This window comes from Typopeltis vanoorti, chromosome 6 (assembly GCF_054136105.1).
Source record: "Typopeltis vanoorti isolate ZY-2024b chromosome 6, IOZ_Tvanoo_1.0, whole genome shotgun sequence".
Classification (NCBI taxonomy): domain Eukaryota; kingdom Metazoa; phylum Arthropoda; class Arachnida; order Uropygi; family Thelyphonidae; genus Typopeltis; species Typopeltis vanoorti.
Window position 1 is genome coordinate 75273717 of NC_143554.1, and position 576716 is coordinate 75850432.

General features: G+C 35.3%; 1 protein-coding gene and 1 pseudogene across 1 annotated transcript; both read left to right on the forward strand.

Moving 5' to 3' along the window:
* Positions 1–31300: 31300 nt before the first annotated feature.
* On the forward strand, positions 31301–367109 carry Atg9 (autophagy-related protein 9). The gene is made up of 22 exons (XM_090394931.1): positions 31301–31703; positions 50902–51044; positions 69432–69474; positions 71538–71603; positions 86915–87064; positions 93536–93671; positions 120726–120828; positions 138624–138723; positions 154677–154726; positions 157797–157881; positions 170976–171179; positions 189744–189818; positions 205634–205784; positions 216298–216432; positions 248284–248463; positions 277483–277566; positions 296482–296548; positions 297598–297686; positions 306693–306856; positions 336973–337093; positions 345275–345441; positions 366006–367109. Exons 2-22 carry the CDS (start codon positions 50912–50914, stop codon positions 366013–366015), a joined length of 2313 nt encoding a protein of 770 aa, XP_090251057.1. The 5' UTR covers positions 31301–31703; positions 50902–50911; the 3' UTR covers positions 366016–367109.
* Positions 259658–264154, forward strand: LOC150105588 (ceramide transfer protein-like; annotated as a pseudogene).
* Positions 367110–576716: the final 209607 nt, after the last annotated feature.

Consider the following 576716-nt stretch of genomic DNA (forward strand, 5'->3'; position numbering starts at 1 on the left):
CTAACACCATGTTCCAACATAAAAATGTGCACAAATTCACATGGAGAGAAGAGGCTAGGAATAAGAAAAGTGTCATTGACTATGTTATTGTTGATAGTGATGTTTTCTCCCTGGTGCAGGACACCAGAGTGTACAGAGGATTTGAAATTGGAAGTGATCACTATTTAGTCTTGAGCAGGATAAAATTGAATTTCATATTGAAAAGAATAACATGTAAGAAAGTTTTAAAGCGAATAAAAGTTGAGCAGCTCTCAGATGTGAACTGTAGACTAAAATACAGAAATATTATTGAAAAGAAAATGAAAGAGTTTGAGAACAGGAATCAAACCTTGGAGATTCAGTGGCAAACTCTGAAGGAAACATTGATTGATTCTGCCAGAGAGGCATGTGGTGAGGTTGTGTGCAAAGATAAAAAAATCAGAACTCCCTGGTGGACACAGGAAGTTAAAGAGGCAGTGAAGGAAAAGAAGAAAGCATATCAAAAGTACCTGGCAAATAAGTCAGCTTTTACTCTTACAGAATACAGAGACAAATGTAAGAAAGCTAAACAGTGTGTAAAACTAGCTAAACAAAAGTCATGGGAGGACTTTGGCAAGAATATAGAAAATAAATATCAAGAAGGTGGCAAAATATTCTGGAGGTTGTTGAAGAAGCTTAGGAATGGAGGAAAGAGTGCTGTAAAAGGAATTAGAGATGATAAAGGTGAAATGAAAACAGGAGAAAAAGATATCCTTGAAGTATGGAGTAATTACTTTGAAAAACTGCTAAATGAAACAAGCAGTAATGACAGCACAGTGATAAAAAACACTGACCAGGCATGCAGTCAGGAATACATATCCATACTTGAAGTAGAAAAAGCCATCAAAGGCTTGAAATGTGGAAAGGCAGCAGGAGTAGATGATATTCTACCAGAAATGCTGAAGTATGGTGGTATAAGAGTCTTACAGTGGCTGCACTGCATAGTTCAGAAAGCCTGGACAGAGGGACGAATTCCCGATGATTGGAGTAGAGCTCTCATAGTACCCATATATAAAAAGGGAAATAAAACTGAATGTGAGAATTACAGAGGTATTTCCCTACTGAGTGTTCCTGGCAAGATCTATGCAAGTATACTTGAGAAACGGTTGAGAAGAATTGTGGAAGAAAAGCTTGGTGAAGAACAAGCTGGATTCAGGCCAAATAGAGGCTGTCAGGATCAGATCTTCACTTTACGACAAATAGTCGAGAAAGCATGGGAATATAACAAAGATCTGTATTTAAGTTTTGTCAATTTGGAGAAGGCATATGACAAGGTGCCAAGAGAGAAGCTATTCAATACGCTGCAGTTATATGGTGTCAATGGGGCATTATATCAAGCAATACTTAGTCTTTATTTGAGTTGTGAGTCAGCAGTTAGAATTGAAGGAAGTACAGGAAGATGGTTTAATGTTAAATCTGGTGTGAGACAAGGATGTACATTATCCCCTCTGTTATTCATTATCTATATGGATCACATTATGAAGGAATGTGGTATTAAACCTGATATCAAAATTGGAGATGTTAATGTCAGCTCTTTGCTTTATGCGGATGATGTTATACTTCTAAATAAATCTGCTACAAGTCTGCAAGATTCTCTGACTAAATTGAATAGCTGTTGTAATAGATATGGTATGAAGGTCAGCAATAAAAAGACAAAGACAATGAAAATAGGCAGAATCATTGAAAATGTCAACTGTGTTGTGAATGGAGAACCTGTGGAACAAGTAAAACATTTCAGCTACTTAGGCACAATTTTTACTGAAGATGGTAAACTAAATATAGAAATAGACAACAGAATCAGCAAAGCTGGTATGGTGGGAAGTCAATTGAATAAATTCATATGGAATAAGAAAGAAATTAGTCGGAACACTAAATTAGCTGTATACAAGACTGTGTTCAAACCAATTTTAACTTATGGATCTGAGAGCTGGGTCAGAAGTAAAACACTTGACCAAAGACTAGAGACCGCAGATATGAGAGTCCTGAGAAAGATTAGAGGCGTGAACAGATGGCATCAATGGCAATATCATTAAAAATGAGGATATTAGGAAAGAACTTGACATTGTCAGCATCCAAGAGTGCGTTAGCAGAGCTAATCTCAGGTGGTATGGTCACTTGAATAGAATGGGAGAGGAAAGATTAGCAAAACAAGTGTTCTCTGCCAGGTTGGCAGGAAAACGACCCAGAGGAAGACCAAGATATAGGTGGATTGATACGGTACGAAGTGCCTTATATTTGATAGAAATATAAGATCTGATAATGTTGGAGTCTTGACAAGTAACAGACTGATTTTGAGGAAAATTGTAGATAGGAAGTTAGTAATGATGTAATTTTTTCATGTAGTACTGTCATATCCTGTACACCCCTTGAGGGTACATGGCAGGAATTTGATGATGATGATTATTCAGGCAATGACAATCAAGGAAATGAAGGAGTAGCCATAGTATTCAACACAAAATACGAGGCTAATCTTCTTGAATGGCAGTCCGTCTCAAGTAGAGTAATGTGGGCAAATATGAAAATGGGGAACTGGACAATGAGACTTATTTGTGCCTATGGTCCCACGGAAGGATCTACTAAGGTAGAAGTGGAGGAATTTTTTGAGGCTTTAGAAAAAGCAACTGACAATGAAAAAGGAAAAGTTGGTCCTCGTTGGGGACCAACGAGGACCAACTATAAATTTCCTACTCTAAATAGCAGAGTAGGAAATGATTGTGAGACATACAAAAATATATTGGGAAAATTTGGAGAAAAGAGCAAAGCTAATAATAATGGCAAATATCTGTTGGATTTCTGCTCAGGACATGGACTGGTTATTACTAACACCATGTTCCAACATAAAAATGTGCACAAATTCACATGGAGAGAAGAGGCAAGGAATAAGAAAAGTCTAATTGACTATGTCATTGTTGATAGTGATGTTTTCTCCCTGGTGTAGGACACCAGAGTGTACAGAGGATTTGAAATTGGAAGTGATCACTATTTAGTCTTGAGCAGGATAAAATTGAATTTCATATTGAAAAGAATGACATGCAAGAAAGTTTTAAAGCGATTAAAAGTTGAGCAGCTCTCAGGTGTGAACTGTAGACTAAAATACACAGATTATTGAAGAAAAAATGGAAGAGTTTGAGAACAGGAATCAAACCTTGAAGATTCAGTGGGAAACTCTGAAGAAAACATTGATTGATTCAGCCAGAGAGGCATGTGGTGAGGTTGTCTGCAAGGATAAAAAATAAAAAAAATCAGAACTCCCTGGTGGACACAGAAAGTTAAAGAGGCAGTGAAGGAAAAGAACAAAGCATATCAAAAGTTTCTATCAAATAAGTCAGCTTGTGCTCTTGGAGAATATAGACAAACATGACTTTTGTTTAGCTAGTAAAACTAGCTAAACAAAAGGGAGGACTTTGGCAAGAATATAGATAATAAATATCAAGAAGGTGGCAAAATATTCTGGAGGTTGTTGAAGCTTAGGAATGGAGGAAAGAGTGCTGTAAAAGGAGTTAGAGATTATAAAGGTGACATGAAAATGGGAGAAAAAGATATCCTTGAAGTATTGAGTAATTACTTTGAAAAACTGCTAAGTGAAACAAGCAGTGATGACAGCACAGTGGTAAAAAACACTGACCAGGCATGCAGTCGGGAATACATATCCATACTTGAAGTAGAAAAAGCCATCAAAGGCTTGAAATGTGGAAAGGCAGCAGGAGTAGGTGATATTCGACCAGAAATGCTGAAGTATGGTGGTATAAGAGTCTTACAGTGGCTGCACTGCATAGTTCAGAAAGCCTGGACAGAAGGGCGAATTCCCGATGATTGGACTAGATCTCTCGTAGTACCCATATATAAAAAGGGAAATAAAACTGCATGTGAGAATTACAGAGGTATTTCCCTACTGAGTGTTCCTGACAAGATCTATACAAGTATACTTGAGAAACGGTTGAGAAGAAGAACAAGCTGTAATGATGCCAAATAGAGGCTGTCAGGATCAGATCTTCACTTTACGACAAATAGTTGAAAATGCATGGGAATATAATAAAGATCTGTATTTAAGTTTTGTTGATTTGGAAAAGGCATACGACAAGGTGCCAAGAGAGAAGCTATTCAATACGCTGCAGTTATATGGTGTCAATGGGGCATTATATCAAGTAATACTTAGTCTTTATTTGAGTTGTAAGTCAGCAGTTAGAATTGAAGGAAGTACAGGAAGATGGTTTAATGTTAAATCTGGTGTGAGACAAGGATGGAGATTATCCCCTCTGTTATTCATTATCTATATGGATCACATTATGAAGGAAAGTGGTATTAAACATGATATCAAAATTGGGGATGTTAATGTCAGCTCTTTGCTTTATGCAGATGATGTTATACTTCTAAATAAATCCGCTACAAGTCTGCAAGATTCTCTGACTAAATTGAATAGCTGTTGTAATAGATATGGTATGAAGATCAGCAATAAAAAGACAATGAAAATAGGCAGAATCATTGAAAATATCAACTGTGTTGTGAATGGAGAACCTGTGGAACAAGTAAAATATTTTGGCTACTTAGGCACGAATTTTAATGAAGATGGTAAATTAAATATAGAAATAGACAACAGAATCAGCAAAGTTGGTATGGTGGGAAGTTAATTAAATAAATTCATATGGAATTAGAGAGAAATTAGTCGGAACACTAAATTAGCTGTATACAAGACAGTGTTCAAACCAGTTGGAGTCTTGACAAGTAACAGACTGAATTGGAGAAAAATTGTAGATCGGAAGTTAGTAATGATGTAATTTTTGTCATGTAGTACTATTATATCCTGTACGTCCCTTGAGGGTACATGGCAGGAATTTGATGATGATGATATATTAAGAAGCCAGGCAAAAAACGTTACATAAAAATGCTTATCATTTTATATCTATAGGGTAGATATATTAATATGAATCCCAGAAGCCTGATATTGTAGAACCTGTATTATGTTAGTGCTAATGATGTGGATGATTAGAGATTAAGAATATCATTCAATCCTGATATGTGTACTCAAGGGCCTACAGGATACTATGCTGGTACTACGTATTTAAGTTTATATTCTTATTAACCTTTTTCAATAGTTTTCCTTTGAGTTAAGCGGTTATTATCAGGAACTGATATCATTATTGTCAAATCTTTTATTTCATTCTGAATGCTAACTGTACAAAGTTTTTTCCTAATATACCATTTGATAAGTCTCATCTTATAAGTAAAAGTTGGTTTGAAAACTCTTGCATACTGCTGATTTAGATTTGCTTATTTCTCTTATTCCATATAAATGTATGGAATAAGAGAAGGTGACTTCCAGCCTGTTCTCTAATTCCATACTGCTGTCTACTTTCATATCTAACTTGCATTTTCAGAATAAATTATACCTAAATGGCTGTAAAATTTTTATATTTAATTTTTATTAATTATTTATGGATTTAACTAATGGATGTCTACTGCAGAATTTTAATATTTTTTTAAAATTTTATATCGTAGTTGCTTGAGCTAGTTCAAGCTGTCTATAGACTTAAGTTTCTAATTCACGCATAAAACTCGCAATTAATCCTTTAGTCTTTAACTTAGTTTTACTCTCCCCCCCCCTCTCTCTCTCTCTCAAGGCCGTAGGTATGCTCTTACATGTGCTTGAATTGTAAACTTAGGAAAAGCCTCTGGCTGGAACCAAGTCCTTAATCTACTTTACTGTATTTCACTTGTATTGATCCCCAAAAATTTATTTTTTTATTGACTGTGCCATTAAGTAAGGTTTGCATAAAAGAATTGTTGTTCCTTCCCTTACATACAAGAGAAATATTCAGCCAAGCACAATAATAACTCTTATTTTAACTCTATCTCAAGCAACTCCTACTCATGGCTATTACTACTCTTAGGTCACACAGGTTCAGTATTTTTATGAGAAGTACATTGGCTAATCAAGATCAGGCAAACTATTAACAAAAACAACGTGTTTATTCTTACTAAGACAAATCATAATTACACATCAGCTTTTCAGACTTTGGATGAAACTTAAACATCTCTCACATTGTAAACAATAAAAGACAAAACTTAAACCACATTCACTCCTTAGCATTGCATATCATAAGTAAATCTTTAGATCTCTGTGTTCTACTATTCACACTCAAACTAATATTTTCCAATTCTTTCTGACATTTTCTATGCCACTAGATAACATAACCAACATTTTTTCGTTTGCACTTCACAATCTATGATATTACATGAAACATTCTACTTACAATCTTTTTAGTTCGTTACACAGTCATAGATCCACAAGGCTTATGGGCACGTTCCACTCCTTCCCAGCTAACTTTCGATTGGGCACTAGAACACGGCTGCGATAATTCAGCACACATGTAGATCATCAGGGAATCTCACAGTGGGATATCTTGAAAGGGCCATCTCTACTACTAGCGAACTGTCCAACTTCGTCAGAACTGCTGCTTGCAGGAAGTGACTCTCCCACAGGAACAAACCTTGAAGCGAGAGCCCCCCCCCCCTTAGCTGCACAATCTTTGTCTTTTATGTCATTCTCCTGACCTTGTTCCTTCTCTAAAGTCCCCCAGACTTACTGGAGGGTTTTCTCTGTTGCTCACGCTATCATTGGCGGATTATGGGTTTTTGGCGGGAAAACTCATAATCCAGTGTTCCTTCGCGACTGTTGCTAGCCTAATTCTGTCTGAGCTTAATTATTGTTACAAATCTTTTGGTTTTTATTCAAACATTTTAACATTTAGTTACATTTATCTCAGTACACTGAGCTATACAATAATAAATTTAGTATACAATAATAATCCTTTATCCAAGTGTGTAAGCAAACAAAGTTTGCACCTGAAGTATCTTCAGGATTGAGGCAACTCGTGGTAAAGGTGGAACAACCAAGCTCTCATCACTCCTTGTCTTAGTATCTCCCATAATGCAAAGCACATCTCTTTGTGGACATGTATAATGCTATGCATTAAGGGAAGGACCACTACCCAGACCGGTTTCAACCCTTATTGAGGTCCCCTGAGTATCACTTCCTCTGGAGCCAGATCCAGAGGTGGTGATACTAAGGCAGAAGGGATGGTGTAAAGTAAACCCTAGTTTACCCATGAGAAGTATCAATATAAATCATAAAAATTGAACAAACGTGCAACCCTTGTTTTTCATTGGCTCTCCTAATATGCAGAGAAACCTCTGGCTGACATTTTCATTCCACTCAACTTTAGGGAATCTGCTCTGAAATGTCGATGGAATGAACACTCAAATGGTTATCATACTGGCAGATAAGGATAATGTTACAGTACTCCTTGATATATCAATAGTTAACTTCTTTAACACCTGGGGAACTGCCATCTGATGTGTGACTGCCAGTATTGATTTTGCTAATCTAGATCAACAAGAGATCTACTGGTCTATATCATGCACCTCTGAACTCCTTCCATTGAAAGATTTGTAGAAATCTGTACCACTGTACTTGACATTGCCAAAGCTTTTAATAGTGTCTGGCATCAAAGAGCTCAAATTATCGTGTGGACTTCTTTCTTCCTTATGTAATTGGATTGCCAGTTTTCTCTCAGATTGATCCCTACATGTAATAGTGTCAGATTTTCCTGTTAATGCAGATGTCTCTCAGGTTGCATCATTTTATTCACCCTCTTCCTGATTTATTAATATAAATGGCATACTGTCATTGATTGTAAATCCTATTCATAGTTTTGTTGATGATGGCACTTATAATCACACAAGCCTTGCTGTGCTCAAGCTTTAAGATCATTGGTAATAAATGCCCTGAACACTGATATCCAGTGTCATTAATTGAGAGAAAAATGACTTAGTCAACTTTAATACCTCCAAACACTTTTGCTTGTTTTCTTGCAAAAAAACAAAACAAAAAAACCTGAGCTCTCTCCTTACTTTTGATAATGCTAAGTTCAACAGTCAAGACCAAATCTCTCTCTTATTTGATTGACTCTTACTTCCAACTTTCCTCTTTTGTGGCATAATCATATCATCAGCTTCTAAAAAAACTTGGCATCCTTTCATGATCAAGACAATACTTCTCTTTTGACTAATTACTTCTTATAAATCACAAATCTGACCAACATTGGAATACTGCTGTCACGTTTGGGGGTGGTGCAGCTAAGACCTCTAAAAATTCTGATGCTGTTCTGGAAAAGGGCAGTTCCACTGATTGACACATCTACACTGTCTTCAGCTTCTTTCTCATAGAAGATCAGTTTCCTCCATTGTCTCTTCTACAGATATTTCCATGACCATTGTTGACATAGCATCATTATGCCTCCCATTTCTGCCAGATCTACAGCAACTTGGACAACAGCTGCTGAACATCCCTTTACATTGAACTGCATATACTCGCCAAACCTCTTAATCCCATTGAACTTTCATTCCATCTCCTTCAATTCTGTATAACAGTTCCCCCTCCCCCCCCATGAGGCATTTACAAAGGACAACCTCCAGCAGTTTAAGAATACTGACAAATTACTCCTGACACCTGCCCATATACTGCATTTATATTTTTCTATCTCGTGTGGGAGTAATCTATTACAGCGATTTTCAACCGGTGTGCTGCGAGATTTATGAAAACAAATTAATTAAAAGAAATAATGTAATTTGCGCATTTATTTATTAGTGTCTGGTCTTCCATCTTGTGTGTGTAAATCAATCAAATTTATGCCTATTTTTTGCCAGATCATCAAAAAAAAATTAAAAGAATATATTTTTAGTGTGCCGCAGAATTTTAATAATTAGTCTAGGTGCGCCATGTTATGAAAAAGGTTGAAAATCACTGATCTGTTACTGCCGTGTGTGTGTGAGAGTGAGTGAGTTAGTGAAAGCATGATCATACAGCTGCATTACATGAATATGTACTCTATCTATACCTTCATTCTATCACATGGTTACAAAATCTCATTAACAACCTCCTTGTAAGTACTTTTGCATGTAATAAAGATACCATATTGGCAATCATTGTTTCTCAATCCAAGACTTTACCGGACTTAAACTTGCAAAGAAGGCAGCTCTATTGCAGTTGAGGACATAGTCAATGTCCTCACCTGCAATAGAGCCTATATTACAATCTTTACAAATATTAAAAAAACTGTTGAAAGAGCTGGCAGGAGTCAGCCTTCATATAAAAACATGTGACACTTTGTTTCTGTATTTAACATCTTGGAATACGATATCTGAGTGAGCTTTCATGTAGTAAATTTTTTACCAATATTTGGAACAGATAGTTGTTTTTAACCTCATTGCCAAATAAGTTCTCTAAAGAACTCAACTGTTCTGAAACATTGCTATGTTCCAGGGGAGAATTCTCCATGCTTGCTGTGCAAGCTCATTACTTGAGAAAGAAGTAATATTCATTTGTTAATAAATGCATGCAAGCACTCCATTTAGGCTTTTGTTTTTGTAGACGTCTTAAGCTTGTGGGGCAATAATTGAGCTTTGTGTTGTGTAACGAAGGCCGATGATTGCTTGTCTAGTCAAAGCTACCTTGGCTTGCTTGGTTGTGGGAGCTTTCAGGTCCTCGCAGCAACACTGTGATTTCATGCGCGTGTATAGCGATTTCACGTCGTCTCACTCTTGCTTAAACACAGGCCATATGCAGTCAACGTAGCTTCAACCAGCCTTTACAAGTGGGCGTGTTGCTTGGGAAAATTAAGTTGCAACCAACTTTTTATGACGATGTTATTGACCAGTTCATAAAGAAGAAACGTAGGGTAGAATTTGTATTCAAGTAGGTCAGCTAAATTTAAAAAGATAGAATACCATTTGTAAAATGTATTTGTATGATTAAATGTACATAAATTTCTAAATATATAGTTTTAAATGGTCAGTAATTCATTATTCCGCTAATTAGCCTTCACACCTCTCACTCCCTGAATGATAAGAGCAAGCGTGAATTTCAATACCAGCATTCGCCCATGCTATATTCATATACTTCCACTTGTTTTTATCAAACTTTAATGGAAACTTATTTAAGTTAAGGGATATTACATCCCATATTGTTTCTTAGACGAATAAGAAACTCAAAGAGTTTCATGCCGAATATAGAAACTATATAAAGTTGGGCGATTCCAAGCGTAAGCAAATACCTGGATAGTGCAGCACCTGACCCATTTGGTAGTGCAAATTGAGGCAACTCATAGTAAGGGTGGTGCAAGCTCTGATCACTATTCTTGGTATTTATCCATAATGTGAACTTAGCTCCTAGGAGCTGTATTACTGTTCTACATTATGAGAGAAGGTCACTACCCAGATGGGTTTCAACCTTATGTATAGGTGAAGCAGGCTCTAAAAATAAGACGATCCCGAAAGATCGCCAAACTCAGCATTGTTCCACTCGATGACAGGCTCACCCCATTACCGAGAAGAACTTCTCATCATTGGCTCTACCCAGTGGCAGGCTCACTCCACCATCAAGCAGAGCCATCTCAGTGGTGGCCCCACTCAGGAACAGGCAAAAACCTACCTCCAAGTGGAGCCTCTCAAAGCCAGATCCGTCCCGCACCGGTTTCCACCTCATTGGGGTCTCATTAGTGAGTAGGTAGACCTAGTTAAAACCAAGTTTGTAGCGAACAGAACTTACATCCCTTCTATGAGAATTGCCAAGAATGTGTCCTAATAAATTACTAATTATATGAAGAGCCAAAGGCTTCAATTCGGCGACACGAACTTATTTAAGTTAAGGGATATTACATCCCATATTGTTTCTTAGCCGAATAAGAAACTCAAAGAGCTTCATGCCGAAATAGAAACTATAAAGTTGGGCGATTCCAAGCGTAAGCAAATACCTGGATAGTGCAGCACCTGACCCATTTGGTAGTGCAAATTGAGGCAACTCATAGTAAGGGTGGTGCAAGCTCTGATCATTATTCTTGGTATTTACCCATAATGTAAACTTAGCTCCTAAGAGCTGTATCAGTGTTCTACATTATGAGAGAAGGTCACTACCCAGACCGGTTTCAATTTTACGGATTTAATTTCAAGTTTACGGGATGAAAAACCCCAGTTTCCAGAAGAAAAAAGCCGCTGGCCCGTGCTAGAGATCGACTAACTCGGGAACCGGTCGAAGAAAGGCTTAGAAAAAGTTCCTCCAGTCAGGAGGAACTAGACTTGAACTTAAGTCAAACTTCGAGCGACCAAGCCCAGAGGACGCAAGCGCCACTTCCACTGAGCTACACGGGCCTCCTCATACTTTACTAAAATATCAAAATTAAATAGTGATATATGATTTAGGTATCGATTCTTTTTCTTTATCCCTCACACATCACACTATTTTACTATTTAACTCTTGGTTCTTTTTTGTTCCTTACCTAAATAATTTGAACTTACTGCTATTTAAAATTCAGTTAAGATAAGTATTTTAAAACGTTAACATGTTAAAATATTAAATTAAATAACAGAGAATTTTCAAATTAATTAAAAAAGAAAATAAAAAAGCGCTATTAATTTACCTGTTTATTTACCTGAAAGACAATTTTATTTTGTTTAATGTCAATTAGGATCATTTTAGTTTATGAAATAATGGGCGCACTTGTAAACTTTGCCTAGGGAGCAAAATAACCTGCACTGACAGTGCCACCATCTTATATCAAGCTTTGTAGTCACTCGATCTAGTTCTTCGTCGGCATTTACGTTTCTCCTAATATCGGCTTACTGTTTTTTCTTTCATCTCTTAAAATGCTAACAATGGTAGTCTGATTTATGTAGTTTATGATACTTCACAATATCTTCTATTCCAGTGTCTAATTCTGTTTTTACTTCTATAATGTTTTTTTTTTATGTTGGGCATTTTTCTCAAGGCTGTATGTGCACTTGCAGCCGGACTTGTTTTTTTTTAGTCGCTGTCTGTCCTCATAAGTAAACACTGGAATATTGGACGTATTAAATAGCTTTCATTTCAAATTGTGCTTTGAATATCCCAATGAAAATAGGCTTTGCGTTCTTATCACCCAAGGGCCCAAAAGAAAGACTGCTATAGTTTCACTTTTAGTCGCCGACCAGAGGAACTTCCTTTGCCTTTAGGTGGTTCCCGTGTAAGTCAATCGCTGGTACTGTAAATGGGTTCTTTTCTACCGGAAACCCAGTTTTTAATCCCGAATTGCAGACAATAATACGAGTGTTAGGGTTTAGGAGAACAAATCATCTGCAAATCATAAAATGATTTAGATTTTTCCATTTATGTTAATTTCTAGTTTCCCATGTAATATTCCTACGTTGCAGTAAACGATATAGGTGAAATCGAATATCTGCTTTACTCCTCTTCCTTAGTGCCGAATCGAATTCTTTTCTCTGATAAGTGATGGAAGAACACTGGAGCAAGCGCCTGATGTTTCACCAATTATTGAAATTGTAACACCAAAAAAAAAAAAAGCTCGTAGCTACGAATTTTCCAAGGGCACCAAAAACCTAGCTAAGTTATTCTCCTTCATGTTCGAATTATATGGTTCCGATATGTAGTTTATAATAATCTGATAGATTTTGGTCATGATATTTTTAGTTATTTATTATTTCTGATTGATATAAAGAATCAAAGACTTTCCCAAAATTTAAAAGTACTCGATGTATAGGAAGTTGATATTCATTGACTTTTTCTATTACTTTGGTAACAGTATGGATATACAGAGAATCATTTTGAAGCTTGCTGATTGGTGTGAACTTTTCATTAGTCCTATACCTTATGATTTTATTTAAAATAATGGAAATATACATTTTGTAGTGTGTTAATCAGCTAATTTTACTATAATTATTAATATTTTCTCGGCTGCCTTTTCTATATAATATAAGAAAATAATTGATTTATGCCATTGCTATAGTTATATTGAAATGAATTTGTCGTTAAAATTCTGTATTTAATCATTGAACATATTCCGTATGACCTTGTGAAATTGTGATGTGTTGTGATCAGGACCGTCGCCAGATTAGATCGCGCCCTGAGGCAAACAATTAAATATCGCCCATGATGGATTATAAGACAAAATATAAAAAAATCTCCAATTGCTATTTTGTTTTCATTACAACAGAAACATTAATGAAAAACGATTACGTAATAATATTAAATATTTGCTCTACTGGGATAATCGCACGTTAAAACTGTTTATAAGTTCTTCTAAATTTAAATTATAAGCTATGTCGGCCTCTATCGATATATCTAAACCAACCAATCTTTCTTGGGTCATTGCTGCTTGCAAATAATTTTTAATCAGTTTAAGCTTGGAAAAACTTTCCGCTTGCTACGCTGTTTACAGGAATTGTTAGCGTAGAGACGGCGCATACCGCAATATGGATGAACGAGCGCCCTTGTTAAGCTTCCCCGTGAGGCAGGCTCCCTTTATGCTACACCCTGTCGACGGTACTGGTTGTGATGATATTGCATCTTCTCCATGAGTTTTAGTATTCACTGCTGATTTCAATATTTACCATAATTCTTCCATTGCGATATTTCTGGAATGTTCTAGAAACTGTTAAAACTGTCAGCACAACTAATGGACCGACATTTATTTAATCATAACTAAGTCACTGCGAATTTTGGAGAAGCTAAATTTGTAGAACTTTAGCTGAAGCCCAAAAGGAATAATTCATTCTGTCTCTTATTTATAAATCAGTTTGAATATATATATATATATATATATATATATATATATATATATATATATATATATATATATATATATATATATATATATATATATATATATATATATATATATATATATATATATATATATATCACTGTATAGTTTTATATCAGCATATCTGCCAGTGAAGATATAAATTATATCATCGATCACTTTCCTGGCTTGGCCATACAAGTATGACCTCCTTTGTAACATCCAGATGGTGATATAGTTGAAAGGGGGAAAAATGCGTAGAATAAAGTTGTTACTTTCATACAGCTTAATTAAATCTTTCCACTATTGCTGTGTAGCGCATCTAGAATAGACAGAATTTACCTTCCCAACCTACCGAGGAATAACTGTAAAGAATGTTAAACATTCTTTACAGTCGTATTCAGTGATCACTACATAGTAGAGGCTAAACTTCAGTATTCGCAAAAAGAAAAACTAAAAACATTTATGAATCGAAACTTTCCATTATGGAAATTCAATGAAAAGCTATCAGAGGAAAGTGAACTAATACGGAAGTAGAAAATATAATAGTAGAAGCTGAAAAATATGAAAACGCAATCAGTGGGTTGGAAATATTTAAATTAAACATCAAAAAGGAAGCTATCCGAATAGGAAGTAAAATAAAGAATCAGCAAAAGAGAGAAAAGGAAGAAGATCTTAAAAAGTTATCCAACTTATACTAATCATAAGAAAAAGCAGACATGTAAAAGCAGAAATAAAGCAATTAAAAAATAAAAGAAAAGAATTACAATACAAGGAAATAAAAGATGCATGGTTAAAAGCGCGTTTAAAAGCTGTAGAAAATGATGAAGGCAAAACATCCACTGCCTGGCTATTTGAAAGAGACAGCAACGAAAGAAGAAGGATAAAGGCTCTGCTTTATGAGGGGAAAACATTGCAAGACGATGCAGACTTACTGAGGGTTTCCTACAAACACTTTACAGCTCTATTCACAGGAAAAGAGAGTGAAACCATTGAAAAAATAAATTCATGTAATTTCTACCCAAGATAACTAAAATGGAAGCTGAAGAGATTGATGCCCCCATTACAATATCGGAATGCAAAAATACAATAAAGCATCTCCCGAGAAGAACATCTCCAGGAGCAGATGGTTTAACTGTCGAATTCTACAAAAGATACTTTCAAAAGTTTGAAAACTTGTTTATGAGGATGATTAAACAAATGTTTAAAACACGGGAAAAACCAGAAAACTTCAAAGGTGGATACATCACATTAATACTAAAAGTTTCCGATCCAGAAAAACTGAAGGATGTAAAAAAATGGAGAGGTATAACATTGTTAAACACTGACTATAAAATAATCTCAAAAATCCTCACAAATAGAATACAGAGATTGTCCACAGAAACTTGTATCTCCTGATCATGCATGTATGCAGTTAAAGGAAGACATATAACAGATACCATAACACATCCTAGATGTATAAACGAATATTATCAATTGACCAACAGACCATGCGTATTACTAGGTTTAGACATCGAAAAAGCTTTTGACACAATGAGCCATATCTTTGAAGTAGCAAAAGTATTAGGATTTGGAACAAACTTTAGGAACTGGTTAAAAATATTTTACGAAAATGCACAAAGTTGTGTAATCATAAATAAAAAAAATCTTTCCGCACCTGTCCAAATCAATTGTTCCGTACGACAAGGGGACCCTCTCTCTATGGCCTTCTTTGTATTAGCAATCGAACCACTAATCAGAGCAATAAACACAAATAAGCAAATTCAAGGAACAAATGTTCACAGAGGAAGCGAAGCGGGATTGCTGGCTTGTGCAGACGACATAGCGCTCACACTAGAAAATGAAAAATCCATGGAGGAAACAATAAAATTATTGGACTCCTTTGCAAAGGCTTCAGCCCTTAGAGTGAACGTGGCGAATTCTTGCTGTTTGGTGGTTGGCGACTGGAAAAAGGAACCAAAAATACCAGCTGGAATGTTGAGAAAAAACTACTTGCCGGTATTAGGAATAAAAATTGGAGGTATAGAAACATGTAGATCAGTGGAAATAGTTGTATGAAGCCATATTAAAAAATAATAATAATAATATGCGAAATAGGCACCTTTCCGTGAAAGGCAAAGCTAGGATTTGCAATATGTACTTAGCCTCCATACTGTGGTATAAAATACATAACATTCCATACCATGGACTGTAGGCAGATAAAATTCACAGGCTCTTTGCAACATACATATGGGGGGGGGGGGGCTCACAATATGAACCAATGCGCTGTACAACACTCTTTCACGAAATAGAAGCTGGAGGTCTCTGCAATAGTTAACATACACCTAAAGACCTTGATTATCAGAGCCATAACTGCAGTAAAAGCACATAATAAATCATACCATGCATATGCAATTGCTTTTCTACAAAAGTGCCTCCCTGACAAGGTCATCAGCTCTCTTTTCCTTCGATCAAAAAGAGACCACCCAGAATGTTCACCGAAATGGCTGAAGGATACCGGTTTATAGAAAAAAAATTACGGCATTGAGAAATTACCATATACGAAAACAAGAGTAATATATGCAAAGCTAACTAGAACCATTTTTCCAATACCACAGCATCGAGAACAAAAAAAGAGGGGAGATCAAACTAAGTTCAGTGTTAAACAATATATTTCGTCTTCCAGTAAGTCCGTTCTACAAAACCTTTTTCTTTAAAGTTCATCATGCATGTTTGCCAACCAAAATGTGGGGTGTAGCAAAAGGAATACCTCTAGATGGTCTTGCAACCTGTCAATTCTGTAAAGAGCCAGAAACACTTTATCACATGATGATTTATTGTAAAAAAATAGAAGAAATCTAGAATCTTGTGAAACAATGGATGCCACAGATTCAAATAATTTATGAAAATCTAATATTTTGGTTAAACGAGAAACACTTAAGCAGAGTACAAACAATCATAATTATCATAGCAATGTATACTATCTGGACATACAGGTGTGACCATATGTATGACAGAACAGGCGGTGAAAACATCCGAACAAAATTCAATAGATACTTGCAAGATGTCATGAGGAATTCTATCCAATTGAAAAGGATGAACGCAGAGGAATGGGGGTCCTTGGGAATTCACTTGCATTATGCTACCCTTCAGAGAGCTGAACACGAAGAACATTCATAATTGTATATATATGCATGTATATATGTATATATGTATGTGTATATATGTAGTCTTTCTACTTGTGGTGGGAGATGGAGGGCATCAATTATCAGGAATGCTAAGTGAACTAAATATGCAATCAAATAATGGTGTGGTAAAATAGCTAATAATTAAAATTGTTAATAACAGTAATACAAAGGTATTGAGATTTAAAAACTGAATGTAATTAATAATCTAATATCATGTAATTGTAAACGGTTAAAGGCTATGAGAATTAATTTCACAAAATGAATTACTTGTAACAAATGGTAATACCCTTAAGGAAGTTAAAGCATATGCAAACATACGATGTATATATCTATCAATGATATATCTTTTTTTACTGCTGCGTATTTATTTTTATTTGTATAATAACAGTAATATAATACAAAGGTATTAAGAGTTAAACTTGAATGTAACTAATTGAAATGTCATGTAATTGATACCTGCTAAAGACTATGAGAAGTAAATTCACAAAATGAATTGCTTGTAACAAATAGTAATACAGTACCCCTTAAGAAGGTTAAAACAAATGTAAATATATGATCTATATTATGATGTGTTTAATTTTACTACTATGTATTTATTTGTTATTGATCTGTAACAGTAGTACAAAGATATTAAGAGTTAAACCTGAATGTAATCTGTATGTATATGTCTATTTATGATGTAAATATTTTACTACTATGTATTTACTTGTTATCGTTTTAATGAAATATACTCAGTGGAAGTGGCGCTTGTGTCCTCTGCGCTTGGTTGCTCGAGGTTTGACTTAAGTTCAAGTCTAGTCGCCGACCGGAGGAACTTTTTCTAAGCCTTTCGTCTACCAGTACCAGAGTTAGTCGATCTCTGGCACGGGCAAGCGGGTTTTTCCTCCCGGAAACTCGGGTTTTTCATCCTGTAAACTAGGGTTTCCCAAATTGTGTTCCGCAGGACACCAGTGTTCTGCGAGAAGTTCTCCTGGAATTTGTCATTTTAGTTTTCTAAGCATTTTTTCATGAATAAATATTTTATAGTTGAAATATTCTGAGGAGAATAATATTTGTGAATATGTCGAAAAGCTCAGAACCAGAACGCCTAATAACATCTGTGTAGCAAATGGTAGTGACCAAGCCGTGTATTTTTAAATGTGGAAGTATTCATGAATAGTCGTTAATTTTCACACATCGAAACCTTTCAACATTTTTTTCCAATAAAATTGAAGATCAAGGTAGTGTGTATCCGGTTCTCAAATCTAGTAATACTGAATACTTTCTTCGCAAGTTTTCGTACTGTAGGGTGAAAGTTTCGAAACCATAGTGCCGTGATTTTTTAAAAGTAATAGGCCTGCAGATTTAAATTTTAATATGAATGAGAGACAAGGGACTTTGTTTAATTTTGGTATTAAGAAATCTCTTATTGAAGGTGTTTGTGACACAACAGATAGTGAATCATCCACCACCAGCCTACAAAGCGATCTCCAGGATGTAGAAAGGGAGGGGAAAACTACCTGCACACAGGAGAAAAAGTCTGCATTCACTCGTAAGTACTCATAATAATATTATAAATTTTTGGTGATCAGAATGGGATGTGCCAATGAAAATCAGCACAAATTAATTTAATGATGTTTATGTTTAATTAATTATTAATTAATAATAAAAATCAGCTAAATTAACAATTCATTATTAATTAATACATTACAGAATAACCTAGGTGTTCCGTGAAAATTTCAGGATTTGTGAATGGTTCCGTCGTAGGAAAAGTTTGGGAAATGCTGCCGTACACTCAAGAAAATTGACTGTAGTATCCACATTATTTCAGACAGTGACATATCTTGTTAGGATTAGGTACCAAGAGATGGCAGCACTTGTTTGCAGCGTCTTTATCAGTGGTTGCTATAATTCGTGATAGACATGGGCCAGCAAATCTCTGATTGGCTACTGCTAGAGATTGAACTGCCCACTCTGTCTCCAAAAGCTAGATAGGATATAAAGACCTCGGCTACTCCCTAGAAGGGAATACTGTATATTGTTAGCGAGATAGTGAAGTGAGGGGACAGTAGTTTTAGTGACGGATTATTCTGAAAGTATTGGAACCTTATTACAAAAAAGGACTACAGGAGCGTTTCTGAGTGCCAGAGCTCAGAAAAACCTACTATGGTAAGTAGCAGCCAATTCTCTATATAACTTAGCAATACCAAGACCATGGAAAAGCCCCTAACGTTCGAAGAAGTTTACAGAGAGTTCCTAATATTAGGAAAACTCTTAAACGATAACTGGCCAGGGAAGGTAAAACTGTACGACACATTCCCCCCCCCCCCCAAAGGCAGCAGTCACAGACGACATCATGGACGACTAAAACAGCGAAGATGACACACCCTCAACAAGACTTAGCAATCTTGCCACAACCAGAAGAACAAGCAACACATAGCAACGCCTACCAAACAGCAGAATCGCACACAGACTTCCAAGTACAAAAGATAAGAAAAATATCTAACACGACAGAAATACCTAAAACAAGAGAAACAGAAACAGACAAAGGAACAAATGAAAGAATACCCCCAGTCATCCTAAGGGCCAAGGAACACTGGACATCGATCTCCACCGCTCTGAAAACAACAGGAATCACCTTCACAAAAGCAAGAAACAGAAGAAGGAATACACATTCAACCTAAGACAGCGACAGACTACAGAAACATAATAAAATTCTTACATAACAACAAGCTACTGTATCACACATTCCAACTCAATAGCGACAAACATCTGAAAGTAGTACTAAGAGGAATCACAGAAACAATATCAACAGAAGAAGTCACCACAGACCTACATAACAAAGGATTTAACCCCATTAAAGTAAGCCGAATGCACAGAGCAGACAAGACTCCCTAACCCTTGATCCTAGTCGAAATCTCAAAAGACCAGAAAGATATATACGACCTCCAAACCATTTGCGACCTAATCATAAAAGTAGAATTTCTGAGACGCAAATCCACAACAACACAATGTCACAGATGTCAGAAGTTCGGTCATGCACAGCGATGCTGCGAAGCAGAATTCCGATCTGTGAAATGTGGAGGAAAACACGCCACACTAAAATGCAAGAAACCACCCACCCAGCCAGCGAAATGTGCTAACTGCGGGGGCCCACACCCCGCTAACTACAGAGGGTGTACAGCACATACGACCTCCAAACCATCTGCGACCTAATCATAAAAGTAGAATTTCTGAGACGCAAATCCACAACAACACAATGTCACAGATGTCAGAAGTTCGGTCATGCACAGCAATGCTGCAAAGCAGAATTCCGATCTGTCAAATGTGGAGGAAAACACGCCACACTAAAATGCAAGAAACCACGCACCCAGCCAGCGAAATTTGCTAACTGCGGGGGCCCACACCCCGCCAACTACAGAGGGTGTACAGCACATCCCCAAAACCAGAAGATACAACCCCAAAGTAGCAAGCTTATACAAGAAAGCAGACCCACCCATTAAATCACAGCCTTCACAACAAACGGAAGAACATATGCAGAAGTTGCAAGAGCAACCCAACAACAAGACTCCAAACCCAAAACAAACCACCCACAGCAAACCAGCAAGATCAGTCTCCTCAACATAACAAGCTGCATAAAAGAGATGCTTGCAGAACTCCCACAAACTGACCCAACACAAGAGGCCAAGGATATCATTCTAAAACACACACAGATTTTATTTTCTGCAATCCTTAATGGATAAAAGCAAAATAAAACCCAACTCTCTACAGATCATCAGCTGGAATGCTAACGGACTACCCAACAAAGCAATAGAACTACAGGAATTCGCGGCAGAAACCCAAGCAGAAATAATCTTAGTAAATGAAACACACCTGCATCCATCTGACAAGACAAGAATCAATAACTACACCATGTACCGCACAAACAGAACCTATGCAAGAGGAGGAGGAACTACCATCTTCATTAAAAGATGTATAAAACACAACGAATCGCCACACCTCAAACAGAACACATGGAAACAACAGGAATTGAAATACACATGGAGAACACAAGCAGTATCATGGTATTTGCAGCATACATACATCCCCCCAAAAAAAAAAAACTCCTAGAATCAGATCTGGACGAAATACTAAATGAAGGTTAAGCAGTAATAATAGCTGGAGATTTTAATGCCAAACATTCAGCCTGGAATAGCAGAAATTCAAATATCATCGAAGAATACTCAACTCTTATACTACTTCACGAAACATAGCAGGAATAGAACCCACGTCCTGATGTACTTAATATAGCTGTATTAAAAAACATAGCGCACAGCTATCAAATACATGCAGTCAACGAATTAAGTTCTGATCACAACCTCATCATATTGCAACTAGGCACCACACAAGATTTAACGGAAAATACTTCCACCTTTATAAACCGGAAACAACTTCCCTCAGCCTTCCAGAAAATACTTGGCCCAGTACCACATATAATATCCACGGAAGACATAGAAAACGCAGTAAAAACCTTTGAAAAGCAAGCATTAACAGGAGTATCACAGGTAACACATGCAACCAAATGCACACCACCAAATAAACTCCCAGAGGACATAAAATGTCTTATCCGAGAGAAAAGCAAGTTAAGAAGAAAATATCACAGAACACTGGATCCCACAGATAAGCAGGCAGTTAACAGAGCTACAAACCAGGTTCGGTATGCTCTAAAAGATCACCGTAACGAAATCTGGAATAACAAAATATACCAATTAAACACAGAGGATCAATCATTGTGGAGAATGGTGAGATCACTTCGTTCAAAAAGTAACACGCTTCCCTCAATCCAAGGAGAATATAGAATCGCTTACAGTGATGAGGAAAAGGTAGAAGCATTTGCAGACAGCTTAGAAAGACAATGCAGTCCCAATTATGCCAATGTAGATTTAAGTTTCATAAGAAAAATCCACACCCAATTGCATAAAATAACTCAAAACGCCTCACTCCAATCCAACAACAAATCCGTGTCACCAAACAGAAATATAGGACATCATAAGAAAACTAAATAACAAAAAGCTCTGGGTCCAGATGGTATAAGGAACAGGGTGGTTAAGCTACTCCCACCTAAAGGGGTTATACATCTGGTGCTATCACCAATGCCATCATTCAGCTTAATTATCCCAGAGCGATGGAAGCTTGCAGATGTCTTCCTAATTCCAAAACCTTGGAAAAATGCACAATTCCCACAGAACTATCAGCCTTCTATCATGTGTAGGCAAGATAGCCGAACGCGCTATACTAACACGGATTCAAGAAGCAACAGATAACATCCAAGTCATACAAGACGAGTAATTCGGATTCAGAAAACAGCATTCTACGACCCTCCAAATTTACAGAATCATTGAATACATCACCCAAGGGTATGAATGGCACCAACATTCTGGCACAGTCTCCATGGACATAACACAAGCATTTGATAGAATTTGGCATCATGGTCTAATTTTTAAGCTACATCAAGTAGGAATTCCAATACCACTTGTTCTACTTATCAAATCATATCTCAGTAACAGAAAATTTAAAATAAAACTGGAATCAGATCCACAGAAAGGAGAGTCGTGGCAGAAGTCCCACAAGGCTCTCTGCTATCTCCCCTTCTTTTCTCCATATACGTGGCGGATCTCTCCAAGTTGTCCCCATCCATCACCGCTCTCTATGCCGACGACACAATTATCATAGCCAGATCCCTCCGTCCACATCTGGCCACAAAACAAGCTACAGAGAGCAGTCAACGAATTAGAGGACTGGTACACCAAATGGCGCATTGCCATTAATCCAGGAAAAGCTCTACAGTGCTTTTCACCAGACGTAAAGCAGAACTGAACACAAGCATACGAATGTGTTGAAAAATCATCCCTTGGCAAAACTCTACAAAATATCAAGGAGTTCATCTTGATAAATGCCTAAATTTCAAGACACACATAAATAGTAAGACAATAGTACAGCTATATCCACTTTTGAATAGCAAGAGCTTCCTAAACATAAATAATAAAATCCTCCTCTATAAATCAGTAATAAGACCACAACTCACTTACGCATCACCAACCTGGGGACACACAGCTAAAAGCAACATCAACAGATTACAGACGATCCAGAACATTTAATGCACCTTGTTCCTTATACTTGGTTCATGAGAAACCTCCAGTTACACCAGCAAGCCAAACCTCCAGATATTAAGACCTACATGACAGGTATAGCAGAAAAATTCTTCACAGACAAAGATAATCACCCAAGTCAGCTAATACAACAGGTAGCAGACTACAAACCCTCTGATCATTTCAAACATAAAAAACCAAAATCCTCCATCGCAAGATAAAGCTAATACAGCTTACAGTGCTCACAATGAGTGGGTAATTTACCCACAATAATCCTCTCATACACAAGCTAAAATTAGATGAAGGGATAAAGAGTCAATGACTCGGTCCATCTCCCAAAGAAGTTCCAAAAATAAGAGAATAAAAGGCGTTAGCTGATTGATATTTATTTATTTTTATTTGATATGCACAAGTTTAAAAAAAACCTTGATTATTCAGATTTCTAAATTAATACCAACTGTGGGTAATTACCATTCCTTGAAACTCTGCTGTGCAGAAGCACAAACTCAGGCGAAATTTCGAAAACTCCATGGCTAGCTTTAGCTTCAAGAGGATCATGAATAGATGTGTTCATGCAAAACCTAAACCTACAGATAAGCTACTTGGATGGCATGTGTATGATCTTCCTCAATCAGCAATATCATTCCTGCTGTAATTATTACATTACAAGGAGTGAGTAATCAATTCCTACAAACTAGTTCCAACACTGAAATAGTGTCGATTCTTTTATCTAACAAGCGGTATGCATTTCTTGTGAAATGCGAGTGCATCAGGTCACCGCTGGGGTACGTTTTGGTCGACCAGTATTTTTTTTTTTTTTAATATTTGGATTTTGTTTACATTTCAAAATATTATTCGAAAATATGCAAAATTGTTATATATTATTGTTAGGTTATTATTGATTATGCTTCCTTAGCGCAACTGGAAGAACAACGAGACATTGCGAGTTTCCATTGGTAAAAACGTTCGATTCTCGTTTTGACGGAGAGGAATTTTTATGAGCTTTTAAGGTGAAGGTTAGTAGTCGATCTCATATAGAAGTAACATGTTTTTTTTCTCCCAGAAACTCGAGTTTTTCATCTCACATACAAGCAAATAAGTCGTGAATACACACAAATACTTTTCAATAATACAAGCAAAAAATACTTTTCATGGTGGTAGTGGGTGATAGATGCCGTGTTGATGGTGGTAGTATCGTGGTTGTAGTTGTAGGATTTAGTAGGGAGAGCGGTAAGTTGAGTGTGGCAAAGTAGACTGCCCTCTCATAATGACTCCTTAGAGGTGTCACGTAATTATAATAACGAAGCCATAATTTTTTTTTTTTAATCATTATTATCATTATAAATGATAATGATAAGAATCGCTGACATAGGATGGAGCGAAGGGGTAGCATGGCGTGAAGATGCATAAAATGTCTTAGTAGTTCGGAATTTATTTGTATATCATGGCACTGCTTAATCTAACTCTCATTATAAGTCATGACTTTGGCTATATTTATGGAAGCCATGAGTTATAATGAAGAGTAGATCAGATGAAAATTCATGCAAACGAAGTTATTACGGAATCTAACCCACAAAACGTGTGATAAATTTCTTTTACTAAGAGCTGTTAATTAAGTTCCAGACATTTGTAACCTTACTTGATGTGTCAGGTAATAATAGATTATTATTACCTGTCATAGATTATTTTAGCCTGTAATAAATTATTTTTCGAGGGTTGTCATCAGTCAGTCTTTGGGCTAGAAAGTGATCATTCAAGATACTAACTATCCAAGTTCTCTAAATAAATGGCTGTTCGTTCATTTTGAAAATAAATAAAACAGGTCTCAGTAGTTCTGTGGGTGCGGCGATTGGATTGCATCCTCTGCGCTAGGCCACCAGAAGAATGATCTAAATTCGATTATGGTCTAGCTAGAGTAATTTTTCTAAACCTTTCTTCGACCGGTTGTCGAGTTAGTCGGTCTCTGGCATGGGCAAGCTCATTTTTTTTTCAGCTGGAAACTTAAGTTTTTCTTGCCGTAAACTAAAAAAAATTAAAGTTCCATGGAACCAGGGATAGTTGTGTAATTCAAAAAAATTAATAAAATAAACAATAATAAATGAAAAATAAAAATTTTTAAAATTCATGAACAATTTATGACGATTCCTCAAACCTTGAAATAGGCATGCAATCTGTTCCATTAAGATTAGAGCGATGACTTAGTGTTTGCACGTTTTAAGGAGTAAACGATCGAATAATCTAAATCTCATATAATGTAACATCTTCGTCTAATCCCAGTGAAATGTATGTCTACTGGGGGATGGTATGAGAAGCTTGGTCCAATCCCTGTGATTCTAGAAATCGTATGTAATCTTGGTGACTTTTTCGATTCTAATCTAAGGCGAACTGCCAATCTGCGCAAAATAGTCAAGTCAACATCAACAGGGTACTTGATAAACATAATCTGTAGTAGATGGTAGGGAAATAAACTTCCATGCTAGTTTTAAAGCAGTATACAAATTATATTTGTGAATAATCCTCAACATCAATTGCAGTCTACTGATAATTATTAATCATTTTCGTCTTGGGGATTTGTTTATATGCAGCGGATGAAAACGAGATTATTATTTTACACGTATTTAATTCCTAGGCCAAAATGGAGTCCGAAGAACAAATTGTGTGTGTTCTCTGTGTACAAGATTTGTAATAAGATTTCTAGAATCAGATGATTCAGGCCTTACCTTTCATGCCATCCACATTAGACATAAGTTAATGGAGATCACGAAGATGCTATACAATAGTATATTTAAATTCAATTGTCGATTCTCAGAAATCTTTCTTAAAGATTATGTCATCGACCTAATTATAATAGACCAGGCCCATCTCCAAATTTTGGGAAGTAATCACAATATATGGTTCATAAATAACGTAGGGAGGTAACCGAATCAGGCGATATAGTGGAATTACTGAGCGAGCACTTTGCAAGAGTATATCATCCAGGTGGTGACATTGCAGGAATCGAAGAACCAACAGCTTATACTGGAATTGTGATGAATGAAGTAGAGGTAAATAGTTTAATACATCTGTGGGATTGGATGGCATACCAGCTCGTGTCGTACATAAAGCGGCTAAATAATTGTCAGTGGCCTTGACCATTTTGTTTAATTTGAGCCTCGGGTCTAGGTCAGTCTGAAGAGGGTGGAAAGAGGGGAAAATAGTTCTGCTGCATAAAGGTGGTTCCAAGGCTGCTGTTGAAAATTACCAGCCAATCAGCATGACAGGAATCGTTATCAAGGTCTTGGAGAAAATAGTCAAGAGGAAAAATACAAGATATGATAGATGAAAATGGGATACTGTATCGTGGACAGCATATGTTTTGTGAAGGGTAGGTCATGCCTCAGTAACTTGCTCATGTATTATAACACAGTGTCGGCTGAACTGGATAAGGGTAATGTGTTTATAGTGATTCTAGTAGACCTTGCCAAGGCCTTAGACAGGATACCACATGGAATTCTAATCAGTAAAATGCAGCATATGGGGATGGATATAGGGTTGCTGAGATGAATAGGAGGGTGGTTGATGGAGAGATATCAGAGAGTGGTTTATTCAGGAGTAGAGTCCAAAATACTGCCTATGACTAGTGGTGTGCCACAAGGACCAGCTATCTCTCATTGGCTACTTGTGGAGATCCAAAAGTTAGGTAAGGCTCAAATGGCTTTGCATATTCCCATAAGGAATAGGAATAAAAGGTGAGCATTAGCAGATTTATGTGTAAAATAAAGTATGATTTTATACAATCAATTATAATAGTGTAAAGTCATACTTGGTTCCTCGTGTTTGCTTTCTCCTGTTCAATCAGCTGCAACAGACACTTGGAAGTATACTCATGCTGTCTGACTCATTCTAGTTTTAATATTTTGAATATTTTAACCGATTATTTTCTAAGAATGATGCTCATGTTACAGTGAGCGAAAGATATAGTAAATTTTCCTAAATTGTAATTTCCTTTACATGTGTTAATCAGTTTTTTAAGCATTGTGTCTAGCACACGTTTCCAAAAAATGTAATGCTACAGTTCAAATATCCCAAAGCTTTATAATTGTTGGGAATCGACTTCAAGTAGTACTTGATAATAGCCTCAGAAACATATATTGAAATGTTATTGTTATTACTACCTGATTCATCTATAGAATCCTAGAACTCATCGAAGGATGGTGCATTACATTTCACAACTCCACCATTCACACTACTTAATCTTCCATCTATAACACTAGACAGTCCACCATCTATATCCCACACCCTTTGCCATACATTTATTGTATTTTTGGCTGTACATGCATGTGTTATCTTTACGAGTTAACTCTTTGCGGATTGTAAAACCCGAATTTTGTGAGACCAAAACATTCAACAGGCATTTGAGACAGGCTAAATTACTTTTAATTAAGAACGTCCAAATATAGCTGACGCAAGATTCCTTTCGTTATCAGAGAAACAAAGCAGGTATTTTCTCATTGAAAACTTCATTTTCTTGTCATTATTCCATATGTGCTACAGAGATAAAGCCCGTAGACTTATATGAGATTTTTTTTTTCATTTTCTTGATTGGTACAGATGGCCAGTATCGTCGTTTATTACTTTCCTACTTAGTGACGATTGATCGTTTTATTACTTTCCTACTTAGTGACGATTGATCAATGTATCATTACTTATTATCTGATTGAGAAATTATATGTCATGAAAATACCTAGGTTTGAATCCCATGTGGAATTAAAATAAACTTTATTAGTGTTTATCAAATGAAGTTTTTTTCTGCTAGAACTCTGGTTTTTCATCTTGCAAGACAGGTAACTATGCTTGAAGAATAAACGCAATTTACAGTCATGCCAGTAAGTTTGACTGCATTCTCATAAGCAAGTTTATAAGAAGCCAAGTTATTTGTCTGTGACAGGGCATTCATCTTCGGTATGAATGATTGTGAATAACAATCATTCATACCGAAAGATCAATACTAATTGCAGTCAATAGAGATTGCTAAAACTGTATGCAATTATTGTGATGTGAGGCTTCTTTATGGTTGGCAAGAGCAAACTTCACTCGAACAGAAGGAAATGGAAGTTGTTCAGTTATTAACGAATAACTACCTAGGCTGCATGGGATGAAAGGAATCCAGAGATTGAGAGTTATGAATGTTTTGTTTGCTTCAGAGGATTTGTTTGTAACCAATGAAACCTTTATCACCAATTGATGAGAATGATTATGCAGCCTTGACCTGGGAAATGGTTAAATATGTGGACCTTTGAGTAAGAAGAGGCATATATGTGTGATTACAAGGCTGAAATTATGACAGACACCAGATTCTGCATGCATCAGTGCAATTCGATGACATACCACAAGGAGGAACGTTACAAGTACATTGGAAACGGTTAGGATATTTTTGAAAAATGCAGAAAATAAAGTCATTTATAGAAGGAAGAGAATAAATCAAGTAGAAATTAAGTGAATGATAATTGGATACTAGTCATCCAAATGCTATATAAGATTAAAGGCCTAGCCTACTCCCTATATGGGAAGAAACGCCATTAGCTGATTTGATTTTTTTTTAACTTGCCAAGAAATTAGATTCTTGTTTAATCCTTAATTGCATATGAAATATTTTACAGCTAGGCTACTGTCCCAATAGGTAATTCCGAATCTGTTGGGTATGGTCTCACTGCTGTATTCACATTGATATATTTCAGTATGTTGAACACCTCTCCCCCCTTGTTCATCTACGTGAATTCTGACAACAGTCTTTGTTACATCACAAAGAGCAAAATCATCTGCAAAAGTTGCAAATTGATCACGCAGCTGTTTATTTTGTTTTGTTTCCTTCCTTCCTAATGTCGGCATTCATGAAAGTCATTCTTCCGAACTCAATCTTTGTCTTGCTACATACAAAACACTTTTGGATTTAATTTTGCATGTTAACATACTATTTTCTCATAATTTGATTTGGATTTTCTTATCATATTAGTCATTCTCCTTGCCTTACTTTATATTTCTTATGATTATGCAGATCATATTTTTTTACATTCATTTCACAATGTTTTTCTTTCTTGCAGCTCTTACTTTATATCTCTAATCATCTACTTAACGCATGCTCGGTTTTTCCTCCTGACTGGGTATTCAGTGTGAGATTGCTTCTCTCAACTAATCTCTGATCACTTTCCATGCATTACTGACATTCTTTCCTTCGTATCTCAAGCCATGGCACTGCTTCAAGTGCTGCCCAAGCCAGTCATAACCACCTGCTTCTTAGTCCAACATAAACATTTTCTTTACAGGGAATTCTATATGTTTAAAAATCTTTCAAAACAAGGCTGCATGTCACCTCTTCCGTATTATAGGCAGTGTCTACTCAGGTTCAGGATACATTTTCTGATGTCTTAGATATAGCACTCTCAAACCCAGGGTCCCTTCCAACATGTTACTTTAGGTAATAATCCTTAGCAACTGAATAAATTCCACTTCCATCTTGATATGTCCACTTTCTTCCTTTCAATCTTTGTCCCATAGTTGAAGTTCCCTATAACAATTTGCTCAGCCTGCACGCATTGTCCCATCTATTGATATATGGCCTCTACTTCTTTATATGAACTTCTCTTTTCTAATCAGTGACCTACAATATATTTTGCCATATTGGCCTTCATTTAGTACCGACAGCGTCTAATGAACCATCTGCTCCAGACCTAAAATCAATAATCTAATTTTGTTGGTTATAGTTCATCAGCAACATCCTACCTCCTATTCTATTCCTTTATCCTCTCTAACAAACTCTCAATCAGGTCTCACCGATGCCTATAATTTTTTGCCAAGCTGAACTGACCAATGCTTCTTTCATTTATTTCTTATACTTCTTCATTTGTGTGCATGCATTTCAACATTCCCTTCCACCTATAGTTACCATCGCATAATGTCATTACCAATCCACTCAAATAGGAATGTATAGCTCAGTGGAAGTGACGCTTGAATCCTCTGCTATAGGCCGCCCGAAGATAGAATTAAATTGAAATAGTCACAGATTGAAGGAACCTTTTCTAAGCCTTTCTTCGACCGGATCCTGAGTTACTCTATCTCTTACACAGGCAAGCGGGTTTTTTAACCAGAAATTCGGGTTTTTCGTTCCGTAAACTGAAGAAAATCGACCTAGCTCTAACCCACATTATTTCAAACTAACATATCCTGTTAGTTTGAAACTGATTTTTCTTCCTACCAAATCATTCAAATGCATCCCAAATCATTCAAATGCATCAGTTCGGTCCTGTCATACTGAGGCAGCAGAGACAGTTTTTACATGCTCAATCTTCTTGTTCTCTTTTGTCAGCAAATCTTTCATATGTACCAGCCAACTCAATGAATTCTTTCACTTCTTTCCTCTGCAAACTACCGGCTTCACTAACGTCTTTGATTTTCACACTTGGGAAATATGCTTTTTTGACTTTCTCATTAAGCATATCTCTTATCATTGAATCTCTATACAATAATCAGTTTTTCGCACATTAATACTTTCCCATTCATTTTTTCTTTCATTCTCCCTCCTAATGTACTACACGACAATCGTTTCTCCAGTTTTACTAGATCACGTTTTGTCTCGTGAAGGAAGCCACTTAAGCGCGCTATTTCGCTCCATATCATTCCATATCACCTCAACATCTACTTTACCTTCAGCCCCTGATTTCATGCTCTCATTCATATTTTGAGAACTATTTCATTCTTTCCACATTCTCTACGTTTTCACTATCTAGCCTTGCATCTCTAATATTAGTTACTTCGTTCATCTAGAGTAAGTACAGATTATAGCAAAAACTCACATGAATCTAAAACTAAAATTGACGTTTATCGTTTTTTACAAACGAATCCTCAGTTTTAAAAACAATGTTAGTAGTGTACATCACAACTATAGATATGGCACCTCCTTTATATGATCAAAATTCTGCTTATATTTTTTAAATGCGTTTGTCCCTCTATTCAAACAATCTTATTGTAAAAAGGTAAAAGATAGCAGCAAACAAATATATATATATATATATATATATATATATATATATATATATATATATATATATATATATATATATATATATATATATATATATATATATAATTAAAATGGATCGAGGGCTGTCAGTATCAGAAATTATATATATATATCAGAAATTATATATATATATATATATATATATATATATATATATATAAATCATAAATGACCATCAGTAGTTATTTTATATCTGTTTACAGATTAGAATAAAATTGGACGAGTTTGGGAATTGTGTTTTTAAAATGGATCGAGGGCTGTCAGTATTAGAAGTGGCGCTGTCTTCTCCAAAATTGTGGGGATAGCCTTCGTTTTACAAATAACTATTGATATTTTCCGTGGTGCAACTACTTATCCTTGAATAAAGCTAGTTTTTTTTTTTTTTTGCAGTGTTTATTGACCCTGTGCATCCAGAATGTGTATAATTCATGTTTTGTGTAATGTTTTTTATGCCGCTGCAGTGAGCTTTGTTTTTTTAAACTGTTTGTATAGATTGAGGTTTTGAATAAAAATGATATGGTGACCTCAAAGATTGTGCTACTTGTGTTTGAAGGTTCCTAGTAAAAATGAATGAAACATTGCAGCGTCATCGCAAATAGGCTTAGATCCTTTTACTGTTTACAAAACTAGAAAAGTTATCATGTGTTTTGAATTATTTTTATGATGTATACCATAATGGTATGACAGAATTCTTCATATTCCTCTTTTAATTCGGCGGAATCAGGTAAACTGATAATTGCAACAGTTTTGTAGTGCATATGTTCTTAATGTTCAAAGTAGAAATGACACGATTATTATTTTAACTTCAGAGAGTACAACTTGGTATTATCATATTTTTGCTGTTGCCAGAAATCATTGGTTTTGGAATTATTTTTTGTATATTACTATCTCCGTTGATGATTCTCCGTATAATAGTAGGCTCAAATTTCAAAGATTATCTTTGAAATTTGAGCTTAATTAAGAGTAAATGAATGAAATATAGATGAAAGTTTACATCTTTGTTTATAAGCATTTTGAGATAAATTATATATTTATATGTACACGGGCAGAGTCCTTTGGATAAACTCGGTGATCATAAAAACAACAAATTATATAAAAGTAAACAGATTGTTTGAATTACTGCCTAAACAGCTTAAGCTATGAGGCCAGTATCTGTTAATTACGGTTGTTTTTCAGGTTTGCGTGTTTTATGATGAAAAAAAGAGAGTGAAGTAAAACCTTGCTATCTTCATAGTGAATTTAACTGCAAAATGAAACAAAACATGCCCCCAGATTAAATTATTTACAATTAAATAAAGTTTTTGCAGTATAGATTTATAATTTGTACAGTAAGCAGCCTCATAAACAATTCACATTTAAATGAGAAAAAAAATGCACAAATAACATATCCATATTAATGCAACTGCTACAGGCTACCAAAATAATCTGGTAAATTTTCATTAAGATGCAGTAAGGTAGTATTTAATACTGTACCAAAGCAGTGCTTCATGGAGACATATTTTAAGCAGCATTTTGAAATAACACAGGCTATTATGGAAAATGTCAGTTACACTTGTAAATGTCAATTACAGTTAGTTCCCAATTCTTATTTTATTTTATTTTTTTGTACCATTATGTGATAGCTGGCATTGAATCTGAAAAGAAGTAGCAAAAATAAAGACATATAATGAAGCAAGAAGAGACAAGTGACAAAGGTTTTGAGTATTTAGTGAAATTGGATAACATAGAGAAAGATAAGAGATAATCTGAAGTTATGTCAGCTCCATAATGTGAACAGGACAGATGTGAAGAAGTGAGATATTCGGTTTGAACGCAGCTAGACCAAAGAATTTTGCAACAATTTCTAATTTTGAAGGCATATGCTGCTTAATGTGATGACCATATTGAGGTAAATTCAAGATGAACATTTACAGTAGAGATGTTAGTGGTATTTATTATTATACGGTATCTCTATAGAATCGGGAGACTCAAACTAACTATTATACACATACAAATCTTATCATACCTCTCCTTAAACTCATTCACTGTCAAAGCAGTCTCGACTAATTCTGGCAATCCATTCCACTCATTCACCATTTTCCATGGTCGGCATGCCCCTACTAACCACTCGCACTCTTATACACTTTCCACAGATGGCTCCCGTAGGTCTCAGACTACTTGTTGTATAGTGAAAAAAAAAATTTGTGCATCAATTTTATAAATCCTCTTTAATATCTCAAAAGTTTCTCTCATGTCCCCTATTTTCTGCCTATCAACTGAACTTTGTAATCCACAAACCTTCAACCTGTTCTCATGGAGAGCATTCCACAGATGTGTCACCAGCTTAGTCACTCATCTCTGAATTTTCTCTACTACATTCTTTTTCCCAAGAAACCCAGGTGACCAAATCTGTGCACAGTAATCAAGAGATGCAGTTAAATCATACCACTTATTGAGAGGGATATCATCTTCTCTATCTTTACTTGTTGGCATGTTTTCAACATCCAAGTAATCCTTGGATGTTGAAATAGAGCTATTTTACCAACTTTTGCAATATGCCATCAGAACTTCAACTCTCTGTCTGCCAATATCCTCAACTCTAGCCTCATCAATTTCCTGCAATCCTGTACCATCAATATGATATACAGTGTAGGCAACCTTTTCAACCCAAAATGCATAACCTTACATTTAGATTGACAATCATCATCCTTTGCCCACAATGCCAATTTATTTAAATCATCCTGCTGGATATCTACATCAACTTTATCAACTATTGCTCTTCCCAGTTTTGCATCATCAGCAAATTACCCGCTCCCTCTCCTTAAAATTTTACCTATATCATTGATATACAAATTAAAACGTAGTGACCCTGATACAGAACCCTGAGGTACTCTACTGTCACCCCATTCTCTTAGATTCCACTCCACCATATACTGTTCTCTGGTACCTGTCTGTCAGTCCCCCCCCCCCCCCCCCCCAAATCCATGCTTCTAGCTTGAGTTTATGGTTCGTTTTATTGTAATCTGGTTTATTTTTGTATTCACAATTCTTCACAAGACCTCACTTAAAAACAAAAATAAACTAGATTACAATAAAACTGTAACCATTCCATACATTAAAGGGATATCAGATAATATAAATAGAATACTACAGAAATACAACCTTAATGCCACCTTTAAACCTCCTGTAAAATTAAAGAACTTGCTCAACTCATCCAAGGATCCACTTCCTCCACTAGCCCATCTGGAGTATACTGTATACATTGGAAGGCATGTATTCTATCCACATAACCTTTCCATCTAAGAGTTAATTATAAATAGGAATGTATGTAATCCAGGATCTTAAGCCTTAATATAACAACTCTCATGTTAAATTAAGACACCACTTTTGCAGTAATAGAACTATCTATATGAAATTGTCCTTTGATGATGTTATCAGTAGAATATAGCTTTGATGTAGTTAATTTTTTTTTTTTTTTTTTTCCACTAGAGGTCAGACCAACAGAATAACCGTTGATCAAATCATTGTCTCTTTGGCATACTGTTTGAAATGTAATATAGCTTGTCTCTGTATATATATATATGTATGTATATATGAAGGTCAAAACCTCGGGAAATTAAAGTAATTATTTTTAACATGGTTGTAGTTGCCATAATTTGTCTGAAATGAATGCTGATCACTGTGTAACACTGAAGGAAAGGATACTACTTATTTGCTGCTCTCCAGTAAAAAATAATCTAGTCGTGACAGTATTTACAGTATTACAGTATATATAATATGAAGGTCAAAACGTCAGGAAATTAAAGTAATTATTTTTAACCCAGTTGTAGTCACCATAATTTGTCTGAGATGAATGCTGATCACTGTGTAACACTGAAGGCAAGAATACTGCTCATTCGCTGCTCTCTAGTAAAAAAAAAAAAATCTAGTCATTATAGTATTTACTAACTCAACCCGAACTCTGGAAGTCATCTAAGAAGAAATTCTTAGATGACTTCCAGATGGCTTTCAGAGTTAGGTGGGAGGGAGTGTCATGTATTGAAAAATTTCTTCTGCACTTTCTTAAAATCCTTTTAGTAATTTTGTTTCTACCATATCCTCTCTTTTCTGTTTATCAGTCAGATTTTTAACTCGTGTCTTAATTCTATCCTCGTATGGAACATTCTATAGACCTGTATCAGTTTTAATCATTTGTCTCTGGATCCTCTCTTACTTATTTCCTCATCCCTAAAGAAATATCCCAACTGCTTACTCATCTGGTTAGTACTCCTTGAGGGTACATATCAGGAATTTGATGACAATGAAGAATCTCCTGAAGAAAAGGGATTACTGTCAGCCATCCCTTTTCTGACTGAAGTAAAAATAGTACATATTATGTTTAATTATATGACTCGTTGCCAATGCAAGTTAATGTTACTATGAATGAAGAATACAGAAAGTATGGAATTAATCTTAGAGGTGAACTTTGCAGGCACATGGAATGTGCAGGGTCTACAGATGGGCACTCTTAATATTGTCTGTTAAGCAATGGAAAGATATAAAATTGACATCCTGGGAATTATAGACACTAGTTGGAATGAAGATCATTTCAAAAGAATGGATGGTAAGCTCATTGTTTATTCAGGAGGTGACTCAAAACATCATGGGGTACCGAGGAAAGTTAAGGAAAACAGCTCTTCATGGTTATAATCCTGATACTTTGTATTAGACTTATGGCTCATCCTACAATGTGTCAGTTGTCGTAGTTTATGTGCCACACACACATAGATAGGTCTGATGAAGAGAGTGAAGAATTCTACGAAAACTTAGATTGTATTGGACTGTTTACCAAGGAGTGATGTGCTTTTCAGTTTAGGGGACCTGAATGCAAAATGGGAAAGAGTATGAGAGTTAGTCTGAGTGTGATATGTTTGGTCTGGGTGAACATAATGCCCATGGTGAAAGATTGTTGGAATTTGCCCATTTAGTCGTTGCCAATACCTACTTCCAGAAACACCCATGACAGACCTCTACTTGGACATCAAACATTGATAGGTCAAGGCACTAGACTGATTATATCCTGGCTCTCCAATAGAAGAAGACAAGCCTCCTCGATGTGCATATTTGTCTTAGAGCAGACTGTGGTACTGACCATTAGCTAGTAAGGGTCAAAGTAAGACCCAAAACTCCAAAATCTTCCAGATCAGGCCTGTCCCACTTGACTGGATGTCAGAGTAATCCCTAGTAGGTTCACAGAAGAAACATTAATGCATTTGGATGATATTTGAAGATTTAGTGAGGAGAACTCACCTGAAATGTTCTGGGAGGGAAGGAGTCAAGATTATAATAGAGGATACATCTAAGAAGTATCTAGGCCCAATTAAAAGACCAAGAGACCCATGGATATCAGATTCAACATGGGATCTGATTGAAAGGAGGGAGTTGAAACAAAGAGACACAAGGACTGAAGAATATGAGATTACATAGAGAAATCACACATGACAAGAAAAATTTTTATGCTAATAAATGTGAAGAGATAGAGTATCAGATGAAGAGAGACAATTATAAAAGGATGTTTTGTTTAGTTCATGACCTTAAGCACAAGTTTAAGCCCAAATTAAATGTCAACAAAGACAGGAATGGAACAAGCTAACAAAGAACTGGAAATCAAAATCAGATGGAAGAGTACTGTGAAGAACTGTACAACAGATAGGATAAGAAAAATTGGGAGGAGTCCTCTCACCAGGAAAATTTCAGTTTGGAACCTCCTCTACTTAGACATGAGGTTGAAAGAGCAATTAAACAGCTTACCAACAATAAGCCCCCTAGTGCAGATAGAATCCCAGCAAAGTTATTTACAGCCGTAGGGGATGGAGGGAGAAGAGTGTCTTATAGATTGATTGTGTGTCTATGGGAAACAGGATCATGGCTTAGAGACTGGAATAAGTTGTTTTCATGTCACTAGATGAGAAGGGAGGTGTAAAAAGGATTGCAAGTAAGATTTTATTAAGATCATTTTAAATAGGATTGCAGCCAAAGTTCAGGCAGATGCCAGATGAACAAGCAAGTTTTAGGAAAGGCAAGAGTACCAGAAATCATGTATTTTGCTTTAGACAGATCATTAAAAAATATAAAGAATTTAGACTCCTTATGTTAATGTATTTCATGGGCTACTCCAAAGCTTTTGACTGTGTTCAACATATGAAATTGTGGGAGGTAAAGAAAATAGTAGGATTTCCTCAACACATTATCAGGTTGAGAGCTAACTTGTATTTACAGTGAGCAAGTAGCCACAGTAAGAATAGGTGTTGGTTGGATTTACTGATTTGTTTCAGGTTGGCAAGGGAGTTAGGCAAGGTTACCTCTTTCTACCCTCCACTCTCATTCTATGAAAAATTTCTTCCATGTTAACCTTATAACAACCCCTGACTAATTTATTCTTTCTACTGTTTAGTATCTATGCTGAGGACATCATGCATGTAGCATTGGGCTTAACACAGGAATTAGAATAGGTAGCAGATTGCTCAGTAATCTGAGGTATACTGATGATACAGTACTCCTTTGTAATGACATGAAGAACCAGAACGAATCCTTGACAAAGTTAATGAGATCAGTAAGAACAGAGGACTTCAACTCTTCAACAAATGTCTTGTACAAGAAGGATGCATATACAGTGGTATACTTAGATTTTCAAAAGCTTTTTATAGACTGCCACACAACATGCTGTTAACCTGGCATTAGTAAGGTGGGGGTGTCACAAACCCCAAAGATTTTAAATTGACTATTGACATTTTCCCACCTCACCAGCGCCGGGTTAAATAAACCGAAATGGTTGGATTGGATAACAGACTAGTGAGTTGGATCTATGAGTGGCTGTCAGTTAGGTATCCCAAAAGGGAAAAGTCACTAGTGGTGTGCTGCAGGGGTCAGTTTTGGGACCATTGTTGCTCAGTTTGTATATTAATGATATTCATACAAATGGGTTTAACTGGCAATGTGCAGCTGTTTGCAGATGATGCTAAATTGGAGAGAGCAATGCAGAGTCAAGCAGATGTTATGGCCTTACAGGAAGGCTTGAATAGATTACATGAATGGGCAGGTAAGTAGAATTCACAGTTCAATATTGCAAAGTATAGCATTTTGAAATTTGGTAAAAAAAACAATGGGATGCAAAGTATACACTTGGTGGGGAAACTTTAAAGGAGGTAGAGGAGATGAGAGATCTGGGAGTAGCTGTGGACAAGAATCTGAAATTTAGGACTTGCATTACACAAGTTCTGAAGAAATCACAATGGATAACGGCAATGATGCAGAGGACCCCGACATGCAGTATAAGGCTTTGATCAGGCCTTATATGGATTCTCGTGCACACATTTGGTCACGTCCTTGGAAGATTCACAAAGATGGTAAGTGGTCTTTGGAATGCAAAGTATAAAGACATTGAAAGAATGTAAATTGCAAAGCCTCATGAATAGGAAGTGGGGGGGGATATGGTTAAGACATATAAATTAGTTAGGGGGGGGTTATAAGGTTAACATGGAAGAAATTTTTCATAGAATGGGATTGGAGGGTAGCACAAGAGGCCATACCTGAAATCTGTATAAGGAGGATGTGAGGAGGAGGTTCTTTGCATGGAGAATGGTTGTTGAGCGGAATGCATTGCCCGAGTGTGTTGTGAATGTGCACACATTGAATCAGTTTAAGGCAAGGTTGGATGAGCTGTGTGTGATGATATGTACCTCCTGTGATGAGTCTCTGACTCCATGGTGATCAGATGTTAATAATAAACTCAATCCTAGCAAGACAGAAATTATGGTTCTCCAATGAAATATAGACAGGGAAACTCCCGAGAAACAAGTTTACCTTAACAGGGAAAGAATTGAAGTCGGCAAGTTTGAGTACCTGGGAAATCATTATTAATCTGAAGAAGTGCTGTTAAGAAGAAGATGATTATGAGACAGGTCTCATAATCATCTAAAACAACAGTTAGAGACCTAAAACAGTTAGGTCTCTAAAACAACAGTTAGAGACCTGTCTAAGTCAGGAAGGATGGATCTATCCCCCACAGTAACAAAGTTGAGGATTTTGGAGGCAGCTGCTTTTCCAACAGTGACTTCTGGACATGAAACTGAGAACCTAAAGAATGACAGGAAAAGGATAGCTGCTTTTAAGATGTGGTGTTACAGAATCTGTTGAGCAGTGCTTCCCAAACTTATGGATGTCAAGGCCCCCTTTGGAAAAATTAAAAGATTTCATTGCCCCCATCGGAAAAAAAAATCCTAATACAGACATATATTATTTATTGTTATATTCAATACAAAACATACACACTGAATGTATTTCTTTCCCATACATTGCCGCACCTGTGTACACCAGCAATGAAACATTCATTTAAAGTGCGAAAAACTTGGCCGCCCTTTTAAACAAGCACAAGATTTTGTGTTTGAAAGCTTTTTTGTGCTTCTTATCAATAGCTTTTGAAATGAAACTTATATGAATAAGCATATATTTACTGATATTCATTAAGCGCCGAAATACCCAGTAAGAAAAACTTGTGAACCAACACCGATGTGTGATTTTTTCCACTAAAATATAAAAAAATAACATAAAAGAAATAAAAGAATAAAAATTAAATACGTTTCTTTTAAGATAAAAAATATCTACTTAGTCTTAAAACATTTTAAATTTGTTTTCATTATTTCATGGCCACCCTGAACAAAATTGACAGCCCCCAAAGGGGCTGCAGCCCACAGTTCGGGAAGCGCTGCTGTTGAGGTTATCATATACTGGAAGGCAGTCAAAGGAATGGGTGCTAGAAACGATTGGCAGAACTTTAAGGCTCCTTAAAGATATTGACAGAAGAAAGTTGAAATACCTTGGACACATTGAAAGGAAGGAAGGATGTTTCTCAAAACAGTAATAGAAGGTAAAGTTCCAGGAAAAAGGAAAGGTAGACCCTCATTGAGATGAATGGATGGATGGTATGTCTGAAGTGAGTGATCTTCAGAAAGTTGAAGCCTCCAGAAGGAATACATGACCACTTGGCGAGGACTAATGTGCAGATCATTGAGGAACGGAGTGACCATATATCATCTGATGATATCCTATGAATGGATGTATGTATTAACCATAATAATTTTAGTCTTTGTATGAAGCATATTTAGAAGCTACCATCCCAAAGTCTATATACTTGGTGATCACCACAGGATAATAATGCAAATATAGTCAGAAACCAAATTGATTACTTGCTAAGTAATCAATGATTTCAAAGTTCCATAAAGAGTACAAAAACCTATCCTAGTGTGGATATTGCTTCTGATCATGAAAACTTAGACTGAAAGCAATACTTAAGAAACATCAACAAAGAAGATTTGATCTAGGAAAGTTAAAAAAAAAAACCAGCGATAAGAACAAAACTGAGTCAAGATCTGAATCGAGATAGCACCTATCAAGAATGATAATGTCATGAGGGTTGATGAATGTTGGACAAATTAAAATCTGTCTTCATGGAGAAATGTACCAATACTTGTGTCCTGATAGAGCAGTAAAAGAAAGATTGGATAACTGACAAAATTCTTTCTCTCATGGATCAACACAGATCATATAAAAATCATAGTTCAACATAAAGAAGTTCAGAAAATTATTAAAGACAAGATCAAAGAAGCAAAAGAAATCTGGATGAATGAAAAATGTAAATAAATAGAATTTTTACAGGAAAAGCATGATAGTTTTAATCTACACTGAAAGAGACCTCAGGTATATTTAAGAAAGACAACTATGCATCCTTCGAGCCAAAAATGAGAAATAATATCCAAAAAAGGATGATAAAATACAAGAATGGGTGAAATATGTATCTTTACTGATAACAGACAAAACCCAGAAAATACTTATGAATAGATGGAAAGTCCATGCATTCTGAGATCAGGGGTAGAATGTGTGCTAAACTCAGCTACAAATGGTAAAGCCTTAGGCCCTGATAGAATACCAGCAGGAATAGTAAAGTTATTAGAAGGCAACAATATTACTATATTAGTAAAGCTATTTAATAAGATCTACGATATAGGAATAATCTCTCAAGACTGGTTATGGTTGACCTTCATCATGCTACCTAAAAAAGCAAATGCAAAAACTTGTAAGTCTAATGAGTCATGTTCTCAAAATGTTTCTGAAAATAATTCAGAAAAGAATATACAGAAAATGTGAAGATACCATCAGTGATACCCAATTCGGCTTTAGAAACGGTTTGGGAATGAGAGAGGCTCTTTTTTTTGTTCACAAATCTTATTCCAGAAACATAGTGACCAAAACAAGGAAGTATTCATTTGCTTCATTGACTTCAAGAAAGCATTTGACAAAGTCCAACATACTAAAATGGTTGAAATATTAAAAAGAATTGATTAGATGTTAAAGACGTCAGGATCATTAAAAAAACTTATATTGGAACCAAATGTCATCTGTTCAAGTTGATGACATTATTACAGATTTCATTAACATCAAACAATGTGTAAGGCAAGGATGTGTGTTATAACCTCTTCTTTTTTAACATATACTCAGAAGCCATATTTCGAAAAATCTTAAAAGGAAGAGAGGAAGGGATTAATGTAAATGGTCAAATCATCAGTAACATCTGATATGCTGATGACAACTCTCCTGGCTGATAACAGGATCTTCAAAATCTTTGGGAACTAGTGAATGAAGAGAGTGAAAAAAATGGGATTAAGAATAAATATCACCAAAAAAGCAAGGAATGAATTCTTAATTCAGCATTTTCTTTAAATGGGAAACAAATAGAATGAGTGACAAAGTTTAAATATCTTGGATGTTGATTAAATGAAGAATGCAATCCAGAAATAGAAATAAAAGTTAGAATTGAAATGGCAAGAAAAAATTTTCTCCTGATGAAATCAACACTGTGTTGACCACAACTTAAATTTAGAGCTTAGAGTATACATGGTTAAATGCTATGTATGGTCTGTATAGTGCAGAAACTTGGACCTTGATGACAACATCAATAAAAAAAAACTTGAAGCCTTTGAGATGTGGTTATAACAATGAATGTTAAAAATCCCATGGACAGCAAAAACATCCAATCAAGAAGTACACGCACTGGAACGAATGGGGAAATTACATGAACTTTTAGATACTATAAAAAGAAGAAAAACTGCATATCTTGGTCACCTACTTCGTAATGAAAAATATAAGATACTTCACTTGATTATAAAAGGGAAGATAAATTGAAGAAGAGGACAAGGAAGACAAAGGAAATCTTGGCTGGCAGATATCAGACAGTGGACTGGCATGAGCTCTGAGGGACTGTTCATAGTTGCTGAGGATTGCTAAAAATTTGCTAAAGTAGTCGCTGACCTCTGATAGGAGATGGCACTGAAAGAAAAAGATGAAGCATATTTGGCCACAAATTTGATATTTAGCAGTATATGCGTATATAATGTTTCTGCAATAAGTCAGTTTTGATATCTCTGAAATGAAGAATGCTAAAAAATTAAACTAAGCAATTTCGGCAAATTATTATAGTATCATTTTGTGTTGTAGAGCTGTAAATTTTCAAGTGGTCTTTATTGTTGTCATCGTCGTCTTTGTATTATATAGTCACCTATCTATACAGTAGTTCCCATGTAAGAAAACATGTCACTGGTTATACTGGTGATGAGAGTCCTCTACCATAAACCCTGGAGGGAATTCAGGGTGCATGGTAGAGGAGCCAGATACACTTTGTTTAACATCACATCATAGGAAAAAAATTCTGACATCATCCACTGTATTCATGCATGTAGTGCATTTGCTTTCTATAAAATCTGTCATTGTTCTGCACGGAGTGAAGATTATGTAGACTTTGCAGAACAACCAGCCCGTGCACTGCAATTTTGTTTCATGTATATCTGTTCATTTTGGGGCACAAGTTTAAAATTGCAGCCTAATTGTGGGAGTGTAACATGAGCAAGACAATAGTTCTGAATGTCAGAAATATTTTTTGATGGTGATATGTAATTCACAGTTTCATGTAGAGTTATGTGTGCAAACTTCAAATGAGAAATGGACAATTAAAGTTACTTGTGCCTGTGGTTCCATAGACGTTCTTCTAAAGAAGAAGTGGATGAATTTTTTGAGTCTTAAAAACAGGAAGTTGACATAAAAAAAAATGGGAAAAGTGGTCCTTGTTGGAGATCTGAACAGCACAGTAAAAAATGAATCCCACGAGGTATAGGAACATTTTGGGAAATTTGAAGAAAAGGGTAAAGCTAATAATAATGGTAAGTATTTACTGGACTTCTGCTCAAGACATGGACTAGTCATTACTAACACCATGTTTGAACATAAAGATGTGCACAAGCTCACATGGAGAGAAGACACAAGAAATAGAAAAGCTTCATTGATTACATAATTGATGATACTGATATCATCATGCTGGTTCATAATACAAGAGTGTACCAAGGATTTGAAATTGGAGGTGACCATTACTTAGTACTAAGCATGGATATAATAAAAATGGATATCACATTGTAAAGGGGAGTATGTGAGAAAGTTTCAAAAAGAATTCAAATTGAGCAGCTTTTACAGGTAAAGGATAGACTTGCCTATACAAACATGATTGAAGAAAAAATGAAACAGGTTGAAAACAAGAACCAAATCTTGGAGTCTCAGTTGCCTGCAAGGATATAAAAATAAGAACCCCATGGTAGATGTAAGAAGTTAAAGAAGCAGTCCTGGAAAAGAAGAAAGCATACCAAAAGTTCCTAGCAAATAAGTTGGCTCATACCTTAGAAGAATACAGAGAAAAATATAAGAGAGATAAGCTGCGTATAAAAGTAGCTAAACAAAAGTCATGGGGAGACTGACAAGAATATAGAAAATAAATATCTGGAAGGGTGGCAAAATGTTCTGGAGACTATTCAAGTAGCTTAGAAATCAAGGAAAGAGTATACTACTGTAAAAGGAATCAAAGATGATAAAAGTGACGTGAAAAACTGAAGATAAGGATATCCTAGATGTCTGGAGTAATTACTTTGAAAGATTAAAGGAATTACTTTAAACAAACCAAGCAATGACAGAACCATACTAGAAAATGTTTGTAGAGCAATGCAAAGAGGAGTACATAATACTTGAGGCAGAAAAAAGCTATCAAAACTTGAAATGGGGTAAGGCAACTGGAGTATATGATATTTGACCAGAAATGCTTAAGCATGGAGGTATGAAAGTTATGCAGTGGCTACTCTGCATAATTCAGATGGCCTGGTCATAAAGTCTAATTCCTGATGATTGGAGTAGAGCTATTGTTGTGCCATCTATAAAAAAAGGGAATGAAGCGAAATGTGAAAATTAGAGGAATTTCTTTAAGTCAAGATCAGATTTTCAATTTAAGACAAATAATTGAGAAATCGTGGGATCATGACAAGGATTTCTACTTAAGTTTTGTAGATCTGGAAAAGGCATATGACAATGTGCCCTGAGAAAAGCTTTTCAAGGCACTATAATTATATGGGATGAATGGAACAATATACAGAGCAATACATAGTCTATATTTAAGATGTCTGTCAGCATTAGAATTGAAGGAAATACAGAATATGGTTTAATATAAAATCAGGGGTAAAACATGAATTCACATTGTCTCCACTCTTATTCATCAACTATATGGATCACATTATGAAATTAAGTGGCATTAGGCCTGATTAGAATTGGAGATGTCAAACTTAGCTCTGTGCTTTATGCAGATTTATGTTGTACTCCTAAACACAATCTAGTGCAACTCTCCAGGATTCTCTAAATTGAATGACAGCTGTAACAAATTTAGCCTGAAAATCAGCAATAAAAATACCAAAAACTGTGAAAATAGACAAAAGCATAGAAAACTTTAGCTGCATTCTGGATATAGATCCTCTGGAGGAAGTAAAATATTTCATTTATTTAGACATGTTTTTAAATGAAGATGACAAGTTAAACCTGGAAATCGACAACAAAATAAGCAAAGCCAATATGGTATGGTATGGCCATTTAAATAGATGTTTGATGTCAAGATGGCTGGAAATAGACCTCGAGGAAGACCAAGATCTAGGTGAATTGATTCAGTCAAAAGTGCTTTAGAAGCATGAAAAGTTAAATATGACAATATTGGAGTGCTGTAATAGACTAATTTGTAGGAAAATTATTGATAGGAGATTAATAATAATGTAAACTTTAATCATGTAGTGCTATCCTAGTAAACTGGATGCCCCTTGGCAGTACATATTAGGAAATTGATGATGATGTAAAACCCTTGAAGTAACTTATATAGTTTTATCATTTTATCCCCCGGCCCCCCTTTTTGCCTATAACCCAATTTCTGTAATCCATAATCTTCAATGTGTCCTCATGAGGATCATTCCATAGACCAACTATGGAACGATCTTAATGATCATTCACTGTCACTTGCCTCTGGATCCTCACAATCTATTTTGCTCATTAAGAAATCCAGGTGACCAAAACTGTGCAAAGTAGTCCAGATGGAGCCAGATTAAAGACTTATGAAGAAGTTTATCTCTATTTGTGTGTGTGCTTCAATAATCATCAGGAAAATCCTGAAGTATTCCACATTTGCAGTAATCCTCTGAACTTTAACTTTCAGTCCACCAGTACCCCTAAATCCCTCATCTTCTCTGGTTCCTAATGAGTCCTTAAGCTCTCAAAGCCATCCAACATATCCTTGTGTGCTTTGTCCTGTGCCTATAAGTATATTTTGTATGTAAATTATGTGTGTTCTCTTGGCTGGTTTGCTTGTATGTAGGATAAAAAAAAAAAAAGAGTTTCCAAGAGGGAGGAGCCTAGTAGCTCTGTATGAGACTAGCAAACTCATCTTCACTTGAAAAACCGTGAAGTTTTTTTGTGCTCTAGATGAGATCTGAACCTAGGCCTTTTCAGCTGAAGGGTATAATTGAAATTGACTGGGGGCTAATGCTAAATCCCTGGTCTCATTAATTTTCTGCATCCCATTCATACAGCTGGTAATATTTTTATCTCAAAATGCATTTTGCCACGTTAAACTGGTAGCCTTTCTCCTTTTCCATAGTGAAGCCTGTTTAAATCATCTTGCAGGGTCTGTGCATTATTTTAGATAACTATTGCTCTACCCATTCTTGTATTGTCAGCCTTGCATCGCCAGCCTGGTTGTCTGAGTGGTTAGCATATCTGCTCTCCAGCCAAAAGGCTGGGGATTCCAATCCTTCCGTATGGTGAGATTCAAACTACGAGTGGTGGTGGGCAGTAGATGGTGCAGGTGATGTAAATAGCAGTGGTTCAATTCTTGTGGCACACTGGTTATATGCCTTCTCCTCCAGAAAGTACTCTCCGATATCTATTCATAAGCTACCCTCTTATCTGCATCATAGTTTCATCTCTATACCCATTTACTCCAATGTATATAATGGAGTTTTGCTAAGTTTTGCAATTCTTATATCGTTATGTAAGAATTGTAAAAATAGAGAAAAACTCATGTAAAAAGACTTTATTAATGTAGAATTTTCACCTAAGTATCATACATTCATCAGTACAAGATCATCAATTGGCAATTAACAATAACGAACTTTTAAAAAGCACCATATAAGAAGTAGCCAATGTAAGATAACTGAAAAAGGTCAATAATTTCTTAACTTATTTAAAAAATAAAAATGGATAAGTAAAAAATTATATGCATAGACAAAATAAAATTAGGAAGGATTAGCATATTTATAAAGTACTATCTTCCACAAAGGGGAGATAGACCATCAGATCTGTTTAAGTTAGGACAATGGAGTAAAGTTTCAACCCATTTCTATATAAAGATGTACTATGAGGAAACAACTTTTATGAAGGACTCTTGTCTTGTTCCAATGAATTCTGTGTTTAGTGTTGATAGCATGTTCCACAAGTCCAGACTGTTCAAGCTCATGGTAATTAATATAAGACTTGTGTTCTTTGAGACAAAAGCATATCTTTCTGTTTGTCCAAAAGAAGATAACCCACAAGATCAAGGAATCTGGTAGATGCTTGGATAACTGAGAGGTGGAAGCTAATCCTTAGGAGAAGTGAGAAAGGTGGTGATTTTTCTGATGGGTTGAAAGTCAACAAAAATATTCAGTGGTTTTAAAACTCTTGCTATGCATTCACTAATGTCATGCACATAAGGGATAGGAATATGAGTCATTTCTTCTGTATTTAAAGAGGTAGAAATACCATAACTGTTAATAGCTTTTTTGATGAAAAAATCCTTAAAACCATTAGATAAAGATAGAGAAACGTGTGAAATTAGATAAAGTCCTGTCCCCCTTTTTTTGGGAGATAGTATAGTACTTTTTAAATATGCTAATCTTTCTGAACTTTATTTTGTTTATGTATATATTTATATAATATTATTTTTATTTTTTTAAAAATAAGTTTGGAAAATATTGAGGTTTTTTTAGTTATCTTACATTAGCTATTCAGGTGGCACTTTTTTTAATGTCTGTTATTGTTTAATTGCCATTCCGTGATCTTGTACTGATGATACCTATGATACTTAGGTGAGAATTCTATATTAATAAAGTTTTTTACATGAGTTTTCCTCCATTTTATAATTCTATTCATTATGCCAACTCATGGTATTTCGCTATTGAAACAAATCTCCAGCATTATGTAGCCATTCTCTATATTCAAGTCATCTTTTCCTTTAGCACAAAAAAGTGAGTAAATTACTGAGTCATTAAGTACCCTTCACAGAAACTGTGCTGCCCCATACACTATCCTAATCCTATGCAGCCATTCTTGAATTTTGTCCTTAATCAACCTCTCTAATACCTTGACTACCATTCCTTAGATGCTTATCATTCAATAATATGCTGATTTTGTCTTGAAGCCTCCTTTATTCAGTGGCACTATTTTCCCTGCTTTCCACTCTCTAAGTACCCTGCCAGAGCTGGGACTTAAACGATTTTGTATCTCATTCTAATCCCATAGCCATTATTCACATCAAGGTTCTACAGTATCCCATGCACCTCTACTTTATCTACTTCTGTTTCCATCTCTGCTCATCATATCTGTTATTGCAGTTTCTCCACCTGGATGATGCACCTTCACAAAATGATCACTTAGCAATACAACTACTATGTCTAGTTTAGTCATCTCTTTCAAATCAATATTTCTCAAAATTATGCAGACACAGCTGAAAATATTTAATTAAGATCAATTAATTGCAAATATTTCGATTCACATATCATGGATCATCGTTATTGTAAAACAGTGTGAAATAAAAAAAAATTAAACAACGAAGTATATGGAGAATGGAATCTCTCCTTATATGTAGTCATGAGACAGCCAAGTAAAAAAAAAAAAAAAAAAAACCAGTGCTATTTGGATTGAAGTGTGCATGTGTGATTTTTTTTTTTTATTTTTTTTTTTAAAGCTTATATAATTAAATAGTATGGTATAGTTCTTAGTAATGATTTCCCAGATTTTTTGACATAGACAGTCCATCATTAACATTAAGATTTGGGTGGTGCTGAAGTACTTTAGAACTTTCTTTAAAGAGATGCTCATATACATAAGTATCTCTTCTCATATATATATATATGGGAACATCTATGTAGTAATTTGGCATCTTTCCAAAGGATCCTGTGGCTAGTATTAGTAATCCTACGTTCTGTGAGACCTGATTTTTCTTCTGTTTTTTGGAGGAAATATAGGCTTGGTGTTCAGAAAGGTGTATAGAAGCAGATCAGCCTGTTTATCCAAAGTAGAATAACTTGCAGTTATATGGGACACCCAGTAGAGATGTAATTTTATGTTTTGAAGATGGTATCAGTGTCAGTGAGCTAACTGAATTTATAGGTTTAAAAGTTGTGGATATATTAAACTTCTTTAAGGTTCAAGAAATGCATTCTGAAATGTCTAATCTGTGGGGATGGCAATTCTGTGCGAGTTGTCTCTTCTAATAGAAGAAAAATGTTTGATAATATTCTCTACTGTTTTGGGGTTGTAGCCATTGAGAATAGCAGTTTCTTTAATTTTATTTCTGAAATAGATTAGACGAAGAAAACAGATAATATGAACTTTGGAAAGAAGGTTTGTGAAAATCATGTTTATAAGGAGCCATCCAGTTCTTTTTTTATGAGAACATCAAGGAAAAATATAGTTTCATTTGATTTAAGTTCCATAGTGAAATTGATTCTGTGATGAAGCTTATTATTTTTTTTGTAAGAAGACTTCTAGTTGTTAATTGCGAATTTTCTATTCCACCAGCAAAGACCTCACTCATGCAGTGGAGCCATATCAAAGGTTTTGGATTTATCATTAAAATTTTCTCTTCCAGGTGTTCTAATAGAAGTTAATTTTAACACCTGAAAGTTTCTCTTTCCTTTGTGGGTAAGTGAAGTTTCATTCGTGAACAAAACACAAGTTAGAAAATCTGGGTCCACAGCACTTTTCTGCAGAAACCACTGCGCGAATTCCACACGTCAAGGATAATCTTCTGCCATCAGTAACTGGACCCGTTGTAGATGACATGAATGTAAGGACTCAGAGTGCAAAACGTGCAATACACTGGATCGAGATACTCTTATAGCAGAGGCAATGGCACGTGTGCTTGTCTCTGGATTATTGTTCATCGCATGCAACACCTCCTTTTCCATGGCGGGTTTCATGTCGATCGTGGCCACCCACTATCATGCCTGCGATCCTTGAATGATCCATAGTCACACAAATTCTGATGCAAATGTGGTACACGTCTGTTTGGGTACCTTTTGCGATACATTTGTACAGCGGCTCATCCGTTACCATCAGCTAACCCATAAACGAAGTACGTCTGCCATCTCAGCGTTTGCAAAATGACGCATGTTCTTCATATGACATCAAAAGCTTGAATGAGGAAGCCCCTAATTGCTCACCTGGAGCGCTGCCGAACAGTGCCACCTATCACTTTCGGGTGGCGTTTCTGATCATGCTTTCCTATGTGAATATGGTTGATTTTGATGTTCTCTACCTCCCCTCAAAGTATGTATGTGGAATTTTGAACCACCCTGTAGAAAAGAAGCTGATGTTGCCATCAAAATTTCAAATTTTCTAACAGGAATGATCAATAATATTTTCGAACCTAACCAAGTTCAAATGCATACAAGAATAAGAGTTTATAAAATTTTGGCAAGACCTTCTCTACTGTATGGAAGTGAATTATAGACTGTAAAAACTGCAGAAGAAAAAAAAGAATAGAAACTGGAGAAATGAAATTCCTACGAAGGACAGCAGGCTATATTCTTTGGGACAAAAAAAAAAAAAGCAGCACAGAAATACATCAAGAACTAAAAATAGACTGAGTATTGGACATAGTATATGAATATCAAAAGAAGTGGTTTGAATGTAGTGGAAGAATGGAACAGTTGAAGACTACCCCCAAAAAATACTCCGATTACTGCCCAGTTGGAGGATGTAGAAGTCAGGGATGACCAAGGAAAAGATGGAAAGTGACTGGAACAGGCCACTGGGCCTAAATCCCTGAAAGGATGATGATGATATGAAGTCACGTATATTTTTAATATAAGAAATGGAATGTCCAGTTAATTAATAGAGAGAAAGGAGTTGAAAGAAACTTTAATGCCATCTCAGATTTTAAATTTTCAGATTTATTGGAGCTCCATCTCATTATTCTATTTATCATTAATATTCATCACATAAATTTCATTCACCACCATCTGCAATCTTCATGTTTCAAAGATCGTAACTTATCAAAATTACAGTAAAGGTAGGCAATACTAGCTATATATATATGATCATTTCATTTATTTTTTAATTTATAAAGAGCTGTAGTCAAAAAAACATGTTCTGATCCAAGGATGTTCCATAAAAATAAAGCATTCATTATCTCTTTATATTTGATCTGTTTACTAATAAACTTTTATGTGATAATTATTTTGACATCTTAGTTAATTATTGATAACAGCTACAAGTCTGCAAAGTTATTTCTGTTTCAGGAACAGACCAATGTTTCCACAGTCTAATATGTCAGGTTTGCAGGCTGGTTATCAGTCCTTGCTGCAGTGTCATGAAAATGAGGCAGAAACTCCTCAAGATAATGATGTTATGATGATTCACATAGTGCCGGAGAGTGGAAAATGTATGTATATGGAAAATTGTTTTGTTATTGATTTTATGCATCTAATTTATGTATGAAAAAGTTTTCTTGAGTCCTACACTCACTTAAACTTTTTCTTAAAAATATAAAACAAGTATTGATATAATGTGTGGCAGTCACAAAAAAGATGTCCAGCTTTGCTCCTGTTTGTGATATAGCAAAAATGCACCCTCTATGTTTGTTAACATTCCCAACCACCACAAAAGGATAGAAATATTAGTACTTTAAGTAGGTGATGGATTAGATCAGGGGCTCCCAACCCTATGCCTGTGGGCACCATGGTGCCCGTTGACCAATTTGTTTTTGCCCGCTGCTGTTCAACCTTGCCATATAGTTTGAAATAATCACACAACAATTCATGGCATGCTATATGACGCATGTGTTAATGATGCATGACGAGTATTAAATGCATACAATGTAAAGTAGACGCGCATTCGAAGTTGTTCATTCCAGTTTAAGAACTGGAATATCATATTCTCCTAATTATGAAGCACTGGCCAATGAAATGCAATGCCAAAGATCACACTAACTTACATATATATATATACATTTTTATATAATGTAAACTTTTAAGTAATAAAACATTTGATTATAATGTAAACTTTGTATGTATTCATTTAACAAACGAATTCAAAAAATTTGCTTGAAAAAATAGATGGTGCCCATTGCCCTATCGGTATTTTAGAATGTGCTGTAGTAAACAAAAAGGTTGGGATCCCCTGGATTAGATGGTCTGCCAGGTTAGCCGAGCAAATAGCATATTCATCTCCTGACCAAACATGCGAGATACTGTTGATTCCATTGCCTATAGATTAACCAGGCCACTAACCCATCTCACAGCCTATATACCCATTCTTAAATTTCAAAAAAAAAAAAAAAAAAAAACTTATTTCAAAAACCTTCATCCCAAAATGATAGCCTCTTGGTTTAACATTCACAATTTTTTTTTCACTAACATTTTTCCTTAGACACTGGTATTAACCCTCCCCCTTTTCATGACATACAAGATCTACAGTTGTACCATTTATGCTGGCTACCTTACTTTGAAGAATAAGGTATACAGACATAGAAGGTACTGCTGTGTACCCCCCCCCCCCCCTTCCATCCAGCAAGTGGAATATTTTGAAATTTTAATGACTCCCACCTACAAACATTTGTAAATCATGGGTGGTTGTAGTTTTTTTTTAAAGCATAATCTGAAACCATCATCATCAAATTCCTGCCATGTACCCTCAAGGGGTGTACAGGATATGACAGTACTACATGAAAAAATTACATCATTACTAACTTCCTATCTACAATTTTCCTCCAAATCAGTCTGTTACTTGTCAAGACTCCAACATTATCAGATCTTATATTTCTATCATCTAAGGCACTTTGTACCGTATCAATCCACCTATATCTTGGTCTTCCTCTGGGTCGTTTTCCTGCCAACCTGGCAGAGAACACTTGTTTTGCTAATCTTTCCTCTCCCATTCTATTTAAGTGACCATACCATCTGAGATTAGCTCTGCTAATGCATTCCTGGATGCTGACAATGTCAAGTTCTTTCCTAATATCCTCATTTTTAATATGATATTGCCATTGATGCCATCTGTTCACGCCTCTAATCTTTCTCAGGACTCTCATATCTGTGGTCTCTAGTCTTTGGTCAAGTGTTTTACTTCTGACCCAGCTCTCAGATCCATAAGTTAAAATAATAAATAATCTGAAACCCTGCTCTATAAACGAAATATTGACCTTTTTTTTTTTCAAATCATTTGAGGCCTTCAATAAGGAGATAGTTTCACACTGAATGAGGAAATTCATCTTTCACCTAATGACAGTCACAAACATCCATCCTATGCTGATTTAAACTTAGTCAGTTGGTGGGAGAGCAGTTACATTAATACATGGCCAACCAGACTGGTTTAGTTCTTTAAGCACAGCTGCCGTTATGTCCACCGATGTTAAGTCCAACAACAATGTTATGTCAGCCAGGTTGGCCAAGCAAATAGCATATCCATCTCCTGATCAAACATCCCAGATACTACTGATTCCATTTCCATTAAAAATATAAAAAATATTTTTAAAAGTGAGAACAACTCAGTACTTAACTGAGGTCAGTCATGTACTATAGAAAGGCAAATGTAGTAAAATGAAGTACATTAATGCATAATATGCTGACATACATTTCATGTCTGGTTAAATCTAATGGCACTTCAATGGAAGCTATGAGTATGTATTGTGAGACTTCACCGATCGAAGACAGCAGCCTATACAACCATTTCCAGGAGCTGTTACAACTTGCGAGAGAGAGGGAGAGAGAGAGACTGCATATATACAGTAATGTGGAAAAAAATAACTGCATTCTCAGTGGTGAACCAGTAAACTGTTTTAGCTATATAGGTACAATTATTAATGAAATTAGCAAATTAAATATGGAAATAGATAATAAAATAAGCAGTGCTTGTTTGATGGAAACCAAATGAATAAATTTGTGAAGTAAGTGAAAAATTAGCTAAGACATGAAACTGCAAGACATTGGCTGTTATCAAGATGTAGGTGGATTGATACAGTAAAAAAGTGCCTTTAAACTAATGGCTCTGAACTTTTGAGGACCTCAGCCTCAATTAAGGCTGCAATTTCAGTGTATTAAGTTTGTTAATTGCATGTGTTCTTTGGACTATTTGTCCATTTTGCAAAATTAAAAGTCCTTCCACTTCCATATGAGATACAAGGCAGCAGTCACAATTTTAACTTAGAACTTATGATCTACTATTCACTCGTTAAAGTCTTGTTTATTTACATTACAGAGATTGCAATATTCATGTACTAGAATACTTACATTTCACCACTAAAAAATTTGATTGCATTGCATGCAATGCAACCAAAACATACCCCTGAAATTGAAAAAAAGTTAACATTATTGATTTCCAAGAAAAAAAATCCCACTAGTTAAGCATTAACCAACAGTATGGACTCTGCTACTTAGGGTCCATAGCTGACCTCATAAGTTTACATTACCTACCACTGGACCCATGCCATGGAAGGCTTAGAGAAATATGTGCTGTCATTCTTGACATTTCCAGAGCTTTTGATAATGTCTGGCATTGAAGTCTTTTGCCATTCTTTGGTGTACCTGCCACCCTCAATAACACCCTGGGTAGACATCTTTCTCTCTAATTGTTCACTATATGTAATAATGAATAGCTCCCTCTCTTTGAACTTCACTCCCAAGGCAGGAGTGTCTCTGGGATCTGTTCTGTCACCTACTTTGTTTCTTCTCTACATAAATTACTTACTATCAGTCACCATTAATCTTATTCACAGCTTTGCTGACAGTAGTACTTTTCATTCCTCCTGCTCATTTGACAAACTTTGCAGTGCTTAGACATTCCAAGTTTCAGGTTCATCTTGGATGAACCTGAAGCTTGGGATGTTTTGGGGTGGTATGTTCAGTGGGGCAAGGACAATCTCCAAAATGCAGTCTGGCTTTTCTCTCATAAAAGGATCTGTTCACCTATCCTTACATTCAGTAATACACAAATCACTAGACAGGATCAGATCTTTTTTCATGGACAGACATTTACAGTGATACCCCGAAGTTATGCGGTAGGTGGGACCAACGAAAAGCACGTAAGTCGAATTCGCGTAACTCGGGGTATAATTTTGCAAGTAATTTATATATACAAACATACAATTAGGACCAAAGGTTTACAAAAACACCTATATTTTTTAAGAAATATACAGTAATCATAATTGTAGTTTTTCATACATAAAAAAAAAAAGAAAGTTATTTCGATGTCGATGGTTTCATAAAATGTAATAGATTCGTCTGATGCCATAATGTCTTTTTCTTGTCACACAAAATTTCTTCATAGCAAGCCAGTTTTTTTTATTCCTTGCCTTGTGGCTACAATTTATTCTTCGTTAGAATATATGTCCTCCAAAATCTGTAAACCTTTCTTAATTAAGCTGAGACCTTCTGTTAATTTTGCAATTGTCATGTGCTTTTCTGGTAAAACTGGATCTGAGGTTTCGGTCTCTTCAGTAGCGCTTTGCTTACACATCTCTATGAGCTCGTCGATTGTAAGCTCCTTGTTATGTGAGTTTAACAGCTTGCTGACATCTTCACTGTCGACTTCTAAATCTAATTGCCTGGCAAGGTTGACAACTTCTATTGCCTCAGCAACTTGATCAGTTTCTGGCAACATTTCCATTTTGCATTTAAAAAAGGATGGACAAAGTTTTTTCCAGACACCATTCAAGGTTTTTTGGGAAATTTCACCCCAAGAATCTCCGATAATCGTTACAGCATCTAAAACATTAAACTGTTTCCAAAACTCTTTAACAGACAGTTGCTCATAGCTTCATTCAGACTTGCAAACGAACACCATGTGTAGTATGCTTTGAATATTTTGATAACTTCTTGGTCCATCGGTTGAAGTAAGCTGGTTGTATTTGGAGGCAAGAAAACAACTTTTACACGTGGATCAAAATCAATTAAAGTTGCAGGAGGGTGACCAGGTGCATTATCAATAATGAGCATAATTTTAAATGGAATTTTTTTAAACTGGCAATAATGTTCAACTTCAAGTATGAAGTGGTGACCAAACCAGTCTTCAAAAATAGAAGCTGTCACCCAAGCTTTAGAATTTGACTTCCAAATCACTGGCAAGCCAGCTTTAGATTTTTTTTTCAGAGCTCTTGGATTTTTGGATCGATAAATTAAGAGAGGTTTCAACTTGCAATCACCAGCTGCATTTCCACCAAGCATTACTGTCAACCAGTCTTTGGAAGCCTTAAAGCCAGGAAACGTTTTTTCTTAATGTGCGATGAAAGTTCTCTTAGGCATCTTTTTCCAGAACAAGCCGGTGTCATCTACATTAAATATGGTTTGACTGCTATAGCTACCTTCCTTGATGATCGCCTTAAGTGCCTCAGGAAAAGCAGACAAAGCCTCTGTATCAGCGCTTGCTGCCTCTCCACGATGCCCAGTTACAGCGATTTTTAAATTGGTTGAACCAACCATTACTGGCCACGAAATTTTCTTCTTTGGCCACTTCTCCAGCTTCTACGTTTAGCCTCTCAAAAATCAGCTTGGCTTGGCTACATATTGTCATTTGATCAACTTGGCAATTTTTTACTCTCACTTGATTATCACACCATAATTTAAACATCGTTTTCATCTCGCCAATAATCCCTTGACGTTTACGAATTATGCTTGAATTCAATGATTGGGCATTTTTCACAGCAGTGAGAATTCTTTCATGATTGTTCTTATGGTGGATTCCTGTAGATCGAACTTCTTTGATAGCTCACAAATTTTCATTCCACCTTCAAAATGGAATAGTAGTGAGGCATGACGGGAATACCTACATATAAGAAACCGCGTAACTCCAGATTCACGTAAGTCGAGGTATTACTGTACTTACCTCCATCTTTTCCTGGCATAAACATGTCACATCTCTGATTTCCTCAGCATACAAAAAACCGGGCATTCTTCTCCACTCAAGATGCCACTTGATACCTACCCAACTATTAGCCTTACACAAATCTCAAATCTGCCTGTCCTTAAAATACTGTTCACATTATTTTAAGGAGTGGGCCACCTAAATTTCTCTAAAAATTATCGATGCTGTTCAGAGGAGAGCAATTCAGCTCATAGATGATCCTTCCCTCACATACTCACTTTAGTTTCTATCTCATAGATGCACTGTGTCTTCTACAGGCACTCCATGGGTACTTTTCCAGTGAACTGGCAACCATCATTCTACTACTTTCTATCAGGCCTCTTAACTGCCCAGCATCACTTTTCAGTGCAACTTCAAACACACCACACTTCTCTTCTATTTCCTGGAACAGCCTTTCTTATGAGGTATTCTCAAACAAGTACTGCAGCCTGCAACTCTTCAAGAAAAATGTCAATAAACTCCTTCTTTCTTGATCCTCAGGGACCACACACACACAGCACTGGTGTACTTATAGATTCTTCTACCTCTTGTGTATGGAGCAATATCTTCATCATCAAATTCCTGATATGTATCTTCAAGGGGTGTACAAAATATGATAGTACTATGTGAAAAACTTACACCATTACTAACTTCCGATTGACAATTTTTCTCCAAATTAATCTGTTACCTGTCAAGACTTCAACGTTATCAGATTTTATATTGTTTACTAATACACTTTTTTACAGTATCAGTCCACCTATACCTTGGTCTTCTTCTGGGTCTTTTTCCTGCCAACCTGGCAGAGAACACTTGTTTTGCTAATCTTTCCTCTCCCATTCTGTTTAAGTGACAACCTGAGCTTAGCTCTGCTCACACATTCCTGGATGCTAACAATATTAAATTCTTTCCTAATATCCTCGTTTTTAATATGATATTGCCAGTGATGCCATCTGTTCACACCTCTAAATCATATTTGTGGTCTGTAGTCTTTGTTCAAGTGTTTTATTTCTATCCCAGTTCTCAGATCCATATGTTAAAATTGGTATGAACACTGTCTTGTATACAGCTAATTTCGTGTTTTGACTAATTTCTTTCTTGTTCCATATAAATTTATTCAATTGATTTCCTACCATACCAGCTTTGTTGATTCTCTTGTCTATTTTCATGTTTAATTTACCATCCTCACTAAAAATCGTGCCTAAGTAGCTGAAATGTTTTGCTTGTTCTATAAGTTCTCCATTCACAATGCAGTTGATATTTTCCATGCTTCTGCCTATTTTCATTGTCTTTGTCTTGTTATTGCTGACCTTCATACCATATCTATTACAAGAGTTATTCAATTTAGTCAGGGAATTTTGCAGACTTGTAGCAGATTTATTTAGAAGTATAATATCATCTGCATAGAGTAAAGAGCTGAGATTAACATCTCCAATTTTGATATCAGGTTTAATACCACTTTCCTTCATAATGTGATCCATTTAGATAATGAATAACAGAGGGGGAGGGATGTACATCGTTGTCTGATTTAACATTAAACCATCTTCCTTCAATTCTAACTGCCGACTTACAACTCAAATAAAGACTAAGTATTGCTTGATATAATGCTCCATGAACAGCTTCTCTCTTGGCACCCTGTCATATGCCTTTTCTACAAAACTTAAATACAGATCTTTGTTATTCCCACGATTTCTCAACTATTTGTTGTAATGTGAAAATTTGATCCTGATAGCCTTTATTTGGCCTGAATCCATCTTGTTCTTCACCAAGCTTCCCTTCCACAATCCTTTTCAACTGTTTCTCAAGTATACGTGAATAAATCTTACCAAGAATATTCAGTAGGGAAATACCTCTGTAATTCTCATATTCAGTTTCATTTCCCTTTTTATATATTCAAGGGGTGTTAGGGTACTATCAGAGCTCTACTCCAATCATCTGGAATTCTTCTTTCTGTCCAGACCTTCTGAACTATGCAGCCACTGTAAGACTTTTATACCTCTATAATTGAGTATTTCTGGTCTAATGTCATCTACTCCTGCTGCCTTCCCACATTTCAGGCTTTTGATGGCTTTTTCCTACCTCAAGTACGGATATATATTCCCGATTTGCATGTGTGTTGAGTGTTTTTTACTACTGTGCTGTCATCACTGCTTGTTTCATTTAGCAATTTTTTGAAGTAATTACTTCATACATCAAGGATATCTTTTCCACCAGTTTTCATGCCATCTTTATCAATTCCTTTTACAGCACTCTTTTCTCTATTTCTGAGCTTCTTCAACAACCTCCAGAATATCTTGCCACCTTCTTGAGATTTATTTTTGTTTTTATCAGTCTTCCCATGACTTTTGTTTAGCTAGTTTTACACAGTGTTTAGCTTTGTTACATTTGTCTCTGTATTCTCTAAGAGCACAAGCTGACTTATTTGCCAGGAACTTTTGATATGCTTTCTTCTTTTCCTTCACTGCCTCTTTAACTTCCTCTGTCCACCATAGAGTTCTGATTTTTTTTTTCTATCTTTCCAGACAACCTCACCATATGCTTCTCTGGTTGAATCAATCAATGTTTTCTTCAGAATTTGCCACTGACTCTCCAAGGTTTGGTTCCTGTTCTCAAACTCTTTCATTTTTCTTGAATAATGTTTGTGCATTTGTGTTTAGTCTACAGCAGTGGTTCTTAACCTTTTTTTTTTTTTGCCTGGTGCACCTTGCTCATTTTTGCACTAGGTTAATGACTCAATAAGATAACTATAATATATTATTAGGCAAGCCTAAATTATTATACTATACCAACTAAACTATATTAAACTGTATCAACATATTTGAACTGATAGTTGGTTAAAAATTAATGACTTTGATACAAATTTTTTGAGTAATCAAAAAGATGTAAACTTACTGTATTGAATAAGCCAATCATTAATGGATACCCTGAGCCTGATGAGATCCTGCTAATTTTTGGATATCAGGTTCAGCGTTTAACAAATGAAGTCTCAAGTTTTTTTTATATTTTTTTTCAAGTTTATTATTATGTTAGTACTATTGTAACACTTACCGCCCCTCCCTTAGCATTCACAGAGCACCCCCCCCCCAGGGGGCTCTTCCACCCAGGTTAAGAACCACTGGTCTACAGTTTACATCTGAGAGTTGCTCAACTTTTATCTGCTTTAAAACTTTCTTGCATGTTCTTCTTTTCAGTATGAAATTCAATTTTATCCTGCTCAAGACAAAATGGTGATCACTTCCAATTTCAAATCCCCTGTACACCCTAGTGTCCTGCACCAGTGGGAAAACATCACTATCAACGATAACATAGTCAATGAGACTTTTCTTATTCCTTGCCTCTTCTCTCCATGTAAATTTGTGCACATTTTTATGTTGGAACATTGTGTTAGTAATCACCAGTTACTATCCAGCCCATGTCCTGAGCAGAAATCCAACAGGTATTTGCCATTATTATTAACTTTGCTCTTTTCTCCAAATTTTTCCAAAACATTTTTGTATGTCTGACAATCATTTCGTACTCTGCTATTTAGATCCCCCACAAGGACCAACACTTTTCTTTTTTCATTGTGACAGTTGCTTTTTCTAAAGCCTCAAAAAAATTCCTCCACTTCTACCTTAGTAGAATCTTCTGTGTGACCATAGGCACAAATAAGTCTCATTGTCCAATTCTCCATTCTGATATTTGTTCACATCACTCGACTGGAAACTGCCTGCCATTTAAGAAGATTAGCCCTGTATTTTGTGTTCAATACTATAGCTACACCTTCTTTTCCCTGACTGTCATTGTTTGAAAAACAATGACATATAGCACTTTTTTTGAGCATATGGATAATGCTAAGTTTTTTTAAAGAAACAAACCAATAATTGTATCAACATATCTGTTTATAGAAAACCTACAAATACTGGATGTTACCTCCATTTCAACTCATCTCATCATATAGCTCAGAAACTTAGCATTATCCATGCTCAAAAAAAGAGCTGTACAGTACACAACAGATAAGAATTACCTACAAATGGAATTAACTACAATATCCAGAGAACTATCTTTAAATGGTTATCCAAAAAGACTCTACAACAAGATTCTCTTGACTGATATACCACATAGACAACGTGATGACGTCCAATACATCAGTACTATTACTCTTCCATTTGTCAGCAGTATTTCCAAAAAATTAGCTAACCTTCTAAAACCACATAATATCAGAGTAGCATTCAAGTCAATCAACACTATTCAGAAATTTTTAAGATCACCGAAAGATCCTCATCCATTCTACAAGTACTCTGAAGTATATAATATTCCTTGCTCATGTGGTATTAGTTATGTAGGTCAGACCTCTAGAAGCTTTGAAACAAGAAAGAAAAAACACATAGGATATGTCAGAAACAACAGACAAGACATTTCAGGCCTTTCTTGCCACTTTGCCTCTACTAACCATCACATTGAGTGGGATAAGAGCCTTATGCTCTATATAGAAGATAACTACCATTCAAGAACCTTCAAGGAAGCAGCTACAGTCACCCGTAAAACTGAAAACCTAAACAAGAAAATCAAGGTCTAACCTTACCAGAAATTTGGAAAGCTTTAATCAGATCATTAAACATCAAAGAAACGAACTTTCATGACAAATTACATCATGAACCATAATGAATAAATCACGTTCCCGAGACACGTGCATTGCCTCGTTCAATACTAATTTTTTGTATGAATTAGAACCATCAGTTATAACCTAGTCTGTTACCTTCATATAGCTTACTAGTTTGTATTCCCTGAAGATGCCGATAGAAAAATATTGGCGAAACATGTAGGATAATAAAATAAAGCTACTTGACGAACATTATATAAAAAAGTGTAATAGTCTTATAGGTCACAATTAATTTGTTCTGATAATAATGCCTTTACTACTGAACTTGATCACGTTCATAACACTTTCTCAGCCATTGTCTACAATGTCCCACCAAATCAAGAAATTGTTCACCTCCTGTCCCCCAATCCAAAACATAGACTATATAGAATCTGCCTCTGCTTTATTATTATTATTATTATTTGATACCTCCAGGGAGTCCAAAGACTCATCGAGGGAGGGCACCTACTCTACAGCTCTGTCTCCACCACTCGATCCACCAACTGACCGCAACTATACCAACGCCATCTACCGCCAACCACTGCTATTTCCACAGACAATCACAAACATCCATGCCCACATTTGGATTCGAACCCGCAGCCTTTTGGCTGGAGAGCGGATACACTAACCACCTGGCCAGCCAGGCTGGCCGAGTGGTTAGTGTATCTTATAAAACTGTTCAAGCCTCAACAAATTTGGATGTATGAAACTAATATAATAAATCGCTTGCCTTCACATATATCTGAAACATATCTGGAAAGCTGGCAAAACATCCTAAAAAAATGCAATTTTGTAACTATCTACAGACCATGCAAAAATGTGACATTCCTTATCCACTCTCCCAAAGACCATCTACAGTCCTAAGACCCATCTAGTGTATGCCAAGTACCTTTAAGTTATAAGCCATTCTACTGTAGCCAGAGAAGTAGGAACTAACATCAGAATCTCCAAGCACAAGTACTATATCTAGTTCCTTTACTATGGTTACTTAGGATATGTAAAAAGAATGGGTGAGGAAAGAATGGCTAAACAATGATTTTGACACCCACCAAAGGATATTCTGGAAAAGAGCCACTTTCTCTGTGGCAAATACAAATATGTGAGAGACTATTCTTGGAATCTGCCTCAGTTTTTATGAAACTATCCAAGCCTCAACAAATTTGGATGCCTGAGACTGCCTGAAATCACGGGAACACTCATCCCCAGCCATCAGCCTAACTGCCAAGAACACCCAATCTAGCCTACTAGGTGTCACTCTTTAGGACTTCAAGCCCACCTTTGTTTGACTTGCCTCGTTTTATCTTACTTACCCAATGTAGTGCTTGCATGTACATATTTTTCTGTTCAATTGTTCCCTAATGATGACTGTTTGACTTTTCTAACATATTTTTCTTTCTTAGCTTGCTGATCCTCTAAAGTTCTTTGCAAATACCAACCTCTTCCATTCCTTTCTGTCTTGCTCTTTCAGTCTAGTCCAGGATTCCATTCTTAGCTAATTCTTTTTGGATGGTATCCTCCCAGCACTGCCATGGTCTTCCTCTAGATTGCTTTCCATCAGGCCACATCTTGTTTAGATATTCTCTCCTCACCTATTCTTTTTATATGTCCAAGCCATCTCAATTTGCAAGCTCTGATATCATCAGATAGAAGTGGAGATCTATAGAATTCATATAGTTCTTGATTATGTATTCTTCTCCATTCACCTGCTGTGTTATCTCATACAGTCCATACTTTTTTGATAATGTTATTTTCAAAGATCTGTAATACTTTTGCATATTGGTCTGTTATGCTCCGGGTTTCTGTTCCATTAGACCTATTGTTTTATATGACAGAATTTTGGAAGACAGTAAATGATGTAGTGAATGATAAGTTCTATTGGAAGTATGTATTCTAATTTTATTGTGCTAATTTTATTATCTTGATAATCAGTGCTTCAAGATATTTGAAGGAAGTGGTAATTTTAAATTTCAGGTTATCAGTGATAAACTGGTCATTTTTCCCTTGATCATGATTACAGCATACTTTTAAACACCAAGTTTTATCCTGGTTGATTTATAATCCTAATTTTTCAGCAGCAGTTTTTAATTTTCAAAATGTTATTCTAATGTCTTTATTATTTTCTCCAACTAGGCATATATCATCTGCATACCCTAATATTGCAGTTCTGTTTGTGTTATTGTTTCGAGTGTTTCTCAAATACATTTTTCTGAATCTAAGTTAAAAAGAATGGCTGAAAGGGCATCTCCCTGTTTTAATATCAAAAGGTTTCATATCTAATTCCATTAGCCAACAGCCATGCTTTGGCTGTCAATGGTGCAAATTTTGATTGAACATATCATCTTATGAAGTATTCCCAGTTCTTCTAATACTCCCCAAAGGCCTTCTCTATGAATGCTATCATATACTTTTTAAAATCTATGAATAACATACTTATGAACTTGTTGATTATATTTTCTAGTATCTGTCTTAGTCTAAAAAGCTGGTCAACTGTAGACCTATTGCTTCAGAATCCTGTTTGATTAACCTATATTTTCTTCAGCATAAGGTAAGATTCTTTTTAGTTTAACAGCCTGTGACAGAAGTGGTATCTAATTTGTACATTCATTTTTGTTTCACCTTAGTGCTTCTTTCCATTCTGAGGTTATCTCTTCTTTTTTTTTTTTCAAATTAAATTTACCAGTTAACGTGCATGTGTGTGTGTGTGTGTGTAGTTAATTTACTTCCATGATTTTTGATAAGTTCAGTTACTATTTTGTCAGTTGCTGGTGCTTTGGTGTTCTTGAGCTGCTTTATACTTTCTTTTACTTTGGTTGGTGAAATTTTTGGATGTGAGAGGTATGATAACACATCACAATTTAGGATTTTTTTAACTCCTAAACTGATGTAACAATATGCTGTCTTTTGCCTTATTGTGATAACTTCTTTTATTCTTATTTTATTAATTAGCAGTGCAGCTTTTTCTCTCGTAACCTTCCTTACTTATTCTACTGCATACTATGTTTATAGTATGCGATAAACATTATGCAATAGAATAATGAACACTGGAAAATTTATTTGTAAGACTGCACTATCCAGTATATCAATATTCGACATAAGACTCAATAAAACGTCCGTTAGATCTCTCTCTCTCTCTCTCTCTCTCTCTCTCTCTCTCTCTCTCTCTTACTAGCTTAAATTCCTTCAACAAAGTTTATATAAACAGTCATGGTTCTTAAGTAATTAAATTGCACTTTTAATGCCTTAGTTGTTTCCCATTCACAAGTCCAAATATTTTTAGAAACAGTGCATTGTAAGATAAAGGTTAAGGCAGTACTCTTTTAACAAATAATTAAAACACGTTTATTTACATTAATATGAAATATACATGAATCAAACAACAGGGAGATTGCTTTCCCTACCCATCTAAAAAAATCTTTAACATAAAATTAGAACCCTTTTACTTCAACGCTAAATAATCTCTTTAACTCAAAAACTTATTTACTCTCTGCTAAGTTATTTTTACAAATTTGATATCAACTTCTAACATGCCAATTAACTCTCTTATGGATGCTTCTTATAACTATTAAACTAATTCTTAACAATTCATATATACCGTATCTCCTAGATTATAAGAGAAAATGTACAAAAAGGGTGGAACTTACAGAGGCTGTGTCGCACATTCAGTCAAGAGTCTGCACTAAAGTCTTTCTGGCATGTCTTTCATCTGGAGTTTTAGGCTTCCTTCAGGAGTGTCTTGCTTCAGCGATATCACGTCGGGATATTGGCGGGCTTTTGGACTGCAATCTGCGGTACTCTAATAGCACATGTAAGAGGTTTCAGCATACGGACAAATTCTCCTCTGGATCCCACTTCAGGAACTTGTGTCTCTAACTGCCGATGACTCTAACTGCTGCCGACTGGCTCTGGCTTTCTTCGGTAACACCACTTCGCCTTGCTCTCTCAGCAACTGGATCTCGGTTCTCCTCTGTCTGCAGCTGGACCTGGACTGTCCTGCTTAGTAACTGGGGCCTTGTCTCTCCTCTTTTTCTGCCACCACTGCTGTGGTTCCGACTGCCTCTCCTCTGCTGACGACTGGAAGCCTCTTATGCTTGGCTCAATCGTCTTTTATTTTGCAATCTCGGGTCCTTACACTAAGGGTAGTAAACCCCGAAGAATTCGGCTTGACTCTTTCATCTTCTTTTAAGTTCAATCCGCTCTTTGTTCTCCTCCAAGCACTCCCTTTTTTTTTTTTTTTTATCTTGCCGGTCAGCAGAAACTTGTCTGAACCTAGCGGCACTCTTAGATACTAACTTTAAAAGTGTTATGCACAGAGCTCGCAAACAACTTTCTCATACACATAACTGTAAACATCTTTCTTATGCTCTTACACATAGAGCTATTTACAAAGTTCTGATGGCAATGCTTTGGCATCGGAACTTTGTTTTTGACATTACTACATTAATATTTAGCAAAACATACATAGAAACAAGCAAGGTTATTTACAGTTCTCATGAGACTTGACCTATGTAAAAATCGATGTAAAGCGCTTTGGTATTTCTAAGCTACATCGAGTTTTACACAATGATTTAGAAGTTTGTTTGTTTAGTAGTATGAAATTGTTAATTAAATAATTTTGATTTGTATATAGTCCAAATTGTGATAGTGTTATTAAAAATACTAGTGCACTATTATTTTTAATAAGGAAATATTGTATGTAATCAATGCATATAATAATCATTTTGTAAGCTTGATCACAAGATATGGAAGAAAATTGTTGATAACAAACTAGTAACATAAATTTAAGTGTGGTGCTTCATAGTATTCTGTATGAGGTGGTATAAAAAAATTTCGAGACTATCTCTGTTTACGAGAAATTACTTTATTTATCTACGTTTACACACTATCACCTGCAAAATATGGAAGTCCCCCTTGCATATCAACACAGCGCTCCCAGCGTTCTTGCCACTCCTGGAATGCGTCCTGAAAGTCTTCTTTTTGAAGCATGTCAAGCACCTTCTGTGATTCGTGCTGGATTTCTGCAATGGTGTCAAAACGGTGACCTTTGAGCTTCATCTTCGGGAAGAGGGCAAAGTCTGCAGGAGCCAAATCTGGCGAGTTGGGTGGGTGCGGAAGTGAGATCATGTTGTTTCTGGCGAGAAACTCACGTGTGAGGAGAGCTCGGTGACAGGGTGCATTGTCGTCGTGGAGCATCCAGTTTTTCGTGCACCACAGATCTGGTCACTTTCGACGAATGTCCTCCCTCAGACGCCTTAAAACCTGGCAGTAGAACACGCTATTGATGGTCTGGCCCCTGAGGAAGAATGCTCGATGCTCAATGCCGTGAATATCGAAAAAGATGATGAGCATGCACTTGGTTGAGCTGTGGACCTGCCTCGCCTTTTACGGTCGTGGAGATGATGGGCTCTTCCACTGTTGCTTCGTCTCAGGGTCGTACCCGTACACCCAAGTTTCATCACTGGCAGTGATCGACATGAAGGATGGGTCATCCACAGCATGCTGATGGAGTTCTTGGCAGACTTTGACGCGGTGTTCCTTCTGCTCCTGGGTCAGCAGCCTGGGGATGAACTTAGCAGCAACACAGTGCATGTTCAAATCGCATATGAGGATTGCCTGGACTGTTCCGTATGACACGCCGACAATGGCAGCAATGTTGTGGAGTGTTCTCTGACGATCCTCATGCATAAGTTGCCGAATGGTTTCGACATTTTTGGGGGTTGAGCTCATTGAAGGTCTTCCTGATCTCTTATCTTCTTCCACTGATGTTCTTCCACTCTTGAAGCACACGTGCCACTCAAAACACTTCGAACGACTCATTACAGCATTGCCGTAAACTTGCCGAATCATGTCAAACGTCTCTGTGGCAGATTTGCCCTGTTTCATGCAGAATTTCACATTTACTCTTTGTTCTAACTTGCTGTCCATGATGAAATTGCAGATGTGGTAATGCAGGTGGTTAGAATAGCATCAGTTGCACAGCTCCCGACGTACACAGGATGATGTCTTTTGGCACACTGGCTTATAAAGGTAGGTGCTCCCTGTGACTGTGCTTGCAGCCTTGTACTGCCATCTGTTGGCGTGTTACAAACCTAGTCTCGAAACTTTTTGATACCACCTCGTATCTACTCCTTGAAGATATATATATATATATATCAGGAAATGATATTAATGTATATCAATTAAATGTGCTTTTATTGGACAGTACAGGTTATTAGAATTGTGAAAAGATATTTATATGTATTAGTTTCTAAAATCATTTATTTGGTATTTATGAAGAACTAAATTATAATCAGTGACTACAAGATTATAATTTAGTTATTTTTTAGTACTCATCAGTGCTCCAGAAATGCACTCACCCACTCTCGAGTTATCACAGCCAAATGCAAGTAAATTTTCATCCTGGTTCTAAATGCATTCAAAATATATTATTTTCTTCTCATAATTTACACTTTTTTTTTAATCATTTTTAAACATTGCCACATTCACTTTCAAGTTATTTGATCATAATCATTTGACATTGAATTTATTAAAGAAGTTTTATTTCCGACTAGGAATAGCATCTTATGTAATTACAAAGAAATTAACTTATTAATTTAGGCAGTATCAAAACTACATGTCATTTATTACTGATGTTATTAAACAAGAATTAGTTAAGGAAATAGAAGATTCCAGTAAAGTGAGGTTTCTTCTAAATGCTTCTACAGATATTTCAAATGATGAGGAACTTGTCTTTTATTATATAATATATAGAAACTGAAAGAGGCATTTTCGAAATTTCTCTCTAAAAATCTTCTGCCTTACTGATGAACCTCAATAAAGGTTGAAACTGATCTTGGTAGTGACCCTTTCCATAATGCATAGCATTATACATGTCCGTACATAGCATTATACATTAGCTCTATATATAAGTAGCCCAGTCATGAAGTGACTTCACCTGCAAACTTTGTTTGCTTACACTTGAATAAAGGATGAAACCAAGAATATAATTTCTTGGCATGTTTAATTTATAGTATAACCAAATGAAAAGACTTTCACCATGCTTAGAAAAAATAATGGGCTAGTGGCAAAATTTAAAGAGAGACGTGCCAGATCTTATATCAACACATTTTATTGCACATTACTGGAATCTGTTTTAAATTTCAAACTTGAAACAATAGTAAAAAAATTATATATCTTTTACAAGAATTTGCCAAAAAAATTGAAAGAATTGGGAAAAGTAACAGGCATGCTACAAACAAAAATCCTCAAGTTTAAGTATCCACATTCATTAAGGTGGGTTTCTAATAGAGTAGGACTCTGGCTGCACTTGTTAACAACTACTCTGCATTGCCAGTGGCAATGTATTTGGAGGAGATAGGCAATGAACAAGGAATGATGCGGCAACATCAACAATATTCGGATAATGCATCAGAGCTATTCGAATGTTGAATGAAAAAAATCTGATAGGTGTAGGAATAATATATTTGATAAATTTCACTAAAAAGATTTAGTGAAAATGAATCAGAAATTACCAAAGCTTTCTCAAATTTACCTGGCTTCAAGATCTTGTAGATTTTGGGAAAGAAAAAAAATTAAAAGTTTCAATAAATATTTCATGAAATATTTTGATGATAAAGAAACAGCTTCAGTAAATTTGGTGAACTGATGGTAATGAGTTCAGAGTTGCAGAGAAGCATTTAGACATACGAATACAGGACCTTTTTAAAGAACAGATTTCCATTTCTCTCAAAACAGCATTATACCAAGCAAGTACGTTGTAATGTGAATAAGATTTTAGTCAAATGAATCTAATAAAAGGGAAGTTGAGATCATGAATTAATCTTCACCCTGAATGATTTATTAATGATGCATATAAATGGCTCCTCTCTGCAGGATTTTATTCAAGAAAAGACATGCTGGAGGACATTTTAAACCAATATTATTGAAAGGAAAGGATATTTCTGTGTAATTACATGCAATGTGCAGTAAAAATCAATGTATTACTTCAATGTGTCCACCATAACATTTAGGTTTATAAAACATCACTTATAATAGTATTTGTATAAAGTAGACAGGTACTTGAGCAAATGAAATTTTTTTTGTGGCTGATGGATTTAAGTTGTAAGCTGGAGCTCTCTTCATTATCACTGTAATCATGGTGTGCTCGTGTGTTATCGTAACTAATATATCCCATTTATTATAACCAGTTTTTAATTTGGGTGCATGTGTGTGTGTGTATATATAGAAATGTATAGGGAAAAATATTATAAATACCAGTGTGCCTAAGTTTACATTAAATTTTTTTAATGTTTACATAAATTTTTTTTTTAATGTTTGCAGCACGATGGAACCATATTGAAGATCTGGATACCTTCTTCACTAGAATATCCTTTTCTTTAAAATTTTGTGTTTAGATAATGAGGTGTTGTATTACTCACACCATGTATTGAAATTATTGATTAATGAGAAGAAATTGATTGATTTATCTGTAATGACCCAACATCTTGGATAAGTAATTATTATTTTCATACACACACACCTTTCATTTTACAACTATTTCATATGAAATATTCACTTGAACAGATTTGTAACTTAATTATTACACAAAAACTCAGGACTCATTCTGATCACATGACCCACCACTGTTTACACTATATAATCTGCCATCTACCTCACACAATATTGTATTTTTGTCTGTTACTTCTATGCGTGTTTTCTGGCTGGGTTGCTTGTTTTGGATAAGTAATTATTATTACTTATCCAAATTAGACAGAACTGTTCTACCTTTATATGAGCCTGACTAGTTCTCAGTTGGAAAAGTTTTTATAAAGATTGCTCTCATCATGACAGGATTAAATCCTGGCCTTTTCAATCCAAAAGATGCATTTTACAAAATATTTTAAACTTAGAAAATTTACCGAATGATTTTTGTGGCAAGTTATGCTAACAGTATGTGATGGTTGCTGTTCATGAGTTTGAGTGGACACGTGAGTTTAGAGTAAAAATCTCAATGATGAAAATGGGTGGGAGTAGGGGAAGAAAAAGAATTGAAAATATAACATTAACATGATATTTTAAAAAGGGTTCTTGAATAAGATCCAAATAAATTACTGTGCATATGAATATAAAATATTTATACAGTATCAATCTTAGTATTTTCGAATAGGATAATAAGAGGTTAAATACAAATTGATTCTGAAAGAATAATTCTAAAATAAGTCTAAAGCCTTTGCCTGTTGTACCTCTGATTAGAGAAAGAATGCATGCCAGGAAGATGGAATAGAGTTTGCGCTAAACAAAAGTCTCACTACTTTTGTTTAGTGAGATTCATAAGAGCTTTATGGTATGAAATATTACTGTTGTTCTTCAGTATATCTCATCAAAATGTTCCACTGCTATGAGTGGTCATCCATGCTATATATGGATATTAGTATAGGTTCATTTGATAGTAAAGCAAGTTATTAGCAATTTGGCTTTTCATTTTAATTACAAAGCAAGTTATTGTATGCTATTTCTTTTTTCCTGAAGAAAACTTCAAAATTGCTAAAGAAGAATTCCATTAAATATCAGGTTATATCCTGAAGATATCAGATATGTACTTCTACTCTTGAATAGATTAAAGCTTTATTTGCATGTTCAAGCTTTCCTGCTTCAACATGCAAATCTCAGATCTGAGATTTGAATGTTCAGATATGAGACATGCAAGTCTCAGATCTGATGAACCTTGAAATATTGTTCTCATATTTGGGTTGGTGCACTCAAAAACCTCCCATAGAAGTCTTGATGATATATAGAAGAGGATGATTCACTTAATAGGGGATCCCCCTCTGTTACAGGCCCCCTCCATTCACTTTCCCATAGGCAATCTGTTTTGGCATTATGCCTTTTCCATTGGTGCTCTCATTGACATTGCTCTGCTTAACTGGCCACTACTACTGTTCCTGCACTTCCTTTTAATGTAAGAACTAGAGCAGCCTGGTCAACATTCATATGCTGTCTAACTCCAAACATACCAAACAAACTTATTTTCTTCCTTCATTCCATTCACCCCTGTTCTTTAGAACAATCATCCTAATACTATTTTTCACAATGAGTATAATCCCTAACTTTTTAAGAAACATATTAAATAATTACTTCCTTCTCCTTAATCATTTGGCTGCATATGGCACTCTTATGTTATAGTCTGGTGATGTTAGGATCAACAATATCACATGCAATTTTCTTAAAATGAAAGAAAACATAAAAAATATCATACAAAAAATGGCTCATAATTAATATGTTGCTTAGTGTTAGGTGGAATGTGCACATGCACAAAATGAAGCTAAAAATGAAACCAAAATAATTATTAATATTTTTGGTTATGTTAATGCAGAACTTTGCTTCATCATGTTTATGCATAAAAACATCAGTTATTTCAAAATATTAAATAATGCCCTTAATGTCATAAGTTTATAGGTACCATCAGCGACATGGCTATGTGACTATGATGCTGCAGAAAGTCTTGGAGTTATTGTAAGTTGTTTGATATATTTGTAAAAAAAAAAATAAAATAAAATAATAATAATAAATCTGTTTTGAATTTTTTAAGATGATTAGCCTTTTGATTGACTGTTTAAATAATAGCTATTATGCATGACAGATTATGAAGAAATAATTACATCAGCAATCCTCCCTTCACCTTTTTTTTTTTAATTCACTTTTGGATAAAAATATTTATATTCTACGAATATTTTATACAGTCTGCACGGTTAACCGAGTGGCTATGCACTTCACAACCATATGCCTGGGAAAGGAGTGTCTTGGGTTCGATTCCTGTCATTGATGTGAGGAGCTTAGGATCTTTCTCAGACATATCCAAGTAAGCCGGTCATTGTACAGCTTGGTGTCTGTAAGGAAATGGTCATATTAATCTTAGAAAGAGATTTGCACAAGAGGAAGATTTGTTTGAGGCTTGTACTGCACAAACAGAGAGAGCACCAGGGAGCATGTTGTCAAAATTTCTTGATATGTTGCAAATAATTGGTGATGAAAGTTGGTGTTTTTAGTTTGATCTGCAAATGAAATGCCAGAGCATGGAATGGCATGGAATATTTTCTCCCCGACAGAAGAAAGTCAGGTTGCAAAAATCACGTCAAGACAATAGTCATTGCTTTTTTTCTATGCTGCCGGAATTATCCACTGCAAATTTGTACCTGAGGGCACCACAGTGAATGGTGAGTTATTCCAGTTATTCCAGTGGCAGAAAATTGTTGATAGGAAGTTAGTAAAGATGTAACTTTTTCATGTAGTATTATCATGATATCCTGTAACACCCCCTCTGAGGATACATATCAGCAATTTGATGATGAGTGATTTTCTTTTAGCAAATCATTTTGGTAATAATAATAGTGTTAATAATAATATCAGGAATTTGATGATGAGTGATTTTCTTTTAGCAAATCATTTTGGTAATAATAATAGTGTTAATAATAATATCAGGAATTTGATAATGATCGCATTAGTCATGAGAATATTTTGAAAATACATGCTATATACCAATAATATAATATATATATATATATATATACACACCAATATATACCAATAATTGTTCACCTGCTGGTATCAATTTACAATTGATACTAGCTGGCGAACTCTAATGTCGGGTATGTCCACTTTGATCACCTCCTACACCCCTTTGAGTGAGGCTTTCCACCAATGTGCAGCAGATATCAGGTGAAATTTGTCTCCATTCCTCCATCAAAGCAGCACTGAGTTTAGTGACAGGTCAAGGATGTGCTGCTATTGACTTCAGTCGATGCTCCAATTCATCCCACGGGTGTTTAATGGGGTTGAGGTCAAGACTCTGTGCAGGCCGGGGCAGTCATTTAACATCCATCTCTTCTCACCATCCCATAACAGCTGCAACTTTATGGCATGGGGCATTGTCATCTTGATAGTAACACAATTCCGTTCTATAAAAACTCCACAGTGTAGGCAGCACCTGATTATCCAGAATATTAAGGTACTGAGTTGCCTTCGTGAAACCATGAACAACGACCAGTGGTCCCACTCCAAACCAACTGAAGGCACTCCATACCATTACTCCTTCACCACCAAACTTTACTGTGGGCACAACACACTGTGGTAACAAGTGTTTACCACGCTGCTTCCACACCCACACCCTACCATCAGACTGCAAACAGGCAAACCGTGATTCATTGCTCTAGAGATAACACACTGTTTTCCACTGGTCAATTGTCCAGTTCACACACTCTTTGCACCAGGACAGACGAGCTCCCTTGTTCTTTGTTGTGATGTTTGGCTTGTGTGCCGCTGCTCTTCTGTGGAAACCCAGTAAATGGAGTTCTTTTCTTACAGTATTAGTGCTTCCCATGGTATTACTGGTGCTCTGGAACTCATCACAGATAGTCTGTGTCTATTGTAACCAGTTTTTGCATGCTACCCTTTTTAACACACTCCTCTCTCATTCATTTCCAGTGGCCATCCTGGATGCTTTCCTGCACTAGTGATGCCAGAATGTCTCCATTTGTTGATCACATCGGCAGCCATTAATTTTGGATGCTCCAATTGAGCGGCAGTGACACATATGGACATGCCACCAATGTGAGAGCCCACGATGACACCTCTCTCAAAGTCACTGAGTTCACGTCATGTTGCCACACCACCTGTATTCAACTGCTATGATGAAATACTGCTTCCTACTATCTGTGCACCAGTTTTTATGTTATCAACAAACCTGGAATGTTCCATAACTTCAGATAACAGGGATGTCCAGGCAATTATTGGTAGATAGTGCACTTTAACAATTATTAAATGAGGTAGCTAGTGATAGAATAATTGTATAAAATATCCTGAGAGAATGCACTAAGGATATATTTTTAATACTTGAAGTTCAAAAAGCAGTCAGAGTCTTGGAATCCACTGTGGGAAAGACATCTTGAATAAATAATATTCATCTGAAATGTTGAAATACTGGTGTTAAAAATGTTTGTATTGGCTCTACTACATAACTTAGCAGGGAGTGAGGTAAGACAGTGCGATAATCATTGAGTAATTTCCTCTGGCATTCTAGGAAAGATGAAATCAAGCTTTCATGAGAAAAGGCTAAGGAAAATTGATGAACAACACATGGAGTTTTACTCAAATAAGTATTGCCAAGGCTAGAATTTGATCACATGGCAGATAGTTGAGAAATCATTGGATGGTGGTGAAGAAAGATGTGAGGAGAAGATTTTTTACATGGAGAGTGGTGGTTGAGTGGAACTCATTGCCAGAGTGCATTGTCAATGCAGATGGTGTAAATAATTTCATGATTCAGTATGACTGACACATTAGTGGTTGAGTGGGCCAATGAGTACTGTCTCCATGGAGGTAACTGTAATAATATGAGAAGGATCTCTGTGTAAGCTTTGATCTGGAAAATAAATCTATAGCACTCAGGGAAAGACTGTTCAAAATATTAATTCTGTATGAAAGAAATGCTTATGTAGATAAATACGTAACTTAAGTTGCATATCAGCAGATAGCATCGAAGATTATGCAGAAGATGATTTATGTACATTCATTTGTAAGCTACATTGTATGCAAACCTCCATTATCAAAGAGGGTGGTATTAAATCTGACATTAAAATGGGAAATATTAAACTTAATTCTTTATGCTGTGTAGATGATAATATTATCTTAAATAAATATACAGCAAGTTTTCAAGAGTATTTCCAAAATAAATAATTGCTGTGACAAAATTTGATATTAAAATCAGTAATAAAAAGACTAGGAGGTGAAAATAGTCAACTCAAGAATGAAAATTTTGAAGTTATATCTGTGGAGTGTTGTGGCAAATTTCCAGATACTTGTTTGGCAGAAAAAAGATTTATAGGTTTGACCTGATCAATAACAAGAAGTTTTTGTAAGCCTTTTTTTTTCTCTCCATTAGAAACTTGGGGTGTTTAGCACTGCAAATCAGAAAAATAGGTAACAGATCATGCATGTTATTCATATAGCAATGTTTACATTTAAAAACAAGAGTTAGTGGAAGATGTGCTGTATTCTCATTACCTTTTCATGTAGCACATTAGTATAAATGAACTCAACTCTTGTCAATGGCAAAGATTGGATACTGGTTATCTATCGATTTTCAAAAGATAGGGCTAAAAGAGTTCTTATCCTTTCACTTGAGAAAATAAAAAGGCATTAGAGAATTTATTTTTTATTGTTTTTTATGAAGGAAAAAAAAATGATGCACTTTTCAAAAGAACTGACAGATGTAAAGACCTTCAACACTTGAATTTTTTTTAGTACTCATCTTTGCTTTTTAAGAGCACTGTGTAGCATAGCCAGAAGTTCAGCAGAAGTTGCCCTCCATTGCATATATTTCAGTGTGAATCCTATCTAAGATATGATGAATTAGTTCTAAATAAAAGTGACAAGAGTTCTTTCCTCTTAGAAACTTTGCAGCCTATTTAGTTGGAATTGTAGTTTGAGCCATGGTTGCTTCAGCTCTTTTAAATTTTTTTAAAGCAAAAGTTTAGTTTAATTAGTTGGAATTACGTGTGTGTGTGTGTGTGGTTAAGCTGACCCAGAATTCTGTGATTATTGGTAGAATTACATTCCTGATTCACCTCTTAGTACAGACAGCTAAGAGTATGAAATACGATGTGTTTCTGTCAATATTCCTAGAATCAGAAATTCTAACAAAACTGAAGGGATTAATATTATTTTATTCTCTTAATGCCTTTAAAAAGCTATGGAACACTCAACAGTAATATATTACCACGTGAATGTCTGAGCATTGGAAGTCATTTTAATACGATTATTATTATTTTTCGTGCCATTTCAAAACATACCTGAATGATAGTGAATCCTAATTTCAAAGTTGATGTATCTGATAGAATTATAATGAAATTATAATTATGCTATGATTCGGTATAGATATTTTGGATATCCTTGCTACTATAAAATAGACAAAGTGCTTTACAGAATACTTTTAAACATACACTCCAGTAAAATAACAGCATCCTTTCATATGCATAGCATGTTAGTTCTGTCATTTAATGAATGAAATTATACTGGTTTTGGTATGTGTGAGAATCTCCTGTAAAAGAGAAGGTAAAAACAGCTTATAAACAACATGAATATATAGTATTCTTTCAGTATTCGAATCATCTGTCTTCATGAATTTATGTCGAACGTAAGTTGTTTTTACCTTCTATTGTCTGTAAAAAAAATTCTCAGACATATCATGTAATGTAACCAGTATAATTTCCCTGAGAGCAACTGATTCCTTTGCTGACAGAACTAATATGCCAAATATCTGAAAGGATGCTGTTATTTTACTGTCATGCATTTTTAATGGTACTTTGCTTATTTAGATATTTCTACAATAATTTTTTATGTTGTATATTTTCACTAAAATGTATTAAAGCTGCTAATTGTTAAGAGAAATTTCTTTTAAAATTATTGATGTTAATTCCCCCACCACCATGTATACGTTTTTCAAAACGAAATGTTTAGAAAAGTTATCTGTGTTATTGCTATGTGATTCCACTTTGTGTGTGTGATGTTCGGCCTGTAGAATCTTCACTGCTAGTGCATGCCTCTACCTAATATGGTAGGGTTGGGCTTACTTCTACCATGGTGACCCACTTCATCTTGGGAAAGGGTATATTTGTATGAATTAGTGAGCAACAGTCACAGACATTCATGGCAAGATTCAAACCTAAAGTCTGTTGGCTGGAGATTGGATACACTCACCACTTGGCCAACCAGGATGGTGTGTGTGTAAATACATATATATGAATGCTTAGAAGTAAATGGTTGCAATCAGAAGAAACATAAGAGTATTATGAAAAACAAAGAAACTATAAAATTATGTACTTTGGTGTTAAATTGAATCACTCTTCTTCATTTGAAATTTGTGAAATATTAATTTTTCTGTGAAGATATTCTGCTTTATGCAGTAAATGCTCTCAACCATTTTTTTTTGTTAAAACTAAAATGTTTACATAACGAGCAACATAACTATCATACACATGATAGTAATGGAGAAGGAGAGAAAAATGTTCCAGATGGAGAACATGAGGAGGAAATGTAGTGATTTTGGTGATGAACGTTTAAGGATTTAATGATGTAATATTTGCAGAAATTAAGGAGAAAATCTTTTCTTTCAGGAGGTAGTCATTTGATATTGAACATTGTACAGTGAGTAGAGATAATATAGTGAGTAAAGAGATCTCCAATGAGTCAGGGACTCATTGAGAAAGGTTATGCATCACACACCAGTTGTCATACCTTTTCTCAAATTCATTCATGCTATTTCACTCACCACCTCAAAAGGTAAGCCATTCCAATTATAAGAAAGGGATAAGAGCTACATTTTTCTTTCAGAAAAATGTAGCTCTTATCCCTTTCTTGGCTATATTCATTCGCAACTTCTGAGGATGTCTTCATCCTCCCATCTTCAATAAAACAAAAAAATTCCATCGAGCTGTATGCTATATGACCCTTTCAGAAGTTTGTAGGTCTTTATCTTAACATCCTTCTTTCTGTCTTCACTCTTCTCTCTGTCAGCATCTGCAGTTCATCCATGCATTTTCGGTCTATATGCATAGTCTACATTCCACAATCCCTGTATCATTAACATCCTTCTTTGCACCTTCTCCTCTCTGTCTGCATTACCTCCAAAAACCAGTAAATCAGATTTGCATGTGGTAGTCCAGGTGAGGCTGTGCTGTATTTGTAAATGAAATTATGCACTTTATTCTAATGATACCTGCAGTGGCTTATCACATTGTTCAAATTATTCTAGAAGAAACTGATCAGGCTAGAGATCTTCCTATCTTTCACAACTCAAAGATCCTTAGGCCTGATCAGTTTCTTGTAGAATAACCCCACTAATGTGATATGCCATTGGAGATTTCATTACACTAAAGTTGGTAACTTTACATTTACTAATGTTGAATTGTCATCCATTATTACTCGCTCACAATTCTAGCCTATTCAAATTGTTCTGCATGTCAGTCACATTTCTAATTACCCTGCCTGTCTTTGCATCATCAGCAAACTATGTGTCTCCCATCAAATCCTTCCCAATGTCATTAATGTGCAGATTGGATAATAATATATTAAGAATTGAAACACAGGTCACCTTAATTCTTGCAGATTTGCACCCTATACAATACTTTTTGATACCTGTTAGTCAACCACCCTCTTGACCAAGCTAGTAGTTTATAATCTGATCCCATATTCTGATAAGTCGGTAGTATAGTATAGTATACCACCTCTTGTTCAATGGAGTAGGAAGTATCAGACATACTTTCTACTCCTGTAGAATCTGCCAGGTCAAGGGCATAGTGAGTTCTACGAAACACTCCATTAATATCGTCTGTAGGTGCTAAATCCCATCAGCGCCTGTAGCTGAATTATTATTTAATATACCACCTCTTGTTCAATGGAGTAGGAAGTATCAGACATACTTTCTACTCCTGTAGAATCTGCCAGGTCAAGGGCATAGTGAGTTCTACGAAACACTCCATTAATATCGTCTGTAGGTGCTAAATCCCATCAGCGCCTGTAGCTGAATTATTATTTAATTTATGCAACAGCACTAGTACTCCCTCCAAATATACCTGAGTCACATTGTTCAGTATAGATGTAGTATTGAGTTCCATATCTCTTACTCCAGGTTGATAGTTCCTAGCAAATGGACACTCATTAACTGTACAATCTTTTCTTTATCTACCACCTGCCTACTATCCACATTCATTAGGATTTCATGCTCATTCTTGCTTTTACTTGCACCATAATAATAGAATTTTTTCAGGTTGACCTTGGCATGCAGAGCCTTGCTGAGGACTACCAAAAATAATATCCAGACTTTGCTTTTCATATTCGGACTTCTTCAAATTATTTTCTTTCTGAATAATACTAGTAACTTTTCTTGCCTGAGCTTTGTACTTTTCTTAACTAACATCAACCTGGAGTCTCTGTAGCTCAGTTGGTATAGACCCTTTGGTTGGATAGACCTGGGTTCGATTCCCTTCCATGATGTGAGGAACCTTTATCAGATCTTTTTGACTTAGGTGAGTTAGCCAGTCTTATATGGAGGTGGAGGGTTTTTGCCCGGAGACTTGGGTTTTTCATCCCTCAAAACAGGCTAACTGGCTAACACATCTACAGTCATAAAATACTTATTGGGCAATGGGAAACCACTTTGTTCCATAATCACTTCCTTGGTTACATAAGCATACTGCTATCCTACAAAACCATAAGGTTGATAAGGAAGGACTACACACACACACAATTGTCATCACGATATACAGAGATGTGAGGAATTTTTATCAGATCTTTTTGACTTAGGTGAGTTAGCCAGTCTTATACAGAGGTGGAGGGTTTTTTTGCCCGGAGACTTCAGTTTTTTCATCCCTCAAAACAGGCTAACTGGCTCTGTGAGTACACACATCTACAGTCATAAAATATTTATTGGGCAACGAAGGCAATGGGAAACCACTTTGTTCCATAATCACTTCCCTGGTTAAGTAAACATACTGCTATCCTACAAACCATAAGATTGATAAGGAAGGACTACACATACAATGTCATCATGATATACAGAGAGTGCAAGGATGACACCTCACTGTATATTCCTTCCACATCATCTGTTTCTTTAAAATTGCTTAATAAGATTGATGAATCCATATTGCACTTACCTGATTTATTCTTTAAATTCTAAGGATGCAATTCAATATTATGTGCCATTTAATCATTTTTTGATGCTCTTGATATCATGAGAATGAACTTAGTATTCTCCTCAGTTGGTCATAATTTCCTGCCTAGCATTCTTCATGTAATCTTTTTTTTTTTTTTTTTTTTTTTTTTTTTTTTTTTTTTTTTGAGCAGATCATCTTTTTAGCCACTTACAGCATGATTATTGTTATCAACTGTTGTGGCGGAATAGTCACAACATCTCCCCCCCCCCCTCCCACAACACTGTAAATGAATGCTGCACTATTGTAATCATATGCTGTTAATTTCTCTTTATTTTAAGTGTCTATTTTTTCTCTATATCTTATATACCGTTATTCTTAAAATCTTTATCTTTATACTTTATTCTAATTAGCTGTGCACGTTTTCTTTCTCTAACCTTTCTCACTTACTCTACTGCGTATTATGTTTATCCACCTTCCGTATTTATCAGTCGTATGCCTATGAACACTGAAAAATTTGTCAGACTGTGCCATCAATATATCATTTAATTGGCATTAGACTAAATAAAACATTCGGTAGATTTCCCTCTCTCTTACTAGCGAACTTTCCTTTATCAATGTTTACTTAAACAGTCGTGGTTTGTAAGTAACGTAACTGCGCTTTTATTGCCTTCAATTATTTCCCACTCACAAGTCCGATTTATTTAAGAACAGTGCAGTTGTAAAATAAAAGACCAGGCAGCACTCCTTTAACAAATAATAAAAACATATTTATTTACAAATTATACATGAATTGAACAATAGGGATATTGCTTTCTCTATCCATTTATAAAATCTGTAGCATAAATTAGAACCTTTTTACTTTAACACTAAATACTTTCTTTGACTCAAAAACTTATTTACTCTCTGTTTACAATTTTTAATTATTAAACTCATAGTTTACTTGCAAGGAGGTTAGCTGACTCTCAGTTAAGTTATTTTTAAAATTTTTATATCAACTTCCAACATGGCAATTGATTCTCTTAATAACACTTCTTACTGCTATTAAACAAATTCTTAAAAGTCTTTCTATAACATACTATAAGAGGAATTGTACAAAAGTATGGAACTTACAAAGGCTCTGTATCGCACATTCAGTCAAAGGTCTTGCACAAAAAAGTTCTGTGGCAGTTCTCTCATTTCAGATCTTGAACTTCCTCAGGAATGTCTGGCTTCAGTAATATCTCATCAAAAAAATAGCTGGCAGTGGACTGCGCCCTGCGGTACTCATACAGCTCTGGCAAAAGGTTATTCTCCCAAGGCGAAAAGAAAAACTTCTGAGCGAAGCTGCTTCGGGTAATTACACCACCTTTTCTCCTCTGCTTTGGCTCGCCGAAAATGCTTTGTCGACTGCCGTCTCCAATAGCTCGATCTGCCGCCTCTAAGAAATTGAAACTGCCACCCACTCTCAACCAGGTTCCCGCTTTATAGCATCTGGAAGCCTTCTCCTCGGCAATGTCTGGAAGCTCTCTCTCTGGCGACATCTGGAAGCCCTGTCTCTGGTGACTGCTGGAACCGGGAAGCCCCCTATACTTGGCTCAGTCCCCTTTTATTCTGCGATCTCGTGACCTTGCACTAAGGGTAGTAAACCCTGAAGAATTGGGCATGACTCTTTCATCTTCCTTTTAAGTTCGGCCAGCTCTTTGTTCTCCTCTGATCTTTCTGTTGATTGTAAGTTGCTGGCCTGTGGAAAGTTGTTTGAACCTTTCTTGACTGACTTGGAGGTGTTTTATGTGCAGAACTTGTAAGTCTTTCTCATACACAAAAAAAAATCATAAACAACCTTTCTTATGCCATCATGTAGAGTTATTACATAAAGTTCCGGCAGCAAAACATTGCCTTGTTTTTTAACACTGAAATATTCTTATTAAAGGAGTATATGCAGCTAACTTCCAAAGGGTTATTTACAAAAAATATCTAGTACAAAATATACAGAGACAAATAAGTTATTTTTACAACATACTCATTGGACTTGACCTCTGTAAAAAAAATCGATGTAAAGCGCTTTGGTATTTTTAAGCTACATCGAGATTTTACAACACCATGGGAGAGTTTCCTCTCTCTCATGTTGTCTCGGAAGACTTCACCTTACAACACATAACTTAACACTCACTGCTACATGGAACATTGTTACTAACATTTCATTCATAGCTTTCCACCTTGACTGGATTCAAATCCTCAGGTCCTGTCTGTTCTTCCTAAAAATACTCGACCTTTTTACACAACTCTAGTTAGTATACCTGCCTCTGAAAACCAGGTTTCACTGATCCATCACTGCAACATATTCACCAAGAAACTCAATCCTTTTGTTCTTGATAATCCTAGCATTTGTGTATAGGCATAATAAGTTACTTCCAGTCTTCTTTGTTTACTCACTTCTGTAACCTGCTTGGTTCAGTTAGACAATTTGCAGATCTTCATTTGCATCTAATACCTCACTTATGCAGATACCTTTGAATGCAGGGCTCCAGAAATTCACTTGCCCACTCAGCACAGGCAAGTGGTCAGAAACAAGTGGCGAGTGAATTGTTAGCCTCATTCTGAATACATTCAATATATATATATATATATATATATATATATATATATATATATTTTTAATAATTTATACTTTTTTTCATTTTAAAACATCATCTCGTTCACTGTCAAGTTAACTAATCATGGGTGGGTCCCACCGAATTTATTAAAGAAGTTTATTTCCAGTAAGATGGAAATAAAACTTCTGGATCCGAAATCCTTAATTTGAACACTGTAGCATTCCTTTTTAAAAAATAATGAAAACATCCTCAATTGTAGTTGTCCTTTTTTTTCTAAATATCTTAACATAAACGAATTATCTTCACTTTCTTTTATTTCCTTTAACATTCAGAACTATATTTTTCTTTCTATCTGAAAGACTTCATAAATATCTGCTATTGCATTCCAAAGAAATCCCTTAATTTCTCTTACAGCAGTATTACAATTAAGGTGACCATATAATTTATCATCCAAACTGGGACATTTTTAAGAGTGGTGGGGGGGGGGTGAGTTAACAAGCACTTAAAATTGTATAATGTTTCAAAATGTTTATTTATTGACTATCTCTAAAACCATGTCACTAGTATTTTTTCTGAAGAATGTATTTTTTTCAATATAAGCTTATTATTTTTAAATGTTTTTATAAAATTGCCTTGAGTCTTCAAAGTGAATTTACGGTTAATGAATTTGAAATTGTTGACACTTTCAGTTTACTCATCTCCATAGACTATATTATTTGCAATTGAGAAAATACTTTCAGAGCAAATTCTGCTGAATGAAGAATAATCTCAACCTTTTTATTTTTTTTTTTTTTTTTTTTTTTTTTTTTTTTTTTTTTTAAATCGAACTATGTAAATATTTGTATGATGAAAATACTTTTTTGCCTCCATTCAGAGTACTTTTCTTCATCAAATATTTTTACAAGACAAGACTCATCAAATAAGTTGTCTTTATTTATGATTTTTTTTTAATGTTTCATCAGATTTAAATGCTGCATAATCCATAAGCCTTCTCAATTTTATTCCATTCCATTACATAATATAAATTTACCCAATTAAAAATAAAAGTTCCATCAAAAGATTATTCCTGCAAGCCAAGAGATCCTGTGTGTAATTGTAGAATTCCAAAATTAAATTTTGTGCACTGTTTGAGCTCTCATCATTTAATTTATTCAATTCTTCCCTTGGTTTTGTGAGAACGAATTTCATTGGCTTCCTTTTCACAATCTTTGTTTTTGTAATTGAATAATGGAAATTCACTAAAAGATACATAAACTGAAGTTCTTTGGTGCCTCATTCGTTGAATACTTCCAAGATTTCAAACTAATTTTATACAAAATGCAACCAAAATTTAGATATCATGTTAAAAAAAAAATTCTGTATTATTGTTGGATACTTTGGTTGATTTTCAAAGTAACTCTTCAAAGGCTCAAATAATTCTAAATTCCAATTGATGATGTTTAAGAAAGATAGAAAACTGAAGTATTTTTTTTTTTTAATTCAAAAATATACTTTTTATTTTATTTTATTGTTTAATGCTACCATACAACTAATCTCTGTCCCCTGCCCTTATACAGACCTAAGGTTATCTATCAGCCTGTTTAATATGTGCAGTTCCTTAACTTTCGCACAAATCAATTAGAAAATTTTGTTTTATTTACATCTAATTGAATTAATATAGTTTGAAAGTTAAGGTGAGGAAAACAGGAATCGTTAACTATGCAAGTCGTGACTGCTCAAAATTGAATTTGCACACAGGTTTGCTATTTTTTTGGAGATAGTGCACTGGCTAAAGAACAGGCCAGGTAGTTACAAAACAAAACATCTATTTTGAGCTAGAACAATAGGTATAATATATATAAAAAATTACTCAGAAGTTATCTCACTCATCCGTTTTAACATACAGGGAATGCAGTTTATACAACAAGTTCATTAACTTTCACATGAATCAATTAGAAAAATTTGTTTTATTTATGACTGCACCATCTAATCACAATGCATCCAACTCACAGTGCTAAGTTAATTCATTAGACATAAACATGTAATTGTCTCCTATGTCATAACCATGCACATTTCTCCACTGCATATACAATTTAACATATAATCTTCCCACAAAGACTGTGACTTAGTTACCGCCTGCTTATAAACAATTCTTGTAAGCACACTTACAATTCAGTTATGCTTTCTTAACAATAGCAAAACAGTGCATGCTTGCATTTTCCTCAGATATAGAGTCCAAATAAATTACAACAAACTTCATCAAAATCATAGCGTCTTCTTCCTGGTTGATTTTTGCTGCTTGGACTACACTGGTGGTCTCTTATAGAAATTTCCTCCGTTGAAAACTTGATATGGAACTTTCCGAAGTTACCGTGAGGCTTGCGGGTAACTGTGTTCTCATAGCGTGTTGATCCATCACTGGAACTTCATCGGAAAACTTACTGATCGGACTACGCTGGGTACCAACTACTTGGAGAGACAAATTTGAGAGCCATCGACGAGAGAAAGGCCCATAGATGAGGGAGAAAGCCTTGGCAATGAGAAGAAAAGCCAAAATGTAAAGCCCTAGTCAAGAACCTCAATCTTTTTTATACAGTATCTAGCTCTTTGTTCTCTATGATGTGCTTTTCGGGATTAGCTTTTAGTGTAATGGCGTCATTGTTGCCCCTTCCGTTAACATGCTTGACCTTGCAACCTATGGTTGATATTTCGTCATCGCTAATCTGGCTTAATCCCCACTTGTAGTTTTATATACAAGTTAACATATATGCACTTTTACAGCATAATTATAACATTCTTTTAAGTACATTATATTTTCAAGAGTTCAAAATATTTAGAAACCCCTGGAAAATCAAATGCAAAAAATTAACAGAGTTTAATTATTTGCGAGAGATTTTACAGTAGTTCACTTAGTCTCTGTATATATAAAATTATATGTAAAATTTGCCATTTATAGCTTCTGATATTCTAATAATTGATAGAATCACATTTTACAGGAGCAGTAATAAACACACCAATCTTTCACAATGTAGCTTCAAACCTAACCCAAGCTGTTTTCAGAAAGATATCAATATCCTGGAATTAGTTCTTTAATTCATTCATGAAACCCAAAATTTTGAATTATTTATGGCAAAAATGTCATCTTAGGTAATTTCTTGAATACAATAGGCCAGCCTGGTTGGCCGAGTGGTTAGCACAGTGGTTCTCAAACTTTTTGATGTCGGGCACATTTAAAATCCTACAAATAATTGTAGGTGCACTATATACAAATTTCTGAGAAATATGTTATAATAATTAACATAATAATGATGTGTTGACAAAAAGAGCGGTATATCCGTAATGAAAAGGTATAATAGAGTAATTATATTTATTTTTATATCTGGACACATATTTCTCTGGAATACCACAGGGCGCACCCTTTGAGAACCACTGGGTTAGCGTATCTGCTCTCCAGCCAAAAGGCTACGGGTTCGAATCCCACCGTGGGCATGGATGTTTGTGATTGTCTGTGAAAATACTAGTGATGGTAGTGGGCAGTAGATGGCATTGGTGTAAATGATAATAGTTGCAGTTCGGTATTGTTGGTGGAGTGGCGGAGACAGAGTTGGAGAGTAGGTGCCCTCCCTCGATGAGTCCTTAGACTCCCTGGAGGTATCATGTAATAATAAACATAATAATAATAATAAACAATGATAATTAATGAAATCAAGTCCCAGAACGTTTATTCTAAATCATTTTGATAGTTGTTGTCTATGTTCTAATAGGAAAATACTTTGTATTGAAAGCAAAGCTCATTTGTGCAAAGCAAGGGTGTTTTATATGTTCCTGTTATTCTTCATTTGAAGTAGTAAAAACTTTTCTCTGGTTTTTAACTCTATGGAAGTTATGTGCTTGAATAAGGATAATTTCTTCCTTCATCACATTGGCAAAAAAGAGTAAATGCTGTTATTGCAACAGCAATCTTGAAAGGAATTTGTTGCTGCCTAAAGGAAGCTTAAGCACTTGATTCCCTAAACTTCTTTTTAAGGAATCACAAGTTACATATATGATAGACATAGATGTACTGAGATGCTATTTTCCTCAAATTATTATACTTTTTTTTTTTTTTTTTTTGTTATAACTAAATTTGTTCTCTCATATATTTAAAGTGTGTGTGTGAGAGAGAAATTGAGTTTTATGAAAATTTTTGTAATTTATAATTATTTATGGTTTATTTGTAAATAAAAAAAAAATCTTTTTTTTTTTTTTTGGTTAATTAATGAATATTCCATCAGTTGTATTTAGTTGGATGTTTGTTCATTTCCAACCAGAGAATGCACCTGATTTTGATTATGGAGAATTGTTCTTTTTTTATAACAAGTGAATGTTTTAGAGAATTAACTGAAAGATAATGTCACTATATATAAATTTCATGTATGATAATGGCATCAGTATTTTATAATAGTAACTGTTAATTTACAAAATTCAGAAATAATCAGTTTCATCTTCGATATTTTATCAGATATTTACTTATACAAATGTAGCAGTTTTCTACATGATCATGTTTTTTTTTCTTTCCCCCCAGGCAGTTTGCATTTGTTGTTGTGTTTTCGGTAGTATTAGCAAAATGTATAGATTATTCAGTGCTTTTCAAAGATCATCTGCATAATGTAAACATTACCCAAGGACATAAAATCAGCCTGACAGATTCATTTATTCCTATAAGCTTTTCAGAGTAAGTAATATTCTGTCATAAATATTTAGTCTTTAATTACCAGAGTAAAAGTTAAACATTCATTTGATGGTACAGTATTTTAACAGTTACATATGTGTCTAATTTGTGGACTAGAGCCTACCCTGTATATAACTATGTATGTATTGTGCATTCTCTTTATCTAAAGTTGTTAACACTTCAGAAACTGACTGCATATTCATCTACATTTAGCATGCAAAAAATGAAGGCATATTAATTTGTGACTGAGATTACTACAGATGTTTAGCTTATCAAGACCCAGTCCTGTTTTACATTTTGTAATTGGTGATAAGATTAAGAAGACCAGAATAGATTAGATCCTTGTAATTAATAAGTATGATTTTTTTTTCACACTAGAGATCAGAGAAAGGAAGAAGTAGCTATATTATTCAACCCTAAACATGAAGATAAACTTTTGAATTGTAGACAACTTTTGAGTAGTGGAAGCAGATGTTGAAGTGAGAAATCCCACTGTAGACATGGATAGTTATGATTATTCTGATCAGTGTGTGGATAAGGATGAGAGTGACCATACAGCAAGATACAAGATGTCAAATGAAGAAAAAAAAAATTCAAATAGCAGTTATACTTAGTTACTTATTCCTCTTCACTCCATTGGGGGAATAGGGCCTTGACCACGGATTTCCATCTGACTCTGTTTTGTGCTTCTCTTTTTATCTGTATTTGAGGTCTTCTTCTACTCCTCTCCACTAGCTTATCTTTGGTCTACCTCTCTTCCTCTTTCCTTGTGGATTCCACATTCTACTCTAATGTTTGTTTGACTTTGTCTTTTTCTGATTTCCTTAGTACATGCCTTATCCATCTCCATTTTCTCTGACTGATGTCATACATTATTGATTTTTGTTTAGTTTTTTGCCATAACTTTTTATTGGATTTCTTTTCTGGCCATTTGTAGAATTCTTAAACATTTATTTACAAAACGTTGCAGTCTTTTTCTAATTGCTTTTGTTGTTGTCCATGTTTCTGATGCATAGAGTAGAACTGATTTTGATATTTGTATTAAATAACCTGATTTTGTTTTTTAAGCCTATTTAGCTTTGATCTTTATATTTTTCCTAACATGTTCAAAATTAATTAAATAATAATTAATATTTTAAAGTATATAAAAGAGACCATGAGATATTTTTGTACTGAGAACATTTTAATTTCGATATTATACAAGTTTTGTTATAGTGAAATTGGATGTTAATTTAAAAACTTATTGGATGTCTTCACAACACAATTTATTAGACAATATATTATCATTGACTGTACTAGATGTTTCCATGTATTTACATATTATGTAGTTACTATATGAGTGTGTTTCTGTGTTTTTTTTCTTTCTTCAGTAAACAAAAATATGATTTTTTTATTTAATCTATAAATTATTAATATATCATTACATAAACATTTAATATTTTGATGAGAGATTTCAGTGTAAAGGTAGGAAAAAATAAAAATCCAAATGATGCATCTGTGGGAAGTAATTAATGGTATTGGCACCAGATGTGATATGGGAGAACTGTTAGTGGAATTTTCAGAAGAAGGAAATCTAAAAATAATGAACACTTTTTTCAAAAAGAAACCTCAAAACAAATGGACTTAAAGACACCTAAATGGAACTAATTAGAGTCTCCGTAGCTCAGTTGGTATAGACTTTAAACCCGTCGGTCAGAAAGACCTGGGTTTAATTCCTGTCCATGATGTGAGGAATCTTTATCTGGTCTCTTTTGACTAAAGGTCAGTTAGCCAGTCTCATACAGTGGTAGAGGGTTTGTTCACCCGGAAACTCAGGTTTTTCGTCCCTCAGAACAGGTAAATCGGCACGTGAACACAGACACGGATCTACAATCATAAAATACATACATAATTCCTCACTAGGAGGGCTCAACCAGTTCTAAGGGACAGTGGAGGAAATGGGGAGGAACCCCATACAAAGAAATAAATGGAACTAACAAGAATAAAACTGCTTACATATTAACAGATAAACCATATATGGTACAAGTCATAAATATTATAAACAAAGTAAGGTTAAGCAAAGATCATAGATTAGTTTGAAACAAAATAGCAATCCTAAGAATGGAAAGACAAAAAAAAAATTGATAACAAAGTAAACCAGAAACATTTTAGAAATATTGCAAAAAAAAAAAAAGAAGAAGAATTTCAAGTAAATTTAGAAAAATACATTAATAAAAATTGACTCAATTTTGAATATTGAATCCAACAAATTTTATATGGGAATTTAAAAAGAGCAGAAATAGGCAAATTAAAAAAAAGGAAACTAAAGACCTAATAGGTAAAAAAAAAGAAAAAAAGAAAAAAAACATGAAACTAGATCACATTGTAAGAAACATAGAATATACTGAGCTTTGCAAAATAATAAGGAAAAAGTTAAGAGAGGATATAAAACATTTCAGGACAAAAATGATAAGAGCAGTGATAGAAAAATGACAGTATAAAAAGAACATGAAAACTTCTTGATAATGCAGGTAATAGATATGGCAGGTGTAAAAGATGAAATGGAATACTGATTACAAACAGAACAAACATGTTGGAGATTATAGCCAAATTTTATGAAAAATTTATATATAAATATGAAGAAAGTAATAGAAATGGAACCTCTTGCATATAAAACTAGCAGACTTATATACTTTTAGGGGTTTTTCCTGTTCTCAAACAGGAAAACTCCCTAAAAGTAGGAATACTGGAAAAATCATCTTTCTATATAAGAAAGGTGATAAAACTGACGTAGGAAATTATAGACCTATAACCTTTCTCCTAGTCCTTCATAAGCTTTTGACAAAAATCATAGCTAACACTAAAAACAATATATTAAATTTCCACCAACCAAAAGAACAGGCAGGTTTCAGAAGATCCTTTACAAGCCAGAAACATCTTAGAAATATACTGGAAATGAATAAAGAAGAATTTCACTTTGATTTATTTACAATCAAATAATGGAAAAAAACACAAGAATATAATATACCAATTTCTTTGACTTTCATAATTCATAAATTATGAAAAAGCCTATGGCTCAATAGACCTATAGGAATGTATTATATTTATATTAACATATTAACTCATATATATGAGAGAGGTTCTGCAGTAATACCTTTAAATGAAAGAGAAATAAAGAAGAGGAGTCAGTGATCCTCTATCTCACCAAAGTTATTTGCTACAGCCTTTGAATATGCCATGTTCTTTTCTTCCAATTCAGTTTTCTTATGAGAAAATTGTACTGAAAAAAAATAGGACTGAATATTGATGAAGAATACTTAAGCAATTTATGATTTGTTGCTGATATCATTCTAATAGCAACATCATCAAAAGAATTAGAACACATGATTATTGAATTAAATGAAGGTAAGTCTGGAGAAAGGCCTACAAATAAATATGGATGAATCAAAAATAACATCTAGCAAAAATATTCCAGGATGAAAACAAATTGAAATAAATCACAAATAAATTGAAATAGTGAGTTCATACAGATATTATGTAGTTACTGTATGGGTGTGTTGTTTCTGTGTTTTTTTTCTTTCTTCAACCAATAAAAGATACTGAAAACCATAATGAATACACAGTCATTACAAACAACTATAACTTCATAATGAAATTTCAGCTGGAATTGCAGCAGGATGGAAAGTTTTTATGTTGTACCATCATTTTTTTTTTTTATCTTTTTTTTCTAACTAAATTTTTTATCTTATTCTAACAGGAGAAAAAGATATCCTTGAAGTATGGAGTAATTACTTTGAAAAACTGCTAAATGAAACAAGCAGTGATGACAGCACAGTGATAAAAAAACACTGACCAGGCATGCAGTCAGGAATACATATCCATACTTGAAGTAGAAAAAGCCATCAAAGGCTTGAAATGTGGAAAGGCAGCAGGAGTAGATGATATTCGACCAGATATGCTGAAGTATGGTGGTATAAGGGTCTTACAGTGGCTGCACTGCATAGTTCAGAAAGCCTGGACAGAGGGACGAATTCCCGATGATTGGAGTAGAGCTCTCATAGTACCCATATATAAAAAGGGAAATAAAACTGAATGTGAGAATTACAGAGGTATTTCCCTACTGAGTGTTCCTGACAAGATCTATGCAAGTATACTTGAGAAACGGTTGAGAAGAATTTTGGAAGAAAAGCTTGGTGAAGAACAAGCTGGATTCAGGCCAAATACAGGCTGTCAGGATCAGATCTTCACTTTACGACAAATAGTCGAGAAAGCATGGGAATATAACAAGATCTGTATTTAAGTTTTGTCGATTTGGAAAAGGCATATGACAAGGTGCCAAGAGAGAAGCTATTCAATACGCTGCAGTTATACGGTGTCAATGGGGCATTATATCAAGCAATACTTAGTCTTTATTTGAGTTGTGAGTCAGCAGTTAGAATTGAAGGAAGTACAGGAAGATGGTTTAATGTTAAATCTGGTGTGAGACAAGGATGTACATTATCTCCTCTGTTATTCATTATCTATATGGATCACATTATGAAGGAATGTGGTATTAAACCTGATATCAAAATTGGAGATGTTTAATGTCAGGTCTTTGCTTTATGCGGATGATGTTATACTTCTAAATAAATCCGCTACAAGTCTGCAAGATTCTCTGACTAAATTGAATAGCTGTTGTAATAGATATGGTATGAAGGTCAGCAATAAAAAGACAAAGACAATGAAAATAGGCAGAATCATTGAAAATGTCAACTGTGTTGTGAATGGAGAACCTGTGGAACAAGTAAAACATTTCAGCTACTTAGGCACAATTTTTACTGAAGATGGTAAACTAAATATAGAAATAGACAACAGAATCAGCAGAGCTGGTATCGTGGGAAGTCAATTGAATAAATTCATATGGAATAAGAAAGAAATTAGTCGGAACACTAAATTAGCTGTATACAAGACTGTGTTCAAACCAATTTTAACTTATGGATCTGAGAGCTGGGTCAGAAGTAAAACACTTGACCAAAGACTAGAGACCTCAGATATGAGAGTCCTGAGAAAGATTAGAGGCATGAACAGATGGCATCAATGGCAATATCATATTAAAAATGAGGATATTAGGAAAGAACTTGACATTGTCAGCATCCAGGAATGTGTTAGCAGAGCTAATCTCAGATGGTATGGTCACTTAAATAGAATGGGAGAGGAAAGATTAGCAAAACAAGTGTTCTCTGCCAGGTTGGCAGGAAAACGACCCAGAGGAAGACCAAGATATAGGTGGATTGATACGGTACAAAGTGCCTTAGACGATAGAAATATAAGATCTGATAATGTTGGAGTCTTGACAAGTAACAGACTGATTTGGAGGAAAATTGTAGATAGGAAGTTAGTAATGATGTAATTTTTTCATGTAGTACTGTCATATCCTGTACACCCCTTGAGGGTACATGGCAGGAATTTGATGATGATGATGATGGAAAGTTTTTAATCATTATAGAGAGAGATTTAAAGGCACTTAATCAAACTACCTTAAAAAGAAAGATCTGCAGCCAGTGTGTGTACTCCTAACAATGACCTATGATAGTGAAACCCAGAGCTTGACTTGAAAAAACACATAGAGAAATGGAAAACAATACAAATAAATATGAAAAGAGCCATTTTGGGAATAACCTGGTAGATAAAAAGAATAATTCTTGGATAAGGAAGAAAAGGTAATGGACATTGCATTAGTAATAAAAGGCAGCAAATGGCACTGGATAGGATGGACAAAGAGAACAACATAGTGGATACCAAGAACCAGTTATCAGAAACAGGTAGACTAGTGATAAGATGAGATGATGAGATAACACGATGTTATGGACATTTATGGTGGGAAGATACATAATTTCAGTTAAAATGGAAGAAGCATGGAGAAGCATTTGCCCAGCAGTGGACTGAATAAAGCTTTTAATGATGACATAAACAAATTTCTTACAAATTTGTAAGAAATACAAATACAAATTAATACTTGTATCTTTGGTGCCATGGCATCTTTCAGCCTGAGATCCTGTGAGGTTTTGATAATTTCATATAACTGATTGCCAATTTTACTTGGAAAAAATTACTGTGCATTTAAGCATTATAGTCTGTATATATATCAATTCAGAAGCAGCCAAGTGTTAGGTTTGCTGCATCTTGCACCAAAAATCAACATATTTTGCCTAATAATATTCTGTGGCATTTTTGCATACTCGAAAGTCATGACAGTAATTGATTTGTGTTGTAGGAAGCGAAACTATGTAATAAATATTTTTCCATCTAAAATGAAATATTATTTAAAACATCTAATTCTTCATGCCCACATTTGCAGATGATCTCACTTTGCTCCTAGCCATTTGAATGAAAGAAAAGTGATTCTGACTATACATAAATTAGCTACTGTTGTTTTGGATTACTGTGTTTCCAGTACATTTTAATCATTTTGTGGAGTATAATATATACAATTAAATATTTGTTATTCTATTGCAGTTTAGGTGCTGTCATTATCATTCCTCTCTGTGTAGCTTTTTTCTTTTGGCTGTTTTGGGTGATAAAAGTAATTACTGCAGCTTTTCATTATTATGAGATAAAAGGATTCTATAATACAGCTCTTAAGATACCCAACGTAAGTCTTTGTGTTTAGTTTGATTTACAAGTATGTAATATTGTTTTCTAAGATTTAGACTAATTAATATTATTGATCTGAATCCTAGACCATACTTCATTCTGTCGATTGATTGATTTCCTTCATTCACAGATATGTTAAGTTATTGTAGTAAAAAAAAAAAAAAAAAAAAAAAAAAAAGGTTGTTTTAATAACTAGATCAAGTTAAGTTCCAGTAATATTTACTATGAATTTTTGCTTCAAGTTTCTTATGGCATTATCATTGTATGAATAAAAGACTAGGAATTCAGAAGCAGCTGATTATTATTATTAATGTTATTATCTGAGACCTCCAGGGAGTCAAGGACTCATCGAGGGAGGCTGTAAATTACCCAACCCAGTTATCATACCTTCCCTTAAATTCATTTACACTAGATGCACTCACTACCCCTAAGGGCAAATTATTAAAAAATCTAACTCTTATCCCTCTCTCGACTGTGAACAAAATTAGCTTCCATGGATGTCCCCGTGTTCTCTCTCCTCCTTCCATATAACGAAAAATTTCATCAGTTGAAATGCTATAACATCCATTCAAAAGTTTCTAGACCTCTATCATATCACCCCTCTTTCTCCTGTTAACCAGAGTCTGTGATCCACATACTCGCAATCTGTCCACATAATCTAAATCCCATAATCCAGATATAATCTTCGTAACTCTTCTTTGCACCCTTTTCACAGCTTCTTTATCCCCTTGGAACCCAGGAGACCAAATCTGCGCACGGAAATCCAATTGTGGTCTTATCAAAGCCTTATAAAGAGGCAAAATTACTTCCTTATCCTTACATGTCAAGGTTCACTTCAACATAGCAATTATCCTCTGAGTTGAATTTGCAACTTTTGCTATGTGACCTTTGAACTTTAAATTCTTATCCACCAATACACCAAGATCCCTTGCCTCTTCAGTTTCTTGTAGCATAACTCTGCTAATATAATATGCCACTGGAACTCTAATCATGCCAAAGTGCATAACTTTACACTTTCCAACATTAAACTGGCCATTTTCGCTTGCCCAGATTTCCAGTCTATTCAAATTATTTTGTAATTGCTGAATATCAGTAGCATCCCCGATTGTCCTGCCTATCTTCGCATCATCGGCAAAAAATTGCAAATCTGATGATATACCCTGCTTGATGTCATTAATGTATAGATTGAACAATAATGGCCCAAAGACTGGACTCTGAGGTACACTGCTGGTTACCTTAAATCTGGCAGATTCACACCCACTGTATACCACTTTTTGATATCTGTCTGTCAACCATCCCCTAATCCAAGTCAATAGATTATATTCCAATCCCATATTCTCCAGTTTATTCAACAGCCTATCATCATTGAAGTCACTTGTGTACAAGTGATTGTCTCCCACAAAGCTAATCTCTTGTTGAGTTTGGAGGCGGCTGATTAGGTTATTTCACCACTATGGAAAGTTATATGTTATTCATATAACATATAACTTTCCATATAACATTCATATAACTTTCCATAGTGGTGAAGTGTATCTAGGAGGCATTGATGATTGCGAATGTTTGTCCATGCATTCTAACACTTTTCTTATGCTTCTTTTCTCAGTCTCTTAGTATGCTGTACAATTTCAAAATACTGAGAATTTGTAGACCTTGCCCTTCTTCATTTTGACTGGTCTTGAGTCAAAGCTTCCTAGTTTATATCAGTGTTACATTTCTTCATATTCACCTCGAAGTTGATACTTGAACCACTCCTTTTGTTCTGATTTTATTCTTTGGCTCTCCTTCAATTTCAAGAAAAAGATCTGTAAGTATGTATTAAATTTGGCATATGGATGAGTTATCAACCATCAAAGTTGGTGTTAGATAATCATTCTTCATTGCTTATGCATTTAGCTTCAGCAAATGTTCATATGTGCCTAATTTTCCACTGAGTTTGGAGGATTCTTCAAAGACAGTGTTGGTGATAATTTTTTCAAATGGAAAAACGTGGTTCACGTTTTTGTTATAGCATAGATCAGTGGTGTCATGTGCTCATTTTGATTGGGTGTGCTGTAGTGGCTTATGCAACCTGTGCTGCAAAATTATGTTGGTTTGACTGTATGATTGTATTTTTATCAATGTATGAAAGTTAATCTTAATTGGTTAAATGCAATTGATTGTAGGAAACTTTGAATACTTTAATTTATCAATTAATTGTGACCAAATCTGCGCAGACCTGGGGACAATGTTTGTTTTAAGGTACTGTATATTAGAAAACAACGATGAAGGAGAATGCTGTATTTAGTTAGTATATTTGAATTACTCAAAGGTGTAAAATTTGGAAAAGGAGGACGAGGCTTACCTCCTTCGACTACAGTACTGTTTCTCCATTGTAAATATGAGCAAAAAAGTTATAAATTTATCGAAAATTATATATTAAAAACTTGAATACCACATCAGTTCACACTTCATGTATGCAAAACAGATGAAAATCAGAAAACAAAAACAGCAACTCATGACAAATGACAATGTTCAATTGGATTGGTTGACACAATAACCAGTCACAGCCTCTAGGTGCTATTGTCTCAGAGCTCACTCTGCCCTGCAGTTTAAAACTACTAGAACACTAAGAATTTGACCCCCCCCCCCCGTGCCATCTGTACATTTTTTCGAAGGTCTCAAAGGTGTATGTATTTTGAATGCACACTTGGGCTATTAATGCGTATGTGATGCAATGTTTATGCGTCAAAGTGTCCTCTTCATGAAACATTAGTATATCGTGTTTACTCTTAGCAATCATGCAAAGTCTGGAAACAATTAAGGGAATCTTTAATGGGAATAAATGCAAAAATATAGTATCAGTGATATTACTATTCGGTGGATGAGCATTGCACACCTAGCACACCCTGAATATTTGCCCGTGGCATAGATGTTCTGGTTATATTCAAATGCTGTGCTATCTTTTGGGCAATGAGGAAATTTACTTTTCACTTCAGGTTGGTGGGAATTTTTCAAACTACTCTTTCTTTCCTTAGTATGACTACTATTCCATTCTCTAGATTCAGTTACAGAAATATTCCTGTTGGAATGTTTCTTGAAACTTGAAACAAAGACTAGCTTCATTCACAGTCTACAGCCTGGAACACTTGCAAAATCAACATTAATAGGGCTACGTTTGAATTTGAAAGAGTTAAATGAAGAAAATATATCACCTATGCTGTGATAGCTGCACCTTCAGGTCTCTTGAAAAGCTGTTGGGTGCAACTTTTGTTCATCTCTGTTTCCACCACTTTCTTATCTAGATGGTAGTATTGCAACATCACCCAAAGATAAAGCTGACTTATTGACATCTTCCTTCTCATCCAATTCTTGCATGTACCAAGAATTGGATGAAAATGCTTCTGGTCTTGATGGAATCCCACCAGTTGTGTCCAAGAAATGTACTCCTGCAACAGCTATTCTTTATCATCTGTATTATATGCAGCTGGCATCCACCCTATAGCATAGAAGCAAGCTTATATATAGTCATTTCCAGCCCATATACATCCAAAGTGATAAACGTTTGCCACCTGACCTGTTGTTTTCACCTCAGTGTTTTCTAAAGTAATGGAGAATGTCATCAACTGTTGACTTCTTTGACATCTGGAGAACTGTCAACTAATCAGTGACTAATCAATATGGATTTTGCCAATTGAGATCAACAGCAGATCTGCTTGCCCATGTAAAAAATCATCTTTCATCAGGACAATGCACCTGCTCACAAAGGTGTTTTGGCAATGGGAAAATTAAGGGAACTGCACTATGAATTGTTGGAACATCCATCCTATTCTCCAGATTTGGCTCCCTCTGACTTCTATCTCTTACCCAAACTAAAAATCTTCCTCACTGGTCAATGTTTTTCTTTGAATCAACAGGTGATTGCAGCTGTAGAGGAGTATTTTGCAGATCTTACTCAGAACCACTACAGGGACAGGATAATGGCACTGGAGCATCGGTGGAATAAATGTTTTAAGGGAGATTATGTTGAAAAATAAAAGTAATTTTAAAATTATAAATTTGTTTTTTCATTGTTAGGCCAAGAACCTTTCAGACACCTTCGTACTTCCATAAGTTTTCAGCCTGACTAACTTTTAGAGGTGATAGAAAGAAAACTGCTGTGTCACTTTTTCAACATAATCTCCCTCTACTTTAACACACTTTTCACATCTTTGAATTAACATTTTTATGCCCTTCAAAAAATAGTCTATACTTTTGTCTGCTAAATGGCCAGAACTACATCTTTCATCCCATATTCATCTGCAAATTTTCTTCCTCAAAGGTCTTTCTTCAGTTTCAAGAAGAGATAGTAATAATCACTAAGTGCTAAATCTGGACTGTAGGATGGGTGTTTAATTTCCTGGAAGGCACAGTCCTTTACTGCAGCTTTCGCAACAATAGCTCCATGGACTGGAGAATTGTTGTGAAGCAAGCAAACACCATGACTCAGCATTCCTCATCTCTTCTCCTTTATAGTGTTGTACACTTTGTGCAGGAGTGAAGCATAATATTCTGCATTCAAGGTGGTATTCTTTTCCTTGAAATCAAGAGAATTCCCTGGAAATCCCAAAAGATTGTTGTCATGATCTTTTTGGTGGACTGTGAGTGACCTTGGTTTTTCTCAGCAGTGCTTTGTCTGCTTTGCACCACTCCGTGGATTACCTTTTTGAAAGAAGATCATAATTTAAAGGACCATGGTTTCATCCCCTGTGACATGGATTCTAGCACCCCTCTCTGATTCCTTTGGCAAAGCTCTAAAAAAAACTTGTGGGAAATAGGTCACTCTGAATTCAAGATTCAGAGTAACCTATTTCACTCAAGTCGGGGCATCCACCTTGCACTGACCTTCGTCGTGTGAAGCTTCTCGTGAATGATGCGAAAGACTGTTTTTATAGAAAGCCCCAACCTTGTTGAGATTTCTTTGAACTTCAGCCGTCTATCATTGAGCAGTGCCTCCTCAATGAGAGAGACATTTTCCTCAGTCATCACTTCCACAGGTCGACCATCATGAGGATCATCTTCGATACTCTCTCTTTCTAGGTGAAACTGTTTAGCTCTTTCATTTTTGGTGGAATATGAAGGAAAAGCTTTCCCATAAACACCATCCATGCGCTGTTTGATAGCACTTGGAGAAAGCTCTTCTTTGTTGAAAAACTTGATCACAGCATGGTACTCAATTTTTAACATTACAGCCACTTAGCATGCCACGTGCTAGTCAAATGAGTGCCTCCAACTGAATGATGAAGGTAGAGAGTTCAAACTGGTACACTAAGTTTTCCATAGATGGTGTTATCTGTCATGCATGGTATTTTAAAATCGGTGCGAATTTTGCATGTCAGGCCAGAAACGTTTGAAGCCTACCTTATATAGATACGTAAAAATTTCATTCCTCGCTTATGTATTTCTCATATGAATTTCATCATCATCATCAAATTCCTGTCATGTACCCTCAAGGGGTGTACAGGATATGATAGTACTACATGAAAAAAAATTTACATCATTACTAACTTCCTATCTACAATTTTCCTCCAAATCAGTCTGTTACTTGTCAAGACTCCAACATTATCAGATCTTATATTTCTATCGTCTAAGGCACTTTGTACTGTATCAATCCACCTATATCTTGGTCTTCCTCTGGGTCGTTTTCCTGCCAACTTGGCAGAGCACACTTGTTTTGCTAATCTTTTCTTCACCCATTCTGTTTAAGTGACCATACCACCTGAGATTAGCTCTGCTAACGCATTCCTGGATGCTGACAATGTCAAGTTCTTTCCTAATATCCTCGTTTTTAATATGATATTGTCATTGATGCCATCTGTTCACGCCTCGAATCTTTCTCAGGACTCTCATATCTGCGGTCTCTAGTCTTTGGTCAAGTGTTTTACTTTTGACCCAGCTCTCAAATCCATAAGTTAAAACTGGTTTGAACACTGTCTTGTATACAGCTAATTTAGTGTTCTGACTAATTTCTCTCTTATTCCATACGAATTTATTCAATTGACTTCCCACCATACCAGCTTGCTGATTCTGTTATCTATTTCTATATTTAATTTACCATCTTTACTAAAAATCGTGCCTAAGTAGCTGAAATGTTTTGCATGTTTCACAGGTTCTCCGTTCACAACACAGAATTCACAATGCAGAATCATTGAAAATGTCAACACAGTTGACATTTTCAATGATTCTGCCTATTTTCATTGTTTTTGTCTTTTTATTGCTGACTTTCATACCATATCTATTACAACAGTTATTCAATTTAGTCAGAGAATCCTGCACACTTGTAGCGGATTTATTTAGAAGTGTAACATCATCCACATAAAGCAAAGAGCTGACATTAACATCTCCAATTTTGATATCATATTTAATACCACTTTCCTTCATAATGTGATCCATAAAGATAATGAATAACAGAGGGGATAATGTACATCCTTGTCTCACACCAGATTTAACATTAAACCATCTTCCTCTACTTCCATCAATTCTAACTGCTGACTTACAACTCAAATAAAGACTAAGTATTGCTTGATATAATGCCCCAGTAACACCGTATAACTGTAGTGTATTGAATAGCTTCTCTCTTGGCACCTTGTCGTATGCCTTTTCGAAATCGACAAAACATAAATACAGATCTTTGTTATATTCCCATGCTTTCTCGACTATTTGTCGTAAAGTGAAGATCTGATCCTGACAGCCTGTATTTGGCCTGAATCCAGCTTGTTCTTCACCAAGCTTTTCTTCCACAATTCTTCTCAACCGTTTCTCAAGTATACTTGCATAGATCTTGTCAGGAACGCTCAGAGGGAAATACCTCTGTAATTCTCACATTCAGTTTTATTTCCCTTTTTATATAATGGTACTATGAGAGCTCTACTCCAATCATCGAGAATTTGTCCCTCTGTCCAGGCTTTCTGAACTATGCAGTGCAGCCACTGTAAGACTCTTATACCATCATACTTCATCATTTCTGGTCGAATATCATCTACTCCTGCTGCCTTTCCACACTTCAAGCCTTTGATGGTTTTTTTCTACTTCAAGTATGGATATGTATTCCTGACTGCATGCCTGGTCAGTGTTTTTTACCACTGTGCTGTCATCACTGCTTGTTTCATTTAGCAGGTTTTCAAAGTAATTACTCCATACTTCAAGGATATCTCTTTCTCCCGTTTTCACGTTACCTTTATCATCTCTAATTCCTTTTACAGCATTGTTTCCTCCATTCCTAAGCTTCTTCAACAACCTCCAGAATATTTTGCCACCTTCTTGATATTTATTTTCTATATTCTTGCCAAAGTCCACCCATGACTTTTGCTTAGCTAGTTTTACACAGTGTTTAGCATTCTTGCATTTGTCTCTGTATTCTCTAAGAGCACAAGCTGACTTATTTGCCAGGAATTTCATTCCTCTCTTAAGTGCTAGCACTCAATCACTGCATGACAAATAGTAAGTGCATATTGCATTTTTTACACATCAGAGGGTCATCAGCCCTCAGATGTGTTGGCTGAAATTAAGCATTGCTTAATTTCAGGCTTAATGTCATCTAATTTGTTTGTGATCGCTTCCTGCCATGAATGACTGCCATTGAGCAATTAGCTTTGATCTTATAAACTATCTGTAGTCTGTTATGATACTGTCAAACAGTATGTGGAAAAAGTATGAACTGATCTAGCAGCTGCATCTGCAGTCTCATTTCCCCTAATTTCAGTGTGGCTGGTAATCTGGCATAACTGAACATCAAAATTAAGGGTTTCATTTTGTACAACAGGTGTAACACCTCATACAGCACTGGATGTGGATTATACATAGGAAAGTAGATAACTTGTAAAGGGCTCACTTTTGATAGAGGTTTTCAGAGAGCGCAAGTGAATGGCTTGCAACTCTGTCATATACCGTATTTGCCGGCGTATAAGACGCACCGGTGTATAGGATGACCCCCTTTTTTGTACACATTTTTAGGAAATAAACTTTATCACTGAATATTATAATGAATTTTACAGTATTTCAAATATAAAGTAATAAGTAGGTCTACTTTCGACAATTACCTAATCTAACTAGGAAAGAGTACCCACCTTTTAATCGTCAAAACCCAGAAATTCATCTCCAGAGCTAAATGAAGAGACACTTGAAACCTCTTCTAAATCAGAATCTGAGTCCTCATACAACAAATTGTCCTCTGTACCATCCAGTGCATTACTAATGCCACACTTCATAAATGATTCAACCACTGTTTCAGTTTCACAGCATCCCATGAAGCTTTGACCAGCTCACAAACTTGCAAAATGCTAGGCCTCTTCCTGATGGCATAGCCTCAAAATTTGAAGACTGCATCCAGCTGTTCCACTTCTCCGTCATAAATCCCTTAAATGGTTTATTAATACGGACATCTAAAGGTTGAAACTGACTAGTTAGACCTCCTGGAATTACAGCTAACTGAGTTTTCAATTCCTTGAGTTTATTTGTAACATCGTCTGTTATTTGAGAATGAAACTGATCCCATACTAGCATGGCAGGCTTCTTCAACAGTCCACCAGGGCCCCCTAGACCAAATTTTATCTGTCCATAACTTCATTCCTCCTCCATCCATCCAGCCTTTTGCATGAATATGTACAAACACTCCTTTAAGCAGTTTTTCTTTGGGTAGCATCTTCCTTTTAAAAATCAATAGTGGCAGCAATTTTGTCTCATCAGCACAGCAGGATAAAACAACCGTGTAGTGAGTTTTTTCATGCCCCGAAGTTTTAATAGTAACACTTTTAGTGTCCTTGGAATCTACAGTTTTGTTTGAGGGCACATCAAAAGTCAGGGGAACCTTGTCTATGTTTCCTATTTGCGACAGTTCAAAATTTTCTTGATTCCATGCATTAATGATGAATCGATGAAATTCAGTCATTTTTTTCTTCATATTCAGCTGGCATCTTTTGTGATATTTTTGTTTTATTCCGCATACATAGCTGGTTTCTCTTCATGAATCTTGAACACCATGATGTTGATCCAGTAAAGTTGGCGATCCCTCTGTTAGTGACTATCACTTTCGCTTGATGAATAATCATTTTTGTAGACACTGAAACTTTTCTGTGGTCTAAAATCCAAGTATTCAGTTCTACCTCAAATTCTGGCCATTTTGCAGTTCCACTTCATAGGTTATGTTTACTGTGAGTTGCTTTTTTTAAAATCCTCTTCCTATTTCTGCCAAGTTCTTATCATTTTCTCAGTTGGGGGTGGTCCGAAATGAATGCCTCTCTGAAGAACTGTTTCCATGTCCTTTAGCATATGCAATAACACGTAGCTTGTATGCAATATTGTAACAATGCCAACGTTTTTCAGCCATAATTTGCCAAGAAATTTAGAGAAAATTTAATGGCAAAAATTTATCACTGTTCACAACTGCGACAACAATTGGAAAGTTTAAACGAACAGGTCACAACTGTGACAGCACATCATGCGCATCCACTGAACTCTACATCAATGTTTCTGAAAGTGTGATATGCATACCTCTGGGGATACGTGAAAGGTCTTCAGGGGGGTCCATGGTAATTTTTGGCTATGCATCATTAATGCATATAAAATTCAATGTATCCCTGAAGTTCGAGATCGTAAAACGTTCCTATTGTATCACTGAATAAGGTACAGAGACATCTGCAGGCTGTGCAATATGTTTCTCAACAAACAGTGCAATTAGAGACCACTGGGATAAAAACGGCACTAACTAATGAATCGCATGTCCCCCCCCCTCCTACAGAAAATGCTGTATGATTCAAGCAAAACCTTATGTTGCCAGTGCAACATATGGGTTTGTTTGAGTGAATGTGTTAAAACGAAGAAATATATAGTGAATGTGTTTTAGATATTATATAAGGAATTCGGTTGAAGAGAATTAGCATTTCAACACAACTGTCAGCTTGTCTTTGTCATTTAGCAGCACGATCTTTTGTTAATACTGCACCAGTCATATGAACGCGGATGTCTGAAGTTTGAGAAACACTGCTCTATGTAACTGGAATGCTCTCACACACTGCAAGGAAGCAATAAAGAAATTGCTTAACTCGGAACAGAGAAAATTTCCAGAAATGAAAATAATAAAAAACTGAGTATCAGCGTATAAGACACACCCTGTTTTTCAGACCTATTTTTAAAGGAAAAAAGTGCATCTTATATGTGCCGGCAAATACGGTAATTACTGCACTCAGGTGAAATCTAGTTAGAGATAGTAACATCAGGAAACACAGCCAACACATTAGTTCATTCTTGAGCCATCAGTATAAATGGGCAAATAATTGGTGGACTACTCTGTGTGTGCATTAAACAATTGCAGGTAGACAGATGGAGTATGAAACTTCTGTAGTTGATAAAGTGAGAGGTTGCTGGATGGATTGCATACGTGCATGGAAGGATGCTGTTATGTTTGGTGTAGGCAGTGTTGTCAAAATTCATGTCAAAAGCTTGCATGACTAGTCTGTTCTGCCTTGCAGAACCGACTTGAGACATATAATCCAGCTTTGAACATGTAAGTGCATGGTAAAGATGAATTAATGAAGATTGATCAGTACCCCATTCAGTAGGGAATAGTGTGTGAAGGAGATTCAATCCTCTCTTGCACTTTTCTCTTAGTTGATGAATGTGTGCAAGGAATGTAAGTTTTTCTGTCAAAGATCAGTCCCAAGAACATCGCTTCTATTACTACTGGTATAACAGCTTGTCCCATTCTTAATTCAAGATCTGGGTGAAATGTGCACTTTCGATGAAATGTACACAGACATCTTTTCTGTTAAATTTCAACCCATCACTAAGAGCCTATAGATAAACATGATCAATTGCTTCCTGAAGTTGTTTTTCATTTACAACCTCATGTTATGAGAGTGACAGTAAATTGTGAAGTCATCAACATATAGAGCATTGTCTACAGTGAGAGGAAGCTATTCAATAATTATGTTTGATAGCAAAAAATTGTCACACTTAAGACAGAGGCTTGGGGAACACCCTCTTTTTGATGACATGGCTGAGATAGCATACTTCCCACTCTGACTTGGAAAGTTCACCTGGACCAAAAGTGTTTAATAAATATAGGAAGGTATCCCTGAAACCTAGGTTATAGATGTCTTTTAAAATGCTATATCTCCATGCTTTGTCAAACTTTTTCCATGTAAAAGAAAACTGAAACCAGATGTTCTTGCTTCAGAAATGCATCTCTTATACAAGTTTCTAAGTGGACCAAATGGTCTAAAGTTGAACAAAGTCTATGAATTCCACATTGTGTATTGGAGAGAAGATCATTGCTTTCTAAATATCAGAGAAGTCTGGCATTAGCCATTTTCTCAAATATCTTACAAAGACAGCTGGTCAGACTAATAGGTCGATAATTTTTTGCTTGTGTTGGATTCTTTCCTGGTTTTAGGATAGCAATGACAACTGACTTATGTCAAAAATCCAGAAAGTCTTCCTCTGCAAGTATTCTTTGTATATTAAGAGAAGGAGATCCATAGTAAATGATGGCAGATGTTTTATCATTTCATAATGGATGTCTTCATGCCTAACTGCACTAGGGTGAGATGGTAAAAGATCTCGTTTTAGTCCCTCCTTAACAAATGGCTGTGGCTTGAGTGACAGCCATTCGTTAAGGAAAAGTTTTTTAAAAAATTTAAATTTTTTTAAAAATTAAAAAATTTTTGGTAAAAAAATTTAGCCTTTGTCTTGCTGCTCTTTCAATATTGAACATGAGGATATGAAACTGTTGTTGAGATGCTGGAAAAGTTTTCTCTCAAAGTGTCTGCAATAGCTTTGAGATCAGCAATAACAGTTCATTATGGTCTAAGGTACACAAAGAGTGTTTTCTATGTCTACCTTTCATTTTCCAGATTTTATCCCATGCAATTTTTTATACTGGTCATTTGATTAATTGATGAAGTAAATTGAATGCAAGATTGTTTTTGACTCTGACGTTTAACATGACATGCTCTGGCCTGAGGACACTTAAAAGCTATTAAGTTTGATGTGGTGGGATATCCATGAAATATACCCCATGCTCTGTGTTGATCTTTTTTTGGTTGCCTGACAACCTGGGTTCCATCAAGGCTTTGGGTACATTGGAAATCGAGATGATATTCTTGGAATGGATGCTGTTGCTTCCTGGACAAAGCAGTCTGTTCATTGATAGTTGTTTGACTGATTGCATCAACATTAAATTTTGCAAGATTGCAAAAAGTATTCCAGTATTCTGGTCCATTTTCCATATGGGTGTTAAACTTTGATTGAAGAGGATTCCTAGGAACCCTAGTTCATCATCGTTTAACAAGAAAAAAAGGGAGATTCTCATTTGAAAAGTGCTTACTTCTAGGTGTGAACTACAGGCACCAGAAAAAACTTTGTAAAAAGAAATATTCTGTGTAAAGCCAGTAATACCATATAAATTATTGTTAACCTGGATTATTGTAAATATAGATGACAAAAGAAATATATTGTGTAAGGCTAATAGTATTGTATAAATAGAATTTTATTTCGGTTAGAATTGGAATTATATGCTCGCACAATGGCTTGCAAATTTCACTGTAAACAAAAGCTCAAAGGTCACGGGAGTGCTGACTGAAGGAAGAAGAAAATCCCCAGGCCGTTGTGTGCTCAAAGCCACATGGAGTAGCGTGACGTGAAAGAGAAATACGATGCTGAGCGAGACCCAAAAGGGAGGAGTGCTGTGCGTTGGGCGAGCTACGTAGGTGGCAGTGGTTGTCGATAAGGGTGAAGGTATAAAAGGGTCAGCAACCCCCTCCCTCTCGCTCTCTTATCTCTTCGGCAGTCATCTTGTTCTTAACCCGTGGTCCACGGGTACCTGCTCGCAGATGGAGCAGCTCTGTCCCGTAGAGCTCGGAACGAAGAATGATCGGAGATGACCTCTATTCAATGGCCGACGAATGCAGATAATATTTGCCGGTCAAGTGCTGATGAGGATACGTGCCTTTAATCTCATACAGAAGAAGCACACCAAACGGACATCCCTATCCATTTGGTGTGCAGCCTATGCCATGAGATAGGAGCAAGAATATAACCTCAGCCATACTCAGAGAGGATCAACAGTGCCGGAGTCGTGCAAAGTTTACCAGGAGCAGAAAGATATATCCAAGTGAACACATCGATCGATCTGACCCAAAGAATGAGCGGAATTGAAGGAGGCTATCAGAAGCTGGAGGAACAAGTGTAACAAAGCCCTGGTGTATGGTAATGTAGAACTTTTCTTTTCATGTCATGTATAAGGGATCCTTAAGAATTGTGAATGAAGTAAAGAGACATTAAGGGACAGAGACTTTGATTGAACTTAGGAGGGAACTGTAGTGCCTTAACTATTGACGACCATGTTGTGTTAACCCTTGTATTGGTTAAAGTATTGCAGAAATGGTTAAGAGAGGATAGATCAGGGTCTAGTTTGAACAATGAGTTCCATTATGTATTTAGTTGTTGAAGTTAACGTAAATCAGTGTATTTCTAAGAAAGTTTAGCTTGTATGCACTACATGGAATTTGTTGTTTTAGTGTTCTCATTAATTTAAGGGTCAAACTTAGAAATTTACTAGAACGATTTATGTGGCTTGAATTTAGTATGTGCTATTTTGTATTGTATATTGCATTAGTGTGTTCAATAAACCTTAGTTATATTTAACTCCCTGCCTTTTTCTGAGTAAAAGAATCCGATGCACCACCTGCAACAAGGATATACAATTCTAAGCGGGAAACAAAAGAAGTCCAATTCAGGTCATGACTGCATAATACTAGTCACCGTTGTATATCTTTGGAATCACTTCTCGGTTTAAGTACCTTATTTAACCCTATTACTTTAGGTGGTGCAGCAAAAAAATAAATTATCCTAGATCCTTTTCTTTTAGGCTTGCACGGTGATCCGAATGCATTTTTGGAAATTATGGAGACAACTACCGTGTTTGAATAAAAACTTTAGTTTACTATTACTAAAATTTTTACAATTCGACGTTTCGACCTTTATGTTAAGGTCATCTTCTGGAGCGTACAAATATACACAGGAAACAAGCTATACCACAATCATACTGGTTCGTTAAAGACACTGACTAACCGCTACCACAATTGTTGGCCTGACCTCTGGTGGGAAAAAAAAAAAAAAAATTATACATCAGCGCTAAAGTCCTATTATTTGTGTTGTCTACTATATACATATATTAACATTATATTAACATCATTCCAGCCAGTTGGAGTGGAATGGTTTCTAATAATAGCAGATTGGCTAGAGTCCTGACTTGTGTTGAATCTTTCAAATTAGGTTGGCTGAATGTGTGCCATCCAGATCCTTGGAATTTTCATACCATCTTTGTTGTTGATGTTTGGGTGGTTTATCAGGATTTCGCAGGATTCTTTAAATTTTCTTTCGTACCATGTTTTTGTACGGTGTAAGGAGCAGGTGCTTTTCCAGTTGATTTGGTGTAAGGTGTTGAGTGCGTGGTCTGAGAGGCCTGCTTCACCATAATGGTTATATTTAATGTGTCTAATGTGCTCTTTTTTGCGTATAGGGATTGTCCGTCCTGTTTCACCAATGTATGGTAAGTTACAGGTGCAGCGGATGCAATAGACTCCAGGATGTGCTAATGGGAGGAGAGGGTCCTTAGAGGAGCTGAATATAGTTTTAAGTTTAGTGGGTGGTTTAAAGGTGGCATTAAGGTTATAATGTTGTAGGATTCTGTTGATTTTTTCTGATAACCCTTTAATGTATGGGATGGCTATGGTTTTACTGTAGTCTAGATTCGTTTTTGTTGTGGTTTTATAGAGTATTTTATTGACAGTATTTTGGTTCACCTGCTTCACCATAACCATTATGGTGAAGCAGGCCTCTCAGACCACGCACTCAACACCTTACACCAAATCAACTGGAAAAGCACCTGCTCCTTACACCGTACAAAAACATGGTACGAAAGAAAATTTAAAGAATCCTGCGAAATCCTGATAAACCACCCAAACATCAACAACAAAGATGGTATGAAAATTCCAAGGATCTGGATGGCACACATTCAGCCAACCTAATTTGAAAGATTCAACACAAGTCAGGACTCTAGCCAATCTGCTATTATTAGAAACCATTCCACTCCAACTGGCTGGAATGATGTTAATATAATGTTAATATATGTATATAGTAGACAACACAAATAATAGGACTTCAGCGCTGATGTATAATTTTTTTTTTTTTTTTTCCCCACCAGAGTCAGGCCAACAATTGTGGTAGCGGTTAGTCAGTGTCTTTAACGAACCAATATGATTGTGGTATAGCTTGTTTCCTGTGTATATTTGTACGCTCCAGAAGATGACCTTAACATAAAGGTCGAAACGTCAAATTGTAAAATTTTAGTAATAGTAAACTAAAGTTTTTATTCAAACACGGTAGTTGTCTCCATAATTTCCAAAAATGCATTCCGATCACCGTGCAAGCCTAAAAGAAAGGATTCAGATCATCCATGGAAATGATACCCACAAGCGCTGCAATCGCTATGGTAAGCTAAAGATTCGTATTTCTCTTCTGATCAATCGGCTAGCCTTTTTAAAGAGATGCAGAGACAATAACCTCATTCCGATCTGCATCAGGCTAAAAAAGAAATTTACGTCCGCTAAGGCACTTCGTTTCTATGACTGCACAGAAAAAGCAGTGCTTAGGGAACAGATCCAAACAGCCCGCCGAAACCTAGCTACAACACAAAATCTAGTTTCAGAATTACAATTAGAACTATCCAACTATGTCAACCAAGACATTCTACAAACACTTGAAAGAATTACTGACAATTCGGCCAAGCATACCCTGGAAAAGAACAAAGAAAAACTCGAGAAAAAATTCCACTGGTTGAAACAACGGCAAAATATGGCGGCCAATCAGAGGACTTCCTCCCCGAGAAACAACAATGAACAACAAACAAGGGAGACAAGGAGCGACCAACCACCGACAAGCAAGAACCATGTGATCAACTTATCAAGCCACACCCTGAACAACAGCGAACTCACGCTGCTGAATAAAGGACTGAACTACGCAATAGCGCCAAAAAAGGTAAACAAATTAGATTTTATCTACCACATTGAAAGAGGCATCAGATCCCTACCTAACAACATAGCAGACAAAATACGACTAGAAACCAGTAATGTCCTAAATACCAAGAAAACCATACAGAATAACCTGACTAAAACAGAATTAGCAGCAATCAAATCATTAAAAGCCAAACAAAACATAATAATAACGAAAGCTGATAAAGGCAGTGCCACTGTTGTCCTTGACAGGTCAACATACATACTTCAAATGAACCAACTAGTAGCCGATAACAACACATATAAAATGGTGAATTATAACCCAACAAAGAGGATAAAGGACAAAACAGAAAAACTATTAAAGTCCGTCACTTCTTGGCCACCAGACACAGTTAAAAAACTCAAACCCCACTACGCCCGCCCCCCCCAGAATATATGGGGTTCCGAAAATACACAAACACAATGTGCCCCTTCGACCAATAGTGGAAGGAATAGACAGTCCCAATTACCACCTAGCCAAGAAATTAGCTGCAACACTCAAGGAGTTGGTAGGTCATTCCCCCTCCTACATAAAAAACACACAACACTATAAACATAATCAAAAACATAACACTCGACAAAGACGACTTATTAGTCAGTTTTGACGTTTCTGCCCTTTTCACTAATGTCCCCATCAATGACACAATTCTCCTACTACAAAACAAATTTCCGCCCGACATTACGGCCCTCTTTGCCCACGTACTAAAGTCCGGTTACTTCGTGTGGCAAAACAAATTCTACCTACAAAAGGAAGGTACGGCCATGGGCTCACCATTATCCCCCCCAATCGCGAACTTCTACATGGAAACCTTTGAGCAAAGGGCTCTTGATTCCGCCACGCTTCGACCGACAATCTGGCTCAGATACGTTGACGACGTGTTCGCGATCTGGCCGCACGGTCGACAAACGCTAAACACATTTCTCAGCCACCTAAACAAACAACACGAACGCATACAATTTACCATCGAAATCGAAAACCAAAATTCGCTCCCGTTCCTAGACACACTAGTTACACGTCTTCCTTCAGGCAATCTATCCTTCACGGTCTACCGAAAACCTACACACACGGGCCAATACATACATGCGAATTCATATCACCACCCAGCACAAAAATATGGAGTCATAAACACCCTTAAAAACAGAGCCACAACTATTTGCTCTAACCAGCAGGCCCTGAAACAAGAACTAAAAATCATTAGTGACACATTCATAAACAATGGCTATAACAAAAATACTGTCAATAAAATACTCTATAAAACCACAACAAAAACGAATCTAGACTACAGTAAAACCATAGCCATCCCATACATTAAAGGGTTATCAGAAAAAATCAACAGAATCATACAACATTATAACCTTAATGCCACCTTTAAACCACCCACTAAACTTAAAACTATATTCAGCTCCTCTAAGGACCCTCTCCTCCCATTAGCACATCCTGGAGTCTATTGCATCCGCTGCACCTGTAACTTACCATACATTGGTGAAACAGGACGGACAATCCCTATACGCAAAAAAGAACACATTAGACACATTAAATATAACCATTATGGTGAAGCAGGCCTCTCAGACCACGCACTCAACACCTTACACCAAATCAACTGGAAAAGCACCTGCTCCTTACACCGTACAAAAACATGGTACGAAAGAAAATTTAAAGAATCCTGCGAAATCCTGATAAACCACCCAAACATCAACAACAAAGATGGTATGAAAATTCCAAGGATCTGGATGGCACACATTCAGCCAACCTAATTTAAAAGATTCAACACAAGTCAGGACTCTAGCCAATCTGCTATTATTAGAAACCATTCCACTCCAACTGGCTGGAATGATGTTAATATAATGTTAATATATGTATATAGTAGACAACACAAATAATAGGACTTTAGCGCTGATGTATAATTTTTTTTTTTTTTTTTTTTTTCCACCAGAGGTCAGGCCAACAATTGTGGTAGCGGTTAGTCAGTGTCTTTAACGAACCAGTATGATTGTGGTATAGCTTGTTTCCTGTGTATATTTGTACGCTCCAGAAGATGACCTTAACATAAAGGTCGAAACGTCGAATTGTAAAATTTTAGTAATAGTAAACTAAAGTTTTTATTCAAACACGGTAGTTGTCTCCATAATTTCCAAAAATGCATAAATTATCCTAGAGTTTGCGGGAAGCATGATTCCAAAGACCTTGCTTCACTGGTCTTGGCTCAACCCAGAGACAATTCCTTCGTGTTTGGAGATACCATGTGACTTCCTGAATGAGACTTGACATGTGATACATAGGTACAATAAGAAATTATAGAGAAAGGGACACAACATGGGCTCCATGTATGGGGAAAATGGTTCCTGTGAAGACATTTTGCAAAGAACAAGAAAGTGATCTCTTCCATATATGTTCGCTTCTATGTCCCTTGTGAGCAGTGAAAGAATGGAAGGGGAGCAGATTGTAAGATAGATTGCAAAATATGAGTGGGTAGGCATATGGGAAAAAAGTATTGAATCCAATTACTCAAAAGGAAGAGGTCATTATTGTCAAGGATTTGTTCAATGATGAAACCTCATCTATTTGTGTTGGCACTACCCCACAGAGTATTGTGACCATTAAAGTCATCCATAAGAAGTATGGGTTCAGGCAGTTGCAAGACAAAATTATCAAGATCAATTTCATTTAACAGCACTTAGTGGTAAATAAATTGAACATATTGTAATAAGAAATCCTAAGGATAGGCAAATCACTACTGCTTCCAGAGCAGTATTAAGCTGGATACATGGCGGAAAGGAGTATGACTGCCCACTAGGATAGCTACTCCTCCATGAGCAGGAACACCTCCAGTTTTGTCCTTGTGTACAACTGTGAAATTCTTTAAGACCCTCATTGGTCTTAAGTATGTTTCTTGTAGACAGAAACAGAAAGGTTTGTGTTTCTGCAACAAAATCTTGATATCATTGATATTCTGGTGAAACCGACGACACTTCCATTGTAAAAATTTTCTTATTGTTTTGGCTTTATAGATTTGTCTAGTTTTTGGGGGGTTGAGGGATTACCATTATCAGGTTTATATTTATCATTTATTTTTGGGAAGTATGGATGGCCAGTGTTCATCTCTTCTTCTGGTAAAATAATACATCTGACGTGTGAGGATCAGTTGGCAAGTTTAATTTACTTTCAGGGAAAATTTTTAATTTACCCAAAGAAAAAATGGATACTGAAGTATCCATTTTTTCTTTGGGGGTGTCTGGTGGTTTATCTTTAAGTGATATCTGTGCCATAAGTTTCCATGACAAGTGGGTTCTCATCGAATGGGACCCATTCAATGAGAACCCACTTGATGCCCTTAACAGAGAATACATTTAATGCTCTTAACAGAGAAGCACTTGCAGATATAAAGTTCAAGTATGGTGAAATTATCAGATGGTGGAATAGACGTGTTTGAGATGCTGTTGACATATTTTAGCTGCTACCTTCTCGGCATAAGAGGATCTCAAAACAGGTGTAGCAGTGGATACCATTAAACCTTTTTCCTTCACTCTCAGTTTATGTCATTCAATTCTTTTAAAAAATATGTTTAACAACCGAGTAAATCAACTTCAGTGCATATATATATATATATATATATTAATGTTCATTATTTACTCTGTAGAACTGTATATAAAAAAGGAAATTAAATGACTCTATACCGAGAATGACAAGTTTAATGTTAAGATACAACTAGTTTCGTTGAATACATCAACTTCTTCAGGTATCACTGGCAAAGAATTAAATAAAAAATAACAGAGACATGATAAAATACATTAACAGATCCAGAAATAAAACACACAAGTACATTTAAAAGAGAGGAATGCGTGCTTGAGTTCCAACTGACGTTGACTACGTGCGAGAGCTGGCATGAGTGCGCCAATATTGGATAGTGGCCACATGTGCATCAGAGATATTATAGCTAAGGCTATTGTTAATATGAGATGAATCAAGCGATATTTCTCTAGATTCAGTTATTTTTCTTTCAAGTTCATCATAGCACACATGGATATTAGAAGTTAGTGGCCAGTCTATGAGGTGTTGGTGGCCCTCTTCCGAGTTGATAGAGAAGAGAACGTGGGAAGAGAGATCGCTGGCTCTGGTTCTGTTGTAGGAAATGTCTCTTTTGTGTTCTTCCATGCGTAAAAGGATGGATTTAGCTGTCTGGCCATAGTATGGTCTGCCACAATCACACAGAATCTTGTAGACTCCTGGATACTGAGTAGGGAGATGTTTCATTTTAGGTCTACTAAATGTGGAACGAAGTTTAGAAAATGTAGTGAAGCAAGTTCTAATGTTCAATTTCTGGAGCATTTTAGCAAGTTTTGGGGAGAGAGAGCTGATGTATTGTAACGAAATAAAAGCTCTTGGTGGAGAAGAATCTTCAGCAGCAGTTGAGTGGTGGACAGAGAGAAATTTATTAATCTTCTTAAGAGAGAATCCATTGTTAACAAAAGACCTTTTGAGAAAATTCAGTTCGTAATCAATTTCTGTTTCATCTGTAAGTAACGATCTGGCTCGATGTGCCGGGGTTGAAATGATACCAAACTTTTGTAGAGGGTAGTGATGGGAAGAAGAATGAAGGTATCTGTCTGTGTGAGTGGGTTTCCTAAAAATGGAGATTTTGATATTTTCAGTGCATCTCGTAAGTTTTAAGTCCAGATAGGGGAGACAGTCGTTGGATTCAAGTTCACAGGTGAAATTGATTTTCTGATGAAAATTGTTGAGGTTGTCTAGAAAAAGGTTGAGGTTGTCGACGCCATGTTCCCAGATGAGGAATACATCGTTAATAGCTTTAATAGAATTAATAGCTTTTTCTTCAAACTCCTGAAGAAATATATCAGCAAGAATCGGAGAGAGTGGACTGCCTATAGCTAAACCTGAGTTTTGTTTATAAATTTTGTTATCATATTTGAAGTATCCTGAGTTCACACAGTGAGAGAGTAAGGAGAAAAATTTTTTGGATAGTTTCATCTGGAGAAGGTTAAGAACTTCTTGAGTAGGTATTCGTAAAGAGGGAAACAATATCGAAACTTGCCATTAAATCTAATGTTTGATGTCTTTTATTTTAGAGACAAAATCAGCTGAGTTTTTTATATGAGAAAAGGAAGTACCACAAAGGTTTTTTAAAAAGGAGGCGAGGTATTTTGAAAGGTTGTAAGTAGGGGAGTTTATGCCTTCGATGATTGGTCGTAGTGGAGAGTTTAATTTATGGATCTTAGGGAGTCCATATAACCTAGGGATTAGAGGACGAATCGACCTAAGGGAAAGACAGATGTTTCTTGGTAACTCTGAGGTGGTTTTCAGTAAATTGTTGGTTCTATTATGTAGTTCTTTTGTAGGATCACTATTTAGTTCGGAGTAAGTGTCAGTGTTAAGTAGTTCCAAAATTTTGTTACGATAATCCGATCTATTTAAGATGATAGTAGCATTCCCTTTGTCTGCAGGGAGAACAATGATGTCATTATTGTATCTCAAATTTTTGATAGCCGATCTCTCAGAATGAGAAATGTTGTCAGAAGGTGGTCTTGCATGATTTATGGTGAAAATAGCTTCCATACGAAGAAGGTTTGCCTCGTGTATAGGTAATGAGGATGCTGCTTTTTCTATCTTAGTTAAGAATAGTTCTTTAGGTATTGAAGTAGGGGCGATAACAAAATTGAGACCTTTAGCAAGTACACTTTCTTCTGCCGTAGAGAGAGTGGATGGGAAGAATTATTTATAACAACTTTTTTTATGAATGCAGAATTGAGATTGGAAGTGCGACGATCTTGCATACATTTTAGAGAATTAAATTTTCTGATTAGATTAATTTTATTAGTGTTCTGGACTTTAGAAGCTCATAGAGTGCTAATATCTTTTAAATTGTTCCAAGAGAAGTAGATAAACGGCCTTCAAGAGCGGTCTTCCTAGCAAAATAAGCTGCCAGACTCCGTTTGGTATCAAAAATCTGTTCGGACAAGAGTTCCAATTTAGCTTTGTGGAAAATTCTTTGAGCTCTAGTTGTTGTAATGGACTCTTTAAAATTAAGAATAGCCAGACAGCTAAATTCATCCTTTTACGCATGGAAGAACACAAAAGAGACATTTCCTACAACAGAACCAGAGCCAGCGATCTCTCTTGCCACATTCTCTTCTCTATCAACTTGGAAGAGGGCCGTCAACACCTTATAGACTGGCCACTAACTTCTAATATCCATGTGTGCTATGATGAACTTGAAAGAAAAATAATTGAATCTAGAAAAATATCGCTTGATTCATCTCATATTAACAATAGCCTTAGCTATAATATCTCTGATGCACACGTTACCACTACCAATACTGGCGCACTCACGCCAGCTCTCGCACGTAGTCAACGTCAGTTGGAACTCAAGCAAGCATTCCTCTCTTTTAAATGTAAATGTACTTGTGTGTTTTATTTCTAGATCTGTTAATGTATTTTATCATGTCTCTGTTATTTTTTATTTAATTCTTTGCCAGTGATACCTGAAGAAGTTGATGTATTCAACGAAACTAGTTGTATCTTAATATTAAACTTGTCATTTTCGGTATAGAGGCATTTAATTTCCTTTTATATATATATATATATATATATATATATATATATTGTATACTGTTATTATTATTATTATTATTATTATTACATCACACCTCCAGGGAGTCCAAAGACTCATCGAGGGATGGCATCTACTCTACAACTCTTCGTCTCACTACTCCACCAACTTTCATCAACTAACACCAACGCCATCTACCACCGACTACCACCACTAGTACTTTCACAAACATCCATGCCCATGGCGGGATTCGCAGTCTTTTGGCTGGAGAGTGGATACGCTAACCACTCGGCCAACCAGGCCGGCATTAAAGTACATTATGTACATTAAAATTTAATAACACTTAACATGTGTTCTACTGAGAGAGTTTTTTAAGAATCTGATATATATCATATCCATACCTTGTGTGTAATGTATGTCTACATTCAGATAACTCTTTTCTAGGTGTAATGATTAAAGATTTTTATTTTGTTAAATTTTATTTGAGCGACTGTTTTTTGTAATGTGAATCTTGCCCAAAACTGAAGATAAAGATATTCTAGATGTCTTAGTGATTACCACAGCAAGGTGGTAGAAAACACTCAACAGGAATGTGGTCAGGAATACATATCCATACTTGAAGTAGAAAAAGCCAACAAAACCTGAAATGTGGAAAGACAGCTGGAGTAGATGATATTCGACCAGCAATGCTCATTATTACATTGGCTGTACTACATAATTCAGAAGGCTTGGTCAGAGGAATGAATTCCAGATGATTGAAGGAGAGCTCTTATAGTACCACTTATAAAAAGGGAAATAAAACTGAATACGAGAATTGTAGAGGTATTTCTCTATTGGATGTTCTGATAAGATTTATGCAGAACTCAGGCTAAACATGTTCATCAGGATCAGATTTTCAAATTTAAGACAAATAGTTTAAAAATTTTGGGAATATGACAAGGATGTGTATTTAAGTTTCATAGAACTGGAAAAGGTATATGACAAGGTGCCAAGAGAAAAGCTGTTCAAAACTCTGCAGTTGTATGGTGTAAATGGGACATTATATTGGGCAGTATAAAGTTTATATTTGAATTGTAAGTTGGCAGCTAGAATTGAAGGCAGTACAGGAAGATGTTAAATCATGCGAAGGATCAGAGGCAAATTATCTCCACTATTATTAACATATTCACTTTTGATATCAGGTTTAATACCACTTTCCTTCATAATGAACCATATAAATGATGAATCCCACAGACATGCTAGTCAGGTCTGCAGAGATTCCCTGACTAAATTGAATAACTGTTGTAATAAATTTGATTTGAAAAACACACTAAAAAGACATTGACAATGAAAATAGACAGCAGCATTGGAAACATCAACTGTATCCTGAATGGAGAACTTATAGAACAAGTAAAACATTTAGATGTTGAAGCTTGTCTTTGGCGAAGCAAGAAAGGTGGAAATTTTTCTGATGGGATGAAAGGCAACAAAAATATTCAATGGTTTTAAAACCTATAGGACAACTAAAACATTTTCTGATGGGGGAAAAGGCAACAAAAATATTCAGTGGTCTCTGATGAAAACCAACCAGTTTGAAGCAGCTGTCACCCAGTGAAACCTTATCAAAATGGACCAATAGGAGGTGAATATATGGACACTGGCATAGCAGGCATGTCTCCTATAAGGTCCAGCTGGGGCAACTCGTAAACACTGGCGAGTGTATTCCCATAAGCTCTCTGGTCCAATTTCATACGTATTCTGTATTTGGCTTTGAAATAATGCTGGATTTAATATCCACTTGATTTTTATAATATTCAGTGGTTTTAAAAACCATAGAACAAGTAAAACATTTTGAGGTGAAGCTCTCTTGTCCTCAGGAGAAGCAAGAAAGGTGTAGATTTTTCAGATATTGTTCAACTATTTGATTTTGTAATACATTTTAGTTATTTCACCTTTAAAAATAAATTATATCAACAGATCGAAGGAACAGCCATGGACAATCCTATTTTTCTTATCTGTCTATCGCCAATGTCTTCATGGAACACCTTGAGCAACTTATTTTTGCTATCATTTCACCTAGACCTACTTACAGGTTCAGATATGTGGATGATATTTTTGCAATTTTAAATGGCTCTTCCTCTGAGTTACAGCAGTTTTTTTCTGAATTAAGTGTGCTTCATCCCATGTCCAGTCCACCTTAGAATAAGAAGTAAATAAGCAATAAGCCTTTTAAGATCTTTTAATATTTGCATCATTCAGATGTTAGCCTACATTTTTCAGTTTTTTAGAACAACACTTATACAGGGCTGTTATATCCTGAATCTCATCACCATCCTAGTCAAAAGGCTGGAACTATTAAAACATTAGTACATCTTGCTCATTTTTTATGTTCTTCAGATGAACTGTTACAGAAAAAATTACATATTAATTCCAATTCCATCTTTTTATCTAGTGATTTTAAAGTTTCTTTCATCAAAAGAGGTTTTAACAGTTTTGTATCTCTATCTCTTCAAATACTGAAGAAATAACTTGCATTCCTATCCCTTGTGTGCAAGGCATTAGTGAATGCATAGCAAAAGTTTTAAAACCACTGAATATTTTTTTTGCCTTTCACCCAATCAGAAATATCTCTACCTTTCTTGCTTCTCCTAAGGACAAACTTCCACCTCTCAGTTATTGAGGCATCTACCAGATTCCTTGCTCTTGTGGGTTATCTTATTTGGACAAACAGAAAGATCTGCTTTTATTTATTCCCCTAGAAGAACACAAGTCTTACATTAAATACCATGAGCCTGAACAGTCTGGACTTACTGAGCATGCTATCAACACTAAACATAGTGTTGATAGCATGCTCAGTAAGTTTTCATTCATAGAGTTCATTGGAACAAAACATGAGTTCTACATATGAGTAATTTTCTCATAGAACAGTTTTATACAGAAACATGTGAAACTTTACTTCACTGTCTAACTTAAAATCTGATGGTCTACATTTATCCCTTTTGTCAGAGATAGTACTTTTTAAATCAGCTAATCTTTCCTAACTTGATAGGCTATATATATATAATATATATATATATATATATTTTTTTTTAAAAATAAGTTAGAACATTACTCACCTTTTATAGTTATCTTACATTATCTACTTAGGTGTGCTTTTTAGAATTGTCTGTTATTGTTTAATTGCCATTCTGTGATCTTGTACTGATGATGCCTATGATACTTAGGTGAAAATTTTATGCTAATAAAGTTATTTTACATGTTTTCCTCTGGTGTTATAATTCTTTTCAATATGCCAACTCATGGTATTTCATTATTGAAACAAGTAAAACATTTCAGCTATTTAGTTGCAGGTTTTATCAAAGATGGCAAATTAAATATGGAAATAGACAACAGAATTAGCAAAGCTGGGTATGACAGGAAGTCAGCTGAATAAATTTATATGCAATAAGAGAGAAATTAGTCAAAACACATAAACTATCTGTGTGTAAGACAGTGTTCAAACCAAATGTAATGTATGGATCTAAGAGCTGGGTTAGAAATTAAACTCTTGGTCAAAGACTGGAGACTAGAGAGTTCTGAGATATAAGATATGAAAGATTAGGGGAGTGAACAGATGGCATCGGTTGTAGTATCATATTAAAAAGAAGGATATCAGGAAAGAACTTGGCATTGTTCAAGCAACTTAAATATAATGGGAGATGAAAGGTTACCCAAACAAGTATTTTATTTGCCAGATTGGCCAGGGAAAAAACCATTGGTCTAGGTAGATTGGTACTGTGAGATGTGCCCTAAAAGACAGAAATATAAGATTTGATGAAATTGGAGTCCTGACAGATAACATATTAATTTGTACAAGAATTGTTGATAGGAACTTAATAATTATCTATGTTGCACTAACATAATATCCTGCACCCCCCCCCCCCCCCCCCATGGAGAGGCAGAGTGTGCAGGATATTGGTACATATCAGGAAATGGTAATGACGATTGATCTCACCCATAACAGGTTATAAATTGTGTACTTCATAGTTGGTATACAGTTTACATATTTAGTGCACCCACAGTACTATTTATACAGTTTACTTATTGTATATTTAGTACTGTGGGTGGGCTATGGGTTTGCTAATCCATAAGCTCTATTCTTCAGACTGAACATGGAACCCTTTCAAACCACCTCAGACCACCAATAAACAGAGCGGTAGCGTCACACTGGGTGACAAAAATTCTCTGCCACCTAAAGACTTTTAACAAACGTTCACACCATAGGATTCAGATTCCCATATCCTGTTTATTGGATATGGTTGGTCATGAATGGTATAATAAAATCAAAATGTTTTTGATATGATCAAATTTGCTTTTATGATTAACAAGGTCTCATGAGAAAACAAAAATAATAACTAAATCATGCATATTTGTATGCATTTTTTTTTTTTCAACATTTTGTAGGAGGAACTAGATAACATGACTTGGCATGAAGTCCAAAGAAGACTTTTGGAAGTGCAACGAGAGCAGCAGATGTGTATACATAAAACTGAATTGTCAGAGATTGGTATGTTTGTTTTTATTTATTTATTTATTTTTGTTTTGAGAGCTACACCAAAAGCATCTCATCAAATGGACTATTTTTTTGGTATTTGTGAAATGATTTCAGTTGTGTGTACCTTTTTATTTTCTTTAATGAGTTGATATCTTATTCAGACTTGTTATGGATGCAAGCATCTGCCTCACGTTGATGTGATGTATTATTTGTGCTATGTTTATTAACAGTGTTTAAGGAGAAAAAAGAATATCCATGATATAACTAATAAACATGGATATTCTTTTCTTCTCCCTTTCCATGTTCAAAAAAACAAAGTTCTAATTTTTAAAATTAGTTTTTATGATTAACAAGGTCATAAGCTTATATGAAAATTGCTCTTATTGTTTATGCTACATTACATTTACAAACTTTTTTCCTCTTTTCTAATTTTCAAGAAGAACAAAAAAAATTCTCTTATTAATAGGTTGCATAGAACTTCTAAGTCATAGTTTATTATATCATATTATACAAGAATGTTAATAAAAATAGAACAAAGGTTCTACATGGCAAGAGCATTTTCATAGAGCAATAAATTAATAGCAGTAATAGTGGTAGTAGTAACAGCAGTTACATTCTGTAAAATATTCGTCCTGTTCTCTGGTCTACAAATGCTTCTTTTTCATTTTAGTGTTGCCACTGTTTTAACTCTAAAATTGCACAAATTATTTTTTTTGACAATTATTCTGTATATCTGTTCTTGTTTATGAGGTTAAGAAGTGCAAGACAAATACGTAGGTATCAGCTATATGAGAAATCACACTTAATTATTATTTTACTTTAACTAATATTTTTTTGATGAGTTATAAAACAAAATTATACAGTCATCCCTCGACTTAAGTCCGTTCAAGTTAAATCCTCTCGAAGATATGTCTGTGATCCCATAAGGGAGTAAATAACATTTTCGGCTCTACTTTCAAACAAGATGCAAGCGAGCGTAAGGTAAAGCATGCTCAGTGGCAACAGCGCTTTCAGCGGCAATCTCTCTTGCCGGTTGGCACGTGTCTTCAACAGTTCCTCTGTTGATTTTTGCATTTGAGAAATGGGTTATTTGTATATTTATCGTTAAATATTTCACGATGTTTTATGCAACATGGCCCACACACACACACACAATCAAAAAACCCAGTGAAGAATCACAGAAAAAGAGGCTAGCAATTGATCTTGAAACAAAGTTGCAAGTTATAAAGCAGCATGAAGCTGGTAAGCCCGTCAATGTGATCGCATATGACTTCAGATGATCTCATTCTACAGTGACGACCATTTTGAAAAATAAGGATAAAATTGTAGAGGCTGTGAAAGGATCTGTTACTATTAAATCGACGATAGTGACAAAGCAACGACAATGTTCTGTCAGTGATATGGAAAAGCTACTTGCATCATGGATAGAGGACCTGAACCAAAAACATATACCCCTTATAACTGTGACCATAACCACTAAGGCACTAAGTCTCTTTAACATGTTGAAGGAGAAAGCAGAACCCGATTATGACTACGAATTCAATGCTTCTTCCAGTTGGTTCATGAGATTCAAGCAGCGTTTTGTGCTATATAATGTGAAAATGTATGGGAATCTGCAAGTGCTGAGAAGGCTACCAAGGAGTTTGTGGAAAAATTGAATAAAATTATTATGGAGGAAAATTATTTGCCACGGCAAATATTTAATATGGATGAGACATCCTTGTTTTTGAAAAAAATGCCCAATTGGACATTCATCCACAAAAAGCTAAAATCTATACCTAGTTTCAAAGTTCTTAATGCCCTTATTACGATTCTGTTACAGGTAATGTGGCTGGATATAAACTGAAACCTCATGTTGGAGACTTAATGGATTTTTTATAACACTCAAAAAGAATTAAAATAGAATTTAATTCCTATATTTCGTCCTAGTCACTAGGACTTCTACGGGGATTACAAAAACAATTAATGTAACATGCACACACAATTCTTACAATACTAAGCCCAACCACGTGGGTGACACTAAAGTCCTATCTAGGTGGAGCGCCCTCTAAGGGCGGTAGTAGGTGGCCTGGAATGTAAGGTGGGACCTCTGATGATGAGTGTTTCCCAAATCTTCGGAAGCTTAATGCAACCGTATTTATTAAGATTTGGTTGGTTTCTGAGAGCTGCTGCTGCTTCTAAGAAAAGTCTCTCTTTCTTGAATTTGCTGTGGTGGAGCATGGTGGTTTTCTTCCATGATACTCTGTGGGTGGTGTCCAAAACATGGTCAGCCAAGCCTGAATGGCCATAGTTGTGTTTACAGATGTAAGACTTGTGTTCCTCCAGGCAGATGGATGCTGATCTGCCTGTCTGTCCAAAGTATGCCAGCTTACAGGAACAGGGCACTTTGTAAACTCCAGGCAGTGAGAGAGGAGGGAGCTGATCTTTCATAGAACGGATAAGGGTAGCAAGTTTGCGGTAGGGCTTATATGCTGTGTGTAGGTTGTACTTTTAGTATCCTGGCTATTTTTCCGATGTGCCACGTATGTAGGGTATGGTGATGGCATTTTAAAATCTTGTTGACGAGAAGGACAGGGAATGGGGGGAGGAACTGATTATTTTTTTGATACTGTGTTTGCTGTAGCCATTGGAGAGGAAAGTGTTGTGTATGTGGTTAAGCTCAGTAGTAAGGGCAGTTTCACTGGAACAAAGATTGTGGGCTCTCTTGGTAAGAGTTTTGATGATGCCATACTTGTGAGGGGTGGTGGTGGGAGAGTTTGTGAATGTATCTGCCTGTGCGTGTGAGTTTTCTGTATACAGTGAAGGCAAGTGTATCATTAGGCAGGCGTGTGACTAAGGTGTCTAGGAAGGGTAAACAATTGTTCTTTTCTTTTTCCACAGTAAACTGGATTCTTGGATGTAGGCTATTGATATGACTGAGGAAGGAGTCTAACGTGTCTGGGCCATGAGGCCAAATAGAGAACACATCATCTACATATCTTGGCCAGATAGAAGGTTTGAGTGGGGCTGAGTCTATGGCTCGTTTTTCGAAATCTTCTATATAGAAATTGGCAAGGGGGGGGGGGTTGAGAGGGGAGGAACCCATGGCGGTTCCCTCTATCTGCTTGTAGATTTTGTACTTCCAAGAGAAAAAGGGAAATGGGTTTACAGTGATACTGCTGGACCTGGCAAAGGCGTTTGACAGGATACCACATGGAATTCTAATCCGTAAACTACAACATATGGGAATGGATATAGGGTTGGTGAGATGGATAGCTGGGTGGTTGATGGAGAGATATCAAAGAGTAGTTTATTCAGGAGTAGAGTCCAAAAAACGGCCTGTGACTAGTGGTGTGCCACAGGGTTCTGTTCTTGGACCACTGCTGTTTAATCTGTTCATTAACGATATAGGGAAGGGTCTAAGTGGGACAGTTCATTTGTTCGCTGATGATGCAAAGTTGGGTAGGGCGATAGTGAATGCAGAAGATGTCATAGTCTTGCAAGATGACTTAGATAGATTGGAGTTCTGGACTAAGGAGAATGGATGTCAATTTAATGTGACAAAATGTAAGGTTATGCATTTCGGAGTGAAAAGATTAGCAGCAGTATACCACATTGGTGGAACTGTACTCCAAGAGATTGATGAGGCCAGAGACTTGGGAGTGTTGGTGGATAGGGAGATGAAATTTAGGGGGCACATTGCGAAAGTAGCTAAATCAGCTCATCAACTCACTTGGTTGTTGAAAAATACCTTGACGAGCAGAGAAAAACAAGTTATTGTACCTCTGTACTGAGCCCTGATAAGACCTCATCTCGACTACTGTGCCCAGATTTGGTCACCTCGGTTCCTTCTTGATGGGGAGGAGGTTGAGAGGATCCAGAGGCGAGTGACTAAGATGATAGCAGGTCTATGGAATGAACCATATGAGAACAGGTTGAAGATTTGTGGGTTGCAGAAACTAGTTGATAGGCGGAAAAGGGGAGATATGATTGAGACATTCAAATTGCTAAAAGGATTCTATAGGATTAATTCAGATGATATTTTTGAGATCAAGACTGGTGGTGGGAGAACTAGGGGACACCCATGGAAGCTGGGCAAGAGCGTGGTTAGCAGGGGTGTTAGAGCCTGGTTCTTTACTTTTAGAGTGGTAAATGAGTGGAATAAGCTGCCAGAGTCTGTTGTGGGTGCTAAGACAGTGAGCGAGTTCAAGGCAAGGTATGATAGATACTGTGAGAATGTTGAACAGCTGTGTGAACATGATGTTTAGGGCCTCCCTCGATGAGTCTAAGGACTCCTGGAGTAGCCCGTGGTAATAATAATAATAATAATACCCAGAGTTAATGGCAAAGGAAAAGAGATCTAAGATGTCAGAGGGAAAAACATTTTCTAAGAGAGATAAGGTGTCAGTTAAGGGAATATTGGTAAACAAAGAGGAGATATCAAAGCTTACCAATATGTCTGCATTATTCAAGTTTAAATTTTCTGTGAGGGCTTTAAAGTGGGTCGAGTTTTTTATATAGGAAATGGACCTTCCGGTGAGGGGGGGGGTCAGAGAGTTGGCCAGCTGTTTAGACAGTCTGTAGCAAGGTGCATTGGTGGCATCTACTATAGGCCTGAGTGGGGAATTGGGTTTGTGGATTTTTGGTAAACCGTATATTCGGGGAGGACGGGAGCGGAAAGGTTTAAGTTTTTTCGTGACGTCAGGGGGCCCGGAGGTTACTTTTTTAAGTAAGATTTTTAATTTTTTAACTTGTGTTTTTGTGGGGTCGTGTTCTAGCGGGATGTAGGTAGCACGATCGCGGAGGATAATGTTCATTTTACGATTGTATTCGCTGGTATTAAGAACGACTGTGGCAATCTTACATCTGTAAACACAACTATATTCAGGCTTGGCTGACCATGTTTTGGACACCACCCACAGAGTGTCATGGAAGAAAACCACCATGCTCCACCACAGCAAATTCAAGAAAGAGAGACTTTTCTTAGAAGCAGCAGCAGCTCTCAGAAACCAACCAAATCTTAATAAATACGGTTGCATTAAGCTTCCGAAGATTTGGGAAACACTCATCACCAGAGGTCCCACCTTACATTCCAGGCCACCTACTACCGCCCTTAGAGGGCGCTCCACCTAGATAGGACTTTAGTGTCACCCACGTGGTTGGCTTAGTATTGTAAGAATTGCGTGTGCATGTTACATTAATTGTTTTTGTAATCCCCGTAGATGTCCTAGTGACTAGGATGAAATATAGGAAGTATTAAATTCTATTTTAATTCTTTTTGAGTGTTGTAAAAAATCTATTAAGCCTCCAACATGATGTCCTCACAGCACTTAAGCCTCTACACACAAATAAACTGAAACCATTTGTGATATGGCACAGTGAGAATCCACGAATCTTCAAAAACATTAGGAAGCATGGTCCCAGTTCATTATTGGAGCAATAAGAAGTTGTGGATGGCTCAAAAATTGATTAAGAATGCCTTAATCAACTGTTATGCGAGTGAAATAAAAAGCTATTGTGTGAAAGAAAATGTAGAATTTAAAATTTTATTAATTCTAGGTAATGCTCCAATGTTCTTTGCAGTTCTTGGCTGAAGACATGGACCCCAATGTTGAACACTACTTAAAAAACGAAAGTACATGATGCGTTTGCTTGCTGTGAAAAAATTTGTGATGAAAAGAAGAAGAGGAATAAGCAAAGCACATTGGACATTTTCATCAAAAAAAAAAAACAAAGGTTACACCAGAAGAGCCACAGCCTGATTATTCACACAGGGAAGGTAGAAGATGTGATTGTGGAGGAAGATTTGGGTGATTATTCTCCTGTTTTATAGTGGCAGCAACACACAATACAGTTTTATAATAAGGTTTTAAAATGAAAATGACGGTATACTTATTACGGTTAAGTCCCTAACCCCTATAACTCTGTTGATTTAATGTATTGACTTATGTCCTGCCGGATGTAACAGAACCCAGACGTAAGTCGAGGGATGATATATTTATAATCACTTAAAAAAAAAAACTCTAAAAATTGTTTTATATCTTCCAAAAAATTCTTCCCATGCGCACACACACTAGGAGCCTAAATAACTGGAAAGTTTTTTTTTTTTTTTCCTCCCCTTCAAAATTAGACATTCTTAAATAACCACTAAAAGTGCTTCATGCTTCTTTCTACAATTCAGATTTCCAATGAATTTTTCGTTCACTCTTTGTGGTAAACCATTAGTGGTTTTTAACAACTCAGCTACCTAGGCAGGCCCGGGTTATTATCATTAACATCGAATTCCTGACATGCATCCTCAGGGAATGTATAGGACATTATGATAGTACTACTTGAAAAAGTTACATAATTACTAACTTTCTATCCAGTATTATTTAAGTTGTTTTTCAGTAATCTTGGAATATTTTGCCAACTTCCTCTTTGATAGTTGCTTTCTACATCCTTTCTGAGTAACTGAAATTCTCAGACTCTCTGTGATTTTTATTTAGTTACTGTCACATATAACTAAATGATCTTACATTTTGCTCTAATGCCACATGCTGGTTTACTTGCTAGGAATTTTTTGTATGATTTCTTCTTTTTTGAACTTCTTGTGTCCATCATGGAGTTGCTTTTTTCAGTCAATATGCACTTAGTTACATCTACTGATTTTTTTTAAAAATCAAATTTTGCCTCTAGATCCTTCAGATTTTGTGTAAAGTATTTAAACAGTAATAAATTAAAAAAAAAAACATTAAAAATAAATAAAAGAGCATTTCATTTATAATGATTTTTGTGTCAGGTGTGATTAAAGTGGAGAGGTTAGTGAGATCAAATTAGGTTGACAACAGTGGCATGCTCTTTGATGGACAGCATGGATTTACTAAAGGAAAGTCAAGATTTTGTAACCTGCTTACTCCTTACAATAAGGGGGACAAGGTGTATTGGACATGGGAGACAGACACTCATTGGTACACTTAGATTTTGCAAAGGCTTTTGATAGATGGCCACATGATAAGTTAATAGTTAACTAGAATGGATTGGATATTAGATTGGTGGTTGGCTAAATGGTAGTTATCAGCAAGTTGTGTATGGTGGAGCAGTATCCTGGAAGAGGAAAGTCATTAGTGGTGTGCTTCAAGGGTCTTTTAAGGCTACTGCTGTTAATCCTGTATGTTAATGATATTGGAGGAGAATTGAATGGGGATATTCAGTTGTTTGCAGGTGATAATTTAGGAAGAATTATGAGGTGTAGAGCAGATGTTGTGGCTTTACAAGAGGACTTGAATAGACTGAATGATTGGGCATGGAGGTTGAGTTGCCAGTTCATTGTTGCAAAGTATAAGATTAAAAGTTTGAAAGCAAAGATGAGATATAGATTATACATTTGTAGTGATATGTTGGAGGAAATAACAAATCTGGGGATGATGATGGATGGGAATCTAAAATTTAGAGAACACATTGCTAAAATTGTGAGGACAACACAATGAATTCTGTCAATGATAATGATGTGGAAGGCATCAACTTGTAGAAGTAAGGAGTTCCATTGTATGAGGCCTTGATTAGGCCACACATTGACTACTATGTATTGTGTGCACAAATTTGCTCACTTAGTTTTCAAAATGATGAAGAGATATTGGGAGTTGCCCAGATGCAATTGACTAAGATGCTTTCCTGTCTCTAGAACAATGAGCATGAAGAAAGATTGAGAAGATGCAATTATCAGAGTCTATTAGATAGGGGAGGAGGGGTTGGATATGATAGAGATGTATAAGTTGGTAAGGGGGTTCTTATCAGATTAACATTGAAGAGATTTTATTTTATTTTTCGTAGAATGGCAGGCAATGGAGAGAACAAGGTTATCTTGTTCCTGGAAGAGAGTGAGTAAAGAGAATAAGGAGACTGTGAGTAAAGGTATGAGAAACAGGTTTTTTTTTTGCATCGAGAATACTGAATGATTAGGACACATTGCCTGAGAGTGTAGTATCTGCAGAGAATGTATAAGTCACTTCATGATGGACTGTGTATGTGACAAAGGGACCTCCCACAATTCTTTGACTTCATGGAATCTGAAGATAATACTGAAAAAGAATTTATTCTAAATATTCATATAAATTAGCATCATCATCACATCACATTCCTGATAAGCCAGCCCTCATGGTGATGTACAGATCCTGTGATAGTATTACATTAACAATTTGTGTTATTATTAACTTGCCGACAGTTTTCCTCCAGATTAGTCTGTTATTCTGATAAAACTTCAGTATTGTCAGATCTTACATTTTAGTCTTCAAGGGATTTCTAACTGCATCAGGGCACCTGGATGTGGGTCATTTTCTTGCCATCCTAGCACAAAACTCCTGTTTTCCTAACATCTCATCTCCCATTCTGTTTAAGAGAATGGGAGATGAGATGTTAGGAAACACGTTGCCTCAGATTAGCTCTGCTTACACATTCCTGAATGCTAACGCTCTCAGGTATTTTCCTAATAGCTTCACTTTTAATATGATTCTGCATTTCATGACATCTGATAACTTACCTTCTCTTATCTATAAAGCTAATTTAGTGTTTTGACTAATTTTTTATTTCATATAAATTTATTCAGTTAGTTCCCTACCATACCAACTTTATTTATTCCATTGTCTATTGCCATATTTAATTTGCCATCTTCACTGAAAATTTTGCCTAAATAGCTGAAATGTTTAACTTATTCTATAAGTTTCCCATTTAAGTCACAGCTCATGTTTTCAGTATATCTGCTTATTTTTTATTGCATATTTAGGCAAAATTTTCAGTGAAGATGGTGAATTAAATATGGCAATAGACAATGGAATAAGTAAAGTTGGTACGGTAGGGAACTAACTGAATACATTTATATGAAATAAAAAATTAGTCAAAACACCAAATTTATTACAGCAGTTATTCATTTCAGACAAATTATGGAGACTACAACCATGTTAGAAATAATTATTTTAATTTCCTGACGTTTCAATCTTCATGTTAAGGTCATCATCTGGAGTATACATATATATATATATATATATGCCATCCTAGTGATCCTAGATGTGTGTGTGTGCGTGTGTGTGTGTGTATACACACACACACACACACACACACACACACACACACACACACACACACACACACACACACACAGAGAGAGACAAGCTATATTACATTTCACATAGTATGCTAAAGAGACAATGATTCGATCAATGGTTATTTTACTGGCTTGACCTCTAGCGGAAAAAAAAAAAAACTCCAGATGATGACCTTAATATGAAGGTCGAAACATCAGGAAATTAAAATAGTTATTTTTAACACAGTTGTCGTCTCCATAATTTGTCTGAAATGATGTTGATCTCCGTGTAACCCTAAAGGAAAGGACAGCAGTTATTCAATTCAGTTAAGGAATCCTGCAGACTTGTACTGGATTTATTTATGAGTATATCATCATCTGCATAAAGAAAAGAGCAGATATGAGCATCTACAATATTGAATACAACATTGAATATCAAGTTTAGTGCTGCTTTCTTCTTTGACTTGGATTCCGCTTCATCTTCTTGAGTTCCCCAGGATGTTTGGAGAAAAGAATCAGAACTCCATGGCGAACTCAAGAAGTTAAAGAAGCAGTCAAAAAAGAAAAAAAAATCATATTGAAAGTTCCTGGCAGGTAAGTCAACTTGTGTGCTCTGGGAGAATACAGAGAAAAATATAAGAAAGGGAAGCATTGCGTGAAACTAGCCAAATCAAAGTAATGGGATGAGTTTGGTAAGAACTGAAAGTAAATATCAGGAAAGTGGCAAAATATTCTTGAGGCCATTGAAAAGCTTAGAAATGGAGGAAAGAGTAGTGTAAAATTAATTGGATGATAAAGAGTACATGAAAACTGAAGATAAAAATATTCTAGATGTCTGGAGTAATTACTTTGAAAGATTGCTAAATGAAACATTGACAGCACAGTCATAGAAAACATGCAAGAGGAATGCATTCAGGAGAGTGCATATCAATATTTGATGCAGAATAAACCATCAAAAACCTCAAATTAAAAGAGGCAGCTGAAGCAGATATTTGACCAGAAATGCTCAAATGAGGTATAAAAGTTTTACAGTGGCTATACTGCATAATTCAGAAGGCCTGGTCTGAGGATCAGATTCCATCTATATGATTGGAGTAGAGCCCATCTTTAATACTCATAGCATCCATAATGCCAATCTTTTAAAAGGGAAGTGAAACTGAATGTGAGAATTATAGATATGGTAAAAGGGATGCAATGTGATCACTGTATGTCAGTAGTATGAACTATCAGAAGAGTCATATTGGGTATGAAAGTCACATCAACTTGCCCAGCTAAATAAGGGAGCATCAGCAAGTAAAGCAAGCAACCTATTTGTATGTTGTAAATGGATTTGATTAGGAAAGAGAATCAATTGAAAAGGCATCTGAAATGGAACATATTAAGGATTCGAAGTTGGAACACTTGTTCCACAGAAGGTTCTTCTAAGGAAAAAGTGGAGAAATTTTTTGAGTCATTGGAACAGGTAGCTGACATAAAGAAAATGGAAAAAGTACTCCTTGTTGGATATCTGAACAGCAGAGTAGGAAATGAATCCACCAGGCATATACAAACATTTTGGGAAAATTTGGAGAAAAGAGCAAAGATAATAATGATGGTAAGTATTTATTGGACTTCTGCTTAGGGTATGGATTAGTCATTACTAACACCATGTTTCAACATAAAGATGTGCGCAACTTCACATGGAGAAAAGACACAAGAAATAAGAAAAGCCTCTTTGACTACATCATCATTGTTGATATCATCATGCTCATTCAGGATGTAAGAGTGTACAGAGAATTTCAAATTAGAAGTGACCATTACTTAGTGCTAAGCAGGATAAAAAAGGATATTAAATTGAAAAGAACAGTATGTAAGAAAGTTTTAAAAAGAATTAAAGTTGAGCAGCTTTTACAATTAAATTGTAGACTTCACTATACAAACATAATTGAATTAAAAATGAAAGAGGTTGAAAACAAGAACCAAACCTTGGAGTCTCAGTGGCAAACTCTGAAGAAGACATTGAGCTAAGGAGGTATGTGGTGAAGTTGTCTGCAAGGATAGAAAATCAGAACACCATGGTGGACACAAGAAGTTAAAGAAGCAGTCCTGAAAAAAAAAGAAAGAATACCAAAAGTTCTTAGTAAATAAGTTGGCACATGCCCTAAAAGAATACAGAGAAAAATGTAAGAGATCTAAAAACTGTGTGTAAAAGTAGACAAAAATAAACAAAAATCATCGGAATACTTTGGTAAGAATATGGAAAATAACTATCAGATTTATGCATGCATACTTGGAAAGAGGTTGAGAAAGATTGTGGAAGAGAAACTTAGAAAAGAACAAGCCAAATAGAGGTTGTCAAGAGGTGATTTTCACTCTAAGAACTAATAGTTGAGAAATCGTGGGAATGTTACAAGGATCTGTACTTAAGTTTTGTAGATCTGGAAAAGGTATATGACAAGGTGAAAAGTTTTTCAAAGCTCTACAGTTATATGGGGTGAATGGAACATTATACAGAGCAATACATAATCTATATTTAAGTTGTAAGTCAACAGTTAGAACTGAAGGAAATACAGGATGATGGTGTCATGTAAATTAGGAGTAAGACTGAGATGCACATAATCTCTACTCCTATTCATCATCTATATAGATCTCATTATGAAAGAAACTGACACCAGGCCTGATATTAGAATTAGTGATGTTGAACTTAGTTCTTTGCTTTATGCAGATGTACTCCTAAACACATCTAGTGCAACTCCAGAGTCCACTAATTAAATTGAATAACAGCTGTAACAAATTTGGAATGAAAATTAGCAATAAAAAGACCAAAATTATGAAAATAGGCAGAAACATAGAAAACTTCGACTGCATTCTGAATGGAGAAACTAAAGAACAGGTGAAACATTTCGGTTACTTAGGCACGATGTTTAGTGAAGATGGTAAATTAAATATGGAAATAGACAACAGAATCAATAAAGCTGGTATGGTAAGAACTCAGATGAATAAATTTATATGCAATACGTGAGAAATTAGTCAAAAAACTAAATTAGTTGTCTACAAGCCAGCGTTCAAACCAATTTTAACTTAGAATTGGGGTTAGAAATAAAGCACTTGATCAAAAACTAGAGACCATATACATGAGGGTTCTGAGAAAAATTGGAGGAGGAAATTGATGGCATCAATGTCAGAATCATATTAAAACTGAAGATATTAGAAAGGAAATTGATATTGTTAGCATTCAAGAATGTGATAGGCTAATCTAAGGTGGTATGGCCACTTAAATAGAATAGGTGAAGAAAGGTTAGCAAAACCAATGTTTGATGCCAAGATAGCAGGAAAGAGACCCAAAAGGAAGACCATGGTCTAGATTGGTTGTCATAAGTGCCTTAGAAGCACAGAATGTTAGATATGAAAATATTGGAGTGCTCACAAGTAATAGATTGATTTGGAGGAAAATTGTTGTTAGGAGATTAATAATAATGTAAACTTAATCATGTAGTGCTGTCATTGTAACCTGAACACCCCTTGAGGGTACATATCAGGAAATTGATAACGAGATCTCAAAAGTATAGTTTTATTTAGAAGGCCTTTGATCCAAAGAGTTTTTTATAGTTATTAATTTAATTATATTTACCATGTATTAAGTTTTATTTAGTTTTATTTTATTAAAAATATATATTTTTTTTGAAATCTAGTTTTAAGTCATCCATTTTCTTTATTCTAAGAAAGAAAGAAAGAATATGTTGAGAGGCATCACATCAATAGGATATGAACTCATAAATTTACATAACGCTCAGTGTGAACATAGTGTGGTGCATCTGATAGAATTGCACGAAGTGTGTGCAAACATTTCAAACAAAACAAACAATAAATAAGTGCCTGTGATGCCAAAGAAGGAAAACCAAAAATAGAATTTGAAGCATTTTATGAAACACTACAGAGAACTGTAAAATAAATAAATAAATAAAATAAAATAAAAATAAATCATCAGCTGAATTAATAATACTGGCTAGAGACTTAAATGCAAGGATTGGAAGCAGTGTAAGACCAGGTATGTGTCAAAGATTCATTGAAACAATGGAAAACTGAAATTGAATAAGATTGCTGCACAAAATTGTTGTCATTTTAAAGTTTTTTCCTGATCTCCAGTAAGAACCGATAGTTCGAAACAGCTTTCAGGCCAGTGAAACCTTAATCCAAAGAACTAATAAAAGGAGAATATGCAGATACCTCAGCAGTGCCTGTGTCTTTTATGTAGTGCAAGCTAAGGCAACTCTGATCCCAAAGATTGTATTATCATAAGCTCTCTGGTCAGTTTTCGAAATTTTCTAAGTTTCTCCTGCTCTCTTTCTCTCTCTATATATGTTTATTTATTTTCATGTGGTCACGGGATTAGGCGAGGTATTATTACATGTTTTTTAATCGTTCTTCATTCTGCAATTTGGCCAAAGTATTGAATATTCAGCCAAAGCATAATTAACTAATTTTTAAACATTAGAAATTAAATTTTATAAACAAATGTTTTGAACAAAAAATATACATCCATTAAAAATTTTATCCATTTCAGGATGATGGTATTTTTATTTATTTATTTTTTTCAAATTATTTGTTTATAAAATTTAATTCAATATGCTTCAGCCAAATATTCGGTGCTTTGGCACATCCCTAATTTTAACTTATGGATCTAGAAATAAGACTTGATCAAAGACTCGATCAATAGATTTAATAGCTCTGAGAAAGATTAGGAGAGTGAACATATGGCATTAATTGCAGAATCACATTAAAAATGATGATATTAAGAAGGAACTTGACATTTGCTCTATCCATTCTATTTAAGTGGCTATACCACCTTAGATTAACTCTGCTAACACATTCTTCAATGCTAATAATGTCAAGTTCATTTCTAATATCTTCATTTTTAATATGATTCTGACATTGATGCCATCAGTTATCTCTCTCCTAATTTTTCTCAGAACTCTCATATCTGTGGTCTCTAGTCTATGATCAAGTGCTTTATTTCTAACCCAACCCTCAGATCCATAACTTAAAATTGGTTTGAACATTGTCTTGTATACTGCTAGGTTAGTGTTTAGGCTAATTTCTCTCTTATTCCATATACATTTATCTAGCTGGCTACTCCTCAGCTTTTCTTATTCTGTTGTCTGTTTCCAGATTGCCATCTGGAAACTGCCATCTTCACTAAAAACTGTACCTAAATAGCTGAAATATTTTACTTGTTCTGTAGGGTCTCCATTCAGAATGCAGTTGAAGCTTTCTATGTTCTTGCCTATTTTCATAGTTTTGGTCTTTTTATTGGTGATTTTCATGCCAAATTTGTTACAGCTGTTATTCAATTTAGTGAATCGTGAAGACTTGCACTAGATGTGTTTAGGGGAACAGTATCATCTGCAGAAAGGAAAGAGCTAAGTTTGATATTCCCAATTCTAATATCAGTGCCTGATGTCACTTTCTTTTATAATATGATCCAGATAGATGATGAATAGAAGTGGAGATTATGTGCATCCTTGTTTTACTCCTGATTTTACATGAAACCATCATCCTGTACTTCTTTTAATTCTAACTGCTAACTTATAACTTAATATAGACTATGTATTGCTCTGTATAATGTTCCATTCACCCCCATATAATTGTAGTGTTTTGAAAAGCTTTTCTTTGGACACCTTATTGTATGCCTTTTTCCTGATCTAAATCTTTTCCTGATCTTTTTCCTGATCCTTTTTCAAGGATCTTTACTTGAAAACTCAAGTAAAGATCCTTGTTACATTCCCACGAATTATCAACTGTTTGTCTTAAAGTGAAACTCTGATCTTGACAGCTTGTATTTGGCCTGAACCCAGCTTGTTCTTTTCCAAGTTTCTCTTCCAATATCTTTCTGAACCTTTTTTCAAGTATGCTTGCATAAATCTTACCTGGAATACTTAGTAGAGAAATTCCTCTGTAATTCTCACATTCAATTTTATTCATTTTTTAAAGTTGGGTACTATGAGAGCTCTATAATCACTGGGAATTCGACCTTCTGAAAAGGCTCTCTGAATTATGGAGTGTATCACTGCAAAACTTTTATACCTCCATACTTAAGCATTTCTGGCCAAATATCATCTACTCCAGTTGCCTTTCCACATTTCAAGTTTTTGATGGTTTTTTCCTACCTCATGTATTGATATATACTCCTGTTTGCATTCCTCTTGAAAATTTTCTAGTATAGTTCTGTTACTGCTTGGTTTCCAGACATCAAGGATATCCTTATCTTCAGTTTTCATATCATCTTTGATTTCTTTTACAGTACTCTTTCCTCCATTTCTAAGCTTCTTCAATAGCCTCCACAGCATTTTGTCACCTTTCAGATGTTTATTTTCTATATTCTTGCCAAAGTCTTCCCATGACTTTTGTTCAGCGACTTATATACACAGCTTAGCTTGCTTACATTTTTCTCTGTATTCTTTTTGGGCATGTGCTGACTTATTTGCTAGGAACCTTTGATATTCTTTCTTTTTTCCAGGACTGCTTTAACTTTTTGTGTCCACCATGGTGTTCTTATTTTTCTATCCTTGCAGACAACTTTACCACATATTTCCCTAGCTGAAGTCTTCTTCAGTGTTTGCCACTGAGACTCCAAGGTTTGGTTCTTGTTTTCGATTTGTTTCATTTTTTCTTCAGTAATATTTGTGTAGTTGAGTCTACAATTTCTTCAAGTGAAAATTTCATTCTGACAATCACTGTTTAGCCTGAAAGTAGCTTGTTCTTCTCCAGTTCTCTTTTCCATAATTTTTCTTGCTATTTTCTCAAGTATTCTTGCATCAGTCTTACCTGGAGCACTCAGCAGTCAAATTCCTGTGTAATTCTCACATTGAATTTTATTTTATTTTTTATAGGGTATATATTCTATGACAGCTGCTCCAGTCATTTAGAATCTGACTTTCTCACTATTTGCTTCACAATTATGCAGTGTAATCACTATAAAACTTTTATACCTCTCTTTGAGCATTTCTTGTAGAATATCATGTACTCCAGCTTCCTCACATTTCAAGTTTTTTTTATGGCTTTGTCTACCTCAAGTTTGATACACACTCCTGATTGCATTCCTCTTGAATATTGTTTACTTCTTCTGTCACTGGTTCAGACACCTAGAATATCTTTATCCTTCAGGTTTTCATGTCACCTTTATCTTTTCTGATTGTTTTTACAGTACTCTTTGCTCTAAACTTCAAATAGTTTTCAGAACATTTTGCCACTCTCCTGATATTTATCTACTATATTCTTGGCCAAGTTTTTCCATAACTTTTGTTTAGCTAATTTTACAGATTGCTTTGCTTGCTTACACTTTTCTCTTTATTCTCTTAGGGCATCTGCCCACTTACTTGCTGTGAACTTTTAATTTGCTTTCTTCTTTTCTACAACTGCTTCTTCTGTTTTTTTTTCTGAATCTGTAGGCAACTTCACAATATGCCTCACTGGCTGAATCAATCGATGTTTTCTTCAGAGGCTACTACCGAGTCTTTGTGATTTATCTCTTGTTTTCAAATTCTTTCATTTTTTCTTGAATTATATTTGTATATATGATTCTACAATTCATCCCCTTTAAAAAGAACCAAAGTTAAGCAGCTAAAAGCTACCTAACTTTGAGATCACTAAATTTTGATATTGATCACTTCCTATTTCAAATCCCCTGTATGTCCTTGTTCTGAACAAGCATGTAGTTATCACTGTCAAGAGTAACAGTCAGTCACAATTTTCTTATTCTTGTGGTCTCTACATTTGAATTTTTGTTCTTCTTTGTGTTGGAACATGGTTAGTAATTGACTCTTCTATGTGTGCTGAACAGAAATATAGCAGGTGCTTACTTTTATTGTTAGGTTTGCTGTTTCATTCCAATTTTCAAAAGTATTTCATTTTATATGTGTGGGTTAATTTTCTACTTTACTCCAAAGTAGAAAGGATTTTTTTTCCCATTTTCTTTGTCATTTGGTTTCTCTAATTTTTCAAAAAAATTCTTCTGCTTCTTTTTTAGTTGTACCTTCAGTTGAACTGTTGAATGAATAAGTCTCATTGTCTACTTTCTTATTTGATAATTGTTCACATTACTGTAATTGCATACCATTCAAGAAGATTATCTTCAGGTTTTACTGTTGAATGTTGAATACTATAGCTGCCTCATCTTTTCCCTGATTATTATTATTGGCTGCATGTAACATCTTATGATGTTTATTTAAAAGAATGTCACCTGGTTTTGTTGTCTTTGTTTTGGTAACACTAATTATGTTGACATAGTACTTCTGTAATTCTTCTGTCAGTTTCACTTCTTAATATTACCAGACAAGGTTACATGTCTGCCAGCATGAAATTTCATCATGTTGTGCCATCATTTTGTTTTAATTGAAGACGGTGTACAATACAGTTTAGTTAGTAAATCTCAAATTGCTAGCCCATTTTCATTCATTCAGTATCTAGACAGATAACTACTAATGGGATGCTCCATGAAAATGTAATGATTTGGCATTGATTCTCCTCATTTCTTTCAAGGCTATGTGGCATTCTCCTTCCAGTTATTTAGGTTTGCAAACTAGTATAATTAAATAAATTAAGCATTGCCTTGTAATTCCCCCCCCCCCCCCAGCCCTCCCATTTGAAACATGGGAGGTTCAGAAAATATTTAACTGATAATTCTTCCCTTCACCCTTTCCAGGCATTTTAACTTAAGTTTTCATGTTTGATTTTTTTCAAGCTTTTAAATAGTTTGTATTGTGCTTTAATGCCAGTCTCTTTTATCTTACAGATATTTATCATAGAATACTCAGGTTTAAGAATTATATGGTTGCCATGGTCAATAAGGATTTATTGCCTATCAAATTTAATCTACCAGGTGTTGGAGAAGTGTGAGTATTTTGCAAATTATGTTATTTTAATTAATCATGTTCTTCAGAAAATTTATTTTTAGCTAGTATCTTATTTGCATTTTTCAGGCATTACTGAAAAATGCAAATAAGATCTTATTTAGTAAGTAGCTCTTCGGTGCCTTTTTTGCATTAATGACTCCTGCTCATAGCTTGATCTTCTTCAGCCAAATAAGTTTTATGATATTGTATTCTTCTCATTTATCACTGCATTAATTCAGTTTAAGTATCATGTTTCAGCTGATGCTTATTCTAAAAAGATTTTTATAATTAATTAAATCTTATAATTTAAATATAAAAGTATTTTAATATCTGCTCCTGTGTAATATAGTGGTCTTTTCTATCTTATTCTGTGAGCTTTAATATCTACTCCTGTGTAATATAGTGGTCTTTTCTATCTTATTCTGTGAGCTACATAGAGTAATTTGCTAATCTAGACTTCTACAGTAAATTTTGATTGAGAAATTTCTTATGGTATTCATCCAGACAAATATTCACAATCTTCCAGTTTGACCAGTTGATAAATGGCACGTATAAACTTCTTATTTATTACCATACAGCTTAAATGAATGCAAATCAGCATTTACATTTTAAGTCTTGTTGTTAAGTTAAGGGGATAATAAATCCCTCATTATTTTAAAGCCGGATATGAAACTCGGAGATCAAATTCTAAGAGTTTCATGCCGAAGAACTATCGGCGAGTCCAAGCATAAGTCAACACCTGGATAGTACAAAACTAGGGCAACTCGGAGCAAAGGTGGAGCAAGCTCCATCACTATCCTTAATATTTTCTCATAATGTAAAACGCATCTCCTAGGAGATGTATTACTGTTTTACATTATGAGGAGAGGTCACCACCCAGACCGGTTTCGACCTTTATTAAGGTCTCATCGGTGAGTAAGTAGACCTGGAATACCAAGGTTTAAGTGAACTGAACTTACATATACCCCTATTAATGAATTGCCAGACAGGTGTCATATATTATTATTACTACAATAAAGAGCCAAGAGGCTATTTTTCCGGTGGTGTAAATTAAGTTAAAATTCAAATTTTCACATTTGACGTCCATAGATGCCGTATGGTCACTGCCGTACCTCGCATGGTTTTGACAATGATGTCTTTTGCTAGTATAAGTGGTAGGGTCATAGATTCCCCTTCCACACAAAGTCTTTAGGACAATCACAAACATCCATGCCTATGGCGGGATTCGAACCTGCAGCCTCTTGGCTGGAGACACGCTAACCACTCGGCCAATCAAGCCGGCTAAAAGTACATAACCAGATACTCTGAAAAGCCTAAAATATACATGTCTGTAATTTTTATATATAGCCATTATGTCTAGAGCACTGAAACCCACTGCTATCAATAAACATGAACAGATAATTCTGATAATTCATAAACAAAAAAAAAATAATAATTCTTTCCTGACAAGGAGAATGAGCATACTTTAGAACCTGAAAGCCTACTTTTTTGTTACATATAGTTCTATTATTTCTGAAAGGACATTCATTTTTTGATTCATATGCAAGAAGTACGAAATTTAAGTTAAGGGGATAATAAATCCCTCATTATTTTAAAGCCGGATGCGAAACTCAGAGATCGAAATCTAAGAGTTTCATGCCGAAGAACTATCGGTGAGTCCAGGCGTAAGTCAACACCTGGGTAGTACAACACTAGGGCAACTCGGAGCAAAGGTGGAGCAAGATCCATCACTTTCCTTAATATTTTCTCATAATGTAAAACGCAGCTCCTAGGAGATGTATTACTGTTTTACATTATGAGGAGAGGTCACTACCCAGACCGGTTTCAACCTTTATTGAGGTCTCATCAGTGAGTAGGTAGACCTGGAATATTATCTGACCTTACCTGACCTGGAATATTATCCCCTTAACTTAATTTACGCTGCCGGAAAAATAGCCTCTTGGCTCTTTATCGAAGTCTTGTTGTTATTATTGCTAAGTGACATAACGAGTAACACTAGTGTAAACACTATAAAGTTTGACAGAAGAGTAAAATGTAGGATTAACACACATAAACACATACACCCTCCCCATGAGGCACCTGTTCATTGTGGAGGGACCTCCTAGTAATGATACTGGCCCTTTTCATTCTTTTTCTTTTCTTGCCATACGTCTCTCTACTTCTCCTGAGTTTTTTGCTATCCTTTCTTCCAGACCATGATCATGGATCCAATGCCCTGTCAATGTTTGCTATGCAGTTCTACCCTGTGGATATCTGGAAAGGAGGATTCTGGTAGTCTTGCACCACTTTGGCTTCTGCTTCAGCGAGACAATGGTTCTTGATGGCCCAGCCAGGATCAATCAGCTAGTAGTGGAGTTGCCTTCAAAGGGTCAATGGTGTTGCAGAAAGTCTCTCATGCTGCAGTCCAGGGTCAAGACCGAAAGCTTGCTGTGGTGTTGGTATAGTGTCTGGAATATATCCTTGGCAATTCACTCCTGAGCACAGTTATTACCTGTAAGTTAGTGAGCATCTATGCTTAGCTCCATTGGGAATGGGGAGTCCTGTTAACAAGCAAAAAAAAAAAAAAAACACTCGAGGCACAAATCTTTCATCCTCAAATGTTTCAAGGGTCCCTAACAAGGTCTCAATCAAGTACTGATACTGAATATACATAATTTCATAAGAAGTAAGAAACAAAAGATGTGATACTAGTATAAATGTACCAGTTTTTCATTATTACTGCTCTTCTACTTAACTCATAGTTATCAAAACAAAGCTCACACTCAGTATCTTTCCTTTGACACTTTTCTGCTTCACAATATCTAACTTCTTAAATCCTTTGCTTTTCCAATTAATACCTCTCAGGTAATTTGTGCCCACCATCACGATCATCTCTTCTACATTAAATTCTCTCTTTATCAGTAAAGCCACCATCTCTTTTTGTTCCACCAAACAGACATTCTACCCTCCATATCTTGAATCATTGAATCTCCATATATTATGTGGAAGACTGCAAATGTTTATTTCTTGCTTTAAAAAAATAATAAAAAATAACAGAAAAGATCTTGTTTTGCTAAGAAAGGAAAAATATATATCATTGCTATCTCATTTGATTTGTTAATATTCTTAGATCCTTCGCAGCTTAATTAGTTTCAACTATGCCTTTTTTGATGAAAGGTCCTAAGGTCAAATCCATTCTAGGATTTGAAGAACTTTTATCAGGGATTTTATTTTCAGTTAAACGTGAGTTAGCTAGTCTCATACAGTGATGGAAGGAGTTTTCCACTCCTGGATTTTTTCATTCTGAAAAACAGACAGTCAAATTGACCAGAACAGCACGTATGCAGTTGACAGCCATATACATGCAGTATGCAGACAGGATTGACCACCTGTCAGAGCATAATTAGGTGTCCAAGTAGCTAAGTTACTTGGCTGTGACAGATCATTGAGCTGACATACAATGGGAAAATGAGAATGGGATATCATTTTCTACACTTTTTTCTAGTGACAGTGTAATTTATATATTTCCCTTTTTTGCTATTAAACGTGTATAGGATTTTTTCCCTTCCTTAGTAAACTAGCCAAAAATTTTGTGAGTTCTGTTTTAGCTTTCTGCTTTAACAAACTCAACAAACTTTGCTATAACTTTCATACAGGAACCAACAGCAGTTACACAAACTGGAATAAATTTCCACATGTTCTGTAATTGTTTTAATTCAGTGTTTCCCTCTTACCGAGTTTATTAATTTGGTTATCATGCATACTTTGGTTTGTTTCTCAGGTGATAATGTTTGACTGTTATGAAGTTGTTATCAGCTAAAAGTGTCATTTCCTTGAACGTGGCTCACTTATCACCAAAATTTAATCACTGCGATGTCTTTATTCAGTTTTTTAAATCTACACATGTAAGGTTGCAGAATCTGTATAGCATATGAGCATGTTGTGCAAGTAAGTGGTTAAAGAGAAAAAAGGAACCTGTTAATGTTTTTCCTTGAACACAATGTGAGGAAAGCTACTCCTGAGAATGGAAGTGGACAGAATGAATGAGGATGGTGAGAAGTTAGTTCAATGGGTTTGAAGCTGGACTTGGAATTGATGCAATTGCTCATATTTTTTACAGACTTGAGGAAAGTGGAGGATTGATGCAAGCTAGTTCAGAAGAATTGCATTTGTGACAGTACTAGAAAAAAGTAAGTCAGAAGCTGAGAAAGTGATTGGAATAAGCCTGATGTGTTTGTGTGATAGAGAAGCTCCTTCTTCTTCTGAAGAGCACATAAATTTTAGGAAGGTTTTTGATGAACCATCCACAAGGTTGAGCAGATTTCAAAATTGTATATGATAATAGTTCTTCAAGTAAAAAAAAAGAGTAGTGTCTTTACTGATCATCATTCTCAGCCATTGTCGATCCACTGCTGGATGAAGGCCTTTCCAAGACTGTCTGTTCATGGCTCTCCTTTCCCATGTCACTCCTGCAAATCTGATGATATCATCAATCCACCATGATTTAGGTCGGCATCATGGTCGTCTTTCCTCTTGTGGAATCCAACCCAGTACTTCTTTTGTCTATCGTTGATCTTGTCTTCAAGCAGTATGCCCAACCCAAGTCTTGGAGTAATCTTGGAAAGGCCTTCATCCAGCAGTGGATCGACAATGGCTGAGAATGACGATCAGTAAAGATACTATTTTTTTTTTTACTTGAACAACTATTACCATATACAATTCTGAAATCTACTCACCCTTGTGGATGGTTCACTTCAGATGTTTCACTCTTCCTATGATGTCAGAGACTTTGGTTTCTTATCCACACATTCCTTTTGTGATCCAGTCTTGTGATACCAAGCATACTTCTTTCCATACTAAATTGTGTTGTTCTTAATTTCTGAATTTCCTTTGCATTTAGTGTCCATGTTTCACAGTTATGTTAATATAGGAAGAATACACTGATTAAAAACTTTTCTCTTCAGGCATAATGGTAGTTGGCTTTTGAATATTGAATGTAATTTTCCAAATACTTTCCACCCAAGCATCATGCGCCTTTTAATTTTGTCCATGATATTTTGCTCCATTGATATCTGTTGTCCTAAGTATATATAATGATCTACTTGTTTAATTTCCTCGTTATTGATTTTTATTATTTCTGGTTGGACATAGCTATTGAACATAACTTGGGTCTTCTTTAGCTGAGCTGTTTTTCTAGCAATTTGGACTTCATGGATATGAGTCTGTAATTCATGCGCAGTTGAAGTAAAGATAACTATGTCATCTGCAAAGTGTAAATGGCTTAAATATCTTCCATTTATCTTCAGATCTTTCCCTTCACAATCAAGAAGTTTGGGAAGCCCTGTCTTATATCTCTACTGTGGAAATACAGAGACTTATTCAATTGAAATGAATTGCTGCTGTGGCATTGGTGTATGCTGATTTGATGGTCCTGATGTATGGCTCCTCCACTTGTTGGTTTTGTAATGCTTTAAGCATTGTACAGATTTTTACTGAATCAAAGGCTTTCTCATAATCAATAAAACCAAGACATTATGGTAACTGATATTCATTACACCGTTCAGTAATCTGCTGCAACTTGAATATGGTCCATTGTACTAAAGCCACTTCGAAAGCCTGCCTTTTGGTTGTGCTAGGTCTAGAGTCATACAAAGCCCATGAGCTAAGACTTTTGTAAACACTTTGTAAATCAATGATAGTAGACTGATAGGTCGATAGTTCGTCGTCTTCTACTTCACCTGTTTTTATGTATCACAATTAGGGTAGCCTTCTTCTATTTTCTTGGTACATTGTTTTTCTTCAGACTAAAGTAAATAGTTTTGCTAAGCGTTTGTAGATTATTTCTCCACCTTACCTGCAGCTATCCCATTTTGCAAGCTTTGGATGCTCCACATAACTTCTGGTAGAATCTGTGGTACTTCAGCTGTTTTGCAGTTGTCTTCTTCTTCATTTAATTCATCATACTGATATAATATTGAGTAAAATTCTTCAACTCTTTTTGCTATAGCATATCTATCTCTGGTGATGGTCCCATCTTGTAGTTTGACTGCAACCATGTCTGTGCGGTTAGCCTAGTGGCTATGTGCTTCGCAACCATATGCCTGGGGAAGGAGTGTCCTAGGTTCAATTCCCATTGATGACTTGAGGATCTTAAGGATCTTTCTCAGCCATATCCAAGTTAGCCAGTCTTGGGCATGGACAGCAGGATTTTTTCCCCGCCAGTTTATCTGGGGTTTTTCATCCCACAGGCAGGCAAACCGGGCAGTCAAGGAATGGGGAGAACCCTACACGAATAAATAAATAAAAAACTGCAACCATCTGTTTATTGCTGTTCATCAATTGCTGTTTGGCTTTTTTGAGACTATGGTTGTTTTCAATTGTTTGGTGTATGGATTTTCAATTGAATTTTCTTATTTCTTCTGTGATACATTTTCTGATCGTTTTGCACAATTCAGTATATTCAGTTTTATTCTGTAAGTTAATTGTTTCATTTCTCTTCATTTCTTCGTAAACTGTTTTGTTTCTTCAGAAATTTTGTCTTGTTTCTGTTCTATGGTACCAACTATTTCAAGTGAGCAATGTAAAAGGTTTTGGATAATGGTGTCATTACTTTCTGAAAGATCAGCATTGTCATCTATAATGAGATGTTTAAATCTATTGTTTAGTTCTTGTTGGAATATATCTTTTTTAATGTTAAGTTTGTGTACATCTATGTTTTGCTTTGATCTTCAAAACATTTTTCTTCTTTCTTTTTGGCAGTTTATTTGGATTTTACTGTGTACCATACAATGGTTACTTCTAATGTTGAAGGTATTTATAACAGAGCAGTCTTGAAAGAGATAAAGTCAATTTCACTAGTTTTTCCATTTGGACCTTTCCATGTCCATTTCATATGTGCTCTTTTCTTGAAAAAGGAATTCATGATATACAGGTTTTCTTTTTCTGCAAATTCTACCAACCTTGCTCCTCTATTGTCTCTCTTGCCATATCCAAAATTTCCCATTGAGCTTTCATCTGAATGTTGTATACCAATTCCAGCATTAAAGTCTCCCATTAAAATTCTAAAATTATGTTTTCCTTTATTGTAGAGTTGGGATACAGTATGATAGAAGGCTTCAATTTCTTCATCAGTATGACTTATTATTGGTGCATAGACTTGGATGATCTTAAGAGTATATCTTTTTAGATATACTCTATTTAAGAGTATATCTTTACTGATATGGGAGGAGAAACAGCAGATTTTTGCCAGCTGTGTCATGTAAGGCTAGAGATGTAGTGTTTCTTAACCCAAAAATGAACATCTGATGTGTTTTTGAAGCCTGAGTATTATCAAATGTATGGAAATGTGAAGTGAGATCTTCCTTGCAAGAAAGAAAATAGGGCTGTCTTCAGGCAACTGATCTGCTTCTTAGAAACTTGGGTTTTTTTATGTTGCCAAGCATCTACACATAATACACTGGCCTCATAGTTTACTTTCTTCTCTGATAATTCCAAACAATCCATCTCGTCATTGCACTAAAGGAAATCACAAAAGAACATTGTTCAGGACATTTGATATTATGAAGATTTAAAAGTTTGGAATGTTTGAGACCACAGGATTTTTCACATCAACAGGAGAAATAGAGTGTATTGTCACCAACAAAACTATATAGATATCATTTGAAGTCAGTGAGAGAAGAACATTTATTTATAGGAGGAAGGGCATGAATGAAAGTATGAAGCCCTGATAAGTATGGGTGGGGAGGAATCTGAATGACACATAATGAATGACTAGAATGAAACTGCCACTTACTTCGCAAAAGATGAAATGTAGATCATAAGATGGATTTGCTAATAGTTCTCTATGGTTGACTCAGTCTGATCCTATGAAAATATCAAAAAGCAACTTGTTTTTTCAGTGCTTATGTCCATAATCAGTAATGTTGTGTGATAGAACCAATATGTATTCACTGGGTGAAGGCCTTCATTCTAGCAAGAATAATTTTATTCATTCATTCATTTGGAGTAAGTGTTTTTTCAGATTGGGAAAGCAGAAACAGTTAGTTATAATCTGGCTGTGAAGAGACTGTGTAAAAATCATAGAGGTTATTCCATTTGGCACCACTATAGTGCCAAGTGACATGACATTTTAAGGACATGCCATTCAAAAGGAAATCCAGACTGGCTTATGATTATAATTATTGAGAAGAAAGCAGACACCTCAGCATACTGAGGTGTCTGCTTTCTTTCTTAAAAGTTCAGGGTGTTAGGAGGATGGCTGAGGATTCTTTCTTATTCTGGGGTAGGTGGACAGTTTTCATTAGATCATTGCTAATAGGAAAAAACCTCAGCATTTCTACCAGTTTGATTTTGGAATTAGGAAAGAGGCTAGTATGAGTTGTGAATCCCAAGGAAGAAGATGACCTATTTGGACTGCAGAAGATCATGTTTTAGAAATCAAATATTCATACAAGTTTGAGAAGTTATCAGAATTTATAGTGTGATAACCACAGCAAATGAATGTAATGGAATGGTGGCAATGAGATTTTGAGCCATTGAAGATCAGAAAGAGGGAATTCTGGCAGTTGAGGTGGACTTTATTGTTTTGGCTGCTGTTTGAGGTTTTTGTTAGATACAGCAGGCCATCTCTGGTTGTCTATAAATAGTAGTACATTTTGTGTGTTTAGACCTTGAATATTGTTAGTGGATGTAGAAAATTTTAAAATATTTTTGGTGCTGTTTTTTGCATGGAAATTTTTTGATTTATATTAATGTGGATTTTTTCTTAAGTGTTTCTTTAAATCTTTTTAATTTCCTTCGAAGAAATCTTTGTAGTTTTGTACTGTTAAATCCCACCTTGTCTGTATCCAACCTTTTATGTTATTAGTCAGTCATGGAAAGTTATGTTAACTATATATACATTTATTTTATTTTGTTTATTGGTTGGTCAGAAGGTTTCAGTTTCTTACCCATGATGATGTGACTTCAAAATTGGCAGTTGTGTTTATCCAAAGAATGAAGCTTGGGTATGAAGGAAAAAAAAAATTAAAATATTTACTGTAAACCTATAAATACTGTATATACAATACAAGTCAGTGTGTTCAGTTATTCTCTTTATCTATCAGTCATTCTCTGTAGAATTACACTTACTGTAGCAAATAATTTCTAACTATCCTATATATCTAACATATATTAATATGTTAGATATATAGGATAGTTAGAACATACAAAAAAAAATAATTAAATGACCATTCTAACAATTGCAAAATAGACGCTCAATAAAATTCTCTTACTCTCTAACTCTTGCAGTTAAAGTCAAATTGATGGACAACATCATATACTATACAAAACAATAAGCATTGCATTCAGATGAAAATTTTGCAGTTTGTCTTGATTATACAGAAACTTCCTGTCCTCTTTATGTTCTATTTTCTTTCTTTCTTTTTTTCTTTAAATTAATTTCTACTCACACAGTCATTGAGCATGTCTTACCTCTGAAATTCCTGATATCACAATAAAAGAAGGTGAATAGCTAACTTGGCTATTATGCTTGCATGTTTCTTCTAGTAAGCAAGTTTCCTTAAACATAGCTTTCCTTCATTTTGTTGAAAGAGGCACACGAAGAATAATTACTCAGACAATAGGACCACATTTACTTGAGAAGTTCCAAAGACACTTAAAAAAAAATAACTTTATTCTAGATTCTATCTTGCTTCATGGAACATTATATCACTTACTTCCTAACTAAGCACAACATTGTCACTAATATATAAAAGCTTGATACATTATACTGTCCTTCGGTGTGAGCTTCATAATTCCTCGTTTGGGAGTAGATAATGATGATGCATATAAAAACTTTTCTGAGATCACAGAATTTAACTTGTTAGTTTTTTTCCTTCTTTCCAGCTCCTTTTCTCTTTAACTTGCTTGTATTAATTTTACTTGGTGACAGCATTCTGAAACCTCACAACTAGTGTGCCTATTACTGAGATTAAAAGTGAAACTCAAGTGACAGGGAATTACATCACACAGCAAGCAAAATGAGTATTTAAATATATAGTTGTTTTTGGTTTACCACCACATAGTAGTTCATTTAACACTAAATGCACAACTGCATTAATCAATATGAACAATATATTATTTTATCCTTTAATTTTAACAAAAATTGCACTTCTTATGAGTAATGATTTCTAGGCTTCAAATTATATTGCATTTGTAGACAGTTGGGGCTACTTAGGGGTCTAAACTTAACTGAGAGGAGACCTCCACATAGCCTTTAAATGAATGCAGAGAACCGACCAAGGCTTCTGACTTAATGCCCAATCCTCACCTTCTTGTGGTGCACCCTGTTAGGTATCTACCTGGATACTGAACAAAGCAAGATGGGCTGACAATTTGGGATTTAGCTGAACAAATTGTATTCTTATTGGTTAAACCAAAATTAAAATGATGGTACAGCATGACAAAATTTCATGCTGGCTGGGGCGTCACCCGGTTAAACAAGACCCCCGTTGTTTTCACCAGGGAACCAGGACAAACAGCAAAAAGTCAACTACTGGAACAAATCCTAAAACCCACTCCCAACTCGACATCACCAGAGTTCAAGATCGGTACTATCAACATAAGAAGCCTGAATAGCAAAGAAATGGAGCTAGCTGAGAAATTGGATAAGTACTAGATTGATATAATAGGGGTGACTGAAACAAAAAAGACAAAATCTAATGAGATCTTTCTGAGCAGTAAATACAAAATGTTATATTCAGTCTATGACAATCAAGGAAAAGAAGGAGTAGCCATAGTATTCAACACTAAATATGAGACTAATCTTCTTGAATGGCAAGCAGACTCAAGTATAGTAATGTGTGCAAATATGAGAATGGGGAACTGGACAATGAGACTTATTTGTGACTATGGTCCCACAGAAGGTTCTACTAAGGTAGAAGTGGAGGAATTTTTTTAGGCTTTAGAGAAAGCAACTGACACAATGAAAAGGAAAAGTTGGGGATCTAAATAGTAGAGTAGGAAATGATTTTCAGACATACAAAAATATTTTGCGAAAATTTGGAGAAAAGTGCAAAGCTAATAATAATGGCAAATACCTGTTGGATTTCTGCTCAGGACATGGGCAGGTTATTACTAACACCATGTTCCAACATAAAAATGTGCACAAATTCACACAGAGAGAAGAGGCAAGGAATAAGAAAAGTCTCATTGACTATGTTATTGTCGATAACAATGTTTTCTCCCTGATGCAGAACGCCAGTGTGTATAGAGGATTCGAAATTGGAAGTGATCACTATTTAGTCTTGAATAGGATAAAATTGAACTTCATTTTGAAAAGAAGAACATGTATGAAAGTTTTAAGCAAATAAAAGTTGAGCAGCTCTCAGATGTGAACTGTAGACTAAAATACACAAACATTATTGAAGAAAAAATGAAAGTGTTTGAGAACAGGAACCAAACCTTGGAGATTCAGTGGCAAGCCTTGAAGAAAACCCTGATTGATTCAGCCAGAGAGGCATGTGGTGAGGTTGTAGGCAAGGATAGAAAAATCAGGACTCCATGGTGGAACACAGGAAGTTAAAGAGGCAGTGAAGGAAAAGAAGAAAGCATATCAAAAGTTGTGCTCTTAATGTTAGAAAGCTAAACACTGTGTAAAACTAGTTAAACAAAAGTCACGGGAGGACTTTGGTAAGAACATAGAAAATAAATATCAAGAAAGTGACAAGATATTCTGGAGGTTGTTGGAGAAGCTCAGAAATGGAGGAAAGAGTGCAGTAAAAGGAATTATAGATAGTAAAGGTGGCATGAAAACAGAAGAAAAAAGATATTGTTGATGTATGGAGATCTGGAAAAGGCATAATTATTTTGAAAAATTGCTAAATGAAACAAGCAGTGATGACAACACAGTGGTAAAAAACACTGACCAGGTATGCAGTCAGGAATATATATCCATACTTGAAGTAGAAAAAGTCATCAAAAGCCTCAAGTGTGGAAAGGCAGTAGGAGTAGATGATATTCGACCAGAAATACTCAAGTATGGTGGTATAAAAGTTTACTACACACTGCATAGTTCAGAAGGCCTGGACAGATGACAAATTTCAAATGATTGGAGTAGAGCTCTTATAGTACCCATATATAAAAAGGGAAATAAAACTGAATGCGAGAATTACACAGGTATTTCATTACATTATCCTCTTTCTTACCACCATTCTTGGTAAGAAATGTGTAAGTATACTTGAGAAATGGTTGAGAAGAATTGTGGAAGAGAAGCTTGGTGAAGAACAAGCTGGATTCCGGCCATATAGAGGCTGTCAGGATCAGATTTTCACTTTATGACAAATAGTTGAGAAATCATGGGAATATAACAGAGATCTTTGTTTAAGTTTTGTAGATCTGGAAAAGGCATATGACAAGGTGCCAAGAGAGAAGCTATTCAATATGCTACAGTTATATGGTGTTAATGGGGCATTATATCAAGCAATACTTAGTCTTTATTTGAGTTGTAAGGCAGCAGCTAGAATTGAAGGAAGTACAGGAAGGTGGTTTAATGTTAAATCTGGCATCAGACAAGGATGTACATTATCCTCTTTGTTATTCATTATCTATATGGATCACATTATGAAGTAGTATTAAACCTGATATCAAAATTATGTTAATCTCAGCTTAACATAATTTTTAACCATAGCAGTTTCCTCTATCTGTTTTTAAATTTTGTTCTTCTAAGAAAAGTAACCAGAATTGATGGCAAGGAAGAGAGATCTAAGATATCAGAAGGAAAAATGTTTTTTAAGAGTTGAAAGCCAAACGGCTATTTTTTTGGCATCCTTAATAATAATTAAGGGGACACAAATCCCTTGTTGTTCAACTGCCAGTAAGCAAAACTCTAAGATCGAGAACTATGAATCTATGAGTTTCATATATACCGAAAAACTATCGGCGAATCCAAGTGTAAATGACCACTTGGTAGTACAACACCAAGGCAACTCGAAGCAAAGGTGGAGCAAGCTCCCTCACTATCCTTGATATTTTCTCATAATGTAAAAACACAGCCCCTAGGGGATGTAATACTGTAATTACATTATGAGGAGAGGTCACTACCCAGACCAGTTTCAGCCTTTTTCCAAGTATAAATGACCAAGTGGTCATTTACACTTGGATTCGCCAATAGTTTTTCGGTATATATGAAACTCATAGATTCGTAGTTCTCGATATTAGAGTTTTGCTTACTGGCAGTCGAACAACAAGGGATTTGTATCCCCTTAATTATTGTTTTTTAAGAGTGTTAAGGTGTCATTTAAGGGAATATTGGTGAACAGTAAGGTGATGTCAAAGCTTACCAATATATCTGTATTATTTAAAGTTAGATATTCAATCAAGGTTTTAAAATGGGTAGAGTTTTTTTTTTTTTTTTTTTCATATAGGATGTGGTAAGTCCAGTGAGGGGATAAGAGAGTTAGCCCTGTTTTGACAATATGTAGCATGGATCATCAGTGACATCTACTGTAGGTCTTGGAATTAGGTTTGTGGATTTTAAATAAATGGGGAATGAGATCCAAAGGTTTTGAGTTTTTTTATGATGTCAGCAGCCAGGAGGATACTTTTTTAAGTAATTTTTAAAAATTTTTTAACTTGTGTTTTTGTTGGATCGTGATCTAGTGGGATGTAGGTAGTGCTATCTTAGAGAATAACATCCATTTTTCAATTATATTCCATGGCATTCAGGACAACTGTGGCATTACTCTTATCTGCTCTTGTGATGACAGTACTTTTATCTTTCTGTAACTTTCTGAGACCAGTAAGTTGACAAAGATAAATTACTTTTTGGAGGCGAAGAATGGGAGAGGATATTGGCAACATCAAATCTGATGTTGTTGGCTATTTTCAGAGCTAAGCAACAGATTCCTCATTCTATGTTGTGCATTGTGTCTAGTAACGGCACTTCTTTTGGTGTGATGGCCAAATTGTGGCCAAGGCTAAGGATGCTGATGGCATCTTCGTTGAGACTGTTTGAAGATAGACTCACTACTGTACAGGGAGATTGAATTTGCAGTTGTGATTTACATTTACCATATCATATATTTTTATTTGCTTATTTTTTATTTTTAGGAATTCTTTTTGTGTGGAAGCTTCTGAGATGTCCAAGAGAATGGACTAAAGTTCAGGATTGAGGATAGTGGAGAGCTCAGATTGTAAAGACCCAATGATGGTGTTTGTCACGAAGAGGCTGGCTCTTTGTGGCGAGGTTCTCGTAGTAGTGCAAGGCTGACATGTTTGTATATAGAGAGAGCTGTTTTTGACTGGAATTTGATTTTTAGTTTAACACGGTTAGGTATCACTCATGTCCTGACATCTTTTTAGAAAGGCACCAGCCGATTTAATTGCCTAGATGAACGTATTTTCAACCTACCATGTTGTCTTCTTCACCTTTAGAATTGATGTGTTAAGGCTTAAGTGCTGGAAGGATATCATGTTAGAGGTTTAATGGAATATTTACAGCATTAGGAAAGAATTAAAAACTAATTTTAATACCTCTAATATTTCTTCTCAGTCACTGAGACATTTTCAGGGATTATAACTCTTGTAATACACACACAGATAACACAATACTAAATGAAACATGTGGGTGACTCTAAAGTCCTATTTAGGTGGTACATCCTCTATGGGCAGTTGTACATGGCCTATGATGTAAAGTGGGCCCTCTGACAATTATTGTTTCCCAAATTTTGAGAATTTAAATTTAATTCAAAATTTAAAAAGGAAAGACTGTATTTAGAATCTGCAGCCACACTCAGAAATCAACCGAATTTGAATAAATATGGATGCATAAAACTTCCCAAAATTTGGTAAACTAATTGTCAGAGATCACTTGACATCCTAGTCCACCTACAAATGCCCATAGAGGGCATACCACCTAGATAGGACTTTAGTCACTCATGTGTTTCATTTAGTATTGTGTTGTCTTTGTGTGTGTGTGTGTATTACAAGAGTTATTTGTAATCCCTGGAGATGTCTCAGTGACTGAGACAAAATAATAAAAGCATTAAAATTAGTTTTTAATCCTTTCCTAGCTGTAAATATTCCATTAAACCTACAACATGATGTCCTCCCAGCACTTAAGCCTTACCACACAAAATGTAATGTTCATTTGGCCACGTGTACAGTACGGCATGATAATTTTCATTATTAAACTAGTCCTAGTTTCAAGGCTAGTTGAAGAAAGATGTTTTTGCTTTTCTCATTATGTATATATTTTATATATATATATATATATATTACCAAAGTGATTTTAAAATTAAATAGTAATCTTTCCGTGGCTTAGTGCATTTAATGAAATTTAGTATTCAGGATCACTCTTAAAATTTCTCAATTCAGTTAAACCATCTCATTGACATAATTAAACAAAATAAAATTGCAAACAACAAACTTCTGTGGCTTCTTGTTGTTCGTAATAAATATGGTATAACCACATATAATAATAAAAAAAGAAGTCCTTTATTCTACTGGTCTTATGTGTTATGACATACTTCATTGGGAATATAGTTTTTTTTATCAAATTGAAAACATACAGGAGCAGAATGATTCTTAAGACAAAAAAAAATGTTAATGGAACTGTTGAAATTATAGTTAACATCTTATTTAGATGTCACACATTTGCTTTATTATTCACTGGTTTTGCATGACATATATTATAGCCTAGTTCTGTGAATCTGGTATTTTATATCAGTTAACCAAAATTGGCTTAGAATAGTGGCCTATTTTTTTAAATTTTTTTTTTTATTACACTGTATTATTATGTAAACAAAATGTATTCTGTGGCATATATGATTCAGTTGTGTTGGTGATAATGAATCATTCATCATCATCATCATCACCATAACTCAAATTCTATACATGTTTTGTATCATATTACATTGCATATAATGTATGCTAGACTAATTCACTAGTTCAAATCAGTTATCATTTTAAATATATAGAGATTAATTTTTTTTCAGAGTTTATTTATCAAATGGATTGCAGTTTAATTTAGAGATGTTGCTGTTTTGTAAGTACCCATTATCATTATTTGCTTAATTTTTTATGATGTTAAGTTATTGATAATTTTGATATATTTTTATGTGTATACAAAGTATTCATACCATTATCATTTATATGATTTCTAGCTTTGAGGTAAGAAACAATAAAAATCAAGCATGAGAAATAATTCTTAATAATTCTTAATTCATGCTTGAAAAATAATTCTTAATTAAGAATTATTTTTCAAGCATGAAAAATAATTCTTAATTATTCATATATACCTGCACAAATATAATTATGGACATTTCTTATGCAAATTTCATATTCTCTACTTAACAATGTCATACATATAATATACAGTTAACTCTCACTACACTGAATTCATAAGGACCAAAGGCATAGTTTGTTATAGTGAATTGATTCTACCATCTTTGGCTTGGAGTTTCTGGCAGCAGTGAGCGAATTCCCTGTAGTATAGTGAGAGTTTATAAATGTGTATATATACACATTTATAAAATTAACCGCCAGCTTGTCTGACCATTTAGACTGCATTATTAGCTGGGAACAGCCTAGTCATAGCAGTAATCAGGTATGGGGTTTGTTTCAAACAAGGTATTGCCCCACATGACAATATGGTGCAATGGTTGTGGACTCTTACAGCTTGACAGTGCCCCATGTCACAAGATTCGCATTGTGTATTCATGGTTCATAGAGCATATGCAACATTCCTCTTTCTCCCCTAGCTACCTAATTCTCCTGATTTGAATCCCATTCATCATTTGTGCAATCATGATATACCTCATTCCTTAGTGGAATGAGGTATATCCTCCAGTTGATGCCTGTTTCTTGCCACTCTTGGTTACTTGCCTCTGGGATGTTATTCTGTCTAATTGATCCAGAATACCTTATAACACCTTTCATGGCCTGGTGGAGCCAATGCTAAAATAGGTGCAAGCAGTTATCTTGGCCAGAGTATGGCAACACACTACTAAGCAGGTGACATAATATTTTGTCTCATGAGTGCACATGACAAGCCTGCAATATCAATGATCGTGTGGGCCATTTCAAATATTTCTTCATCAAGTTATAGAAGTATGAGAAACTAGTTATGTAGTTGCTGTGAAACTATGAGATGATTAGAATTAAATGGAATATTATTAGCTTAAGAGCAGTTAATCTTATTTGACTGCATGGTCTGTATGTATTTGTCATGTACCAGTTGGGTCATATGACTAGGCATTCTAAGCAAAATAATTTGCTTTCATTATCTTGAAAATCTGTGACTCCTCAGCTTTTCATAATCACCTGTTTTTCCCTTCTTAATAGAAAATTCTGCATGTCTGACAGTCACTTTTTCCAAGCAGAGGTAGCATAGCTAGATTGATTAGTGCTAAGTTCTCTGATGCAATGATTAGCTCCAGTACTCTTGAACTTAGTGTCCCCTCCATTACATGTTGCCTCTGGTAATTATCTCTCAGCATCTGTATAAATTTCATTTCCTTCGCTCCCTGTGATCATTCCTCCTTCCATTCTATGTCCCCATAGTTAAAATCCTCTATAATAATTACTCGACTTGTACTCTTCATGCTTATTTGCAAGTGCATGTCATCTACATTCTCCCTTATATCCCTTGGATTATAGCAGCAACTAATTACATATTTAATCCTGTTTCCCTCTATCTCACACCAGATAACTTCAAATGAACTGTCCTCTGAATCCCTGTTCCCATAATGTACTTCTATTCCTCTTGGTTTTACTTCCTCTGCTATTAGTTTCCCTGACTTTGTACTTCTCAATGTTCACCAAACAATACTTTCTCAAGACCACTGACACCAAATCCATTTAAATGCATGCAATTCACCTTATATAAATCCTTCCTTTCATCAAACTGACTTCATAAGTCCACAAACTCCACACCATTCCAAGCACCTGCTGCAGAAACACAAACCTTTTTGTTTCTGTTTGCAGGAAACTTGTTTAAAACCCAGTGAGAATCCTACATCAGGAATATCACTCTTGTATGCAAGGACAGAACTGGAGATGGCCCTGCACATGGTGGAGTAACTATTCTTGTAAGCAGCCACACTCCATTGGGAAGAAAAGTGATTAGAACATCTAGGAAAAGAAGGCTATAATTTTTTTTATGGTGAATTCAGTTGAAGTGGAAGAAAGAGTCTGAGCAATGTGGCCAAATAGAGAATACATCATCAACGTAGCTTAGCCAGATAAATGGTTTGAGAATGGCAGTATTAAGGGCATGTTTTTCAAAATGTTCAATAAAGAAATTGACTAAAGGTGGAGAGAGGGGACAGCCCATGGCTGAACATAGTCAAGAACATTCTGCTTTCACAATTTTGAGATTATATCTCTGACATGTCTCTGAGAGAGACGTAATATGGGATCAAAGAAACTTGTGTTTTATTGTTTCTCTGTGCTGTATTCATTCTATTAAACCTAATAATGAGTCTGTTTTGTGAAAATTTGACTTCATAACATCTGTCCATCCAACAGACTGTAGTTTCAAATCCCACTGTGAATGTAGATGTTTGTGAATATCTTTAGGTGGTAGATTAATGTCATTCCCTTGACACGAGACCACCACTCTTCTCATTTGAAGGCCTGAAATGGTTTGAAAAAGTCCCATGTTTGGTCTTTAGAGCTTGGTTTCTAGTTACTCTATTCTAGTTTCTAGTTACTCTTGGTTACTCTATTCCTGGTACTAATATCCTATGAGTTTGCAACTTTTCCTGGAAGGATTTACATAAAAAAATTTGTTAATAGAAATAGTGTTCTAAAACTCTCCTGAGACTAAATGTTATGGATTATTGTATTCATTTATGGATTAAGGTAATACCAACTCTCTGATGCATTTCAGAACTCACAAAGGTGCTGCTGGGTGTGTCACACTCTTACTTTTCATTATATTTATTTATTTATTTTTCTTTTGGACATGTTTTTTACAATTGATATGTGAATATTCATTCTGTGCAATATCGAAACTTTGTAAGAAAATATGATTATGCCTGTTAACTTCATTTTTTAAATTGTTATTTTTATCTATTTACCAATAATATTTGGATGAAATGTATATTTTTTAGGGGGCTTTATGTCACCATTTAAAAATAATTGGCATTTGAAAGATGATTATAAAAAGGGAAATAAAAGAAAAGAATTAGCCCAAAGGTAATTGATCTTTAGTTTCTGTACACTGAAAATAAAATTTGCTTAAAATTAGTTATTTTTGTTAATTGCTAATACTTTGTTATTTAACCAACTACTTTCTAGAAAGAAAATGAAATTGAAAGCAGGGATGAGGAGCATTGATAGTTCTGTATTTTGTTTTTGTTTTTTGTTCAAAGCTCCCACATGATTGATTGTCATCATCCAAGTTAAAGTTTTATGATCATTCCCTCCACTTGTAGGCAAAACAATTCTCTCATTTATATACAAATTCTCAGATGCTATTACCTGATATAGTATTTTTATAATACTAAATAATTACAGAAATTTGTTTATTTGTAGAATTTTTGGCTATGTTTCATTACTATTTTCAATACACTATAGGAAGATAACCACAAAAAGAGATTACAATTAAATTGAAAGCATTTGATACTGCATATACTAATGGCTGCAGGAGAATAACTCTATTTTTCTGTCTGCATTAATAGATATCAAGAAATAAATTTAAATAAATAGTAAAATATTTTAAATTTAAATAAATATTAATTATTTAAATTTTAAACTTTTTAAATAATTAATATTTATTTAAAGGTACCCATAGATATCTATTAATGCAGATAGTTATTCTCCTGCAGCTATTAGTATATGCATTATCACATGTTTTCAATTTAACTGTCGCTTTCTCTCTCTTTTTGTGTTTATATTCATGTACTGTATTGAAAATAGTAATGAAACATAACCGAAAATTTTACAAATAAACAAATGTGACTTCTGTAATTATTTAGTATTATAATATCTTCCACGTAACATCTCGATTTTCAAATCAACAGTATTCGTTTGCACTATGGGTACCTTCCATCATATGTTAATTAAGTTTGTTATCCCTCAGTAATTATAAATTCTCTATAAATATCAACTGGAGAAAAGAGGAAAGCACACATCTCTTGCATACTTTCCTGCTCTCTCTAGTTGAAATCACTGATAATGTTTGTTCTTTTGATATCCATAAGGTTTATCTGCATATGCAATTCACAGTCTTCTTCATATAATCCTGTCATTGAACTATGTATTTGGTCCTTAACCTGCACCTTACACCAGACTGTCTCAAGCTCTCCACCAGTATTCAGGATCTGTACTCCAGTTGGATTTAATCCCTTTGCAAGCATTAGTGATGCTTTTTCACCCTTTCTATCTTTCCTTTCTTTCCTAAATACTCTTTACCCATCACATTTGATTGCTGTAATGACATCCTTTTTTATTAGCCAAGTCTCTCTAATGCCAAAAAGTTTTTGTTCCATATCATTTACCTCTGTTAAAAATTCATTTCTTTTATTTCTGTTGCTTATGCCATTAGTGAACATTCATGATAATCAGCCACCAACTTGATATGTATTGAATAATTCTTAAAACCTGACTGATTCAAATAAGCCTGACTTTATTAATCAAATTCCATACCCCTATTGTTAACAAGGCATTGCTTTTTGACAAAACTGTTCTTACCTTTTCCTGAGTCATGACTTTTGTACTGACATTTTCTCACTGACTGTCATAACAACTTCAGTCTCTTATTTTAATACATATTGTCCATATCCTCATGCCACCAACCTGTCATACTTGGTCTCCCTAACTAATATTTATTCTTTCACTGAACAACAACTCCAAGCCCCTAACACCACATCCATTTAATCCATTCTACTGGTACATCTGGCCTGGTCACTCTCTGTGGATGTCATGTCCAGGGGTGATCTCCTCTCACTGCATGCCCCCATCCTCTCCTTCTAACCATGAACAAACAAATGATGAACCTTACAAACAATGACAGTGACACTGTGACAAAAATCAAAACTCCCTCATAAACTAATTCCAATCAAAAAAATTCAGCACAAAAAATCCCTTTGTACAATCATGCCATCCCCATGGGGCTTGCGACTTGCAGGCATGGGCATGGCTTAACCCGGGGCCCCAGAGCTAAGTATGATCTATTTCAAAGCTTTTGGTCATACTTTTCTCTAACTCTTCCACTTCCTGCTTCTACCCTCATACTAACATTCTTCCTAATGAGGATTCTTTACTTAAAACTTTCTGTCTGTTTCTTTTCTTGCTTACTAACCTCAGGAGGATATCCTCCATTCTCCCTGAAGCTATTAGAGTACTCGAGGGCTAGGGGTGTTTCCTCCTCTTTCAACTAACCGCTAATAGTTATAGTAGTAGACAGCAGTGCTACTTGTATTAACCTCCTGTAGCATACATGTTACAATACTGCGATGTGGAAGGCAAGAGAAAACCACCACATTACATTCCCAAGTAAAAGCAGCAATGGAAGTTAAAAATGAAATCAAGATTGGTGATGGAGCCTTCAATGAAAGAGTCATGCCCATCAGGAAAAGTAACCGGGCTTCTCTGGTCGACAGCCAACAAAATCCTGGTACTTATTCAAAAATGAAGACAAGAAATAAGCTGAATATTGGAACATGGAATGCAAGAACACTGCTAGAACCAGGTAAAATAGAAAATGTGAAAAAAGAAATGGAAAGACTTGAAATCGACATTCTGAGCATTAGTGAGACGAGATGGGAGGGACAGGTTGATTTCTGGAGTGAAGAATTTCGGATAGTATATTCAGGACAAAAGAAGGGTGAGTCAGGTGTTGCAATAATGCTTCATAAAAAAGTTGGAAAGTTAATCACTACAATAATTAACTATAGTGACAGAATCATGGCGATAAGCATTCAAAATGAACCAGCAAACCTCAATATTATAATGGTGTATATGCCAACATCACAACATAGCGATGAAGAAATAGAAGAAATTTATGAACAAATAGAAGAAATCTGGAGCAGCTTTAAAGACAGAGACAATACAATAATAATGGTAGATTGGAATGCTATAGTGCGAGAAGAGAGCAATGATAATGTTTCAGGAAGATTTGGTCTTGGACGTAGGAATGAAAGAGGAAAGTAATTAATAGAATTTTGTACACAAAAACAGTTAGTTATAGCAAATATACTATTTCAAGTGCCAAAAAGAAGATGATACACCTGGAAAGCACCTGGGGATTCAAATAGATATCAAATAGATTATATATTAGTCAAGAAAAGATACAGAAACCAAATAAAAAATTGCAAAAGCTATCTAGGTGCCAACATTAGTAGTGATCATAACCTTGTCTTAATGAAAAGAACTGAAACATAGGAAACAAATCCAAAGATACAAACCAATAAGATGGAACCTTGAAAAATTAAAGAGTAAAGAAGTAAAGAGAGGATACCAAGAGGCAACTGATCATAACATTCCAGAAAACATAAATAGTCAGAATAATATTGAAAACCAATGGAATATGATTAAAGAGTTAATTACAAATTCATCAAATCAATTATTGAAAAATGCAGAAAGAGAAAAAAGAAAACATTGGATAACAGATGAAATACTTGGCCTTATGGATGAAAGAAGAAAATATAAAAATGCTATTAAAGAAGAAGATGTGGCCAAATACAAATATCTTAAAAATCAAATTACAAGAAAATGTAGACAAGCCAAAAAATAATACTGGAAGAACAGTGTAATAACATAGATGAATTATTTAAAAAAGAAAACATAGAGAAAGCCTATAAAGAAATTAACAAACTGACTTGCAAATTTAATAAGAACAGCAAAAACAATGCCATCAAAGATGAAAATGGAAAATTACTAATATAATCTAAGGATATGTTAATGGAATGGAAGAATTATCTTGAAAATCTCTATAATGGCGACGAACTTGATGTTGATATCAGCATAGAAATTCAAAATGAAGATAATCTAGGACCCCCAATAATGCGAGAAGAATTTTGATAAAGCACTGTCCGAAATGAGTAATGGAAAAAGTCCAGGTGTAGACAATATTCCTATAGAACTGCTACAAAATCCAGGTGATGATCTTACTTTATCAATTAATAGCCCAAATCTGTGATAGAGGAGAAATACCAAAGGAGTTTATGAAATCAACCATAATACCAATACCAAAAAAAGAATAATGCAAACAAATGCAGCCAATTTAGAACAATAGCTTTAATCCCACATGTTAGCAAAATTCTGCTAAAAATTATTCAAAATAGAATTTATTCAAAAATAGATTGTCTATTGGATGAAGACCAATTTGGATTCAGAAAGAATAAAGGAACAAGAGAGGCAATACTCTGTTTAAGAACAATAATAGAGAGAAGATTAGACCTTAGTCAAAATACTTACATTTGCTTCCTTGATTTAGAGAAAGCGTTTGATAAAGTAAACCAGCAAATACTCCTAAATTGTCTAACTGATATCGGCATAGATTTGAGGAATAGGGAAATAATTTATCAAATTTACAAAAATCAAAATGGATGGATTAAAATCAATGATAAGGAGAAAATAATAAATATCAGGAGTGGAGTAAGACAAGGATGTATACTTTCACCACTTTTATTTAATTTATATATTGAAAAAGCCATTCAGGAAACTAAAGATAAAATAAATAGTGGCATAAAGATAAATGGTGAGCAAGTCATGTGTTTAAGATTTGCTGATGACATAGCCCTTGTAGCAGAAAACAGAAGAATGTTAAAAACAATGCTAGAATTACTAAATAATAACCTTGAAAAATATAAAATGAAAATCAACACAGATAAGACTAAAATCATTGTTACAGGCAAAATCCCTATCAATACAGAGCACATAGACATCAGTGGGGAACAAATAAAACAAGTGAAAAGCTTTAAATATTTAGGAAGCCTAATAACAGAAGATGGCAGAACAAGAGAAGACATAAGATCAAGAATAAACAATGCAAAAGCCCAATTCTCTAAGATGAAAAGCATTTTAACAGGAAACCTCAACCTACAATTGAAAAAAAAAATTAGTAAAGACATTGATATGGAGCATTGTTGCACTGTATGGATGTGAAACCTTGATTCTAGGCAGAGAAGATGTAAGAAGATTGGAGGCTTTTGAAATGTGGTGCTGGCGTCGCATCTGTCCAAAATAAAATGGACAGAAAAAAAAAATCAAACCAACAAGTCCTGAGAGAGATAAATGAAACAAGAACTCTAATAAAATCGATCAAAATTAGAAGGGATAGGTGGTTTGGACATATACTTCGACATGATGGACTTGTGAAAAGAATAACTGAAGGCAAAATAGAGGAGAAAAGAAAGTTACCAGGAGGTTAAGAAGAAAGTCAATGACAGAGCGGAATGGAGGAAATTGCTGCTGAGCTACCAGTCCCAAGACTGATGCAACTGATGACAATCATGCCAGAATCTCTATATCAAAAACTTGCGTTCACATCCACTTCACAAACATCCATGGAATTAATACCAACATAAATGACATTCATCATCACTTACAGTCATCTAGACCAGAACTCCTATTCCCGACAGAAATTCAAATAGCATCTACACCCACAACTCGAATGTCCAAATGATTGCACTTGACAATTTCTTTCATCACAAGGGTGACCTCATCTTTGTGAAATCAGACATTCCATGCCAAGAAGTGGCTAATTTAGAATCCCTTATTTTTGACATCCTCTGGCTAAGGTTTCCTTGCCTCATCTAGTAATATTTACCATCAGTTGCATTTACCATTGTCCAAACTCTGAAACTACTCAGACCTCTTCACATTCCTTTCAGTGAAACTTTACCATCTACAATCAAGCCATCAAAATAGCAAGGCCATCTTCCTAGGTGACCTCATTATCCAACTGGCTCACCTTTTCCAGCACCACCAACCAAACTGGATGAGAGGTGGAAATTTTTGTCATAAGCAATGATCTAACACAAATTGTTCATCTACCTACACAAATTCATGAAACTGTCTTCACTCACTCGATACTCTGGATCCCTTTTTAACCAGTTTTCTCTCCACATACACCATGGAGGTCACCTCCCCCCCTCTCATCAACTCAGACCACAATTTTGTATGTCTCCTGTCTCACAGAACGCCCTTCCTCAAGCTAGTCACAACCTCACATCCTCTGACACGTCAAAGGCACCAAATGGGATGACTTATGGAATTTCTGCACCTCCTTAAGTCATCCCATTTGGTGCCTTTGACGTGTCAAAGGCACTTGGTCTTGGAGAAAATAGTCAAGAGGAAAATACCAATCCTGTATTTTCCTCTTGACTATTTTCCTCTTGACTCTTGGAGAAAATAGTCAAAGGCACCAAATGGGATGACTTATGGAATTTCTGCACCTCCTTTCCATGGTTAGATTATTACTTCAGCTCATTCAGTGCTAAGACCTGTTCTGGACGAGTCACAGAAATTATCCTCACTGGAATGAAGGACTTCACCCCATTCTACTCAGAATTCTTGTCTGCTTTTTAAGCCCTAGTTCAACAGAAAGCATATCAGAGCAGATGAAGAAAAAAAATTCAGCATACTGCAGGTGGCTTGCATCAAGAACTCCAGCTTCATACCTTGCCTATACCAAAGCAGGAAATATGTAAAGCAGTTATCATCAGATCCAAATCCGATTTCTTAAAGACCTACAGCACAAAACCTGTCTCTTGTCCAAATGGGATCTGTACCTTCTTCTTCCTTGCTAAAGCTGTTGGACACATCTTTTACTCACCTGCTCTTCCACCTCTCTCTCTCTCTCTCTATCATCCTGATGAGAGAGAGAGAGAGAGAGAGAGAGGTAGAAGTACAGGATAGGTGAGTAAAAGAATCTGGAATCTGAGCACCATATTCCTCACAGTTTTTTGACAAAACAGGCAGAAAATTACTTGGTAATTAAAAAATCTCCTGCTTCTGATGGCATCTCTGCTTTTGTTCTCAAACATTGTGTTCCAGAGTTAACTTCCATTCTGTATTGTCTCTACAATTTATTATAAAAGCTGATATTTATCCAAACATGTGGACGCAATCACATATCCAGCCTATTCCAACAAAGGGAGGTAGATGTCTACTGTCAAACTACCAACCAGTTGCTATCATCTCAGTCCTCTCCAAAATAATGGAGAAAGTCATCATTAGCCAACTTCTCCTCTGTCTAGAGGCTCACCAGTTAATCAATGACCACTAGTATGGATTCTGCTATCCAAGATCCACAACTCTCATGACTTCTAATCCTACCCATAGCTATGTCAATGACAGTACACTCCATTCCTCCTTTTCATTTGACAAACCTTGTAGAGTTCAAGTATTAGAATCCTCAAGACCCACCATAACAAGTGGCCTGAACATCATTCTCCTAGCTATATCTCAATTGGGCAAGGACAATCTTGTAGACTTCAATGCCACCAAAACTCAGTCCTGTCTGAACTCTTCCAAGAAAGAGCTTGCCTCCCTCACCCTTTCCTTCAGTAATACTGAGATACCCAAACACAATGAGATTTCCTTTCTTGGACTGACATACACCATCTTTCCTGACTCAAACACATTTCAAGTATAGCTTCTGTAGCTGCCAAAGAACTTAGTATACTTTTTTTGCACAAGGCACTTTTCACACCTTCATAAATGCTAACTCTATACAAATCCCAAATCTGCCCAACATGGAATATTGCTCCCATATTTGAGGTGGTGAAATCTGCCAAAATCCTCTCTAAGATTGCACAGTTCTATCCAGAAAAGGGCACTTCAACTAATGATCCCTCTCTCTCAAATACCCCACTTCAATCCTTCTATCACAGATGTTAAGTTTCTGCCTTGTGCCTTTCCTACAGATAATTTCATGGGACTCTGCTGAATTGGGCCACTATTATTCCTCTACTCTCCACAAAAATCATTAGAACAAGATCCACTGATAATCAACATCCTTTTACAGTCCATCTTGAAACTCACCAAACCAGTTTCACTGCCTCCTTTTTCATTCCATCTACTTCTGTTCTTTGTAACAACTTCTCCCACTCTGCCTTAATACAACTTTCAGTTGTTCAAACAAAATTTGAACAGATTCTCCCTTTCTCCTTTTCCTCCTGCCCACACATGGCACTAATATGCTATAGGTTTTGTGACCTTTTGGTGATCCTTTCATCATCATCATTATCAAATTCACATATATCCTTATGGGTTGTACAGAATCTTATGATAGTACTATATACAAAGTTACATCATTTACAAACTTCCTATCAACAATTTTCCTCCAGTTTTTCATGTTAACAATTTTTTCTGTTATCAATCAACATTCCAGTTGATGGATAACAGTGTTATCAGTTTTCTGAGGCACTTTTTACTGTATCAATCCACCTATATCTTGGTCTTCCTTTGGGTCTTTTTCCTGCCATCCTTACAAATAACACTTGTTTAGCTAATCTTTTCTCTCCCATTCTGTTTAAGTGGCCTGAGATACCACCTGAGATTAGCTCCTAACACATTCCTGAATGCTAGCAATGTCAATTTCTTTTCTAATATCTTCATTTTAAATATGATACTGCCATTGATGCCATCTGTTCAGTCTCCTAATCTTTCTCAGGACTCTCATATCTGTGATCTCCAGTCTTTGATCAAAAGTTTTATTTATAACCCAGCTCTTAGATATATAAGTTTAAAATTGGTTTGTACAGTGTTTTGACTAATGTCTCTATATAAATTTATTCAGTTGACCTCCTACCATACCAGCTTTGCTAATTCTGCTGTCTATTTCTAAATTTAATTATCTTCACTAAAACGTGTGCCTAAATAGCTGGAATGTATTACATGTTCTACACGGCCATTCAGGATGCAGTTGATGTTTTCAATGTTCCTGCTTATTTTCATTGTCTTTGTCTTTTTAATGTTAATTTTCATACCTGATTTATTACTCGGTCATTCAATTTGATCAGGGAATCCTGCAAACATCTCATGGATTTATTTAAAAGTGCAACATCATCTACATAAAGTAAAGAGCTGAGATTAACATCTCCAATTTAAATATCAGGTTTAATACTGCTTTCCTTCATAATGTGATCCATATAATGATGTGATAACGAATATCACTTAAGGTAATGTACACCCTTGTTGCATGCCTGACTTAACATCAGACTATCTCCCTGTACCTCCTTCAATCTTAACTGCTGATTTACAACTCATATAGAAACTATGTATTGCTTGATATAATGTCTCATTTACATCATATAACTAGAGTGTTTTGAGCAGCTTTCCTCTTGGCACCTTGTCATATTCTTTTTCCAGATCTACAAAATTTAAATACAGATCCTTGTTATATTCCCATGATTTCTCAAGTAAACTCCATAAATCTTGCCAGGAATACTCAACGCTCAGTAGAGAAAAATTCCTCTGTAATTCTCACATTCAGCTTTATTCCCTGTTTTTTATAGATGGCACTATAAGTGCTCTACTCGAATCTCTGACCAGGCTTTCTGAATATGCAATGTAGCCACTATAAAACTTTTATACCTCCACATTTTAGCATTTCTGGTTGAATATTATCTACTCCAGCTGCCATTCTGCATTTCAGGTTTGTTAAAAGATTTTTCTACTTCGTTCATTTCTGCTATAACTGCTACTACTTTTACTTTTGTGTTTTAGCACCTGGAAAACTTAGTAGTAACATGGAGTCACATTTTAATCTCCATACCGTATAATATCCTTATTTTTTATAATTGACTTTGGCTACTGATTATCGCTACTGATTACCTGATTCATTGCTTCGTAGTTTTTCTTTTTGCTCCGTATTGTCCTCTTTTCCATGCCTCTAATTACTTTCAACTTTTCTCACTTCTCATATCATAGGTCTAACCATATGTATATGTTTTTGACTAGATATTTTCAAAGTTAATTAATTTTCAGTACTGTTAGTTTTTGAAATGCATGATTTTTTTTCACTGTTTTTATGTTTTTAGAACCATTTCACGCTACTACTTTAATATTACAATACTTCAAAGAATATCAGGAAATATACCAAATACAATAAACACATAAAAATCAAGAATAATATACTATAAAAAGCTAGTTATTCTAAGAGAAAAAAAACAAACAATGAAGCAGATAATTTCATGGAAGTACAAAATAAACCCACCTTTCACTATATAGCCTCGAACCCCAAATCAATAAAATTATTAATGTCATTATACTCTATCATTATTATATTATGCTTTTGTATGTTATATTAATTATGAGTTATTTATGAATTATATTAATAATAATATAATATTATTATATTAATTATGCTATCCTGGTTAGCCGAGTGGTTAGCGTATCTTCTCTCCAGCCAAAAGGTTGCTCGTTCGAATCCCACCGTGGGCATGGATGTTTGTGATTGTCTGCGAAAATACTAGTAAGGCAGTAAATGGCGTTGGTGTAGATGATGAAGGTAGTTGCTGTTCAAGGTTGATGGATTGAGTGGTGGAGATGGAGAGCTGTGGAGTAGGTGCCCTCCCTCGTTGAGTTTTTTTGACTCCTAGAGGTGTCACGTAATAATCATAATAATAATGAGAGAATTAAAAAAACATGGAAGGTAAAAAAATGTAGACATTAGACAGATTATAACATTATATCTTGTTGCAGTTTGGATTACCTCAGAGAACAATTGGATGAGGACAGCTAGTGAGTGAGAGAGAAGTGGAGAAAATTGGGAGATGTTTTGCCTAGCACTAGGATGTAACCGGCTGATAATAATATTGGTGTATGTTATTGCAGTTATTTTGTTCTTCAGGATACTTTATTATAATTTCACCATTGCTCATATATAATTTAAGTATTTTTAGACTTATGATATTGATGTCATTATCATTTGTTTCATGACTTTCGCTTCATATCACATTCAAATATTCAAAAAAATATTTTATTAATTAATTTTTAGTGTTCTTCATTGTCCCTTCCCTACATAGGAATTTCTTTGGGAATGCAAAATTCAAAAATTATCAGGGAATCGAGGACTCATTGGGAGAGGCCATACATCACCCACACCAATTTCATATCTTCTCTTAAATTCATTCAAATTGATGCATTCACTGCTTCTACACTCATTCTCTGTGAGATAAAAAATCTAGTTTTTACCCTTTTCTTAATCAGATGCAAACTTACTTCCATGGATAATCCCTTGTTCTCTACCCATCTTCCATATAAGGAAAAATTTCAACCAATATCCTATAACATCCTTTCAGAAATTTATAGGCCTCTATCATATTATCCCCCCTTTTCCTGTTTACAGTCCACGTACTCTCAGTCTGTACCTCATGTTCCGTAATCCTGATATCATCTTTTTAACTCTTCTTTGCACTCTTTTTGCAGCTTCTCCATCCCCTGAGAACCCAAGAGATCAATTTGCATACAGTAGTCTAGGTGCGATTGTCATAACCTTGTAAATTATACTTTCTAGGAAATTATATTCTTATCTCTTAATTCAAATGTAAGCAAACAAAGTTTATTGTGTTTAAAGTATATTAGTTCACGAGTAGACTACTTGTATATAGAGGTTGATAACCTCACATCAATTACCTTAGTATTCCATAATGCAAAGCACACTTCCTTTTGGACATGAATAATGCTATACATTGATATGTACCATCAAAGGGTGTACAGGATATTACGATACTAATATCCTGTAATGATGATGAAGAACTTACATCATCATTACTAACTTCCTATCAACAATTTTCCTCCAAATCAATCTGTTATCTGTCAAGATTCCAACATTATCAGATCTTATATTTCTGTCTTCTAAGGCACTTTTTACTCTTTTTATTCTCTAACACACTTTTTTGTGTTACTTTTTTGCAGAATCATTCCCAACAGCTGTGTTTTGTGACATGATTTGTTAGGACATTCAGCTTGCTATTTTGAAGGTTTTAGGTTTCTGTTGTCTGCAATTGCAAGCTTAAAATTATCATCATCAGTTTCCTGATATATACTCTCAAGGAGTGTTTAGGTTACTATGACAGTACTACATGATTAAGTTTACATTATTATTAATCTCTTATCGACAATTTTCCTTCAAATTAGTCTATTACTTGCCAGCACTCCATTTTGTCATATCTAACTTTTTGTGCTTCTAAAGCACTTCTGATTGAATCAGTCCACCTAGACCTTGGTCTTCATCTGGGGCTCTTTCCTGCCATCTTGACATCAAACACCTGTTTCAGTAACCTTTCCTCACTTCTGTTTCGATTTAAGTCGCCGTACCAGCTTAGATTAACTTTGCTGACACATTCTTGAATGCTAACAACATCAAGTTTTTCTAATATCTTTATTTTTAATATGATTTTGTTATTGTTGGCATCAGTTCACTCCTCCAATTTTTCTCAGAACCCTCATATATGTGGTCTCTAGTATGAGCAAGTGCTTTATTTCTGACCCAACTTTCAGATCCATAACTTAAAACTGGTTTGAACTCTGTCTTATATACTGCTAGTTTTTTGCTTTGGCTAATTTTTGTTTTATTCCATATAAATTTATTCAGCTGGCTATCCACTATATGAGCTCTATTTGTTTTGTTGGCTATTTCCAGATTTAACTTGACATCTTCATTAAAAACTCTGCCTAAATAGTTGAAATATTCTACTTGTTCTATAGAATCTCCATTCAAATAAAGATATTATGAAGTTTTCATAATATCATTTTCATTTTTCAGTTTTCATTTTTTTTTTGCTGATTTTCATGCCAAATTTGTTACAACTGTTATTCAGTCTAATTAGAGAATCCTGGAGACCTGCACTAGATGTGTTTAGGAGTACATCATTTGCATAAAGCAAAGAACTAAGTTTGACATGTCCAATTCTAATATTGGGCCTAATGCTGCTTTCTTTCATAATGTGACCCATGAAGATGATAAATAAGATTGGAGATAATTTGCATCCTTGTCTTACTGCTGAGACCAGCTAAACACACCTCTAGTCAAAATAGACCAGATAAAGGTTCCTCATGTCATTGATGGGAATCAAACCCAGGTCTTATCAACCAAAGAGTTTCGTCTATACTGACTGAGCTACAGAGGCTCATTAAGACAATCTTGAGAGCTAATTTCCTGATACTGATATTTTACAGACATATTTTGCTGCATAAAAAATTTAATATGTTCTTATCTTAAAGATAATTAGCTTATTGATTTCAAATTCAATTAATATAGTAATTCGTTTAATAAAATGTGTTATTTTTAATTAATCAAAAATTGGTTTTATGTTATTATTGCTATTTTTCAGATTCTCCAGGGATATAATGATCATTGGCTTTGCCAACTTTCTTTTATGTCCATTAATTCTTCTGTGGCAAATGCTCTATTTCTTCTATAGCTATGCTGAAGCAATCAAAAGAGAACCTAGTCTTCTTGGAGCTAGGCGCTGGTCAAATTATTCAAGGTCTTATGTGCGGCACTTCAATGAATTAGATCATGAACTAGATGCCAGGTTAGCATAATGATTAAGTTTGTAAAACAGTATTTTGAATTAAAGTCACTGTTAGTCTTTGTTTTTTAAATTTTTAAGCTGAGATTTTAATATTTTTAATAGAACACTGACATTATTATTTAAAAAAGAAATATTAAAATCACAGCTGATGTTGATATTCAAATGATGCATAAAATTTTTCTGCTTCAGCATGACTAGGAATCAACAACAGTATGCTGTTCTTTGTGTCAATAAAGGTATTATGTAATATTATTATTGGTAGTATTACTTCCAACCTCCCTGTCATCTGAAGACTCATCACAGGAGATCAAACGCTCACTTACCACACTTTTTTTTTTTCAAACTATCATACTTTGTCTTGAAGACATTCACCATTAGAGCACTCATCATCCACTCTGGCAACACATTTTCCATTCATTCATCACTCCCAATGTTCCAAAAATCTTCTTTTCACTTCCTTACTCATTTGATCTTTGTACAGCTCCCAGGAATGACCTCCCATTGCCATTACCCTATGCAATAATTCTCCTTTATGTATCTGATAGGTTTCTCTCACCAATTTATATTCTCGTTCATATCACTTCTGCTCCTGCCAAGATCTCTCTCTCTCTCTCACACACACACACACACACACACACACACACACACACACACACACACACACACACACACACACACACACACACACACACACACACACAGGAAAACTTCGTTTAATGCAAATTTGATATGTAAGATAATCAGTGTGATTGAGTAAAATTATATCATTTTCTGCTTTAACCGAGTGATTAATCAGTTAACATGATTTTTTTATGTTATGCGAAATGCTACGTTACGCAAAATTTTTTGTTGCCAGTCTGCAGCACTTGTCAATGTAGCTGGCAGCGGCAGTGCTTTGGGTGGTGGCTGTGCAAACTCCGTTCTCTTGCTCATTCACTTTTCCTTCATTTTGTTTTGTTTAGATACGTATAAGGCTTTATTATATACAACCCCTGATATGGAAAAGAGAAAGACTGATAAAGAAAATAGGCAGTAATAAAAAGAGAAGAAAAGTAATTACGTTAGAGGAAAAGCTGGAAGTCATTAAGAGACATGAAAGTGGCACCAGTAATACGATTGTGTGTGACCTGGATACAGTGAGTCTACAGTTTGGGCTATATTAAATAAGAGCAAAGAATACAAAGGACAAGGAAAAGTTACTACTGCTTCTTTAAGCATGCAGATTACCGAAGATGCCATTTAATGATCGAGATGGAATGTCTTCTTGAGGATTGTAGTCAAAAAAGAATTCCTCTTAGTACAAGGACTATTCAGGCAAAAACTCTCAATATTTTTATATAATTTAAAGAGACCAAATTTTTTTTAAGAGGAACATGAAAGCTTTACTACGAATTTAGGATGGTTTGACTTTTAAAAATCTGGACTGAAGAAGAAGTTGAGCACTATTTAAACATCTTTACTTAATTTTTTGTAAAAAAAAAAGAAGCTCAATCAAATGTTTAGACATTAAATAAAAATTTAAGCAATTACTTAAATTTTTATTAACTTTGATAATTTTATTCTTTAATAAAGCTTATAAATTTTTTTTTAAATTCATGCTAACTGATGGATGAATTATAATTATTCCTGTTGTTTATTGTATTCCTTAATATTATTTTGCTTAGTGTGCATTAATTGATGGATTAATTAATCATGTTAAGCAAGATTTTCCTCTGTGTGTGTGTGTAAAATAGATAACCATAAGGAAGTGGAAGTCTATAGTAAATCCAGGAATAAACATCTATCACCATTCAACAGTAAAATAGTGCTTTTTTTTTATAACAAGTCATTTTGATCATAGGTAAACAAGTCATACAAAAATCAGAGATCTGTTTACTATTTAGAGCAAGTAAGTAGTGAATACAATTAAACAAGCAGTGAATTTTATTAAATTCACTGCCAGGTTCCTCTCACCAGTTTATATTCTCATTCATATCACTTGAAAAAGTGAACAAAATCTAGAACAAGTAACATATTTTCAATACTTAGGATGGCATATAGCATTTGATACAGATAATGATGTAGATAATAAACCTATGGTACCATAAGATGAACCACAAAAGGCAAAACAAGAAAGGAGCATACTTAAAATTTTATGAAGTCATGGAAGTTCAGAAAGCTATACGAGGGTGGTCTGATAAGTTTTCGACCTCTACCATAGAAGGCAACACTATTGGCAAGGTTTTTCTTTTTCAGTTGGTACGTCTGTCATCTTAAGCATCCATGTGAAATTGCAAGTCATTCTATCAAGTAGTTTGTTTTATGCAGCTGTCTGAAGCAAAAGTGTCTGTATCCTTTGAAATGGATAAAATTGAATAAATGGCAGTTATAAAATTCTTTGTAAAAGAAAGTTTAATGACAAAAGAAATTCATTCGAAGTTCATAAAAGTTTATGGGCACTCTTTTCCTTCGTTTTCAACAATTAAGAAATGGGCTGCCAAGTTTAAACGTGGCCGTACCAGCCTTGAAGATGATTCATGTGAAGGATGTCCAAAAAGTGTAACAACACCAGAAATCATTGATCAAGTGCATGATATGGTATTGGGTGACCGGCAAGTTAAAGTGCGTGAAATTGCTGAGACTATAGGCATTTTCAAAAGAACATGTAGGATAAATTTTGCATGAAGAATTGCAAATGAAAAAGCTCAGTACAAAATGGGTGCCATGCTTGCCACAGCAGATCAAAACTGCACTCGCATGAAAATCTCTGAACAGTGCTTGGAGCATTTTAACAAGAATAAAACTGATTTTGTGCATTGATTTATTACTATGGATGAGACTTGGATTCACCATTACACACCAGAATCCAAACAGCAGTCAAAACAGTGGACAGAAGCCGGTTATTCAGCACCAAAGAAGACTAAGTCAGTTCCATCAACAGGAAAGGTCATGGCATCGGTGTTTTGGGATGCTAAAGGCATTTTGTTTATTAATTATCTTGGAAAAGGGTAAAACAATAACCGGGGAATATCATTCCGATCTTTTAACCAGACTAGATGAAAAAATTTGTGAGCAACGACCTGATTTGCAGAAGTAAAAAAATCATCTTTCATCAGGAAAATGCACCTGCCCACAAATGTTTTGGCAATGGGAAAATTAAGGGATCTGCACTGTGAGTTGTTGGAACATCCACCCTATTCCCCAGATTTGGCTCCCTCTGACTTCTATCTCTTCCAAAAACTAAAACTCTTCCTCGCTGGTCAGCATTTTTCTTCGAATCAAGAGGTGATTACAGCCGTAGAGGGGTATTTTGCAGATCTTACTGAGAACCACTACAGGGACGGGATAATGGTGCTGGAGCATTGCTGGAATAAATGTATTAGTCTTAAGGGAGATTATGTTGAAAAAAAGAAATAATTTTGAAATTATAAATTCGTTTTTTCATTGTTAGGCTGATAACTTTTTTCTCCATCCTCTATATATAAGAGACCACTCTCTTATATATAGAGGATGGAGAAAAAAGGTGATAATGAAATATAAGGAGTTGAAATAAAATTTCTTAGAGCAGTTAAAGGATGTACAGGAATGGATGGAATACAAAATGATGAAATAAGGAATGAATGACAAATATGTGCAGTAAATGATAAAATAAAAAGAACATAAAGACAATTTAGAGAGAACTTGTATAATTAATGGAAGAGAGAAGACTACCAGAGGAAGTAAATAAATATAAATCTGAAGGGAAAGGATCTATCAGAAGACCTATAAATCTATAATGCTTTTAGGTGCTGAAACAGACTTTTAGTCTATATCTTGAAAGAAGAAGAAAATTTGTCAGATCTCCAAAATGTCAAATTTTACATTTCAGTTTTTGTAGGCACTATGAACTGCATCAATTCACCTAGATTTTGATCTTTTTTTTTTTAATTTTTAAACTGCCGTCCCAACAGCAGGCTGCCTTGCTAAGCTCTCTTTTTTCATCTGTTTAAGTAATCATATCACCTTAGATGCTGCTACAGATTCTAAAAAAAAAAAAAAAAAAAAAAAAAAAAAAAAAAAAAAAAAAAACTTTTCAGAATCTGCAGTGGCATTCAGAAATCAACCGAATTTAAATAAATATAGTTGCATAAAACTTCCCAAAAGATCCCACTTTACATCGTAGGCCACCTACACATGCCCATAGAGGGCACCTAGATAGGACTTTAGAGTCACCCACGTGTTTCACTCAGTATTGTGTTGTTGTATTTGATTTTGTGTGTTACAAAAAAGTCATTTGTAATCCTTGAAGATGTCTCAGTGACTGAAACGAAATATTTCAAGCATTAAAAATTAGTTTTAATCCTTTCTTAGTGGTGTAAATATTTCATTAAACCTCCAACATGATGTCCTCACAGCACTTAAGCCTCAACACATGGATTTATATTACATGCTTAGTGTAAAGTAAAATAATGGTAGTAGCTTTGTACAGTAACTTTATAATGACAAATGTTTTCCTTGACATGTAATAATATAATATTTTACTTGTAAAAAGACACAAACTCAGAGTAGCTTATATTTGCCTTTTATTAATAGATTTTTTTAAGGTCCCACTAAGAGATAAAACTGTTTCAAGCTTGTTGGTATTTTTAATTGGCAGGTAGGAACCACAGATATTAGTGGCATGGTCTAGTTTTAAAGGATGGTAGCTATATTAAAACAGATCAATGACAAAAATGCATTATATTTTTAGGATGTAATTCTGATGCTGGGCTCACATAATATATCCTACAATTTTTTTTTTTTTAATACAGTGATCTTCCCCTTAATCACTTTCTGCAGTTAATCCCAGTCTGAAAATATTAAATTCCAGAAGTAAGCAATTCATAAGTTTTAAATTGCATGCCATTCTGAGTAGCACGATTAAATCTCGAACCATCCTGCCTGAGATGTGAATCATCCCTTTGCCCAGTATTTCCACGCTGTACTGAACACACAACCTGCCTATTAGTCATTTAGTAGCCGTCTCGGTTATTAGATCGATTGTCATGGTATTGCAGTGCTTGTGTTTGAGTAACACTTATTTTACTTAATAATGGCATCAAATTGCAAGAGTGGTAATGCTGGTAATATGGATATGTCAAAAAGAAGCCAAAACCATAAAGTGCTTTCTTTAAGTGAAAAGGTGAAAGTTCTCGACTTCATAAGGAAAAGAAAAAAATTGTATGCTGAGGTTGCTAAGGTTCCATTTACGTTCACATAACTTTTATTACAGTATGTTATAATTGTTATATTTTATTATTAGTTATTGTTGGTAATTTCTTACTGTACCTAATTTATAAAATAAACCTTATCATAGGTATGTATGTATAGGATATATATATATATTAAGGATACCAAGTAATTTTATAAACTTGGTTTTTTTTACTCCTTCTCCCAAGTAAGCAAAACAGTTAAGTTTGCGCCTGAATGTAGTTCAAGTCTAAAGGTAGTGCAACATCAGGGCAACTCGTTGTAAAGGTGGGTAAAGCTCTGATCACTATTCTTAGTATTTCCCATAATGTAAAACACATCTCAAGAAGATTAGCCTCGTATTTAGTGTTGAATACTATGGCTACCCCTTCTTTTCCTTGATTGTCATTGCCTGAATATAACATTTTGTATTTATTGCTCAGAAAGATCTCACCAGTTTTTGTCTTTTTTGTTTCGGTCACTCCTATTATGTTGATTATAATATATATATATATATATATATATATATAGGGTTTGGTACTATCTACTGGAGTTTTTGAAACATATTCCCTGCTGCAGATTGAAGGGTGGTGGGGGGACATTGTATATCTAATTTTTAGTTTAACTAAAAGATATTTTTGTTGACTGATCACAAACATTTTGCAACCTTCAGGCAAAGATTATAAATGCTCTTAAACTACTGAACTGCTGCAGAAGCACTCTGTTTAATCATATACTTATTTATATTTTATTGTTTCAGTATATCGGATAATTAAATTGTTCATATTTGGTCTAATGTATTAAAACTAAGAACTTTTATTGTTTAAAAGACCATAAGATTTAATGATTACAAATACAAAGAGCCAACAAGTTTCACTAGCCACTGTCTAGCATTTTCAAGGCTGTACTGGTGTGAAAACAAATGCGTCAAGTTACATGAAAACATACACTTTAGTAACTGCTAGGCCGTTACATTTGATAATTCGTGTTTGATGGCGTGCATGCGTTCAAATGCTTCAGTCAAAATCCGGTACATGACCACGTGTTGTGTAGTTTTTCTCATATTGTAGTTCTGTTGAGCTGAGAGAATTGATGAGATATTTCCATATGTCTTTAAGAATAGCATCTTGATTTCTATTTAAATTATTGCCTGTGTGTAGCACCACTTCTGCTTCTTTGAAAGTTCTGTGTCTGTAGTCATTCTCGATGTAAGGCATAGAACTGTTTTTCCAATCTATAACGTAATTTGATGTTGAGAAATGATGAGCTAAACCAGATGTGATGATTCTATTGTGCTTGACATCCCCATGTTCCTTCTGTCTTATTTCAAAACTTCTAGAGGTCTGTCCAATGTAAGAAAGGCCACACATGCATGGAATTTTGTATACTCCAGGAAATTTGAAGAAAGGTACCTCATCTTTGGGTGATCTTAAGACTTTTATTCCTAAAATGGATTTGATATGTGGGATAGAAAAAAGTCTTTATCATCTTCCAGAGGCTACAGCAAATACTATCAGATTATAGTACAATTATTCTTGCCTCAGCAAAACCACCAACACCTAATACTACTCCATATGATAAGAAAACAATCTGTAATTTACGTAACAACAATCATCATCATCATCAAATTCCTGCCATGTACCCTCAAGGGGTGTACAGGATATGACAGTACTACATGAAAAAATTACATCATTACTAACTTCCTATCTACAATTTTCCTCCAAATCAGTCTGTTACTTGTCAAGACTCCAACATTATCAGATCTTATATTTCTATCGTCTAAGGCACTTTGTACCGTATCAATCCACCTATATCTTGGTCTTCCTCTGGGTCGTTTTCCTGCCAACCTGGCAGAGAACACTTGTTTTGCTAATCTTTCCTCTCCCATTCTATTTAAGTGACCATACCATCTGAGATTAGCTCTGCTAACGCATTCCTGGATGCTGACAATGTCAAGTTCTTTCCTAATATCCTCATTTTTAATATGATATTGCCATTGATGCCATCTGTTCACGCCTCTAATCTTTCTCAGGACTCTCATATCTGTGGTCTCTAGTCTTTGGTCAAGTGTTTTACTTCTGACCCAGCTCTCAGATCCATAAGTTAAAATTGGTTTGAACACAGTCTTGTATACAGCTAATTTAGTGTTCCGACTAATTTCTTTCTTATTCCATATGAATTTATTCAATTGACTTCCCACGAAACCAGCTTTGCTGATTCTGTTATCTATTTCTATATTTAGTTTACCATCTTCAGTAAAAATTGTGCCTAAGTAGCTGAAATGTTTTACTTGTTCCACAGGTTCTCCATTCACAACACAGTTGACATTTTCAATGATTCTGCCTATTTTCATTGTCTTTGTCTTTTTATTGCCGACATTCATACCATATCTATTACAACAGTTATTCAATTTAGTCAGAGAATCTTGCAGACTTGTAGCGGATTTATTTAGAAGTATAACATCATCCGCATAAAGCAAAGAGCTGACATTAACATCTCCAATTTTGATATCAGGTTTAATACCACATTCCTTCATAATGTGATCCATATAGATAATGAATAACAGAGGGGATAATGTACATCCCTGTCTCACACCAGATTTAACATTAAACTATCTTCCTGTACTTCCTTCAATTCTAACTGCTGACTCACAACTCAAATAAAGACTAAGTATTGCTTGATATAATGCCCCAATGACACCATATAACTGCAGCGTATTGAATAGCTTCTCTCTTGGCACCTTGTCATATGCCTTTTCCAAATCGACAAAACTTAAATACAGATCTTTGTTATATTCCCATGCTTTCTCGGCTATTTGTCGTAAAGTGAAGAACTGATCCTGACAGCCTCTATTTCGCCTGAATCCAGCTTGTTCTTCACCAAGCAGCGGACAAAGGAAATTCAAGTCATTCTCAACTCGAAAGATTACTTTAATAAGATTAACTTGTTACTAGCAGACAGTTCCACTTACCAAGTCTTAAATAAAAATCCCATCATGAGTAATCATCTGGAGACTAACATTCTTATCCGCAATATGACTGGTTGGTCAGATGAACTAAAAAAAACAACTTAAATCCTTACATCCTATTACTCCACACCTTTATGAGGTGCCGAAGATTCATAAAGAAAACATTCACTTCATCCAATGGTTGATGGAAGATCCTCACCTACTTACTTACTAGCAAAGCATCTGTCAAATTTGATGAAAGGAAAAATTAGACAAATAGAGACCTACATTAAAAACTCTCAACAATTTGTGGAAAAAATCAAGAGTATCAAAATATCACAAATGGACATTATGGCTAGTCTAGATGTCTAGATTCACTAATGTACTGGTCGTAGAGGTGGTCAACATTATAAAAGATCTCTTCCCTCAGGACATCACTCAGTTGTTTCATCATTGCATGAAATCAAATTTCTTCAAAGTAAATAACATAGTATACAAACAATCGGAAGGTCTAGTCATGGGTAGCCCCCTGTCACCACCATGTGCAGACCTATTTATGGAAAAACTTGGAAAGGATATTTTCCCACCATTTCACCTAAACCGTCGATTTGGAGGAGATATGTCGATGACGTGTTCATCATCTGGAAGGATACCATGGAAAACCTTCTCATGTTTCTTAATAAAATCAACTCACTACATAATAAGATCAAATTCACTATGGAACTGGAGAAGAACAAAGAACTACCCTTTCTTGACATACTGGTGAGGAGAGAAGATAACAATGTCCAACTGTCCATTTACAAGAAACCCACAGATACAGGTAGATATCTACATTATTCGTCTAACCATCATAGTTCACAAAAACATAGCATCATTCATATGCTCCGTAATAGAGCCTTAAGGTCTATTTCGAAAGAAGTAGATGTACAGAGAGAACTGTCACAAATAGCTAACATCTCTGAATGGATACCCTTCTAACATTTTAAACAAATTGCTTTTTAAAGACAACCTCCAACAACATAGAACGGAGTCCCAATATGTGTCCACAGCTGTCATTCCATATATTAATTCAGTATCCACAAAATTGGCGAGAATGTTAAAACCTCATAACATCAGAGTAGTTTTTAAACCAACTACCACGATCAGACAAGTCTTAAGATCACCCAAAGATGAGGTACCTTTCTTCAAATTTCCTGGAGTATACGAAATTCCATGATGTGTGGCCTTTCTTACATTGGACAGACCTCTAGAAGTTTTGAAATAAGACAGAAGGAACATGGGGATGTCATCACAATAGAATCATCACATCTGGTTTAGCTCATCATTTCTCAACATCAAATCACGTTATAGATTGAAAAACAGTTCTATGCCTTACATCGAGAATGACTACAGACACAGAACTTTCAAAGAAGCAGCAGTGGTGCTACGCACAGGCAATAATTTAAATAGAAATCAAGATGCTATTCTTAAAGACATATGGAAATATCTCATCAATTCTCTCAGCTCAACAGAACTACAATATGTGAAAAACTACACAACACGTGGTCATGTACCGGATTCTGACTGAAGCATTCGAACGCATGCATGCCATCAAACACGAATTATCAAATGTAACGGCCTAGCAGTTACTAAAGTGTATGTTTTCATGTAACTTGATGCATTTGTTTTCACACCAGTACAGCCTTGAAAATGCTAGACAGTGGCTAGTGAAACTTGTTGGCTCTTTGTATTTGTAATCATTAAATCTTATGGTCTTTTAACAATAAAAGTTCTTAATGTTGGATAATTTGTAGAGACTCTCTTCTAAAATATGAAATTTAATAAAAGTTTTCAGTTTTTAATATACAATTTAAGTGACATTCAAACTTTATGAAGATTATCAAGCTTACTGCTTTTCATATTTTTTCTGTTTTCTTTTACACAAGATTAGGAAATCTTACTAATTTTGTTTCTCTTTAAGTTTCTGTAAATTTTATTATGTCATGTTATTTAATTTCTTGTAGTTATGGATGGTTGTATTTTGTTTTTGTTATAACCAGACAGAGAAGAATAGAATTTATCTGAAACATTGTTAAGCTTATTGCTTTTCATATTTTTTGTGTTCTTTTACACCATCATCATCATCATCATCATCAAATTCCTGCCATGTACCTTCAAGGGGTGTACAGGATATGACAGTACTACATGAAAAAATTACATCATTACTAACTTCCTATCTACAATTTTCCTCCAAATCAGTCTGTTACTTGTCAAGACTCCAACATTATCAGATCTTATATTTCTATCGTCTAAGGCACTTTGTACCGTATCAATCCACCTATATCTTGGTCTTCCTCTGGGTCGTTTTCCTGCCAACCTGGCAAAGAACACTTGTTTTGCTAATCTTTCCTCTCCCATTCTATTTAAGTGACCATACCATCTGAGATTAGCTCTGCTAACGCATTCCTGGATGCTGACAATGTCAAGTTCTTTCCTAATATCCTCATTTTTAATATGATATTGCCATTGATGCCATCTGTTCACGCCTCTAATCTTTCTCAGGACTCTCATATCTGCGGTCTCTAGTCTTTGGTCAAGTGTTTTACTTCTGACCCAGCTCTCAGATCCATAAGTTAAAATTGGTTTGAACACAGTCTTGTATACAGCTAATTTAGTGTTCCGACTAATTTCTTTCTTATTCCATATGAATTTATTCAATTGACTTCCCACGATACCAGCTTTGCTGATTCTGTTGTCTATTTCTATATTTAGTTTACCATCTTCAGTAAAAATTGTGCCTAAGTAGCTGAAATGTTTTACTTGTTCCACAGGTTCTCCATTCACAACACAGTTGACATTTTCAATGATTTTGCCTATTTTCATTGTCTTTGTCTTTTTATTGCTGACCTTCATACCATATCTATTACAACAGCTATTCAATTTAGTCAGAGAATCTTGCAGACTTGTAGCGGATTTATTTAGAAGTATAACATCATCCGCATAAAGCAAAGAGCTGACATTAACATCTCCAATTTTGATATCAGGTTTAATACCACATTCCTTCATAATGTGATCCATATAGATAATGAATAACAGAGGGGTAATGTACATCCTTGTCTTCATTAAATCAGATTTAACATTAAACCATCTTCCTGAACTTCCTTCAATTCTAACTGCTGACTCACAACTCAAATAAAGACTAAGTATTGCTTGATATAATGCCCCATTGACACCATATAACTGCAGCGTATTGAATAGCTTCTCTCTTGGCACCTTGTCATATGCCTTTTCCAAATCGACAAAACTTAAATACAGATCTTTGTTATATTCCCATGCTTTCTCGACTATTTGTCGTAAAGTGAAGATCTGATCCTGACAGCCTCTATTTGGCTTGAATCCAGCTTGTTCTTCACCAAGCTTTTCTTCCACAATTCTTCTCAACCGTTTCTCAAGTATACTTGCATAGATCTTGCCAGGAACACTCAGTAGGGAAATACCTCTGTAATTCTCACATTCAGTTTTATTTCCCTTTTTATATATGGGTACTATGAGAGCTCTACTCCAATCATCGGGAATTCGTCCCTCTGTCCAGGCTTTCTGAACTATGCAGTGCAGCCACTGTAAGACTCTTATACCACCATACTTCAGCATTTCTGGTCGAATATCATCTACTCCTGCTGCCTTTCCACATTTCAAGCCTTTGATGGCTTTTTCTACTTCAAGTATGGATATGTATTCCTGACTGCATGCCTGGTCAGTGTTTTTTATCACTGTGCTGTCATCACTGCTTGTTTCATTTAGCAGTTTTTCAAAGTAATTACTCCATACTTCAAGGATATCTTTTTCTTCTGTTTTCATTTCACCTTTATCATCTCTAATTCCTTTGACAGCACTCTTTCCTCCATTCCTAAGCTTCTTCAACAACCTCCAGAATATTTTGCCACCTTCTTGATATTTATTTTCTATATTCTTGCCAAAGTCCTCCCATGACTTTTGTTTAGCTAGTTTTACACACTGTTTAGCTTTCTTACATTTGTCTCTGTATTCTGTAAGAGTAAAAGCTGACTTATTTGCCAGGAACTTTTGATATGCTTTCTTCTTTTCCTTCACTGCCTCTTTAACTTCCTGTGTCCACCAGGGAGTTCTGATTTTTTTTATCCTTGCACACAACCTCACCACATGCCTCTCTGGCAGAATCAATCAATGTTTCCTTCAGAGTTTGCCACTGAATCTCCAAGGTTTGATTCCTGTTCTCAAACTCTTTCATTTTCTTTTCAATAATATTTCTGTATTTTAGTCTACAGTTCACATCTGAGAGCTGCTCAACTTTTATTCGCTTTAAAACTTTCTTACATGTTATTCTTTTCAATATGAAATTCAATTTTATCCTGCTCAAGACTAAATAGTGATCACTTCCAATTTCAAATCCTCTGTACACTCTGGTGTCCTGCACCAGGGAGAAAACATCACTATCAACAATAACATAGTCAATGAGACTTTTCTTATTCCTAGCCTCTTCTCTCCATGTGAATTTGTGCACATTTTTATGTTGGAACATGGTGTTAGTAATAACCAGTCCATGTCCTGAGCAGAAATCCAACAGATATTTGCCATTATTATTAGCTTTGCTCTTTTCTCCAAATTTTCCCAAAATATTTTTGTGTGTCTCACAATCATTTCCTACTCTACTATTTAGATCCCCAACAAGGACCAACTTTTCCTTTTTCATTGTGTCAGTTGCTTTTTCTAAAGCCTCAAAAAATTCCTCCACTTCTACCTTAGTAGAACCTTCTGTGGGACCATAGGCACAAATAAGTCTCATTGTCCAGTTCCCCATTCTCATATTTGCCCACATTACTCTACTTGAGACTGACTGCCATTCAAGAAGATTAGCCTCGTATTTTGTGTTGGAGGCTAATCTTCTTGAATGGCAGTCAGTCTCAAGTACACAAGATTAGAATTCTTACTGATCTTGTTTCTCTTTAAGTTTCTGTGAGTTTTATTATGTCACGTTAGTTTATTTCTTGTAGTTATGGGTGGTTGTATTTTGTTGTTGTTATAACTAGAGAGAGAAGAATAGAATTTATCTGATGCTTGCAACATCTTGCAAAAAGAAGTTCAAAGATGGATGCTTACCCCCCCCCCTCCAGTTTACCCCCTTCAGTGGAAAGAAAAAAAAATTTTTTTTCTTTCCACTGAACTAATTTCTTTACATTGACACTATAAGAAAATACTGTGAAGCAGTACTGAGATGTAGATGAAGTGAAAGGCTTAGGTGTTTGGTATTATTGATAGCAGTGTTTCACAGTGTAATGAACACTAGAAGAACAAACCAAATAAATAATTTATTAAGTTGCTAATATTTCACTGGATTTCCAACCATCATCTTTAGAGAATGAAATAAAATTCGTCATAAAATACAAAACAGTCATCTAGGTAGAACAAAACAATTCAAATTGTAACTGAAAAAAGGGCTAGTGTACTGTTGTGTCATCTAAGAGCTGTAGAAAAGTAAGTTAATTCAGAGCAGTTGGCTAGATTCAGTATTCCGTTTTAGAACGACTGTCTTCATCCATTTAATTATATTTGAAAGGGTATTCACAACATGATCTGCCAGATTTGACCTGTCATACTGATGACAGTGATGTAGATGTTTTTGGAAGGCACATGTTACCATCTGTTGGTATGTCCAAAGTCAGCTAATTGCATGAACATGAATCTTTATATGCTCCATCATCCTGGATATACCCTTCATAATATAAGGATGCATCCAGTGTACCCTTATATTATGTATTATTTATACGTGTACTGTGGATATAAGGGATGGGAATAGTTTTGTTGTGATCTTGTTTGTGAGGTGAGAGAGAGAGAGGGGTGAGGAGGGCAGGGAGAACATGTATTTTGTCTATTTATTAGACTTAATACATGTCTTTGAGGATACTATACTATTGGGATGATAGTGGTGTGACTATTTATATAAGTGCCATCTAGTGTATATAGGCTTTCTATAAACAGAAAAGGATAATAAACCATATGGAATGCATATTGCTCACGTGTCTAGGAAAGGGTAATTAGTGTTTGTTTACTCTTTTTTTCCCCTATTGTGAAGTGTATTTTTGGATATCGGCTATTTGAATGTACTAAAATTTGTATCTAATGTGTTTTGGCCACAGGACCAAATAACTATCCATCATCACCATAGATAGCATAGCAAGTCTGTTGATTTGCTTAGTATTTTTTTGTGCTTGGTTCTCTAGATGTTCTATAAAGGCATTCAAAAAGAAATTGGTTATAGGAATAAAGAGGAGGAGAATTCAACATTGTAGTCTTATTTAGTTGGATAATTTTCCTTTCCTTGATAGCCCAAATCTATGGCTGAATTTGAACAATTCAAATATGCCAGGTGTGTGTGTGTGTACGTGCATGCATGTGGATGGGTGGGTGCAGTCAAACTTGCCAAGAGTCTCTGTCAATGGAGCATTGTGAAAGAAGCAATGTTATAACTGATCATAATGTCTGAATTTTTGAGGATAAGATTTCTTATTTGTCTTGAAAGCACACCCCAACTCAACACCAGAGTTAAAGATCGGTAATATCAACATAAGAAGCCTGAATGGCAAAGAAATGGAGCGAGCTGAGGAATTAGATAAGTACCAGATCGACATAATAGGAGTGACTGAAACAAAAAAGACAAAAACTGGTGAGATCTTTCTGAGCAATAAATACATAATGCAATATTCAGGCAATGACAATCAAGGGAAAGAAGGGGTAGCCATAGTATCCAACACTAAATGCGAGGCTAATCTTCTTGAATAGTAGGCAGTCTCAAGTAGAGTGATGTGGGCAAATATCAGAATGGGGAACTGGACAATGAGACTTATTGCCTATGGTCCCACAGAAGGCTGTAGTAAGGTAGAAGTGGAGGAATTTTTTGAGGCTCTAGAGAAAGCTACAGACACAATGAAAAATGAAAAGTTGGTCCTGGTTGGGGATCTAAATAGCAGAGTAGGAAGTGATTGTTAGACATACAAAAATATTTTGGGAAAATTTCGAGAAAAGATTGCATTTCTGAGCAGAAAACTGTTGGGTTTCTGCTCAGGACATGGACTGATTATTACTGACACCATGTTCCAACATAAAAATGTGCACAAATTCACATGGAGAGAAGAGACTAGGAATAAGAAAAGTCTCATTGACTATGTTATAGTTGATAGTGATGTTTTCTCCCTGGTGCAGGAGACCAGAGTGTACAGAGGATTTGAAATTGGAAGCGATCACTATTTCGTCTTGAGTTGGATATAATTGAATTTCATATTGAAAAGAATAACATATAAGAAAGTTTTAAAGCGAATAAAAGTTGAGCAGCTCTCAGATGTGAACTGTAGACTAAAATACACAAACATTATTGAAGAAAAAATGAGAGTTTGAGAACAGGAAACAAACCTTGGAGATTCAGTGGCAAACCTTGAAGAAAACTCTGATTGATTCAGCCAGGGAAGCATGTGATGAGGTTGTCTGCAATGATAGAAAAATCAGAACTTCATGGTAGACACAGGAAGTTAAAGAGGCAGTGAAGGAAAAACTAGCTAAACAAAAGCTAAACTGTGTCAAACTAGCTAATCAAAAGTCAATGGGAGGATTTGGCAAGAACATAGAAAATCAATATCAAGGAGGTGGTAAGATATTCTGGCGGTTGTTGAAGAAGCTTAGAAATGGAGGAAAGAATGCTGTAAAAGGAATTAGAGATGATAAAGGTAACATGAAAATGAGGAAAAAAGATATCCTTCTAGTATGGAATGCTTACTTCGAAAAATTGCTAAATATAACAAGCAGTGATAGCACAGTGGTTAAAAACACTCAACAGGCATACAGTCAGGAATACATACCATACTTGAAGTAGAAAAAGCCATCAAAGGCTTAAAATGTGGAAAGGCAGTAGGAGTGGATGATATTCAACCAGAAATGCTGAAGTGTGGTGGTATAAAAGTCTTACAGTGGCTGCACTGCATAGTTCAGAAAGCCTGGACAGAGGGATGAATTCCTGATGATGGGAGTAGAGCTCTCATAGTACCCATATATAAAAAGGGAAATAAAACTGAATGCGAGAATTACAGTGGTATTTCCGTACTGAGTGTTTCTGGCAAGTATACTTGAGAAACGGTTGAGAAGAATTGTGGAAGAAAAGCTTGGTGAAGAACAAGAGCTGGATTCAAGGCCAAATAGAGGCTGTCAGGATCAGAACTTCACTTTACAACAAATAGTTGAAAAAGCATGGGAATATAACAAAGATCTGTATTTAAGTTTTGTAGATCTGGAAAAGGCATATGACAAGGTGCCAAGAGAGAAGCTATTCAATACACTACAGTTATACGGTGTCAATGGGGCATTATATCAAGCAATACTTAGTCTTTATTTGAGTTGTAAGTCAGCAGTTAGAATTGAAGGAAGTACAGGAAGATGGTTTAATGTTAAATCTGGTGTGAGACAAGGATGTACATTATCCCCTCTGTTATTCATTATCTATATGGATCACATTATGAAGGAAAGTGGTATTAAACATGATATCAGAAGTGGAGATGTTAATGTCAAGTCTTTGCTTATGCGGACGATGTTATACTTCTAAATAAATCTGCTACAAGTTTGCAAGATTTCCTGACTAAATTGAATAACTGTTGTAATAGATATGGTATGAAGGTCAGCAATAAAAAGACAAAGACAATGAAAATAGGTAGAATCGTTGAAAATGTCAACTGTGTTGTGAATTGAGAACCTGTGGAGGAAGTAAAACATTTCAGCTACTTAGGCACGATTTTTACTGAAGATGGTAAATTAAATATAGAAATAGACAACAGAATCAACAAGGCTGGTGTAGTAGAAAGTCAATTGAATAAATTCATATGGAATAAGAGAGAAATTAGTCGGAACACTAAATTAGCTGTGTACGCGACAGTGTTCAAACCAGTTTTAACTTATGGATCTGAGGGTCTATGGATCTATGGATTTAACTTATGGAGCTGGGTCAGAAGTAAAACACCAGACCAAAGACTAGAGACCGCGGATATGACAATCCTGAGAAAGATTAGATACGTGGATGATCAAAATTCTAGTAGCAAGGTTATATGTTGGTCATACATAACTGGTAATTAGTTTACGGAATTAACAACGCATATAAAGTATATTAATTAAAGGTAACTTTAATAAATAACTTATTAAAGTTACTTTTAATTAATATACTTTATATACATTGTTAATTCCGTAAACTAATTACCAGTTAGATACGTGAACAGATGGCATCAATGGCAATATCATATTAAAAACGAGGATATTAGTTAAGAACTTGACATTGTCAGCATCCAGGAATGCATTAACAGAGCTAATCTCAGGTGGTATGGTCACTTAAACAGAATGGGCGAGAAAATATTAGCAAAACAAGTGTTCTCTGCTAGTTTGGCAGTTAAACGACCCAGAGGAAGACCAAGATACAGGTGGATTGATATGGTACAAAGTGTCTTAGACGATAGAAATATCAGATCTGATATAGTCTTGACAAGTAACAGACTGATTTGGATTTAAAGTATAGATAGGAAGTTAGTAATGATGTAAATTTTTTATGTAGTACTATCATATGCTGTACACTCCTTGAGGTACATGTCAGGAATTTGATGATGATGATTTTTTATTTGGGTTTTGAAGCGAATTCAATTTTTAATGATGAAAAGAGTTCGCTGTGTGTGTGTGGGGGAGGGGGGGTTGATTTTGCTAATGTCGGTAGATTTGTAAGTGGGCTATCTATAGTGTCAGCTATACAGTGAACTAGGGTACTGAATTTGAATTTTGGAATCCCGTCTAAAGTGCTTTAACATGTTTTCTTTAAGTTCCTTTTATCTATCCCTTAGAGGAAGCTGTGATAAGAAATCAGTTATTTTTTGACATTTTTAATTGTTTCCTCAGCTACCTAGTGCTGCTGTGTCTATAACAAGTTGTGTTTGATGATCTAAGGTGCTAGTTGGAAATCCAACCAAATATTATCAATTTACTGACTTTTTTTTTTATTTATTTTTGTTTCTCTGGTATTGTTTGTACTGTGAATAAGGCTTACACATTTTCAGTAAGTTTTGTGGAATGGAAAAAAATACTATATACCTGAAATCAGCATTAGAAACATAAATGCAAGTTTTTGATGGTATTCTTTCTAATAGTGAAGGTACAGTATTAGTTTATAATGCAAATCTCATCAAATGAATGGAATAGTGGATACATTAGAATTGTAATATATTTTAAAAACATTTTTGGTCATTAGTGCTTTCATTAAATAAGAATTTAATGAAAGACAATTTTACTTGAGCAGTTTATTGGCATTTTTTTATGAAATAAAAAAGACAAGTTATATGTTATTATAGTATCTGTATATCCCTTGAGAGTACATATGAGGAATTTGATTTTATTTATAGATTAAGTAGATGCTACAGGCCTGCAGCAGAATATATGACTATGTTTACTTCTCATAATTTGGCTGCTATTTCAAAGTGAGTGATTTCATCTTGTTGATTATTTAATTAATAATAATTGCCTTTTTTAAAAGTTATTATTCATTAAATTGGGATAATGTGACAGAACAATTTATTCCTCTCTGTATTGCACTGTTGTATAACTTTTTTTTTTTTCTTTCTCACTGTCATGCATTTTGTTGTTCTCTTATTTTAAAGTGGCAGATTCAGTTTTTAAGAATTCCAGAAAGTATCATGCTTAATTACATACACTGAATGAGCAGAAATCTATTATTGCTCATTCAGACTGTAATAATGATATCACATAACTATTTTCTTAAGTGATATAATTATTACAGATTACAACTCTGTTCCACTGAATAAGTGATCACACAAATGCAAATGGTATAAATGGAACATTTATACCATTTGTATGATGCACCTCTGAAACAGGTGAACTGGCCAGAGAGTATGTGCTATTAAGACATAATATACTGACCTCATAATCTTAGTTACTTCAGCTAGAATTACAACTAAACCAATGCTTTCTTGTCAATACGTTCCACTTTGACTAAAGTTGGTATTCATGTTCTCTTAATTCATCCTCATAGTTAACATTTACAATTATTATATTAACTTTGGCAATATAAAGCAAAGTAATAACATTTTCTCACCTCCTGAAATTAGGCATTTCACACCTGTGCCTGTATTAAGGCCTTATAACCAAAAAGAGTAATTTCCTCATGCCTAAAGTCAGAAGGATGATATGTGGATTTGTTATTATTTCTGTGCATTTGGTTGGAAAGCCGGTTGGGCAAATCACATCTAGAATGTGAGAAACATTTTATAAGTGCTTTTCAACTTAATTTGAGTCAGTAGATCACATATATATGGAGTTGGTAGGGATTTTCCTCAAACTACATACTAGCTAGAGCACTTGCATTTGGTATGCCAGACAGGATATACTTGCTTTGTAGCTTTGAATGCTCTAATATGATCTGTAACCCCTACTTCTTGAGAATCTTCTGCACAGCTGTAGTAATACTCGGCATTGTCTGTACTGCAGTTGCAGTGAGATCCACACAATTCAGGACCCATGTCCACCATCGCTCCTGAATATTTGCTTCTGCAGTTTCATGTAGTAAGTTCACCCTGAAGTTCACCCTGAAGAAAAGTTCACCCTGACTTTTACATTTGAAATGAAGAGATTGCTTTGCAATCTCTTCATTTCAAATGTAAAAGCTTAAATTCAACAACTTTGGATTTGCATTCATTCATTCTCTTCTATCTGTAATACCACTATTCAAAACCTCCTCTTTTTAAGTAGAATAATTTCTTGCCATCCTTGCTACTTTATATTGAAGATAGTTGTATATTCATTCTGTCCATCATATTGTAACAAACAAATTAAACAGTTGCATTCTAGGAAAAAGTTTTCTGACATCCAGTTGGTCACATTTATTCAGGCCAAAAGCCAGTTATCCAACCATCTAGGTGTATCGTGATGTAATAATTAGATTTATCCAACTGAGTGCTAACTTTATTATAAAAAGTTAATTTCACAGATAATACTTCCCTTCCTTAACTAAATTCTATTATTATTAACACCAGACCTCCAAGTCAAAAGACTCATCACAAAAGATACACACTTTTACACACAAACCCATCAAACCATTCTTTAAACTCATTCAGTATATCTGCATTTGCCACAATGTCAAACAATGCATTCCACTTACTGACCACTCTCCATGCAAAAAACCTACTCCTTATGGCCTTGCTCACATCTTCCTTATACAGCTTCTAGGGATGCCCCTTGTTCTACTCCTTCTCCCATGTGAAAATTTTCTTCCACATTAACCCAGTTACAACACTTTACCAAACTGAAATGTCTCAGTCACATCCCTCTCTTCCACCTATTCACAGGGCTCTGCAAACTTCATTAGCACAATGTGTTTTCATATCCTACTCCCAAAGATCAGTTAACCACCTATAGTCAGTCTTCTCGGGACCTTTTGCAATATATCCTCATCACCATGAAAATCAGGAGACCAAATCTATTCACAGTGATCCATAAGGCCTGAACAAGACCTTATACAATGGAACCAGAACCTCTGTTTCTGAACGTGAAGGTCCTCCACATCATTACTGTAATCTAATGTGATGACTTCACAGCTTGTGCAATGTGACTTCTCAACTTCTGACAAAATTTCCCCACTAGGTGTATACTTTATATCCCATTGTTTCATATAAAATTTCAGAATCTTACACTTTGGAACATTGAACTGGCAGTTCCATACTGTTGCCCACTCATACAATCAATTCAAGTCTTCCTTTAAGGCCACAATGTCTGCTTGATTAATCATCACTCTCACCAATTTTGTATCATCTGAAAACAGCTGTGTGTGTGATCAGTTAAACCCATCGCAATATCATTAACATATAAATTAAATAACAATGCTCCTACAACCATTGTTATTTAATTATGTTATATAAAGGAAAACAATGGGGTGTATAAGGGTCAAAGCTGTATAACTGAGAGGAGAATTCCACATAGCCTTTAAAGGAATGCGGAGAACCGAGCAGGGCTTCTGACCTAATGTCCAATCCTCACCTTCTCATGGTGCACCCTGTTGGGTATCTACCTGGATACTGAACAAATGAGGATGGGCTGGCAATTTGGGATTTAGCCAGCCAAATTGTATTCTTATTGGCTTAAACCAATATAGAAAATGATGGTACAACATGACAAAATTTCATGCCGGCTGGGGCGTTGTCCAGTTAAACAAGGGCCCCCGTTGTTTTCGCCAGGGAACCAGAGCGAACAGCGAAAAGTCAGCTACTGGAATAAATCTGAAAGCACACTCCAACTCAACATCACCAGAGTTAAAGATCGGTACTATCAACATAAGAAGCCTGAATGGCAAAGAAATGGAGCTAGCTGAAGAATTAGATAAGTACCAGATCAATATAATAAGAGTGACTGAAACAAAAAAGGCAAAAACTGGTGAGATCTTTCTGAGCAATAAATACAAAATGTTATATTCAGGCATTGACAATCAAGGAAAAGGAGTAGCCATAGTATTCAACACAAAATATCAAGCAATACTTAGTCTTTATTTGAGTTGTAAGTCAGCAGTTAGAATTGAAGGAAGTACAGGAAGATGATTTAATGTTAAATCTGGTGTGAGACAAGGATGTACATTATCCCCTCTTTTATTCATTATCTATATGGATCACATTATGAAGGAAAGTGGTATTAAACATGATATCAGAAGTGGAGATGTTAATGTCAAGTCTTTGCTTTATGCGGACGATGTTATACTTCTAAATAAATCTGCTACAAGTTTGCAAGATTTCCTTACTAAATTGAATAACTGTTGTAATAGATATGGTATGAAGGTCAGCAATAAAAAGACAAAGACAATGAAAATAGGTAGAATCGTTGGAAATGTCAACTGTGTTTTGAATGGAGAACCTGTGGAACAAGTAAAACATTTCAGCTACTTAGACACGATTTTTAGTGCAGACGGTAAATTAAATATGGAAATAGACAACAGAATCAACAAGGCTGGTGTGGTAGGAAGTCAGTTGAATAAATTCATATGGAATAAGAGAGAAATTAGTCGGAACACTAAATTAGCTGTATACAAGACAGTGTTCAAACCAGTTTTAACTTATGGATCTGAGAGCTGGGTCAGAAGTAAAACACTTGACCGAAGACTAGAGACCGCAGATACGAGAGTCTTGAGAAAGATTAGAGGCGTGAACAAATGGCATCAATGGCAATATCATATTAAAAACGAGGATATTAGGAAAGAACTTGACGTTGTCAGCATCCTGGAATGCGTTAGCAGAGCTTATCTCAGGTGGTATGGTCACTTAAACAGAATGGGTGAGTCAAGGTTAGCAAAACAAGTGTTCGCTGCCAGGTTTGCAGGAAAATCCACCTATATCTTGGTCTTCCTCTGGGTCGTTAATGTTGGAATCTAGACAAGTAACAGACTGTTTTGTAGGAAAATTGTAGATAGGAAGTTAGTAATGATGTAAATTTTTCATATAGTACTATCATATCTTGTACACCCTTTGAGGGTACATGTCAGGAATTTGATGATGATCCTACAACAGAATCCTGTGGCACACTGCTAGTGACTCCTCTTCTGGGATACTGCATCCCCATGTACAATTTTCTGATACTTATTATTATTATTATTACGGGCAACTCCAAGGAGTCTGCAGACTCATTGAGGGAGGCCCTAACATCATGTCAAGAACAACCATTCAACATTCACACAGTATCTATCATACTTCGCCTTGAACTCATTCACAGTCATGGCACCCACAATAGACTCTGGCAGCTTATTGCACTCATTACCACTCTCCATGTAAAAAATCTAGCTCTTACACTCTTGCCCAGTTTCCATGGATGACCCTAGTCCTCCCACTACCAGTCCTGTTCTCAAGAATATCTTCTGAATTAGTCTTATAGAAACCTTTCAGTAATTTGAATATCTCAATCATATCATCCGTCTTCTGCCTATCAACCAATTTCTGCAGTCCACAAATTTTCAATCTGTTCTCATAAGATTCATTCCATAGACCTGCTATCATCTTGGTCACTCGTCTCTGGATCCTCTCCACCTCCTCCCCATCAAGAAGAAACTCTGGCACCCAAATCTGGGCACAATAGTCTAGATGGGGTCTTATCAAGGCTCGATAAAGAGGAACAATAACTTGCTTGTCTCTGCTCGTCAAAGTATTCTTCACTAACCAAGTGATTTGATGAGCTGATTTAGCCACTTTTGCAATGTGTCTCCTAAACTTCAACTCCCTATCCACCAACACTCCCAAATCCCTGGCCTCGTCAATCTCCTGTAGTATAGTTCCACCAATGTGGTACAGCTGCTAATCTTTTCACCCCCAAAATGCATAGCCTTACATTTTGTCACATTAAATTGACATCCATTCCCCTTAGCCCAGTCCTCCAAACCATCCTGCAAAATTTTGACATCCTGTGCATTCACTATTGCACTACCCAACTTTGCATCATCGGCAAACAAATGAACAGTTCCTCTCAGATCCTTTCCTATATCATTAATGAACAAATTAAACAGTAGTGGTCCAAGAACAGAACCCTGCGGCACACCACTAGTCACAGGCTATCTTTTGGACTCTACTCCTGAATAAACTACTTTCTGATATCTCTCCATCAACCACCCTTCTATCAGTCTCACCAACCCTATATCCATCCCCATATGTTGCATTTTACTGATTAGAATTCCATGTGGCATCCTGTGTCAAAGGCCTTAGCAAGGTCTAGCAGAATCACTGTAAACCCATTACCCTTATCCAGTTCAGCCGTCACTGTCTCCAAGACCTTGACAACGACTCCTGATATGCTGATCAGTTGATAATTTAAAACAGCAGTCTTGGAACCTCCTTTATGCAGTGGAACTATTTTCCTCTCTTTCCACCTCCTCAGGACTAGCCCAGACCCGAGACTCAAATTAAACAAAATGGTGAAGCGCACTGACAATTCTTTAACCGCTTTAGCTGCTTTATCTGGCAACTAGTCACTGATCTTACTCACTAGTCTGTTATCCCATCCATTTCAATTTATTTAATAGCTTGTCATGTAGCAGTCTATCAAAAGCTTTTGTAAAATCTGAGTACACCACTGTATATACATCTCCCTTGTCTAATATATTTGTCACATTGTTATAGTACATAAGTAAGATGTTAAAACATGATCTCCCTTTAACAAACCCATTCTGACAAGCACAAAGAATACACTGTTATCAACTCACTTTTGTATCCTAGCTTTCACAACCTCTCCTACACCTTAACTACAACTCCAGATATATAGATCAGCTTATAATTTGTAGATTTCTAACCCTAAACAACTTATACAAAGCCTTCACAAATACAATCTGGCCTGTAATTATGTGACTGTTTGCAAGACTTGTGCATTGGAACTCTGTTTTCATTCTATTTGGATCTTGCTGATGTTTACTCAAATGAAAGTTACAAAGATGCTGCCACTTCCTTTGTATGTTCCTTCATCTCACACAGAGATATCTTATATTCATCAATTTTATTTATCATTATCATCATCAAATTCCTGCCATGTACCCTCAAGGGATGTACAGGATATGATAGTACTACCCGAAAAATTTACATCATTACTAACTTCCTATCTACAGTTTTCCTCCAAATAAGTCTGTTACTTGTCAAGACTCCAACATTATCAGATCTTATATTTCTATCGTCTAAGGCGCTTTGTACCGTATCAATCCACCTATATCTTGGTCTTCCTCTAGGTCGTTTTCCTGCCCACCTGGCAGAGAACACTTGTTTTGCTAATCTTTCCTCACCCATTCTGTTTTAGTGACCATACCACCTGAGATTAGCTTTGCTAACGCATTCCTGGATGCTGGCAATGTCAAGTTCTTTCCTAATATCCTCATTTTTAATATAATATTGCCATTGATGACATCTGTTCATGCCTCTAATTTTTCTTAGGACTTCCATATCTGTGGACTCTGGTCTTTGGTCAAGTGTTTTACTTCTGACCCAGCTCTCAGATCCATAAGTTAAAACTGGTTTGAACACTGTCTTGTATACAGTTAATTTAGTGTTCCGACTAATTTCTCTCTTATTCCATATGAATTTATTCAGTTGACTTCCTACCATACCAGCTTTGTTGATTCTGTTGTCTATTTCTCTATTTAATTTACCATCTTCACTAAAAATTGTGCCTAAGTAGCTGAAATGTTTTACTTGTTCCACTGGTTCTCCATTCACAACACAGTTGACATTTTCAGTGATTCTGCCTATTTTCATTGTCTTTGTATTTTTATTGCTGACCTTCATACCATATCTATTACAACAGTTATTCAATTTAGTCAGTGAATCTTGTAGCGGATTTATTTAAAAGTATAACATCTTCCATATAAAGCAAAGAGCTGACATTAACATCTCCAATTTTGATATCATGTTTAATACCACTTTCCTTCATAACGTGATTCATATAGATAATGAATAACAGAGGAGATAATGTACATCCTTGTCTCACACCAAATTTAACATTAAACCATCTTCCTGTACTTCCTTCAATTCTAACTGCTGACTTACAACTCAAATAAAGACTAAGTATTGCTTGATACAATGCCCCATTGACACCATATAACTGTAGCGTATTGAATAGCTTCTCTCTTGGCACCTTGTGGTATGCCTTTTCCAGATCTACAAAACTTAAATACAGATCTTTGTTATATTTCCATGCTTTCTCAACTATTTGTTGTAAAGTGAAGTTCTGATCCTGACAGCCTCTATTTGGCCCTGAATCCAGCTTGTTCTTCACCAAGCTTTTCTTCCAGAATTCTTCTCAACCGTTTCTCAAGTATACTTGCATAGATCTTGCCAGGAACACTCAGTAGGAAAATACCTCTGTAATCCTCACATTCAGTTTTATTTCCCTTTTTATATATTAGAACTCTACTCCAATCATTGGGAATTTGTCCCTCTGTCCAGGCTTTCTGAACTATGTAGTTCAGCCACTGTAAGACTTTAATACCACCATACTTCAGCATTTCTGGTCAAATATCATCTACTCCTGCCTTTCCACATTTCAAGGCTTTGATGGCTTTTTCTACTTCAAGCATGGATATATATTCCTGACTGTATGCCTGTTGAGTGTTTTTCATCACTGTGCTGTCATTACTGCTTGTTTCATTTAGCAGTTTTTCAAAGTAATTACTCCATACTTCAAGGATATCTTTCTCTCCAGTTTTCATGTCACCTTTATCATCTCTAACTCCTTTTACAGCACTCTTTCCTCCATTCCTAAGCTTCTTCAACAACCTGTATAATATTTTGCCACCTTCTTGATATTTATTTTCTATGTTCCTGCCAAAGTCCTCCCATGACTTTTGTTTAGCTAGTTTTACACATTGTGTAGCTTTCTTACATTTGTCTCTGTATTCTCTAAGAGCACAAGCTGACTTATTTGCCTGCAACTTTTGATATGCTTTCTTCTTTTCCTTCACTGCCTCTTTAACTTCCAGTGTCCACCAGGGAGTTCTGATTTTTCTATCCTTGCAGACAACTTCAACACATCCTCTCCACCTGAATCAATCAGGGTTGTCTTCAAGGCTTGCCGCTGAATCTCCAATGTTTGTTTTCTGTTCTCAAACTCTTTCATTTTTTCTTCAATAATGTTTGTGTATTTTAGTCTACAGTTCACATCTGAGAGCTGCTCAACTTTTATTCGCTTTAAAACTTTAAAACAAGACTGAATAGTGATCACTTCCAATTTCAAATCCTCTGTACACTCTGGTGGCCTGCACCAGGGGGAAAACATCACTATCAACAATAACAGTGAATGAGACTTTTCTTATTCCTTGTCTCTTCTCTCCATGTGAATTTGTGCACATTTTTATGTTGGAACATGGTGTTAGTAATAACCACCTTTTTGGATTTCTGCTCAGGACATCCCATGTTCTGAGCAGAAATCCAACAGATATTTCTGCTCAGGACATTTCCATTTGCCATTATTATTAGCTTTGCTCTTTTCTCCAAATTTTCCCAAATTATTTTTGTTTGTCTGACAATCACTTCCTACTCTGCTGTTTAGATCCCTAACAAGGATCAACTTTTTGATGGTTTAGAAAAAGCAACTGACACAATGAAAAAGGAAAACTTGGTTCTTGTTGGGGATCTAAATAGCAGAGTAGGAAGTGATTTTCTGACTTTTCGCTGTTCGCCCTAGTTCCCTTGTGAAAACAACGGGGCATTGTTTAATTGGGCGATGCTCTAGCCAGCATGAAATTTTGTCATGCTGTACCATCATTTTTATTTTGGTTTAACCAATAAGAATACAATTTGGTCGGCTAAATGCCAAATTACCAGCTCATCCTCGTTCGTTCAATATCCAGGTAGATACCCAACAGGATGCACCATGAGAAGGTGAGGATTGGACATTAGGTCAGAAGCCCTGGTCGGTTCTTCGCATTCCTTTAAAGGCTATGTGGAATTCTCCTCTTAGTTATACAGCTTTGACCCTTAAGCGCCCCAGTAGTCATAAAAATTGAGTAGATGAAAGTGGCTCCGTTGAGATATTTGCTGATAGTAAAAGTTTTGAAAATAAACAAGCCATGCACCCAATGGGTAAAAGAAAAGAAAAAAAAAAGCATAAGTTAGTAAATGTTCTTGAGTTCCTCTAATAAATATGAGGTTTCTCTGTTGTTAATTATGCTAGAAGCTTTGAAGGAATGTGAATGGTAACCATTACAGATTTCTCCTTTATTTAGAAAAGACTGGATAATTGCAGTAGGATAATCATAAAATTTTAAAGATATATCTTATAAAAAAGATAGGATGAATGTTGATTATAAGATAATTTCCAAGCTACAGAATAAATTTAGTGGAGCAGATAAAAAAGATATAAAAATTAGTTATACGTCACAAGTTTGGAGTGATAGCACCAGAATTTTTTTACTTTTTACTTTTTTTTTTTTTCATATTGATTCCATATGCAAGAGAACAAAATACCTATGGTATCTCACAAAAAAAAAAAAAAAAAAAATCAGTACTGAACTTCGACACCCCCTTTCAATACATGTACTATGAGATATGTCATTGAACTGCATGCACGTTAATAGAAGAGAACATGTAGAGTCTATGCCATTACATTTAGTTGTAGCAAGGTGTTGATGTTGGAAGAAAAGATGTTTATTGTTGACATTATTTTTGTTCATATGGAGCTAGTAAAGCATTGGTCCAAGCCAATGACAAGTTTGTGAGCAGTTTGTTCATCGTTTCCATAAGCATGCTCCAAACAATAGTGTCATCATTACTTGGGGCATGCTTATAGAAGGCAGCCAACACATCAATAGTATGTAGGTTCCATTCATTCAGTATTCGCATAGGATATGTCTTGCAAAAAAACATTCTATTTCATGCACAGGTATTCCAATAGGACAGAGCATCCTGTCACATTCTCCTGATCTCGCATCACTTGATGCCTTCATTTGAGGTATGTTGAAGGAATGGGTATTCCACCACAACCTGTCTTCAGACCTTGATGAACTAAATGATAAAATAATATGATATGTCCCTCAGATGTCCCAACCCTTGTTCTCTACGATGAAAGGGAAACCTTTACATGTACTACGAAACCTGTCTTGAAATACAAGGTGCCCATTTTGAGCACGAAATCTACCTTTGTTAATACTTTATTCGACCAAGATTCCACCGATAGTTGTGGGTGTACATATCATCATGCATAAACATATATTTCTTTTAATGAACTTCTTTAATCCATAACATATATTGTTTTAGTTATTCAGTACTTTTTTTTTTGCGCCATTCTGTATGAATCAGCACCATCTGGGGTTTTAGTAGGTGAGGAGTCAGAATTTTATTGACATTTTTTTTTGAAGTGTTGCAGGTTGTAGTTGTTTGGAAACACTTTTTGTGGTAGGATATTCCAGAGGACAGAGGTAGATGGAATGAAAGAGGAAGAAGAAAAGCAGGTTTGGTGTGTACAGTAAAGGGATGCTAGGCAGCTGCTGCTAATTCAGTGACCATTGAAGTACCTATATAACAGACACAGAGCTGAAACACTACATCTGTGAGACAGAGATTGAAGTGAAATGAATGTGTAAGAGGGATGATCTATGAGCTGAATTGCTCTCCTTTTGACGTGTCAAGAATTTTTACAAGTTTTAGGTGCTTCACCCTAAACATGTCAGCAGTATTCCAAACACGAGCAGATTCAGAGTTGTATATTGTTAAAAATTGGTTGGGTGTAAAATAGCATCTTGAATGAAAAAAAAATGCTTATTTTTTTTTTAGATGCTGAGGAAGCTATTGTTGAATGTTAAAGCAGAGATATCTGATCTTGTCTGGTCATTTGTGTATTACTGAGGGTAAAGGAATGCGAGTTGAGATATCTTTTGCAAGAGACAGGAGTTTTAGTGGCATTGAGAGTGACCAGATTGTTCTCGTCGCATTGTAGGATAATATGTAGATCAGTGTTTAAGGCACTAATAGGTGATTTCATACTTTTGACTTTTGTGTACTCTCTCAGTTCATCTAACAAATGAGTTGGATGAATGGAGAGTACTATCATCTGCAAAGCAGTGGATAGGATTAGTGGTGTGAATGAGAATAGATCATTTATGTATATGAGAAAGAAGATGGGGTTATAGGATAGAGCCCTAAGGTATTCATTCATTGGTGATGAAGCTCGAGGAGAGGAAACCATTAACCATGACACACACACACAGTGAACGACCAGAGAGGAAGCTAGTAACCCAATTACAGAGGATGGCATGTAGACAAGGAATAGCAGTTTGTAAGCAGGCCTGCATGATCAAAAGCTATGGAATATGAAGAGTGACAGTACAAGTTTCGCCAAACCAAACCTTTCCATTGCACACGTACAGTGATGGGTGGTGGAGTCCATACTGGTGGTCACTGATTAGGTAGTAGAGAAGTTTGTTATTGATGACTTTCTCCATTATTTTGGAGATGATTGAGGTGATAACAATTGATCAGTAGTTTGATGGTAGACTTCTATCTCCCTTTTTTTTTCAGAACAGGCTGGATGTGAGATTGCTTCCACATGTTGGGATAAGTACCTGCTATGTATAATAGATGGTAGAGACAATACAGGATAGATGTTAGCTCTCGAGCACAATGTTTGAAAACAAAAGGAGAGACACCATCAGGAACAAGAGATTTTTTTAGTTACAATATTATTTAATAATTTTCTGATGCCCTTTTTTTTTGTCGATAAACTACAGGAGACGTGGTGCTTGGATTCTGGTATGGTAAGTGGCATCCCTTGGTCATCAGTGCAGGAGTTTGAGGATGTCAGCTATATCTTTGGATGAAATATCAGTGGTGCCATCAGGATGAGAGAGAGAGAGAGAGAGAGAGAGAGGCGGAAGTGCAGGTGAGCAGAAGATGTGTCCAACAGCCTTAGCAAGGGACCAGAAAGTACAGCCGTTGTTTGGACAGGAGACAAGTTTTCTGCTCTTGGCCTTTATGAAATTGGATTTGGATCTGCTGATAACCGTTTTGCATATTTCTTGCTTTTGTATAAGCAAGGTATGAAGCTGGAATTCTTGATGCAAGTCACCTGCGGTGAGCTGAATTTCTTTCTTCAACTGCTTTGATACACTTCCCGTTGGAATACTGCCTTTCTGATGAAGTATTTCATGTTGATGAGGATAATTTTTCTGACTCATTTCGAACAGGTGTTGTTAGAGTTGGATGAGCTGAAGCATTAGTCTGACCATGGAAAGGAGGAGTAGAAATTCCATAGGTCATCCCGTTTGGTGCTTTTGAAGTGTCAGAAGATGTGAGGTTGGGACTAGCTTGAGGAACTGCACTCTATGAGAGAAGAGACTTGTACAAAATTGTGGTCTGAGTTGATGAGAGGGTGAGGTGACCTCTATGGTGTAGTTGGAGAGAAAACTGGTTAAAAAGAAATCCAGAGTATCAAGTGAGTGAAGAGGGTTATCATGAATTCGTGTAAGTAGATGAACAATTTGTGTTAGATCATTGCTTATGACAAATTTCGACCTCTCGTCCAGTTTGGTTGGTGGTGTAGGAAAAGGAGAGCCAGTTGGAATTATGGATATTGAGGCACTGAGAAAGAAGATCTAACTATTTTGATGGCTTGATTGTAGATGGACATGTTTCATTAAAAGGAATATGAAGAGGCCTGAGTAGTTTTGTAGTTTTGCCAGTGGTAAATGCAGCTGATGAATATTACTAGATGGGGTAAGGAAACCTTGAGCTAGAGGATGTCTAAAATAAGGGATTCTAAATTAGGCACTCCTTGGTATTGAATGTCTAACAGGTGCCACCTTTGTGGCAAAAGGAATTGTCAAGTGCATCATTTGGACATTTGACGAGGTTGATAATGTGGATGTAGATGCTATTTGGATTTCTGTCAGGAATAGTAGTTTTCTGGTCTGGACGACCATAAGTGATGGTGAATGTCATTTATGTTGGTGTTAATGCCAACATGATGTAAGTGAAGTGAATGTGAAAGTGAGTTTTTAACGTGGAGATTCTAGCATAATTTGTATGAAGTAATTGGTTGGGTTGTGTATTTTTAATTGGAATTAGCTTATAAAGGGTTTCATTTTTATCACAGTGTCATTGTTTGTTATGTTCATCATTGGCTTGTTCATGGTTCGATGGAAGGGTAAAGTTGGGATGTGCAGTGAGAGTAGATGGGCTTATGATCATAACATCTATATAGAGAGAGTGACCAGTCTTGTTGCCATAACATGCCTTTGACAGTGCCTCCTACATACCACTACTCGGACTTCCTCTCCAGGTCCAACCTGGCAGAGTATGTGGCAACAGGATTATTCGCCAGTTGATTGGGAAGCCTACTGACTCATTATTGACAGGTTCAGGCCCATGCACTTACTTGCAACAAGTCTGTTGCACAGCCATTTTAACTTATTTATCCTTGAAATGGTGGATGTTATGTCTAAGTATGTATAGCATGTCTTTGAAGGATGTCACTCTCATTGTATGAAGAAGGGAGGGAGGGAGAACAAAAAAAAAAAAAAAAAGGAAGAGGGAAGAACAGAAATAGAACATTCATCCAAAGGGAAGTTCTAAAAATTGTGCCTCTCTGACAGATGCTAGATAAAATGCTGCCAGAAAGGGAACATGTTACAAAGATTTCATTTTATCTTCATAATGTAGTAATTTTTTCTCAAATAGCTGCAACATTAGAAATATTAAATTAGCTCATTGACTGATTAATATCACCAAAGAATAAAAGCAGGCCACATGGGACGTTGTGGGACCATCACGTGTTTAGAACATTTTTATATGAATCTCATCCACAAAATATTTTTCAGTCTTGTTTGCTATAATGAAAATCAACTGTAACACAAGTCAGTTTTCTTCCCCCCCCCCCCATTTCTGTGTCCCAAGTCTTCCTAGTTCATACAGCATTGACGATGCACTTTAGTTGGAAAATGCTGGGTCCCATAGCGTTATAAATGCTTTTCAACTGAAAGTGGGTTATTTGATTTTTTTTTGTGGATGTAGCAGGATTTCCCTCTTGGAAATGCAGGTTTTTCATCCTACAATACAGGAAAATTGGTCACAAGGATGCATGCAGAATTAACAGATACATCTTGGGGTGGGGTGGGGGGAGAAAGTTCTGAATAAACACCTAAAACAAAAATGATATTAAAGCAACTTGTCTTATATATCTTAAAAGAAAAAGAGCAAATTATTACAATTTGATGAAACATGGGGATTAAAGAGTTTTAAGATATGTTCTTTCTTGTGGTTATATCAGTTGCTTTACCCCCCCCCCTCAACCTGCCATGACCTCTTTAGATCTTCGTATCTAGATTTAGTTGGACATCTATAGATGTCCAGATAAATCTGGATACGATTCTGTAACATCCATTGAATAACATGGATAAGAAGTGCAATTTGGTCTCACTATTTCATCCACCTTGTCGGTAGGGAGGCTAATATCATTTTTGTTCTAGGCATTTATCAGAAACTTTTCAGCTTTCCTCATATGAAACTGCTTAATACACTGGACTCATAGCCTTAATTTCTTTGGCCAATAAATAAGAATAACATCTGTCACCCTCACTCCCCTTTTATTTTTTGAACACGTACCTTCTTCCCCCCATCACTGAGGGAGTCGATGTTAAAGAACCAATGGAGGTCATTCTCCTTGCCACGAAATTTCCTCCAGTTTGTCTATCACTCTGATCTAAATTAATATAATCCTTATCATGTCTTACCAGTTTTGTCACTCAGCACTATACACTACCCAATTCAAAGTCAGACATGCTTTTATCCATGCTAATAGTTTACAATCCAATCTCATATCTGACAAACTCATGCAGTGGCTCACCATGATATATCCTGTCAAAAGCCTCATCAAAGTCCAAATATATCACGGCCATATATTCCCCTTGTCTATCCCAACCATAATATTAGTATAAAATGTGAGCAAGTTACTCAGACATGACTATCCCTTAGTAAACCTATGCTGTTAATTGTAAAGTCTGTCAATCCATTTCATTATGTGAGCTCTCACCAACTTTTCCAAAATCTTCACCACCACCACTTTAGTTAAATTTACATATCATTCTTTGCATCCTTCTTCAGTGGTAATGTCTTACATTCTTTCCATTCCTGTGGAACCTTCCCTGTGCTAAGTCTCAAATTTACAGCCAGGTCAAAGACACAGCCAGTTCAGCTAAATTTGTTTTATCATCTGTGTTGATATTTCATCAATCCCCTTTTGTTGAATACTTATTCAGTTCATGCAACAGTTCTCGTTTCTCTTCTTAAAATGCCTGAGACTCGCATCAGGTGTAGTGGTATTGAGCTTTGTGTTGCGCATGCACACACACCAGGTTGATAGCATTTAGCAGAATGGGTACCTCATTAGTTGATCAATTTCTTTGCATCTGCCAGCATACCATCTTTATTCAGTACTTAGTTATTCTTTCACATTCATTCTTTCTTTTGTTTCATTAAGTGGTTTATTCTGGTGCCAAGACTTTACTCTGAGGTAATAACTATTCTTACCTGTAAATACTGTATGGGCTGTGAAAAGTAAGGGTAATTGCCAAGCGTCGGATACCTGTTGTGATGTACAACTGATGCTTGCATATGTTAGGACCTGAAATGAAAACAGATTAACATGTGAAAATAATTAACACCGCTTTTAATGAATTGTCAGTGTTATTGTTGTTGCTTTGTATTTTATGTGATAGAAGCAGAATATTATAAAGTTAGCGTGTTGGTTACATTGTCTTATAAAACAATTTTTCTTTTAGGAGTGTGACTTTTGTTGCAGGCTCCGTTCTTGCAGTATTTTTATTTTTGACTGTGTATGATGAAGATGTGTTAACAGTAGAGCATGTTTTATCGACAATGACAGTACTTACTCTCATAATAGCTTGCTGTAGAGCATTTCTTCCTAAAGAGGTAAAGTTTATTTTACTTATATATTTTGATATTTTCATATATGCTGTTTTATGAATTTTCATGAGGACTCCATTCTCTCATGCAGCCACAAGCATCATGTGAGGATGGGTGAAGAGAAGAAAATAAAGCTGTTTTATTGTATTTAAATTTAAATATTTGCTTCTTTAGAGAACATGGCTTGAGTAATGTGATTTTAATTCTAAATATAATTGCCAGTAAATATGAGAATCGATAATTATAGTATTTAAAAGAATTCGTATTTATTTCAATTAAAATAATTCCATAACGTTCCTCCAAAGCAGGGAATGACATTCACCAACCAAATTGACTTGGAATCTTTACAGAGCTTAGTCTCTGTAGAGCACAATTTCTGGATTTTCTAATCCTTAGCTCACCCATAGTACTAATACAAATAATCATACTAATGTAATATAGGCTAACAGCCTATTAGTAATATATTGGCTAAGTAAGTACTGTACCTTTCCTCCATTCAGAGGGCTGTGAGTTCAAATCACACCTTGGGCCATGGATGTTTGTTAGGTTTTTTTTTTTTTTTTTTTTTTTTTTTTAAGGTGGCAGATGAATTTTATCATTATATGAGATTGTATGAATCCCTGTTTATTGCAGCTTTGAAGTGGCTTAAAAAAGTGTCATGTTTGGTCTCTAGAGCAGCAGGTCTCTAGATTATCTAATCATCCCTCATTGCACTCAGATATATATATATATAAAGTATTAATAGATATATAGATAACTTTGGTATTATCAGTTATTCATCTGTAATTTTATGGTTTAATTCACATCAGTGGATGAATGAATATATATATTTATTTAGATGCCAATGTTTTTTTTTGCAATTTTATATCCATAAAAATTGTAATGGACAAAAATGAGTAATATAGATTATTTGAGTAATGTAGAGCACCAGAGCAGGAAATGGATCTTAATTTCATAGAATTGTTTCAAAAAAATTTAGAGAATGTACAGGACTAATAATAATAAGTGTTGCTTACCTGCTAGATATTTGTATGTGACACACACACAGTGGGCATTACTAACAATAATAACTAACATAAAATTCACCTGCATCAATTTACACATCACTTTCGGTGAGGGATGAATTTTTGTTGCCCAGTGTGTGAATCCTCCCTTTATTCAAGACCTGAAACCGCCTGAAAAAAATTTCATGTTTTGACTCTAGAGCTGGATTTCAGAACATTATTATTATTGTTGTTGTTATTGTCAGAGAAATTTGGTAAGTCAGGGATTCATTGAGGGAGGCCACATATTATCGACACTACCAGTCATATCCTTTCTCGAATTTATCGACACTATCTGCAGACCATTTCAATCTTGCTTTGCTCTGCAAAAGAAAAATCTATCCCTCACTCTTTCTTGACTGCATTTATTTTTAGCTTTTCATGGATGACCTACCATCCTCTCTCCACCCTTCATAAAAGGAAAAATTCCATCTACTGGTATTTTTTATATTTCTTTCAGAAGTTTGACCATGTCTATCATATCACAGCTCATCAGCAGTTTACAAATTCTTAGTTTTACCTCATAACAACGATCTACACAGTCCCGATATCATCTTTAACACTCTCTCCTTTGCATCCACTCCACTGTATCTGCATCACCTCAAAAACCAGAAGACCAGATCTGGGCACAGCAGTCCAGGTCAATTTGCACCAAGGCCTTGTAAAAGAGATAAAATGACTTTCTTATCCTTACATGTCAGTGTTTGATTTCAGCAGATGTAATTACCTCTGATTGTATTTGTAATATTTGCTGCATTACCTTCAAACTTCACAACTTTCTGTCTACTAAAATTCTAAGATTCCTAGCCTGATCAGTTTCTTCTAGCATAACTCCATCAATGTAATATGCCACTGGATATCTCGCCACACCCAAGTGCATAACTTTACCAATAATTTTCACAAGCCCACAAATCATCTTATTCAAATTATTTTGCAAGTGTTGTATGTCACACATCCTGATTACTCTGCTTGTCTTTGCATCAAACAGCAAACATTACGTCTCCCATCAAATCCTTTCCATTGCCATTAACGTAAAGATTGAATAACAGCTGACCAAGTACTAATCCTTGGGGTACATCACTGGTAAATTGTGCAGACTCATGCTCCCCCTAATATCTGTTAGCCTTCTGCTTATCCAAATGAATACATCAGAATCCAATCCCATATTTTCCAACTTATGTAACCATTCATGCCACATCTTGTCAAATGCCATATCACAGTATCCGCAGTTAGGACCTCCCCCCCCCCCGTCTGACTGTGCCATATAATTATTATAAAATGTGAGCAAGTTATTTTAAACATTTCTAAACCCATGCTGTTTATTGCAAAGTATAGATTCTCTGTCAACCTATTTCCATATGTGAGCTCTTAACAACTTTTTCAAATTCATCACCATCATTCCAGAAACATTGATAAGTTGGGTCAATAGTTATGCATGTCAGTCTTTGCACCACTTGTGAATGGGATTATCATACCTTTTTTTTTACTGCTCCTTCAGAATCTTCCCTGTGCTTGAGACTCAAATTATATGGCTAGGTCAAAGGCACAAACAGTTTATCTGAACATGGTTTTAACATTTGTACTAATATTCTATTAGTCCCTATTGCCAAATTCTTATTCAGTTTATGCAACAGCTCTAGTACTTTCTCATATGCATATACCTGAGTTTCTTTATCCAGTGAGGAAGCATTGAGATCCATGTTGCATATAGCCGGTTGATAGCTTTTATCAGAATGGACACTCATTGTTTGAACAATCTCTTCTGAATCTGCCACCTTCATACCATCTACATTTGGTAATATTATTCTTCAACATTCATTCTTTCTTTTATTGCAACATAATGATGGAATTTTTGTGGACTGTCTTTAGCTTGCAGACCTAGTATTTTTTTTTTTTTTTTTTTTTGTTGTACAAAATTAAGTCTGAACAACACGTATATCATTCAGACTTAATTTTTTGAATGTAAAGTATAACTCTTATGGCCTGCACTGTTAATTTTCACAATGTGACATCATTGCTATGCACACGTTATTCCATCCTCATCTCTCTTTATTTTTTGAACTCTACGGAGATATTCTAATATTGCACCACTTTGCATCCTTTAAGTATTTTTTAATGCTTTCCATCTAGCAACTGATACTATGCTACCAAATATTCTCATTAGTTTGTCATAATTTTCTGTGTAAAATCTCATATAGAAAAAAAATAAAAATATTTTTTCTATGTCGATTTTACATGGGCAATTTAATTACATATTATATTTATAAGTAAAAGAATGTATAACTCACTGTACTGAGATAAACATTGTAACTAAATGTTAAAATATTTGAATAAGAACCACTAGATTTGTAACTAAAATTGAGCTCAGACAGGATTAGGCTAGGAGACTGAACGCTAGCAACAGTTGCGAAGGTCACCGTATTACGAGTTTTCCTGCCACCTAGCGATAGCGTAGGTAACAGAGAAAACCCTCCAGTAAATCCATGGGACTTTAGAGAAGAAAGGCCAAGGTCGGGAGAATGATATAAAAGACAGAAATTTAGTGGTTAGGGAGCTCTCATTTCGAAGTTTGTTCCTGTGCCAGGCCTATCCGAGGACAGGGAGAGTTGCATTCCTGCGAGCAACAGTTCTGACAAAGATTGGAAGTTTGCTAATAGCAGAGATGACCTTTTCAAGATATCCCACCGTGAGATTCCCCGATGATCTACTTGTGTGTGCTGAATTATTGCAACCGGGTCCTAGTGCCCGATCGAAAATTAGCTGGGAAGAAGTGGAACATGCCCATAAGCCTGAGGATCTATGACTGTGTAATGAACTAGAAAGATTGTAAGTAGAATGGTTCATGTAATATCCTAGATTGTGAAGTTCAAATGACAAATGTTGGTTTTGTTATCTAGTGGCATAGAAGGCGTTAGAACGAATCAAAAAGTCATATTTTAGTTTGAGTGTGAATAGTAGAATACAGAGATCTAAAGATTTGCTTATGTTATGTAATGCTAAGAGTGAATGTGGTTTGAGTTTTTTTATTGTTTACAACGTGAGAGAAAGTTAAGTGTATTAAGCATCATCCAAGTGTCTGAAAAGTATATGTAATTATGATTTCTTTGTCTTAACCACCCAACCAGCCAAGACGTATATATACAGGGTGTTCGGGATAAATTTGACATATTTATAATTAATTATATTTTTCCGTAAGTTACATGTATTAACACACACTTCTCTTCATTTAAAAGTTTGGACCCTTCTTCATTCATATACAAGATGTCAGAAAGGATGGATAGCTGGAACCCACCTGAATCATGGAAGAGAATAACTTGTATCATGATGATTCGTGCCCGCCATCAAAATAAGGATATTACGACTGCTGCCCAATGCCCCCTGAATACAGTAAAAACAATCAGGCGTGAACTAGAGACTTGCAATGGTGACTACGAGGATGTAGCAAGAAGAAAGATCCCTAGCAGACGATCTGATTGCGTTCGTACAGCAGAATTCCTCGCAAATCTGCAGGAACAGGTGTTGAAGAACCCTGGCATTGGAATTCGGGCTTTGTTCGTGGAGTTGCTAACTGTAGTCAAGCCCTGGATAACAAGGGTAGCCAATGGTAGGCCGTATGTATGGCAGCAGGATTCGGCCCCTTGCCACACCTCTGGGAAAAGTCAAAAATGGTTGTCTGAAAATTTCTACAACTTCACCAGTCCAAATGTTTGGCCTCCAAACTCCCCAGACCTTAACCCCATGGATTATTTTGTATGGGGCGCAGTTGAAAAAGACACCAATCGCACTTCCAGTAATACAAAAGCCCAGTTAATGGATAAAATTAAAACAGTTTTTGCGGCCCTTCCCAGGGAGACTGTAGCATCAGCTTGTTCGAGGTTCCGAAGCAGAATTGAAGCTGTGATCGATGCTAATGGTGGTTATTTTGAGTAAATCTTGTTGATAGTATTGTAATTAACTCTGCCTGTAATGTTTTTTTGTCAATTCATTAAATTTAATAGATACAAAGAAGATTTTCTTTTTCCTTACGAAACTGTCAAATTTATCCCGAACACCCTGTATGTCCAGGTTACCATGGATGCAAAGTGCATATTAAAATTTTAATACCATTGATATTATATTGAAATATTTGATGGATACGAAGTGTAGAGGAGTGATGTATTTTATCCATATTGACGGTGATGTGGTTAAAGCTTAAGTGAAACGCTTAATTGATTTTGTGGAGAGTTAGACACATGACAAGTATTGTCTTCAGTTGTCTTAGAACCAGACATGTGATGTGTTGTTTGAATGTTGTATATAATTTGTCTTAGTAAAAATAAACATGTTGTTTTTGTTAATAGCTTGCCTGATCCTGTTTAGCCATTGCACTTCTCATAAAAATACCTAACCTGTGTGACCTAAGAGTAGTAATAGCCACGACTGACTGATTAATTAATAGGAGTTGCTTGAGATAGAGTTAAATTAAGAGTTATTTTTGTGCTTTGCTGAATATTTCTCTTTTATGTAAGGGAGGGAACAACAGTTCTTTTACGCGACCCTTAATGGTGCAGTCGATTAAAAAAAATTATTTTTAAGGATCAGTACAAATGAAATACAGCAAAGTAGATTAAGGACTTGGCTCCAGCCAGAGGCTTTTCCTAAGTTTACAATTCAAGCACGTGTAAGAGCATACCTAGGGCCTTGAAAGAGGGGGAGGGGTAAAATTAAGTTAAGGACTGAAGGATTAAGATTAATTGCGAGTTTTATGCTTGAATTAGAAATTGAAGTCTATAGACAGTTTGAACTAGCTCAAGCAACTACGATATAAAATAAATAAGAAAAATATTACAATGACGCAGTAGACTAGATACGTTAAAAACTTAAATAATTAATAAAAATTAAATATAAAAATTTTACATCTGCTTGTAATTCAGCATGTAACCTTTTCTGAACAGAACATCCATATTCTCAGTTACTTTTCAGGTCAGTACAACATCTTCACTGTCACCAACTATAGATACAACAGCCACCTCCTTATCTTTACCTCTCCCAACTGATGCTAAGCTGGCTTGGTTGGCTGAGTGGTTAGTCTACCACTCTCCAACCAACAGGTCACAGGTTCGAATCCTGCTGTGGACATGGGTGTTTGTCTTACCTTGTGTCTGCCATTACCTTTTATATGGTGTAGTATGATCTTAATTGTCCTTGCACTATTAAGACCAATCATCATCAACACTGATACTGTGGTACCAAACACCAAGTTACTCTCATTAGTTTGTCTTAATTTCCTGCTTATAATATTATAATAACAACTATAAAAATTGAAGAAAACTCATGTTAAAACTTATTTATATGTAGAATTTTCACCTATGTTCCATAGTCATCTTCAGTACAGAATGGCAATCAAACAATAACAGAAAATTATAAAAAGCACCATCTTAGTTTGATTACTATTCTGTAATTCTATAATTAAGATGCCTGGAACATAGGTGAAAATTCTACAAAGAAATAAATGAGTTTTCCTCCGTTTTTTTATAATTTTTTATACCAACTTACAGTATTTCAATATTGAAACAGATACCAAATTATCTTATTTTTCATTTTTAGTGACATCTGATTTAGAATAAATAAATAGGCAAAGATAAGTTTTGTTTTATTATATACGTAAACATATCAATAAATGTATATTACTAATTTTTATTTCTTTTAATTAGTAATTTCTTTAATAATTTTTTATATGAAAGAAATATTTGTTGTTCGTGGCCTGTTTCAAACTGCTTAATTACAATATTTATTAGTATCAAACTTGTAGAAAGGTCTCACCTCAGATTTAATTTTATTTCTCTAACTTGAAAAATTTGAGAGGACAAGAAAATATAGAATAAAACTGTTCTCTTCAAGAGCTCGAAATTGCTCCCACAGTCTTTCAGAGTAATTACTTCAGACATCTAGAATATTTTCAGTTTCCATGTCACCTTGTTCATCTTTGATTTCTTTTACAGTCATCTTTCATCCATTTCTAAGCTTTTTTTTTTTTTAAATAGCTTCTAGAATATTTTACCAGCTTCCTGATATTTATCTTCTACATTGTTACAAATGTTCTCCCATGACTTTGTTTAGCTACTTTTATGCATTACTTACATATTTCTCTGTATTCTTTTAAGGCATCTGCTGACTTATTTCTTGGTAGGAAATTTTAACTTCTTTTGTCTGCTATAGTGTTCTTGTTTTTCTATCCTTGCAGACAACTTTACTACATTCTTCCCTAATTGAATCAGTGTTTTTTCAGCTTGTGCCACCGAGACTCCAAGGTTTGGTTTTTGTTTCCAAACTTTTTCATTTTTTCTTGACTAATGTTTGTATAGTTGAGTCTGCAGTTCACCAGTGTGATTACAGACCTAGTTGTAAATAAATTAATATTTTATTCTGGATATGTTAATTTATTTCATAGGATACTATGTTAATATCACCATAATTGACTGTACTGAGACAAAGAAGATGAAACCTATTGATACTTTTAATAACTATTATTGGTCAGTGTAATAGCTTAATTTGTTTAGGAGCATCCCTTTGTTAAATGCATTGGCGAGGACCCTGTTGCTTATTGATTAAAACATAAAAATAATCAATGTGCTGCAGTTAATTCCAGAAATTATTTTATTTTTGTATATTTTAGTAAAAAAAAGATACCTCAGGAATATGCTGAAAATAAAAATGTTCTTCTTTCTTCTGCTGTCATTCACGATTTTTAATACTAACAGAGAAATTAAATGAGTTGAAACTGTAGGCTAATTAGGGATTAAGCATGCACCACATTATTATGTAATGAAAGAGTTTAATAAAAATAAATAAACAATTAAAACCCGACAAGTTTCGTAAGTCACAAGACTTACATCATCAGGAGTACTGGTACATAAAAGTTTTACATAACAAAAGCTTGTTTACAATTAATTGCACATATTAGATGTTTTTAATAACTTCACAGTGTCACATATAATTGATAAGCCAGAATATAAATGGTAAATTCATTAGTGTATTGCAGTTCATGGACAGTTCATCACGGGGAAAATTCATTGCGGGAACTATTCATTGTGGAAAAATATTCGCTGAAAATGTTATTTGCTAAAAAATTGAAATGATATGCAATGATACCAATATATAAAAAGTAAATGCAGTTCAAGATAAAGTTCACAAAATATTGTTTTTTTTTATGTATGTTTGTAATTATGTATTATTTGTTTAGATTTTAATTAGATTTTCATAATATTTTTATTCTTGTACAATGAAGTAATATATTTATTGATTGGTGAGTTTCCTAATTTCAATGTCGTAATTTTTATTCATTTTAACCTGATTTGGAAATCCTGCTCAAATTCCATGACCAAACATGGAAACCACTCAAGCCACTTCAGGCCTCCAGTAAACAGTGCTGTGGGCTCACATCAGATGATGAAATTCATCTCTTATCTAAAAACAATTACAAACATCCAAGTCTGTTGCGAGTTCTGAATCCATAGCTCATTGGTGGGAGAGGGTACACTATCTAGTCGGTTGTTAATGACGTGATATTTCTGATTACAGTTTATTTTTGAACATTTCCCAACAGAAGTAATTAATTACTTATTTCACTTTGGTAGCATGCATATATATATATATATATAGAATGCATATTTTGAACACATGCATATGCCCAACAATGAAGTCAGAGAATGTTTTAAATACACAAACATCAACACATTAACGTTGAAAAATGTGTACGCTAACTTTTTGCGCTGTTTAGAGTTAATTCCTTTCCAGTTTTTGTTGGTTATTTCTAATATTTTTTTTGCACCTGAAGAAGCTGTTAAAGATGAAACTAGTTGTGCCATTAAAATCTGCTTTTTATTTCTCATCTTAGTTTCCCAGTCATTAATCCTAAAAAACATATATATATATATATATATATATAATTTTTTTTTTTTTTCAGTAAAGAACACTAAATGTAAAATTTAAAATTTCCTAGTGTTATAAAATACTGTTATTGGAGGAAAAGGTAAAAACTAGTATTGCAATTGCAGATGGCAATTTAGCTTATGCTAATTTACATAATGATGATAAATTTTATGTAATTTTATCATAATTTTCTTTAATATAATTACTGAAAAGTTAACCTATGATCATAAACTAACTCTGTAAATGATAGAAGTGTACAACATGTGTTTCGAATGTAGGAAAAGTGAAGTCATTTTCAAAATGTGCTTGTATTCAATAACTGAAACACATCACCTTCTGAATTAGTTCAGATAAAAGAAATATATCACACCTGGATGGATATCTAAAGGCGCAGAACAGAAAAATAGTGAACGGTTAGAAGAATATAAATATTCTTAAATATTGTGCCTTTTCTTAACTATTCTTAAATATTTTATTCTCCCTAATAACTATTCTGACAATTAATACTTAGAATAGTTAATAGGAATATGTAAATAGTTAACTATAAATGTTAGTTGGATACAGCTATTATCCCTAAATATTCTTAAATATGGTGCTCTTTCTCCCTAACTATCCTATTCCAGTTCTGTAACAATTAATATTCCATCTACAGAGCCTGTAGTAAGAAAGGTTAATAACTTTGTATGGAATAAAAAGTTTCAGAAAGTTAAATATAGTCGAAATATTAAATAATATATAAAATATTTAATTTTTTTAAAAATATTTCTTATATGGAAATATTTCTTTTTTTTCGCGTATATCCACTAGGAATTTTCTTCGTGATAAATTGTCAGCAATCAATTTTCCCGCGATGAATTGTCCCGACACGGTGTATTGCTATTTGTTGCTATCACATTCTGTGGTATCACGCGTATTATACTTAGGTCTGTGGCAGTTAAATTTTTGATGTAGACCATACTTGATACTACAAGCAGACCATATTTGATGCAAAATTAAGTCTTGATTTTTTATTGCATTGTGTAGGTATCCCAAGAATTTGCACCTTGCAAATTTAAAGAAGCGTCTTTAAATTTTCTTGTAAAACAGTTATGATCAATATATGACATTTTTGTTGCCAAAGTACTTGATGACCAGTAGTGGTTGTGCGGAATACTAGGCCTGATTTATGTTCTCTTCTTTTTTTTGATGTCTTTTATGTGTTCCGACATGCGGATCTCTCCCGACCCTCCTGTCTGACCTACATAGCAAATGCCACAAGAGCAATGAATCTCATAGATGCCTGGGTTTTTGAATCCAAGATCATCAGAAAAATTCTTAATATATCTTCTGTAACTCTCTTACTTATACAAGATTTCAAGAATGCAGTTACGTTGCTTTATATCAAGAATGTCACTGACAAAAGCTGTGTTCTCTATAATATAAGGATGACAATAGTCTATTTCTAGAAAGAGAACAGATTTTATATTTAGTTATTTTAATGTTGCTAACTATTAATTTACTTTTTTTCTTAATAGCATAAACAATGTAGTATATTTGCCTTAGTTTCTACCCTTCTTATCTTCTAGCACCTAGTATATTGTCCAGAGAAACTTATGAATAAAGTCTTGGCACACGTTCATTATATTCCTGATCAGTGGAAAGGAAATGCCCACAACTATAAGACAAGAAATGAATTTTCTCACCTTTTCCAGTACAAAGCTGTAAGTATTCAAAATGTTATAACTGGAGGGGGGGGGGGGATGGATAAAAAAAAGAAACAAGGTATTTTATTTTTATACAATTCCTCCCTCAGTTATTAATATGACGTGTTTGTATGTTACTGTCAGGTCTTAGTAGAAATAGTCATTGGGAAAAATGGCATACAGTTCTGCAATTGTTATATTCTAAATGTAGATTGTTTAAAGTATACATAGGACAAGATGTTTCTTTTGGTAGCTTGCAACATTCTGACATTTTTTCACGAAAAAACTGTTGCTACTGCAGTCCATTAATTTTTAAAGGAGAGGGCAAGGAATTTTAGCAATTTTCATTAAAATTAAAATTAATCAGAGTTACATTTAAGATTTGATTAACACTTCTTTTCCCAAGCATAAATAATAATAATAATATTTTTTTTTAAAATTCAAATATGTGAAGAGTTTAATTATCACTGTATTGCATTATGAAAATTACATGGCTGAGTTTGTTCACCCTATATCATTGATATAACTAAAATAGACCTCTAAGTTTTATTCCACTATAACTCTTCCGCAATCATATTACATGATCTTAAAATAAAGGTATTTCGGTTTTTGGAAAAAATGAAAAATGACCTCCCAGTCCTACAAGGTAATTGTTTTATTTATTTTAGTTTTTGCTCCTTTTCATCACTATAAGGCAGCAACATATCCTTTACTCACTCTTTTTTTTTCTCATCACATTGGTATCATATCTTTATTTAAAAAAAAAAATTAATGGGCTTCGGTCAGTACCCTAGTTTAAAAACATGGAGCTAAAGCATTGAAGGATGTTATTGCCTTATTATCCAATACTCTGTCTAAGCAGTGTGGATTTTTTTTAGTTTAGAATTTATCATTAAAAAAAAGTTTTTTAATAATTTATTCATTTCTGTTTACTTTTGCTTCTGCTGTTATTATTATTGCCCAGGAATCTCCATAGCATCCAAAAATTCATCATTGGGGAGGCTATCCACACAGTGCCTGTTATACCTTTCCTTGAATACATTCACTGGCAAAGTACTCAAAACAGACTCTGGCAACCTATTCCACTCATACATACATAACAAGCAAAAAATGTAGTTTTTATGCCCTTACTTAATCCCCCTTACTCATTTCGAATGACTTTTACCCCCCCCCCCCACCTCAAAGCCAAGTGCTGAAAAATTTCTTCTTCATCAATCATATGAACTCTTTTAGTAACTTAAATGTTTCTGTCATATTCTTTCTTTTTCTTATCAACCAACTTCTACAACCCACAAATCCTCAATCTATCTTGGTTGGGAGCATTTCACAGACCACACTCCATCTTGGTCACTTCCCTCTGGATTCTCTTCATCACTTCTCCAAGAAACACAAGTGACCAGACCTGTTCACATAATCCAAGATGTGACTATCTGGTATCTCACCAAAATTGTCGTGCACAAATTCTGTCCATCTGTGCTAACTCCTCTCTTTTACCCTAACAGTAGCATCGTAACATCTCCTAAAGGCAAGGCTGATGTCTTGGCTTCATTCTTCTCTTCCAACTTCTCCACAGATGACCATGAAAATTACCTCCTTCCTTCAGGAATATTGCATCTCACCTCTGTGATCTCCTGCTATAAAGACATCAGAAGAATCTTGAATAACTTGGTTTTTGATAGGGTCTGGTAACTTGTAAATGGATTGCCAATTTTCTTTCAAGATTGATCCTTATGTGTAATGGTGGAATATGAATTCCACCCATTGTGCTCAAGAGATATGCTCTTGAACTAACATCTGTCGCTGTCATCTATTCACTAAACTGTAGTCATCTGGCATTCATATTTCAGCATGAAAGAAAGCTCATATACAGTCAGTTCCCCCCCAAAAAAAGGGAATAAATGTTTACCATCCAGCTATTGTTCTATTGCTTTCACATCAGTTTTTGTCTAAAGTAATGGAGAAGCTTATCAAAAAGTCCACTTCCACACCTTGAGAACTGCTATCTAATTAGTGACCACCAATATGGATTTTTTCCCATTTAGATCCATAGTAGATCTCTTGGCCTACATCATGCATCTTTGGACCATTCCTGGAAAGGTTTTGAGAAATGGTTTTTGATAGAGTCTGGTAACGTGTAAATGGATTGCCAGTTTTCTTTCAGATTGATCCTTATGCGTAATGGTGGATGATGAAATATCTTGACTTTCCTGTCAATGCCACTGATCCTCAGAGTTCTGTCATTTCACCCACGCTCTTCCTGATTTAAATAAACGACCAGCTCTCATTGACTGCAAACCCTATCATAGTTTTGCTGATGATAGCACATGCCACTCATTCAACTCATATGACAAAGCCTTGCAGTGCACAAACATCTCAGATTTCAAGATCATCTGTAATTAGTCCCCTGAACACTGATCTCCACAATATTCTTAATTGAAATGTAAGTAACCTTGTCAACTAAAATGCTTCCAAGATGCAGTTTTGCTTGTTATCTCATAGAAAGAAAAGACTTCAGATCTTCTCCACTTTTAATAATGCTCAGCTCACAGTCAAGCCCAAATCTCTCTTCTTGGACTGAACTCTTACTCCTAACCTTTCCTAGCACATACATATCACTTCTGTACCATTATCATCTTCCAAAATACTTGGCATCCTTTTCCACTGAACACAGTATTTTTCTCCTGAACAGTAATTTACTCTGTATAAATCTCAAATCTGACCAACATTGGAATACTGCTCTCATGTTTAGGAAGGTCTTCTAAGACCTTCCTGAACATGAGAGCACTTCTCTTACTCTTCAGCTACTTTCCCATAGAAGATAGATTCTGCATTATGTCTCTTCTATAAATATTTCCATGGGCATTGTTCAGCAGAACTAGCATCCATTATGCCTACCATTTCTGCCAGATCTACAGGAACTTGAGCTACTGCTTAACATTCCTTAATAGACAAACTGCATACTCATCAAACCTGTTATTCCCAGTTATCTCTCATTCCTTCCACCTCATTTCTGTGGAACAGCCTCTTCTGTGAAGCATTTCTTTCCTAAGGACTACAATCTCCAACATTTCTGAAGAATATCAACAGATTACTCTACTCCTGACTCTGCCCCCCCCACACACACACTCAGCATTTGTTTGCTATGGGCTCTTCTGCCTTTCATGTGTGGGAGAAATACATATAATAAAAAATCACTGCCTTATAAAAAAGAATAATAATTTCTTATCTTTGCTTGATAGTGTGTTCTACAATAACCAAATAATCTTATTAGCTACCTTGGATGCTTTTGCAATATGCCCTCTGAACTTCATCTTCCTATCCACCAGCACTCCCAAATCCCTAGCTGCACCCATTTTTAGGAGTACATTTCCATCAGTGTAGTTCACAGCTCTTTTCATCTAAATATTTCATCCCAAAATAAAATGCATAACTACACTTTTCCACATTAGACTAGCGCTTTTTCTCTTTATTCCATATTATCAGCCTGTTTAAATCATTCTGCAAGCATTTCATTATCATCATCATGAAATTCCTGACACGTACCTTCAGGGAGTGTACAGGATGTTATGTTGGCACTACATGAAAAAGTTACATCATTACTAACTTCCGATAAACAATTATCCTCCAAATTCATCTGATATCTGTCAAGACTCCAACATTATCAGATCTTATATTTCAGTCTTCCTTGGACCATTCCTTGGGCACTTTTTTATATCAATCCACCTACATCTTGGTCTTCCTCTGGGTCTTTTTGCTGGCAAAGAATGCTTGTTTTACTAATCTTTTCTCTCCCATTCTGTTTAAGTGACCATAGTTCTGTTACCACATTCCCGAATGCTAACAATGGCAAGTTCTTTCCTAATATTCTCATTTATAATATGATACTGCCATTCATTGATGCCATCTGTTCACTTCCCTAATCTTTCTCGCAACTCTCATATCTGTGGTCTCCAGTCTTTGATGAATTGTTTTATTTCTAACCCAGTTCTCAGATCCATAAAATTGGTTTAAACACTGTCTTGTATATAGCTGATTCAGTGTTTTGATTATTTTCTTTCTTATTCCATATAAATTTATTCATTGACTTCCTACCATGCTGGCTTTGCTTACTTTGTTGCCTGTTTCCATATTTAATTTGTCATCTTTGCTAAAGACTGTAACTAAATAGCTCAGATGTTTTACTTGTTTTTTAGGTTTTTCCATTCAGGATGCAGTTGATGTTTCCAATGTTTCTGCCTATTTTCATTATCATTGTCTGTTTACTGCCTGTGTAGCTCAGTGGATGTGGCGTTTGCCAACCACGGCGCTTGGCCGCACGAAGGAAGACTTGGTTTCGAGTCTAGTCGGCGACTAGAGGAAATTTTTCTAAGCCTTTTTTCGACTGGTTCCCGAGTTAGTCGATCTCTGGCATGGGCAAGCAGGTTTTCCCTCCCGGAAACTCGGGTTTTTCGTCCTGTAAACTCAAGAAAATCGACCGTAGAACCCACATTATTTCAGACATTAAATATATTGTGTTAGGGTTAGGGACCACGAGATGGCGGCACATTTGAGCCGTCTCTCTTCACTGAGTACCGCTTAATTAGTGATAGCCTTGGGCCATCTATCTTTGATTGGTACCGGTGGAGATTGAACTGCCCACTCAGTCTCCAAAAGTTAGAAAGGGCTAAATGGCCTCGCCTACTCCCTGTATACGGGAATAAAAAGGCGTTAGCTGATTTTTTTTTTTTTTTTTTTTTTTTTTTTTTTTTTTTTTTTTTTTTTTTTTACTGCTAATTTTTTTTAATCAAATTTAATTCAACAGTTATTCAGTTTATTCAGGGAATCATCCTGCAGACTTGTACAAATTAGTCATGTCTACAAGATTCATCATCTATATGGTTCATTATGAAAGAAAGTGCTATTAAACCTGATATCATAATTGGAGTTGTCAATATTAGTGGAAATAATGTGCACTCTGGTCTCACACTTGATTTAACTCTTTCTGTACTTCCTTCATTTCTAACTGCCGAATTACTGTTCAGATATATTTGAATATATTTGCCATATATAATATTTGCTAGTGTAGCTCAATGGAAGTGGCATTCATACTCCAAGGCATTTGACTGCACAAAGTAAGATTTGGGTTTCAGATCTAGTTGCCAACTATTTTCTAAGGTGACCAGTTGGTTAAGCCCTTGAGTTTCCACCAAAGACTAGGGGTTCGGATCATACCATTGTAGTAATGTTTGTAAAAAAATAAAGAAAAATTGGTAAAAAAAAGAGAATTCAAGAATGGGTAGATAAAAATATGATACTGTATGAGTGTTAACATGGCTTTGTGAAGGGTTGGCCATGCTTTAGTAATTTACTAACTTTTTATAATAGAGTAACAGCTCAGTTGGATAAAGGAAATGGCTACATGATGATTTTGCTGGATTTTGCAAAGCCATTTGACAGAATACCACATGGACTACTGTTATGCAAATTTGAACAAATGGGTATGGATATGACATTGGTTAAGTGGATAAGAGAGTGGCTGCTGGACAGGTACCAAAAAGTGGTATATGGAGGGGCAGAATCAAGGTGAAAACAAGTGACTAGTGGTGTGCCACAAGGTTCAGTGCTAGACCATTACTATTTAATTTGTACATAAATGATATAGGAAATTACCCGAAAGGAAATATTCAGTTGTTTGCTGATGATGCGAAATTAGGCAGAGTGATAGTTAATCAAGGTGATGTGGAGAGTTTGCAAGACGATTTAAATAGAATGTCAATATGGGCAAAAGTTAATGGGTGTCAGTTTAATATCAAGAAATGTAAAGTTATGCATTTTGGAATAAATAGACTACAAGCTGTGTATCACATTCATGGCACTGTATTCCAGGAAATAAATGAAGCTAGAGATTTAGGGGTGGAAGTAGAGAGTTAAAGTTTAGATGACATGTTGCTAAGGTAGCCCATAAGATTACTTGTGCTATTGAAGAACACATTAACAAGTAGAGATAAGGAAGTTGTTATTTCTCTTTATAAGGCCTTGATATGCCCACATCTGAATTACTATGCTCAAGTCTGGTCCCCTGGGTTTCTTGGAGATGAGGAAGCAGTGGAAAGGATTCAGAGGTGAGTGGCCTGTGGAATGTTCCCTATGAGGATAGATTGAAGGCATGTGGTTTGCAGAAGTTGATTGATAGGAGAAAATGAGGGGGGATATGATAGAAACACTTAAGTTGCTTAAAGGATTTTATAGGATCGATGCAGGGAAAATGTTTTAGCACTTGGCTAGAGGCGACCAAAACAACAGGTCATCCCTGGATGTTGAAGAAAGGTGTGGTTAGTAGGGGTGTGAGGACTGCATTTTTTGCTTGGAGAGTGGTGAATGAGTGGAAAGGGTTGCCAGATCAGTTGTGAGTGCTTTGTCTGTCTGTTCAAGGAGAGGTATGATAAATTGTGTGGATAGATAGATTGGGTCTCCTATGATGAGTCTTCAGATCCCCATGGAGGTGTCCATATTATAATAATAATAAAATAAAGACTGTTTACTGCCCAATATAATGTCCCTACACCATACAACTGTAGCATTTTGAACAGCTTTTCTCTTGGCACCTTGTCATATGCCTTTTCCAGATCTACAAATCTTAAATACAAATCCTTGTTATATTTCAAGATTTCTCAACTATTTGCCTTAAAGGAAAATCTGATCCTGATAACCTGTGTTTGGCCTGAATCCAGCTTATTCTTCATCAAACTTCCCTTCTACAATTTTTCTTGCCATTTCTCAAATCTTAACACTCATAGGAGAAATACCACTGTAATTCTCACATTTAGTTTTATTTCCCTTTTCTAGATGGATACTATGAGAACTGTACAATCATCTGGAATTTGACCCTCTGACCAGGCTTTCTGAATTATACAGTGCGACCACTGTCTCTGTACTTTGGACATTTCTGGTTGAATATCATCTACTCCAACTGCCTTTCCAGATCAGGCTTTTGATTGCTTTTTCTAATTCAAGTATGTCTATGTATTGCTGACTGCATTCCTGCTGAGTGTTTTCTACCATCTTGCTGTCGCTGCTTGTTTCAGTTAACAGCCTCCCACGGTAATCACTCCAGACATCAAGAATATCATTGTCTTCTGTTTTCATGTCACTTTCATCATATCTGATTTCTTTTACAGCATCTTTTCCTCTATTTCTAAGCTTTTTCCATAGCCTCTAAAATATTTTCCCACCTTCCATATATTTATTTTTTGTGTTCTTACCAAAGTCTTCCCATGACTTTCATTTAGCTAGTTTTTACAGTCATTTGCTTTCTTACGTTTTTGTCTGTATTGTATAAGCACCTAAATCTGACTTACTCCAGGAACTTTTGATATGCTTGCTTCTTTCATGGACTGCCTTTTTTACTTTCTGAGTCCACCATGAAGTTCTGATTTTTGTATCCTTGCAGACAACCTCACCACATGCTCTCTAGCTGAATCAATCAATGTTTTCTTCTGGATTTGCCACTAAATCTCCAGGACTTAGTTCCTGTTTTCAACCTGTTTCATTTTTATTTTAATAATGTTGGTGTATTTTAGTTTACTGTTTACATTTGATTCATTTTAAACGTTCTTATACACTCTTCTTTTTCATATGAAATTCAATTTTATTCTGCACAAAACTAAATATTGATCACTTCCTATTTCAAATCCTCTGTATGTTCTTGTGTACTGAAACAGCAGGGAAAACATCACTATCACAATAGCATAATAAATGACACTTATTTCTTGTATGTTCTCTCCATGTGAATTTTTGTCCATTTTTTGTTGGAACATGGTATTAGTAATAACTAACACCATGGCCTAAACAGAAATTCAACAAGTATTAACATTATATGTTGCTTTGCTGTTTTCTACAAACTTGCCCCAAACATTTCTATATTTTTTTAGTTATGATTTCCTACTGTGCTGTTTAGATCTCCAACAAGGACTAACTTTTTCTTTTTCATTGTGTCAGACATCTTCTCAAAAAATTTCTTCATTTCTTCCTTAGTAGAATTTTATTTTCTGTGGGACCACAGCTACAAATAAGTTTCATTGTCCAGTTCCCCATTCTTATATTTGCCCTTATCACTTCACTTGATATTTCCTACCATTCAAGAAGATTGTCTTCATAATTAGTGTCAAATACTATAGCTACTCCTTCTTTTCCTTGATTGTTATTGCCTGTATATAAAATTTTGTATTTGTTGCTTAGAAGAGCTCATCTGTTTTTGTAGGTTTTTTGTTTCAGTTGTTCCAGATTGACATAATATGTTGATCTGGTTCTTATCCAGTTCTTCTGCTAACTCCATTTCTTTTCTGTTGATGATTCTTACATTGATAGTACTGATCTTGAATTCTGCTGATGTTCTTTTGGAATGTGTTGTAGGATTTGTTCCAGTAGCTGACTGTTTGCTTTTCAACATTGTTCCCAGATGAAAACAAAAGGTGCCTTTTTAGTCAGGTGATGCTCCAACCAGCATGAAATTCTGTCATATTGTATCATCATTTTGCATCATGGTTTAAGCCAATAGGAATACAATTTGGTTGACTAAATCCCAATTTTCCAGCCCATCCTCGTTAGTTCAGTATCCAGGTGGATACCTAACAGATTGCATCCCAAGAAGTGGGATCGGACATTATTGCAGAAGCCCTGGTTGATTCTCTCTATTCCTTAAAAGATTACTTGGAGGTCTTTGATACTTAAGCATCCTTCCTACAAGCATTTTGCCTTGATTGACTATCACACTATCCAATTTTGCATCTTCAGCAAACCACTTAATATTTGTCTTCAAATTATTTCCTGTATCATTAATGTACAAATTAAACATCAATGGTCCAAGCATAGAGCCCTTCAGCACACTGCTAGCCTTCTTCTGGACTCTGCTCTTCAATATACTACTCTTTTGGTGTCTGTCTCTCAGCCACTATTGTATCTGCGTTGGCTGTTCAATAAGTTATAAGACTATATTTATACAGAAAACAGATTACCTTTAATCGTCATCATCTACATGGTCTTTTTCGAAGTAACTACTGTGAGACGCGATGCATTTGTCCCAACGTTGCGTCCACTTCTTAAACACATGTGAAAGTTCGTTTTTTGAGAGTTCTTTCAAAACCACCTCTGCAGCTTTTACACATGCTTTGTGGCTTTCGAAATGGCGGCCTCTTAGTGGTTTCTTGAGCTGAGGAAACAGCCAGAAATCACACGGTGCGAGATCAGGACTGTATGGAGGGTGTGGTAAGATATCTATGTTGTTCTTCTGCAACACGTCCACTACACAACCAGCAATATGTGGCCTTGCATTATCGTGATGCAATAAGAAGCCATTCTTCAGCAATGGACGCTTCCTTTTAACGTGCTGTACCATTGTCCGTAAAACATCTGCATAGTATGAGCCGTTTACAGTATTCCCGGGTTCTACAGCGTGTTGGTAAACAATGCCTTCATAGTCAAAAAACATTATGGTCATAACTTTACCAGCTGATTTTACAGTTTTTGCTTTCTTGGGGGTAGGCGAAGACGGATGCTTCCATTTACTGCTTTGTTGTTTCATTGTAGGGTCATAGTGATACAAACAAGCTTCATCTGCTGTAATGATGCGTTTTAAGATGTTGTCGCCTTCTTGTTCCAGTCTTTCTTTCCATTCTGTGCACACATCCACTCGATGCTGCATTTGCTCTGGTGTCAAGAGTTTGGGAATCCATCGGGCACAAACACGTTTCAGTCCCAAATGTTCAGCCATGATTGAGTGAACACTTCCCACAGAAATATTCAGCACAACATGCAGCTGACGTACAGTATTCTGCGATCCTCCTTGATGATAATTGCTGCTGTGTTGATCATTGTCTCTGTGATGGACATTGAAGGTCTTCCCTCACGTTCAAGATCTTCCACATTTTGCCTTCCTTCCTTAAAAGTTTTATGCCAGTGAAAAACACTTGTCCTCGACATTGCTTCATCGTGGAAAGCTTTGCGTATCATGTTAAAAGTGTCTGATGCCAATTTTTGCAAACGCACACAAAATTTAATCGCATAACGCTGTTCCAAGGATGCTTCCATTTCGACGACTGGTCGCAGCTCGTAGGCGCGCCGAAACAAGCTTGTGTTTAGTCACGTGACACTGGCACATCAGCCCGTATACGCCATCTATCAACCTCTTTTGGTTGATAGATAGCGTATATAGACATGCTGCTGTCTGTGTGGAATAAAGACAGACAGCAGCATGTCTTTATTCCAGAGAAATTAATATTGTGATGAGTGGTTTCGCGACAGTAAAATTAGTCTTATTACTTATTGAACAGCCCTCGTATATTACCAGTTTCATATCCATCCACTCCATTTTCTTCAATTTGTTTAAGAGAGTTTCATAGGCATCCTATCAAATACCATTGCAAAATCCTATAGTATTGCCATGTAGCCACTCCTCTTATTCAACTCTACTGGCACTCTATTATGAAAAAAGTGAGTAAATTAGTAAAGTCTGACCTACTCTTCACAAAGTCTTGCTTGCTGTCTTCATAGAGTATTGTATTTTTATCCACCCATTCCTGAATTTTGTTTCTGACTATCTCGTCCAATTCCTTTACCACCGATCCTAAGATACTAATTGTTCAAATATGATACATTATATTGGATTTTTTATTGGACCATGATTTTGATAAACATATATACATAATTATCAACAAGTTTCACCAGCTAGGATCTGTCTGGCTTCTTCAAGATGAGAAAGGTTATGCTAACATTAAGCTAGAAACAAAAGAATGCAGTAACGACCTAAAAATCAGTTAAACAAATTGAAGAGCACGCGTGACATTAAGAGCATAAAGCATGGAGACTTAGTAATTGTTATTAAAATGTGATTTATAATTTTTTGCGTAATTGAGTTCTGCTAAACATAATGAATTTATTAAGTTTTTCCAAATGCCTTTTAATATTATGCCTTGGTTTCTATTGAGGTTGTCTCCTGTCTGGCGTACCACTGCAGCTTCTTTAAAGATTCTACATCTGAAATCTTCTTTAGTGTATAGCATGAAGCTGTTGTCCCAATCTATGGAATGGTTTGAAATTGAGAAATGATATGCTAATCCTGAGATATCTGTTCTGTTGTTATTTACATCTCCGACATGTTCTTTCTTTCGGATTTCTAGGGTTCGTGAAGTTTGGCCTCTGTAAGTCAGTCCACATGAACATGGTATGCTGTAAACTCCTGCGCATTTGTAGAAAGCAATGCTGTCCTTAGGAGATCTTAACATGTACCGTGTAGTTAGGTTTAAAAGCAACCCTGATGTTAAAAGGCTTCATGATCCTTACTATTTTGATGAAGACTGAGCCTGCATAAGGTATGACGATGGACAATGCATACTGTTTCACTAGAGGTTGTTGCTGAGGATTGTTTCTATAGAGGATCTTTTGAAATATATTTTTGGATAGAGTTTTTGATATAAGTGACAGCTCATCAAGTACACCTTTTTCTTCTGTGATGATATTTTTTGCTCTGTTTTTTAGCATATGTATGATGCTAAGTTTCTGTGCATAATGATGATTAGATGTAAAATGAAGATAACGTCCGGTGTCTGTAGGTTTGCGATAGATTGTGAGCTTGATTTGTCCATTATCTTGTTTTTTAACTAGTACATCCAAAAAAGGTAATTGATGGTTGTTTTCTAATTATAACGTGAACTTAATTTTATGATGGAAAGAATTTATTTTTTGGAGGAACTCATGTAAGGTATCTTCCGTGTCTTTCCAAACGATGAACACATCGTCAATATATCTCCACCAGACTGATGGTTTTGGAGTTATTTTTGCTAGGATGTCATTTTCTAGTTTTTCAATGAACAGATTTGCACACGGTGGTGACAGGGGGGCTGCCCATGGCTAAGCCTTCCAGTTGGCGTTGTTTACTTTAAAATAGTTAGACTTGAGGCAATGGTGGAAAAGCTGCGCAATGTCATTTGGAAAAAAGATCTTCTATGATCTTAATTACTTCTTCGACTGGTACGTTCCTGAACAGAGAGACCATGTCTAGACTTGCAAATATGTCTGTGTTTGATATATTGATGTTTTTAAGTTTTTCAGTTGAGAGTTCTTTATGTATGAGGCTGATTTCTTTATCTTCTCCTTCAACAGACTAGCTAGGTGTTTGGCTAGTAGGTATGTAGGAGAATTTCTTTTTTATTTAGTAAAAAAGGAGACCAAATATTAACTATCAAAAAAAAAGATACAGGTACTGAATTACCTGTACCTTGGAAACTCCAAGATACAGGTAATTCAGTACCTGTATCTTGGAGCTTCCTTTATGCATTCAAACTATTTTGTCCTACTTTAAAAGAACTGAAATTCAAGTTAAACAGCCTAATCAGAGATGGTCCCAACTGCTTTGCATATTCTTGTAATGCTTGTACTGATGCTCCATCTAATGTCATTGGTGTATTGACATTGATATTCTGCAATATCATAAGCACTGTGAATCTTCAACCTCTATTCCCAGATCAGTTCTGTCATATTTGTTACTGCAGTATCTTCACTACATGATAGATTCTGGCAAACTAATCACTTGAGACTCTGTAACTCAACTATTCATCTTCTTCTATCACCTGCCTACTGTCAGCACCCATTTGGAAGTTATATTTCCATGGTAAATTTTCCTTTTACTTCTAATAGTTCCTTTGCTATGTAGCAAAGAAACTATTGCTACATAGCAAAGGAACATAGCAATTCTTTTATCTTTTCAACATTCAATGGATTTAAAGGATTTAAAGACTAAGAAAAATTAGGGAAGAGAGAAACTTGAAGAAGAACAAGATGGGTTCAAACCAATATCCTAAGCACTGTGAATCTTCAACCTCTATTCCCAAATCAGTTCGGTCATATCTGTTACTGCAGTATCTTCACTACATGATAGATTTTGGCAAACTAATCACTCTGTAACTTAACTATTCATCTTCTTCTATCACCTTCCTACTATCAGCACCCATTTGGAAGTTATATTTCCATGGTAAATTTTTCTTTTACTTGCTACATAGCAAAGGAACTATTAGAAATTTCCTTTTATCTTTTTAACATTCAGTGGATTTAAAGGATTTAAAGACTAAGAAAAATTAGGGAAGAGAGAAACTTGGAGAAGAACAAGATGGATTCAAACCAAATAGAAGTTGTCAGGATAAGATTTTCGGTTAAACAAATAGTTGAAAAATCTTGAGACTATAACAAGGATCTGTATTTAAATTTCATAGATCTGGAAAATGTATATGACAAGATGTCAAGAGAAAAGCTATTCAAAACATTACAGGTACACATTGTAAATTGGTTGTTATATCAAATAATATGTAGCCTATATTTATGTTGTAAGACAGCAGAGTTAGAATTGAAAAAGATACAGGAAAATGGTTTGATCTAAAATCAGATGCAAGACAATTGATGCACACTCTTTCCACTGTTATTCATCATCTATATGGATCACATTATGAAGGAAAGTGGCATTAAATCTACTATCAAAATTTGGGATTAATTGCAGAGTTAGAATTGAAAAAGACACAGGAAAATGGTTTGATCTAAAATCAGATGCAAGACAATTGATGCACACTCTTTCCACTGTTATTCATCATCTATATGGATCACATTATGAAAGAAAGTGGCATTAAATCTACTATCAAAATTTGGGATTAATTGCAGTTCTTATTTTATGGAGATGATATTACGCTTTTAAATAAATCCACTACAAGTCTGTAAGATTCCTTAACAAAATTGAATAATTACTGTAACAAATTTGGCATGAAGAATTTTAATTGAAGATCAGGATCATCAATTAAAAATAAAAACAACAACAACAACATTGACTTTGAAAATAGGCAGAAATGTTGAAAAACATCAGATGCATCCTGAATGGAGAACAAATAAAACATTTCAGCTACTTAGGCACAATTTAGTGAAGATGGCAAATTCAACATGGGAATAGACAACGGAACAAGCAAGCAATAATGTGGGAAGTCAAGTGAATAAATTTATATGGAATAAGAGAAATTAGTCAAGACACTAAGCTAGTTGTATACATTAGAGTCTTCTTTTTCTTTGTCTTCATCATTATTCCATTTCACTTGGGCTGGTTGTCCTAGTCCATAACTGGCAGGATATTCTCTCTTTGTCGATATCTCCAACTGGGCAGTTTGGAGGGTTTTTTTTTTATAAGAGACATCCATGTTAAAAAGGGTCTGCCATATCTTCTCAGTTCTATAAACACTTCCATTACCTTCCACATCATGTTGATCTACAGGGCATCTCATGATATGTCCATACCATCTAAGCTGGTGCTCAGTTATTTTATCACCATTAGATTTAACTTTGAAGCTCCCATGGATGTCTTCATTATGCACTTTATTCAGCATGGTAACTCCTCAGTATCTTCATCTTGGTGATGTAGCTTCTGTTCTTGTTTTTTAAGAGACCAGTATTCTGTGCTGTATATAATGGTAAATCATACTGCTGTTTTATATATATATTTTCTCTTTATTTACACTTGCATCCTTCTCTCACATAATACTTTGGACACCACTCTCCATTTCTTCTGGCCAGTGTTCATGCAGTGTGTTGTGTGCGTGTGTGCAGTGTTCCCATGTGTATTAATGGTGTCATCCTTTTTGAGGATTGAGCTCAAGCTGTCAGCCTTCTCGAGTGGGGATACCTTGAAGGTATATGGATGTTATTGTTAGGACTATTTGAAAAATCACAGCGCACTTACTCAATCTTTTGTCTGCTAATTTGCAATCCACTAGCTTCTAGGGCTGTCCTTCACTTATCTAGCATCAACTGTAGGTTTTCTGGGTCATTGCTTATCAGGATAGTGTTGTTAGTATATGAAATATCCCATGGTGCAAGTCACTGAATGTCTGCTGTTCAATAGTCCATGAACAAGTTAAACAGAAGTGGGTTTAGCACCAATCCTTGATGTACTTGATGTACACCTTACTTTCCATTCATTTGCTGGTTCCTGCTGGGCCTCTCACTTTGGTTGTGACATTCTGGTACATTACTCAATCTTTTGTCTGCTAATGTGCAAGCCACCAGCTTCTAGGGCCGTCCTTCACTTATCTAGCATCAACTGTAGGTTTTCTGGGTCCTTTTCCACAATTTAGCTGGAATATCTTCTGGTCCTGTGACTGTTGTGTGCCATTTTGTCACTTGCTGTTTTTACTTCTGATTCTCTGATCTCCTGCACCACAGGATCTTCTGTTGTTGGTAGTTCAGGCAGAACATTGCTAGGGTAGGATTCATTTAGCAGGTGATAGTAATACTCCTTTCACTTTGTTAATATAATATTCTGGGACCTTGTGTGATCTCAGTGCTTGTCATATTTTCTTGGAACCTGATCAAAGGTCTTTTCTAAGTCAATAAATACTAAGTCCAGGATGTTTTTGTTATCTTTGTGCCTTCTAGTAAATTTCTGATCAAGTATATGGCATCAATTGAGGATTTTCCTGAGATGAACCTACACTGATTTTTCAGTGATATTTGTTAGCTCCTGAGACCTCTGATTAAGCACTCACTCCCATATTTTTAATGTGGGCGGAGATGAGTTTTATGGCTCTGTAATTCTTGTAGAGTTGCATATCTCCCTTATTTTTATAGAACGGTATCAGATTGCTTTTCCTCCATTCATCTGGCATTCTCTCTGAGAGGATCCTATTTAAAAGATTGGTCAGGAAAGTTACACCTACCATGCCCAACCTTTTTCGCAATTTAGCTGGAATATCTTCTGGTCCTGAGGCTGTTGTGTGCCATTTTGTCACTTGCTGTCTTTACTTCTGATTCTCTGATCTCCAGCACCACAGGATCTTCTGTTGTTGGTAGGTCAGGCAGAACATTGCTAGGGTAGGATTCATTTAGTAGGTGATAGTAATAACCTTCTATCTCTGTCTGAATGTCCTCATTCTGTGTCATTAACACCCTCTCTTCATTCTTTATGTATTTGATTGCCTTGATGTCTTTGTTTTGCGATCTTGAATAGTGTGGTTAGATGATAATAAAGGAGTGAATATGTGTAGAAAATGTAGGGAGAATGAGAAATTGAAGAGTATTTCGGATTGTGAGTGTGATATTTTTGTCAAACTTCAGAATGAAGAAAATAGGGATATGACAAGAAACGGCGAGGTTGTACCAGAGAATTGTGAGAGTGTGAATGATAGTATTAATGGTTTTACCGAGAATAAAAAAAGATGAGATAGACGCAATGAGTGAGATCACGTTGTTGAATGGTGCGATACAAAGGGCAAAACAGTAGCTAGAGTGTATGAGCAAAATTCGACTGAATGAACCAGCCAATAATAAAAAGTATGACAGGAAAAATAGACATATGAGTGTGAACATGAACAAAATGAAGGATAGAGTGCTGTATGGAGACTCGTTAGTATGAGGTGTGATAGTAGAGGATTTGACAAAATTGTATCAACCTGGTGCGACCATAAAGGATATAACTGAGTCTATTAGAGAGCAAAAGGAAAGGGTGAAAGAAATGATTGTTGTGGCAGGTACGAATGATTTGAAAGGAGACAAAATGGAAATGATAGAAGACCTGAATGAATTGTTTGAGGTAGCAAAAGAAAAGAGTGAGAGAGTTAGAATGATTAGTCTTTTGCCACGGTATGACAGTGAAATGTTTAAAAGGAGGGCCATGATTGCAAATGACTTTATGCTTGGGTTATGTATGACGAGTGGTGTGGAATTTGTGGACGTGTGGAGTGAGTTCGATGGGCGAAAGGATCTATATAAGATGGATGGCTTGCATTTGAATGGTTACGGTGTAAGAAGACTTGAGAAAGTGTTGCTGAATGTGGTGGATGTGCAAATTCAGGGAAACTAGATTTATTAAGGGGGGGGGAGTAGATATACAGTTCTTAGGGAGGCAGTTGAATATAAGAATGAATATAATATGCCCGAGCAAATAAGGACAACAAATTAGAGTGGGATAGTTAATATAAGGCATCAAGGTAGGGTTGGGGCTAATGGGGGTCTTAAATTCATGTACACTAATGCTAGGAGTATTAGGAACAAGAAGGAAGAGTTTTTGGCCATGGTTGGCACTTCCAGACCACAGGTTATTGGTATTAGTGAAACATGGCTGACTGTAGATGATATAGCTAGTGGGATTGAATGTGATGGGTATAATGTGTTCAGGAATGACAGGGAGAATAAAATGGGGGGAGGAGTATTGTTGATGATAGCTGATGAGCTGCAGCCAAGGAGTTGAATTGCAGGATAGAGAAAAGAGCACATTTGAAGCCATTTGGTATGAGATTGTGGCTAGCAGAACTAAATATACAATTGGGTGCTGCTATAGACCAGGTGATGAAAAAGATGGTGGTGACAGTATGCACAAGCAAATAGAAGAAATGAGTGGAAGGCGGGCAATTATTATAGGAGATTTCAACTATGGTTGCATTGATTGGAGTGAGGAGAGGACACACGGGAGGAAGGAATTGGATTTTATTCGGTTATTAAGGGATAACTATCTGTGACAGCATGTAATGGAAAATACTAGGAGTCAGAGGGTGCTTGACCTAGTAATTACATCTGAGGATTTGGCTGTAACAAACATGACCACATTGCCACCAATCGGTGAGAGTGATCATACGGTCTTGACTTGGGAGGTGGCTAAAGGTGTAGAATTTTCAATTAAGACAGGGTACATGTGGAATTATCAGGCTGGAAAGTATGACAAGCTTAGGAGTTTGATTGGTTCAGTGCCATGGCATGTACAACTGCAAGGACTAGAAGTCGATAGTGCATGGGAGGTAGTTAAGAAGTGTTTGCATGAAGCAATGGCTGACTGTATACCTAGATTCCGAATAATAAATCAAGTAGGGGTTAAATGGATGAATAACACCATTAAGCTTGAGCTGCAAAAAAAGAAACAACTATGGAGGGAATTTAAGGAGAAAGGTGACCGGCAGGCACACGAATGGTATAAAGCGCAGGCCAGAAGGGTAACGAGTGTGGTAAGAAAAGCAAAAAAGAATTACAAAAGAGCATTGGCCATGCAGGCTAAAAAGAATCCTAAATAGTTTTTTAGATATGTAGCAAGTAAAAGGAAAAATGTACATGGCAGAATGATTTTAAAGAATGCTGATGGTAGGGAGGTAACTGAATCAGTTGATATAGTTGAGTTACTGAGTGAGCACTTTGCAAGAATATATCATCCAGGTGGTGACATTGCAGAAACGAATGTACCAGTAGATTATACGGGAATTGTGGTGAATGAAGTGGAGGTGAGTAGTCTATTGCATAACCTCAATGTCAATACATCTGTGGGATTGGATGGTATACCAGCTCGTGTTGTATGAGAAGCAGCTAAAGAATTGTCAGTACCCTTGACCATTTTGTTTAATTTGAGTCTCAGGTCTGGGTTAGTCCTGAGGGGGTGGAAAGAGGGGAAAATAGTTCCACTGCATAAAGGTGGTTCCAAGACTGCTGTTGTAAATTACCGACCGATTAGCATATCAGGAATCATTGTCAAAGCCTTAGAGAAATTAGTCAAGAAAAGAATACAGGATTGGATAGATGAAAATGGGATATTGTATGGGGGGGGACAACATGGTTTTGTGAAGGGTAGATCATGCCTCAGTAACTTGCTCACGTTTTATAACACAGTGACGGCTGAACTGGATAGGGGTAATGGGTTTACAGTAATACTACTGGACCCTGCCAAGGCTTTTGATAGGATACCACATAGAACCCTAATCAGTAAACTGGAGCAGATGAGGATAGATATAGGGTTGGTGAGATGGATAGGAGGGTGGTTGAAGGAGAGATACCACAGAGTGGTTTATTCAGGAGTGGAGTCTAAAAGATGGCTTGTGACTAGTGGAGTGCCACAGGGCTCTGTTCTTGGACCACTGCTTTTCAATTTGTTCATTAATGATATAGGAAAGGATTTGAGAGGAAGTGTTCACTTGTTTGCTGATGATGCAAAGTTGGTAGAGCAATTATGAGTGCACAGGATGTCAAAATTTTACAGGATGATTTGGATAGTTTGGAGGACCGGGCTAGGAAAAATGGATGTCAATTTAATGTGCCAAAGTGTAAGGTTATGCACTTTGGGGTGAAAAGAATAGCAGCAGTATATCGCATTGGTGGAACCGTACTCCAGGAGATTGATGAGGCCAGGGATTTGGGAGTGTTGGTGGAGAGGGAATTGAAGTTTAGGGGGCACATTGCAAAAGTGACTAAAACAGCTCACCAAATCACTTGGCTTCTGAAAAATACTTTAACATGCAGAGACAAACAAGTTGTTGTTTCTCTGTATCGAGCCTTGATATGACCCCATCTGGACTACTGTGCCCAGTTATGGGTGCCAGGGTTTCTTCGTGATGGGGAGGAAGTGGAGAGGATCCAGAGACGAGTGACCAAGATGATAGTAGGTCTGTGGAATGAAACTTATGAGAATAGGTTGAAGAATTGTGGGTTGCAGAAATTGGTCAATAGGCGAAGGAGGGGGTGATATGATTGAGACATTCAAATTACTGAAGGGTTTCTATAAGATTGATCCAGAAGATATTTTTGAAAATATGACTGGTGGTGGGAGGACTAGGGCCATGAACGGAAGCTGGGCAAGAGCGTGGTTGACAAGGGTGTTAGAGCTAGGTTTTTTACTTGGAGAGTAGTGAATAAGTGGAATAAGCTTCCAGAGTCTGTTGTGGGTGCTACGACCATGAATGAGTTCAAGGCAAGGTATGATAGATACTGTGTAAATGTCAAATAGTTGTTCTTGACATGATGTTAGGGCCTCCCTCGATGAGTCTGTCGACTCCTTGGAGTTGCCCGGAACAATAATAATAATAATAATATTTTGTTATTGTTTTTGGCCATTTCAAGTTATATACAAAAATCATTTGCATGACTAGTTTTTGCTTGTGCTGTAGTTCTTCTCGCTGTCTGATATACAATGCAGGCTTCTTCAGTTTTAGTTCACTGCCATTGTTTGAAAAGCATTTACTCATTACAGTCTTCGGTGCTTATATTTCTTCCTTCCACCATCTGATTTCCTTGTTGCCATTTATAGGCCCGTTTAATATGCCTAAATGGTGTGCCACCTGTTTATTGCAGTATCGTTGAAAGTCATCCCATATTTTATTCGCTGATCCTCTAAGTCGTCCCTCATGAGCAGGTAATCCATAAATTTTGTTTGCTCACACTTGGATAAAGGATTAAATTAAATTTATTATCTTCACACAGATTTCATCTTTCCTGCTGGTCAAGCTTATCCCATTTGGATTTTAAAGATGCCAACCCAGTGTCACTGGGTTGGCATCAGAAGTCTGCTACCAGTCAAGTGCATTGCATGATGAGAAGTTGTTGCAGTCTTTGAATATCTTGAGTGACAGGCAGTCTGCCACAATGTAATTGATTTCAGGTGTTCTGTAATTAGTTCTGTAAGTTTCATGAAGAAGGTATTAATTGCTAAATCATACATTGATGCAAGTGTATTTTCACCCTGTGGGTTTATAGACCCATAAACTTGGTTACCCTCGACTCTTTAGTAGGTTTTACTTGTCCTTCCTACATGGCTGTTGAAATCACTGCCTCTATATTTTATCTCATTTGCCATTGTATACATGACATTGTTCAAACCCATTTTAACTTATAGATCTCAGAACTTAAATACAAACTGTATTTAAGTTTTGCAGATCTGGAAAAGGCATTGACAAGGTTCCAAGAGGATAGCTGTTCAAATCACTCCAGTTATATGGTGTAAATGGGACATTATCAAGCAATACATAGTCTGTATTCGAGTTGTAAATCAGCAATTAGAAAGGTAGGAGGTACAGGAAGATGGTTTGATCTTATGTCAGATGTGTGACAAGAGCGTACATTATCTCCACTGTTATTCATCATCTATATGGATCACCTTATGAAGGAAAGCAGTATTAAAGCTGATATCAAAATTGGAGTTGTTAACCTCAGCTCTTTACTTTATTCAGATGATGTTATACTCCTAAATAAATCTAAGACAAGTCTGCAGGATTTCCTGACCAAATTGAATAACTGCTGTAATAAATTTGGTATAAAAATCATCATTAAAAATACAGAGACAATGAAAATGGGCAGAAACATTGAAAACATCAACTGCATCCTGAATGGAGAACCTATTGAACAAGTAAAACATTTCAGCTATTTAGGCACAATTTTTAGTGACATTGGAAAATTAAATTTAGAAATAGACAGCAGAATTAGCAAAGCTGGTATGGTAGGTAGCCAACTGAATAAATTAATATGGAATAAGAGAAAGATTAGTCAAACACTAAACTAGCTGTATACAAGACAGTGTTCAAACTAATTTTAACTTATGGATCTGAGAGCTGGATTAGAAATAACTCTTGATCAAAGACTGGAAACCACAGATATGAGAATTCTGAAAAAGATTAGGAGAGTGAACATATGGCATCAATGGCAGTATCATATTAAAAATGAAGATATTAGGAAATCAATTGACATAGCATTCAGGAATATTTTAGTAGTGCTAATCTTAGGCAGTCTGGCCACGTATACAGAATTGGAGAGGAAAGATTAGCTAAACAAGTCTCCTTTGCCAGGATGGCAGGAAAAAGACTCAGAGGAAGACCAACATGTAGGTGGATTGATACAGTAAAAAGTGGCTTAGAAGACAGAAATATAAGATCTGATAATATTAGAATGTTGACAAATAACAGGCTAATCTGGAGGAAAATTGTTAATAGGAAATTTGTAATGATGTAACTTTTCATGTAGTACTATTATAAGATCCTGCATTCCCCTGAAGGTATATGTCAGGAATTTGATGATTATGAGATCTCAGAACTAAGTCAGAAATAAAGACCTTGATGAAAAAAGGACCACAGATGTGTAAGCTTTGAGAAAAATTAACAGAGTGAACAGTTGGTATTGATCATAGCAATGGTTTTCCTTACTAATATTTTAATATTAAAATGATATTAGGAAGGAACTTGACAGTGTTACCATTCAGGAATATGTGAGCACATCTAATCCCATGTGGTATGATCTCTTAAACAGCAAAGCAGGTGTTTATTGCCTGGATGGCAGGAAATAGTCCTATTGAAAATCAAGATCTAGGTGGATATATATATGATCAGGAGTGCCGTAGAAAACTAGATATAAGATATAACAGTATTGGATTTGTCACAGGTAAGAGATTAATTGTTCATAGGAAGATAGTAATAAGGTAAAATTTTCAGGTAGTATAACATACTACATGATATTCATCCTGTACATACTTGGTGGGTATGTATTAGGAATTGATGATCAACTTGAGGTGTTTAGGATGTTTAGAAATCTAAATATGAATACTGACATGTGGTTCAATGAGATATTTGCCTGTGTATTTACAGGAAGGAAATGTAAGAGAAATTACTGTTTTTATAACAAGACTGTAAGTCTCAGCACAGATAGGCCACATAAGTGGAAAAAGAGCAAAATAGTTTCATTATACAAAAGAATCTAAGTTGAAGTTTCAAAATATAGACCAATTAATATAAATATGATACTGAAAAAATTAAGGGCAGAATTCAGGAATTAGTGGATATGAATTGATACTCTGTGAGGGACAGCATGGTTTGCAAAAGAGAAGTCCTGTCTTAGCAATTTACTCCCTTTTCATAATAAAATGAGTTGATTTGGATGACGGGAATAGCTTCACCATGATATTGCTAGATTTTGCTAAGATTCATGATACGATACTGCGGTATTATGTAAGTTTAAACAAATGGAACGAACATGGCAGAGTAGTATAATGGTGGTTGAATCAGATTGAAGTCAGGTGATCAGTGGGTGATGTGTATATCAATGCTATTGGAAATGATTTCGTGGGGGGGGGGGGGATAGAGATCCTGTAGGATGATTCAAATAGATTGCTAGTTTAAGAGCCATTGGCTGTCATTTCATTGTAAAAATATGCACGTCGAGATGGAACAAAATCTGTTCCATCTGTGCTACAGATTTTGTTGCATAGATGGAAATGCACTGCAAAAAAAAAAAAAAAAAATCAATGAGGATAGTGATTTAGGGGATAATAGTAGACAGAGAATTGAAATTCAGAGGATGTAACATTGCACAAAGTTGACAGAGTATGTTATAGAATCACCTGAATGTTAAGGAACACACTGACAAGCAGATACAAGGAAGTTATCCCTCTATATAAATCTTTGATATTACTGTATTTATACTAAAGTACTTTCTATAAGAATAGAAAGAAGGTTTCTAGGTTTGAAGTGTAACTAGCAGGTAGAAAGAAGGAGATATGATAGAAATACATGAGTTACTAAAAGGATTTTATAGAGTAGATACTAAAGAAATTTTGTAGTACTGTATGGTGCATTAAAAAAAAAAAACAGTACTGAACTTTGACAACCCCTTCAGTACACACACTGTGAGATATACCATTTGATTGCATGCACATTAATAGAAGAATACTTGTTGAGTTTATGGCATAGTTTCTATGCCATTACATTTAGCTGTAGCAATGGTGTTAACATTGGAAGAAAAGACGTTTGTTGTTGAGTTAGAGCAAATGGTTCAAACCTACGGCATGTTTGTGAGCAGTTTGTTCGTCATTTCTGTAAGTGTGCCCCAAACAATAGTGTCATCATTGCCTTAATCGAGAGTTTCCGACATAATGGGAGTGTTCTACTGCAATACAAAGGCAATTCAGGGAGACCACGTGTTAAAACAAATAAGAATCATGCGCATGTACTGGAGCAAGTGTTACAGTCTCCAAAACACAGTTAACACCTAACAGCAGTAAAACTTGGGATACCAAGGTGGTCACTACAGAGAATCCTTATGGGACTGGGTGCCTTTTTATACATTATTCAGGTGGGTCAGTGTTTAACAGCAACAGATTACGCTGCACGGCAGGAATACTGTACACGTGCTGGCCAATGTCTACGAAGGCGGTTCCTTTCTCCATATTGTCTGGTTCTTGGACGAAGTGCATTTCCATTTAAGTGGTCAGACAAACCTACAGAGTTCTTGCTTTCTTGAGACATAAATTTGATGAAGAGAAAAGCTCTTCACAGTGAGAAGGTCACTGTATGGTGTGCAATTTCTGGCTATGACATAATTGGGCCTTACTTCATTGAAGAGAGTAGTGTAACCTTGAATAGCAAATACTATATCGAGAATGCGTTGGTTTCATTCATCCAGGAGTTGCATAGGAGTGTCATGCAAAAAACATTCCATTTCATGCACAGGTATTCCAACAGGATGGAGCAACCTGTCGCACATTATGTGGTTCTGGAGCCTATTTATTAGAACACATCTCCAGGAGTCTCATTTTGAGGTTTTACAGAATTCCTGATCTCACATTATTTGATGCCTTCATTTGGGGTATGTTTAAGAAATGGGTATTCCACCATGACCTGCCTTCATAGATAATGCTTTGGTGAACTAAGGGATAAAATTACATGATATATCCAGCAGATGTCCCAACCCTTGTTCTCCAAGATGACAGAGAACCTTTGCACGCACTGTGAAACCTGTCTTGAAAGACAAGACACCCATTTTGATCATAATCTACCATTGTTAATGCTTTATTTGTCCAAGATTCCACTGATAATTGTGGATGTACATATCATCATGTCTAAACATATATTTGTTTGTTAATAAACCCGTTTACTTCATAACATATATATCATTGTAGTTATTCAGCACTTTTTTGTGTCATATTATACTTGATTGCATATGAGAACAAGAGGAAATGGAAATCTCTGGTAGTTGGGTTAGAGTGTGGTTAGCAGGACTAGTTTTTGCTTGGAGAGCAATAAAGGAGTGGAATAAGTTGGCAAATGTGGTTATGAATACCTTGCTGAACAATTTTAAACAGAGATACGTAAGCATTACATGAATAATAGCTAGTGTGTACTTGAGTTTATGAAGATATGAGGTAGGTTCCAAAAAGTTTCCCACCTGACATACAAAATTCACACCAATTTTAAAACACCATGCATGACAGATAGCATTATCTATGGAGGAGGTTAGTGTACCAGTTTCAATTCTCTATCTTCATCATTCAGTTGGAGGCACTTGTTTGACTAACACGTGGCACACTAAGTGACTGTAATGTTAAAAATTGAGTACCATGCTACGATAAAGTTTTTCACCTAAGAAGAGCTTTCTCCAAGTGCTGTCAAAGAGTGATTAGATAATGTTATAGGGAAGCTTCTCCTTCATATTCCACTGTGAAGGAATGGGCTAAACAGTTTTGCTTGGGAGGAGAGAACATCGAAGATGATCCTCGTGATGGTTGGCCTGTGGAAGTGATAACTGAGGAAAATGTCTCTCTTGTTGAGGAGGAACTGCTCATTGAAAGTCAGCTGAAGCTCAAAGAAATCTCAGCAATGTTTGGGCTTTCCATAACAACCGTCTTTCAAATTATTCATGAGAAGCTTCACATGAGACAAAGGTCAGTGCAAGGAGGATGCCTCGACTTCTCTCTTCAATTTAGAAGGAGCATCGTGAGACCTGTTCCCGCAAATTTTTAGAGCATTGCCAAGGGAATCAGACGGAAGTGCTGGAATCCATTGTCATCGGGTATGAAACCATGGTCCTTTATTATGATCCTCTTTCCAAAAGAGAGTCCATGGAGTGGTGCAAACTGGGTGAAGCACCACTGAGAAAAGCCAAGGTCCCTCAATTCACTAAGAAGATCATGTCAACAATCTTTTGGAGTTGCCGGGGAACTTTCCTGATTGACTTGAAGGAAAGGAATACCACCTTGAATGCAGAATATTATGCTTCGCTCCTGCACAAACTGCACGATGCCTTAAAGGAGAAGAGGTGATCAATGCTGAGTCATGGTGTTTGCCTGCTTCACGTCAATGCTCCAGTCCATACGGCTATTGTTGCAAAGGCTGCAGTGAAGGACTGTGGTTTCTAGGAGATGAACACCCACCCTTGTGTTCAATCTCCCAGATCTAGCACCCAGTGACTACTACCACTAACTCTTCTTGAAACTTAAGAAAGACCTTCAAGAAAGAAAATTTGCAGATGACAGCGAGGTGAAAGATGCAGTTTTAGGCCACTTTGCAAACAAAAGTACAAACTATTTTATCCCGGGGGGGGGGGGGGGGGGCATAGAAATGTTAATTCAAAGTTGTGAAAAGTGTGTTGAAGTAAAGGGAGATTATGTTGAAAAGTGACACAGTTGTTTTCTTTCTATCGCCTCTAAAAGTTAGTCAGGCTAGAAACTTATAGAACCACCCTCATACATCTATAATTTCATTAGATGTCAACTGATGTGCCATAAAATCACTCCATATCTCAGTGATGCTACACAAATTTTTGCAGAGAGTTGACAAATGTCAACTCTCTGCATCGTTTACAGAGAGTTGATGGCCTGTCACTCCTGACCATCCATCCATCCATTGCAGTGAGTCTTTTTTCTTCCCTTTTCCTCTGGTATTCTTATCCTCTATTGCTGTGTTAGTCCTACCTGCACTCTCTAGGATCCATTTCTTTATCATCTTTTAAGTATGAGGCTCAACAGTTTACTGTGACACCACATCCCAAAAGCAACTGTACTTTTCTTGTCAGACTTCTTTAGGTTCTGAGTTTCACATCCGTAAGTTACAACTGAATAAAGAGAGATTACAAGACATCCAAGTTTGCAACTTTATACCTTCATGAGAAGTGCTTCCTTCAAGCACAATTTGCTTAGTGCAGCCTTTTGCTTTTTATCCTGTTGAATGTTACCACGACTCCCCCCGCCCTCCCTGCATGCGATTCAAAAGTTTGAATCATTACAAAATTTCTACTCAAAATCATCAGTTAAATTGCCACAAGCTGATTCATCTGAATTTGCATTTGTAATCTTTAGAAATACTGTTCATCCTTAGGTTTTTGGACACCAGTGTAGAAAGAAGGTTTGAGAAGAATGAAAATACTCTAGTAGTTTTTCTTGAGCTGGTGAAAGTCTTCAATAGTCTCAACTGGAACCAAATATTTCAAATCTTGAAAACAAAGGTAGATTGGAGACATCAAAAGATCATATTTAATGTCTATAAACTCTAAGAAGCCCATATAGGAACAATAAACAACAAAACAGAAACAGCAAGGATATGCAAAGGTGTAAGACGAGTGTTCTCTTTCTTCAATACTGTTTAATCTCTATATCGAAGAAGCAATAAACAAATTAACAGAACTAATAGAAATAAGAATTAAGATAAATGAAATTGAAATTAACTTACTATAATTTGTTGATGATATAGTAGTTATTGCTGATAATGAAGACAAACTGAAATCCATCCTGATAAAGATGGAAGAAATTTTCACACGATACAACCTAAAATTTAATTGAAAGAAACTAAACTACTAATCACAAGTAAAGGGAATCCTATGAAAATAAACCCTTAAAATAAATAGCAACCGAATGCTATGAGTAAATTTAAATACCATGGGAGTCTTATCACAGAAAATAGATGAAGACATTCAGATATGAGCAAAAATAAATTTGGCCAAAAAGGCATTCTACAATAGAATAAACATTTTTACTAATAAAGGACTCAGCATTCAACTAAAAAAGAGAGTTGTGAGGCTTTAACAAAACAAGATATCAAAAAGTTAGAGGCATTTGAACTTTGGTGCTGGAGAAGGATGATGAGAATTAATTGGATAGAAAGGAAGACTAATGAAGGAGTTCTAAATATGGTTCACGAAGAGCAGGTACTACTAAACCACATCATTAAGAGAAGAAAAAGCCTAATTGGACACCACCTGTGGAGGACTGCTTACAGAAATAATGGGGAGGGATGGTAGAAGGGAAGAAGCCAAGAGGAAAACCAAGAATCTTTTATATGAACAACTTAGCAATAATAACTGAAGCTAAAAGCTATGAAGAAATAAAAAGGACAGTACAGGATGGGATACTGTTGTGTACTGTTGCCACAACCAATCTTCAGATTGATGCACTGAAGAAGTAGACAGGAAGTTAGTGTGATGTTAAATCATGTTTATTACAAGGTGGGATACACATTATCTCTGCTGTATTCATCATCTGTTTGGATCATATTATGAAGGAAAGTGGCATGAAACCTAGTATTGAAATTGGAGATGCTTAGCTCTTTACTTTATGCAGATATTATATTCCTAACTAAATCCAGTACCACAGTGCACATTCCCTAACTAAATTGAATAACTGCTTAGCAAATTTGGCAATAAAAAGACAAAGATGATGAAAATATGCAGGAACATTATGTATACAAAACAGTATTTAAACCAGTTCATGAGTAACTCATGGATTTGAGATCTGGGTTAGAAATAGAATATATTATTATTATTATTATCAAATGGATCATGAATGGAGAACCTATAGAATGACTCAATCATTTCAGCTGTTTAGGCACAATTTTTAGTGAAGGTGCCGAATTTAATATGGGAATAGACAGTAGGAATAACTAAGCTGGTATTTCAGGTAGTCAACTGAACAAATCATATGGAATAAGACAGGAATTAGTCAAAACACCAAACTGGCTGTATACAAAACAGTATTCAAACCAGTTCATGAGTAACTCATAGATTTGAGATCTGGCTTAGAAATAGAATATATTATTATTATTATTTGACAGCTCCAGGGAGTCCAAAGACTCATCGAGGGAGGGCACCTGCTCTACAGCTCTGTCATCACCACTCAATCCACCCACTGACCACAACTATACCAACGCCATCTACTGCTGACCACCACCACTAATATTTCCACCGACAATCACAAACATTCATGCCCGCAGAAGGATTTGAACCTGCAGCCTTTTGGCTGGAGAGCGGATATGCTAACCACTCGGCCAGCCAGACTGGCAAAATGTTTAGAAAAATTTCCTCTAGTCAGCAACTAGATTTGAACCACCAAGTCTTTTTTTCGTGCAGTCAAGTGTGGTAGAGTGCAAACACTACTTCTACTACGCTACTCAGGCTACATATAATAGAAACTTGATCAAAGGCCAGAGACCATAGATTTGAGAATTCTGAGAAGGATTAGGGAGTTAACAGATAGCATTAATGACAGTATCATATTAAAAACAAGGATATTACATCAGAACTTGATATTGTTAGCATTCAGGAATATGTTTGCAGAGCTAATGTCTGGTGGCATGGTCACTTAAACAGAATGGGAGAGGATAGGTTATCAAAACAAGTTTTTTTTGCCAGAGTGGCAAGAAAAAGTCTTAAGATTCAGGTGGATTGATACATAAGAAGTGCCTTAGAAGGCTGAAATATAATATCTGATAGTATTGCAGTCTTGCAGATAGCATATTAATTTGGAGGAAAATTGTCAATATGAAGTAAGTAATGGTATACGATTTTCATGTAATACTATCATATCTTGTACATCCCTTGAGGGTACATATCAGGAATTTGATGATGATAGTTTAAAATTTAGATGTCACTTTTTGATTCTGCTTTATCAGAATCATCTAGTGGTGTGCACACTTTATTACATATGTATATTTTTAAAAATAATTTGTGAAAAATGTTTCTCCCTTTTAAGTAACTGCAGTTAAAATTGTGAGAGCACCATAATTTCTGTATATAATTTTTGACCAGAGTGGTTGGTTTGGAATTTTTATATTGCTATGAAACTAATAGGCTTTGGATTCAAATCCCACCTTGGATGATTGTTTGTAGGTGGGAGATGAATTTCATCATGTAGTGTGTGACCACTGCTCTAATTGTTGTAGGCCTGAAGTAGCATAAAAAAAGTTTCATGTTTGGTCTCTACAGCACATTTTTTGGGATATCTCAACTTAATAAAAATATTTAAAAAAATGTATTTCATATACTAAAGGATCTATTTTTTCATGCACTAATGTACTGATTGAACTGATTTTATTCACAAACATTATTTTACAGAAAGAATTAAGACTGTATCATAAATCCAACTTCCGACCAATATCATAGGTTGTTTTCTCAGTATGAATAATTAACAAGACTTTTAATTTATGAGCATCCAATTTTATGTTTTCTAGCTGTTATCATGCTATTTTAATTAATTGTAATGTGATATTATAATAAAATGTAACAATAAAATTACTGCATTATTCCAAGTATCCTTGGAGTATTGCTGATATTCATCATCATCATACGTATCAAGGATTTATGCCTAGTATGGCCTGTTCCGGCCTTAGAAGTCATCGTTGAATAGTTTAAGAGGACGTCCTGGTTTTCTTTTTCCTAATGGCTTGTACTTTAAGGCTTGTTTTGGTAATCTTTCTGTTTTCATTCTTTGAACGTGTTCCATCCATCTATGTTTATATTTTTTAATTTTTTCAATTACTGGTTCTTGGTTTAATTCTTTCATAATATCTTCGTTTCTTTTGTGATCAAATAGGGTATACTTTGCAGTTTTTCCTCATAAACTTCATTTCTGCTGTTGTTAATCTTTGTTTGTCTTTTGTTTTATTGTCCAGATTTCGCTTCCATACATTAAGACGGGTAGGGCTAATGTATTGTATACTTTTAGCCTGGTTTGTTTTTGAACTAGGTTTAGTTTAAATATAGAGTTAATTACTCCTGTTATTTTTAAATATTTTGCAATTTTTATGTTTATATCTTTTTCATTTTCATAAGTGATCATACATCCTAGGTAGTTAAAAAAAATCACCTGTTCTAAGATCTTGTTATCTAATACTATTTTAGTTCTTGCTGGATCTTGTCCTTTAAAGGCCATAGTTTTTGATTTTTCCGTTGATATTATCATACGATAATCTTTGGATATCTCATTTAGATTTAAAATAGCTTTCTGTAAGTTATCTTCAGAATTTGTAATTATTATTTGGTTGTCTGCAAAGAGGAGAGTGTTTAAGTTAACTGTAGGTGAAAGTTTAATTCCTTAATGTAAATTTTTACTCCATTTTATTATTATTTCATTTAAGTAGATATTAAAACGAGTTGCTGAGAGGGGACATCCCTGTCTGACCCTTTGGTTTATCTCTCTTGTATATGATAGCTCATGATTTAATCTTATTTGTATTTGATTATTTTCATATATACTTGTGACAGCTTTTAGGATATCATTTGGTATTTGTCTTTCTTTTAATATGTTAAATAATGTTTCTTTTAGCTTTGTCAAAACTTATCATTGCTGATATTCTTATCAGTTTTTTTTTTATGAATGATTTTCATGATGTTAATTGATGACATGCTAAATAAATACTTGAATTGAAGTCAAAGGTAATATCAAACCCAAAATTTGAAGCTCTAACATTCAGCAACATTTTAAGGAGGCAGGTAACTTAGAAAAAAGAGGAGCAAAAGGAAGAACCATGTATATGTATTTTCATGTAACTGAAATTTTTTTTAGTGGTAATCCATTGGTGGGAATGGAAACACAGTTTATGAATGCTCTTTCGTTCTCACTCACAGTGAACTGCAGAAGTTTGGTAAGTGGTAGCAAGCAGTGGAGGGGTGTTACCATCCTATTATTTGTATCATTTCATTCTGAAATGAAATTTACCAAAAAAAAATTTTAGCAACCACAGCACACCACTTATAAGCAATTCTGGTAAATACAGTCAGTTTTCACTATAGTAGATATTATTTATAGAGCCCTCACTAGAATAAACTACTGAAAATTTCTAGCCAAATCCCCAAAATTATTTTTATACTTTGTATACTAAATTCACTGTTCTTTTGGTCTCCATCAAGTTCTTCTGTGTAGTTAGAGTTAAGACATTTCTTTATAGAATATAAATATGAAATAGATCTAAATATTCTGCATAAGAAGAACTCAGTCATCTTAATCTGTTTATATTTTTCTGGGCAGTTATTTAATTTTATTTAATTTTGTTAAAAAAGGCAATCTAATTTTATTTAATTGCTTTTTTGTAGGTTCATTTGATGGAAGAGTTATTTAGTCCCATTATAACTCCCATCATACTCTGTTTTTTTCTTCGACATCGAGCTTTAGATCTGGTAGACTTTTTTCGAAGTTTTACGATAGATGTTGTTGGTGTAGGAGATGTGTGTTCCTTTGCACAAATGGATATTCGCAAGCATGGTAATCCTCAAGTAAGTTTCTGGGATGATGATGATAGATGCACATGGTATGAACCTCATAATTATTAGCCATGATTGTATGTTTAAAATCATATTTCTTAATATGTAATCTGCCTTATTTGTCTCAGAAACCAGTGAAAGTTTGTATTTCAGTTGAAAACATGGTATGCTGGGGGAGGGGACAAAAACTTATCTAAGTGTCAATTTCTTTTTCCGATAATGTTCACACATAACTTGAAAGTACTGATTGAGTTTCAAAGAAAGAACGTTACTTGGATTAAAAGAGTGACTTCATGATTGAAACTATACTTTAAAGACATACTGTATTTGATTCAAAGACAGAAAAAACAAGAACAGTGTAACTTGAAATGCCATACTTAGTTTTTATGCTATTTAGATTTTTATTTATTACAATTAAGTTAAAGTTGCCATTGGTGCTAGGGAAAAAAATGGCTGCATAAAAAAGAATTTTATTGTTATGCTGTAAGTAAAAGAATGATTGAATGCAGAAGAATAACTTTCCTGAATACAAACTTATCCTTCTGTCATAAGTAGATGCAATAGTTCAAATAATGAGTGCTCACTTCGCCAAGATCTATTAGCCTGGTGTTTGTAACATAGCGCTACTAGTTCATTGGATGAAGTGATAGATTGTGCATGAGAAGGAGGTTCTAGAGCTGTTGCATAACCTGGATAAAAATTTGACAATAGGTATACACATGGATTATCAAAACTTATGCTAAAGGAACGTTCGTTCGGCTGAACTGGCTAGACCCTTGGCATATTTGTATAAGTTGAGTCTTGCTCAAGAAAGATCCTACAGAAATGGAAAGAGTGTATGATAATCCCATTGCAACAAGGGTGGTGTAAAGGCTGATGTGTCTATCAACATATCAGTATCTTTGGAGTGATTGCAAAGTTTTTTTTGAGAAGTTAGTAAGAACTCATCTACAGAAATGGGTTGACAAACAAGCTATACTGTGCAAGGAACAGCATGGGTTTACCAAAGATAGATCATGCCTGAGCAATTTGCTCATGTTTTATAATGTTATGATGGATAAAGGGAATGGATACACTATGATACTGTTGGACTTTTGCTAAGGCATTTGATAAGGTACCACATGAAAGATTGTTGCATAAACTAGAGAATATAGTATTAGAATATAAACTGTTAGCTATAAATTGGTGGCAGATGGACAGGCATCATAGCACATGGTATATGGGGTTAGGGGTGAATCTGCCAGATTTAAGGTGACCAGTGGTGTATCCCAGGGATCAGTCCTTGGACTGTTGGTGTTTTATCTATATATTAATGAGAACTGGAGTGACAGGAGATCTTCAGCTGTTCACTGATGATGCAAAGATAGGCTTGGCAATCAGACATGCTACTGATATACAGCATTTATACAACACTGCCATCCTATTCCAATTACAGAGTAATTGGAATAGGATGGCAGTGTGGACAAACAAAATGATTATCAATTCAATGTTAGTAAGTGTGAAGATATGCACTTTGGTAGATAAGATATCCAGCATCATATTATATCAATAGGAATATGTATGCTTGGAATAACTGACAGGACTAGAGACCTTTTTATGTTGGGTAGGAGGTTGAAGTTAAAGAGTTACATAACAAAAATTGCAAATACAACTCAGAGAATAATTGCAATATTGAAATGAACATTAACATATAAGGATATAGAAGTCATTTTTGCCTCTTTACAAGGGACAAATATGACCACACCTGAATTACTGTGTGCACATTTGGTTTTATCAGTTTCAAGGAGATAAAGAAGCTGTTGAATGGTTGCAAAAAAGATATCGGTATTATGTAATGTAGATTTTGTGGATAGATTGAAAATATATGGACTGCAGACGCTGGCAGATAGGAGAAAGAGGGGTGATATGATAGAGTCTATAAACATTTTGAGAGAGTGTTATAGGATATCAGTTGATAAAATTTTTCATTATGTGGAAGGTGGAGATAGGACAAGGGAACATCCATTGAAGTTATGTTTGTGTGCAGTTAAGAAGAGGTGAGAGCTAGAGTTATCTCTCTCTCAAAACTCTGAGTGAGTGGAACAGCTTGTCTTTTGAAGAAGTGAGCGCATCTAGTGTGAATGAGTTGAAGAGAAGGTATGACAAATGGTGTGGGGGATGTATGGTTTCCTTGGAGATCTAATAATAATAATGAGTTATGGAAAAGACTTGGCATACATTGCGTAGAACTAATTTTGTGCTTCTAAGGCACTTGTGATTGAATTAATCTACCTATTGGTTTGCTGACCTATTCTATTTAAGTGGCCATACCACCGTAGATTAGCTCTCTTCACACATTCTTTGAATGCCAACAATGTCATGTTCCATTCTAACATCTGCATTTCTAATTTCATAACTTCCATATCTCTGGTGTCTGGTCTTTGATCAAGTGCAGATTCATAACTTAAAACTGGTTTGAATACTGTCTTGTATAGTTACTTTGGTATTTTGGCTAATGTCTCTCTCATTCTGTATAAATTTATTCATTTGGTTCCCCACCATACCATCTTTGCTTATTCTATTGTCTATTTTCATAACCCCTGTCTAAATAGCTGAAATATTTTACTTGTTCTGTAGGTTCTCCATTGAGAACACAGCAGAAGTTTTCTATATTCCTGCTCATTTTCATAGCTTTAGTTTTTTTATTGCTGATTTTCATGCAAATTTGTTACAGCTGTTAGGCAGTTTAGTTAGAGAACCCTGGAAATTAACACTGGATGTATTTAGGAGTGCAACAACATCATCTGTGTAAAGCAAAGAGCTGTTTGATATCTCTGATTCTAATGTCAGATTTAATGCCTCTTTTTTTCATAATGCGATCCATATAGATGATGAATAAGAGTTGAGATACTGTACATCCTTGTCTTACACCTGATTTTGCATCAAACTATTTTCCTGTATTTAATTCATTTCTAGCTGCTGACTCATGACTTAAATACAGACTATGCATTGCTCTGAATATTGTTCTATTTACCCCAATTATTGTAATTTTTGAAGAATTGTTCTCTGCACACCTTGTTATATGCCTTTTCCAGATCTACAAAACTTATATACAGATCCTTGTCATATTGTTATTATAACGGTGTCTCCATGGAGCATCGTAGGAAATTTCAGAAATTGGACAACCTGGGAATATGCTGTGATTAATTTGAAAATCCTTTAAAATTGTGAACATTCTATGGATTCCAAATAAAAATGACTGCCATAATTAACAAGATGCCAGAAAAAAAAAAAAAAAGAATTTGATTCTCATTGCGAGAAAAGGAATTTACGAGGGACGTCCAGAAAGTAAGTTCCGATGGGCTGTCAGAGAAACAAAAATATACTTACAAAAAAAACTTTATTGGAAATTAAAGTACACATCTTTCACTACTTTTCTACATAATTTCTGCCATTGTTCAGGCACTTATCATAATGGGGCACCAAGAATTGTATACCTTCATCGTAGAAGGTTGCCACCTGTGACGCAAACCGCATATTCGCTGCTTCTTTGACCTCCTCGTCATCTTGAAACCGCCAGCCACCAAGGAAAGGTTTCAGAAGTGTGAACAGGTGAAAGTCGCTTGGCTCGAGGTCAGGACTATATGGGGGGATGATGGAATTGTTCCCAGCTGAAGGTGGTGAGAAGTTGTTGTTACGCCGGCTGTGTGTGTGTGTGTGGGGGGGGGGGGAGCGTTATCATGAATCAAAACAAAGCCCCTGGTAAGCATGCCACATCATTTATTCTGGATCGCACAATGCAGTTTCTTAAGGGTTTGGCAATACATACTCACGTTGATTGTGGAGCCTTGACTCAAGAAGTCTACCAGCAAAATTCCTTGTCTCTCTCAAAACATGGGGGCACATGATTTTCTGAGTGGAAACTGTTGTCTTCAATTTCGTCTTGACTGGTGATGAGGCATGCCTCCACTTCATGGACTGTTGTTTGGATTCAGGGGTTGTGTTTGACACCACGTCTCATCCCTGGTGACAAGTCTGCTCAGGAAAGCATCACCATCCTCATAGTAGCGTGTCAAGAATTCTAATGCACTGCTCAGCCGATTCACTTTGTGTTGTTCTGTAAGCAACTTTGGCACCCAGCATGCATACAATAAGAAGCGTACGCACTGCGAGAATGTCTGAAAATGGCCAGCGCCTTGCTAACGAATCAACAAACTCAGCATGCATGCGCACCATTGCGATTGCAGCGCTGCACTTAAAATGTTTAAAAACGGAAAACTTACTTTCTGGACGTCCCTCGTATATGGACATTTTTAGTTGAAGGTAAGTTAGTTTATCTCACACAGAGGTTGCAAGGCTTTTTCTTCCCAGAAACTTTGGTATTTCATCCCAAATATAAACCAGCCACAGAAATTACACAATTCACAGAGACAGAAAATACTATTGTGTGTGTGTGTGTGTGTGTGTGTGTGTGTGTGTCTGGATGGAGGATAAAGTAGTGAGGATAGTGGATTGTGTAGAGGGGAGTGCCCTCCCACCATGAGTCATTGGACTCCTTGGAGGTAATAATAACTTTGAAAGGCAAATAATATTTATTTTATTACTTGATATAATATTACATCTGAGATTTCTATACCATTAAGTTCACAGATATACCAGTTCAGGTACTAATTTTACCAATAAAATTCTAAATAACAAACTGGTATGCTATATATACAGGTAGTCCTTGACTTAAGATGCCTTGTTACTTACGATGACAAAAAATTATTATATTCTCTCATTTAACTTTGCTGCCAGCATATACATACATATATCACATTACTTTTGTACATGTATTGCAGCGTTGCCATTAGTCGACATGCAAAGCTGGAGTTGGAGGCAACTAAAGCTGCAGTTAATATGAAATGCACAATTTTAACGATAAAAAGAGAAGGGCCAATTCATGAAATGGAGAAGCTTTTAATGATATGGATAGATGAACAAATCAACAAAAATATTCCTCTGGGTTTGTTTACGATTCAGACCAAAGCATGCAGCCCATTTGACAATTTAAGGAAAGAACAAGAAGATAGATACGGCCAGCATATATTTAACGCTAGTAAAGGTTGGGTTTTATCGATTCAAAAGCCGCTTTAACTTACATAACATATGAATAATGGGAGAAGCTGCTATTTCCGATTTTGAAACTGCCGAAATTTTTAAGAAAAATCTGAAATAAACACATATCAATAATGGTGATTTTTGATATGTGTTTATGTATTTTTTTCTTTAATTTTTCTTTCTTAATTTGTATTTATAATTATTATGTATATATAATTATTATAATAATTATGTATATATAATTTGTATTTGTATTAAGAGCCTGTGTAGCTCAGTGGATGTGGCGTTTCACACCATGGCGCTTGGCCGCACGAAGGAAGACTTGGTTTCGAGTCTAGTCAACGACTAGAGGAAATTTTTCTAAGCCTTTTTTCGACCGGTTCCCGAGTTAATCGATCTCTGGCATGGGCAAGCGGGTTTTTCCTCCCGGAAACTCAGGTTTTTCATCCTGTAAACTCAAGAAAATCGACCGTAGAACCCACATTATTTCAGACATTAATTATATTGTGTTAGGGACCACGAGATGGCGGCACATTTGAGCCGTCTCTCTTCACTGTGTACCACTTAATTATTGATAGCCTTGGGCCATCTATCTCTGATTGGTACCAGTGGAGATTTAACTGCCCACTCAGTCTCCAAAAGTTAGATAGGGCTAAATGGCCTCGCCTACTCCCCGTATACGGGAATAAAAAGGCGTTAGCTGATTTTTTTTTTTTTATTTGTATTTATGTATTTATATGTATATGTGCTAATAAATAACTTATAAATGTTTATGTAAGTTTATACATTTTTAACCATTTTAAGTTAAATAGAAACCTAATTTATGAAAATATTATAACAGAAATCAAACAAATCAAGAATTAACAAAAGTCCTCGACTTACGTCAGAATCGACTTAAGTCGAGGACTACCTGTGTGTGTGTGTGTGTGTGTGTGTGTGTGTGTGTGTGTGTGTGTGTGTGTGTGTGTGTGTGTGTGTGTGTTTTCCTTTTTTTTTTTTTTTCAAAATTTCTTAAAATGGGTCCATCTAATATGAAAGGGACATGATGCACAATCAAGCAAGTTCCTCCATGACATGAAGCACGAAAACCATGATACTCAGTATGAATGGGTTCATAATACATATATTATCAACAATATATTTACTGTAATGTTGGACAATTTCTTCTCTTTGAAGTTCTCCACGAGTACAGAAGTACTCTAGAACTCTGTTCCATTGCCTGTCTTCTTTCTTCATTGCACAACCATCTCGTGCTTGAACACGGAACTTTCTTTCAAACCTTTAATAAGCAGGGTAGTAGTTTTCACACTACTACCCTGCATGAATGATAAATTTTGCACTGAAATACATCTTTCTCCCTTAAGGACATTCACAAACATTCATGTTCACAGTGGGATTCAAACCCATAATCTGTTGGCCAGAAAGTGTGTATAATATCCACTTGGCCAGTCAAACTGACATTCCAGACATCCAAAATATATTTATCTTCAGTTTGTATGTCAGTTTATCATCTCTGATTCCTTTCACAATACTCTTTCCTCTAACTCTTAGTAAGGGAATACCGTGAATAGACATATAAATACAAAAATTAATTACGGAAAATCTTGCGTAAAAAGATTTTTTAATAGTATAATTTTCGCCTGTGTGTCACAGGCATCTTCAGTACATGTTAAACTAAAATTAATCAATAACTGACAATTCCAAAAAGCACCACCTAAGTAAGTAGTGTAAGATAACTAAAAAGGTCAATAAAATTTCCTAACAAAAAAAAAAAAAAAAAAAAAAACTATATATACAATAAAAAGTTAGGAAAGATTAGTTGATTAGAAGGCAACAAAAATATTCAGTACTTTTAAAACTTTTGCTATACGTTCACTAATGCCGTGTACATAAGGGATAGGAATGCGTGTTATTTCTTCTGTATTTGAAGAGGAAGACATATTTAAACTACTCAAAGCTCTTTTGATGAAGGAATTCTTGTATCCATCTGATAGAAAGGAAGAAGTAATATATTGCAGTTCTTTCTGTAAGAGATCGTCTGAAGAACAAAAGGAGTTGGCCCGATGAACCAGTGTTTTAATAGTTCCTGCCTTTTGACTAGGATGATGATGAGATTCAGCATGGATATAATGGCCAGTATGAGTCTTCTTTCTTTAGACTGAGAAATGTAGGTTACCATCTGATTGACAAAGAATTAGAAGATCTAAAAAGGTTAACTGCTTATTTGATTCTATGTCTAGGGTAAACTGGATTCTTGGATGAAGTGCATTTAACTTAGTGAGAAACTGTTGAAGTTCATCAGAAGAGCCATTCCAAATAGCAAAATTGTCATCGACATATCTGAACTAATGAGTAAGTCTGGGAGAAATGTTGTCAAAGATACGTTTTTCAAAATGTTCTATAAAGAAGTTGGAAATAGCAGGAAAAAGAGGATTGCCCATTACTTTATGGGACATTTTAAAAAACGTATCTTTGACAACATTTCTCCCAGACTTACTCATTGGTTCAGATATGTCGATGACAGTTTTGCTATTTGGAATTGCTCTTCTGATGAACTTCAACAGTTTCTCACTAAGTTAAATGCACTTCATCCAAGAATCCAGTTTACCCTAGAAATAGAATCAAATAAGCAGTTAGTCTTTTCAGATGTTCTAATTCTTCGCCAACCAGATGGTAACCTATATTTCTCAGTTGATAATGTTATGTTATTGCTTTCGCCTATATTTTACCTTTATTACTCCTTTTATCACTATTTTTCTATTCTACAATTGGCCCTAAGAATTATCTATTTTGGGGCTTGTCTCCTTTTCGGATATTGACAAATTTATATTTTTAAGCTGGACTAGCCAATATCCTATAATAGAAGGGACTCTTATTCAGAGAGACATTCCCAGAATTTCATGCATATGCTCATTAACAAAACTCTTTACTACGACCAAGTGGATTTCAACTAGCAGTCGTGACCTCTAATCTAACTCTATAAACTTTCAATTCCCTCCCGCTTAGGTTCTAATTTTATGAGTGGTAGTTTGATTCTCATATTCAGGCAAAACTCAGGTATAAAAACAAAACATGTTCATTTGGATCTTAAGACACATACAACTATAATATATCACACATTCAATGGACTCAAGGTCATGCAATATCAATTCATACTGAGTTAATTCTAAAGTCATACTAAACAATACTAGACAAAGGAAATAAGCACAGTGCTATACAAGCAATAATTCTCTTCCATAAGTTTCTCATTAATATCTTCGGATTTTACGTTAAAAAAATTCCAATCAGAGTCTATCTGCTGCACTTGTCTCATATATTGAATTCTATCACACTCATATATATTCATTCCAAGACAATTTGTCTGATGGACACCAGCTATTACAAATCAGAATAATCACTTAGAGTTCTCTAGTAAAGTGTCCAAATTCAACCAATACACAATTACTTTCTTTCCTCTAATGCAACTGAATAACATATAACAAAATACTGAACTTTACCATCACTATGCCAGAAATCAGGTCTGCCAGATCTGTCTACTTTTTGTTAAGCACAATTCGGTACTTCCATCTCGTCCACGAGTACAGTCTGGTTACCGTCTGATTAGGCTATACTTCGTGCCTGGTGTTGATTCTGCATTGTCCTTGATTAGCTGCCAGACATACTTGTATCTGCTGCCGCTTCTAAGGAAACTTTCACCGTTCCTTTCCGATGGGATATTTAGTGAATACTCGTAACTGCCGATGCCGACATCTGTCTGAAATCTATCAAACATCTATAAGAATAGGCTCACTGTCCGACATCGCTGCCCTGTCTCGAACCGAATAGACCAAAATCCCAGGAGTAAAAAGCCCTGAAAACCGGCTCGCATCACCTTTTATTCCTACTTCCTGCGCCCTCTTTTCCCTTCTGTTTTTTCACATGGCACCACTCGTTATTGTCCCTGGTTGATCCCGTACTCACCTTCTGCTCTAGGAGTACTCCTTTCCCGGAAAGCGAACTAAAGTTACCTTCCGCGTATGCCACTGCCTTGAACGGTACGCTCAACCTGCATGGCTCACACATGACCGTTGGACTACTGTTTACAACTTACTGTATACAAAATTGTCTTAATGAAAGTAATATTTACACACAAATTCTCTACTTGACAATTTTGAACAGACAACATTAAATCATAATAATTTACTAAGTGTGTATATTCTTACACACACTTAGTAATTTCTTTTATTTTCTGCTGGAGTGCAAGTTTCTCCTACAGCTTTTATACTACACATGTTAAATCCTGAAAGAAGACTCATATTGGCCATTATATCAATGCTGAATTTCATCGCCATCCCAGTCAAAAGGCAGGAACTATTAAAACACTGGTTCATCGGGCCAACTCCTTTTGTTCTTCAGACGATCTCTTACAGAAAGAATTGCATTATTTTACTTCTTCCTTTCTATCAGATGGATACAAGAAATCCTTCATCAAAAGAGCTTTGAGTAGTTTTAATATGTCTTCCTCTTCAAATACAGAAGAAATAACACTCATTCCTATCCCTTATGTACACAGCATTAGTGAACGTATAGCAAAAGTTTTAAAAGTACTGAATATTTTTGTTGCCTTTCGACCGGTCAGAAAAATCTCCACCTTTCTCACTTCTCCTAAGGACAAGCTTCCACATCTTAATTATCCAGGTGTCTACCAGATTCCTTGCTCTTGTGGATTATCTTATTTCGGACAAACAGGAAGATCTGCCTCTATTCAACTAGAAGAACAACAGTCTTATATTCAGTACCTTAAACCTAAACAGTTAATGGTTTTCCCTTTCACAAAGTCAACAGAGTACTCCCACCCCATCCAAAAAAATCAGTTGTGATTCCCTACATCCAGGGCACCTCAATAAAAATCTCATTAGTTTTAAAAAGGTATAACATATTAGTCCACCTTGACTTGCAGAACATGCCATCTTAACCAGATTAATAGAGTTCATTGGAAAAAGACAAGAGTCCTTCACAAAAGTCGGTTCCTCATAGAACAGCTTTATAAAGAAACACGTGAAACTTTACTCCACTCTCCTAACTTAAATAGATCCAATGGTTTACATCTATCCCCTTTATGGGAGATAGTACTTTACAAATCAGCTAATCTTTCCAAACTTTTTATTGTATATATAGTTTTTTTTTTTTTTTTTTTTTTTTTTTTTTTTGTTAGGAAATTTTTGACCTTTTTAGTTATCTTACACCAGCTACTTAGGTGGTGCTTTTTGGAATTGTCAGTTAATGTTTAATTTGAGCTTAACATGTACTGAAGATGCCTGTGACACACAGGCGAAAATTATACTATTAAAAAAAAATATTTTTACGTGAGATTTTCTGTCATTAATTTTGTATTTACTCTTTCCTCTAGATCTAAGCATTGCAACATCCACAAGATTATCTTGACATCTTCATAGTATTTATCTTCTATGTTCTTAACAAAGTCTTCCCTTGACCTTATGCACCTAATTTAGGGTTTTTACTGTTTTCTTGGTATTTTCTCTTGTATCTTTCTGACTTATATGCATGAACCTTTGATATTATTGCTTCTTTTCCAAAACCACCTCTAATTTCTCGAGTCCAGCAGGTAGTTATGGCTTTATTTATTTATTTTTTTAAATTTTTTGCTATCATTGCTGACAACTGCACCATATGTATTCCTGCCTGAATCACTTAAATGTGTTTCTTTAGATTTTGCTACTGAGTCTCTAAGGTTTGGTTCTTGGTTTCAAATTCTTGCATTTCTTTTCAGTAATATCTCAATTTTTAAAATTCATATCTGAAAGAATTCTTGCAATTTACTAGTCTGTAACAAATGACTGTTTCCTTTGTCTCTTTGAATTCATTTTTTTTTCTTTTATGTGAATCCAACCACCCAAAAAGTTATAAACCATGCATTATTATTATTATTATTATTATTATTATTATTATTATTATTATTATTATTGTACATTTATGTAGGGTTATGTACATTTTTGATTGAAGGCATTTTATGCATGTAGTGAATCATGTTTCATATTTTAGGGAATCAGTTCTTGGGTGAGCTCTTTATGTGAATGCTTGTGTGTTATGCTTGTTTGTACATATGTGAACGTATGTCAATCCTGCAATGTCTGACGAACACAGTATAAATTTCAGTGACGAAGATGAAAAGTTTGAGAATAGTTTGAGTCAACCCGAATTGCAGGGCTTGCTTAGTAAATGGACCAACTATATCTATGGCTGGCAAGATAGGTTCATAGTTCTGAAGGAAGGAATGCTGGCATACTATAAATCAGAAAATGATACTGCTTGTGGTTGCTGAGGAGCAATTAGTATATATAAAGCCACAATTAAGCCTCATGAATTTGATGAGTGTCAATTTGATGTCAGTGTGAATGACTGTTTGGTATTTGCTTGCTGAAAGTCCAGAAGAGTAACCTTAGAGGCATGTAAGCTAGATTCAGCCTATGGAAGTGAAAATAGCCTACGTTGACATGGGTCAGCAGTTTCTGTAAGTTCAACTAGCTTGTTAGGAACTAGTGTTTCATCTTATAAGAAATCTCGGGCCTTAGAGAAAAATTAGTTGAAATGGAAACGCTTCGTGATATTTTTTGGCGACAAATTGACACACTCCAAAGCTATTTTGATGTCTGTGCTGAACTATCAGTAGCAAATGAGGGAAAAAATAGTGATACCCACATGGATGAAATAGACTATGGCATTGAAGAGAATGATACTCTGAGAAATACTTCCATTCCAAATGAAAACAAACCTCAGGACTCTCCAGTACATCTCAGTTTTAAAGGATATCTGTCTATCATTACTAAAGAACTATTAGTACGACATGGAGCTCATGCTTTGGACTTCAACAGAGAAGCATTTGCATTTAAAGCAACAACATCAGGAATTTTAGCAACATTATCACACTGTATAGATCTCTTAACACAAAGAGAAGAAAGCTGGAAACAGAGGCTGGAGAAGGAGATAGAAAAGAAGAAGAAGTTGGAAGAGTTATATAAACAAACAGTTTCAGATTTTTATTCTTGTTGAGAGACTTATACGCTGGTTAAACATGATAACTAATATTTAAGGAATTGACAGTGTATACTAGAAATATAGATTAAATAAACTTTAATATATACTTTCCGATATTTCGGCGAACTTCACGTTGCCATCTTCTTGGGAACTTACTAAAAAGACACGTGCACACAAGTACTAATAACAGCAAATGAGACTGAAGCTAGGAAGCTAGCGTTTTCCTAAAGTCCTGATGGTGCCCCCTGGCGGGCTATATTGGTAGTTCTTGGCCTTTGGGCTGAAGTTCTTCTGATAAAAGTTTCCCAAATTTGGGGCAGTTTCATGCATCCAAATTTGTTGAGGTTTGGCATGTTCCTAAGGGCCGAGGCTGATTCCATGAATAGTCTTTCATACTTGAACTTGCTGCGGTGTATTACTGTGGCTTTCTTCCATCTTATTCTGTGGCGAGTATCCAGAGCGTGGTCTGCAAGCCCAGAGTGGCTGTACTGGTGAAATCGGATGTAATCCTTGTGTTCTGAGATTCTGATATTTGCTGTCCTGCCTGTTTGGCCAAAGTAGGACAGTTTACAGCTGCAAGGGACCTGGTATACACCAGGTAGGTCTAGGGGAAGTGGTTGGTCTTTGGTGGAGCGGATAAGGGATGCCAGTTTTCTATGTGGTCTGTAACAAGTGGTCAAGTCATGTTTTTTTAAGATTTTATTGATTTTTTCCGAGGTGCCTCTGATGTAGGGAATAGTGATGGATTTAGAGTAATCTTTTTTGTGAAGGGGAGGGGGGTGGCGGGTTGTGGATAACTGGGTTAAGTATTTTTTGGATTTTTTGGAGGGGTAGCCGTTGGCTGAGAAAGTGTCACGGATGTGATTTAGTTCAGTGGTTAGGGCTTGATCATTAGAACAGATTATTTTTGCCCTGTTGAATAATGTTTTAATAACTCCATATTGTTGTGAGGGGGGGGGGGGGATTGTTGGTGAATGTATCTGCCTGTATGGGTGGGTTTTCTATAAACTGAGAAAACCAAGGTTCCATCAGGTTGGCGGGTGACTAGTGTGTCTAGGAAGGGGAGGTTATTGTTTTCCTCTTTTTCCAGGGTGAATTTGATTCTAGGGTGTTGGTTGTTCAAGTGTGTTAGGAAGGAGAGGAGTGAATCCGGGCCATGTGGCCAAATAGCGAAAACATCATCAACGTAGCGAAGCCATATGGTAGGTTTTTGTGGGGCTGAGTTTAAGGCTTTCTCTTCAAACATCTCCATGAAGAAGTTGGCCAAGGGTGGGGAAAGTGGTGAACCCATGGCTGTCCCCTCTATCTGTTTGTAGAATTTTTCCTGCCAAACGAAATAGCCTGAGTTCATTGTAAACTGAAATAGGGCTGAGATATCGGGAGGAAATTTAGCTTGGATTAGCTCTAAGGTTTCTTTGAGGGGGGACATTCGTGAATAGGGAGGAGACATCAAAACTGACCATTATGTCATTATGTTGGAGTGTAAGGTTTTCTATACTGGCTTTGAAGTGGGCTGAGTTTTTTATGTGTGATGGTGTATTGCCAGTATAGTGTGAGAGCGCTTTGGCTAAATGCTTGGCTAGTTTGTAAGTGGGGGAATCAATGCCATCCACTATGGGACGTAATGGCACATTTTCTTTGTGTATTTTTGGGAGCCCATATATGCGGTGGGGTCTAGAGTTATAGGGTTTTAGTCTGTTGGTAATCTCCACAGGCCAAGAAGTGACCTTCTTAAGGAGCCTATGGAGTTTTCTAATTTGTGAGTTGGTGGGATTGTAATCAATGGGGAGGTAAGTGGAACGATCTAATAATAAAGCCTTGAGCTTACCTGTGTAGTCTTTAAGATTGAGTACCACAGTGGCGTTCCCCTTATCCGCTTTGGTGATCACTATTTTTTTGTTTCTCTTCAATTCTTGTAGTGCCTTGTATTCACTAATGGATATGTTGGATTTTGGAGGTTTTGCTTTATTGAGAACACAGGCTACATCCAATCTAATGTCGTTGGCGATGTGGTTTGGAAGTTGGCTAATCCCACGTTCAATTTGAATCATTAATTCCTCGGCCGGTAATTTCCTAGGAGCAATGGCGAAGTTGTGACCACGTGACAGAGCGTGGAGTGCTTCTGGCTTTAAGGTAGCTGACGATAGGTTAACAACAGTGTTGGTTTGTAGTTTAGGTTTGGACGCCGAGTTCTTTGTTAATTTATCAAACTTGTTGATATGTCGGCTTCGTACTCGTTCAAATTCTTTTTTAGCTGCCGTACACGAGACGTCATGTAGGACCGACCAAAGCTCGTGATTCAGCGTATGTGAAAGCTCATTTTCTAGCGTTGATATAGCTCTGTTTATGTCGGCTAGGGAACCGCGTGTAGCGGTAATTTGCTCCCGAAGTAATGCCTGGCTAGCGCGGTTGTAAATACGGAGAGCTTTTTGTGAGATGAAGCGGTGTTTAAATTTAACACAGTTCGGGATGACATGATTATCCCAGCAGCGTTTTAGGAATGCCTAGCTTCCTAGCTTCAGTCTCATTTGCTGTTATTAGTACTTGTGTGCACGTGTCTTTTTAGTAAGTTCCCAAGAAGATGGCAACGTGACGTTCGCCGAAATATCGGAAAGTATATATTAAAGTTTATTTAATCTATATTTCTAGTATACGCTGTCAATTCCTTAAATATTAGTTAAACAGTTTCAGAAACTAATAGAAATAAAACAATTATATTTGGTGGTCCAGATTATGAAGAAGGGCCTCATTGTGCTATTAATGAGGAGGAATTCTTTGATGCTGTTGATATAGTGCTTGACAAAAGTAAACGGCAAGAGGAGGAAAAGAGATTAATAAGAACAAGAATTAAAGAAGTGACACAGCCTTCACCTTCTGTTTCTGCTTATCAGCATACATTGTGGCCAAAGATTGAAGAGGTAACAATGGAACAGCTGAAATATGCAAAAATAGGAGTTGGTGAAGGTGGTTGGCAAATGTTTGTCAAAAATGGTGATATGAAAATGTACAAACGAGAAGTAGAATAGGCAGGAGTTATATGTGATCCACTTAAAGCTGTTCACATCGTCCAAGGTGTAACTGGACATGAAATGTGTCATTACTTCTTCAGTCCTGAAGTAAGATCTAACTGGGAAACTACTGTAGAAACAATGAAGGTAGTAGAAGAAATCGATGCAAATACTTTAATATTTCACCAAGTACATAAGTGGGTATGGCCAGCTAGCCAAAGAGATTCCCTTTTCTGGTCTCATATCTGTCGTGTTCCAAATGAAGATCAAGATGCCCATGACATTTGGATTGTTAGCAACAATTCTACAGATCATCTTCTATTTCTGGTGGAAAGTGCATTCGAGTGATTTTGACAGTCGGTCTTGTTTGTCAGACTTTCTTTGACTCACCTGCTGAAGATCAGAAAATAACTAGAGATAACTTGACATGTCGAATTACTTATTGCTCTACAGTTAATCCAGGTGGATGGGTTCCAGCATCGGTACTATGAGCTATGTACAAGAGAGAATACCCAAAGTTCCTAAAGAGATTTGCTCAGTATGTAAAAGATACGACTGAGAACAAGTCCATTATGTTTTAATCTGAAGATGAAATTCATTTTTCTTTTTCATTGCCATGGGGGGGGGGGGAATCATCATCTGCTTTATCTCCTCCTGGTTCTTTCTTTTTTGATTTTCTTATTTCATTTCTATATGAGAAATTTGGGTTACATTAATGCATATTATTGTATGTTGCTCTGATGAATTTGTTCCTCCATATCTCTTGGAATCAGTGCAAATAATCCATTTTTCACATTTCATATCATCATGTGCCATCAAACTTGGTTGACTTTTTTTTAAAAAAAAAAGTTCAAGTTATTTAATAGTGTGTTATGTTCCTTAATTAGTACATTCTTTGCACATTTTAAAATTCCCCTTTAAAATATTTAATATTTAAAAAAAAATAATAATAATAAATATTTGTTATCAGTAGAGACTTCCAGGTAGTTAGGGACTCACAGTGGGATTGCCATTAGATTGTTGTGTGTGCTATTCAAGAACAAGTATGATAGATACTTGTTCTTGAATTCATTCATACTGCTTGCACACACACAATATCCAAAGGCAATCCATTCCAATCACACACCACTCTATATGAGAGAAAAATCTAAATGGCAGCATTCATTCTCAGCTTCAAAGGATGCCCTCTTGTCGTTTCCTCACCCTCCATAAAATAAAAAATCCCATCAACTGAAATCTTGTATAACCCTTTCAGAAGTTTGTAAGTCTCAATCATATCACACCTCTTTCTCCTGTTTGCTAGTGTCTGCAGTCAATCTGACTTCATAAGCAGTATTCCACAATTCTGATATCATTTTTAACACTCTTCTCTGCATTCTCTCCCCCCCCCCCCCCAACTGTATCAGAACTACAACAGAAACCAGGAGACCAGACCTGTGCACAATAGTCCAAGTGAGATCTCATCAAGTCCTTGTAAAGAGATAAAATGACATCCTTATCTTTATATGTCAAAATTCATTTCAGCATTGCAATTATCTTTTGAGTTTTATTTGCAATCTTTTTTACATGACTCCTGAACTTCAACTTTCTATCTATTAACACTTCAACATCCCTAGCTTCATCAGTTTCTTCTAGCATAATCCCACCAATATAATACGGCATTGGATATCTAATCAAGATAAAGCACATAACTTTACATTTACTGACATCCATTTTTCCATGCCCACAATTCTATCCTATTCAAATTATTCTGTATATTGTAATATATCTTCTCTATTAATGATTCTCTATTGTATTATTACTCTCCACTCTTTATCTTTATTATATTAACACTCAAAGAAAACTATCAGCCCTTCTCATTTCTAGGATTATCATTCTCTATAATTTATAACAAGAATTTCCAACTATATTTGTGAACAATTCCTAGATTAACTTTACAGTCCTGAACTATATTAAGCACAAAAAATGTCCTGTGGACTCTGTCAATTTCACATATCTTAAGCAATTACAACAAACTGTACTCACATATCTTCTTTAACGTTACTATATACCTGTTCTTAGTTCCTTCATAGGTTCCTTTGGCTTCCCATCCATTTCAGGTTTTGACGTCCACGCAAAAGATTCTGCCGACACCACTGTCTCCCGTGGATGACTCCTGGGACTTGAAGCACATTTTTACTGATGTTACTGAATCGGACTTAGCAGGCTGTCCTACTGGCAATGCATGCTGGTCCTGCTTCTCTTCTCCTTTGGTGGCTTCACGGCTCCTGTGGTTATCCCTCGCGGCTTCAACGGGCCGATGGTGAATGGACTGGATCTGAAGTTCTCTCTTCTCCCCTCCTTTTCCTCTTTTTTTTTTTTCTTAGATGATCTCCTTTATACGATTTTTTGGGTCCCTGAACTGAGGATTGAGGCCTCCAAACATTCCCACGCAAATGATCTTGACCTTCACGTTAATGTTCACTTTTAGTTCTCACCAGATATACACGCATAATCCTATTTTCAAAAAGCGGAACTGCTTCAGAACTAAACAGCTTTTAATTACTGTCCTTGAATCTGGTATCTGGCTGACTCCTAGCACATTTAAAATCACTTACATTGTATACAATTCCTACATCAATACTGAGCCAATTTCTAAGGCTTTGCCTTTGAATCTTACAATTTAAACATTTACTGTTTTTGCACCAACTCATATGATAATTTCTTGGAGTTAAATACATGGGCTTTTATAATATTTACAACGTTAATACAAAAATTATTTAGCTTGTTTACAAGTTGCGACCTCTGTAAAAGTCGATGCAAAAAGAGAGGAAAAAATTGTACTGCATCAAATTTTACAACTGCATGTCAGCAGCAGCATTCCTGATTACCCTACCTCTTTTTGCACCATCAACAAATAGCTGTATGTCACCTGTCATATCCTTCCCAATGTCATTAATGTACAGATTGAATAACAGTGGACAAAGTATTGATCCTTGTGGTACGCTGCTGGTTACCTTAAATCCTGCAGACTCACATTCCCCCCTGTATACCACTTTTTGATATCTGTCAGTCAGCCATCCTCTTATTCATGCTAATATTTTATAATCCAAACTCATATTCTCCAATTTATGCAAAAGTCTTCCATGTTGTATTTTGTCAAAAGCCTTAGTAAAATTCAAAAGTAGCATGGTGTATCCATTTCCTTTGTCTAGGTCATTGGTAACATTATTATAGAATGTGAGCAAGTTGCTAAAATATGACCTTCCCTTAGTAAACCCATGCTGTTCATTGCAAAGTAGAGATTCACTGGGAACCCATTTCTGAATGCTAGCCCTAACCAACTTTTCCAGAATCTTCAACATCACTCCTGAGATACTTATTGGTCACTAGTATTTTACCTTGGTCTTTGCACCACCATGGAATTACCAAAAAAATTTTCACTTCTGTGGAATCTTTCCTGTTCTGTCTCAAATTATATTGCCTGGTTAAAAGAATAGCCATTTCAGCTGAACACTCTTTTAGCATTCTTGCTGATATCACATCAATCCCTATTGCAGAATTGTTATTCAGTTTGTGCAACAGCTTTAATACCTCTTCCTCCTCATACACCTGAGTTTCTTCATCCAGTGAAGAGGTATCAGTGAGTTCAGTGTCACATGCACAGGGTTGATTGCTTTTAGCAAAATGGGCACTCATTAGTTGAACAACCTATCTGTCACCTTCATACCATCTGCATTCAATAGAGTTATTAGTTCATATTTATTTTTTCTTTTACTTGCAGTATATCAATAGAATTCTTTGGGATTGTTTTTAGCTTGCAGAGCCAGTTTCTTTTCATATAATCAGTTGTGACTCTTCTGGCCTGCTGCTTATAATTTTCGACATCATTCTTATGCACATGGTATTCCTTCCACATCATCCTTTTCTTAGGAATCTCTTGCCTGATATTGCATCATTTAAGTATTTTTAAATGTTTCCCATGCACTGTTACAATATTCTTCCCATCCAGCAACCAATACCATTGCACTGAACCCAGTATACTTCTCAGTTAGTTATAATTTCCTGCTTTGTAATTCAGCATGTAACTTTTTCTAAATGGAACATTTATAAAACTTGGCCACTTCCCAAGTAAGTACCGCATGATCACTGTCACTAATCAGAGGCAGAATTGTTGCGTCTTTAACTGAAACTCCCCCCCCCCCCCCCGACACTATAATCAAATCTAACACTCTTTGACTTAGAGTTCTTTCTGCCACATGTTGCTTGAGGACTTTGTCTTGCGACAACTCAATAAATTCAGTTTCATTCTTCACATGAGATTTTATTGCTACGTAATCGATGCTCTGATAATTAAAGTCCACCATTATGATTACTCTTTTCACACTCATCATCTATTATTTGGTGACGCATTTCTTCATCACTAGCAACCGACCCTCCAGGCATGTAACAACATCCCACTATGTATTTGATCTTGCTAGATTCCACCTCACACTAGACAGCTTCAAACTCACTGCCACATGAAAAACTGTTACTAGTATTACAATCATGGATTGTTTTTTTCAAGTCACTCAGGCTTCGAATAGCAGAGAAGCAGGGTGGTGTGCAGTAAAATTCATCAGCCATCTAAAGATATTCACAAATATCCAAAGCAGTGCAATGGAATATGACTTCTTGGTTAGAAAGTGCAACACATATCTGCTTTGGCAACTAGACTTACAGCATGATTAAAATTCCTGTGTTGATTTATAGAAAATGTTATTTGCCAAGAACTTTTGATATCATTGCTTCTTTTTTAAGACCACCTCTAATTTCTTGTGTCTAAACATGAAACTTGTGTTTTTCAAGCCACTCAAGCCTCCATTAAGCAGAGTGGTGGACCACATTACGCAATGAAATTCAACCATTTAAAAATATTCACAAATCTTCAGTTCCATATCTGCAGAATTAGACTTCTTGATTGGAGAGTGGATTACATATATACTTTGACAACTAGACTAGCAGTGTGGTAGAAAATGTCAGAAATTGAGCAAACAGTGATTTTTACATTAGAAAAACAGTATACTGTTTGAACCAAGGTCAGTACATGGAGGAGAGAGGATGAACTTTCCCATTATCCAGCAGCATACAGTATCATTGTCTCTCAACTCCTCCCTCAGAATTTTCTTGACTACTGCCTTGGCTATTTGAGCAGTTTGCATGTGAGCTATAACAGTAATCCTCACAGACAGTAATAATAAGGTTTACTCCCTAAGGTATGAATTATTTTGATGTTTTTGAGCAGCTGTTATATCAAAACATGCGCATCTTTCAAAATTTCTTCAGCAAAACAATAGTATAATTGGGGAGAGATCTTTAGTGTAGGGATTCCAAATTATCTAAGGAAAACAATAACAAAAATAAAAATAAAAAATCTATAGTCTACCCACGGGGTGCTTAAATGTCAAAGCTGTATAACTGAGAGGAGACCTCCACATAACCTTTAAAGGAATGCGGAGAATCGACCAGGGCTTCTGACCTAATGTCCAATCCTCACCTTCTCGTAGTGCACCCTGCTAGGTATCTACCTGGATACTGAATGAACGAGGATGGGCTGGCAATTTGCGATTTAGCCGACCAAATTGTATTCTTATTGGTTAAACCAGAATAAAAAATGATGGTACAACATGACAAAATTTCATGCCGGCTGGGGCGTCGCCCGGTTAAACAAGGCCCCCGTTGTTAACCAAGACGAACAGCGAAAAGTCAGCTACGGGAACAAATCTGAAAACAAACCCCAACTCAACATCACCAGAGTTAAAGATCGGTACTATCAACCTAAGAAGCCTGAATGGCAAAGAAATGGAGCTAGCCGAGGAATTAGATAAGTACCAGATCGACATAATAGGTGTGACTGAAACAAAAAAGACAAAAACTGGTGAGATCTTTCTGAGAAATAAATACAAAATGTTATATTCAGCCAATGACAATCAAGGAAAAGAAGGAATAGCCATAGTATTCAACACAAAATACGAGGCTAATTTTCTTGAATGGCAGTCAGTCTCAAGTAGAGTAATGTGGGCAAATATTGGGGAACTGGACAATGAGACTTATTTGTGCCTATGGTCCCACAGAAGGTTCTACTAAGGTAGAAATGGAGAAATTTTTTGAGGCTTTAGAAAAAGCAACTGACACAATGAAAAAGGAAAAGTTGGTCCTTTTTGGGGATCTAAATAGCAGAGTAGGAAATGATTGTGAGACATACAAAAATATTTTGGGAAAATTTGGAGAAAAGAGCCAAGCTAATAATAATGGCAAATATCTGTTGGATTTCTGCTCAGAACATGGACTGGTTATTACTAATACCATGTTCAACTTAAAAATGTGCACAAATTCACATGGAGAGAAGAGGCAAGGAATAAGAAAGGTCTCATTGACTATGTTATTGTTGATAGTGATGTTTTCTCCCTGGTGCAGGACACTAGAAGTGATCACTATTTAGTCTTGAGCAGGATAAAATTGAATTTCATATTGAAAAGAATAACATGCAAGAAAGTTTTAAAGTGAATAAGTTGAGCAGCTCTCAGATGTGAATTGTAGACTAAAATACACAAAGATTATTGAAGAAAAAATGAAAGAGTTTGAGAACAGGAATCAAACCTTGGAGATTCAGTGGCAAACTCTGAAGGAAACATTGATTGATTCTGCCAGAGAGGCATTTGGTGAGGTTGTCTGCAAGGATAAAAAAATCAGAACTCCCTGGTGGACACAGGAAGTTAAAGAGGCAGTGAAGGAAAAGAAGGAAGCATATCAAAAGTTCTTGTCAAATAAGTCAGCTTTTACTCTTACAGAATACAGAGACAGATGTAAGAAAGCTATACAGTGTGTAAAACTAGCTAAACAAAAGTCATGGGAGGACTTTGGCAAGAATATAGAAAATAAATATCAAGAAGGTGGCAAAATATTTTGGAGGTTGAAGAAGCTTAGGAATGAAGGAAAGAGTGCTGTAAAAGGAGTTAGAGATGATAAAGGTGACATGAAAACAGGAGAAAAAGATATCCTTGAAATATTGGAGTAATTACTTTGAAAAACTACTATATGAAACAAGCAGTGATCACAGCACAGTGATAAAAAAACACTGACCAGGCATACAATCAGGAATACATATCCATACTTGAAGTAGAAAAAGCCATCAAAGGCTTGAAATGTGGAAAGGCAGCAGGAGTAGATGATATTCGACCAGAAATGCTGAAGTATGGTGGTATAAGAGTCTTACAGTGGCTGCACTACATAGTTCAGAAAGCCTGGACAGAGGGACGAATTACCGATGATTGGAGTAGAGCTCTCATAGTACCCATATATAAAAAGGGAAATAAAACTGAATGTGAGAATTATAGAGGTATTTCCCTACTGAGTGTTCCTGGAAAGATCTATGCAAGTATACTTGAGAAACGGTTGAGAAGAATTGTGGAAGAAAAGCTTGGTGAAGAACAAGCTGGATTCAGGCCAAATAGAGGCTGTCAGGATCAGATCTTCACTTTACGACAAATAGTCGAGAAAGCATGGGAATGTAACAAAGATCTATATTTAAGTTTTGTCGATTTGGAAAAGGCATATGACAAGGTGCCAAGAGAGAAACTGTTCAATACGCTGCAGTTATATGGTGTCAATGGGGCATTATATCAAGCAATACTTAGTCTTTATTTGAGTTGTAAATCAGCAGTTAGAATTGAAGGAAGTATAGGAAGATGGTTTAATGTTAAATCTGGTGTGAGACAAGGATGTAGATTATCCCCTCTGTTATTCATTATCTATATGGATCACATTATGAAGGAAAGTGGTATTAAACCTGATATCAAAATTGGAGATGTTGATGTCAGCTCTTTGCTTTATGCGGATGATGTTATACTTCTAAATAAATCTGCTGCAAGTCTGCAAGATTCTCTGACTAAATTGAATAGCTGTTGTAATAGATATGGTATGAAGGTCAGCAATAAAAGGACAAAGACAATGAAAATAGGCAGAATCATTGAAAATGTCAACTGTGTTGTGAATGGAGAACCTGTGGAACAAGTAAAACATTTCAGCTACTTAGGCACGATTTTTACTGAAGTTGGTGAATTAAATATAGAAATAGACAACAGAATCAGCAAAGCTGGTATGGTGGGAAGTCAATTGAATAAATTCATATGGAATAAGAGAGAAATTAGTCAGAACACTAAATTAGCTGTATACAAGACAGTGTTCAAATCAGTTTTAACTTATGGGTCAGAAGTAAAACACTTGACCAAAGACTAGAGACTGCAGATTTGAGAGTCCTGAGAAAAATTTGAGGCGTGAACAGATGGCATCAATGGCAATATCATATTAAAAACGAGGATATTAGGAAAGAACTTGACATTGTCAGCATCCAGGAATGCATTAGCAGAGCTAATCTCAGGTGGTATGGTCACTTAAATAGAATGGGAGAGGAAAGATTATCAAAAGTGTTCTCTGCCAGGTTGGCAGGAAAACGACCCAGAGGAAGACCAAGATATAGGTGGATTGATACGGTACAAAGTGCCTTAGAAGATAGAAATATAAGATCTGATAATGTTGGAGTCTTGACAAGTAACAGACTGATTTGGAGGAAAATTGTAGATAGGAAGTTAGTAATGATGTAATTTTTTCATGTAGTACTGTCATATCCTGTACACCCCTTGAGGGTACATAACAGGAATTTGATGATGATGAGTATACATACTTGAGTTATAAATCAGTTTTTAGAATTTAAAGAGGTACAGGATGTAAAATCAGATATGATACAAGGGTGCATGCAATCCCCACTGCTATTTGTTATCTTCATGAAATATATTATAGTTTAATAGGTATTAATATGGGGGGTTATTTCAGAAGTTCTGTACAGTACATGTATGGTCAGTGAGATGCTATAATAGCTTCTCCTTCACATTAGTTGTAAGCAAAACTCCAAGTAAAAAATCATGTGCTCAGCTTGTATTTCTGGTGTTCTTGTTCCACAAAATATTACTCTGGTAGGATAGTTCATAATGATCAGCATTTATGTATATAGTAAATATAATTTATTGACTCACTCCTAGTCTCAACAATCAAGACAAGTGAATTTTAAAACAGAAACAATAATTATTTAATTATTATGCTGGAGACACATACATACTTGGCTAGCCATGTTTGCTAAGTGGTTAATGTAATGACTTTTCCTTTAGTAGGTTCTAGATTCAAATTCCTACTGTGGACATAGATGCTTGCAATTGTTTTTAGATATAAGATGAATTTATTTTACACCCCACTTACTGCAGGCTTGAAGTGGCTTGAAAAAGTTTTATGTTTGGTCTATTAGAGCAGGATTTTTAGACTATGTAAAAATAAATTTTAAAATACAAAAAAAAAAAATAATAATAATTTTTTAAAAATGATAAAGAAAATTCTTTATCCAATCCATAGCACTGAATGCACTGTAGGTTTACACAACCTTTCATAGGTAGTGTTAAATATTTACTCTGCGCCATTGTTAAATATTTACTCTGCGCCATTGTTAAATATTTTCTCTTGTGCCATTTGTTATGTATTTACTTTTCCTATAATAATTTACTTCCCTTATGAATTTACCCCTCTATAATAACTACAAGACTTACAAAATTTCCCTGACTCTAATATCTGTATCATTTCTTACGTGTTTATTCTATAAGGAAAGCAAATTCTATATCTCTAGCCAATTCCTAATTTTACTCACGTGCTTATCCTGACTGTTAAAGGTTATTCCTTGCTAAAAGAACAAATCCTCTAATTTCTTTCTGGGGCCATCTCCTCTTCAGATATTGACAGATTTATTTTTTAAAGCTGCATCAGCCAATATGTTAGAATAGAGAGGACTCTTATTCAGGGAGACTTTTCCAGACTTTTGGTGCACATAGGTGAATAAATTTAGTGCTTAAACTCATAAATTAAATGCTTTACTGTAGCTAAGTAAATTCTGGTTTGTAGTTGTAACCTCTATAACAACATGTATACATTTCTTTCAATTCCCCCCCACTATGGTTCAGATTAATGAGTGATAGTTTTGGTTCATATCACAGACAAAACTCAGGTATGGAAGAAAACAAACATATTTATTGGAATCTAAAGACATAATATACACTTAGACCAATCTCACTTTCACTTTCTTCTTTTTTCAATTTCAATTTCATGCTAAATCAAACTGATTAATACTCTGATGCATGAACAATAAATCCTTTAAGTTAGAGATTAAACACACATAATATATACATTAAAAACTTCTAATCAATATTCTACTTACTATGTTAGTCTTGCACATTAAACTAGTCACAATCATCTATAATCATTCCAAACAATTTGTCTTATGGACATTAGCCACTGCTAAATAATCACTTTAAGTTCTTAAATACTGTCTATACTCAATTATTATACTACAATGATATTTCCTTTTTACTGACTCGGTAATTATACAACAAAATCTGTACTTCACCATTTCTTGGGGAAGCTTCAGGTTCGTCTGAACTGTCCTTCTTTGTTTGAATTACCTCTCGATAATTCCATAAGCCTGCATCCATGTGGTGGGTCACTATGGTCATCAGATTAAGCTATGCTCTCACCTGGCATTTTTCCCTCATCTATTCTCGATCTGCTTCGGGCCATCCTCGTTTCTACCAGTTCAGAAGATACATCCACAATATTATTCCATCGGAACTTTCAGCAAAGGAGTGAAGACAGCACATGCCGACATCTGACGCTTTAGTACCAGCAGAAATTCAGACATTGAAGGGAAAGGTGCACCGCCCAATATCGTACTATCGCCAAGAAACACCATTAGGAACTACCGGTCCACGGGAGAAGTCGAATCATCGTCCAATAGACAAAAAAGCCCCTGAGGAAGAGGTGCAAACCCTTTTATTCTCCCTTCACCCCCCCTTTTTTTTAGCATCCTGTTACTAGTTGCGATAGCGCCCTCTTACTTTCTGCGATCTTTTCCCGCCCGCTACTTTCTTCGTCCATGGGAACTTCGGCACATCGCGAGATCTCTAGCAGAGTCTTCCAGGAAATGAATGTGCTTCGGTTTCCAAGATTGCCAATGCCTCAAGCCCGCCCATGACCTTTGGACTATTGTTTACATCTTTACCCATTCATTGTATACATAATACTAATTATGTATACATATGAATAATACATTCATATAATACTAATTTATACACAAAGTTCTTTACATGGTATTACAATTCTACTAAAAGGAGGTAATTCTGTTTCTATTTACAGTTGGTACTTTATTTATTCTGCTTGAGTACAAGTTTTTTCTCTCAGCTGATTTTTCTGACATGTTAAATCCTGAATGAATTGTTTCTTTTTTAAAGTTCTTCATTCAGGATGTAACAGTAGGAAACACAACATAAACTAGCAAAAAAACGTTTATTTGTATTGAATTTAATTAAAATAATTAGAGAGATCCACTTTTACACTCGCTCATTCACTTACAGCCACACATCATCTTACTTATTGAGATCTGAAGTCAGGTCCCCAATAAGTATGATGATACTGATGGGGTGTTCTATCGTCTTTTTCCTCCTCCAACCTAATCTTCTAACATGCAGTGTGAGTGAAATCCATCAAGGGCATGACCATGCTGTGGGGATCCAAGCCTTAACAGAAATCAGCTATAGCATGTGCACTAAACAAATACTAAAATTTGATTGGTCAGTTTCTCAACTTTGCATCAGCAGTGCCCGCATGAAAATGATCCAGTATTTTATGATTAGTATGTGGATACTCTTGTCGCCGTTGTCATTGCCACATCTTATGTTCAAGTCATGGTGAATGTTACATGCATTTTTCTGTGTATTATTCCAAGTCTATGTAAATTTGTGATAATATTTGGTTTGTCAGTTTGTGAAGTAGTTATTAAAGCAGTTACTTATAAATATTGCAGATATTTTGTAATTACTTTATTACTTGTAAATATTAATTTGAAAAATTGACGATTCAAAAAATTTAACGTATCACATTAAAATTCTATTTTTATAAGCATATCTCTTGAATATTGAACTTTATATACATTTTATTTTTCACTAAAAATTCAAGTTTTAAAAAATGCAGCCTATAAGTGTAACAATTATTTGATTTGGCCTGTGGCAACATTTAAGTTGTGCACCCCTGTGCTAGACAATGAAATTGATCACCTAACTGTACTTGCCTGCTTGTTTCAATGAATATAAGGCTTGGTATTTTGTTTTCAAAGCTTTTCACTTTGTTTTCTCCAATAATATTTTTTCTACAGTAATATAGTTCATGTCTCATAATTGTTCATATACAATTCTGTTCAGAATTTGAGTACTCATTATTCTTTTGAATGTGATATTTGTTTTTATCCAACCTAACATGAAGTAGTGATTATCTCCTAGTTCAAACAGGAAGGTCAGGGGAGCAATGCATGTCTGAACACATAAGAGACATCAAAAAAAGACAGCATAAATCAGGTTTGGCATCCCATACAACTATCACAGCCCATCAAGTAGTTTGGCAACAAACAAAAATGCTTTATTTTGATCATAATTATTTTACAAGAAAGTTCAAGGAGAGCCTCTAAAATGCTGCGGATCCCCACACTATGTAACAAAAATCAAGGCTCAATCCCACACCAGGTTTAGTCTCCTTTTATTAAAAATCTAACTGCCATGAATCTAGGATATGATATGTGCAATATTACAGAATGTGACAGCAGTAACTGGAATTGTTCTAACATGTATACAGTATTTAATTTAAAATTTTTTATTCTGGTTATTTATTTATATATTTATATGTATGAATTGTAACGTTCTGATAACATCTAATGTGTGTAATTAATTGTTTCTAGTCTCTTTTTTGTACAACATTAACCCTGATGATGTATAAGTCTGATGGCTTACAAAACTTGTAGGGTTATATTTTATTAAACTCATTAATTATCCTAAAATATGGCCTCAACGCTGGACACTATCTACAGAACTACTAAACCACAGAAACCTACAAATTTAAAATAAAATTACATTTATTAGTTCATTGTTACCTAATTTTATAAAAGGGAACAGTCAAACAACATTCAGAGATGGTGTTATGAAGCATGTGATTACTATTTGAATCATGGTCTAACTGTATGAGAAAAAGAGACCACACTGTTAGAGATTCAGAGAGAGAGAGCAAGTAATTATATTAATCTAATACGAGGACCTGCATTCATCAGTAAAAAATGATAATCTTTCTCCTGCATACGCATAAACTATTGCTTCCTATTTCAAATTATGCATGTTGCAATTTTGTGTTGCTATTTTTTTTTTTTTTTTTGCAATTAGTAACTTTCAATTTTGCAATGCCAAAAAATTAGAAATTGCTCACATCATTTTCTCTTCAGGATTCATTTTGTACTTAGTTTTTTTGTTCAACAAGAACCAGCTATTATTTTTTCTCTGTCACTGTCCTTTCTAACAACTTGAAGTTTCACTTCTTTCTTCCCCAAACCTTTGGTGAGACTAAATGCACATTATATTTACTTTTAAACTACATTTAATTCTTTGATAATAGAAAACCAGGGTTTAACTTGTACATGTTTTTTTTTTTTTATTTATATAGATGTATTATATGGGCCTAAAATTTCTTTTCTGATTGCCTTTCTTAAAGCATTCATTCTGCATGGTCAATACATCTGGCACAAATAAAAAACATATATTATGAGTTAAAATCTGGTTATCTATTATTGAAGCAAATTTACTCATAGTGATCACATACATATGTTTAATTCTTTCATAAATGTGTTATGAAAATTTTTTTTTTCTTTTTTTAACATTGTGCTTGCATGGTTTACATTTCAAGATATATTAATGTGCAATATTGTGAATCGAATACTATTTTAATTTAGTTCTAACAATTTTATATAATACATATTTTACAGTGGTTAAGTGAAGGACAAACAGAAGCTACACAGTATCAGCAAGCTGAAAATGGAAAAACTGAGCTTTCACTGATGCACTTTACTGTAAGTTATTTCTTAAATTATGTTGAATAAGTTTTATGTAAAGTTAAATATACCTTGGTTATAACTAATCTTCAGATCTAAGCATATTTCTTACACGGAAGGAATCCCCAGTTCCTTCTTTCTCCTTAATTATATTGCCTATACACTTCATAGGCATTATAGGTTTTGCAGCATCTCATACCTGAGGTTAATGTAAAAAATAAATAAATAAATAAAATGAAATTTTAAGAAATTTCACATATCTGTAATTTGAATATAATTTCAAGAGATGAATAACTAGACCATGCAGAATGAATGCCTTAAGAACGGCAATCAGAAAAGATTTGTAGGCCCATATGATCCATCACCTTTATTCATAGCATAACAAATTTTCTACATTCTTTGGTATATTCGTATTTTTTTTTGTAGTAAGGATTTCAAACATACCCTTGCTTGCTTTCTCAATCAAGGAGAGTTTATTTTTCAGCTGGTTTGTAGAAATTTATAGTGTTTATATAATGGGATCCAGCTATTTTTGCAAAAGTAGGTTTTTCATTATCATCATCAAATTCCTGATATGTATCCTTGGGGGGGAGGTACAGGATATTATGATTGCACTTCATAAAAAAGTTACATCATCACTAACTTCCTGTTGACAATATTCTTCCAAATTAATCTGTTATCTGTCAGGACTCCAATATTATTTGATCTTATATTTTTGTCTTCTAAGGCACTTTCATACGAATCCACCTAGATATTATTCTTTCTGTGGATCTTTATTCCTGCCATTCCTTGCAAAGAACACCTTGTTAAGTTCTGAATGAAACTTAAATTAAAATTATTCAAGTTTCACACCAACTTAACATGGGTTTGCATTTTTTAATTTTATTATTGATATATCAGATGTACTAAACACTTGTAAATTAACAAAATATTACTAAACTGAGTATCTTTTATTTATTTATGTTAAATTGTAAAGATTGTGAATTGCTATGTTGCTTAAACCTTATTGCTATCGTAAGTACCTAACAATTGCTGGAAGAAAGAGGTAATCCTATTAAGCTAAAATGGTCGAAATCTAAAACACGTGCTACAGAGTACAGGTGCACCCTTTGGTAAGCACGCTGCAGCCCCTCCCCCCACTCTTACACTCCGTATGTTACGTGAGGATTCCGTGTGTGGCACTGAGTGCTTGGTGATGAGGGATGATGCTAAAGGAATTGGGAGGAGATATCAATGATGTAGTTGAACGTGTGGCGCACAATTTAAAAAGTCGTGCAGCGCCAAAGAAACTCTCTCTCTTATTCTCGTGCTCTCGCATGTTCCGGATCTCTTGCTTCGGCCAGTCTTGCTGATGTGTGTGGAGCCTCCACCTTGTAGCCCCCTTGTTCGACGCGATTTCAAGACAATGACCAGGAAATCTACCGGTTTGCGGTCAGCCAAACAGAGGATAGTCACCGATGCTTATGGAGATATCATGAACAAGGTACAGAGAGATTCCTTGGAGATTAATTGTCTAGATGAAATTTGCGATGTGGCCAAGTAGTAACCCAGCAATTGGTAACATACAGTTTATGTTTTCTTATAAGTGAAATCGTATAAGAGGAATGTGTAAATTTTAGAAAGGACTCTAGAAATTATTTCATTATTTGATAAAGTAATATTTAGAAATTTGTGAAAGAAATAGTGCGACAGCACATGGTGTATAGAACCTGTTTCTTAATTGATAGAATTAATATGAGAGTTTTGTAAGAGAAATCTTGTGAGAGCATGTGGAGCTAATTGTATAAATCAGTTAACAAATGCCTATAGTAGTGAAAGTAAAGTGTGATCTATCAAGTGCATACTTGTTAATTATAAGTGAAGCTCTTTGTATGCATACCATGAGAGAGATTGAGAATCTGATTAATAAGTGCTAATTCTTTAGCAAATGGAGAATACCTAATTAGTTTGGAATTATAATGTTTATGATGTAAACATGATGTTTACTTTGATGTTTATGATGTTTACTGAATTAGATATTTTGTTTTTAAGTTTAACTGATAACTTGTCTGATTTATGTTCTATTGTACTTGCTCATAAAACACGAACCACAGTGGGAAAATATATAATAGAAGGGCTACGACTGCAGAAGAGAAATATAGCAAAGTAAGATTGAATGCTAAACTGTATTCTGGGTCCTTGATTCTACAATCTTTGTTAATCTAGAATTCAGGGTGGCGCAGCGAAAAATAAATTTTCCCTGAATCCAAAAAGGGAATCAGAACCAATGTTGAGACACAGGAGTTGGAAATTACCTTTAGTATTTCCTTTGTCCCACAATCCTTTAGCTTCACTCTTATAAGTAAATCGGCCAAGAGATTATATTGAATATATGAGAGATAAAGTTTTAAGTTAGAATGATTTTGCAAAGGCACAGATACAAGTGTGTTTAAGAACTAAAGATGAGATTTAAGAGTAGAACAGAAATTAGGGTTAAAGGAAATAAATAATAGATGAGAGTAAAATTTTACATTAATGCAGCCGATAGGAAATAACATTACATAGAATAAGAGGTTTTACAAGCTGTTTTATTAACCTTTTCTTACCCATTCTGTTTGTGACCATACCACCTGATATTAGCTCTTATATTTCTATCTGCTAATATATTCCTAAATGCTGATGCTGTAAAGTTCTTTCCTATTATCCTCATTTTTAATATGATACTTCCATTGATGCCATCTGTTAACTCCTAATCTTCCTCAGAACTCTCATATCTATGGTTGAAGACTTTGGGTTAAAATGTGTTAGCAGAGCTAATATCAGGATTTGGTATTTTCGTACCAAGTCAATTACAACAGTTATTCAGTTTAGTTAAGGAATAGTGCACACCTGTACTGGATTTATTTAGAAGTATAACATCATCTGCATAAAGTAAAGAGCTGAGATTAACATCACCAATTTTGATATCAGATTTAATACCACTTTTCCTTCATAATGTGATCCATGTAAATAATAAATAACAGTGGAGATAATGTGCCTTTGTCACATACCTCACTTAATATCAAACTAACTTTGTGTACCTCCTTCAAGTCTAACTGCAGACTTACAGCTTAAATAGACTATATTGCTTGATATGATGTCCCATTAACACCATATAATTAGCATTTTGAACAGCTTTCCTCTTGTCTCCTTGTCATGTGGCCAGGGCTGGCACTACCGCATGGGCAAACTGGGCATTTGCCCAGGGCAGCAAATGGCAATGGTGGCAAATTTTCATAAATTTATACAAATTTTTCAGGCGTATTATTTTTTTAATATTTTTTATTTATATTACACAGCACGAGTTGAATATTGATTGACTGAGCAACTTCTTCATGTGTGCTCACATTCACAATCGCACAGATTTGCTTACTTTGCACATCTTAGAACTTTTGATGGCACGCAGTGCCGTAGCGTGACTAACTTCATAGGGAAGCATTTGACAAATCTCGTTAATTATGTTGGGATGTTGAGAGTTTATTTTTCACTTGGTTAGAGTATAATAAATTTAGTTTAATCCTTTATCCAAGTGTGAGCAAACAAAGTTTGCGCCTGAAAGTATCTTCAGGACTGGGGAAGGTGGTACAACACCAGGGCACTCCTTGCAAAGGTGGAGCAAGCTACCAGTTTATTATACTCTAACCAAGTGAAAAATAAACTTCCAACATCTTTCTCTAAATCCAGAGTAATTTATTAAAAAAGGGTGGCACACCATTTGGCAACTCCTATAGGTAGAGATGACCTGCTAATGCTTCTGCCTGGTATCTCCACTTAGGCCTGGCTCCCACTGAAGAGACCTCAATAAAAGTCGAAACTAGTCTGGGTTGTGGCCCTTCCTTTAATGTATAACATTAGACATATCCGCAAGGAGATGTGTTTTTCGTTGTGGGAGATACTAAGATAGAAGTGTTGGTAGCTTGCTCCACCTTTGCAAGGAGTGATCTGGTGTTGTACCACCTTACCCCAGTCCTGAAGATACTTTCAGGCGCAAACTTTGTTTGCTCACACTTGGATAAAGGATTAAACTAAATTTATTATGTTGGGATACGGAAGAAAACAGTTATCGGGGGCTCAATATGGTAAAAGAAAAGCGGAAAAAGAAGTAAATATTAAAAAATTAGTGGTTCTTTGAGTAAATTCTTAAAATCAGATAATTCTAATGATAGTGTTGGTGAAATAGTTGCTTCAGCTTCACAAAGTCTAGAAACTAATGAGAAAAACATAACGTTAGAAATTACAGAAGAACCCATCGCCGAATTGCCAGTTTCTGAAGTGTTGGAAGAAAAGCAAAATACAGAATCACAAGAATTTACAAGCACTAGCACCTCGCAAAACTCAAAGAAGTGAAATTTTGTACAGTCCTGCAGAATGGCCTCACATAATTAATGATTAATTTAGATTGTGCATGATAGAGAAGGGACTGGTACTAATTGGTAACTCTGATGAAGAAAATAAATTTAATTTTCCTCAAGACAGTTGTGGTCGCCGTTTCAAACCATCATTGAAAAAGACAATTACATAATGGTGAAGTAGTGTGAAGGCCGTGGTTAATGTATTTCCATAAAAACAATACAGTGTTTTGCTTTTGTTGTACGCTTTTTTTGACTATTCAAATTGCATTGACAACAGTTAGGGGCGAATGCTGGTCTTGAAATTCTTGCTTGCTCTTGTTATCATTCAGGGAGTGAGAAGTGTGATTGAAGTTTTAATAGCAGAATAATGAATTACTGACCATTTAAAACTTTATGTACATTTAATCATACAAATACAACATTTATTTTACAAATGATATTCTATCTTTTTCAATTTAGCTACTTGAATACAAATTCTACCCTACGGTTCTTCTTTATGAACTGGTCAATAACATTCTCATAAAAAGTTGGTTGTAACTTAATTTTCCCAAGCAGCATGCACACTTGTAAAGATGGGCTGAAGCTCACTGGTTAGAGCTATGTTGACTGTGTATGACCTGTGTTTAAGCAACAGAGTGACACAACGTGAAATGGCTATGCACGTGCATGAAATCACAGTGCTGCCGTCAAACCTGGAAGCTCCAACAACCGAGCAAGCCAAGATAGCTTTGACCAGACGAGCAAGCATCAGTCTTCAATACACAACGCAAAGCTCAATTATTGCCACGCAAGCTTAAGATGTCTTCTCTCTGCAAAAATAAAAGCCTAAATGGAATGCTTATAAATACATGCATTTATTAACAAATAAATATTACTTCTTTCTCATGAGTTTATGCAGCAAGCATGGAGAATTTGCCCCTGGTAACAGTGACTGGAAACATTTATCAGAAATTTTAACTGACCATGAAAACAGCAAGAGTCATTTAATAGCTCATAACAAATGGATAAAATGAGAAGTTAAAGTAAAGTCCGAAACAACTATTGATGCGACCCAATAGAGAATCCTGAACGAAGAAGTGTGCCACTGGCAAATTGTATTATAACGGCTTTTGGCAGTTGTGTAATTTTTAAGGCAGCAGTGTTTATCCTTTTGTGGATCATCAGATAAACTCTACGAACACAATAATGGTAATTTTTTAAAACTGGTGGAATTAATAGCAAAATTTGATTCAGTACTTTCCGAACATATATTGAGAATTCAAGGCAAACAAATAATTCAACATTATTTGGGTAAAGATATACAAAATGAACTCATTCATTTGCTAGGAAAGAACATAAAACAGAATATATTACGTAGAGTAAAAAACTCAAAATATTATAGTATTATTGTTGTTGTAGACTGTACAAGTGATATTAGTCATCTGGAACAAATGTCTATCATTTCGCGATACATCTCTATAAATAAGGAAAATGAGCAAAAAAAAGTAGAAATTTGTGAGAGTTTTTTTGGGATTTGTACCAGGTAGTACTACCACTGGAGCTGCATTATTTCAAGTAATAATCGAACAACTGAAAGTAAATGGCTTGTCAATTGATAATTTAAGAGGACAGGGTTATGACAATGACTAAAACATGAAAGGAAAAAATTCTGGCGTTCAAAAATGAATTGTTGATATTAATTCTCGAGCCTTTATTCCATGCAGTTGCCATTCTCTTAACCTGATAGTAAATGATGCAGTAATGTCATCAAAAGAAGCAATTTCATGATTTCATACAAAAATTATATGTATTTTTTTCTGGTTCTACACACAGATGGGATGTATTAAAGAAGCATGCTAAATTAACATTAAAACCACTATCTGCTGCGTGGTGGGGAAGCCACATAGAAGCCATTCGTTCCATTCAACATCAACCGGGAGATATTTATGACTCTTTATTGGAAATAGCTGCTGATGAGTGTATGGATAAAAATGGCTAGACATGAACCTGAATGTCTAGCATTGAAATTGCAGAATTTTCAATTTCTCTGTTCTATTGTTACTTGGCATAACATTTTAAACTGTATTAATACTGCCAGTAAAATGCTACAATAATAATAAAAATACAATAATAAAAATATAGATATTTCGGCAACGGTATGCGAGTTAGAACAAGTTATACTTTATTTAGAAAGACACCAATCAGACAAAGGCTTTGAAAATACCTTGAAAGAAGCAAAAGTGTTGGCAGATCAGTTGGATATTATAGCAGAATTTGCAGTAACTCTGTCTGTGATACCAAGGAAAGCGAGAAGACAATTTAACTATGAATCAAAAGATATGCCAATACAAGATCCCATAACAAAATTTAAAGTAGATTTTTTTCAACATGCTCGACGTGGCGTTAAATTCAGTAAAAGAGAGATTTCAACAAATTTCAAACGCATAGTACATATTTTTCATTTTTATATGACATTCACAAATTACAAGAAATTGAGAAAAGTGATCCTGTTTTAAAATGTAAAAATTTAGAAAGTGACTTATCTGATCACACAAAAAATGTAAAAGACATAGATGCAGTAGAACTGGCAGATGAATTGGTTGTTTTATCTAGCTCTGTTAAGAAAAGAAGCACACCCTTAGAAGTATTGAGTAATGTAAGTCAACGTGGTTTATTCCAGAATGTGACAGTGGCTTTGAGAATTTTATTAACATTACCAGCAAGTGTTGCGAGCTCTGAAAGAAGCTTCTCCAAATTAAAATTAATTAAAAATTATCTTCGATCATCAATGTCTGAACAACGACTTGGTGATTTGGCATCTATTTCTATCGAACATGAGCTTGGCACAAATTTAGTAGATTTCAAGGAACTGTTAAAGAATTAAATATATATATATATATATATATATATATATATATATATATTTATTTTTTCCATTTTATGTAAGGGGGGATAAGGGGCGTCAAATTCATATCTTGCCCTGGGCGGCATAAACTCTAGCACCGGCCCTGCATATAGCTTTTCCAGATCATTGTTATATTCCCATTATTTCTCAACTGTCTGTCTTAAAATGAAAATCTGATTCGGACAACCTCTGTTTGCTGTGAACTCCTGCTTTCATTCTGCTTTCGTTGTTTCTAATAATGTTTGTGTATTTTGGTCTACAGTTTTCTCTGCAAACTGCTCAACTCTGATTCATTTTAAAACTTTCTTACACACTGTTCTTTTCAATTTAAAATTTAATTTTATCCTGTTCAAAACTATAAGTTCATCACTTCCAATTTCAAATCTTTTGTATACACTTATGTCCTGAATCAATGTGAAAACATCGCTATCAGCAATTATGTAATCAATGTGTCTGTTTTTATTTTTTGCATCTTCTCTTCTCCCAATGTGAATTTATATTGGAACATGTTGTTGCTGGTAATCATTTCCTGTTCTGCTATTTTGATCTCCAACAAGGAGTTACTCTCTGATGCCTCAAAAAATTCCTCCACTTCTTCCTTAGTAGAACCTTCTGTAGGCCATAGGCACAAATAAGTCTCATTGTCCAGTTCCCCATTCTGATAAAATTGCCCACATCACTCTGCTTGATATTGCCTGCCATTCAAAAAATTATCTTTATATTTAATATTAAATATAATAGCTACTCCTTGTTTTCTTTGATCGCTGTAGCCTGAATATAAAATCTTGTATTTGTTGCATAGAAACATCTCGCCTGTCTTTGCCTTTTTTGTTTTGGTAAAGCCTGTTTTGTTGATCTTATCCAGTTCTTCTGCTAGTTACATTTCTTTTCTGAAAAAAAGGAACTTTTTCAGTTTTGACAATATGTTATGGACTGGTATGTATTATAACTGATGCTGCTAAAGAGTGATAAGATAATCTTATATGGTAGTACAGAATATCCACCTTGCCTTTTTTTTTTTTTTTTGTTTCTGAATCTTTGCATTCTGCTGAGCAATATGAATTTTAATCACAATATTTATTTTTTAAAGAACTTCTTAAGATTGGCTATTGTCTTCTTATTTGCCTTTCATGAAAATGTTTTAAGCTACATTAAGTGTTTGATGTTATCCAGAAGAGGCAAATTGCTAAATGAATAATTCCACTTAAAAAGTGTTATCCACTTAAAACTCCATTTTTAAGTGGATAACACTTAAAAATGCCTGTTTCTTGATGTAAATATTAAGTAATAGGCAGGTTTTTTTTTTTTTTTTGTAAAAATTCTCTCTCTCTCACATATCAGTACCATATGCACAGAATTGGTATACAGTGGCTTTTCCCATGAATTAAATTGAAATTAAAAGCACACTACAAGCAAATTTAGTAGCAGTTCTGTTATTTGAATATGGTTGTAGTTTCAGACCTTTAAAAATTTCTTGCAGCAAGTTTGTTCACATAGGAAATGCTCTATAATTCATAAGCTTTTTTTTCCAGAATAGCCATTGGAAAGAAGTTGATTCAAAAATGAGATGCATGCACATTACAGAATATCCCTTTTCTGAATACATTTAGCTAAAATTGATTTTTCATGCAATTCTGTCAACTGCACCATTTATGTTATTCCCTCACCCCTCTCTCTATCTTACCAGTTCATAGGCAATCATGGAGAGTGTTGTGTTTGCCCTTAACCAAGTGGTTGGTAGAGTGGCAAAGCTACATTACTAGGGAATTATTATAGAACAAGGTGGTTTCTCCATTGCCTTCCTTGTCCAGTAGAATACTCATATTGATGGTATTCTGATTAAAGTAAGTGCTCTGACATGGTATAGTTTCTCCATAATTCTACAGGAAAGCTAATTACCGTGTAATCATGGAAGAAAGAATAGACATGATCCAAAGTAATATTTCCTATTTTTTACTTTGGAATGCATCATTCGTATGAATTGGAGTGACCCTTGCAAATTTCTAGTCAGACGGTAGGTATATTACCTACTTCTAAGTTTCCTCCTATTCATTGATGATTAACAAAAATGGATTGATCAGCCTTGGCATATATCTTCTTACTGGCAATGGCAATATATCACTCTATCTCCAGTCCTGTTAATTGCCAAATCATTAAAGACATCACCAGTTTTCTCTTCTTGTATTACATCATTAGATAAATGTTGCGGGGTGCTTAAGGGTCAAAGCTATATACTGAGAGGAGACCTCCACATAGCCTTTAAAGGAATGCGAAGAGCCGACCAGGGCTTCTGACCTAATGTCCAATCCTCACCTTCTCATGGTGCACCCTGTTTGGGTATCTACCTGGATACTGAAAGAACAAGGATGGGATGGTAATTTGGGAGTTAGCCGACCAAATTGTATTCTTATTGGCTTAAACCAATATACAAAATGAGAGTACAACATGACAAAATTTCATGCCGGCTGGGACGTCGTCCAGTTAAACAAGTCCCCCATTGTTTTTGCCAGGGCGAACTGCGTAAAGTCAGCTACTGGAACAAATCCTAAAATCCCCAACTCAATAACGCCAGAATTGAAGATCAGTACTATCAACATAAGAAGCCTGAATGGCAAAGAAATGGAGCTAGCTGAGGAATTAGATAAGTACCAGTAAGTATTAGAAAAACTGGTGAGATCTTTCTGAGCAATAAATACAAAATGTTATATCCAGGAAATGACAATCAAGGAAAAGAAGGATTAGCCATAGTATTCAACACAAAATACGAGGCTAATCTTCTTGAATGGCAGGCAGTCTCAAGTAGAGTGATGTGGGCTAATATCAGAATGGGGGATTGGACAACAAGACTTATTTGTGCCTATAGTTCCACAGAAGGTGGAAGTGGAGGCATTTTTTGATGCTTTAGAAAAAGCAACTGACACAATGAAAAAGGAAAAGTTGGTCCTTATTGGGGATCTAAATAGCAGATTAGGAAATGATTGTCAGACACAAAATATTTTGGGAAAATTTGGAGAAAAGAGCAAAGTTAATAATAATGGCAAATACCTGTTGGATTTCTGCTCAGGACATGGACTGGTTATTACTAACACCATGTTCTGACATAAAAATGTGCACAAATTCACATGGAGAGAAGAAGCAAGGAATAAGAAAAGTCTCATTGACTAAGTTATTGTTGTTGATAGTGATGCTTTCTCCCTGCAGGACACCACAGTTTACAGAGGATTTGAAATTGGAAGTGATTACTACTTAGTCTTGAGCAGGATAAAATTGAATTTCATATTGAAAAGAATAACATGTAAGAAAGTTTTAAAGCAAATAAAAGTTCAGCAGCTCTCAGATGTGAACTGTAGACTAAAATACACAAACATTATTGAAGAAAAAATGAAAGAGTTTGAGAATAGGAAACAAACTGTGGAGATTCAGTTGGCAAGCCTTAAAGAAAACCCTGATTGATTCAGCCAGAGAGGCATGTGGTGAGGTAGTCTGCAAGGATAGAAAAACCAGAACTCCGTGGTGGACACAGGAAGTTAAAGAGGCAGTGAAGGAAAAGAAGAAAGCATATCAAAAGTTCCTGGCAAGTAAGTTGTGTGCTTAGAGAATACAGAGACAAATGTAAGAAAGCGAAACACTGTGAAAACTAGCTAAACAAAAGTCATGGCAGGACTTTGGCGAGAATATAGAAAATAAATATCAAGAAGGTGCCAAAATATTCTGGAGGTTGTTGAAGAAGCTTAGAAATGGAGGAAAGAATGCTGTAAAAGGAGTTAGAGATGATAATGGTGACATGACAACGGGAGAAAAAGATATCCTTGAAGTATGGAGTAATTACTTTGAAAAACTGCTAAATGAAACAAGAAGTGATAGCACAGTTTTAAAAAACACTCAACAAGTATACAGTCAGGAATACATATCCATACTTGAAGTAGAAAAAGCCATTAAAGGCTTGAAATGTGGAAAAGCAGCAGGAGTAGATGATATTCTACCAGAAATGCTGAAGTATGGTTGTAGAAAGTCTTACACTGGCTGCACTGCATAGTTCAGAAAGCCTGGACAGAGGGACGAATTACCGATGATTGGAGTAGAGCTCTCATAGTACCCATATATAAAAAGGGAAATAAAACTGAATGTGAGAATTATAGAGGTATTTCCCTACTGAATGTTCCTGGAAAGATCTATGCAAGTATACTTGAGAAACAGTTGAGAAGAATTGTGGAAGAAAAGCTTGGTTAAGAACAAGCTGGATTCAGGCCAAATAGAGGCTGTCAGGATCAGAACTTCACTTTATGACAAATAGTTGAGAAAGCATGGGAATATAACAAAGATCTGTATTTAAGTTTTGTAGATCTGGAAAAGGCATACGACAAGGTGCCAAGAGAGAAGCTATTCAATACACTACAATTATATGGTGTCAATGCGGCATTATATCAAGCAATACTTAGTCTTTATTTGAGTTGTAAGTCAGCAGTTACAATTGAAGGAAGTACAGGAAGATGGTTTAATGTTAAATCTGGTGTGAGACAAGGATGTAGATTATCCCCTCTGTTATTCATTATCTATACAGATTACATTATGAAAGGAAAGTGGTATTAAACATGATATCAGAATTGGAGATGTTAATGTCAGCTCTTTGCTTTATACGGACGATGTTATACTTCTAAATAAATCTGCTACAAGTTTGCAAGACTCCCTGACTAAATTGAATACCTGTTGTAATAGATATGGTATGAAGGTCAGCATTAAAAAGACAAAGACAATGAAAATAGGTAGAATTGTTGAAAATGTCAACTGTGTTGTGAACGGGGCAGTGTTCAAACCAGTTTTAACTTATGGATCTGAGAGCTGGGTCAGAAGTAAAACACTTGACCAAAGACTAGAGACCGCAGATATGAGGGTTCTGAGAAAGATTAGAGGTGTGAATAGACAGCATCAATGTCAATATCATGTTAAAAACGAGGATATTAGGAAAGAACTTGACATTGTCGTCATCCAGGAATTCTTTAACAGAGCTAATCTCAGGTGTTATGGTCACTTAAACAGAATGGGCGAGGAAAGATTAGCAAAACAAGTATTCTTTGCTAGGTTGGCAGGAAAACGACCCAGAGGAAGACCAAGATATAGATGGATTGATACAGTACAAAGTGCCTTAGACGATAGAAATATAAGATCTGATAATGTTGGAGTCTTGACAAGTGACAGACTGATTTGGAGGAAAATTGTAGATAGGAAGTTAGTAATGACGTAAATTTTTCATGTAGTACTATCATATCCTGTACACCCCTTGAGGGTACATATCAGGAATTTGATGAAGATGATGATAAATGTTGCTTTTCTAAATGACCAATGTTCATGTATACACTTACAAAATAATTAGTAAATTCTTATTCAGCACCAGATCATTAATTTCTTTTTCATAAAGCTAGCAATGCTTAATTTGTTTCTATTATTCTTACCCCTTTTTTATATATTTGTAAAAACTTTTCAAATTAATCATAGTAAAGATAAACCAACTCTAATTCAGATTTTGCTTTACACTGTTTAATTAATAATTCAGTTAAAACATGCTGGTTGTCAGTTATATCTGTCATATATTATATCTGATTTATCAGATTTTATACTCTTCCCAACACTTAAAATACGTTTCTTTCACAACTTGATTATTCATTCAGTCGGACCTGACGTATTAAAATTTCCTTCTTTGGATAAACTTAGATATTATGTAAGATGTCTTACTATATTATTCATTTTTCAGTGTCTCTTGGTTAATATGTTGAATTTGTTATCTTACCCTACCAATATCATGAAGTTGCTTCATCACTTTTCTGTTGCATTATCAGCTCTCCCATTCTCCCAGTCGGTATTTCCCATAATTCTCCAATGCTCTGCTTTTCTTCATCTCTTTGAGTAATAGGCCCATAATAGCATCACTTCTTCTTCCTCCACAGTATAGTTCGCCCACCATTTCTAGATCCCTTGTTGGCTTTGTGCCAAGAATAGTCGATTCATGCTGAAGGGGAGAAAGAAATGAAGGATGTACGAATTGGTCGCCAGCATGCGAAATCACGTGCTTTCTTGTCTGTCGCTGTACTAGTACTAGCTTGATTTTTGTTGTTCTCTTTTTGCATTATTTTTTTATTATTAATTTGTATGATGGATCCAGTTCAGTCAATAAGTTCTGTTGTTAAACGTTTCAGTAGCTCTTGCAAAGGAATATTGAATAATGTGCTGACATTCTGCGAAAAAGAATCGTCAGAAGGCCGTCTTCTTGTTCCCCTTTCTCAAGTCATAAAACGTGCAAGTGCAATTGCGGGCGTATCGGGGTCAACTGTTAAAAGAATTCGTAGGGAATCAAAAGGTGAAGGTAAGCCAAAATTTAAATCTCCTAAAAAAAAAAAAAAAAAAAAGCGCCAGAGAAAGAAAACCATCGAAACCGTAGCTTTGAATGATTTTGATGTAGACGTTATAAGAAGAACTATTCACGAATTTTACGTATTCGAGAAAAGAGTGCCAACTGTTCCGAAATTGATTCCTGTGCTTAAAGAAAAAATTAATTTTCCTTGGAAAAGAGAAACTTTAAGGAAAATACTTCATGAAATCGGATTTTGTTTTAAAAAGTCCCAGAATAAAAGGAAACTTATCATGGAGCAAAGTGACATTGTTTTATGTAGAACGCAGTATTTGCACGTATTAACACTCTACGTACATTTTTCCAACTGTTATACAAGCAAAATAGTTACACTTTAAAAACAGCAATGTTCGTAAAAGAAAAGCTAAATTTTCTGACCTGTAATAATAAACAGACTCAGTTTGTTTATTATTACATCCCAGAAGACAGACTGATTACCCTATTATCGGAATGGATTCTCCTTTTTCTGACATGCGCAGTAGTTTCGAGGGACCTCAAATCGGTGGGCGAACTATAACACATTCCCATTCTCAGCTATAGTGAATGTACATGTTATAAGTGTTAGATTGCTCCAAACTCACAGCAAGTAGGAATCCATCATGTTGCTGATCTCTTAGATACTATTTCCTTCTTTAAGCTGCAAACTCAGAAATCTCCACAATATTGATTTCTTAAGTTCTCCAATTTGATAATACTTTAAAACTACATAAGTATGAGGTTATTCTTTAAGCTTGGTGAATAGTATATAATAATGTGATACCTTTCTGAATACACTTTAATTTCATTTTTCCCTTTCACCCTTACTTCCACTCAGTTGTTGTAATTTTCTTTTGCTTTCATTTCCAATTTTTTTTAAAAACATCATAGAAAAAATCTTGAAGTCTGGGCAATTTAGATGGATACCATCACAACCAAACTATTTCCAGTTATTAACAGTCTGATCCCATAATCTAATCAGGTCACAGTCATGTTACAGTGCATTGCCTACTTAGAATACAAATTTACTGTTCATTGCTTTAACCATGGATCATCTGTACAAAAATCCACATATTAAGTATCAGATCTTGAACTCATGCACTGAAGAGGTATTCTGCATATCATTGACCTGTTTGTCTAAATCTTCTCATCCTATAACACTTCCCCTTCATTTTTTCCAATTCTTTCTCTTCTTACATTATAATTACTATTGTTTTATTTTATTTTATTATTATTTTTTTAAATATCCTGCCTAGCATCTCAAGTTTTAAAATAATAAAAAATATTTTATTTTATTGTGTTATTATTATTTTTTTAAATATCCTGCCTAGCATCTCAACTTTATATTATGCAAACTTTCAGTATCCTCTTAGGGAGTACACTGCACAGGTTAGTCACTGTTTTGATCATTTCGGATCCTCTGCAACACATCCATATCACCAATCAAGCGACCAGATCTGTGTTTTACTCTTTCAAAGCCTTATAAAAAGGAATAATAACCTCTGTATCTCTGCTTGTCATTGTAATTTTCAACATCCAGGTGATCATTTGAGCCATTTTATACACTTCTGCAGTATATACTCTGAACTTCAACTTCCTCTACATTCACCATAACCTCCTAAATCCCTAGTCCTATCAGTTTCGTACAGTCTAGTTTCATTAGCATAATGTACAGCGTGTAATCTTTGATCTCAAAGCATATAACCTTATACTTTACCTGTAACCATTATCATTTGTGTATTCTGCCAGTCTGTTTAAATGTCCTATAGGATCACATTTATTAACTGTCTTCTTTCTCAGTTTTACATCATCTTGCAAATAACTGGATATTCCTTTCAAATTATTTCCTGTATCATTAATGTACCAAAATTATAGCAGCTCAGGTACAGATCACTGTGGCACATCACCAGTCATCCTTTCTTCTCTTGGATTATATGCTGTTGTCATCTGCCTTTTACTTATGTTTCCATCTTCATATGCATCTCCCATTTATTCCAGTTTATCGAACAGAGTTCCATGTAGTACCCTGTTAAATATCTTGCAAAGGTCAGCACTCGCACAGTGTACCTATTTCCCTTATTCAACTTAGCTGTCACGCTGTTATAGGAAATGAATAAATTACTTCATCCTTCACACAGCCATGTTATCTCCCTGTGGAGTATCATATTCTTATTTACCCATTCCTGAATTCTGCTCTTCATCACTTTCTCTCAATTACCTCACATTAGGTTAGTGTATAAACTGCAGAGGATGGGATTTTATAGTATTTTGGTTAGATAGACCAGAGATTGGCTCTCTGTACAGTACCAACTTGATACACTTCCACCATATACAAGTCGTATATGGTGGAACAGTGTATCAAAAGAAAAGAATAAAGAGGAGGATAACCAGTGGTTGACTTCTGCTGTTTAACTTATTTGTTAATATTTCATGTGGGTTGACTGGGGATCTTCAATTGTTTGCTGATGATGCAGAGTTAGAGAGAATTATAAGGAGCACCGCTGATGTTAATTCCTTTCAGGTAGATTTGGAGAGACTTTTATCTTGGGCAAATAAGTGGAGGTTTAGTTTTAATATTAATAATTGCCAAGTGTTGCATTTTGGAGTGCAGAGATATATAGCTATGAACTATATTGATGGAATTGTGCTTCAGGAAGTGGATGAGATTTGAGATCTGAGGGTGATGGCTGACAGTAGACAGCGTTTAGAGAACACATTGTAAGTTGTAATGACTGCATGTTGCATTGCTACTATGATAAGGAGTACACTGACATATTGCCCCTCCCACTCCAGGCGTGCACTGGTTATTCCTTTTACTCACCTCATAGCAGAAGCATTCTTTGATTTTCTTCCCCTTCTAATATTCTCTCATAATCTGATCTTGTCTTTCTTCAATCACCCTTCTTGCTACAATATTCTTGGCCTCCTGCTCAGCACACCAATGTACTTCCTATGTGGAGCTTTCAGTCCCAGAACACTTTTTATTTTAGCATAATTCCACCCACGAAAGGCTATAAACCAATCGTAAATTAGTGCCGTGGGTGGGCTAAGAGTTAGGTAATACAGAAACTCTACTCTAAAGACTAAACATAGTCCTTTTGTAATACAGCTGCTTCAGGTCTCAAAGAAGTAATGTGATGCTATCTCACATAGCAGCAGCAAAAATGCCTGCCACCTGAAAACTAATAAACGATGAACTGCTTTTGGATTCAAAGCTACATCATGTAGGTTGAGGAACAGGTATGCTATCCAAACAAATATTGGGGGGTGGAAAGTCCTTATTAACATCTAGAACAAAAATAATATTAAAGCAATGATAGAACATAAGAAAGAAGATAGAACTGATAGAACACAAGAAAGAGCATATGAGGATATAAGAACATCCGAGTGTGGTCTGAAAAGCTCTCGGCCTAACAATGAAAAAACAAATTTATAATTTCAAAATTATTTTTATTTTTCAACATAATCTCCCTTAAGACTAATACATTCATTCCAGTGATGCTCCAGTACCATTATCCTGTCATGTAGTAGTTCTCAGTAAGACCTGCAAAATACCCCTCTACAGCTGCAATCACCTCTTGATTTGAAGAAAAATGCTGACCAGCGAGGAAGAGTTTTAGTTTTGGGAAGAGATAGAAGTCAGAAGAAGCCAAATCTGGGGAATAGAGTGGATGTTCCAACAATTCATAGTGCAAATCTCTTAATTTTCCCATTGGCAAAACACCTTTGTGGGCAAGTGCATTGTTCTGATGAAAGATGAATTTTTTTTCTTCTGCAAACCACGTCTTTTCTCATGAATTTTTTCGTCTAGTGTGGTTAAAAGATTGGAATAATATTCCCCAGTTATTGTTTTACACTTTTCAAGATAATTAATAAACAAAATGCCTTTAGCATCCCAAAACACCGATGCCATGACCTTTCCTGCTGATGGAACTGACTTAGTCTTCTTTGGTGCTGAATAACCGGCTTCTGTCCACTGTTTTGACATCTGTTTGGATTTTGGTGTGTAATGGTGAATCCAAGTCTCATCCATAGTAATAAATCAATGCACAAAATCAGTTTTATTCTTGTTAAAACGCTCCAAGCACTGTTCAGAGATTTGTGCACCCATCTTGCGCAAAGAATTTTCATTTGCAATTCTTCATACAAAACATATCCTACACGTTCTTTTGAAATGCCTTTAGTCTCAGCAATTTCACACACTTGATCAATAATTTCTGGTGGTGTTACATTTTTTGGACATTCTCTACGTGTAATGTTAATTCCTTTCAGAATTAACATTACACGTGGTTTGAATTTACTTTTTGGAATTTGAATTTACCATAGTTTGAATTAACTTTTCAAACTATGGTAAATTCCCATTTACTGTAGTTTGCTCTGTAGATGGCTGCAATTTCTCAAATAAGAAAGTAAGCGTTATGTCTTTCCCCTATAATGTAAATTTCCCCTATATCATTTAATGGATTTTTCTGTTCACTTTTTTTTTCAGGTCAAGGCTGGTGTGACCATGTTTAAACTCAGCAACCCATTTCTTAATTGTCAAAAACAAAGGAGAAGAGTGCCCAAAAACATTTATGAACTTCGAATGGATTTCTTTTGGAATCAAAACTTCTTTTACAAAGAATTTTATAACTGCACAATACTCAATTTTATCCATTTCCAAGGATACAAACAACACTTTTGCTTCAGACAGTTGTATAAAATAAACTACTTGATATTGCAATTTCACATGAATGTTTATGACAGATGTACCAACTTGGAAAAAAAAAATCTTGCTGATAGTGTTGCCATCTATGGTTGAGGCCGAGAATTTTTCAGACCACCCTCATAAGTTACCTTCATAACTCTGCCACTAGTATGTTCTTTCTTGTGGTTATATCAGTTGCTTTAATATCATTTTTGTTCCAGGTGTTATTAGAACTTTCCAGACCCCCACCGTAGTTTGCTCTGTAGAATAGCTGCAATTTCTCAAATACGAAAGTAAGAGTTATGTCTTTCCCCTATATCATTTAATGGATTTTTCTGTTCACTGTTTTTTTTTTTTTTTTTTTTTTTTTTTTTTTTTCCAGTACCACTTCCTTTGTGACTTACTTATAGCATGGCAAATGTGCAATTTATTAAAAAAAAAATTTGCCATTGTACAAAAATCTACACAATATTGTTTATATTTTAAAAATTATGTCTTTGTCTAGTTATTCATCCTCAGTCTGCAGGGCTTTGAAATGGACCATGTATATGTGTCATTTTAGCTTTTCTTGGTTTTACTTTGTTAATTGCTTTTTTTTTCTCTCTTTTTTTAGCTTACAAATCCAAATTGGATTCCTCCTGAACAATCATCAGTATATCTAAACAACATCAAAGAACAAGGTGAGTGTGATAATGGTTTATTATTATCATCATCATTATATTTATGTACATGTAATCCTAGTTTTGCATTCACTGCAGTATCAAAATCAGAAAAACAGATGGGATATTTCAAATAGGTTATGTGGTGATAGGCTATTATTTAAAACAAAACAAAAAAAACAACAAAAAAAAAAAAGAAGTTCAAGATTCTTCAGTGTGAGAGGTTTTTCTACCCCCATGTGAGTTTCTTGAACTTAATAGTTACTAGGATAAAGAGTTTAATCTCTCTCTCTCCATAGCCTGCTTGTCTTGAAGTCATATATATTTTCTGGTTAATTTAACTATTTTTCAGGAGGAAAGTATTGAAGTTTCTGGTAGTAAAAATCAGGCATCTCACAGTGAGACCAAGAAACTTCTATTCAATTGAAAAACATATAAATATTTACCTAATAGATGGGATTTTAATTCAAGTCTTACCTGCTAAAAGAGATATATCTTTCTTCTGAGTTTGTTATTGTTTTCTAAAATTTTTTTAGTTTTTTTAAAATGCAAGTTATTTTATTTTTATCAATTTATTGATTTACATCAAAATGGGGAGTTGGGAAATAAAACTTATTTTTACCTCTGGTCTCACAGAAAGTTCCACTAAGGAGGAATTACATTGATGTGAAGTGCCAATTGAAACTGAAATAACATTTGGATACTATAGAATTAACATATGTGGCTTAAATTAACTGATATATTTCTTCCATGTTTGTTTGTGTGGTTAATGGTCTATTTTTACCATAGTAAACAACTATGTATATACCTGAGTTTTATTACAAAATGAATTACTTTTAATAAATTTTCATACAACATATTTTGACCTGGAATCTGAGGTTTTCCCTTATAATACGTCTAACAGACAGAAATACATATTGATAGGTCAGATAGTTGGAGGCCATGGAGTGGTCTTCCTCATTAATTCTTGCAAGTCCATCAGTGTGCCTAATAATAATAATGTTACCATGTATAATATGAAGAACACTAATTCTGGTTTATTTTCTTTCTTTTTTGTTACTTTTTTATAGCTCAGTGGGATGCATCAAGATTACACACTGTGCCTGAAGAAAACCCTCTGTATTATTCACTTTCATCACTGCATTCTTTAGGACCAGGAGTGAGTGTTCATTTTTGTAGATTTGCTATAGGAAGAATTATCATAATGCGATTAAAAATATTAGATATCATTCTGTCAGGGATTCTTATCGAGACACGCACACACAAACCTAATGAAAATTTAAGCATGAAATTCAAGTGTATTTCAAGAAATTTCATCAGTATGTATATTTTTAAGACTTTACAGCAATAATTGTCAGTTAACTAAAGAGTCTTTGGTGGGGGGGGGGGGGTTGTTTGAGAAAATTCAAACACAGTATTGGAAATTTTTTGAAGTCTTTCAAAACATTTCAATACCATGTTCATTCTTAAATTCATATCAATCTTTTTTTTTTTTATTTTTTAACACAATCAGTTAATAACACTTATAGTTCCATAATATTGGAACTTTTTTGGGTTTTCCAGGTATCATTCATTTCAAAAAATTATTTTAATTAGCTACCTTTGTATTTATTTCTAATGGCTTCTCCTTCACCCATCTATACTTTCAAGTGAAACATCTTCCAACTATTTGATTCAGCACCATTGAGCAATAGTTGAAAGCACAAAACAGAACATTGGCCTATAAGAAAATAAAATCCTTCTTGGTATCACCTCCTCCTCACCTTAGGTTGGTATTTTTTAAATGATCAAAAAATAGCAAGGCTTATTGGGTGATGAGGCTACCGTGCTTTCCAACCAAAGGCTAAATTAGATCTGACTTAAAATTTTGGTTTATGTTAAAAGAGTAATTAAAAAGAAATATACCTGATTGTGTATTTTTTTTAGACGGTAGGATATTCAGAGTCAAACTTCAGTGAGAGTCCAAAACAAAAACCATGATTATCCTCTTTTTTGATAGCCATAGCATGTCCACTGAGAATTTATAGCTAGCTCCTGGAGTGAATCCTGTAATCAAATTTACTACAAGGAATTCAATTACTTGATAGTCATGAAAATGTATCTTACATGTGCATTCAGAGATTGTGAAGGATTTGATCTTGCATCTCAACAGAGCACCTTTTCATTCTGTGCTGTCAGTTCACAGGTATCTAGCCAATAATGCATTCCAGTATTGGAACCTGCCACCGTACTTCTCTTTGTGTGATTTTTTTTTCTTTTCCTCAAGTTCAAGAACAAGACGAAAAATACCTATTTTGAGTTTGTAGAAAACAGACTCAAAGAGCTGCCACAGTAGCCATAAACACGCTAACAGAAGAGGACTTTCAATCCTGTTATTCTGCTTGGAAGGAATATTAGAGCCAGTGTGCTTTGTGTGGGAGAAGTTACTTTGAAGATGACCATGATGCATCATATGATTAATTTAATACATGATTTTGTACAAATTTTGTCCCATTACTTTTCTGCTAGATCTCATATATATACTAGGGGGGGCTATGCCCCCCCACCTATGGCGCCCAACCCCCCTTGTTGCAGACTGATAGGCCGGTTCTCCTTGAATTCTGATGACTCGAAAGGGGGGGGTCTGGCACCTGCCCCCTTTGTTGGTCCTTGTTGGGGATCTAAATAGCAGAGTAGGAAATAATTGTCAGACATACAAAAATATTTTGGGAAAATTTGTAGAAAAGAGCAAAGCTAATAATAATGGCAAATAACTTGGAATTCTACTCAGGACATGGACTGGTTATTACTAACACCATGTTCCAACATAAAAATGTGCACAAATTCACATGGAGAGGACAGAAGGAATAAGAAAAGTCTAATTGACTATGTTATTGTTGTTGATAGTGATGTTTTCTCCCTGTTACATGACACCAGAGTGTACAGAGGATTTGAAATTGGAAGTGATCACTATTTAGCAGTGATTGGAAGTGATCACTTGAGCAGGATAAAATTGAATTTCATATTGAAAAGAATGACATGTAAGAAAGTTTTAAGGCAAATAAAAGTTGAGCAGCTCTCAGATGTGAACTGTAGACTAAAATACACAAACATTATTGAAGAAAAAATGAAAGAGTTTGAGAAAAGGAATCAAACCTTGGAGATTCAGTAGTGAGCCTTTAAGCCCTGATTGATTCAGCTAGAGAGGCATGTGGTGAGGTTGTCTGCAAGGATAAAAAAATCAGACCTCCCTGGTGGACACAGGAAGTTAAAGAGGCAGTGAAGGAAAAGAAGAAAGCATATCAAAAGTTCTGTCAAATAAGCCAGCTTGTGTGCTTAGAGAATATAGAGACAAATGAAAAATGCTAAACACTGTGTAAAACTAGCTAAACAAAGGTCATGGGAAGACTTTGGCAAGAATATAGAAAATAAATATCAAGAAGGTGCCAAAATATTCTGGAGGTTGTTGAAGAAGCTTAGAAATGGAGGAAAGAGTGCTGTAAAACGAGTTAGAGACGATAAAGGCGACATGAAAACGGGAGAAAAAGATATCCTTTAGGTATGGAGTAATTACTTTGAAAAACTGCTAAATGAAACAAGCAGTGATGACAGCACTGCTTGTTATGATATTCGACCAGAAATGCTGAAGTATGGTGGTATAAGAGTCTTACAGTGGCTGCACTGCATAGTTCAGAAAGCCTGGACAGAGGGACGAATTCCCGATGATTGGAGTAGAGCTCTCATAGTACCCATATATAAAAAGGGAAATAAAACTGAATGTGAGAATTACAGAGGTATTTCCCTACTGAGTGTTCCTGGCAAGATCTATGCAAGTATACTTGAGAAATGGTTGAGAAGAATTGTGGAAGAAAAGCTTGGTGAAGAACAAGCTGGATTCAGGCCAAATAGAAGCTGTCAGGATCAGATCTTCACTTTATGACAGATAGTCGAGAAAGCATGGGAATATAACAAAGATCTGTATTTAAGTTTTGTCGATTTGGGAAAGGCATATGACAAGGTTCCAAGAGAGAAGCTATTCAATACACTGCAGTTATATGGTATCAATGGGGCATTATATCAAGCAATATGTAGTCTTTATTTGAGTTGTAAGTCAGCACTTAGAATTGAAGGAAGTACAGGAAAATGGTTTAATGTTTAATCTGGTGTGAGACAAGGATGTACATTATCCCTTCTGTTATTCATTATCTATAATATGGGTCACATTATGAAGGAAAGTGGTATTAAACATGATATCAAAATTGGAGATGTTAATGCTCTTTGCTTTATGTGGATGATGTTATACTTCTAAATAAATCCGCTACAAGTCTGCAAGATTCTCTGACTAAATTGAATAGCTGTTGTAATAGATATGGTATGAAGGTCAGCAATAAAAAGACAAAGACAATGAAAATAGGCAGAATCATTGAAAATGTCAACTGTGTTGTGAATGGAGAACCTGTAGAGGAAGTAAAACATTTTGGCTACTTAGGCACAATTTTTATTGAAGATGGTAAATTAAATATAGAAATAGACAACAGAATCAGCAAAGCTGGTATGGTGGGAAGTCAATTGAATAAATTCATATGGAATAAGAGAGAAATTAGTTGGGACACTAAATTAGCTGTATACAAGACAGTGTTCAGACCAGTTTTAACTTATGGATCTGAGGGCTGGGTCAGAAGTAAAATCTGACCAAAGACTAGAGTCCACAGATATGAGACTCCTGAGAAAGATTAGAGGCATGAACAGATGGCATCAATGGCAATATCATATTAAAAACGAGGATATTAGGAAAGAACTTGACATTGTCAGCATCCAGGAATGCGTTAGCAGAGCTAATCTCAGGTGGTATGGTCACTTAAACAGAATGGGCGAGGAAAGATTAGCAAAACAAGTGTCTCTGCCAGGTTGGCAGCAAAACGACCCAGAGGAAGACCAAGATATAGGTAGATTGATACAGTACAAAGTGCCTTAGATGATAGAAATATAAGATCTGATAATGTTGGAGTCTTGACAAGTGACAGACTGATTTGGAGGAAATTGTAGATAGGAAGTTAGTAATGATGTAATTTTTTTCATGTAGTACTATCATATCCTGTACCCCCCCCCCCCCTTGAGGGTACATGGTAGGAATTTGATGATGATGATGAATTAGCAAAGATGGTATGATAGGGAGTCATCTGAATAAATTTATATGAAATAAGAGAGAAATTAGTTAAAACACGAAACTTGCTATATACAAGACAATGCTCAAACCAGTTTTAATTTAACTTAAGAATCTGAGAGCTAAATTAGAAATAAAACACTTAATCAAAGACTTGAAACCTAAGATGATAGTTTTGCAAAAGATTAGGAGAGTGAACAGATGGCATCAGATCAGTGGCAGTATCATATTAAAAATGAGGATATTAGGAGAGAACTTGAGAGCATTAGCAAAGTCAATCTCAGTGGTATGGTCACTTAAACAGAATTGGAGAGGGCAGGTTAACCAAAATGAGTGTTCTTTGTCAGGATGGCAGGAAATTGATCCAGAGGGATGAATGATAAGATGGATTGATAAAGTAAAAAAATTGCTTTCGAAGACAGCAGTATAAGATCTGATAATATTGGAGTCTTGACAGATAATTGATTAATTTGGATGAAAATTGTTAATAGGAAGTTAACAATAAGGGAACTTTTTCATGCAGTATAATCATTATATCCTGTACACCTCTGAGGGTACATGACAGGAATTTGATATAAAATATTTCAGTTCTTTGGACACAGTACTGCTTGTAAAAATGGTAAAATAATATGGAAATAAATAAACAGAATTAGCAACGCTGGGTATGGTGGGAAGTCAACTGAAATAATTTATGTGGAATAAGAGAGAAATTAGTCAATACACTGAAATAGCTATATACAAGGCAGTGTTGGAACCAGTTTTACATTATGGATCTGAGAGGTGGGCTAGGAATAAAACATTTGATCAAAGGCAAAAACTAGAGATATCAGCGTTGTGAGAAAAATTGGAAGTGAATAGATGGCATCAGTGGCAGAAACTTTCAAAGTGAAGGAAGGATTTGGCATTGGTAACAGTTAGGAACAAGTGAGTGAGCTAATTTAAGGTGGTATGGTCAGTAAACAGAATGGGACAAGTAAGGATAGCAAAATAGTTCTTTAATGCCAAGATGGCAGAATATATACCTGGAACAACACCAAGATCTAGATAGAACTGATACAGTCAGAAGTGGTTCAGGAAAAAGAAACATGCAACAGTATTGGAGTTTTGACAGATAAGACTAATTTGGAGACAAATGCCAATAGGAAGTTAGTAATATTGTAGCCATTTCATGTAATATTATCGTTGTATCTGTACATCCTTTGATTCTAAGTATCAGAAATTTTATAATAATGTTAGGCTTATGTATATAGAGATATCTGAACTGTAGTATGGTAGTACTTAGTGGGTCATGTTAGATAGAAAGGAGAAAATTATTAGTGCCTTGTGAATTTTTGTAGGTTATAATTCATGTAAAATACTGCTAGAAGAAACTTATATTAATAAAAGTAAGAGGGATGATTAATAATAAGTGTGGTATATCCCATTAAGTAATGAGATCGATTTTTTACAGGACAGCCCTTTGAATAAAAGTAACAAATGTGTTTATAGTTTTAACTGCTAAAGTGTATTGTAATCACAGGTGCAACTTTCGAGTCAGGTGATGCAGCAGTTTTTGTGTGGCAACCATTGAAGTAAGAGTGTGTGAGTGGGGTGTTTCAAAAGTTGCATCATGGAGCAAAGAGCTGTGATAAAATTTTACTGTAAATTAGTAAAAACTGCTACAGAAGTGTACCAAGACCTAAAAAAAAGTTTATGCCAATGACTGACTGAGCTATGCTCAGGTATTCTGCTGGTTTTTAACATTTAAAGAGGGGAGGGAGTCCCTGGAGGATGAACCACACTGTGGGCAGAGAGCCCATTTCTACACAGACAAATAAAAATGTGCTGAAAGCTAGGGAAATGTTGCTCGTGACAGGTGAATAACCACTAGGTTATTTTCTGTACAGCTTGGTATCGGTAAGGAAATGGCTAGATTAATCTTAGAAAGAGATTTGCACAAGAGGAAGATTTGTTTGAGGTTTGTGCCGCACACATTTACACACGAACAGAGAAAGCACTGGATTGCATGTTGTCAAAATTTCGTCCATGCAGTTGATCAAGATCATGATGTGTTACAAAGAATTGTCACTGGTTTTCAGTTTTCATTGTTTTTTTTTTTTTTGATGCTGCTGGAATTATCCATTGCAAATTTGTTCCTGAGGACACCACAATAAACAGTCAGTATTATTTAAGAGAGTAACTTAATGCAACTTTCTGTATACCTGCATGCAACATGTCAAGAACTGTTCCATAACAACATAAATTTATTTCTGTTGCATGACAACATGCCTGCACACTGCCTGTGAAGCAGTTTATGGCTTCAAAGTCGATCTGCATGATGTCCCCCCCCACCATTCATCAGATTTGGCTCCCACAGACTTTTTCCATTTCCCAAACATGGATGGAAAGTGCCTTGAAAGGGGAGCACTTTGGCAACATTGAGACATCCAGTGCGGTGTGACCCAGATACTGAAGGAGGTTCCCATTCAGGACTTCCGCTGTGCCTTCAAACACCCATATGAGAGATGTAAGCATTGTGTGGAGTTGGAGGGAGATAATCTTGAATCTGTGTAATTGACAATTCCAAACATAATTCTTTGTTTTGATATAATAATTGTTGTCTCATTACTTAATGGGTATACTGTGTACCCGTGTAAGTGATGTTAATTTGATATGGGAGTCTTATTAGACTTAAAAAGAATGGTGGATACATTTTAAAAATATTAGTATCATTTTAGTGAATGTAATATATAAAATTTTATACCTACTTAAAAATATCTTTCAAACCAAGTTGAAATACTGCTTACAACTATTTTCCATTCTTGTATAAAATACTGCTAGAAGAAGCTTATTCTAATAAGAGGGATGAATAAGTGGTATATTTTAAGTTGAAACTGTAAGTGATATTTGTTTGATATGCGAGTCATATTAGACCTAAGGAGAATGGTGGATACATTTTAAAAACAAGTGCTGTATAAGGGGTATTCTGAAAGTAATGCCTGCATGTGCACAGCTCTCAGCATGCGAGTGGTCTTGAAATGTCTATTCTTGTTTTAATGATAACAGTAAATTTAAGGGGGTAGGGAAACACAGTGATGACAGATTTGATGTTAATGACAGTCATGATCATAAAAAGTGTGACTAAAAACTGCATGGTTAATCAGGAAAAAAATGGCATATAAATCCTAGAGAAATCATTAACACTTAATTGAACGTTGGATTACCATGAGTTGACCAGATTGTACTAAATGAAATGACAGATGAAGGCAATGCTTTTCTTCCAAAAATCATAACTAGAAATGAAAATTGGATCCATCATCATGAGTGAAATGAAAATTCAGTATATCTATCCTACCTCATAGCAGTGCTTACAGTAAAACAACACCAGAGGAAAATAAATTAATAATTTATTGAATTTGCTAATATTTTGCTGAATTTCTAACTAGCTGCATGAGCACATATTATAACTGTGATAAACACATAGCATTCAATTAGATTTATGTAAATCCAAATTGTAATTGAAAAGGAATTCACGTTCTGACAAGGTAACCTCTAGGGGCTAGATAAAAATGAAATTAATTTAGAGAAATCAAACTAAATGTGTTGTTAGAAGAATGACTGTCTCCCATATCTTTGGCAAATTAATGCAGCCATATTTGTTGAGTTAGGAGAATGTTTCATAGCTTATGTTGATTCTAAAAATAGTCATTCATGATTACATGAATTACACCTTTGTTAGCTACATCAATGTAGCTAAGAGCACATGGCATGTTTTTAATTTAATCCACTCTTATAAAGACCATAGAGTGGTATTAAAATATTGCCATGGGATCATTTTTGGAACAGCTCTTGTGAATGCATGGATTATTTACAAAACATTAATTTTCAAAGGAAATATCATGCAATTTATACCATGCAATTCAAAGAGCTGATCACCTTCTTGGATTTCTGGTCTGCAGTTTGCATTCACCAATCTCAGAAAATTTTTGAATAACATTCTGTGCTTATGGATTTTGTTTGATAGAACTAACATTTTTTCTTATTGATACCCAAAAATTCATCATCCTTAATTATTAGATTTTAATATATCACGAAAAAAATATTCATTTTTCCTCCATTTACATAGTTTTGGTTGTGATGGAAGAATACATCACTATTTGTGGCATGCTCACATGATACTTACACAGGAAGCACAGGAAATTCTAGCATCCCACTCCAAGGTCAAGAAACATGAGAATTTGTCCCTGCCCAACATGAATATGCTAAAAAAATAAATAAATAAAATAATAATAAATCGAAAATATATTTCTTCAGAACTCTATAGCCACTTGAACTAGACAGTATCTTAAAATTTGTCTGATGATGATAATAATTGTTGCTATGGTATGGTATGTTATGCTAAGGGGCATATATATTCCTTTCAGGTCAGAAGAATATTTGATTGATAAGCAATCATTCATTAGGGGGTTGATTTGGGATTGTGAATGCTTTGGGATATGCTGAGCTTATTGCATCCAAAATATGTATTCACCTACCACATTTGTTCAGAAATATATGGTGATTTTTAGGTGGTTAACTTGTATATGCTTATATAAGAGAGAACATTCTCTCTTTTATTTTATTAATTTTTTTTTAAGTATGATTTGTGATTTAAGTAGATTTTTCTCTTGTTTCCTAATCATGGTGGGATTAACATGTTAAGCACATGTTAATCTTGTATATTGGTCTGGCTGACATTGGGAAGTATTGTATATCATGTATGTAGGTATGGATGTGCATTACATTCTTGAGGCCTGTTTGCAGAAGGGAAAACCTACTCCCTTTGAGACTGGCTAACTTGCTACCAATTATAAAACTTCCATCAATGGCTAACTTGCCTTTACTTGAAAACCCAAAGGTTCCTCTCATACTGCAGTGAGAATTAAACCGTGATCTTTCCATCTAAAGTACTGCTGACTTCAAATATCATTATAACTATATAATTAAAAATAACTTATTTTGAAAATAGATAAAATAATTTCTGAATGAAAATTTTTTTGTCAGTATGCAGATCTTGCAAACAGTATCTTACAAACCGGTTCTGAGCATGCACTAGGTAGAAGTGCTGTATTTTCAAGTAACATACAGACTCCTGTTGATGTCATGAGAGGAGGACTGAGCAAATATGAAGGTCCACTAGGTGCTGGTTCAGCTGGACTACTTACAAGGTAAATGACTTATACTGTAATTGATAAGTTTTTATGGTTAGCAAGTTATAATTCAAAGTTTTCATGCAAATGTGAATTATAGTTTAAGTTTACTAGCATAGCAGTTTATTGAAAGCAGTTTTACAGAGAATATCTTGTTGCTGAAGTGACTTCAGACACAAACTTTGTTTCTTTACACTTGGATTAAAAATTAAACCAATAATATAATTTCTTGGCATTTTTATAACCAAGTGGAAAAACGTATAACCAAGTGGAAAAACATTCAACATCTATCTCTAAACCAGAGTATTTTAGTAATAAGGTGTGATACCTTTTGGGCTACTTGTATTTGGAAATATGACTTTTGCATTACTTTAACCTTGGTATCACTTCAGGGTCTGACTCCCATTGATGAGACCTCAATAAAGGTTGAAACTGGTCTGGATAGTGTCCCTTTCCATAACGCTTAGCACCAAAGCATTATACAAGCACATGTCTGAAAGGATATGTGCTTTGCATTATGGGATACCAAGGCAAGTGATGTGAAGTCATTAGCCTCTATATCCAAGTTGCTCAGTCCTGAAGTTACTTCAGGTGCAACTTGGATAAAGGATTAAAACCAAGAATATAATTTCTTGTCATCTTTAATTTATAGCAGTTTATGTTCTTATATCTGCATAGAATATACACACATATCATGAACTGAACAACCCACGAGAACATTAAAGTTACATTTCCAGAGATTACAGAATTGTATATTTATAAAATTGAATGTTTGTACATTAAAAAATGAGTTGATACTTCAATTCCAAAACAGAGCAGAATCAGTGTTAACAACAAAAAACACACTGGTAAAGATACTGAGTTGAGATCAATGAAAGATAAATAGTGAAGAAGTGCAAAATTGCCAATGTTAACATTAGAGAACCTGTTATTACAAGGATGTGTTTCTAGATATTAGGCTAATACATTTAATTTGGGAGAATCTCTGAGAAACTACTCATTACAAGTGAAAATATTATTGCTTTAAAAAGATTTTTGGATGCTGTTCTTCTTGATTTAACTGTAAAGACCATTCATTCATTTGTAGATCATCTTTCTTTTATCAATATCTGAAACTTAAGATAAACCTATGAGTTATGCCAGTCATATGCTTTTGGTCAGGTGGTTTAGCAAAATGCATTATATAAAAATATTGTTCACAAAAGCTAAACTTGAAAACTAAAAAGAAAATTGTTGTATGTGTATGTACATGCTGTTTTGTAATTCTGCTGTATTTGAAAATATCAGCCATTATTGAACATAATGTTAGGCTTAGTTGTAATTTAGTTCATAATTGTGCTTCATAGGATAAACAACATGAAAGGAACAAAATAATTAATTTATTAAGTTACTAATATTTTGCTGTATTTCAAACCAGCATCTTCAGACCAGTGAATTTTTATTAATCCCATATACAGTGGTTGTGAGACATATTGCACATCAGTGCTTTCTGTGGTCAGGAAGAAAGAAGGAAAACCTGTTGATTTGTTTCTTTAATAATTGAAAGTTGTAGTCCTTGGGAGGAAAACAGTGTTGGGAAGATTGTTCCAGAGTACAGAAATAGAATGTATGAAAGAAGAGGGCAAGAAGTTCGATATTTTTGGAGATGCACAGAGAATGAATGAATTGAATGAATATTGACCAGCAGCTCCCTCATGTGTGTTTATGGGTTCGAGGAAAAATAGAGAATGGTATTTGATGGAAGAGTGTCCATAATAATACCTGTAGAAGAGGCACAGAGCAGAAGCAGTACATCTCTGAGGTAGGGACTGGATGACTGTAAGAGAAGTATTACTGGTTAAATGAATTATCCTCTCCTGGACAGCATCAAACGTTTTTAGAGAAGTTTGGTACACCACTCCATATGTGAGAACAGTATTTTAAGGTAGGGCAGATTTTGGATTTGTAATGTGAGAAGCAGCAGAGTTCAAAAATATCTTGAGCAGAAAGCATACTTAGTTGGGTGCACTGGAGATTGTGAGTGTGATTTGCTTATGTCAGGAGAGGCTAGAGGTAAGTAACTCCAAGAAGAGATAAGCTAACCTTGTGTGGAGATCTGAATATTGTCAAAGGAGATGCCTAAAGTGTTTAGGAAGCTGATATGGAAGAATTCTAGCTTAAGATTTATGGTTGTTGCAAGGTTTGTTAAATGAAAAGATGATTAGAGTGTACTGTCATCAGCAAAAACTGTAGATAGGATTTGAAGTTAGTGATAGAAGGTCATCCATGAATCAGAGAAAAAGCAGAGCCATGGAGTACTCCACCATTGGTGGAGAAATCTGAAGAAAGAAAGCCATCCACCATGACATACAGCAAACAACTAGAGAGGAATTTGACAACCTGGTTGCCAAAGATGTATTAGTAAACTCACTAACTTGTTTATTTATTTTGTTCCTGTGATGTTTTTATACTGTGAATCATTGTTTATAAACAGCCATTATGGAATTGCTTAGCTATCATATAACATCTAACCATATAATTTCATAATCACTAGGATTGTGCATCTGTCAGTACTCTTAACTTTCACAGTTATGTTAAATTCATTAATTTCAAAAGCCTTTTATAAACATCCTGAAGTATTTGGCAGTACTCCTTACCCCATTTTTTAAAAATATATCAGAGTGATTTCCAATTGCTAATTTGATTACAGACGTAATGGAAGTGTCTGCAGATATTTTATTTTATTTTTTTTTTTGTGTGGGAAGGAATATAGAATTTTATTGTCAAATTCTGATTTATTTCATCCATTCTAATAACATGAACGTTGCCAGGAAGAAAAGCTGGTAACTACATTCAAAACATGAGTCATATAGAATGTGTTTACTAGCTCTGTCTCAGTTGCAGCAGAGCTGATCAGATCACTATGTGGACATAACTAGTGTTACTAAGATGAAGAAGAGAAAAACAGGCAAAATTCTGCTAAATAATAAATACAGCAAAGAACAAAGCTAATAATAATATTAATTTGGACAGTAGTGATGAAGGAAGGAAGGAGTATAACTGGTAATTAATTTACGGAATTAACAACGCATATAAAGTATATTAATTAAAGATAACTTTAATGAATCACTTCTATATTTCAGCAATGTCACATTGCCATCTTCAGGAACATAAAGATATGGTATGTGCACTAAGGAACTAACAAAGCAAATGAGGAAGAAAGTAAGAAACTAATTTTGTTCCTAAAGTCCTAAAGGTGCCCTCTTGCGGGCTAATTTGGTAGTCTTGGCAGTTGGGCTGAAGTTCTCATAATGAAAGTCTCCCAAATTTGGGGCAGTTTCATACACCCAAATTTGTTGAGGTTAGGAACGTTTTTTAGAGCTGCTGAAGATTCTTTGAATAATCTTTCGTATTTAAACTTGCTGCGATGGATTATTTTTGTTTTCTTCCAACGAATTTTATGGTGGGTATCTAAAGCATGGTCTGCCAGCCCAGAGCAGCTGTACTGGTGAAACCGGATGTAGTCTTGGTGTTCTGAAATCCTGATATTTGTTGTTCTGCCTGTTTGGCCAAAGTAGGACAATTTGCAGCTACAAGGGACCTGGTATACACCAGGTAGGTCTAGGGGAAGTGGTTGGTCTTTGGTAGAGCAGATAAGGGATGCCAACTTTTTATATGGTCTGTAACAGGAAGTGAGGTCATATTTTTTGAGGATATTAGTTATTTTTTCAGAGGTGCCCTGGATGTAGGGGATAGTGATAGACTTGGTGTAGTCTTTATTGTGGAGGGGGGGTTGTGGTTTACAGGTTTTAGTATTTTTTGGATTTTTTTGGGGTTATAGCCATTGGCTAAGAAAGTGTTGAGGATGTGGTTTAGTTCCATAGTCAGGGCCTTGTCATCTGAGCAGATTAATTTTGCCCTGTTATATAGTGTTTTTATCACCCCATATTGTTGTGAGGGGGGGGGATTGCTGGTGAATGTATCTGCCAGTATGGGTGGGTTTTCTGTAAACAGAGAAAACCAAAGATCCATCAAGCTGGTGGGTGATTAAAGTGTCTAGGAAGGGGAGGGTGTTGTTTTCCCTCTTTTTCTAAGGTGAACTGGACTCTGGGATGTTGGTTGTTTAAGTGTGTTAGGAAGGAGTGGAGTGTGTCTGAGCCATGTGGCCAAATAGCAAACACATCATCCACATAACGAAGCCAAATAGTGGGTTTTTGTGGGGCGGAGTTTAATGCTTTCTCTTCAAATGTCTCCATAAAGAAATTGGTCAAGGGTGGGGAAAGTGGTGAACCCATGGCTGTCCCCTCTATCTGTTTGTAGAACTTTCCTTGCCAAACGAAATAGCCTGAGTTCATTGTGAACTGAAATAGGGCTGAGACATCGGGAGGAAACTTGGCTTGGATGAGCTCAAGGGTTTCTTTGAGTGGGACATTAGTGAATAGGGAGGAGACGTCAAAACTGACCATTATGTCAGTGTGTTGGAGTGTGAGGTTTTCTATACTGGCTTTAAAGTGGGCCGAGTTTTTTATGTGTGATGGTGTGTTGCCAGTGTAGTGTGTGAGCGTTTTGGCTAAATGTTTGGCTAATTTATATGTGGGGGAATCAATGCCATCCACTATGGGACGCAGTGGCACATTTTGTTTATGTATTTTTGGGAGTCCATATAATCGGGGGGGGTCTAGAGTTATAAGGTTTAAGTTTGTTGGTGACTTCCACAGGCCATGAAGTGACTTTCTTAAGGAGTCTGTGGATAGTTCTAATCTGAGAGCTGGTCGGATTATATTCAATGGGGAGGTAAGTAGAACGGTCTCGTATTAAAGAATTTAGCTTACCTTTGTAGTCTTTTTGATTGAGTACCACAGTGGCGCTTCCCTTATCAGCTTTGGTGATCACTATTTTTTTGTTGTTTTTTAATTCTTGTAGGGCTGTATATTCGTTTTTGGATAAGTTGGATTTTGGAGGTTTGGCTTTAGTGAGAACACCGACTACATCCAGTCTCACGTTGTTGGCGATATGGTTAGGCAGGTTGCGAATTCCACGCTCTATTTGGATCATGATTTCTTCAGCAGGTATCCTTTTAGGAGCTAGTTCACCAGTACAGCCGCTCTGGGCTGGCAGACCATGCTTTAGATACCCACCATAAAATTCGTTGGAAGAAAACAAAAATAATCCATCGTAGCAAGTTTAAATACGAAAGATTATTCAAAGAATCTTCAGCAGCTCTAAAAAACGTTCCTAACCTCAACAAATTTGGGTGCATGAAGCTGCCCCAAATTTGGGAGACTTTCATTATGAGAACTTCAGCCCAACCTCCAAGACTACCAAATTAGCCCGCAAGAGGGCACCATTAGGACTTTAGGAACAAAATTAGTTTCTTACCTTCTTCCTCATTTGCTTTGTTAGTTCCTTAGTGCACATACCATATCTTTATGTTCCTGAAGATGGCAATGTGACATTGCCGAAATATAGAAGTGATTCATTAAAGTTATCTTTAATTAATATACTTTATATGCGTTGTTAATTCCGTAAATTAATTACCAGTTATGTCTAACCAACGTATAAGTCTTACTACTAGAAGGAAGGAGTAGCAATAACTATCAACACCAGACAAGAAGATATGCTTATTTATTGGCAAGCAGTTTCAGGTAGTTATATGGGCAAACTTCAAAATGAGGAATTCCAATGACACATCTTTGTGCCTCTAGTACATGCAGAAGGGTCTCCTTCTGTTGGACCATAAGCACAAATAAGAGAAGACATAAAGAAAATGGGAAAGCTTGTCCTTTTTTAGGTCTAAATGAAGAATAGGAAATGAATCCTAGGCATAAGAAAATGTTTGTGGAAAATTTGAAGAAGAAAACACAACTAACAGTAATAGTTAGTGCCTCAGATTTCTGTTTAGATGGATTATCACTAATTATATGAAGAGTCAAAGGCTTCAATTCAGTGACATAACTTATTTAAGTTAAGGGATACTACATCCCATATTGTTTCTTAGCCGAATAAAAAACTCAAAGAGTTTCATGCCGAATATAGAAACTATATAAAGTTCGGTGATTCCAAGCGTAAGCAAATACCTGGATACTGCAGCAACTGACCCTTTAGGTAGTGCAAGCTGAGGCAACCCAGACCACTTTCAACCTTTATTGAGGTCTCATCAGTGAGTAAGTAGACCTAGTTGCTGCAGTATCCAGGTATTTGCTTACACTTGGAATCGCCGAACTTTATATAGTTTCTATATTCAGCATGAAACTCTTTGAGTTTTTTATTCGGCTAAGAAACTATATGGGATGTAATATCCCTTAACTTAAAAAAAATGGATTATTACAAATACTATGTTTCAACATAAAGATGTGCACAAAAATTCACATGGAGAGAAGACACGAGAAAAGTCTCATTGACCATATTATTTTTGACAGTAATATCGTCACAATGGTTTGGAATAGGGGTGCTTAAGGGTCAAAGCTGTATAACTGAGAGGAGACCTCCACATAACCTTTAAAGGAATGCGGAGAACCGACCAGGACTTCTGACCTAATGTCCAATCCTCACCTTCTCGTGGTGCACCCTGTTGGGTATCTGCTTTGATACTGAACGAACGAGGATGGGCTGGCAATTTGGGATTTAGCCGACCAAATTGTATTCTTATTGGTTAAACCAAAATAAAAAAATGATAGTACAACATGACAAAATTTCATGCCGGCTGGGGCGTCGCCCGGTTAAACAAGGCCCCCGTTGTTTTCGCCAGGGAACCAGGGTGAACAGCGAAAAGTCAGCTACTGGAACAAATCTGAAAACAAACCCCCAACTCAACATCACCAGAGTTAAAGATCAGTACTATCAACGTAAGAAGCCTGAATGGCAAAGAAATGGAGCTAGCTGAGGAATTAGATAAGTACCAGATCGACATAATAGGGGTGACTGAAACAAAAAAGACCAAAACTGGTGAGATCTTTCTGAGCAATAAATACAAAATGTTATATTCAGGCAATGACAATCAAGGAAAAGAAGGAGTAGCCATAGTATTCAACACAAAATACGAGGCTAATCTTCTTGAATGGCAGTCAGTCTCAAGTAGAGTAATGTGGGCAAATATGAGAATGGGGAACTGGACAATGAGACTTATTTGTGCCTATGGTCCCACAGAAGGTTCTACTAAGGTAGAAGTGGAGGAATTTTTTGAGGCTTTAGAAAAAGCAGCTGACACAATGAAAAAGGAAAAGTTGGTCCTTGTTGGGGATCTAAATAGTAGAGTAGGAAATGATTGTGAGACATACAAAAATATTTTGGGAAAATTTGGAGAAAAGAGCAAAGCTAATAATAATGGCAAATATCTGTTGGATTTCTGCTCAGGACATGGACTGGTTATTAGTAACACCATGTTCCAACATAAAAATGTGCACAAATTCACATGGAAAGAAGAGGCTAGGAATAAGAAAAGTCTCATTGACTATGTTATTGTTGATAGTGATGTTTTCCCCCTGGTGCAGGACACCAGAGTGTACAGAGGATTTGAAATTGGAAGTGATCACTATTTAGTCTTGAGCAGGATAAAATTGAATTTCATATTGAAAAGAATAACATGTAAGAAAGTTTTAAAGCGAATAAAAGTTGAGCAGCTCTCAGATGTGAACTGTAGACTAAAATACAGAAATATTATTGAAAAGAAAATGAAAGAGTTTGAGAACAGGAATCAAACCTTGGAGATTCAGTGGCAAATTATGAAGGAAACATTGATTGATTCTGCCAGAGAGGCATGTGGTGAGGTTGTGTGCAAGGATAAAAAAATCAGAACTCTCTGGTGGACACAGGAAGTTAAAGAGGCAGTGAAGGAAAAGAAGAAAGCATATCAAAAGTTCCTGGCAAATAAGTTGGCTTTTACTCTTACAGAATACAGAGACAAATGTAAGAAAGCTAAACAGTGTGTAAAACTAGCTAAACAAAAGTCATGGGAGGACTTTGGCAAGAATATAGAAAATAAATATCAAGAAGGTGGCAAAATATTCTGGAGGTTGTTGAAGAAGCTTAGGAATGGAGGAAAGAGTGCTGTAAAAGGAATTACAGATGATAAAGGTGAAATGAAAACAGGAGAAAAAGATATCCTTGAAGTATGGAGTAATTACTTTGAAAAACTGCTAAATGAAACAAGCAGTGATGACAGCACAGTGATAAAAAACACTGACCAGGCATGCAGTCAGGAATACATATCCATACTTGAAGTCGAAAAAGCCATCAAAGGCTTGAAATGTGGAAAGGCAGCAGGAATAGATGATATTCGACCAGAAATGCGGAAGTATGGTGGTATAAGAGTCTTACAGTGGCTGCACTGCATAGTTCAGAAAGCCTGGACAGAGGGACGAATTCCCGATGATTGGAGTAGAGCTCTCATAGTACCCATATATAAAAAGGGAAATAAAACTGAATGTGAGAATTACAGAGGTATTTCCCTACTGAGTGTTCCTGGCAAGATCTATGCAAGTATAGTTGAGAAACGGTTGAGAAGAATTGTGGAAGAAAAGCTTGGTGAAGAACAAGCTGGATTCAGGCCAAATAGAGGCTGTCAGGATCAGATCTTCACTTTACGACAAATAGTCGAGAAAGCATGGGAATATAACAAAGATCTGTATTTAAGTTTTGTCGATTTGGAAAAGGCATATGATAAGGTGCCAAGAGAGAAGCTATTCAATACGCTGCAGTTATATGGTGTCAATGGGGCATTATATCAAGCAATACTTAGTCTTTATTTGAGTTGTGAGTCATCAGTTAGAATTGAAGGAAGTACAGGAAGATGGTTTAATGTTAAATCTGGTGTGAGACAAGGATGTACATTATCCCCTCTGTTATTCATTATCTATATGGATCACATTATGAAGGAATGTGGTATTAAACCTGATATCAAAATTGGAGATGTTAATGTCAGCTCTTTGCTTTATGCGGATGATGTTATACTTCTAAATAAATCCCCTACAAATCTTCAAGATTCTCTGACTAAATTGAATAGCTGTTGTAATAGATATGGTATGAAGGTCAGCAATAAAAAGACAAAGACAATAAAAATAGGCAGAATCATTGAAAATGTCAACTGTGTTGTGAATGGAGAACCTGTGGAACAAGTAAAACATTTCAGCTACTTAGGCACAATTTTTACTGAAGATGGTAAACTAAATATACAAATAGACAACAGAATCAGCAAAGCTGGTATGGTGGGAAGTCAATTGAATAAATTCATATGGAATAAGAAAGAAATTAGTCGGAACACTAAATTAGCTGTATACAAGACTGTGTTCAAACCAGTTTTAACTTATGGATCTGAGAGCTGGGTCAGAAGTAAAACACTTGACCAAAGACTAGAGACCGCAGATATGAGAGTCCTGAGAAAGATTAGAGGCGTGAACAGATGGCATCAATGGCAATATCATATTAAAAATGAGGATATTAGGAAAGAACTTGACATTGTCAGCATCCAGGAATGCGTTAGCAGAGCTAATCTCAGATGGTATGGTCACTTAAATAGAATGGGAGAGGAAAGATTAGCAAAACAAGTGTTCTCTGCCAGGTTGGCAGGAAAACGACCCAGAGGAAGACCAAGATATAGGTGGATTGATACGGTACAAAGTGCCTTAGACGATAGAAATATAAGATCTGATAATGTTGGTGTCTTGACAAGTAACAGACTGATTTGGAGGAAAATTGTAGATAGGAAGTTAGTAATGATGTAATTTTTTCATGTAGTACTGTCATATCCTGTACACCCCTTGAGGGTACATGGCAGGAATTTGATGATGATGATGATGGTTTGGAATATTAGAGATTTTAGATTATTTGAAATTTGAACTGATTGTCACTTAGTTTTAAGTAGGGTAAAAATGACTATCATATTGAAAATAAAAATATGTAAGAAACTTTTCAAAATAATTAAAAATGAGCAATTTTAAAAGGTGAACTATAAACTCAGCTATACAAATATTATTCAAGAAAAAAATGAAAGAATTCAGAAACATGAACCAAACTTTAATCCTCACTTGCAAACTCTGAAGAAAACACTGATTGATTCACCTAGAAAAGCATGAGGTGAAGTTGTCGGCCAGTTTTATCATTAGGTGAACCTAGGCAATTGCCTATGATCGCCAAGACTTCAGGGCACCAGATTTTGCTACATATAAAACTATATAAAACTAATAGGAACTCCTGTATTCCATGAAAATTCATGTATGTAAGCTTACCATTTCTTTGCTGGACGTCCAGCAAACTTGGATAATATTCTGTCCACCTGCTGAAAGAACATGGATAAGAAGTATAGTTTGACAGTCATGTCCATTAGAAGAGGCAATAATCCTTCATGCTGAAAAGAGCACTTAATCTGGAGTTGAATAACTCTTAATAATTGTGCGATGAAGTTAGAACTGAATTAATCCTATATATATATATATATATATATATATATATATATATAATAAGTAAGCTGGTCTCGCACTAGGCGACAAAATTTACCTTTTACCTAAAGTTGGGTAGTTGGAAAGCAGAAACGTTAACCATTCTGTCAACCAGGGAGGCATACTCTGTATATCACTGCAAACTGAAACATTTTATATTTATATTTAGATCCATGTTGTAATTCCATAAATATAATGATTTTTGCTACAATTTTTTATTACCGTAAATTCAAAATTTTTATTTTTAGTGAGAATATCTGAACTTTACAGTTGATGAAGTTCCTATTTTTACCTTGATTAGCAAGCTTAATTTGATTGCATTTAAATTCCTTTCGTTTCTCTTCTTTTTTTTTTTTTTTTAATTTTTATCCTTATACAATTATTTAAGAAGCAACTTATACCAAAATAAAACAAGTGACCTGCAGTTATTATTATTATACATTGAATCAGATATAATGGACTTGATTAATTATGATGACATTATAGATATATTTGCTAAAACCAAAGCCAGAAAAAAAAAAAAACTTTTAGTTATTGATTTTTTTTTAATTTAAATTTGAACTGATTTATTTTTATACTTTTTTTAAAATGCAAATATATATATATATATATACCAATGTTGTATTGTCTTATTAAAATTAGTTATCATGGAAATGTTGACTTTTATTTTCAATAAACTAAATAAAGTGCTCATTTTTGAGGCCTCATAATGATGTTGCGCCTTGTGTCTCCAAAAGTATAAATGCGGCCTTGGACACTGCCTGTTTGTAATGCTAGCGGTGAATGCTCATTTTCTGTACTTAAACGTGTTAAAAATATTTACACAATTCATGAAGTCAGATGCATTTGAGAAATTTGTCAATTACGTTCATAGAAAACGATATTGTTGAATTATTAGATTAAAACGTATGATAGATAAGTTATATAGTTATAATTTATAAGGTATATATGATTGATAAATACTTCATTAAGTAAATTGAAAATGGATAAAAAGAAATCAGATTTTCAATATCGCAAACATAAAGCGGAAAAGGAAGAAAGTTTGAAAAACAAGAAGATGAATTTTTAAAATATCTTTGCCGAGAAGATCGTAATCGCATACAAGAAGAAAACTTCATGATTATTTGTTGAATAATTCTTCTACAGTTTTGGTTAATGAATTGGAGGAGAGTTCTACAAAAATTGGATTAAAACACCGAAGAAGAAATCTACAGAGCATATGAGTATTGTTGATTCTGAAGCTGGTTGTTCTACAGATCCAATCATAAAAGGATTTGATTTTACAAATTTAAATTATAATGATCCAGCAATTTGGTGTCCTGTAAAATTTTCCAGTATCAATCAGTTACGTCAACTATTAGTTGAACATGGACCTGAACAGATTCATAATTTTGATTTTCTGAAAAATAGTAATAGAAGATTTTCATTTTCAATGACTCATTATACTCGAAGACTATTTAACGGCAATTATTGTATCATTGTATAATATTGTATGTTATTGTATTCAAAATCCACGGATTCTGCATTTTGCTTCTGCTGTTTATTATTTGATCAATGGCTGATTAACCTTGCTGATTCTGAATTGAGGGACTGGAAAAATGCTACTTCTATTTTAGCTAAGCATGAAAAAAGTCAAAGACACGTTGAAAATTACCATAAGTGGAAAGAAAAAAGAAAAGAAAACCATTGATGAAGAGAACTTGCTAGTTATTAGAAAAGAGGAGAAACATTAGGTGAAAGTATTAGAACGACTCTTTGCTTTAGTTCAGACGTTAGCTATTCAAAATTTATCATTTTGAGGAACAAATGAGACATTATTTTTGTATGGAAACGGAAATTTTTTGAAATTTGTCAAATTTCTAGCCAAGCTTGATCCAATAATGAATGAACATCTTCGAAGAATAAAAGATAAAGATACATATGTGCGTTATCTTGGAAAAGATATTCAAAATGAAATAATAAACATCTTCGCCAATGCTAAAAAAAAGAAAATTTTTAGAATCTGTTGTTGCCACAAAATATTTTGCCATAATTATTGACTGTACGTCCGACATTAGTCACACGAAACAAATGAGTATAGTACTTCGATTTGTAGACACTAGTAATAGCACGGTTTCTATAAAAGAACACTTTTTGGGATTTATAGAAATAAAAAATACCACTGGAGAAATTTTATCAAATGAAATACCAGGAACTCTAAACAAATTTTCATTACCATTACAAGATTTACGATGTAAAGGATACGATAACGCCCGTAATATGAAAGGTGATGTAAAAGGTGTGCAGCAACGAATTTCAAATATTAACCTGAGAGTAATGTATGTACCCTGTAGTTCACATTCATTAAATTTAGTAGTGAATTGCACTGCTAATACTAAAAATGCCACAGCATTTTTTAACGCGGTACATCGTCTGTATGTATTTTTTTCCAGTTCGACTCGTCGATGGGAATACCTCAAAAGACACATAAGTAATTTTACACTCAACCCAGTCTGTGATACACGATGGGAGAGTCAAATTGACTCATTAAAGCCCCTAAGATATAATTTGTCCGATATTTGGAAGCACTGTAAGAAATATCTCAAGATGATAGTTTATGTGGATTAATTGGAAATACCATGAAATTAGATGCAAGTAGTCTTCTTAAAACATTAAGGAAGTTTCAAATTTATCGCATCCTTAGTAATGTGGTAATGAACTTTATAAGTGAAATAAACTTTATAAGTAAACAACTTTAGAATACAAGCTTTGATATAAAAGGTTCCATAAATTGTATTAATGATACAAAGAATTTCTTAATGAAAATCCGAAATGAGGATAAATTTGAAAAGATGTTAACAGATGAGGAAAAAATCGCTGAAGTCTTAGGTATAACGCCTAATTTTGAACAAAAAACTGTTAGACTTAAAAAAAAAAAAAAATAAAATAAAAAGCAACAATTTGTGCATGAAGCAGAGGATGAATTCATAATAGATTTTAAACAAAAATTTAAGGTAGATTTTTATTTTTCAATTATTGATACCGCAATTGCATCTGTTGATGAAAAATTCAAACATACATCTACAATTAACAAAAAGTTTGGTTTTCTTTTAAATATATATGAATTTCAAAAAATTACTTCAGCAGAACGGCTTAAAAAAATGCTTGATATTGGAAAATTATTTAACACATGATAATTCTAGAGAAATTGACGGAATACATTTATGTAGTGAATTACAAATAATAGCAAGGTGAATTCCAGAAAATACTTCCTCATTAAATGTCCTGTCATACATATGCAAAAATAAGAATGTAAACATTTATATATATATAAAAATGTTTATAATATTATTTTTATAAATATCCACATGTGTAGGTGTACGTGTGCTTGTGTGAGTATGACAAAATATATATATACAGCAATCCCTCGATTAGTGTGCCTAATGCATTCTTTATAACAGGCGCATTAATCGAAATTTTTTTTATAAAAGAATTAAGGTATGTCTCAGGGCCTAGTTAAAGTAAAATCATGAAGCTGAAAGAGTATAAAACATATTCAGAATATAAATTCTATTATTCTGTTTCTTAGCAAAGAATTGAGCTAATGTAGTTTGGTGGGCATTTTTTTTTTTTTTTATTTTCATACAACCGACGGTATGGTCCTATTGCCTCTTCTACTCTTCTGCAAATTTTACTGCTTCTCTATTCATCAGGATCAGCCTCTGCTTTGCTGCTTAAAAACTTCGCTTGTACGAAAAATATTATACTCCGCTGATTGTTATAATCCGCTTGCAGGCAATTTTTATGACCGATCATAAACAGCGGTATTCTCTTTCCCAAATGTTGAAATGTTTCGATGTGTGAAAATAAACGATACACAAATGTTATTAGGTGTTCTAGTCCGAGCTTTTCCACATATTCTCGAATATTCTTCTCCTCAGAATATTTCTACTATAAAATATTTATTCATAAAAAATGCTAAGAAAACTAAAATGACAAATTCCAGGAACTTCTCGCGGAACACAGTTTGGGAAACCCTGGTATATATAGTGTACATGGAAAGTAGTGTAGTATGCCATTAAAAATAACTTTGTAAAATTTTTTAAATCAGTAACTAAATTATTTCATTCTGGTAAGTGATTTTTTAAAATAGTTAGCCATAAAAATGTATAGACAGAAAATTTTTAAAATCTGTAACATTTATTTTTAAGATGTATATAGGCGCACTAATCGAATTTGGGTATTGAAAAAAATGACGCACTAATTACTGCATAGAGACATTGTATAGGGGCGCCTAAATTTTCTTTGCCTAGGGGTATCAGATACTCTCGCACTGGCCCTGGAAAAACCAGAACTCCATGGTGGATGCAAGAAGTTAAAGCAGTAGTCATGGAAAAGAAGAAAGTATATTGAATGTTCATGGCAAATAAGTCAACAGATGTCACAAGAGAATACAGAGAAAAGTCATGGGAAGATTTGTAAGAATAAAGAAGATAAATATCAGAATGTGGCAGAATGTTCTGGAGGCTATTGAAAAAGCATAACACATTCATGACTGGCATGACACAAATTGTGTCATTCAGTACTTGCTCATGGCACAGGATGCAATAAATTGTTTTGTTCTTCAGGTTTGCTATCTCTATTGGGCGTGCAATGAATCATTATATATGCTTTCTAGAGAAATCAAAGTTATGTTGGAACTTTGGGAAAAGACATTTTTGCTTTCCAGTCATATAATTCACTGATAATTAAGAGCAATTCTATAATTGTTTGTATTTTTAAATTTCTAAAGATGTTTGTAATTATATTTCAATCTATATTAATCAGATATGTTTCTTTTGAATGACCAGTATGTCTGAGGGAAAGAATATATATTGAATGTAAATCATTTGTTACAGTCAAATATCCAATAATTTACAATTGTAGTATTATGAGTGGTACAATAAATTACTCTGGTAGGAAACCAATTACATGTCATCCTATAAAATCCTATAAACCATAGTTATGCATCTGTGAATCTATTAATGGCTTTCTTTCAAAAAAAAAAATGTGAGGAGCGGTTTGTTTTGTGCAAAATAACTAACCAATAATAAAGAGTTTTTGTATATATCATTAGCTTATTAATGATGACTATATGGAGAGAGAAATTTTCATTGAATTGTAAAGCATGATCACATAATTTGTCTAAGTATGGCATCAGTTACTTGTGTGTTGATTGAGCTCCTAGCGAGTAAACAATATGCGAGATTCTGTTGGAGACTACCAGATGCAGTGTTTTTTTGCTTGTTTTTTTAAGCATGCATAGAAGTATTTATGTCTCATGCTTTCTTGGTCATATTCCATTATGACAAAATCAGTGATAACGACCATCATTCTCCAGTAGGGTGTGATGTGATAAGTATGGTAAACATGCAAAAAAACTTTTATTTATGACATGAAACTGATGGTTAAGCTGGAGCACCTCTTCTGCTTAATTTGTCAACTAAAAACTTACTTGTCACGGATGAGCATTTTTCAAGTCCTATTTATGGGTGACTTAAATTATCCAAATATTAGTTGAGTAGCTAAGAAAACTTAGCTACTCAATACTTGAGGAAGAATTTATTGTACCATTGCAAGACAGCTTTCTTAAGCACTATGTGAAAGAAGAACTCACAGTTGGAAAGCATTAGATTTAATCCTTTCTTTAAGGCTTGCACGGTGATCTGAATACATTTTTGAAAATTATGGAGACAACTACTGTGTTTGAGTAAAACTTTAGTTTAATATAACTAAACTCTACATTCAATGTTTCGACCGTTATATCAAGGTCATTTTCTGGAGCATATACACTATATACAGAGAACAAGTTACTGACCAACGTTACAACAATTGTTGGCCTGACCTCTAGTGAAAAAAAATAATACACATCAACGCTAGAGTTCTATTATTAATATTATCTGTTGGTTGTAGAATTACATTGAGCACAACAACAAGTCTGTGTGTGTGTGTGTGCGTGTGTGTGTGTGCGCGCGCGTTTACAATATGATTATACATGTACATTCCAACCAGTTGGTATGGAATGGTTTCTAATACTAGCTAGAAGTTGGCTAAAGTCCTGACTTATGCTGGATCTTATGTATTAGGTAGGTTGAATGTGTGCCATCCAGATTCTTGGAATGTTCATGCTGCCATTGTTGTTGATATTTGGGTGATTTATCAGAATTTCGTAGGCTTCCTTAATTTCCTTTCGTACTAGGTTTTTGTGGTGTAAAGAGCGGGTGCTTTTCCAATCGATTTGGTGTAAGGTGTTGAGTGCGTGATCTGAGAGGCCTGCTTCACCAAAATGGTTATATTTAATGTGTCTTATGTGTTCTTTCTTATGCATAGGGATTGTACGTCCTGTTTCACCAATGTATGGTAAGTTACAGGTGCAGTGGATGCAATAGACTCCAGGATGTGCCAAGGGGAGGAGAGGATCCTTAGAGGAGTTGAATATGGTTTTAAGTTTAGTAGGTGGCTTAAAGGTGGCATTGAGGTTATAATGGTGTAGGATTCTGTTGATTTTTTCTGATAACCCTTTAATGTATGGGCTATGGTTTTACTGTAATCTAGATTCTTTTTTGTTGATGTTTTATGGAGTATTTTATTGATAGTATTTTTGTTATAGCCATTATTTATGAATGTGTTGCTGATGATTTTTAGTTCTTGCTTCAGGGTTTGCTGGTTAGAGCAAATTGTTATGGCCCTGTTTTTAAGGGTATTAATGACTCCATATTTTTGTGATGGGTGGTGGTATGAATTAGCATGTATGTATTGTCCCGTGTGCGTTGGTTTTCGGTAGACCGTGAAGGGGAGACGTGTGACTAGTGTGTCTAGGAATGGGAGCGAGTTCTGATTTTCAATTTCGATGGTAAATTGTATGCGTTCATGTTGTTTATTCAGGTGGCTAAGGAATGTGTTTAGCATTTGTTGCCCATGCAGCCAGATAGCGAACACATCGTCAACGTATCTAAGCCACATTGTAGGTTTTAGAGTGGTGGCATCAACATTAGATTTAATCATAGTATCAGAGATGCTCTCAGTTAAGGATGCAACTGTATCGCCACCAGTTTGTGACAGTGATTATTCTCTTCTGGCCTGAGAAGAGATTCTAAAGTGTATGGGTCTTTCAGTTGGGAATGGATGCATACTGAATTAAAAAGCTGGAAATTATGATAACCTATACTATATTCAATCCTATGGTATCAGTTATTGAATGGGAAGGATATCAGCAGTGCATGAAAGATGCTTAAATGATGCAGTATCTGAATGTGCCCTAGAGTTTGAAGAATAAAGTGAGAGTGAAATGAATGTTGCAATCTTATTAAGCAAGAGATCCATAAGAAAAAAATAATGTGAAAGGAATATTGTGAGAATAAGAATAAGAGGACTGAAAATATATAAAGAACCATGTTAGAAAGGTTATGATTTTGTATAGGAAGCTAAATCAAGAATATGAAAAGAAATTGGGCATGCATATTAAAGGCAACCAAAGAGAATTTTATTATTATTATTATTACGTGATACCTCATCGAGGGAGGGCACCTACTCTACCACTCTGTCTCCGCCATTCGATCCACCAACTACAATGAACCACAACTACCATCATCTACACCAATGGCATCTACTGCCCACCACTGCTATTTTTACAGACAATCACAAACATCCATGCTCACAGCAGGATTCGAACCCCAGCCTTTTGGCTGGAGAGCGGATACGCTAATCACTCGACCAACCAGCATTATGGTGCAAGTAAAAGAAATGAAGCTGGAAGAATTATTTGACTTGAATGTAGATGGTGCTCTTATGTCTGAAATAGATACAACTGTCATATAATGAGCATTCACTTTGCAAAGAGCTATCAGTCAACTTAGTGTATACAACATGAGCACAGTGTTGCCATTATGTTGAAGATATAGAGGTGCATGAGGAGGCTTTAAAGCTGTTACATAACTTGGATAGGAATTTGGCAATGGGAACAGATGGGACATTATCTGCACTAAAATGATATTTAGCTGAACTGGTTAGACCCTTGATTTTTTTGTATAATTTGAGTCTCAGCTTGGGAAAGATTCCACAAAAATAGAAAGAATGTATGATTTCATCTGTCTTACTAGGGCAGTCCAAAAACTGATATGTCTAATTGCCAATCAATATCTCTGAATGGAGGTGAAGATTATAGAAAAGTTCATAGAAATTTGCATACAGAAATAGGTTGACAGACAAGCTACACTTTGCAAGGAATGTAGTAGATTTACTAAAGAAGGTCATATCTGAGTAATTTACTCATATATTATAACAGTGTTACTCCAGAATTTGATAAAGAGAATGACTATGTTATGATGCTGTTGCACTTTGCTAAGTCATTTGACAGGATACACATGAAAGCTGTTGTATTGTTGCCAGAGTATCAGATTGGAATATAAATTGTTGATTTGGATAAGAGAGTGGCTGACAGACAGATGAGTTTTAATGGCATTTTTGACGTAGTAACAACTATTAGTAACACATTCTAATAATTACTATGTCATACAGATATCAGAAAGGGATATGTGTGGGTGATGTGAATCTGCTTGATTTAAGGTGACCAGTTGTGTTCTTAAAGGATCAGTTCTTTGACCATTGTTGTTAAATCTGTATATTAATGATCTTGGGAAAGACTTGACTGGAATAGCCAGTTGTTTGCTGAATACCATGATAGGCAAGACAGTTAGGGATGTTGATGATATGCAGCACTTACAGGATGACTTAAATAGCCTGGAACTGATTATATGGTTCAGTGTTAGTAGGTGTAAAGTTATACACTTTAGTGTAATGAGATTCCCAGTGGCATATTATATTGGTGGGATTATGCTTGGAGAAACATATGAGGCTAGCTATCTCAAAGTTAAGGTGGATGAGAAGTTCAAAGGCCACATAGCAAAGATACAAATACAGCTTGGAAAATAATTGCATTGCTGAAATGAACATTGATATTCAAGGATTAGGAGGTAATATTTTCTCTTTACAAGACCTTGATAGGACTGCACATAACTTGTACAGATTTTGTCTCCTAGTTTCAGAGGGGGGATGAAGAAGCTATAGAGGACACAAAGATATTGTGATTATGGAACGTAGATTAGGAGGACAGATTGAAAGTATGTGGACTGCAAATACTGGCAAACAAGAGGAGGGGGGAGATGTGATAGTAAACTGTACACTTCTGAAAGAGCGTAATGGGATATGTTGACGAAATTTTTCATTACATGGATGGTGGAGAAAGAACAATCAGACATCTGTGAAAGTTGAGTTTGTGTGTGGTTAAGAAAGGGGTTAGTGCTAGATTTTCCTCTCCCAGAGCAATGAGCGAGTGAAACAGTTAGCCTGTTGAAGTGGTGAGTGCATCTAATGTGAATGAGTTTATGAGAAGGTATGATAGCTGGTGTGGGTGATCTGTTACCTCCCCTTGAGCAATCTTGAAGTAAACCTTGTTTATACCTCTACCTGACAATATTTGTTTTTTGAAATTGATAGTCAGTTTAAAAAACTTCATACCCCCCCAATTTGGTCCTTCATAAAACTGCTTTAGGAAAGAAACCTTATGAGCATATCTGTTACAGCTAAGTTCTGACAATAGCCAAGTAAGTTGCATGATTACGGTGTCTAAAATACTGATGGAACTGATATCCTGAAGACTGCTATGTTTTCGTAGACCAAACCTTGCAACATCTGGTCAGGCTGCAGTTCTGCCTACCTCTTCATGTTTGTGAACGTGTTAATAGTCCTGAATATATATAACCCAGCCAATAGGCACTAGACCGAAGGAAACCATCTAGAAGTTGAAGAAGTTGAAGAAGAAGAAGATCTCTATTCCTCATTTTCTTGGTTCGATTATTATTTTTCAGTTTTCCGATCCAAACATTCTCTGAACATCACTGAAGCACTTTTGATTGGTATGGCCATGTTTATTCCCCATTTAACTTTAAATTCTTGTCCTTTATCAAAGCCATGGTTCTCCAAGAAGCATGCTATAGAGAATTCTTGCATAGATTATTATCTTGATAAATGTTCTCCTATCATTCCTGATGTTCAGTGTCCCTTTCATTTTTTGTTAGAAAGAGATTAAAGAGTCTGGTCCTAACAAGCCTCTTGGTCCTGATGTTTTCCTTCTTATTTATTCCTTCTTACAACCTGGAAGTTAGCTGATATTCAATCAACTTATTCCAAGAAGGGAAAGAAGCCTTCATGAACTATTTACCATCCAATTTCATTCACTTAGTTTCTTTCTAAAGTAATGGAGAAAACCATTGATGTTCAATTTTTACCATGAATCCTTTCAATAAATGATCACATATGGATTAGTCTCCAGTTGTCAACAAGGGATCCTCTGGCTTATGTATCTACCTTTGGACAAATCCCATGGAAAAGTTTGGGGATTCTCAAATTACTCTGGACACTTCTAAAGCATTTGATTGGGTTTGGCACAAAGGCCTATTTAGTATGCTTTTATCATATGGTTTTCAACTAAAATTGCATTTCAAAAGAACAATTCCCTTTGTTCTATACATCAGTTGCAGTCAAGTTGACTGCAAATTCAGTACACAGTTTTGAACATTTGACAAAGCTTGCATTACACAATTCTGATCTCCAACCATTTTTTCAGTGGAGTTTGGTAACTTGTTAATTTCAAACAAATCCCATTTAATTTCTCGATAAAAAGAACCCTTTTCTTACAGTCTTATTTATGACGACACCCACAATCTCTAGACAATGTGAGATATCTCTTCTTGGGATTATTCTAAAGTCAGTCTCTCTTGGCATAAACATATTACAAATATTGCCTCCTTAGTATTCAAAAAATTAAGTTTTATCCTTTGCTTGAGGTGATAATCTCGAATAACCCTGTAAGAATCACAAATCCATCCAACCATTGAGTGCTTCTCATGTTTGGATAATGGCTCTCTCTCTCTCTCTAGAATAGAGCAATTCGGTTGATTAATGATCCATCTTTCACAGCATAGATGCACAGTTTCTGTTGTTTCCATGGACCCTTCTTATTAGAATTTGCATCGATAATTCCCCACTCTGTTTTAAATTGTTAAAATATATGCATCAGTTCAGCCTTAAGTTTAAAGAATAAAATTTTTTTCCTCCTCATACACATCTACTGTTTGCCTTTTGGAACATTCTCCCTTTTTGTGTTAACAAGTTTTTTCTTTCTCCATACTTTTCTTTGCATCAACACTTCTAACATGCTAAAAGTTCATCAATCTCTTTTGAGTGAGAATTACCATAAAAACAAAAAAAATTTATATTCCCTAAATAATAATAAATTACATGATAACCACAGTAATTAACTTTAATGAAATAAAGGTACAAATATTTTGTACAGAAATTAACAGTACATCATCAGTGCAGACAACAAGCAGTTCAAAGGAGTGGAATACAAAGTATACATAACAGTCAGTGGATTATCAATTAAAAACTGTTGCTGCATGCTAAAAATTAATATTCATAAAATATTATTAAATAATTCTTAAAAACTATTTCTTTGATGGTTACATAAAATAAGCATTTCCCAAACTTTTGGGAGAGGGAGAGAGAGAGAGAGCGAGACAGTCATTTCGATTCAGAGTTGGCCGATGTAAAAGGGCTTCACAACTTTCTTTGAAAAGGCGTTCGTATTTAAATTTGCATCTATGGAGAAGATGAGCTTTATCCCACTGGATATTGTGTTTATTGTCAATACTATGTTGTGCCAGGCCAGACATTTAAGGTTTCATGTATTTGTTATAATATTGATGTTTATTCATTCTTTTTTCTGCAGAACGGCCTGTTTGTCCAAAGTATGTTAAATTACATTCACACAGTATCTGGTAAATGCCAGCTAATGATAAAGGTGCAAGTTTGTCTTTTGTAGATAGCAACAGGTGAGAAATTTTGTTGATAGGAAAATATGTGGGAATGAGATGATACTTCTTCAAAATTCTGCCATTTTGATGAAAGTATTTTGATAAGTTCATCAAAAGTTTGCTCATCACACCTCTCAAAAAAAGTTAGTGTTATCAAGTTTTTAATTAATAGAGCACATAAAGTGTGCTCCTCTCCCTCAAACTTACAACACGAACTTTTCACTATCAAAACGTTAATGGAATTTAATGGTGATAACCCTAAACAAATCTAGCAGATTCTTCAACACACCGCAGGATTCCAATCCTTTATATTTCTGTCATCTCAGAACCAATTGGCAGAATTTTGAAGAAGTATCATCTCATTCTCACATGTTTTTCTATCAACAAAATTTCTCACCTGTTGCCATCTACAAAAGACAAACTTGCACCTTTATCATTAGCTAGCGTTTACCAGATACCGTGTGAATGTAATTTAACATACTTTGGACAAACAGGCCTTCTGTGGAAAAAAGAATGAATGAACATCAATATTATATCGAATACATGAAACCTCAAAAGTCTGGTCTGGCACAACATAGTATTGATACTAAACACAATAGCCAGTGGGATAAAGCTGGTTTTCTCCATAGATGCAAGTTTAAATATAGACGCCTTTTCAAAAAAAGTTGCGAATCCCTTTTACATCACCAAATCTGAATCGAAATGATTGTCTCTCTCTCTCCCAAAAGTTAGTGAGATTCTTATCTTTTGTAACCATCAAAGAAATAGTTTTTAAGAATTGTTTAATATTTTATTAATATTAATTTCTAGCATGCAGCAATAGTTTTCAATTGGTAATCCACCGACTGTTATGTACTTTGTATTCCTGCCTTTGAATTGCTTGTTGTCTACACTGATGATGTACTATTAATTTCATTACAAAATATTTGTACCTTAATTTAATTAAAGTTAATTACTATGGTTATCTTGTAATTTATTGTTTATAGTTATGCCACATGTAACTTTAAAGATTAGATTTATATTTCCTCTTTTAGTGACTGGCAGTGGACCTACTATATCAGTACCTAGCTTTGAAAAAGCTTACTTAAAATGGAGGTTGCTTAACAGTCAAAGCTGTATAACTCAGAGGAGACCTCCACATTACCTTTAAAGGAATGCGGAGAACCGACCAGGGCTTCTGACCTAATGTCCAATCCTCACCTTCTCGTGGTGCACCCTGTTGGGTATCTACCTGGATAATACTGAACAAACAAGGATGAGCTGACAATTTGGGATTTAATCGACCAAATTGTATTCTTATTGGCTTAAAAAAATATAGCAAATGATTGTACGACATGACAAAATTTCATGCCGACTGGGGCGTCGCCCAGTTAAACAAGGCCCCATTGTTTTTGCCAGAGCGAACAGCAAAAAGTCAGCTACTGGAATGAATCTGAAAGCACACACCAACTCAACACCACCAGAGTTAAAGATCAGTACTATCAACATAAGAAAGCCTGAATGGCAAAGAAATGGAGCTAGCTGAAGAATTAGATAAGTACCAGATTGATATAATAGGGGTGACTGAAACAAAAAAGACAAAAACTGGTAAGAATCTATCTAAGCAATAAATACAAAATGTTATATTCAGAAAATGACAATCAAGGAAAAAAAGGAGTAGCCATAGTATTCAGCACAAAATACAAGGCTAATCTTCTTGAATGGTAGGCAGTCTCAAGTAGAGTGATGTGGGCAAATATCAGAATAGGGAATTGGATAATGAGACTTATTTGTGCCTATGGTCCCACAGAAGGTTCTACTAAGGTAGAAGTGGAGGAATTTTGTGATGCTTTAGAAAAAGCAACTGTCACAATGAAAAAAAGAAAAGTGTTGGTCCTTGTTGAGGATCTAAATAGCAGAGTAGGAAATGATTGTGAGACATACAAAAATATTTTGGGAAAATTTGGAGAAAAGAGCAAAGCTAATAATAATGGCAAATACCTGTTGGATTTCTACTCAGGACATGGACTGGTTATTATTAACACCATGTTCCAACATAAAAATGTGCACAAATTCACATGGAGAGAAGAGACTAGGAATAAGAAAAGTCTCATTGACTATGTTATAGTTGATAGTGATGTTTTCTCCCTGGTGCAGGAGACCAGAGTGTACAGAGGATTTGAAATTGGAAGCAATCACTATTTAGTCTTGAGCAGGATAAAATTGAATTTCATATAGAAAAGAATAACATGTAAGAAAGTTTTAAAGCGAATAAAAGTTGAGCAGCTCTCAGATGTGAACTCTAGACTAAAATATACAAAGATTTTTGAAGAAAAAATGAAAGAGTTTGAGAACAGGAACCAAACCTTGGAGATCCAGTGGCAAGCCTTGAAGAAAACCCTGATTGATTCAGCCAGAGAAGCATGTGGTGAGGCTGTTTGCAAGGATAGAAAAATCAGAACTCCGTGATGGACACAGGAAGTTAAAGAGGCAGTGAAGGAAAAGAAGAAAGCATATCAAAAGTTCCTGGGAAATAAGTCAGCTTTTGCTCTTAGAGAATACAGAGACAAATGTAAGAAAGCTGAACACTTTGTAAAACTAGCTAAACAAAAGTCATGGAAGGACTTTGGCAAGAACATAGGAAATAAATATCAAGAAGGTGGTAAAATATTCTGGAAGTTGTTGAAGAAGCTTAGAAATGGAGGAAAGAGTACTGTGAAAGGAGTTAGAGAATATAAATGTGACACAAAAACCGGAGAAAAAGATATCCTTGAAGTATGGAGTAATTACTTTGAAAAATTGCTAAATGAAACAAGCAGTGATAGCACTGGTAAAAAACACTGACCAGGCATGCAGTCAGGAATATATATCCATACTTGAAGTAGAAAAAGCCATCAAAGCCTTGAAATGTGGAAAGGAAGCAGGAGTAGACTATATTCGACCAGAAATGCTGAAGTATGGTGGTATTAAAGTCTTACAGTGGCTGAACTGCATAGTTCAGAAAGTCTGGACAACGGGACGAATTCCTAATGATTGGAGTAGAGTTCTAATATATAAAAAGGGAAATAAAACTGAATGTGAGGATTACAGAGGTGTTTCCCTACTGAGTGTTCCTGGCAAGATCTATGCAAGTATACTTGAGAAACGGTTGAGAAGTATTGTGGAAGAAAAGCTTGGGAGGAACAAGCTGGATTCAGGCCAAATAGAGGCTGTCAGGATCAGATCTTCACTTTACGACAAATTGAGAAAGCATGGGAATATAACAGAGATCTGTATTTAAGTTTTGTCGATCTGGAAAAGGCATATGACAATGTGCCAAGAGAGAAGCTATTCAATACATAGTTATATGATGTCAATGGGGCATTATATCAAGCAATACTTAGTCTTTATTTGAGTTGTAAGTCGGCAGTTAGAATTGAAGGAAGTACAGGAAGATGGTTTAATGTTAAATCTGGTGTGAGACAAGGATGTAGATTATCCCCTCTGTTATTCATTATCTATACGGATGACATGATGAAAGGAAAGTGGTATTAAACATGATATCAGAATTGGAGATGTTAATGTCAGCTCTTTGCTTTATGCGGACGATGTTATACTTCTAAATAAATCTGCTACAAGTTTGCAAGATTTCCTGACTAAATTGAATAACTGTTGTAATAGATATGGTATGAAGGTCAGCAATAAAAAGACAAAGACAATGAAAATAGGTAGAATCGTTGAAAATGTCAACTGTGTTGTGAATGGAGAACCTATGGAGGAAGTAAAACATTTCAGCTACTTAGGCACGATTTTTAGTGAAGATGGTAAATTAAATATGGAAATAGACAACAGAATCAACAAGGCTGGTGTGGTAGGTAGTCAATTGAATAAATTCATATGGAATAAGAGGAAATTAGTCGGAACACTAAATTAGCTGTGTACAAGACAGTGTTCAAACCAGTTTTAACTTATGTATCTGAGAGCTGGGTCAGAAGTAAAACACTTGACCAAAGACTAGAGACCGCAGACACGAGACTCCTGAGAAAGATTAGAGGCGTGAACAGATGGCATAAATGGCAATATCATATTAAAAACGAGGATATGAGGAAAGAACTTGACATCATCAGCATCCTGGAATGCGTTAGCAGAGCTTATCTCAGGTAGTATGGTCACTTAAACAGAATGGGCAAGGAAAGATTAGCCAAACAAGTGTTCTCTGCCAGGTTGGCAGGAAAATGTCCCAGAGGAAGACAGATATAGGTGAATTGATACGGTACAAAGTGCCTTAGACGAGAGAAATATAAGATCTGATAATGTCTTGGCAAGTAACAGACTGATTTGGAGGAAAATTGTAAGAAGTTAGTAATGAGGTAAATTTTTCATGTAGTACTATCACACCCTTGAGGGTACATGTCAGGAATTTGATGATGATGATAATTAAGATGGAAAGCCAAATGGCTATATTTTCTGGCGAAGTTAATTAAATTAAGGAGATAAAAATCCCTTATTATTTTACAGCCACTATGCGAAACTCTAAGATCGAAAACTACGATCTACCTGTTTCATGCCGAAGAACTATCGGTGAATCCAAGCGTAAGTGACCACTTGGTAGTGCAACACCAAGGCAACTCGAAGCAAAGGTGAAGCAAGCTTCCTCACTATCCTTGATATTTTGAGAAAATTATGAGAAATATCAACGATAGTGAGGGAGCTTGCTCCACCTTTGCTTCGAGTTGCCTTGGTGTTGCTCTACCAAGTGGTCACTTATGCTTTGATTCACCGATAGTTCTTCAGCATGAAACTTGTAGATTGTAGTGTTTAATATCTTAGAGTTTTGCATACTGGCTGTAAAATAATAAGGGATTTTTATGCACTTAATTTGATGATGATGATACTTAAATTTGAAGTGGTTGTAATCAACATTTACTGGGATTTTCAGTAAATGTAGATTACAACCTAATTTAATGTGCCATTGACAATTCAGAACTATGTTCTGAATTGTCAATGACACATTTAATCTACACTTACCAAAAATGCCAGTAAATGTAGATTACAATTATTTACTCTGAAACCCTTTGATCACGAGCTAAATCAGAATAGAAATGGCAGGTAATCCACAATTCTATCTATGGAACTAATATTTTTACTTTATCCCTCTATCTCTCTGCTTTGGTAATAATAAGTTTGGATGTGTTATCAACAGTAAAAATGTTTGGAAACCTATAGCAGGTATTTTAAGAAATTAATTTTTTAATGCCTTTTTTGAAAGTATTTTCATATGTGCTAATTGATCACCATCATTCCTTCACTTTCCTGTAGAAACAAGCAGATGTTGGTTAAATATCCTTACAGTACATCTCTGTATCCAACTTACTGAATCAGCTTCTCATTCTCATCCAGCCTTTCATGAAATATATAAACAGGCTCCTTTTTTTCTCCAGCACCACTTTGTATGAACATGCTTGTATAAACTACAATACACTTAATATGGCACTATTTTGTGCTGTACATTTTGCTGCCTCTTATGTGTGTAGACGATATATATATATATATATATAAAGGGTAAAATTCAAAACTGAATAAATAATGGTAGTTCACTACTATTTTTATGCAAATCATATTACTTATTTTCACTCGACAGGTAAAATTATATTGCCTGAGACATTAATTTCATCTGACCAATTTTTTTAAAATCAGTTTTTACAATAATTAAGATCAACCACTTTTCTCTCAGTATTGGCAGTAAAGTTTTTATTCCTTCCTCAAAGGCAGATGTTTTTAAATACAAAACAGACTTTCTTATGGCATATGTAATTGCCAGTCCAAATGAGAAGAAAACGATTTTTTAGTTTAAAAAGATACAGCTGTTACTGTCTAAACAACAGCAAGTCTGTATTCTAAAATGAAAATATATACTAAAAAAAAAAAAAGTCCTAATGTGTGCTTTTCTAATTGAAAATTTCCATTTCAGCATAATTCCCCCCTAATGGAAGGAATTATGCTGATATGCATGATCAAAATTATTTTGATGCCATACCAGCATAATTAAGATAAACACATTATTGCTATAAGATTGATTACAGTCAAACTTGGTTAATTGGTTATAATGAGATCGAACAAAATTTCCTTGTTTTAACCATTACTCCCTATATCAGTTATGAGTTAAATCTATCTCTGTTTATTTTAATTCTCAATAATTAAAAAAAAAAATAGATTTTAAAAAAAACTTAAAAGAAAATATCAGAGAGAAAAAAATAATATAATTACATACCTAGATATTATTTGTATGAACATGCTTGTATAAACTACAATAGACTTAATATTAAACACATTAAACAAATATATGAAATATATTTAATCATAATTTTAAAACCATATACTTAATACTGAACACAATTTATTTCTCTGTAATTAGAGCACACCACGATGCTTGACTGCATGAAGGAAGACGTTTCAAGTCTCTTTGGTTATTAGAGGAAATTTTTCTAAGCATTTTTTCCACTGGGTCCTGAGTTAGTCGATCTCTGGCACGGGCAAGCGGGTTTTTCTCTCCCGGAAACTCAAGAAAATCAACCATAGAACCCACACTATTTCAGACTTTAAATATATTGTGTTAGGATTAGGGACCATGAGATGGCAGCACTTGTTGAGCCATTTTCTTCAATGCGTGCTGCATAATTAGTGATACCTTGGGCCAGCTATCTCTGGTTGGGTACCAGTGGAGATTGAACTGCCCACTCAGTCTCCAAAAGATAGATAGGACTAAAACAGCCTCGCCTACTCCCTATATGGGAATAAAAGGGCGTTAGCTAATTTTTTAGCTAACGCCTTTTTATTAGCTAAAATTATTTATTAGCTTTTCTATTAGCTCTTTATATTTAAGTAAGGCATTAGCTAATTTTTTTTTTTTTTTGATATTATTTGTTTGAACATGCATTGTATAAACTACAATGCACTTAATATTAAACAAAGATATCGAATATATTTAATCATAATTTTAAAACCATATACTTAAAACTGAACACAGTTTATTTCTCTGTAATTAGAAACATTTCTAATTAATAATAAACATAACATAACATAATGATGTTATTTTGGTTTTTAAATTGATCCAGCCAACTGACACATGGAAAATCATCATATCCAAATTGCTTAGCAAATATTTCCTCTTGAACCTTTCATGATTCGATAATCTATCAAGAATCCAGCACTTCTATATAATGAACCATAAAAGCAGTTTGCACTTTCTAAATTTTTTTGTTTTGATTATGTTGTTTTCCAGTACCAGTATGTAAACATCTTTATTCTTCTGCACTACTGATACTATTGAAGAGGACAAAGAAAACTTTTTACACACTTCACTATTTTTCCCCACCACACACTCATGAAAAATTTCAACTTTTTTTTTTTTTTTTTTTCAAACTGAGAGACATTTTCATTTAGTAGTTATGTTTCTGATAGAAGGGTTCATTTTTAACGGTTTTTCAGTCATAGTAGTGTTTGAGTCAAGCAAGGGGGATGGTTGTAGGAGAAGTAGATAGTGAAGGGATACTCTCCAAAAAAGACAATTAGGTTATAAACAGTCCCATAATCTGATGCATAGTTACCAAAATTGTATGGTGTATATTCATATAGTGCACTTGTTTTAAAAGTGAGCATTTGTATGGGAATATGTATAAATTAAAATCATTATGCATTTTTTTTTTTGTTCATTATAGCTGTAATTTCATTATTTCATGCCTATTACAACAAAGTTCAGCTGCATTTGTATAATATAAAAAGATAATTATGTTGTTGCTTATTTAATGACAAAGATTGATAAACAGGATATAATATTTTATTTATTTATTTATTTCCCCCCCCTTGCTTTTAGTCTCCATCCAGCTCAGATGTCTGGTGAAACACTTCCTGCATCAATACTGGGTGTAGTACAGCCTCTTCCTCTAGAATACACAGCAGCTAATATGAGTTTGAGTACATTATACATGCATCAGGTATATTTTTAATTTAAGAGACCTTGTAGACACTTGTTAATTTTTGTTAATATATTTCTTGATATATCTTATTATAATTTTTTTTTTTATTTCCGTAAATTGAATACTGGTTTGGTTCAGTACTGGTTCAGAAGCACTGGGTTGAAGCCAGTACTTTCTTTGGTATATGGAAGTCACATGAAGATCTGGACCTCATGTGATTCTTGATCACATGAGGTCCAGATCGTCAGTTTCTAAGGGGGATCTCAAATTCTACTTTCACCAGCCATAAGCTGGAAAATCTTATTTGTATTAACTGAAGATGCACACACAGCATCTAACAGTAGTCCATTCCACATACCAACAAGAAGAAGCTGAACCTGATTGCAACCATAACCAAACAGTGTACATACAGTATATAACAATGCAACAGTAATCATAAATATTAATGAATGAATAATAGCAGAAACTAATCCAAGCTTTTGACAAGGATATTGCCTTTCTTCTGCCTTGTGTGTGTGTGTGGAGAGAGAGATAGATGATGAATTAGGACAGCTTCCTAAAGTCCTAACCAGCTAAGACTGGGCATCTGTAGCAAATGCAGAAATAAACATTGATCAGCATATAATATAGTGCTTTTTGCACATGACCTAAGTAATTATACAGAAATTTGAAGACCTTCAATGATCTGTTTACCATTTAAAACAACTAAGTTGTGAATACAAGTTAACAAATTTCTTTACAAAACACTAAACTATGGCATTCTGGGATAAATATTCCATATGGACTAAAATAGTAATTGAAGACCAAACTTTGAGTCCATACTTAATTTTATCTGCATTTGACCTATAGCAAAAATACAAGTACACCATTGATTTTTCACCCTTGGTTCCAGGGCCTTGTTGGATTAACTGTTTTGCTGGACCAACACAGGTCACAATAATAATTCATCATTACACCTATGATGCACTAATTATACTTCTCCCATGGCTCTAAAGCACCATAGAATTCTAGAACTTAAACATTGAGTGAAAATGAAATGAAAATTAAGTGATTAAATGAAATCATTACTATAAATAAATGATACATTATAAGGTTATTAGTATCAATGAAACAGAATTATTGATTAAACAGGTATTAAATGCAAATTAAGTGATTTAATGAAATCCATACATTAGTACAGGTAAATCAGTACAGTATAAATGAAAATGGGCTTATTAATCACTGTATTTACAATGAATTCTAAAATCTGCCACTTCAGCAGATTTTAGAATTTCACTGGAACTGTGTAGCTAATTACAAAAGTCTCTATGATTGTTATCTATTTCATAGCTAACTGATTGATTCATCATGGATTTATGATGTTGCAAGGGGAGCTGAACATCTTAAATGTTGTTTAATGTGTTTTGATCTTTCTCTACATAATTTTTTATACACCAAATGAAAATTCACTAGCTCTTGTTCTTTCTAGCCCTTTGTTTTATTCACTCATCAACAGAATTAACTTTTCAATAATAAGTTTTCATCTATATCTGTTTAATTTTCATTACTTTCACTGGATTTTCAGTGTAGTGATGAACAACAGGTGTTTCTTGTCAGCATTCTCGAGCATCTCAGGAATGACTTCTTTCTTCTTCATCATCATCAAATTCCTGCCATGTACCCTCAAGGAGTGTACAGGATATTATTATTATTATTATTATTATTGTTCCGGGAAACTCCAAGGAGTCGACAGACTCATCGAGGGAGGCCCTAACATCATGTCTGGAACAACTATTCAACATTTACACAGTATCTATCATATCTTGCCTTGAACTCATTCACGGTCGTAGTACCCACAACAAACTCTGGAAGCTTATTCCACTCATTCACCACTCTCCAAGTAAAAAACCTAGCTCTAACACCCTTGTCAACCACACTCTTGCCCAGCTTCCATGCATGGCCCCTAGTCCTCCCACCACCAGTCATATTTTCAAAAATATCTTCTGGATCAATCTTATAAAACCCCTTCAGTAATTTGAATGTCTCAATCATATCACCTCTCCTTCGCCTATCGTCCAATTTCTGCAACCCATAAATCCTCAACCTATTCTCATAAGGTTCATTCCACAGACCTGCTATCATCTTGGTCACTCGTCTCTGGATATGATATTACTACATAAAAAAAAATTTACATCATTACTAACTTCCTATCTACAATTTTCCTCCAAATCAGTCTATTACTTGTCAAGACTCCAACATTATCAGATCTTATATTTCTACCGTCTAAGGCACTTTGTACCATATCAATCCACCAATTTCTTCCAATTTCAAATCCTCTGTACACTCTGGTGTCCTGCACCAGGGAGAAAATATCACTATCAACAATAACATAGTCAATGAGATTTTTCATATTCCTAGCCTCTTCTCTCCATGTGAATTCGTGCACATTTTTATGTTGGAACATGGTGTTAGTAATAACCAGTCCATGTCCTGAGCAGAAATCCAACAGATATTTGCCATTATTATTAACTTTGCTCTTTTCTCCAAATTTTCCCAAAATATTTTTGTATGTCTCACAATCTTTTCCTACTCTGCTATTTAGATCCCTAACAAGGACCAACTTTTCCCTCTTCATTGTGTCAGTTGCTTTTTCTAAAGCCTCAAAAAATTCCTCCACTTCTACTTTAGTAGAACCTTCTGTGGGACCATAGGCAGAAATAAGTCTCATTGTCCAGTTCCCCATTCTCATATTTTCCCACATCACTCTACTTGAGACTGCCTGCCATTCAAGAAGATTAGCCTCATCTTTTGTGTTGAATACTATGGCTACACCTTCTTTTCCTTGATTGTCATTGCTTGAATATAACACTTTGTATTTATTGCTCAGAAAGATCTCACCAGTTTTTATCTTTTTTGTTTCAGTCACCAAATTATGTCGATTCTGGTACTTATCTAATTCCTCAGCTAGCTCCATTTCTTTGCTATTCAGGCTTCTTATGTTGATAGTACCGATCTTTAACTCTGTGATGTTGAGTTGGGGGTGTGTTTTCAGATTTGTTCCAGTAGCTGACTTTTTTCTGTTCGCCCTGGTTCCCAGGCGAAAACAACGGGGGCCTCGTTTAACTGGGCGACGCCCCATCTGGCATGAAATTTTGTCATGTTGTACCATTATTTTTTATTTTGGTTTAACCAATAAGAATACAGTTTGGTCAGCTAAATCCCAAATTGACAGCCCATCCTCGTTTGTTCAGTATCCAAGTAGATACCCAACAGGGTGCACCACGAGAAGGTGAGGATTGGACATTGGGTCAGAAGCCCTGGTCAGTTCTCCGCATTCCTTTAAAGGCTATGCGGAAGTCTCCTCTCAGTTATACAGCTTTGACCCTTAAGCACCCCTGTAAAGTCATTACCATCATTTTTATCAAGAGTGTTATTAAATGTCAAGACAGAACAGGACACAACTTATTCTGTTATTTCTTTAGTATTGATACGTGTGTGCTTTCTCCCAGACACTAGCACTGAACCAAAGATGCACTTTTCTTTTTATGACATAACAAATGTGTCACAAAAAACTGAGTGATGATTAATCTTCACAGAATGTAAAATTCTTTTGTCTTGAGGTCAGATAAGGGAGATATAGTTTAGTTCTAAATACACTGTATAAATGTTTTTCTTCCACAGGAGATCATTTATAGGGTAAGCTGAATATTTGTCCAGAATTAGAAGAATTTTGCAACCTTCAGATTTGCACTGTGCTTGAGCTTCACACACACAAAAAAAAAAAAAAAAAAAAAAAAAAATTCAAAAATTCCAACATAATCTTGGTGCAGTCCAGCCATTTTTATTTGCTTGGTATATCATGGAGTCTATTTTAATGTCTTTCAAGACCAAAAGACATTTAGTCTTTCCTATCACCAGCAGCTTCCATCTCTGCCTGCCTGTTGTATTTGAGCACTCTAGGACAGTAACTCTATCCTTAGATTGTGCGAGTCCCGTGAGCCCTTCTTTGTCCTCTACTTTTACCATCCTTTGTAGTGTGCATCACTGGTGTAATGCAATTTCATCAGCATTTTTCACTTACTCAGGAATGAGAAACTTGTTGGCTCTAGGTTTAGCAAATTCATCCATATGTTTGGTGGTCCCTTTGTGGGGACAGTTTTCAACACACATACACACTTTTTTTTTTGTAATAGAAATTCCTTAAGGAATTGAATAACGTAGATACGAATATAGATTAAATTATACTTTAATAAATATTTCCGATATTTCAGCAATGTCACGTTGCCATCTTGAAAAGGAACTTACAAAAAAAGGCACGTGCACATAGCCAATACAGTAAATGAGAATGAAGAGACGAAGCTATTGTTCTCCTAAAAGTCCGATGGTGCCCTCTAGCGGGCTAAGTAGGTGTTCTTGGCCGTTGAGCTGAAGATCTGCTAATGTAAACCTCTCAATTTGGGGGCAGTCCCATACAACCAAATTTGTTGAGGTTTGGAGAGTTTCTTAGGGCTGAGGCTGATTCATAAATAGTCTTTCGAATTTGTATTTGCTATGGTTTATTACTGTGGCTTTCTTCCACCGTATTCTGTGACATATATCCAGAGCATGGTCTGCAAGACCAGAATTGCTGTATTTGTGAAAATGGATGTAGTCCTTGTGTTCAGAAATTCTGATATTAGCTGTCCTGCCTGTTTGGCCAAAGTAAGACATTTACAGCTGCAAGGGACCTGGTATACACCAGGTAGGTCTAGGGGAAGTGGTTGGTCTTTAGTGGAGCAGATAAGGGATGCCGATTTGCTGTATGGCCTGTAACAGGAGGTTAGGTCATGTTTTTTTAAGATTTTGGTAATTTTTTCTAGGTGCCTCGGATATAGGGAATGGTGATGGATTTAGAAATTCTGATATTAGCCTTGTTGGGGGGGGGGGGGGGGGGGGGGGGGGGGCTGTGGTTTGTAGGTTTTAATATTTTTTGGATTTTTTTTGGGGGGGTAGCCATTGGCTGAGAAAGTGTTGAGGATGCGATTTAGTTCAGTGTTTTTATGGCCATGTCATTAGAACAGATTATTCATGACTTATTTTTCACGGTATTAACAACACCACAAACACTTTTATCAACAAGGATGTTTTATTAACGCTAATATTTCGCTGATTTTCAACTCGGCATCATCAGAGCACAACACACATGTAAACGTGACAGTGAGTGAGTGAAACAATATAATTGCAAAAGACAAAAGATCTAAAGTCCTATTTTTGGCGCCCTCTAACGAGGAAAAAAAAAAAAAAAAAGGCAGTTATCCAGGAGTTTTTCTAAGGATAACCGTCTCCCAAATTTTTGGCAAATTAATGCAACCATATTTGTTAAGGTTGGGAGAATTCTTCAAAGCCATTGCTGACTCAAAAAATAATCTTTCAGATCTATAACGACTCCTAAATAGCAAATTCGTTTTCCTCCATCTAATCCTGTGTGAAGGAGCGTCCAAAGCGTGGTCTGCCAGTCCCAACTTGCCATAGTAATAGTAGCGAATGTATCTTTCATGTTCTTCCAGGCGGATGTTCACTGATCTTCCTGTTTGCCCATAATAGGCCAAGTCACAGTCACATGGAACTTCATACACTCCTGGGTGTGCTAACACTTCATACACTCCTGGGTGTGCCCTTTAGCACACCCAGGAGTGTATGAAGTTCCATGTGACTGTGACTTGGCCTATTATGGGCAAACAGGATGATAAGTGAACATCTGCCTGGAAGAACATGAAAGATACATTCGCTACTATTACTATGGCAAGTCGGAACTGGCAGACCACCGCTTTGTACACTCCTTCACACAGGATTAGATGGAGGAAAACGAATTTGCTATTTAGGAGTCGTTATAGATCTGAAAGATTATTTTGTGAGTCAGCAATGGCTTTGACGAATTCTCCCAACCTTAACAAATATGGTTGCATTAATTCACCAAAAATTTGGGAGACAGTTATCCTAAGAAAAACTCCTGGATAACTGCTTTTTTTTTTTTTTTCCTCGTTAGAGGGCACCAAAAATAGGACTTTAGATCTTTTGTCTTTTGCAATTATATTGTTTCACTCACTCACTGTCGCGTTTACGTATGTGTTGTGCTCTGATGATGCTGAGTTGAAAATCAGCGAAATATTAGCGTTAATAAAACATCCTTATTGATAAAAGTGTTTGTGGTGTTGTTAATACCGTGAAAAATAAGTCATGAATAACCATCAACGCCTAAGCTTATCTGTTAGTTTAGCCCTGTTGTATAGTGGTTTCACCACTTCATATTGGTGTGTGTGTGGGGGGGGGGGGATGGTTGGTGAATGTAACACTATACAACAGGGCTAAACTAATCTGTTCTAACGACATGGCCCTAAAAACGCTGAACTAAATCACATCCTCAACACTTTCTCAGCCAATGGCTACCCCCCCAAAATCCAAAAAATATTAAAACCTACAAACCACAGCCCCCCCCCCACAACAAGGATTACTCTAAATCCATCACCATTCCCTACATCCGAGGCACCTAGAAAAAATTACCAAAATCTTAAAAAAACATGACCTAACCTCCTGTTACAGGCCATACAGAAAATCGGCATCCCTTATCCGCTCCACTAAAGCCCAGCCACTTCCCCTAGCCTACCTGGTGTATACCAGGTCCCTTGCAGCTGTAAATGTCTTACTTTGGCCAACCAGGTAGGACAGCTAATATCAGAATTTCTGAACACAAGGACTACATCTGTTTTCATAAGTACAGCCATTCTGGTCTTGCAGACCATGCTCTGGATACACGCCACAGAATACGGTGGAAGAAAGCTACAGTAATACACCATAGCAAATACAAATTCGAAAGACTATTTATGGAATCAGCATCAGCTCTAAGAAACTCTCCAAACTTCAACAAATTTGGTTGTATGCGACTGCCCCAAATTTGAGAGGCTTACATCAGCAGACCTTCAGCCCAATGACCAAGAACACCTACTTAGCCTGCTAGAGGGCACCATCAGGACTTTTAGGAGAACAATAGCTTCATCTCTTCATTCTCATTTACTGTGTTGTATTGGCTATGTGCATGTGCCTTTTTTTGTATGTTCCTTTTGAAGATGGCAACATGACGTTGCTGAAATATTGGAAATATTTATTAAAGTATAATTTAATTTATATTCATATCTACATTGTTCAATTCCTTAAGTTGTTTAATAATGCATAACCAACATATAAGCCTGTCTACGAGAATAGAAATTCCATGATATATCTTAAACATTTGAAGCCATTGGATAGCATATTAATTGAACAGGCTAAGTTCTTTATGGAATAACTTAGCCTGTTCAATTAATATGCTTTCCGATAAGTATATCCCTTCACTCCAACATCGTTGAAATGATGTCATCATCACTTGATAATTCTCAGTACTGTTACCATTTTTCATAGTTTTTCTAACACTCATTTTGTATCTTGAAATCACTGTCTACAAATAATTTAAGAATTTTGTGCTTTTGTTTCTTTATACCTTAAACAGTTGAAGCAATATCTTACATATAACAGAAGTGTCAAAACACCATGTCATTGTTTTGACACTTCTGTCTTACTTGTATTGATTTGAACTTGTGCTTACACTTGATATCACTACTGTGAACTGGATCTTGCTTAGAGGTTCTATCTAGAGATAAATGTAAGGAAAATAAACTAGGAATCACTTAAAAATCAAGGGATTACCACTTACCACCAACTTCAAATGAAAATAATTGAACGAGTGTGTACATGAACTAGTCCTATAGTCACTGAAATTTCAAATGCACTTGCAATTTTGTCTAGACTAAAGGAGGTGCTGGACCATTCTTTGCCAGAAAATCAGTGGTGTACATGTAGTAGTGGCTACACACCAAACTGTGGTGACAGTTATCAACAAATGTGAATGCTATACTTCAACCTCTACTTCTCTTCTGGTGACATAAATATCAGCCATATAAGCTGTCTCCAGTTTCTAAGTATTAAATTGGCACTACAGCTGATATACTCAGGTCATCCAAAGAGAAGTAGGTATTAATTTCTGGTATTTCCATATTCCTGACTTCTCTTATGGAATATCTCCAATACATCTTCCCCAAAACAGTGATATTTTGTGACCAAAAAACTAGACTTTATTTAACTGTTTGCTTTTATCTTCCTTCTTTTTTTCTTATATAACATTTAATTTTTTTTTTTTTGTGAATATTTTAGCTGCACAATCAGCAACTACATCGAACTACTAAATTTTCACCAGCTGCAATATGGCAACATCCCCAGCCAGGAATGCCAGAAATTCTTGAATCTTCCCCAGAAAGAGCAGAAACAATTGAAGAAAAAGCTGAGCAACAGCCATTATTGCATGACACTAGGATAGCAAGGTAAAAATATCAGTTTGTTGTGGTTTTAATACTGCTAAAATATAATAAACTAATTATGTACCAAACTCTAAATGATATGTTGACAGAGGGAGTATAATGATGAAAGTAGTGAAGAAAATATTAAGCCGACTTGCAAACATTGTACTGAATTTGCTGAACTAAAGCAAAAATTAAAGATCTTATAGCATGTCTAGTATTACTTGGTATGACAATTGTTTTTATTTATTTATTTATGTTTTTTAGGGAATGGTGTTACGTCTCTACTCGTCCCTTTGTTCTTATTATTTATTTTCTGCTGTTACTATTATCTATCACTTTAGGACATCAGCTATTCTGTTGCCGACAAATTTATAATTGTTTAAAATGACTGCGCCAGTTGGCAATTGAATTCTGATACACAATTAAACAATTCTAAAATAATAAAGGGATCACGTAATTTGCAGTCGTGGTTCCCCCCTATTTCTTATGGCAATGGATTCCCCCTTTACTTGTACAGGTCCGAAAGTTTAATAAGTGGTAATTCAAATCTCAGAAGACAACAGACTCATTAACTTTGGGTTAAAGAAATACATTTATTTTAAACACTTACATATATACACTTTAAATAGTAATTTCAATACTATATCGAAACCAAGTCTTCCTTCGTGCGGCACTTGGCTGCACGAAGGAAGACTTGGTTTCGAGTCTAGTCAGCGACTAGAGAAAATTTTTGTAAGCCTTTTTTCGACCGGTTCCCGAGTTAGTCGATCTATGGCACGGGCAAGCGGGTTTTTCCTCCCAGAAACTCAGGTTTTTTGTCCTGTAAACTCAAGAAAATCGACCGTAGAACCCACATTATTTTCAGACATTAAATATATTGTGTTAGGGACCACGAGATGGCGGCACATTTGAACCGTCTCTCTTCACTGCGAACCGCTTAATTAGTGATAGCCTTGGGCCATCTATCTCTGATTGGTACCAGTGGAGATTGAACTGCCCACTCAGTCTCCAAAAGTTAGATAGGGCTAAATGGCCTCGCCTACTCCCCGTATACGGGAATAAAAAGGCGTTAGATGATTTTTTTTTTCAATACTATAGAGTCTGAACCCCCCCCCCCCCCAAGGTTAAGTCATCCAAAATTTCTATTCTTATTCTTAAATCTAACAATCCCACACTCTTCTTTGTATTATTATATTCAGACTCTATTATTCCACACAGAGTTACTCAGTGCTCACATATAAAACAACACATGCACATAGTTATATACAATCCTTGTGTAGAGCATATCAGACGTATTCCGTCTTATATTTTGACATGGGACAATATTCTTATTTATGCTCAGGCTTTATCCTACCCCCAACTTGGGAAAGGAAGTTATAATTGACTGATCTCTAGTAGATGATGATTTATTAGAGGAAGATCACTTTTAGTGGCGGCGAATTAAAAACTTAACATGTTCATTGCCAAGCAGAAAATTGGAATTTCGTGTGGTGGCCAAATTTTTTATATTTTTTTATTTAGTTTTTATTGTGCTCAAAATAAGTTAAATATATTATTTATATGCTTTTATTATTATGTACATAGGATTTATATACTCTAAATATCTATTACGCGATATCGTGCTATGTGTAATTCGGTCAAATAAGTTATATATTTTACAAATAAAAAACATTTAAATATAATAATTATAACTTTAATTATCAGTCTTTTATAATCACATAGAATTTTTAAAAATAATGTACAAATAGAAAATAATAATTATCAAAAATCAACATTTATAGGGAACTTACTAAAAAAAAAACAAAAACAATACTCAAAATAAATAAAAACCAAACTTTAAGCACGCTAAATCAACGAATAACTAAACAAAATCATCGCGTCGTCACCTTGTCCGAACGCCGCCACTGTGCACACTGGCTAACATAAACAATAGACAATGGCTGGCAGCCATCCCCACTCCACAAAAGTCGATCCCTTCCCTAGTGGCCAATATAAATATTATGCGCCGTTTCGCTGTGGCCACTATACTATTCCGCTTAGAAACTTGATAGCGACGTCCACGCGACAATGCATGATCAGCCAAAAAAAGTGAGAACTCGCATCACGCTATATCGCGTGATTGCCAATGAACGTTTTGGTGGAGTTGCTAATATCCCACTGTGAGCATGCATGTTTGTTAAGGCCTTCTCTAGTATGAGCTTGTATAGGCTCCTTGAGGCTTGTTTTTAATACATTGTAATATACATTAGTTTATAAGTCAACTAATACATTGTAGTTGACTTATAAATTAAACTTATCAAGAAATTCTATTCTTATTTAATCCTTGATCTAAGTGTAGCAAACAAAGTGTAGCCTGATAGTTTGCAAGTATTTTCACAACTAGGCTACTTGTACAGTGAGGCCGATGACTTCACATCAGTTGTCTTAGTATCCCATAATGCAAAGCACTCATGCACCCCCACCCTTTCAGATGAGTATAATGCTATGCATTATGGGAAGGATCACTGCCCAGACTTCTTTTGACTTTTATTGAGGTGATAAAGTAAAAGGGTGTTTATCTATGATGAACCTAGAATAATTAATATATGAGTGCAACCGGTGGTGTATTTAGGTATAGGCCGGGCCTAGCGCAGCAAATTTTGAGGGGCGGTGGAAATTTCCAGGCTCTCATTTTTGTAATTATATTTATATTATGAATTTACGATATAAATAGGTTATGCATGTAAATCAACATGTTCATTAAAATGTGGGGGGCGGCACTTTCTGCAGGCCTAGGGGTGGGAAATACCTAAATACGCCATTGAGTGCAACTGAGCCTGATAGTATTAGTAGAAAGCAGATGGATAGTAGATGAGATAGAAAAAAGAAGGCCTCAGCTTTTTTATATCATCATGTAGCCAAAGGCCATACTTTTTTCCTGTTTTTTCCAGTCTCATGCAAACAAAAGAACAACTGAAACTAAAATCTAGGGATGGCTAGTACCTAGGTGGTTAGCCTTATCTAAGTTAACTACCTTGAGTTGGTCTTCTCTTTCTCTCTCTCTGGATTGCACCCGTCATTCCTACAATTGACCATAAGACCACAGTGAACTAAGAGGATGGAACTGTTTAAAAAAAGCCTCTCGTAATAAAAATAGATAGAATTTTATTTTCCCTTAGTGAATACTGCATAATGCAGGGGCAGTCTATGCCTCCTAGCCAAAAATTTGGTATCTTCTAGAATGCTTCTTTCTAAATACAAAATATTCATTGGATTGAACAATAACATTTTTTATAATACAATATTGTAAAACATTTGTATGTCATATTGCTGGTTTTCAAATTCATGTTTTCCCTAACTTTCTATAAATGATATTTTAACTTATTAATTATAAAAATCAAAATTCTCTTCCCATTGTTAACAGGTGGGGGGTATTGCAAAAAGAAGAACCTGTTTCGTTTTAAGTAATGGAATGTCCAACACATTACTAATCTGTTTAAATACAGGGCAAGAAGGCAGCATTAGAATGCATGTTGCAGTGTTTCTAGTCTATAACAGATGTCACAGATTGGATCGCCAATGTGAAAGTACCTCCATTTGATGGCATTTACTGGAAGGTGACCATATGCAATTCTCCAAGCAAGATCCCTCCTGTTAATGTATTCCTGGAATTTCAGTAAGTTATTAATTACTGAAACCCGCAAACTTTCACAATACCTAACTGTGGAAGTGGTTAAAGATTTCCTTATACCAAGTTTTACTGTTATTAATGGAAAGAATGTCAGTGCCCAAATGATGTAGCAGTCTTAGAGTTAAGCAGAGAATGCTGTAGTATTCAGGAACAATCTCAGCGCTTGGACTATTATAATCGTTTATTCCAAATAGTGAAAGATGATACCCAGGTACCTGGAGAGGGTCTGCACGTGAAGTATGTTAAAGTGTGGGGATACCTCTCCAAAATCTCTGAGTGATCTATGAGATTACTCTGAATCTCACTGAGTGACTCTAAAGGATCACTACTAAACTCATCACTTCAGGACAAGAAACTCAGTGGTGGCTCTGATCAGTGATAGGCAAAAGCCCACCACCAAGCAGAGCCTCTCTACTCTCTAGGAAGCATGTAAATCCAAAGACGAAAACATCAATAGGAACCAAACCCAGAAGAGATACCAATGTTGAATTAATGCAGAAGCCATATATTTTTTATACACAAGTAGTAAATAAGGTGTATTACTTTATTAAAATTCTCTGAATTAGAGGTAGATATAGAAAGTTTTTTCACTTGATTACAAACTAAATTTAAACTTACTAAGAAATTATATTCATGTTTAATCCTTTATCAAAGTTATATGAAGTATCTTCACTATAAGTATTGTCTTTGTTTGCTTACACTTGGATAAAGGATTAAACATTAATATAATTTCTTGGCAAGTTTAAATTTAATTTATAACCAAGTGAAAAAAAAATCCTACATTTTTTTCTCTACTTGACTTTTGGAAAATGAATCAGGTGAAGAACAGGATTGTATAAGTGGAACATATTTGAGTGATGAGGATTTTAACAGACTGGGTAATACTCCAGACAAATGCTACCATAAACATTAGTATTACAGTTTAAGTAGATTCCATGATATGGAAAGTTGGAAGTATCTTAAATAAGGTAGATCAGAATGTTTCTCAGTTATACAATATTTGCCTGGAGAGTAAAAGTACAAGATCTGAAAAACTGTTTACAAGAAAAAGGAAATGAATTATAAGGTATTCATGCCAGTAAGAACAAATATAACAGTAATGTAGAGACAACAGTAATGTAAAAATGTAAGAATAGTAAGATAAAACAATAAAGGAGGAAGGAAGATCAAAAGAAGACATAAAGATAAGAATAGGCATAGCAAAAAACCAATTCAATAAAATGGAAAAGGTATTAAAAGGAAACTTAAGTCTACAACTAAGGGAAAAACTTCTAAAAACTTATGTATGGAGTATAGCACTTTATGGCAGCAAAACATGGACAATGGGTACAGGAGATATTAGACAACTGGAGGCATTTGAAATGTGGTGTTAGAGAGATGAATGCAAAAGATAAAATGGACAGACAACAAATCTAATGAAGAAGTGCTTATGGAAGTAAATGAACCCAGAACACTGATAAAGACATTAATAACAAGAAGAGACAGGTGGATTGGACATATCTTATGACATGAAAGTCTGATGAGAAGAATAATGGAAGGCAAAATCAAAGGAAAAAGAAAAAGAGGAAGACCAAGGAAAAGATACTTGGATCAAATAAAACAAAGCACTGGACTAAAAACATACTAGAAAATAAAGAGGAAAGCAAACAGAAGAGAAGAATGGAAGGAAATGCTGCTGAGCTTCCAGTCATAATACTGATGCAACAGAAGAAGAGAAGAAGAACAAATAATTTAAATTTGGAATTCTTTAATTAAAGGACAAGAGGAGGATTTATTTGCTAGTTATTATAGCTGTAAAAGCAAGAGTAAATACAGGAAGTTTATAATATAATGCCTAGATTCCGATAGTGAAGAAACTATGGTTTGAGCAGCAGTGGAACAAATAGAATTTAGAGGACTTTACATTACTCAAGATTACAGATTCCACAACTTATGGAATTGATTCATCAAGAATAGAAGATAGTTTTATGATGATAATATGAATTATGGCATGATAATGATATCTCAGCATGATATGTGATGGGAAGAAGGATACACAATATTAATCACAACATTCTTTAAGTCACTCATTCCTTTTCGCTAACACACAAAGTTTATAAAAAAATATGTTTTGTAATTTAAATTATTAGCTGGGAGATATTTTCATTAAAAACTGGAGATATCAGGATTTTCTGAAACTTGGCTCAATGTTCAAGTTCCTGGTGGGGAAATGGGAAATTATGTTGTTGTCAGGAGAGGCCAACTGTAGGGGGGAGGGAAAGAGTTTTATTGAGCATAAGGAAGGTCATGGATTTGACATAAAAGGACTTTGGGAAGGGGATTACAAAATATAAGAATTTAGATGCTTTGATTGATAACCTTTAAGTTAGGCAATCATATTGGTAAGACAGTTAGTAAATAAAGCCAAGAATTTTGTTGGTTTAATTAATAAGAATGCTTCACTTTCAGAAGAAAGTTTCATACCTTATATGGTTAGTTTATGTAATTAGAAATTAATCTAGCATTAGTAATGATAATTATCTTGATACCAATGATATAATAATTTCTTTATATTCAAATTAGTAATACTGTAGTGAATATTGAGGGTTAATATAAGTTATTTCTATGTGTTGGTATTGTTCTTAATTTTTGCCATTAATTAGTGCAAGTTTTGAATGACATTATCTGTCATTCAAATGCAAGTTTGAATGACAGAGAAGTGATAAGGTGATTAATCAGGAAACTGGAACTCAACGTGTTCTTGATATCAATAATAACAATCAAGTTCATTATTATGAAATTGATTGTTATTATTTAATTAGTTAAAAGATTCTTAATATTGAATGTAGTACTCTTGAATATGTTATATATAAAAAGAAAATTAAAATCGGACTAAAATGAAGAAAAAAGAGTAATGAATGTAAGGTAGTCTGTTTGATGTGGGAGGGGAAGAGGAGAGAATCTTGTTTTACATGTATCTTTTGTTAAACTGCAGTGATGATTACTATCACCACAGGATATCAAGTGAGCTCTGTAATTAGTGCACATTATACCTGCTGCTGATTGTTTTTTAACCTCCAGCACTGAATCAGTCTCTGGCTTAAGCATGAGGCCAACTTAGTGCTGTAGGTTAAAAAAAAAAAAAGTGGAAAATGCATCAGTGCTGTTTATACTATTTTTTTACCATCATGAGGCATGCCTAGATGAAGGAACAGTGCAAATGTTTTCTGGATGAAGATTTGCGATGTGGCTGAGGAATATGCAAGCAGGAAGAACACATAGAATGTATTGTGTTGGTTGGAACAGATGACCTGAAAAAAGGTATGTATGGTATGAATTGATATAAAAGAACTCTTGAGTGAGGTGAAAACGAAAGAGAAAAAGAGTCAGAAAATGTGAGTATATTGTAAGGTATTGATAGCAGTGAACTGAGACAGAGAGCTGTGAATGCAAATGATCAAATGCAAAATTATATATAGGAAAAATAGTGTCCAGTTTGTTGATGTGCAGAATGATTCTTGGTGTTTGGAAGGATTTGTAGTTGCAAGATGATTGCACCTCATGGATTTTGTGTTAGGTATGGAAATTGTTATTCACTGAAAGAATGAATAGAAATAATGAAAGAGACTGAATGTGTTAGAGTAGTTGCATAAGAGCATGGACATGTGCATTAAGACGTGTGATTGTTCCTTATGATAGCATGGTAAGGATGACTCCCAGCAGTAGTGGGATTCATTTTGTCAATCAGAAAATGATTGCACCAGGGAAGGGAGTATGTTTGATGAATCTTGTCTTGATTGCTTTTGTTAACTGGTCAGGTTTTAAGAGTTACTTTGATATTTATCAGGTCAGTTACCATATATGTTCACTCACAAATAATGGTAATAGAGATGATGAGTTCTTATTATTGATAAATGCAAATTGATCAAAACTTATTAGCATTCATGAGACCTTGTTATTTAACAGAAGAGGATATCCTTACTGGAATAAAATATGTGATATCCATAGCTATATTCAGGGAAGAGGCAGAATAGGAAGGGAGGGATAGTATTGGTAATGACTGCAGAAAAATGAATCTGAGTAGAGTAGAGGTCCAGTATGGTGATGTTGCTGTCCTAGTTGACTGAGCAGTTAGCATATTCTTCAGCCTGTGATGAGATTTGATTGTTTTCAGATGAGAGAGAGAGAGTGTGATGAATTTCATTGTTCAGTGTAAAACCACTTCTCCTACTTATTAGAGGTCTTGAAGTGGCTTGGTCTTTTGGTCTATTCAGGGATTTCCATATTTTGTAAAAAAAAATAATAAAAATAAAAGTATTAATCCATCCACATCACTAATGCTGTAGACTTACAACCTTTTGTGGGTAGGAGTCAAAACAAACAAAAAAAAAATTACAGGCAGTGGGTTCAAGGCTGTTTTGTGGGGGAGATAGAGCAAAAATTCATAGTTGGGTAGTTACTGCTATAGATTGCAGTCATGTGAAGAGGTCTTTAAACTTCACAGATAGATTCATCTTAATGGAAGGGCAATTTATAGATGATTTTAACTATGGTGGGGAGAATATATACATTGGAAGGAAATGACAGCATGCAAAAGGAGAGAAAAACAATTTATAGATTAAACATGTAAGAGGAGGGAATAGAATTACTGAGGGAAAGCTATCTTAAGCAGCATGTAGTTAAACAGACTTGCATTGCATGAATGTTGGATTTGGTTATAGAATCTAAGAATTTGTCTCTAAACAAGTTATTATGCTTCTAGTTAGTGGGAATGATCGTGCAGTTTTTACTTGCAATGTGGAAAATCATGTGAGAGCTTTGTCTCAAAAGTATAATAAATCTTTTGCAAAATTTATATTTTGCAACGAGTTGCCCTGGTGTGTACCACCTTAACCCAGTCCTGAAGATACTTTCAGGCGCAAACTTTGTTTGCTCACACTTGGATAAAGGATTAAACTAAATTTATTATACTCTAACCAAGTGGAAAATAAACTTTCAACATTTGTCTCAAAAGGAATTGACAAGGCTTAGGATTGGAAGTTATTTATCTATATTTTAATGGTATCAAGATAAATAATAAGATATATCCAGCATCTTCAGAGCATGAAAACAGTTGGTCACAGTACATGAAACAACAACAATCTGGTATAACAGTGGGACTAGTTTAAACATTTGCAATGGACAACACAAAGACTAAAGTCCTGATTAAGTGCCATCTATGTTGGGGAAAAAAAAAAGAAAAACAAAAATAGAAAGCAGGTATTAATTAGGTCTTAAGATGACTGTCTCCTAAATTTTGGTAAATTTATACAACCATACTTGTTGAGGTTTGGAGTATGCTTCAAGGCTTCTGTTGCTTCCCAAAACAATCTCTCTGACTTATAATGACTTCTGTGTAGCACGAAAGTTTCTTGTTTTTTTACAATTGATCCTGTGTACAGGAGTATCTAAGACATATTTTGCTAGACCCGACTTGCCATAATGACAGTGCCAGATGTATTTTTTTATGTTCACTGAGGCAGACATCCACAGTTCTTCCTGTTTGTCTCTAGTAAGTTTGATCACGTGAACATGGCACACTATAGACTCCTGGTTGGTAGAAGAGATTCTCTCCTTGGTGAACAGATGAGAGTTGCGAATTTGACATAAGGTTTGAATATGGTGCATAGCCGATGTTTACTAAGCACTCTAGATATCTTTTCAGATGTGCCTTGAATGTATGGGATGGTGACAGTTTTGCTGTAATCTTCTGTGGTAGACAGTGGGGGAAGAATTTCTGGGGGAGCATTTAATATTTTTTCTATCCTATGGGGATTATAGCCATTTAGATACCGAATCTCAATCTATGACCTATGTGATCTATGACCTTCCTTGATGAACCTCTAACTGTATGGAGCTCTCCGATGATGATGATGATAATAATAATAATAATAGTGAACTGTTTGAAAGACATTAACTAGTGTGTCAAGAAAAGGCAGACAGCTTGATTCTTTTTGTAGCGTGAAGTGTATTTTAGAGTATTGACTGTTTAAATGACCTTACAAAAATAAAATAGCATACTACTCCACACCTTCACAGCTGCTAACTCTATACAAAGCCCAAATCTGCCCATGGAATACTGCTCCCTTATTTGGGATGGTGCACCAAAATCCTCTCTGAGATTGCTCAATTCTATCCAGAAGAGAGCATTCTGGCTAATTAATGAACGCTCTGTCACAGATGTTCAGTTTCTACCTTGTGCCTCTTCCACAGATACTTTCATGGCAGTGCTCTGCTGAATTGGCCACTTATTATTCCTCCACTTTCCTCCAAAATCATTAGAACAAGAGTTACTGCTAATCAACACACCCTTTTACAGTCTGTCTTGAAACTCACCTCACCTCACCAACTTCTTCACTGCCTCCTCTTTCATTCCATCTGCTTCTATCTTTTGGAACAGTCTCCCCCACTCTGCCTTCCCCAAAGATTACAATCCTCAGCTGTTCAAGCAAAATGTGAATAGATTCCTCCTTTCTTTTATTCCTCTTGCCCACACACGTCACTAATGTGCTATAAGTCTTATGACCTTTTGTGAGTGGATCAGATATTAAAAAAAAAAAACAAGTTCATGGCCCAAATGTAGATTGGAGAGTAGCTGTGTTGAGTACTTGCTTTGTTCTCTAAATGTTTCATATAGAAATTAGCTTGAAGATGGAAGGGAGGGAGGAACTGCATTTCCATATATTTAGATTTGTAGCTTTATATTGTCTCAGAACTTCTAGTTCAAGTTGTAATCTTTGATAAAATGAGTTAAGCCAAGCTTTTATGTTATAGAGCACCGTTAGGTCAGGATGTGTCTTTTGACTGCAACTCTGTTTTAATTAAAAATTAAAATAAACATTTTATGAAATGATCATATATATTGCCTACTTTCATTGTGCTTTTTGGCAATAACAATCTATGAAATTTGATGTGAAGATTGCAGGTGATGGTGAACGAATATTGTATTAATGATGAGTAAAATAGTAAGATGAAGCTCCATTAATTTGTAAAATTTTAAAGCTGATATATGAAAAGGAGTTAAAAGTGTAAAACTAAATAATAGGATATTATTAAAGATAAAAATAAATTTGTAATGAATGATTATTAGTAATCATACTATAAAACTTGTAAAATTTAAAATGAAATATTAATTCGAATGTAAAAAATGTAAAGGAGAAAAAAAAATAATGTTAAAGATCTTGAAAGTAAAACATCAATGTTTGTAGCTTTTTCATTTCCAGGCATACTAACACATACTCTAACTTTGAATAATTCAAATATGTCTTATGGGGAGGGGGGGGGGATGAGACTATTACATCAAGGATCTCTTGTCAGTATTACATTTTTCAAGCAGAGAAGTAATACCAGAACTAATCATGATGTTTAAATTTTTAGTACTGTGATTTTTATTATAAATTTAAAATGCACTGAATTCTTTATAAAGATAGTGGAGGTAGTTAGTTACCTGTGGGATGAGGGAGCAAGTAACTTTGCTAACTACCACCAAGGTGGTAGTTAAATTTTTAATCCATTACAAAAGTCTTTTATCCTGTTTATTGTTACTTGTATATCATGACAGCAGTTAACTCTGATAATGCTAGTTTAAATCTACTGAAATATTAACCAGATATTAAATATCTTATTTATGATTTATTGTCATGGTATTGTTTGATACAGTTAAAACCATACATGATTTAAAAGGAATATTGTGGAATTATAAGACAGGATATTATAATAAATTGAGAAGGTAGTTTGAAACATTGGTGTATGAGAAGTGATCTGACAGTATCTTAAGCTTTGGCTGCATCCTCAGAGTCAGAACAAATCTCATAGGGTTAGATTAAGGTGTTAAAAAAAAAAAAAGACATCAACCACTGAGAGGTGGGGTTGAGATTTCCTCAGGAAAAATTAAATAAATAAAAATTTTAATGCCTAAAATTCACTATTTAGACTAAAAATCATCAATAGAAATTGGAACAAAATTAGGTATTCGAAAAGGTATCCTTTTTCATCTATTGTGAGAGTTTAATATAAAATGATTGTTTGTAGTAGCAGCTAATTAAGTAGAAATTAATAATGAAGGATTTAATTGATGAATAGTAAATGAAAAAAATGACATTTTTTAAAGTAGCAATTAAAACATTTCCACTAAAAATACATAAAAACTACCTCAAAATTGACCTACTTGTTTCCTGAAGTCCCAATAGTTTGTTTCTTGGAATCTGCTAGTGACTGATGAATCTAGTAGGTTCTTCTTTCTTATATACTTTTCAAAGGAATGTGTCTTTTTAATGTTTTTTTTCCTTTATGCACAAACTTGTGAAAATCATTAATTTCTTTGACATACATTGTCATAATTATCATTGATTGTACTGAGTCAATATTCAATTGATTTTTATCCTTGCTCCATAATAAATTTACTAATGAGAAAACTTTCTACTGAAGCAATAGACCCAACCAGTGTCAAAATAAACTTACCAATGGTTTTCATATTTTCAAAAGAAATATTTTCATTATGAAAATGGAAAATTTCTTTTCATGTAACACTTATAGAAGTCTGACAGTAATTCCAAAATGTAACTTTTCCTTGAGTGTAACTTTTCAGGTAGTCGAATTCTTTAAATAAATTATCTTAGTCCATTATCTGTGCTAACATGGACATTGAATTTATAGTTGTCAAGCTATGAAGATGTTTTTCATCTTCATAGTTTTATTTAGCATCCAGGACATTGAAATAAATTGTTCAAAAGGATGAGCCCATTCTTGTATATATTCCATTACTATATTATAAAATTCATCTACATAAAGCTTAAATTGTGAATTTATCAGGAAGTCATTAATCAAATTATGCAATAAGTCTTCATTGGCAGAGGTAAATATTCTTTTTTCAATTTCATATCATTAATAAATATTTCAGTGATGAAAGAAAATATGATTTAAGTCTTAAAAAACAGTCAATTTCTCTCTTCATCTTGAATGGTTGGCTCGTAATACATTTAATGAAAGAAAGAAAACCAAGCATTTTGATAATAGAAATAAATTCATACATAACTTATAAGTTACCAGAAGATAATAGTACTCACTCCTGTAACAGTTGATTTATGGCTACTGCATGAAAACATTTCATATTTGAAATACAATTTTGAAAAACAGGACATTGGTGAGCCGAAAGCATGTCTTGGGATGCTGGCACAGTTTTTGTAAAAATAAGATGGATGGGTACTCTAGGTTAAGATGAATAAAACTTTAAAGAAGGAGCTGTATATATATATATATATATATATATATATATATATATATATATATATATATAAAGTGGATACAATAGAAAAGTGATGACCAACTTTAGGAGCATAATAAAGAAGGCCAAAAGAGTCAGATGGATGGTGATGAAGGTGAAATCAGTTGAAAGGGCAAAGGAAATCCAAAATATTTCTTTTATCGTGTGGTAAGTAAGGAAGAATGACCACTGAAGAATGACATTAATGAATCAATGTGGATGGTAGGAAAATGTTAGATAAATTAGAAATAGCTCAGTTATTAAGTAATCACTTAGTAAAGCAGGCTGATTAGTTCTCTGGATGCTGAGAAGGAACTAGATAAGAGGATAGAGAGCGAATAGCATGGAGGCATTAAAGATATTGTACAATGGAGTAGCTAGGACTCAGGCAGCCAATTCTCTGAGTATCAAAACATATCCATATTGGAGAAGCTTGTTTGGGCTGTATCTAAATGTTTAGTAGGTACTTTATTAAAGCAAGTGGTTCTCAACCTTTTTTTACCTGCTAACGTATAATTAAGATTTCTCCCTCATTGACCCCCACCCCCATCTAAAAATACATTTTAACTTTAATGGATGATTATAAGAAAAATGTGTTAATATTTATTTATTCATTTATCAAAATATTAACAATCAGTGTTAATTATGTATAACAGTTACTTTTCTTTGATAATAATTATTTGGTTTATAGGTTACTCAGTTTTATCCTTAGGTTCCCACATTCTGATATACACAGCCTGTTTTTAGTTTTTCCTCAGCAAATTATAATAATATAATTAGCCCATTGACTCCCATTTAATCCCTTCAGATATATAGACCCTGTTGAGAATTCCTGGATTAGAGGATAACATGATATCATTAAAGGTAAGTCTGCTTATGTTTTACAGTAGAGTCACAGAAGAACTGGATAAATGGAATGGATATGTTACGATACTACTGGATTAGCAGGATTCCATAGAGGAGGTTGTTATACAAACTCAAGATATGGGTAAGCAAAATAGGCTTGGCATGGATAAGAGCATGACAGACAGGTATTGGAAAGTGATATATGAAGGTGATAAGCATACCAAGAATGGCTCAAGACCAAAACTCCAGCTGCTCACGCTGCCTATACAGCTCTTGCATTGCAACAGTTAAAAGAATCATCAGCAAATCCAAATCAGACTTTAAAAGGACCAAATGCTGTAAATTTGCCTTCTCCAAATGGCAGTCCTCCTTCTGGTCCATTGTCAAGGCCATTGGGTGCAACTTTTGCCCACCCAGGTTTCCATCATTCTCACATCCAGGTGGTACTGTAGTTACCTCATCTAAAGACAAGGCTGACTTATTGGCATCATTCTTCTGTTCCAATTCCTGCATTGATGTTCCCTCCATTCCACAAAGAATAGCTCTATCCATAGTCTTCTGCCAGAAAGAAATTCAAATAATCCTTAATAACCCAAACACAAACAAGGCATCTGGTCCCGATGGTATCCCACCTATTCTGTTAAAAAATTGTGTCCCAGAACTCTATTCAACTGGCATCTACCCTACAACATGGGAACAGGCCCACATGCAGCCCATCCCAAAGAAAGGTGATAAAACTCAACCAGTGAACTATCATCCAATTCACTCACTTCTGCTTCCTCTAAAATTATCGGGAAAGTTATCAACAGCTAACTTAAACTACCTAGAGATGTATCAACTAATCAGTGACCAGCAGTACAGATTCTGTTATATGCAGTCTACAGCTGATCTTGCTCTTACTACCCACCTCCGGAATCAAGCCATGGAAAAATTTGGAGAAACTCATATGGTGTCCCTTGACATTTCAAAGGCATTTGATAGAGTTTGGAATATGTGCCTACTTATCAAAACACATCCTATGATCTGCCTTCCACACTTTGCAACTGGATTGCTTTCTAGCCAGTTGCTCACTATATGTCATGGTGGACAGTTTCTTCTCTTCAAATTTCCCCACCAACGCAACAGTATCCTCAAGTTCTGTTCCTTTGCTTATTCTCTTCCTCTTGTAATTTATAAATTATATATTATTAATATAATTTATATAATAGCTTATAATATCAATGACCTGCTTTCACAGTCTTTCAATCCTATCCATAGCTTTGCTGATGACAGTGACACTCCACTCTTCCTTTTCATTCGACAAAACCTTGTAGTGCTCAAGCATTAGAATCCTCAAGATTCACCATGACCAGTTGTCTGAACTCCAATCTCCTAGTTATATCCCAGTGGGACAAGGACAGCATTGTAGACTTCAATGCCACCAAAACTCAGTCCTGTCTCTGATCTCTTGCAAGAAAGAACCCCCCCCCCCTCCCACCTTCGATAATACTGAGATATAAGAAAATTGACATAAATTGGGTTTTATATTGGCCGAAGGATTTTAATTGATACTAAGTAAGAAATACCAACTAGTATCGCCAACTTAGCTGTTTGGTTTCTTCAGGGTAAATAAAAGAGATACAAAACAACTTAAACTGTTCATGAAGGAATGAACCGAATACAATTGTATTTTTTACAAATACAGAAGAATGCATACATCAAACGCATGGAGAGTGTATGATGTCAACTGTTGTTATGCAGGAACGTTCTGTAATTAGCAGTGAAATTTAACTCTAGCTTGCTTAATGATCTTACGAGGGTCTTCCAAATATCAGCTAGAATTAATCCTTGGTTTCTATTGTTGTGTTTAGAACAGATGATTGTTATGCTTCTTTTATGTATCGGGAGCGGAAATCTTCCTCTAAATAGGGAATGGAGCTTTTGTCCCACTCAATGGTATGGTTTGTCCTCGAGGAATGAAGGGCTAACCCAGAATTGTCTTCTCTGTTATTGTTTACATCTCCTATGTGTTCTTTTTTTCTAATTTTCAAATTTCTTGAGGTCTGACCAATGTAATTTTATCCACATGAACAGGGGATGTTATAGACACTGGCATATTTGAAGAAGGCATGACTGTCTTTCAGAGATCTTAAAAAACAGCGGATAGTCTTTAAAGGTTTAAAAGTCACTCGTATTTCATGTGGCTTGAGGAGTGTAGCAATCTTTTTAGAAACTGTCCCAGCATAAGGAATGGCGATGGTGGATTTGTAACGTATTTCCTCAGATTGTTGTTGTGCGTGTGTGTGTGTGGGGGGGGTCACAGAAAAGTATCTTATGGATCAATTTTTTTGGATAACCATTGTCTCTCAGGATTTTTGATATGTGGGATAGTTTATCATTGAGATCTTTATCATCTGTAGTGATGCGAGAGGCCCTATTTTTTAGCATGTGTATGATGCTTAGTTTTTGAGAAATATGAATTGCAAGTATCGACTTGTATTGGTTGGTTTGCTATAGACTGCAAGGCTGATATGTCCATCCATTTGTTTCTTAATTAAAGTATCCAGGAAGTAATTGTTTGTCCTTCTCAAGTTCCAAGGTGAGCTTTATTTTGTGATGGAAGGAGTTGATCTTGGTAAGAAAATCAAAAAGATCTTTTCTGTGTTTTTCCATACAATAAAAATGTCATTCACATACCTCCACACACTGTGGGTTTAGGGCAGCATTTCTCAACCTTTTTTTGTCTTTGTGGAACCCTTGAAATAATATCTATGTTGTTGGGAACCCCTACATAATTATTATATATCATTGTTAGTATCTTTCTTTATTATTTATGAATTTAAAGATCATGAGGAAAACAAATAATAAGTGCTATAATAACTTTATCGTTTATTTATAATTTTCAAAATCATCAGATAAATCAAAGTAAAATGTCATATAAACAAAGATATGTGCCAAAGAATTGTTTTTTTGAGAAAATATGAATGATAAAGTTTAATTTTCTAATGTGAAACCTGTGCTTGTCTTTTGGTACACAAATACTTAATTTGGGGTTGGATTTTAGATAAACAAATACAGATTTCATCTTCAACAGAAGGGAGACGATTTCTGTCTTTGCTCTTAATACTTGTCAAACAAGAAAAAGCTTGCTCACACATGTAAAACGTTGAAAACTGCAGCAATATATTTATTGCTTTCCTATGAATAGTAGGATACTCTTCTTTAACAGAAATCTAGAACTTGTTCACGGATAGGTCAGTAAATTTCATCTTGAATGTATGATCAGATTGCAGCCCACAAAGTTTCTTCCTCTTCTCTTAAGGTCAAGTTCTCAAGATGAGCAGAAGATTCCGAGTATGGATCTCTCACCCAATCATACATTTGTGTTGGAAGGAATGGAAAATAATGTTCGATTATTATCATCAGTTCTTCCAGGTGGGTTACAATAAGACTTGAAATTTAATGATATCCTTCTTTACTTTTAAGCCCCACCAGTAATTGATACATATCAAGATTCCCTTTTGCAACATGATTTTTCCAAAGATTCAGCCGTCTTTTAAATCCAAGAATCTTGTCACTTGAAGTTAATATATTTCTCCAGGGCCCTGCAGTGACTTGTTCAGCATATTAATGTAATGAAAAATGTCAGCTAAATAGGCTAGCATCTGCACCCACTTTTAATCTTCAAAACACTTGGCAAAATCTTGTTTATTGTTTTCTTGAAAATATCTTGCAATTCATCTTTTAGCTCAAACACACCCTATTTAGAACTTTTCTTCTACTTAGCCACCGGACTTCTGTATAGAGCAAAATATTTATATGCTCTTTGTTCAGGTTTTCACACAGAATTTTAAACATTCTGGAGTGAACTGGCCTTTGTTTAATGAAGTTAACCATTTTTGTGGCATCATCAAAAACTTTTTTCAGTTCATCTCCAAGAGATTTTGACATCAACACTTCTCTGTGATCACGGACAGCATTGCCTCGCATCCTAGTGGGAGTTAATACAATTAACGCGAACTCGAATTTATTCCTTTCAGAGAACGTTTATTATTTTCTTCCGCTGTTTAAGTTCATTTATTTGCCACTGCTGTTCATTTTTATTTCTTGCGGAACCCCGGTTGAGAAATGCTGGTTTAGGGTCTAATTGAGACAAAATGTCATTTTCCAGTTTCTCCATAAAGAGATCTGCACAAGGGAGGGCTTCCCATTGCGAGCCCTGTTAATTGTTCGTAAATCGTTTCATTCCATAAGAAAAAGTTAGATTTTAGGCAATGATGGAAAAGAGAAGTAATTTCTCGAGGACAAACCATACCATCGAATGGGACAAAAGCACTATGCTCTATTTAGAGGAAGATTTCTGCTCCCAATGCATAAAAGAAGCCATAACATATTTGGAAGACCCTCATAAGATCATTCAGCACGCCAGAGTTAAAACGTTCCTGCATAACAACAGTTGTCATCATACACACTCCATGCGTTCGATGTATGCTTTCTTCTGTATTTATAAAAAATATAATTGTATTCGGTTCATTCCTTCATGAACAGTTTAAGTGTTTAAGTTGTTTTGTATCTCTTTTATTCACCCTGAAGAAGCCAAACAGCTAAGTTGGCAAAACTTATTGGTTATTTCTTACTTAGTATCATAATTCTCGTGGAAAGGCTTAGACGTTGGTTATGCATTTTTTACTAAATAATTTAAGGAAATTACAATGTCAACTAGGATATACATTAACATTTATTTTAATGTATATCCTAGTTGACATTGTAATTTCCTTAAATTATTTAGTAAAAAATTACTTAGTATCAATTAAAATCCTTCGGCTAATATAAAACCCAGTTTATGTCAATTTTCTTATGTTTAGATGGTCGAAAATAACATAGAATCAATCAGTACTGAGATATCCAAACACAGTTAGATTTCTCTTCTTAGACTGACCTACACCTCCTATCATAAACACATTTCAACTAGAGCTTTTGCAGTTGCAAAATTAAAAAAAAAAAAAAAAAAAAAAAAAAAAAAAAAAAAAAAAAAATTGCACAAGACACACTTGAACCTCTTGGATTACTCTCTTATCTCTTAGCACTCTACACCAAATTGATTGGAAAGGTACCTGTTTCTTGCATCAGAAACCTGATAACTTAATGATGGCTATGAAAATTTGATCAACCATCCTAATCTAAACAATAATGGTGGCTTAAAACTCCCAAGAATATCGATGGCACACATTCAGCCCACATAACTTTTTTTCAGATTCTCTAGCAGACCTTCACTTTAGGATTCTAAGTAATCTTTTCGGCTCTTATTTCATGTATTGGACACCATCAGTGTTATTTTTGTTCTAATTTATCTGTTAGTAATTTCTAGCCAAACTATTAACAGGACTCTAGTTTTGATGTAGTAATGTTTTTTTTGTTTTTTTTTTTCACTAGGTCTGGCTAGTAGTGTTAGTGTGACTTTAGCATATCATTGTGTATTGTAATATAGCTGGTTTCTTTGTGTATAGGTATATACTCCAGATGATGACCATGAGATGGTGATTAAAACATTTTTCAATTATTTTAGTTTTTATGACTGAAGTTGTTACTATAACATTGTATTTGGTTAATAAAACTGTACCAATCAAAATGAAGAACAACCTACAAAATATTGTAAATTTGTAGTACATTAGTATAATTGTCAGCTAAGGAACAGTCTGCTTGAACTCCCCCCCCCCCCCAAAAAAAAGAAAAAAGAAAAAAAAGTAATGGCTCTGAGGACCAAACATATTTATTCAGGCACTTCATGCTTTAGATAAGTAGAGTGGTAGCATTATACCAGACAATGAAATCACTCTAACTTAATGACATTCTCAAACATCCATTGTTGGAAGTTCTTTCCCACTTGGTTAGACTATAATAAATTTAGTTTAATTCTTTAACCAAGTGTAAGCAAACAAAGTTTGCACCTGAAGTATCTTCAGGACTGAGGCAACCTCATGGTAAAAGTGGACCAAGCTCTCATCATTTGTCTTAGTATCTCCCATAATGCAAAGCACATCTCCTTGCAGACATCTCGTCAGTGGGAGCCAGACCCAGAGATGGTGATACTAAGATGGAAGCAATGGAGAAGTCATATTTACCTATACGAGTTGCCACTGACGAGATCTTGGTCCACCTTTACCATGAATTGCCTCAGTCCTGAAGATACTTCAGGCACAAACTTTGTTTGCTTACACTTGGTTAAAGGATTAAACTAAATTTATCAAACATCCATTGTTTTTGAATATCATTGGGTCACTTTAAAGATTTTACAATAGGATTTGAATCCACATAGATAGAAAGCAGTGATGCTACAGCGAACTAGATTGACAGATGGGCTGATTCCCCCCCCAGTCTCATGTTTAATTTATTTTTTATGTGAAATATTTTATTTTTATTTTTTACATAATCTTAGACACCTTATTCTAGAGACCAAACATGGAACTTTTTTTTTTTGTAAGCCTCCAATAGGCAGGATGGCAGTCTCATCAGGCACTGAAATCATTGCCCACCTAAAGCCATTAGCTTGAATCTCCATGTCCACGGTAGGATTTAAACCTGCAGCCTACTGGTTGGAGAGCACTCATCAAACCTTGCCATAAATTTCATTCATAAATAATAGCTGAAATAATAATAATAACTATATCTTAAAACATGCTGTCACTGTTATAGGTAGAAATGGTATGTTTTATACTGTCCCTTCCGTTGATAATAAGAAAAACAAATTAGCATGCCACCAGTTTTCTATCATGTTTTTTTTTTTTTTATTAAAAAAATCCTTTATTTCAGGTCTTCATGATGAACAAGACTCTTGAAGCTAACTTTATGTACAAATTTTTAGCAAGATACAGAACTGCTGTGTACAGAAGGATTCACAAGGCCCAACATTTGTAATAAATATTACAGAGTTTGGACACAAGTAATCTTTAGATATGGTGTGATTAGTACATATTTAATGTGAATTGAGGTGCTTTTAATTTTTTACCTTCTAATGGAAGTATTTGTGAAGTTTCTTTATGTATAGATGTTTTTGATGTACAGTTTTGTTAAACCAAGTGCAAATGGAGAAACTAGTTTATTTATGGAGTAAAAGTTTAAAATAAGTTTCTAGTCATTCTGTTTTTTTTTTTTTTTTTTGAAAGGAACTCACATGCTTTTTAAACTAAGCAGATGGCAATTCATCTGTGGTAATTTTTAGATATACTCTTTTTGATCTCCTCTCATATTTTTGATTACATTACGTTCTGACGATTGCAATAGTTGACAGTTGATAATATTTATATGCAATAATTTATTAAGCAAGTTTGCCATCATGGCTTTTGCACAATGTTGGTAGTCCATATAATGTTAATACTTATGTCATTTCTTTCATAAGTGCAAAAATATTTTTTTCAAAGGCTGCACATTTTACATATGGCTGAATGTTCTGTGCAGATGTATATTTTATCAGTCAATTTTTGTGTGAATCTGATTATTAAAACTAATAGATTCTTAAGAATGCAAGATATTTTATATGCATAAGAGTTTTGAATGGCTGGATACAATAATATATTTCAAGTGTGGTTGATGTGCAAATTAAAGGTGCTATTTTCAGATTGGCATATTTCAAAACTAGTTTTTCCATTTATATATTAATATGGCTATTTATGGTTCCTTTGTATAGCTCAGCTGAGTTAGAAATTGTGATGCAGCTTAATTACATTATGTACCTATCTCCACCATGATATTGCAATTTACATGTACAGACATAAACTTACAGGTCCATTTTACACTAACAGAATTCGTCCATAAACTTCATCAGCCTTATTCATCATAGCTGTAGAAGCTTTTTGTAAACAATTTTTAAAAATCAAAGGTAGCTGTTGAAAAAATAAATTTTTTTTTGAGATGAGGCTGAAATTTCTCTTTTACTTATATTTCTACTACACAATTTGCTTGGAGAGATTTTATTAATTAGCAAGGAGATGAGTTGCTAACATATTTTGTTACAGAGTAGATCTGTTCTTTATTAAGATTATTTACTTTATTATACAGGTTGTAGTGTAAAAATGGAATATTATTTTAAAAAAAACAGTTATGACGGGAATTGGTGGAATGGGGATGGCAGCATTGTTTTCATGCTGGCACTCATGAAAACAATAAATTACTGGTCCTTACAACATTGTGCTTTCTCAAAATGTCAGTGCAGTGTTTGTCTCCAGCTTGTTTAGAACACAACTTGTTGGTTCAGAAGATTCTTTAGCTACTGTAAGTGCTCTAATAAGTATTGAAAGCATACAGGTGTTCTTACATCTCTCTAGCCAGCAGCAAGAGGAACATGCTTTTTAAGATATTTGACTCAACCATATGTAAAATTTTACTTCAGGATGTAATTTCATCTTTGCAGAATTCTAATAACGTATTTCAATATAATTGCAAATCAGTTTTCAAGGGATTTCTTAAAATGCTGGATGAAGATAGAAAATTAATTGGCATCTTAATAGATGAAGTACACTTACTTTTTCACAGACTATGTTAATAAATAGAACTTTCATTAGTGTATGTAAGAAAATCACTGCCAACTTCACAAGTGACCTCTGCACATTAAAAAAAGTGACTGCGTGTGTGTGTGTTGTACAAGGTATTCATGTGCAGCGTAGCATCCTTTAGGATGAATATTTTTGATATTTGATGATAAAGTACTACAATAACTCTAACATCAGATCACCATATCAGAGTTCTTATGAGTTATTCCAAGTGAGCTCATCAGGGACTGAGACTGCATAATTTTTGATTTTTAATGAAAGCAAGTTATTTTGTCATCCTTTGAAAAAAAAAAAAAAAAAATTCTGCCAGTTTGTTAATTATGGTTCATCACAGCTTTTTTTTTACTGCCATTTTTATGCTTAAAGTGTACTTATTTGCATTTTCAGAGAAACGATTTTTTTTTCCAAGATGGCTCATCTGCTTTACGTATTCAATGTGCTCGTTTTCTCCATTTTGTACCCTACCTGCAGGCACAAGATTGAATTTACAAGTGAGGTTTTGTATGGGTGGGTGGATGGGTTTTATTTATATGCATAGTGGAATATGTATGCCCCAAATCAACTTTATTGATGTGTTTCTTCCATAAAGAAAAAATTAAAAATTATCTTTCAGCATATTTAGTATATAGAAAGATGCAATAAATAAAATAAAAAAAAATAGCAAGATGAATGTATGAAATGGAATTTTGAGGGGAAGTGACCATGAAGAAGATCATGGAAAAAGGTGGAGAGACCAGACAAGAGACGATCTGGAAAAGAAAAACCTCAACAGGCACAGTGTTTGTTAGGGAAGAATTTGGGATGATATAAAGAAATGGAGAGATTTGATTTGCCTGACCTGACAGTTTTTTCCAGAACAGTTGTTGTTAAAGAAGGAGTAATAATAAAAACAACTGGTACTTACCAATTACATATAATTAATTTTTATAAAGGACATGATCTTATTGTCAGTTTTAATAGCTACATCATAAACACAATAAACCTAATAATTCATTCATGGTGCAATAACCTAATAAGAATGTTTTATATAATTCCTGTTCATATCCTACTCTTTCCTTGATTAAATTATTACCATATCTGTTTTGTTCACTTTAGTTATCAAAATGTTATTCTCTTTTAAATTGTATTTTTAAAAAAAGTGCATATTAAATTAGAGATCCTCCAATTAGACATTCAGTGCTTTCTGTTGATATATTCTTTTTCTGTTGATATATTCATTCATTTAATTTTTACTCTCCCTTTTGCTGTTGATACATGTTATGTCACTCTTGATCCTAAAAAAAAATTGTCTTGATCTTTATAGGTGATACTAAATATACTAAATACATTGAAAGATGAAAAAAAGAAGTGTTTTCTTCATTTTTGAAATGTCATCTAGACTGATAAGATGAAAATTAACAGAACAGGACCAATCTTGCTCTATAGTCATCTATCAACCAACTGTATGTTATAAAAATGTCAAATTTTTGTATGGTCTTCCAATAACTGTTTTGGGCTTCAAAGTTAGCCATTTTTTTAATATTTTGTACACTTTGAGGCAATTTTTTTTTTTTTTTCTCCCATTAGAAGGAAAGTTGTTATTTATAATTTTTCAATCAAAGGGATTTTAGGCATTCCTATTCCACTACACGTACAAATGAAATGCCAAAAAAAATCAGACTTTTGGATTCAAACTAGAACTTGCAGGATAGAGTACAAAATGGGAGGAAAGAGAACTCGAGAACACCTAAAGCTGCTACCTTGAAAGAAAATTAGTTTGTCTGAAAATTTAAGTACGAAATCAAAAATTATAATACTTAAGGTTACACATGGACACAGTTGAAAAATTATTTAATTAAGACTGTTTAAACTAGATATGTTCATTACCTAGTTAATGAACATTATAAACTAGATATGAACATTATCTGTCCCAGATAATGTTCAATTCATGTTTGCGATCCATCATCAGTGTATTACAATTGGAAATTAGAAATTAAATAACAGTCAAGGTATATGGAGAATGGAATCTCTTTTTGTATGCAGTCACAAGACAGCCAAGTTAAACCCAATACCATTAGGATCAGATGAAGTGTATGATCAAAAATTATTATTTAAAGAGGCACCTATATTTATGAAACATCTGTGTAGCAATTATATTAAGGAATAACTCACAGTTGTCCCTTGATCAAATGAAAAATTACACACCTTAAGTATTAAATTGGCAGTGTAAAATTAAAAATTGAACAGTATGGAAATAAGATATAATTAATTTTAAAACCCTCTTCAACTGTAAAAATTCTGTGGGTCTGTCAAATAAAAATGGCTACCATAATAGGATGCCAGGAAAAATATCTAAAAATATTTTCTTCCATTTAAATGATAAGATAACCAAATAACCCACTTTCATCAAAATACAAAATTATGCAGCTTTAATTTTTAATTTGATGATTTCACGTGGAATGACCTTTATGCAACTTTCTAGTGCATAAAGAGTTGTGACCTTCAAACATTGTTGTTTCAACAAGACAGAACAGCAGTTCATACTGTGAAAAACTCCATAATGAATATTCTCTATCTTTGGAGATTACTTCAAAAGCAAGGTCTGTATCTGAACCAAAACAAAACATCTCAGAAGGAAATTGTGATGATGGTAAAGTATGCATTAAAGAATTTTTATAATGAAGGTTCAAGTCATCTTGCTGTTATAATTAAAAATTAAACAATGCACATAAAATGTTTTGCAATGTACTGAGTTGTTTTATGTTTTAAAACCGTCAAGGCTTCTCTGTTTTGTTCTGTACTTAGCTTTCAAATAGTCATTTGCTTCCACTCTGAGATATATGGTTAGTTAAAGATACAAAATGAATGGTAGTCACCTGTTGTTAACCCACAGAGTCCAAAGGAACAGTTTTTTATTATAGTGGGTTTACTATAGTGAATTTTCTTTAAAGTGTCATGCTATAAGTTTTGACTAGAAAACTTAATTTTCAATAGTTTTTATAGTGAATGAATGAATGCACACTGAAACTACAAGGGACAAACTAAATCATGAATTTGAGACCACAATGAAGTGTAAATAAAAAAAATGGGCAGGGATAATTTTGTTTTGCAATAACTAAAAATTTATCACACATTTAGGAATACTAATGCAAATGAATTCCATAAGACAAAGAGGATCAGTTTAAATAAAGTGTATACTTAGCTAGATGCACACCATTAGGAAAGTTGAAATTAAGTGTGATTCTTTACTGATCATACACTGTTGCACCATTTTTTTTTTTTTTTTTGTCAGAGACCTAACTGCAATGAACTAATGCATTATGTCAGGCATGCCCACTCCATATCATGCTATCAAAATCTGTTGATGTTTATAAACTGGCCCATCATTTTATATTGTGATCCCTCGTTTTCATAATAAATTTATAAATAAAAATCACTGTTACATATTGAGGGAAAAAAAAGTGAAACAAAGAGAATTACATCATTCTCTTTATTTGTTTTGTAATGTTTAACAAAAAATATTATTTGATTCAAATATTTGTTTTGCAAATCTCGCATCTAATACACCCTCTGTCCAAAAAGAAACTGAACTTTTCGAAAATAGAAGAAACCAGTGGTGCCACTTGTATCTTTTTTTTTTTTTGTTGTCGAAAATGGCAACCTTCATTAGTGTTGTGTCAACTGTTTATGACATTTGTTTCATGAGAAGCTGAGTTATAGTGCCAAGAGTGACTGTGTTTTGACAAACAGTCAGAAAATGAGTTTCAAACAGAGAGTTGCGATTGACTTTTGTGTTAAACTTGGTAAAAGTTTTACCAAAACGCATCAAATACTTCAAACAGCATATGATGAATGCTTATCCCATACTCAAGTTTATGAATGGTTTAAGCGATTTTAAGGTGGCCGTGAGACACTTGAGGACGACAAAACGGCGAGCTGTCCAAAAACTGGACTGAGCGAAGTTAACATCCAAAAAGTGCTCGATTTCATCAAAGAAAACCCAAAATCGTCCATGAGATTGATTGAAGATGAATTGGGGATTTCAAAATCAACTGTGTACAACATTTTGACCGAGAGTTTGGGCCTTCGTAAATTGAATTCGCGATTTGTTCCCCACAAGTTTTTACAAGATTTGTTTCCCCACGACCAAAAAATGTATCCAATTGAATAAAACCCCTCATAAGGACTCAAACTTCCTTGAAACGATCGTTACTGGTGACGAAACATGGAGTTTTGAGTATGAGGCTGAAACAGAGTGCTGAGTGGAGACCACCAGAAGAGGGGCATCCGAAAAAAAGTCGCTTGGAGAAGTCAAAAGTAAAGACAATGCTGATTTATTTCTACGATTCCAAGGGCATTATCCACAAAAAATTCGTTCCGCCTGTCCAAACGCTTAATGGTGAGTTTTATCTCGAAGTTTTGAAGCAATTGATAGCGAGTATTCGTCGAGTACGGCATGAATATCGTGATGCAGGCAGCTGGTCACTTTTGCACAGTAATGCACCTTCTCATCGTTCGAACATTGTGAGACAATTTTTGAGCAAAAACCAAGTTTGTGTGTTGGATCACTCACCATATTCACCTGATTTAGCACCCTTTCCTTTCATTTGTTGATGAAAGGAAAGCAATACAACACCATTGAAAACGTTCACACAGCAGTAACCACTACCCTCAACAGTATCCCAAAAACTGATATAAAAAAACTCATTTAACGAATTAATTGACCGTGCCAAATGCTGTATCGAAGCTGAAGGATTATATATTTATTGAAATAAATGTTTTGAATAATTATAATTGTCCTGTGTTTTTTTTTCTATCAAGTTTCGTTTTGGACAGAGGGTGTATATATATTCATTCTGCTTACAACTCCTTTAATATTACTAATATTATGTTTGCATGCAAAAATAACTTCAGCTGATTTTTATTTAAAGACAATTCTCTTTACTTAAATTTGAAAGCTTTAACTTTATATTCAAATTATAAATCGTGATGAAAAAATTCATTTTTAATAAGCTTCTGCCATTGATGCTATATATTTACTTCTCTAATTTTTATCAAAATTCTCAAAACCATGGTTTCCAGTATTTGATCTTTTAAACTGTTAGCTCAGTCTTTTGGCTGATTTCACTCCTGTTCCATATAAATCAATTCACCTTGCTGAAAAGGAATTTATATACAAGAATTAATTATTCTTTTAGCCATTTTCATATTTAATTTGCCATCCTCACTAAAAATTGCACCTAAATAGATGAAATGTTTTACTTCTAGAGATTTAGCAATGAGAATATACTACAGTTAACGTTTTCCCATGTTTCTCATCAATTTTCATACTTTTATTGCTGATTTCCATATATCAAATGTCATACCAATTAATGAATTTGGCTGAAGACACTTGAAGACATGCAGCAAGAGGAAAACTTCATCTGCTTCAAGTAAAGAACTAAGTTTAATACTTTCTATTTGAACATCACATTTGATGTGGTGTTCAAATAGAAAGACCACCACCTTAACGATGTGATCTATGAACAATGAATAAGCTATAATACATTTATCATTTCTATCTGCTAATCTTATAAGCTTCACTCTGTCAAAGATTTTTACATCACAGACTTAGTATTCTGAACTGTTTCTTTCTCAATTAGTATATTATTATTATAGCATGATATCGTCACACTCATTCTGATGAGTGGTTGTGTGGAGATGGCAACTCCACACCACACACCATCTAACCTACTTAATCTCATAGACTTCTTTTGAGATCAAATAAGTTTAAACAGAATTCTTTAACTATAATATGTGTCATTTATTTGAAAAATCTAGTCATGACAAGCCACCACTACCTGGACCAAATCTAGTTAGTTCTTTACCAATATTTTATTAGATAACTATCAGCATGCTTGCATAAATCTTTCTTGAGTTACAAGAAAAAGTTTGAAATTTTTCTTGCATCTTAAGAAAAGTTTCTTGTATGAAAACAGCTAATTCGACAATAAGAATTATTTTTTGTCCTAATCCAGCAAAAGGTTCTACTAAGGAAGCAGTGGAGAAATTTTTTTAGACATTAGAAAGGGGAAGCTGGCATAAAGAAAACAAAACTGCTGGTTCTTGTTTAAGATTTAATTAAACAGCAGAGTCAGACATGAATTACTGCACAAAGAGAAATGGTTTGGGCAAAATTTGGAGAAAAGAGCTAAGCTAGCAATGATGGCGAGTTCCTGCTAGATTTCTGTTGCGGGCATGAACTAGTCATTAATAACAAACTCAGAGGACTCATTAACATCAAAGCTATTCAAAGAATTGTGATATCTCTGTAGCAAAAAAAAGACAAGGCATGCTGTGAGCTCCATCTTATAAAAGGAGGTAAGTGGTCATTTGTGAAGGATTTGAAGGAGATGAATGATGCTAGGAGGAAAACTATCATCTAGTCTTTATTACTGTATCTTTTATTCATTATCTTTCATTTCACAAACTTGTAGCCCAATTATTAGAAGCCTCAAGATCTTCCACAACTAATGCCTTAAACTCTGATCTCCTTGCTATACTTCAATGTTACAAGGACAACTGTAAACTTCAGTGTTAGTCAAAACTCAGTCCTAATTTCTTATAAGAAAGATCTTATAAGATCTTTCTTATAAGAAATAATGTCACTTCCCTAACTTGTGATAATTTTTTGTTTGATTTCACTTCTATTCCACATAAATCAATTCATCTTGCTGGAAAGTAATTTATACACAAGAATTAATGCGATATTTAAATTGTCATTTTCACTAAAAATTGTACTTAAATAGATGAAATGTTTTAATTTTTCTACAGGTTTACTAATGAGCTGCAGTTAATGTTTTCCATGTTTCTGTAACACAGAAATATGATCTGATCTCTTTTCACGGGTTAAACTACATATTAGCCATATCTCCTGCAGCTGCTAAAAAAATTTGGTATACTATTCTGCTCAAGGCACTACATCACTCACCTGTACAATTGCTAATGCCATATAAATTCCAAATCTGCCAACCATGGAATATTGCTCATGCATTTGGGTTGGTGCTATTCAGCAGAAGGCAAATCTGGTTAATTGATAATCCTTTCATGCAGGTCCATTCCAATCTCCCTCCCTCCCTCTCTCTCTCTCAGTCACCAAGTAGTTGCTGGTCAACATTTATTTACAGTACAGCTCAAAATTTACCAAACCAACTTTTCTTTTCTTCATTTAATTCCCTTTACGTTTGCTGTTTGCAACAGCCTTCCTCCTTTCTTCAGTTGTCCAAAAAAACACATCAACAGATTCCTCCTTTCTTCTTAACCATACGTGACCTAGTGCCACATAAAAAGTTTATTTTTGGATCCTAGTTATATGTTACCATCTAGAGGTGAAAGGGCAAGAGCTTGCACCCTACTGGCCTTGGCAAAAAACTGAAGGTTTGGTGTTTAAGCAAGTTTTCTTCATTTAACCCAGGGGTCTTTTTCACTGAAAAATTTCAGTGAAACCCGCAGGCCACTAAGCTATCCTGCGGTATTTAGAATTGTAAGATGCTTTCCAGATTCACAAGGAACGCTGTGCATTTGATACTTTACATAAAATCCTATTCAAATAAAAAAAAAATCCGCTTTAAGAGCATAGGTAAGAGTTAGGTTCATGATAAGTAAATACAATCAATACTTTAAAAAATATAATTTAATGAAGAAAACATTCATTTTTTACGATGTCAATGGGCAACTTGGCAATGTTTTTCCTTGACCAGTTTGTCAATGTTGGAAGTCGCCATGTGCAGAGTATTCTCGAGATGTCCGTAATCTGAGGTCTTGTCTTAGACTTCACATGCTTCATTCTGGAGAAGAACTGCTCACATAAGTGTGCTTCCTAACAAAGCGCACATCTTCAAAGCATGCTGGCGAAGGTTAGGAAATGTAGTCTTGTAAAATGTAAGCAAAGGCACATTGAATAATTTTTCTCTCAAAGAAGAGTTGTTTTGGAGTTCAAGCAGCTCCATTTGCACTGAGCCTGGCATTATGGCTGCATTGACACTGAATGGCATTGAAAATCAATCTAAAGAAGCCTGTTGGTTACGAAAATCACTAAATCTCTCTTCGAACTCACTTCGCAACATGGCTAATTTTGTATCGTATTCATCAAGAGATGAAGTTGGACTCGGTGAGAAGCTGAAAATGAGTTGTCTTTATTTGCGAGTTGTGCCTCCTAAAGTTTGAGCTTGGTAACAAAAGCTTCGATGTGATCAAACAGTGTGTTCACCAGTTGATCTTTGGATTGTAGCCGCGTATTTAGTTCATTCATATGCAACAAGATGTCGGTCACAAAGGCAAAGTCTGTCATCCACTTGGGATCGTTAAATTCCGCAATCAGATTCCCCTTAATTTGCATGAACTGCTGTATTTCGCTCCTTAAGTCAAAGCTTACGTTTCTCACTGCTCAACCAACTCACATCACTATAAATAAACCACATCGGCATGATTCGCTTCCCACGAAATCTTTTCCTTCTAGTTCCGGTTCTTTCTGTAGCAGCACAACAAGCCCTTCGTTCTTCTTTCCTACCGTAGCAGGGACACTATCTGTTACCACACTGTCGAGATTGGTTAACACTTTCATTGCCAAGCTGAAAATTGGAATTTCGTGCGGTGACCAAATTTTTTTTATATTTAGTTAGCGACGTCCACGCGATAACACGTGATAGGTCGTTTGGTGAGAACTCACATCGCGCGATATCGCGTGTTTGGCAATGAACATGTTAAGCTGAGGTCGAAACGCTGGAGCGTTTTCTTGGCGGCTTCAAGAATATCGGCGACTTTCGTCATTCCCTTCATTGGTACGAGTGCTAGCAGTTCTATCATATTGAATTGTTGATCAATGCTATGGACAAAGATAGCCAGTTGTGCTCTATCCTTCACATCTGTGCTCTCATCTAAAGCAAGTGAATATGACGTAAATTCGGACGACGTTTTTTTGAAGTTCCTTTAATGTCATTAGCAAGTTCTTTAACACGTCGTGCTACAGTTACCCCGGACAAACTCGGTTTTTTAAACACTTCCTTATTATTTGGGTGCAGAATATCCCCAGCAGCGATGAGACACTCTTTCACAAACTCGCCGTCCAAGAAGGCTTTTGATTTTTTAGCAATTTTTTCAACTGTTACATATCTTTGAAGCACGCTTCGCTCTCGTCCCTCTGCCTTTTAAACGTACCCTGCTGGCATTTTAAAGTTTGGAAACAGTTCGCTTTGTCTACACGAAGCTGCCCTTGAAGGTGATCGAAATTAGACCCATGCTTTGTCTCATAGTGTCGTTTTATATGGTATTATTTTGATACTGACACTGATTTCCCAAGAGGCCATTATAGCCTACCTAACTTTTGAAGACTGAGGAAGTCAATCTCCACTATTAGCCAATCAAAAATCGCTGGCCCCAAACTATCGGTGATTTTAAATGGCATCCGCTGAAGCGAGTACGGCATACTGTCGCCATCTTGTGGCCCCAAACAATAATTCCGTTGAAGTTTACTTTAAAGTAAATATAAACTGTTTCGTTTACATTTAAGCAGAATGTCGTTTTTTTATGGTTATCCTGGTTCACAAGATATACTGACAGTCAAAAGTAGGTTGTCATAGTAGGAAGTTTGAGAACTGATCTAGAGCGACAGTGGTACGGATTCCACGAAATATCCAATTTCCTGTTTATATCTAGATGTCGATTGTCTTTAATTCATCGGTTACAGCTATTTGGGTGGTTGTAATATCCCCAAATTGATGTCCTTTCAGCTTCATTTTCAACTTAGGGAACAGAAAGTAGTCCTGATGAGATGATATGGTAACCAAGAGGAGTGATAAAGGATGGCAATACTTTGCTTTGTCAAAAAGTAACGCGAATTTTCAGCTTTGTGAACGGTAGCATTATCGGGCAACAACAAAAAAATTTCGCTGCAGGACGAACATGAATGCACTTTTGAGGAGACGATCCATAGCTTCTTTATAACATTTCGGAGTCATTGTTCTCTCCTCCGGTACGAATTCTTTGTGCATCACATCTTGAGAGTCAAAATAATAATATCAACATCGTTTTGATGCATAAATTTTACAATCTCAATTTCTTTGGTTTCGAAAGATGTCTCACCAACTCATTCAGAACTCTGTCTCTTCCGGGATTGTCGGCGAAACACCAACTCTCATCTCTCGTAATGATTTTGTCAAAGAAATTTTCGTCTACATCCTCTATCGCGATAATATCCTGACAAGACGTGACTCGATCTTTTCTCAGTTGTCAAGGCATAGCATGTGGGACAAAACGTGTGCACAGCTTTTCTCCAAATCTTCACCCAGAATGCGAAGAACGATGCTCTTAGGGAAGTTTGAGGCCTCCGTTATCATCCGTGATGGGATTCGACAATTTTACATCACAAACTTAGCGTCGGCGACAAATTTTTCTTAAGTCCGAGCGGATGTGGGATGGCCACTTACTTCTCTTGGCATCTGCTACCAGTTCCCATGACTCGCTTTAAAGCAAAATTTAATCTCAGTTGTCTGTTTACTTGTCATATCCATGCTGTACAAAGAAAAATACTTACACTACACGTAATAACTCGCATACCACTGAATGTAAATTAATCTCTCTCTCTCTAGGAGTGTAGGCATTAGTTGGCATTACTTAACGTGATTAGATCGCTACATTAAAGTACGCCCATCAAATCAAGTCCTAAAACTTATGGACCGCACTGTACATATGTATATATTTAAGGCCAGTTTTATATTTTTGAAGTGAAACTGAAGAAAAACCAGCTTCATAACCACAGTTTGAGACCCACTAATTCAATGTTGAAAAAAAAGATGGGGGGGGGGGTGGAGGAGCTGAGGGAATCACCATTGTGGTCAAACAATTGACTCACTTTGCACATGCACACTACTGATGCCCTGTTGGCTTTGCAGCCTTTCGTGTGTGGACACTGATATACACACACACACGCACATATATCAGTTAAATCTGCCAGTTTTATGTTTTTGTATAAATTATATTATACTGAGGAGAAATGAGAAGTGCCACACAAAAAGTATCTGCCACTTAGACAAGAACTAATTGAAAACTAATTTCAGAATATTTGTTTTTGTTTAAAACTGAACTTGGTATGTTGTGTGCAAATTTTGATTTTCTTTATACGAATGTGTATCTTTGTTAATAGATGACAGTAGATCTTCACCAGCGAGTGATCAAGATAATGAGTAGTCTATGGAATGTTTCCCCTGACGATAGATTGGGGATGGATTGCAGAAGTTAATTGAGTGGTAGTAGGATAGGCGGTAGAATGATAGAATACAGCGACAAGTTATGTGTCACTACTGTGTAAAAATCCTAAATTTAAGAGGGTGCAACCCACAGTCACAGACATAGTTCCAAGTATTCCATGAGGGCTCGTGTCGCCCTACATTATCTCCAGTTGCCTATCCTTTCCCATTAGTGTTGGATTATTCAACACTAATCTTTTCCTCAGAATATCAGGGTCTAGTGAGAATGCAAAAGCGTTGGTTCCTTGTTCCGTTTCATCCAAGGTATTTGCATTATGCAATATGAAATATTACACAGGATATAATCAACATAAAACTTTGTTGCATTGTCATTTGGTGAGGACCCTTATGTACCGCCTGTTGCTTGTTCACATGGCGATCGATCGTACTTCTACGATATAGGATAATATATATATATATATATATATATATATATATATATATATATATATATGGATTGCCTGCTGATTCTGGTTCTGGTGAACATCACTTCAATAAGCAGCAACCTCAGTCATAGGTGCCACTAAAGAGCATCTGGAACGAATTTGCTGTTGTAACAGAGAAAGCAGAATCATCGACACTTGATCGCAAAGCTGTTCTCGTGTCTCTTCCGCTATCCAGATTGAAGAGAGTAGTGCACCAGTTAATTGTTCATCTGGCACTGATAATGCTGATTCTTGAACTTTTATTGAAGATCCTGATTCCTCTAAAAACAACTTGCCATTCTCTTCTGGCCATATAATGTCTGAATTCAAATCCTGCAAACGAAATTGGAGGTGCGCTCAATAAGAGGTGGAGGGAATGAAGACTGAATTGAGTGATCAATAGAGAGAGAGAGAGCGAGGACAGTTGAGATGACTAGCAGATGTAACTAGAACAGGATTAGGTGAGAGGAAGAATTTGGTGAATGAGAGAGATGAAGAGAATGGAAGTGACAAGAAGTCGAGAGATTGAAATAACAAGAGGTCGAGAGGAATTGAAAAGTTGCTGTGAGAGTGAGAGAGAGTAAGAAAAATAGAGATGAGGGAAAGTCGCAAAACAGGGAGAGTGATGCAGAACAGTATAGAAAAGAAGGGAGTAAGAGACGCTTGTGGCGGTGTGAATGAAGTTATTAATATAATACGCTATATTGACAAAAAGTATTTGTACATAATTGTAGTCATAAATGCATTTTAATTACATTTTTAGTACCGAGTGGGATGGCCATGAATGACAACAACTATCCTTCCAAGAATGCTTTCAACCAATTTCTGATGTTTCGCAACAGGAATATTCTTCCATTCATCACGCAAAGTTACTCCAATTGCTGATGCTGATGCCAGCCGCTGTGATCTGGAGCAAATGCGGTATTCTAATTCGTCCGAAGAATGTTTGATGGTGTTGCGGTCTGGACTCTGAGCCGGCCAGTTCAACACATCAACGTTGTTTTATGGAGACCAATCTCTGACACGCATTTCAGTATGGCATGGAGCATTGTTGTGCTGAAACATGCAAAGGTAAGTGCCCAAGTACTTTCACACCGTCGGAAGCACGAAGTTGCCCAGGATGTCTTGGTAGCAATCAGACGTCATGGTTTTGGGCACATCCAACTGAAACACTCCCATACCGTTACTAAGCCTCCACCAAACTTGACAGTTGGAATAATGCAGTCCTGCTGGAATTGTTCCCCGGGTAATCTCCAGCTTGAAACATTTGGAAGCGTGATTCGCTGCTCCAAGAACCCTTTTCCAATCATCTATGGCCGGAATGGTTTGAAAAACACCAGTCTAAACGTCGTTTGGCGTTAGGATTGGGTGGGTGATGTGTGATTCGCAGCAGTCTGCCATGGTAACCTAAGGCATGCAACTCTTTGTAGACAGTTCTAGTGCTGACATGTTCTTGCAGCATTTTTTTAAGTTGACTGCGAGGTCCGCCGCTGATGACGTGCGGGGTGCTCCAACATTCTGAGACATAGCCCGAAACTTGGTCAGTGAGTTGCGGAACCTCCTAGGGTGTTTTTCTGTGGTAGCACCATAAACGTTTCATCTACGAATGACATAAGCAACGCTGGATTTCGGTATGAGATGGGTAGCAATGTCATGGACAGAAAGGCCGCTGATGTGATACCCAACTACCATCCCACATTGGAAGTTTGTTCAGCTGAACCTGGCATCTTGACATCGAGTACAGTGCGAAACATGCAGCGCATCCCACTTTTTATTAGACTTACATAGACGTTCCCTGAATATTTGTATGTGATAGGATTAGAAATTTGCATTGCACGTAAGGTGTCGAAATGCTACTGTTAACATAGTGTATATGGAGATTCAGTATTTCCGGGTATGGAGAGTAGAATGCCTACGGAGTGCCTGTCTGGTGGAGCAATAGAGGTTGAATGTAGCGATAAAGGAGGGGCTTAACGTAGAAGAGATGATCGTGGTGGTGGGCACAAATGACCTGAGAGGTAGTATTAATAGGGTGGCAAAGAATTTAAGAACAATGTTAGATATCGTGAAGCAGAAAAGTGTTGGCTGCGCATGAAGTCACAGCAGCACTGATTTCATGCGCGCGCGTAGCCATTTCACGTTGCCTCACTCTGTTGCTTAACACGTTCATTGCCAATCACGCGATATCGCGCGATGCGAGTTCTCACCAATCGGCCGATCACGCATTATCGCGTTGACGTCGCTAACTAAATAAAAAAAATAAAAAAAAATTTGGCCACCACACGAAATTCCAATTTTCAGCTTGGCAATGAAAGTGTTAAACACAGGCCATACGCAGTCAACGTAGCTTTAGCCAGCCTTTACAAGTGTGCGTGTTGCTTGGGAAAATTAAGTTACAACCAACTTTTTATGAGGATGTTATTGACCAGTTCATAAAGAAGAACCGTAGGGTAGAATTTCTATTCAAGGAGCTAAATTGAAAAATATAGAATATCATTTGTAAAATAAAGGTTGTATTTGTATGATTAAATATACATAAATTTCTAAGTATATAGTTTTAAAAGGTCAGCAATTCATTATTCCGCTAATCAGACTTTAATCACACCTCTCATTCCCTGAATGATAACAAGAGCAAGCGTGAATCTCAAGACCAGCATTCGCCCCTGGACGTCGTCTATTAATTGTACCAGTTCCTCTTCATTTAAATCTGTTTCCTAATCAATTCAGTATTGATGAGAATGGAGCACTTATGAAGAAGTTCGCGAAGGTTGTGATCGAAACCGAATGTATCTTCAGTCCTGTTCAATTGTTACCTTGGCAGTTTACAGTGGGTGGGTTTATCCCTATTAACAAACGCGTATATCGCAAAAGCTCTAAATGGCCATTACTATCAAAATAATTTTTTTATCTTTTATGTAGCAGTAAGTGATATGAAAATTTAGGTTAACACTTTCATTGCCAAGCTGAAAATTGGAATTTCGTGTGGTGGCCAAATTTTTTTTATTTAGTTAGCGACGTCCACGCGATAACGCGTGATGGCCGTTTGGTAAGAACTCGCAACGCGTGATCGCGCGATATCGTTCATTGCCAAGCTGAAAATTGGAATTTCGTGTGGTGGCCAAATTTTTTTTATTTTTTTATTTAGTTAGCGGCGATAACGCGTGATCGGCCGTTTGGTGAGAACTCGCATCGCGCGATATCGCCCGAAGTTTGGCAATGGACGTGTTAATGAATCAGAGGTACTTAGGATATTGCAGATTTAAATGCAAATACTGCTGTGGATTTGGATGGGATATCAGCTCGAGTATTACCTGAATGTGCAAGGGAATTATCAATGTCACTCTTACTTAGCTTTTACCACCTTCCACTCCCTAGGGACATTAAGCTTAGTTAATGTCCCTAGGGAGTGAAAGGTGGTAAAATAGTTCCTTTGCATAAAGGTGGCTCTAAGTCTGTAGTAGAAAATTACAGGCCAATCATCAATTCGAGAGTGGTGGTAAAACGCATTGGAAAAGTTGGTGAAAGATAGAATTCAGGAATGGGTGGATAAGAATATGATACTATATGAGGGCAACATAGTTTGTTAAAGATGGGTCTTGCCTTAGTAATTTATTAACTTTTCAGAATAGAGTGGCAGCTGAGTTCGACATGGGAAATTACTAGTTCTGAGAAATGCTCCCTATGTTGATAGATTGAGAGTTTGTGGGTTGCAAAAGTTGGTTGATAAGCGGAGAAGAGGGGATATGATAGAAACGTTTAAGTTACTAAAAGGGTTTTATAAGATGGATTCAGGGTAAATATTTCAGCAGTTGGCCAGTGGTTATCCTTGGAAATTGAGTTATAGTGTGGTTAGCAAGTGAGGATTAGATTTTTCGCCTGGAGAGTGGTGAATGAGTAGAATGGGTTGCCAGAGGAGATGCATGTTCAAGTAGATACTGGATGGATAATTTGGGTGTCCTGCTATGAGTTTATGTCCTTCATGGAGGTTCCTGTAGATTATTATTATCATCATCATCATCGTCTCATAAAGCAACTGTTTTCAATACGGATAATATGGACACAAAAGATTTCAAGATACTTTAGGAAAAGTTAAATAGTTAAATGGTGATGTGTCGCTGGACTGATCATATTGCTTGACGGATTAAATATTATTTATTAAATAATTAATTAAATAAAAATATAATACAACAAATAATAATAATTCAAAATACTGAAAAATATGGTTAGAAAGCTGATAGAACCAGGTTTACAATGGCTCAGGGAAAGAAGGGGACGCGAATGATTTTAAGTGCCTTGAAATGTAAATGTAATTCAGAATTAGATATATGTTGGACGAAGGAGATTAAAAAGTTATTGAATTTATAAATGACAGCTTATCTGATATCTGATTCTTCCACAATTTTATGGTTATATCTAAAAAAAAAAAAAACTCTATGTAAAACTTGTAGCCACGGAGTGAGTATTAAATAAGAAATTTGTTACTTCATTCTTATTCATTGCATTTTGTTATGTGTTTTTAATCATTTTTTAAATTTATCTTTATTTTATAATAAAAGTTCTGATATGTTAATCAAAAGCCTATTATATTTATTACCTTACACATTAGGAACTGCGGCGTTTTCTCTGTATACCGCTGTTATGTCATTCTGTGTATTCACATTGCATACCTTAACAGTTTGTGTTATTGTGGGTAGTTGACTTCCTAAGCGAGAGGCGGGGGGAAAGCTCTACTAGAAAAGTTTTATTTTTGGGAAACTTCTCATAAGAGGGGGTCCACAGCTCTTTGACAGTTTGATTATTAGCACTATTATCATTTTGTTCCGAATTTCCAAAATTTCGTTCCATTCTCTTAGCTAATAGTATTATTATCAATCGGTTTTAGCTATCTGTTTACGGAAGGCAGTTCGTATAAAGAGTAACTACAAAGGGCTTTCCCCTCTGAGTAGCAGTTTTCAAACACCTATAGGATGGTCAGGGAGAGAGAGAGAGAAATCCTTTGTTTTGTAAACATGTCCTCATCTTTGAGAAGACTTCTACTAACTGACTTTATTCTATTGGTATCCTATGCTAGCACTCACTGGCAGATAACCTAGGTGATCCGTTGTTCAGGTTAGTTACATTTCGTATGCAAATTTCATATTTTGTATGCTTTTCGATCCAAAAAAAGAGCTGGGCTGAACAAAGGAAAAGCATATGCAAACAAAGTTTACTCATGAAATAATTTTCGTAATCGTGGATGTTTTTTGCATGCAGAAAGCAGTTGTATAAGATAGTATTATGGGCATTTAACCGCACACCTCGCATACTTTTGATCTTCAGGACTAACCTTTAACTTATAAACTTCTTCTTCGGCACTACAGCCCTCTGTAGGGCCTTGGCTTCCCATTTTTGGGTTTCATAACTCACTACAAGGTGGGGTCGTTACCCCCACGCTCAACCATGTGTAATTGTCTGTGAAGCGTTGTTCTTAAGACCGGTTTGCCTGCTTTGCGAGAGGAAAAACCCCAGATAAACTGGGGAGAAAAACCCTGCTGTCCATGCCGACACCGGCTAACTTGGATATGTCTGAGAAAGATCCTTTGCTCCTCACGTCAGCGACGAGAATCGAACGCAGGAGGCATATGGTTGCGGAGCGCGTAACCACTTGGCTAACCGCGCGGACTATATACTTCCTCTTCTGGTCAAATATTTTCAATTTTCCATATCCAGTACTTAATATTACATTTATCTTAACAGAAACAGTGTTTACATTTTTATTTAAGAGAACTTTATTTAAGTGGAATTCTGAACTGTACAATACGGCATCAAAAAACATAATCTGAATTCTTTTAGACATTTAATGAGTTCTTTTGACACGGAATAATCTTCATTGACAAATGTGGTATATAGGGAAAAAAAAGCTAAAAAGTTGTTGAATTCTTCAACTATTCAAACGCTGTCGAGTGAATTTCATTTAACAAAAGAATTTGGATTTTTTTAGTGCGTTTCTTTTGTTAGAGACGTTGCTGAAAGTAAAATATTTTCAGATCACATGGGTAAACTGTTTTACTGATAAGGCAAGCTGGGCGTAATCCTCTAATTTCCCGTTTTTTTTTTTCTCGCCTTTCTTTTTACAAAAAAAAAAAAAAAATGAAGAGTTTGAGATAAAGGAAAAATTTAAATAGTAGGAAAGTTTCTGCTAGCTATTAAATCATAACGGATTCCCCCCCCCCCCCCGCAGTATTCAGAGCCGGATTTAGTTTTCTGTTAATTTAGATTTAACATATCGGAAGACATTACTTTTATACGCAAATTAGAATTTCAAATAAAATTGCTGTTAATTTTTTTTTTCTTTTCTCCTTCAGCTACTTCATGCATTGCTAAAATAAAGTTATGCGTCGACTTTAGGACTATCAGTTTTCCAAACCGCTTTCTTTTGTTATATCTATCTTAAACATTCTCGAAAAGAAACAACCGAGAAGCGCAACAACACTTGCCTTTCCTTTTCAAGATAAGATTTCCTCCGTGCAGAGGGAATTATACAGAGACTCGGATAAAAAAAAAAAAAAAAAAAAACTTAATTTTTATTTTATTTATTTATTTTTTCTCTCTGCCGGGGTTGAAATTACCATTTCTTTGTTTAGTGCCTGGTGCCGAGGTATGCCAGCGTCACTACGAACCTCATCCATCATTTCTACGTCAGTTGTCATCCAGTCTTCGTGCTACATGCATGTTAAAGAGAAATATGATAGCACCTTGTAAGCGAACGTATATCCTTTTGCTTATGTACGTTGCCAAGTGAAAACGCAGGGTATGTTACAAAAGGCATCGTACTTTTGAGAGGAAAGATGGGGGGAAAAAAGTGTTTTGTTTAAAGGGAAACTTTTTGATCTGAGTGTAACAGTTTATTTGGACAGATTTCACAAACAATAATATTACTTACAAAACTTTTCAGTGATAAAAACAAACGGGGAAGTGCTGATAAGATTTTTTTTTTTTTTGCATTGTGTCAAACGTCAGAAACTTTCGTTAATTAATGAAAATGGCTTCTTTTTTTACAGTTATTTCATCTTTAAGTTATTTACGCCTTTTAATTAATTTGTAAGTTTTTTAAATCGAATATTTTACAAAATAGACATTTAAAAATTTTAATGAAATTTTCACCAGGTGTCACCTACCCCCCCTCTCTTCCCCCGTAGAGTAGTTAGTAGCAAGGATGCCATTTCATTTGAAAAACTTGGGGGTTTCGAATCCTGTTTCTAATGAATTAACTGTCTGATAGAGAGGATTCCCCTCTTGTACACCGTCTGTCCAAAAAGAAACCGAGCCTTCGATAGAAAATAAAACACAGGACAAATAACTATTCAAATCATTTATTTCAATCAATATACTCTCCCTCAGCTTCGATACAGCGTTTGGCACAGTCAATTAATTCATTAAATGAGTTTTTTATATCGGTTTTTGGGATATGATACTGTTGAGGGTCTTGGTTACTGCCGCTTGAACGTTTTCCATGGTATCGTATCGCTTTCATTTCATTGGCAAATGAAGTTGGGGAAAGAGAAAGAAGTCACAGGGTGCTAAATCAGGTGAATACGGCGAGCGATCCAACACACAAACTTGGTTTTTACTCAAAAATTGTCTCACAATGTTCGAACGACGAGATGGTGCATTATTGTGCAAAAGTGACCAGCTGCCTGCATCACGATATTCATGCCGTAAGCGACGAATTCTCGCTATCAATCGCTTCAAAACTTCGAGATAAAACTCACCATTGACCGTTTGGCCAGGCGGAATGAATTCTTTGTGAATAATGCCCTTGGAATCGTAGAAACAAATCAGCATTTTCTTTACTTTTGACTTCTCCAAGCGACTTTATTTTCGGATGGCTTCTTCTGGTGATCTCCACTCAGCACTCTGGGTGGAGACAACCGGAAGAGGGGGACGTTTCAAGGACGTTTGAGTCCTTACGAGCGGTTTTAATGAGGTCCTTGCAGTGTTCAATTCGATACATTTTTTGGTCGTCGGTCAACTTGTAGGGAAATCGCGAATTCTATTTACGAAGGCCCAAACTCTTGCTCAAAATGTTGTGCATAGTTGATTTTGGAATCCCGAGTTCATCTTCAATCAATCTCACGAATGATTTCGGGTTTTCTTTGATGAAATCACGCACTCTTTGGATGTTAACTTCGCTCAGTCCAGTGTTTTGGACGGCCCGCCGTTTCGTCCTCGATCGTCTCATGACTACTTTGAAATTGCTTAAACCACTTATAAACTTGAGTATGGGGATAAGCATTCATCATATGCTTTCTGAAGCATTTGATGCGTTTCGGTAAAACTTTTACCAAGTTTAACACAAAAGTCAATCGCAGCTCTCTATTTGAAACTCATTTTCCGACCGTTCGTCAAAACACAGTCACTCTTGGCACTACAACTTCTAATGAAACAAATGTCATAAACAGTTGACACAATACTAATGAAGGTTGCCACTTTCGACAACAAAACGATACAACAGGTGGCGCCACTAGTTTCTTCTATTTTCGAAAAGTTCGGTTCTTTTTGAATAGAGGGTGTAAACATCAGACGAACGAGCAAGAGAAATAGCAGACGTGGGTTTATGCCTAGATACTTGACTATAATAGGCCTTTTCAGCTTAGGACGTTAAGGAAAAGCGGTCTATGTAACTTAGTGGAAGTAACGTTTGCACTCAACTGTGGTATGCCACCAGAAGAAAGACCTAGGTTCAATTCTAGTCGCCAACCAGATGAACTTTTTTCTAAGCCTTTCTTCGACCTTGATCTATCTCTAGCAAGGGAAGGCTGGTGTTTTCTTCTGGAAACTCTAATTTTTCGTCCCTTAAAATCAAGAAAATCGACAGCAGAACTCACTATTTCAGACAATGACCACGAGATGGCTGCGCTTGACAGCCGTATTTTCACTGGATGCTGTTTGTAATTAGTAATCATCTTGAACCAACTATCTCTGATTAGCTACCGGTGGTGATTGAACTACTCACTTAGTCTCCAAAGGTTTTAGAGGGCTAAAAGTGGCCTGGACTTTTTCTTCCTACTGGGGAAGAAAAAGGGTTAGTAAATTTTTTTTTAACCTTAAGGGAAAGATGAGATAATATGCTTAGCCTAGTTGAAATCAGCCTTAATCCATCGGTCATAATTCTAGAAAGGAAATTTTTAAAGCTTTTTGATGGAGGTTTGATGTTTGCTTTGTAGTCTCTCTCTCTCTCTCTCTCTCTCTCTCTCTCTCTCTCTCTCTCTCTCTCTCTGTGGTTTAAAACTTTTCCTCGCTTTCTTTGTGATCTTTCATCACACACAAAAAAAGCCGTCTCTGGCCCAAAAAAGTATCTAATGCCACAGTTTAAAAATAACAGAGGAGTTTATTAAAAAAAAAAAAGGGAGGTGTTATTAAACACCCAAAAAAAATAGAAATATTTCACAGTTAATTTGATGTTCAATTAGCCTTATGTGCAACAAAGAGATTTGACTTATTCAAGCATAACTTGTATTGCGTAGTTACGCGAGAGCGAAGAATTGAACTCCGATTGAAGAATATCAGAAACATTCTTATAAATTTGCTTTGTAGGGAGGGGTTGAGAGTTCATGCTTTGTTGCATTTCATGAAATATGTTTTTAACAAACGACATATATTAAATTAGCTCTAAACAAGCAACCGATGTTTTTTCTCTTGCAGATTAAAAAAAAATATTACTTCAATAAAGCGCTATAATACTGAAATTTCTTTTTATATTTGATGCAATGAAATTTTATTAAGGTAATTGCACAGCATATGGCGATTATCTTTTTACCTATTTATTTTAATGCTATTTGTATACCTTGGGGGGGGGATGAGAGTAATGCTTTGATTTCAGCTTTATCTTTCTTATCACGTGACCTGAAACAACTTCGCGAGTCATTTTAGACTCATGGAACAAGTTGAGAGAGAGAGATTACTTTCCTCATCTTCTTATCAATATAATGTTCGTGATACATGAGATCTACAAAGCCATTTGAATCGAATTTCTTTCCATAATCGCCTAGTTGGTCGAGTGGTTAGCGTATCCTCTCTCTCCCTCCCTCTCTCTCCAACCAACAGGCTGCTGGTTTGAATCTCTCCTTGGGTATGCAAATTTGTCATTGTCTTTAGGCAAGAGATTATTTTCATTGTCCGGTGTGAGACCACCATCCTTGCTTATTGGAGGCCTGAAGTGGCTTGAAAAAAAGTTCCATGTTTGGTCTCTAGAGCAGAGTTTCTGGACTATCTAAAATATATATATAAAATTAATAAGAAAAATATCCTTGGTCCTCCCACAGTAATAATGTAGTATAGGTTTACAACTTTTCGTGGATGAGTTACGTGTAATATAAGTATTCACACTGGAAGTCCTAATTTCTTTCCATGATTTTCTAGTCATGTGAACTCCCTGGATGTTTGTTTATTAGTTCTTGATATTTATTTCCTTAGTGATGAGGAAGTGCTTTCTTATCGACGGATAGCAGTATTAATGAGGTCACTTTATCCATCCATATGACTGCGCTTATGCCGCTTCGTGGAACTAACCTTGTAATCTTTCACCGAGCCACACTGGCCGTGAAATATTACAATAAGGGCATGCTACAGTACATTAAAATCTATCTATAAAATTCACTCGACAAACATTACCGTTTCATAACATTCAAATGTCGCGGAAGCCTGTTGTTATAAATGCGGCATAACAGGCAAGCAGTGAACCGTTGCATTTGCAATGGTTTCATTTTCTCAAAGTCAGATTATCGATCATCATATCTCTTAAAACGAGGAAGCTATCTTTCGATAACCATCTCTTCATTATTTCCACATCGTTTCTCTTTTGATTACCTTACTTAATAGCTCTATTCATCAGTTGTAATTACCAGCAACAACCTATAAAGTTCTTAATCGTAGTATCATGAACATTATCTCACTGAAGATGACTTACAGAAGACGTGATTTTCATTCTCGGCATCCCTTTTGATTTAAGGAATGTTTGTGCATAAATTAGGCAAGCGAATATAATGAATTTTATTTATTATTATTTTTTTATTCACTTCTTCTGTGAGAGCATGTCTGCTATTCTGGCCGTACAGATAAGCCTTAATTTAATAATGCTAAAGATGCGCGAAATTCATTATGATCTCGTGTGCAAGCTAGTTTACGATGTTAATCTCTACAGATTAATGTTGCGAGACAAAATGTAGCAAAATTTTGTTTGTTAACAGACACTAGCTTACTTAAGATGTAAATCTAATCGAGTCTGTTATCTTGAAAACATATTCATTGTCTTCACTGAAGCACTTAGCAAGATTGCTTTTTTTTTTTTTTTTTTTTTAAGAGTAATATTCACTCTAAATATGGAGTGCTTATGCTTACATTCTGAAATTGTGTTTAAAATAACGTTTGGAAGATAACAGTGTTTTTTTTCCCCTTTTTTTATTTGTTTTGTAAACGTTTAGACATTCGGCTATTTTGTTTGAATTACAAACAAAAGGGACAGTTACCAGTTTCGAAAGACAAAGTACTCCAAGTAAAAATCTTCCCAGTCGAAAGTAGCTAATGCACTAAACAACTCAAGCAGATTTCCCAGAAAACCTGCTTGATCACTTCTGCAGATAAGTGCTTTCCAAATCTGATTATGCAGGTGAAGAACATATTTTAGTTTTATCGATATAATAGAATCACCATATTACTAATAGCTTCAGCTTTCAACGTAAAAAAAAAAAGTCGCATTATTGATTTCTTCACAAGCTGATTCAAAAAAACAGCGTCTTATTGACTACCGAGTGAAAGTATCAAATTAGTTTTGTTTAGAATTAATGCTAAATCGCAGTGATCGGTTAGTACTGCATGTAGTTTTGTAGTAGAGTATATGTTGATACGACGGCCTCCAGAACATAATTACTTTCAGAATAAACTTACAAATACGAGTAAAAATGAAGCACCTCCTTCTCTGCTAAGGTAGTTGATTGGAAGTGTCTTGTGCAATGACTGGCTTTTTATTTCAATGTCATAGTCTACTGCTGAACACGTGAAGTTTTCGTTGCTGTAATGGCTGGTTTACTTGCCGCAGCTTTGAATTGGTTAACACCATCTTTCGGTGTTAAAATTCTTGCGAACTGGCTATATATGATTTTTACCAGAGTAGTCTAAGTATTATATAGTCCTTTTGGTAGCCTGGTTCATTATTATCACAGCTATTACACTCTGATCTCTTCGGTATAATACTGTGATATGTTTGTGCATAATTCACCTGCTAAACTTTAACTGATGTACGGATGATTAGTTTATGTATTTAGAATAATTCGAAATCAGTGAATCGTTATAATGACATGTTTATTTAGTATATTCATAATTAGTGTTAATGTAATGGCTAGGGATGGTTAATAGAATTATTATGTTATTGAATATTGTGATATTGTTAATTTAACGTGGATTGGTATGCATTTTGAACGGCGGTGAATATAATGTAAAGAGATTTAGATAAGTGATTATTAAGTAAATGAGTACAAACGCGTTGCTATGGTTATTATTATTGCTGAAATAATTAAAACTTTGGAGACCAAGTATAAGTATTAACTGAGTGTATTCTTTGGCCGTTTTGCGTGAAACAAACTAAGTAGTCATTGACTATCGTAGCGATGTTTGAATTGAGGTGTTCCATCTAAAGAACAAATATGGTGTTATTCTCAATGTACTACGGAGTCATTTGCTTCTGAATGTGTAAAGTTTTAGTCATGTGAAATTTATTATTGATGACTGACAATTTATTGCAATATAGAGATTGTTAAGAGTTCAATTAAATTGTTAATACGTAATTAACATTATCGAGTATATTAGTATTATTTTAGTGTGATCATGAGGCCCCCCTTTTACGGGGAAGTAGCACCATCTCAAAGCCCCTCCCCATTTTTATCCGGGCTCGGGATCGGCATATAGCTGACGAATCAGCCCCTGGACGTCGTCTATTAATTGTACCAGTTCCTCTTCATTTAAATCTGTTTCCTAATCAATTAATTCATTATTGATGAGAATGGAGCACTTATGAAGAAGTTCGCGAAGGTTGTGATCGAAACCGAATGTATCTTCAGTCCTGTTCAATTGTTACCTTGGCAGTTTACAGTGGGTGGGTTTATCCCTATTAACAAATGCGTATATCGCAAAAGCTCTAAATGGCCATTACTATCAAAATAATTTTTTTATCTTTTATGTAGCAGTAAGTGATATGAAAATTTAGGTTAACACTTTCATTGCCAAGCTGAAAATTGGAATTTCGTGTGGTGGCCAAATTTTTTTATTTATTTTTTATTTAGTTAGCGACGTCCACGCGATAACGCGTGATGGCCGTTTGGTAAGAACTCGCAACGCGTGATCGCGCGATATCGTTCATTGCCAAGCTGAAAATTGGAATTTCGTGTGGTGGCCAAATTTTTTTTATTTTTTTATTTAGTTAGCGGCGTCAACGCGATAACGCGTGATCGGCCGTTTGGTGAGAACTCGCATCGTGCGATATCGCGTGATTGGCAATGAACATGTTAATGAATCAGAGGTACTTAGGATATTGCAGATTTAGAACGCATTAGCACACTAATTCTTTTATAAAAAAATTAAGGTTCGTCTCAGGGCCTAGTTAAAGGAAAACCATGAAGCTGAAAGACAATGAAACATATTCAGAATATAAATTTTATTATTCTACTTCTTAACAAAGAATTGAGCTAACGTAGTTTGGCGAGCATTTTGTTTCTTTTTTTTCATATAACCGACGGTATGGCCCTATTGCCTCTTCTACTCTTCTGCAAATTTTACTGCTTCTCTCTTCATCAGGGTCAGCCTCTAAGCATCGCTGCTTAAAAACTTCGATTGTACGAAAAATATTTTCAAATTGTTTCTGTGAAATCTCTTTTGGCTGACTATCAGCGGTTAAATTTTATTAATATTCTCCGGGATCTTTCCGCTGTGCATCTAAATTTAGCAGGTCGTAATCACCCAATTCTTCAGAATGAGATTTAATTAACTCTTGGACGTTATCATTGAAGGGGAGAAAGAAATTAAGGACGTACGAATTGGTCGCCAACACGCGAAATCATGTGCTTTATAGATAAAATTTCCCAACTGTTATACAAGCAAAATAGTTACCACTTGAAAAACTGCAATGATCATAAAAGAGAAGTTACTTTTCCGACGTGTAATAATAAACAACTCATCCCAGAAGATGGATCGATTAACCTATTATCGGAATGGATTCTCCTTTTTGTGACATGCGCAGAAGTGTCGAAGGATCTGGAATCTGTGGGCGTACTATAGCAGACGACATAAATTTTGGTAAAAGTTTGGAACTAGGAAGTTTGGTACAAGGAAGTAGTGTAGTGTGTCATTAAAAATAACTTTGTAAAATGTTTTAAATCGGCAACTAAATTATTTCATTCTGGTAACTGATTTTTTAAGATAGTTAGCCATAAAAATGTATAGATAGAAAATTTTTAAAATCTCTAACATTTATTTTTAAAATGTATATAGGCGCACTAATTGAATTCGGGTATCGAAAAAAAATGACGCACTAATCAGGGATGCACCAATCGAGGGATTACTGTATTCCTGACTATAATCCGTGTGTGTGCTCATAAAACAAGGCCAGTTTGCCTGTTCTGGGGGACAAAAAAACCGAGTTTCTGGATGAAAAATACCCCTACCTCTGTACGAGAACGACTTAAGAGACCAGATAAAGGTTCCTCACATCACGGACAGGAATCGAAAGGAGGTTTTTCCGGCCAGAGGGCTTCGTCTATACCGAATCTATTAAAAGTAATATAATATAAGGAAAAAGGGTGAGAGTCAAAGGAAAAGAAGGAATGGTTACGAGTAAAAGCACATTATTTAATTTCATCAAAATCCGTCCAGCCACAGTCTTATTTATTCCTGTAAAAGACAAAATATTTCGTTAGCTTACGTGTTACTGATGAATGCTATAAAATAGGCATGCCAAATATGTTCCCCGATCACTCGAAATCTGCCGTCTGCGTGAAGATTTTAATGCTTCATATAATACAGGTCCTTAAGTTCCTTATTCTCGTTTCTGCTCTTTTTTAAAAAAAAGAATTTGCATATCTATTTTTAAACTATAGTTCTAGGAGGGAGGAAAGAATTTAGTGTTGCGTAGCAGACAATGTAAATATTTGTTCAGCTGCATGGAGGCTAAGAAGAGACGGTAGCGCAATGGGATGTAATACTCAAAGTCTGCAGTAGATGATGTAGACACCAGATAGCTTCATCTAGCAGCAAAAGACAAAGTAGTGTGCCTAATGTTTCAGCAAACTTTCAGTGTTTTAAATAAACTAACTTAAAATTTAGATTAATTAATCAGAAAAAAAGTCCACATTTTGGAGAGTCCTAATGATTAGTATGCAGTTTTGTGATCCAAAATGCGTTTAGTTTTTGTATCTACTGAAAAATTGAAACGTAAAATCTGAATGAATAACAAATTTAAGGTAAAATGATGGATGTAATTCTCATTCAATGAAGCGTAAGGAGCATTTAGCCGACTATTTTCACTTTGGCACTTTTACTCTTAAAAACCTCTTTAATTTTAATCAAAATATTGCCTTATCTTCATAACCGGAGAACCTACGCATTCTGTTGAAACTCTAAGTTCATTTTTTGACATTTTTATTAGTGATTGTTTGCATTAAATAGAAAAAAAATCCTTCATTTCTTTAGAATGGTGTTTTCAGTCTTCTTTTTAAACCCTTACCCAAGCTTTTTGATAAACACAAAAATTCCATTATCGCTATTTATAGGTTGCGGGATTGCAGGACAAGTTCATGTTCCTCCTATTCGGTTCATGTCCAACTAAATCGTAAGCTTAATATTTAATACGAAACATTCATCTAGTTGTATATTATCTCACTCTCGCTTTCCAAACCAGCTTTAATAAAGAATTTTATTACAAATTTCAAATTAAATGTAATATCCACACTAAAAAAAAAATCAAAGCAATGATCGATTTAGAAAAAAAAATTAATTTCGATCTTCGTTTTTTCTACGTCAGACATTATTCTACTTCAACTTTTAAGTCACTCGCAAGATTTTGGATTCTGAGGAATGTGGGCTTGATAGAAGGACAATGTACGACACTCTAAAGAAAGCAGCATCTTTGACTTCTTTCCCCGTTTTCCAGTAACAAAATTATAACAAAAAAGAATACTTTTTTGAAACTACGTACACTTTCGCTAAGATCGGATAATACATCCCCCCCTAGGGATATACCCCATGGATTGAGAATTTCTTGAGAATAACAAATGAACTTGAAGATGACCGCATTCATGTTAATTTAGCAACACTCTTTGAGTTAAAAAGAAAACGATATATATTCTATAAATAAGTAAATAAATTCTCTAATGCCTTTTTATTTCCCAAACGGAATAAGCTGAGCCCTTTTAACTATAACTAACTTTTGGAAAAAATCTTGGAGGAAGATATCCGGTTTTCACCCCACAGCCATCACCCAGAGCTACGCCCATGACTGTAGATGATTTTGGACCCATCGGGGAGAGAGTACTGCAGACAACTACCGCCATCTTGCGATCATAAGCTGGTACTGTTGTATGAAATAGTGCGAGTTCTACGGTTGACTTTTCTGAGATGTAGGGTTAAAAAAACTGAGTTTCTGAGAGCAAAAAATCCTACAAAAAATTCTTTTATTTAAAAAAAAATTGTGTGTTTTCTTTTCGAGTTTGGAGAAACTATGGCAATAATATCTTTAAATTATAGAGAAATATAACCATTTATGGAAGTGCTGCTGTCTGGCTTCTGAGAGCGATATTGAATAAACGGGGTTGACGTTCAAGTTATACCGAAAAGCCAGTAATCGCATTCTTATCTGAAACAGAAAATTTGAGGAGAAAAGATTTTTCCTGCCAATATTTTCGTCTTCGAGCTGAAATCCTTTTTGACAGCGAATGAGAAATGATTTATGAAAGCAACCTCTTGGCTACTGATAGACTCAGATTCTGAGTCGATTTCGGACTCACTGCGAACCGATTTATCATGCACTGACACCAGCGATGTTCAATTGTGGCTTTTTCTTTGGCCACTCTTTGTTTTCGAAAAACGATCATAATAGCCCAACGTCTAGCAGCTGGCAACGATCGGTTGCTAAGTGACATCTGAGGCGCGTAAAGTGCTGCCATCTATCGAGGACCGATAAGAAACAGACAAAAAACAATTTATCATAGGTAAACACTGTAGTCTTATTCTCTCTTCCCGTTTTTACCGCACAGCTTATATATAACTAGATAAACCTCTAAGCTATGGTGTTGGTTAAGCTTTATCATGTAATCACGGAGCTTTACAAATTCTATTTTATAATCAATTATTAATAGTTGATATCCTGAACATTTCTCAATAGTTAAGTTCGTATTCCCACCACGTGTACAAGTGCTAACTTTAGATATGGTAGTAAATGATTTATAGAGATTTTTTTTTTTATTCCGATGTATTATGATGTAGTTATTCTCTCTTTTTTCTTTATTCTCATACTTTCCTCTTATAAGCGATGAAGGGTTTTGTTATTTTTCCCTTTCTATTGGAGAGGGTTTTCTTAGCGGATAGATCCTCGAAAGATGTGTCAGCACCTCATTTGTAACACCGAAATGGTTTGTCTGGAAGGAATAATAGAAGAAGAAATATCAAAAGAGGATAATTTATCTTGATGGCGAGGAAGAGAAGTAATACATATGGGACGATGAAAAAAAAAATAAACGAAATTCACCATCAGATGTCGCTTGATGTCTATTCTTAACTACGTTTTGTTTTCATTGTTTTGTTCATTATTATTATTATTTATTTAGAATAAAGTGTGAAATCAAACACTCAAAAAGACTTACGTATTCCCCAGACGTCATTTTAATGTTGATGAGGGACTTGCAAACCACAGGATTCTTAAGTTAAGGGAAAAAACAACAACAATCGAATTGAAGAAGGATTGATGTGATTCAGGTCGCGTGTGAGGGGAGGGGTTAAGAAGATTAGGAAGGCAGGAGACGTAATGGAGAGGATCAAAGAACTATCGCTAATGTCAGAGTTAGGGATTACAGGAAGTAAGTCTATGGGAAAGAACGGATCGCGTTAAAAGCAAAATCTGCGTTGCTTTTCTTTTTTATCGTGTACTAGGAATTCTTAGGGAAATACTGTAATTACGTTGAGGTCTCTATAGCATTTTAGGTATTTGAGCTGATTTCGTTATCTGCTTGAAGATAACGAAATAGACAGATAGATGCTGATTTTTATTATACTATGGTATATTTGCAAACTTCAGGCGTTTATATAATGTTCTCAACGAACTAAAATATGTTTAATTAATAATAAATAAATTATATATATAATTTCATTGATATTTATATTTTTAAGAGCCTCAATCCCTTGGTTAAATAATACACTAATAGTGTAACGCAGGTCAATATATTAGAGGGCGCTACTAGTGTTGCATTGATTTTGGCTAAGTTTCATATGTAGTATCTGTTCTTACCTACGAATCATTAGGTTTCACATCCTGCACTCATTTGTCTGGTTTTTATCAATGTTATTGACTTTATAGGATCGGCAATTCTTTTGATAAGTTACTAAATAGTCAATCAGCCGGAGACCAGTGAGGTTTAGCTAGCCTTATTTCATATTAATAACTGATTATTAGTGTATGTTTTTTATTTCCATGATTTTATTTCTAGCTTAAGATGAGCCAATTATTAATATTGTACAAATTTTTAACCTAATCTGCACTTTTTATTTATATCGTTCCAAATGCATAATTATACTTGAAGAGAATTTTACCAATGCTTAAGTCTGAAGGATAAGTATAGTGATTTAAAAAAAAAAGTTGATAAAAATTCACCTATTTATAGAGGAATTACTTTAATAAATACATATTAAAATATATACTCAAATATTAAATGAAAGGCTCAAAACAAGGTTAGTAAATTAAAAAATAAGACCACAACAGAACAAAACTCTATATCTGTGATTAGTATGAAGGTTACTAGATTGAAGAATAAGACTGGAATAGATCAAAAGCTCTGCATCCCTGATTAGGATGATGATGATGATGATGATGATGATGATCACAGTATTTTATTGATAAAAAAGAGTAAAAGATCACAACCGCTTCTCGAAACGGTTGTGATATTTTGTATAGAGAACAAATTTAAATATTGTGTTAAGGAGATTAAGCATATTCTACCAAACCAAAAAAAAAACTGATCTTATATCTTAAATTACATATGAATTGGGACTAAAAAGTTCTTCCCATATGACGCATTTAATGCGTTTTTTTCCCCCCTAGAGAGTTCGTATTTGACACTTTTTTTTTTTTTTGCAGTTATCTGCGAACTATCTCTGCCCCTACAGAGTGGAAAGAAACCGTTAACTATAAATAAAGACAACAAATACGGGAAAACTAGGGCACGCTTTCTCTCCATCTATTCCACATATTTTATGTTTCACGGCATCGCATTCTCCCACTGCGTCCGCATCATAACGTACACGTGCGAAAGGTTTTTTAAAGTCCAGTTTGTCATCTTCGGGAAGTTCGTGTCGCAATGCAAAACACGTGTTCGACAATATACAAAATGCATTTCTTCGTATTCTTGAGATTATTTGTACTCGGTAGATGCTAACACAGTTAGTTAACCAGCAACTGCAATAATAATAATAATAATAATAATAATAATAATAATAATAATAATCTGAATACATCACTCATCTCCTTGGAAGAGGGACTGAGTCCAAGGCTTATGGTAAAACGAGTATTTTTGAAACTAGTTTCAATCAAATAAGGAAAAGGTGAAAAAACAAACATTCTTTCGTCTTCTATTTCATCTTTCCTGCTTTCTCTCCATTTATTTTTTCATCTTTCGTTTCTCAATCTTTTTTTTTTTTACCAGTCACCGTAAAGTTTTATATATTTCAGTTTTAGTTACTTTTTTGCTTACTGAAAAATAAAGATTAATATAAACAGTTTGAATTTTTCGAATAATTTGTCACCACTGTCGGAGTGAGACTTTATTCTGCATCTTGTTCATCATTGTATGTTGAATGGGAGGACTGTCGTCTTGTGAATGCTAGTATGAACTGGTTAGTTAAATCGTTTTTAATGTCTGCCACACACATAGGGAAAGAGAGAGAGAGAGAGAGAGAGTTTAAAACAATAAAAACCTCTGTTTCTCACAAAGTAGAAAGCGCTCTGTTTCTCACAAAGTGAAAATAAAATTAAACAACAAAATTGAAGTTTTTGAAAATAACGGAATTATTTTAGATGAAGGAACATTGGACAATGTTCGATATGAGTTATTATAATAATCCGGTGGGAAGATTCATATTTTTGTCTTATTTTTCCGAGATCATTTGAAGAACATTCTTCAGTTTACTTACTCTTTTAATAATTTTAATAATACTTCCGCTCATGAATTTGAAACCTCTAGCATTTAGCAGGTAACCTTGTCCTGGAGATCACACATTTTTATGAGCCTCCAGGCCTCCTGTTATAAGTTAAGTTTACTCTTACACCAGTCAATGAATATTATCTGTCCCCTACGCCACGGTGAACTTGGAATCTAGTCTATTAGTAACCAATCGGATACGCTATCCACCCATCACACTGGCTTTTTCTCAGTAGGAAAAATGATCCTTATTCTTCTAAATAGTTGAATTGACTAAGATATCACGTTTTATCTGTTCTTTTAAAACGATCTTGGGAGGATTCTGCTCATAGAACATATTGACGTTGATCATAACAAAGCCAAATTCAAGCTTTTGGTGGTCAAATGACGTCATCCCTAACTTTTCTTAAATTCTGGTTTCACCTACAAAAGGCTTAGAACCTTAGTGCTCTAAGTAGGCTACAAGTTAGATAACCTGTGATTCCTGCTTCAGAGAACAATATGGTTTTATAGGTCACTCCATGCTTCTAATAAGAAGGTTTTACTCCGAAGATAAAGAAGGCTTTATCTTCGTTGATGCGAATTTGCTTCAATGAATATAATACGAAATCCAAATATACGAGTAGTTGGTTATTGGTTTATATGGTGGAAAAATTTGTGCAGAAATGAATCCTTTTTAGTGTAATTTTTCAGTTTATATGAATCATCCCGCAAACAGGCTAACCGGCCCCGTGAACATACACCTCTACAGTCAAAAATATATCCCCCCCCCCAGCGGCAGACCAGGCGACGGGTCGGTTGGGAGTAGTACTAACAAGTAGTCGCATCTAAGTAACACGCGGACCCTGCATAGGAAGCGGGAATAACGCGAAGAAGAAGAAGAAGAAGATGAATGGACAATTTAGCTTATTCCATGCTTTTCGAGAGGATTAAAAATAGTAAGTTGCGTTCACGCATCTATGAAGAATAGCTTTTTACTCAGAAGAGAATAGGAGCTCTTTCACTTTCAGGAGTTAAGTGCTCCTGAATATTTTATGGGAAAGTAGTCTTAATATGTAAAATGAGAACGAATCCATATCTGGATTGGTTAGGCCTATTTCTTGAAACATGGGACAAAATCTTATATAATTCACCGAACGTTGGTTTTAAATAAAATTCTGTTCGTCATATGCTTAAAAACATTTACTTTTTTATAAATTAAATAAAACTACTTTTATTGCCTATCTTCGTAAATATTTTTTGTTTTATATAAATCATTACACTTTTTTTTCCTTTTTGCTAAAGCAATCATCTATCTGACTCTTTGAAGAAAAAACGTTAGGCTTAATTATATGCCAGGGATGCCCCCCCCTACAGTTCATGAATGTGTTTGGTGATCTGTTCGAACCAAACGACATGCAACTCACAGAATTAACAGACATAAAACACAATATATTATGTCTGTTAGTTATGTATGCGTGTGTGTTTGTGTTCGTTTGTTTTTCAAAACTTATACGAAAGCCAACCAACTCACCTTCAACTGTGTTATTATTCTGTTAATTACATTTGGTGTTATATTAGATGCTAGTTTAAAGTGAATTTAAACTTAAATTGGTTTTTCTCCTGCAAAACAAACTGGTATAATGTAATATAATGACACTACGAATAACGTAGGACCAACTGAAAAACAAGAACGTTTTTTTTCAACGGTATTTTCCTATAAATCCATTGATATTAGTCTTTGTTTAATGCCAAAGTAAATCAAGTAAATAGTAAATTGGAAAGTTAAGAAATAAAAAAAAAAAATCATTTCCCAGTGTTTACGCAGTGCTATGACACGCAAGGCACTTTTGGCCACCATTGCCGCGAGGCACTTGAAGGTGTTTCGGTATTGATTTAAACTCGAACTGGTGTAGAAGGAAATATCATTTTCTGCACCATGAGTTGAGTAGAGAACAGAACTACTAAAAATACGCACAAAATTTATTTCGAGTACTTCCTTTCCTTAATGATGCAACGCAACATCACTGTCTCCTTTTCCATCGGATTTCGAGTGTTTACTTTCTAGTTGTTTGCCACTACTGATGTTTTATTCGAACTTGATGCTGCAGCATTGTAATTTAGCCTTTTCTCTCTCTTGTGACAGCACAACGAGAAGAATCCTGACTGAGAAATGGGGGAACTAAAAGCTTCTACCAAGAAGTACTTTTTTTTTTCATCATCTGCCACTACAACTAATTTGTTAAGGAAGAAATCGAAATGAATAATTCACAAGGGAAGAAGAGTTGGGTGATTTGCAGCTAGACCGAAAAAAAAAAAAAGATAAATTCTTGGATAACACTCGGTTATTTATCATATTCCATGATCAGATATAAGTGAAGGTTTCTATCCAGTCGTGAATCGCGCGCGCACACACACAGGAGAGATCATTCTCCTGCTTTTCGCTAAGGCTAAATCAAATAATCTGTTGCTTGCTAAATTTAGCGAAACCGAATAGTTGCATATTAGGAACATGTTTTCTCCTGTAATCTATTCATAGTAAACATCCCCATCAGACTGGAGGCTTTTTATTACTTATGAAATTTCGTACTTCGCCATCGACGAATCTAATCATAATTTTCATTGCTCGTTCACATCGATTCTGAATAGCTAAAGAAGTAATCCATATTTTCATTTGGCCCGCATGCAGTAAGTGGAATTGGCAGTGCACTTCCTGTTGATTTGATGGCATTACAATAATGACTTTGAGATTTTTTTTTCATCGCTTGCTTGCCTCTTCATCAGTTCTTATGATTTCTTTACTCAGCCAACTGTAGGGAAGAGAGGAAAAAAAGTAGCAAGCAGGTAACTGGAATTTGGTTATGCAGATTTTCGTCATGTTGAAAATCATGTTAAATATAGCCGAGGAATTTGCGAATTGGACCCTAAATTATTTTAGAACCTTCAGTAAGACAAATTATGTCATTGTTTATTTTAAAAATGCTTAACATTTTAATAACCTAAACCCCTATGTTTTTATTTTAAGCAAAAAATATACATTTTGATTGTTTTAAATACAGAAGTATGCAAGTATATATTCTAAAATAAATACGTTGTCTTTGGCAGTTGCATAACGTCATAGACATTTTCATTATATATCGAAAAATGAAAAAAAAATTCATTTAAAAGACTTTTATTTACTATAAAAGATTCTTTCTTTCTTAATCCTGCTCTTCTACCTTTTACGGTGTCGAAGTTTAGTTTCTTATTCTTACAACCGTAACTGTCTCGAGGATAAGATGGCTGGCCCTATGCCTCCCTATGTGTCCTATGTCTGTAGATGCGTGTGTTCAGTTTGCCTGTTCTGGGGGGGGGGAACCCGAGACCGGCTAACTCACCTTTCGTCGAAAGAGACCAGATAAAGGTTCATCACGTCACTGACGGGAATCGAACCCAGGTCTTTCCGACCAAAAGGCTTCGTCTATAACGTCTGACTTACGGAGGTTCTACTATAGAAGATACATATTTATATTCACCGGTGTATAATTCTATTAAACACCATTATATTTTTAAAAGCTTGACGTCGGACTCTTATAAACTGCGGATCTTGCATCCATCCAGTTCTTGTCCAGCCAAGAGGAGTTGAGTCCACTAATTAGAGGTTTCAAGTTTAATGCAGTAGGTTGCCGTTCCTGTTCTGCATATCTCTAAGGGTACGTATTTTGTCTGTAAATGTGTTCACTGAGTCTGTTTGGGGATGAAAAACCCAGGTTTCTCCCGGCCGGGGAATTCTGTCGTCTGCGTATGAGACCGACTAGCTCACCTTTGAAAGCCCTGATAAAGGTTCTTTGCGTCCTAGATATCCCAGTCTCTACCATTTGAGCTCCAGAGGTTCATGCACTTTTTGTTGAAGCTTGAGATAAACACTGTTCGTAGGCTTATAAAACAGGCAAGAAAATATCTCAACAATAAAAGGGTAGTTTTAGCCACAGTGGACAGTCACACCATTCTCTAATGCATCGGTTCCCAACCGGTGGTACGCGTACGCGTACGGGTACGTGCTGGGCCGTTCAAGGGGATAAACGAAAAATAATCAGTAATGGCGGAAATGGCCTCATTTGCACTATTTTACATTAAGACAGGCACTGAACAAAAGTGTCAGTATTTAAAAACAGCTATTTTAAAAACAAGGGGTACGATTTAGAGAAATGGGTTTAAAAGGGGTACGCAAGTGGATAAAGGTGGACGTCTCTGTAACTGTGATGACATAAGAAAGCAAGTGAAGTTTAAAAGTATAACATTCTTACGAAATTCCAGTTCACACGACGAGTGTGATCGAGCTCTCTCTCTCTCTCTCTCTCTCTCTAATCATTCAAAAACATACTAAAAATGGGTTCAATTTCCTGGAAAGTGAATGAATGTGCTTTCGACTTATCAAGGGATTGAATAAACAAACACTTTTGAAGTTCGACACTGCTGAATTATTTACGAATTTGTGACTATCTTGAAAGGTATGAACAATAATACTGCAAAAATGGAATAAATTCCTCTCAGGACACATTTTTATAACATAAACTTGCAAAGATGTCATCTATGTAGGATGATAACTTCAGGCTTTAAGTATAATAGAATGCATTTAAAATGCAACGATCGTCTATGAATGCATCCAGTTTTACTTTGCAAAATCGTAATGTCAAATAACAGTAACAATGGTCCGACATGGCTATCACAAAATATAACACGATCTAGCATATAATTTCTTTTAAGGTTAGAATCTTCTGGTTCCTTAGTAGCGTGGACGTAGTAAGTCAGCTAAGCTGAGAACCGTGCTCTCGAGACCAAAGGCCTACAATCAAGTCTCATAGTGATTGCACCGTAAGATGAAAACCATCTATCAGCTAAATTCGCTTTAGCATTACATCATCTAAATGATGTAATTATACATCATTGTATAATTACAATGATGTATAATTATACAATTATACATCATTATACTACGTATAATCCATCATTATATGATGGATTATACGTAGGGATTTTGCCCTAAATAGAATTAATACATATACACTACCCTCTCAAAAGTGTGGGATGCGACTATGCAATACGCAGTTTTTTGCATCCTATAAAAGGGTTTGCTCGGAAGTTATTTCGATCTCTTATGAGGAATTGGAGTACACGGAAAGAGTTAATAATATTTCAGAAGGGAATGATAATAGATGGCGCAGCGATTTTACATTTTCATGCATAATTATCAATGTCATGAAGATGAAAATTAAACGGTGAATTCGAGCTTAAATACGACCATTGGAATCTATGATTGTCTGTGAAAATACTAGTGGTGGTGGTGGGCGGTAGATGGCGTTGGTGTAGTAGCGGTTCTTTGTAGGTGGTGGAGAGAGAGAGAGAGAGAGTTGTAGAGCAGGTGCCCTCTCTCGACGAGTCTTTGGACTCCCTGGAGATGTCACGTAATAATAATAATAATAAATACTGAATGGTAATCGATGCTCCTTGAGAAGACTACTTACTTTATATCTTCGACAGCGACCAGAGAATCTGCGTTTATATATGGAAGCGGAAGCAAATCGTTCCATACGTTTTTCTACAAAAATTATCTGAAAAAATAAAACTCACGAAGTACGGTTAGTTTGTTTCTCTTGAACATTTTCCCCTCCTTATTCTGTAAATTTTCTTTTCTTTCGAAACAAGAACACTTCCCAGAATATCCCAGAATATCATCCAGAATAATGAGGAAAATGTTCTGGTTTCGATAGGAACCAAAACATTTTCATATCAGCTATGTTTATTTTTCATATGAAATAGGTATCGATATAGCCCCTGTAAATCACGCACCCTGCAATACACATATGCATTGCGTGAAGCGACCAATCCTCGATTTTGTTGTTTGAAACCACATAGGCTATATTGTGAGCAGAAATAACGTAACCTTTTTGCTACAACGTTTGCGCAGCTAGTATAAATTCTTCAAGAAACATGAAAGTTTGAACAAGTAGCTGAACTAAGAACACGCACCTTTACACACACACAGACGATCAAAGCTTGCGAGTTCCTTAGTTTGCAAGTGAACAGAAAGTTTAGGACAAGTAAACTGGAGGAAATGGAAGAAATCAACTGGGGAATTGATGTGTCTGATGGGGTAAATTTACATTCTTCCACGTGATGAGACGGCGGCAATTTTACGGACTTTACCTGTACAGTCATGTTCTTTCTATTCGCTTGGTGGGCTTTAACTAAGAAGTTTCTGCGTTCCTTTTTTTTTTCCTCCTTACGCGATCGATGTCAGTTCCTGATACGAAACACGCCAAACATATCTGTCTGTGGGTGGAAAGGAAGAGAAGCCTGAAAATATGAGACATTATGATAGACAGGGAAAAGTGTTAATATGTGCTCCGACACTTACTGTGCGATGTGTATTGGATTCTGAAAACTTCAGTGTAAAGTATCTTGTGAGATACGCAAGCAACAAGAAAAATCTACTACCATACTTTTTGGAAGTTAAAAATATCGTTCCTAAGAACGTAACTATAAAGTTAAAGAAGGGGGGGGGGACCTCGCATTCCACACTTTGATTTGACAGTAACATCATCAATAATTTGTATTTTTAACATGATATCGAGTTTCTATTAAGTATGTAGCTGTGTAGGAGATTTTCGTGGATCAAGTTTTGGAATGCTCAGCGTGACGTGTTCAGTTTTAAGTGAAAGAAAATATCTTGCTGTGTTGTAAGATTTTATCTGATTCTGATACCGGAAACTATAAACGTGTATGCTTACTTCATCAAAATCCAAGAAAATCCATCCGGTCAGTCACAGAAGAGTTTTCGTTTTTTATTTTAATTTTTTTTCCCTTTTTTGTATCATGGAGTTCTATAATTTGAAAATTTAGAAGTGTTTCTTGGGTGTAAGCCAAAGAAAACCAAGAAGATGAGAAACAAAAAATATTGAAGAAGAAAAAAAATGTGTGTGTGTGTGTGTGTGTGTGTGAGGCACAAATTCAAAGAAAAATAAATACACGTAAATAAACATAGAAAAAGAAATTAATTATAGTTAATAAAGCAATTAGAAAGAAAGAGAGAATAAAAACATCATTTTAATATTCTAAAAAGAGAAACGTATAAGATTTTTAAGGTGCATGGGGAGTATTTCCATCATCCAAATAAAGGCTGAGTTAGTCAGTCTCGGACGATGGTAGTAGGAATTACTTTTCTCCCGTAAATGATTTTCCTCTCCCGAAGAACTGACTCATTGAGTGGGGGAACACGTGATGCTGACGTTTTATAGACTTCAAGTTCATAGCGCAGTCGGGAGTGCACCACATTTTCTCTTCTGTTGGAGAGACCCGTCTAAGATGCTACTATCATTCATAAGATCTCTCCAACAGAAAGTGAGTCAGCCGTCTCAGAAAAAGGTTACCGGTTGTTATTTTTGTTTTTCATCACGCAAAAGATCAAGATTGGAGATCCCAGGAGCAGATATCAGACATACAAATAACCTAATTTTTTTTTTCTTAATTAGTTTTCAGTCAAGCCAAGTTACTGTACTTATGACTTTACCTGTCTTGAAATTAATTGTAAACAAATCTCAAGATGTATCTTTATACGCTGCATTTATAGAAATACAAAAAGAAATACACATTATCCTAACATTGATGTGCCTCCAACTGAAGAAAAATTGAAGGGTACGACTGCAGTATGTTATTTTCTTATGTCAATCATTTCGACTACCCGGAAAGAGTAAATAGCGTTCTCAGAGGGAAATGAAAACCCTAAAATGTCTTTTTCGGAAAATACGTTTGCGATATTGCATGATATTTCATTCCTAAGTACATAGTTGGAAATTTGTTTGGGGGGGAAAAATGAAAGTCCTACGGAATTGAGTTGGGACCAGTTAGGGCTAAAAACTGAGCCGTGACTTTTTTTTTTTTTTTTTTTGAGAAGGCTAGTTATCTCATCTCCGTGTTACATCTTAGGGAATCTGTGTTTTAAAATATAAATCTGTTTCTTTTTTGGCGAAGTTGGGAAAAACCCACAAATTTAAATTAGCCAAAAGCAGCAAGACATTTGTGCTTAAAATGATTTATTACAATAGCGTGATGATTTGAAGTGGTTGTGGGTTGTCTTAGCTACGCTTATATTGTTATTCTGTTAAATTTTTAACAGAATCTAGGAAGCAATAATACATATGAACAGACTGTTATTCCTTTCATTTATCTTTTCCTTTTCCACTAGCGCAGCGTTTTCCAATTGGTGGGTCACGACCCGGCACCGGGTCACGAAAGCTAAATTCCGGGTCGCCTAAAAAAACTCGAAAACCTAGGTGTTTCGTTTTTGGGTTTTCTTTTTTTTACGAAACTCTAAAATACAAGTAAATAACGTTTAATCGGGACTAATGAATAAATAATTTAATTAATAGAGACGAAAAACGCGCTCCGTCTGGGTTGCCATTTCATAGTCTCTTTGTTCGCGGTAAAGTAGCTCAATTAATGACGAGGCTGCGCGGCGGCATCCGCGCCACCGGCCGAATCGTTTGGCTGTCTGGCGTTTGTTTGGTTAATCAAGGTTGCCTACCTTTGTGACATTTTTTATTTTTTGAATAATTTAAATCTGACATTACAAGGTAGAAATGTAACTGTATTTAAAGTGCAAGAGAAGGTGGAAACAAAAAAAAACTCAATTTGTGGTCCTGTCGTGTGGAAGCAGGGAATTACAAATCGTTTACTAATCTAACAGAATTTCAAAAAGAGTATAACATGAGTTCCATGCCGGATGAGATTTCAGCTGTTATCAAGGAACATATGCTAGGACTGCAGGCAAGTCTGAAGGAATATTTCCTCCCAATCAACAGCAACAAAGCATGGATAAGGAACCCTTTTACGGTGAACGCAGAATCTGAGACAGAATTTCCGGATTCAGATATTGAATCTATAATTGAAGTGTCGTGTGATACGGCACTCAAAGACATCTTCAACACAAATACCACCGATGGATTTTTGGCTGTCTTGCCGTCAGGAGTACCCAGGTTTAGCAGAAAAAGCGACAGAATTTCTAATGCCTTTTGTCACAACCTATAAGTGTGAAACAGGCTTTTCAATACTGGTTTTTCTAAAAAATAAATATAGAAACCGATTGGAAGTCGAACCGGATTTAAGAATAAAGTTATCATCTTTTTCTCCAAACCTGAAGTTTCTAGTTAACAAACACCATCACACTTCTCATTAATAAATTATTTGGCTTTAGTTTAATTTCTTTATATTTTTGTAAGAGTAAATGCTTCTTTATTATAATACTAATAAACGAAACTCTATGAACATTCAAATCTGTTTTATTTTACCTATTGGCCATACAAATTTAGTGGGTCACGAAGATGAAGTATTATAATAAACCGGGCCACGGAAAAAAAAAGTTTGGGAAACCTTGCCCTAGCGTATTGTTAAAAGAAGTGTACCAGAACCTGAAACAAAGCTCATAACTGTCTTTCGAAAATTATATTCCGGAATAGATGTCTGAAAAATCGAAGGAAAGATAAAGCAAACATATTGTGATTATGTCAAACTATAGAAGTAATATTAAAAAAAAAATGAAAGTACACAATCTGTCCAAATACATAAAATCAATGCGTAAAGTCTATTAGAAAGAACATGACTTGAAATGTTATAGCAGTTTTAAAGTTCCTTGTGTACTCTGCAGGAATCCAATTTTTACTGCACTACACGCGAGTCAATATAAACCATCATAATACGTTCCAGGTGTATTGTAACGTCTGATGCCTTCAATCATCTAGTGCACGCGTCCCTGTGAGCTTTGGGATATCTCATACCGAGAAATAACGCCGATCGTATAGTAAGAGTTCCAGGGACAGCTGTTATTGTTTGGAAGAAAGAGCGAAGTACGTACGATTTCTATTCTATTCAGTCACGTAGCAGGATGTAAATTTACCCCATCAGATACGACAATTCCCTCGGCTCATTTCTTCCCATTGCGTCTAGTTTGCTTGCTCCAAACTTTGTTCACTGTTAAACTAAGAAAACTCTACGGCTATGATAGTATTTGTAGAGAGAGAGAGAGAGAGAGAGAGAGAGATGTTCCTTTCTTTGTTAGTTCAACCTCGTCCAAACACGTGCATCAACTAAACCGCACAAAAAGGCAATCAAAAAGAGCAAAAATGATGTAACGAACTAATGTTAAATAATGGAAATCGACTGTGCAGTTTTCATCCTGTGCTGTTTCTGTCAATCATTTCCTTATTTTTACCGCTTCAAGGTATTTTAATTAACTATTACTGTCATCTCGTTTTTTTTTTCATTTCTTAGTTGGCTCTAGTTATTCAAATTTATTATTGCTTTTTTTGTTATTTATCTTTCAGTTGTCTGAGCGACTTTCACTTCTCTGGAGACATGTCCTAATTGTTTGAATCCATTGTTTTCTTTAGTTTGTTAAATTTTGAGTTTGTAGAGCTGTTATATAATTGTTTTAATCCATTTTTTTATATGTTTGCATTCTCAAAAGCCAAGAGTGCAGATATTTATTTTGTGTTGACTTTTGTGTTTCTGGTCGCATTGTTTTAATGCATTGTGACTTATTTTGCATTGTTGAATTATTTGTTTCTAGAGCCATTGTTTAGTTCCTTTCTCCATTGTTATATATCTGCACGTACTCTTTACTTTTAAGACGAAAGCATTTGCGTGTGTGTTCGAAATTCAAAAATTGTTTCTAGAAATTCAGAAAGCCATTTAAAAAAAAAAATTCTTTAGAGGCTATGTTTCATGTTTCCGTTGACTGTTAGTTATTCATTTTATTGGCGTTTTAAGTTTCTAGAAAACAAGCTCCTTTCTGTTGACATTGTCGTTGAAAATGTTATTAACTTAAGAAGAATTTTTATTTTTCCAAGTCTACATTTTTTTTTGTTGCATGTTAATGGGAAAATATTACTTCCCAGGATAGATTTTCGTTTTATAATCACGGCGATGATTTCAGCAAGATTTCATCATTTAGGAACAATCAATTTCCATGAGAATAATATACTTTTTTAAAATAATTTTATTATTTTTACATGGAATTCCCATGAAAATATCTCTTTTTTTGGGGGGGGGAGATGGACTGAGTCCTTGACTCTTTATCCCTTCATCTGATTGAAGAAAATCTGTGTGGATGGGGGTGTTATTGAGCTAAAAGCTCTAGTCATGGCAGGGTAGCGGCAATAGCGGAGCCTCAGTTAAAACTTCATTGGCTACAGCATTGCCATTTGTTACCCTCCAGACCGCTTCAATAAACCTGTGTTTATTGAAGCGGTCTGGAGTGACCGTTCCCATAATGCATTGCAACATACACGTCTTAAAGAAAGTGTTTGCTCACGCTTGGATAACCAAGGATGAAAGCAAGAATATAATTTTTTTTGGTCAAATATAATTTAGTTTCCGATCCAGAGCCAATCGTTTGCTGCTTTCTTTATATTATCTGATTCGTTCGTTGGTTGTTAACTTTGGACTTAGAAACAATTGTTTGTCTTTGAGTTTGTTGTTAGTTCGTTGCATTGTTGGCTTTTGAATTAGTAGAGACAGAGTATTGTTTGAATTCATTGTTGGTTGTATGCATTACTTTTAAGTTTAATTTTCACGTTTCTGGAGACTTGCTTTAACTGCTGGAATCTCTGGTTGGCATTCTACATTGTAGAAATGAATAATGGACCCTACTTTCAGTGGTCGTCATGCGTTCGTTTCCCCAAACTCTTTTCCATTTTAAATCGAAAACATTTCCAACTAAATAATAGGAACAAATCATCGTGCAAACTAATGAATAATAAAAATCACGCCGACATCCTTTCTTTATTTTAATATCGCAATAGAAGATAGAATCCATCAACCAAGTCCCAAACTCCCAACGAATAATTCGACAGGTTGTACACGTTCTAGGCTTATCTCCGTCACTTGGAGCATCTCAGCCACTCACACTTCCCTTATGAGCCTCTATCTTCCCATCAGTGCCATAATGCCACGATCATTTATTCAGCGTGACTGGCCTCAGTATACATTATTAATATAATCAAGAATGAAATGCTCGCTAGAGGGCGATGATTTAATAGTGTGTTTGGACCCAGGTGGGCTTTCGAAACGAAGCAAAAAGGCGTGAAGAAGAATTATTCAGTCGTTTATTTATGACGGAATTTTTCTTATATGTTTTCAATAAACTGTTCGGATACTTAAAAGAATTCTTACAACTTTCTTGTTTACTTGGAGGACGTTTTTCTTTTGGCAGTTTCCAATCTTCAATCTTTTATTGTGTGCATTGCTACAAGTTGTTAGTAATCAGTTTTTCTTCGGTAATTCTCTTTGAAATTACGCTAAATAAATCTAACCGAGTAAATAAGAAAAGAGGACGTTGAATAAAAACGGGGAATGTTTTCTTATTTGCTTACAAGCCGAAAGATTTTTACCATTCTTTCCTAATCATTTTTATAATAACCAAATAGATCACCTTTTCCGAGTTAATTAATCTGTTTTGAGTAATTAATTCAATTTTTTTTTTATCCTTCTGTTGTTATTACGGAGTGCATTTTATCGAAAGTTCACCATGGAGACTATTATAACACTTCCAACACTGTCGGGAAATTCTTTATATTTGGTTGGGAGCTGCGTCAGCTTGTTTTGATTGTTTTTATGACGGCGATAAATTTTTGTTTCTAGCATTTTTGTTGCTATGGAGATTTTTACCCAGATTTTCTAAATGAAGAAAGGAACAACCTGGAAGAGATTTTTATGCGAATGCATTGAGAGATGCTTGAAAATGGATTTAATTACCGAGACAGAAAACCAATTAAATTTGGAATCTGAACGGCATAAGAGAATGTGGAAATGTATTAAATAAATAGACTTAAATCCTAAGAAAATCTTTTTATAGTTTACAAGCTTTCATACCTTTATACTGAGCTGTACCGAAATTTTTTTTCATTCACTGAATATATTGCGCATGCTTAATGATGCCCCTGTTTCTACAAGTGTAATGTAAGTCCGTATTTGTAAGCGGTATGAACCGACTGCTGTTAGGAAATACTCCAATTCTTTTTTGTTTCTTACCAAATATTTGGTTGAGAGGTTAGTTGGTTTATTTCCTTTAAATTATCCTATTGGATTAATCTTCAGCTTGTTTGAATCGTAATGAAAAGTTAATTCGGAATCATTAGCTGTTACTTGACTGTCAATTGCATTCTGATTCTAAAAATGATAAAATTATACGTTTACATGAGTCGAAAACTGACTTCCTCTATATTTAACATAGTCCTCAATTTTGATTTCTTTAATAATTATTGAATTCTTAAATAAAATTCCGTTTTTTAAGTCAGTAACAAGAGAGTTTATCTCATGTAGAGTTATCTTCGGATAGTAAGCTCTGATTGGTTATTTGCTACTGACGTTCCCAATTCTGCGTGTACACGATGAGGAAGCAGATTGTTATACTAATCAATCAGTCCACGGCGTGTTAATCATTGCTGAAGCGCGATATTATTGCCCTAATAAGAGCCTACCGACTGTGTATATGTTCATTGATTTATCTGTTATAGGGAAACAATCACATTAATTTAACATCGAAGTGGGCAACGTTAGGTTATTCAGTATCATCGCTATGAGAGGATCTCCATATATACAATTTAAGTATGAAAATAGGCACTCTCGCTACATACGCAACTTTTAAAAGTGTTATACAGGGTCTGTGTTTATTCCGGGTATATGCTAGCATATAAGACTTTGTCTATATAACTGACTGCTATAACATAACACTGCGTTCGAATGATAAAAAATTCACTTTTATTTTTTATTTCATTCAAGAGATGATGGACGCGACAGAAAACGTCGGTTATTGAAATCGACGTTGTGGGCATGTGTTTGGATCTCCAAGCTAGAGGGATCCAGCCTTAGAGTTTTCTTTAGAAAATTCCAAGACTGAATCTTCTAGCTGGATCCTGAATTCAGCTTTGTAAACCGTTGCGTACGTTGCTAATTGAATTTTCGAGACTCATGTTAGTGTTGTCCAGTTCAATGAGGTTTTATTTTTAATTTTCCAATTATTGTCCCCCCCCCACTTTTGGAAATCAGTTGTTGATCAATCTTTGTCTTTGTCATAGTCTTAGCCGAGTGTTTTGCTAGCAATATGAACACATGAAAGACGATGAGACTAAGGCAAACACCTTCTGCCATTTCTTGTTCCTAATGCTAATTAGTATTAAGTTCTACAGTCGTTTTTTTGTGGATTGTATGATTGAAAAATACAAGTTTCTACTGGAAGAAAAACTTACTTATTTGTAACAAATAACTGTTAATTCTCCATGGAATTGGTTAAAAAAACGAGAAAAAAATTCTTATGAGGTAGTGATTTAGAATCGAGTTTATAACTTTTCTAAGTAATGTCGTTTTTTTTAAAATAAAATATAAAAACGATGACGTAATTTTGTCAATAAAATGGTTTTCGGTATATTAAAATTTATTCTATATCATGACAGAATACGAATTTTCTATAAGTGTTTCTATCTAAAGGTCAAAGAAGATCTTAACCGACCGCCATTACACATAAGACGCATATAAAACTTAAAGTCGAACTCAATTATAAGATTCACAATGACTAGGCACCCGCTTTTGTTCCCAGTCACGTGATTTCTCTCAATTCCTACTAATCAGACTTTACGAACTGCGATTTTCATCTTTTTTTTTATTTAATTATACCACTCCCTATGAAACTGTGAAGTATCCTTCAAAGATCTTATTTCACACTCTGTGGTATCAGATTTCTGCTTTCTTGAAGATAACTCTGTAAGGTGAGCAGACTTAAATCGATCAAAAATACTGTTGCGACGATCTCATAGTGGTTGCTTCTGAAATTTCATTCAGAACTTAAAGTTTAAGCTTTACCGGATTAAAATTTGTAAATGATAATCCCGTGTATCGGATTATAATTGATTCAAAATTATAAGTTTATAATTCAATAAATTCGATTACAAAATCTGACTTATTTGAGTAATTGATTTCAAGTTGATTATTCTTATTGAAGCGAGACCTTGTTGGGGATGTTGCGATTTTCTCACGTTCCTTAAACTTCTTTTCGTACTCCAATGCCTGAAATCCTGTTCACAATCAAATACTCCTTAGAAGAAGTCTGTTTAAAGGATGAAAACAAGAATATAATTTTTTGTCATGCATATAATTTACTTTTTAATTCAGGGACAATGGTTGTCGCTTTCTTTATATTATCTGAATCGTTTGTCGGTTGTTGCATTGTTAACTTTTCATTGTTTCGAAACATTCAAAACCATCTGGAGGTGCTACTCTTTTGTTTATAGTAGTTTCGTTAATAGTTTTATTGCTGCTTTTAAATGATTCATGTAGAGAAAAAAATACAGCTGAACATCGCGTAATAAAAAAAAATCAGATACAAGCTCATTTGCCATGAACCATGCTAGCCACTAGTGAAGTAACCGGTCTCGAATGGAGGTGGAGGGTGGTTTTCACTCAGACATCTCTGGATGTTTCACCATGATTACATATGACGTCCATAATGCACGTGGTGTGTATGCATACTGCCATTAGTTTAATAAATTGATATTACAGTTTATAGTTGGTTAGATATTATGAGTTTCCTTAACAGCAAAGATAATGTGTTATATGGCTGCGTTGAGTGCCTTTTCTTTCTGCATTTCTATTTAAGTTAGTTAAAACCAGAGTGTATGAAAAAGTCTTATTCAGTCATATGTAATGTCGTGGTTTGGTTGTATTGCTGTCCATTTTCAAAACAGAACAAGGAGAACTGTGATTGTAATTTAAGTATCAGGGTTATGAATCATGCATCAAAAGCTTTAAATATAATATTCGGAACTCATTTTCCAATGAGTTGTAACACCTAAATGCCTTTTTTTTAAAAGTTATTCTGAAAAAAATTCTACATTACAACCTTTGTGCTACACAAAGTATTACTAGACAAAGCCACATCCTTTCCCAATTACACGGTAGTGCTACATTCCAATCTAACGAAGCTTACACATTTGTCTGTTAGATTTCTGTTGTTAAGTGATGTGATCCCGTGAGGGAAGAGTCTGTAAGTGGTTTATCCCCTTAGCTAAGTCCGAAGTTTCCGACCGACATTGTACAGCAATACAGGTAAAGAGTTATTTAGGTAAAGACGCCTGTTCAAATAAAAGGGATGAACAGTATTAGCTTTCAGTAGACAACGATTCTAATGACCGTGATAAATATTGCTAAAAATACATTGCAGTATGGCAAACGTATTAGATGGAATCACAATATATGTAGCATTAAGCTATAATAAACATTGATGTGTCAATGTATTTTCTCTCTCTCTCCCTCTCTTTCTCTCTCTCTCTCTCTCTCTGTATATATATATATATATATATATATATATATATATATATATATATATATATATATATATATATATATATATATATAGTTTTTACTTTTAATATTATATATTCTTTAGTTAACTTACAACTATTTATTTACGTGAGGAGAATATGAATAAATAAATCACAGGAAAGGGACGTTAGAGTCTGAAATATTAATGCTTTTCCTTCACTGGCGTGGATCGATGAGCTAATTAATTCATTGGAGTATGTTGCGAAATAATTATCTTAATTACGATGTGACAAATGAAAATAAGACGTACTGTGAGGAAAATATATATTTTTAATACATTCGTTTACTGAGGATAGTGTAATTATCATAAAACCAAGACAAGTTTAAATTAACGCCCAAAGATTAATAATAATCCAATATAAATGAAATGCTATGACTCATGTATACTGAAATTGGATATGTATGAAAGATTTGACTATGCGCAAATAATGTTTAATTAAATTATTTATTTATGTATACTTCGAGATAATGTGACATCATATATTAATTGTCAGCCAATGTTTTGCTTAGATATGCTAGTAAAATGACAATTTTAATTAACAGTTTGTTAATTAACTAAACTACGACTACTGCAGTATTGGTTGTTCGATAACAGTGGACAAACCGAACTTATTCTAAATAGATAGACATGTATAGTATTATTTTGTTTGCAGACGATTTCTTAACAACGTGACAAATATTTATAATATCATCCATTGTCTGTTGTCATGACGATAATCGCAACAATTAGAAATTTCATTTTTCAAACATAAATTAAATATGAACGTAACTATGCATTGTTATTCAAGAATTAAAGTGTTCATTTGATTATTGAGAAATTGGAAACGTAATATTATTGTTAAAGTTTCCATAATTCTGTAGGAGATCGTAATTTTTCAGAACTCCTCCATAGTCTCTTATATTATTGATACATAAAACAAGATATTTCACCAATCAGGAAATAGTAGTCGTAGAAAATTAAAATTAGATAAAATCAGAAGGTACGGTTTTTCCTTGACTAGAAGCCTATAAAACTAATACAATGGGACATCTTTGTAAAATTTATTTTAATATTATGGGAGGAAAGTAAGATATTAAACAGATGAAATCAAGACAAAAATACTTGTGGTTTCAACAAAATTCAGTTTGTGGCATTCAAGGCCAAATACAGCATCGAAGTATAAACAGATGTTTGGATAACACAGTTTCTTGAATAAAACGTATGGAGGCGTTTTATACGACCATTTTTATTAGGTTCTTTCCCCATAGAAATGTATGAAAATGGAATGAAATACCGTTTTTTTGTGTACTTCAGATATCATAAATCCGCAATAGTACTCATATACAAATACTTGATTCTAGTCCTTCGAAACCTTTGTTTACTATCCATTTGCTCAAGAATTTCCTCTTTAAACAGATGGCCGAGGTTGGCCATTAAGGTAACTAAAGCAGTCATTTCGTAAACTCCTCTGTTGCTATAGTAACGCATCTCAAGTGGTCTCATCCGTGAATATGTATGTATGTATCTATGAAAATAGATGCATCTAGAATTAAGCTGTTTTATGGACATGCGCAAATCATTTCGCACGAGAGAGTTCTGAAAGCGGATTTTCATTTTTTTTTTCTTCTGCTTACGGTTTCACTGACAGTGCTAGGGTTTGTCTTCCAAACTCCGCTTCTTGTCAAACCAATAGCTCTTTGGGATAGATGTCAGTACACATGTGAGATGAGGTAATACAACCATAAGCCTGTATTTACTTTGTGACAGAGGCTAATATCCTTTCAGCTGACATCTTGCAGACATATCAAATCCTAGCAGCAGATTTTCTACCGAAGAAGAGTTCTTACATCAAACCCTTTACGTTCGCTTTCAGACAGCCCTTTCGTTCTTGCTTGGGTGGACCGTAACAAAAAAAAAATCAATTGTCGAAAAGAAATTTAAGTTGTGTAGAAAAGCAACATCTGAAATGGACAGTTTTTATAAAATCTAATGCACTGTTGTATAATAATATGCATTTTGTTTCCTGAATACTGTTATGATAAACATACATTATATTTTATATTGTTTCGAAAATTAAAAATGTTATCGAATATACCATTATTATTTTAACAAGTAGATGTCATAATATTCTTCTACATTATTATTACATAAAACTATGAAAGTCTTACACATTTTACATAAAATAAGGATACTGCTACACTTTTACATAAAATAAGGATACTGCTACACTTTTTCATAAAAACCAACTATTACATGTGTTACTAAATCTAACATCAACTGTTATATGTAATATTATGAGCTACGTAACATAGGATAACAATAAGTTGCATATATGTTTAGTATTATATGTGATTGTACACTGCTACAAATATGACACGTGCTTACACGAGGATAAAAAGGAAATTTATAACACGCCATATTTTATACTCGTATATAACGAGGAAACTTTTATAACACGTTATTATATGTAACAAGGAAACTGTTACACATTGTTACATAAAATATCGTTGCATGAATTGTTACAATAAAATTATATGTAACAAGGAAACTGTTACACATTGTTACATAAAATATCGTTGCATGAATTGTTACAATAAAATGTTACACATTGTTACATGAATTATTACAATAACCTCCACACACAGTGCTATTACATTGTTACAAGAATTGTTACAATAATCATTGTTACATGATTGTAACAATCATGTAATAATCATTGTTACATGAATTGTTACAAATAAACTTTTAAACACTGTTACACAAAAGTTACTCTCTAACCTGCATTTTTAAAGTAATTATGCATTGTAACGATGTATGACAGTTTATTGTAAATTCATGTAATGATATTTTATGTAACAGTGTGTAATAGTTTATTATAACACTGCATGTAACAATTATTTTACTTAGCAGTGTGTAACAGTGTTGTTCTTGTGCATATAATAACGTTAACAGTGTCCTTGTTGCACATAACGTGTTGTAACAGTCTACTTTTTATGTAACCATGTGTAAAATTTGTATCAATGTACAGCCACATATAATACCTAACATATGCATCATATTGTTATCTTATGTGAGGTAGCTCATGTTTTTACATCTAATAGCAGATGTTACATGCAATAACAGGTCATAGTTGATTCATCTCATCTTCCTTTCACTCTCTTTTACCTTGCGGTGTCGAGGATTTATTAATCATCAGACCTCAAACCGTTCAGAGGATAAGGTGGTCAGCCCCCTGCCCCGGTGTATCATATGTCCGTAGTGTTGAGTTCTCAAGGCCGGTTTGCCTGCTTTGCGGGATGCAAAACCCCAGGATAAACTGGGAAAAAAACCCTACTGCCCAAGCCCAAGACCAGCTAACTTGGCTATGGCTGAGGAAGATCCTTCAGCTCTTCACGTGACCGACGGAAATCGAACCTAGGACACTCCTTCCCCAGGCATATGGTTGCGAAGCGCATAGCCACTAGGCTAATCGCGCTGAGAAAATCATCTCTTGCCTAAAGACAATAATCAAAAATAGTTGATTTTTAAGAAAAAAACTGTTGCGGTATCCTAATTTTATGGAAAACTGTTATACATTGCTTCATATGTTTACAATATGCGCTGTTATACAGTATTACACTAAATAAGAATAATTGTTATACATTGTTACGTAATACAAGGGAGTTTTGAATTGTTACACAAAAAGAAAACTATGTGCATTGTTATTATAAACACAATGAAGTGATACACTATTAAATAAAAGAACGAAACTGTTACACCCAGAATCGCAGAAAACAAGGGACTCTTGGATTATGTTACGTGAAACGGAAACTTACACATTCTTATTACTTGAAACAAGGGAACTGCCAAATATTTCTGTTACATATTCTTATTTACTTACACAGGAAACCTACACGTTATACATGAAACAAAGATGCTGATACCCATTGTTATTACATGCAGCTTCAGGAGTTGTTTCCTAACAACAGAGGAAATTGTTACAAATGGTTATATAAAACATGGGGACTGTTACTCCTAGTTTACAATGTGTAACAGTCCCTATGTGTAACATGGGGACTGTTACACATTGTAAACTAGGAAAGCTAAAGAAAGTTGCGTGAATTCACAAACTTTTGAACAATGGAATATGAACAAAATATACCCATTCTAAATCAAATCATTCTGCATCTGTATAACCTTTGTTTGGTTCGCAATTAACATTCGAATATTTTCTCCGCATAATAAGGCTGCAGCCCGAAGATTATCGCGATGTTTAACATTAAGTCGAATTCCCCCAGTAAATGTAACAATCCGTATTACTAAGTAGCCGGAGATGTTAGCCACTCAAGTGTTTGCCAATTATTCCAAAACGTATTAATTCACAGAAATCTCACCATAAACACTTCGAACGAGCTAGAGGGCATGTTATGTTTAACAATTAAACCCCGACTAATTGTTTAGAACCGATTACACGAGACTGAAGTTATTATAATGTCCGTTGCTAACTGAAGGATTTGAATAATTTCAAGAAACGAACTCTCGTGCTTGATAGGACACTTAGGTTTATTAATGATGAATTACTCAGTAGCTTTCCCAGCAACAACTGAACAGGAATTTAAGTAAGGTCGACGCAGATTTAAAAAAAAAAAAAAAAAAAAAGTTATGATTTAAGCGTAAATGCGGGAAAACCATCGCAATCCTCTTAGTGAGTTATAGCTTTTCCTAAATCATCTTCTGTGTATCATCTTGTTGTTTTGTTTCTAGAAGGTACAGTCTCCAGTTTTTAGTGTTGTCTGATTGCAGCAGAGCTCTTCAGCAGGTGTAGGATTTAGTGGGTCGCCAGTCGCTTATTTCGAAGTTTTTGCGACACTATTCTTGTTTTTTCCTACAACTTCCCTGAGTTTTCATTCCTGTAGAAGTATTTAACTGTTTGTTGTCAACCGTTTCGGATGCTTGTCTTAGTTGCAATACTGAGAATTTATTTTTCCATCGTGTTCTGTTAAAACATCCACATTGTTTGCCTTAAACTCTCTTTAACTACATTTTCTGTTACTCCTGACATAATCTGAATTCCTTAATATTTAAAACTCATCACTTGTTTGATTAGCTTTCTGTTTATTTCTAACTTACATCTGATTGGTTTCCTGTTAATCACGAGTGCTTTGTGTTTTTTTTTTCCTATTGACGCATGCGTGTTAGATTTTGGGAGAATCTGTTGGAAATGGAATATTTTTCTTCGTCAATTATCTTCTGTATCTACCATTATTACGTCATCTGCATAGCAGATTACTATATTATTGTTAATTTTTATTCCATTTAACGTCTTATTTTGTTACTTCTTTTATTATTTCATCCATTAACATATCGAACAGTAGTGAACATAACGAATCCTATCATATTCCTTTCTTCATTTCATTTCTAGCTTAAGGAAACAATGAAATTTACAACAAACTGCTCTACGTTTTTTTTTTAAAAAAAACTTTTTTGTGTGACTTCTACCCCTGAAAGTTTGTAAATGCGCTAAGAAATTTTTTATATGTAAAAAAAAATAAATCCTAAAACAATTCCTAATAGGAGTAGGCGGAACTTCTTTCGCCGTAACTAACTTTTTGACGACCAGTAGGAAGCCAGTATCTATCGTTCAGGCATTTAATGATAGTGAGCTGCAAATATTAGAAAATGAAAGCTTTGAAAGAGAGAGAGAGAGAGAGAGAGAGAGACTATAGGACGTTTTTGTTCACACGGTTATATTATTTATTTATTTTATTTTTAACATAACCGGGATATCCTGCTTTACAGACCAAACATGGAACTTTCTCAAATCACTTCAGGCCTTCAATAAAGTGATATCTCACCGGGAAATGAAAATCATCTCCCACTTAAAGACAATTACAAACATACATACCCAAGGTGAGATTCGAACCCGCAATGCGTACAGGCTCCCTGTTAGCTAGGGAACCTGTACGCATTCCACTTGACCAACCAGCTGACAATTACAAGTTTTCAAAACACAGGAAATTGTTCGGGATCGGTGGGTTAAGTTGAGCGTCTCCGCATCTCACTTGGTTTCGACGAAGCCCTTTGGTTGGAAAGACCCGGGTTCGAATCTCGTCTAGCACGCGAAGAACCTTTATCAGGGTTTTTCGTTTGAAGGAGAATCTGTCGGTTTAAGGCGGAGGTGAAATGTTTTATTTTTCTTCCTGAAACTCTATTTTCCATTTATTATTTCTATTTGCCTATCAGTAAATAGGCAAATGAGCTAGAAGAGCACACGCAATATACGGACATAGACGACTACGAGAGTAAGGGTTAAACACCCTATTTTTAGTACGTAGTTTGGAACGCCTGCATGGTATGGTGTGGCTTTGCACATAAGCTTGAAATAGGAAGGAAGGAAGGAAGGCTAAAGTTACGAGAATTACGTGAAGGATAACAAAAGCCGAAATAACAGATGTCGTTAGAGGAAACAAAGCTGAAACTTTTTTTTAAGCGCACTTCGTGGTGTATTAAAAGTAACGGAAACTACAATTAGGATTTTAAAATAATTTTTCTTTCATATTGATATAAGAAAGAATACGAAAGGGAATTAATTTGACATAACTGAATTCAAAACTCAATGGACACACAATATCCATCCCTCGAATATAAAGGATCTGAATGATTTAACGTATCAGTTTGCGAGATTTGTTTTCCATATCTTCACTTAACACCCTTTTTTATGATTCAGTCATTCGAAGACACTTCTGGCGAATGAAATAAATGCATCCGTGAAATCCAAAATAATCCCCCCTTTATTTCTATAACCTTTGTCGCTTTATCGCTTTCAATACGGTTGCCTCGCAGCTGATGTTCGGTGATCGTTCAATAAAATCCTTTCCCCAAATCGCTACCTTTCATTTAGCCTTAGAAACCGCTGTTCGGTGGATCATTAGCGTGACGTCGTTGTCTCGTGAACCACTAATGAAAGTGGAGACCAAGAAGAAGCGTCAAAATTTAGTTGATGGTTTATAGGAATTAATGATTTTTCTACCCTTTTAGAGATAGTGGGAAATACTAAAAGTCTGGATTGCGAGTTTTGTATTAAAAAACTCTACTAGCTGATGTCAGCGACTAGAAGTTGTTAAAGGATAATTAGTAAGACCACACACACACGCTTCAAACATAATGCTGATAATCGCTAGCTGCCAACATCAGATGCTTCGGAATTATTCATCGCATAGATAATCTAAACTTGCCGTATTTCAACTGTCCCGAGGACTTAATTATAGAGTTCGTTTTATCTCATATTGTAATGGGGCATCAAAGAGTAAAAAAAAGCCTCTTCGAAGAAAATTGTAGATTTTTTTTTTTTTGTGTAGAAAGTAACTTATTGTCATATGCATTCCACTGATGGATGCACATGCGCAGTAGGATAGATTTCTATGATGTTTATTTGTGACTTTTCCAAGTAATGTGTCGTGTGTGTCCAGAGTTTACACTCATCAGCTAAAACATTATAACCACTTACTTGGTAGCGTGTTCAGCCCCTTTTGTCAAGATGACCACTTGGCCTTGACTACAACAGACCACAAAAGGTCTGAGGTATTCTGGACCAACTAGACAGAATAAAGGCTCAGGGATCAACGACTGAGTGAGACACTAGCGTCGACCGACTGATGCTGCGTTTCACATGATTCACAAATGTTGGATGGGATTCAAATCAGAAGAATTAGACGGTCAGAACGAAAGGTTGGATGACGAGAGCCTTATGACACGGAGTGCTAAACGATATCCAGGCAATAATCAGTAAAATAATCGGGGATCGGTAAAAGTGCTGCTTATACTATTGCTCCGTATAAGAGAATGATATTTATTAATTCAAATCGAAAAATCTTATACATACATACATACATCTTCAAGGCCCACCTTTCCTAATTGGGTTGTGGGGGCAACAGCTGCAAGAGGAACTTCCAATGGTCACGATCCTCTGCCACCAAGTTCAGGTGTGTTCTGGTCGGATTCCCAAACGTGTCCACCCAAGGTGGACACATTTGGGAATCCGACGTTTGGATAACCTTGGCCTTCCACGTGGTCTCCCACCCTCTGGCTGGGCAAAGAGGGCCTGCTGAGGGAGCCTCTCTTGTGGCATTCTGACCAGGTGCCCGTACCAACGTAACTGTGATCTCTCAACACGGAGAAGCAGCGGTTGAATATTGAGGGTTTCCTGAATTGCAGAGCTTCTGACACTGTCGAGTCTTGTCAGCCCCGCAACCCCTCGAAGGAACCTCATTTCAGCCGCTTGGATTCGTGTCCGCATTCTTTCGGTCATTACCCAACTCTCATGACCATAGGTGAGGATGGGGACAGACTGTATTGAAGACAGCCAGCTTTGCCTTCTGGCTTAACTCCCGCTTCAATACTACCGAACGGCCAAGCTCCCTCGAAAAATCTTAAAATTTTAAAACACAAATAAAATTACACTTTTTTTTTCAGATCCTTCCTCTGGACCGATTTTAACTAAAAATCTTCCATTTAATACTATGTTAGAAGATTTATCAAATATTAAAAATCGATACACACATATAAAATGCACTTGGTCTCCAAGGATAAACCTTGTAGTACTTGGCAATAAATATACCGAAAGAATAACAGATAAAACGACTGCATAAAGTGGGGGGGAGAGTCTGTAGGGTTTCTAGACAAGGGCCTCCATTACCAAGAGCTTCAAATTGAAATTTTTGATCGATGGTATTATAACAGAATTCAAATTTAAAATTTTGTTTATACACTAATTCAGGTATCTAATTTGTCATCTTCTCTCTCTCTCTCTCTCTCTTTCTCTCTCTTTCTTCACGACAACAGAACAGGAGAAAATATGTAGGACTTACACAGTTCTACACTTAATCCCATCTACTTTCTTTTGACAGGTCCAAAATCCATCAATTCTTTTATCCTAATGTGCACCTCGTTTAATACCTTTAATTAGAGAAACGTTATCTTTTACGTCAGCTAAAGACTACGAGAACTCCCTTAACAATCAATTAGCTCTACTCTTCCCGTAACTCAAGTTTCAGCTGACAGTTAATCCTAAATGCAGCTTCATTTTAGACGCCAGGAATTGTTTGGTCCTCTTTTAATGGACTACAAGGTGTTTTAGTACACTATCTAACAACCATGGCCTTAGCCCACTTCTGCGCATTCACGACAAACCAACAGAACAACTGAACAATGAAGTCGAAACAATGGAGTGCAAACTAAATGTTCAGACAATAAATGTCTGCCTATTCTGTAACAATGAAGGGGAAATGTAATGGCAAAGTGAAATTGCGGTAGTTACTGGTTGTTGTACAGTAGAGACTGCATTTCACAGAAATACTTAGGGAGTAGTAGTAGTTGTTTAAATTGGCTTCGTATTACCTATGTGATGCGTAAGACGTACATTTTAGTAATATGGGTGATATCATTCATCGTTGACCAAATAGAAAAATGTTATTTTCGGTATTCCACCCAAGATGAACGGGCATGAATTGCGTTAGAAAGGAATTTATAGACACTTTATATCCTCTAAGGTGAATAAATAGAAGCGTCTTTGAAAAAGAACTGGTTGATTCTCAATGTTCAGAAATACGTCGTAGGTTTAAATGATGTCTGGAAAACGAGTAGTCTAAAAGTGAGGAAAGGCATCAGCTCTCTGCCCCTAGCTATTCTCAGTACTGATCCAGCCGAGCATTCCATGGGGTTAATGACGTAAGATAAATCTCAAATGTCCATGTTTATGTGTCTAGACGAGCTTGGTGCTAAAGTCAGGAACCTGTAGGGCATACGTGGTCATAGAACTAAGTTGCGTCTTTCGGAATGTGGATCACGTGGCTCATAATTCTCCGGATGTATTGATATGGACAAGTGGAAAAAAAAGAACTTATCTGAAATGACGGTGGCAGGTCACCGTTACGGATCGTAGCGCCATCTGTGTTTAAGTTCGAGAACTAAACAGCATTATAAAATTTTATTACGGGAATGTGGAGATGGATAAAGTTCGTCTTTTCTATTTCCCCTCCACAGCCCTTTTGGTTTCCTGTCATTGCGGTATTTCTTCTAAAAAAAATTGAATGCTTTTTTTTTTGTTTCCGGAATATCGGAGTAGGCACTGAACCACATGCAGTTGATGTAGAAGTATCTAATATTGTTTGCCGATCAATGGGGGTGGTGGTAGAGGCTGTATCGTGGCGTATAGATATATCGGCCTTGGAAGAACAGGTGACTTAAATTGTAATGCCGCAGTTCGCCTAGTAAACAGGAAAACTTTGATCAATGTTATAAGTTTGTTTACCTCCATGCTACCAGCTATCTTCTTCTTCATTTAATGTCTTATTTTCCTCTCTTATTTTATTTTTCCTCTGCCTCTTAGCATCCTCATTCTTATTTTTCTTTTTCACTTTCTCTTAACAAGTGTTCGTGTATGTCGTTTCGGTTGAGCTATTAGTAATCCGAAACCCTTTAAAAATCGGATAACTTCTTAAGATAAAAATGCATCTTCTAAGACTATTTGACTAAGCTTCTTTCATATACACAAAGATATGCTTGTTACTTCGGAGGTTGCTGATTGATAAAGGCAGTAATCGAATAATAACCGTGACCGATTCTCTGTGGCTTGATGTTCACTGGAGCAAATTCAGCCCCTGTAAAAGCTGCTCTGTTGCAGCACACATCTCTATTATGGAGGATATTTTTTTCTTTCCGTGTGTATGTGTGGAATGGATGAAGTTTTTCCGCTGAATGAGCGTATAGCGACTTAATGAACTTCTCTCACGCTGTTCTTTTCATTTACCCTACTTTTTATTAGCAGATTAGTGAAACTAATTTGTCGAAAGGAGGGAGGTTTAATGAATGTGGACGCAGGTGGGTACGTGCAGTTTATTAGGATTAATACATTTAGTGGAAGAAATGAAGGGGAGGCGAGAACTGCTTCGTTCTGAACTGCATGTCTGCAAAATCAGAGAGAAAGTGATTTTTACAGATTTATTCCTGTAAAAAAGCATTACTATGGGACTACTATCTCTAATAATGATGCACCGTTTTTTTTTTTTTTAACTATCTTCGCAACTCTGAGGTTAATTAAAAGCTAGTAGTTAGTCCACTGATTTGATATTCGTTCCTAAACAGAATAACTTTTTTTGTGAATTTTTTTTATCAATTACAATTCAGTTTCTTTAGACACGATGGTCTTAAGCCATGTTCTTACAGGATTCCCCATTTATAAAGAATTAAGAATATTCTATTGTCTATTTTTATTCTTACCTGACCATCGACACATAGCACATTTGGAAATATCGCCTTTTGTGACGTCACTTTTTATTATAGGCAATGCAATGAGAACTGGAAGAACCCAATTGTTGCTATGGAAACTTGCAAACGTATTGTTGCATGTGTATTTTGCAGGATAAACAAGGTTATTTTATTACGTAAATAAAAATATGAAAGAAGATAGGTATTGAGATGGAAATATATTTAAATATTGTTCTTTTAGTTGGTAAATAATTAAAATAATTTTAGTGACTGAATTTGATGGGTTACTTAAATACCAAGCGACTAAATTAAGTATATTATTATCTTTAATTACTATAATTATATGTTTATGCTATAAGTATATTATGTTTGTATTCCTCTCGCTAGAGGCATAGCAACCTTATTAATGAGGTTGCTATCATATAACACATTAACACCATGGGCTGGGTAGAAGGAGAAGTTACAGTTGAATGCATACACGTATTGTAGGTTTTTTTTTTTTGAAATGTTGCTAGAAGTAATCTGTTATAGGTAGTAGGAATAAATGATAACAATGCCTAATTATTAAGATGAATGCGATTAACTGTAAATCACCCGTGATTGATTAAAGGGTCTAAAGAAGCCAAAATCAAAAGACATGCAACTTTAGAGAGAGTACTGATAGTGAATGAAGACGTATGAAGTACGAGAAAGGAACATTAATTAGTCCATAATATTTAAGAAAGTTTTGGGGATATATTCCCATGTGTAGGAGCAGTTGTCCATAAAGTAAGATTATTTTCATTTGTATGTTTTCTAGCAGCCTTTTTGGCGAGAAAAAAAAAACGAATTTCTGTGACGTAAGATCTCTTACACCCCCGGCCAAGCGTAGATTACTCAGCTTCAGATGAAAATCTCTAGGTATCCTATTGAGGACGCACACATTTCCGAAAACCTTTTTAAAAATTTTAGACTGTTCACCTGAGTACAATCAAACTGTTGATGATTCCTAATCACGTCTTATGCCACCCCTGTTACTTTCACTGTCATCACTCATCTAAAACGCATCTGTAATTCCGCTCTCTCACCAAAGGACAGTCGCCGTCTCTCCTGCTGAGGCCCTTTGTTTATTTAATCAATTCTGTTATTAATATTTTCGGTTGCTTGCGAGTCATTCATTTCTAGTAGGTGGTGCATCATTCTGATTTCACCTCATTACGAGACGGAAGAAACAGGTCAGTCTCATAACGAGGATAGAAGACGAAATATATAAAAGAAGTATGACTTTTTATTTAAATTTAGGAAGTGAAAAGTGTCCTGAAAAGTCCCATTAAATAAAGAAAGTAAAGAAATAATTTAGCACCATCATAGCAGAATTGTAAGCGATGATGCCCTTTCGATGTAAAGATTTGAGTTCGATTTCGTTGTGGCATAAGAAGGGGCGGCTCGTGCATAGTGCATAAATATATTTATTAATTTATTTATATTTGATTGTAATGTTTAATTTTATCATCAACAATCCTATACAATTCTCTTATTTTGTATAAAAAATAATAAAAATCCATCTTGTAGCACTTAGTAGGGCGAAGGACGCTAGCAGCACTGTGTTTATCACAGTGTCATATTGCTAGTATTTGCTACACGCGCATCTCATAGTGAGATTCGAGCTATTAGCGTAATGCGGCACTGTCCGTCGCGCAGTTCCACTGTTGTTTATATGAAGTTTGCGCCAGTAGTAGTGTTCGTAGTGCTTATCGTGTTTACTCCCTCTCTTTGAATATTTGGATATTACAGTTTAAGGCATAACATTTGTTATAGTTTTTATTTTAGAACATTATGGGGTTATGATGATGGATTTTATTTTTAAGTAATTTTGAATTATACCAAACTGTATAATTTTATCGATAATAAACAATATGTTTTCATGTTTAATTTTTTTTTAATTTTTGCCGTAATTTTGATATTTTATCCAAACACGTATACACTGTACTTACAGTGTGTATGTATATTTCGAAAGTTGCAGCACCCCCACGATTTCAACCCACGAGCCGCCACTGGCCATAAGGGAAACAAATACAAGGGCTTTTCAAGTAAAATTATATGGAAGTGTAAAGGTTGTTTCCTCTAGAATTTTTGAATTTTTTTCATCCTGCATAATACGTAAACCTGCCAAGGATGCTACAGACATAATAGACTAGGCTTCGTAGCTTGATTAACGTAATCAAACGAATCAGTTAGCTTCTCATTTTTTCTTATCAAGGGAGTTTTCTCCTTTGATAAGTTTTCTCCTTCCTTATCAAAGGAGAAAACTTCTCTGATAAGGAAGCAGCTTTTTTTGGAGGAAAAGAAACTGATTGAATTATTAATTTACTAGTTCAATGGTGCAAGAGGGAGTTATCACTATACTTTGTAACCAACGTTACTTGTTAATCATGTGCCGTCTTTTGTTTCCTATATCTGACTATTCTGTGCGACATTGTCATCGTTATCATTACATCGCTTCCGACACTCATTTCTCCATTATATTTGCTCGCAACAGGAAATACACACCAAAACTCAGCTGTTCTCTTTACAGAGGTTACCCATTATCACCATCTCTCGTGCCTTAGATACTTAAAAAATACACATAAATAACAGATGTAGATTACTATTTCAGAAATTAAAGAAACTTTTGTTGTAATATACTTAATACAAACAAGTGAATGGACTGTAGAATAAATGAGGAGAACTGTGAGGTGGGGGGATCGCAAAGATGGGGGAGAAAACGGAGAATGCATTGCATGAAGGGAAGAGGATAAATAGCAGTGAACAACGCCACATTACGTGACAAGAGAAGTAAGCAAAGTGTTCTAGATTAATTAGACCAAGAAAGGGAAATGCGAGCGAATAGATTGAACAATTCGTCAGTAAACTAAAGGAAAATTCACAAACATTGTTTTTATTGAGGTTTCGTACCCAATGCAATAGACGGTTGCCATTTATTCTAGAATTCGTTATTATTGAAATGGCCAATCCATATTGGACAGCGGTGTTGCAATTTAGAACAGCCTGCAGCTATTGAGTGATCGGAATTATTATTATTATTTTATTTTTTATTATTTTTTTTTGAATGCATGTGCAGCGATTTGGAGTGAGGTACATTGCGGAAACGATTGCCCAGGTTACCAAATGTAAATTGGCGATTTAAAAACACAAATGATGATGTGACGCATTGCATCTGTTTCCTTGTAATTTTCGAAAAGCAATTCTGGATGGTAATTTAGAACTGTTTGGATAGTTTCGCTCAAATTTAAAATTTCTCTGTTGGATAGTTTTGCTCAGAAAAATCACCTTCACTGAATTTAGTAAGAATGCACTATTTTACTTAATCATTGTTTAGGAAACTAAAACGACCGACAACTGTTGTTTAGTTTTCTTGGGAATAAGTTATCAGAGACAATAGTTTGATGCACTTCAAGTTCTGATAAACTATATTGTCGGGAACAATTAACTCTGATTTAAACGAAGTCTCATGTTTAATTGTTAACTAAGTTTTTAAGATTCCATCATTTTTAGTTGTTGAAGTAAATTTTTAAACTCTTTTTTAGTTGTTGAACTAAGTTTTTAAACCCTTTTTAATTCTGAGATTTTTTAGTTCTTGAACTAAGTTTTTAAACCCTTTTTAGTTCTGGAACTAAGGTTTTAAACCTTTTTTATTCAGAGATTTATTTAGTTCTTGAACTAAGTTTTTAAACCTTTTTAGTTCTCAGCTTTTTTAGTTCTGGAACTAAGTTTTTAAATCTTTTTTTTTTAGTTCTGAGAAACTACGTTGTTGGTAGCAATAGTTCTGATAGACAAAGTTCTCGAGACTCGTTAGTTTCTCAGAACGTTCTAGAACTATTATCAGTTATGAAGAAGGAAATCGACTAGATCGAAACTATTAATCTTACCACAATAAAACCTCCGCCGCTGTTTTAATTAAAAACGAAAAGTTGAAAGTTGAACAAATTAACACTACTATGCTAATTATCTTAATTCTGATTGAATTCCAGCTATACATTAATTAAATATCCTGGACACGCCATTTAAAAGGTAAATTATGCTAAACTACGTTAAACGTAACGCAAAAATAGTCCAAAAAGCTAAAATTGGGCTTGAAATAACTAAGCAAGAGAAAATGCAACATAAAATTTATCCAACAACGCAATCTCACGTGAGTAGATAGATGAATAAGGAAACTAGTGCAAATTAAACTAGCTGACTACGAAGGAGGTAAAACCATTATTCATTCAGCAATCAGGCTACAAACTATTACAACTTCCGCCTTAACACTGTCTGAGCATAACGAAGATCCTTCAGCGTGAACTACCAAAATTAGAACCCACTTTAGAGAGGAGGAATTTAAAAGAACGAAGATGTAAATTTTTTTTTTATTATTATTTCGATCTTACTAGATTTCTTACAATGGAGTGTGTTCTACTGAATTTTTGGCGAAATTTCGTCGGTACAAAAAAAAAAAAAAAAAGATATAAACTTAGTTGTATGCCTTGCGGTATCCTATTTAGCAGCTTTCGCTGTACAGATAAGACTCTTCTAAGTCACACAGATGATAATACACACTTATCTTAAGTAATTACTACCCCACGAGAGAAACAATCTCTCGCGAAACGCAAGAAAACTTCTTATCTGGAGTGATTTTATTTTTGTGTTTTGTTCAGACAGAACGCTTGGTGTTTTCTGATAAGAGTTTGCGGACGGGAACAACATCGGATGCATTTTAAACGCATTACGATTTGGAAAGGTATGACCGATGGCGTAATCGTTTTATCCGTAGTGTTGTTCGGTTGCAGGCTTTATTGGTTACAGAGTGCACAGCCGTGCATTTAATAGAAGCGAGAATTTAATGCTTCATTTTATCCATGCATTTCAGTAATTAAAACTTCGTATTCTATTATAGCGCGCACACACACACACACACACACACACACACACACACACACACACACACACACACACACACAAACGCGCTCGCTCGCTCGCTCGCGTGTGTGTATGGAATAATATAAGGCTATATAAAAATATAGGCTTATTATATAAGGCTGTATTTTATATAAAGCTATATATAACGCTATATTTATATAAGACTTCTATAGCCTTCTATAAGACAATATAAGGCTATATTTTATATAAGGCTATATTATATAAGGCGTATATAGCCTTATAAAATACAGTCTTATATAATGCTATATTTATATAAGGCTTATATAGCCTTATACAAGGCTATATAAAATATATCCTGTAAACGATCAAAGGAAGAACTGAAGTAAAAAAAATAGTGTATAGAAGGATCGAGCACTTTTAGCAGCACTTCCACAATCTAATGAGAAATAGGCTCAAGTTTCTCTGTTGATTGCAAACAATTTTTTCATTATTTTACTCCAATACTCATATCACTAATGAATTAATTTGTCTCCTTGATGATACTATTTGTAGATAACGCACAAAATATATAATGATGTTTTTAAGAAAAAGTTCAATATTGACACTTTAGATTTTATTCCGGATTAGGCTCGATCGTTAAAATCTGTCAATTCTATACAAATGCTAAAATGTTTCTTTTCTTTTTCTTTTTTTTTCTCAGTCATTTACTCAATAAAACTTTAAGGATTTTTATACTTTGGGCGATAAATTGTCAATATTAAATGCACCAATGGTAGGGTTAGAATATCGGAACACAACATCTGCTTTCCCACCGGCGTTTGTTTTCATCTCGACGAACACAGCGGTCTCATGAATTTCGCTAACAGAGTACGCAATGCACGCAGAAAGACTTGCAAGAATAGAGAAAGGCAAAAGATTACCATACAAAGAACTAGAAACAAAAAAAAAAACCTCAACTGAGGATACAATTTTTAAACCATTCCTTGGTTTCTTGACTTTAATGTCTATAGAATTCCAATAATCTTTGGTTGTCGACCTCTTTCGTTTTTTTTTTTTTTTTTTTTTTTTCCGTGAAGCAAGAATCCATTGCAAAGGGGAAAAAAACTTATTGGAATAGGACAATCTAGCACGAAAGATTTATTTTCCCTGTCTGTAATTTGCTTCGCTTTTCTAGTAATCCCCACCAGTTACAAACCACAAGTGTTGATTTGGGGGGGGGGGTAGAAAAGATCTAAAAAAAAAGAAGAATTTATTTTATCTCCTCTTCTGTTACAGGGCATATACGTAAAGGATGCTAGAGAAAGAAATTACTTCTTAAAATGCAATTATAAAGTTAATTTATCATTGCTATGGTTTGAATGACATGTACAGTATTTAAACGTAATTCTTATATTAAGGCATAGCGAACTTTGCTTTTGGTTTGTTAGATGTCATACATGCTCGTACTGAAAGATTTCATTAAACATTGTTAGATTCTGTTTTTTTTTTTTTTTATAATTTGCTATGGTCTAGACCAGCGTTTCCCAAATGGTGGGTCACGAAAGCTAAATGCCGGGTCGTCAAAATAACTCTCCAAAACCTAGGTGTTTCGTTTTTGGGTTTTCGTTTTTTTCATGAAACTCTGAAATACAAGTAAACAGCGTTTAATCGGGATTATTGAATAAATAATTTAATTAATAGAGACGAAAAACGCGCTCCGTCTGTGTCGCCATTTCACAATCTCTTTGTTCGCAGTAAAGTAGCTCAACTAATGGCGAGGCTGCGCAGCGGCAACCGCGCCATCAGCCGAATCGTTTAGCAGTTTGTTTCTTTATTTTACTCGCCCACCACGTACTCACTCTGTTTCTTCAGTTTGAGTTATTTTCCTCCAAAACCTGAAGTTTCCAGTTAACAAACAGCATCACACTTCTCCTTAATAAATTACTTGGCTTTAGTTTAATTTCTTTATATTTTTGTAAGAGTAAATGCTTCTTTATAATAATAATAATAATAATAAATGAAAACGCTATGAACATTCAAATCTGTTTTATTTTATCTATTGGCCATACAAATTTTAGTGGGTTACGAAGATGAAGTATTATAATAACCGGGCCACGGAAAAAAAGTTTGAGAAACCTAGAGTCTAGACCAGTGGTCGCCAAAGTGGTCGATATCGACATTGTTAGGGGTCGATTCGGGCTCAGGGGTCGATAGAAAAATATAAGACATCATTGTACGGGTAATATTTAATTCGATAAACTTGGATTGCCTCCATCCTGAATGACAACTCAATTAAGAAGTGAATCGTGGAAACAGTGACATGAAATAGACCTGTAAGATGGAGCTAGGTCATGAAAATAGTTACGGAGGGCAATCATGTAGGCCAAAATGACGTTTTTACCAATAAATGGATGTCGGTGGTTTCGGCCCGACGGCGCTTCGGGAGAGGGATTGCAACACGTGCGTGATTGCTTATTTACTTATACTTACACGTATTCGATCCTAGTTCTCATTTTTGCGCATCGACATACGAGTGAGCGTTAATGTTCTAAAATTCATCAACATACATATTATAATTCAATCGTTATTCATTCACGAACTAAACTTCTCTATGTTGAAGAGTTGAGCAGGGCTGGTAGTTTTGTACATCCTATATATATATACCTATAGGAAGATTGTATTATTGTTATTTGTTATCTAAATTAAATTTTATATATATAATTTTTCTCTCCTATCAAATATGTAATGTTAAGAATGACGTCAAAAACAAACGTATCCGTTTGACGTTAAACCAATATAATAATATATATTATATTACACATACAAGAAACACTGTAACCATAAAATAAACAATCTAAAATCTCACATAAGCGTATTTTCTGCTTTTCCTATTATAATTACGTAATAGTAAAATAGAGGGGATCGATAAAAAATAAAAAACTCTTGAAGGGGTCGACGGTGAAAGAAGTTTGGCGACCCCTGGTCTAGACTATGCAGGAAGATGATATTGAACAGACTGATCATATAGTGGTCTAAGCATGTAGTTTATTTTTAGGAATTCTTATACGTAATTTCTTTTAAGAGATTATATTTAATTAAAGATAAAAAGATAAAAGGAAAAGATATTTCTCCCTCTAGCGGTGACTTGGGATAATTAATGACTGCAATTTTTTAAACATACAACTGGCGACATCTAGCGCTAGTAGCTACTATTAAATTAAGTTTTCGAATCCATATATATGTATATATAAACGAGTGTACAGACTTATGTGTTCGTTGTACATGTTGTTTATTTTTTAACGGTATATATTAGAACACAGAAAAATAAGTAAATAATAATTAATTTATTATCTTATTGCTGATATTTCGCTGGTGATATAGCCAGCATCTTCAGAGCACAAAATACAGCTTGTCATAATACGCGAGACTATAACAACATGGTGCATTTGACGGACTAGTTAAACAAAATTGTAGCAGCAACACAAAGACTAGAGTCCTGATTTGGGCGCCCTCTATCTGAAAAAAAATGCAGCTATCACATAAGACTAGAGTCCTAAACAGAGAAAAAACCGGTGCTAGTTTTTTTTTAAGAGATGACTGTCTCCCAGATTTTAGGCTCAACTGGAAGAACACAAAAGTACTGCACAGAAGCTCTTACAAGTCGGAGAGATTGTTCTTAGAGGCAACAGAAACCCTGAAACACACTCCAAATCTCAACAAATTTGGCTGTATAAATTTGTCTAAAATCTGAGAGACAGTCATCTTAAGAAAAAAACTAGTACCGGTTTTTTTTCTATGTTTGGGACTCTAGTCTTGTGTTATAGCTGCAATATTTTTTTTCGGATAGAGGGCGTCAAAATCAGGACTCTAGTCTTTGTGTAGCTGCTACAATTTTGTTTAACTAGTCCGTTGAATACACTATGTTGTTATAGTCTCGCGTATTGTGACAAACTATGTTTTGTGCTCTGAAGATTAATTATTTACTTATTTTTCTGTGTTCTAATATATACCGTTAAGATATAAACAATATGTATATATAATTTGTTTTGAGAGATTATATTTAATTAAAAACTAAATGGAAATTAAGAGAAACACGCGATGGAACTGAGAATGATATTCAATAATTACTCCCTCTGGTGGTAACTTGTGACAACTAATGACTGCAACTTATAAACATGCAATTAGCGACACCTAGCTAGTAGCTACTATCAAATTATTTTTTAGAAATCCATATAGATATATAATTTCTTTTGAGAGATGATCTTTAATTAAAAACAAATGGAAAACGAAAAGAAATAGGAGATGAAAAAGTCATACTGAGAATTATATATCCATAAACATTTTACTCCCTCTGGTGGTGACTTGCGACAATTAATGATTGCAAGGTGTAAACATACAGTTAGCGATATCTTGCATTAGTAGCTACTATTAATTTATTGTCTAGAAATTTACATATATAATTTTTTTGGAACTTATATTTAATTAAAGACAAAATGAAAAATAAAATGAAGGAAATACGAGATCGAAAAGAAATAATGAGAATTATATCCATTTTTCCCCTCTAGCGGTGACTTATGACAACTAATGAAGGATTTGTAAAATATACAACTAGCGACATCTAACGTTTGTAACTACTGCTAAAGATTTTTTAAAATGTTTTTTGAGCGTTACAACTAAAGTTTTCTTTCTATTAAGATATTTTTCATTTGGACTATACTTTCTTACATCTAAGAGGTACGAGATTTGTGAATCATTATCGCACATCTGTAATGCAGCTGAACATGCGTCAAAAATATAATCTAACGCAGTCACTGCACACGCGAACCCGTAGTTATTTAAATGAACACATTAGTTTTGTTAGGTGTTCATTAACACTCCTCTAAGGATAGTCGCAGATAAAGAATATGGCCTATCTTAAGTGCATAACAGTATCCGGTGCTAGACTAGCCAAGTTTTTGACATCGTGTATTTCAAAGAAAATAATGAACGTAGCTGATTTTGTTATGGAGAAGCAGAATTGTTAGGATGAAACCCCACCAGCCAAAAACGAAAATTACTCCCATTATCATTCGGTTTCTGGGGGATAATCTACTGATGAATGTTGACATGAGCTGCATTTAATGCTTTCATTTTATTACTATCTGCTATCGAGCGAGCGAGAAAAATATTCCACGCTAGCATTTGAGGTAGAAGATCCTTTTAGCGTTTGTTCACTTTCGAAATGGCAGCGAAAGCAATATTGCATCAAAATTCCAGATTCGGTGCTGAAGCATTCTAAGCTACATTACTAAATGAGATGGAGTTCAGCGCCATCTACCGGAAAGTCTATGAATGTTAATGTTAGTTATATTATATTACTCAACGATGCTAATTATTTGAAACATTAAACTGATAACAGTTTTCGCCATCTGGTGGCAATATTTATTACTAATGAAATGTCACAAGTAATAAGCAAGAACTTCCATAGCTCAGTCGGTATAGACCAGGGGTCGCAAACTCAAACGCAGCAAAGGGCCAGCCAATTAGATGTATATCAGATGCGAGCCGTATTGAATATTATTCTGTGAACCAAAACATAACCTAAAAAAAAGGCTCTAACAAAAGCCCTTTTGTTACTGGGCCTTTAGACTTACGTAAGCAGTTACACCACCATTTACATTTTAAATTGATAACCATTTCATAAGTTCAATTACATTTTATTCATACTTTAAGAAAATTATTTAAATATATAATTTTGACTTCAAAAATAAAGATTTTTATCTACTAGTCCTTTTTTAAATTTGATTTTGATCCTGAAACCCCTGGCATCTTTTCCTCTGAACTAACATGTGAATATCTGCTTTTTCGTTTCGTGTTGCAATATGAAGTATTGCATTTAATCTAGAGTCTTTTATCAATGAGCGGAGCTTTGACTTATTAAGTTTCATAATTGAAAATAATTGCTCACATACATAGGTGCTTCCAAAGATTGACAACATTTTTCACAATAAATTTTATATTTGGGATATTTACTGCCGAGGTATTTATAAAAATTTGGTATACCAACTTCTTTATATTTATTTTTTAGTTCAGTATTGTACTAGAGTTCAATTACTTCCATTTGTAATTCTTCGTCAACATTTTCAATAATAATTAAAAAAAAGGTGAACTGAATAATAATAATTCATTTTCAAACTTGTAGGTCAAAAAATCGTTTTTCAAATTCAATTTTCGATTCTTCAATTTGAGGAATGTGCTTTTCAGCATCATTATTATTTCGAGAAATCGACTGGTCTATACCAATCGAAGAGACCAGATAAAGGAACTTTATCTGGTCTCTTTCGACTAAAGGTGAGTTAGCTGGTCTCATACGGAAGTATAGGTTTTTTTTTCATCCGGAAACGCGGGTTTTTTGTCCGTCAGAACAGGCACATCGGCCCATGATCTACAGTCATAAAATACATACTTAAAATCCCTCATTAGGAGGGCTCAGCCCTAAGGGACCGTTGATTTCAATGTCTTTTAGACACTGAAATCATTGAGATTTTTTTTTTTTTTTTTTTTTTTCAGGCGAGGGATGATGAATGTGTCCAGCTGGCGATAAATTTCTACCACTTCAGTATATTTATAACATGCACAAAGTCCTGTCATCTGGTGGCCATATGAGGAAACAGATGATGCAAACCTCTCTTCAGTTACTCATGCCTTCTCATTCTCGATCGATGTGTTTTCACGTGCGATCTAACCTTACTTTATTTTTTTTAATGCTCTAACAAGCTCAAAAATAATAATTATCCTTTTCAGCGTCTTGAACGTTTTAAACAGCCGCGTTTGACAGATTAATTTAAATCCAATAAACAAGAAGTGCAAAAATCCTCGCATTTAGGGAGAATTCCGAGTTATGCGAATAGTATTTAGTGTTACTTTCGCTAATAAATAATTCGCATCTGGTAATTAAATATTGACGTTGAGTTGCTTAATCTGCAATTATTGATTACAATGTGTATAATTAAGTTAAGTTGGTATTAAAAAATGCTGCGTGTTCGTTATGTGAAGTAATGAGTAAGATGATCTTCATAATAAACCTACTTTTCTGTTTTGTAAGCTTCGTTTTTTTAACAGCTAAATTTAAAATAAAGTATAAAAACATTCCTTTTTTTATAGCATTTATCGATAATATGAATCTTTCGACGTTTATTTCAAAAGCGCATTATTTTACTTTTAAAAACGAAAATTATTTGCATATAAAACGAATTAAATGCTTTCTTCATCATAAAAAAGTTTCCGAAGAAAGTTTTACAAACGCCCTCTAACGACTCTTCTATGTACCAAGGTTTGTGCAACTTCTGAACTGTTCGTTAGTTTTAAATTTCGGTCACGTATCTGGATGAAAGTTAATGGAGGTAATTTACATATTATAACAATCTTGAAAAGATGTTTTGTTCTCTTTTTTGTCAATTTTTTTTTAGAATTGAGATAAGTTTTTTTTTGCATTGCACTCTAGGGAATCATTTTTATATACCATCGTAACTCTCTTAAGTACATACAACAACCATCTAAAAAAGAGTAAGATAAATTACCAAGGACGAAGTGAATTTATCTTTTTTTTAGCGTAAAGTTTAATTTTCCAATGCTACGAACAAGAATAGGGTTGTCATATTATATGTAATGTGGAGCATGAAAGGACTAAATAGACTTTTCCGATATAGGATCACTGAAGTTGAGAGAAAACCGCAGGAGAAAAAATATAGTTTTTTTTTTTAAATTGCGTTCATATGCTAACATTAGAAAATTGCAATAACTTTCTTTATTGTGTGCAACAAATATCGCATGTCTTTTATGTTATTTCAACGAAATGAAACAGACATTTAATAGCATTCCTCGAGACACGTGACACAAAAATAACTGCTCATTTCATTATTGAAGTTCTAATGGGAGTGAAATAGACCTTAACATTCCTCGTGACACAAATCACGCACAAATAACACAGTTGCTAATTTCATTGTTTAAGTAATCATATGAAAATGAAATAGACATTAGTATTTGTCGCAATAATGAGGCATGTTCTTATACAAGTGTAATGCCATTTTTTGCGTACCAACAAATGAAAATAATCAATTTCGTATGATTTATTTGTAAATCTCAACAGTTAATGGTGTAATGGTATAAAATGTAAATAATGCAATTGAATACATTACCATTTTCATTAACAAATAATACATTAGGGAGTCATGATAATTAAAATTATGTAATTACATAAGTGTCTTTATGTCTTTCGCTATCTCATTAGCATATATATGTATCCAATAGAAACTGGAGTATTTCATTTTAAATTCGACATAAAACTCACGAAGGTCATTAGGATTCCAATTAACGACTATACACAAATGAAACTGCTGTGTTTTTGTAGGACGCTAAATAAAAATAATTTTTACTTAATGTGCAAAAATTCATTTCACATGGTAGTATACATCAAGTTACGTAGTATCCAATTAAAATATTAATGTGAATATGAAATATTAAAGATAGTTATGCTGGATTTTTTTAGGATTATTATTTTTCAGTAATTAACGTCGTGAAATCTGATTTCTGATTATTATATGAAAGTACGTAAGCGTGATAACGACTTCAGTTCATTTCATGTAAGAATTAAAACTTGCAACAATGAAATAGCAGAGCGCGCGCTTATATCACGAGTCTATCATTTCAGCGGCTTACAGAAGTAAATAAATAAAAAAATACTTGAAAACAACAACTGTGATTAGTGAATTGAATTGAAATAATTTAGTATGTTTCACTTGTAGCATTCCTTCAATTTTAAACACAATTAGAATGCAGTAGAAGTAAATTATTTCGACTAAAGAAAGGAAAAACAGGTGGTATGTATAGTCGTATTTCTAAAGATATATTTTACATAATAATGACTACAAATGAAAGAAATGTTGTTTTTCCTATAGAAACTGCATATATATCAAGAAAATAAAAACCTTTTGCAGCCATCCAAGTTGTAAAAATATAAATAATAAAAAAACCGTAATTAAATTCAGAACGCAACATCCAAATGTTGTTAATTCCTTCTTTTCGCTTTCATCCGCTTCGAAGAATAAAACCAATATTAAGTACTTTCGTTCGTGTCTTAGAAAGAAGAGGCTTGTTACAAGGAAAGCTTGCCTTCGTGAGTTACCGTTCTACAGTAATGTTCGATGCGATAAACTCTTCGCTGTAAGTCCGTGTGACTAACAGATGCTACGACGTCTTTTGTTCGGAGCGTGACACGTCTGTTTTTTCCTCCCTCTCACAGTCATTTCTTCGGTTGGCGTACCAAGGAAAAGGTTTGGCTTGTGTGCGTGGCTAATATTTCTTACGTAGGAGGTGGATTACTTGAGGTAATGGGTTCTCCTTTAGTAGTCCCTATAAATAGTTGGCAGAAATTGAAGCGAATTCGTCTTCATTTAAATGTGCTTAGGGTTTGATTTCTTTGTGTTGCTATATACGCCGAAACTGGTGTCTTAAGGGAAAATAAATCTCTGACAGCTTTGGGAATGAGAAATTCTTCTTTATTTTTTTACACAAAAATATATATAAAATGTAAATCAACGGTAACTAATGGCTGTATTCACGTTGATGGTTTTTGAACACCAAGAAATCGGAGAACACGTAGGATGGTACTATCTCCATCCGACAGATGGCGCCACCAATAGGTCTTCTGGGAGAAAGAAGGCCATTCCAGTATACCATAGAACCTCATCAAACTGAACGAGTGTTTGTCTTATAGATCAATTCAGCGTGTGTGTCCGTTGCTGTAACATGCAATGGCATTTGAAGAAGGGTTGTGCTCTCCAAGGAATCTGGTCAATGTTACGGTTATAGAGGAAAAATATAGCAGCATCATCAAGGAAAAGTGAGGGAGGGAGGAGATGAGAGTTATAACTCCCAGCTAGGACTGAACCAAGCGCTGAAACCTGTTTTAATCAGCCTGTAGAGATAGCCAGCTTGTTATATATGATTGTTTTCTTTTCTATTTGCTGCGAGCCATTTCAAGCGAATTCCAAAGTGTTACATTTTTTAGATCAAAAACATTCTTTAAATATTAAAAAAGCATTTTAAAATTCGAAAACAAATGTCTAATGCAATTTTTTTTTTTTCAAATTATGGTTAGTGTGATGTTTTTATATGTCACTGTTGAAGGTAGAAAGCTAGTCACAAAATATTTCAAATCTGAATATTTTACACACAGATATCTTCAATTTTATGGATTTTTTTAAACCTTGGGATGTAACATAAAGAAGTGGAGGAGGTCCGAAATTTTTTATGACACTCTGCACAGGGAGGAAAAATCCAAAAATCCCTAAAATGCGACGTATACTTTAAAACGACCATCTATCCATCCATCAGTGGCCTTAACAGATACCTAAGCACCCATAGCCTTCCAAGGCTCCTCGGACTTCCCAACCGTAATACGAATATAAGGCGTTTATCCCTATGCCTCTAAGTATTCTTGTTTGCAAATTGCGTGTATTCTACTGGCCAATTTGTCTGTTCTGGGGGACTAAAAAACCCGATTTTCCGGGAGTAAAAACCCTCTACTTTGGTATGAGACCGGCTAACTCACCTTTAGTCGAAAGAGACTAAAGGTTCCTCACATCATAGACGGGAATCGAACCCAGGTCTTTCCGTCGAACTTTCGTCTATACCGACTGAGCTATGGCGGCTCCTACTTTAAGATGACTTCCCTCCTAAAATATCCAGCTTCTAAGTAGTCGTTATATTACATTCTTAAAGAAGAAGGTTCCTTTGGAGGAAGAAGAGGGTCTTCCTTATTTAGTACGAATTAACAAAGAAAATAGCCTAAGAATTGTGATTTATCATATAGTTCATAAAATTTAGTTCTTACTAAAATAAAATCCAACCAACTTCCAAACTCAGACGGAACTACTTTTTTAATCGCGAAAGAACACAGTTACAACCTTTGTTTGATGTTTGCACACCACATCATTTGTAAATGCCGACATTTACAAATAAATACGAAGGTTTCAGCTTTCACAGTATGCCAAGGATATAAATAAAACACGAAGTATTCCATCTCACGCAAACATGTTTTATGCTTGGGATGGAATGCTTTATCTTATAAATGAAACAGACTATTTCTGCATTTTGTGTTTTATTTTATTTATTTATTTATTTTTGAATCTTTATGTATTAATACACATTATAGTGTGAAAAATAAAGCTTGTATAATATGTATAAGAAAATATTAACTTGATCCACGCTTCAGAATTCTTAGAGACGATGTGGATTTTGCTTGTTAAAATTAAATAAAGCCAACCGTAACCCCAAAATTAAAAAAATAGCCAACCGTAACATCATAAAAGTTGCTTGCTGAAGGCAAAACTATTTATTACTTTACCTGTATATGTGACAAGTATTTATGTCGCAATATTTGATATTATTACATTTTATCAAATAACCATTCCTCAGAATACTTAAGATGAGTTCAGGAAAGAAGAAGTAAGTGAATGTAAAACGCAACCCTGCGGATGCATTTGCGATATTAAGTTACGCTATTTAAACTTTTTAATTAATTAACAAAAGCAAGAAGATTGTTTAGATTATCATGTTCACCAAGGGGGGGGATTAATATCCCTATGAAGCGATTCAAATCACCGATGCCCAACAATAACTCCACTGCGTGTATAATTTTTTACGTACTTAAATCGCACCAAAAAAAAAAGAAAGATGCTTATCTCTCTGACTGCGTCTTAGCAAGCAGCATTCACAATAAGCATTTGCAAGCCACGGATGCAGCAACAACTTACTAATTGGAACATGTTTATGACGTCACTCATTGGTCGATTGGCAGCTGGAGGTTCAACGTACTTAAATCGATATCCATGCTTATTACGCCATCATGCTTATTGAGCCGTTCTATAATGTTTCATTTGTTTTTTGTTGTTTTTTCCATAATTATTCATAATAAAAAATATGTGATTCATCGGTTGAATTCTTTTAGTTGAAGACTCAACCATTCTTCAAGAATCATTTGTAGAACTGATGATTCTTCAAGTGGAATCATTACCTTTATCGAAAAGCATGATCATTTGTCGAATGTACGGACATTTTACGGTTTTTGTGTGGACACAAGTAAGATGCAATTCTTTATTAAACAAAACTGTGCTATCTGATACCGGCGCGTACATCTTTCCAGCTAACAGCCATAACATCTACCTTTGTGTGTGGGTGTGTGTGTGTGGGTGCTCACTCAGTCATGTACTAAACTATCCCAACCAATCCAAACGCATCTATTAGTCATACTCCACGTCCTTACTGTAGGGACTATACGGAAATGATTGCGTATTTAGCTGACTTTCTTAACATCAAGGCGACTACAGCAAAATAATCCTTACTTTAGCTGTCAGCATTTATTTTTGTCATACGATGAATGCATTGGCTCAAGACATATCGTAACATTGCTAGAGAATTTATTTCTTGAAAAAAAAAATATGAAGCACAGACAACTTAAAGCATTCTTCAACGAAGCTAGTCCAAGCTTTATTGTACAATAATACGAAAAGGGCGAGCCCAGAGTGTTGTACACAAACATCTGCCACAAAGAGAGGACTTAGTAGATGCGCGCTGGTTAGAAATAGTCTTCAGATTTCAACAAAGCTGTGTTGTGTATTGAAAATCTGCTGTTTGATGGAATATATTCAACCTTTTCGCCTCCATGTCGCTCCTGTACGAACCAATCCTATTTTTTCACTATTCTATCTTTTTTTTTTTTCATTTTTTAAGGCCTGAAAAAATAGACAAAAATCTTCCCTGGACCCAGTTGACATAAAACTGACCTTTTAAGTCATTAAACTTTTCTCTAAACTTTAAGTCCTTGATATAATTCCAAGATAATTAAATCTATCTTAATTGCCAAAGAGCCTTCTTCAATAGAAAAAACAAACTGTCACTGCAAGATTCTTTAAAATTTTCGACCCTTTTTTGCTAAGTGGCAGAAGACAGGAAATAGCTCGTATTATCCAACAATACCCGACTAAAACATAGAACGAGCCACGTTTTAGATTTTAAGACTATTTAAGAACTCGACTTATTACTTGCACTTAAATATTCTCAAGAGTCTTTTGAAGTGTTTGAAAACAAAGCGCTCTAGTTTAATTACTAGCTTTGTACACTCGGAGAATCTGCCGTGTTAGCGGTGAATAGGTGGAGAGAAATGGTTAAAAGGTGGCTATTTATGGATATCTGAAAGGTTAGCTTTATCGCGAGCTAACAGGAACTTTTAAATGTCCAATTAGTTCATTCGGGCATTGCAAAGAGCGAGAAGCATTAGTTATACGGTTACCAATTGCTTAAAACAGCATTAAGTACTGTAGATGTTGATTTCTACTTTAGCACGTGCTTTTAGTGAAGCGAGAGATGCTGTATGATTAACAATGGCAAGCGAATGCCATGTTTTGTAAGTTTCATCTAAACGTAGGTCATTGTTGTGCTCACGTGCATTACTACCAAAGAAAACTGGTGCTCAACAATGGTTGTATGTAACGTCACAATGGTGCAATTATTTACTTAGTCGTCTGCAATACGAAGACAAACGTTAAATGTATGGCATAATTTTATAGCAAGCCATAAAAGGAAGACTGAACAGATGTTTTAGACTTTAGTTACTAATGAAGAACGCTTTTATTAGAGAAACGAAAATTTTCTGCTTGTTGTTAGAATTTTATGTAAAGAAATGTCACCGCTTGTATTAAAACCCGTCCAGTGGACATCCGAGATAGAATCCACTGACGAACATTATGAGTATGAAGGCGCCATCTGGATGTAATAAAAGCCTGTCAAATATGTATGTAAATATATAAAGAGAGAGAATTCTAACTCGTAGGAGATTTTACTTGCTAATTGAGGTTTTAATTAATGGTTGTCTTTTGAGACAAGTTCGGAAAACGGAAACAGCTAAACTGTTCTATTTCCAAAACTTTTTTTTTTCTCCGTTGATTAAATGTAATGTGGTTTTATTGATTGGTACAGATACGAACGCGACCTTCTTCCGCCTTGTCGGACATGCAAAAGAATGCGCGGGACGGCATCAATAGAAGCAGGTTATTGCATTTTAATAAGTAGTGCGGTATCTCGTAAGGTGTGTCATGTTTGTGATCTCCGGAGATGGATGGGCGTCGCATTGCCGTTATAGCGATTATAAATGGCGTTCATCTATCGAAAGAATGCTTAAATAGGATTAATCTTCCTCTAGTATGGCGGTGTTTTTCCAATATTTTTCGAATATTCATGTTTCTGCTTATCGTCCGATTCCCCCCCCCCACCGCCTTGTTGAACACTCATCGGCGTTCATTTTTCGTAAATTCTCGATCTACGATTTCCGTTGGGATGTCACAGCACGATAAACAGTCTTCTTTCTAGCCTTACTTTGATCAAATTATTCCACTGTTTCTGAGATCCGTCTCATCTCTCAACCTCTAACTATCCAATCGATGCAACCGTTGGCCTCGTATTCGAATTTTTCCCTTGAGTAAACGGCAACCAAAGAAGTCTCTTAAATTCCTCTTTCCTGCCACTTATAAATCCAGATAGCATCTTCTTCATTCTAATGGCTTTCAAACTTTGTTTGGTTCCTCTTCTCCTAATAACCGTACATTAAGTGCCTCGAATAAAAATGGCCTTCATTAGGAGCTTCGTATATAAACACCGGGTTGAGTTATATATCCGACAAGTGGGCGTGTATAGAATTGGAATAAGTAAATGAATCGATTTTTTATTAGCGGTAGTATGGAAGCACCGTTCTCTAAGACGTGCGCCAGGTAAAAATAATGTGCTTCGGATATTGAAAGTGTTTTTATTTCTTAAGGAGTTAGTTGCTTTCCAGTATGTGTTTGCTTATCTAATTCTTGAAGTGTTTCTGTGATGTATAAAGTACTCGTCTAACAGTATACAACTTACAGGTTGTCTGACTAAACTAATAAACTTTCTTTCTATAATTAATTTTAAGGTGTAAATAGTTTTAACCCCAATAAATGCATAAAATGTTAATGATATTTGCTAAAACAATCAAACTTAGATAAATATTAAATAAATAAATATATGTATATTAAAAATTATTAAAAGCATCCATATTTCTTAACGAAATAATGTAAATTAATGTTTCTGTTAAGAAAGAAACGGTGTCTGTCTGAAAGTGACTGTATAAAAGCTTAGAGCTTTTTCCACCTTTACTGCGAGTTGCCTTGATGTTGTGCTGTTAAAAATCATAATGAATCACACTGAGGCATGAATGTTTGAGAAAGTTTTTATAAAGGAAATGATTTGCAACGTCCGTTGTCGATCATGTAACACTTCATCCAACTATAGTGCTATATAGTATACTACAGGCTGTAAGATTTTGCTCTTTTTCGGCGAAATTCACCTAAAAATAAATCTATTTTGATACACTTTAATCTTTGTGTCCCTGCATAGTCCCAAAATAACCTGCGTACGGATGGACAACGAAAACGAATTTAACATGTGCTAGTGTATTTGCAAAACGTACCTAACATAAAAGGTACTAAGACAGATTCTTCAGAGATTGTGAATTTTAAGAAGCGAAATACCAAGGCAACTCGTGCCGGAGATTATTGCGTTTATAGTACAGAAAATTCATTGATCTACTATGACTAATTTGTCCTTCTATGAATAACAATTCATGCTAAATAAATTATTTTTCTTTTTAATTTCTTTTATTTATTTTACTTTCTTTCTTTCTTTTTCTTTTTTTTTTTTTTTGAAAATATTTCAGCGCTGGTGACCTTGAAATTACTTTTCTTTATTCAAATGACCCCGCCTATCACAAAATTTCACCTAAAACACTATGATGTAAATATAAATCTGTAAATTCATAGTGAAGAATTTATGGAGACACAACACATGCGTTAGAATAATTACTTTACTTAACTTTAGGAAAGTAACAATCGACGTTTCGACCTCTGTATGTAGGTCATCATCATGAAAAATACATATGTATAAGATACAAGCTACATGACACTGCACTATACAAAAGTAAGATGAATCTAAATGCTTGTTAATCATTTAACCTAGCCTGACCTCTTGTGGAAAAAAATTAATAATAAAAATAAAAAATATATAAAAATAAATAAATGAATGAAATAAAATAAAATATTTAAAATTAAATTTTTCAAATAAAAATAAAATAACAACGGAACTACATTAAACATTTATAGTTCCGTTTATATTTTATTTTTATTTAAAATATTTTTATATTGGATTTCATTTCATTTAATTAATTTATTTTTTATTTTATTTTGTTATTATTTTTAAATAATTTTATTTATTTAATTTTTTACCGCAAGAAGTCAGGCTAGGTTAAACGATTAACAAGCATTTAGATTCATCTTACTTTTGTATTGTGCAGTGTCCTGTAATTTGTATCTTATACATATGTATTTTCCCTGAAGATACCTCCATACAGAGGGCGAAACGTCGATTGTTACTTTCCTAATGTTAAGTAAAGTAATTATTCTAACACGTGTGTCTCCATAAATTCTTCACTATGAATGCTGACTACCGTGTAACCTTAAAAGAAAGAATAAATCTGTAAACTGTGACTAACTATTTGCCAAGAAGATCCGAGCCCTATCACTATATATTTAGTATCCAAATTATTGAAATTGTTATTTTGGTTTCGAGATTATGCTGAAATATTTGGTTGCAAGATTATTTGGTTTCTCTTCATGTAGTTGCCTAAAATGCTAAAAATTGAATTTGGTTAAAATTTTCTGTTCTAGGTCGTCAGGCCACCAGGAAGAAAATATGGAGGAATACTTACATTAATAAAATTTGTTAGGCTTAGCACGGGGAAATCCAATTAATATCTATTAATATAATAGCTTTTCGGGATGGGAGGTTTACTATTCTTTTCTAGTCGAATATTTATTACTATGTTAACGTAATCTGAAGCTAGAATCTCATAGATCTCATAATAATTCAATGCAGATGAGAATCTTTAAAAAAATTATTAGAAGAAAAATGTTTTTTTTTTTTTTTTTTTTTTTTTTTTCCCCTCCCGGTTGAGAACGAAAGATTCTGACGGGCTTACAAAAATAATAAAACGGGATTACACTTTATAGTTGGTAAAGCTCTCCATCGAACAAGAAATACTTTCCGGAGTCTCCCATTTAATTAAAAGTAATGACTCACCGAAAGATATACGCCTTCAATACCGATTTAAAAGAATACTTACCGTTTCTTACACTTGATACAGTTATGGCTGAACCTTGTAACCCTCGTCGCTCCATCTTTAACAGCATAGCGTGTATCGGGATGCTCTTACAGAGGGTGAAAAATGATCATAGACTTGTCTCAGATTGCATCTCGCTATGACCTGTTAATAAGCAGTTTTATCAATGGTCCTATCGAGAACTTTGGCTGCTAGCAGAGAAAGGGGGGATGGATAGAAAGTGGATTGCGGGTAGGGAAAGTCGTTATTTTCTTCCATTATAAAGAACAAGATTAAGCGTACACTTGATTATCACCTGCAGCTATTATTATCTTCGCAAACAGTTGAACTTCGTTTATATCTTTTGCTCGTAACTATTAAGAAAACCCACTGCTGAAGGCTTTATTATTTTTAGTAACAGCCACATAATTATCTCACGTACGAAGTGTTTAGTGTTTGTATTACCTGCTCGTTCAGTGAGAAAATTACGGCATTAAACAGCGTACAATAATCAAAACTTAAAGGAGAAAAAAAATAAAAGGTTGTGTTATTCGAAATTAGCATTTTTAGATTTATCGGAAAAAGACTTTTGTCTGAACAATACATTAAATATATTTTAATGCCGTCTAAGAAGTTTTTATTATTGTAGTTCTTGATGTTTAAAAATTACATTTTTACTTCCCGATAGTTCTCATCTGTATGCATTGCATTTTACAATTAACTACTTCTGTAATAGTGTTTTTTTTATCTTTGTTGTGATCGCCATGGAAACCACATTACTAGAAAATTGTTGCGGTTACTATGGAAACGGTCAGTGATGGATATTTTATGTAATAGAACGGATTTTTTTAATAAATAATTTAAATACAGATTTAGTTTTTTAATGTTTTTAAGCGGTTATATTTAACTTTTATTTTATGTGTATTTATTCATTTATTTATTTATTTTTACTGGCGGAGGCAGAAAATTGCTGCAACAGATTTATTTTCAAACTTTGGCGATGAGAATAGTTGGCATTCAGTATCGGCGACAAATATAGTGGTCTATTGAAGTAGGATGGAAAATTTAAGACTTTTCTAACAGATTTGTTAAAGCAGTTAGATTTTCGATGAATGATTTTCTCGGGACATTCCATTAGAAAATTCTATTAGAATGGATTTGAGTTTCTCACTTCAATTTCCTCCAACTGCTGACTAGAGTTACACAAGTATCGGATTCAGAAAAATTTCAGTGGGGTCACCAATGTTATTTTTTTTTTATTGTTGCCATCCAGGGTTATTCTCTTTTTTGGTACATATCGAATTCTAATTTTCGTTTCGTATTAAATTCCTCCTGACAGATATTTGTAGGAATGTAATTAAGTTCAGAAAGATAGTTGAATTTATATATTGTTGACACCAGTTTCTCTCATTTCTACATTTTGTCATTCAACATAACTGAAGAACTGATAAAGGATTTAAATCCTTCAGCAGGCTCCGCAGTTCTTAAAACATAAATCAAGGATTGGCGTTCCTTAGCGAAGGATTTGGTTGTTTGAAATGATGGCTGAAGGCTACGAAACCAGTGTATGATGTCTGTTCATTGGCGCGTGGGCCTCCGGCCAGTTGACTGTTTTTCGGAATGAAAAAATAAAAAGAGTCCAATGTATGAGGCTGACTAACTCACCTTCACCTGAAAAGTCCTCGTGGACGTTCGAGATGTGATTCGAACGAGATATTTTCCATCCAAAGGACATTGCCCTTATCGACTGAGCTACAGAAGGTCATTTTGATCAAGAATTAATGGTTCTTAAACAGCCGCTAGGACACGATAATAGTTACAGGAGTACTAGCATGTATTTCGGACATTTGATTTTTTTTTTCTTCCCTAAAACTATCACTGAAATAAATCGATACTTTATAACAGAATAGTGAATAAAAATTGTCGTATTTTATGTGCACATTTTTTTAAAAAAAACTGAGTAATTGTGTACGAAGAACACAGCAATATAGCATTTATGGAAAAGCACAGGCGTACTGACTAAAAAGTAAATAATATCTCTAATAATCATACCATAAGTATATTTTTCTCATTTAACTTACATTCATAAATAATAATTTATATTTGTTTGAAATAAATATAATTTTCTCACACGTAGAAATCACTATGGATGCTTGTTAAATAATTTAATCGAAAATATCTATGCTGTGGAATTTTTAATTTACTTCCAATACTTATTAAATGTAGTAGAAATTTTATTTTATTATTTTTTATTTTTTTTGGCAGCTGTTCACGCTTTGCATTATGCTAATGAAATGTCATCAACTGTTTTGCACGCGCCTTCGTTGAGTTGAACTGATTTAAATAATGTGCGCCGCGCGTGAAACTGTTGGCACGCGCGGACAATAATAAAAATACAAAAAAAAAAAAAGAGGAAATTGCAGGTGAAAGCTAACTGCGCAGTTTATCTGCAAGTAGAATATTTTTTGTTTTTGGATTGAATGTGCACTTGAGAGAAGTTTATCGGGTTAGGAAAGAGATGGTATACAATTATAAATAAAAGCGATTTACAGAAATGAATATGTACTTGGTACTTTTAGATATAAAGTGTGATTCTAGTTCTTGTATGATTTGTGAATGTGCCTTGTTTGGTATTTTGTGTATTTAAGCCGTTTGGTGCCGATATTTGTCAAAAAACTATTTCTGTCAAGTGAAAAGATGACTTCATTATTGCTTGAAGCGAAGAATTCAGGTAAATAATTTCCTATTTATATTAATATATTTCATATATAAAGATATTCTTTATATATGTTTCTGAACGTATGTCAAAACTTGTTATTTCATCTTAGATTGTATTCGGTGCTATTTTCTGCACAAAGAACAATATGATTGAAGAAACTACGCAATATATTCACGGTTAATGAATTCTTTGCGGCAAGACTTAGTTATAAACTACCATATTTTGTTTGATATTTATAGGGCCAATTTTATTCTTAAACATTATTTAACAAAAAGGATTGAGCATTGAACTTTATGCACGCATTTATTTAATTAATTCTTAATGTGAGCTTGTGCATAATAATTAAAGAAAGAAACCAACTATAGCAGGGGCAATAATCACTTTTTTTTTTTAATTATAACTGGTAACCTAATTTTCTCAAAACTCTTCCTGGTTGTGCACATCAATAACTAAATTGTGCAGAGTTACTATTAATGCTACGTTATAAATAATAATAAAATACCATTTTTCCTCTACAGTATACACTGACTTGTAATAAGAATGGAGATGCTCCTATTTTAGAATGTATCATAGCATGCTCTATCAATGACATTTTTTTCTCTTAGTCAGAGGAGCGAATTATGTGTTGCAATTTGCTGATGTGGACTTGGGCTATCTTAGATTGTACTCTTTAGTGGGGAGAGACCTAATGGATATGAAAAACTACTGAATAATGAAATGTGGTGCCAATGTGATACCTCAAGGTGGTACCGCGACATGATTGGGGAAAATAATATAAAAAAAAAAACCTGACTGACTGCACCATCATAATCTGAGTCCAACAGATTCTATTTTATCTCAAAGATAAGATTAAGTGCGATCCAATAAGGGTAAGATCAGTAACAATACATGGACTGGTGGTCATGTGAAAGGGGAAACGACCCAAAATATCGAATTTATATTTTCACAAAGTGGCGGAGAACATGCTTAATAGGATTGGAAGCGTGTCCAGGATCACAAGAGGGATCCACATACCTTTTAGAGGTGAGTGTAGTTTTCCAATATTTGAATGGAGTGCATATGCTACCAGAAATACATTTTCTTACAAAATGAAAATTTGGTTAAATCTATTTTTAATTCAAAAAGATAAAAAAAAAACACGTTTGTCAATGATTATTATATAATCGCTTTTACCATGGAGTCTTTTACCCCCTTGGGTATTTAGCTTCAGAAGGCTAGAGAGGTTAAGAGTTACATTTGAAGTTTCGCGGAGCTTGATGGTTATACTTACAGCTCTCCAATTGCTGACAGAAAAGTCAATTTTTCACAGGAAAATATACAGACAAGAAATACCTATCTGCACAGCACAAACCACTGGAGATGACATCTCTTTGATGTCATCTCGCTGGGGTAATGTAGGCAACCAGCGCTGAAATGAAAATTCTTATCGAACACACAAGGCAAGAGGAAGGTGGACTGAATCCTGAGTTTTCATCCTCTGTCAGTTCTGGCGTCAACAGTTTTGTTGGTTGCAGTGCAACATCCAGCACACTCTATTAACACCTTTTTTTTCTTGAGTGCTCCAAAATCATCCATTCTCAGCCAATTGTTTTGAAGAAATTTCTTATATTTTAAAATCGTTTTGGTCATGATTGAATACACAGTGAAATTCTCTTACATTCCCCCCCCCACACACAAAAAACTTTTTTAAGAGGAAGAGCACCAAGTTCTAAAAAATGCAGAATTATTAATTTCAATCAGTAAAAACGTCTAAAGATTATGCGTTTGCACAGTTTGGAATTGCAATAGTTCTTTCCAAAAGGCATTAAGTATCTGTGTAGAAATCTAAATCATTAATAGTTCATCTTGAATTATTCCCACTTCTGACCTTTTCACCATCTACAAAGAGTGGGTGTCATTCTCCACTGGACTCACTAATACTATCTACAAACTTCTGCAGTATATTTATAGTTTCAAACTCTAACTAAATCGTTGAAGTTTTTTAAAACATATCAGCCAACGAAAATATGGATCAATAGCTTACTGTATATAGTATTCTAGCGATAGTTCTTCTTTTGCTGGTTTAGGGAGGGGAGGCCTTCGTTTTCGACCTTTTACTGTCACGCATACATCTCGATTTGGGTCACGGTGGCGACCTAAATTTATCTCATCGCTTCAGGAAAAAAAATCTTTTCTATCACTTTTTTTTTCTTTAGTTGCGTAACAGCGAAAAAGAGATTCGTCTTGCGATGCAGTCAGAGCTTTCCTGTCTGATATTTCCTTAAAGTTTTTCAGCTATCTTTACAATACAGCTCAATGTACTGTAATAACAGTACATTGGGGAGTACTTGGGTTCTTACCTCGCTAACTTAGTTGGTCCGTTATTTTCACCTTAAGTTTCTTTTAGTTCACTTTCGGTATTTCTTTTAGTTCCGACACTCCCTAGGGTGCTGTATCTCTTTTTAAAGAATACTACTATATACACTCCCGACTCTTAGATCTCTCGCTACTAAGTGATAGATACATTTATTTACGATAATCTTATTACTCTGTTTTTCGTTCTTTTGCCTTTCCATGAGCTTCTGGCTATGCCAAGACGTGGCATTCGATTTATTAGATGTTCCAAGATGCTTTGAGAGATGCTTTCCCATTCAGCCACTAATAAGTTTCGCAAACCCTGTTCAGATATTGACAGGAACAGCTATTGGATGCCATTTCTATTAAAGTAACAAAATACTACGAAACGAAATATCGTTTTTTTTCTTTCTTTCTTTCTTTTTTTTTAGCGGCTTGTGCCATCAGCATAATAGAGTTTAGGGTCCATTGATTCGATGGCATGCAGCAGACTACTTCCATTGCTTATCGCCTTATGTGCTTTCCAGTTATGAATATTTTGTTGCTTATTCGATATCAGACGTTGCCTTTTTTTTCTCTAAACAATTTTCTTAGCTTTACTCTCACTTTTTACACCTATTAATTACTCTGCATGAAATCTTTTTTGAGTTTTCTTTAGAGAAACTTATTTTGCTTTCAACATGTTGGATCTCTTACACAGGTATCTTCCTTTCCCGCAGTTCTTTACACTGTACTATAGTATTTCATTAAACCTCTGACGAAATAGCCGATTGAGTCCATTCTTCTAGCCACCCCCCCCCACCACCCCTAATTATTTTTAGTGAATGATGAGTGCAAATACTGAAGTGAGGTAATGCAATTGCCGTCAATCATTTAGTGATTATTATATTATATATGAAAGATATATAATTGAACATTAAGGATATATGAAAATAAGAACTTATTATTAATATTTAAAATTTTGAAACTAGAGTGTCGGCACGCGTAGCCTGCTAATTTTCTCGGTATTTTGTGGGTATTTCGTTTTTGACGAAGTCACATCATTGTTGATACTGTGCTGCCAACAGGAGGCGCTGACTACTCTGCCACGTGGAAATCACAATGGCACTTGTTGTTACTATGGGAACATAATATCACACCCATCCCAGTTTAATACAAGTATTGTATTATTATATTAAAATATATTCTTTATATACTAAGACTTTTATTTTTAAATAGCTCAGTAGATGGAGCTGAATTCAAAGTTCTATATACATCGTTTTGAAGTGGGGGGAGGGCCTCAAATCCATTTTTGTTGGGATTACATACCATGTAGGCCCTTTACTTTCTATTCTTCAAATAGAAGAACATTTGCTTTGATGTCATGGTTCTTGTAAGGCACTTTTATAACTCTATTGCTGAAGATCTTAAATTCCTCTGTTATTCCCCGATATCACGACTCACTATCATTTATCCACGTGCATTTATTTTGAATGAGTTCTCCTAAGATGATTTCGAGATATTATTTCGGATGGAAAGAGAGATGGTGGAAAGACGGACGAGTGCTCATAATCTTTAAATATTCATAGTTTTCCAGTTTTCCATTTTTCTTTTAAGAAAACATACATCCAGCTGATATTCTTTTTTCAAATAACGCAGAAAAAGATTAACGAATTCTGAAAATTTTCCTTTTCGGAGGCAAACTTTTTTTTGCACACATTAAAATTCTTTGTTAAAAAAAACACGAAGTGTTCTTAGCGCATACAAAGAAAAATCAGTTTTTGAATTTTTAAACTCTTGCATTAAATGTAGATGCATATTCATTATATCGTAAGATAGAAACTAGCGTTTTCAAATAAGATGGAAAAAAGTGAAATGGATGACTAAGTGGGTTTCAATATCATAAATTCATAAATTGTGTGTGGAGGGGGGGGGGGAACCGAAACTGATGTGAATTATGGGAAATTTGATTCTCTCTCCAAGTTTGGTGACTCTTTAAGCTAAAAAAAAAGGCCATTAGGTATTAGCTCTTTCTCCATGGAAGTAAACTATGCTACATTAATCACTGAAGTCTTCGGCTTTCTTAGTAAAGAACGAAGAAGAAAATTGTTGTGCTACGACTTGTTGATCGGCAGGCGTGTTTAGAGTCTCCAGCAATTGCAGAAGCAAAATTTCCATATACTGTATTTAATCTCTTTATACTTTCGATTTTAAAAGTAATTTGACCAAAATGAAGAAGAGAGAGAGAGAGAGAGAGAGAGAGAGAATGCATATCTTTTTAATTCTCCTGAAACGCAAAGACAAAACTCAGATGCCACAAGTATTTCAGACAGCACTCTGATTTTTCCAACAGGCAACTGGAACCTGGAAGCATTAAGCTTTAAATAGCTACTAATCCTACAAGAAAAAAAACGGAAGACTAATCAATAAAGCCTGTCCCCCCCCCCTTAATAATCTGCGAATTGCTTGCTTATCCTGTTGCAGAGCTACTAAAGAGAGGAAGAATTAGGAGAAATTATGGGACAGTTAATTAGGTCACATTATCGCTATTACTGCTATCAAAAAGGTCTCTCTCTCTCTCTCTCTCTCTTGGCGCTGTGACCTTCGCAATATATCCCCCCCACACACACACAGAGCGAGCAATTATTAAGTTCTAATTTCCGACAGAGTGTCCGAGAGTCGTGTCACTCGGGCGGTTGCTCTATCCACTGTATCCTTATTCCCTTTCATCCACCCACCCGCCCACCCTCCCCGTCGACGATAGTGGAAAAGGAAAGGTCATTTATTCCGAACCCCATCAACTAAATGATAATGCTTCTCCACATCCCTTCTATCATTATCTTAATGGATACCAGACACCATTATGAAGGCGGAATGAACGGGGTTGAGGGGTGACGGGGGGCCTAGAAGCGATTTGCGGAGTCATTTCTTGGTTGAGATTGTGTGACTGTAACAACTGCTAGACGCCTGGGAGAAAGATAGAACTATGCAAGGAGTTTTTTTTTTTCTCTCCCAACGAATCTTCAATTGGAGCGAATACCGATTTTTTTTTTTAATAAGTTAGTGGGGCATGCAGGTAGATGTGACAATAGTTTAAGGCCAAACAAATGTCTTATCAAGGGATTAATCAGTGCATTAGATCCTCAACGATGACATAATAAACGTATTGGGACATAAATATTACACAGCGCGCGCTCAGTTGCGACTCTGCGCGTATACGATAATTCGAGTTCTACGTTCAACAGTCGGTAGTCCCCTAAGTGCAGTTCGGTGTGCGTGTACGTTTCCCCCTTAATGTCTCTTATCATACGACTGTGCACTCGGGATGAATCGTATGTACCTACCCGCATTTAAATAAAACGGAAGAAGACATAAACGCAATGAACAAACTAAGAGGATAATAGAGGCATTCTTGGATGTCCATACGAAATTAGGAAAATGCAAACTCGCTTGTTAACAATGAGGGTGTAGAAGGGAAAAAAATGTTCTCTATTAGAAACAGTAATTAGCTATGTAAAGAGAGGCCAAGTGGGCGCCGTGCATTTGTGATAATAAGCAGTTGATGTTATCAAAGCAAGCTGAAAAATGTTTCCTCGCTACTTTTCTCATTCTTTCACTCGGGTTCATATTTTAATGTTTTTCTTACAGTTTCATTCAAGACAAACATAATTAGTGCCTGCTTGGAGAATTAACTGTTTTCCAGATAAGCAAAGGGAAGGAGGTGCGTTGAGTCTCTCTCTCTCTCTCTCTCTCTCTCTGAAAGATTCGTTACAGAAATTACTACGTAGGAAGATTTTCCTTACAACTAAAGAGGCGACTCTTAAGTTTTAAGTAAACGTGACACTTATTGCAAGTTGTTACCCGAGTTCGCGTTAAATGGGTAGGAAGGGATTACAACATACGAACAACTCTGCTTTTCAGATAAACAGCAATTAATTCAACTACTGTTTTGCTAATCCACAGTAAATCGTAAACACCAGAGGGCGTAGTTGAATTTCTTTTATATTAATAAATATAATACTTTCTACGCATTGACTTAGTTACTGCTATTCAATTTCGTATCTTGATGGATAGTATCAAATTTCCGATAAGCTGGAGCTGTCGCTTTTTCTTCTGCATCTTCCCCTAGAGTTGCGTTCTTGTCTCTTTGACCTTTTGTAGCAGTGTTCTTAATACTTTTACCCAGAAGAAGTCTGTACTTCTTCCCGCACCTTCCCTTGAAAGAAGTAGTGAGGTTGGCGCGACATTGTCCTTTGATGAGAATGACCTGGGATGCATCCTATTTGGACGCGAGGAATTTTATAAAGAGTTTTTAATAACGGCGAGTTACTTTGTTAGTTTCCTATAGAGTTTATTAGGCGATTTATCTTCCATAGGATATAAACCGGAGGAGAACATACACAATTAAAAGACACAATGTACTGACAGCCAGTGTCTGTCTCGTCTGAAATTCCAAAACTCAGTTTTTTCTAATACAGATACCACAGTATTATTTCTTTCTCTGTACCAACCCTATCTTATTATATAAGAGTGTTTTCATTGTGATACGTTAAAGGTGAACGCTGGGATAACCGGGAAGGGACCTCTACATAGCCTTCAAGGAATACAAAAACGAACAGAAGCTTCTGACCTCATATACAATCCTCACATTCTGCTGGTTCACCTTTTTAGTACGTATCCACTTGAATATTGAACAAACGAAGATGGGCTGGAAATTTTGGGACTTAGAGACGAAACTGCATTCTGTGATGGACACCAAACACAATAGTATAAGAAGATGGAATGTCAATGTAAGCTGGGGCATTGTTCGGTTGTTAAACTCACCGTTTCTATCCAAGAGGAACTGGACATAAGAGCTAAAAGTCAGCTAATGGAATAAACTCATCCACAGCAGAATTGAAGATTGGTGCTATCGACATGAGCATTATCTGAGCAATAATCTGAGCAATAGTGATTAGAACAAAGGGATGGCGATAGCATTCAGCACCAAACTTAAAGGTTAATTACTCGAATGATATCCAATTTTAAACAGTATTGTGAGGCAAATTTCAAAATAGGAAACTAAATAATGTCACTTATTTGAGCTTATGATCCTACAGAAAGTTCTTCCTTAGAAGAAACAGAGGAATATTACGAGGCATTACAAAAGGCAGCTACGCAAAGAAATTGGAAAAGTTGTTCCCTGTTGAAGATCTGTACAGCGAGTACAAAGGAAAGCATGCACTTAGAGTTTTGAGAAAAAATGAAGAAAAGTAAATAATGGAGAGAAGACACAAGAAATAAGAAAAGCCTCATTGACTATGTTATTATCGACAGTGAGGTTTTCCCACTGGTGCAGGACGCAAAAGTATACAAAGGATTTGAAATGGAAAGTGATCACTGTATAGTTTTGAGCAGGATAAATTTGAATTTCATATTGAAAAGATTGTGTGTGTCTATGTGTGTGTGTCTATGTGTGTGTGAGAGAGAGAGAGAGAGAGAGAGAGAGAGAGAGAGGTTTTAAAAAGAATCGAAGTTAAGCAGCTTTCAGAAGTGAACTGTCGTCTCAAATACACAAATCTTATTCACGAAAAAATGCAAGACTTTGAAAACACAATCAAACCTTGGAGGTTCGGTGCTATATGGAAGAAAAAGTTGATTGATTCAGTCAGGGAAGCATATAGTGAAGTGTGGTCTGCAACGCTAGAAAAATCATAGCTCATTGTTGGACTCAGGAAGTGAATTCATAACAAAGAAGAAAGTTCTTAGTAAGTAAGCCAACACATGCTCTGAGAGAATACAGGGGGGGAAAAACAACAAAAGTCATGGGAATATTTTGGTAAGATATGGAAGGGGAAAATATTCTGGAGGCTATTAAAAAAGCGTAGATGTGAGGGAAAGAGTACGTAAAAAGAACTAGAGATGACATTAAAGCTGAGATAATGATGTTGTTCTGGATGTCTGGAATGATTATTTTCAAAGATTGCTTACTGAAACAAGAAGTGACAGAATGGTGCTAGAAAAATATTGTACCACCATTCTATCACAACGATATTCACTAAATGATATTCAACCAGAAATGTTCAAATATGGAAGTATAAAAGTTTTACAGCCAGCATAGTTCAGAAGGCCTGGACAGAGGGACGAATTCCAGATGATTGAAGTATAGCTCTCATAGTACCCATAATATAAAAGGAAATAAAACTGAATGTGAGAATTACAGAAGTATTTCTCTACTGAGTATTCCTGGAAAGATTTATGCAAGTATACTTGAGAAACGGTAGAGAAGGATTGTGGAAGAAAAGCCTGAATCCAGCTTGGTGAAGAACAAGCTGGATTCAGGCCAGATAGAGGTTCTCAGGGTCAGATTTTCACTTTCCAACAAATAGTTGAGAAATCATGGAATAATATAAAAAAGATCTGTATTTAAGTTTTGTAGATCTGAAAAAGGTATATGACAAGGCGCTAAGAGAAAAGCCGTTAAAAGTATTATAATATATCTATAATAAAGTATTATAATAAAGCAAGTTATTGTACCTCTGTACCGAGCCTTGATAAGACCTCATCTTGACTACAGTGCCCAGATTTGGTCACCTAGGTTCCTTCTTGATGGGGAGGTGGTGGAGAGGATCCAGAGGCGAGTGAATAAGATGATAGCAGGTCTATGGAATGAACCATATGAGAACAGGTTGAAGATTTGTGGGTTGCAGAAATTAGTTGATAGGCGGAAAAGGGGAGATATGATTGAGACATTCAAATTGCTAAAGGGTTTCTATAGGATTAATTCAGAGGATATTTTTGAGATCAGGACTGGTGGTGGGAGAACTAGGGGACACCTATGGAAGCTGGGCAAGAGTGTAGTTAGCAGGGGTGTTAGAGCTGGGTTCTTTACTTTTAGAGTAGTAAATGAGTGGAATAAGCTGCCAGAGTCTGTTGTGGGTGCTATGACGGTGAGTGAGTTCAAGGCAAGGTATGATAGATACTGTGAGAATGTCGTATAGTTGTGTGGACATGATGTTTAGGGCCTCCCTCGATGAGTCTAAGGACTCCCTGGAGTCGCCCGTAATAATAATAATAATTATTATTATTATGGTTTAAGTGGAACATTATATCGAGCAATACATACGTCTCTATTGAAGCTCTAAGTCAGTAGTTAAAATTGAAGAAGGTGCAGGAAGATGGTTTGATGTAAAATCATGTTTTACTTTTTTTTTTTTTTTCAATTGAGTTAGTGTGAGACAAAGGCGCCAACTTCCTCTACTGTTATTCCTCATATTAGTAAAGGAAAAGGCATTAAATTGATATCAAAAATTGGAGGTACTAATCTCAGCTCTTTATTTTATGCAGATGATGTTATATTTTTAAATAAATCCAGTACAAGTCTGTAGGATTCCTTGATCAAATTGAATAACTGAAGTAATAATTTGGTATATAAATCAAGCAATAAAAAGACAACAAAAAGAGTCAGAGACATTGTAAAGATCAACTTCATCCCTAATTACATGCAGAATAGACACGAGAATTAAATACGATGGATGGTAGGAAGTCAACTGAATAAATGTATCCATGATAAAAGTGTAATTAGTCAAAACACTAAATTGTTCAAGACAGGGTTCAAACTAATTTTAACTTATGGACCTGAGACGTGGGGCAGCAGTAAAACACTTAAGGACTGGAGATCACAGATTTTGAGGGTTCTGAGAAAGATTAGAGGGGTGAACAGATGGCATCAATGGCAATATCATATTAAAAATAAAGATAGGAAATAACTTGACATTGTTAGCATTCAGGAGTGTATGACAATAGCTAATTTCAGATGATTTCTTCATTTAAATGGTTAGCAAAACAAGTGTTTGATGACGGAAAAAAGACCAGACGAAGATTACGACTTAGATTGATTGATGAGCTATAATAGTGTCGGAATATAATTTGTACCACTGTACAAATTATATTTCGACACTATTATAGCTCATCTGAAACAGCATCATTTGATGCTGTTTTTCAGAGTGGTACAGTTTTTTTTATGCTTGCCTTTTCTACAGGTAGCTCCAGATTCCAAAGATAATTAATTTATTTTAAATCATATTCACTCAAACAATCGCTGGCAAGCATCTCATGTCTTTGATTCATCAGAAATATGTGATCAATCTCGTTAGCTAGTTAATATGACACGCGCATTTTCACGCAACGTTTAAGGTATCTTTAGCTCCTGCGTTCATTGGAGAGCACCTAAAGAAAAGTGGCATCAAGAATACCGTGCAGTTGCCATTAAATATCATTGTGGTAACGCTGAAGCATTTTGCCGATAAGTAATGAGCTATACAGTGTGGTCAATCACTGTTATTTGAGCTGGCGGGCTTAACCAGCAATCTGAGTGTGCTGAAATTAGCTTAACAGCGTCATAGTTCAATAACTGCCGAAAACATTTATCCGTGCTAGTGTCAGCTACAGTAACAACGCCGTTCTCACTATACTAAAGGAAAAGTTAGTTCTTTTGCTTATTATTTCGTTAATTCTAGGACTTTAATTAATGGAAAGTCATAGTTTATGATTGTCCAAAGCCTTTAAATGACGTCAGAGTTCAAATACTCAGTACCTGCTGTGAAATATGTCTGAGCGAATTTGTATCGACGATTCCTTTGCCGTTCGAAAGACCTTGGGTTCAACTCCCGTCTATAACACGATGCGTTACGTTAAGACTGATAGACCTTCTGCTATCATTCTAAAGAACATTCCTGCCTAAGCCGGATTCCTTTTAGCGTATAAAGTAATAGTTTTTTTTTTCTTTCGCGAAGTTAAAATAACTGGAAGTAAGGGAATGAACAAGTTGTGTGAATTTGCGGTTTTGTGATTGTTATGTCTCCAAAAGTGTATAAGATATATCTGCCAAATTCCTTTCAAAATACTGCGTAAAAGTTTGATTACTAAAGTAGTAAGTTTCAGAGAATTTTTACCGGTTTCTTTAGCCTAATTGATGAGGAGTGGAACCATTTCAAAATAGGAGAAGTTTATCTTCAATGATTGTTGGAAGTTCAGGATTTTAATAAACTGTTTGTTCCTTTTTTTCCTTTAAATTCGGGTGTTTTTTTCCTTGGTTGTTTTCCTCCTAAGTAAAAACACAGAGTTTTAACATTTTCTTAAGATTCGTTTTTTTTTTTGTTTTTTTTTGTTTTTTTTTCAAATTTCAGACTAAGTAATGTATTATTAGAGTTTCGACTTTCCATCTTCTTTTTTTTATTTTTTAAGTTTATGGCTTGGAGACCCACTTTGCATTTCTTGATTAGGTTTCTATATTTTTAAATTACTTCTTTTGTACATCAAGAAAACAAAAAGGCAGTTATTATTGCATCCCTCGTGATCGATATTACGATACAATGCGTCCATCGGTTTGCATGGAAGAGCATTTTAGTCCTATGTAGAAAGAAATATTTGCACATAAATATCTTTTTTGGGAGATAAGGTTTCACACTTGAGCAGATAGTGGAGTAGCCATCATTTGAGCTACACTTTAATGCCCTAATAAACAGGCAAGACGGTAGCTTGCCAGAACAACACCCAGTCTAATTTCGTTAGCTTCCGTAGTGTTGAGTTCATGCTTTGTGACCAACGTAATCAGCGCTTCAGTAAATTTGAAACATTCTTTTTGGAATAAAAAAAAAAAAAACGAAATGTATTGTGGGATACTTGTTGTCTAGAAGGAATATTGATTAGCGATATTGATATTATATTCAGAGGACGTTGCGTGTAGAGAAATGCATCAAATTATGGTTTTTGTTCGACAAATTTTGATTAGTTTACTACGGAGAAGGATATATTGGTAGACAATTAATCAAGCTGCGCAGTATCGATAATTTTTATGCCAATCACATCGAACCAAATTTATCAACAATGGTCTTATATTAAAGCAGCTTTTAACAATTAGCCACGAGCAATAGGAATGATATTTAATTTGACAATGGAATATACCGTAGATGTATGAAAATTAACTATTATTTAGATATTGGTCAAGTGTAGGTGAATAACTAATTTAATTGCCAACTAGTTTCGCCGGCTTGTGCTGTTGGCTTCATCAGAGTACAATCAGGAAAGCAAAGAAACGAAAATTACAAGCTAAACGTTAACTGATAATTCTATTCCAATAACAAATTAGTAGTGCGCGTGAAACAATATGCGTGTCGCGGATATGATATTGTTTCACGGATCATGATTTACTTGTTGAGATGCATTTTGTAATTAGCACTGAAGTTCATTTCTTGTGTGTTTATTGATCTAATTAAAGTCTTCTATATATCTGGTAGGATTAAACCTTGGTTCCTGTTGAGGTTATTTGTAGAACGGGCGACTGTAGCAGCTTCTTTGAAGATTCTGGAACGGTAGTTTTCTTCTATATATGGCATAAGACTTTTATTCCATTCAGTAATGTGATTGGTTGTAGAGAAGTGGGAAGAAAGGCCAGAAATATCTTGTCTGTTGTTTCTAACATAGCTGATGTGTTCCTTTTGTCTCACCTCGAAGCTTCTAGCCGTCTGACCAATATAACTTAGACCACAGGAACAAGCTATGTTATAAACTCCTGCATGTTTGTAGAAAGGATTGAAATCTTTTGGTGATCTTAAAAATTTCTGGATAGTTTCAACTGGTTTGAAGGGCACTCTAATATTGTGTGGTTTTAAGAGGCGAGCTAGTTTTTTGGAGTGGTACCAGCGTATGGAATAGTTATAGTAGTTATATATTGGGTGTCATCACGCTGTCTTTGTGGTATATCAGAGAAGAGAATCTTGTTAACAAGTCCTATAACAAGTATAACAAGTCCTTGTTTGATTATTTAGGAGTAGATTGTTTGATATTTTATTTAATTCTTGTAGATCATTATGGTCTGTGGTGAATTGTACAGCTCTTTTCTTTAGCATATGAATAATGCTGAGTTTTTGGGAGATGTGGTGTGATGAGCTGAAGTTTAGATAACATCCAATATTTGTTTGCTTTCTATAAACTGATAAGTTGACACTATTATTTTCGTTTTTCTTTATTATGATGTCTAGAAATGGTAGTTGTTTGTCCTTTTCAAGATCTAGTGTGAATTTTATAGTATGGTGGAACATACTGATTTTGTTTAGGTAATCTAATAGCTCTTCCTTTTTGTCGTTCCAAGTGATAAAGATGTCATCAACAAATCTGAACCATGCTTTAGGTTTTGGATTAATTTGAGATAAGATTTTACTTTCAAGATCTTCCATAAATAAGTCAGCACAAGAAGGTGAGAGGGGGCTGCCCATGGGCAGCCCCCTCTCACCTTCTTGACACTTGACACTTGACCAATATCTAAATTATAGTTAATTTTCATTAATCTTTGTGGTCAAGAATTAACAATTTCTAATACTGTAGATGTGTTTATAACAATATAATGCATTTTTTCACTTGTAATGCATAAAACTTGCGAATCATTTTATAAATTGTTGATTTTATAAATTGAAATATGAATATTAAAATATTCATATTTCACTTTGGAATAGTTTTTTTGCGTGATTTAAAAATATTCAAGCACTATTTGACCAGCGTGTACGTATGAGTAGAATTTAAGGCATCTTCTACAAAGAATTGCTGGCATTTTCTTTATTTTACATAATCTTTTCTAGCAGATTTCAGAAACATGAAGAAACTATGTAAAAACGTCTTCCGAAGACACAATCTTCAACGCTAAGAAACACATTACCTAATACTCTATTCTAAAGTCAGCTATTATATTATAAAAATGGGATGAAAGAGAGAGAGAGAGAGAGAGAGAGAGAGAGAGGTGGAATTCAGTAAACTGAAACACCAAAATCCCATCAATGGAACGATCGTTCTTGTTTTGTTGTGAAGAGGAAAGATTATGGCAACTATGCAGGATGTCTTTGTTATGAAGATAAATAAGTCGGTTTCAGCTGAGAGAAGTAGTCGACATGAAAAGAGAAGCAAAAAACATCGGAATAACACATGATCAGAATATGTGTAAGCGGAGGAGACAGTAAAGGTAATGATGGAGGTTTTAGATGGAACCAATCAGAAAAAGATGAGTGATTTTAGTAGAAGGAAAGAGTTCGTGTTTCATGGAATGTTTCATAGCATGGTTGTATTCCATACATGTTCAGAGGGAGAGGTTCGGTTGTGGACTGTTGTTTAGGGATTTCTTACGTGACGTTTTTTAGACAGGGACAGTGAGATGAAAGGTTATTGCTGTCAACTAATTCTTTAATCAAATCAGTTCCAAGTGTTGTTTACACCATAATTTTACTTTGATTTCTTAGCTTTAGTCTACATGGATGCTAAAAACACTGCCTCATCTGGGACGAATCAAAATTGTTCCAAGACTGACCAAAAATGAAAGGAACGTCTGCATTTCGTGCTTACCACAAATGCGTCCATTCTTTATATTCGGATAATATTAATCAAAAAAACGCAACTTAGAAGGCAACTTTGAACTTTTTTACACTGATAAAAAGCTGTATTCAAAGTAAAAAAAAAATGGATGTTATAGCAGGAAAAGCTGCATTATATTTCTGTAATGCATTTTACTAGCAGTAATACTTTGTATCTGTCAACTAGATTAATACTTTGCCACATTTCCCCTGACGTATCATATAAGCGAAGGGGAGCAAAAAGTTGCGTATTCAGCTGTAAAACTGGTAAAGAAATTTGCGGAAGTTAGCAGTTTTTCAACGTTACTTGTTGGGGTTTGGCGAAGATCTTGTCTCGAAGGTAATGGTAGGTTAAAGCATTTGTATGTGTAGTGTTTTCGATCTCCATTCTGACTATCATATTATGTAAATAATCTTTATGAAAGAGAATGCGATTTGTTAAAATAAAAGCAGATTGTTCTTTCTGTTTTGCAGCGTTATCCACAGAAATTTCCTCTCCTTTAGGGACAATGGTTTAAGAATGATTAAATTCCCGGATGTTTTATAACCAAACGTACTCGTTCTTTAGCAGGATATCAAAGAGATTAGAGAGTGACACGGCATTAAGTTTAGTTATGCGTTAAATGAAAGAAAGGCGAGGATAAATTCTTATGGAAAGATAATAAAAGGGAGAAAAAAAGGGTATAATCATAGAAAGCATAACATTGAGCACAGAATTTACAGAAGTATATAAAATTAAATTTAGATTATTAAATTTAAATGCAAATTTAGTATTGTATATTAATTGTATTAAATCCCTTATTTGTTTAGGAATAATAACATAAAACATTAATCTCTCAGCAACACCACTTTATATTTCATATACGTATCCATAAAGAATTAACTTCTTTATGAGAGCGACTGGCTTCTTTACGGTTAATCCCATGAATCCTAGCCGCAACTTGAACATCTGTTTTGTTTTTTGTTCCCATCGCACGTTCCGGGTAATAACTTAACGTGGGTAAAAACTTAACGAAGCATTTTTGATTGCCTGCACTTATAAAATGAATTTTTGAATAGCACCCCTAAGGGTTAAATTAACTTCAGCAAATTAATGTTTTTCTCCTCCATGCATTCCACCCACCCTAATCCTCATAGTCACGTGATCTGTTTATTTATGACCGCGTTTGAGAAATAAGCACATTCTGATTTCCAGGTTAGTTAATAGTCTTCTTACGAGCTATAATTAATGTGTTTAGTCTCGCCATCTGGTGCTACTTTTATGAACGAGCAAATAATTTAATTTTTCAGGAAGTTAGTCACAGATGCTCTGCCTTCGTATTTAACCCAAATATTCAGGTTCGACTTCGGCTTTTAACCGAGTATTTTCAGAATAAAGAAGCTAAAAGTTGTCTATTTGCGTCTCTATCTCGACTTCTTTCATTTTAGTGCTCTCGTAATGAATTAAGTAAAAGGGAAAGCTGTTGGTTTTCATTAAAAAAAGAAATAATTTAGGCATGATGCAGCGCAATTATCTGAGAATTACTGCGTTTCTTCGTTGATTACGAGCACAGTGCCGGTTCACGGACTCGGAAAGAAATGGACATAGAAGATTAATGGTTTCTCTTACAGCTAAACAGGAAGAAAATATAAATGCGTTTTGGGTTCTTGTTAGGGGTGGTGGTGGTGGGGAGTTTATCTCCATCCCCCGTAAGTTTATTTTTGTTTTAAACTGGTAGCCGTAATTGTTTCCAATCTTAAATATAATCTACGGACAGTCGAGATTAATTACCTGCCTTATGGAAACAAATTGTAAGAATTAGTTTTCATCGTAGAATCTCTTTTACAAACTGGTAACCAAATTTATTTTTTTGAATTTCGTTCACTTTAATGTTCTTTATGAACTTTGCTTTATCGTGTTTTTAAAGTTGACAAACGTTGTAGGCTTCTTATTATCTACTGCACGAAAAATCAAAATTTTATAGTTTGTAGTTCACAAAACCACCACAGGTGGCGTCGAAGTTAGGATATCGCAATCAGAAAAATCACCACAGGTAGCTTCGTTCAATAATTTCTTGTTATCTTAGCAGGTAGCATCAAACACTTCACCTGCCTTTCCCCATTATTTTCCATAATCTTTTTTTTTTCATACTGTTTGAGTAAAGTTCATTATTTGAAATATAATATCAAACTATTTTCGTAAATTTTTCTTTAAAAATTTCTTTATTATTTAAATTTCAGTTAATGTCATTTCACATTAGATTTCAAGTAAATTGTTTGTATCGCAAAGATTTCTATTTCTGATTTAATTTTTTTTCTTCGCCATACAGAACTATTCAGCGGGTTTTTTGGAAGCCATGCTCGATCCCTTCCCAGACATTTATTGGTCTTGTATTTCGGCCATTTTTGAACTCAACGTTTAACAGCTCCAATGTTTCTTTTCCCAGTTTAAAGCACACTTTAATGATGATATCGAAAAGTCTTCAATTTTTGTTTAACAGAACCAGAAATGGGAGTCTCGGTAGCTCGGTTGAAAAAAACAAGGTTCGAATCCCGTCTATGACGTCGTTTCTAGAAACTTGGAAATGACGTCATTTCCTAAAAACACGCAAACCGGTCCATGAACACATAAATAATTAGAGGAGTGGCTTGCCGGCTGCATCAATTTGTCGTCCTAATCAGGGGAGGCTCTACCTGTTTTAAGGTACGGATGGGTTTTTTGAAGAAGTAGAACGAAAAATCAGAGATTGCAGACATTATGAAAGTTGTTATTTCTCATAAAATAAACTGCGATGTCGAAATAAATGACAATAGATTGTGTTCTGTTCTGCCTAAAGCTAGTGGAGATATGTCGTACTAGCAGCTGTCATTTGGCAGTCACTCCTGAAGATTTTATTTCGTAGATTTCCATGCCTTTTGGTATAACTAACTTCTGCTAATGTTTGTTTTCAAAAATGAGGTTTAATAAATTCACTATCCTCTCCCTTTGTTTGACAACTGTCTCTGGCTTTGATTATGGATTATGTGCTCGTATATTAAAGTGAAAACTAAATCATTAGAAGGCATTGAATGTCAACATTTCCGTGTTGTTACTTGTATAATTCTTACTGTGTCTCGCTCTCACTAAACATCGATTAACACATTACACATCCTCATTTTAGTACTATTTTTTATATAAAACTGTTTTTTAATGTTTATCCCGGAGAATAGTATATCCCCCTTTTCTTTTGATCTTTATTTAAAAATTTTGGTCGATTGTCATGTATATCTGAAATTTTCATTGTTGCTAAATGCCTTTGTGAATTTTATTAAGGTATAATATTGTTTTAAATATTCCACTTCTTTCCAATTTTACGATAAAGATTTGTTAGTTGTTTTACGGAAGAGGCAACTAAGGTTATGCTATCATGTCTCTTCATTGCGAGTGTTTGCTTGTTTTGCGATGTATCTACACACTGAATATTTTCAACAGTTTTTTTTTTTTCATTTTAATATCTGTTTCCTTCACTTTTTCATTCTCTTTATGAGAGAATGAAACGTTTATTTTGTATTTTCTTTCCATTTTATGATCACTTATAAGCTCAATTTTATTAAGATGATTTTTCGCTAATAGGGGAGAACCTTCTTGCCTTCCATTAATACCATCATATGACTATTTTTTTTTTGCTGTATGGTGCGTTTATTTTTTGCTGTTTCCAATTCTAGTAACATTCCCAGTTGGCTAACATTCTCATCTCCACCGTTTACTACTTTAGAATAGAATCGTAGGCATTGTAAGCTGTCGGTTTAAGAGCCTTCGTAGCTCGTGTGCTTTCGATGATGCCCCTTCACTGGAAATATCTGGGTTCGAATTCCGTCTACAGTTTGAAGAATCTCTATAAGTACTTTTCAACTTAAGCTGAAGCAGCCTGTCTCATACAACGATAACACCCATAACCAACTATTCTGATGAGATTAATCCTCTTCCAACAGAGCATTAACTAGGGTTATCAAGGCTAAATGGCGTGATTGGCTATTTAACCTAACATTCAAGGGAGAGAAATGGGCAAGTTGGTTAGCATCATACGGAACTTGAAGGGGTTTCCCTTTCCGAAAATCCCTCAAGCAGACAGAACGATTATGAGAACACAAGCAATTAACGGATACAATGTACTTGGCGTCATAACCTAAATTCCTTCGGTTGTAATTCAAAACAACGTCTGTTTGGTTTAGCATATGAAGTTAAGATAGCAAATTATGGAATTGGGTTTGAAGTTTATTATTCTACTGACTAGAATTGGTTGATTTGATCGCGCTAAAGCAATTCAGGTGAATATAATGTCTAAGACGAGTATAATGTCTAAAAGTTCTTTTCTTACCTCAACGGGAATCATAGGCCGGTCCGTCTAACTTCTATTCAAAAGCTGTCATTCTTTCAGCTCCAATACGGAAGATTTTTTTTTCTTCTAAGGATAATAAAAGGGTTAAATTATTGCCAGTTTGAAGACCATTCTGGAATGATATATGGAGTTTGATAATTGGAAGTTTCTCCTTACATCGAAGGGTGCCCTTTAAGTCTTCGAAAGATGCTGAGCTACTCTCCTAAATCAAGCCATTGTAGACATGAAAAGGTGCAGTTTTGACGTCACCAGTGAATATTAAATTTCTTGCAAGAAGGAAAATTACTACAACCTAAAAATGGGCTTAAGATGTACGCATGAGTACTCATTGCACAAACCAATGAAAATGTATGGATCTCCCCCCCCCCACCCTTCCACCCACAGGGTGCACGGGGATTGTACACTTTGTGCAGAGCAGTTATCTTATTCTCAAAGTGAAATTAATAGCGCCCGGAGTCTCATTAATCTTAGTTCCGTATCTTCAGAGTTATACTGTTACAAAACCGAAATAAAATATGGCGTTAAATAAACTTGTACTTAAGGTGGGGGGGAACCTTAAAAAAGTATTTGAATTTCATGCTTTTGAACTGCATAGGATAGAACATATTACAAATGATTCTTTTTTTCTTTCTTTATTATTATTTTTATTTTATTGTTCATAAATCTAATGTGGTAAGAACAAGTTTCTGGTATCCATTCGTCTTACTTCCAAATAACAATGTTTATTGTAGGAAAATGTTTCATTTTATTATTTTTAATGACAATTTTTAGTGTCTTCTTTGTCATCACTCCATAATTCTTTCCCAGTTTTGTTTTTTTACAACTGAATCCGAGACTTCCTATAAAGGACAATGAATCATGTATATAGTGTAAGCCAGTGTACTATATTTACATGAAATGGATATGTTCGTTTCCATAGATGGCGCCACTTGTCTATACCTGACCCATAAGTAACGACCATAGATTATATACAAAAAAAGAAAAAAAAATGGCGGTGTTATTAATCATCTAGTAACTTTCCTATCACTTAAATTTCATTTATCTTCTCTTGAAGATATCTTTGGGATGTCCGTTAATTATACCGTGTCAAAACCAGGCGGCGCTGCAACATTCGCTACTTAACAGCGAGATGATGAGTTGCGTAATATGTAGTGAAAAATGTTTCGGACCAAATAACCTTGCCAAACTTCTATTGATTGCCACTAGAGATAGGCAAAAACGAAGTTGAAAATAACCTCTTGCCTCGGGCGTTTGAACTTGACTAGTTGGTATCTCCTTTTGCGCGACACACATAAAGATTGTCCGACTCTTGTAGTGATAGGCGATTAATTTGGGAGCAACTTACTTCCCGTTTCCTTTTTCTGCTTTGTGTTTTATTGATAAACTATTAGCATAAAAGTTCTGGACTTTTGTTAATATTTTGTGCCCGTACGCTATGTCAAATGGGTTCTTTCTGAGTAGTTGATGCTCCTCCTGGAGAAATTAGGTTTACCGTCAGTGATTTCAACATGCGATACAGTCCCGACTGTAAGAGGGATTAAGGTCTTTTGAAGCTTTGCCAAATACTAATGTTTCGAAAAAAGCATCTGAAAGGAATTTAGATAGGAGCTTGTTTAAATAGAAAAGTTCAGAGGTTAGCGAAATTTCGTTTTTAAATACAAAAGATTCATGGACAGTTATTGGGATTATAAAGTCGACTGGTAGCTTTACAATCTATTGATTCGAAGGAATTCTATTGAGAAACTAAAATTCTCTCATGATAACATTAGAGAATTTTAATATTTCACTACAAACCCCTCGAAAAATAGAGCTGCTCAACAACAACAAACTTCCGCACTACCTGGAGGCCACAGTTCATTGGTAGTCACTAATGTGGATTCCACCATTCTTGATTCACAGCAGATCATCTCTTAGTTATCCGTATCCACTTTTGGACAAAAACGGTTTGGTTTGGAAAAACGCATGTAATCACTAAAATAAAGAGCCAAAGGCTTCAATTCGGCGATGCAAAATCAAGTGGATAATAAATCCAACTCTCTGGCCAATTTTCGCACGAAACTTTTGTAGTTTCTGTATTCGGCTCTGAAATAATGTTGGATTTAATATCCACTCACTCTTAACATTTCTAATGCATTTCATTTGGTCTGAAATTAATGGAGGCTTATTTACCAAGCTACTTACTATCGCATAGGCTGCTGTCTGCTCCTTGCAAATGGCTCCCTCACTGCATATGATGGCGGATATTTTCATCTCTTCAGATTTCACTCTTTCTCCCGTATATTAATGTTTTTTTGTTTTTCAATCACCTCAAATCTTGTCCATATGTTTCTGAAGACAGTCTCTTCCATTGCTCTTCATTCGACAAACCCTTCAGTGCTAACATTATTCTAGTTTCAGAATCTTCCATTGACAATGTGTTGATCATTGATCACCCTCATCATTCTCTAGTGAGGTGAAGATAATCTAGTGAATTTCAACGCTACCAAAATGCAATCCTCTCTTATTTCTCTTATGAAAAATTCTTATTTTACTTCTTTTTAGTTTGTATAACACTGAGATATCTGATGGAGAACACATTTTTTTCTTGGCCCAAATAAATTACACACATAATCTCTTTACCCTCAAAAAAAAAAAAAAATAAAATAAAATAAAACCTCGGTTCCTCTTCCATTTAAGATCTCCTAACGAGCAGCTATCGAGAAATATCCATACGGTTCAGATTCAAACTTATCGAATCATTTCCTCAATGCTTCTTTCATCGATCTATATTCTTCGGAAGAGGCTTCCCAATATTGTTTTCTGAAGGCAGCTTCACTTAACATCCAACCCTTCGGAACTACATTAACACATTCCTGTTTTCTCCCTAACCATTTGTGCACGCGCGCGTACACACACACACACACACACACACACACACACACGCACACGCACACCAGCCCTGTTGTGTTTTACGTCTTGTGACTTGTGTATGGAGTTCAAAAATGAATAAACGATGCTGCTATACGTCAATAATGGAAGATCTGTTGCAAATGAAACCTCACTGACTCACTCGATACGTCACTAAACGTAATAATGAAACGTCACTGACTCATTTGACTACCTTCATAGATAACAATGATCAGTCATAACTCCGAGGTTTCTTGAGACAATTAAGGAAGCGATTGAAGACAATCGATCAAAAATACAATAATGACCGATTGAAGACAATCGATCATTATTGTATAATGTGATCAATCATTATCACAACAATTGAACTTTGACTGGATATTTGCCATATGTACTGTAGAGAGAATTTTATTTTTCTCAATTTTTCATTTAAAAATATTCCTGGTGAAAGGGCACAGTTTTAAGTGATTTGAAATACCAAATTTTATTTAAGCTTTCGCTTAATTTAAATTTTATTTAAATTTAGCCAAAGTTCTCGAAAGACATGGAAAAAAAAATCTAATATTTTTTCGCATTTTGCGAAACGCATCTGATTATAGACAAGTCCATCCGCTTTTAGAAAAATGTTATCAAAGAAGGGAAAAAAACTAATATTTGCACATCAGACGAAAATGAATGGCATCGCTGGGGACTCATTCATCATCAAAAATTAATTCAAAAATTATTAAACTTCATTATTCGATATAATTATTTCACTTTGCGATTAATCATATTTAATCAAATGCACTTTAACTTAGTTTGCAGAGAAACTAATGCATAAACTGCTTTATAAAACAGTAAATTATTTTTTTCCCTCCATTGTATCCTATCTTTTGTGTGCCGGAAAGCCCACTTGTGATTCCAGAGAATGTTTAGCATACAAATCACAAGAATTATAAAGAAAATGATTGATGAGCTCCGCATTCAGACAGTCAACTGGACAGAAACATTAATTAAGAAATATCTTCGTTCGCTTACATCTTGAAGACGAAAATGCAGATGGACCAAGTTATTAATTTTCCTTTTCTATTTTTAATTTTATATTCCTCTAGAGAAACTTAAATCTTCGATGCATTTGTAAAAACAATTGGTTGTAGCCAATCTGTAGAACCGCACCCTTCCTTCTCCATAATTGTTTCCTTTGAGATTTATTGAAGGAAACTCAATGCCTTAAAGAGAAGGAGAAAAAAAAAAATCAAGAAAACAAATGAGTTGGTCACGTCTGCAACGCGGTATACAAATTTCAGACGTTTGATTTAGTAATGAAACAGTTTTAACGCATTTGTCATAGTCAAGTCTTTGATGTATTGCCGGTTATTGGTTGATTACATCGGAAAGAACGAAGGTTATTTAATCCAGTGCTGTTAGGATGAACACGACTGATGATTTTATACGGAAAAAACAAATGGAACGTATTTGATTAATTGAAACATTTCAGATCGGATTCCCATAATGAAGATGTTGCACTGCAATGGACAAAAGAACATTTGTTCTTAATGGGCATTTCGTTTTTTTTTTTTATTTCATTATTTTTTTTTTAATACCGAGATCAAAAGTTTACTTCTGTAAACGATTGTTAGTGGGATTAGCACACGTCATTCGCTGTTAAATTTTAATTTAACGAGTGACCCAGTGGCGAACTCAGGATTTAATCTTGGGGGTGGGGGGACGAGTTGAGTAGACGATTTGAGAGAATACACACTAAACATTGCATGTGACCTATGACTGAGCATCTGCAATGATTGTCAATACATGAAACCCGTGATCTCCTCTGGTCCGGCTCGGACAAACGAAGTGGATCTCGGTCCGTCCGAGCACTACTTCGTTCGCCTTGCCTTCACAGCGGCCGTGATTCCCTAGAGCTATAGGGTATTCCCACCTTATTTGACCGCTAATTCATAAGTAGTATAGAAATAGAAGACACAACACAACGTAAAAAAAAATGAATTTCAATTAGGAAAAGATTTTCTGAAATTTTTCTAGTGTTGTTCTTTATTGGGGAGCGGTCCCTCCAGTGGTGTGCCACGGAGTGACCTATGCTAATCCGAGTACTTTCAAATGAATTCTTCATCATGTTAATCACTAAATAAGAAATTTTCTTAGTGGAATTAAAATTGATAAAATAACTTTTTATTTTCAAGATTAAAACAGCAACTCAATGCAACGTAATACATGTAATTGTATAGATGAATTTTTAATTAGAGCAGCAACACAGTACAAAGCGTATGCTACCATTGGCTAACAAACGTAAATATCTAGACAACAATGATCAACTACATTTTTTATAATTTTGATTGTTACATATGAAATTGAATAAAATGGCTACAGATGGAATAACATAGCTACAGATGGAATAACATAGCTACAGATGGATGGATGTTTTTTCACTTGGCTATGCTAATTATATATTTGGTTTAATCCTTTATCCAAGTGTAAGCAAACACAGTTTGCGCCTGAAGTATTTTCAGGACAGGGAAAACTCGTGGCAAAGGTGGTATAAGTTTGCTTACATGCTTACACTTGGATAAAGGATTAAACCAAATATATAATTAGTAGCATAGCCAAGTGAAAAAACTTCCATCAACTATCTCTAATCCAGAGAATTTTAATAATAAGGTGTGACACCTTTTGTGTACTTCTATATGAGATATATATAACTTCTCCATTACTTCCACCTTACTATCAACACCTCTGGGTCTGGCTCCCACTGATGATACTGGAATAAAGGTCGAAACCGGATGGAAGTGGGTGATGAATGGCAATGCTGTAGCCCATGAAATTAACTGAGACACGGCTGTTGCCGTTACCCCTCAGATGAAATAGGAGCGGTTCTGCCTGGTGGTGGGGTAGAGCCAACGCTGAGAGTTCTTCTCGGTGACAGGGTGAACCTGTTACTGAGAAGAACAACGCTGAGTTTTTGATCCTTCGGATCGCTCATTATTGGGGATCTCACGAGTTTATGGAGAGGTAACCCCCCGCACTTAAACAGGAAAACCGGTCTGGATAGTGACCTTTCCCTTAATGCATAGCATTATACATGTCCGCAAGGATATGTGTTTTGCATTATGGGATACTAAGGCAAGATGAGAACTTATACCACCTTTACCACGAGTTGCCCCAGTCCTGAGTATACTTCAGGCGCAAACTGTGTTTGCTTACACTTGGATAAAGGATTAAACCAAGAATATAATTGATAGCTACAGATTACCGACTAATACTGTACAGTATTAGAATTACAGATTACCCACTAATATTGTACATTATTAGTGGGTAATCTGTAGCTTATGTTTGTAGCCGTATAAACATTCCCTCTTTACATAGAAATATACTGTCTTATTGCTCGCTAAGATATGTCCCGAAAATTAAACATTTTCGACTTATCTTAGGAAGGAATTTTTTATCTAGTTGATAATCGAATTATCAACTAGATAAAAAAATAGATCTTATGCATTAAAAAAAGAAATAGAATTGTACTAAGAACATCATATAATAAACATACGTCAAGGCGCCGGAAATGACCCCATTCTCCCTTCATTTTAATATCTTTCCATCTAATATCTAATTTTCTGCTCCTTTCTAAAAGTGGAGTTCTTTTTCTCTCTCCTTCCGGTTTCTTGTGGCAGTTCTTCATTTTTCCTATTAGACAAGAGTGATGAAGTATTTCCTGAAGTGTTTGCAATCGTTCATGTACGAAACGTGCGTTTTGGAGAAGTTTTCAAATTACAAATACTTCTAGCTTCGTGGTCACCGATCTAAGAAAGCATATCTGTTAGCGGACAGTAAATGAAAACGAGAAGTGTAGCGAACGGTGACCGCCTGGCTGGCCAGAACAAATCAAATTTGGCAGGGTGTGATAAGGTGAACCGCTGCGAGGAAACGAAGCATTTGGCGAGGGTCGTATATCAATGGCTTGTCACGCATGGTTAGTAAGTTGTCCGGCAAACAACGAACATTGCGTCCACATAACTGCCAACGTGGCAACCGAACTACGACAGCCGACTAAACCTCGCAAGAAAACTTCGGTCACTGTTTGACTAGAAGGTCCTCCCTAACAATAACAGAAGTGACTGGAGTAGTCATGATGCCAAGAGAATATTCTTCGGAAACGAGAGAACTCAGTTGTGTACGTAATACTTGCAACTTCGTTGATACTTCGTTATTGAAATGGAAACTTCTGTGTAGTTCTACTAACTCATATTACATTGTTGAAGTGCAGCTATTTCATAGACTGATATTTCATTGTTGAAAAGCAGCTATTCATCGACTGTTTGATATTTCATTGTTGAAATGCTGCTGTTTCTCCGAGACCTCGGACTTCTTTGATACTTATTGAAGGGGCAACGTCATTAAAATGTTGCTACTTAATGGACACTGATATTTCATTATGGAAGTGCTAGTATTCGATACTTCCGACTTCGATACTTCACTATTGAAGTAGTAACGTCTTTGAAGTACTGCTACTCATTGACGCTTCAAACTTCTTGGTAGCCAGAGAAATCACTGATGTAGATGCTAGTGCAGTATACTCGAAAATAATCTCAAGTACAAGTACGCTTTGTAACATTCAATAACTTTGACCATTCAGTTTATTATTTAGAATTATCTAGAACCAAATCACCAAGCTTTGACTGTACACGTGCATGTTAAAGAGGGAGCAAGGAACATCGATCCAAATCCCATTTTGTAGAGAATAGCGTGCTAAGGATATTCGATGCTTTTTTATTCCATGTGTCTCTAAGTGTCGATGAATATGCGTAAGGACCTAAGCTTTCTGTGCTACTGGAATAATACTTGTCCCATTCTTAAATCAGGATCTGTGTGAAGGATACATCTTCGGCAGAAGTATATACAAAGAGTTTTTTCCTGCTGAAAACCTGAACCCATTACTAGGTGCCCATGAAGAGACATGATCAATTGCCTGCTGAAGGTGTCCTTCAATATATTGATTATTATTTTAAAAGTGCAATGCATGGAAAAAATAAGGGGTATTCTAAAATTATATCTCCATCTAAATGGGGTCAATATGTTCTCATATTTCGCAGAAACATAAACGAGATCAGAAACTCAACAATAGATAGATATAGGGTTAAAATGTATTGAAAAAAAAACTTAGCATCGTTAAAATGTACGAAAATAGAAGTATTGACGTTGAAATGTGGCGATAATTCATAAATGTTTTCATAATTCATAAACTTAATCATACATCAAACGGTATAACAACACATTTTAAGAAAGCTACATGCAGTGTTTGACTATTAGCAACATACTATTCGACATAACTCATGTTGATTCATAAGACATCGTTTTTTTTTTTAACAAACTAAATTTCTGTCAACAAGTTATTTCTCTTGTCGAAGCGGGTCTAGAAAATTTTAACACTAATATTACAGCTGACTGCATCTCTTGTGCAATGTTAATCCTGGATTATTAGAGATTACACGATAAAAATGCTTTTAAGTCCCAATAGCACGCTCTAGAAAGGTTAACAACTGCAAGAAACGAATTCTAGTAGTCTTTGATCTATCCGAGACAGAGGAGAGGCATCTAATAGAGCACTTTTCTTCTTTCTTTGAAATGCAGGCGTCGTATAATTCTCCCAGGAATACGAGAATAAAAGAAAGGTGACTCTTGCAGGAAAGGGAGCAGATTGCACACTCTGTGTCAATATTTAACAAGACACCAATAGTCGGGATCAATGTTGATAAACAAAGGAAACCATCAAGGCCTTCACGCGAACTTGTGTCCTAGAATGTGAAGAATATACAAAGAAAAATTCAACAGAATCAGTAAAACGGATTATAGCGAATGTTAAATCGACGCTAATAAAAATCTGGCACGTCCTTTGAGGATGCCCGAAAATTTACACCATCTTTGGAACCCACTAATGTTACTTATGCATATATTTGCTAATTTGTCCTTGTAGTCTTTTTCTTTTCGGAAATACGCATTCTTGTGACGTTCCACTGCGGTAGTGTTTTGTAATTACCTTTTTTTAGCTATGACAAACAACCTTAAATATATAAACTACGCCAAAATGTGGAAAGTTGAAAAATGGTTCTTGTCTTTTAGAAATAGCTTTAAATGAATCAGAACTTGATCATAATATAGATTATATATTTTTTTTAAATATATGGAACAACGAAGGTAGACAATGTGTATAATTGGGACTTAAAATATCAGTGGCCTATCACGACCAAGTAACTTTGCTTCTTGGAAGTGTATTTAATGCTTTGACAGGGAGGTTAATCCTATCTGTATCGTAGCTCTGAAATGCGTGTGTTCTTCTGGCTGGCTTTTTAGATGAAAAACCCGATTTTCCTGAAGGAAAAACCTTCCACCTCCGTACGAGACTTGTTAACTCACCTTCAGATGAAAATCCCTGATAAAGAATCTTCGCGTCGTAGACGGAATGCGAACTCTGTTCTTGGCAACCAAAGGGTAGTGTTGAAACCAACAGAACTACGGAGGCTCGCCGATATTTTTATCACATATCAGTATTTACCATTCTGAATCTATTTTTTTTTACATTAAATCGCGTTTTAATGTTTGTTTTATCAATGGGACTATTTTATGACATAAATATATCAAATATGCCTCGGAATTCTTTTTTTTTTTTTTTTCGGATATTACTGGGTTCATTTATAACAAACGACGCATTGTTAGCCTTCATATCGCAAGGGAGATATTTCTAAAACTGGTTTCATTGCCAATCAGATTGTTACCGTATGCCGGTCATTATGTTTAGGTCTGATGCGAGCTTAATGGCTTACAAAGATGCCAATGCATGCATTTGCGAAGGACTAAACGATGCATGATGCGTCAAACAGACAATTCTTCCCGTATCAAAAGCCTATCGATCGTACACTGTTCGCTAAATTGCCACAAGCAAGATACTATTTTCATGGAAAAATTCTTTCGGAATGTTTTGAATAATTTTTTTTTCCCCACAGAAAGCTGGATTTCTTTCTGTTTTCTTTTTTTTAGGCCTGAAAATAAGAAAATTTGCACCAAGAAATCAGAAAAATTGGATTTCTTAGACCTACCTTTTGGGTATGTGTGTGTGTGTTTATTGAACCAAGCCATATGTTGACATATTGGCCTTCGGCACTATTGGATTTTATTAATGGTAGGAGCGACATCTAGTGTGCAGAATTTTACTCATGTATTCAACACGCTGAGTGCTCTTCTATGTTAGTGGTTAAATAAGTTCTTGTTTTGTATTTACATCCCATGGGCAACATTACTTGGCTATTAAATTTTTTTATACGTAATCAGAATTCTGCGGTCGGTGATAGGGTCATTTACATCGTCAATAGTCATTCCCTAAGATTGAAGTTCTTGAAATGTCAACTAACATGTGCAAAATTAAAAAAAAAGGAAAAGAAAACGAAAAAAAAATTCTACTTTTGGTCCATTTTTGCACGCAGTATTATGCAAACCCACAAAACACAAGGTGAAAAAGCTTAACAGATATTTCATTGTCTTGATTCATTGTTTGTATCAAGGGTTTGGATAGTTTTCCGCTAGAGGGAAGCACTGTTCCTGGTTCATATTAAACTCGCTAGGAAAATTAAAATATTCTGCAAGGTTAACAGATGTTTCATTGTTGCGATCCATCATTGATTGCTGCATCAACTCTGCTGGATAATTTTCCGCTAGGAGGCGGCACTGTTCTCGGTTCATATTTAAACTCGGTAGACAAGATTAAAAAGAGCGCGCGGGATGTGTATATGTTCGATATACAAGCGAAATTAATGTTCGGTTTTTCTCAATTAATTATTGTCAGTCGGGCGAAAGATGTTTCCACATCGTTTGCATCGAAGCAGATAATGAACACATCAAAATTTACAGCTAAAAGGAAAAATGGCAGGCAGGCAAACTATCTCCATTTTTCTCTCAAAAGTGGTGGAACAATTTTCAGAAGTTAAAAAGTTATTGACTGTTCGAGTTTATTTGCTTCTGGGGAAGTAAAGTATTGCATAACAATTCGAAGAGGCTATTAATATGCTTGGATTATAATTAATACTTGGAAGGAAACAACTGAATTTTCTGTGTGTGTGTGTGAACGTTAGCTGCTCAAGAAAGGAATCAATGGACCACTTATTAATTTGTCTTATGCCGTGCTCAAGTGCTTGATTTTAGGTGATAAATGAAGCAGTTATTACTATGATGGAGGTCGAGTTTATTGATGAGTTTCAAACAGTGTGGCCCCTCTTTGCGTTTATTGCGTGGTTAAAAAGATCTCGTTAATAGGAAATGTTCAATTTGCTGTTATAAATAAATAAAAACTCTATCAGTTTTAAATGGATTAATCGAAACTCAGCTCAATTCTGCATGTGAGATGAATCGGAATGATGTATTTATGTGGAATAGATAAATACACCATTCCGATGTATTTATGTGGAATAGAAATTGGACTTTTATTTCGGATTCCAAAATCTTGGTTTTATTATTATTATTATTATTATTATTTTATTCACATAATTGATACACAGTCAAAACAAGATATCATTTAAATAAAAATTTGACTGGTGATTCAGAACCATTCAGATTCTACCCAAGAATCTAAGAATAGTCCGTCAGGTAGCGTCGTAAAATATGGACTGTTCCAAGTAATGCTGTTTTTTGTAGGTCATATGGGGATTGGAATGACTTTGGTGTGTTTAAGACACAGCGGGTCCACTTCGATTGCCAGATCTCCATATTTAGTATTTTTTTCCAGTTCTTTGCTGTTAATGTTGTTATCACTGGGTACTGCGATATCAATAATCCAAACCTGTCGATGTTCGATAATTGTGATGTCAGGTCTATTGTGTTCCAAATGCCGATCAGTTTGTATTCTAAAGTTCCACAGCATTTTTGCTGTTTCGTTTTCCAATACTGTCTCTATCTTATGTTGCCACCAGTTATCAGAAGTAGGAAAGCCATATTTTTTGCATAGATGCCAATGAACTATTTTGGCCACTTGATCATGACGGTATTATTATTATTAATATGTGACGCTTATCCATAAGAGGCTAGAAACCTATAATACATTAGTAACGGTATTATAGGTTTCCAGCCTATTAATTAATGGATTTTATTAATTTTTATTATTTCTTTTATTTTTTTTATTAATTTTTTGCCTGGTCTGTTAGAAGAAGATCATATGTCGATGATCTTCGTTTAATTTAGAATCCACTGAGGATTTTATTTTAATTTGAATTTTGGCATGAAATCTGACGCAAGATTATCTTCTAACCACCACTGCTAATTATTAAAATATAGAAAAGAAATCCATCCAATGTACGATGACCTTGGTTATTGGAGCCACGAAATGGCTTAAAAAATACCACGTCGTTTGGTTTCGGTCTCCAGATAGGATTTATTGATTAGAATACATAATCTAATCAGTAAATCCTTATCTCTCCCTGCAGTAATGTGTTATAAGTTTTACAACATCTCCGCTGGACTCATTGCCAGGATTATCCTAATTCCCAAAGTTAAAATCTCTAATGCAGTTTATAACGCACACAGTCACACAGAATAACACGGTTTTGGACAAGAGAAACAGTCTATCCAAGCAACAGCAGAAACGCGTATTTTAGCCAAGAATTAAATAGCTGTTTATTTTATAACGGTTATAAATAACAAGTAATGGTCCCTTCTGTAGCAGTCATCGTAGTGAAGTCTTCTAGGCCGAAGCCTCTCTCTCTCTCTCTCTCTCTCTCTCTCTCTCTCTGACAGATCGCTGTTCATTTAGTTCTACCTCTTGTGGTTCATTTGTGGGCTTACAGATAAGTAAGCCGGAGGTATTAATAACACACCAACACATCATTTATCATCCGACTTCTTGTACGCTAATGTTGCAACTCTCCAAGGCCTTTTATTATAGATAGACGTAATCTTATCTTTGGAGTCACTTGAACAACCCATATATATTCCGCTTAACTATCCCGCTAGTTATTCGGAACGAAAAGACGGCAATAAAATATTCGGAACGATTTATATATAATGACTTGAAAAATATTAGATGCACTAGATTATAGGTGTGTGGGTGATTTCTTTGGTTACTGGGGGGAGGAGAAGAGATCTCATTAAGGTGAACGGGGATCATACATCACATAACTAAAGACCATTAAAATAATTCTTATGGGGTGGGTAATGTAGGAAGAGATGGAAGGTCCCAGTGCACGAAGTTGAATGATATCAAAGTTCTAAGCTTCGCGGAACTTACTGCCGAGATAATTAGGATGCATCGCAAGTGATAGTAAAGATGGGAATTGTCTCGCGATTATATTTTATGCGGTAGAATGTAATGCACGGAAAACTATGAGAAATTAGACGTCGTAACTTTCCGGGGATATGGCAGGAGAGGTAAATACTGCGTCGCTCTTTTATAAGGCAGGGACCGTAATGAAGAAATGCATGTGGCTTTACATTGGAATCAGTGCATTGTTGATCATGCACTGTTTTGTGTATCCCACTTTTCCACGGGAAAATTAGTTGTTTTTTTTATCAATTATTTTGTTACTACCACTGGATGTCTTATAATAGCAGCACGCGGAAATTGCGTTTTTCCACGAGACGTGGGAATTGATTGACTTTTCATCTTCAGCACCACACACACACACACACACACACACACACACACAACACACACACACACACACACGGCATTATTTGTTAAAGGAATCAAATTGTATAATTTCGGGTAGATTCTCTAATCTGATCTGGTTTTCCCTTTCAGTCGTTTCCGCCCGAAGGTGACTTTGTAGGCATTGTCCACAAAGTATTCCCGGTGAGATTTTTACAGGGTAGTTCACCATTGCTTTCCCCATACGCCCAATTTTTATCCTGGCTCGGAACCGGCATATGGCTGGGACTGTAATCCATGTGTATTCACAGGCTGGTTTGTCTGTTCTGGGGGGTACGAAAAACCCAAGTTTCCGGGTGAAGAAAAAACCCACCTCCGTATGACAGCGGCTAATTCACCTTTAGTCGAAAGAGACCAGATAAAGACTTCACGTCACTGACGGGAATCAAACCCAGGTCTTTTTGACCAAAGGGCTTTGTCTATATCGACTGAGCTATGGAGGCTAGGATTATCTAAACCAACAGTATGATATTATACAATTTTATTAAAAAAAGCATCAACTCTAATAAACGAGAAGGCAAAGTACACTTCATAAATGTAGTACAGATTTATTTAAAAGCCGCTTTTCTCTGAGTTTCAGATTTTATTTAATTTAATAATGAATTTTATTGTTGTAATAAATGAATGAAACCACATAAATGCAATACGTGAAATATGCAGTTTTAAATACAAAGAAAATTAATAAATAAATAATAAAATAAAGATAATAAGAATTAATACAAATAAAGTAGAGAAAAAGTTTAGTCCGCTCACGATACGAATGTAGTATAAGTTTAAAATAACTTTCGGCGGTAGAAAACAACGAGAAATCTGTCGTAACGCTGCCAAAAGACGAAATGACAACAATGGTAGAACTGCAATTTCAAACAATAGAAATTATACCGAATAAGGCATTTTACCAGTATGCATCACAATTAAAACTGAATGACGTAATTTAATAAAATGAAGTCGTCCAGATTCCAGCCTTTATCCAAATACATCACACATTTTTACAGGTTACTTTGGAGTGGCGCGATACCACGTTCTCATTAAAGCCGCTCTGCTGCTATCTAAATGAATGTGACCACGCACGATAATAGCAGGGGAAGACATTTAGACAAGAGTGGCGGCTATTTCCAACGGTCAGCTGACTACTTTGCTCTCTTTCTTCTTAGCTATCCCTCCAGAGACAAAGACTATATACACTTACAAGATATTTTATTAGCGCTACAAATAACTGATTGCATTTAGACCGAATTACATCGCGAACAAGACTGCATAAAATCTGCGATGAAGTTTAAACTCCCGTGGAAATTTGGGAGTGGCTTGGTGGGATAACTTCGCAGGTGCATTCTTGATAATAACGCCAAGATGAGCAAGTTAATTTAGAGAAATAATTCAGCATTTCTTTGTATGAAAGTCGTTATGGTTACAACGCCAACCGTAGAATCTTAATTGGTTTATATGGTCTTATATTTGGTTCGATAGACATGGGTTTGAATCCCGTCACTTATCATGAGGACTTTTCAGCTGAAGGTGACTTCGTCGGTCTCATAATGGTCTCATAGCCTTAGCTGTTTATAATTTCAGAGCATGTTCTAGATTGCTTGATCGTGCTGCTGTCTTGCACCTCGTAGATATATGGATCCCAGAATGCAACTTTCAGAGCAGCGAGTTTATACGTTATGAAACAACGTAAGCGTATTAAAAGCACGAGAAAAAGACTTAAAGAAACCAAGCCCCCGAAGAAGTTTCTTGTTCGACACACACACACACACACACACACACACACACACACACACACACACACACACACACACACACACACACACACACACACACACACACACACACACACACACACACACACACACACACACACACACACACAGAGAGAGAGAGAAGTTATCCATTTACCTGTTTGTATGTGCCCTTAATTGGTGCGTGTCAATGGTGCATCGCCATCGAGTGCAAAATCGCCATCTCTTTATTTATTCACGACATTGGGTTCCGTTATTACTATCCGGGCTTGAAAGCCACACAAATATAAGCTCGAAAAGCAATAAAACTGCGATTCCTTTCCCAAAAGTTTCCAACGTCTGAAACTACTATTAATGACCACTTCCGAGTATTCTTGCATTCATTCGTAACCTCGGAGGATTAGTAAACAAACTCTGCACTTCTTAAGTGCAGACCACTGTTCAGAAGCACTTAACCTCTTACTTATCCTTTGTTCTTTTTTCTTTTCTCGGATTTCACTTACGATGTCGGTTAAGACCATTGGAATAACTACTTTCGAGAGCGATCATTAAACATGTATTAGATATTCGCATCCTCTTCCATGGGCATTGCCATCCAGGAGATGAGTACGATTCTACCGGAAGCTAGTAAACATGGGGATTAAGGAAATAAAACGGTCTCCTGTGAGATTCGTATCCCACAGGTATCAATGGTGAACACTAAAGTGGTTTACATAATCCTTTAAATGTTTATTAATTTGCAGGAAGATGCTTTCCACTATTTTGTAAGATTTCGCTTATGAAATTGTACTTGAAGAAATCGCTAATACATCCTTAGTAATTCGGATTGCTTACTTTTAAAAGAAATGGCAATCAGTTACCACTTCGTCTCAAGATGTCTAAATTGAATCTCGAACTTTAAAACAAGCCAATTATTCAGTTTGTCTTGTCTTAAGCTTTCACAAACCCTTAAGGTTCTTACCTGTGGACTTCTCAACCGTGACCGTCTCGAGGATAAGGTGATTGACCCTATGCCTTCCGGTGTGTCCTATGTCTGTAGATGCGTGTGTTTACGGGACCAGTTTGCCTGTTCTGGGGGGATGAAACCCCCCCGAGTTTTCCGGTGAAGAAACCCCTACCTCCATATGAGACCGGCTAACTCACCTTTCGTCGAAAGAGACCAGATAAAGGTTTCTCGCCTCATTGACGGGAATCCAATCGAGGTCCTTTCGACCAAAGGGCTTCGTCTATACTGACTGAGCTACGGAGGCTCTAATTAATCACTTTATTCATATATAATTTATCTCACTATTCGCTTTACGCATACGTAAATCCATCCCTTAACCAAGCAACCTTTGAAACCAACCCAACAGAAGAGGATGGTTAATCCTTATTCCCGTATTCTCTTCTGTGCTGTTTTGCGGGATTAAAACCTCGAATTTCTGGGAGAAAACACGCCCTTGCACCCTCCGTACTTGACTTGCTAACCCACCATTAGTAGAGAAACCCAGAAATAGGTTCTTTGCGTCCTAGATGGGATTGGAACTAGGTATATCCACCAACGGCTTCGTCTGTACCGACTGAGCTACGGAAGTTCTTCATACATAGCAGCATTTTTTTCCTCCGCAAGGAATAAATTGGGACTTGCTGATGCACTGCAAAACAAGGTGATAACTCCAAACATGTGACCTTGTTTAGAAGAGTTCTGCATCAAAGAGCAAGGTTGTTGCTAAAACCAAAATAGTCCCCAGTTTTGATGCTAACGATCAATGAGTGCCTTGCTTCTCCCTTCACTCATATTTTATCGAGGATTCGCACAACCGTGTGAATAAAATAAGAAAAAAAAAAGTGTAAAACCTGCGGTCTTCGTAAATGTCTCCGTTGAGAGATGGTAATAGATAGTAGCTTGATGCGAATGTTTTCAATCTACGGAATACTTCCGTGATAAAACAGAAAACACAAACCACGATTTAGAAGGCAACAAGGAGAAATTAAAACTTGCACAATATATGATAGTGAAATAAATAATGTCTAATATCCAATTTCTGTATAATGTTTGAAATTAATGACAATAAAATATCATTTTCATTCCAGTATAAACTCTACTTTCTACACGTTTTCGAAATCAACAATGAACACTTTACAAATGGAAATCTACATTTAATTATTAGGCACTAATGACGTCATCTGCCTTGCAGACATTGTTCAAATCAGCAAGAGGTTGTTGAAATTCTACACGTGTTTTGTGACCTAGTTCCATTTTGTTTCTCTAACAGGACTTACAGATATTTATGACCATTGATTTTTTTCTTTTCTTTTCGTGTTTCGCATCCTGTAATCATCCCCGGGGAGATATTTCCGTCCCTTCATACGCTCTCCCAAATTCTCCCATTTTTATCTGGCCAGTGTCGTATTAATCTTGGCATGTCATTCGTCACCCGGCAAGCACGCGCTCCGCCGCAACCTGTCACAAAACTTATTTCGGGGAATGTTGTTCTTTTTGTCCCTAGAGGTCATGCTACATGTGAGTGGCCACGTAATTACGGAGTGACTTCTTCCTGGCATTCGTCTGCTAAGCGGACTGTTGGGAACATCTCCCATACAGCGATACACGGTAATGGGCTTCATAATCCGCACGCGACACGCCTGTTTCCCTTGTTATTGTTGTTGCTGCATCCCCTATTAAAGCAGCAAACTTATCTGATTAAAAAACGTGTAGAAAAGTAGGTTTTATTCTATTTTGCGGAAGTTTCGTGCTGCCTGCGTCAAAGACGGCTTAATTTATGACTGAAAGAGAAAACGGCGCTCGTGTGGGTGTGTACACATTGCCAAATAATATTAAGCGTCCAACACAAACGGAAAGATTTATTATGCTTACTTTGAGATCAGTCGACAAAGTTTTCTGGTGATTTGTATGTCTGAACTGTCGTTTGTTGACTTCTATGAATTGTGTGTCGTCGAGATTTTCATTCAGGGGGCGATTTTCAATTCCCCCCCGCCCAGAAATCGAAAGTAGTGTTTCCCTTCCTGAAAATCGGACTTTCCCCACTATTTCAGACAGTAATGTACCAGTTATGATTTTCGAATACGAGATGGCAGCACTTATTCTGACGTATTCTGGCCCCGAAGTCTTGAATCGTCGGCAGCAGGAACTCAGCTATTGGCGACGATTTACGGCAGACCAACCTGGTTCAGAAAAGCGGAAACAAATCAAAAGCCAACTAAATCAAAGTTTTGATGCTTTTATAATAAATACATTAGAGCATTTATTTATTTATTTTGGATTTATTATTTTTTTATTTTTTCAGGAATGTATTATTTATTTTGGATTTATTATTTTTTTATTTTTTCAGGAATGTATTATTTATATTTTTATCATGATTGTTTGTTATTTATTCTGGAAATGCTAGATTTGTTTTAGTAATATTTTGTGTAGTATTTATCATGGGGATTTTTTCTATAACTATTTGTTTAAGATTTTTCTAAGAATGTTTTTCTGTAACATTTTGTTTGGGGTTTTTCAAGAAATGTTTTTCTATAACATTTTGTTCATGCTTTTCCTAAGAATGTTTTCTATAATTTTTGGGTTTTTTTTAGGAATGTTTTCCTACAATATTTTATTTAAGTGTTTTTCTAGGGAGATTTTTTTCCTAGGATTCTTCCTTTTTTTTTTCTTGCGAGATTCCTTGTATTCAGTTCATGTGTTTCAGGTTCAGGTTTTGCCATTTATAATTTCTAACCAGCAATCACAATGTCACAACCATCCCAGTCAAACGAGCTCTCTTTATAGCATAAGTAATACTCACTCTTATATAAAGGTTAGAGTCTAACTGTGTTAAGCTTTTCTTGTGTTTTTTTTTTCCTTAAGAACACACACGGACAGAAACAAACAAAACAAAACCAACGTTTGATCTCGGGGTCACTAACTGTACGAAACTGTTGTAAGGAAGTCGTCAACATTCCTGTAATTCCGCTTCGTTGTCTTCTAGCACCTCGCACCATCAAAAGCTTTCCGCCTCACAGAATATCGGTAACCTAACCGCTTCTGAGAGCGTCGGTCATTAAGGATACATCAGATATTTGTACCCACTTAGATCCGCAATACATCAAGCCAACAAGAAAAAAGAAAAAAATGAGAACCGGTAGAGGCTTCCGCTTTGCTCGGTGGAAACACCAAAGTTTGTGGCGTTACTGCATTGTTAGCCCGGTATAAAGAAATTATCCGAAATCGAAGTTATCCGGACTGATTGGTGCGTTAGTCAACATGCCGGAAGTTTGCTGGAAGATGCATTATTAGTGCGAGCTCAAAATACACGAAAAATACAAAAATTTTACAAGATTCAAAGTGCTTGAACAATCCACGTTAGTGTTTGTTTGTTTGTCGCGGAGTTCAACAATGACTTTGTCTGTTGCGTATGTTACAACAATTAAAAAGATTCACCCAGGTTTGTTCATTTCTAATCAATGGGAGAGATTGATCGGTTTGATTATTTCTAATTAATGGTCTTCAGTTTTAATATAGATTTTTGAGCGTGTTATTTTTTTTGACAAATGCATTCCTCCTGTCCTCCAGAATTCCAACTTTATTATCTCTGAGTTTTTTATTTTGTTTTTGGACACCGATTTTAATATTTTAATGTTGTTATCTACTTGTTTTGCACCGTTGTCATGGAAACGTTGTATATAGGAGTTCCCCAAGCGTATCGGTGTTCGGAGTGTTATGGATGAGAATCCTTGAAACAAATTGCAATAGAGAACTCGCGTAATTTCGGAAAGGGAAGATCTCATTTAAACAGAAGGTAGTTTCTTTTTTTTTTTTTTCATCAGAAAAAGAAACAATGAAACACATTCAAAAAGTAATTATTTTATATTCTTTTTTTAATAGTTTAAACCTTTCTTTTTTCAAGCAAGCAGACTTCTAATTGATTTAGAAGTCTGAAAAACTTTTGGGAGAAGAATCTATTTGGGGGAAATAATATTTGCTGAAGGATGACCGTTAGCTTTGATTTTTTTTTCCTAAAAAATCAATAGCAGAATAGATTTGAAAAGTAATGTTTTAGAAAAAAAATTCCTCGAGCAAACCTCAAATATAAAGAAATGTTAAAACTACCGATAATTGACTTTTGAGGTTTTCAAACAATTTTTTGTTTTTTTTAATCAAAAATTATTTTTCAGATTTGACATCCGTTCTTCGCTGTATTTCTTTTTTTATCGCATAGAAGAAAACGGCAACTAACTACAGAACAATAAATTAGAAATTTCATATCCTATGGTAAACATTTTGAGACCCTTATGACGCAATTTGGCCTTTAGTGGTATCGATGTAAAGGCTAATATTCTAGCATAAGTTTTGTTAGCAGATTTTCGGTTTTTGTTGCTTAACTTTAATTCAGTTATTTTTCCTCATTAAGGAAAAATAAATGCTTTATTAGAAAATGTGGATCTTTTTATTCTCAACTCAAGTGCGTTAATAGTATCTTGGCAATTTTAAATTTGAGGCAAACAGCGCCAGTAAGTTTCATTGAAGTATACCTGTCTTGTAAGATTAATGGGATTAAGGTCGATGTATTGGGTGAGTAATCTAAGATTACAATACAAAAACTGGGAGAGGTTCATCATATCATAACGCTCCCTTCAGAACTAGACTAAGAGAACGTGAAACCTTAATGTTAAGAATTCCTATCGAAATAACATTACGTGAAAGAAGAGGGATATTTCTCGCTGTTAATATCGTTAGGGAAAGACTTGAACTGTCGGCGTTTCCTGAATGCAAGAGATTGAAAATACAAGGCACAGATACAAAGAGAAGTCTTAGAATATCCCACAAAAAAAGGTTAATTCATCAATTTCTTTGGCAAAAATGGAGTGCTGTACACAACTTTCCATGATAAAACAAATAGAAACTCAAATGGAATAATGAATTGTTTTGAGATTGCTCAAGTTTCGATGAATTGTTGAATATCTCAGCTTAACTGAGTTCTACCTGCATTGTTGAAACCAACAACGAACTGTTACAAGTTAGGAATGAAAATGTACATATCTGTGACGTCACCTGTAAAACAGTAGTACGTTTCCATTGTTAAAACCAGCATGGAATTTTTGAAATTCTATATCTGTTGTTGCCTGGTTCATTGTTATCATTTTTTATGAATTGACATGTACGTTCTTCTCTGTCTATAAATTGTTTTTAGTTTGATTGTTTTACAACGTTTAGTGGCTAATTTAAAGCACCATTTCCATCGGACATGTTTAGTACTCTGGTAGACATGTTCCTTCTAAACATTTTTTTTTTTTTTTTTTATAATTTCGAGTGTTAAGTGAACTGGAGGAGGGGGAAAATGAATCATTTTGAACGTCGGCTCCAGCTGGCAGTATTGGAATTTAGATTTGTCATCTACAATACACCAGTGAGGTGGCGAGTGGAGGAAAGAAATGGGGGGGGGGGGCGCAGTTAGTAAGAGAAATCCTATCAAATAAATATGTTCCATCTAATCTATTTTAGTAGCCTCCAAAGAAATGACAGCTCTGATATGACGATGACTAATGCCTTGCTTGAGTTGCCCTGCCAAAACGTAAGACAATGATCTATAGTCGCAGCAAAGTCAATGAATTCTGGTATTACCAAAGTCTCTGAGGTGCTATTAATCTATCATTTTGAAGTGGTTCCCTTCGAATAGTTGGATTTCTCGGAATTTGTTTTCTTATTCACACTTATCATTTTGACAGCCACCACTAGGTGGAATTCAAATGATGGATGGAAATATTGGAACAAATGTTTACAGCGTTTCGGAAAGCCATTTGAGGGGTGTTAGTAGACGTTCCCCTTTGAAAGCAAAGCTAAAAGCACTGCTTTGAACACGTGAATTTCCCAGCGTTATTGCCTTAATGACCGATTACGTTTTACAGACAGGAAATCGTAATAGTTTCTGGGGCGCCACCTAGTGTTTATAGTAAGAGGCTTTCATCCATTAATCTTTTCGGTTGTTTTAGTAATTTCTGTAAACAAAACGGACAAATAAATGACTCATAAAGATACTTAAGTCTGATAAACAAAGGTTTATCATAGTATATGTTTGGTAAAGCTGAGTTATAATGGATGTTTACCGAAATTTTAACCTAAAGTACTGTATTTAGGCTTAATTTATACATTATGGTTTTCAGTCAATATTCGCAAAATAAGGTAAAGAAAGATTTGCGATCATGTGATTATCTTCATTTTATTTTAATAAACAACAAATTTGCTTTTCAAACATGCACACGAGATTTACAGGCTTTTTTTTTTTTTTTGTTCAAAAGCAATTATTTAGTACCATTCGTTGTTTGCAGTTTTGCGTTGTGATATTTGATGCAGGCTTGTCGTTGTCATGGTAACGCATTGACAACATCGAGAGATGGTTCTGAGCAAGCAGTACGATTAAGAGAATAAGAATTAACTTGAAAATGTCAACATGAATTATTGGGAAGAACGGCAGCAAAAAAAAAAGAAAGAAAGAAAGAGAAACGGATGCCATTTATTCATCTTTCACTTTCGTTCGTTCTTTATATGCATCATTTCCTGTTGACGTCACTTTCAGCATGAGATCTCTCTCTCTCTTTCTCTCTCTCTCATTCGCTTTGAGATAATTCGATATTATGTAGCCACCTGACCAGTGTAAATAACATATGACTTTACGTAGAGTAAACAAGAAACAGATAAGGAAAATGATGAATGCACAGATATTTTAAATAACACGCAAGCACGAGGACAGTTCGCAGCTGATCAACAAGTGATTACACAGCGAGTTTTGCTGGGGTTACTGTTTGTTTATAAATAGACGATGCCAGTTTGACTTATATTGTTGGTTTGATGTTGCTAAGCAACACAAGCAAAATACAAAAGAAAAAAAAAAAGAAACTGCTCGAATAGCTAATTAAAAATTTCATTATAACACAGGTCCTTCTATTTTCTGATAAGCAGTTTTAAAATTTTACCGGTTGATCAATCAGTTGTCTAACAAAGCAAGTGATAATCAATAAATCATTTAATAGGGGGTGTGGGTGTTTTTGAACGGATCAAAACTGTTAATTATTTTTCCGATTATCTATTAAATGCTGAATTAAACTCGGGATAAAGTTCGTGTTCTGAAAAACTTTGTTACTTGGTTTTAAGTTGAAGTTTCGTTTCTACGCTGACACAGGCTTCATTAAGTTCTTTTTTCTAATGCCACAAGCTAATTAAGAATTACAAACCAGTAACTGTTCACTGACAAATTAATTATCCGAATTATGAACTGGAAATTATAATATTCATTCCTCTAATTATAAGAAGTCTTTCGCTTCCCACCCATCGGCTCTGATTTCCTTTACTTATCAGTATTAATGCCATCATCACTTTTTTTTTTCTTTCTCTCTTTTAAGTACCTTCGTAACAGATTTTATGACCGACATCCGGCTATCTTGCCTTTACGACCCCATAGAGACGGGTACATTTTTACGAGGTCACGGAGACCGAAGTTTAGATACAACAACCTGTGTAATCATCGGGGAATAATTACTGGCTACTCCAGAGACCTCTTCAGTGAGACAATTTGAATTGTTAATCACAAAGGAATCCACCGAGGTTCGTCTACTATTGCTGGTGGGTTCTGACGGTTAATTGTTCTTTAATGAATGCGCAGTCTCTGTGGAGATCCAATAGCTACGTCATCATTAAACTCATTAATTGTATGCAATAGGTCACTGGATGATCGTTTTTGGAGAATAATAGTTTTTTTTTTTTTTATTTTTTAAGTGAAAAAGCCCGTTAGTGAAGGAAATTAATGTAGTGTCAGGTAACTGGTTGTAGCTTGTATGCAAACGATTCGTTAAGGCCAACATTTAACAGAAAAGCATCAAAGAAATACGATATTCAGAATCTAAACATTAACGGAATATTTTTAACTATTCACAGATTAGGATTAAGGATAGCGTATCTCCCTCCACTCTCTCTCTCTCCGACCCCCCAGGTTGTTGGATTCGAATCCCACTGCCATGGATGTTTGTGAATGTGTTTAGGGTAAGAGCCGATTTTGTCACCGTTTGAGGGAATTCATCTTCCTTGTTGGAGTGGCTTGAGAAAGTTCCAGGCTTGGTTAGATAATCCTGGTCTCCACAGTAGGAGTCCAGGATTATTTAACCATTAGGATACACACAGTACACTGGAATGTATAATAGGTTTACCACGTTTCGTGGGTCATTAGCTGCATTCATGCTGAATATTTTATTCCTTCTAGAAAATTAGCTAACAATAAACTGCAACATTTTCATCCCGCCTCATAGATCGGTTAGCAATAATGTTTGACATTTGATTCCTCCATCCCTTCTAGAAGATTAGTTAGTTGATAATATTTGATATTTCATTCCTCTTGCGGCATTGCAGATTGATTGTTGATAATTATTATTATTACGTAACACCTCCAGGGAGCTCAAAGACTCATCGAGGGAGGGCACCTACTCTATCTCTCCACCAACCTTCATCATCAACACTAACTACCGCCGACCACTAGTATTTTCACAGACGAACATCCATGACCACGGCGGGATTCGAACCCGCAGCCTTTTGGCTGGAGAGCGGATACGCTGACACTCGGCCAACCAGGCCGGCTTACTTTTTGACAATTTATTCTCTTGACTTCGCGATTAGCTGATGAATAAATTTGACATTTTGCTTTTTTTCTTCTTCGGTAGAAAATTCACTGGCGATAATGTTTAGCATTCATTTTTACCGTCTTAAAACATTAACTGGAGATAATCAGACGTTTTATCCCTGACTTCAAGATTAGCTGGTGATAATCCTCACCATTTCCTCCCTGACTTTTAGATTATTTGTTGATACCGTTTGACATTTATTCTTCCCTCCTATAAGATTAGCTGGAGGTAATCAGACATTTCCTGCTTTACTTCCAGTAGCGATAATATTTGACATTTTATTTCCCCTTCCTAGAAGATTAGTTGGAGATAATCTTAATCATTTTATTCTTCCCATATCTGAATTAGCTGGCAATACGTTTGATATGTTATTTATTCTCTCCCTCTAGCTGGCGGTAATGTTTGATATTTTATTTTCCCAATTCTTCTGGAAGATTAGCCGTTTATAAACTTAGACATTTTGTCTCCCTGATTTCTAGATTATATGGAGATAATCTTAGTTATTTTAGCCTTTTGACTTCGGATGAGATAGCAATAATGCTTGACAAATTTCATCCATCTCCTTTTTTTTTTCTTCGTTTAGAGCATTAGTTGATAATCTTGACGATTTTCTGCCTCCTCCAAAACTAGAAGATTACAAAGCTGTAATCCTAACTCCTCCAGGTCTTCTCTAACTTTCCTACATTGAGATAGAATAATTGGGTTAGCCGGAACTTTGCACAAAGGTTTTCGTTCTCTGAGGAGTTTCCAGTTCAATGGTAATAGTTCTTTAATTAATCTTCGCAGGAAATGAAACAAAAAAGGAAAAAATAATTGCAGAATGATACGAGTACATTAATTGACCAGCCGATTACATTAGCAGAAAACATCGCGTGAATAGTTTCATTAGACTCGATTATTCCTGAAAACAGATTTTTTTTAAACTTTATTCATTAAACATATCGACCTTTAACGCGAGCTAACATAAGCGGTAGAAAATTAATTATATCTGCCCATCCCCCATTTCCTGTGTGATGGTAAGTCTGTGCTAACATTAGGGAATTAAGAGGAAAAAAAAATAATAGCTTTTATAACAGAGATGTGTGGATGTTAATTATTAATACCCTGAACGCCGATTGCGCTACGTGATACCTGGCTTCTAATTCGCACGAAAGCTCTATTAAAGTTATTTGCAACTTAGTGGCGCCATCTATCTTTGCACCCACAACTGAGTCTTCGTAGAAGTGCATAGAGCGTACGTGTATAACTTTCCTTGCGTAAGATTTGAATGTGAGATTTTGTCCATTCGTTATTGTTGAGACTTGACTTTGGATGATCCAAATGGACTTAATAATTACTAGTATAAAGTCTATAGTGGTCCGATGGAATGCATTTTAGTTTATTGTGCTAATTCAATCAAGGATTTTGATTGTTATGAATTTAGAAGATTTTAGTTCTTACGAAGTTAGTATGATTTTGGTTCTTAGGACTAAAGGAGATATCAGTTCCTGTGAAACTGGAGGATTCTCGATTTCTATCATATTAAAGGGATTTTAGTTCCTATGTAATCATCAAGAATTTTCGGGCTTTTTATGCGAATCCATCAATGAAAGGTTGTAATTAATATAATGGGAGGGCTAAGAGTATATAATCAGGACATTCTGCAATAAAGCTCGGTACTGGAACTCTTTCAAGTCGCTTCAAGCCTATAATAAGCATTGGGGGGGGGGGGGTCTCACACCGGCAATGATATTCATCATCTGCGTATTTTGGGGTTCTTGTTATATTAGAGATTGCACTTCTGTAAAGATACGAATTTCGATTCCTGTGAAGTTATAGGTTTTTGGGCTTCCTCCATATCAGAATCCCTATGAGCTATAAGATTTTCAGGTCTCTATTACAGACTAGGAGATTTTAATTCTTATTAACCAATACGGTATTCAGTTTTTTAAATGCATAACTTCCTTAAATGTCCTCGCGGTTAGCCTAGTGGCTTTGCGCTTCGCAACCCTATGCCTGGAGAAGGAGTGTCCTAGGTTCGATTCCCGTCGACGACGTGAGGAGCTTAAGGATCTTCGTCAGCCATAGCCAAGTAAGCTGGACGTGGACAGTAGGGTTTTTTCCCCAGTTTATCTTGGGGTTTTTCATCCGGAAAAGCAGGCAAACCGGACTTGAGAACTCAACAATACGGACATAGGATACACCGGGGTATAGGGCTGACCACCTTATCCTGTGAATGGTTAAGGTCAGATGATTAATAAACCCTCGACACCGCAAGGTAAAAGAGGGTAAAAGGGAGATGAGAACTTCCTCAAATATATTGTATACAAGCAGATGTGCAGTAGCAGAGAGTTTAGAAACATGGCAGTACAGAGAACATTCCCAGGATCTAAAATCACAAATCTTCATTGGAAAATTTTTTTTACTCTTTCAACTTGATCGGATTCAGTAATGGTTTTCACTCTACTGTTTAAAGGCGTTTTCTAGCATTTTCTGTTTCGTATTTCTGAAATATCTACTCAAGAAAGTATTAAAGATATATATGTGTGTATATATAAACAATAGCCCGGATATCAGGGACGTCACTCTACAAATAAGAACAGGCGTTAGGATGTTTTTTTCCTTGGGATACTGCAGCGTTATTTTATCAAATAGAACTCCGTTTCAAATATCATTTTACATCGATGCCTTTACCATTGTGGCAATCTCCTCTCAGAGTGAAATTGGATTTATAGGAATGGGGTATTCGTCAATTAAGAATGGAATTTGCTATTTACAAATCATCCTTCTATCTCTCTCTCAATATGGTCTGCGCTTTTTTAGATTTACTGTAATTGACGCTGGCAAAACATTACTTAAGCAAAAACGGAGAGATGTGGAAGATTTAAAAGTTGAAAAAAACAGTCCGATGGACAAAAATAATCTTATATACAGATGCCGATAACAAGAGAAGAAAACAAAATGAAGATGTTCATGTCTGTAAGTTACTAAAGCGATGGTCGATTTGTTTGCTTTTAGATTCAAAAGGAGATAGAAAGAGCGAAAAAGTTAGAAGAGCAGATGCCTAGAGAGTGCTCTAAGAACGAGATTTGAGCGCCTGTGTGTGTGTGCATCATCTCATAAGTGACTCTGATCTCGGATTTCTTTTTCCTAAAGGGACGTAAAGGGCCTCTTATTTCTCAGAAAAAGAAGCCATTAGTGTAGCTTTAACATTTTTGCTACAGTGCTTCATGGAACTGTGTGGCGATGGTCTCTTTTGCCGATGGGAGAAATATCACGAAGAGTTGGAGATTAGAAAGTATTTTACAGTTGGAGATAAAAACAAAACAAAAAAAAACATCGTGTGCTACAGATAGCCCAACAAGCAACGTACTTTTTCTTTCTTTCTTTTTTTTTTGTCAAACAAGACCGAACTATTTCTCTTTTTTCTCATTTAGGAGATTACACGCCATTTGGTCTAAAGGGCTTTTCTCTACTCTGATGGGCACAGTTAAACCTTGTTTCAGAGTAGTTGTCAGTAGGTGTCGAAAAACAACCACAAGCGGTTTAACTGAACAACATAAGATGTTTGTACTTACACTGAACGAAGATACAGCGACGTGCAGATTTCATTTATTATTGCACTTAAAGTCGTATTAGTACAGAGAGCTAAAAGTCTAAAACAACAATTCTGTTTCAATACTAAGCATAAAAATGCAGTCCAAAACAATTTCAGTTAATAATTGTCATGGCAACGGAGCTTTGCTTGTCATTTTCCTTTCTCATTTCAACTGTAGAAACAACTCTGTTCATTAATCTCCAGTATACATTGTTGACGTCTGTTAGGCTATTGTTGTCACCAGCTGCTACATTGTTGAAACTTAATACGGAGGCTTTTATAGGAAACGTATTAACCGAAGCTAAATAATGCACTTTGCAAGATCAAGATTTCGATAGACGGCGCTGCTGTTATTCTAATTCCAAGTTAGGAAAAATATAATCACGATTTATGGACCAGGAATTATTTGAAATCTTTTCTTATGCACAAAAAAAATCGTATTTTTATGATTTCAGCTTTTAAAATCGCCTGCCTGTTCAGTTAAAAAGAAGGCTGTTGTTAACAGATTGTTACCGCAACAGTTTCTTTCTTGCTTTCTTTTCTCTCTCGTTCTTAAACAACAGATTCAACGCGTTAAGCGAGCCTCATCATTCTTAATGCACTATGACAGATGCCCTGACATTTTACAAATGCATTTTCATAAATATTCATTGGCGAACAGCAATATGCATATTTTATGAAAGCTACATTTTACTTTCTTCTTCTTCTTCTGTGTTTCTTCGTATACTAATCGTCGAGTGAATCTTTGGAAAGCTGTATTTGAATACGTGAAAATAACAGTACAAAATCCATAGGAAAGATAAATTTTTGTGCTGTTGCATATTGCTGGCACGATTACTCAGAGAAGAAAACATTATTGGAGCCGACAATCTACGTCAGTGATTGAAATATGTGTGTGTGTGTGTGTGTGTGTGTGTCATCCTTAAAAAGCTATGCATTATAAATTCTCCTTCGAAGGGTTATCGAAAACAAGCTAATGCATTCTTGAGAGTTGTTTAAATGGAAATGAATCGAGGCTAACGTATCTTTTTTTTTTCATTTTATTATGCACTCTGTATGTTATGCCGATAAAAGATTTTATATATTTAACTATAAAAACCTAGAAATGAGGCCAGATGTTTACCAAACATTTCTGTATGATAAATAAATAAATTAAAAACAAGGCATAACTCACCGACTTTGTTGATCCATATTTGATCAACAAGGGACCGTATTACCATCACGGTACATTATGATCTATTAAGGTGGATCATGTGAGACCGCTCATAATGAAGCAAACCAAACTGGTGGGGTTTTAAAAAATGACACACCGTTAGGACACTTTATTCAATGCGCCAGTTTTTTTTTTTTTTTTTTTTTGCATAATTATTCTTTTTGTTGACTTAAATTCGGAGTTTTCTTAAATGTCACAGTCTTAGTGTTTATACTTTGGGCATATATATTATTTAAAAAAATTATTTTAATTATGTTTGTAACTGATATACCATCTTGATACTTCAGTGAACTACAGTTATTCAAAAACACAAGACAGGTAACACAATGAAACAATCAGTTTTACCGATGGCTAACAATAGTTTATGCGGTAGCTGAGTATCACCATCGCGGCTAGAAAGTGAGGTAACTACCGGTGTGCATTTTATGTTTACTGGCTGAATCCCCAAAGAGAAGTGTAAAAAGAAAAAAAAAAATCTGTCAGAAGTCAATACAATACAGAGAAATATTGGCAAATGACAAATTTAAGTATATTTTATAATAGCTGGCTACTAATCTTTATTCAGAACATGACGTTGCCACTTTTGTAGTTTATTGTATGTTTGTAAAATAAATCAAGGCTGTAGCGGCTACTATTTTTAATGGAATGCTGCCCCATTCGTACTTATGTAAAGCGAATGAAGTCTGTTGCTGCTAAGTAAACTATCCATTAAAATAAGCAAGAGAATGATTGCAAACGATCATAATAATTTAAAAATGACATCGTTTTTATCACAACAATTGAATAGTTAATTGTTAATCATAGTGATGTTATCATTATTCAACAGTTGATTCTAAAGCAGTTCTTCGCATCTGTTACTGTCAGCTTAAATTTGTTTTTATTGATTTTGTCGTATAAAATAGTCCCTGAAACAGCGAATTTTCACAGTAATTCTGAATACTAAATTTATTTCCATCAAGTGACGAAGGAGTTATTATTTTGAGTTTGAATTGTTTACCCATGAAAATGGTCCATTATTTCAAACAAAAGGTAAGAAATGATCATTTGATATTGTTTTTTGGGGAAAAATGTTTCTTCAATCAGAGTTGATTTAACTGTTCAGCTCTTAACAGCTGATGCAGTTAAGAGCTGAACAATACTAGAAGGCCCAACTAATAAGACAGTTTGGAAGAAACTTATCGACAAGAAGCCAGTAATAATATAAAGTTGACATTGCCACACGATTATATCGCCTTCCGCTATGCCTTCTTTCTCCAGAAAGACATCAGAAAAATCCTCATTATTCTTGGTATTCATAAGCCTCGTGGTCAATGTGCTACAGAGTTAAAAACCATCCTGCAATGCCTGAAACAAGCTGTAATATTCTTCTGTCCTCTATCTTCTTAATAGAACGGAAACAAACCTTATCTAGTCCTCTTCTTAAAAAAGGGGGGGGGGAGATTAAAAAGTTAAGCATTAAACTGTCACCCCATTATCCTCACCTTTGTATTTTGAACACCATGGGGAAAGAGAACATCACCAACCAACCTCTTCGATGCCTGCGACCCATCGATTAATTAATGATTACTAGTATGGATTATTCCACTCTTTCTCTCTCTCCCCACTGGAGACATTGTAGCCAATCTGAAAAGGTTTGGAGAAACACATGGTCATATTAAATTTCGAAGACATTTGATCGTCTTGTATAGAGGCTTTCTTACTAAGCTAAGCTACCTTTTTGCTCTTCTTCCAAATGCAATTGAATTGCCAGCTTCTTCTTTTGGTCGTATCATTTGGTGTATCATGATATGTGTCTTTCTCTCATGAGGTTTCTCCGTCAGTGGCGAGGTATACCCAGTGTGTGTGTGTGTACTTCTTTTACATTATTGATCTCCCGCTAACATATTTATTTATTAATCGTGTCCATAGTTTTGTTAATAACAGCACTCTCCAATCCTCTTCCTAATTCGTGAAACTTGTAATATTCAAATGATTCAAGCTTCAAGATCCTCGATAGTCAGTGTCTTGGACGTTGATCTCTTCATCATTGTCAAGTTCATATTACCCGGAAGAAAGATCCTGCTTCTGATAATCTGCTAATCTCTATTCAAGATCAGTTTTCTCTTCTTGGGTTAGCTTTCACATCTACCTTATCCTGCACAGCATCACATCCATATCTCCTCAACCTTCTTAAAACTTGGAGTTCTCTTTCTTACAAAGCATTACTTCTCGCAACCAACACTTTATGTGTCTGAAATACTTCCAACCTTAGCGGACTGTTGTTCCCATTTGGATGATGCACCCGAAAGAGTGCTTAATTCTATTCAGAAGATGGCATTCCACTCAGCTTAAGAGAATTCCCCCCCCCCATTCCAGTCACTTTCTCATAAATGCTCTGTTTCCGCATTGTCTCTTTTATAGCTGTTTTCATTTTTGCAGAGCTCAGGTATGATCGTTCTCTCTTGTGATATAAAATCTTTCTCGCTGTTACAGTGAGCTCATGGGCAGAGGGAGCAAATTGCAAAAACGTCTCAATAAGATCAACTGACAAATTTTAGAAAATATTTCGAATTTACTTAACTGCTTTTCATTCCCGGAGGAGTTAACTATTTTTTCAATCGTAATGCCAAACGTTTACCAGTAAAATTGGCAAACGTTGGCCGTTTTGATTGACATTGGTAATTTCCGATTGAAACTAAAAGCTCAATAAATTCCCAAATATTATATTTCAATAAAGTAGTCCCGTTAGAGCGGACATAAAAATGAATTAAAACTGTGCTCTTACGAATAGTCGTAAATATTCTGTGTTGTAATAACCCATCTACAAACAACCGATTACAATGTGCTTGAGTAGCCGCATATCGCCCCTTCCTGATCGACATAACCAAAAAGCTATTTACCGTTGAAACTGTTCCACACACACACACCAGACTTAATTTGTTTACCTTCGTATTTGAAGGGGGACAAGTGGTAGTTTGCAGAGTACACTCATTTGTCCCAGAAGCGAGGTCTCTCATAGTCGACAGTTGGAATATATTCAAATATTTTTAGTTCATTTTTCTAGGGGTGTATCTTGGAGGTACGAAATTAGCGACAGAAATGAGACTCAAATGAATCACCTCCCTCCCCCCCCACACACACACAACACCCCTTCGAAAAGTCTCGTGTGCTGTTCAGTGTTGGTTGTTTCCCATTCTTTGGTAACAATGCATGTATTTCGGAGATGTTGCTCACGTGGTCGTAAGAATTTTGTGATTTTTCTGCGTGAAAGTATTTTTGTTGTTTCGATAAATTTGTGTTTTTAATTTAATAGCGAGAATTTGAATAGTTATTGAAATTTGGTCGCTGTTTTAAATGAGGGTAATGGTGCAATTTTAATACTTCAGATATCTGCTTAGATATTCCAGTTACATCATTTAGCAGAAAGTATTTGCTTAATACTTTCATAAACTCCAGACAAAAGAGAATACAGTTTGCTTTTAAAAGGTAATTGTTTCTATTGTTGTAACTCCAACAATTAAATATATTCATTGTTATGTGCATTAACTACCATAATCTGAAATCATAAAGTAAGCCAGGAGGAAGCGCATACTCTTCCCGCCTTCCTCCCGGCTTATTGTTGAAATATTTATTGAGGAATCAGGGTAGCATATACGCTTATATCAATAAATATTTCAATGTTTATTTTAAAATATTTACATTAAGTAAAGGACCAGTGCTAGCCTAAACTTGACGCTGTCTAGTTTAATGTTTTTTTCTATGTTCTTAGTAACCATTTGCGATAACTTTACACAACGACAGTTCTCTAACACGTCATTCAAACACCACTCATTCCCCCCCCCCCCCACTTCTTCAATAGAATCCGACAGTTTTTATTTCAGAGCAACTTGGCAGACATGACACTTATCGGAGATTTTTATCTTCGTGCACACTTTTATCAAACAAATCCTACGTGTCACTCAACGTGCTCTTCGAATAAGTCATTCTGCAGAGATGCTTAAACGCCATCTTTCGGTAAAACGACATGCCTTTATATATCGATGAGAGCGCACTGTAGTGGTATTGATTATGAATGATATTCTTAATTAAGATTGAGTTTAGTTTTATTAATTTCATCAGAATCAAGGAATGAACTACGTATTTGATACGAGTATATTCTTATTAAAAAAAAAACAAAAATAATATTTTTTTAATCAGCTGCACACAGAAAACCTATAGCACATCGTAGGTTGCAGCAAAGAAAGAAAGGGACTGTTCATGTTTTTTTTTTTTTTTTTTTTTTGAGGGGTTATAGTCCTTCGATGAAGCTGTGGGAAGGCGACTGTTTCAAAGTACAGAGATAGAATAGAAATTCTTCTGAGGTAGGTTTGAATCTAGGGTAAACTGATTTCTAGAAGTAATTGTGAGCGTACAATCTTCAGGAGAAGTGGAAGAACCGTGGCAGCTAGTTCAGCAGAAATGGGGCGCATGAAAACAAGTGTACAAAAGGCATAAAGTGAAAATACTACGTCTATGAGAGAGTAACGGGAGTGTTTTGCGAGAAAGAGGGGGGGGGGGTTACCAGTTAATCGGATCACTGCTGGACAGTACCAAGCAATTTACGGAGGTTTCTGGTTACCTGTTCACATATGAGAACAATGCTATAAGATCGAATTCGGGATTTCTTGAGCTGAAAAGCACATTCAGTTTCTTGGAATGAAGACGATTATGGATGTGATGCGCTTTTGCCAGGAGAGGCCAAAGTCAATTCGAGAAGAGATACCCTATCTGTGGGGAAATTTCTTTATTATCAAAAGTGACTTCAGATGAACTTTCGTAGGAGGAATATTCTTGCGTGAAATGAGACACGATTGTGTTTTGGTGGCACTGAATTTGACGTGGTTGTCCTCGCCCTTGAAATATGGGAAAAAAGATCAGCTTTTAAGGCATCGATTTTGAAGGGTCTTGTAGCTGAAATCTACGAGCACTGCAATGTTTCTCAATGAAAAAGAGGAATAGAGAGCCCCCCCCCCCTCTTTGGGAGGATTTCAGGTTTGTGATGAAGGCCCATTTATGAATAAGAGAATGAGTATGGGCAACAAGACAGATCTCCCTTCTTCAGATTTCAGATTTCTCCATGGGTAAGGAAATCTGAAAGAAGGAAGTCATACACAATGATATGTAACTGAATGACTGGAGAAGAAACTGCGAATCCAGTTACAAATGGTGGATGTAGGACCATAACACAGCAAGTAGACTTATGTGTCAGTCTCGATCAAAACCCTTAAAATATCTCGAGCAACTGCATGGGTTTCACCTACCCTTTTTCATAGATGGGTGATGTTGTTGACAAGGTACGTTGGCATTTCCAAAAAAAAAAAAAAAAAAAAAACACCTTTAATCGTGTATGAACACGAACTTATCCAACTTAGTTCTCAGTATAATATTTCTTAATATAATGAAGTCACCGTTTTTTATTTTAGTTATAGGACAATGTTTATATATTGACTGCAAACGTTTCTTGGTAGATTTGACGTTTAGTGATATCTCAAATATTTTGTGATTTTTTTTTTTTTAAATTTGTGATTTTTATAAAACAGTGATTATAGCGAATAACATTTTGAAAACAAAACAAAAACAAAACTTCTATCCTGTAAGTACTTCCTTTTGTAAATTGAACAAAATTAATGAAAAAAAAATCCTCCTCTCATATACTTCAAGTGAAATATTGGTCTCGCAATATAATTAAAAAATGCACAACTCAAGGAGTCAAAGTTTTGAATGTAATAATCTCATCAAATAGATGATCATTCAACATTTCGATGCGGGCGGTTTTAAACAAAATTAATACCTTTTTTCTTTTATTAATATTTTATAAGTGCACTCGAAGTACATTTTTGCAACAATTACTTGAAACACTATTGTCAACTGCATCTCTGTAGTAGCATTGTTGAAAAAAAAAATTGTTCATATCAATAGTCTACGCGCGTTTATTCTAAGTTGAATATAAGAAAGTAGAGTACCTGGAAATGCTCAAGAACGCTTCAATTGAACACTCAACAATCATTGACGTTGAAGAATACTTTCAACTGGATGTCTTATAACCTTTGGAAAAGTCGGGCTTATAAACCTGCAGTGAATATTGCAGTCTTGCATCACGACAATCACTCCATCATCCAGTGATCAACAAGAGATCAATTATCTTGTCACTCCTGCCTGCTGTTTACACGCGACTCTGAAGAGACTTCGCGGTACGTGCGTCTTTACTAAGCTACGTATCGAAAATCGATAGTCCATTTATCAAAACACTGGCAGGAAGACTCGAAGAGTACCTGGATATTGGTTGTACCTCGTTCACGGAGAGAGAAAAGTCGGAGGAAAATTCAAATGTCACATTACAGCGCCAAGTTGGGAGTCGTTTTTAATATTTATTGTTTCCCGGTTTGTGTTTTTGAAGTGAGGAAAGACTGCATCACACGCAAGTGAGCACGTTGTGTTGTAGTCGGGTGGTGGCTTGACTCCATTCTTAAATGGTTGGCTATCGCTTAAACCCATTGACGGACGTGTTTTTCTGCTTTGTAGTTAAACACCAAGTAGAAAAAAAGGCTTGAGAAAGCACTCTACTTTTCTTTTCTAAATAGATTTTTTTTTCCAAAGAAAGAGAGAGAGAGAATAGAAAACTGGTTGGAATCGCCTGCAAATGTCTGCCGTTCAGTATGAAGCACATCGTAATAAAACCATCATTTTAATCCCAGTTCATGAAAGCAATATGACGGTCCAATGTAATCTATCATAAAAATAAATTTTTTACTTCATTCAATTTAATATTTTAAATCGCATGGTGTCGTTTTTATCGAAAAATGAAGTTACTGAATAGCGGCTATCTGATTCTGAACAAAAATAACAATGGCGAATAGCTAGATTGGCCATTGTTGTCATTAGCCAATAGTCAGATCATATTCTCATACTCTTGTTCACAGTTTGTTTCGTCTACTGTTTCGTTTATGATGGTTATAATACGAGCTTCCGCTGCATTTTTCTGCAACAAAGATGCCATTTTGTTGGAAAGACCTTCGTTTGAAATTTTAAAAGGGATTTTCAATTGAAGTTGTGTTAGTGATCTCAAAGGAGGCAGGATTTTTTTCTTCTTCTTCTTCTGGAAACTAGTTTTATCATCCTCTAAACTATCCAGATAATACCCGCAATGGACAGAGATAGCAGACTATATCGATAAGATTATCCTTCCAGTCAGGGCACTAATACATTTCTATAAAGCCAAAGTTACTTGACCGTGATATGAGGGTACTGTAAGTTTTGTAGTGTCATCTTTCGCGCGGAAAACATAGTTCCTATATTTTATAAATAAGATAAGGGTTTATTTATTTTTGGTTAGTTGATATTAACTGTATTTTCTTTTTATTTGGTTACGATTTGTGTGATGCAGTCCGTTATTTTTGTTTTATTTGTATCTATAGAGTTCTGCGTGGATTCTTTGCTATTAAAAGATACCTTTTCTGAAAGGTTTGTAACATGTACAAAATAATAAGCCTTACAATTTTTGGTAAGAGTGGGTACTGGGTGAGAGAGTAATACTGGAGTTGCTTATGCATCTTGGACGGTGCTTCATTTTTCATACTAACGAAAATTTCTCGTTCTTCTGCCTTATATATTTGTATAACATTTGATATTTTGGTATTTCAAAACATTACGAATCCACAAACGTAAGATTGTGTTTTTTGAAGATGGTAAAATCTGCTGTAATGATATCAATCTATTAATGCTGACCCCTGGAAGAGATGACGTTTAACTGCTTTGTTGCGCAGTACATCCATTCGCGGGATTTTTTTGTAGCGATTTGGGATGGTAAGAGCGAAGAGAGTGATGGAGTTCCTTATAATTGGAGAAGCTAATTTTTTTTTTTACTTTTTTGGGAATCATACATTAATATAGTGGCTACATAATCCAAGAGTCCCGTTTCTTGTGACCAAAGAAGTTTAAACCATCTCAGACCCGCTATAACCAGGAGAAAGGTAGTTAAGCGACTTTCCCAGACATCTGTGTCTGTAGGATCTTAGCCTTTGATCTGCTGGTTGGAGAACGGAGACGCAGTTCACTCGACTAATCAAACCACCGACGTTACAGCAATACATAACTCCTAATTGCGTTAGAATTTCTTTCGTGCTTTGCCAATGTATAGAATGTTTCCTAATCTCCGTAAGAAGAAAATTACTCTTTTTTTTATCGATGCAATATCATTAGCTAAGCAGGTTCATCGTTAAAATATTTGGTGCAAAGTTTTACTTTTAAGACCTTAAATAAAATTTCATATTGAGCTATTTCTGAAAATAATCTAATATGAAAATTGTGGAAAAATAAAGTTATGGCCAACAAAACTAAGGCAATCAGTTGTCCATATCTTTATATATGTTTATGGCATATTCTTTGGCCGCTTTGTCTGTTTTGTTCTCCCTAGTGGAGGAAGAACCAAGTGGGCTAACAAAACAGCTGGTCCCTGTGGGAGAAAAGGAACCTACTTACTTCTGTATAAGACAGCCAACACTCCTATCCAGCTGGAAAACCCTTTTTATAAACAGTTCCGAACTCGAATCTTAACAACCAAAAGCCCTCAAAGCTACCTAATGCTCCTGTATTTAGATATCGCAGGTTTTGTAGGCATCATACCATTCTTTTAGAGTTTAAGACAAGGCTTATACATCGAAGATGCTATAAACTGGTCGCTAGTAGGCTTTCGCAAACATCTATAATGTAAGGTGGGATTTGTACCCTTAATACCCACGCACAGACAGCCTTTTGTAGTAAACAAGCAGAGGGCTTTACCAACAGAAAGACGATACAGGCTTAAGAAATCTGATATTGTTTTTGAAATCATAAAACGAATCAGGTGTCAAGGAAGTAATGTTTATATAGATCTACGTTACTACACAACCTTTACGCGCGAGCGCATACCATTCCATACGTTCCATCTTCAATAAATAGATGTTATCCAGATCGTTCATATCGACTGTTTCTTTCGTTTATTCCAGCTACTAACAATCCTATTTTCTGAAAACCATTTTATCCTTAAGTCCTACTTATTCTTTTCCTTCATTTTGACATGTTGGTCTTTTGAAACGTTTTTATCTTTTTTAAAAATAAAAACGTTTTTCTTTTATTAAGTATATTTTAAATGATTCAGTAGATCTTTATTACATTTCTAGAAAACTAGCAGATATACAGTAAAAGTAGATACAGTACTGTTTATTTTTTTTTCCTGTACTTAATATCATCAGTATTAGCACGCGAAGTTTTTATTTTATTCATAGCCTATGCGTATTGCAGGCGTCACTTCTTTGCTTCCTGAGACACTGTTTTAATTTGAAAGATCAGGGTTCGATTCCTCCCGTAGTAATGCGGGAAGGTAATAAAGATAGTAGGAAACATAAGAGCTTTCCGCGCTCAGTTTATATGGACGATGCCCTTTGATTAAAAAGTAGCGAGTTCGTGTCCCGTGTAAAACGAGAAGAACCTCTTATCTGGGATTTTCATTTACAGGTGATTTGGCCGGATTCATGCAGAGATAGAAGGATTTTTCCCCCTCCCGGAAATCCCTGTTTTTCGTCCGACAAAAGAGGAAAACCAGCAGAGAAACATAGGCAATTTACAGACATAATACGCAGATCTCATAGCCTTAGTCACGTGGTTTCAAATTGAGAATAACCAACCAATCGGCCAGATTTTTTTTTTTTTTAAAAATCGCACATAACATGCAAAACAGAAAGATCTCTTATCTATTTGTATACGTGATATACTTGCCTCTTAGTTTTAGTTACTGTGACGTCATCTAAGAATTTGACATCTACAAATTCTTTCTCCGTTGCTTTGAAGTTAATTATTAGTTTCCATATAATATTTCAGCGGAAATATGCATATTTAAATTACTTTGAATGCAATAGAAGCTCTCTGTCAGGAGAAGATATTAGAATAATTTCGTGTAGTTGCATTTTACAGGAACAATGGATAAGCTAATTGATGGCTGAATAAAACATTTATTCACAAATGCAGTGCTTTTGGTAGCTGTTAATAAAACAACGAACGTGTTTCTAATTAAAATGTGAAGACTGTAAATTACAGTTAAATACGAACTAAGCAGACTTGATCATAAAATGTTCTTTCCCATGTAACTCTCATTAACATTTCGGTTCAGTGTTTCACTCGAGTATTTTAAATAATTCACTGTGCCGTCTCATTATAGCGCGTTCTATTTTCAACTCTTATTAGATAAACGCATCAATAACGAAGCCATAAAAGAGAATATTTGATTAGATCACAGGAGCATCTCGGGAGATGATATATTTGTTGGAGTTGATTTCAACAATTTTTCTATTGGCGAATGCGATAGCATTAATTTGTCTTTTTTTTTTTGCGAATTTTGATTATTAGCACATTTGGTGTAATTTTCATCTGCTTATTTTAAACAAACAATTTCAGATGGAGACAGATTCATTTGTGAATCTGTCTCCATTTGTAATGTAATTACTTCTGTAGCATAGTCGGTACGATGTATGTCTAGGAGAGGGAAGTTGAATTATCATTCAACATCTGTGCTTCAACAGATGTTGAATGATAATTTCTAGTTCTAGTTTTAACCGTTGAGGAAAGCACCGCTAGGTGGCACTCGTGTATAACCAACGACGATGTCGTGATTGATGTGGAAAGAATGTAATTTTGAAAAATACAGACTATAATGCGAATCTCGCTGGATATTCTATGCACGTGGGAAAAATTCTCCTAATAAGACATTCTACAAATAGCATAAAAAAAACTGCGAATTATGTTGAGAAAGCTTTGTAGTTTCGCCTGGAAACAGCTCACAATACAAAGATGTCGTTTCGTTTCTCCATGCTGATATACGCATGAGCGAACAAATAAACAATGGCACGCAAATATTATTGTATTGTGCTAATCTTGACTTGAAACCATTCAAAAAAATCACTTCTTAGTTTCCGGAATTGATTCTGATATAAGGACATCTATTTTAAAATCAAAATGTATCATTTGGTCAAAACATCTTTTCAATCATTTTAAAAATACTTAATCTTTTAAAAATATCAAACATTTAATATTTTTAATCTTATTTTTTATCTGTAGATTCAAATACGCAATATAGAAAACTTCATCCTAATTTAGCCTTTTAAAAATCAATTAGTTCTAATTTCAAAGCATTTATATTTTGACATTCGTTTTTTTTTTTCAAAATAATCCAACTTATTCTTGTCATCCATTCTATTACGATGACGTATTTGAATATGTAATTTTCTATATCCAATAGCCCACAAATAATCCCCAATGAGACAAATAAACCGACTTGAATCCACAGTTCTCTCTCTGTAATAATGCACTACGAGATTCCTGAACTAACACAAATTTACGTCCAAGAACCAATTGTAGTTGATAAACCCATTAGAGGCGTATCATAGCATATGGAATGTGTTGCTCATACCGAAAGCTGATAGCACATCACATCTCTGTAGGGACATGACCAATTATTCATTTACCGGCGAAGCTTGTAATTGCTTTCGAGTCCACATGCCATTAGGAGAAGGGAGGGATGAGGTTGATAGGGAAGGGGAAGATAGAGTATCTATCTCTCACTACAAAACGGTTCAATGGAATTTTCATCTAATGGTTGCACTGATTTAATAGGGCCGTTTTAAGCCTATATGGATTTGTAACTATTGTGGTTTCGGTTTCCACATTCTCTTGGGTATTTGGATGGATGGGTGTTGTAACGGAAATCCCTTTTCGACCACTAATACTCAGTAACTGTTGAAGTACACTTAGTTGTCATTGGACTCGATGTGTGCATTGAGATGGCATATTTGTCAACGTTACACAGTTGACGTTTTGGCTTTTAAGTTGATGGGAAGGAAGTAATTCTATTTGTCGACTAAACAGAACACTTTATCAGCTGATAATTAAGGATGTCAAAGACGGTCATTATGCCTAATTAAGGTATTCACAAAACGACGGAATGCTGCCTTCTAAAGTATAATCAGGACCTTGCGGGAAACCGAAAAAGATACTTCGATAAAAGGAGTCAGTTAAAGGGAAAGACAAACTGACATTTGCTAATTAATTAAAGAACAGTTAATAATAAAAGGATCAAGTCGGGGTTTTTTTTGTTTGTTTCCATAGGGAAACAAAGGGGGATAAAGGTGGGATTTGATTACCGAAAATTCTGAAATTCTCTGGGCTTAAACCAACAAAGGTATGCTAAAGATAAACTGGGTTTGTGTAAATATAATCATGTTTTATCACTGCTAGCTGTGTTTGTTCTGGTGTCTGTGTTTTTTTTTTTTTTTGTTTCTCTAATTTAACTTGACTACATTAATGTGAATTAATTGACTCCTTCAGTTTGGCTTGTAATTCCATTACTGGATCTTTTTAATATGATTATCTTTACAATACTTATGATTAATTGAAGCATGTTTATGATAACACTGGTAACAAAGTTTCCTAATGCATTATTAATGAAACTTCCAGACAAGGTGGGAAAAAAAATGAAAGAACACACTTTTCGAAACGAAGGATTTATCCTTTGTGTGATAAGACACTGAAAGACTTGGATCTTACATGAAATTATAAAATATGCTCTTCAATTTTTTTTTTGAATTTTTTTCCAATGAAGAAGTAAAGGTTTCTTTTGTGATTTTTTATTAATTTTTTCTCATATATCCCTTGTGTTTCAATTATCTTCTGCTTTGCCATAATTTATTGTTTCGTGAGGTTAAGATTATCATAATTGCTACAGACGTCCTTTGTAGCTGAGTAATTTTTCCAATCCAATCGACATTTGATTAGGGTAAATGATACCAGTGTTTAAATAATTTTGGGATTTATTAGGCCTTTCCACCCCCGTAAGACTAAGTTATCTATTCTAAAATGAAAAGGTTTATCTCCAACTAAGTGAAGATTTCAATACGGGGGGGATCTCGAACACACAGTTCGTAGCTATACTCTGTGAAGATAAGACTTATTTTCTGCACAATTAGATGTAGCTCGTCACTTCCATCATATCACGTGACACACAAAGACTCTTAACCTCCATCTGTAATGGGACAATTGCCGTCGTTACTGAAGTTAAGTGTAAAAAGTCCTGAAATTATTTTGAAAATTATTGCGTTAAGTGTTACTATGTTTTGTAGATTAAAATTTTCAAAAGTATTTCAAAGAAAATATTCCCAAAATATACATTCCTCTACAAATGCAACCTCATTCAAATATCATTCCCTTAAGTGTATGAACGCTAATTACTATCGTAACAGGTTAACAGACTTGTGCTTGACAAGAAGTGCAGCAACTTAAGTCTATTTGCTAGGATATTTATCAGTAATCCCGAAATTGTATTTCTACAAAACTTTTTTGTCAAATTATTTTAAAACTCTACATTAACTATTGAAATTAAACGTTGGAGGACATTTAAGTTTCAGAAGGGAAAAAAAAAACGAACCAAAACGGGAGTTCCCAGAGAAGAATCGTTTTCACTGCGCGTGTCAGGAGAAAGGCAACCTAAGCGTTAATAACGTTTACGAAATCTCTAACTCTACCCACAAACTGTTTCGCAAACGGTAAATACCACCGAACACGGATTCACGCATCTCTCTTACGTAATAGATTCACCTTTTGACCTCATCTTCCACGTCATTGCGTTTTACGACCATCGATAGACACTGGAATCGGTTATTTTCGCCAGTCGACAGCCGACCACGGCATATCTCGCGATATAAACTGAAAATCACTAAGAACGGGAGATAGAAAGGGGTGGTAAAATAGGGCGGGCGGGCAGGGGGGGAAGAGATGGAAAAGAATAGAGTAAATCACAATGGAACCTCCGCCAGTTCCGAATCGACCAACGCCATCCATGAGCACACTACTCGCAGTAAAGAAGTGTTTCAATAAATCATTTCTCAAGAGCTGGCTCGGCACGTGAATTTTTCTCTTCCCCCTAATGGAAAATATTGGCACGAACATCTTGTCCGACAAACTGTCTGTCGCACAGAATGCTTCCTTCCCTCCTACTTGTCGAATCGTATATCTCACGAACATTTGAACTTCTGTCGCTCCGATTTAGCTTTATTACTCCCCGAACGTCGTCTCTTTTTGATGTTTCTGACTATCCCACTCCGTAAGATAATGGGAAGACGGTAAGCCATTTTGGGCCAAAAAAGATGTTCGAAAGCGATAGAGGCAGAAGTTGTATGAATAAAGGATTGAACGTTTACCGGGAAAGGCGGCAGCATCATTGGTGGCCGATTCATTTATGTCATTGCGATGCAGTCTCATCATAACGGGAGGTGTAATACCCCGGAAAAACAATAACATTACAGGTGAAGATTAAAAAGCCATAAGAACCGTATTGTCCATTATCTTCTTTGCCTATTGTTATTGCATTTTCTTTATTCCTCAATCTATTGTTTTCTTTTTTATATTTTCATATCAGTTAATTTTTCATAACCATTGTTTTTATAGCCTTTTTAAAAATCTTCAGCTGTCTATTGTTATAGTTTTTTTTAACCTTCAACTGTCCCTTGTTCTTTTAGCTTTTTTTTGTTAATCTTTAACTGTCTATTGTTATAATTTTGTATCTCTCAATTGTCTACAATTGATAATAATACTTTTGATGTTTTAATGCCTATTTTTATTGCATTTTCTTTATCCCTCAATCTATTGTTCTTTTTTATATTTTCATATCAGTATTAAATTTTTATAACCATTGTTCAACTGCCCATTGACTTTTTAAATCTTTTAACCGAAGATTTAAAAAGTCTACAACAATTGACAGAAAATAATAATAGAAAATGCGATCATTTGTTTTTCTGGACTCGAAGCCTAACCATTTCGAATCGCTCGCAGGTAAACATACAAACGTCTACCCAAATTAGTGTTAATACTTCCCTTTCCTTAACACCATGAGAAATAAATGATGATTTATTATTTATTACTTGCATACTAGATCAAATACAATAACAACTCAGCGAGAGAATTATAACAACTTAATCGTTTTAAATGAGACTCGGACATGTGCCTGGAGTTTTAAAACCTTTTCCTGCAACGTGCATTTTAGATGGACATAAATAATACATTCCCCATTTTCAAAATAGATTCGAAACTTCCATTATTATTAATCATTCCTAAGAGAAGTCCCCCCCCCCTTCTCTCCCTCCAACCGTTGCGTTTTGTGCTTTTCCGTGTTCATGAACGAAATGAGTAAATTCGGGCAGACAACATTGCGTTACATAACACGAAGGGTTTGTTAGTGATTTATTTCTCGGGTAGTTCGTTTGATAAACGACACATTGAACAGCACAGACGAATGTTTTATTCCTCGCGTTATTATATGCACGTGAACGTTAAGGTCGTTTCTTTCTCGTGCGATAACTTGTCACATGGTATAATGGGAGGGTGTAGATTTTTGAGTCTTTTATCGCCCAAATCTGACAGTTCCGTTTGTTGAATGATTTGGCTCTGTTTGGAGCTTTCACTTATTCCTCTTTTAGATTCCTAAAGTTGCTTTAAGCGATCTTTGTGCATATCTATGAGGAAAGCGTGGGGATGTAGTTCTGTGCGATGTTACTTGGGAGTTTCGTTGTTCGATTTAAGGAGTCGGTGTCGGAAAACTCCAGATTTTCTTTAAATTTACCAACGAAAGGAGTTATAATTCCTTCCATTTCAAGTTTTATTCAAGTCTCCAACTAGAGAAACATCTTTTATCTTTCAAGGCCTTTTTTTTTTTCAGTTGATGCTAAAGATAGTCTGTTTTTGGCACGAACAACCCCAAAGAGAAAATTAAGCTTTTAATCCTCTTCTGCTGCAGAATCATCTGGAAAACGCGATTGCATGAAATAAATATTAGTTCGGATTACGAGCACCGCTTATTCATCGGCACGTTTAGAGATTGCGCTGAACTGAGGCGAAGACGGAAACCGATTGCTAATCCATGGCCAAAAATTATGGATTTACTGCTTGTTTCTTTTGAGAGATGAAAATGGCGACAAGAGGATTCGTGTGTGTCGAGCACCTTCATAGCGGATTGGGTAGTGACGATACTTTCTGGATAAACGTTCGATGTTCCTTATAAATGTTGATCTGGTATAGTATTAGTTATACCTACAATAACAATTTTCGAGTGAAGTTATTTAAAAGTCGTAGGGTTTCCTCCGGCAAAACATACAAATCGCAATTACTTTTGGCATCATCCCAACAACTAACCAACCAATTAGGCAGTTCCTTTATGTGCTGAATCGGACTTAAATCGCCATTCTCATGTTTTTTTCTATCGCTTTCAGATCTGTTCTTAATTTTTACCTTTTGAGATTCTTTATAACATTTATAGGCTATTCATTATAGAACTGCTCTCTGACATCGAATTCTGTGTTGACACGCATAGTTCAAATGCCCAACATTGAATGGTGCATCCTCTTTATAGTGAGGTTTGCTTCTTGCGTTTGTACTGTATTCAGTGGTTTACGATGCTTCCGATATCACCATGATTAAGGATTTTATATAAATATAATTAATTCTTACATATGCTTAGCTTTCATCAGTTATTAAATGCATGGAAAAACAGGTTTTCTCCCCACCACCATGAAATAGTAACTAGTTAAAGAACACGCGACTCTACAAACATAATAAACCTAAATGACACTGACAACTGCTTATAGAATAAAAGGCCTCCAAGTTTCAGTAGACTCGTACAAGTGAAAACGATCCAGGATAGATGAGGCCGGCCTGGTTGGCCGAGTGGTTAGTGTATCCGCTCTCCAGCCAAAAGGCTGCGGGTTCGAATCCCGCCGTGGGCATGGGTGGTTGTGATTGTCTACGAAAGTACTAGTGGTGGTGGTGGTCGGCGGTAGATGGCGTTGGTGTAGATAATGAAGGTAGTTGCGGTTGGTGAAGTGACGGAGAGTTGTAGAGCATATACCCTCCCTCGATGAGTCTTTGGACTCCCTGGAGGTGTTACGTAATAATAATAATACTTTTGCACATATTATATAATATAGTTAGGTAATATACTGATGCTAGCAGAGATGCTCGTTACTTAAGGCTGATCTTATATGTAACAGTTCAGCTACCTGCTTAAGGTTAATGTTTATATAAAACACTTATACTTTCTAAGTACATTTCGGTATTTTCTTGAAGATATGAAGAGAATGCGAAGTCCTTAATTTTTAGTCCTCTTAACTGCCTTCGTCTCTGTTACTTTTTTTTTTTTCATTAACAGATTTACTTCTAAGAACATATCTTTTCCGGGTCGAATCCCATAAATAGAGGTATGCAGCTGGCCTACCATTCCTCTGCTGCATACGTCCAAGTGTAAGTATTGCATGTCTCTAGATCTGCGTGTTCACGGGTTCGAGTTTTCAGAAGGGGGGGGGAAATCCCAATCACCTCCGTATGAGACCGGTTAACTCATCTTCACTTGAAAAGCTTTTATAAAGAGTTTTCGCTTCCTAGATTCATTCGAACCCAGGTCTTTCCAGACAAAGGGCTGTGACGAAACCGAGAGAGTTATGAAGGATAGGTATATAAATACATAGAATATTTATGCTTCTATCTGGAATGACATTATAGACGAACTCCGTTAGCACGTTGTTAATTAAAAAAGAAAAAAAAACAATCAAGATCAAAATCTTGGTCTGCAAAATAGTTGCAGATTACTTAATTCCTATCTTAAAAATATCGCTTAGCATTACTGCATTTTTATGCATATCTAAAGGAAAACATTTGAAGTATTTTTAAAGAGGATAATACGAATTTATAATATTATTGTTGAATCCTTAAATACGATTAAGCTTTTCTTGGATTTAAGAGCTTCATGATTTAGTTTCGTAAATACCAAAACGATTACTTACTAAGACGATCATTTACAAAATGACGAAATTTATTTTCAAGCTCCGAATGTCAACCAAAAGTTTTTAATCGACTTCACGATTGTGGGAAAACAAATAGAATTTTAACTCTCACGCAGTCGTATTTCAAATAAGGTCATTTTCGGAGAAGTTCAAAATCCCGTAGCCGTTATTTAAGCAGCCGCTAATTTCCGGAAGTGTGGAAGATTCTTTAAATTCTTTTGCACAAAGTTGAAATAGTTGAGAATTTCTTTCTAATTTGGAAATAGTTTGAATATTTACTATAATCACTATTGATTTAAAGGGATACTCAAAGGTTGGAAATATTTATCGGAAATTTCCTTTTAAAAAGTGCCTCATAGGAAAGGTGTGCGTTTCTTTTTATCACAAAGTCATTTAAATAAGTAATAAAAAAGGATAAAAATGCAAACTTAAGCTACTGAATTCTGTTTGGATTTAATTTGAAAAGCTCGCGTTTGGATGAGTTGCCGCTAAAATTAGTTTCCTAAATAAAGTTATCAAATATTTGGCATCTTCCGTTTGTGGCTAAAGTGTTTAATAGATCTGAGGAGATGCACAGCTATCGGAATCATCAATAGATCTGGTGAGCTCTGAGGAAGTCGCATTGACTCGACTATAAATAGACTTACTGTATTTGTTTCGATTTCCGAATCCAGAACTTCGTTGGAGTTTGTTTGATGTTTGGAAGACTTATTTCGTTCCTTTTGAAAATCTCAATTAAATACAATCCTTTGATATGCCGACGAAGTTAGTCTTAGGTAAAATTCGTTTTCCACATACACTAGTGGCCAAAATTGTGGAAACTTTTGGAAAAAGTATTTTTGAGGTTTGATGGCTCATAACACCATGTTGTTTTGGTGTAATACCATAAAATTATATATCAATGGAAAGATAATTTAATCAAGAAGGTAATGCAACAAAGTTTGTTCACTTATCTATATTCTATGAAACGTTATAGCCAAATAACCAGAAAAAAGAAGCACAACCTGCTTAGGTTGATATGAAGTAGCTTTCCTTCATTTGAATGTAGCCAATGAGCATGAGTATTTACAGAGTCAATCAGGTGTCATCTTGTTTTGGCAATGAGCCAATAAGGTCACAGTAGGATTCAGTTATTGAGTCATGTATTGGAGCTGAGAGGAGGACGTTTGTCAGTGTGTTATGTGATTGCTATGAAGTTGGTGGGGTTTTTTTTGTTCTTTCATTTAGTGAGTTTGTAAAACGTAATAAAATTAAAGAAATGGCGCAAAGAGTGGACTGGTCACCCAGAAAGCGATGTAAAATAGTACTATTAAGTGAACAAGGCTACAGTTTTGAAGAAATTAGAAGAAAAAGTGGTGGAAACTTAACCAAAGGTGGCATTTCAAACTTTTTGAAGAGGTATAAGGAGACTCAGTCACTACAAAACCAGAATGGTAAAGACAGGAAAGATGCACAACAACAAGTGATGATAGAAGAATTGAGAGACTGTGCCAACGTGACAGAAGAAAATCATCTGGGTGTATACAAGATGAAATGGCGCAATACAATGTGAAGTTGAGTGCAAGGACTATTCGGCGCAGACTGCAGGAATTTGGTCTAAATGCTAGAATTTCACGAAAGAAAGCCATTTTTACTTCTCAAACAAAAGTTGAAAAGATTAAACTGGGCTAAAACCCATGTTAACTGGACAGCGGACGGAACAATGGGACAGTGTTATTTGGAGTGATGAGACCAAAATCTCCCTGTTTGGTAGTGATGGCAAGGAGAAGAATCGGAGAAGATTTTTATCCTGCTTGCATTACACCTACCGTGAAACACCCACTTAGTGTTATGATCTGGGGTTGTATGACATCAAAAGGTGTGGGCAGAATGTAAATGCCCCAAAATACATAAATGAAATACTTGAGTCCAAACTGAAGCCTTCCGCACGTGATCTTTACCAAGATAATGAAGCATTTATATTTCAACAGGATTCAGCACCATGTCATGTTGCTGCTGTGTGCAAAAAGTGGTTTCAGGATAATCATATTCCACTGCTAGAATGGCCTGGGAATAGCCCAGGCCTTAACCCAATAGAAAATCTATGGGGGCCGACTAAAGAAACTTGTTAGTCAGAAGCAACCCACCAATTAATAGAAGCAATAATCCAATCTTGGTTTCACGTTATAACAGCTGCAGAACTAAAAAACTTGGTCCACTCCATGGGAAGGCGTTGTAAGGCCGTAATTAATGCTAAAAGTTACCCAAATAAGTATCAACTCACACTGCGAGAATTTTTTTATATCTCATTTTTTCTGTGTGTTTCCCTTGTCTTCTTTATAATTGCTGTTATAATAAAAAAACCCTTCATAAAAGTTATTGCATTACATTCTTGATTAAATTATCTTTCCACTAATATATAATTTTATGGTATTACTCCAAACAAAAGTGGTGTTATGAGCCATCAAACCTCAGAAATACACTTTTTCCAAAATGTTTACACAATTTTGGCCACTAGTGTAAATTTTCGAATTATATGAACCTCAACTATTCGGAATATTACGTATAGCTTATGAAAGTGATTCTTAGCTAATTTTATTCTTGAAGCTCTAAATGATCGTCAAAATTATGAAGAAGCAAATCATATATTAAGTAAACCACAACGTATTTTAAACATTCAAAATGATTTTAGTCTTTATTAATGTTAAACTGATTACAAATATCTGTTAAAATTTTAGTTTGAAGAAACTGCAGCAATATCTAACAAAATTGCAACAATGCTTGCCAATACTTCCATAAAATATGCATTTTAATAACTATTGCATTAATAGGATGCCATTTGTAACGGCAAATGCAATTGTTACAGCAATTTTTACGATGCAATTTCTTATGGTGATCTTGTCAACAGATGTCGTTAGTGTGCCAGTGCCATAGAAAACCCGAAATTATGCAGCACCTCATTTGTCTGAAATGCCGGACATTTACGTCAAACTTTTTGAAAAAAAAACTTTAAGTTCGTAGCAAAAAAACATTATGTCCAACAATGTATTGATTTTTTCGTCACAGCTAAAGAACTTCAAGACCACAGATCTGTGCGGTGCCATGAACATTTAACTTTATCATTTCTTTCTCCCAATTTATCTCTCTCTCTCTCTCTCCCACATTGAGTTCGACTTTGTTTTTCTTTCCATTCGAACCTCTGGCTCTTGACGCATTAAAGATATATGTAGTATTAGTTTCTCCTTCTGACCTTTCGTCACTATAGCTCCCGTCCTGCCGGGATCATTTCGTTTGATTAAGTACCTCTCATTTTCCCCAAACCCTCCCATTGCACAAAGCATTTCTGACACGCTTCGCTATTCCCATTCACTTTTAATGATAAGTGTGGAAGTTTCCTAATAGAAACCATAAAATTCCTGTATAAGCCGTACAGTTTAGGAACAGGGGAAAAAAGTAAATAAAGAATATTATAATAAAATCCGTTTGGGAAATGCGGAACTTCTATCGGTTACGAAGCCATTTTGGGACATCAAACTCAGTCTGCATATGATTAGAAAAGGATTGCATTTTTTTAAATGTAAATAATTATTACAAAAAAAAAGTATGAGGTCATCCCTACTGTTTTGTCTACTGCGATGAAAAGTTGACTCATTTTTCTAAAAGCGCTTTTCTAAGTTTTTCTTGGTTCTAAAATCTCTTTTTTTTTTTTTTTTTTTTAAATCTCTTTACTAATTGTTGAATGGTTCTAAACGATGTTTGCTAATTGTTGATGGTTTTGAATGTTCTTTGCTAATTGTTGACTGTTTAAAAGCTTGCATAAAAGTTTCTTGTTGGCTGCTCATAAAAGCTTTTTTGCTAATAATTTGCTCTTTAAGCTTTTCGTAATATAATGTTCTAATAGTTGAAACTGCAATTGAAGCATCTTCATACTTGTAATATGATGTAATATTGTAATATGATGTGGAATGTTTAAAGGTGTAGACTATTTTATGAATTAAAAAAACTTCAACTAAGAAATGTAATTGAATTTTTATTTCTGAATGAACTAAACTCATTTGCATTGACAAACCAGCTAGGAAACACACGTTCCACATTAGGGAGTACTGCTTATAGGAACACAAGTTTTCCACCGTATGATTAATACTGAATGGGGTTGAAAGAAAGGAACTGTTCAAGTAGAAAGGAAAAAGCGTTTTCACAAGAGAACAATCTTTCAGTATTTCAAGACGTATGTTGAGAGCTATGAGGTGCCTTCGGTTTGTGAACTTGTTTTAAGCTTTCTTTAATAAGTCTCTTTTCAACTTTAACAACAAAAGTCATTGGAAATCTCGGAGAAGGAAGTTCAATCACTTTCCGTGTCTAAAACGAGGCAAAAAAATACACTTTCTACAGAAAAAGAAATAGATTTGGAAATTGGAGTATCTCGGCAAAGTGAGACTTGGGCACGATTTTCTACAAGAAGAGTTTGATGACCTCAACATCTTTTTCTTTCGTGGTAATTCTATGATGACTGATCTGATTAAGTATGGCTGCTCTTCTTCCGAACTCAGCTATTTGCTGAAGTGTTCAAGCTCTTACGAGACAACTCATTAGCTCGTCGTCTACGGAGGTGAAGGGTTCAAAGAGGCGCATAAAATTGAATCCATTCGGAAAGAAGTACTCCTTAAAAAAAAAAAAAACACCCCGAAATCAAGAAGGATATTGCTATTCAGAGCAGCTTTCCCTCTCCTATTTTCCTCTTAACTGACTTCAGAATTTCTTGAGTTTGACCATGTGCATCGCTTGCTGGAGAAAAAAAAAAAAAAGAGAGAAAAACGCGTGCGGGAAAAAATTGCCTGAAAAAACTCAACAGATTGTTCAAGCTGTAGTGACAAACTAATCAGCGCTTCATGCATTTAGCATTTAAAACTCCAAATGCATTCAAGCAGAGTATTTACTTTGTAATAATAATAGCAAGTAGCATTATAATTCGTACAAATTTGATTTTAGTTTCTTAACGGCATTTCTTGTTGAGACTTACTTTTTAATTTAAAAATGTAGTTTGAAATGTCGGAAGAAAAATGGCGACTGTCATGCTTAAAAAAACATATGATTTTTGTTTTTAACATATGAAATGTTTAGCAAAGATATCTAAAATGGTAATAAACCTTTCTAAAATTTTTATCCATTCGATTTTTACGTTCTTTTGTGTGTGTGGGAGGGAGGGAGGGATAATATGATGTTTTAGTGTGAAGTATTTTCTCTGCGTTGACGGGATGTTTTGTTGCCTTTTGTACTAACACAGTTAGCCCATACTAGCTGATGTACTTGAATAAAAGCAATGGAGCACAGTGGATACGTACGCAAAAGACATAAATCCGAGGAACAATTATAAGGGTTTTACATGAAAATTAATTAATCTCATGCGACGTAGAAAAAAGGATTTCTAGTCTATTTATTATTTTATTTATTTTAATCCCTTACACAATGGCGCAGTTGTATCGAAAAAAAATCTTGTCTTCACTCTATCAAGCCTATAATTTAATCGGAGGTTACCACAATGGAGCTAATCAGTCTTTTTAACTCCGTTACTAAGCTCTGGATTCGTGGCATGGAAAGGGTTGGAGAAACTAAACTAAGCTCTTGGTGTTTTCAAGATATCTGAGATCATTCATGTCAAGAGACGTTAACTCCCAGAGCCAGGGCTTTTGCCTATTTCATTGGATCGCCAGCTATTCTTCTGTGCTTCTCACTGTTCACAACATTATATCGTTTTCTATCTTCTGTATCCTAAGATTACAAAATTTCTGTCTTCATTATCTTTTACAATCAACTATGCAGTATTTCAACATTCAGATCCTCAGGAACGTTTACAGCGCATGCGTTAAATGCCGATCTAGGGTTATCCTTCAATGAGGAAAAAGACAATTGAATCCAACTTCTGTATAATGGAATTGCAGTCCTGTCTGTTTCTCTCAAAGTCCATCTTATTCCATCCACAATAATCTCTTTGGGGAGGATGAAGCATCCTCCTCAAAGCTTACTTTACTACTACCACTCCACACCAATTCATCCTTTAGTATATTTTAATTTGCTCGCTTAAAATGTATAATAACATTGTCCACGTGCGGTTAATCTCATTCCTTTTGCCAATCATTACCCGCTGCAGAGCACCATGCTGTATGTTATGCGGTTTGTGTAGGATTGTTAAAATTAGACTACCATTTCCTAGTTTATCGACAAACTCATTTCGTCAGTAAATAATACTTTACTTCCAAATGAATACCAGTTTCGACTTCCTGGACTAAAAAAAGATTTCTTCTTTTTTAATCCATAAGAATTAAAATTTCACAGGGATAATGTATATTTCTACGATCATTTTCCCTTTTGTAACTTGCACTTGAGGCAATACGTATGGAACTAACAATGAGTGTGTGTGTGATCATCGCGTTACTGGTGACTCGCTTATTTCGTGTTTGACGACGAAAATAATTGTTGATGTGGAAATTGGAATATAGAACCGTTACATGACGTCTGTCTTATGTAACAATCACACGAAACTATTGTTTATATACAAATATGACAGAAAGAGAGCGACATTAACCAAATCTGTGTTTATAGTACAACGAAGTTCGTCTGTTAGTAATTAATTCGAATCACGGTATGCTAAAAATGTACTTAATGGTTTTAAAAAAAATAAAGTATTATAATTTATAGTATTTCTTATCCATAATCTTATTTTTAATGACATTTTTATAAGTGTAGACATACTAAAACACCGGAATATGTTTTAAGAGTAAACTTTTTACGATATAATTTCTTCCGGTTTTAGAACTGGAAGGTTGCCAAAAATGCACAACGCAGGAGGATGTGAAAACGTCCTTGAATCTCTACTTTAAAAGATTCGATCTGTAGGAGTCTTTTTAAGGGAGAGGATGAATGCCTGTTGGGTTGTTAGTAGTCTGGTTTTTCTTGCAGATATATCTTCAACTTCAGAATCTCTTGCGATAACCCGTTCCAGTGGATCTCAATTACCATATGTAGGATTCTTCGGGCCCCTCTTTTCTCGCGTTCCCATAAATTCACGGTGAGACCGTTTTAAATTTACGACCAACTCCTGGTTCTTACAACTTCTCCTGATGCTATAAATTACCCGGACGGAGCAGTAAATAAAGATTTCTTCCCCTAAAGAATAATGAGAATTCTCTCTCTTGGAAGAGTGAGTTGGTTTGTGACCCCCTTTTAAAATACTCTTTTCCAAATCGGAGAAAAATGTTTGTAGGAATTAAAGTGTAGCAGTTTTTCGGAATTGTAAGTCGTTCATTAGTTCTCAAAAGTTTTTCTTGTGACGCTAATGAATCTCGTTGGCAGTCTTTTCAGTGACTTAAAGAAGAAAAAGAAAAAAAATCCCTTCAAGTATTCGTTTGGTGTCTTTTCCTTCCACTTCGATTGTTCTTCGGTATCAAACTAATTAACAAATTAAGAGAAAGAAAATCAGTTATTTGTCTTCGCAAACTAAACGTGTGAAACAAGAATGCTAAGTGAGTGTGAACTTTGCGAGAGAGAAAAAAAAAATGTCGCATTTATTACACATATTATCACGATGCGGAGGTGTTTTGAGTGGGAAATATCTCTCGGGCTTAGTTTACGAAGCGATTTCCTAGTTTATGACTTCATTCATGTAGACCCCCCCCCCTCTTGTAACCTGACTTGGTGGTGTCCGATATGCTAATTACCTCTCAGGTATCCTGTCAGTGGTCAAAGATGAGAGTTAATTATGTGTTGTTACTAAGAGGTTTGTACTCGATCATCACTCGGATGGACAAAATCAGTTAAATCAGCGATCCGCTGATTTATTGATCAAAGAAAACTAACTCACGAATCATATATAATCTAATCTTCAGAATATTAGTAGATTTAATGTTAAAAATCCATTATTTTGCGTTCTAAATAATGTAGTTTATTTGTAACAATGATTTTTTATTATTTGTAACTAAAGCTTCGGCGCGCGTAGCATGCTGAAATAACGCTGGTTATAATGGATACACTTCAATGCGTGGTTTTCGTATTTGGAATTAATGGCAACTCACTTATTTCATGCTTGTCAACGTAACGTAATGTTACTATGGAAACATGGACGCTTTATGAAGCATACGTCTTAAGAAAACAAAGATAATTCCTTTATTTCTTTTATTATATCAAGGTTATGTTACTTTAAACCAATCTAAAAAGTATAAAGTTATCTCAATTTTAAGAATTATTTAAGCTTATCTCCTGAAGAATTAGCATCAGGGTTTTTTAACGGAGGGTGAGTTAGCAGGTCTCATACAGAAGTGGTTGGTTCCCCCCCCTCCCAGCAAAACAGTCGCCATAAGAACACACGCAATTAAGAGACATAATACATTGTTCTCCCATAGTATTTGTTTCGGCAGTAAATCCAAAACAACTAACCAACAACCTGAAGAATAGACTGTTGCTCCTTCATAAATACATTATGTTAGGCTTAACTTCATCGATCGATGATCATGCAGCATGGCCGTCACTTACTATTTCAAATTCGGCATTTAATTCAATAACCGTTACCATCAATTTTAAAGAAGAAGAAGAGATTGTTAAAACAATTACCATTGATGTTTTAATCTCATTCTAGTAAGAGAACCATTATTTAAATATTCCTAAAAAAGTTTTATTCCTGTCAGAGCATGCTCAGTTGTGCAGAAACCGAAACTCTACATTGAAAGTAACGGATGAGGTAAAAATGTTTGTGTGGTTTTTTCGCCATCTAAAATATGCGATGCTATTCAATACTTGAATGGTTTTGTTCCCACATTATGTTTTACGGCTTTTATGTATCCTTCTGAAAAAATTTATTTTCTCCCCTGAGTTTTCACATCTTAAATCAAACGTCTAGTTTCTTTATCAACTCTTCAACTTGCATAATTAACAAGAGCAGTGAAAAGAGAGCATACAAAAGATATTTGGTGTCTGTAAACGTCAGCATAGCAGTGTTATCTGTGAGTTGGGATATTCAAGTGGTTCCCTCAAGCATACTGTAGATAAGGACTTACAACGAATAAAAGAAAGCAGACAAGATCTTTACCATTCAATGAGTTCAGTTTCATTTTTTCAAAAGCCGATAAAGAAATGCGTGCAATTTATTATTCAGAACGCCAGCAGCTTTGTACGATGATGCTTAATCTTGGGGAAAAACAAAGAAAATAAGATACTTTTAGCAGACGTTTTTCAAGGAAGAAATCTTAAGAATCGGAATTAGAAGACGCCACTTGTACATAAAAAGAGAAACTGAATACCTGTAAAAACAAGCTAACATTACGGTATTGTATTCTAAAGTTAGCAGATCAAAGAAAGAGAGAAGAAAAAATTCAGATGAAATAAACACTACAGGGTGAGAGGTTGTAAAAAAGAATTTCAACTTAAAATGGATTCGATCTTCGACTATATCACTTCAGTATAGAAGAAAACAATGAGGAAATGAGTCGAAATGGCTTCCATCTCCCATCAAGGAGGAGGAAATGAGTCGAAATGGCTTCTATCTTCCACTACATTTCATTGTATAGGAGGAGGAGAAGAAAACGGTCAAATGGCTTCGAGCTTCCATTAAAGGGAAGGGGGAAATGAGTCAAAATGGCTTCCATGTTCCACTGCATTTAACTTCTGTATTGAAGTGTAGTGAACGTCGGAAATTCAAATAATGTTTTCGATCTGTTAGTGTATCTTCAATGGATGAAACAGGAATCTGTTTTCGGGTCTTCTATTTCTGTGTATTCCCCAGACTTTCATTCGCTAAGTGAATACATCAAAAATTCTATATTTTATTGAATTAACAGCCCTTCCAGCAGTGATTGAATTACTTTGGAATGATTTAGCACATTTTCAACAACTGACTGAATGTGTGCTTGTTTTGGTATTGTCATTCAAGCGGAACCAAGGCTATTGAGTTAGTGCTGCGAGTGAATTAGACCTTCCCCAGACTGTTTGCGATACTATCCTTAAAGGGAATCTGGTTAAAATGATTATATATATATCGCCCAGTGCAGGTCTTCATTGATCTGTTTTTGCATTCACCCGGTTAACAGTTTCGACTGTGTGTTGTGACGTAGAATGACGTTACGAAGCAATGCTCAGAGACGCAACTGAGGATTGTGAACTCTTATTCTGTGAACTGCTGCGATGAATGCAATAAGCACCAAATAAATAAGAAACGTTTTATTCGCAAAGAAATCTTCTCGACTCTTTGAACGTGACTTTTCCTTGATCCTTGAAACCTAAAGACTCTTTTAAGAGCAAAAAAGAAACAAAGGTTCAAGTGTACATGCTTTGTTTTCTTCCCAAGTTTCTTACTTCTACGTTTCTTCGTTCTTGAAGATAATTCGTGCGCGTCTTGTCTCTTCAGAGTGTCTCAAGTAGAGTTCGCGTGTGTGGGTGTGTGGATTTCGATCTCATTTCAAGTGGGAGAAATGTAACAGGGAAGAAAAACCGTTGCAATGTCTGTAGAAAATTGCAAATGAGCACCTTTTCCCCACTTGAATTCAAAACTTAATATTTTTTTTCTTTCTTCATCTTCTCCTCATTCGGCATAAATAGAACTCCTTAGACTTCTCTCGGGCCCTTATTGCGAACATTTGTGTGTGTGTGTGTGTGTGTGTGTGTGTAAGAAAGAGTTCTACGTAACTTACAAAATGTAAATATTAAGAAGGGGAAGTTGTTTATAATAAATGAGTTTGTTATTTAGAAAGAAAAGTCAAGAAGAAACGAAAATGAAAGGTAAAGAAAGAAAGAAAATGATAGGAAGGAGAAAGTGGGAAAATGTCAGAGGACGGAAATATCATCTCCCTTTTTAAACTGTTTCCATCTTGATAGCAGGCGACTACGACATATTTCCATGCTTTATGACTATTTATAACACTCAATTGTTATGCAGTTCTAATGTATTGTTGTCCAGCTAAACGTACCGATCTGGTTCTCACCTTTTAATTCTCCCGAACAATAATATTATAGTGGTAAATATCATTCATTGTTATAGTAATTGTATGTAGAATTGTTTTTGTTCTTCACCTGTATGCTTATAGAGTCACCTAATTGTCGGCATACAATTTTTGTTTTGTCTGATTTTGGGTTTAATTGGTTGACACATAACCAAAAAAAGTGATTTCAGTATTTTGAAATTTATAGGATCAGAGCCGAGTTGTGTATATTCTGACCGACAAAGAGACTGATATAATAAAGTAGAAAAAAACCTTACTTCTAAACAAATAAGAAAAATCTGTAAACAGTTTTTTCGTGACACTGACTCACATTTAATAGAAGACAAGGTTTTTTTTTATCCTCTCAAGATTTCTTTATCAAGGATGACTTCATTATTCATTCTATATATGCCGTTTTTTTTTCTTTGTTTTCATAGCATCTGAAACTGACGGTTTCAGTTGAGAAAAAAAAAATGGAATGGAAAAAATAAAACTTACGGCTTGATGCTACCTACTACCGAGGGGAAGGAGTTTAACTTAGAGCTTCGCTGAAAAAAATATTGAAAAAAAATATAGGCAAACAATACTTTTTATAGGCAGTATATGTGAACAAAGAGCTTTGTTTTTTTTTTTTTTTAAAAAAAACCTGCATTCAGCTGTGATTGATATTCTGTGTTTTACTTAATTTAGGAACTCTAATTAGATCGTTCTTTTTCCTGTCTTAACTGTTCGTTTGTTGATTAAGGTAGAAAATCAAAATTGTTGAAGGATTGTTCAAAAAACAATCACTTTTATGTTTCAGTAAGAGCGATCGAGAAAAAGAAAGGAGAAAAACATCCTACAATTACTGTGGTTTGTTTGACTGCCAAAGAACAAGCATCTCTTCCTTTTGTATTACATTGTCGAGTGGTTCCACGTCGTACTTTTGGTGTTCCTTACACAAATAACTTTTAATCTTTTTTTTTTTCCTTTTTTCTTTTTTACTTTTAGTCATTTGTGAGTATCATTTTTCACTCTCGGTTCCAATTTCTAGTCGCACACAATGTGGCGCAAATTATCTTGAGCAAAGAATGAGAACGAAATAAAAAAAAAACACAACAATTGTGTTTTAAACAATAAGCTTAGGAAGTAGAAATCGAAGCGGAGCGTTACCTAGCAAACAAAAGTGTCAAAGCACGTGATGTATGGAAATTAATCGCGTAAGAGTTTGAGTACAGAAATACTTTTTTTATGTACAGGCGATTTTATTGCTAAGAGATCACGTGTTCCGTTGGAGTTTGTTTCTAGATCGGTTATAAATCTATAAATTAATGCGAACATGCACACTAAGTAGATAATAATGCTAGAATCGAACCGTCATTTGGTATTAATGATAAATGGACTGTTAACCGATTATCCAATGCACCCCCATCTCTTAGCACGTAATCATACAACTTAAACTCGCCTTCATATCTCAAAACTGGCATTTGTAATATGGATGTAATAGCAGAGCGTATTGCAGATAAAATGCGTGTGTTATCACGTGCTGTTTGTGTGAGTAAAATCTGTAATCCTTTTAGAGTGACCGATGAAGAATACCCATAGCAAGATCGATAGCAAATCCACTCCATTAGCCGACCGTCATCCATCAAGGCTGATTACTCGGATGTGATCAATGCATACGCCGTCACTCGATATTAATGTAGGAAATGTTGACTTTTTTTTTTTTTCAACTCCCCATTCTCTTCCCCCCCCCCCTCCCCGGGTTCTTGCAGATCATCGTGTTCCCTGCTGTCTGACATTTCATTCTCAGCTGTTATAACTTTCCTAGTTTTGGTAATGCAACGAGCAACCCTTACAACTCTAGGGAGAACAAAATGTTCGGACGGAACTTGACGAAAGCAGACGCGAATAAGCTTACAGGGTGTAGCCAAGCGTCGTCCTTTACTTAAGTTGATAGCGATCGATGGCTCGGCTACATTAGATTGCCATTGTATAAAGCCGAGACTGGCGGAGAATGCTATTGGCGAATGCTCCAATCCAATATAGTGTACGGAGAGAGCTTTGAACGGTCACATGACCCAACACGTTGTACTTTATGGAATAACAGTGAATGACTTGCTGAACACTGTCTTTATTACCGCACTCGGTCGACAGTTCCCAATGGCCTATAGGATTTACTCACTGTGATTAGCTTGGCGAGTAAGTACAGTACTGTGCATAGAAATGGAAAGAAAGAATGACTGATTGCTATCTACTCTTCGCACGCAATGGATTACAGCTCGCCCACTAAAGAGGTCGCGTTTTTTTCCCCCTCGGTTATTCTTTCTGTTCTTTCGCTGTTTTGTTTTGCATTTGTTAGAATTTCCCTGTCATTTCATCGATATTCTTTTCAATTTTTTTACATTTCTCCATTTTTTTATATTATCTGATTTTTAATATCTTGTGACTATTTTCTCAAACGTTTTTTTTTTTCAAGTTTTTCCCATTTTTCAAGTTTTCTCTTCTCTTTTTCCCTATATTTGATTTCATTATCCCTTTTAATTTTTGCAGAAAAGCTCCCTTGAAAATCTGGATTTCGAGCCATGGAATAGATTAAACCAAATCATTGCAATCAATTCTTAGTCAATCTCGAACACCGGAGGTATATAGTTTCCTTTGGAATAACTTTTCCTTTTGCTCTTGCAAAAAAAAAAAAAAAATAAAAAAAAATCCCAGAGCACACATGCAAGTACCAGCCATAAAAGACAGTCGCGCCTAATGGAGTTAGTTGCCTTCACTCTACCTTATTTTCATCCTCGATTTATTACGCTTGACATTTTTATTTTCCTAAATAGAAACTCTACAGAGAAAAACAAATGGAATCCCATCGTTTGTCTTGAGAAAAAATAGAATATCTTATCATTCGTGTCCATAAAATGACGAAACTTAAAACATATTTGCATTGTTACCTTGCCATTTTTACTATTCATATTTTCTATATTGGTTGTCTTATTTACCTTTTTTTTTAAAATATTCGATATTAATCTTCTGTGGTGCTGAAATGAGCCTCAGTAGGTACAGACGATGTCCTTTGGTCGGAAAAACATTCCTAGTTTCATGCGGATGTGACAAGGTCCGGGAAATTGGCGTGTTCCATCCCCAAAAACCGGCAAAACACACACAATATACATAGGAAACTAGCACACACACAAACACTCTCTCTCTCTTATATGAACAACTCAATGAAGCCAGTCTCTCAATATTATGAAATGGATTACGTAGTTAATTATAACTCTTCCTATAAAGTAGTGTCCTCTTATACTCAAATGTTTGTCTGAGAGGATATCTACTAGCTAGAAGTGGTCAATCCTTGGTGCATGTTACGCTGGTTTTACAAAGGTAAAAAAACAGCAATATACAACCAAACAAGCAAGTCATCATGGATTCATTACTTTAGCAGAAACCAAGTCGACACTTTTAATCACAAGTGCATACAGAAACGAATTTGCTTATGAAAAAAATTGAACTTGCTTTTCCTGGAAGTTCTTTGCTCACGTGTTGTTTCATGGTTTGCATTCAACTGAATCCTTGAAAATTGTTGGTGTAGTTTTGACATTCATGCCGATTTCCTGTTTTACAGGGCAATTATTAAATTACCTCGCGGGTCTTGTGCATCATTAATCATATTCTGACACTATTTTGTTAGCATCCAGCGGAATGCTTGAAGATGTTGAACGAGTTTGTTGTTACCACGGGGATAGCGGAGTTGCGATAAACAAGTCCTGCTTTATTTATGAAAGATATTAATTGCTATCTCTACCATTCCCCCTGCTCTGCAACTAATTATTGTGGACGAAGGATCAATAAACAGAATTAACGCAGATTTGAAGTCGAATTACTAGGTTGAGCAGGTTAAGAGTATCCTAAAGTATTCACATTGAACTTCGATCTGTCTCTTTCTCTTAGATTAACGTATGTTCATCAACGCAACTATGTTAGTATGCTTAATGGCAACTATAGGGGAAAATTTTAGAGTTAAAATTTAATTAAATATCGTTAACGGAATTGTCAAAATCCTGGATGAAAAGTAGCCTTAAAAGCTGATAAAATGATTCTTTTTTTTCTTCTTCCTAGCAATAAAAAAGTAACAACGATATTATTGTTAAAATATAAAGTTTACTCGAAATCAGCAGACGTTCAGATTTCATTGTTTACAATTGACTGTTATTTAGCTGTGTGCAACAATGGACTGCAAGTTGCATGCAACATACGTAACAATCATAGCTAGTTGTAGACGTAGTATATCGTGCAGCCTCTTCAACTAATCATTGGGAATTGATATCTAATTTGTTTTATTTTTTTTAAGTTGTTAAACAAATTAAAGCAGGAATTGGTTCTTTGCTAAAATGGCTGTCCCTTATGAATATTAACAACTACAATCGTGAACCAAAGTTGCGCAACTTTGTAAGTTAGAATTTTCTTTATGACCTCTACACACGCATACAGAAATTTCCCACAAGCACGCAGATTACAAGCTGCAACAAATTTATAATCCCAATTTATATTAATACAAGGACGCATATGCGTTCTTTCTCTGGTCCGATCCTATCCACGCTTTCGGCATACTTATAAATGCAAATGAGTCTTACAAAAGTCCATTTCTAGACCCTAAATGTAATATTTCGAACCAAGAAAAGCCGCCTCTTTAGGCTAAGCAACTTCCAAGACGACGGCCTACAACTATTTAAACTTTTAATTGACTTCTCAGGGGGATTTTAAATGTGGGAAGGACTCGCTTTTAAGATGTAACTTTAAAGAATAAAACATACAACCATCATTAAAGACGTGTCTTTTATTAGACGACCCGAAACAACCGGTTTTATTTTCAAAGTCCGACTGACGAGGATCGATATTTGGCGAAACGACAAACGATCCCTATATAAAACGATACGATTGGATAGGAATCAAATGTAATTCGCATATTAGCGGATGGGCAGTGTTAAAAAAAAAAAAAAAAAAAAAGTCACAATTTTTCAGAACAGAAAATATTTCTGTCCTAGTAATTTGGCGTTTGCTTATTCCAATAATACTGCGCGAGACTTTTAATGACACAGAAGGAGGCCATTCGCGTATAATGAAAGTCGTTAAGCATTTTATGAGTTTTGGCTATTGGAGGTTAGATTAAGTCGACCTTTTTCCAGATCTTTTAGTGTTTTGCAGGAATAAATGATACGACACACACTCTCTCCTCGACTAATACAGGATACGCTAGAATAATTAGCCCCGTAGCTTTAGAATGTGCTTTTATCGGGCTTGGCGAACCTTCAAGGCAGAGTGCAAAAATGTGAAATCGAGTGACTAATTAGGTTAAGAGTCATTTAACGAAGACAAGGCTCATTTAACTGGAAATTCTATCTGATGAAGTTGTTTTTTTTTTTTTTCTTTTCTCAGTTACTTTAATATTTTCAGAGATTCATTTCTAATTGCGTAATCCGAATGCTGTTCAAATACTGACGAAGGATTTGATGAGAAGTTCATTCAGCTTTGATCCTCTGATTATTATAATACCCCCTCCCTTCCCGGATCGTATTTGTATCCCCTCCACTTAGGACCTTTTTTTTTTAATGTTCACATAAACATAGAAGTCGATTTAATAATTTAGTATTTAAACATTCCTTTTCGGATAATGGAGTGTCATCAGGTGTATATATTAGTGGTCATTGTTTCTTTAATAAATAAGAATTGGTATCACTAAGCAAAGAAGTTAATTTAATCATGTCACTATTTGAAGTTGTTTGTATCTGTAAAAAGTGTGTTCGGTTGTTTTTTGCTGGGTGTGACGTCATGTTTATACACTTAAACACTGTTTATTAATATAATTTTTTATTCATTCATCTCAGAAATAAATTATTTTTATGCACTTCTGTTGTACTAATGCCCGATAATATTCTACAACAAACAGCATGAAAGATTTTAAGAAAACGCTGTATGCAGTTTAAAAATATTCCATACAGTGTTATCATTATATCCTTATGGTAAGTTCTTATCGCAGACAGAAGGCTTCAGTTACATATAAATGTGTATCGATATAAACAGTTTCATTAAAAAAAAATGAACAAATTACACTGAAAGTTTTGAAAGAAAGAGAAAAAAATGTCTTGAATGTAAATCTTTTAATATTTCATATTTGAGCCAGCTGTTTATTCCTTTTAAGGTAGTTTTTTTTTTTTTTAACTAGTGACGCAATCTAGTTTTATTGCATGCTGATGAGGATTGTTATTTGCTAAACGACAAAACGATTATTAACGTAATATATGCGCAGGATTTTTTTTTCTTAATATAAAATAAAGCTTATTCATAGATGAAATTGAAAAGGATAGTGAAGGTTGTATCAATCGATGGAGGATCAATCAGAGTTGCCGGTCATAACGTGGAAGAGGTTATTCAAAACGTAATCTATTATAGTTGTCTGAATGCTTACGTATTGGATACATTATGCTGTTGTTGGTACGTAAATTGGTTCAAGTGCACATACGAGATTTGCTGCAATAAAAGTTGAGAGAAATATTTTGATTTTTACAGCCTGTTGCTATCAACGAAGGTTTGCTTAACTGAGTTCTTGTGCAACGTCAAAAAATTAACCCGCGAAACCAGAACAATACATTCAGATTCATATTGCAGCAAACAATGCAGTTGTACATCAGGACGTGAAACTCGTATTCAAATATTGATTTTCGCCCCTCCGGTTTAATTCTGATTTCCACGAGCCTTAGTATTAGGTCTGTCGTTTTTGTTGTTCTGTTTGTTCGCGTGTTTTTAGAAGAGGCAAAAGAAAGGCAATATCTCTATCCCCTAGCACTACCATATGTCGATGGAACGGTCTTTCAAAGTGATATAAAGTCAGCCATTGACATGTCATTTCCTTCAAGTGCCATTTCCTTTAGCGGAGTCTCGAAGTATTGCTTTTATATAAATTGCTGCTTCTGATGGAGCTAAACTAGAGTGGGTAGATCGGGGATAAAAGAAAAAAAAATGAAATAAACTTTATGTATATTGCCTCCTTTCATCGTAGGGTTGTTCCACTCCTTCTAAATTTTTTTTTCTTTAAATTATTCAAAGTCAAATCTCTGTCCGTTCGCAGGTAGCAAGGCGGACCTTAACTATTTATGGCTGTAAAGACATGGAGGCGTTCATGTCAGCCGAGTTTACGTTGAGAAGTAAATCATCCTAAAATCTATCCGATCGTGATTTATTGTTGTCGTGGTTACTGAGTGAAAAGGCCTCGTGCTAAGAAACGAGGCGCTGATCGCGATGATAGGATCTTTATTATGCTTGATTTTTAAAAGCGTTTGTCGGTACGTCGACGGCAGGTGGTGTCGCCTCAAACTCGCTGATTGTCGGTGCCCGAAATTGACACGTTCGTATGTCAGAGGTTTATTGCCAGTCTTTCATGCTATACAAGTTCCTTAAATTTTAACTCTTCAGGATTGTTACATCCTTCAAGACAACGCTTCGATTTATTTACGGTAAATGATAAAGGGCGGGCAATGTCTCGGCAAAAAAAAAAGAGCACATTGTAGTCAGGAATGCATTGCGAAAAAAAAAGTATTGTTGTACTCTAATAATGACGAGGAAGAATAGAATATATAACAATATACTGTAATATTTATTGTTTTATTTCTATTGTTGTGAAAGAATGAAATATTACAATACTGAGAAGCAACCATCTGATACGTATTGTCGCGTATTTTTGCAGTTGTATATGAAGAATGAAATATAACAATACAGGTAAACAGGATAAGACACATTGTTGTTTTCAGTAATTAGTTAAGGAATGAAATATAACGATACATAACAACAATACGATACGCATTTTTACAGATTTCTGTAATTTTATGAAAAATAAATGGAACAATGCATGACAATAGTAACATAATATACATTGTATATTACTGTAATTGTTAAAACATAAAATGCAGCAATAGACGGCAACAGTGAGCTAATACACATTGTTTGTAGATTTCTCTAATTGCAACAATAGAATGAAAATGGCAACAGTGGCTGACACGTATATTGTTGTATGTTTTTGTACTTGACAGAAACAGTGGGAAAATAGAACAACTTTTTCTTACCAGAAAAAGGATAAGGATGATCCTTTTAGCTTAATATTATATTTAAGCATAAATCGATAAATATGTCCTTAAAATATAATATAAAGCTATTAATAAGTTTTAACTAAACATAGGAGCACAGATCATTCTTCCTTTTTTTTTTAAAAAAAAAGTTTCCTGTCATAAAATTAGCACGTTTTTAAGAAATGAAGTCAGCTGGTTCAGTGAACATTCATGCGCCGAAATAGACATCTTGGCGCGAGACATTAATAATTGACTTAAGTCTCCAGTCCGCCAACTAACTAATCAAATGTGCATAATTACAGATGCTTTAGCAGAAACCGGATTTCCTTAAACTGGCATTAGGTTTCCTCCCAGATTTCGTACATAACTTCCTTTCGATTAATCTTTAATTGCTAATTTTAGGGTTACGACCGAACTTACGAAGCATTTCGGAGATGAAGTTCTCGAATGATCATTATAGAGTTGTAACGTATCATATTTCTGAAAGTTATTAGATTAATGGGATTGAATTTACTGGGTTAGAGAGTACCCTTACATTCAAAATTGGGTGAAAATATATTTCGAAAATATTCTGTAATTTGTATTTCTTATCTTTGATTTTTGGAGTCTTTTTTTTTTTTTGGTTTGCAATATTCTAAACGTTTCTAAGAAGCAAACAATTGACATATTCATCAACTTTGTACCAAACTTTGCACTTAAATTTTCACTTTTCATTATGCTAATAGCTCTGCAGAGTCCAAGTTACAATCAATGTTTATTACTTTCTCGGAGAGTCTGAATTTAGCGGCTGCACCATCTGAAAACGATTTCCATAAAAGAGATTGTCACTTAAATTTTTTTTCTTATCAGCTCAATATCCTTCTCTTTATGAATTCAGATCTCCCAAGATTAAATTGGATTCATCTTTTCTCCTATTTATTATTCTGCTATGATTTTTTTTTCTACATCGAGTAAGTGCTTTGGCCTAATGTTTGTTTGTTTTTAATTTAACTCGTCACGATGATTGGCTAGTTTTGTAACAGAAAGAAAATGCGTCGTCTTCAACAATTGCCAAGACAACAATGTTCGATGAAATCAACCGACTGATTTCAACAATGGGCAAAACCGAGTCATTATAATTGAGTTGGCGCCGCAGTCAACAATGCTTTTATTGTGGCTAATGGAAGTGAGGAAACACAACGGCTTTTGGAACGAAAGCCTTTTAACTTCGAGTTCATAAATATCTGGACGCATTTTGCAAGTGACTACAAAGAAACGCAGCTGCAAAGCAAACGAATTCGCGTGACTAGCATGCCTTGGCTTACAGCGAACGACTACATAACAATCTAAACAAGCTATCTTTTAATATTCTTTCTTGGTATACATTGTATAATTCAATCTTGCGTTTTTGCTACTATAATTTGCGCACTGGGCGTATAGAAAGTCCTCTCAATTGTACACGTAATCTGTCTTTTCATCCACCAGGTACATATTCCATTTTTTAAATCATTTTGCAATATTTTGTGATTTTCATCGAACACTTCGGCAGTTACAATATCAAAATTCAACGGCAGACATATAGCGAGGGATCTTCTGTTGTATCCGAAGAAAAGCTGTGTTGCGTATGGCAACTGGATCGTGTAATCCCATTGTGTTCTTGACGAATTAGATCGCACATTTTTCACGATCTCGGAAACAGCTCTTGACAAGGCAGTGATATATTAAGGCTTTCATCAAACTTCATTCTATTTCGAACGCCAAAACTATTTCGGAGTTCGTCACTGGTTGTCACATTTTATTTTATTTTTTCTTTTTCTTTTTTTTTTTTTTTTTTCATCTTATAAACCGAACACCATTTGGTGATTTTTTTTTTCCCTTTTTTGATCCTCATCCGGAGTGCTTCAAAGTAACAAACATCTCATCTTGTCAGAAGGAGAAGTACACACAGAAGAGGTGATGTTGGCGCTTTCAAGAGCAGCTTGCACGCAAGCGAACATGTCAGGCCTTCGAAACAGATAAATGAAAACAGGAGAGATGTTGAGAGAGAGAACGATAGAGGCAGGAAGAACCAGATGTGTAAATAATGGACGGATAGTAAAATCACAAAGACATCCAAACAGATGATCGGAGAGAGAGAGAGAGAGAGAGAGAGAGAGAAGGAATAAACAGTGTTTGTAAAGCAATGTAACTAAAGTTTATCGGATGGAAAATAAAAGAGAAATTGAAGGACGTCTTCAGTGCATTTGTGAGCTGTGTTTAGCAGAAACAAGCTGACAAGTATGCGCACCGTCTTTGCTCCCCTGGTTGTACGGAGGAACGTACTAGTCGCTCGCGCGCGTGTGTAGTCCTTAGTTTGGTCTCCAAATGAAGATTTCGCTGTCCACGTAATCTTCTACTTTTCAGGTTCTTCAGACTCAAAGACTGAAGTCGCGATTTCTCAGGTGACAGTTTAATCATTTCGAATACATTTTGGTCACTGGTTTCATCCATTGTATGTGCCGATATTATCAATGCCTTTTCAGTCCTCAGCGCAGCTGATCTTTGACGGACGAAAAACTCCCTTCAAAGGAAGGAAAACCACTGCCTTCTTATGAGACGGCCTGACTCTTTTTCGGTTGAGGTCTCACTTTTTAGGTGTGTTAGCTATCATGTCTGTCTGTCACTCCGTTCTGTGAGTTTTCGTAGCGTAGTTGGTATCAACGATGTCCTCTGGTTGGACAGACTGAGTGGAATGCCATATGAAACGCAAGAAATCTTATTATTATTATTATTGAAGATTGAGTTAGCCAGTCTCATACGGCGATGATAGGGTTTTCTTTCTCCGAAACTCGGGTGTTTTCATCTAGTAACACAGGTAAACAGGCCAGAACACATGCGGTTCGTAGACGTAACATTCTGACCTTATAATAAAGAATGTAATCCTGGACGGAATTGTACACACACACACATATCAAAACTCCCGGAAAAAAATATGCATCGCTTCAGCACAGTGCCACTTCACCTTCATCTGCAGGAAAGATAGATTTTAAGGGGCGGAGAAAATCATGGCAAGAAGAGTTGAACCATTTCTTAATCTTACTATATTGATTAATGCGAACTCTGACCGACGAAAAACTCCCTTGAAAGGAAGGCAAACCACTGCCTTCTTATGAGACAGCCTGACTCTTTTTCGGTTGAGGTTCCATAATTCAGATAATGGGAATTCCATAATTCACATTATCTGAATGATGGAATTATCCGAATGCAGTTTATTCTTTCAACGTCCGTGGGTTAATAATTTTTCTAATCAGATGGACAGCAGAATTACAATTGTTATAACTGCTTATCGCAATCTCGAAGTGCATCACCGCAAAGAGAATGCACCACTTTAAACCTTAGAGCCTATTTCACAAACACCAAAGATTTTTGAAATCTATAGTTTTATTGATATACTATCAACGAATGCCAAGGACATCAAAACAACTTCTGTTTTACGTAGAAGTGCAAGAATATTTGAACCCCGTTCCAATATTGAATATCGCAATTGTATAAAAAGGGAAAAAAAAAGAAATCTAAATCTTTGTATATTCTGTTTTGAAATATTTCCCATATTTCTTTTCTGCGGATGTCTTAAAGTAAACAATCCGTTCCCTTCCCTCCTTATATTATCAACAACTTTCTTTGAAGCCAATTTTTTTTCTTCATACAGCTTCTTTCCATTCTCTTCTGCTTGTTTGTTATGGATAATCCATCTCTAAAGCGCCAGCACGGTCGTGTCATGAGTTGATACATGTGCATTCTAAAGTTTTGCCTGAAATATATCATAGATTTCTGTTTATGCGCATTTTTTTCCGAAGGCAAATATTTCGCTTGAAGGCATTTCTAAATAAGCCTTTGCTGTGTGCATTCCACCTGAATATTTTTGCTCGTGCGGCATCCATGCTTATAGTACTGGTAATTTTGAAGTGTTTTTTTTATTTATTTTAAACTGAACGGAAAACCAAATGACATTTTAAAATTTTAGTAAATTTTATTTATTTTAAAATGTACAATGCTCAAATCTCTTTTGGATTGTTGTAAATATCAACAATTGGAAAAAGCATCGGATTGGTTCATTGTTTATTTTTGTTGTTTTCAATTGTTGGCTGCTTATTTTCAATGGTCGTTTTTTGCTGAGCATTTTAAAATGCTAACATAATTCAACTTTATTGATTTAAGCTGTCTTCACCACAGCTGATGCTTCGAACTACACTTTTGAAAGAAATTTCATTCAGAAGCACACACACACTTGTGTATTTAACTGACTCAAAATGATAAATTATCTTTTCGCCTTTCAACCTCTATAGAACAACTATAGTCACATATTGTGCAACCAAATTACTGGTCGACATAGTTGCGTGCTACGTGTACTAGCCATTGTCAAACAAACCTTATTAATGGCACAAGAAAACATCAAGTAGGATTGTCCGTCGGGGATGTTGTCCAGAATTTTTAATATGTGACTAATAGGGTAAGCAAGGCTGAATTTGTTGCTGAAATAGAGTCAAGTAAATTTATTAGTTTTACGGATAGTTTACACTGCATCTTTGTTTTTTTTTTAAGTGTCGCGCGTCTTCTTGTTCTGTATTAGCTCTTGCTAACCTTAGTAATTTTCTTAAGAAATTCAGATAGTATGACAAGTTGTTGATTAATATTAAATTTTGCTTTAGTAAAACGGAAATAAATATTTGCATCTAGCTTTCCCATACTGTATTTTACTGCTTGTATCTTTGCTAATTCCGATTAATCACATTTATTGGTCTTTTAGCATAACCGTGGCTATGTTTTAACTTTGGGGTTTAAGTGAACCCGTATAAAGTAAGGCATTTGAAAAGTATATGTATTCCATTTACGGAGTGTACTCTGCTTTCTTGTTTAATGATTTACTCATAATTCACTTAGCTCAATTATAGATTATTGTTCTCATGTATGTCTTATATATTAGTATATTTCATGAGTTTATTTATAATTACATTGAGTCGGAGACCATAGCGAGTGAACTCTGTTTATATGCTGTTTTTTATAACCATAATAATTGTATTTTTGTGGCCACTCGTTTATGGTGTGTAGTAATTTCCTGTTCCTGGGATTATAAAGATAGCACTACTAACATTTGTTGTTTTTCTCTACGAATGTGATTCTTGCGAGTTTAATTATCTTAGAATAAGCTCTATGAGACATATTGCGGTTTAAGGGTTCAGTTGCAGTTGGATGCACTGGCTCGCAGCGTTGACGTATATCGATTGGACGGATAGCGCCAATTTCTGGACCTTTTCTTTATGCGCCGTGAGCTTCGCTATGACTTTGTGTTAGTTTCTCTTTAATTGCCTCAAGGAACAATAAGGAGGGAGTTTGTGTGTGTGTGCGTGGCATGTTGAGAAGCTCTGAGATTGTCGTAACGTCCAGGTTTGTATAGTGCTGATGAGGTCGTAGGCATCTGGACGTGTGCGAGGTGTTGCCGCATCAGTTTTGGCTCTAAGCTGTTTGCATTGTATTCTTTCGGTTAATGACTGTTTTTGGATTTTTGTCTGCAATATTTTTGCGTCTTGGCTTTAATTGTTGGTGCGGATTCCACGTTTTCGCAATTGTTAAAATTTCTATTGTTACTACGCATTTGGATCTTATACAAAAAATAATTGTTGTTGGTACTGATTACTTTTTATTGAAATACCGAAGGATTTACGCAAACGGCTTTAAACTTTTATTGTCTTTCTTAATTTCTCTAACAGTGTTTTGTAGAAAACGCAGGAATTTCTTTGGGGGGGATTATAGCCCAACCCTTGCACATTAAAAATGAAGTGCGTTGAAATTCTTAAGTTTCGTTAATAAATCTGAGATCAACAGAATTATAATTTGTAATTACAAGTACCAGAATAAATTTTAGCAAATTGGAAACTATATGGTAATTCTCTACTCGAACAATAGACAGATATGATATTTTGTTCGGTATGTCGATGTCCCCATATAACACAGGCGGTAACATCGATAGCTTTTGGTTGAAATGACCCGGGTATTTGTCGTTGGTTTGGATTTATAACGAAAGCAGCTACGGCTGTGAGAGCCATGTTATGTTATGTTCTACTTGTCTGTTTCGCTGAATGAAAAACGTTTATGGGTAACCTCCGTATGAGACCGAACAGGGTACGAATCTCATGTAGGACATGAAGAATATTTATAAAAAAAATACTTCTGTAATTAAAATTACTGAGATGTTTTGGGGTTATCTAACTTTAACTAAGTACAAATTGCAAACGATTATCAGGTATAAAATATGAAAATTGACGGAAACAATAAAGATACGTTTTTTGCAATAGTATTGTTGTGAAGTGACGTCATCATTGGAACTACAAACGAACTAGATAATTTTGATTTTCAAACTTTGCAGATGATTTATTTTTATTATTCTCAACTTATAGTTTTGTAGTTTTATTAATGAAATGGTTCTGTTGAAATAAATAAGTTTATTTGATACATTAAAAACAATCAGTGAATTTAATGGATGCATATGCATTCTGCATCTAAACACTGTTCAATGAGATGAATTCTGGTAGGGTTTTTTTTAGAATTAAGATGCAAATATTATTTGTTGCATAAAACTAAAAGTCGCTTTCTATTGACATTATCTGAATTCCTTTTACAAATGTGGACTCGGGAAAAACAAGCCTGGCAACATTTGTAATTGAAATTTCAGTAATACAAAAGGAAATTGAACGAAAGGGACTTTTGGAAAGGACTCAATCCCCCTGACGGGGATGCTAATTTTGAATTTTATATGAACCAGACATTAACACCTCAGGAAGTGCGTTTTAAAGTCTTCTTGTTAGGTTAAGATATTACAAAAGAAGCGTTGACCAAGCAAAGAAACGCGCTTTCATTGGCTCTCTTAAAATACTGCGTAAAGAAAGGATGTCTAACTTCGGTGTTTTTGTGAAGACCTACGGGAGTTGTCCTACGTAATGTGTTCTAAGTGGACTTCAGTGTTATCGGGTTTTTATTGTAGTTAATTCCTTTTTTGTGCTAATTTCATCTCGTGTTTATACTGACTCGACTATTAAGCTGATATGTTGTCTGAACCAATACCCATTTTCGGGGGTCAATTTTACATGACTATGTTCTTCTGGGAAGGGGGGGGGGGTCTTTCTGAACAATGAAAGTGTAGTCATCCATTGATCCTTTTCCCAATACATAAGAAAAACTACTTAAAGTGAAGTTTCTTTGCATCTGTTGCAACAACAATACATATAAGATCGCTTGAGAGACTTCTGAATGAAGATCCTTAGCTTGTAATATTCAATGTTGAGAAAATGGAAATGTGCTAACAAGATTTTTATAAGAAATGTACAGAATAGTAACAGACAGATCTCTGGGGGGGGTCTAATTTATAATTTTTTTTAAATGTAGAATACCGTAATGGATTAGCACTTTCAGAACGAAAGTTTTGTATTGTGAATGATAGCGGATCACAGTATCAGTAAGTAAGCCCCAGTTTGTAAATGGTCGGAGATAATTGTGTAAACGTTTTGTAATAGCATTATTCTGTAGCAGAAAGAGGAAGATCCCATTGAAACGTGCTTTTAATAAAAAAAAGTAAGTTTCAAAATGTAGGATTCTGAGAGAGATTCACTCCTATAGAATCTCTTAGAATTCTGAGCTTTTAGCGACATTCGACGCCCAAAATTAAGAAATCATCAGGCTAACATAATCCCACCGTCTCTGTAAACAATACTGGCTTTTCCATCAACACCAATATTTTCTATAAAAGACAATGAAATTACTACGTTAAGAGATATTTGCGTTGAACACGTGTAAAAAAAAGTTTTTAATATGTTGGCAATTTGCACGTAATGTTGAATGAGATTACGTCTTTCCTAAGAACGGTTAGCTAGTAATAATCTCTCTAAGTAACAAAATTGTTTGTTACCATAGCGACAACCGTTTCTGCTTACGTGGCAAAAAATATTAGTTCATTGTTAGCAGGCAGTGTTGTAGGTGTTATAGCTCATTGGTAAGATGCATGTTGTTTGTTACTTTCATTGTGTGCTTGCGTCAAAAGGAACATTTAAAAATGTATTATGTTGCACCAAGTTTGCTTAAATCGGTAACAATATTAAAAGAGCAGCTTGAGATAAGGTAGAATGCGAGAGTCTAGAATTTCTAGGATATAAAGCGGAATTAATACTATCAGCCCATCTAGGTTTATAACTTTGTTGAGTGAAAAAATTGTAGTGCTTCCGGAATAATTGTCTTCAAGAGTTTGGTTTTTAAAATTTTGGAAATCTTACAGTTATGTGCAGGACTGTCACTCCAGTTTTTCTTCAATGCCTGGCAGTTTTTTCAGTGGACCAGATTTAATATTCAGTGGTGACAGAAATATTTTATTATACTCGACGAGTGGGTTGTGTTTTATCTTCTCTTTTTTTCCCTTATAAAAAATACGATTTTTCGATTCTTGTGACTAAGTTCCAATTGTTATAGACGAGATCCAATCGTCTTCAACAATGGAACTCATTAATCCCATTGTTGAACACGAGAACCAATCTGTTCACATTATCGTTTAGATAAATTCAAATTAATTTCTGAAATTACTAAAATAAAGAGCCAAAAGGTTTCAGTTCGGCGATGCAAAATTACATAAGCAAAGTGGATATTAGATCCAGCATTATTTCAACTCCGAATGTAGAAACTATGAAAGTTTCGTAAGTTGACCAGAGAGCTTGAGAGAATACATTCCTCGGCATCCCCAAGTTGTGTTAGTATGGACTGTTTAAAAGAACACGACCTTAGTACTGGACGAGAGCTTTTGCTCTTTTAAGGTTTCTGCCTGGTCTCTGAAGAGAACCAACCAGTTCGAAACAGCTGTCAGGCCAATGAAACCTTATCAAATGGACTAATAAAAGGCGAATATACGGACGCATGGGCAGCGCCTATGTCTTTTAAGTAGTTCACACTAGGGCAGCTCAAGGATACCGAGGAATGTATTCCAGCAAGCTCTCTGGTCAGTCTACGAAACTTTCATAACTAATATCCACTTTGCTTATGTAATTTATGAAAAATATTTTAAAAACGTATGAAAAATATACGCCTGTTAAAAAAAAATAATAATAAAATAATAATAAAAAAAAACACCTATATAATGGACTTACATTAGAATCACCCAAATTAACTTCAGGTATATAAAAACCAATTGCAATCTGGAAAATATTAATCACAGAATAACATACAAAGAAACTTTAGTAATTTTCATTTACTTTTCGTGTTTATATTAACGTTTTTGCATCATAAAAAAGAGAAATTACCCTCAACAAGGGAATAAAATGATTCAATCAAGTATATACTGAAAATAATTAGATAATCTATGAATAAATAAATTAGTTGCCATTTTTCTAATTTTTTAAAAAACATTTATTGTCATGTAGTGCTAAAATAGACCAAAAATATTTGAGCAAAAAATTATATTATCACGTAATCAAAAGATATTAAAGAGTTATGTGAACAATAGCTGCTCTAATGATTCTTTTAGAAGCATTAAGAGTGTACTTTAATTAACTACGTTAAGAAAAACGAAATCCCTAAGTCTACCTGCAACCCACCCCTTCTCCCCCCTCAAAGCATTATATTTGTAAGACACCTTTTCAGAAAGTAAAAATCTTATGAAGGCAAGTCGTAATCTTACCAAGAAAGGCTTAATTAAAAATCTAAAAACTTAAGTAATCCACTTTGTCGGTGTACGGATGATTTATGGTTTATAGAAAAACATCTTTCCGGCCATCACATGCTATTAAAGGTGCTAGTGTATCTAATTAATGGCATAAGCATCGCTCTTTTCTCCCCTCTTTATTTACCCAAACATCTGCCTCAAATGGACTGAACATACAAAAGAGATCACAGCGTTTGCTTAATGGACTTTAATGGGTTGTTCTCGTAGTTTTCTTTTTTTTTTTTTTTTTTTTCTCCCATGAAAAATATGTAGAATTACTGTTTGTGATTACTAAAAGTTATGGGGATAAAACAAATGAGACTTCTCTATTAACTTGGCGTATTTTTTGTTTGTATCTGCTATTACACTGTACATTAATTAAAGAACTGTTAATGCATTAAAAATATTTAAATGCAGACGATGAGTCTACATACATTATGATTGCTGATCTGTCAACAATTACAAAAAGAATGATTGTTGCGGAATTTTTGTCTGTTTCATTATAAATCACCATGGTAACGATTGTCGAGATACTCAGTGTGCAAATTGAGTTCTCTGTTGCATCCAAATATATTTTTTTTGAAAAGACTGCTATTTTATCACTCTTATTACACAACGTATTTCTTTATTTTGTAATTATGCATTCGTTTTAGAGTGTCAAAAATTGTCTGGATGATTGAGTTGTGGTTAAAACCGTTGCTTCTAATGATATTTTGGAAGTGTATCCAATCATAAATTTTCCTTTCAGTGCTTTTTTATTATTATTAAACGGAACATATGACCTAATTACATAATATTAGTTGTGGTAATTGCGGTTAATAATTTGATATATGTTTAACTACGGATCTTTTTTTAAAAAAAGATAATAATAATAGAAGATACGTCGTTAACGTTTAGTGTTTGGATACGCCAGGTGCTAAACTATCATTTACGAAATAATTACAATCCAAAGCTTATTAAACAGATTAGCTGCATAATATCCACACGAGATTATCCCCATGAGACATAATTTACGTAACTTTTCCCTAATACCATTACTCCAAAGCATCAAATAAGTGATTTTAATGGGTACTTTGCTTGTAATAGCCAAAAGTTACTTTGGAAAACGTCATTTAAAATTCTGTTATCTGAGTTTAGCGCGACAGTGATGTATCCCCCCCCCCGCCGTCCACCCAGACGCTGATTTAGTATAAGTAGATTGCATTCTTTATTATATTAACAGTAACTGAACTATGTATTTGAAGTTTTCGCTTGCCATTTTCGCATTGTCCAGTTCCCCCTGGCGATGAATTTTGTAAATAGCTTGTTTCTACGGTCCTTAATTTTTAATCACTGAAACCAACAATCATTAATTCAAGCCAAAACTTGAATATAACAGCACTGCATAATTTGAAGATGGTCTGATGGAAAAGGATAGATGCAACGTCCATGTTTCCATAGTAACAGCTGTCTCTTCGATTAAACTTAAGAAAACGGGGTTCAAATCCCTTCTAGTGAGAGAAGAATCTATATAAAGGCTTTTCACGTGACGGTAAGTTAGCCGGTCTGATACTGAGGTGGACATTTTTTCCCCTCCTATCAAGCGTGGTTTTTTATCCCTGAAAACAGACAAACCCTCCATTGGAACACACAGTTACATTGGCCTAGTAGCCTGAGTAGTTTTGGCCGTAATTCAGAACAACCAACCAACCCTAAATAAAGAAGGGTTAGAATTGGATAGTCATTATCTGATATCAACAGACTAAGACAGAAGCCAGGCTTCCATAGCAACAGTGGGTTTGCCTAGGTATATATATATATATACTGAGATTACGAAAATAGTCTAATTTTCAGCGTGTGCTCAACACGCCGAAAAATAGAAGCCTGGTAATATATATATAGAAATTAAATAAAAAATAAATGTCACTTTTGGTAATATATAATAAATGCACATATTTAGATGAATTTTTTTACTTGTGGTATTTGACATATTGCCGATTATGTATGAATCGGTGTGCGCGCGCGCGCACTTGCTTGTACCTTGTCATGGTTTTGTATGGCACGATCTTCTGGATATGCTCTTTAACATTCGAAATAAGTGTCGGACAAGACTCGCCAATGAGGCGAACGTGCTCGAAGGAAATAAAGTTTAGCGAATTCCCGAATTGGGACGTGCTTTGAATTGCAATTATTAAAAGAGTAACTAGACGACGGCAAGGTTAACTGGAAATTGTCCAATACAGTGACCTATGGGGAAAGAGTTTTTTGATCGGAATAAACGGCAACAAATAGCAGAACAAAACTAGTTTATTATTATTAATAAGTTTAGTTTTTTGTAGTTAATATTACTGAGATAAAGAGCCAAAAGGCTTCACTTCGGCGATGCAAAATTATTCAACTTAAGTGGATGTTGAATCCAACATTATTTCAAAACAGAATAAGAAACTCTAAGATAGAAAATCTAAGAGTTTCATGCCGAATATAGAAACTATATAAAGGTTCGGCGAGTCCAAGCATAAGCCAACTGGTAGTACATGGTGGGGCAACTCGTAGTAAAGGTGTAGTTAATATGGTTGAGAAGGGAATGTTAAATGAATACAAATATTAAGGCCATTGACTAGTGACATATTTGTGCAAACATTACGGAGTGTATATAAAACTCTGCTCTGGGTAGAGGGATTTAGTGAAATTCATCATTTCAGTTATAAATTAATTACATAACAATTAATGTATTTAAAATAATTTTATTCTTAAATTTAGGAATTAAATTTATACTTTTAAATTGTTTTAAAAGAAATAAATGCTAACCAAAATAAATAAGTAAAGTGCGTTCCAAATAATGCAGCAGTAACTTAAATGCATCACTAACAGTTTTGAAATTAACATTAAAATCTAACTAATTACTTGGAATATAAATTTCTCGTCTGTTTCACGACTCTTTTCAGACCATTATTGGTCAATTACATAACAAAGAGTACTTGTTATAATCTCATTGTTATGAAACTGTAATATTCCATTGTTACGTGTGTTTTATTGGTTTTTATAATGGAGACTTTTTTTTCCAGGTTATAATTCTGACTGTTTCGTGTTGACGTTTTTAGAATGGCGTGCAGTCTAGCTTTTTTCCCCCTACTAATCAATGAAAATAAAGACAGTTAAGTACTCCTAGATAGGAAAAGGCATTCTTTTTATTTTATGATTACAACGTAAAAGAAGGTTTTTTTTTTTTTCCGCAAGGAAAGAAAAGGAAGTATTAAAAATGATGCATAAATTTGATAGCATTTCAGTATTTCTAATAAAGACACGTTATAATGTAGAGGCGAAAAAGTGTAATACGTCTAGCTGAAAACTAACGGCGCTCATTGCCCCCACGGAGACTAAAAGTGGAAGAATTTGTCACTCTGTCTTATTCTCCAACAATTCGCCAGCTAATGTTTCACTGCTTCTATCAAACGGGTTTCAATGAACTTGTCGAGGCTATGCGTGATAAACGATGTATCAATGGAGATTTATAGTTCAACTTGTCTCTGTAATGTTTCACAAAGCAACTGATGCATTTCAATTACCAGCATGCCAAATTGGAACCCCCTACTATGTTGCTCACGGGAAACGTCCGTTGCCATGGTGAGAGCTGGCGGGGAATCGGTAGTCAAACTAGAAACTTGGAAAAAATAAACCGACTTTTAAAGAAGATAAATGAATCCCTTCCTTAAAATCGACATGAAAAATTCTTCGATCTTTCTTTCACTAATAATTAAAACAGAACTCGACGAAAAGTTGCAGTGATTGAACTCTAAAAACTCCATTTCGTGGTGTTTTTCTGTTTCATACTCGTTTTGTATTTTCGCTGTTTACCGAGCGAAAATGCAAAATTATCTCTGTTATCATATGTTATATGAGGAATCTTTCTATAGGGGAAAAAGTTTAGTAGTGTAATAGGAACTGACTAGGAATGAAGGTCCAATTAAAGAAAGCACGCCTGTTGGCTGAATGCACAGTTCGAATTTTTCAAGGATGCGAGGAATTTTATACTGAATTTTTTATCGAATTTTTTTTAACTCCAAAATTCTCGTTTTTAATTCTTATAAAAATTCTTAAAACTAATTCCACCCATTTAGGGTTAATAGTTGCGATTTCTCCGAATTTTTTCTATAATAAAACAACAAAAAAAAGACAAATTGCCTGAAAACTTTTATAAAAATACACATGAATTTTGCGGAGTTCACCAAGTCCCTGTAAAGTGGTGTTTGAGTTTGGTGCTTGAGTTTGGAGAAATAATTGTGCCTAGTGTGAGGAGTTGATATTCGAATTTAGAAGAGTTATAAAGGATGAAATTGGATTATAGACTTATTATACAGTAAACCGTATACAAAACTGTAAATGGAGAATGGTTGGTTGTTAGATGGGGATACAAATCCTCATGCTGAACTCTCCCCCAGTTCCAGATTCATTTATTAGGCACTTTCCTATTTTAAAATTACAATATTTTATCGCCCCTAAATCTAAGTTCCCCACATTTTAGTGACTGGATTACGTTATAAATTATCTCATCTTCCAGATCTCTATCCTGTCACAAATATTCCCAACTAGATCAGAGTCTCAGATTTCTTAAAATGCACTTAAATCCTTACCTAGCATCGTCATTTATCGGCCACTGTTCTCTGCGATTTTCTTCATTGAATTTCGCTGTGCGCATGTTTACAGGACAATTTTCTTACTCCCGCAAAAACCTTTCCATCTCATATGCGACTGGCTAAGTCACGTTTATTTAAATAAATTAAAAAAAAACTTTTATTCTGAATAAATATTCGTCATATGTGCTAGGAGATAGAGAACATGTCATGTCAACCTTACAACTGCTCTATTTGAAGCTTTTAGCAATAAAATCTGGGACAAGCCGAAGCGTTGCGTATAAGAATTCCTTTGCTAGCAGATACGTCCGTCCGATCCGCGGGAAGCATCCTCGAGTTTTCCTTTAGGAAAACCCTACCACCTTCGTATGATATCGACTCCTAACTTCCCTTTAATTGACAAGTTTTGATAAATATTGCCAACCCAGATCTTTTCGCTGGAACAGCACGTAAGATGCTCGTGCCCACTACTATGGCTACGGAGACACTCTCAATGCCCAGAAAAAAAAGGTAGATCTGGTTAAACACTGATGGGGGGAAAATTCTTTCCCATTTACCAAATAAACCAGAGAACACACGCAATTACTATACATGTGTTAGGCTGGTACTTAATACTTGTAATTAAAATTCTCTTACTTAAATTTCGAACGCCAATGCCTAATGCGCAGTAAAATTAGCTTTTTAATTAACAATAACACAAGAAAGCGTCCTCGTTCTAGCATGAACTCGTGCTTGTGAAGTCAAGAAGTACAAATTCAATGAACAATGGCCAATTGCCTTTTTTGTTGCATTTAGATCTGTTGTATCTGAGTTCGCACGTAGTCATATCATGTATGACTACGTGAACACGGATTTTTATTGAGATTGGATAATGAGTTTCTTATATTTATTCAATTATCCTATTTTAGTTTTCAACATCAAATTTTAGTGTCAAAATTAGGCAACAATGCTTCTAAATTGAATCGATATGTTCATGATGATGTTAGGATACAACGTAACAAAAACGCAGCTTTTCTAGGATTATCTCTGTTATCCTATGATTACCATCTTAGTATCATCATGATTATCTTATAATCGTCTTTGATTGTACTGTGATCATCATTAATTATCTTTTGTTTCATTATGATCTTACGATTATGTCTAACTATTTTCTTTGTTATACACTTACTACATAAGAAACGTTGTTCTGTGTAAAAAAAGACTGAACGAACCGAAATTGAATTTCTTCAGTTGATAGTTTTATAAGAATTTTTTGGTCTCTATCCATGCTTTCTTGGGAACATAAAAATGATCACCTATGTCTCGGATGTTGTCTACAGCCTCTTTCGATTTTCGCCTCTCGCCATCGGGGACTATTGGTACGGACTTCACTCTGACCAATTACGACATGACACACAACTTAATTTTCGTCGTATCCAAGATCGTTATACAGTATTTACTTGACTCACAGGATTAGGAAAATTGAAAATTCAGCAATCCAATCCCAATTGGTTTTGCTCTATGCTTAAAAATTCAATAAAATATTGCAAGGACCGCTGATTACAAGAACTCACTCATTTCTAGTGTTCACCCATTCGAAGACAAGAACACGGTAAAGCTTTTGATTCATTCAGGAAGGGCCCATTCCCTTTTGTATTGGTGTGATGGGGTGATCAATAAACACAGAATTATTTATACCACAAAACAGGCACTTTTCAGAATTGGTAACAATTCTACTTGGCCAAATAGCATGTCACACGATCTCCAAGTTGCATTGTGATGTTTCGTGTATTATTAACATGTATAGCAACGAACAGTTTTGTACGATTGGTAACAATTCTACTCGTCCAAGTAGCATGTCACACGATCTCCAAGTTGCATTGTGATGTTTCCATACATGTATTATTAACGTGTATGGTAACGCACAGATTTTGTACGATTACAATGAGACAACTGACGCCCTGAACTTACGCGTATTATGTTTGTCATTCGCGTGTCTTCTCAGGCAGTCTGACGCCGGAACTTGAGTTTCATGGGGGGATGACAGTCTTTTTTTTTTCACTTTTATATGACACTGGTTAAGTTGTCCTCAGGTGAAAACATCTTACGAATCCCCAGTAGGAACCTCAAATTTTCTCCAATGACAAATGGGTCGTTTTTCCAACTAGTGACTCTTTACGATTGATGACCCAATGAGTAAGGTCACAAAACATAATTATATGTATAGTGCGCTTTCTGTGGTTGGTTTGTGTGTTTTAAAAGAAGAAAAAATCTACCTGAACTTAAAGACAGGTTGTATCTTCCGTCGAAAGAAAAAAAAGTTAAGGGGAAGTCCTACATCCAAGTCATTTTAATTGATATTTTGATCAATCCAAATGTGGTTTTGGTTTTCTTCAGCGTTTGGCGTTAAATTTGCTTCATAATTCAAATAAGAAATAACTGCTAAAATACCCCTCTTGTTCTTTCAATTCACGTTGTTTCTATAAGATTTCAATTCTCAACTTTACGAGATGAAGAATAAATTCTAAGACTATCTAATTATCACTATCACCTCGTATTCATTCCAAAAGATGTTACATCAGTTGATAAGGTTGTCAGAAAATGTCGCATATGAACCGTAACTTTCATCCGATATTGAAGGTCTGGTTTGAAGGATCGTATATTTCTTCAAAACATTCTTCTTTGAAATATTTGGATGAATGAAGATAGACACCAAAAACTCTCACGGTTATGTACTGAGAGAGAAAGCAGAGAGTTGACAGAAATTTAAAAAGATGGAGAGACTAGTTAGCTACTTACAAGTATGTTTGTTTCCTGCTATTATCGTATTGTTCGAAGTGTTTAGAAAATTTAATTTCTCAAGAATTATAACAGTTATATCAGCCAATATCTGCCTAAATGTTTTTAGATTTTAAATAAATAAAGTCTGGTTTACTTAGTCTGGGTTAAGAGTCGTTTTTTTCCTATGTATTGGATTTTATGGTTGAAATTTAGTATACTGTGTTGTCGGTAAAAGCGGGGGAACGACAACATCGAATTCTAGAACAGAAAGCGTGACTCATAATGTACTTGCAAAATAAAGATGTTGAAAATTTTTGTTAAGCTTGCAACATCTCGTTAATGTTGCAGAATATTTTGCTGCAACCACAATTTGAGGTGGTTGCAACACTCTATACTTCGGAAACATCAGTCATGTACTGAACAATATAGAAATAATTTATAATGCAGTGACTTCATGATGTACTCCACATAATACGGGCATCATAATCGTTAATATGTATTAACCAAAAACATTTTATTTTTTATGAACGCTCCATCTTGATTTTTCTTCTTCTTCTGCTACTGACGGCTCCTTCTGTTCTCCTATCAAGCTTCGTGGCTTCGTCAAAGTTCACATTCGCCAGCACGACCAACACAAAGATGTTTTTCCTAAACTGTAAACTCTTCGAACAAGGCGATAAAATTCCTTTTTCTATGGAAGCCAACGGAAGTGTTGTTCCCTTGTTTCTGTGTCAACGTGCGATAGAAATAAACACTGATCAACTAGCAAATTACCAAGTCGCATCACGAAGCGACATAAAACTCCCTCTCACTATGACAGTCGGAGGAAATTCCGAAATACACGCTCAGCCGATTGTGAATTCGCGGACGTATTTTTTTTGTCATCTGTTCCTCCCGAAAATCTTTCGGAATGCAACGTAAGTTTTCTTCCCTAGTCTCACTTGAAAATTCTTGCGGAGTACGGGCAGCGGGCTCGCGGTACAGACCAATGCAAAGGTCACGTTTGTTGCCTGCCCACGGAAGTTTTGCCAATCAGCCCCGACAGATGGAAGTAAGGAATTGTTTGCAATTCCCTAGAGATCGTATTTTCCGTTGGTGGTGTGTGTGGGGAGTGAATGAGGGGATTAAAACGACCGTATCAACTTTTCATCTTAGAATACAAAACAACAAAAGCATCTACTTTTCTCTTAATCCGTGGTTTACTGTCAGAGCCATCTAATGTTAATTACAAATCGAGTTTATTATACTGGAAATTCGCTCCGATGATGCAAATAGTCCTTTCCAGTTCTAAAGTAAATAGAAAATTTCTTGATGTATCATTCGGTAGAAAAGAATAAAATAAAAATATTTTAATTTCGAATGTCTGTTTCGTAGCTCCTCGGGGCTGACGTTGAAAAGCAGACTTAGGTCATATATTAGTTAGCGATAAGCATAGTTTTAAGAGGGGAATTCCAATTACAGAATGCTCCCAGCTGTCTCTTATGGCTTCCTATGAACATTACTGATAGATAAAGTTTTGGGCTTACAAATATTTGCTCTTGAGTTCAGTGAAAGCGGACAGCAAATCTTCTTCCCCCCTACTCCCGAAACACTAACAGTAACTATACAGTGTTTATCACCCTCCTTTCTCTGCGCACCCTTCTCGATAGCAAGTTGCCCTCAGGCTATAGAGTAGGCCTTAATAACGGAAGCTTGTTCAAACATGATATATTATACTCGCTGATCTATGAATCAAATTAGGAAACTTATGGTTGAGGCATAACACTGCCAAACAACTGCGCTTTTCATTAGTCGAACATTAAAATAGATTGCTTGATGAGAAGATTTAAAAACGAATCTCAAAATCGAGTCATTTACTTCAATACGAACATTTAATCTAAGAGGTGAAAGGAACACGTACTTAAATCATGTATTTGAAGTACGGAACACGTACTTCAAAATCATTCGCCCTCTAATTTATCGAAATGTAATCAATATCGTATTGTGTTTGACTCGTGGGAAAAATTACCATTTTTTTCCCAGGAGTCAAAAATATTCCACAAGATATTTCCAACAATGCACATGTTTTGCATTGTTGGAAATATCTTGTGGAATCTGTTATCGGAATGTACAGTGATAGCATGATAAAAAAGATCAACAAACAAAATCGAATTAACTAAATAATCAGAATTGAAAACTAACAATCGCGATTAAGTTAATTGATTTGATTCTTATGTTAATTGTTGACCTTCAGTCTTTTTGAGCTGTGGAGATGCTAACTTACACTAGACAAATAAAAGTGGAGATTTTAATGAACTTTTTACTTTACTTTTTATCGACTAATTTAGTATAATTATTTCTTATCTTAATAAAATCGTGGGCCTTCCAGGCTTTGTTTTTGCTTGGGGGAAAAAAATCGAAACCAAATCCAGCAAACAGCAACTCTTTCGAGTTGCTTTCCTTGTGGATTCAAATCGCTGAACGATTGGATTTGAATATGTCTGATTTTTTTTCTGAAATACACTTCGGTCAATCATCTATCCATTTACATTATATCTTTCACCTTTTCCGAGTTTTGGAAATATTTCAAAACAAAAATTCAGTACCAACACGTCTCTCTACTTTAGATAACGTAAAAATATCCAGAAAACATTTATTTTTTATCGAAGACACGTTCATTTTTATTGGTTCATCACAGCAGGTCGACGGAAAATACCGACCAGTGACCGATGGTTTAAAATTCATAAGCTTTCTCAGATATGTTCTGAGCAGTCGTAATTATGAACGCTTAGTCGATCAAAATGTGCATCCAATCCATTGTTTACACTTAGTGTAACACATTCAGTAGTCAAAATATTACATTAGAGATGTTTGAGCGTTAAATCCAAAGCTACCCTTATGACGTGGAAGATACACAAATGGGTGTGTGCGTGACGCAGACAAAATTAAGAGTTGTTGGAAACTTTTGCCTAGCTAGGATGATTTAAAAGCTTTTATAAAGGTTCTTTCTTTGAGTTCTAGATGGGAAAGCTAGGTCCCAACAATTGTTGAAGAGATCTGAGTATGATTTCCTAAAACTAGTAAGGCAAGAGGTGAATAGTATACGGCTTCCTTGAACATCCTTTCCGACTCAGTACACCCATTCATATTGACTATTTACACTGCATACGATGGACAACTTTAATCGGATGACGTACCAGATTGCCAGGCCATGATAATATTTTACTTTACGAATTGAATCCCTCACTGAGACGTTCATGGCAGGAGCCTGCCTCAGGAAATCCTGCTGGACAACCGGAATTTATCGCGTCCGCCTAGTGTTAGGCTATCAGTGATGTATTTCCGCTACCTCGTATAGTCTATGCCAGAGTATCAAGGCTCGCTGTAGTTCACAGTTCTGATAGACGAGTCTCTCTAATAAACTGGTCATTTTCATTGTTGCGTGTATGATTTGTTGCAGAGAATGAGAGGGCGCTCAACAATACTAATCGATACCAACTGCGTACTGCAAATTGTTGATTTATTTAATTTTTTGGGAATAATTAATGTGGACGACTTTGTGTAAAGAACATCCTTAAAAATATGTGCAGTAGCCAAGGTTACGGTTAATTCCTTCATGTTCGAATGTAATACGCTCAGCCATTAATAGGATTAATCTAGAGTACAGAATAGGAAATCCCTGCAGTGCCTGGAACCATCCATAACTTTCACCCGGATTAGACAGCCTTTACGCTGTATGTATTCGCACTGTTTGCTAGAATATTGATCGAGGCAACTGATGCCACAACACAAATTACCCAGATATATCTTCACAGAGAAATAAACACGCTCATTTTAATCCACTTTGTATAGTTGAAAATGAGTTCGATTGGAGCTCTCTCGATAATTACGCGATGAATACACAGAGTGAAGATCTATTCTCACATTTTCGCGAATATCTTCTGAAACAGAATTCAGCGTTGCAAACTCATGTATCTCAAATTTACGCAACTTTTTGTCTTTGATTAGCTTCACGTTTTAGTTGTAGTACCGATCAATATTAGTCAAGAAATAATTTTAGTAGCAAGAGTTTTAAATGAAAAGCCCATTCTCCGTCTTATTTATCCATTGCTGCAGATAATGTTATCAGCTTGATCAGTCAATACGTGCACAAGTTTAACGAAGGAAAAAAAAACTAACAATATGCTGCTTAATAAGCTTGATGTTCTTGAACAATAAGCTGTCGTTCAGCTTTTATGTTCATAAAGGATGATCCCGATAGGTCCACTGGCTACAAGGTAACCATTTTAACGAAGCTCATTCAAACAATTGAAGTTCTCAACAATGGAAGGTTCATTAAACAATGCTAATACAAAATAATGGTCTCATCACAACTGCCAGTAATAGGCAATTTGCAGTCTTCAAACTTATCTATATTACGATAATTTGAAAGGTTGCAATTAATGAACACTCTCGGTGATCGGATAAATCGATGCTGTATGGTGAAGTAATTGTCAGCCATTGACTGTAGCATTTCATTTTGCATAGCGAGATTGTTAACTCTTTTTTATTTTTTAAATCAACTAACTGTTTTCGTGTACGTGGAGATTCGCAACTAACGGTTTAATTAGATTTATTTATTTCTTTTTCTCCTCAGAAGATTTTAATTTCTACCGAAGTTGAGGGGTGTCATTTATCTCCCATTAGCTGAATTATAATCCATCAGTTAGTTAGTGAAAAAAAAATCCGTCCATTAGGCTTTCCTTAATCCGTAGCTGTCAGATGAACGTACAGGAGATCCTCTGATTTTTTCTCTTCTTCTAGACTTGAGTATTTAATGACATTTTATTGAGAACAAGAATCTCCTCTAAAGCCTTTTAGATTTATTCGGCATTAGTGATATTCCCCATACGAATGCATGTTTTCGATTTGTTGTTAGGGAAAGGATTAATTTGTCAATCTGCAAGTACGAACGACGAAGTTCTGTCATGATTCTGGTGGGAGGAGAAAGCGATGAACAAAAGATAGCAGTTTGACGGAGATTTGGAATTGGCCGACGAAGACAGATTACGAAAATTTTAAAATGTTATCCACACTGATGTTTGAAAGATATTTTGATGTGTATGGATTTTAGAGGATAGATAGAGGGAACAATAAATTGTGTGTGTGAGAGAGAGAGAGAAATAGATTGAGAGAGAGAGAGAGAAAGAGATTGAGAGAGAGAGATAGAAAGAGATTGAGAGAGAGAGATAGAAAGAGATTGAGAGAGAGATAGAAAGAGATTGAGAGAGAGATAGAGAGAGAAAAAAAGAGATTGAGAGAGAGAAAAAAAGAGATTGAGAAAGAGAGAGAAAGGGAGAGAGAGAGAAAAGAGAAAGAAAGAGATTGAGAGACAGAGAGAAAGAAAGAGATTGAGAAAGAGAGAGAGAGAGAGAAAGGGAGAGAGAGAGAGAAAAGAGAAAGAAAGAGATTGAGAGACAGAGAGAAAGAAAGAGATTGAAAGATAGAAAGAGATTGAAAGATAGAAAGAGGTTGAGAGAGAGAAAGAGATTGAGAGAGAGAAAGAGGTTGAGAGAGAGAAAGAGATTGAAAGATAGAAAGAGGTTGAGAGAGAGAAAGAGATTGAAAGATAGAAAGAGGTTGAGAGAGAGAAAGAGATTGAAAGATAGAAAGAGGTTGAGAGAGAGAAAGAGATTGAAAGATAGAAAGAGATTGAAAGATAGAAAGAGATTGAAAGATAGAAAGAGGTTGAGAGAGAGAAAGAGATTGAAAGATAGAAAGAGGTTGAGAGAGAGAAAGAGATTGAAAGATAGAAAGAGGTTGAGAGAGAAAGAGATTGAAAGATAGAAAGAGGTTGAGAGAGCGAGAGATTGAAAGATAGAAAGAGGTTGAGAGAGAGAGAGAGAGATTGAAAGAAAGAGATGGAGAAAGAGAAAGAGAGATTGAAAGAAAGAGATGGAGAGAGAGAAAGAGAGATTGAGAGAGAGAGAGAAAGAGATAGAAAGAGATGGAGAGAGAAAGAGAGATTGAGAGAGAGAGAGAAAGAGATAGAAAGAGGTTGAGAGAGAAAGAGATGGAGAGAGAGATTGAGAGAGAGAGAGAAAGAGATAGAAAGAGGTTGAGAGAGAAAGAGATGGAGAGAGAGATTGAGAGAGAGATAGAAAAAGGTTGAGAGAGAGAGAAAAAGAGATTGAGAGAGAGAGAGAGAGAAAAAGAGATTGAGAGAGAGAGAGAGAAAAAGAGATTGAGAGAGAGAGAGAGAAAAAGAGATTGAGAGAGAGAGAGAGAAAAAGAGATTGAGAGAGAAAAAGAGATTGAGAGAGAAAAAGAGATTGAGAGAGAGAGAGAGAAAAAGAGATTGAGAGAGAGAGAGAGAAAAAGAGATTGAGAGAGAAAAAGAGATTGAGAGAGAGAGAGAGAAAAAGAGATTGAGAGAGAGAGAGAGAAAGAAAGAGATTGAGAGAGAGAGAGAGAGAGAAAAAGAGATTGAGAGAGAGAGAGAGAAAAAGAGATTGAGAGAGAGAGAGAGAAAGAAAGAGATTGAGAGAGAGAGAGAGAGAAAAAGAGATTGAGAGAGAGAGAGAGAAAGAAAGAGATTGAGAGAGAGAGAGAAAAAGAGATTGAGAGAGAGAGAGAGAAAGAAAGAGATTGAGAGAGAGAGAGAGAAAGAGAGAGATTGAGAGAGAGAGAGAGAGAGAGAGATTGAGAGAGAGAGAGAGAAAGAAAGAGATTGAGAGAGAGAGAGAGAAAGAAAGAGATTGAGAGAGAGAGAGAAAGAAAGAGATTGAGAGAGAGAGAGAGAAAGGGATTGAGAGAGAGAGAATAAAGGATGGTGTGCGAGACAGAATGGGAAATTGGATTCAGTACTAGTTGTAATAATTCTTAGACAAGCTCCTTCCGTTCTCACATAAAACGAAACGTTAACACCCGTTTTGAAACATCTTCCGCGAAGCGGCACATCTCAAGCGGAAACCATCATTATACCTCTCTGGCGGAACCTGAGGCGAAAGTGTTTGTGTGTGCGGGGGGGGGTATATTCATATAATCGCGTGCAATCTCTGTCTGCTGAACTGGCACGATGAGGTCACTCGTACATTCTAACAATGTTAATTAATAGTTTGTTTAATTAATCTGGGGAAAATGAGGCCGCACTTTTGCTTCGTGCCAACAGCAATATTTCCGGTCTTGATTATTCGAACCTACGGCGCCGATCCATTTTTTCCCTATTTTTATCGTTTAACGGAAACACGAGGTAATTTGCATATTAATTAGCACCGATGTTTACATATTTTTAAAAAGTTTTCGGCATTCTAATTCCTTTGATAGCTACACTTTTTTTTAGATGGCGGCTGGGTTTAAATATACCGCAATAATGAGTGTCAATTTACTTAGAGAAGGTTCGTTACATAATTCAGCCAAGCAAAAGGTTAATTACAAGCTTTTCAATTAATTCAATGACATCGTTTACGTGAAAACCTGGCTGATCTCTTGCATCCAATGGAGAAAGATACAATATTTATGATCCTATTCGTTTTACCAACCAGTGTATATATATCATAGATCTGTGGATGTCTTCTCTCATTTCTTATCTGATTCGTTCTGTTAAGAGTATTTTGCGGTTCGCCACTCTTCTCTCTAATGGTTCTTCTCTCTCTCCGATGTCGTACTCAATGATTGGGTTACCATAGCAACATTCGAACATTAAAAAAAATGTTAGAAACCTTGATGATGTCATTGCTGTGTGCAGTTTTTTTAAATGGTACTTTCATTGTTTCAATGGTAATTTTAGATTTGCGGTTGTGTTGCGTTGTTTTTATTTTAAATGTTCTATTTTTGTATGAAGTTTATGATGTGAGAGGCTGTTTTTTGTGTGTTCATGCCGATGAAGGAAATGTGGACGATTTCTTCTTTACAAATCATCTCGCTACATTAAAAAAAACTTGTTGTTCAGAGGGAAGTCTTAGAAATATTTGTTAAAGGAAATGTGTTTCTGAGATAATCTCATTTAAGAAGCGTTGTCATCCTTCAGAAATAAAGTTTAGAAGCAGAGGTTATCCAGGAAGAATGTACCAAACTTCAAGGGATTAAGTCCTTGATTTCTAACCAGCAAGGAAATATTGAAAATAATACTGTTAAAAGATTCAATAAGATTTTAATAATACATTGAAACTTATTCCAGTTGAAAACGCAATTAGTTTAAGAAGCGAACAATAATAAAACTTTATAACGGTTGCTCAAAATATTTGTCTTCTACTTGGATGCACGTTTCTGCGCATCGTAATAGTCTCATGGAACTTCGTCCTTCCTGGTGGAAATAAGTACTTTATCTTAACAATGAAGACAAATCTCCCAAAAGACTCGATAGCTCATTTTGAAAACAATTAAGGGGATATGTTTCCCAACCGAAACGATAGTTGGACATGTACGACCCTATTAGCGTGTTAATAAGTTCGTACTGTACACCTGCTGAAACTTTTGCAAAGTGTTGTATGAGGATCTTTGCCGCCTACATATGTTTAATAGTACGTTATTATTCACTCCATCTTCAGTAAACATTGCCTCCTCTCTGAATAACGTGCACGAGCAGATAATAACAAAGGCCACTTTAGTTAAATGTTTCCAAACAAGTCGCTTTAGGAACTCGAAGGTTTGCAGATATTTCCAGTACTTAGTTCAACACTGCCCTCTATTGGGTCAGGCTTGTTATTTTGAATTTGGTGATTATGACACATTCATATTTCACCTGTCAATAGAAGATTTCCGCTCGATTTATGGTACTCCTTTGAAAATTATCCGGCATGTTTTCAGTTAAAGCATACAGTTAAATACATACGTGATCCCCAATAAGTAGGTCCGGAAAACTGTTGTACAAGCTTCGAGATTGCTTCCTCAAAAACTCTACTGCATAACTAGACCACGATACGTGCACAGTCAGGCAGGCCTATACTTTATCAACCTAATTGTGAAAGGACTGTACTCGCTACCCGTTCGGATCTATGTTGATATTAATTTTGTTTTGTTTAAAAACTACCCAATAAATAAATTCCATGCAGTTCTGAGGAGTTTCTGCTGAAATGACCTGTAAATTAATTTTGGTTATTTGTTGTCAAATAAGATGGGCGCGTCGTCATATTGCTGTGGTCACCTTGTGTGTTTATTGTGGTTATCCACAATAAACACGCAAGTTTCTGTTTGATCTAATTATGTACATGTTAATAAGTTTACTTATGATAATTAAATGTAATATATATTATCCCTAGTATGCAGAATCCATATTGGTGATTATTAAGTAATTGCTGAGTTTGCAAGTGGTGACGCCATTGATGACCGTTTCCATTATTTTTGAGAATAATTGAAGTCAGCGCAACTGGTTGATGGTTGGCGTATCTCCCGTTTTGGGAACAAACCGGATAAACGTTTGCTTCCCAAGGTGTTGGATAGATGCAAGATGAGTATGACAACTTGAAGAGATGGAACAAGATGGAGGTGTGACTTCTGAAGCATAAGTTTTCAGTGCAACTTGAGGAAGACCATCAAAGCCAGGAGACTTACTGGTATCAGATCTACGGAGGATTTTTTCTCATGTTGTATTGATGAAATTTCAGATAGTTCCGCAGGTGGAGATCTAGCTTGGTCATCTCTACAAAAGCTGGAGGGAAAACACTGATGCCAAGAGGTCTGATTTATCTTTAGAAGATGTTACCATTAGGATGTAAGAGATGAAAATAAGGAAGGACAAAAGTTGTGAACCATAGCCTTAGCTAGAGGCCAAGAAGGCTCGACTACCATTTAGACAGGCTTAGTATGTTTGGTCCTTACAAAGTCTGCTTTGGATTTGAGTTTTGCAGTTGTTATAAGCTGTAGTATTAAACTCAATAAGAGACTGGGATTTTTTGACCAGATCCATTGGGAATAGGCTGAGTTGAGTTTTTGGCTTTAATTGCTTTGACACAATTGTTAGAGAACTAGGGTTTAGATAAGGGTCAAGGATTTAGGGAATAAAAGCATTCATGCCAAGGAGAATCATTTCTGTTATTAGATCATGCGCTTGAGTTAAAAAAGCGAAAGCAATAATCACAGCATAGAAACGAGATGAAGTCCTCAAGGTCATCTCCCGTTTGGCATTGTTCTAGTGTTTAACATTGTTATCACACTGACAACGTTATGGTCAGACATACAGGAGAGCTGCCATCAACATTTGGGAGGATAGTTGGTTAACCAAAATCCGAGATGTTGGGAGAATGATCATCTGGAATTCTAGAGGGTTAGTGAACAGCTTGTGTTAAGTTACCACTGATAGCAAATATCTCAGTTCTTTTCAACTGTGGTTCATCAGGTGGTCTCCCGGGGGATTTCCAACAAGTTCGGTTCCTTGTATTAAGTAATGGTGCGGAGAGCGTGAACAGCGAGCCTTCACACGAACTGAATATAGGAGAAAGTAGTTTTTTGTGTGTTGTTGGTTGACATGGTTATCGTGATAACGTACGGAACACAATGAGTAGTCATACGCGATACGATACGACACGACACGACGAAGCGGAAGGTGTGTCTCGATCTACGTTACCGGATGGCAAAATTTAACCTTAGCATCTAGGTAAAGTCACCAATGTGATATTAACGAGAAGTAGTCGAGTTATTACGAATGTTGCACTGAGGTCAACAAAAGGATAGTTTTTATATTCGTTTTAGCCCGATTTTTAAAACACATTTAAAAGTTGTTTTTTTTTGTACATTCAACCGCTATTTTTTAATTTTCAACTTAATTTTGTAAATTAGACGCGATCAGATCCAAAGCGACATTCGATTTATCAGAATAGAATTATGAGCACGGGAGATATTTAATAGTCCGAGTCCTCTCGTTGAACGATGCGATGAATAATAAGCATTCCTTCAAGGGATTTCCCAGATATATATATATCATCAGTTTTAAATAATCAGATGCGTGGCAGCGATGATGCATGCTTAGCACTAGGTGGCACGCACTGTGAATAGTTAGACGCTTGGAAAATTCTTGGAGGCTAACAACAGAGATTGTGGAATTTAGTGTAACAGCTAGCTAATTAATTTCAAGCATTTAACTTAAAAGTTCTATTGCCTGCTGTATTCCAATTAATTTTGAAATTATGATGAGAAAGGCCATTCGTCTTTAACCTGCTGTGGTTCTTTTACTTATCCGAATGGACAAGCGTTTTCTTTCCCCAACAAATTGATCTCATCCAAGTGAAAACTGCTACGGCCACACTTTTGTATAAGCGGCAAGATTTATCTCCTATAAGGCCAACATGTCATTAATGGCTTTGCACAATACCGACCGACGGTCCCCTTTAATTAGATGGCCCTCCACATATCCGAGTTTTGCAAGTATTAATTATTTCGTAAGGATTAGTGTTAGCTGTTTTGGACAGCAACGTATCCTTCAATACAGATGTGTTCGGCTTTTCCTTTATCAGGAACAACATGAAAATAAGTGCGTGATGTATGTCTACTATTAGTGCATGTCGGTATCGTAGGCCATAGCAATATCACATCTACTTTAGCAGCTATGCATGAGTGGCTACTAGTCTGCACGCAGACGTGCGCGTATATGCTGACTGTATCAGTAATAATGTTAATGGCATAACTTAGTTTAGTATTGTTGCCTTAACCTCGATAAAAATCCAGTTAAATCTCAATCCACTTAAATGATGCTAATGTCACAGATTATTCCTATAAACAACACATCGAAATACCGAGAATAAAAATACCGAACACAATAAGTCCTTATAAGGACTGGCTTAAAGGGGCGAAGCAAGATTGCTTTTCAATCTTGCTTCGCCCCTTTTTTTCAATTTTCCCCGTTATCTGTAGAGGACAGTGTAGGGATAAGGTGTTATTGAGCTATTAAAGCTCTGATCATGGCAGGAGGGTAACAGCAATAGCCAAGCCTCAGTTAGAACTTCTTTGGTTACAGCATTGCCATCCATTACCCTCCAAGGGTATTAATCACCGACTGTTTAAGTAAAGGTGATATCTCAAAAAATCCGACGATCTCTAAGCCACTCCATAGTGGGCGAAAGACCGTCCCTATCTCAGCGTTGGTTCCACTCAGTGACGGGCTCCCCGACCACCGAGCAGAACCGCTGAAATTCCGAAGAAAATAATTCACCGACAAAGCCCCTCACCGGAGAACACCTTTCCAGGAGACTCAAATTGCTCCCTTAAGGCAAAAACCTCAAGAGAGCAAACTCTCGAAACTCATCACCCAAGGGGGTAACAGCAACAGCCGAACCTCAGAACTTCATTGGTTCAGCATTGCCATTCGTTACCTCCAAGGGTATAAAATCAATCACCGCCTGTTTAAGTAAAGGTGATATCTCAAAAATTCGGACGATCTCTAGGCCACTCATTCGTGGGCGAAAGACCGTCCATATCTCAGCGTTGGTTCCACTCAGTGACGGGCTCCCCTATCACCGAGCAGAACCGCTGAAATTCCGAAGAAAATCATTCACCGACAAAGCCCCTCAGCGGGCCGTGCCGGAGAACACTTTCCCAGGAGACTCAAATTGCTCCCTTAAGGCAAAAACCTTAAGAGAGCGAACTCAAAACTCTCGAATATCAGCGCCCCAGGGGGTAACAGCAACAGCCGAACCTCAGTTAAACTTCACTGGTACAGCATTGCCATTCATTACCTCCAATGGTATTAATCAATCACCGCATATCACGGTCGATTCTTACTCTTCTCACATCCGAACAAAATAAAACAATCTCGGAAACAGTTCTATCATATCTATGTTAAAAAAATAAAAAGTGTACTTGAAAAAAATCATTATTGTTTTACAAATTTCTTAATAGTCTAGCTTTTCCTTATATATGCTATATTAAATAACTAACTTACTTTATATTAGTATTTTATTATACTTATGGCTTTTAAAATATAAAAAAAATGATTATTTTCAAATGTGATCACTGCGCCCTCTTACAGAAGTAAAAACCATCGGTAGCTAGTTTATAATTGAACAGAATGTTAAATAATAAATATAATGTTCAATACATTTGTGTTAAATATAATAACAGAATGTTAAATGAATAATTTTATTTTTTTCAGATGAAATATTTAAGTTGTACTTGATTTTGACTTAAGTATTTGCAATCATACTTTGAACTGATCAAGAGAATAACCCCCCCCCGCACCCAAAAAATAATAATAATTCAGTATTATTTTTAAGGATGGTATACCCTCAAACAAATATAAGAACAGCACTCCAGATATAAGACGTATGATGGAAAATAATTACTTTTGTATTGAATTATCGTATTGATTTCTATACGTCGCTCGTTTGTTTTTCTTTTTCTTTCATAATTTAATAAACTATTATTAGACACTTTTTTAATTTCTAACAAACTTTCAAAAATATGATGAATAAGTAACGACACACGAAGTTGTTCTTTTAAGATTTACAACAGTCGCTGTGATTCCGTAAAAAAGTAAATGTTTTACACAATTCCACTTATTGACGACAAATTGTATCGTATAGTCATGCTGCTTACAGATGTCACACGAGTGGACCATAAACGTTTATGATCTTTTGAGAAGATCATAAACGGTTGCTAAAAGTCGAAAAGTATGGAATTTTATTGACAATAATAAGAGTTTTAGCGTTCTTAGATTGCCTATGCAGAGTACTCGGTGTATTTATTCTGATAATGACGTCTTTGTTATGATATTTTATAATAATATGATAGACATCACAAGACTGTTAGGCATTTCATTCTGTGATGTTTAGGAAATCGGTTTGTACCTGTGTCTACCTTTGCTGGAAGATGTGTGATATACGATCATTATCCGGCGTGCGTTGACGAACGCTCACGGGGATACGAGAGACGGCTGCCTTCATATCGTGTTCCTAATCCAAACTGGTATTATTTTGCGAAAAAGTATGATTTTTCTGTTTCATTTTCTGAGTGGTGCGGTTAAAAATGAAGTTTATGAAAAAATAATTCACTTGTCCGACCCATAGATCGACTAATTCGCAGGAGAAAAGTCTAGAATGAAGTATCCATGGTTGTCTGCACGAATCTAACCTATAAGGTCCACCTTCGACCGATCTAATATTATTACGTTATCCGAAAACTGCTGAAGAATTGCGTTTTTCATCGTGTGCACATACACAACCGATTATAGAAGACATGCAATTTAATGCACTTGCTCATAGGAGATGCAGCACAGGAATAGCAAACTAGCTGCATTGAAAATGCAAGTAATACTTCTTAACGGGAGAACTCGTCCCTTCTACAGTAAGGAAGAAAATCACAAACATAAGAAAATAATTTTGTGTGTGTTGACACTTGATATAAAACTTCGTATTCATTCTGTACGATGAGTGCGAAGTTCTACTTTCGTAATCATGACAACTGTAGGTTATGCTTGCCTTTATCAGATAGCGCATGGCAGAATAGTTTATGGCTTTCGACAATGATAAGAAGTGGCCGTCCATAGATAAAATACCTTATGAGTTGTTCCATTTTTTTCGCCAAATATGTGGTGGTTCTTTTGAAGGGAAAATTGGCAATATTTTAAGAAGCACTGAAGTTCTGGTTCCCACGTATTTCGAGTTCTACGAATAACGTGAACGTATTTTATCTATTTCACAGAAATAAAATATATGAGATTGTTTACCTCTAACATATAACTGAAACAGAATCAAAACATCCCCGTAAACATATTTAATAGTATAAAAAAGACACATTTTTCTCACATCCCCTAACTAATAATATATATTTGAAGAAGTTCAGTATTTTCTATTGGACGTCCTCAAAATATAGTTAGGTTGGTTTGATGCTTGACCTCATAAGATGGATGCATTGCTAGACTTTTCCGTTTCCATGGCAACGGTGGGCTATTATCAAAATATAATAAAAGTAGAAGGTAAAAAATATATATAGGCCGAAAGAAGAAAGAAAAACAGGCATTTTTTTATTCTTTCACTCGCTCTTCTTTCAGTGTCTAATAACGAATTTTCGTTGCAAGAAAAAAAAAAAGGCGAGAGAGAATCTTTCGACTGTCAGTGAGTCTCGATGCCTTCATAAAATTGTAAATAAAATAAATTCCTATCGCGCGCAGAAAACACTCCCCATAATAGCACGCACACGGTCGTTTTAAAAGCTGTGTGGAGGTTAGAAAATGTTAATTAAAATTCAAAGCGCAATAGATTCGATTGGGGGTGGGAGGGAAAGGTGCAACAGCTGATGGAATTCGTTCATCTGGCGATGCATGTTCCGATGGACGGTTTTATTAAATTAGCTTCCCTTTGGTCGATGAAAGGAGTTTCTTGAAATTAGAATAAAAAAGCCCCTTTTTTGAGACTAGAGATGGTTGGGGGGGGGGGGGAGAATGATAATCTAGCACCGATTTACAACCGGAAAAATCTGCGAACGTTTTTTTTTAAAGATCGTAGCGGAGAATAATTGATTAGCCGAAGGTAAAAATTCCGCTTCACACGAGATTTGTAATCAGGTTTAGCAAGTGCTTAACGATTATTTGTACGCTGTGTTGCCGTTTTTTGAAATTCGTGCTGTAGTTTTAGTACTTTGTTCGGGGTTGGTTCGTGTGAGGAAAATGGAGGCATCTGATTCCCATCGCGTGATGACGTCATTTCCCATTGTCTAGGTGTGAAAAATCTTTTTTTGTTGTTGTTGTTTTCTTTTTAATCACCGTATTTGTTTCTCGCTTTGACGTGTTAACTGCACGCTCCAGCAATCATTACAGATGTTTTTGCGCGTGTTATCTAGCTATCGGTGACGAGACATGACGTCAACTGTAAAGTATTGTTAGCTTCCATGACGGATTGGGAGTGATGATTTCGAAATAGATTGAAAGTCTGCTTCAGTTGTAGACGATTGGAATAATATGAGACAACTAAGATTGTGAGACATCGGCATGTTATTTCTCTCGTTACATATACTATCAAGCTGTTTTTTAGTCTTATTCTGAGATTCAAAATGAAGTCCATTTTCCTTTGAGGATGCACATCTTATCAACATTACGATATGACGGTGTCTTTGGGAATTAATGGCTACCTACGTGCAGGGTTCAGTATTCATGGAGTAAGTGTAAGATACTTGAGAGAGAGAGAGAAGAAGAAGAAGAAATATGTAGAGAGAAATAACATGGAAAGAAAGAAAGAACGAGAATAAATATGCTGAGAGACAGAACAAAATAGAGTGAGAATGGAGAGAAAAGTACATATTTGGAGAGAGAGAGAAAAAAAACGGATGGAGAAAAGAGAGAAATAACTATTTAAGAGAGAGAGAAAGATAGAAAGAGAAAACGAGAAAAAGAAAAAGATAAAGAAAGAAAAAATTAGCCAGAGAAAGACAGAAAGAATGAAAAAGATAGAGAGAGAGAAATAAAAATTTCTAACTAGAGAAAGAGAAAAAATAAGGGAGAAAGAAAGAAAAAGATAAAACAATTTAGCTAAAGAGAGATTAGAAAGAAAGAAAAAGAGAGAAAGAAAGAAAGAGAAAGCGATAAAAAGGAAAAAAATACAAAGAAAGAAAAAGACAAAGAAAAATTTAGCTAGAAAGAGACATAGAAAGAATAAAAAAGATAAAGAGAAGGAGAGACAGAAATGAAAATCTCTAGCAAGAGAGAGAGAGAGAGAGAACGAGAAAGCGAAAAAAATATACAGAAAAATTTAGTGAGAGAGAAAAACAAAAATAAAAATTTCGCTAGAGAAAGAAAGAAAAAGGAGAACAAAAGAATAAAATCTTTCATCCCAGAGAGAAAGTCTGTCGGTAAACAGACAGCGCTAAGTGAGAAATGACAGAAACTTGAGTAAAAGAAGTGACCAACTTCAAGATACTTCCTTCTTTGCAAATGAATACTGAAGGCATTTCCACTGACCGTGTGAGTTCTCGCATTCCCCTTAACCAAACGCATTGATTGCATTGATCCCAGATGCGAACTCGCACACACACGAACGCTGTCGCAGTGTGACGGAGCCAAATTGCCGGACTCCAATGGCTAACCATTGATGCGGTCCCGGAACATTTACACGAAGTGCCTAATCGTGGCAGGTGTTGTCACTCATTAACGAAATCGCCTTCCGAAAAGCACCACAATGCCGTGGTTTGTCGTCCGGTAATTGATCAGAAGGCGAGTTTAACGAACTGTAATTTTATCCCGCGTCTCGCCGTATTTGGCTTAAATTTACACTGACGGACAAAAGTTTAGCTGTCTTTTCACTTAAAGATAATCTCTTTCCTCTTGAGTTTGTTTACCTCCACCTCGCGAAGACTTTTGTACAGAATTTGTTTTCACTTTAAAGAAAGTTTTTCGCTTGGGTGAAATAATAGTATAAAATGTGTCGTGAAACAAGAGCCTTCTCCCCTGGTGTTGGAGTAGTCTCCGGAGAATATTACCCGAGTGATCCCTCTTGGGTTATCTGGTATTCTGAGTGGCCACTTTAATGCATTTAGTATATCGAAACTGTGGCATTAACCCGAGAGCTTGAAGTATATTTTGTTGTCATAGCTTTCGTCTTTCTGATCGAACTGTTAGATAGGTTTCTTTTTTGAAAGCAAAAGTTGTTTGCCATGTTGGAATTTTATATTTATCTTTGGACTATTTGAGTAAAATAAGATAAATTCTGAGCTTTGGAGAATTTTAGAATATTCTTGCACAGATTGGGATTGCGGAGCCCATTGTGAAACCCAAATATATTGTTATTTATTTAAAAAAAGAAATAAAAAATAAATCTTTGAATGACGTCTTCTGCGTTATTGTTTCAACGCAGAAATACTTGATTGTTGCTTTGAATCAATTATTGAACACTTTTTGCTGTAAAAGTTTATATTAATATTTTTAAAAAACGGGTAAAATATAAATTATGTCAATGCTTTTGCGAAAATGTTGACAATATCAATTATTCGGGTTATTTTGTTAATAATACAAAGCATATTGAAAATTAGTATTTTTAATGAATGTTTGATGCAAAAAAAAAAAATTGAAAATCAGCAGCTTAGCAGCAGTTGTCGCCAGCAACAACAACAATTAAAAATCAAGTTTCATTAATATTCGTTTGTTGCAAACTAAACAATTATGAAACAAACAACTTAATAAAAACAAAAGAAACAACAATTGCTGAAATAAAAAAGATTGAAAACCTACAATTTTACTTGTTGCAATAAACAACAATTAAACAGTCTACAATGTTATTAACGTCGGTTGCAAACTTAACGATTTAGAAATCAACAAAGTGATAAATGCAAAAAATATCAACATTATGTTACAACAATCAATTAAATGTACAAGTTATTGTAGAATACATGATTGAAATGATATCCTACTGGATACGGTGCAAAATGTTAGAATTAGGTAATCAATTAGAAAAATTACTTTCTGAATTCTCACCATAAAGAAGATAAACGTACAAAATGGCCTTATTTGTTGTTTTTTTTATTTGAAAAGACTGCCGCTACTCATGCATTCACTTGTCAAGAATCGAAGGTAATTTCACGCTATCTGGCTTTGCACTTGAAGCGCTAATTGAAAACCGAAAAGGAGAAAACATCTTTTGAATGTTTCCCTTAATCACTTCAATTGAGAGGAGAAAAAATGATTCATTTAACTCGCGAAGTCAAAGTGTGGATGCAAATACGAATCTGTCCGTTGAGAGATACCCAACTTACCACTTAACAGTTTTAGCTGTCATAGAATTTAAGCGAGTGTGAAATTCCATTTAAATGGAAAAGTGGAATTCCGAAGCAAAACTCTTAATGGTTAAACAATTGAGAAAGATAATTCCATTTAGTGTTTTTTTTTTTTTTTTTTTTTTTTTTTTGTGACGCAACAATGAAGTTCAGTTCCCGAAACTTTTTATTTTGACATTATTATGCACTGAACAAGCCTTAGTTTTGTTGGAATTAAAGTTGAGCAGCTAAGATTCAGTCTTAGTTGCATGCATTATACGGTTTGTTTGTGTTACATGTGAAAAAAGCCCTACTTAAAAGTTTCTGGGTCTCCTAGACGGGATTCGAACCCTGATTTTTTTCCTAAATAGAGATGTAACATTCATTAGAGTTCATGACACATCTTGAATTTTGCTTGTTCTAAGAAAGATTGAGCCGTGTGGTAGGGCTTTTCAAACTGAAGGTGAGTTAGTTAGTTAGTCTCATATGGAGATTGAAGGGTTTTCTCCCAGAAACGTGGGAGTTCCATCCCACAAACATTCATTAACATACGTAATACACGCGAATAGCCTGATTTTGTTACGCAGTCAGTGACTTTACATTTGACCAATAATATTCTAGTTGACTAATCGCCATTAATATTTTTTCTGTAGAAAATTTAAATGCCTATTTAGGGAATTTACTTTAGTGAGTGGTCTGTTTATAATATTCAATTCACCATAGTTCAGTGTTTTCTTTTTCGGGATTTGTAATTTGTATTTCCTATCGACCTTTAAAATAAAACGTGATCATACAGCGAATAATTCCCACAGTGCCAAATCATATTAGCATACAAATAGATTAACTACCTAAAGCAATTTTTATCCATAATTGTTTCTTACAGTATGTTGTTGGATATTAGGAAGATGCACTATCAACTTTCCGACGTCCAATGTTTTAAAGCTTAGCACAATCCCTAGCCGGCATGTATTAGACGAAAGCAACACCAGAAGACGTTGCTTTCTAATACTAACTATTATTGCCTGGTGGTGTGAAGTCGTCTGGATTCTATGGTCTCAAAAAGCTAAGAAACCAGATTCTCTTTCAACAGGAAACCATATTTATCGAAAATGGAAATCGACTGAGTCTGGAATCAGCTGAAAAACAGGCTATGAAAATGTCATGTACGACAATTATTATACATTCAGAAGTATATTATCATTATACATTAAGAATAATTTATCTTTCATTAATAATACAGTTTGTCTACAGTTGTATAACAGACGTTTAACTTATTTAGCAGTTATTATAATTGCGATTCAGTAAAGGTCAAGGAACTCGTACTGCATCAGATGATAGTGAAACTGATCAGCCAGAAAATCAGACTTCCCTTCCCCTGTAGGAACTATTGTTAGGGTAGTTTTACTCACTACAGAGAAAACCGCTCAACAAATCGAATACATCTAAGACTTGCCTCTTCTTAAATGAATTTGAAGATATTTCTCAGAATCAATATGGATTTAAAAGTACTTTCAAACATTTTAGACCCAGCCAACTAGTATTGGATAAGAACTAAATCTCCAGCAGTTATATTTAAGGCCTTTATGAAAGTCTTGGATGAGGTAAATCCTTCTAGAAACTTCTTAAAAGCAAACTATATCCGGTTTCAGATTTGCCTGAAAAAAAGAATGGTAGACGTAGAGAATCGGAGGTTATTTCGGATTGAATCTGGAAGCTATTCCTTTCCCCCATCCTTTCAACAGTGCATTAGTAGAAAGACATCTTACCTGACTTATCAAAGTTCTATTTGTATAAACTGGATAAAAGCAATTGACATCGGATACTAGTTGCTCGAAAGATGCCAGATTCTCTTTATTATAAAGATATTCAATGACCTGGAAACGAGTGGAGGATGATGCAAGTTTATTCCGCTTATGCATTACCCAGTAGTAGAGATTTCGTGTTGCTCGATTTTTCGTTTTCCGTTGTGAACTTATAATTGCTATTCTCAGTTAATTACCATCATGGAATCACTTCAGAGATGCTCACTAAACTACAGATTGTCTTAAGCCTATTTATTAGCATCATCCTATCTTTTTTATATGTTCAAGCCATTCTTTGAATGCCATCAGAATTTATAGTGTTAATCTCATATATACATCAAGCTGTACTGATAGGAACTGTATGTGCGAACAATGCATACGATAGTATCTCATAATTCAAAACCATTATGAGAACGGTTTAGACTTTTATTAGATTTATTATTTAATCTTTAGTATAAGATTAAAATAAAACTATAACCTTTTGTCAAGTATAACAAAATTTCTGATTTAGTGAAAAAAATTTCAAGATCTAATTTTTTTCAAGAATGTTTAACGATAAGGTGATATACCTTTTATTTTTTTATATATAAGAAATATATGTATTCTGATTCATTCTTTTTATGTAATCATGGATTGATTCATTCAATCCAATATCCTTGGAGGGTAATGGATGGCAATGATGTACCAATGAAGTTTAACTGAGGTTCGGCTGTTGCTGTTATCCTGGTTGTGAGTTTTTGAGTTCGCTCCCTTAGGGTTTTTGCCTTAAGGGAGCACCTTGAGTCTCCGGGGAAGGTGTTCTCCGGCAGGGCCCGCTGAGGGGTTCTTGTCGGTGAATTATTTTTCTCGGAATTTGAGCGGTTCTGCTCAGGAGTCGGGGAGCCCGTTGGGGTGCTTGAACGGGGCGGCCGACACTGAGTGGAACCAACGCTGAGCGGTTCTGCTTAAACGGGGAGCCCGTCGGGGTGCTTGGACGGGGCGGCCGTCAATGAGTGGAACCAACGCTGAGACATGGACGGTCTTTCGCCCACTATGGAGTGGCCTAGAGATCGTCCGATTTTTTGAGATTTTACCCTTTACTTACTAATCAGGGTAATGGATAGCAATGCTGTAGCTAATGAAGCTCTAACTGAGGCTCGGATATTGCTGTTACCCTCCTGCCATTATCAGAGCTTTAATAATAGCTCAATAACCTTATCCCTACACTGTCCACTACAGATAACGGGGAATATGAAAAGCATTCTTGCTTC

Bases quoted from the DNA above. Each gene is read 5' to 3' on its own strand.
- Atg9 (XM_090394931.1), top strand. From the start codon at position 50,912: ATGTTTCCACAGTCTAATATGTCAGGTTTGCAGGCTGGTTATCAGTCC. The intron at 306,857-336,972 runs GTAAATGACTTA...CCTTGCTTTTAG, and splicing joins TCAGCTGGACTACTTACAAG to TCTCCATCCAGCTCAGATGT. The intron at 337,094-345,274 runs GTATATTTTTAA...TGAATATTTTAG, and splicing joins GTACATTATACATGCATCAG to CTGCACAATCAGCAACTACA.